A 548788-nucleotide genomic window follows, 5' to 3' on the forward strand; every position below is an offset into this window, starting at 1 on the left:
GACTCCCGGCGCTCGCACCAGAACGAACGACGCCCTGTTGTCGTGGCGGCACGGGGTGAACGCACGGCTTTGCGGACGACGATCCGCACCCTCCACCGCCCAGAAACTGCCTTCCGCCACTGCCACCACCACCACCACCACCGCCACCACCACCACCGCTGCCGTCTCTGCTGCCGCCGTCGCCGTCGCCGTCGCCGCCGCCGCCGCCACCGCCGCCACCACCGCCGCCGCCGCTGCCGACGTCATCCACCTCCACTGGCCCGCTCCCAACCTCCCTTTTCGTCTACTACCACCACTATCATCAGCAACTCCAACAGCCAGCAGAAGCTTCGCTACGAGTATAGTGAGAATAGAGAAGTATGAAGATAGTGTTGGAAGTCGCATCTGTGTGTGGGAAGATCCTTTCCCGTGAGCGCTGCAAATATCTTTACTCACTAACAGCGAGTTCAACATGGACGAACGAAAGGTATATATGAGAGCCGAATGCTGTGAGAAACCATGAGGAGCGTTTGCGTGTAGGAGAAACTTTTGACATTACCATCATGAGCCAAAGGGTTTGCTAATATCGTTAGTATTTACAGCGTAAGCTCTAATCAGATACATTAGTAAAAGATTGTATTATAAAGATATTTCTATAAATTTCAGTATAAGCTACAATCATCAAATCGTAATCTTAAGCAGCGATATTATCCTAACGTCAATTTCTGCTGAAAATCATCGCTATTCAAGCTGTTACGTTATCAAGCTGTTCAGTGTCTCGTACCGATATCATGCAGGAAGTCCGATATCGACGTCACGCGAAACATTGATGTATTATGAATATAGACAGAGATAGTCGCGCTGCTGCAAAATCATAGACCATCACCTACTCGATCAGCAATCGAGATCCACTGGTATGCATCTCACCACAGCGTACACGTTACTACTACTAATAGTCAATCATATCCACCGACGCCTTTGCAAATGTGGAGATGTCCATGAACGCTATGACATCCTCGCACATCTATATTAACAACGCCATCGGTATCCTTCTCGCTACGACGAATAGCTGAGACACCGTCGTACATTTCCTTTCACATACAGCATCAAGACAAGGACCTGGAGACTATATCCACATATGAACGTCTTTGTGTTAAAATCCTGCGTTTTCCCGCAGTGGTTCTCCTCGCGCAGGTCGGAATCTCCGTGACGGTTGACGAGGGTAACGCGGGGGTAAAATCGTTTCTCCGTCTTTCATCTTCCCTTTCTTTCTCTCTCTCTTCACTTCTCTCTTTCTCTCCCTCCCCTCCTCTTCTCTTCTTTCTCGCTCGCTCGCTACTTCCCCTTCTGCTTCTTCCTCTCTTTCTTCGTTCATCCCTCCATCACTGGCAGAATCTCGCTATAGTATTTACGAGGCGCCCCGACAGAGGCGCCACCACGGGGTTGTGTGGTCATGGCTGAAAGTTTTCGACGTCGATCGAATCCCCAATTGGGTGGGAGGCACGAGTACCAAGGATCACTTGGCCGTGCCGGGTGGCACAGGTGGAGGTTAAGGGGAAATACCGAACCTTCCACTAGCATACCACTCTTCGCGGACACCCTCCACCTTTCTCCACTTCTTACCATCTCCCCCGCCACTGATAACAGTGCTATGTTGCAACTACGCAAGCTTGTGAATGGAGACGAGGATGGACTGCTTGGAGAGGGTTTCGCGGTGTCTTCCAGCGATCGGTCGGAGGAAAAAGTTCTTAACGGTCATCCTAATTGGTCCGAAAAATTATTTCAATAAGTTGCAGAAAAATCAAAGATTATAATGTATATACTTTAAGAATTGCTGCAAAGTCAGCTACATAAATCATTTCTTATTTCCTTAAATGTGAAAAGTTAATTTCAACTAATTTTAAAAATAATTAACGAAAGAGAGATAAAACTAAGCTACTAATAAAATTATATATATAATCTAACCGTTTATGTATATACATATAGTGTATATATAGGTATGTATATGTATATCAGTATACATTGTTCATTATATTTATTATGTTCTGCCATGTATCTCAAAAGTGAATTATATCGATAAAATACTACCTCATTTGAAATGTTTGGGGACGTAAAGTTTACTGAAATTGTCGTAAATTTGATTTAATTGCAAATTGCACGTACTTGCTGGGATACTAAAGCAAGAATAAAAAAGGAACCAAGATAAATTGGCGAAGTTAATGAAAAAGGAACACCAGGCGTACACGCATTCATGACAGAGAGAATCAAGCTTCGTGATTGTATTTCTCTTTGTTTATTCGTCCTCTTTCACACTCTTTTACATTCTTGTTTTCTGTCGAATGCAGAATGGAACAGAAAGTATGTGCTAGTAGAACAGGTCGTTGCTCGGTCGGACGGATTTGGACTACGTGCATAGAGCAGAGTGACAACGACAAAATTCCGTTTACTGGTAACCGATAGCAGTCAAAAAGATCACGAAGAGTTTATTGCCGTTATACAGAATAGCATATACACACATACGTGTCAAGTTTTCTATGATCAGAAGCTACGAGCTTGATTAATTTTCCATGCATTTTTCACACATACTTGAATTATCAGGATTTCATTGCCATAATATGACATAAATAAATATATAAATAAAATTGTTTTTTGTTTGTAGAATAGATATATTATGAAATGACATGAAATTGTAAACGAATTCATTTTTTAGATATTAATTTTTGCCAATTTGGTATTGACAGCAGTTTTTCATTGCTAACCATTTGAATTGTTTAATCTTCAGCCAGATGAATATCAATGAACATAACTTCTTTTACTAATTCAAGCTTTTATCTTTTCATCTTTTTTTCATATTTTATATTCTGAATGTTTTTATTTCTTACATCAGCATCACAGCAGAAAAAATTATAATTCGATAAAGATAAAAGATAAGTAAAAACATATTTACAAGTAAATTGAGCAAATTATAAAATAGTAAAATATAAATTAAATTATTAAATTTTAATATAAATTTTTAATGAAAAAATAACCTTTTATGGTCCAAATTTATTAAAAGATTTATATATATATATATATATATATTCTGTTTTTATATTAGTCTGTTTTACAGAAAATAAAAATATCGGTATCGTTACAATTATTTCTATATGCACATTTATTACGTTACTTCTACAAGCCATTACTTCTATAATCTATTATCTATCGTTATTAATACTATTAATAATACTATCGAATATTGCTAATATATTCACATTACATGCATAATCGACTAATTACTTAAGCGAACATGCATCGATCATTAGACTGTCACAAAGTTGATTATATAGAGTATCCTAGACCTTCAACCAGAGCATTTAGCCAACGCTTACAATTCGATGTCTTGGTTATTCGGCTGTGACTTCAGATTATTTAACTCTCAGCCCAAAAGAGCATCGATGATCTTATTCTTTCTCTTCCGCAGCTTTAAAGATGTCTTTCCAGCTCTTTTTTATAGTGTTTAAATCCAAATTGACCTTTCGCTTCAACATTTTCTTATGCTGTTTTCCACGCTACGATACGACTTGTTAGTTTCAAAAGTTTTTTTTGCATTTGCATAATTTAGTAAGGTTTGCGCCACATGCAATGTAGATCACGCCCACTTTTTATTCCGCAATCATCGATTCTAGCGGAAGCACTTTATTCATGCAATAAAAACATATACAGCAAATTTAATTACAAAATGTTTATATAAAAACAAAAAAAGAAGAAGTTATCGAATATATTAAAATATTTTCAGTTTATTTAAAGATAGACTTTCTAGTCTTAAAAAATTTAAATATTTGAAATTAATTAGAAATTCTTATTATCAATAAAAAAGTAATCAATAAATAATACACGAGGAAAATAATTTTTTGTTATAAACGCAAAATTTAATTGCTATCATGTCAAATTTGTTTGCTGGTTATAGCAAATAAATTTGCATATTTGACAAATATTTTGCATTTATTGCAAATAATTTTTACAGCAAGTACAAAAAAAAAAATATTTGTTACATCTGGAAATAATTTGCGATCCTTATATTTACAAATGGAATTTACACGTTGTGACATGGGATTAGCATTCATAACAAATTTTTTCTCTCTGTGTATGATTATACAATGCGATTGATTATATAATCAATAAACGTAATAATATATAATAAACAAAGAAAGTAAGTCTTATTTGATCAAAGCGAATGTTGATGTTTAATATTTTTTAATATTATTTTGTAATATTTAAAATCCGTTTTGATCGAATAAGACTTATCTTTGCTTAATTGTGTTATTTTTATATCGGTCGATTTTCAACGGAAGCACGCGTTTACAAGGATATCAAATAAGACAGAGATTTCCAAGAATGTAATGACACATTGATCGAATATCTGAATATATTCACGAACGCTAAACCATGTATCGATATTAATACCCTGATGTTTTTGTATCAGGATTGATCTCGTTTCCGTTCTTATATGAGAACCATCTTCGTAGGTACCCAAAGACAAAAATCCAGCGAAATCATGACAAAATCATGAAATCCTTTGGCAACGAATAACTATTCACGAATGCGGAATATTCGTTAGAACGAGGAATATCGTCTCGTTTTGTGAGCTTATACCGGAAGTCGATTTTAACCGAAGCTGAAAACTTACGAACTCGGTTACATAGCAACCATTACGATCCTCGAAGAGACATCAATGAGTATCGAATATAATCGAAGAATACTAATAAATCAAATTAGTATAGATCTTATACTTTTATAACAGTACCGTCTATTAATGGGAAAAGTTATTGTTTTACTTGTATAAATTGTCTCCAAGTGAAGTAAATAAAAGTTTATTATACAGATCGAATAAATATTTTTGTTTTATTTTTTCCAAATTTTTCAAATTTAACGCTATTATTTTCTACAAACACTGCATATATGATCATAATCCTCAATTATGTACCATTTTGATATTTAAACAAGAACAATATTTAAATTTTTTGAGTAATAACCGGTTCAAACAACTGAAAATAAGCAAATCTGTGAAATGTTAGTTTTCCAAGAGAATAATTCTCCGCTAAAAGAAGAATAATCGCAAAGGAACGATCTTTGAGATACCGAGAGCATACCTATCTTTCCAAGCAAAAGGAAAAATACACCGACTCTTGTAGCCAAGTTGAAGTTTTCACTGCACTATGAAGACTGTGTGATAAAGGCATTCCAGCAAAAAGCCATCTTCTAATAAACTTCGCGACAAAGCGATGGCGAACGCGATGCAAAACAGGAATGCCCTGCTCTGTACACGTGCACATCAACTTTCCGCGCACTATGTAAATGCAGCAATACAAGCTGTGAAGTTTGTTACATGACGCTAGAGCAGGAAAACGTGCTGTCACGAAACGCTTTCGTAATTATCTCGAAGTTACTAATGAGAAATTTAAGTCATGTCGATAAATGACGTCGTTTTTGTCATCGAAGGAAGATATTTATGTATGAGCAATGTACTTTGAGCGTTAGCGGTCTCGTGGAGTGAATACGCGTATACTCGATACGATATACGTAACTTCACATATTTCTACTATAATATGCAAAGCATATCGTCGACACATTTCTTATTGCAAAGCAAATTTGTGGCATGCGAACGACATGAAAATCGAAATAAGCGTAATACGATGAAGTACAGGAAAGACACGACAGGAAGTGACGAGAGAAAATTAGAGTTGAGCGAGACGCACGATTCATTTTCGGAAATAATTGTACTCTTTTATTTTTTATTGTTTACCATCTCGCGTAATCTATTGTCCACCGAATCAAAAATAATTTTTTTGCATGAGGCAAGATAAGAATTAAGAAAGTATTATGGCGCGGATAATGCTAAGATTCATTTAATGCAAAATAGATTAAGAAAAAAAGGGAAAGTGTCGCTCCCAATCCTTCACACGAGAACGAGGAATGTCAAGCTTGTCGTATCTTTTCAATCCCCACGTTTCCATCCGTCGACAGGTTCTGTTCTGCGCTACTTTCAAGTGAATAAAAGTACCTCGCACGCGTAAAGTACCTACTCTTGAAACTCTACGAACTCCAAAAAGTTTGTCGCTCAAAAAAACATTTTATCAAGTTTCAATCGGCAAATATCCAATGTTCAAGTAAACGATACGACCAAATTTTTAAAAGTTAAAATATAATTACAAAAGACAGCTGAACGCAAACGAGAATCTATAATGGCACGAAGAGCATATTCCCAAATAAAAATATATTAATTCAAGTTTATAACTAAGAATTAAACAATTAGCTACATATTATTATAAAAGTCAATCAACAATTTTTCATATAATTTGATAAGCTTTCATGATACACTTCTTAGTTTGTGAAAATTTCTTAGGGACAGAATTGATTACGTGAGTGGTGGTACATGTATATAATTATTCTTATAATCATTTATTTCATTGTTATGTCACTCGATATGAGTCAAACAGCAGATTTCTAAGATATTAGGAAAAAATTCTTTACCGAAAAAAATATAGACATATCGTCAAATCAATTTTTTGTTTTAAAGTATTTTATCGATCGTAGTATCTCGCAAATTACTATAAGTAAGAGGATCACGGCGAAGCCACAGTGGAAAATTGATTCTAAAGTAATATATTCACAAAAATCAATTTAGAATTTACTGAACCTTTCATTTATAATACAAAATCGATAAGACAATGAATTGATTATGCAATAGAATATGGTAAATGCATACGAAAGGAACAAATTAGTTTAATTTAATATAAGGTATTTAACTATTGTAGAATTTGAAAATATTAGCAACATATACATTTCAACGTTTGTTATTGAATTTTAAAGTTGCGCATATTGCTCTCTAATAAACCTCAGTGGCCACATTTCTCACTGCATCTTTCATGCAGCTAACCGATGCGAATATTCATCTGGAGTATATTAAACAAAATAAAGGCAACAATATGCATACCAATATATTCGTTACAACAAATGCGTATAACCGGCTATTTTTACAACATAAATATAACAGAGAAAAATAACAATGTTTGAATATATGTAACTTGATAAATTCCAATGTGCAGTTTATGATTTGTTAACAATCGCGCAATCCAAGGATAAAAAGAGAGAAAGAAAAAAAATTTATATTAATGTGTTTTTTTTTTTATAATTTTTCCTGCAGTTGGAAAAAAATTTTCCTAAGTATCATTTTTCAATATTGTTTAAATTGTTACTTAAATATCAACTTGGAAAACGTCCTTAGGCAATTACTCTTAAAAATCGTTGTTTTTAAGAGAAACGAGATTTCCTGTCTGTCAGAATAAAGACAAACTTTAAGTTATACGACAATGTCATTGTTACGCCGCGTGCTTTGGGGTAGCATACTTATTGTTAGTAAAACTCGTAGAAACTCTCGACTAAGTTTACGTGACTCTCTCAAAGAAAACTGGTGACTTCGAACGCGAGTGATTCAGTGGCTATCTTTTGTTTAACATTAATGTTGTTCTTCCTATTTAATGAACCATTTACGAAACAAGTGCATTGCCTCGTAAAGAATGCATTTGAACTGAAGTACAATGCAGCACTACATACAAATGCGCCCTCGTCGGTCGGAAAACTCATACGGCCACGAAAACTCATTTATACTTTAATATACATTTTCCGTCGCTTATTAAAACTTGTTCTCGACGCGGTGCACCGCGGCTCGATACGTAAACTTCTTAATATTCGCGTATATAATTAATCGCGGTCGGATATAAGCGAAAGTAAATTGTGGCAGACGCCTAGAGCGCTTAACATAATTATCGGCTATTACTTCATATAATATGCGCAACCTTCCATCTGATGTTTCGCTAGAAAGAGGAACGTGTAAAAGTTGGAACAATTACAATCCTAATGTCAGAAAAATAAAATAATGTTCTAAAAATATGTAAAGTATATGTACATTATACGGTAAAATATTGAAATTTTCAAAATATTCAAGAAAAAAATACATAAATATATTATTTACAAAAAATCCAACAATAAGTGGAAATTACGCAAATAATTATAGAGGTAATTTTAGATCAAATTTCTATTTGCTAATTTAAATAATAATTTATCTTCGTGAATTTAGATTATGTATTTCTAATTAGAAAAGTCACTATTTTATGAGGAATCAAACAGAGCAAATAATGTAAAAACTGGATTAAAAATTTTTCATCCATGAATCCACATTTATCGAGTTAGAATGTATATTATTTTTTAGATTATAATATATTTCTCTCGTAGAGTATGTAACATACATTTTGAGTAGTACGATATTTCATTTATTTAAATGTTCTAATATTTTTAATACTTTAAATTATTCGAAAAATTTTAAATATCTTTTTCAAATATTTACAAGAAAATATTTTTGCGTTCATGCTTTATATTCTTGTTAATTGAATTCTCTTTCATAGGACGTTTCATCTTACACGTCATCCATAAAAATTGATCGTCTCTAGAGATATGTATATGTTAGTCTGCAAAGTACCAACTTCGAAACTGCTCAAACTCCTCGACACACTCTTTAACATTCTTCAATAATTTTCCCACCACAAAATCTCAAAGAATCGATCGAAACTCGTTCGTCATCGTTTCAGGATGTAATCAACGTCGCGGTTCCATTCTTCGAGAATTTTTCACCACCATCCGTACGACCATGATTAATCGCTATTTTATTCTATTCGGTATGCTGGTGGTGTCGGCGCCTAAAGAAGGGAGTTGCTAGTGTGGAAGAAACCCGCGAAAGTAACTAAAGAGGAAAGAAAATCCATCGTCTCCATGTACTCACCAATGCAGGACGTCTCTTCCATCTTCGTTAATATATTCCAACCGAGGACAGACACTCGTATCTTTTCCAAGAAGGAATAAATTATCTAAACAATTTATAAACTATTTTTAAGAAATTTTGTATTTTTCCAAAAAACGATAGATTATATCAAATTATATCAAAAATTATAACTGTCTTGCATATATACAATAGTATAAACTTTAAGTTGTAACTTTACAAGAAAAAAACCTGTTTTATTTGTTTGTTTTTTAAATTCTTGGCTCTCTTAGTAGCTATATTGATGAAAAAGAAACATGGAACATATTTCTCATTAGCAAATTGAAAGGATTGATTAATTTTCTTTACTTATTCATTTTGTAAGAAGGTAAAAATAATGCATCAAAAATAAAATCGAAAATAAGAATATAATATCCGAGAAAATACTCTATTTTATCATAAAACACTCATTATCATCACTATTATGGTTCTCATTATCTTCGTTGTTATGTTTCGTCGCATAATACTATCGAGATCTCACCACTGCGATAACATGCTCCCGTTTTCTACCTTGAAGTTCGGAATTTGTATTTATGATAAGAGCATGCCGCGTGCTGAAACTATAATTTGAAATAATGCAAATCGCCCAGAAATAAAAAGTTAATACAACGTCTCGTGTAAGTAGCTTATACAACATATAATTAGTTATTGATGCATTTGCTATTAAATTCCTTGTAATCTTGATGTTAGATATTTTTTATTTTCCTTCGATAACTTCGATAACTTGATCTAGTAGAATACTGTAATGCGCATTGTATTGCAGATTATCATTATCGTATTGTAAAAGAATCAAACAGAATTTAATTATGAAAAATAATTTTTTCAACGGCTCTTCCATGCGCAAATAAACCGAATGCATTTTTTTAACATCGTAATAGGTTTTTTAAAACACTTCGGCAATCTCTGTAAACATCGTGGTAATTACTGCTAAAATTAAAAATTGAAAAGAGATATAAATAGAAGGATTAAAACATAGTTTATAAAAAGAGAAAAAAATAATCTATTTAGAATTTTTCGGTAGTTAAAACAAGCACTTTGTTTTTTTTATTTGCAAATAATAAAATACATATTATTTTATTTCGCTTATTCACTAAAAATTTACAAATATTCACAAATATTATATGCCATTTATTATACAATACAATTAAATTAATTTCTTGTAATTTTATTAATATAATAAAGATTCCTTTCACAGAAAAAAAAGTTATTTTAAAATTTATATAAAATTTATAAAATTCAATTTATATTTCCACAAATTTATATCATATTTTAATATTTCTTAAATCTCTTTGTAAATATAATTTTCGCATATATTAAGTTATTAATATCAATATACGATAAATATTATAATTTATAATCATCCATATTATTACAAACTTGTAAAATATAACAGTTTTAAATACAAAATATGTACGATAAAATTTTAAATATAATGAATTACAATAGAATCGGTTACATTATAACCGATACTAGTCTAACAGTATTGTTTAAAAAATGTTCTATACTACAAAATTGATGTTATTTACGATAATAGATAATTATTTGTGCTTGACAAAGTTACTAAACGGGACTACTGCGGGAACATTTCTAGAGAAAGGAGAACAATACAATAGATAATATCAATTCAGTCGCCAGTTTTGTTTATTAATTGCAATCTCGCAAACAATTTTATCCGATAAATAACTGGCAATTTATCCAAATTTTGAAATATTTGCAGCGTCATATGCAACTAAATTAGATGTAGAATCTATGCACATATATAATCAAAAAATCATATAACAGAAATAACAATATTGACAATATGACACGTATCCTTACTCTTCAAGTTCAATGTTGCCATCGCGAATAAACGCGCCATATTCATTAATTGGCTCGTTACCGAATGTCATGATCGGTTTCGAAAATTGTCTGTCAATTTCGAAGCGATAGCCAAAGTATCACGATCAACGGCACCAGACGGCACACGGTCACAACGAACAAGTTCAATCAGCATGCAGGTAGTAAACCGAGTTTGTATACGATCCCTAGCTCGTACCTCGAATCCAATATACAATATCTCGATCCATAAACCAGACTCAAACGTAGAACTAGACGAAGCAATTACGGCGATTCGTACGGCCTTTGCAAGTGCAGCGCAAGCGACGTGGAGTGCAAAACGAATAAAATGTATTGGACTATTCTTACTTTCTCTCATTCATATTTTGGACTTCATGTCTACTATTCTGTATATTTTTATTAAATGTCTACCTCAATTTTGAACAAATTTTATCCAAAAATGCATTACAATAATATCAAATTTTACAAGAAATATATAATTCGCTAGTTCTATAAATTTTATACATAACGTAATATTATTTATAAAAATAAAATATAAAAACGTTAAAAATATGAATGTAAAATAAAATATTATATTCAATTAACAAACACTAAGTATATATTATATTAATATTGTAATATTACATTATATCTTTTAAAGTGCAAAACTTTAATAAAATAAAAACTGTGCCTTTTTTAAAGCTACAATAAAAATTTATAATTTGAAAAATTATAAATTAAGTTGAATATTAAATATTAAATTTAAAGCTTCATATTTAATTATACATATAAAAAATGATTTATATTTTAACGTTTACGATGTTGTAATTTTAAATATATATCAAAATTTTTTAATTAATTATACATCTATCATCTTTTGTCCGAATACCGATTGTTATTAAGATTTTTGTGTTGCTATTTATATTTTTACTTTATTTTCATATTGTTTGACAATAATTTTGTTTCTATATCTCACTTACTTTCAATTTGTTTCTTTGTTAGTTAGAAAAATATAAAGTGTATCTGTATATAAAGACTATATAAAAAATATTGTATATATACATATATATATATATATATATATATATATTTTTTTTTTTTATACAAGGTGAAAACAAATTTATAATATTTCCGAACGGGGAATGATTCTTGCACAAAAATAAAGATACAGAATAAATTTTTTTCGTCTGAGGTTTTGTCGTTATTAATTTTAATAAAATAAATAAAATTTAACTATATTTGTCATATTTTTTTTAATCCTGCTACTTATAAAGTCGTATGAATGTTATGTAAATATGATATTGTTTATAGTGCTTTTCCACACACATAAAGCATATCTTTATTAAGTGTATATACATACTCTCCAAATTTCTTTGAACGAAATCTAACTCCAAAAAATTTTTAGATTTGGTACTCAATGCAATTTTCGATCTTGATTTTTTTCAAAAACAAAGTCTCTGACAAAAAAAGTTGATTCCACACTTTCGACTTATTTTTGCAAAAGAAATCAAGAAATCACTCTTCGTTCGATTGTCTCCTGCATATGTCTCTATATGTATATAAAAAAAAATAAAATAAAATATCCAATAACCATTAAATTATATGAGCTATATCATTCACTTCGCACTCGACTATATCGATGTGGAATATGAGAATCATATATACGTATATATACTTTTCGTTTTCATATCGTCTCACAATAATTCTCTTTTGATCACCGATACTCCTCTGTATTACTTCCTACTTCGCGGTTTGCCTTCACATAACCGTTCTCCGTTTATCGTCGTTCCGCCGCATTTCTGATTCCATCTCTGTCGTGCTGCATCTCCAAAGCTTCCACTTCGTCTCGCCGTCACTTCGAAGTCGGTTTCCACTGCGAGGGATACGCGAGAGAGTTAAGCTAGACCGTAATAATTTTGAATTCGGTTAACCTAGCTCCGGTACCCGGCAACCTTCTCGCCCCTATTTCCTAAACGCCGCTTGCACCACTACGTTCTATGGCTTTACCGCCACGAAGGGTGTAAACTGCTTGCGCGCACTGCGATAGCCGCGGTAAATCATCAACCCGATAAGCTGACTTGCTTCTCCCAGAGCATTAGCTTAATATCACTACACTGATTCGATTGTATTTGACACATTGCGATTTATTAGAGAGACACAATGCGGGTAGCAATCACGAAAGGAAAAAAATTATCAATATAAAATATTGCTACAAACTAATTATTTATTTTTAACAGAAATATTGTCAAAAATTATAAAAGAATGAAAAAATCCTTACTAGTCATTATTGATATTATTGACAAGATATTGAATTAACAGTATACTAAATAACATTAAAATAGATATTGGATTGGGGACAAATTTCTTCGTATTTTTTAATTCAAAATTGTATATACAATATCTGTGTCAAAAATGAACGAAATTTAAATTTAAGAAAAGGATTTTAAAGCTTGAAATCTCTACTTCCGAAAAGTTATTATATTTTTTAAATTTGATAATTTTTACATTTAAAAAACTACGAGCTGAAAAAGATAAAAAATTTTCTTTTCATTTTGGGGGTCTCTCACGTGCCCAAAAAAATTTACGAAAATTTTCGACTATTTATGATGAAAGTTTGAAGCTTTCCCTATAAAATCATTTTTTTTTTAAATATTCCTATGATTTTTTGTTCCTGAGTTATTCACGAGTTAAGTAAAGGAGCATTCTGACTTCGATTGCTCATAACTCCAATCAAAATCATCATACCGCAGTTTAAAAAACAGACTCTTAAAGCTAAAACTTTACTTTAGCGAATGATATAATTATAACAAAAATTTCACAACAAATGAAAAACTTTTGCAAAAAAATTTTTTCAAATACAAAGACACTTTTTCCCCGACTTAATATTTAAAAAAATTTTAACTATAATTTTGAAGCTCTAATATTTCAATATTTTTCAAAATCAAAATTTATATGTATATTAAAATTCATAACAAATATTAAATTAAAGAAAAAATATCAAAATTTAATATCGACAATAGAGATGAATAAGTCATGTTAATAATATGAATGTTTGAGTAACGATAAAAATCATGTTTTCGTTACACCACATCTTGCCACTTGGAAATTAAGATGTATCCGTTGTGTGAGCGCAGGATTTTTAGTTAAATCAAAACCGCGATTAATCCGATCCACTAAAATACTATAGAAAGAATGTAACAACAGAAACAAAGAAAAAAAATATTCTAACAAATATTCATATTTATATAAATAAATAAAAGAATTATTTGTTTTACGGCTTAACAATTGAAGCAATTTTGCGCTTAATGCCTAATTTTCACTCAATTTTTAATAAAATAAGTTACAATTTTCAATGCAAAAGTTTTAAATAAAAATATTGATAAATTTCAAAATAACAAATACCATACAAAGCTTTGCGCAAATAAGTCATTTTCACGTTCTAAGGAAGCTCATGAATGATAAAAAAATTCCATTGCACGCAAACGATTACCGCTATCGTCAACGAGTTTTAACTTTCTTTTTTAAATACAAGCTTCCAAAGAAGCTGATGAAATCATTTGCTCTAGCAATAACGAAGAAACTTATGAATTCAAATTACCATTTCAGAAAAACGCCATGTATTTTTAATTAAAAAGAAACACTATTGCAGATAAGTACGGGGACGCAGCATCCTCGTAGAAAATACAATCTTGATCGTTAGAGCTTTTCCTTGCAGCCTTTTTCGACGATGCTTTTCTATGGCATCGTCCGACGAGTCTTAGAATGCTACAACAATTGATGATACGCTCCTATTTCTTCTCTAATAGAACACAATGAAACGAAACTCGCTTAATGTCTTTCCTGATCTCATTGTTATATTCCTCGTTATCGCGACAGTCACACAGCATGTGAATGTTTTTTCTCGTTTTCTGTATTACAACATTGTTAAAATTTTATTTTCATGTTTTTTACTTATGATAGTAATTTTATCCACGCAGCTTGCGATATTTAAAACTAATAAATTATATATTGTATTAGTATTTACACATTAAAAAATTTCGTTCAAAAAAACGGCGCAAATATTATTACAAAATTTAATGCCAATTCTCATTAGCATATCGTGCCAATTTTAAATGATTTATTCACCAAGTTGCGGCGTCGCATGGATCACCGGTGATACACGGTATTTTTGTTTATTAACATTTACTTTATAATAATTAAAAACTACAAAAAATATTATTATAAAGAAAAAGGTCTAGTATATCAATATTGCAGCTACATAATAATTATATATCTACGCATGATATCAGAAATATTTTATACACATTTGTGCGAGAGCGCACCGCGCGGAAAAAGGTTCGAGTGAGAAAACGGTACAAGGTTGATATGATGCACGACAGTGAAGAGAACTCCGTTTCATTTAATTTAACAAAAGAATTTCTTTAATGTATTCAGTTACAAAGTCAAAAGATATAATTAATTAAAGATCAGATTAACAGAATATTAAATGCGGTCACCTTTTCCAAATTGAGCTTGGAAATGCGGTGATGGAAAATCTCGGCGATTTTCCTCGAAGCTTCTCGAAAGTTTCGGTTTATAGCGATTTCACTAAACGGTTAGCACGGCGATTTTTCTCGGCACTTCTTGAAAGATTCGATTTATAGCGATTTCACTAAACGGTTAGCACGGCGATTTTACGAAGCGAGATTATGACTCTAAGAACTCTAAGAACTTTTTTGGAAGTAAGAACTCTGAGAAGTCTAAGAATTCTAAGCGGTGTAGACGGTATAAGCGGTGTAGACTATTTCCGCAATCTGCGCAATCTGCCTTTAGAACCGGCGAGATCGAAGCATTTATTACTTCCGGTCCGGGCTTTCTTCTTGGGAGAAATCCAATTAAATTTTGCCACAATCGTAATTATCACGTGGCATTGGTTGTACAAAATTGATTGGCGCTTTCGATTCTTTTCTAGCGACGTTCAACGTAACAGTCATGCGCGACAGAAAATCCGTACGCGGGATTGGTGACAGCGCGTGACGTATTCGTCGGAGCGCGGCGCTCGCGTGCGCGAATCGAATTGTTCTAGAACTTTCGATGGTCCGTTGTCGGTGCCTGTTTGCGTGTACCGAATTGTTTTGAAAGACTACAGAACAATGAATCTCTGACTTTGATGAGGCTTAAAGTCAGGCTCGAGATGAAATCACGAGCTCGCCTTGTGAGTGCGTTCAATAACAATTACTGTCGGTCGACCGAAGGAATTCTTACCTTTTTTTGAATTACCGATCTCAAACATCCCGCCCGCCTCGTCATCTCCGTGACGATATATGTATAAGGTTACGCATAGAGATTACAAAAAAAACAGTAAACGCGAAAATAAAACAAGCGATACAATGCAATGAATTCGTGGAAGAACTTGAGCCGTAAACGAGAGTTATCTGATAAATAACATTGACGAAATGATTCACGAAAGTACACGCGATCAATTCAAGCTCTTCTTTACATCTGATGCACTGGAGTGCGAGATAAACGCGTTAGCCTCGTCTGGCAATAAAACTAATTTGATCAAAGGACGAGTTAATTCAGATGAGGCGGTTTTGATTGTGACCACCCGCACTACGCCGTCGTCTCCGGGATGTAGCTGCGTGATTCGCGCCAGAGGCCACTTATTTGGTGGTGAGAGCTCGGAGCGAATGATGCATAGCGATCCAAGGCGTGGTGGCAAAGCGTCCTTGGTCCATTTCGGTCTGGTAGCCAGAGTGTGTAAGTACTCGCGTGACCATCTCTGCCAGAAGTGGTCTCGCATTCGCTGAATAAGTTGCCACCTGGAAAGAAAATTTTCCCTCTTGTCCGACAAGGACGGCTCAGGAATGGCCAGCAGTGGTGCCCCAATGAGCAGGTGACCCGGTGTCAGAGCCGTGAGGTCGTCGGAGTCGTCCGAAAGTGCATACATGGGCCTTGAGTTCAGGCATGCTTCCACTTGTGCGAGCAGGGTGCTCATTTCCTCGAAGGTGAGCCTGGTTTCGCCGATGGTTCGGCGCAGGTGATACTTAGCCGATTTCACGGCTGCCTCCCAGAGACCACCAAAATGAGGTGCCGAAGGAGGATTGAAATGCCACTGGATCCCCTCCGATGTAGCTACGTGTGCGATCTTTTGTCCTTCTGCCGAGGAGGCTCGAAGCATTTCTCGAAGTTGCCGATCGGCGCCCAAAAAATTGGTGCCGCAATCCGAATAAATGTCTGAGCACAGTCCTCGGCGAGATGTGAATCGACGGAGAGCAGCCAGGAAGGCGTCGGTGGTGTACGCTGAAACAGCCTCGAGATGAACGGCCTTGGAGCTAAAACAAACAAATACGGCGATGAACGCTTTGTGAGCGCTGTGCCCACGCCCTTTGCTCGTCCTGATGAAAATAGGCCCGGCGTAGTCGATGCCCACGTGAAGAAATGGTCGCGCTGGCGTCACTCTTCCTGGAGGAAGGTTTCCCATCTTTGGTTGCGGAGTGGCAGCCCTCCACCGTGTGCATGTCACGCACTGATGCAGCCATCGCTTGACCACCGCTCGGCCTTGTGGAATCCAGAACCGGAGGCGTAGCAATCCCAGGGTCATCTGGACTCCTCCGTGGAGAGTACGGCGATGGTAGGCTTCCACCAGCAGGCGAGTGAGCCATGACCCTGGAGGCACGATGATCGGATGTCGCTCGTCGAACGACAGCGCTGCGTGCTTGAGACGCCCTCCAACTCGCAGAATTCCGTGCTCGTCCATGCACGGGCTGAGGGTTCGCAGATGGCTGGATCTGGCAAGGTCGCGCTTGTCTTCGAGAGCTGCTCTCTCCTCTTGGTAATGCCGTGACTGCGCTATGCGTATCCACCTGATGAGCGCCGCGTCGAGTTCAGCTGGGAGAAGCGCCGACCCGTTGTGCTGACCGTTCACAGAGCCGACCGCGCGACCGCGGTGACGCCAACGCACGCACCAGGAAGTCGCTCTGAGCAGCTGGTGAAGCGACGAGAATCTGAGCAGTTCTTCCGGCTCGAGGTTGCTCCTGACGACTGCTGCGAGTGTTGCGGCCCGCCGCTCTGGTACGTCCTTGATGGGCTCGAGGTTGACGCTTGGCCATAGCGACGAATTCCCGCTCAACCAGGCGGGGCCCGTCCACCATAAGGAATGGCTGAGGAGCTCACTTGGTGTCAGACCCCGAGAGGCGCAGTCGGCAGGGTTGTCCTTGCCCGGGACGTGACGCCATTGAGCCTCTGGAAGCCGCTGCTGGATTCGTGTCACCCTGTTGGCCACGTACGTTTTCCAGCGCGAGGCATGACCTCGAATCCAGTGGAGCGTGACCTTGGAGTCGGACCACAGGATCACTGGCGTTGTCGCCAGGTTTAGCACAGAGCGCGTGTGCACGAGCACGCTTGTAAGCAAGGCGGCGGCGCAGAGTTCGAGTCGCGGGAGAGAAACGAGCTTGATCGGCGCGACCTTGCTTTTGGCGGTCAACAACAGAGTCTTCGTTTGGTTGTTTGCGGTGATACGGAGGTACACCACGGCGGCGTAACCTCTTTCGGACGCGTCCGCGAAGCCGTGCAGTTCGAGTTGAGAGCTCGTGTCGCCGGTGCCGAGCCAGCGGCCGACTCTGATCTTCTCAAGCAGTGGAAGTTCTTCCCAGAGCCGCTTCCACTTTCCAGCGATGGTTGACGGCAATGGTGTGTCCCACTCTAGCTGCTGTAGCCAGGCCGATTGAATCAAAATTTTAGCTTGAATGGTTACTGGAGCCAGCCATCCGAGCGGGTCGAAGAGTCGAGCGGTCTCCGACAGCAGACTTCTCTTGGTGAACGTGACGACGGTGCGAGGAGGGACGGAGAAGGCGAATTCGTCTCTAGTTGGATACCAGCGCAATCCCAGCGTGGAGTGGTTCTCTAGGTCCCACGACCGCGAGTCTCTGGTGAGACAGTACTCAGGCGGAATGTCGCGAAGAAGTTCCTGACAGTTGGCGGCCCACTTTCGGAGAGGGAACCCGCCCGCCATGCAGAGGTTGCGTAGCTCGACTTGGAGCGCGATAGCGTCGTCTTTATCGTGCGCTCCGGTTACGATATCGTCGACGTAGCAGTCGTGTCGTAAAGCACTCGCGCCTCGAGGGAAACGCGGTCCGTCGTCATCGGCGAGCTGACGCAGCGTGCGAATGGCGAGAAATGGCGCGCAAGCGAGACCGTAAGTGACAGTTTTTAATGTGAACTCGCGTACAGGCTCATCAACGCGGTGTCGCCACAGGATGCACTGATGTCTATGGTCGTCGGGATGCACAAGAATTTGCCGATACATCTTCTCGATGTCGGCCACTAGCGCGTATCGGTGCCATCGCCACCGCAAAAGCACGTTCGCGAGGGGTGGCAGCAGGTTAGCCCCAACTAATAGATGCGTATTGAGCGACTCACCAGACCTTGTACGCTGCGATCCGTTGAAGACGACTCTGAGCTTAGTCGTGGTGCTGGACTCACGAAGGACACCGTGATGCGGAAGGTAGCACCGATCTTCGCTGGAATTCGGAGGTTCTCGCGCCAATTCCATGTGCCCTTGGTCCTCGTAGTCCTTCAGGAAGGCTCGGTAGAGATCGCCGAATCGTGCGTCTCTCTCGCAGCGTCGCTCCATGGCGACTAAAAGTCGTTGCGCAGGTCTTCGCGTCTCAACTAGCGTCGTCGGCGGAGATGCAAAAGGTAGTCGCACTATGTATCTTCCTTCGGCAGTGCGTTGGTGCTGCAGCGCGAAGATGTCCTCGCATTGCTGCTCCTTTGGCGTGAGAGCGACGGGAGCGGGCACTTCTCGCTCCTGCTCCCAGAAGCGGTGCACAAGGTCGGCCAACTCGTGATCTGCTGTGCACTGAAGCGAGTGGCGTTGTGCTGAGTTGTTTACTCGGTCGCAACCTCCCGATAAGATCCAGCCGAGCAGCGTCTTTTGAGCGATAGGCGCTTGGGGGCCTCCCTTGCGGAGACCATCCTGGAGAATGATTGAGCATACTTCCGCTCCAAAAAGCAACTCAATAGCGTCGTTTGCTGTGTAGTCGGGATCAGCCAGTTGGAGCCCCTTTAGATGTGGCCACTCAGTTCTGATCCTTGCGTGAGAGCCTTGATAAAGCGACAGACGTGGCAGAACAAAGGCTCCGACGGTGAAGTCGGTCCCTGTTGTTAATGAGGTCACCTTGAGTGTCACCTTTCCCCTGCTGGGCCCGGAGCTTTTGCCGCTGATGCCGATGACCTCGATTGAGGATCGAGAGCGTGGCAAGCGTAGGCGTTGGACCAGAGCCTCGGAAATTAGAGAAATTTCCGAACCTTGATCGATGAGCACGCGTGTGGTGTGCTGATTGCCGTGACGATCAGCGATGGAAACTCGCGCCGTTGCGAGCAAAATGGCCTTGTGGTTGTTGTCGCGTCGCACCGCAGACAGTGAGCTGACTTCTTGAGGTTTCGGTGAAGCGTACGCGTCGTGTAACATGGAGTGGTGACGAGACTTGCACGTAGCACACGTCTTCGTCGAATGGCACTTCGCGAAAGCATGAGAGCCGAGACAGTTAAAGCACAGCCTGTGAGTTTCGGCGACGGCCTTGCGGTCGGCCGCGGATTTCTTCTTGAATTCTTCACACGCCATCACGTGGTGCTTACTCTTGCATAGAACGCATTGAGAAGACTCGGTGTGTTTCTTGACGTGATGCGACTTGGCGGATCGCGACGGGTTGTCGGAGACCTTGAGCGATTGTGGTTTGGCGGCTGTGAGAGTAAGTGCTCGTTGGTTTATGAAGTTCATTAGCTCTTTAAGAGTGGGCATGTCGCTCGAGGCGCGTGAGAGTGACTCCCACTCCAGGCGAGTTCTTGGATCGAAGAGCTCGACGGCAAGATGAGTTAGTAGATCGAAGCCATGAGAGTTGATAGGCCTATCAATGCTCTCCTGGCCGTTGACTACCCTGGTCAAGGCGTTGAAAACGCGGTTGAGCTCCTCCGCACTTTCGCTCTTCATCTTAGCCACGGCGGTAAACTTGGAGAAATTGGAGCGAGATAACTCTCTCTTATTTTCATACCGCTCGCTTAGCAGCTCCCATGCGCGTGGATAGTTGTCTTCGGTCATCGCTAATGGTTGAATCAGTTCCTTGGCAGGACCCTCCAGACAAGTTTTCAGGTAATGAAATTTTTCGATTGCGGAGAGTGATGAATTGCTGCCAACAATGGATTGGAAGAGGTCTCGGAATGTAGGCCAGTCTTCGAACGCGCCAGAGAAAGAACTAATCTTGAGGCGAGGCAGCGACGGTTTTCCGGAAGACTCATTACCTTCTGTTTTGGAAGCTGAGCTCGGTTCCTTCACCTTGAGTTTCCGAACATGGTTGAGAAGGAGACTTCGTTGCGTGATGTACGTCACTCTCGCTGAGTGAGCGACTCTGGTCGAGTTGTATTCGCTCTCCGCGAATGCATCTTCAAGATGCTCTATGATGAGTTCATGCTGAGCCTCAAATTTCGCCCACAATCCATCCAGAAGACCGACGACTGTCTCGGCGGCTTCCAGCGTAATGTTCGCTGCGCCGAGCTCCTCCAGATCTGATACTGACTGAGCCATGCGATGGCGAAGGTCGCTTTGCTTCGTCAGCAAATTCTGCAGTTTCTTACCCATCACTCACTCTTTCTTTTCAGCACTAGCAAACTGAACGCGATGCACTCGACACTGCGGATGCCGGCGAGAATCCGGCTCGAAGGACCAGAAAATGTGCGAGAGCGCACCGCGCGGAAAAAGGTTCGAGTGAGAAAACGGTACAAGGTTGATATGATGCACGACAGTGAAGAGAACTCCGTTTCATTTAATTTAACAAAAGAATTTCTTTAATGTATTCAGTTACAAAGTCAAAAGATATAATTAATTAAAGATCAGATTAACAGAATATTAAATGCGGTCACCTTTTCCAAATTGAGCTTGGAAATGCGGTGATGGAAAATCTCGGCGATTTTCCTCGAAGCTTCTCGAAAGTTTCGGTTTATAGCGATTTCACTAAACGGTTAGCACGGCGATTTTTCTCGGCACTTCTTGAAAGATTCGATTTATAGCGATTTCACTAAACGGTTAGCACGGCGATTTTACGAAGCGAGATTATGACTCTAAGAACTCTAAGAACTTTTTTGGAAGTAAGAACTCTGAGAAGTCTAAGAATTCTAAGCGGTGTAGACGGTATAAGCGGTGTAGACTATTTCCGCAATCTGCGCAATCTGCCTTTAGAACCGGCGAGATCGAAGCATTTATTACTTCCGGTCCGGGCTTTCTTCTTGGGAGAAATCCAATTAAATTTTGCCACAATCGTAATTATCACGTGGCATTGGTTGTACAAAATTGATTGGCGCTTTCGATTCTTTTCTAGCGACGTTCAACGTAACAGTCATGCGCGACAGAAAATCCGTACGCGGGATTGGTGACAGCGCGTGACGTATTCGTCGGAGCGCGGCGCTCGCGTGCGCGAATCGAATTGTTCTAGAACTTTCGATGGTCCGTTGTCGGTGCCTGTTTGCGTGTACCGAATTGTTTTGAAAGACTACAGAACAATGAATCTCTGACTTTGATGAGGCTTAAAGTCAGGCTCGAGATGAAATCACGAGCTCGCCTTGTGAGTGCGTTCAATAACAATTACTGTCGGTCGACCGAAGGAATTCTTACCTTTTTTTGAATTACCGATCTCAAACAACATTATTAAATTATATTCCTTTTTATAGCTAAAATATCAAGCGATCTGAACAGAAAGTCCAGTGTGGATCATCAATAAACTACGGAATTAGAACATGAAGAACATGAAAAGACTGATTATTAATTAGTTTCTTCATATTCTTCCTTTCCTATATTTTTTTAATTCTATATTTTAATATTTTTACTTATACTTGTTTATTATGTAATGTATGTAAAGAAACGAGATGTTACACGCAAGTATCTCTTAATTTGCTTTATACCATTGATCTACACTAATATTCGTTCCTACAATATAAATATTTGTATAATCTAATGTCATTTTTTTAATATCTCCTTTTTTTTTATTTTTAGTAATCTTTCCTATAAATATTTAATTTCCATTTTTCAGTTTTAACAAAAATTACATAACCATGTGGAAAATAATATTCTTCTGCATAATTAATTTTATTACTAAAGAGATTTTGATTGGATGATGCAAGTTTACAAATATCAATATTATAAAGTATGATAAAATTGATACTCGTAAACTTGCATCATCCAATCAAAATCTCTTTAGTAGTAAAATTAATTATGCAGAAGAATATTCTTTCCTATTTCATATTTATACCATTTTAAAGTTCTATGAAAATTATTAGATTTTTAGCTTGTACTTTATTTATATTTTTTTTTAAGTTATTACATAAAAACTAATAAATATTTAACTTATTTCTTATATTACACGTAATTAAAAAAAAAAATGCGACAATTGTCGACTTGCCTTCTATAATTAATTGTGTGTGTATCCTTTATTTTCAATTATTAACGGAAATATTGAATTCCAGTAAATTTACGAATCGCGACAGACTATATTTTTGAAATTTTTTATCGAATTCACGAAACATAGTTGAAAAGTAGAACGTGACAAATGTTCGAAGAAAAGTTGATTGAAATCAGAATAAAACATCAACTCTGACAGTCATCGATACTTATGTTGAATGTGAATTTCCACATCGAGAACAGCAGAAATGCAAAGTTTGATCACACAGAGAATCTAACAGAAGGCGTTGCTTCGAAGTGCCATTTGAAATATTGATTTTCACATGATATCAAGAAGAAATTCAGCAAGCTCTGTGCAGACCAAGGTAAATGATAATTGTGACAGCAACTATTCTCAAGTAGCTACTTTTGAAATATAATATATTTTAGTTGGGATAAAAGCATAATTTCTTGAATATTAATTGTGAAATGAAGATATTATACAGAAAATTATTACACAAACACAAAAAAATATATACATATGCATACACCACACGCAACACACACACAAATGTAAAATATTTAAATTAAAATATAAAAATAATTAGGATTAATTTTTTGTTTATAGTTTTGTTAAGTAGAATTAAAAAGTTAGTATACTCTTTATAAGATGCTATATACAAATTATTTTTAAAAATATTTAAAAATATTATTTCTGTTTTTAACATAAAGCAATTTTTATACAGTGCCATTTGTATTTACAATATAAAATTAAATATTTGTATGCATAACATATGTTACTCTTTTTCTAAATTAGACAAAATTAATAAAACTTTTACAATAACATCATGTAAGTCAAATAGGAATAACAACTCTCTCTCTCTCTCTCTCTCTCTCTCTCTCTCTCTCTCTCTCTCTCTCTCTCTCCCCCTCTCTCATTATTTTCATTTTATAATAAAATCACCCATTACATCATATTGTACACATGTCACTCTCTAACAAATAGACAAAAAGTGGATTTTCAATTATATCCACCATCCAGTTTAATAAATTATATCGAATAGTCAACGCCAGTTCACACTACTATAGATGAAAGGCGATTCAATATCGAATTAATCTTTTCCATTCACTAATATAATTTCAGCATGCAATTTAATATTTCATTACTAGAATGCTTTTTTATGCGTCTTCAGTATTACAACAATACGATTTATTTTCAATGTAATAATAATTTTAATATATAATATAATGTATATATTAAATGATATAATTATATTATATAATAATAGCACTATGATCGATAAAACGTACACGTATATATTTCATGCACTTATTTTTTAAAAATAAAAAGCTAATTATTACCAATAGTAGTAATAATTCACAAGCACATAAAACAACATTTAATATTTGATACGATAATCACATGAGATGTGTCTAGGTATGCTCATACATCCTTCTTTTTTGTAAAATTATTTGTTTATTATAATAAAAATAATAAGAAGAAGAAGAAAAGATAAAAATCAATTATAAGGATTATTTTCATATTATTATTATTTTTTTTAAACAAGTTTGAAGAAGTGTAAAAAGAATTGCTCATATGCACAATATCTCAGATCACTCCCTTTATCCTCGCAGAATAAAGTTCAATTAAACATATGTTCAGACAATAATAATTTTAGGGTTTAAAAAGCATCATTTATTAATCTTATCAGTTTGATTTGAGATGACGTGAACCGTAACTACAAGTTAATTATTTTCGCACTTGAAATAACCATATCGCCATCTTTCTTTTATAGATACACAACGAGATAATACACCTGAATTGCAGCCAAAGTATTACCCTGTAATTGGACACCACTAATGCATCCTGTTCTCGTTCGTCGAACGTGAATGGAATAAGGTGACTGTGAAGGAGTTATAAGGAAATCGAAGAAAAGAAGAAGGAGATATGAGGATGGACTGTCACGTGCGGTATAAGCGTCGTTATTTAGTTTGATGGCGCAACCTATCTGTTTTCTTTATCGTATCTTCCATCTCGATTCGTCCTCGACACTTTATCAATGCTTCTGTTTAGCTTCCCATTTAGTATCAGTCTCTCGACTTTTTCAGCCATTGCTTTTACGCGGTTTCTCCATCGCATAATGCACTTCATTGCATTTCCATTCGTATCGTACATCGACCGTTATCATTTTTATTTTCCAAGGTTTAAGGTTTCCTTTCTTTCGCTTATTCGAAACTCGCTTCGTTCATTCCATCTGTGACAAACCCTTTTTCGACGTGTTTTCTCCCCATCTCGTTTACTTACCCATTGCCCTTTCCATCTTCTCAGCGAATACTTTCTATTTTCAAACTGAATTCCTATTCTTCAGCGTCTACTTCAACGTAGAACGCCGCGTTGCCCACTTCAAACTGCGATGACCTGGATACGACCTTATCGTTCAATGCTGTACGATGTTATAACGTCCTTTGCCATTCCGCCATACTCCGATTCAGAGCCCGCAGCTTCTGGAAGCTTTAGTTTCTCTCGCAGCTCGAAGATGCTAAGCTTGAGATAGAATCGACGACACTCGAACGTTTCAAGAGTTTGCAATGGTACTCGGCGCGACCATATTTCGTTCTCGCGAAAGCGCGATAATCTGGCCAAACTTTCATTTACTGAAGATGGTGCTCAACTCGAGTTCGAAGACAAAGAGAAGGTAAGGAAGCCAAAGAGAATGGTAGCGATAGACAGGACCAAAGAAATTGAATCCATTACGCGGTAGATCCGACGATGAAATCCTAAAGAGATTTATCTTACGCCGTGCCGATGTTCTCGAAAGTTAAATGTTCTTTTGGGCTACATTACGATAACAATTGGGATACTTTACGATAACAAGAAACTCAATCTGATCGTTTATTATAATGCGAGTAATTCAACATTGTATCACATTGACTTCTTTATTAAAAAATTCAAAGTTTAACAATGAAAAACTCAAGTTTAACAATGAAAAATTCAATCATTTATTAGTATATCTTCAATATTCAAGGAAAGAATGATTGATATTCGTTTATGTCATCAATGATAATTGCAATTTCATAATTCTTACAAAGTCCAGTCCCTTATCAGTTTATAAAATATTGTACATAAATTGCAAAAACTTCAATTCAATTGACATTCGCACAGTTTTTTGCAGTGAATCAAATAACTGATAATAACAAGCTAAAAAGCTTGACAGTGAATAGATTTATGATGTAGTGATAATCATGGTTTCATTTAGCGAAAGGGATGAGAGCCTGGATGGAAGAAGGAATAGAAATTGAATATATTATGGCTGAAGCGTCCCTGTTAACGCAGGGTCGTCTATCTTACTGATTTTCTTGGCAAATTTGTTCGCTCCTTAGGCGATGCATTCATATCGCTTTTAAACTTGATGGAATATTACCTGCTATATAGCGTCTATTATTGTCAAATAAACCTTCCTAAATTTTATGCAGGTTCTTTGTTTCTCAGATAACTTTTATGCATACTTGTCATGTTTATTAACAATATCTTCAGTTTAACTTAATAATTTTCTATACTTGATTAATTTGAACGTAATCTTAATAATTCTTTCAAACGTAATTCTTTCAATGTAATTGTATAAATTATTTTAAGAAAACGCTTGCAACTTTTTTAATTTAATACTTAAAGAGAATACTTGCTTCTTTAGTTTTATTTTAGTATATATGTTTATTATAAATATGTTGTAGAGTATAATAACGACATAAGAAAGAAATGTACATTTCTTATACATTTATATGTATATATGTATTTTTATGCATGCTTATCAAAGATCTCTCGAGGTAGCAAGCTGCCCTTAAGTTATAAGTTATTGGATTAAATATCAGAGAGAGAGAAAGATATATATATATATATATATATATATATATATATATATTTAATTAAAACCACAAATATCTTGTAACGTTAAAAATGTTTTATATGTAACATTCAATATCGGATTGAATATAAGTTTCGAAAAATCTAAATGAGTATATATGAAGTTTAAATATCATAAAACGTTTATTTAAAATACTTTTACAAAATTTCCAATATTTAATCAGAATTGTATACATATATGTATATTAAATATGGAAATTAAAATCAGAAAAAAATGTTTTCAATTTTTAGCTACCCAATGCTCCTCAAAAAAAAAAGTCATAAATGTTTTCTCATTGAAAGAATAATATTAAAAAAAGCAAATTTCAAACATTTTTAATGGCAAAGAATTAAATTTAAACACAAATTGTGAACTGCAGTAGTAAAAAAAAGCGCTACATATTTCTCTCTCGAAATATAAAATACGCGACTTTTAAGTTAGAAAAAATGAGAAGCAATTTATCAAACAAATTAGTTTTTAATTAACTTTAGTCATCTAATTATTATGCTTTTTTAAAGCTTTTGAATTTATAATATCTTTTTTGTTATAAAACAAATTTTATATGTATATATATATGTGTATATGACAATTTCATATAACAGATATAAGATATCAAAAACAATATTTATTAAAAACATCTTAAATGTTAATAAAACCTAATCATTTATAACATAGTGATAATAATTCTAAAAGAAATTCTTAATATATACATATATACATATATACATACACAAAATTAACTTAATTAATAATTAAAAATATGTATGTATGTATGTATATGTATTGATAATTGTTAAAGCCTGCAACTTTTAAATATTTTAGTACGAATATCAATAGTAATATGTTGTAATATAACGGCTACTTTTACAAAATCTAGTAGATATCGTTACATTATCGTCCATTATATTTCCACAGTATTGTTAGCGTTCGGAAGCATTCTCTCAAGAAAGAACGTAATTATAACGATGTTAACATGAATACATTTTAAGAAATTACGTTAATGCACTAGAAAATCCAATTATTGACACGAATAAATAAGAAAAGAGCACATTTAGCGACTTTGTAGGGTGCCCTTATGAATTTCTTGCGTTAAGATTATTTAATGAAAGGAATAAAACGACATGAGTGTCGTTTGAAGGTCCAACGATGCAAAGCGGAACAAAGGCGAGACAAGCAGTCTATTATGTACCGAGTCTAATAACAGCTTACCGGAGCTTACTAAAGCTTCCTGAGAGCTCCTAGAAACGAAATGATTGTTACGGATATCGAACATAGCAAAAAGGTAAAACCAATGAGATTTTTAAAAAATTTGCTAAAGAACTCCTTTTTTTATAGTAATTTCTGTTGTCGTTAATTCTTTATAATAGCGTAAGAATCTGAGAAATCTTTCCGAATTAATCGGCACGATTCGGAAAAGTACATACAAAATGAACATAGAGATGAACTGAGTCAATATTTGCTTAATTTTTAATGTTAAAAGAGTATCCAATCAACTTCTGTTCATATTTATAATAATATTGCTAATAAAAGTATTTTGTATTTTTAAGAAGTTAATTTTAATAGTTTTTATAAAAAAGAGAAAAATTAATATTGATTAATAAAATTAGTTTATCTTAGATTAATGCTATAGATGTAAAAAATATACGTGTTACGTATATATAAATTGTTAGCAATAATGTGTAACAAATAATTGATTTTAAAATAAAAATTCTGCAATTAAAAGAATAAAGTATTTGTAACTAATTATATTTTGAGCGTTTAAAATGAGTGTCATTGTTTTCACATGACCATTTACATCACGCGTTATTATTTATCAATTTGATGGATTATTTGAATTAGTTTATGTATTAATGATTCATTTTCATTATCTTCCGTTTAAATATTTTTCTTTAAAAAGCAAGTTCGTTTATTCAAATAATATCTGTCATTAAATGGAAGTATAATTAGTCAAAAATATCCTACATTATCTATGAATATTGGACGGAAGTAGAACATTTACGAGAGTACTTTGACGAGAATATCGATTAGTGTGACATCGTTATCTTGAAGGAACTATCGACCCGATTTAAGGAGCAACAGAGAAAACACGCGGACGTCAAATATTCAATGAATGAATTCTTGAGTTTCGCGAAGGACGATAATTCGTCGCGCAGCAATAATCGAGAAGATCATTTGTCTTCTTTGAATCACGAATAAAAAGGAAAGAATAATGATCGTCTGGTAGCTTTACCTTTCCGGAGCCCCTTGAGTTACATAGAAGAACACCGGCAGCGTGAATCCTGTATTCTTTGTCGAGTTGTTCGTGTTGTCCTTGAATTTTCCTGCAGACAAAGAATTTATCAGAAAGATTAATTTAAAAGCATCTCTAAAAATAAATGCAATGCATAAGCTTTCTACACACTGCTAAATTAAATGCATTATATTGAATAAAATTACAATGAAAATTGGTTGTCAATAGCTAAAACGTACGTGTAAACATACCATAATAATTGCAAATCATTGAAAGTAAAAATTATCTTTTAATCTTTAAAAAAGATTTGCATAAAAGAATCCATTATTTCAATTTTGCGTATGAAATTACGAAAGTATACGAACAGTTTGGCTGCAGTTTTAGGTGTCTTGGCTACGAGCCTAAATCGCCATAACGAGAAGAAGATGACATTTTCACAACCCACTGATACATTTTTCAAGAAACTCTTAGCCAGTGATTTATAAACTGGAAAAACTTCTCGCATGAGGCAACTTTGGCAATTACGAGAAAGCAAACAATCTTATAAATTAAAGTTTTTCCGCTCGCCTCTTCGCATGATTTTGTGCATGCACTTGTGATCACAAGCACATGACAGACTTGCGCAAGAGCGAACGGGAGATCTCCATCTATCTGGGAAATTCTCCGGAGCTTGACGGCGCTTGGTAAAGTTCAGAAGGGAATTAATTGCGCGGGCGAGAGGTATCGCACGAGCTTTTTTGTCGATTAAGCTGATTTTGAAAGCGGTTGCAGGATGCTTTAACACGGCGCTGGCGATAACATGCTAATCTTGCCTACAAAGACTTTGCTAACGTCGTAGATTGTACATACGTATACAAAACATTCTGCTCGGGGGAATAATATTAATAGAATTGAAAAATATTTTATGTCTTCACAGATATTTTTAAATCTATTAATATAGAATGCCAAAAATTCCTCTCTTAATATACAAAATATTTATTGTAATAATTTTTTTGAGCGCATATAATAAAAAATTTTGTTTTCAGACTTTATTTCAAATGACAAAGAAATAGCTGTAGTAAAAGAAATTTTCAAAATATTCTTTTTTTTTTCATTAAAAGATTAAAATCACTTCTTTTATTATAAATAGTTAAATATAAAACAGATACTTTGTATAATGTTATATAACGATTTGATTGATCGACATCACCAATGTCAATCAATCATATTGTTCAATCTTATATAAAATTTTATATAAGATTAATAATAAAATTGTTATATTTTCAATCTTTGTATAAGCAATATAGATTTTCTTCACGATATTTGTCACATAGATATTTCGATCATTTTAACAATGTTCAACAAAAATATTTTAATAATAATAATTTAAAATTTTTGAAAATAAAGTATTCCAAATTTAAACAAATAATTTACTATTCTCAAATAATAACTATTCTAAAATATTTAAAAATAATTTTGTATAATATATTTACGTCCATTTATCATTTAGTCTTTTTTCAACTTTAAGTTAAAAAATACGTGGATAAACGCGCGCACACAAATATAAGGAAAACAATCTTATTGTCAATCTTCAAAAAATAAAAATATAATATATATTATTGTATGTCTTTGAACAAAATAAATTAAATCTATTCAAACAGATATCTATTAAAACTTATTGCGTTATACTGCTAGATAAACGCGAGACGATGGTAAAAAACAAGATTGTTTAGGGCTTTGAAGACAAAATAAATAGTGAATTATAATAGTTGAATTATACCTATGTCTCATCACGACTGTGATGTACGATTCGTTATATTTTTCATCCCTTACAGTTTTATTATATCGAATTTATAAACATAAGTTTCTTCTCGTTTAATATCTCTCACAATATGTATACTAACATATATATATATATTATATATACTGCAGTAATATACAGTAATATTTTATCGAATAAATTTGCATAAGCGTTATCGAGATTCTCTTTTTCTCCAGACATTCTTTTCAAAAGATTTTCCACGTTGCCAGAATCGATTTAAGTAAAGGTTACCCATTCGATTTCTACCGCAAAGTACCTAATCTTTCTCCTTCGGGTGCACCTATCTCTTGCCTTACCAAGATCATCGTAGCAGCCACAGAATAATGAATATGTAGAAGCTCTTATCAATATATCAAGAAATATTGCATTTATTACTTTTATAACTCTATTATATTTACTTATATTGATCTGTAAATCTGTTAATATCTGTTAATATAATTTATCTCAAATACCTAATACAAATTATAAACAAATTTTAATCTTATATTTTTCACTTATGTAGCTGTCTAAATGATCGTTCATTTGAATGCATGTTCTTTTGTGTATCAGAAACAAAGATTAGGAAATTTCTAAATATTATTATTTCATAAATTTATCAATCTGCATAATCCAAGAGCCAACCGTGAAAGGGTTACCTTATGCAAACACGACGTGAGACGACATCGCAAACGCGAAGGGAGAGCTATGCAAACAACTTCGTATTCGTATACACGTGAAAAAGGAGTCTCTTATCCCGCTGACCTGTTCTCTTTCTCAAGATATTGCTCTTTTTTACTATGTGCAAAGAGGGCGAGAATAATTTTGAAAGGTTTGCAAATAAAATTAAACATGCACATTTGAGAACGACATCATGTTTAGATTTTTAATTTAGAATTTCGTTACAAAATCAATAGGAAATATTTATCGATGTGCTACTCATTCAAGCATTCATCATTAAAATCAATTTAAAATCAAATTAAATCAGAACTCAATTAAAATCATTTCAACATTAAATCTTTAAAAGATCAAGTTGAAATCACGTAGTTATATAAACATGAAATCATTTAAATAATTCGAAATCATTCGAAATCATACGAAATCGTTATTAAATTATTTAAAGTAATTTCAAATTTATAAAAAATCAAAATCACTTTAAAAAATCACATAGGAAATCATAAAAAATTGAAATCAATTAAGTATCCCATTAGTGAGTGAGTAACAACCTCTCCGTATTTACAATAAATCATAGAATTAAATTTCACACAACGATAACATACTACAAAACTTGTGATGCATATTGTAAACTGAAAAATTAGTTTAAAGTTGAAACTTTGATATTAATGAATTAAACTTCATTAAGACGTAATTTTGCTCGTTATATTCACTTATTGTTGAGCATTATGCAGAGTATGCTGAAGTAACGCGATGAAACATTTTTTGATGAGAGTAAAAAGTGTTGCGATAAAATTATATACTACTCCGTTACAGGAACGCCCTCGCTAAATCTTTTAGAAGTTAAGCTCGCATTCCCATGAGAGTAGATTCTAACGTAAAATTAGCGTTTACTCTACGTTTTTAGTTACCTCTTAGTAAATGTTTTATTCGAAAGCCTTTATTTACACAAACAATTCCTTATCTTGGTACATATCAAATTGGCAAGAATTGTCTCTGTAAAAAGAGATTCGCATAAAATAATTTTTAAAAAATCTTACTTTTACAATAAATATAAAACTATTGATCCTAGAACGCTATTACTATTAAATGATATAATGTTACTGATACGGAAAGGAGAAGAATCTGTAAGGGCCGATTTCGGTTCTATCCAAATTTTGTCAAAACTCATAAAAATTTATTTCTCGAGGACAATTATATTCAATTTAAATGATTTTAGCTCAAATGGAAATGGTGATGTTGCCATATTTATTCTGAAATTAATATTTTGAATATACCTGATTTTTTTATTATAAAAAACCTATTAAAAAATCATGATAATCGTGTAGGAAAATGAATCATTCTGGATTGGCAATTCTTTCAATTCTCTTTGCATTTGATATCGATGCTCTTACATATATACTCGTATTAGAATTCAAATAATACGTAGCAATAAATTTAAAAAAAATGATCAATATTTGATTTTCTGTATAAATTATCAACAAATGTGTGTATGCGTGCGTACGCGCGCGCTTACGTTTCTGTATGTGTGTACATCACAGATATATAGACAGATATAAGAATTTCATAGTTCGTGACTCCTGTAGTATTTTTCTGGTGTATGGGGAAAGGGATGTGCGTGTACGCTCCAAAGTACTATTCAGTGGGGTGTTTAATTCACGTAAGTCCCCTCTCATGGATTGTTTGCTTATTGTCTTTATATATTTTTGTGTACCTATATTTTTATGATTTATAATTTTTCATAGTTTTATAGAAAGTTTTTCATTAAACCATTAGATATTCAAAATATTAATTTCGGAATAAATATGGCAACATCACCGCTCCATTTAAGCTAAAATCACTTAAATTAAATATATTATAATTGAACTCAAGAGATAAATTTTCATTTGAGTTTTGACAAAATTTAGATAAGACCGAAATCAATCCTTATAACTCTCCTTTACATTCGAGGAAATAAATCACTTTTAATTAATGTAACACAAGATTTTCCACATTTTTATTTAAAAAATTTATAATTTAGACTTTTATAAACACAAAAACAAATTAACTAGAAAGAAAGAGAGAGAATAAGCACTATCATAAGACACATAAGACACTATCAAATTCAATTCTAAAATGAGACAGGATAAACTTACTGAAATAATGGTACCACTTAAAAAAACATTTTTATAATAAAAAAACATATGACAAATAATGCAATAAGATATATAATAATCAATTCTTTATTTATTATATTCTTTATCTATATTATTAAGTTAACAGTTCTTATGAATTCGAAGATTAAAAAATAATCAATATGTATTTAAAAACAGTTTTTTAGAAATCTAAAATATTTAGAAATAATGGCTTAATTAATTCATACCATATAAATATATGAGTGTTTTAATCTATTTTCTCTTCAAAATTCATGTATCCAAATTCATGTATCCATTTGCATTACATACATTGTATCGTACTTTCTTTTATATTTTTATTGCACAAAGTACAATACCAACTTCTTTTTCTATTTCCCTTTATTCTTTTTCTTTTACTGCATATTATTTCTAATAAAAAAAAACAATTGTAACAGTAAAGAAAAAAAAAGAAAATAGTAAAAAGGAAATAGGGGGAGGAGGGAGAGGAGAAGGAAAAAGGAAGAAAGAGAGAGAGAGAGAAGTAATACGTTATTTCCTACCTTACTCTTTTCTATACAATTATACATCATCTCCACATCAAACTTAGATTAGTATTGTAGGGAGGATTAAAATAGTACTGATTAAAACAATTAATTTACTTACATTTTATAAAAACTTATACAAAAAACTATATAATAAGACAACAGAATATATCGTAAATTAAAAGGAAACTTTTGCATTTTATACATATTAATTTAACAATTCAGATTTTTAAATATCATCAACAATATCTATACAAATGTTATACCAATAAAAGATATTTTAAGAAAAAACTTACGATATAGCATGCAGCAATTCTTGTCGCTGCTTCTCCTTCACTTTTACGCTTCCACCTTCCTCAAGAGCTGCTTGCAATTCTCTTTGCAAGACTGCCAATTTGCGACGCTCACCCTCCAAAAGTAACGAAGTAACCTGAAACAAAATGAAGAAAGAATTATTTGCTATTTCGTTGAATGGCAATAATAAAATTATATAGTAAAATAAATAAAATTTTTGGCTTCTTGATATGTAGCGTATCTCAAAATAAAAAGCAAAAAAGCAAATTGATTGTCAAAAGACAACTTTATTTAATTGCTATGGAACACTATTTTACTAATTCTCTCTCTCTCTCTCTCTCTCTCACACACACACACACACACACACACGCGCGCGCGCGCGCGCGCGCATTTCTAGGAATGATAGATTATTAATCAGAGTTGTGTTGTATACTTCAAAATTGCGTTTACACGGAATATTTATGTATTTCTGTTAATTTATACGAATTTTTTTCATGTACAATAAGTAATGTAAAATATGTAAATTTATTATAAATTGGAAAACAATACAGAAAAAAAGCAATTAAGTTTTATGAATGTTAATATATTTGACATTAATATTCATAAATAAAAATAAACAAGCTTCAGTATAGTCCGGTGCAACAATAAAGAACACAGACATGATCAATACTATCTAAAGATTATCAATTAGGTCATTTAAAAAGTATCCGCGGATTTTTTGTTCAATTTTTGAATGAAAAAACCGCGGATACTTTTTAAATGACCCAATACATAAATGACATGAAAACATAGTTCACATAGTTTACATTGTACGTATACATGTAGATATTAGATTATATTATTATATATTTCATGCATAATGCATAATCTTGCTATTAGCTACGCAAAATAATGATATTATAATTCGAAGAAAGATATAATTATAGAAACGTAAAATTATTTTCTGAAATAATTATTCTCTGCATTAAATTATTATGGTAAAAAATTTTTTAAAAATTAATATTGCAAAAATTAATTTCTGCAAAAATTCGATATTATTTTGAGCAAGGTGATTTATTTGCTTCGTGAAATACATAGATACTAAATAAATTTTTAGCGAAAAAGTTAATTCTTGTTATAAATCAAGATAGAGTAGACCCTAGGTATATAAAAGGCGCAAAAGAAGAAACTGCAGTATTACTTTTACCATCTGAGAACGCATATGATAAAAAAGAGATGTTGAGAATTTATCAACTGATGGCAATACAGTTTTTTTTTTCAATAATCACATGTTGGTATAAATTTTTAACATTTTAATTTATCAACTATCGATATAAAGCTACCAAACTCAAATTAATTTAAAAAATAATAAAATAAAATAAGTCTTTGAAAATAATAAAATAAAATAAAATATACCTAATAAGTAGTATCATAAATTTTTATATAACATAAATAATATATCAGTAAAAAATGTCAATTTATAAAAATCTAATTTATTCTATTTAATTAAATAACAATAATAACAAATGCGATTGAACGCACTAGTGAGCATTAGCGCCTACTAAAATTATTGTGCACTAATCTATTCTAAAAGTAAATATTCAAATGAAAAACTGCTCGATACATATTTTATCAAACAGAATAAAATTTCTTGTATTAAGAATTTTGTGATTTAATATGTTTCTATTATTTATTTTAACTACGAAGGGATGCATAAATTCAAACTGTAAAAGAAATAATCTTAAATAAGGAAAATCAAAAATATAATGTACATTACATTTACACGCGCGCGCATATACACACACACACACACACACACGCACACACACACGCACATGCACGCACAAATCTAATATACAACGCAGTTCTCCAAGGAATGTTCTAAGAACATCCAAAGGAGGTCTCCATGATTCTTTAGGATGTCTTTCAAAGAATCATGTAGGAAGTAAAAGTTTTATATACACTCTTATAAATAAAAAATATAATAATTGCATTAAATTATTAGGTGTTGGAATTAATTCGTAGCGTTTTACAAGTGATGGGAAGTACTTTCATTAATGTATTTTTTAATGCTCATGTGAAATAAATAACATTCTTTCATTAAAAAACGCTACGAATTAATTCCAACACCTAATATAAGACTAGCTTGAGCGGCGCAGCTTTCTTATTACACTTTCTACTAAAAAGCATCAATTATGAGCACAAACAAAATTAATAGGTTAAAGAAACGAGTTCTTTATAAATGCTTCGAAAAAGGACAGCGTAAGAAACCTCATGTTTTTATTTATACCTCGTAACGATTTCAGTTTCCCTGCTGCGTCCACGAGCACGATAAATCGTACAATACGCATCAAACGCGCTCATTCGAATTCACGCTTAGCTCGCGCGCGAAAACATCTCATATGCAACGACGCGTGCAAATACGCACGCGCGCACGTGTATACTTAAATCATTCATATACTTGTAACACAAGTATTGGTCCACGCGTGCAAGCATATATATGTATACGCGCATATATACGTGAGCGAAGAGATGCCTGAATAGATAAAAGGAGATACGAGCCGCTTGCCGCGACGACTCGCCCCTAAGCTCGTTGTGCTCGACGGAGGATATGAATGTACTCTATAATTGGCCGAAAGCACTGGACTTCCTACGATTGTATGAGTTATTATTGCCAGATTATGCTAATTTCACAAGAGAGATGAAAGCTTGCGTGGATGCGCTCACGAATGCGTATCGTGTTGCTCTGTTCGTTGGCGCACCACTGTTAACTAGTAGGTAGTCAACTACTAGTTGTCCTAGGTAGTCAACTACTACACTGTTAATTATCTCTCCCATTGAGAGATAATTAGAGTAAAATCGAAAGATATCTTTAGGATGTTTTACATTCTTTGTCCCTTTTTTATATTATATACAATTTTTTGTACTTTAATCTTTTTCTCTTTAAAAAAAAAAATTAGAAGTCAGATAATAAGTGTAGAATAATTGTAACAGAAAGATATCGAGCTGTTGTAAGAATTTTAGTTAAATGATATATACAGAAAGATAAATAATTAAATAATCATCGATTTCCATGAGAAATTATTCAATTAATTAATCGCTAGCAGTCAGATATTGCATCATTATGAAATATTATACGTATATATTTTTTTTAATTGATATTTTTTTAAATTCTTTTTTATTATAATAGGTTTTATTTTAATTATTATTTACATATTTTCGTTTTAATGTATCGAGAGGATAAATTTTGTTAAAAAGTGCTCCATATATTGTATGTTGTTTGCACTGCGGAGATATATGTGTGCATAGCAATCGCAAAGGATTAGAACCATCTAATACTTCGTGGCCGCATCGCGCATATTGAACATTTGTATTCCAAGTTGGAATTTAAATTATATCGCATCGTAGCTAATATAAATAAATTCGATCCAAGTACGTAGTATTTATAGTACATAGTATTTATACTATAAATTATATGATAAATAAATCTTGATACATTTTTGTACGTATAATAAATAATGATTTAGAGTTTATCTCGATTCACGCATCGCAATTTAAAAAACGTGAAATACACGATAATAAAATTATAGCTACTCCAAGCAAGTCCAAGCAATTGTTTCGTTTGCTTTGCAATGCAGTGTTAATAAAACGGAAATTACTACACTTGTATGTACATTGCTGCAGCATTACAGAAGTTTTGTCCAATTGGCGGATTAATATTTTTGTATATTTTATTAATACGCATAAAAGAAAGAAAAATAATCTCTGACATAGAAAAATACAATTTCTTTCTTTTAATAGAATAGTTTTCAAAGTATAACAATTTTAAAAGTACTTGGAGGAAATATCGAGATCGTGACATATCTATGATAAAACCTCATTACATCACAAAAAGCTTCAAATTGAGTCAGTTACAAATATTGCGTTATGATTAATCACACGCATATGTTAGTAGATAGATTTGAAGAAAGAATTCGAAAGAACTTCTTTGCAGTAAAAATTTCAGTCCATATACGTGCTTGATTATAATTAAACATTTATTTTGACAGGCATGCGGATAAATACATTTATTCCATTTTAAGATTTCGTTATTTTCATTTCGCTATTTTCAATTGTTTGACCGAGTGTCATAATAAGGTATTTTTGAAAGAAATCAATTATGCAGAATTAAATTGTTATCGATAATTTTTCTCAAGAAATGATATCTAGATCATTGAGATGTCTTGGCTCTCTTTGCAAGAGAACTTTTTCTGAGAGATGTAACTTTTCTTCAGATTATTATCAGTCGAAAATCACAGCAGTGCAACGTGTCGATTATGTTCACGCGATCATCGGAAGTTTCCATACGCCACCGAAATCGGAACGTGTACAAGTGTGCTCGTTGCCAAAGCTTCGTTATTGCAGATCAGACTATCTTAGTTTGAGCGAAGTTCAGCGATAAGTCAGCTTGAATTGCCAGTTTCGTGGTAATACGAGTGTCAAATCAGACTTGGTCAGCATAAACTTTTATTGGCAAAGTCATCAGCGAATCTGAACTATCCTAAAAAGAAATTTTAACGAGACCGAATTGGAAGCACCGCGTTATTTAGAAATATCTATAATTAACTGTTTATTAAATATTCTTAGTAATTCTTCCTTGACAAATATATATATATATACACGAACATTGTTTATTACCTCACCTAATAATGAGTCTTTAACTTGTCATTTTGTTTTCTATCACGCGTTCCTTTATTGGAAATAAATACAAACTTTAAATTAAAACATTTCCATTAGATTTTCTAAATCGCGCCGGCGGATGCACCATGTTGCATCGTAAAACGGATATATGATGGTGCAGGGATATGATCGTCTGTCGAAATAAAACTACGCAATTCCTTGGAGCACTGACTCCGCTTATTAAAGATAAAGATTGTCGCGATACCATGCTGATTATGAGTGCACCAAGCAATTATCCTGTCTATCGTAATCGCGCATTCTTGCTAACTATTTGCGGACATTACGCTGATGCGTATGTGTGTGTGATCGAGATTGAGAAAATAATCGTAGTTAGAATGTTGCACACTTATGCAGCTGCACAATTATGCAGAATTAAATTGTTATCGATAATTTTTCGCAGCACTTATGCGCACAAGCAATTTCAATGGAATCTGTGAAATATCGGTACCACGAATTAATGTTTATGCATATTACGTGCATAATGAGAAATCTTTATGGTGATGCTCAATCGTAACATAGGTAATCGCGGAAATCTTAAACATACATTAATTAAACTAAAAAGTCAGCATATGTATAATATAAAATAACATAATAAAAAATAATAAGCTTCCTATAGCTTTTTTAAAGCTTCACTTTTCTTAATTATCCAATCAGAGCACGCAACCGCATAATTACTTTAAGAACCTTCGTGGTTTAATTTTCAGTAATACGTAACTCTATGTCATTATGAGTAATTTCATGTCACGATATGATTAGATTGGTAACACGCAAAATTCTTACCAGATACTGCAAAGGATACTTCTTATAATTAACGCGTTTCTTAGATATTCGGTAATTTTACGATCTGATGCATTACTAATTTTTATAATATATAAATTCTATTATGCGATTTTAATTTCTAAAAATTTTGTTGGACTCATGTATGTTGTTCTCGAAATAATTGATTCAAGTGAAGCAAGCGTCAATTTATTTTACCAGCGGTAAATTATAAGTTTCAATTTCGCTTTCGATTAGTTTGATGATCTTCTCAACCGCGATTCTGTCACGCTGAAACATCGCGGCGGTTAAAATGGAAAATCATCCGTGATGAAACGAATTAACCGGTAAGTCCATAGAGAAAGCTAGCACGAAGAAACGGTGAAGAGAGAAATTTCGCTATTGCTTACTCGTACAATCGTATTTAAGCGAGTGTAATTTGTGCGCGTAACATTTAAACGTAATTGATAGTCCAATGGCATACAAAATTAAATATCACTAACATGTACATTTTGTAATAAAAAAGAGAACATATAATTGCAACATATCATAGTGATTAATCTGGATCTGCTCGTTTCTTTATGATAAATCTCCAGAACTCTCTCTCTCTCTCTCTCTCTCTCTCTGTCTCTCTCTCTCTCTTCTCTCCCCTCCCCTTCTCTACTCTCCTTTCAATCTTTAATTTTTTCTTCAGGATTATTATTTACTTATATATCATTGGCGTTCATGCCACCTATTACGCCATAAATTAAATTGCCCCAAATAATCGAACATAATTTCGATTTCATTACTGTAGCAATCTATAATTAACAAAATTATCAAGTGAAACAAATCTCGCAAATACGCAAACAATTTTATAATTATACAACTGCAAAATTTAATAAACAAAAATTTATATTTCGATATAATAAATTATTAAACAATTAATTTTTATTATGTATACACCATAAAAATTAATCTGCTTCGAAAACATATTATTAAAAGCAGACGATTAGAAAGTAGCAAAATATATACATGATGTTTGATATCACATTATTGCATGAGTGATTGAGTCTATTGTTTAAATTTGCTACAAGAAGATTGTTACGTCATTATAATAAAATATAAGACATGTGTCCATGCAACATAGTATAAGACAATTTGTATGAAAGCACACTTTGATTTGTCAGCATCAAGTCAGCAAATTTTACATAAGAGAATCAGCAAACTTGTCTACTAATAATGATAACGAATCTTTAAACTTGGACAAAATGTTCAAGAAATGACATTCGCTCATTTTTTTAAGAGCTCCTACAACGATTCTTCGTGCTTTTTTTACTAAGTGAAAACATTCTTAGATTCACGGACCGTATCTACATGGATTCCAATGATATAAGTGTGAACAAAACTTACGAAATATGTTCGCTTTTTTTCTTGATCTTATTTCGCTTTCGGCGACATGATATTCCGAATAATTTCGCAAGATAGACCATATGTCCTATAAGTTGTCGAACGAGTATCGAATGTGAATTATAGCGGTGAGAAATGGAAGTTCAGTAGCGTTCAATGTCCTTCGAAAGTATAACTCTGTTCTTTGCATCACACATCTATATATACCTCATCGTATGTATTAATTTATTACGAGCGTATCGATCAATTAAATTGATGCTCATTAAATGCTGATAATGACGACGAAACATCCATTGCATAAGTCATATCTTCGGCTGTCATCAAATTATATTAAAATGATCTTAATTTATTCGATTCATCATGAAATGTCGTCACATGGCTACCTTTAGTCTGTTATTATGTTATTCGTTTATGATCGTGCAGTTTTGTTAATTACTTTGAAAATTATAGTTTCTTCTTTTCATTTCTGTCTTCTATAAATTTATTTATGCAACGATTCAAATTTTCACATCAACTTTTTGCCACAAGAAAATTTTTTATTATTTAACTTTTTTTAAACAATTTTTTTAATCATCAGTTTGTTATATTTTTTCGTGCTCGCGTGCGTATTTTTCTATTTATTTAATATTTTTATTGATACTAGTTATACACTTTTCTAAATTATTGATTTTTTTATTGAATTATAAAAAAAAATTCAAATAATCAAATATTTATTTTATTGTCGTAAAAATAAATAAAAAGGCTGCAATAGACATAAAAAGTAAAATAGAAGAAAATGTGTTTGAAAAGAGCAATGCAAAAATTCTCGAAGCTAAGTGTTGACAATTAACATCTGATTTTACTAGAATTTCATTCGTTAAAACGCGGAGAAAGATGTAACAGTCGGATTGATCACAACAGGGAAGAGAGTGCAACGAACGAACTTTCCTTGGTCGTTTCAGTTTCAGATGGCTGACTGTTGTACCAGAACCGATACGGATTTTCTGGGTCGAGCCTCTCACTGGCCTACACTACAATCGCAGGCAAAAGTGACCATTGAAATCAGCCAGTGTACTCTCAAGTGAATGGATAGCTAATCCTGGATCGAATGTATTCTCACCTTCAACAAGGATACCGGAGATCGAGTATTAAGTTATTTTCTCTTTCCTGATTGTTCTGACTTTCAAGGACTTTTCGCTTTAACAAACATAATATCTTAGAAATTATTTTAGTTTCACAAAGCTTATTGAGTGATCCTTTACACGTTTGAGTCAAATAAATAAACTTCTCATATAAGTCTTACCTCTAATTGTACTCCGAAAAGATCTCTCGATCTTCCAGGTCTAGGAGCATTCAATTCTTGCATCTCGGATTCTCGTTCTACCAATCCCATTTCTTCAAGATACCTAAAAACACAAATGACAAAATTTAAAGTTTACAATTGCATTTTAATTTGAATTAAGTTCTTTCTATTTTTATCAATAATAACAATCTGTCTTAAATGAATATAATAGAAAAATTAATATAAAAACCAATACAATCCAATATTACGACAACTTTGCCAAATTAATGCATATTAAAAATATATTATAAAATTTCATCGATTGGCAACGCTTTTTTTTTATTAAAATAATGTTACAATATATGTATTTTATTAATCGTGATGGCAACAAAATAACGCAAATAGCAACGTTACAGTGACTGAATTTAACAAATATGCTTTTCTCTCTTCATAATGTATTATATCCGTTTCTAATTTCTTCTGCTTTTATAAAACGGTTAAGCATCATAAAAATGATATGTAATATATCATAAAATGATACATATAGCGAAACTAAATCAAAAGTTTTCTCAAAGAAACTATAGTAAACTGGTAAAATAAACCAACTGTAACAGAAACAAGGTGAGTTTGATATACGAAGCATTCTGCAGTGAAACATGAATCATTCGATGGAGAAAGACATAACAGTTATAAACGCATAAATGTCTGTAAGCATGACAAGCTCCGAAAAAAAAAATCTAGCTTTTATGAAAAGGAAATTATAAAATAATAAAAATCATCGAAGTAGTAGAGAGTCAAAAAAGTCCTTCTGATGAATATAAATATATTTTTAAATAAAAAGTTGATAAAAATTTATAAATTTTTGATGATGATGTATAATGTGTAAAATAGTAGAAAGGCATTAATAATTTATATCGACTTTAATATTATATTGACTTTAATTATATAACAAGAAATCAATTTAATCATAATCAATTTAAATGTTAAAATATAAATATGTATCTTGAAAAAATATTGTCATTATCAAGTTTATTTTATTGCTACTCATTTATATAATAATTTTATTTGGTTATTATAACATAAAAACTTTAATATAAAATCAAGGTTATTTTGGCTATATATACAAGTATTAAAAGTATTAGCTAAAAAATCAGTTAGGAAAGTCAACATTAATTAATATTCGCCAAAACATTTTTATCTATATTTTATTTTTATGAATACCTGAAATAATCTGGAAAAAAACAAAATAAATAATTTAGCTTATAATGGCTTTATACAGCAAAATGACCATATTTTACTGCAGTTTTAAGTAAATAATTTTAAACAAAAGTAACTTTTTTCTTGTACAAATATTTATTAGGATTTTATTAGTATATATAAAAAAATTGAATTTAATTTGTAATGCTATGACTTTATAAAATTTGCAAATAAATGATATTGGAATTCTAAAGACGATTAGTCAGATTGTAAATAGCACTTACACACAGACGATTTACGTGTCACTGACATATCATTACGTACTACTCAACTACTACATCAATATCTCACACACATATAGGTATATACATAAGTATAAAGTTTTATATAGCACGTAAGTATAAAGTTTCGTATAACAATAACGTTTTAATTAAACACCCAAGTCCAATTTTAAGAACTCCGCATTGTTTCTTCGTACAAACGTACTATATAATCTGTAGACTACTATTTCGTAAATACAGATTGCACAGCTTTTATTATTATAAATCAAAACTTATAAAAAGAAGAGCATAAAACCACAGCACAAATTATATTAATTATATATTAATTATATATATTTATTATAAAGCAAATATTGTCACAACGTGACAGCTCGTTAGACTAATTGTAAGAAATAGTAAAGAAGATCTCAATTTCTTGAAATCTTCATTTTTTTGTTATTCTCAGCATAAACTCAAATCTCACAACCACGTATTATATTAATGCGTATATTTTAATCCCAGAAAAAAATTTTTTAATCAGTAAAAGAGGAAAAAAGTAATTGTTATGCAAAAATTATATGGTTTAGTCGATTGTATAGATTACTTTAGGATCCCTTAAGAATTAAATAAACAAAAAAATTGTGAATAACTTAAATATATGTATTATTCGGGATCTACAATAGAAGTTGTAACGATCGTAGGGTCTTAAGTAGAAAATTAACAAATCATAGTCGATTATTTTTCTCATATTCGATTGTGATTGGTTAATTTTCTACGATTTAAGACTCTATGAACGTTACTTCTATTGTAAACCCCGTAAAAAGAATTGCTCAAATTTTACACTGATACTCAAACGTAAAAGTAAAACAATTTATAAAGTCTTTTTTTGGGATTTCAGTTAATCCTTAAAAAGAGTATTCTGAAATTCTTATATTTTCTCTTTTCCGCTAAGTGTGCAAAACTTCGAAAGGTTACGCTCTTCCTCTCATTTCACACACGATACTTTCACGTAAACGCTATTACTCCGTTGGCATTTAAAACAATTACGACGCGGTGTCATTACTGTGACGCGGCGCCGGGAATATCTCGACGCGACGCGACGCGACGCGACGCGACGCCCGCGCCGCACCATCGTCAAAACGTGCGAAACACTGCGCATTGTCTGGCAATCCGACACCGAGAAAACAATAAAGCCAAGCAAGAGTGAAGTGCTACGATGCTCACAAGAAGAATCAACTGTGTCGGCATATAACACTGGCAAAGTTTCTCGCGACGTGAATCATCACAGCAGTGTCGAAGTATTCGCGGATCGGTGGAGGCAAATGACGATGATTTCGACAACGTTAGAAAAGCAGAATCGCGTGATTTTACGAGTCACGAAAAGCGTGTTGATTCAATCAAAGAAGAAGATCGATGTACGGCTGCACTAGAGGAAGAGATAGGATGGGAGGAGGCAACGCGTCAGCAGGATATGCACCGCAACAATACGTCTGGGTAACGCGCACGAACAATGGACGATATGCAGCGCGTACGTCCTTGTACCGTTATCTCGTTCTCCACGGGATTATCCGCTAATTATTTGCAATTAATCGCAGAGCCATGCGCGCGCGGCCGGGAACGACGCTCTAGGACAGCATCGTCCTCCGTCGTCGCCGCATCGCCGCATGGACGGCGTGGGTGCGGATGACGATCTATCGTCTATCGCGTTACTACATCGGTTGTTAACGAATCGGCTATAACGAACGTCGTTGTGCGCCGAACCTAATTGCTTTCACCGCATAATTTGTAATTGCATTATTATCTCATTTCTGTGAGCGTTTTAATGCGTTGCGCAATTAGGCAGATACATAATTAATCGTTAGCGACTGCTAGGCTATCTTGTTCCGCGCCTTATCCTACTAGCACATCGCGTCGTATTACCTTGCTCTGCAAAATGATTACATTTGCTATAATTTTGTTACGTCTCACGTGATCATTTCTTTTATTTATATATATATATTCTTCCTTACTGTTGAAATTGAACTCACTAACGTCACTAACGTCGCATAACGTGTCGGCTCAAAGACACGCTTAAACAGTTTCGAAAATATCCTTCAAACTTTTAAATGTTTTTTAAACTTAATTTAGTTCAGTTTCAAATGCTGCTTCTCCCAATTCTGTAATTTCCAACTGCAAATTGGTACTGGTTGCTCCACTTCCCATGACGAAGTTAATTGAAGAGTAAAACTTCCTGTTTTCCGACAGGAATGTAAAGGGAACTGGAGTCATCGGTTACCAACGGTACAAGCTGTGTGTAAAAGGATTTATAGAGTTTTCGCGTAGCGAGACGTGGATTCTCCCGGCCACACGGTGCCCGCACACACACACACACACACACACACACACACACACGTGAAGAGCTGGAAGCGGAAGCAGAAAACGACGATGCACGCTGGAGGAGGCGAGTCAGTCCTAACGGGATCGCGATACGGATCATTAGCGCTGTTTAATCTACGAGCGAGCATTCTAACGCAACCGCGCGTCGGAGCGACGTATTGTAAAATCAACTGCGTCACGGGAAGGAATAATCCTCTCTTCCTTCAATTTCCGCGCCGACGAAGCGTCTCCTGAGTCATCATCAACGTCACGTGATTTCCGCTACTGTGAAACGTTAGAGTTTTACGAACTACGATTTACTGCGACGCGCAATGCCGTGTATGTCGTCGTCTATTCTTCTGCTTCCTCAAGAAGTTGTTTGATCTGAGAAGACGTACTAAAGCGTAGTTACTAAAGAAACCATCAGAAACACACGATACTTCGCTTTGCTGCATTCACTCAGATATATCAGCTAATTGCGCAAAACGATCATTAGCGATGGATTCTCCAATCGATAGGAAAGGACGTTTTTGCAAGAGAAAGAATAATTAAAGTCGGATACCGTTAGTATCACGCAGCGTTCCCTAGTGTAAACAACGAACGCCACCCCTCCTGTCATATCCGATGCGAATGCACCGCTGGTCTACCGGACGATGGGCAAATAATAAGCAGTAATGACAACGTGGTGGATGTTAAATGTGCCGGCACATCATAGCCGTGAGTCTAATCGCAACCGGCGATCTTGACGAGCCATATCGTTGAAACTGCCATCCCTCTTTTACACTCACTTATCTTTTACCCTTGGCCTCATGTAAACGTCACAAATGTCTACCATACAATGGTAGATCGGCATTAACATATTATATACTTCGTATAAACCCTCATCCTCCTCGTCTGACAAAACATGGTCTAATAAAAAAAGCTGTTGATGGAAGTGAATTTTATAATATCGTAAGTTTTAATCTTTAAAATTAGAATTTAAAAATTTACACAGATATTGCGATACTTTCGATTCGTATGATAAATTCTCTTCTAAAATTTTATATTTTATTCCAACGCGTTTTTTCTTCTTCTTTTTTTTTTGTAAAAAGAAATAAAAACGGCGCAAATTTCCGCTTCGTAATAACGAGAGTACGTAGACTTATCATGATGCACAAAAGCTTATCACAGGTTAAATACGTACCTACTCCTAGAAAATGCAAGGAAGGTTAGTAGGAACAGGCGGGAATATTTTCATGGAATTGCAAGACTTGCATTAGCGTGCTCGTCCGTAGCCGGCTTCCGAGAACGCCCACACGTCCGTCAGCACGCGAGTCGGTTGATTTTGTTAAAGAAGACCATGCAAATGCGCGGTTTGCATTTATTTTCTGCGCTTATTCGCGAATGGAAACGAAACTATCGCGTTGACCATCGGATAAGGAAAAGACCATAGGGTTACCTAGCTTTAATAGCGGTCACGCAGTCCTTTCGATCTCTAACGCGACGATATCGAATCAATCGAGCCTTTTTCGTCAAATGTTAATCGCTTCATCAATAATACGTGGCACTTCTTCCCAGTTGCTAGAGGCGAGAAAGACAAAATCGATAAAACCATCATCATGGCCGATGATATCGCTGAAAAATGATGATATTAACATTACCGGTAGTTTCAAGTAGGTCGCAACTGTTGAGATAAACGAGCCGATCGAGACCAGTGACCACTCCTTGACCTAGACGTCTCGACATTAACCTGGCCCGACCTACTCTTCATCCTGATCTTGTCGGAGCACAATGTCACGAGGACGCATGACTATAAAAGTTAAAAAGTTTGTATCCCTCTCAAAGAGACCTCTCATAGGTCACCATCGGTATCACACATGTTTTAATTTGTGCGTTTACGAGATAACATTATTTAATGCAGCATATCACGCAATTCTGTTATATAATTACAGTACGAAAAAAGAGATATCTGTGATATCTTTAATATCAGCTTATGTATTTCATTTTAATTAAGAAATGGTATAATTATATACGCAACTTCTATAAATAAATGTGATGCATTTCCTTGTAATATACAACTGAATATTTTGTTACATCGTATTCTTCATGCCTTACCGTTTTTCAAATTAAACTTATAAAAGTATTTCAAATTTTAAGTCAAACTTTTTTGTCGATAATAGTTTTCCTCTCATTTGTACAATGCACATTGACTACATGTTTTCTCATTTTGATTTTGTTTTTATCCTTATATTATGAGTTATATTTTTTTATCTAATTCGAAATAAACTATTCAAGAACAATTTCATATCAAATATCTAAATCTATTTTTATAGTAACCTTTAATGTAATAACTGCTTTAAACATTTTACATCTGAGCTATAAAAAATTAAGTAAGAATAGCTTTGAATATAATAGCCATATGATGACTATTATATAACAATACCATTCCCCTCCCCCGCCTCTCTCCGCGAATTACTCATAAATCCATCACCCTTCTGCGAGAAGTATTATTTATTATTATAGCACGAGTCTTCAAAGGTTTGTATTCTATACAAACCCATGAACATATCATTATTATATAATACTTTTCAAGAAGAGGGGAAGATAAAAGAAAATAAAATTACCAAGGTATATATTAAACAAACGATAAATATTTTTGCATTTATATCTTCGTATTATAAACAATGAAAAATGCAAGAAAGAAGTATGTATTTGTTACACATATGCTGAATATATAGTTTCTTTGAAAGAATCTAAACCAACGTATACAAGATAAAATAAAGAAAATTATAAAATGTAAATTTATCCTAAATACGTGACAGCGTAACATCAATTTTATTTAAGGTAACTCGAAAAAAGTATTTTCTTATATAAAGAGAAACAGAACAATGGCAAAAAAAAATAACATTAATATTTAGACATCAACAAATACACGATAATAATTATTTCAAATGAAGTCTTATTTCGTAAGTTTTTATATGTCATCTTTCATCACTTAAATGCCATCGAACCCTCATAGCGACCACGAACAGCTCTAATAGAATGCAAAAGGGTAACCGTTGACAATTCGTTAAAATGCCAACGACAGGCTAACTTATACGTAGCAGATGTTGATTCAGTTCGGATTAAAAATAAACGATATTTACAAAGAACTTAGTCAATTATCTGTTTAAGAATTTTGGAGATTAATTCCATCATTTTCAGAAATTTTTTTTTAGCTAATACATTATTTTTATATTTACAATGTTAATCAAATTGAACGAATATTTATATAATAACATAAATACTTTTTTCTTCTTAAAATTTCTATCGGTATTAAAAAAAAGTATATTCTGGTTATATTTTATTGATGACTATTATCCACCAAAAAAGATCAGTATCGCTTTCCAATAATTTGTATCCAAATATATGTCAAGATAATTGCAGGTCTTACGAAAATACAACTAGATATTTCTATTATATTATATTATTTGTTAAATAGTCTTAAATTTCTTCAGCAAAAGCAAATAGCTCTTATAAGAGATGATATAAATCCTGTTTAAAATTTTTACTAAAAAAAACCTTATCCCGTATTTAGGCTGTTTTAATATAGTATATTGCAGCCAAGGACCGCAAGTGAGAAAGCTATAAGAAAGACAAAAATCTATGAACGCCATCATGTCGTAAAGTCTTTCGCAATAAGCGAGCAATAAGTGTGATGTACGTGTGCACACGCGCGCAGATGTGTGTGTGTGTGTGTGTGTGTGTCTTCGTCCTTCTATATATTTTACTTTTTTCACTTCGATATCCGTGCGTCTCTTCGCTTGTACAAGAATCGTATGTGAGAAAAGTAAACCCACTATATATGCGTTTACACGGGACGCGATATCGACACTTCATAAACCAGGAGGAAGTCGTACTTCTCGGCTACACGTGCACCTTAATAAAACGAATATATTTCGTCGTTGTCATCGCTCGCCTGTATGAACATACGAAAATATCGATTAGTCGTACTTCGCAACGAGTTTGTGCGAAAACATCCTTAACAATGGAATGATAGACGTCTAATGCCGATGGAATTGCCCCAACAATCATATTTATATTACCTTATACTGACATCACACATTTAAACATTTGTACTGCTTATGAATACAATTTAATATTTGATTTGACAAATTGTTTTACATTTGTTTGACATTTGTTTTAAATTTTATTTAAAGCAATGTAATTCGATACTCCTTTTTATAATTATTTTTTCTTAATTATAAATTCTACATTGATTAATTTATTTATTTATTTATTAAACAAAGAACAATTATAATCTATATGATACAAAGTGTGAAGTAGGAATAAGAAAGAAAGATCTTCAAATTTATATATATATATATAAAGGAAGAGAAAGCGGTCACTGGTTGGTCTTCAAACGAAAAAAATACATGAGAAAACATGAACATGGTGTAGTATCGGCACCTCGTAAACAAGAGTGTTGTCTCATTGTCGAGTGTATACACTGTAATAAAACGACTTGATGAGGTGCATCGCCATCGCCGTGAGTCTTCGCAGTGTTTCTTCCGGAACATAGGCTCTTAGCGTACACGAAAAGAAACGCATAGGAAACGTGTAGACATGACGTGTATGCGTTTAACTAGCAGACACTTAGCTATCGTCGTAGCACCGAGAGCGGACAAGAATCGCGCCTCGCTTGCACACATGGTTACGCTTCGAGTCTCTTCGGTAACAAGGATCGAAAGACCGCGAGTGTTGGCAACAAAGGAGGATAAGAATGAGAGAGGTCGATGTTCCTTGACGAAAGCTTCGCGACCTTGTCCGAATAAGCATTGATTCGCATCAAAGGTTAATTACCAGAATGTCAATCGCGGTAATCTGCCAATCTGATCGAATTTCATTTTGACATACGTAAAAACCGATATTATATTAAAAATCAGATCAAAGTTAAAAAATAGAAAAATCGACAATATCATTTGTATCTCAAAATATTTGATTAATTCTATCAATTTTATTAATTAATCGAACAACTTGACGTAACAATATATTATGCCACGCACAACAAAAGGTAATCGCAGGTAATTGAAAAAGAATATAAATTATTAAAAGCTCCTCCTCTCTACAGCTTTTAAATTTATTAATTGCACCTCTGCAAGCTCTTTTTTTTAATGATTATTTATGACCAGGAAAAAAGAAATGATTCAGAATCATTTGCGACAGAAATATGTGATAATGTCAATAATGATTTAAATAATGTTACGCAAATAATGTGGACGTTTTTAGATAGTTTTTCCACTTGGTACTTTTTTCATTGCACTAATCTTCATCGGTTAAACAAGCGTCTCAAGTTTCCCCGAGGAATATTCATCTTCTTGCACCTTCTTCAGCCTACCACCAAGTCCACTAACAATAAGTCTGCACGGAGAACGTGGCGCAAAGCGAAGGAAGGAAGTTTTCTATCGATCCATGTTTTGAGGTCAGGGCGCTGCGCCAGCACTGCGGCTACCAACTACCGAAACCAAGCTTCACCAACAATGTGCTCGTCTTTGCCATACCAGACTTCACGTATATTTCAGTTGTCAATCCGATGACGAAAAGAAATCATTTCGCAAAATTTTAGTATAATTATATATATTGAAGAAATAATCTTTATTGAAATAAACTATACGGTTATCGACCATTTGTAATTTGCATTAAAATAAAAAAGATCATAAGTGACAAAAATAAAAATTTTAAAAAGATAATCAAGAAAAAATATTTTTCTTAATTCATTTAACTGAAAAAATAACGAACAAATAATTCTAATTTTATTCAATTTAATGATTCTTTTTTTATTCGTACTAATATTGAACTGATAGCGAAAAAATTTATTTCAATGAAAAAAAAAATAATATGTATATAAAATTAACAAAATTCTGTACATAATTAAATAAATATCTTAATTTTGTATATATAATAATCAGATAATGTATAAGCATTACTAATGCATTACTAAAAATGTGTATTGAAATAGGTTCAAGAATATTCTTTAGCTTCATTTTTAATGTGTTTTGATCTAACATGAATAATGAATAAAAATAATTTGAAAAAAGCGGTCATTGTATCGGTCATTGAATTATACCGCAAGAGTCTTTCAAAGCACAAAGACCACAACGTTGTATCGCGTGACTTTTCAAGTAAGCTACTTCAAAAAAACCGTCAGGCATAATTTCGCAGGTGCCCGTTGTCGACTGCATTGCGGATGAAATTTTCTTTCATCACTTGCACGATCAGCGGATTTATGCTTTCTTTGCCAAAATTGTAATCATGTAAATGTGTATAAATTATCTTAAAAAAAAAATTATTTCGATGTTTATCCATGTACCTGACTTAAACTTTAGCAAAAAACATCTACAACAAAGTAATTTTTTATGACAAATAGAAATCGTATTTTATTAAAAAAAGTATTTATTTTTTACTAGTAAGTTAAAGAATAAATGTTTTTACATATTTATAATGTTGAAAATAAAAGATATAAAAATAAAAGAAGATATTTTTATTTCCTAGATGTTTATTGACTGATTTGTGCTTACTAATATATTTTTTCAAGATGCCGAGATTAAAAAGATTAAGATATATTTATCCGTCTATCGTATGACAATTTACAAATTTCTATTCTATCTACAATAAGAACGGTTTCTGCGCAAATTCCATACCTGTTGTATTACGAAAAAATAAATTCAATCATACAATTTCTTTTCCTAGAAATAAAGAAAACTATATAACCGCGATAATTTCATTTTATGCAAGCAAAAATGTTCCGATTGTTGAAATATTGTTACATCGATAAATTAGAAAATATTTGCATTCTACGAGTAACAAGTTTGCAGACATAACATTGTGCAAGACGTAACATTGATTATGATGAATAATTAGAAAGTAAGTTAGCAGTTCCATAATACTATTAAGTATGTTATTATTGTATGAGTTGCAATTTGTTAAAACTGCTCTAATAAACATAATAAAGAGCTGAAAATTGAAACAAAATAGATGTTAGATGTGTGTGTTATTGCAATTATAAATTAAACTACTATAATTTTACAGTGCCATTTTACAATGTATGCATCTTGTGTATGCTCAATAAAAATTTATTTAAATTCTAATTTAATTGTAAATAAAATTCTAATAATAATATAATAATAACATATAAATAAAATTGTACATCAATGATGGATTTGAATAATCAGTTCAACGAATGAAAGATCTTTCACTTTTACTGCTTTCACATCTGCCTTTTCAGAATAAGTGAGAGTTGCCCATCATAAATTTCTTCATTACATTTCATTGCCCGTTTATGATAGAAATATATCCTTCGGTCAACCAATGAAATCATTCAACCTTCAATTCCGTTTAGCTCAACATGATGAAAGTACAAGCAAGTTTTATTTGGGAAAAAAGACGACTATTACATAGAAGTGGTTCCATCCTCTGACTCTCTTTCGCACTTTTCCCTCACTGTTTTCTCCGAGCATAGTACTCGTAGCAACGCGGCGATGCATAACAATTAATGCTAGTCTATTTCGTATCAAGAGCATTACGTTACTTTTTAACGTAGGAATATTTCTAAATTGAGAAACAAAATAAAAAATGACATCAAGATAAATCAAATAAATCTCAAAGATAGACCATAATATTTCCATATGTAAACATTGTATTCGTCAAATTTACATAGAAAATTATAAATAAGCTTAAATCAAATTATAGGAATTGCAACGAGTATTTCAATGAAAGATACAGATGGAATTATTTTGTATTTCCTTGTTGGTTTTGTTAGATAATATTAGGTGTACAAATAAGTTTTCGCCGTTTTTTATCAAAAATTAAGCATTTATTGTGAAAGAACGATACATAATGTTTTATTGATGTAAGTTAAAATGTAAGTGCAAGTTCTTTTTGCGTTTGGCACGAATCTTCATTCAATAATGCTTCCAATTCCGCGTCTTCGGCCTTCAGCTATGTTCTTTGTCTTCGACGTCAAATTCACCGTTCTTAAATTTTTGAAACCATTCACGACAACTTCTCTCACTTAAGGCAGCTTATATGCTTCTACAAGCAATCGATGAGCCTCAGCTGCAGATTTCTTCAAATTAAAGAAGTAAATCAAAAGTTCCCGCTTATTCGGCTCAAAACTCGGCATTTTCGCACAAAAAAAAATATATGATGCTGATACAAAATCGCTAGTATTTCAAGGTTATGTTGTTGACAGATGTCCAACCTTACGATATAATGTTTTACATCAGACAATTTTAACCATAGCTTGATAGTGGCGCCGTCTTTTGTCAAACGGCGAAAACTTATTTGTACATCTAATACTATTAGAGATACTTCACTTTTTAGAAGATACAATTTTTCCAATTTGCTAGACGTTATAGTAGCGCCGAGCACAAAATGATATTTCTCTTAATACTTACTTTACGAGCAATCCTACCCCACGAGCAATCCTAACCACGATATCGCACTTATAGCTGATATTGGAAGGTAGGTAACGACGTATGTACGTAGATCCACGTATAGTGCATACATCAAAAAAGTTACATGAAGTATACGTGGACATGAATGACCGCGCGACATATGGCGCCTAAGCACACGCCACCACGTCGTGTGCATATTTTCACTTCTCTACCTCCCTACTTTCTTCACTATCAAAATGAACGTCCCCTTGTTTTCATTTCTTCGATATGCATCCACGATCAAAATGATAATGACAAAATGATAGTGATCGATAGTGTTATCCTCAAAAACCGCGATAATTCTGAAAAACACAACGGATATTGAAATATCGTTATCGCAAAAGCCTAATTGAAGATTATCGTTAAAAAGAGAAAAGCAAAAGAATAGGCTGGCAAAATAATTTTAAAAAATTTTAAATAAAAATGATAATTTATAAATGTTGTCGAAAATTTATATTCGACATGTTTTTAGAAAATATTTGATCCTCACAGCGAATAGTGAAAAATCTTTTCATTTTCCTTTTTTTCATGTTTTCACTTCTTGCTGCATTATTAACTTTGAATATTACTAGAAGAATTTATAATAATCGATACGATGATGAGATAACGATGGTCATCGCGATATCCCAAGTACCGTCGAGACTTTGAGCAATTTAAACAAAACAAAATGCATTTACAAGCAGTTTAAAACCACATCTTAATGATTTTCTTGGGATGTGAAACAAAATTACCGATAAGAGTTGGATTCGCTCGGCCCGTCGGAAAAGCACCGGCGTGGCGCGCTTAATAATATTCTCGTGACCCGAGACTGGTTAGTCGGGAACCTCCGGTCTGTTTATCGATCCGTGAACCGAGTCACGCCAACCGACTCTTCGGCTCGAAGATTCAAGCAACGCTAATTCGAATTTCTTTCTCTTTCATAAACTGAGGCATATTCTTCTACTTTCCTAAGGAAATAAAAAAAAGTCCAGTATGCGTCGTGATTCAATGTATCCATCTTCATATTGTTCAAAATCAATGTATCGAACCAATCTCATATAAAATAAGCTAGAAAAATCAAAAACTTTTTACATAGTATCTCCACGTGGACTTATTCCATGGCGACCTCCTCACGTCCTCCATCGATTTCTTTAATTTACAAAAAGGGACATCCCGCGGGGTCTCTTGGCGCGTTCTCGCCACACTCAGAGAGAGATCCGAATTAAAACCCCTCGTTCGAAGGGTTATAAACCACGAGCTACGAGAGGGGAAGTTGCTGCGGAGGTGGGTCACGCAAAGAATGGGCGGAGATTCCAAAAATAGGACCATTACCGATAAGACCTAACCGAGGCGCGCCGTCGTAGGTAGGTAGGTATATACTGCGCGAGCTAGCCGGTGATGGCAGGTGATAAAGCGAGGGAAATGGGGTGAGTTAAGGGTGGAGGTAGACGAGAAGGTGATGATGGCGTTGGCGAAGTCGGCGAAGGTGGTCGTTGCTGTTCGCCAGCGATGGTAACAATAGTGGTGAGGCTTCGTAACAATGAGGGAGAGGGGAGGAAGAGGGTAGTGCGTGAATGAAATAAAAGGGTAAGGTTATTCCTGGTTTGATATTACGTCCTATCCACACCTCGACGTTTCCTGTTTGAGAGATTTAATTGGATAGACAATCAGACCAGTTTTCGGAGCTAGCGAATTTCTTTCCTTTGTATTATACGTGGCTATGTATGCTAAAATAATATTTTTATAAGTTAATCTATATATACGTTGAAGTTTACTGTTATTTAAATTATTAATATATGCCTCTAATATATTATGATAATAATCCCTGTTATCAACAAAATATATTTTAAGTAGACAGTGTCAACCATTGTATGTAAATATTTAGTAATAGGACTTGACCGAAAAGACCTTAGATGACTCTACGATTTTTATAGGAAAGGAAAAACTATTTTTAAGAACGACTAAAATGCAGAGATTTCTTACGAACGTTCAAGGATACAAAGAGAGAGAAGGAATGAGAAAAGAGACTAGGGAGGAAAAAGGCACAGGAGTTTGAGTGGCGTTCTACGACAGAATCGCGTGACTACTCACGGATCAATAGTTTACTCGTATACGTAGGAACAGGAGTTGGCTTATACGAGCTGGTTTAGACGGTGGTTTCTACCATCGAGGGTAAAAAGACAGTGTTGAACAGATTCTTACGGAAGTTCGTATATATAGTTCCGTCTTGATAATATGTTAATAATAATCACGATCTAACTCTGGATACGAGATTAGCTCTGAATTATTATTATTCTTTTTCTACATGTATATCCTGTGTATTATGTATTTTGAGGAAAAAAAATTTAAGATATCATATCCCATAAAATTAAATTATGAAAACTAAATAGAATATTTGTTAATAATACATTCATAAATTATAAACCATAACAAAAGAGAGAGAGAGAGAGAGAGAGAGAGAATCATATGTATTTTGAGAAAAAAAAATTTAAGATATCATATCCCATAAAATTAAATTATGAAAACTAAATAGAATATTTGTTAATAATACATTCATAAATTATAAACCATAACAAAAGAGAGAGAGAGAGAATCATAAAAAATTTATATATCTTGTAATCATGAAAATTTATACAGTAATGCATACAAGAATGCAAACTGAATATTATATATAAAAATAAATGCTAACTATTAATGGAGAAAATTAATTTTAATTGTCTATCTAAGCAAAACCAAAAATAATGCACGAATCATTGATATTGAAGAGTACTCACTTTGTATAGTTATGCAAAAAAGAGAAGTAAACTAGAGTTGGATTAGTTCCCAGGAATATTTAAACTATACGCGTGTACGTACGTAGACATCTGTATTAAACGGATCGATTGTCCCAGTGCTTGTGCTAATTTTCATAGTGGTAGAAAAACTATGTGGCAATAATGTAGCAGGTATTCTTTCCAACGACCGGCGCCACTACGACCCGCCACCCTTTTACCGTCAACTTGTCTTGAATTACAAATTAACGTTGACCGAGGAAAGTAACGCAGTTACCGTTTCTTCACTAATACTTGTGCGAATAGAAAAAACTATGTTATCAAGTATCTAATCACATAATATTACGAAGCGATCTTTCTTCAGTCATATAAACATAGTAATTTTTCATCATCTTGATTTCCAGAATTAAAAAAAAATACATATACGATTTTATAGTAGAAGACATTAATTGACAAAGACATGCTCTAATTATTTGAATTTTAAAACCGTTAACACTTATATTATTATATATTCTAGAAATACATTAGATAAAAATACGTATATATGTAAACAATTATATATTCGTATAATTACATATAATTTTTCATGAGATAATTATTTATATGTCAAAAAAGAGAGATGAAATTTTGCGTGCAATATTATTATTATCAGTATAATACAAACCAATCTTTACAAAATATCAAATAATAATCGTATAATTGTCGTATTTCATGATATCGCAATCAGAAAAAATGAAAATCCTTTTTTTCTATCGGTCAAAGCGCGTAAGATAATAAAACAAGCATTATAATCATATATGAGCGACATGAACATAGATGATATACGTATGCAAGAGAGAAGACGAGCGTAACAGCACAGCCTATCTACCAGCAATAATGGCAGGCTGTATCGATCGAACAAAATGTTCTTGGAAACACGACAAGCTCGAAACTCTTTTTGCTCGTTCGTTTATTGGACGTATAGCGTGCGTACGAGCTTACGAGCTTGCGAGCTCTCCGACACTTCAGAGGGTTTTAGGCTCCTCCCTTCCATCAGTGTCTAGAAATTTTGTAATGCCGAGTTTATGTTACGTATCCTGACACTAATGTAAATTATATTCCCATAACTAATTTACAGCTTCATTTTGGCTGCGTTAAATATAGCAGACACTCTAAAAAATTTAAATGGCTTTTTTTTCACACAGAATGATCTTTTCTACAATTTTAATTTACTTTTAACTGATTTACATGTTTATTAAATTATTTTTTATACATATTATTTTTATATATCAATAAAAATATTTTTACATTTCCCAATGTTAGCGTTGTTGCAAATATACAGGGTATCTATAAAGTCTGTCCTGCCTTCTATATTTCGAAAACTATTTAAAATTATGAAAAATCATGAAATACGTTTGACCATTTCGAAGAGTTACTCACAATTAGTGCAGCTTTTCGAAATCATCAAATATGTACATATACAAATATTGTACATATTTAGCGATTTTAAACTGTTGCTGAAAATAGGGGATGTGGGCAGACTTTAAACACCCTGTATGTAGGCGTTATGCTACATTAATTTTAAAAGGACAATTTTTATTATAATTTAACCATCTCACTAAAAAAAGATCGCTGAAAATACCGTTTGGCCGACTCGATTAACTCCGTCATTGATTTCCACTGTATCGAGCATAAATAAATTGCCTCTCTTTCTCTCTCTTTCTCTTGCCCTTCTCTTTCTCTCTGTCTTGTATCGAATATCCGCCAGAGAGAGTAAACGCGTATACGTGTGAGCTGTATACGCTCACTGACATTACGCCTGTGTACGCAATGATTGATGGACTTTTTCGTGACGTTTTCTTGGCAAAGGCATATCGATTCGGCAGGACTCTCGCGCTATCCTCATGCATTTATTCACATGTATTAAGGCGCACGTATACGTATATGTATATGCGTGAAAATAAGCTCATTTATAACCAAATATTAATCGCGTGATGTTTTATTTCTAGCTATTAATCATTTTTTCAATGTACATGTAAAACACAAAGTATTGCATTTATGTGGTGGTTCTGTATCCGTTATGTTACGTTATTAATTGAAATATTTATACTGCAATAACTACTTTATTTTTAATAATTTGTAATAAATTTGTAAATAAAATTCTTTCGATTCTGTTGCAATTTGCACTAACCGTTTTGCGCTTGTTCATTTTTTTATATTTCTCCTTGTCATCCAAAATATATAAAAAAAAAGCTATCAATAAGGATAAATTTGAACTTGGTTTGATATTGATAAAAATGTCATAAAAATTCCCTCTTCTGACTGTTTAGATAAAAAAAAGTTTGAGTTATCAAATCCAGAAAAATCCAAGGAAATGAAAATGGATAAATATAAATAAAAGATAGTTCTTACAGATCGAACTCTCACGCTCTCGAGATGATCCGACAGTATACAGATCGGCCAATTCGATTAACACGTTTTCCAGAAGTCGTCGTGCTCCAATTCGGGATTAAACCTGAAAAGTCAAGCGACTCGCGACCATGCGTGTCGAGTACATACGAACCACTAGACGAGATCATTGTAGTCGCAAGGAAATCGGTCGACGAATTTCTAAAGCAAAATTGTAACATACTTTCCCAGCAATAGACGAGTTGCATGCAAACAACTCACTTAATGAAATTGCACATTCCAAGATAAATCTAAATACTTAACATTCCTTAACATATAAAATTTATGGAGGATATCGTAGAAATCGCTTATTTTCTCTGTCAGTCATATCTTCTACAATAAGTTTAAACGATACATTCTTTTAGCAAAATTGCTTAGAAATCTATCTTCTTTGGTAATTTATTTTCAACATTAAGTATCTTAATAAATAAAGATATATAAAAATTATGTCAAATTAGACAGAAAAGCATTGATACTTTACTTTAGCAATAATCACTTCACCAAAAAGTATCGTACATAATATCTGTATTTGCACAAAGAGAACTAATAGGATATAAAAATTTTCTGTTTCTCTCTATCTCTCGTATTTCCTTTATATAATCTGATATCGGTCCTAACCGCGGCTTTAAGAAATGCAATTCAGCATAGGACAACGAAATACAATAATAATTTATCAGAATGCGCGTACACGAAAGGCACATGCGCTTTAAAATACGAATACAGTGAGAAGAGAAAGGAACGGTCATTATAGAAAGAGAAGTAAAAGAAAACAGACGACGCAGTAGAAGAGGAGAAACCGGAAGTACGGCCGCGTGCGCACTTACTTCATTCAGTTCTTGCTTCCATGTTCGCTCCTCTGTCGGCTCTGCCTGCCTTTTTCGATCTGCTTTCATGGAATCTACAGTTGTTTCTGCATCTATTCAATTTCTTCGTTTGCTTATATAAAGCAAACATAATTTCACATAATTCTTCACGTCATCCTATCCCTATGTACATTTTCAACCATCGTTACCTCTGCATCCTTCTCTTACATTACCTGACCATTGATTGATCATCTTTCTCGTATTTCTCAAATATCTCTCCTTCGCTCCGTCATTCGCTCGGAGCGAACAATAGAACGACGATATCATAATGCATGCCAGAGGGTGATTAATAATTCCGCGAGCGGGTTAGCAGCTACGCAGAGCACGACATCCGAAACATTTCTTGCGACGGCGTTTGCGATTACAAATCATCGTCGAACCACACACGTAATACGTCGTCCCACGCATATCGCTCTTTCGTGATTCGCAATCGCGAGTTTTTTCGTGATTCGCCGCTTTGAGCTGGCGGGCTTAGTGAAAGATATGCATCTTTTAACCTTTCACAATCGATCGATTTGGATTTGCGCCTATCTATATAAGTATTATAGAATATATTATAATATTATTTGTAAAACTTTCTAAATATTGTGTATTACACGACGATGCTATTATATTACTTCACACAGACTGATTTAAGATTTAGTTGCACTTGGTAACAGCATCACACGACCATCACTTTTAAATTCTATTTAACGTTATTCGAGTAATTAGCAGCACGCAATTGTAACAGTTACATTTAATTGCGACTATCTACTGTGTAGGTTTTATAAATAAATATATGTACTTCATGCAATCGGTCACGCCTCGGACACACGGAATCGTAAATTTACGGTTGAAATACAACTGGACGGAAGCGGCACACAAGCATCAGGTGCAAGTGGACCCACCTGCTCTATCCAGTGACCCCTTGCTTTATATCTATTCAGTCCTTCACACCTTTTTTTTTTTGCTGTGCTCTTCGATCACATTTATGACAAATATGTGATAAATACAAGATAACCAAAATAATTTCTTTTAAGGCGCTGAATAAAAATATTTGAAATGTTTTTCAAGGTACGTTATTATTATCGGAAAACAATAGAAAGAGTTAATCGACCTTTCTCTTAAATACAGTCTTAAGCACTTTGATAAATTGATAAACGCAATTATAAACGTATTTGGTGAACGTTGTCAAAAATGCTTTGTAATATCTTTTTTTAATATTTTTCTATTTTCTTTACTCTCTACTAATTTGACAAAATGATTTGACAAACTGATAGTTGAGATATAAACAGAATTCTTACTAAACTTATGATCTGTTTTTTGTTCCTGCACTAGACTGTACTGTGGTCAAAATCTCGCTACAAGTACTTTGAAATATTTTATGGATCAATTAGAAGAAAGAATTTTACAAACTGACCAGTTAAAAAATACTTCAAAGCGTTTACAGCATCGTGTTGTACCCAAAAACTCTCTTTCATGATTTCTACAAATATCAAACATGTATCTCACTTTAAGTTCTAAAAATATACACTAGTTCAGCTACAGAAAACAAACCTTGAAAATTGCATACGTTTCTGTAATAATGAAATTAAAATACTGCAACCACTAACGTATTCAAACCATATGTTATCAATATTCAAATTTCAACAGTCATCCTTCTCCATATTAATGTCAATTGATATCAGTAACATCATCGATATCTTGCGCCAAAACATCTGACGATAAAATGTTATTATTATTGTCAAAACGAGTTTCTAAAATAAAGCTCATGTCGCTTTTGCTTTTAGAAAGATTTTAAAACGAAACGTAGTGTACAAAAATATCAAAAACAATATTTACATAGAATAAAATAATATATTGTTTACTCCAAATAAAACAGAACGTTGACTGAGTTAAAAAAACAAACGCCTTCGGTATTCACAGTATGCTGACAGAAAAAGTCGAATAAATAACAATTTCGCAATAGCCTTAGGCAGATATACTGAGAAAAATTTCTGGTTGAAAATTTCTGAACGAACCAGAAAATTCTGATCATATCAATCAGAATTCTGGTTAATTTGATTAGAATTATAATAGAATTAGAAAATTTTAATTTGTCCATTTTCAACCAAAATTCTAATTAATGCAACTAGACTCTTTCTAATGCGCCAGAGCGTACAAATTACAAAATAGAAAGAGGAAATAGAAAGAGGAAGGGAGGATTATGGGGAAATGCAAGAGTACATCTGTACTTTCAAGCGTCCGCAACTTTAGCTTTCATTGTTAAGATACGCATGAGTATATATAATTCTAAAAAAAAATTTACAATTACGTCTGTCGTGTAATATTGTGTCTAATAATGAATAAAAATATATCATAATTTTTCATTTCTTTTGTGTATAAAACTTTATTATCGACATCAAAATCTAAAAGTTAATTTCAGATTACACCACTGCAGCGGAGATTAGTTTGAATCTTTGAATAGATATTATTCCACTACACCCTCATCATTCGCTGTATCTCTCAGTCACTGTCACTCTTCTCTCGTTTGCTCGTCGATTCAAATTACCTCTATAGTATCAACGCCGATTCTACCTGCTGACGTCACTTCCCATTTCCGAATGCCGCCTACCCAAGGTAGCATTAACGCGATCACTTTGTAGCCAATAAAATCGATCGCCATCAAATGCTAATGCTTTCTTATAACAGTTCAGTTCATTTGTACAAACTTTTATACTTCTTTTATATAGAGTTATTATAATGTAAACTAATCTACTTAACAGTCAATATTTTAACCAAGATGACGGAGCATGATTTTAATAATTAATAAACAATTAATAGGCTCGTGCGCGTGTTTGTTATTTAGATACAATTAAAAATAATAATTGCGACAGCTCATTAATGATTAACGACCTTCCCCAATGCTTAAAATTCATTCCATATGGCTCAATGTGTTGTTACCCTTGTTTCACTCCCAAACTTGTGGATGCGGAACGTACATACATGTGGGGTATTCCCCTTCTTTCATCTACAAATTTCTTAATTAGTTCAAAATGGCATTAACAAGAATACTGTGGTATTATATAATATAATTATTGCAGACATTCTATACGTGCCAACTTTGAGCGAATTCGCTCTGCTATCTCAAGCAGGCGGAAAAGTGCTGGTGCGGCAGCGGCCTTTCCGCGAGCGGACGATTAATCGTCGCTTTTCTTACCTCAGGCCGTAGCAATCTGATTTCGCGCGTACGCACGCACGCACGCACGCACGCACGCACGCGAGTCGCAAGTGCAGGTGTACACGGGTCGGGGTCGACCGGACTACCGTGATCCATAATGACGGCCGGGTGGTGGTCTTGTGTACACGTAGGGCTGGCATGGCAACGGGGTCGATAAATACCCCGGCACGGCACCGACTTCCGATTTCATCGTCGACGCTGCCGTGCCCGCGGCTCGTCGTAACGCGCGCCGGCATTCCACCCGCGTGCCCTGTAATTCGGCCTTAACGTGGCATTAGCGCCAGGTTTTCTTCCCAACGCGAACGCCCGGCCCCACCGACCGCCAGGGTTTGTCCGCGTTACTTCGAAACCATGGCGATCCGCACCGCGTTACCCAACTACGTCGCTATCGACGTGTTTTCGCGATCTTCCAGGCTAACGACACTCACACCGCCGCTCACACGCGATATCATATTAGAAGGGGTTTCCCCGTAAGGAATCCTCGATGAATCGATCGTCATCGAGGATTCCTTACGGGGAAATCCCTTCTAATATGATATCGTTCCGCATCCTTCCGCTAAGAAGTCTGCGAGAAAAGCATGTATGCAAAATAAGAGCCATTTATTGCTCGCAAAAAGCAATAAATTTGTTGGTCAACGGTTTGATTATAGCTGAAAATTCGCGCGATCAATTAAACACTCAACAATTTCAATCCTTCACCGCATACTTTAGACTTTAGAGTACTAGACTTTCTCGCTGTCGCTCATAATTTCTACCTTACATCATGATTTCACACAGGAAATATACTTCCTCCCTCTCACAATCCTGAAAAACTACGTAGGCGAACCTATGACCTATGACGTGTGTAATTTTTGCCCGATCGATAAAAAGCTGCTAAAAGTCAAGAATAAATATGCTCCAATTCTTGCTACAACAGAAATTCGTCGTAAAAGTACATATAAAAATATCGCGTAAAGCTGCTTCGTTTGCTCTTAGCACATCATTTTCTATACCTACTTATCGTAGATTTGTCCTCGGAGAGTAATCAAAGTTAAAAGATTTCGAAAAAGAAGCGTCCAGTGTTTGCCACGAAAAGGACCCCGCATTTACAATACTTGTCACATGCTTCTCTTATCTGCGGCAGGTGCACGACTACGAGAAAATGTGGGCAAACTGTATGTAGCGCCATGACAAACCGCTCCTTTTTTCCTTTAATCGCACACCCGGAACACGTTTCTATTCTCACGAGGCAACATCCAATACCTCAATCTGGTTATCTGTAATCCCACACACGGAAAGTGAATAAAGTCAAAGGGAAATCATAATTTTATATGACGTCATAGCATGACAGAATTAAACTGCTCAACAAATCTTAAATATTGAACCAACTCTCTGATACAGAATTTGATTTGACTCAAATTATAACTATGTAAATTCGTAACGATTACTCTCCAATGTGTAAAGAATTATAAAATTTAAATTTACATATAAAATTTTATATGTAATATATACTTTATATGATCAAATATTTTGAAGTGAAAAATTTGGCTAATTATGCATGCCAAAATATTTTTATCATATGTAGATAATGCATGAAATATAAATAAAAAATTCCGCCTTTTCGATAAATAAAAAGTCCCTTATAATTAGTAAATTCAAGAACACGCAAAGGTATAGCGTATACATAAAAATAGATTTTACCATTTTATTTTATTACTTTATTTCTGCAATTCAGAGAGGATAATACAATCGTTCGATCTTATCTATAGATATAAACGCTTTTGTTGCAAAAACCAATAATTTTTTACGGCGAGATTTTGTTATTATCGCTTTATATCATTCTACAAGTCCTATTTTAACGCTATATATAATCGATACAATCACACGCGTAAAATATCTTAATACAGTTCGCCATAACATGATAACTTGGGCTCAAAACTAATTCCTGACATTCCACGCAGTTGGCTACGGTTCTTTGAAAATCGGTGAGTCCAGGTAGATAGAGGACTAGAATTATTTTCATACTCAGGAAATTGATTCGAGCGATTTCAGGTTTCGAGAATAGGAACAATAATAATTGGCATAGTAATGTCGAACCACCGGAGTGGTTTAATACGAATCGTCAATAATCCACTTCTTCGGGAAAGTGCTTCGCCATCCTCGAGCAATTTATCGGTCGTCAGGTCGCCACCGACTGTCTCATAGGAAAGGAATTAGCGTTCGTAGTATCATTCGTTCTTAATCGGGCGCATCGGCAGCGGGAATAATAACTACGGCAACGGAAGCAGCTGCAATAGCAACGACTCCAACGGAGTGCATCTACTTTCACTGAGCATGCGTAGGACACGCTCGAGAGATTCTAACTAATGACCCATGGCATCTGATGGTGATATCCATTATAGATCGTCGCTTCGCTTCGCTTATCGCGGGACGACTTGCACGATGATCGAGGCACGAATCTTGAGGAATGATTCCATTCACGAAATCGAAAAAGGCAATTGTTGCCTTTGCTGCGACAACAATCTCCATAATGTTACCCGTTCTCAAATCATATGATCCATTTGAAAACCAAATTACATCCTTCGTCATAGATTTCCAGTAGATTTCCAGACGGAATCTCTAACAATCATTAATCAATAGATATCTCGCTAAATCCTAGAAGAAGAGGCAAGAGTTGGAAATCCGACACGCTCTTGAAGGGCGATGATCCTTCGACGATCCGGTATCCAGCAAGTGATGGCATTGGATGATCCACGATTACACACTGCACATCTGTGAATTCTTCCAGTGCCAAGACCCGCCAGAACCTTCGTAGTGATATTGATTCATCTCGCAAATCAATTGTTATTATTTCAAAATCTTACAACAATCTTATAAAGTAACGTTATTTTATATACGTACGAGACACATTTTAAGATTACTAAGAAGTCACTGATTATTTATAAAAACGGCACGATCATTGCGGGAAGAGCGGCCTACTTTAATACAACAGCGTTTCGATGAAGCAATACGTGCTAAACGAAGGAAACGAATACAGAGCGAGAGAAGAGGAGAAAGAACGGACAAGGTCTTGCGATGATTTTTAGCATGATCGACGTAACGTTATAAATTCGCGAAACGTGCAAGAAAAGCCTTGACGTTGTATAAGCAAGTCTTTTTATTTAGAATATAAGAAATACTGCTACAATTTTGGCTAAGCCAAAATTGAAGTATTACATGTAAAGTCTTAACATTGTAATCTTCATTTATCGCAAGTTAAAAGAAAATATTTTAGGCTTAGTATTTATCTTTTTTTTTGGATTATGCAATGACTGCATTTATAAATATATGAGAAGCATGCAATAGATTATCCCTGAAATTTACTGAAATGAATTGATGGTGACAAAGTCATTCTAACAAAATTAAGTGAACGTAACAGCACTTGTATATTTAGCGAGGTCGCAACGTAAAAGCCGATTACGTAACTATTAAACTGATACAATTCGATCGCACGGACTACAACAATGTCAACAAGGCCATTGTCAAACCGTGGCTAATATATACTATATACAATTACACGGAATATCCGTTCTTTTCCTAGACAATGAATACACGTAGCATCTAGGCGAGCGATATTCCAAAACGCAACTATATCAATCGAATTGTTACCATCGAATCGATAAACTCTTTTTCTCACACTATGACGTCAAACCAAAACACCTGGTGGTGTAAGAGGGACCTTATTACCTTATTATCCATTACTCATTCCGCAGAAACTGGTTTTCCGCAGAGGAAACTTTCCATTTCGTTTCCAGTGGTATGCTACATATCTTGCACGTTGTCAACTTGTTTCTTAAAAGCAGAAATCAGAGATAACAGAGAAACTGGTATAATTTCGACGAGATTTATATTTCCGTGTTATACGTACCTATGTGAAAAAAAATTACAGCTTACCCTCTTTCCCATTTCTATTATTAAAATTGAGATAAAAAGTTTCGCATATTTATAGATTTAAAATTTAAACTAATAATATATCAGTTTTAATCTTTAACTAGATTCGAAGAAATAAGGACGTATGAAAAAGTTGATTATTAAAAAAAACAAAGGTGAAACTGAATGAAAATACACGACGAAAAATAAATACCTATTGATTTCGAGCAAAAATGACACAATCTTTAGATAGATAACATTCAGGAACTACTCACGGAAAGGAGAATAATAATCACATCGGAACGGTCGAATCTAAATTCCATGCGCAAGACCTTCCGCCTCGAGCAATCGAACGCGATTTGCTAAGCCTCTGCGACAAAGCCGAGTCAGAGATAAGAAAATACGATACGTCCACGAAGCGACGCGTACTTCGAATGGCGTTACAACTCTCAACGTCCGTCCACCACGTGTCTACGTATCACACGTGTCTAAGCCACCCCTCTTTCGTGCTCGTGCCGTTTCGCCGGCTGAAGTTTCATATGACAAATTCACCGGATGCACTGCTCAGCCGTCTGACAGAAAACCTCTGGAAGAATCCTTTTTCAAAAGAATTTCTCGAGATCCATTAGACAGCGAACAATACGTTCGATTTATTCTATGACATGTAATACGTATTAACTTTGTTTTACCACGTATCTTTATACGTATCGTTAATTCTTTCGCCGTTGAGCTATACCTACTTATTTTATCTCCACTTAGTAAAGGAAACTATTTTGGAAATATTAGCAGATAACATATCATTTTTCAAATTTAAAAAAATACATATCTATAATATCTAAGTATTTTTAAAATATATCTGTATTTAGTAAATACCAGGCGTTATCCGCTTATCGTCGTAAATTTTTTTTTCTCTCATATATGTAGTCTAGAAAAAGGATGTATATTTTCCACACGTGTCGCAAAAAGTCATTTCACGTTTTATAAAATATTGTTATGTAATGTATTTCTTAATGCAAAGATTAACTTTGTCAACGCTGCCAGTATTAGATAGCGCAAACTTTATAGAAAGAAACTTTTGTTCTTCGAGGTAAACGCGATGCGATATAACTTTATCGACGTTGTCTTTACACGATAAAAGCGGTACACATGAATAGTACACGGATTAATTGTTACCGATAAAATATGAGAATTTATGCCGACTCAATCGCCAATTGTCGAGTTTCAATCCTGCGAAAAGATAGATAAACCGAAAGGAATTGATAAAAATCCATTCATATAAATATAGTAAATACAGTAAAAGAATTTTCAAAATTCAAACAATAAGTTAGCAAACAGTGTCCAAATGTAATGAGAATACTATTTTACTATTAGTATTTGTATTATATCGAATCGCGCACTGTAATGCGCAACCTAAAAGCGTAAAATCATTTAAAGTACGAGAATTTTCCACAAGAGAACATGTCAGAGATTTAATTTCACAGACTAAACGGTCAATTTCTCTCGACTGATCCATCTTACGCGGGGATGAGCACTGGCAACGCACCTATACCTCGAGAATCGCGGATACAACAACGCACGGATCGAGCGCGGCGCGCGTACTGATTGTGAGAACGACGAACGTGAAGAACGAAAAAGCGCGTCTGGTTTCGCTTTTGCCCTCCCGCCGCTCCCGCCGCGTCGCACCGCGCCGCCTCTTGCCCGGCCCGATGACGCTAGGAACACCAATCTCACGGTGTTCCGTAAGTTCCGTTCTCGGTTCCGGACGGTACAACGTACGACACTGACAAACAGCCTTTTTCTGTGATCGCGCTCTTCCTCTTCTCCCTTCTTGCGCTTCCTCGTCGATTATTCCGTCCTCCGGGAACGTTCACGTTCCTCTTCGTCCGTCTTTCCAGATCCCGATGCTCCCTCGTGCTCTCTCTTGCCCATCTGTGACCGCGACTTTCGGCCGCCGTCGACCGGCCGAAACTGACAACGGGGCGGCTAACGCGCCGTGTACGGGGGTGCTCGTTCGCCGCGCGCGACTGCGCTCCCTTTTCGAGCGTCTCCCCTTCAACTCCCACCCTTAGGCCTTACGGCCTTACGGCTTACAGTGCGAACAGGCGCGAACGCTAGGAAGGGTTGCGCCCGTCGCCGTCGCCGTCGCCGTCGCCGTCGCCGTCGTCATTAGACTCCGACCGATACCACCCCTCTATCGGCGCGGCGCGCTGGCGTATGAGTTGATTTCGGAAGAACCACTCTTGCCTGCCAGTGTTTCGTGATTCTTGCGGGAAGTTAATTAGACGCATACTTTCGAAAAAAAATCTTATCATGGGAAGATTCGGATTTACAAAAAAAAATTGTGTAACGAGTAAGAACTATGTAATCTAATATCGTACAGTGTATTATACAATTTTAAAACTGTTACATATCTATATATATATATCTTATAAATTAAGCTCACATAAAAATATAATTTCAAGAATCGCAATATTTTTTTTATAATGTATAATTTTGTAATAAAATAATATAAAGAGAAGACGTTTATAATGTAAATATTTATTTAATGGTTTTAAATAAATAATTTTAAATTTATTATCAAATTTTAACATTTTGAGCTATTTTTTATGCTGATTTAATATAAACATATAGCATACTCAAATTATAATTATTGAGAAGAATCAAGATACTAGTAAAACGTATAACTATGTTATAATGTCGACCAGAAAATTAGATGTCTAGCGTGACAACCTTATGATCCTTTTAAATTTCTCATTATAATGATGGGGAAATATGACTTTTTTTGGACTATCGATTGCAGTCGCGGAAAAGTGTAAGATCGCAAAATTCATTGTGAAATTTAAACAGACATAAAAAAAACAAGCAATTCGGGTCGAGAAAACTGGAACGTGCGCGTTCCGCCCACACCTATATCGCCGATCGATACCAACACGTTGCTTAGACTACTACTGGTATAATCAATACAGGATGATATATCTGGAATGAGAGTGAAAGAACGCTCATGGGAAACGGAGAAGTCATAAAAGCGGGGACGAACATTGACGATAAATTGTCATCGGCGGACAGTAGAATACAAGCTCGAATGACTGTCATAAAACGGCAGTTTCCTCCGAGAGATGACTGTCATCCGCGAAAGAATCACGCGCTTCGTATGACTGTGTAAAGCAACGCGGTTACGAATTGTAAGACAAATCGCTATGTAAACAGAACTATGATTCAAGAAAAATTAGAGAATTATCTAAGCTGATTTTACGAACAAATTTTTCGACAAATTTAAAATCGTTTCCTCCAATTGTAAGAAAAGATATTAAAAAAGCTATTATTTATTACGTTTCTACATTATATTGTATTATGGTGCTAAATATCTTCATATCTCGAATTTATATTTTCAAAGATAACATTTATGAAAGATTACATATATAACTATAACGTATAATATATTTTTATTATTTAATTGCGCTCTGAAAAATGAGAGCACTTTTCTTTTAATTAAATTTTAAGATGTTATTAATTACTCTTAAACTACCTATGTAATAAATACGTAGTTTCTTAAAGAAATATCAATTAAAATTCGTCTTATTTTCAATATCAATATACCTATTTACATATCTATTTATTATATCAAGTGGTAGAATAATGGAAATTTAAATAATGAAAATAATTTCTAATATTATTGTAACAATTATCGACTGAGTAGGGCTTAGTTTCGATCTGAAGTCCTATTGAAAAAAAGTAATATCTAGCTACATATGGAACAGTTTTTATTGAGCGTATCTTTTTTAGAATATGTTTGGATCATCACAATGTAATATAATATTATAAACAATGATTATTTGTCTAGAATATAAAAAAGTTAAATTAGTTATTTTTAAAAGGACAAGGAATTTTGTTGCCATCGGCCGTCAACGATAGCACAATATTACCGACAATGGATAGACTTGAAACAAGATGTGAAGTGATCAAATACATATAATATACTTTTTTTCATAGTGTTATTTTTTAAAAAGTTTTCTCTTTACATACTTTATGTAGTTGCGCTAAAAGCTATAATCATGAAATTATTCTACTTCTTTTTTCTTTAGAAAAATATCATAAATATTACATGTTATTTTTATTGAATTTCCATTCAATTTCATTATTCTACCACCTGGTAATAAATAGAAAAGATGTAAAATAATAACTGTAATAGAAATTTTGACACGAAGAAATAAATTTTACTTGCTCCAATAAGTTATAAGTATATGAGTGATATGAGAAAAGTGTAAAATTGTAAAATCGAAAATAATTGCAGTTGCTAGAAGAATTGCTTGGCAAATTTTTAAAAGATATAATCGATAATGCACGTAATAATAAGTATATCAAATTAACAAAATATCTAATGTTACACTTATTTTATAGGAATAAACCGGTTTCAGGGACAAAATATTATTTATATGTAGATGTAAGGTGTACAAGAATGATTTTTGCGTGATTTCACCACTTCTGACGTCACAACTCCCTATGATAGATGCACGTATTAGCTTCCAATATACGTATATGTTCGCTATTAATCCCCGTAATATTACCATCATTACCAACAAACCCACGCACTACGTGATCGACAACAACGCGCAATACAATTTCCAACACCTGTTGCGTAATCGTCTCGTGCGCAATCCATCGACTGAAAATAAAAAGGCTTGCTGGTCCACGAATAAGTATAAGGGAATCATCTCTCCCTCCATTCCTTTTCCTATTGAGAATAGCGCAAGGCGATTCTAAGGACCGTAGCAGAAAGGCTGACTTATAATCTTGTCTTACGACAATGTCTTACGACTTAAATATTATATCTTTAGTAACGCACAAGAACTGTCTTATCACTTATATTTTGAAAGCACTTGGTATTTATACACCTTTAAGACATAAGTCATAAGATAATTCTTGTGCATTACTAAAGACATAAGACTTAAGTCAAAAGACTTCTTTCTGTTAAAATCCTAACGATATAATTCGAATTCGATTAGACTTGCCATTTTGGTGAAAACTAACAGGATCGTTCCTCCAGAAATATTCTTACGATTTATAGCGAACTGAGAAGGTGGCGTGTTCAGCATTTCAATGTTAAAGACTCTATACATATACATTAGTAAAAAATCAGTCAAATGACTCTGATTTAAAATAACAAAACAAGCAAAAAAACAATTTTATGCTGAAACAGTACTTTTGAACATAAAATTACGAATTTTTAACGATTTCTCTTTCATTCTTGTTTTATCCTATCCGAATAATTAAAAAAATTTATCGAAAATTGGAGCATACAATTTATTCGCTATCCAAATAATCAAACATCCGAGCAATATTCGATCGAAACAAATTGTGAAATTCTGTTCACAAGATCATTTCTCATTTGTTATTTATCTTTGCAGCGTCATTTGTATTCTGCTTCGCCGACGCTTTTGTTTTCGTTGACTTTGAACTTATTGAATTAGAAAAGCATGGTCCTTGGTATCTTTTTCATTCAATACAATCGCCGACTAACATCGGCGAATATCGTCGAATAACAAAGCTTTAAAGTTTAACGAGGTATTATATACGTGAGATCTATTGCAAGTTTATAATTACATCAATGAAAATAATAATTCTGTTATTAGAGACGAGTATATCACCAAATAGATACATGAGCGATTTGCGAGAATGAGTTACAAAAATGATGTTTACAATTATATGGAAATAATAAAATTAATGATAAAAAATAGGATTGGTTGTAATCACCCAATGCTTCGTTATCGTTCAATAATGATCAACTGTAACTCACATTAGAATAGACGTAAAGATAGCGATATTTTGAAACGTTAACACATAATTGCAGAAATCACAGTGATGACAGCATATTGCAGACAGAAAAAGATTAGAAAGTGCACGTAAGAGAGAAAAAAAATATGAAAGAAATTAAATCATGTTAAAGTAAGGAACGTTATAATGAAGTAATGAAAAGAAGAAAAATAAACGTAACGAGCAAAGGACACGAGCAGAAAGAGCACCGTATAAACCAGTAAATAAGGACTGAAAAAATTTCAGCAGTATAAACGTACGTGTCAGAAAAATAAATGTATGAAATCATGAAGATAAGAGTCGCACTGAATTGACGAAAGAAAAGAATGAGAAACAAAAAGTGTGTGTCATGAGGTGTAAAGAAGAGGATGAATAAAAAGAAGAACAAGAAGGCAGGAAGAAGAGAAGGTAAAGAACGGAGCTGACAAAAGCGCACCGTTAAGGTAACAGACAACATACGGGAGGATAAAAGCGAATACGATATGAGGAACAAGGAGCAAAGACGAGAGGAAGAGTAAACTATTAAGCGAGAGAGAAGTGCGCTCGAAGGGAAAACGAGCGGACGATCGACAGGTGCTGCGAAGAATTTCTGCAGCATTACTTTATAGTTTATACTGTTTATAGTGCAGTCGTCCGGATCGTCCCGTTCGTCTAACGGGTGGTCGCGTTTAATGCGCTGCGCATTAATTTCTCAACACGACAATTCAAAGAGAATATCAAAATAGAAATGGATCATTCAGCTTATAAAAGTGTGGTAAAATAAAGTAACTCGTGGTGCGAATTAATACTGTCGCCATCGCCGTCATTGCTTGTCTCACGCATGTGATTGTGTCCCGTCACTGATACGACCAGACACGAGAGAAACTCGATCTTATTCTGCAGATAAATAATCCAATAAATAATACTCATATATTAAAATGATATACTAAAGTGTTGCTTTTTAACAAGAAAGAAACATTTAATGTCCAAATAAGAATGTTCCAATGTGCTTTTATTCATTAAAATTAACTTTGTACGTATTGAAGATAATCAGGTGATAAATGTGACTGTAAAAAGAAAGGTAAAAGAAATAGCATTTTAAAAGTATTTTGATATTTTGTTTAAATATAATCAGATATCAGATATATGAAAAAAAGCTTTGTATCTTATATATATATATCATCATAATTGCATTATAATCATGATAGTCCAAGTTTTATATATATATATATGTTGATTTTAAATACGTTTTCTAAACGATTATAAAATAATATAAAAATTAGATACGATTAGGAAACATAAAGTGTATATGAACCATAAACCAATCTGAGAGAATTAATAAAGATAATTATTAAAGTGAATTATAGAAACTAAAATTGATTTCATAAATTCAAAAAAATATTTAAAAAATACTTTAAATTAGCTACAATTATAAATAAAAAACAAAGAAAAAAACTTTATTAATCTCTCAAGATTTCTATTTCAGTATTGATATCGCAATTTCCTGATTCGATGTAAAGATTCAATCGCAGCATGCAAACAAGTTCAAGAGCCGCGAACGCAATCTTACCATAAAAACTCCTTCAGTACGTCTATTTATGTACCGGGTGTTCGCGGAATTTCAAGTGTACTATTCATGGATTTATAATTTATTACTCAAACTCGTACATAACATCAAAGTCATTTTAATTTCAGATTCAATCGCTGTTCTGAATCTTCACCAGTATAACGAACTTGGCACGTACACGATGATAATGAAGCTTGAACGTAATAATTAATTCACATATCGTGCTCTAAGCATCGCGTTTCTCGCGATGTGTTAATGTTATGCAATAACTGCGCACGAAAAGTAACGTTTCGGTAAACGAGACAAAAAGTGCTGTTAATGATGAGATCATCACTGTTTCAGGTATAACGCGAATATCAATCCAATTCAAAATAGTATTATAAACACATACGGTATTAATGATTAATATAACAATTATAAACAAGATCAGCCGATGTTGATAACTGATTGAGCCGAGTCAGATATCCGCGTAACGGATGTTAATTACTTTTTATGTAATCACACTCATGATATTAGTGCCGCACTATTGCTGTTACAGCTATAAACGATTCAGCGGTGAGTAATTCATACTTCATTATAATTGTCGTCCCGTTTATTGTACTCGTTCACGGTACTTTCTCCAATATGATTATCGAAAGCATAATCATACTGTGATTAGCAGTCGTATTCGCGATGTCAAAGTCGTCAAAATCTTTTTCGCAAAGATATCACGTCGCAATGCGTCGCGTTGTACTTGTTATACTTGTTACATGGCGCGTTTAGGTCGAGAGAACATTCAGCCCGACAGATCCGATAATATCGCACTTTCTATGCTTTCCAATGTACCGGGAATACATTTCGCCCACGCTAATAGTCCACGATTTACGCAATCTTTCCTTGCAAATCAGAATGAAATAGGCATGAGCGTTTTACATGGGAATCCGCACGGCGAATCCGAAGAAAAGTGAAACCAATGAGGGAGTAGTAGTAAGATGAATAAAGCTTTAAAGTATATGTGCATCGAACTCGATTGATATTCGCTCGGTTGGTCACCGGAGAGAAAGTGGCCGCGACATGACGGACATGATTTTCGTCGCGCGAAAATAGCGCGTCTGATGATTTACGTAGCCTACGAGCGTGGTAGGATATTTATGGTGGCCGCCATCCGTCCAGAGATTATCCGGTCGACTGATGCGGAAATAACGACCAAATACGAAAGTTGGTGTTTTACGAACGGGCCATTACGTCTGCAGCTCGATCGTCGTACTCGTGGTACTCGCCTCGACCCGTACCGGTCGTAACGCCTGTAACGACCGAGTGCCAGCGAGTGCCAGCGAGTGCCGAATGCAGAGTGCAGAGTGCAGAGTGCGTTTCCCGCCTGACTGCACCGACTGCACCGACTGCACTGGCTGCACCGACTGCACGGACAGCGATTCCGCAAGCTAGACCTTGCAACTGCAAATGGCATACAATACGCCGCTCCTTTTCACCGCGCGAACATATTACTACGTATTACTACGTATTACGCGCGATTAAATGAGGCACGTTTAATCCATGATAGTCTCGCATTTTCAACAAGTAGGGGAGACCGGAGTTAGTTGACTATAGGGGTAAGTAGAATAATTGAGGCTACATTAAAAACAAAACACACGAGACACGCGTAAGCGACTGCCGCTAAGTTTGCTGTAACATCTTGCGATTTATGATAGAAGTTATGTCACAATTTTAAAAAATCGTACACCTAAGTAAATATTTTTATTCTCGAAGTATTTGTTTTACAATCGTATATGATTATCTGAGATATTTTCTACTTAGTAAGTGTAGTTCTTACTTAAAATCCAACAGATTTTTTTTTTTATGTGTCTTTATTACTGTATATTGTCAGTGTTTTGAAAAATAAATGGATGGAGTAGTAGACTAAGCATAGAACTGTATGACTCATTTAGTGACGACTCTTATAGTACTTACTCAAAATTTTATTCCTTTGAAAAGATTTTTCTTGGCAGTAAATGTTATAAGTTTAGTTCCCTCCTGTCCAATCTTTCTCGAAAACTAGGCTCATCCAACGTGTTTTTGCACGAAATGAACAAATTTTGCAAAAAGAAGCATTGTTTTGCCCTCCGAAGAGAATGTTTGTGTTTAAAATATATTTTTATAAAAGTTTTATTAATATGTAGCCAAAGATGTAGCTTAAAATACATTAATCTTTAATTTAATAATCTTAATCGAATTATCCCGATCGCGGGGCTAGTTGAATCAGATGGAATGCATTAGAAAAATGCATTTTTTTCATGTTAGTTATCAGTTTCCCCTTATTAAAATATTATTAGGTAGTCAAATGTATGTAGTAACTGGTGTAGAATTAATTTTTTCGATAAGTCTCTTAATTTCGTCTGTAAAAATTCGAAACTGAAAAATGAGTCTATTAGCCCCGGTCTCCCCTACTCGACTGTGCTCGATGCGACGAGTTTGTGCGACAACGCACTATTTCGCGTAATAATATACGCAATCTAATAAACTGTAAGAAACGAAGAAAACTCCAGGCACGAATAAGAGAGAAAATACATTACGTGAAAGAGACGTTTTTAACAATTAAATACATCGATAGCCTTAATAAATCGCAAATAAATAATACGATTGCTTGACTTTAAGATAAAATAATAAAGAAAAAATAGTTGAGTCTCAAAATCTGCGAATATACCTATAGTATGTTGGATTCACGAGCATATGAAATTCATATACTAACCTGGCTATGCGACGGACTTCTCAGCGGAGACGTCGAATCGCGGAGACGATAAATCTTCCTCGACGAGTGAGTCTCCTTTCGCTCGCGTTCAGCGGCGACGTATCTCTGTTTTGTTTTCTTCTCTCAAGGAAGAGATCTCTCTTCGGAGACGCGCGCGATCACCATTCACCGAAAGAACGCTGAAAGAACGAACGGCAACGGACGCGTATCGCATCGGTCTTGCGTGTCGCCTCGGTATTTCCTTAGCTCGATATTTCATCCGTTCTTTTATACCGTCGTCCTTTTGACTCGGCGACGAGCGTGACGGAAAGAGTATCTCGAGACACACCACAAAGAGAGGTAGGTAGGTAGGTAGGTAGTAAGTATAGAAGCGGAGACGACGCTGAACGGAGGTAGGTGTGTTCAGACGTTGTTCCACGCCGAGTGGAATGAAGTCTAATCGGCAGGATACCGTTTTAACGAACCTCCGAGTGCCTTAATAAGTGCTCGTGCAGGTAATTGACAATGACCTGTCAGTCGGCGGCGTGCGCGACGTTATCGCGGTTCGAGCAGTTCGATAGATAATAAAAATGTCTTCGGAAGCCACTGCTTCGTTTACAATCGGCGCCTTATTATTGCATTACGCATCGATATATTATCTTAATGATCTTTTAATTATAATTACTTCTCGCATAAATACATTTCCTCCAGATAGAAAGGAATCACAAATAATCCTTTGTTCCTTACGTAACTGCTAGAATATGAGTCTCAAGTCAGCGAAATATTGTACGTGACTCCTATTGTGACAATTCATTTATCTCCTCTTTTGCATGGACAATTTGCAAATTTTATTACTGACGCACAATCACGCAATCGGTTATTGCGTGATCATTTCCACATCTTATGTCCACTCGACGAAAATGTAGATACTATTCACGTGGATCTCCGCTCTGCATTTGGCTCTTTTCTCATCAAGAAATCGGTCTGGTCGATTCTCGATTCTGTCCCTACACCTTGCGAAGAATATCGCGATATCAAGATTAATAGGCGACGCACTCGCAGCAAATTCGTAAATACGATGAATTCTCGGCAGGCGACAACAGCGCAACAACGATGACGATCTCGTTATCGCACTCGATACGAAACGTTATCATCACGACGACAACGACGACGACGACGACGACGAAGATAGCACGGCGTATCCGAGCGTGCCCGAAGCCTTCATGCCGTGGTAAATGGTGCGGAAATCCAGGTTGCCGAGCATCGACGTGCGTCGATCTGAAGCCGGACGAGTAAGTATGAGTAAGTACAAGCCGATCCACCTTCCTCGTCCCTGACCTGCTCAACCGACGACCTCGATGAATCACCTCGGAAGCTGGTCTGGTCGACAATCGACGAAAGTTCACACGCGAGGGAGCGAGAGCTTCAGTCTCTTTCAATCTTTCTCTCTCTCTCTCTCTCTCTCTCTTTTTTCTTGCCGCTTCACTTTACGATGACCTTCGATGAGATTCCCGCTTCGATGAAACGATTACTAAGATACAACGTCAATGTACGATAATGCACAATGTTTAGAATTCTAACATGAAATCCAAAAATTTATGTCTCATAAATTCTTCGAAAACTTGGAAGATTTTTAACGACAGTTTTGAAAACATCGAAATGATCGTGTTCGATTTATTTTGTATCACGTCTGATCGCGTTGAACAGGACACCAAACCACTTTGCTCTGTCGATTTGTTCGTGAAAATTGAGACGAGAGGATAGTCTAGACGATTCTTTATGTGCGACAAGATACTTCGGAAAACTTTTCAAACGAGATGCAATCGCGACGCGCTTGTCTAACTTGTGAAAACTTGCAATAATTCTTCGTGAAACGTGTCTACTACATGAAGCATAAGCACGTTTAATCAAAGTTTTGATCGGTACACAACATACAAACGAAGGAAGTTGGAAACGATCTCTTCCGCCTCGTCGTTTCGACGACCTTTGAGAAACGTGAAGAAGAGGTTTTCGTTTGAAACGATTGAATATAGAAGGCAATAATCACGGCAGATTTGGAGATGTTTCTCTTCTCTCTCTTTCTCTCTCTTTCTAGCAAAAGATGAAAAGTACATTCATTCGATAACAAGAGACTTCTTCTTGCCAGATCATACGTGGAGATCAAGACGAGGTATTATCCTGCGACCTTCCGTATCGTACATTTGCGAGGTTTATTCTCTTTTTCAAGTGATTCGCTCCGGAGCCTCTTCAATAACAGAAGATCGTCTTCAATAACGAGGAAAATGATCCCTGGATGAAGACGAAGAGTCTCAATGACGGAAGATTACGTTGCAATGGCCAACCAGATACCGGACTGGTCGGATAAGAGCTACTTCGTCCTGTCGAATCATTCAAGGAGATTAAGTCGAGATTACATTCTACCGAAGGTACCGCTGAGAGGAGATTCGATTATGGCACACTCGCGTCACTCGGCAACATTCAATAATTCCCGGTATAAAACGTGCGTCTACGTGAAGAAGAATAAGTGCGATGCAACGTAATGAACGTGCATGCGCGCCTTTCGTGATATACGAGTATCTCGCTAATCTGCAACGGTATCGCGTGCACGTTCAAGACATCAGCTGAACGTTTGTTAGCACTTGCGTGCCAATTTCGAATGGTCGAACTGCGCAAAACTAAACTGTGCGTCCAGTGTAGACATTTTAAATTGACAGTCAAACTTTTGCGCAATTTTCTTTGGTACACACTACTATTTACGGTGTATCCAAACCATCTACATCATTCGGACTAGTGGCACATTCACACATTTTATCTCACAGATTTCGATCGCGCTCGATAACCACTCACGATAGCATTGAACGATCTATCCGATCGATCGATCACCGATCTTTCGCGCGCAACGATGCGGCTGCGCGCATGTCTGCGAAAATCGTGAAAACGAATGCTCGTTTCGAACCGAACCGAACCGAACCGGACGGCGCGGCCGCCGCGCCGTTGAATCCCGGATGACTTGGAGCAACTTGGAGCCACGGACAGTCACGGACAGTCACGGACAGTCACGGGCGCGCATGGAATACGATAAACCGAGCGCACTGGAGCGCAGGTAAGAGCGGTTTTCGAACAACTACGTGCCGGTCGGAAGGCGGCGTTTCTTTCTCCCCTGCATCGGCTCGCCGCAGAGAGAGGGAAAATGGCGAAACCATGGAGGTGGAGGTGGAGGTGGAGGTGCTGCTGCGAAATACGCGGGGGAAGGGATGAAAGGATCTATGATATTCCCGATATCGCCGATCGAGATCGGTGCCTCGGTGGTGACTGGTGGCTATATCACGAGAAAGGCTTCGCTCGACGAAAGCACCCTCTCATGTTTTTATCGGTTTTCCATCAACGTTCCCATCAGCTTCTTACACGTGGAGCACGTGGAATTCTGCCCATCTCACTTTTATGGAAATCTCTATTTCCATAAAACTCGGTCACCTCGCGTATACAGATTTCCAAGGGAGTAAGGAACGTCCATGTCATAAGGACATTCCTAAACGTCCTTCGGATAAAGCGTGCTTATTTTTATCTTTTCATATTTTCAATAATTAACTTTGTTTCATTGAGCACAAAATAAGTTACGGATCAACAAAATCATTTGTTTGTTAAAATGCAAGCATAGTTGAAAAAAATTGTCCCATTATACGATATATAAATGATAATGTAATATAAATATAAATATAATATAATTTTTTAAACTTATATATTTCACAGAAGATTTTTTTTTATTTTTATAAATTATGTTATCATATAACGTATGCGTTGAGTTCTTTTAATTAAAGCTGTCATAAACTAAACGAAACGTTAAACTATTCGATCCAAAAATTTAATTTTAAATAAAAGATATCGGAAAGATGTCTATTAATTATGTAAAATACAAATACATTTTGGAAAAAAAGGTACGTTCCACAGACAATGTCGCTGCTCACTCAAGTCGCAATTTTACGGGTAGTGAGTCAACTAACCCCCGACAACTAACTGTCAGTTGGTTCCTGTCTAAAGCAACAGGTGCTCGTCAACCGCTGGCATGTGGTAGCCGCACGAACGTAAGGCGGCATGCATCTTTTACATTTTAAGTCACGATATTTTCGGGATCGCAAAATACCATTATAATTTACATTTTAAATTTTTCGTCCCTAATGAGAAATATTCTCACATGCGCCTTAACGTAAAGAGATGGTAAATAAATTCCCCGCCAATTCCTTACCAATCCTTTAATTATCCATATATTGTTCTGCTGAAAGGGATTTACATTAATGGGATTATAACACCTATGCGCGTAAATCTACAAATGGTAATCTTAAATATGCATTCGATATATAATATTTTTTGCCACTTATATAGTGATCGGTAGACTTTTCTCTCCACCTTTCTACACGTACGGTAGATAGATTATATAAAATATCGTCGTACAAAATAGTAGTAGTATCACCTATCAATTTCGTTCCAACGGATGACCCTATACACAGTATCGATTGCAATCAATGTTCGTCGCGAAATACTTGCACTCTACTCTTCGAACCCGCGAGAATTCTAATTGTAAGAAACATATTCCCACGACTAGAGAGAGAAATTAACGATTTGTGGTCCTTTGTATTTCGAAAAGCGCTTGCGGCGGTCCTTCGCCTTTCTAATATTCAAATATTCCAGTAAAACATAAGATATATTTAAAAGAATGACTTTAAGAATGACTTTAAGAAGGTAGATTAGTGCGCTTGTTAGAGACACAATAATCTTCTTTATATAGCACCTTTTTTAGACGTATTATTTTATCACTTTACATATATCGACATGGAATAACTTATATTTAAAATATAAATTCTCTCTTCTCTGTACTTCTTCTTTGTTATATTTCACGAAATAGAAATGTGTATACGTGTATACCTTGAAGAATTTTGCCAGTGTTAATCTTTGTACTATTGTAAATTGTTATAATAAATAAGCGTGAGAAATGGATCTTGTGCAGGATAGGATCACACAATGAACGAACGAAACTGAAAAGACGGGAAACATTGTACTATGATTCAAGTTTTATTAAACAAATTAAATACAAAAGATTTTCTGTTGCTTGCTGTCCGCGTTATACAGACGAATATATCTCGGGGTTATAAATAATTAATTAAAACAACAGAACGAGGCATGGTATATAAATAAAATAAAGAAAGAAACGGTGTGAGCGGAAGAAAATGCGGCCCGTCTTAACTTCCATTTCCCGAACAGTAAACATTCTCGCGTGTTCGCATTATATTGTTTCTTATCAAAAATCACTAAAAGAAAAAGAGCAAGAATTAACTATAAAGCGTCCAGGCTTTTTTAATATATCCGAGACTAAATTTATAATGCTATCACAAGGTATACATGATTTTACTGAAACATGAAAGTGAAATTTCCACTGAGAATTCTGCGTTCCAACTGATATCGTAAATAGCATATTTACATTTTATGTGCTCTTATATCAAAATTCCTGTTCTTTACAAACATTTCTTGCATTAAAAACAAAATTGTTAGAAATATGTATCTCATTTATAATATATAAGCAAAATAGTATTTTCGATATCCAGAATTCCCAAATAAAAATTCATTAATTTTTCTCGAAAGTTATAAATGCACGTGGAATGACAGAACCTGGTACGCCTAAAATGCAAAAGATAATTAAAGAAAGAACAAAGATAAAAATAGATAAATATTTGTCGCATCAGACTTGAAGAAAATGATTTAGTTTTTGACGCTGCATGACGAAGAACCTTAATTATCAGTAAATACGCTTAAAATTTTTTTTCGAGAACGTTGGATATTAATATTTAAAAGTCGTTAGGATATGTACAAAGAGATATAATATATGAATATGAAGTGTGTGTGTTGTGTGTGTGTGAGTGTGCGTGTGTTTGTGTGTGTATGTAATTATATTGAATTCCTGTCCCAAAAGACCGAGCTGAACCATATATTCCATCTCGATCCTTCAGGATCAACTACATCGAAGAGTAACACAGTCTTTGTTTTCGAAATTGATCGTTTAATAAAAGACAGAAAACAGAATTAAAAGATAAAATAAACTTACATTAATAAATAATGATAAAATTTAATAGCGATTCATTAAACGAGGATTTTGTGTTTTTTTCTTTCTTTTTTTTTTGAGATAATTAAGAGGAAGGCAAAACGAAGTTTGGAATGTAATTAATGGTAGAGATAAAAAAAACTGTGTTGACTCTTAATACTCTTTCTTTTTGTCTTTCTTTTTCACATACACATTCATTCTTTCGCGCGTTTTTTCGATTTCCGTATATTTGGCAATCGTAAAAACGGTGCCTGGGTAATTAGGCCCTCTTTGTTAACGCATCGATACATATCGTGCACGCATTACAATTTCTTTATAATACTTAAAAAGACTCAAGTCTCATGTAAGCAGGACAAGAGCGTGTGTGTGTGTGTGTGTGTGTGTGTGTGTGTGTGTGTGTGTGTGTGTGTGTGTGTGTTGTGTGCGTGCGCATGCATGTGTACGTACACACATTTGTATCTGTGTATATTTAATATACATGGCTAAATCTACTGTAATAAAGCCAACCGCTTCTCTCGTATCGACATGTAAAGTAACGAAAAAATGTTATTTCTTATTTTTGTCTTTATCCTCGAATTCTACGAGATACAATTTGAACAAATTTCTTTCGTATGTTGCAGATTACACTTGAAACAAATAATCCCAATTATTTATAAAATAAAGAATATAAACCCGATGATAATCGATGTAAATTAGTATCGAATTAAAGGTTGAAAAATAAAAAAAGGTTAGAAAAATAATAATTTATTTACAAGTTAAAATTAGTTATGCATTCTATAAAAATAAATGGAGCAAAGTATATAATTTCGTGACGTGTAAACGAATACGCTTAAAAAGATTACGCGATTCTGAAAAATAATTACCTCGATCGTAGACTTCGAGAAACTCTTTTTCTTTTGTACTTGATTACGTCGTTATTAAAATTCGCGAAAGCGTAAAAGTACATCAACTTTCCTTATAAAATTTAAATTGTCTGTACCAGAGTCAGATTGGCAATAGAAATTTTTTAAAAAGGAAGGCGCTTAAAATGGAATAAACCGTTTCGACTAACGTAAACGAAATCTAAAACGATTATGAGACATTTCCATTTTTTTTTACTGTTAAAAAGACGAATCTTTTTAATTATTAAATATATAAAGTGTGTTTGATGAAACTATTGTTTTTTGTGTTTAACACAAAAGCTAATCGCACTATTCTAAATAATGAATCTTTGTCTCATTTCTCGTAATTTCTTTACTTCTCTTCCCTAATTACTATAACACTACGCTATTTACACCAACTTATGCTATTATGGGACACTAAAGATTAGCCTACTAAGTATATATTACAGAACACGCCGTCATACTTTCTCTGGCGACACGCAATATATATATATAACATCTTTGGACTTGGTTTTATTACACATTTATATAGAATATTACGATAATTTTCTCTCCTTCTCTCATCTAATTCGCTTCTCGCTACCTCGTGAAAGCCCACGAGCGCTTATTTGAGAAACGTTTCTTCAGTCTAATAAAAGAAAAGTATTCTTCTCCTACCGTCTTTTCTCTTGCTTACCGACATTTGCCAGTTATTTGTCGCTTTCCACGATACGTTGTATAAATATTTTAACGCTTGAGATTCTCGGTGATTCCTTCAGGTTCGTCGCGGTGACCCTTGGAAGACAAGCGTTCTGTTTAAATAAGAATAAACGCCTTTTCTCATAGTAAAGTCTAAGGTTCCATCAACATGAAAAATTGGCCCACGCCTCAAGAGAATGTCATGACATGTTAAAGACCAAAAGCCATCGAATTAGGATGCTACAAATGCAAAACGACATTCGCCGTTATAAGAAGAAAGTTCGTAAGCGTTATCGATCTTTCTTGCATTCTCTTTTCGCTTAACAGTTCGCGCATGGCATCATCCGGCAACGATTTCTCTTTTGGCCGTGCAAAAAAAAACAGTATGACAAAATTAACTAAACGATAATTGAGACTCGGCGAAACTCGTGGATCATTTAAACCGCCGACACTTGAGCGTCCTCGTCATCTGCAACATTTCAAAATGTGTTTCAGTAAATGACATTCATTAAAGTAATGAAAAAAAAAAATATGATGAAAGTACGAGAGAGAGAGACTCTAATTTGTATCAATAAAATTTAACGCGTGTAATGCTGCTTCATTTAATAATATCGGAATAAAATATATCATAAAAATATTTCAATGCAATGTTACAGTGATTCACAATGCCAAGATTTCTGCTAAAAAAATAAAAGCTATTGCTAAAAATTCCATGCTGCATAACGCAATATTATATGCAATATTTATTGTGTGTGTGTGTGTGTGTGTGTGTGTGTGTGTGTGTGTGTGTGTGTGTGTGTGTGTGTGTGTGTGTGTGTGTGTGTGTGTGTGTGTGTGAACACACAAAGCAATTTACAAGATGTAACAATAAATTTCTAGAATAATTTTGTTTCCATCAAAGTGGCAAGTAAACCGATACTTCCCGAAATCCAGATCCTCTCGATCTGCATGCAAAGGATAAACATTATCAATCGTTTTAGTTATTGTACAAGTTAATTTTTTGTAAAGTTTTTTTTGTATTAATAAAAAGTGGAATAAACTTTAGGACTAAAAAATCAAATTTTAAATTGATAATATTTTTAGTGAAAAGTAGCAAATCGTAAACAGATATTTATGAAAAGTTGATCAAAGTTTACTTTTTTCCCTAAAAATTTTATAGATCTTTCCAAATAATATTATGTTCAAAATCGGAACACAAGATGTCTTAAGGAGACATATTTAAAATATTATATTGGGTCATCTAAAAACCGCGGATACTTTTTAGATGACCCAATATATTCTCTCGTTTTGGGGACATGTGTGATGCTCTAAATTTGTTTTAAATTGCATTCCATTTTTCTTATAACACGAGATACAAATACGTCTTTACACGAACCAACTTGTAAATGACTGAAATGATTGATGATGATTAATTTACGTATGCAGAGGGGAGAGGGAGATTCAAGTTCACACAATGGTGGAAAATAATGTAAATGATTTAAAATATTGTAAATCGAACTTTGGTGAAAACAAAATTATTCTCAAAATTTTATTATCACATCTCATATATGAACAATTTATATATTTTTTTTTCATATCATTATGCGTTAGAGTCTCTCACCTAATAGGGCGATGCCTATAAATATAAGATATTGCATTTCTTTCTCAAATTCTAAATCTCATTACTTTAAAAAAAAATAGATCAATTCGAAAAAAATAAATAGTTGATGCAAACGAAAATGAACAAAGGATAAAACGTGCGACAGGGACAAGCAGCAAATCATGCCTAGACATCACGCAAAAAATAAACAAATCGCAAAATTTAATATATCGTAACGTTTCAATGCAAAGTTCAATGATGATAGGCAAGCTTGTGTATTATGCAATGATCATTAACATAAATATTGACATAATGCAAACAAACATGATTATACATCACAAAATTATGTGATTATGCTTAATGAGTGCTACATGACGATCACACTGATTAAATACAAATTTTACAAACATATTATATAGATATTATATAGATATTTCGCTAATTTTACAAATATTAGATATAGTATTTATTTACATTGTGTTGTAATAACCACATAATATCCGTTAATTGCTAACTGCTATTGTATTTATAATTACGTTCAATATTGTGTTCAAAAATGTATTTGTTGTTATGCTCAAGATTTCGTTTCAATATATTAAGTATGTCATATATTATTACGTTTTCTTAAAAATAGAAAAGATTATTTCAGAAGAAGTGGCTTGCAAATATTTCTAAATTAGCATTACATATCAGAATAAAAGATTATAGTCCTAAAAAAAATAGTTATAAATATAGTTTTATATATATATATATATATATATATATATATATATATATATATCTGTTTAAATATGTATAGAAAAATTGGGAATATGTAATATCAAAATAATAATCATTTTCAATGCACGCACGATAAAATAAAATATCAAACAGGAAAAAGTAATAAAAATGTTGTAAATTAATAATCGTGAGAGTACAGTTTTAACGAAAGCAATTCTGACAGTAGTGAACTGACAGAGTGCTTTCACCAACAAATCAGCACTCTTCGTGCGTGAACGTTGACAACGAGAACGTAAGAAGCCTCAACGAGCGTAAACCGAATATATGTGTGTATGAGGGTGAGTATGAACCGTGTGTAAACGGTACAACGATTTTGCTAGATGTAGTACCATCTTCGTGATCGGTTCCTCGATAGGTGACCCCCTCGTGGCTGTTAGCACGACCGAGTCTGTGCAATCTCGCCATCTGCTGCGCAACTTTGTACGCCGGTGGTTGACGACATTGCGGTGTGTTACTCATGCCGGATCGTATCGACGACGTCATGTTACCCGCCATGGCACCCATCGTCGTCATTATGGTCGTGGTCCCCGCTCCAGGCGGTGGCAGCGGAGCTGGCATCCCTAGGCCCATGTTTACTCCTAATCCCGTAGTACCTGAAAACCCTCGACTCTCTCGATCTCTCTTTCTCTTCATTCCGCGCCGCCTTTCCTCACCTTCTCAACATCCTCTCGTTGATAAAGTAATTCACCTGCCATCGCGGACGTAGATATTTGTAAACGAGCGAGAATATTAAGAGAAGTAAATTAACTTATTCCCACTTCTACTCATTCCAATTAACAGAGTAGGTATCAAGACCCGAAATATCTTGTATATTATATAAAACTATATATAACATTAAATATTAAATGCATTATCTTGCAAAATAAATTATATTCAAAAAATAGAGCAAAATAAAAAGTTCTTGTTTTTACAGCATTTTACAATTAGTTCACTCTCTATGCATTTATTTACACTTTTGCAACGCAATATTCATTTATGCGTTGTTACCATCTCTTCTGTTAATATTCAATACGGCCATGTTGATTGAAATTTTTCTTTTATCTTTTTCATCTTTTTCATTTTAGTTAGAAGTAATACAAAAAAGTTACATCACTCGAATAATCATTGATGCCCGTTTCTTACTAATATAGATTAACTTTAATCTCGATTCAACTTATTCTTCATCTTTTTCTAATTCTTGAAACTAAAAAAAGATGAAGAGTTGCTAGAAACGAGTTTGAAAAAGATAACAAATAATCGTGCTCGCGCTTACAGCCAAGATCCACAAGAAATACGATACGCGAGTTTAATGGAAACCGCAAAAGACATTCATTGCTACCCGCCACACAATCTACCCAAGAGGAAAGAAAAAGCACAGATATATATTAGTATTCTGAAAAGAACACTCAATTATCTCCGCTAATACTACGGTATACGCAAATACGCAAATGGAACAAATTGATGCAACGCGTCTTGCATTTCTAGGCCATACTAGAAACGAACGTTAGTGCTACATTTAGCTAGCGTGCGTACCAACAGATTCGTTCGATAATTGATAGTTTTACACACACGGCAACGTCACGCACCAGAGACTAAACACAGATTTTTCTCGAGAAAGACAATCTCAAGTTGCTTACAAAGCTCAAGCTATATAAAGATGCTGAAGACCAAGATTACTTCTACCATACGCAATACTTCAACATGTTTCACATGCATGAGCCATACTGTTTGCACCTTCAAAATAATGTATTCTGCTTTGAAGCAGCAAAGACAACAAAATCAATGAATCAATGCAGGCCAGTCAGACGAAACAGGCAGACAGTCGCGAACTCACCTTGAGGAGTTGGGGGTTGGTGATGATGATGATGAAGAAGATGATCGTGATAATGTTGGTGATGGTGATGATGGTGATGATGATTGTGGTTGTGATTCTGATTGGCAGGAAGCGGAGGTAACACTGCTACCGCGTGAGGAAACGGAGGTGCTCCGCCTCTTATAACAGACCCTGCACCATACAGAGGCCACATACGACATATTTTTTTTTTTTTACAAAATTTACAAACTTGTGCCGCTACTGAAAACGCGAAAAAATCCTCGGAACGAATCATCTTTATGCGATACAAATATTTTCAAAAGCGCATGATTATTATGACGAATAACGCATGAAATACCGCCTGCGTGATCAAGCAAGTAGTAATAAGCTGTAAAGCGAATCTTAGAAGCATCGGAATTTTAAAAAGCGATTAAAAGCACAGTTATTATGCAGCACTCGATGACGCGAATATCGATACAATGTACGGCACGCAAGATTTAGTAATAATATTTCATTCTTTATGTGCTCGTATGATATTTACATTTTACAATAATCCGTTTAACATTTGAAGGTACGTGGCCATGGGACATACGTTTTTCAGCGAAAAAATTTAGCCAATGACATAGTAAATAATTATAATAAATAAAATAATTCATCAACGAAAACTCTTAATATGTAATATTTAACAGAAAGCAACAATTAAAATTTTATATATATATATATATATATATATTTATTTATTGTATAAATAATTTATAAACTCAAATCGTAATCGTGAATATTCAAGAATAGATATTAGACTCGGACGGTTTAATTCTCAACGCTAGCATCAAACACGAAAATCACTTTCATATTTCTATAGCATGAAAATCTAGACACACCAAAATAAATAATGCACTAGTTTCGATTCTAAATAATATCAGCAGTACTTTTATTCAATATAAAACGATTGACACGTAACCATCTGACAACATAAAAATAGATAATGTAAAAATTAAAGCCAATGTAAAATAATATAAATATAAACGGACAGGTGTGTAAATAACTATAAAAATCTTACGTAATAAAATATATCCAGCTTTCGTCATGAGCGCGCCAAGAAAAATTCAATTCATTTTTTCGGTGCCAATTTCCGGTCCGATGGCATCGAACACCACGAAAAAACTACTATGTCTCTACTACTCTACTACGGTATGTCTACGGATCGGGCAAGAGGAACAGCACACGAGCACACTTCGCCATAATCCGTTCTCTCGTTTCACTCGCGCCTTTTTGATTACGTACCTTGCAGAGCGGAGTGCCGTCTTTGCGGTGGCGGTGGGCTGCCGCCCGCTTCCACGCTGCTCCCGCTGTGGCTGTCCAGTTGAGTGCTATGACCACTGTCACTGCTCGTCACCGAACCTACGCACAGGTTCCCAAGACACTTCTATCACTACACACGTTCTAACCGAGGGATTACGCCCTGACGCAATCGCTAAACGATCCTATTGTCTAGTCACATTCGCCTCATAATCCGTATCTTTTGTTCTAAACTGTCTCACAAAGAGAGCCGATGTAAGAACCTAATTTAAACTGATTACTTTGCCACACTTCAATTGCACGTCTCTCGCACATTCCTATCTACATTTCTTTCTTGCTGTCTACAAGCCTTTATATCCTATCATTGACAGAGCGTAATCGACAAGTATATCTTATGTGCGCGACTGTACGCCGTATTTAAAAGTAATCGATGATATTTTACTAATTCCCTATACAACGTTCAACTTATACTCATTTAAATACTTAATTTATCATTCAATTTAGACTACGGCTGTGCAAATTATTTTATTTTCTATAACATTGACATATTAAAATTATCAGGATTTATTCAAAATTTTCTACTCCGAATGCAGCGCTTTAGATACACCGATCTCATTAAAATATAACTCCGTATGTCCCATGGTATGAAAGTTTTGAGTCGAAGCCGCAGTTCATGAAATTAAGTTCGAGATATCTCTCGCTCTCTCTCTCTCTCTCTCTCTCTATCTCTCTTTCTCTTGTGACGTCGGATTGAAAAGAAAAGCTCGCGCTATAGTAATCGGCGTACAAGATGCGTGTGTGAGTGTCGTGTATATATGAATCAACTAAATAACATGGAACATTTATGAATTGCGTAAACGGCTGTGCAGCGTGCATAATAATGAGACTTCTTGTTGCGAGACCTGACCAGTGTAAGTAACGAGCAACGAAAGTGCGTGATGGTGCTTTGCGAGATGCGTGTCTAAGTCAATTTAATCGATTAACATCTGTCCGTCTGTCAATATGATCTAGAAAGTCAATATGATCCATAAACAAAAAACTATTGAAAATACACAAAATAAAATAACTGAGATTTATTTAGATGGAATCCATCTAAATGTATCTTTAAAAAATTCTAAAAAGGAAAATTATATTGTATCGGACAGCATCTCGCTTCAAACCATTTCATAAAGAAAAAAAAATCGTACTCACCACTTGTTAAGGTTTTTCTTAGAGGCTGGAGATTGCTCAAACTAGTTACACTACTGCTCTCTGCACTGAGATCGACAGGCGGTGGTAAGCTGGCAGGTGTATCACTGTGGGATCGTTCGTGCATTGGTACCCTGCTGCCGGATCCTACTCTTCTAGGTGCACCTGGACTAGGTTCTAAACCGCTCGAATGCAAGGCTAATCCCGGTACAGGTAACGGAGGTGCACAGTGCTTAGGTTGATATGGTCGTGTCTTATGAGGATCAGACAGAGCCAACATCTTCCTAACTGCTTGTGGCGACGCAGCGCCGAATTTTGTACCTAAAACAATCCATTATGTATATAAATACAAATTACAAAATAAATTCTTCAAAAAATATATTACAGTGCAATTGAGCAAATTCACCCCAACCTTGTATACTCTTCCTGCCTTCACTGGTACTACTGGCGCTACTGGTAGTCGACAGAGTAGGCGACGGATGTCTCCTTCCCCGACTGCCACCCAATGGTACCGCAGCTGCAACTGCAACGGCTCCTGCATGTGGTTCGCAATCAACAGAAAGTTGATGTAACCGTTCTTCGTCGGTGATCACTTTCATGTTCGCGAGATAGGCCTTCACTCTTCGAACCATCTGTGCTTCCTCAAACATTTTTTTCGGATTTGGTGCAGCCGTGGATTTTTTTCGTCGTTTCACAGTTGCAGTTTGGCCACCTATAAATCGCGATATGTGTAAATATTACATTTAAAACCTAAACCAGAAATAATAATAATAATAAAAAAACAATATAAGAAAAATCAAATTAGTATTAAATCAAGGTCAATAAGAGCGATACCATAGTTATTACGAGCGTATAATATTACAATGTTTTATTAGTGTAATTACTTTATATTCTTCATATATTAATGAATATATATTATTTTAATGTTCGAACATTTCAACTTGTTTCAAGCCATCTTCAACAATATGTAGTAAAAAAAATAAGAAACTTACCTTGATTGCCAGTAGTCATTTGGTTCAAAGCTACCATCGCGGAACTTGGTGGTTGCCCACCCCTTTCTAACATAGTTAGTAAATCATAAGGTGAGGAACACATATTTGTTAATGTTCTCACTTCCTTCGCGATCATTCTGAGTTTTTCGAAATTCACTAGACTTTCTACTCTTGAGTCATTACCAAGATGTATAAAGGTCAAGTCTTTTTTCACGACTGGATAGAAAGGTATCTGAAATAATCATTAAATTCTCGCTAGTAATAATTTAAAGTCGATATAGTACACAAATTTGAATAATAAAAATAAGATAGTAAATAAAAAAATTGTAAAATATAGAAGTAAATGTTAATAAAAGATAATTTTGTTACAAAAGAATGACTCACTATGGGTGGTTGCGTTTGTTCAGACGCCACCAATTGTCGATATTTACTCATATTGCGGCTGGGATCCATTAATTCTTGTAAATCACTGAATAATCTTTGATATTTGGTTGGCAGTTTTTCCCATGAAGCTCTTAATCTCGATACTGAGCCATGACCTAAACCGGATACGATCGCGAACATGGAATTGAAATTCTTGCACTCCTTGCATTGACCTATAGAAAAACATTACTGATGCAAAATATATGTGAGATAAAAATACAGAAAAAAATTCCAAATACTTACGCGCTATTTTAATAAATTGCTTTATAATCTTACTGCGCCGTACGAGATTATGTTCCGAACAAACTTCCGTTACAACCCAGAACATTTCTCTGTTGACTAGTTCTGCAAACTGACTGAGCATAGGAACACCATACCTACTCTTCAATTCAAACAGGTCATCCACATATTCCGTGGACTCGATTTGTCTGTAACAAAATATGTAATAAATGCAAATTGTAAATGCAATTTGCAAATTTTATATATTTCATGAAATAATAAATTATCTGAAATATTGAATTACCTGAATATACTGAAGTCTTGCAGAGTCAGTTGTATTGCTACTTCCACGGCATTCAATTGCAGAAAGTGTACTTGAGACTCTCGAATGAGTTCCGGAGCTTGATCGTCAGCTACTAAAGTTTCGGAAATTCCGTTAGTTTTCAAGTAGTATCGAGAGCTTAATCCGATCCGTTCAGCAAGATTCTGTAATTGATCTGGTAATCTACGCTGTTTAATCATGCCACCTTCGCCGACGCTTACTTCCGCCAGAGAGAAATTTGAACTACTTTCTGTTATGCCAAATTCTTGAAGTGCAAGCATTACTACCTACAGTAAATTAATGCATTATATGTATGTATAATCCAAACATAATTCGTATATTCTTCAATTATTTAATTTTAGCAATATAAATTTATTTACCTCATGCGCCGTTGTTTCTTTGTGAATAAGAAGATATTTGCAGGTTTGGTCAGCTTTATATACCTTGAGCACGTGTTCAGGATAATCGTTTGCCCTTAAATCATCGTAACAATAAAGCGACGTAAGATCTGGATTACTTTTCGAATGATATAGATTAGTAGTAGTTTGCGTAAGCCCTGTTCCCGGTGGTGTGTGCGGTGGAGCAAGAGGATCATCCAAATGTACACCGTCGCTATTAAAATTGAAAAATATTTGGTGCCGATAAAGGATTCATGTAGATTTAATTATTATTTATGCACAATACTTCAATCAATAGACTCACTTGATCGTATTCTTTGGCAGTATGTTCATTTTCATAAGTGCTTTCTGTAATCGCCGTTTAGGTCCAAGAGTCATAAATCCCTTGTGCTCCTTTTTAGAGTCTTTACACGGTGATACATTGTTGTCCGGGATTAATAATGGTACTCCACCAATCATAGGATTTAAAGGATTTACAGGAGTCATGGGATCCACATGTGTTGATAATCTAGCTCGTGGATCCGATTGAAGCCTTGGTATTTCCGGCTTACTTGTTCTACCTCGAGGTCTCGGAGAATTATCTGGCATTTGAAGCATTTCTTTGAAAGCTATAAGATCAAATAATTGAAGATAAAAGAGAGAATATTTTCTTATTATTTCTGATTTAAAAATTAAACTCACCAAGTAAATTAGATTTTACAGTTATACTGAGATGCGTAGAAGCTCTCAAAATATCAAGAGCTTTCGCATGATTTACATGCTCGAAACTTTGGCCATTTACTTCTAAGATCTGGTCACCTCTCTTTAAACCGACATCTTCAGCCTTGGATCTCTTGTCAACTTTTGAGATAAATATACCAAAACCTCTCTCAAATCCTCCTAAAATGCTAAAATTTAGGACCTCGTCCCTGTTTGGCCTGGCTAACGTTACATTCCGCGTTCTCGCTTTCGCCGCACACGCAATATTTAACAACCTGAAATTTCAATTACAAATAATAACAGTTATTTTCCTTAATATATTTTAATATATTTCCTTTGAAAAAATAAAACAGAAATTTACCTTTGCTGCCCTAACATTTTCTCTCTTTCCAATCCAGTTTCAAATGCTTCTAAAAATTCCATCATCGCTGGATCAGTTTCGAAATCGGTAAAATGATTGTTCACCCATAAGAGCACGACGCGTGCAACGCGATCTCGCACTTGCGCTTGATCAAACCACTCCAACAATTGACTTGCGACTAACAACGGACTATCGATAAACGTTCGATGAGTCAATAAAAAATCTTCCACATAAGTAGGATCTGTAATACTGTTTTCTTCAATGAGCTGTAACATCAAACGCTCTGGCGTTCCTCGAATCACCACGTGACCTCTTCGCGCTGCACCATCCAAAGCTCCCCGCAATTCAGTCACTAAAATTACCCTTCCATTCTCTTCGTGTCTCCTGGTATTCTCTTCACCTTGATGTTGTATTCGAAAATAATCTGCTTGCGTGACACAAACAAATTGGCAATCGTCGCACCTGCAAACAGAAAATTGCATTTTTTATACTTTTCTGTATCTTTCTAGGCCTATATGAAAGTAGAAAAGAATCATATTACAAACTTTGTTCTCATAACTCCACGATGTAGCAGCCTCTCCATAGTAGGCAAGATACCAAAGCTATCACCGAGACCGAGTTGTTCAATCTCACCATTGCTATGCTCAATCTCAACAGCACCGTTGATTAACACGCTCCAACTGTCGAGTTCCTCGCCATCATTCAGGACCACCATTCCAGCACGATCGACTACCGCGAACACCATCACAGCACACAGCGCTCTTCTAACAGCCAAAGTCATATTTGTGAAAGCTTTCAATTGTTGCGTAAATTCTAAAAGCGTCTCTATGTCGTCCTCTGTTCTCTCAACAGGATCCTTCTCTAAACATTCTCGTACAGGATCACGTACCGTTAAACTCTAAAATATCACAACAATAAACATTAGAATAGCATCCAATGCATTTTTAGGAAACAATAAAATAAATAAACAATAATAACACTTACATCCATGCTTTCTGCCAGATCTTCCTCCTCATCGCTATCAACAATGGACTCCACAAGACCCGACAAATCCACTTCATCAGGATCTGCATCTAATGAACTTTGTACAGATGTCATAGTGTCGGATCCACTGTATGCTGAACTTGTGTCACTCGAATGACTGCTCCTGTTTGATTTCTGATACAGCTCCGGCCTGCCTGTAAGGCCCTGTGAGAACTAAAAAAAAAAAAAATTTTAATAATTTATTTAGTTATTTCAAAATTTCTTAAAGATTCACATACATACTTTTTGCTAGATTTTATCATAAAATATACAAACCATCTTTATACATTATTTATGTAATTAAAGAATATTTCATATCGAACTTTTTATGAAATAAATTAATCAATTTTATCTCTTTTCCATATATTTTTTCCAATACTAAATATTCCATATGTTTATTATAGACAATTATATAAATCAATATAGTCTTGATATAAGATACAATATGTCCAAGGAATTTGTTATGAGATATAAATTCTAATCTGTAATAAGATTAGAAATCTAATCTCCACAAAAAGTACCACAGGAGAGATTATATATACAAGTACATAATAGATGTGTATAATGTTATATGCAAAGAGATATTTATGATAAAAGTTAGTAATGGAAAGCGAAACAATAAACAAGACGGAAAATGTAATACTGAAAGAAATCTATTTGTCATTTACACACAAGCAGTCATTTGAATATTATAAAAATACATTGATGTGAAATATAACGTAAACAGCAATAATTTAAGGTATGTTCCATGTAACTTGACTCTTGTTTGAATTATCAACCTAACAATAACGAGCAATTCAAAAACAGCCCAAAATAATGAGTCAGAGGGAAAATATGATAACGAAAATGATTCGCAATGCTGCTTCTGAGCATTAGAGACAACCTATATCCGCATATATAGCTATACGCAGGGAACAAAACATAGACGACGCCGTTCGCTAAAAGCGCAAAGTAGGAAATACCAAGAATGGGCGTGATTGGGACAGGCTCTAGTTCGCGGTTAGGTTAGGTCACAGCGACATGACATCACGCTCGCACGCATGTATGTATTTGTATGTACATACGTAGACCGTGCGAGCATCAGGGCGCGGGTGTATTTCTCGCGCGCGTTCACGTACATGATACATGTACATATTGGTCATCCAAACAAGACAGCTACAAACAACGAAGCTGTTGACGCTGTTGTCATGTCATCGCGAGGGGCGGTCGCGCAGCGCAGTGCAGCGCAGCGCAGCGTGCAGCAGAGAAGCGTATATTATACATTATACACCTCGCGTTCTCCGAGAACTCGCTTTCCCAAAGCGGAACACGAGCGGTCGCGAAAGAGGGAGACGAAGAGAAAAAGGGAGCCAAGGCCATTTTGAGTATATCTCTTGAGAGGAGACTCGAGAATCGAGAGTCGAGGCACTCACTTGATACACGCCGAACGCGTCCATCGCGTCAGCGGAATCCGCAATTCTCCTTGTTATTCTCGTCCTCCTCCTCGGCGGAAACAATCACGACAGATCCAACGAATCGTCGACGGAACGCGTCCGCATTTTCCTACGCGCTTTATCCGCCTCGTCCGATTGTTTTTCTCTCACTGTGGCGTGCCGCTATGCGCGCGTGGAAGCGGCCAGCGCCTCTCACAGCGTGACCCTCTTTGGCTCTTTATACAGCTTAGCACGAAACTCGTGATGCGTCCGACTGTCCGTGTTGTCGTTGTCGTCGCCGTCGCCGTCGCCGTCGCCGTCGTCGCGACCGGTCGTCAACTTAGCGGACATAGGCCTACCACTACCTCTCGACGTCTCGTCCCGCCACCACCCGCACCGCAATCCGTACCACGACCCACGAGCCGCTCTCAGCTCCACTCAGCTCCGCGGCCTCTGTGCTCCGTGCTGGGTGCTCAGTGCCGCTAGCAATGCTGGCATTCCCTTCGCCTTCGGATCGCAGCGTAGTCACGTGACGATTCGCCGTACCGTCGTACCGTGCCGTGAGCGGCTCTTCAGGACCGTGTCAACTGGGAGAGCACACCACGCCGCCGCCACCACGTCGGTCGCTCCAGCCGGAAAGGGAGGGGAGATAGATTGCCAGGCCACCTGTAGCTTCCACGCGCGATTCCGCTTCTTTTTCTTTTTTTACTTTTTTACTCTCCCCCCCCTCTTTTTTTTTTTTAGAAAATTCCATGTGGATCTCTTCACCATTTTGTCCGTTAATATCCCTATGTTTCCGATTACAAATGCGATCGAAATTACTGAGAAATTACAAACCTTGATTCTTGACAATCCGATAATATCAAATTAACATCGGGACTTTAGGTTTATAAGATACGCAAAAAATTTGAATTATATTTGATTTTCCTATATGTGATTATATTGGAATTTACTACAATAAAACAAAATTGTTTATGATATATATGTATACATATACAATTTATACAACGTATCTTAAATTATTACTAACGTATATTACTAACGTATTCTAAATTATCATTTTAAGTTTAGAAGTTTAAGATATCAAAAAATAAAAATATATATATACTGCAATACTACAGTATATGTATAGTAAATGGCACGATCATCTAATTAATCCATAGAATAAAAGAGAAACTAAAGAAAAAAAATCATATAGAACAGAGTTAATATCCATATATCGAAAAATGCTTTGATATTGACTGTGAATTCAATTACATTTCATTTCCTACAAAGTTAAAACGATAGCTGGAAATTTAATGAAATTTCGTTGTCCATATTGCATAGGGATTAAATTAAATTTCGTTACATTGAACATACACACATATTTCTAGTAAATCCAGTTTCAGTATTCGTAATTGCACAGTAGCTCGTAAACGCGGCACAATTTGCATCTTTATAATCTCAATATTTACAGGCAAACTGTATAGCCGTTGCATAAAGACGCATTCTGCCTTGTTAACATAAATAATATATAAAACCATTGTTATGGAATGATCTCATTATAACACACATATAGTTGCGGAGGCACATTTACGGTGCGCTAATGAAATTTCAAAATTTTAAATTTCAAAAATTTAAAACAAGATGGAAATTACAAAATAATAATAATCAAAAGAATTTACTAATGCCTATAATTGGAGATATAACTATATGCCGGGAAAAAAAGGTGTAATTAAGTGTAATTTGCGTATAACAGGGAAGATAATTTAAATAATAATAACTGTCTGATTCGTGGGAGGATCACTTGATGGGATTTCGAAGCGCTTTAACGATGACAGATTATGAATAATTACGGATTTACTTTAAATGGAAGAAGAATAAAGATTATGACGTATAAAACTCTCCCACGTTTGAATTTTTTAAAATTAAATATGTCTATCATATGTCTATCACAAGCTAATGCAAAATACATCTCATCAAATATTAACTTGTTTCTTATTAAATGATGAAATTATTTTATGGAGGTCAGAACCTATTAATACGTTTATAAACTTGAAAATTAAAATTACAATCAATAAAACACTATTGCAGTTTCAAATCTCACTAATAATGATCATCCGACAATAGCAATCGAAAAAAAGAAATTTGGAAATGAAAGATACGTAATTAACTTCACAATAATTACTTAGGTATAGATTGTAAATATTCAATAATGATTGAATAATGATAAGATAAAAATAACTAAGATTAAAAATACATAATGTAGTTTCCTTCGATTTGCATATCCACGCGAATGTCAGCAGCCAACGAAACGTCATAAGGATATTGCAAAGCACGCTTGAAAAGCTGATCAAGAAAGAACGCGCCAATGTTCCCGTGATTAATATTCATCAGCCTTCGCGATTAGTTAATCGCCATGCGGAACAATAAGCAAACAATGATGTAAATTGACGCCAATAACGACACCTGAATTGATCTTAAGAAGTCTATAGAAAGTCACTGTTGAGCGATCGTGTAAAATGCGCTTAAGGAGTCGACGGACGGTCGATCGAGCCGCAAAGGAAACAAGACAGTAAGAGAGGAAACGAGATGTAACGAGAGAGTGTGTGAGAGAGAGAGAGAGAGAGAGAGAGAGAGAGAGGGAGAGAGATGAGAGACAGAGGGACGAAGACCGAGAAACGCTGCTGCTGGTCCGCTCAAAGCATCTATCCAGCAACGGATAGTAACCGCTCAAAGGCCACTGTCCGACCCGACGGATGATTTATACGACCCGTTATGTCGTTCGTACTCGTGTATCTCACTTTTCCTTTTGTCTCGCGCCAACACACTACTTTCCAAATTGCTTCTTCCATTCAACTTTTTGCCCGTCGGAAGGACGAAGGTGCTGCAGATACTCTGCCGCACACAGTTTGAAGTCAAATCGATGAAACCTTTATTATCAAAATTATTCGTGAGTATCTTGTAACTACGTAGCCGGACTGATATCTTCGTATCTTGCATCACTCGACATTAAGTTTGATAATTTTATCATTCCTTAATCAGGAAAAAGATGTGACGAAAGTAAAGTTAGAAAGTAAGACAAGTTTCTATACTATAGACTTTCTGAGGTCTCGACAAATTATTAAAAATATTTACATACAATTTCTTATAGGTAAGTTTTATAGATTTAAAAGATAAAATTTTATAGAACTTTTATATATTAAATTATTTTTATTTAACGTATAACAATTAGGTGTTCAGAAACAAGAAAATGGAATATTTTCGTCAACAAAATTTTGAAACAAGAGAATATTTATTTCGTCAAGATTTATGAAAAGAATACAATAGATGTAATAATAATAGTTTATAAAAAAAAACCATACGCAATCATGAATGTTTCTAAAACAAGAGTAATTTATGTAAAACCAACTAGATTTGCTCGAAGAAGGATTTCCTCGTTTTAATATATGATCGAAACAACATTTACTAGACATTATTTTCTCGGCTGAGTAAGAAAAGAAATATTCATATACAAACAATCATGACTGTAAAATGTCACTTTAAATAAATAACTAAAAAGAAATAAGAGATATTTACCGTGTCATCGAAGACCAGATTGACTTGTCGGTGGTCGGTTATGGGATGGGGATGCGGTGGTCGATGCATCCTCCCTCCACCATGGACTTCCGGGTAGTCGATCTGCAAAAAATACAATTTATAATAAATTGATAAATTATAAATAAATTGTGTATAGAGCGTACAATTTATTAATGTTCAGTGATTATGTGAATAAGTGATTATGTGAGTGTTTATAATCAAGCATTTAAATAATCATCGAAGAATGATTGCCTGATCGTTTGTAAGCGTAACTTGATATCGTTGTTTGCTATGTATCAATTTATATTGATTATTACTTTTAATCTAGATTATGACATAATACACAATTGCATAACACATCTAAAAAATAAATCGTGATTTAAATAAAGATAATAAATAAATTTTACACTTATGACATGAGGCGTCTAATATCTTTCCCCATGGACGCGTGATGATAATCTCATTTGCGGATGCATTGAATATTGCTGTCTTATTTTTACGCTCTATGCAATACATTAAAAAAAAATCTCATAATAATTATCGGTTTATATAGAATCCCGCTACTACTTTAAAAAAATGTTAAAAACACAAATTTCGATTTTTGCATCTATTTTCAACCAGATATCTTCATAATTAAGTAATAAATTCAAATTTAAATGTCAAAATAAACAACTTAATTGAATTCTAGAAAATCAAATAAATTAAATTTAAAGTCAAAACAAATAAATACAAAGGATGTTATATAAATAGAGATATCTTGATAAATTACAAGATGCACCAAAAACAGTATTATAAGACAACGAGCTAGATTTTTTGTGAATTATAAAACACTACATAAATTGGATTAAAAAATGGTTTTATTAGTCTATTTGTATTTCAAAAATTTATTTTATTAAAAGATTTAATTATCTAATTATTTCAAAATTAGTATCTAATTGCGCGTATATATACAAAATGTGCCAAAAGTATACTTAAAAATTTCGTGATCGTGTTCGTGGATAAAAAGGAAGAAATGTTCCTAAGATAATAGACATAAATGCAGTAGTATCAAATAAAATTTATGAAAGTTTTGCGTGGGTATTTTTTTTACAAGAGATGCTCAAAATTCTCCACACATGTCTGAGTATGACAAACACATGACTAACGCATTCATTCATAAAGATTTCATTATTTCAATAACAAAACATTTGCGGCCAAATGTTCTAAGAAGCATTTCTTCCTCCTCTTTATCCTTTTATCTAATTTGAATTTATTACTAGATAATTTAGATAATACAGTATGCTTAATCTAATTTTTCTGTGACAACATAAAATAATACAGAATAAATATTTAAAATATGACGAATAGTAATATTTATAATGATAATCATAAGCATAACTTCATTCTAACGCAAATAATATATGATCAAAAATATAAATAAATAAATAATGAATAAAAAATAAGTAGACTTTATCAAGTTGACACAATACCTTGCAGTGTTAAAAAAAAAGTAATGATTATTCTAATTACATTATTCTAACAACAGACGCAAAAATTTGTTATGAAAAAACCCCTGCTATTAATTAGATATCAGACTATTATCGAAAAGTTACCATTTCAATTTTTTTTATTATCAGCTGATTATGATAATGTCAGCTGCTTTTTACTCCTCGCGACAGTCTCTTTTTCGGTTGACAGTCAACAGTATTCATTGCTGAACAGCAAGGAAAAAAAGGATGAAAGAGACAATGAGACGAATGCGCTTCAGGCCGGAACTCGTAGGCCGGACTTCCGGTAGATATGCTGGTTATACGTTCCATTCACGGAACCGCTCCCTCGTGACTCGATTGTTACAATGAATGTTTAGCCAATTTCGGGATGAAAGTTCAGTTTCCATAGGCGATCGATTGATCGGATGACACGACGCGACGTTCCGATTCAACATTTTACATGATGCATATATCGTCGCAATAAAAAAAGTAGCCCCGCATATTGCGTTGTTCGTTATATTGCGTGAAAAGTGACATAATACGTTACTTGCGCATTTTTTCGAATGTTGCTCCAAACATATTTAATTTGTCCTACATAATCATTAAAAGAATTGCAAACTAATCCCGACATTATACGTTAACATTAACGTTCTCGTACAATAGCTGTAATCAAATAGTACATTTTACAATTACTGTCTCTCCTCTCCTCTCCTCTCTCTCCTTATTTAATAACTCGATACTGAAAACACTCGCGAATTTAGAATTAGCAATCGAAAGCGTAACGCAATCGTGACGCAATTTATAAACGAAACAAGTGCAGAATGTTTTTGACGTAACGACTGAATTGTAAACAATTATCGCATACTAAGTATGAATGCAAAACAATGGCAAAATATTTAAGCAAGAATGTTTCATGATACGTTCAATTATGCCGCATGCTGTTGTACATGACCGAAAAATAACGTCACATTTTCTATCAAATTTCATATGAACTTAATCCCTATTAAAAATATACTGATTCTAATATTTTTTATATCATAAAAATTAAAATTTGATATATAATAAAATTATATATTAAATATCAAATACATAATAAATAACAATCAAAAAATTCCACAACAAATTAAAAATAAAATTATGTTATTTGTACATTATTCATACAAAATTATGTAGAATATATAGAGAATCGACCATGATTAATCGACCATAGAAAAAATAATAATACAACAAATAAGTTGCACGATACTTTAAACAAATATTGAAACGATGCGCAGGATGAAATAATATTTCAAAATAAAAACATTATTTGCTCTCGGTATTGTCCATTCTTTGCAAGCTAATTGTGGTTAAATGAGAAATATTCTCTCAATTATATGCTCTCATTCATTCCGTTCTCCCACATTATGTTCTCAATCTCTGCGTGAGACCTTCGACCGACGCGTGTAGGCGGCATATGTGTACATAAACACGAGGATCAAACAAGATGATCGAGATGTCAACTTGCTTTGCCTCCTCGTCTTTACATCGATTTCGATCCGAAACGTTGATGACCTCCTTCGCAGACATATCGCTCGTATCGCTTCGTATGCAAGGTTATCAACTAATTGTAAGAGGAACAGATGCCTTGAATTAAGATATTGATATGTAATCGAAACTTGTGCGTGTGTGATATGAAATAAACGACTGTTTCCTCAACGGAAGAAGATAAAGCAGCGATTAAAATCATCACAAAAGATAAAAAAAATCACACGTTCCACCCGCAGCAGATGTTTAGCATGAATTGAAAAGGAACTTTTATTATATTGATTTTAAGTTAATTTAATTGTAGCTCGAAATAAGCCATGACATTGTGTTAACTTTTATTTCATTTTATTTTTATACATGTAATGATATTTTCTTCGATATGTACGTACGTGTTTTTATTTTTATTAAATATCTTTTTCGCTTCTCATTTATTGACTAGTACAATTTATGCAACGCATATATATTATACGAATCAACGTGACACGTGTACATAGGATATCAATATATTATATACAAATTTCATACAGACTATAAATTAAGACGAAATATCTAAATTAAAAATGAAAAAATAAATTCATATAGTAAAATCTAAATAAATTGTGTAATACATTTGTTTTTACAGTTTAATTTTATTTCGATTTTTTTTCGTCAAAAATAATCTAAAACAAAAGTACTTTTCATTACCTGTCGCAACTTTCGCACAATTATTTTCTCAAGTTTCAAAGTAAACATTAACAAGTTATAAAAACAAACTTGTTGCATCATATAATTTACTCGTAATAAATTAACTTTTCAAGAGAGACTTAAGATAAGAAGGGTCTCTTTACCTCGGACGATACAATCGATAGAGTTCTCGGTGTACCAGGCCAGCTTCTGGACAATGAGCGACCTTTTCGTTTTCTTACGACGACCCGAGGTCGCCCAGTCCTGCTTGTATGTTTCAACATCGCAAACTCGGATAATTTAATCGGAATTACAGAATGTCTATTTGTACACCATATCCACGTGGTTCCTTTCTTGCCATCACTACACAAATCGATTCATGGATGTCATATCTCAAAGTGTCAAAAAACTATTCGATGCTACCAAATTCGATGTTTCACACACAGTACCTATTTTCCATCAACAATTCGTCGACACGTTTTCACATTAATCACTCATCAAACAACACTTTTAGATTTTGGCATAAAAATCGGACATTATGTTGTGAATGTCAAATGATATTTCACATTAGGGAGTTTTTGCAATAACGTTAATTCAGATACGATGAATGCTAAAGTCATGTTATCCTTTTCTTAATTAGTTGAGAAGAAGATAATAAACCTGACCTTTAACCTGACCGTATCTGGATGATATTATAAAAATCCCTATTAACGATTGAGAATTACGAGAGCACAATGATAACTAACATACTATAAACACCTTCGTCTATACATAATCACGGCGATTCTACTGTTTCATGAATAAGACCTTGCAAATTGTTTAATCTACTGAATCGACATCCAATAAAATTGTTAACAATAAAATTATCCTGCTCGTGTTTCGCGTTTGACATACACACACTCTCACGTACGTTACGTCTCGTGGAGAACTGAATCGTTCACAATTCTTGAAGAGGGCCAAAGACCGACCTGCTGCGGTCACGTGATTTACGCTCAGGAACGTAGAAAGGCTTATCGTATGTCGTAACATATAATTTTCCTGTCGACGCCGGAAATTAAAAAAAAATTGGTATAAAATTAATGGCGAATAAAAAATTTCATTCTAAATAACTCATGATCGTAAAGAACTTGATAAATTTAAATCGCAACAGGTATTCAAGTCTAAAAGAGAGAAGTGAGTAATAATTGATAAAGTGAGTATAGTATAGATTAATGTATATACAAAATAATAATGTATATACAAAAAATAAAATTACTTAATACATAATAAAAAAATATAGCTTTATGTAAGATGTGTTTTACTAATTCTAAATATTACAAATTCTTGAATCTTACAGATATAATTAAAAAACTAAAATTTCCTCGGAAATTTTCTTTAAGATAACAATATTGATTATTCTTTCTTAGCAATTAGAAAAAAATAAATTCTTCCAAAGTTGTCTACGAAAATAAGCGTCGAATGTCACACACATACACACATATGTTCACGTAGAATACTACCTCTCTAAATAATTAAAAAAACATGTAGAATGTTACTTTAAAACCCGAGACAAGCTATTTGTGAAACAAGGATAAGCAGACCTCTCGAAAGATTTTACGACTGATTTTAACGTTTCAAACAGATTGTCAAACTCTTCAACTTAATATAACGGTCAAAAAGATTCAAGATGCATTCATACAAAATAATTGACCTACATATACACTTTCTATTTTTGAAATATCGTCATTCTATACGAGAGGCAATCGGGCAGGCGTAAAAAAACTTATTCTTACGATGTGTAGGAGTATTTCTTGGCCAATTCAGAATCAATAAAGTATTTATACATCGTTTGGTACTTCATTTGAGAAATATTACAAAAATTATACGTGACGTTCGCGATGCACGAGGCCATTTCGCAAATTTTTAGGTCGCGATTTCAACGACATTACGTGTACGTGCGAAAAAATACGTGGCTAAATGTCGGATAGGATATAAATTATGGCACGTTGCACGGGCTGAAAAAGAGTACGTTGATGAACGCGGGCGCATAAACTGTCTCCCGAGTCATCATGTCCTACGAGGAGTCTACATTAGTGGCTTACGAGGCGGCTACACACGGATGCGTCCAGCTAAAAATTTCCTTCTCTCTCCGGGACCTCCGCGAACGAATGGCACGGTATTCACACATCCCAGCACAGCTCGGCGCCTGTCTACTTTATTTTCGGTTCTTCCTGCGCGCTCCCGATGCGCCATTGGCGTCACGACGCGTGGTCCTAAAAACTCTGGGTGCGCAAGAAAGATCCATGCAAACGCCAGCAGAATCCATTAAAAAAGGAGACAACGTCGGTTGATCATATAGAGAAAGGCAAAAATAGCACTGCTGCATTCCAATCGAACGAGAGGGGAAAATTTGCATAGTGCATGTAAAAATGAAAGAATATCATTTTCAATATGAGACGAAGAGGTTACCAAATGATTTAAAGATATCATAGCCAAGGGAGAGAGAAAAAGGGCGACGAAGATATTTCCAGGGGAGGAAAAAATTGTTGTGATCTTATTAATCTATTAATTAGAGAAGAAAGATTAAAAAATATTATTTAAAAATTCGCAAGGTAAAAATCGATGAATGAAGTACGTCACATTAAAAAAAATCATTATTAATTGGATAACGAGAAAGACAAAGAGAGAGAGAGAGAATGTGAAATACTTCTGCACAGAAATCAAGATGGAAGTATCGAATGGAAACAATTCGAGCTGTAATTATGCAAATTGCTGTACAATTATCGTTAAAAGCTTCATCGTTATTCGCGTAACATTATGCCTGTTAAATTCTCGCCTTTCGAGGTGCGCAGCCTGCCAGATAGAGACGAAACACTCATCAAAGACTATCGCGCTACCAGGAAGTGCTAGCCGATAGAATGGCTTCAAAGAGCCCTTAGGGCTTCCGAAAAAAATCGTTTATCGACCACACGATGTCAAAGGAACCGATCAAGGCACTGACAATGTTTAATACTACTTTGAAAATCCTTGAAAATCTATCCGAGACTATCACAAGTATCAGAGTATTCGTCTCTTCGATTCACAATCGATTTTTACAAAACGCTCTAATCACTGTTTACTATTACTCGTTCAATCAATCGTCACTTCGTACTTTCGAGCAAATTTAGAATAGGCGACAACTCTTAACGGTTGGTGCGTCGTCAACCACGCCGAATGAGACACGAAAAGAGACTGAAGTGCCGCACTCGTCCGGCGTATGCCACGATAAACACGCTATCTTCTTCTTCACGGATGTTCATTTTTTGTCGCGTGCACGAATACTTAATCACAACTGCAATCGCTGTACGGGAGACGGTTCTATCTTGCGTACAACAGTAGGGAATGCAATGTCAACCGCTCGAGGGAAGATCGTCCGAGGTAATTTCGATCTACATATCCCAAGTGGACGTGTCATTAATTTACTGATGTGTATCCATTTGTCGTAATTTCTCATGAGCTATAACATCCTATCACAAATTTATCTTAATTAACATAAAATCATATTTATATCTGATTCAAGTAGATTTGAGTTGAAAATTTTTATTAAGGAATTAGTTATATGTGTGATATATCTAAAGTAAAATTCATTGTAAAAAGTAAAGTTTAACATTCTCCCATGGTGACAGTGTTGACAGGTTTTTTCGTACTCCAAAAAAATCCCTTGGTGAAAAGAAAAAAACCTCCAAATTTAGGGAAAAATTCCCGCCAATCAGTGATTGATATCAGAAAAGTAGAAAAGCTATTGTTATTCTCAAAAAAAAAAAGAAGAAAAAGGAAGTATATGATAAGATAAGCCACAGAGCAAAGAATGACGTTTACATCAATTCCAAGATATTAAGCCATACATCCCATTATTCGTATATGATTTCTGGATATATATATATATATATGTCACCGTTATATATATGTCGCGTGTTATCATAATGATTAAAAAACGTCGTCATAGGAACATAAATAGTCACTGGATTACTCCACGACGTCACTCAGCGCAGTTCTACGTACACTCGTGCACATGTACACGTATGTGTGTGTGTGTGTGTGAGGAATGAATGAGAAGGCACGTCTACGCTGCACGCGTGTACGCGTACGTATCCGCGCTTCGAAGAATCGATACAGTCGATGCAACGGCCGCTAGTCAAGTTGTATCGTGTGTCGCACCTTCGCCCACTCGCATCGTAGAATCGCATGGAGCAATCGCGATAATGTGTGAGCAATGTACAAACAGCTTCCAACAGCATGCAAGCCCAATCGTAACCTATAATCAATTGAACGTACTGCGGTAGCATTAGTAGCCGTTGTGCCTCGTCAATATATCTCAGAACGTAGGCAGGCAAGCAGGCTGCAGGTGCATCTAAACGGTACTCGGAGAGAGAGAGAGAGAGAGAGAGAGAGAGAATCTGGGTCGTACGACCACGTATATGTCTTCGTTGATGACGCTTTGTATTCATCGCCTCCAAGATCATTGAATAATCTTGTGTTCACCAACAAAGTATACATGCAATGTATATGATTATGTGATCAGAGATAAGTATACGTCGTTTTACTTTGAGTTTGAGAACAGTGCTGTTTAGAATGTAATATTAATAGAGACGGATGAATGGCATGGATAAAAGTACTGCTTTTGAGGTTTCCACGGTACTTTTTATACAGAAGCTATGGTCATATCAATTATTAGAATGCCAACGTTTTGTGAACATTGCAGTTTACTTCATCAGGGCGAGGAGTTCCTGTATAACACCGGTATGTATATACGTATCAGGCTGCTCCTCATCCTGTGAAGTGAACTGCAATTCTAATAATGGATCTGGACACAGAGATAAAAAATTATGCGAACCGCATAATTTCCGTAGTATTATTCGAAGCGAAAATAATAAAATAAATAATATTTACGAGCCAATATTTATGTGCGCTCGGCGAACTCAATGAATCGCACGAATAAAGTTCTAAGGCATTTGAGTCCAATATAACGAGAAATAATTCTATAGTATCCGCATGATTTAAACTAAGGAAATTAAAGATGTGTTTCAATAATGAAAAGAGATGGCATACATCCTGCGCCGGATGTGTGTCGATTTTGAACGCGTCGTTTAAAAGGAGCCAGAAAATACGATACTCTCGCAGACAAACGACAGCAAATAGATTCAAAGTTCCAATTGTCTTGATTAATAAGGTTTCCGATAAAACAATTATTCGCGTGCCGATGGCAACCTCGGAATATAAATTTATGCATTACAATATAAAATTAAATAAAAAATTAACAGGAATTGCTTAACGAATACTTTGAATGTTGAAAAGTTATAAAAAATATTTGTAAAAAATGTTGATATTACTCTATCGAAAAAATAATTATGCACGTATAGTATACATATGTAATATCAAGAGATCACGATTTTATCTCGCGCCAAGTGTACGCGAGCCGCTTATTTGAGTCAAAATACAATTATCAGACCTCAATAATAACTGGATCGATTGAGTTTACGATTGTCTCAATCGATAATTAAAGACCCTGTATAAGATAGAAGAATCGCCAAAATGAATGCTGAGAAATTCAACAATGCAAAGCTAACTAAACCTGTATCACACAATCAAGAATTCGCGCAGCAGAAATATGTTTTTATTCAGAAGAGAGACGCAAACTCGAATCGCGTAGACGTCCGGCGGAATTTACAAGCGAAGAGAGAAAAAAAAAAAGCTCAGCTCTTGTACCATGGCCTCGCTCGCACGTAAACCGAAGAGAAGAAGAGGGACACACGTCTGGACGGGGATTTATTTTCGGAGCGGATCTGGTCGCTTTCTTTCGCTTTTTCCATTTTTCCTTCGTTCTAGCGAAACCGGTACGAGGTTTAGCATTTTTGTCAGTCCAAGAAATCCCGCGTTCCATCGGTCGTTTCTCGCGCCACGATTCCACGAAATATTAGCCATAACGAACGAAAGCTGTATATACTTATGATATGGTTAATGAGCCTTCCTTTGTATCGTCCGGTTATGTCAACTGAGCTTGCTATTCAAAATAGGTCGGCGTTACTTACAAAATAGCGCCGCTTTGTCACCCTACTTGACATTTTCTGTCGCCCCCGCAACTTCACAGTATAAGCTGTATGAACGAGTTATACCTTTCCCTTCAATATTATAATTTATAATGGAGTTATGGCTACACAATTTGCATGGAAACTATACAAGATTCTAATATGAAAGATCTAGTATTATATTGATTTTTTGTATATTGGGAATATATATATATATATATATCGTATCATAAATAAGTTATGGTAAAAATTATGTGTGCAAAAATATTTACAAGTAATTGCAAGAGATAATATTTTTATTAATAAAAACTACATAATATATATTGGCAATTATAAAGTAGTGTTATAATGCGGTATGTAAAAGGAAATGCCAGAATATTAGAGAGAGAAAGAGAAAAGCCAACATGCCTCATAAATGAAATACAAACTATGTTGTAATAGTATATTTCACAGTAACAGTTAAAGTAAACTCCGATACAATATCAGATCGTTGTTGGATACATGACAAAGTATGTCAAAGGGTAAAAGACACGGTTAGAGTTCATCTAAAGTACAATATGTCAGAGTATACCCGACCAAATCGTATCTTTGATTCTCGGATTTAACGTTTTACATCGAAAATCATTCATCATATCAACAATATCACTGTTCAGGATTTGAATATACTAAAAATCATAGAACGCTACGAATCTTCAATATATTTTATATATGTGTAATTCATGTACGCATATAAAATATTAATATATACATGTAATTATACAATATTATTACTACATTATTTTCTTCAAAGTTTAAAAAAAAAACTTGTATAAAATTAAGTCAAGTCGCTTTTATACGAGTTTTACTTGTTTAATATGAAAATCTCATTCAACGTTGCATGAATATTAAGTAGCTACATTTAACGCTAAGTATACGTTGCGTATAAATATTCTGTAGAGAAACCCCTTCGTGGACAGCAGCGGGTGTTAAAAAGAATCTGGAGATAAAACTGAAATCTGAGTAATACCATGACGAGTCACGGCTCCGATTATATTCAAACTTCCTGTATGCAGAGATCTCCGTAATGAATCCTTATCCAAAGACGCGCTTACGCATGGCGGATGTGGCATCGTTCGCCATGATTCTTACATAAATGCATGCGCGTATATTTATTATAACGAATATTCTCGTCATCACATATTTATGATGCAATATGATATCAATGGACTTGGATTTGTCGAAAATTCCACACTTTACCCCTTGTGTCGTAGATTGAAAAGGAGACTTGGCGAACTCGTTTACATCTGGGTCGGTGAGAAATAATCATGGGACAAAGATCACAATTTATATAATTGCATAATTGGGCGCACAGAACATACGTGTATATATATATATATATATGCATAGAACAGATATGGAAATTATAGCAATATTGCAATCATGTGCAATTATTTTTTCCATTACATCTATCACTGCTATTATATCAGTGTATTTTTCCCCATTTTTTGCAAATGTGCAGAGAAGATTTTTTCATCGAATAGCCCAGTACTAGTGACAGTTTGCACGGTAAAGCGAGAAAAATGTACGCGATCGGAAAACAGAATAATGCTTGTTGAGCGGATTATTCGCGACGCAACGGTATTATAGCTGCAACTTGTTGGGTCTCCAGTAGAAGCGAAGTTTCCGCATTTGTTCGTTCCGTATACGGCGGCCATAATGATCGATTCGCCTCCGGTTATCGGTTTTCCTATGGAAATTGACCTCGCCGATGCGCGCGTACTTTTCAGCATAAATAAGAGATTCCCCTTTGAAGGATAACTTTCCGTTCGCATGAAAAGCGATATCATCATGCCGCAAGTTTCGTTACTTCCCATATAAATGACGATTTACTTCCTCGATAAACAATGCAACGAACAATGAAAATTGCCGATAGCTTCATTTTAATTATTCGTTATTCTTCGATAACAAAAATCTCGTGCAGCTTGACTTCTCCTAAAGCATAGACGAAGAATTTTTGCGAGCGTCGATCGTCATCGCTCTCGTATAATTTTAATGAAATGATATTCTTTTTTACGAATGCGTGTGAACAGCACGTAAATGGAAATTTTTAACGATTACAAAAAGATCTCAATCTATTCGTTTGGAAGACAAGAAAAACCGATAAATATGGATAAAATTCAAATACAAGACGCCCGAAATTTATGCAATTGAATGATAACCATATAAAACTTTTTTGACATTAGATAATAACATTGTATGTGTGTGTGAGACAATTATTCGTTTACGATTCTTCAATCTGTTTTTTTTTTGTTCTGCTGCGTGCAAATGAGTCGCGTGATTGGCGATCGAGTTCCACAATTAACGAACAAAGACGATTTGCGTATATCATAAACGCAGTGTCAGGCGCCAGACGTTGTTTCGTCACTAAAGATAAGCTTCTTGAAAACTGCACGCGCTCATGAATCGAAGCAAAGGATGTACCGGTACAGAGATCGGTCACGCAATTAATATCCGCATCCTGCACGATGCAATGCTCCATTTACGTTCCAAGCGACACAAGTAATAACATTATCTTAAGCTTAGCACTACTGACTCTCATTCGTTGACTACAAAAATAAATATTGAATGGGAAGAAAGTAAAGAAAATAACCCGCGCGGCTAAAATAACGCAAAGACTCTTCGGAAGATTTGTTCTATCATTTGTAATTCGAATTGTCGGTCCTTTGACATTTACGAAACGCGACATCTCCAAAATAATGAATTGACGAATCAGGCAGAAGAGAAAAATATCCGCCGAGCTTCTAACATTCATATAAAATACATATTTATGGTTTTCACTTTTTATAGCGTTAGAGTGCGATATAGTAGACTCCTGGCGATGATTAATCTTCATCCGAAGCGTCAAGCGTCGACGATGAAACTCCGCACAATGAGCTCTCGGGTGGCGCGTGTGAGCGGAGCGATGGCAGGGATAAAGTGCCACGATATCACGGGAGGAAGGTTAAAGGTCAGACGTCCAATTCGCGTACAGGTCACAGAGTCGCCGGAGGACACACGTGAACTCGCGACGCGAGTTATACCTGCCATGGTACTGTCGATATTTTTTCCGATGTCGTATGAAAAAAAAAAAAATTCAACTCATCGCCGATTGAGCACGCGCCCGGAACTTGTCAAAACCGGTTAATGTATTGCTATCTTTATGATAAAAATCATCGTCGATATTTTACAAGTCGCGTGCATGCGGAAAAATTAAACGAAAATTAAAAAAAAAAATGATTTATACATATTTTATATTTTCAGAGATATGATTAATTTGCACGAGTTGTTTTTTTTTTATGATCTTTTCTTGAAAATCTCTAAAATAAATGTTGTATAATAAACGGTAAACGATACGTAAAAAGCAAGCTACATTGTGTTATCAAATTTCTATAGTAAACTGTTATTTTATTTCTATGTGTTATTTTATTTCTATTATATAGAAAAATATCGATGGAAAAAGATTTCACGATTGGCTGGGGAAGGTTCGTGTTGAGTCCACCTCCGCCAGAGGTGAATAAATTTTATAATTAACGTTTCGAAATAACAGCTCGTGTGCAAAACAAATGTTTCGCGCTGCGAAATTTCAAAGTTCAATGCGGCGGGGAACAATATGCGTGGTTATTACAAGCGATGTAACCATTGGTAAACTATCTCGAGTAAAGGAAAATTCGGTATAGAGTGCGTTGATTAATACAAAGCTCGAATACAAATTGTATTCGAGTAAGCCGGGCGCGTAATTGAAAGCCGAATTTGATTGATATTGAATACTAAACCAGTACAATCCAACAGACCATATAGAATCTACGCCCTTCTGTCACAATCACACAAGTCGAATGTGTTTAATGTAATGCCAGTATTTCTTAGAAATTTACGAATTAAAAAAATTAATAACATTAAACTAGATTTTTAAAAAATATTTTGTCAATCAAGAATAAAAAATTAGAAAATAGATATCATAATTTTTTAAGATCATTTAAATTTACATTAAAAGTTACATTAAACGTTAAGAGAATTTCTTCTTTTAATAAATATTTAATATAATAGAATTAACAACGTAAAAGATAATCTATATATAAATAAAAAAGAAAAATTAATGAAAGATAATGTTGAAAAAATATAATTTTGCTATAAATGCTAGCACAAGTAGTTTAAAATTTGTTTTTTATTATTTTTTTTAACATAAATTATCATCATCTTAATATGGTTTAATCGACTATCAGCAAGTAGTGTCACGCAATTTGTCGGTAAAACAGTTTAGAACGTAGTTACAGATGGCAGCTCGAATCAGAAACTTAATTTTCTATCCACACAGTGTAATTAGAGAAACGTAAACCAGCGTTTCCAACTTCGTATGCTCGAATAAAGTTCACCTGTAATATCAGAACATTCCGCGCAACTCTGCAATTAATATTGAGACTACAAACGAAATTAAACCTGGCTTACGCGATAGTCGTTTCACATTTTCAGGATAATTTAATAAAAACGCACGAAGCGATTTCGAAAGGAAATATTACGTACTGCAATGGCATTCCATTTTTCTTTTACAGAAAAAATTGTAACATTGTTTCAATTATTTATTATTCACTTTTTTCATTTCCTATCTAAACTATTAACTATTACAAATTTACTTTTAGAAAAGATTCTATACAAAATGAATAATAAATTGTAAAACATATTTAAATTTTATCTCGGTTTATAGCGACATCTCTTTCATTCGGCTTAAAATTTATAAACATTTTCTGTTGCAAAAATCCTGTGAACGTTCAAAGATTGTATCCAAAACAAATATCTTGAAGATTCACAATTTGCGAAAAAAAAAGCAACTTTCACGAAAAAGTTCGTCGGTTTTGCTCGAAAGTTTGCCCTAATTTCAGTACGTCGAGAATCGACCGCCGTTGGAAACGAAATAAAGCATGCTAAGTACGGGAGCGTGACGGGGGATTCCAAAACTCTTCTCAACCTGAGCATAATACCGAGAGAGAAACTATCGATTAACTGTCCGCCACGTTCCGTCTCGCGAGCGTCCGGAGCGCATTGTCTTTTCGCCGCGCGATATCGCCGCTTATACCGCACTTCGCACAGCATGGCATCTCTGGCACTCTGAGAATATCTCGTAAACGCCCGCCACGATTGTTGGTTTCGCGTTCCGCGGTGAACCAAGCAGAAAAAAAAAAAAATTACGCTTGCTCGCCCAGTTTTGATTGAAACCGATTGCGAGTGTGAGTGTGCGTGCGCGCAGGAACTTTGTAAAACTGAATAAATAAAGCATTCCTTTGTGGTTAAGCTTTCTCGAAAGCGTTAACGATCCAGGCCGCATTCTCTCCTATCGTTTCTTCTTTCATCTCACTTATCGTAAATACGAAGCAAAGATTTACTTACGACAATCATCTCGGAGGGCTCGAGGACGAAGCATTCGTTGGGTCGCCTGGCGCTGCCACCCGTCCGCTTCCCGAAGCTGCAACAGCAAAAAAACATTTTTTAATCAAAAAATTCATCGCGTTATATAGATATCATCACATATTCCCCGTACAGATTTTTACATTTTTATTTGTGGAATTTTATAATAGGATACGTGTAATATAAATATCTTACTAAAATATTGTTATATAAATAAATCTGGAAGTAAAAATTTCACAAAATTTCTCAATGTCAAATGTGACTTATTTGCTTCTAAAGAAAAAGTACTCTATTATAATATAAAAAGAGAATGGAGTATACTAGAGTATAGGATTAAACAAATTTTTTTTAAGTTCATTCGTTAACATAATTACAAATCGGTGATCATACGAACGCTATGGTGCGTGTAACCAATCAAATTTTGTAATAAATAATTACACTTGATATATATAATAATTAAAATTTGATCATCGATTTGTAACCACAGAATAAAGTATTCGTATTAAGTATTCTGTAAAATAAAAGTAACAGTTTTGTCGAAAGTCAACAGTCTGGCATCTTTTGAACATCGTATCTCATAGGGATAAAAGAAAAGAGGGAGATTCCAAAATTTATCATGTGAATCCCTCAATTTCGTATCGTTTCAAACGACAATACGAGGGTGCTCGTGCAAACAACTATTATGCCGTGACGCCATTCTACGCCCCAGTATTAACTTCTACGACCAATATATTGGACGCTGCGACGCCATCAACAGATGTTCCCCACCGTCGAAAAGGCCACTCCTCAAATTAGATATAAAACCGTAATGGCTCAACCAATTTTCGACGATATAGAAAAATCTGCGGTTATATATGAGACGAGAGCTCACCAAAATGTGACCGCCCAAATCAAAATCATTTTTCTTAATGAAAAGTATTGTAGCATAACGTCAAATCTTACATCAACTTACATAGTAAATCAAGAGATAAAATCTTTTTCTGAAAGTGATCGTAAATTATTCAAATTTAATATTAAAAGAAGTTACATAATTTCATCCAATGAGTAGAGTATGAAATATATAAGCAATATCAATTTTCTATTCACGTTTTGCAAAAAAATATACTATAAAATAAGAACAAAATAAAATTCGCTCAAATTAAAGAATAATTGCATCGTTGATAAGAAATTGTCTTTCCCCGTTTTCGGGGTATTTTGCTTTTTCATATCTGAAGATATCACGACGGAAAGTCTTCTTGTAAATTTAACGGTGACGACCGTGAATCGAACGTCGATGCTCGACCGACCGAGAATCGGAAAACCAAGATGGTGGGTAAAGGGAAGGAGGAAAGAGAGGTTGCAGAAGGCCGTAAGGTTGTCGAAGGCTGTTGACCCGCGTGTTATCCCGCTCCTCCCTCGACTTAAACACACAAGCAAAGCCGCGATGCGTAACGCACGCGTAACGCATGCGTAACGCATTGCTCGTCCTGTGTGTGTGCGTGTGCGCGCGTGTGTGTGTGTGTGTGTGTGTGTGTGTGTGTGTGTGTGTGTGTGTGTGTGTGCGTGTGTGTGTGTGTGTGTATTCGTACATCGCAGAAAATTGAATTCGACGTGGATGACGCTCCTCGGCTTCTCCGTCTCTTAAGCCTATCGTGGGTTAACCCTGTAAACGTCGCGTTGCTCATTTCGCTTCCTCAGGATTATAATTATTTCGTTAGGCATCTAGGTCATCCGTTTTCTGCACGTGCGCCGACATTTCCGCTTCTACTTAGAGACAGAACGATCGATCATGCCAAAAATATTTATCTAACTAATTATGATTGCGCGATAATTATTATTCAGTCAATTGAACAAAAGATGATTTTGACAAATTGAAAAACTGGAATGAATTTAAATTGCACGAAAGTATAAGTAAAATAGTTTTAATCCTGATAAAGTAAATATGTCTAATTCTACATATTATTGATATTTTAAAATTTTGTTGAGAAATAAATTTTGATATTTTGACATTTGCATATTCATTCCGCTCATTAGAGACGGTTGAGATAAATACGATAAATCCCTTTTCAGTTTTATTTTTATAAATATGATCTAAAAATATTTATAAGAATAATAAATGTTTCGTGAAAAAAATGCGCGCGTGTGTATGTACGGATAAATAAAGCGACAAATTGAAAATAACTTTCTATACGATGATATATACACAGTATACGCGCACACCTAATCGAAAAAGAGAACCGATGGTAACCGAATACAGAAAGCGAAATTTAACAGAAGCAGTACAGATATTTCCAATGGTTTAACAAGCGATTCACTATGTACCTTTAATTTGTTTCCCGGCAACGCTTTTGTAATGGAAGCAATCAAAGCACGCGCGCGTCGCTTCGAATGTCGCGTCTGCTTTATATTCCACAACAGTGTGTGAAGCCTCGGTACAAACTTTTGTCCACTCGTGTCTTTCTGTTCCCATTTTCCCGAAATACACCCGCAGGAAACGCTCGTTATAATTCGCTCTGATCTTAACAAAGACCAATGGCGTAGCCAAGCGTCCATTATTAACGATCTTATATGCCTAATCACCTCTCTCTCTCTCTCTCTCTCTCTCTCTCTCTCTCTCTCTCTCTCTCTCTCTCTCGCTCTCTCGCTCTCTCACTTTCTCATTTTCGCTCCCCGACGACGCGACGTCCATTTCGCGAAATTATCCGTGCTATTTGACAACATTAGCCACGTGGATCCACTCAACGAAATGAAATATTTCTATGGTGTCGTTAGAACTGTTATCCTTTCCATTATCCTTTTTTTTTAATCATATTATCACTATTAGGTTCTTCTTTCACGCAACCGAAATTATCCATCAACAACTTTCGCTAGAGACAAATTAAGAGACTAATATACTGAATAGGGAAGGCAACTCTGATAACCTTGACTTTAACATATGTTGTAATTTCCCTGAGTAACCTCCATCAGGTTTTAGCCGTCGCTCGCCATTCATTAAAAAGTTGACAGAAGAAGTTTGAAAAATGATGTCCTTTTCTGCTATATAAAACAGAAATTTTCCGCTTTAAAGTATATTTTACAACTTTCTACGCGAAGCGATTCTCACCCCACCTCCCCCCTGCCAGAGTTACATAAGAAATTATATAAGAAAATATTTTGCGTTGTTAAAGCAGGGAATTTATTCATTGGACCACAGTTGTGTCCAAAAGTTAGGTTTAATTGATGAACTTTTTTGTTAATAAATTTTTAAAGAATAACGACGGTTAAAACCTGGTGTGATTCAGAGTCATGATCTTGACAACATATGTCTAATGTCAAGGTCAAAGAGCTGCCTCCCCTATTCGGCATATTTACCTATAATAAATTAAATATCTTTTTAAAATATAGCAAGGTATGGCATGTATTATTCAAAAATACTTCAAGCGCAAAAGCAATTTTAAACAATAGGAATTTTTGCATGCAAACTTAATATTATCGCTAAACATTTTCATCAAGATTTTCACTCTAGGATTTTGAACTATTTATATCTACATCTGAGAGAGAGAGAGAGAGAGAGAGAGAGAGAGAGAGAGATAAGAAGTTATCTATAGAAACGTTGTTGACAATAGAAACATAGATTGTGGTTTTTGAGCTATTTACTTATCAACTTCCAGAAATGAAAATAACAGATAATTCAACCACACATCACTTATGTAAAAAACACTAGGTAACTCATAATCATGTAAATTATAATAATAACAAAAATAACTTTACATATGCAAATAACATTATACTAATAACAGTCACTTGCGTAACAGCAAGCAATAACATAACTTATATATTAATAGGTGAAGATATATCAATCAATTAACAATATAGAGGATCTATTATTATTCTTCATAATTACCTTAATATACATTCAAGTTACTTGCGACTATCAATTACTCTACTTTTAATTTTCCGTGTAATCCAAGAGAATTCATATAAGCATACCTACTCTGCTGTCACATCGTAATTAAAACAACAATGATAACGATAAAACTTAAAAATACTCTCTAAATAAATATTGAAGTAAGATTCACTCCAAACGAATGAAATCTCTTTTTCTTTGAAAAGGAGTGAGATTTCTTTCCTTTGGAGTCTTACTCCAAAAAAAAAAAATAAATAAATAAAAATCTGTCACTCTTATTCGAGAGTGCAAATATTTTCTTCGCTCTTTTCCTTCGACTTTCAATAGTGGCAATATTTTCATTCTTTTGAAGTGAGTTTCATTCGAGGAAACTAATCGAGTAATTTTCGCGATTGAAAATCGAAATTTCCTCAACGTAATCCTGGACTCACCACACGGAAAATCTTCTTCTGGGAAATGCGGGTGGTGGTGGTGGCTGAACTCGATGAGTCCTGTCGACGGACTCACTCCTGAGGGCTTGCACTGCCTTAGGCACAGCCCTGAAGGGCTCCTGACAGGCCTTCGTGACTATGCCGCCGTTTCCAACGCCATCGTTGAAATTACCCATGCCACCACCACCGCCACCGCCACCGCCACCGCCACCACCACCATGGAAGCTGTTCCATCTCCTCACTGGGCCCCTGTTAGCGCTGTGATAGCCACCATTATGGCCACCTGGACCGCGAAGCTGACTGGTATGCTTGTGCATCCTCTCAATGATCTTTTCGCCGGGACGCACTAGGTTCGTCCATCGTCTATCTTGTTATTATATGCGTTTGCATAAATCGACTACATCCTCAATGCCGTCTTTTTACCGTCTTTACTTCAGCCGTTTACGAAATCTCGAGCTTACAGCGAGAATTCGAAATAAATATTTCTGTCCTCAAAATGGATTACACCGGGGCTTACTTGGTAGTTCTATAAGTAGCGTTCTAAAGTAAATCGATATTCTTTAGATATTATCGTTCGAGTACGAAGATCAACGAACCAGCCATCGATCGTTAATTTAAAAGATTAATTATGCGTTGTATCTAAAGTTTTGGATCATTGCATGCTTCTTCGAAACGTTTATTATAATATATAGTTAAAATGTTATTCTTCTCTGTTTGTAAAAATTAACGTATATGCTATAAACATTCTGTGAAGATGAATTGAAAAAAAAATCACACATGTAACCCTAAACATAAAACACAGACAATTCTCACGAGTAGAGAGCGCTGTTATAAAGAAGAAGTAAGTACTGCACAGTAATTTTTGTTTTCTCATGATGCGCATACATGATATTTGGATCAAGTCGGCGACGGGGTCGAATAGAGTCAAGTGATTCTTAGGCTTCTCTTTCGTACGTGGCTCGCATACTTTTATTATACGACCTATGGGATTCGATCGACTTGAAGACTAATGGCGTCGCAGTGTCGCCTACCGTTTCTTTTGACCTTATCAAGTTTGTACGTTTGCGCGGAAACGCGATAACAGAAGGGATTTATAAAGATAAAGATTTCGGTGTAAAAGGGACTGGAACATCGCAGACACACGATAGCTGCAGGCTATCGTGTCAAAGTGTGATAAACGTGGTGCATCTCTTTTCTCAAAATTCGAAAACATTGAAAGTGCTGCGTTGCGACGTTTATTATTACAACGTAAGTAAGTATTATAATTTGTCTATTTTTTTCCATCGTGATAATTATTAGAAACTGCAACTGTGATTCTTGCTTGATTATTCAATGCAAATTTTACACCGATTATTTTAATATTTTATTCAATATTTTAGAGATTGACAAATGATTTGTAACGACAAGAGAAGAAAAGAGGATGAAGAAAATTTATAATATATTTTTTTCCTTATTTACGTTTTTTTCTTCAAGATAAGAAGAAAGAATGTATTATTTTCGCGCAGATAAAAATTTTGCTGCTTGCAAATGATGACGTATAGAAAGTATAGAAGCCCGAAAAAGAAGATAAAACCACTTAATTCTTTCAATGTTTTTCTAGTATTTTTGTACTAAACCATCTCTACGCTTCGTTTTTTTAATCCGTCCTCCTACAGCTCAAAGAACGCACGCGCATCACTCAAGGCATCATTATTCATCTGACAGTCTGCCAACGGCCGCACCCTAACGACGATTTGTCATGATACGTCAATAAAAAAAGTCGTGTCAAACTCCGCTGTTCAATAAAACAAAACTCGAATGATACGCATTGCATACGAACATGGCGCTTTCATACAATAATTCGTTCTATCGTTGAAATTCTTTTTCTTTCGTGATTTCGCAAAGGTTTGCCGATGTTTCGTATCCGTGGGAAAATCTCCGTAACAGCGTGCAAGAAGTTCCGGCGGAAGAATGGGTTTGGAGAGTAGATAGGCCTCCCCGAGAAGGGACGTAGAAATTCAGCGAGCTTACGGAAGCTCTTGAGCACGCGCTCGAGGAGGAGCGGTTCGTTTTCTCCTCTTGTAACTCTTGTAACTCTTGGGAAAAGGCGTGAGAGAATCGTCCAGCGCTACAATCGTCCGCTTTTTCACAATGATTAATTGTGAGCCACTACGACTGATTAATTCGCTCGCTTTACGCAATATTAGTTTAGCGAGATTATCCATCGAACTCGCAAACAATAGTCAACTGCAAGTTGGAGTCAACCGACTCCATTTCATTAAAAAAATTTCAGACCTGACGTACTATAAGATATCCTTTTAAACGACACGCGAATAAAATTCTATGAAATTCTTTATGTGAGAGAAGGACTGTCTTGAATTATCTTAATGATAGAGAGCGCAATATACTTCAGCGGGTCGTTCGTTTTCTAGTATCTCAACGGGAAATAGAAACAAGGGAATCTCCAGTTTTACTACGTGAAATGTTACATGTATAATTCCATGCGGAGGAGACCTCATCCGAATAAGTATATTTCACTTTCTGCTGTGTGAAATTGAAATCTGTTGTTCGTGTATTTGGGAAGATAGAATAAACATAACTGTATCGTGTATTTACTATAGATTTAGTAAGAATAGTAAATATATGAAAAATAATAAATAAAGACTCGAAATATATCGTATTTATATAATGATCGCGTGAAATATCGCGAATATTTGTGTTATTGTAGAAATTTTCTTCAAAAAATAGAAGATAAATATAAATATATGTAAAAATAATCTCATAAAACTGCAGCATTAATTACAGAAGAGCATATCTTGTAAGATTGGAGGCCAATCCAGACTCCTACTGCATAAGCGCTAAAAGAGAAATGAGAAACTCAAGGTGAATAAGAAGCACGTGAATCTAATCGGCAAAGATGGCAATTAACGAGACGATGGAACGGAGGCAGGAAGAATTTCCATTTCCAGCGGAACACGCAGACCGTGCCTTCCGGTACAGCGATCCAGCGGCGCGATTATTAGTTATATGTTACTTATGTGTTAGTTGTGTGTACATATCCACCCCACATGCTTTCTGCCTCGCTGCCACGAACGAAAGTCTGCTTTGTGAACGACGCGGCCGCACGTTTATGACGCACAACAAAAGAATTGGAAAAATTCGGAAGTACAGTATTTTTCAGTACAGTAAGTCATAGGAAGTAATTGTGAAAAAATTAATCTCTGTCTAACTTACATCAACAAAACTAGCTGAAAGACAATTATTTTACCGAAAATAACGAATTTCGAACGAGTACATTCATTTACTCGCTTTATTACTTAACGGAATTCTGCTTTCTTTTGCTTATGTAAAAAAATTTCTCATCCATCATGCTTTTATACAGCTACACTAATTAGGTATAACAACTTCCCTTTTTTTAATTAAGAACGAGAGCACATCAATCAGAATTTTTGCGATATAACGTCTAAATAATATGAATTTTACTCATATTATTTTTTCGTCATATGAGTAAGCTAGATGACGAAAATCGTTACATCTAATTAAGATTATTACCATAGATCTAAATAAATATGTGATACTTGAGTCAGAAAGTGTACTCGTGTCATAAATAATAAATAGTTATTAAAATAAACTTGAAAACAAAAATTAAAAGATTCGTACTGACTCCCCCAAGAATGTTACACTTAATTTCAAACACAGATTTTTCAGAATCAGATTCCCCATCATCCGTGAGATTTAATAATTATTCCTGGACGACTGACTGAGTGATTATTGAGCTCAATAGGTTAAGAAACAATCGCTCGTTGCTATTGTCGGCGATAATGGTGGATAGTCTTCGCGACGACAATGCGGCACCATGTAACAAAAGAGCCGCGAGGTCGGAGAAAACGGTAATAGTAGGCAAGCACCGAGAAGAAAAGGGCGAAAGGAAACAAGGAAGAGATGAAGCGAGACGGAGGAAAGTCGGCAGAGAAGAAGATCCTTGCCATACAAGGACGACAGACTTCGAGACCATTGTTACTGTACGCCCTAATCCCAGCGATCCACGCGCGATTCTCTCACTGCGCTTTTACTAACGAGCACCATTCCCATAAGTCTAAGTTCGCTACCGACGTCGTTCTCAGTAACTCTTCCAGAAGAGGACGTCCGTCGATGCTCGTTAAGTGCATAGTTTCGCGTTCCGAACGATGTTTATGCCGCCGTTTGCGCGGATTTCCGAACGCACAGCTAATATACATCTTGAGATTTCGTTACAATGCCAAGCAATAATCAATAAGAAAATTGTTAACAAATAACGTATGGAAAAATCTAATCAAATATAAATAAAATGCAACGTTATTCTATGCGTCGAATCATTTTTTTTTTCAAGTCACAATAAATAAAAGATATACCTTTTTATTACTGATAAAATTGAAAATAAACGTAGCTTAAGACTCTCGCGTGATTTTCCTCTTTATGGAGGAGGGATTTACAATATATATTAATGTTATAAATTCTTCAATCAACTTTCTTCCTCCTTTTGTAATTCCATAGTATTTGTAGAGATACGTAAAGTTTTATTTGAAGAAAGAAAAAAAAATCCCGAAAAAGTATTACATTTGTCCGATACAATTTTTTCAAAATCTAATCTTTTTTTATATTATTTAAAAACATCCTGGAATAGGCGACTGTCGAGAGCAGCGAGGCGCGAAACACGGCGAGCGCAGAGATGCATGGAAAGTGCATGCGCATCGCGTTGGTCACGTTGGTAAAGCCGTAAAGCTAGCGGCCGCCCTCGTTTGACCAGGTTTTCAACTCTCTAGAGCCGGCCTTTGTCGGAGGCTGAAAATCCGCGTGTGTGTGTCTCTCTCTCCTCTCTCTTCTCTCTTCTCCCCCCCCCCCCGTCTTCGCGTAGAGAGGCTGCGAAGAGAGGCTATCCCGCTCCCTCGTTCGCTCTCGTTAACGGAAATGCGTATCGTAATTCGAATCGTAATCATAAATATGCTCGCGCGCGCGTATATATACCTACTTGCGTGCGTGTCCGCATTATACGCGTCACGTTCGGCGCGTGCGTCTCTCTCGACTTCTCTCAGCTTCTATGCCGTTGCGTACCGATACTATCGATATGCAACTGGATGCATCTGGGACGCACCGCTCGATGCATCACCCGTTACGAAACGTATGCGATACGTATTCACGTTTAGATGCGTACGCATTCATCTCTCGACTGTTTTATTTGTTTAAATTAAAGTAAACGAGTTCCTTTCTTCCTTATTTATAAAAAGTTTAAGTTCTTTCTTTACTTAAAAACGTTTTCCTTATATTAATATTTCATAAAAGATGTCGCGTATGAAACGATGTATTTGTCAAATATATATATTTTCTACTTAATTAATTTAATTTAATTTTCAATTTGTTTCATCGCACGCGCGTGCGTTCCAAATTCCAAGTATATTTATCGTTATTACTGCTACGATAATTATTATATTACAGCCACGACAGAAGAACATTGCTAATAGCAGAGATAATTAACCAAGGTCATTCGATAGCAATCAATTCTAAGTATCTCGCGTCATTATATTTCAGTTGTTTTGGCGTGACATCGAGACATTAGCAAAATTTCTTTATAAAATGAAAATTATTCTTGACAAGAGAATTTTTGATGAAGAATATTTTTTCGAATTACAATAGATAACAACAGAAATAAATAAATATGAGCTAAATTAAATCAGAGACACTTTCAATTATTTATTAATCAATAAGAAACTAATCAACGAAAGAGAGAGGCGTCACAAATAGAAAAATTGAAGAGAGATTCGGAATTCTTTCGTAAGAAATATCAAGATCGTGTGATTTGATCATTCCAGCACGATCACCGTGAATTCCATCGTAATGGTCTGAAAGGTACAGTTATGAGAGATTGTTGGACCGATGGATGAAGAACTGCGGAGAAGCGAAAGGGAAAAAAGCTAAGGGGAGATGAGCGGAATGTGCTCAAAAGGGATGAGATAATATTCCAGGGAACCCTTTAAGAGGATCTGGTGCCTCTAATATTAGACCGCCATGTCCTACAAGATGCTTGTTGTAAGATTTGACAGGCGCCTTGCTTTTACATGCTTCGTAAATAATTACTTTCGTACCTTAATAACATTAATAGACATTTATAGATGAACGAATAATTAATAATTCTCTTATTCTATGTAAAAAAAATGAAATCGATTTTATAAATCGAAAAATATCTAATCGAAGGGAATTTCGCGAGACTTCGAAGGGAGATTTCAAAGAGAGAGAGAGAGAGAAATTGTAATTCAGGAATATTCCGTCGAGCAACTTGCAATTGAGATCGCTTTAAATTTTCCGATAGATCGTCACGTGCGTTTGATCCAATGTTCCAGATGCGATATGTATGATTTACATTTGATCCCACCGTGTTTCGCGGTCTCGTAAATTATGCGTCAATCATGGACATCAGTTAAATGTCGAAACGTAGGCAGGTAGCCGAAACGCGCGCGTTAGCTGATAACGACAGGCGACGTGAGCTGTTAAAATGTACAACGTGGTTGAAAGTAGACGCGCGGTTGACGCACACGTATGTGTAGGTATACACACGTACATGTACACGCGTCTGTCGTTGGCGGATCCCATTTTGCCTCACACATACACGAAACGTGTGCATAGCGTGAGAGAACGACCCTGGATCGCCTTGGGAGTCGGTTTCCATTGAGAAGTCGTCGAGTTCCCACCGGCGCGGCACCAGCGAATCCAAAGCACCAAGAAAAGATACGAAGGAAGAAGCAAAGTTCAGCGCACCTAAGCCACCGACAAACTTCCTCCTCGCTCGTGTGTATTTACAATCTGTGACCGATATCTGTTGCTTCACGGATACGAAAAATCCATAATTCCACAGCATCTCCGTCGTACGACATTGTTCTCTTTTCTAATCCGTAAAAGTAAAGCCACAATATTATATTGTACTTTCGGTGAAGTTTTAATATCAATTTTTTTTTTTCTAAAGTAAAGTAAAATTTAATCTTTGAAATCTTTGTGTACGAACTTTGTGTAACGGATTGATTTTCAATATTAAAATACTCATCTACGTAATTAAATTTAAAATCAAACGCTAATTAAATATTTGCATTTTGTTCCGTGTATGTGAATTAAAAAAAAATCAGAATCGATTTGTCCACATCGGTATTTTACTAAATTTTCATTTTTCGTATGATATAAATATAAATTAAACGGAAAGATTGCCAGGGAAAAAATTCTCCGTTAGAAATATCACCAAATAAAATCGAACGCGAAGGATGAGTATTTCCCACGCGTTTCTCAGGTATACACTTTCTTCCCATAGATGATTCGGCAGATCTAGGAAAGATTCCCCATCTGGAAACACTATTACTATTCTCGACGGTACTTAAGCATAGCGAATCACCTTAGCATAGCGACTGCCACAGCAACAACAATTTTAATGCAGTTCCTCATTTATCCGCGATGTCGACACTATGAGATCATTTCTCGTATATTCCCGAGGGAAATTTGCCGTCCGCTCAAGTAGTTTCCATGGGATGATATCCTAATATGTTGAGACTCTCAAAGATAGAAAAAGAGAACGATCATGACAATGGACTCAAGAAAAAAAGCAAGAGAAATGAGAGCGCGACGAAAAGACGCGTTGAAAAGGCAAATTGATCGCGAAGGACACCGTAACGGTGAAATTCTTTTTATGCTTAGGCCTTATTATCTTTCCCGTTAAACCGCACGATTGACTGCGGTGATTCAAAAGAAAAAGTTCGTTCTTTTCAAATTTAATCATAAAAAGTTGTGTCATATTTAGGGCTTTTATAGAAAATTTAATCGGTGTATTACGTAAAAGCAAGAGAATTGAATCGAATATTGTTTTACTTTGACAATATACAGTTTAAAATTCTTGTAAAAGAAGAAATATACTATAAGATTATTTCCATTATATACTATAAGAAAAGTTACAGACTCGAATACGTAGAACGTAGATCATAATCGAGAATCAAATAAATTGAAAATCAGCCAAGTAAAGATGTGAGATGAATTCGATAAACATTAACAATAATTCTTTCTCCATTTGCTTACTGATAAATATTATTCAAAAATCAAGTAAAAATAATAAGATATGATATTACAAATAATTTATTCGCCATTAAGTTTAGTTGAGATATCTATAAATAAATAATTTTCAGACATTCCATTACAGCATCCACATCTATATTTATCCATTTCTGAACACAACGTGTAATAACGATGTTTGCTAATTATTACGTAATTATTACTGGTACTAATTAACGAGTTGTGGAAGAAACGCACGCTATGTATTAATTGATAAGAGAATAGAATTGCTCGGAGAAATCAGTTCCCTGTATATCAAATTTCTATCTTAAATTACACGTAATTTGTGTGCGCACGAAAGAAATAATAAACTGAATCAGTGGAGTATCGAATGCGAAATTGACTCGCTTTAAAACTAAACGGGACTTAATTTTTTCTCTCTCGCATTTGATTGAAAATACTTCGCGTAAGGCTACGTACTTGTACAATAGCTATACGGAAAAAAGTCGATGTCCGATAAAAGTCTCTCAACTCGAACCTGAGCCATAGAAAGCCTTAGAAACTATCGGACTTCCTGCGATGAAAGTGAGGAGAGACGATTCAATGCGTATTCCCGGAGCACTGGCAGCTTGCTCTAATGGAATTGCCAGTCGATCACCGATTCCCGTCTTAACGACGGTCCGTATTTGTGTTGCAGACTCTAAACTCGTGCGACCGGAGATTGAAAATCTTAAATGCGATCGAGATGCTGTTGCCTATTGCCATTTCAATTTACATATACACAAGCAAAATCTGTTTATTGGAATATATTATCCACAAAAATTATTGCAATAATGTAAAGCAATATTTAATTATTTGATATCAATGTGCAATAAATATCGCAATCAATAGCATTGTAATTATTGCAATAATATAAAGCAATATTTAATTATTTAGTATCAATGTGTGATAAATATTGCAAACAATAATATTGCATTGTAACGTTTCGTTATAAAAGGAAGGTACAATAATATGATTTGTATCATTGATAATAATTTAACTTGAATATATGCATTTTCGAAAAAATGGTTTTGTTAAAAATAACTTTTAATGATCGAACTGCGATATCTGGAAAATATTTCTCTTTCGGATCAAAAACTATAGAATCTCCTTGTAAGGAAAAGATTTTTAACGAACCGATATTTCGAATTACAAGTCAGTTACATTGCAGCTTTCCGAAGAAACGATAGAAAGAAAATATCAAAATCGAATAAAAGATAGCAGTATATGCAATTTCATGAAATTGCTTGCGCACAATTCCATTCTTGTAGAGACTCTTTAGAGTACTATAGGTAAGCATCGATCGCTTTTGGCAATAGTAATCGGTTTAATGTGATCCGATTACGCTGTTACCTTACGAGCGATTCGCTCGATTTTTCGATTGAATTCGCAACAGTACTTTCGAGAGAAAGTCAATCCTTTTACTCAAATTTATAAATTTTTTTCGTCTCCAGTCTTTCATGCATGCATATATATATATATATATCATACTTAATCCATATTACGTTGATATTTTGCGCAAAAAAAATATATATATATGAAGGGAGAACGAGAGGTACAAGCAATAAACTCCATAAAGTGAAATCCTTGTTCGTAATGATTATGAGCAAGTTTTAAATAAAATCCAGAAAATCATAAAATTTTGACAGTGTTATGAAATTTTAAACTTACAACCGTGTCATCCCGTCCTTGAAAGCAGTAAACGCAATGAGCGATTTTTATTACATAATTCTTGAATTTTTCAAATTACTTTGTAATAAAGTTTGGGAGATTTGAACGAAATAGAGACGATGTAGAGGTACTTGTATAGATACTCCTATTACACACTAGTAGTGAACTTCACTAGAAATTGACTGTGCCTGTAAATAATTTGATCCCCGGCGTATTTTATCCGACCACAATCAACTGGATTTTATCATCGATTAAGACTAAACCTATAACTAAAAAACGTAACCGGAAGCAATTTCGTTCGAAATTTTTGTAAAAGTCATTTTAGAGGATTTTCAATTCTTTTCTCTCTATTTTAACTTGATTTTATTTATCATTGCCCGAATTTTTTCATTTTTTTATGCAGATTCGATATGTATTATATCGATACATGCTCCAATCCAAATTATTATTATTTATAACACCGATCGATATCTCGTGCACACAATATCATGCATAAATAAATTAAACGGAGAATGAAAGGAATGTTGGGAATGGTAATAAATGAACAGAATATTCATAAACGCTAAATCAATGCGAACCCAAGTTTAATATTAACAAATGCTTATTTCAAGAGTAATAATTTTTTTCGATGTTTTAAATTCAAACGCGATAGATAATAACTGGAAGGAATTCATCACGTGAGAGAGGAAATATGACTAATGGAAGAAATATCCCTACTCTTTCGAGAGACGAAAAGAGAGGCAGAGGGAAAGAAAAAAATGAGGCAGAGGACCATGATCTTCTACTTGAATTATCTTTTGTTTTTGCTCGATTCGAGCAGTTTAATGCCTGGAATTACAGTTGGACCAAGAAATCGAATGAAATTAAATCACTTTTTAATGAGTTCATGATGAATATATGTAAAACCCGATATATATCGAGAGTACAAAGCAAAAACCTAAAGTAGAAAAGTAATATCATAGATTTCAATCCAAGAGATGAATAATTAATTCTATCGTATGATCTTCTCGACAAAAATATTTTCTCTGATATCATCTGTCCCGATCTTATATAAAATAATATTTTGAAACAGGCAGCCTCAAATTTATGAGATAGAACATTTTGTACAATCTGTCATGTATAGAATTCACGAGAAACTGCTTTCAAACCTTAAATATGCATCTTTACACATACACAAATACGTTATTCGAAACCACGTTTCTGTCAGATAACTCTGAACATCAAGCATGACGTAAAAGCTTATAGTGTAAAGGATAAATCCTGTAAAAGAGGATATCATGTAAAATATTTATATTAAAATGCGAAATTTATTCGAAAATGGTTCAAATTCATGAGAAATGAGACAAAAAAAAATCGTTTAAAAGTCTGTAATAGCATTATGAATCAATGTGATAATAAAATTGAGAGCAAATATTATTATTATTATAATATTGTAATCTAAATCGAAAAAAGCAAGTGTGCTCAAAAGAAATAAGAAGTTATTATTTTCTAATTTTCCTTCCTAATAAGTACCGCTAAATAGTTTTGCGCGTGGTAAGATTTACAAGTTTAATAGCGTAATTACATCCTACGTACTTCTGTGATGTGAATTATTAAGTTGAGTTGACATTGACAATATATTATACTAATTTTAGTTCAAGGTTCTACATTTACTTCCAACTATATTAATTGTTATTACATCGATCCTCTCCCCCTCTCCCTCTCCCTCTCCCTCTCCCTCTCTCTCTCTCGATGTAAAGCGATGATAACCTTTTAAAAACATGACTAATCGTTCTCATTTCGTAGGATATTCGAAATATTAATATTAATACTCGAGTATTCAATTTTCTAAAATTCAATGTATTCCAGTTGGAAGTAAATGCAATATGCATTTATGTTATTTCATAACAATCCAATTTTCCGTGTATCCCTAACGCATATATACGCGTATATACGCACGTGCAAGCACTTATCCGCGTTGCATCGTCAATTTGGCAAAGTCTGGACGCGTGCACGCAGTTAATCAACGGATGAACCAAAACCAAACAGGTCAAACTGGTGGGTGTGTCATTCTCGTGCATTCGCGCACTACATTGGTTCCTGCTCCGGGTGTACTGGAGTACTTCTAGCGTGTGTATGTATACACGTATATACTTATAGCAACGCGTCTGCGTGAGTGAGCCGCTCAGCCGTTATTTGAAGCAATCTGGAGGCCATAAATCGCGGCGCAAGTATCGTGTTCGCCTGGATATGCGGGCGGTACCTATCGCAAGGCGATGGAAAAATGTCAATAAAAGCAGCCTCGTTTGCGCTCTTTCTAGAGTATCATCTAAACGCAGCTCTCTCTCTCTCTCTCGCTCTCTCTCTCTCTCGATGCTCACGTTACATTTACGTGTATCGATGTGACGACAGCGATCGATCTGAACGGGCTCGCGTTACTTCCGAGTCGCAACGAACCGCGTAGGCAGGTTTGAAAAAGAGACGAGTGAAAAATATGCGACGCAAAATTAATCGCAGTGCACAAACGATATCGATACGATCCGCAAAAAATAGATATCTATCAATGTTGAACCGCAATTAGCAAACGTTGTAAACATTGTACAGTATTTCATGTAAATGTGCGTCTCGTACATTTTAATATCCGAGTAAAAATTCAGAAATGAAAAAGAATTTAAAAGCTACGCTTACGTAATACGATATTACGCTAATTGTTCGAAGAAAATTAATTTCGTTCCAAGAAAACACACCGCAACGCACCGCGATTTGCTCCGTAAGCCGAGATCTATCTCGGCTGCTAGAAATAATCTATTTTTTCATATTAAACGATGCAAGCGCGTACGAGAGAGGAGAGTTCATTGTGCAGAAAGAACGTAACGCGCGCTCGTCATGCATCGACGGGATAACATTTATATATCGTGTGCGGTTTTACGTCGCGATTTCAACGTGCGTGCATCGCGGCGACACGGACAACAAGCCGGTCGTAAATATTTACAGAGAGCATCGACAAATCGATCCTTTACGCTCGAACGCGGATCAGGTTATCCCTTCGCAGTTCGTGGGTGCAGTGACCGAGGTGAGGGGAGGAAAACGGGGAAAATAAGATACAAAAATCGATGACGCAATCGTTTCAGCACACCAGCGTCAGTACCGGGTAGCGGAATTTATCCGATAATGCGATGATATGGCTGGCATGCGATGTGTATGGTGTGTCGCTAGTTAACCCTCTGTGTCGTTAGTTAAACCACACATATCTGCTTCTACGGAGAATATTATACGCTGAAAGAAAAAGAAGGAGCGAAACCCGACGACGATTACCCTCCTTCGAATCAATATCGAGTTAATTGAATAAAACGTCATATTACTGCATAATCAATGTAATAAATGCTTAGTCAATTGATTAAGACGAGTAAGATAATTATTTATTGGTTAATTATCTTTCTCTTACAGTTATTAAATTGATTGGCTGCGATAAGACGGGTGATGCTGCTATTTATAAAAATATCAGCATTATTATTATTATTATTATTATTTTCTGCATTATACCTGTGAAGAGTAGAAGCGAATGTGATGGAGATCTCTGAAGAAATAAATGGATACGCAAGATCCAATTGAACATCCCACACAGAAAAAAAAGTTAAGAAAAGGAAGAAACAACAAATATTATATCTGTTTTACGTAAGACTCGTAAGACTCGAGGAAAAGTATATCGGAACATCAGCTCAAAGTAATTTCGAGAATTCGAGACACGTGTTTGTCCTTCGGCAGAAAATGACGGCACAGTCTTCTTCTTTTCCCAATTAATTGGCAGACGCAGCGTCTCCAAAGGATTCATTCTAATACAAGTCACGTGTGTCTTTAAGAAAAAGAACAGATGATTGTATTTCTAGAAAATATTGTAACAAATAAATCTCATTTCAACGACTCTAACTGTTTAGTTAGTTAAACAACAAAGTATCTTCGAGAAATATTATTAAATACATCAAAAGAAAGATAGATTAAGATAATAAAAGAATGGTATTGTAGGTAATTCTGAATTTCTGAATCCCTCGAAATGCAGCATATTCGATATGAGTAGATGTTCGATACACATCAATTATCATTTCGGGATTACATGAACATGATATAATCTAACGTTCGCAAAACTGTATGTTATACTAAAATCAATCACTTGTCATTATATCATAATAGACACAGCCATCGCAAATGGAATTATTCCGAAATGTTGTAGCTCGTTAATGGAATATCGTATCGGAGGATGAAAACAAAACTTTCCATGAGATTTACAATGCGTGAAAGCCAATGATGGAATGACACTTGCTTTTTATGGAGTAACCAAAGTTTAAAATATATGGTGCAAAGATACTATTTTAATCTTTTAACAGGATTCATATTTCTTCGTGCAACAGTTAATTACATAATTGTCTATATTGTTTAATATTTCTACAATCGATAAGATATAAAATTAATTGTGCTATTATCTATTGGGTTATTATTTAAAAAGTATCCGCGGTTTTTTCATTCAAAAATTGAACAAAAAACCGCGGATACTTTTTAAATGGCCTAATATATTATTTGTGAGATCTATCCCAAATTTCGAAATTTCCGGATAACTATCGATATACGACTTTCGCAATAGATTGAATATCCAATCTGTATTTAATAACATCTGAATATGCCAACGGAATAATTATGACGATGAGCGTCGTTATTCTTGAACGATTCTCATTGGTCGCCGCGATTAATTATCGCTGCCTGACAAGCCGTATTGTTTCACTTTGGTGTCCAACAAACGCGTCTACGGCCGTTACCGGAGTAGAAACGGTAACTCCCGGTTGTTCGTAACAGCGTCGAAAACGGCGCGAGAAACGCAGCGAGAGAAACGAGGAAGCGAGGCAACGATGTGTAACAAAACGCGTACGTGAACAGCAATGTGCCCCGATCGAACTGCTGGAAAATGAACGAATGCTGAAACGCTTTCGCGTGAAAATACTGTCGCAGAGAAGAAGACACGTCATCAACAACGACTGAAAGTTAAAGAGAAAGATGAATGGAAATAAAACGCGAGCAATATAAATATCTTTCCTGTACCCCGATTCTGTAACTCTCCATCACAGTTCGGAATTATATTGTCGTTGTGTAACCTTTTTTTTTTTTTATCATGTATAATATCTGTGTGACGACAATGTAACGATGCCGACAATGTTGTTTAGAGTTACAGAATCGATCGGCTATTGAAATTGAAATTTTCCTTCTCGATATTTCGGGGATTTTAAATGTTCTGAATAAATGATTCATATTTGCTGTTATCTATCTTCTGTCGATGGAAAAATAAATTTGAAAATAGCGTTAAACGAGTATAAATAGTAGAAATAAATTATATTTCAAATTGTTTCACACATATACGAAGTGCAAAAAGTATTTGAGAGATATCTTTAAATAAAAAGAACATTATTTTTGAAAAGTAAATTAGCAATTTATCAAAGAATGCCTCTTAAAAAATACATAACATTCAAAATATATTATTTTAAAAATAAGCGAAAAATTGTATTACGTGGTCACACAAAAAGTACAATCGAAAAATTTAATAATTAAGAACACGCAAAAACTCTTTTTTATTTACATTATGACAGATTACGTATTCGTTGTATAAAATAGCTAATTAATATTCATTTTTTCCAAATAAGATTTTTTTTATAAAAAAAATCCCTTTGTACAAATATTTGTTGCACTCACTGTATATAATAGAACTTTCCTTTCTACGTTTTAAAATTCATAAGAGACGATATGAAATCATTAAATTATAACACATGCGATCGATAAAAATTCTTAGCAAGCCACGCGAGAAGCATCTCCGCGATAACGAGTAAAACGAGTAAACTTTCATAAATTTGCAAGAATGCATTTTCGTATCGGAATAACGACAAACAACGATACGTTACATCGTCGTGCGTGTAAACGAAGTTGGACGCTTTCAACGAGATTGAGTCTCGATAGAATTGCTCGGCCGCGAAAGCGAAAAGTTTCGTCGTGGGAGATCCGCTTTTCTCCTCGATAATTTTCACCGATCGCTTCTCTTTCGCTCCGTTCTGGAAACGAAGTTCGATATTGGATAAATAAGCGCGGATTGCACCGACGTTGCGTGCAGAACGATAAATATCGCAAGTTTTAAAAAATATTTTATTGTTTGCAATTCCCGTTTTACGGTAACCGATGTTACCGTATGCGCCTCGCGTAATAACGTAACGTTAATTAAAAACGGTATAATAATGCTCGTGCAAAAGCACCACCGGAGATATGCCAGATTACTCCGAGCGAGTTACGAGCTCGGAAAAATTTGCATCGTCAGCGCCGTCTCGTCGACGCCTCCTCGATTTTACCTCGCGATTTCTACCGAAATCACTGCGACAGCACGTGGTTCGGCATCGTCAGCTGGGTCAAGGTCCTCCAACCACGCGTGTGCGAAATGCACGAAATGGCATTTTAATCCGCGAGAAGAAATTTCAGCGGCAAACGTTTCCTTCCAGCGGAAATGTACGTGGGACTTAGAAACTCGACATCAAACATGTAGAACGCAAATTCTACAATATGAAATTACACTCCAAACGTTTAAACAATTCACACGTTGAGTAATTCATTAAACCACGGAATCAGATTTGCTGGGAATTATGCAAAAGTTTTCAATTTCTCCTCTCTCTCTCTCTCTCTATTTATTTATTCGAAAGCTTCGTGAAATATCAAAGGTTGCACATAATAAAAATTCTCGAAAGAAATTAAATTAAAACGACGAGTATCTGCAATTGGTTTTTCCGATTATTTCGAAAAGATGTGAAATTGAAGATTGCGGTATAAAACGGATAATTATCTTTGATATTCTGGAAATTATATAAAGCACAATGGCGTAATAAAGGCTCATCGATGCGTTCCTTTCGCGTGTTACGTAATTCCCGTTGTAACAACAATACACTCACATTCATGGTTAATTTATATACACTCACGGTTAATTTATCGTATGTTCAGTGACGGTATCGAGAAATAAAAGCTTTTTGCACGCGTTAATATTCCAGGAATACGTGCAGCTCGTTGCCTTCGAGATCGGAAGGAACTCGACGATATTTTCAAACTTATCACTATGACCTTCTACATTCACGTTACATACACGTTTGTTTCCGGCCTTCATTCATGAAACTATGTTGATTCATAAAACTAGACGACTATTTCCAACAACTTTTCCAACCGTAATATTGATATATTACGCGCGTTTATTTTTAATTACATTCCCGACGTAATAGTCTCTCGATTCCTTCGCCATACATATTTATTTCTGTAATACTACTCTACTTCATCTCGCTTGAAATGAAATTATTTTCGAAATGTTTCCATTCCAAAGCGAATCCATCTTTCCGTAATCGTGAAATAAATTAAATCGCAATTAAATCGAGATTACTAATTGCAAAACTAATTATCAAATGTAAATTTTTTTTTTAATTAAAAACTTTTCTAAAAGCGAATCTTAAGAGTAACGCAAATATGTAATTTTCGAAAGAAATCATATTCTGCGTCTAATTATACATTTTCTTCCCAAATTTCGTTTCTAGATTTTATTAATAATAAATAAGTTATTCAGATTAAATTTTTTACAAAACAACATTCGAAATAATGTATAAATAAATGAGATAACTGCAAACGAATATCAGTTATGTTACTTATTATGAACTGACCGGAAACAATAGCACAACTATTATATTCAAAACCCATGCGGTAGTTCCGGTTAGATAAAGTCAAGTACCGCTCTTGGAACAGATTATCACGGAAACGAATTGCGATTCACGCATTTATAATAATGTGCGTAACGTTATTTTCAAATTTGATATCAATGAGAAATTGTATTAATAGAACACAACAACGAAGCATGCTGGTGCTACACAAATAGTGCTCTCAAGATCGCTCTCGCGATCGAAAGAAAGAGACCCCAAGAATTCAACAGTAATATATACGCATTGTACCTTAGAAATTCCAAATTATTATCTACGATTTAGGCTGAACAACAAGAATCGGCTAACCGTAAATCATTGTCGCAGGGTTGAGTCCGCAGGGTTGAAAGCAAACATAGATACATAAATACAAATTTAACATAATAATAAAAGGGTTTCGCGCACATCTCGCGCGGACGGGATTAATATAACAATACGATCGATATGAGGCTGGCTCGTGAATCTCGGAATATGTACGCGTCGCGTCGCGTCGCGTCGCGCCGGCCAAACAACCTCTGTCCTGTGTCCCGTCCCGTCCTGTCCTATCCTCTATCTCGTTCTTCCTCTCCTGTGTCGTCTGTCTCGTCCTGTTCGATTGCAGCTGCCGCGCGCACCCGTAATAATCCACTGCCGGCACTCAAACTCCGAGAGTGACACTCCGAGAACCGAGAGATAACGCGTGACGGATTCTTCTCGCACCACCACACACAACGAACCACGGCGGGTTCAGCTCAGCGATCGACATCGACTCGAAGATTACTAGCAAGGATCGTCGATTACCCGGCGCGCGGGACGACTCTTTGAAATCGGGAGTCACACCGTAGCGCCGTTACGAGACACGCGGCACGACGACGTACGAAAGTATACTGAAGAGTGAAGTACACTGGACTGCCGCTCGTCCTCGTACTCCTTGTACTCCTCGTACTCCTCGTCGCCGTCGCTCCCGCGCCGCCGCTCACGCGCACCACATCGCACACCACCGCGCACCGATGCTGCACGACGCGACTCACGCTACTCACAGCACTCACAGCGCTCACAGCGACTCATGCCGGTGTGCGAGCGACGATTGCGACGCCGCTCGCGCGCTCTGCTGGATCCTCCGGAAAGTAAATTCGGTGGCGCACCGGCACCGGCACTTTGCCACTTTGCCTTGCAAAGCCACTCGCAAGCGGGAGGATTGTGCATTTACGCGTAAAATACGATGAATCCACAATAATCCATAAACTATCTTTTATGTGTCATCTGTATAAAAGCTCTAATTATTAGGTGGTTAATATTGTTGATTAATTTAATAGTTTAATCATAAAGGAATGAAAGAAAATAATTGTATCATTTTTTTTAATAGAATTATTTAGGGGGAGAAATTATGGGATGATTCAGGTTAAAATTAAGAGATGATGAGGAGATATTTTGATTAAATGTATAAAAATAATTTATAAATCATCAATTATATTTTGCAGTAAAACTTTTGTCTCGCTTATATATTATTTATTTATTTATTTATTTATCAATATTAAAATCAAATATATTTAATAATCGTAAAACTTTATTACTTTTGTAAACAATGGAAAAATATTCCATATAAATATAATAATCCGTAATCTTGAAATATATGACACAACCCTATTCACGAGTCAATCTAACAAAGATTACGATATTTTACTTCAATTACTTAAATCGAAGTCGATCCGAAATGGATCTCTGTTTATATTTCCGGAAGAGCCATTAACTTTATTGAGATCAATTGTCGTCGAAGAAATTTGCTCCCTCTCGTGGAAAATATAACACACGAAATACGTCCTATCTATATTATAAAAGTGTTTGCAATTATTTTGATTACCTTTCACATTTTCGCAATTGATTTCTTTCAAAGTTCCTTTCGCTTCCGTACGAGCCCTTAAAAACGTGCATTCAAAAGGGAAACTCGTTCCTCCGCTTTCCTGAATTTCCTGTCCTATTCTCAAACAGCAATTTCTCACTGGCACTCCAGCGGATATTTTGATTAACAGCAGTCGAGTGATATAACAATTTTTGCTCAGCGCGAAAAGGGATAGTAAGCATTACACCACGTAGCGTACGGAAACGAGTAGATTTCCTACGACAAATTAAACTCTGGGTCGAGAGGGAAGGTAGCGGCAAATCGAGGACACGCGAGAGGCAAGGAAATGCAAAGAAACGCGGATGCACCATTCCTTTCGCTCGCTTTAACAATTCTGTAGCGTCAGGAAAAACTTCTCCTATCTTCGTTCTTTTTCTTTTTTTGTTAATTATTTCATTTAAATTCGCACAAGCGTGCGTACGCGAGTCTCGTGGTTTTCTATCCGTCGCTCTTCCGGAACACGACGAAACTACCGCAAGTGGCAATTAGAAAAGCGATTAAACGGAGGTAGCGACGGAGACAGAAATCTCTTTCCTCCAAGGCTCTGCTTCGACGTGAATTTCCCTGTAGTATTAATGGTAGAATTAATTCCGTTACACGACAAGCGATAATCCTTCCTTTTCGTATGTTTAGATATGGATTGTTATTTTAGATACAAATTACTATCTGTCTTTTTTTTTTATCGTAAAAAGCATTCATATAATCATCTTCATCACTCACGAGTTGATTTAATTTTTTAAGATAATAATATAAATTCTTATTTTAATGTTTACTTTTTTTTTTGTAATAGCGTCATTAATAATTTTCAATTTTAATCGATTTTATGTTACACTATGATACAGAGAGAATTCGTAAGTCATAATTCCTTAATATGTTAAAATAATATGGTACAATTTCCAATGTAAAAATATTAGAATACTGAATAAACTGAAAGATTGCGTTTATAATGAAAAACTTTCTAAACCTCGAACTTAGTAAGTAAAAATCGATCACGTCTACTTTCATAATAGCTGTTCCTCTTCTGTTTAGATACAAAACGCTCGTTATTTTACTCCCATCGCGATTCGCTCATTAATGAAGCCTTAATTAGGCGGGTTTGCCTTTTTATCCAAACGATAGTTACTTCCGGTTCCGCTTCCTTCATCTTCTGTGCAAACGAGCTAACTGGAGATTACTTTACCGTCGTCACGCAGTCAATTGCCATTATATTAGGATTAGGATTATTAAGAATTATTTGCTCTCGAATCGAGTGATGAAGCCGATATAGCAATAATCCCTTCACATCGAAAGAAAACAGTTGTATATGTTGAGAGATGTAAAAAGTCAAAAGTTAAGATTAATGTTTGATTATTTTTCTCAAAAGTATACCTTTCCTCTTTCTCTCTGAATAAAAAGTAAGTAAACTCCAAAGCTCATCTTTTTCAAATAAACTAGGAAAAAAGATCATTTGGATCTCTTCAAATATCAATCGTGCGAGGAATAATCGCGTCATCTACTCGATACCTATAATTCCATCGATTTCTATGAATCCATTAACTCACGCTACATTCATTATATAAAGCAGTCAAAAACAAGCAATTATACGTCGTCCTTGTACGCAATTTCTAGGAATTAATGCTCATGAAATGTAAAGCATAACTTAACATACCGCTTCGTTTTCATTTCCGTTCGTAACACGTCACGTCGCCTCGCGTCTGCGATCCGTTTAAATAATTTTTGCCCCATATTTACGTCAATTTTCGCGCTAAAAGCTAATTAAACGAGGAAAGCTAATTAAATTAGAGTCACGCTAGAGTCACAAAGCAAAAACGTTTCTACTGTTTTTAATGTAATTATTGCGCCGTACTAAAGTATGTCGAACGATATCCCGATTATAAAATATGAATGATACATACTTTTGTCTATATTACGGCATCGTGAAAGTTCGCAACGTCGTAAAAAACGAAACTACGTGACAGCGACTCCTCCATTCTCCTAGCATACATAATTTATATAATTTTCCCGAGAAGAGTTTGTAAAAAGTACATTTATACGTATCTAACTAATGTACATATAAACGTTAATTCACAATAGCATATATATTCACTACATTTAATGAAAATGTTGATTCTCCAAATTAATGACGCAACGCTAAATGAAGAAGTCATAATGTAATCTTGATAAACGTCGCAATCGATCAATGGCGGCTATTCATCTCTGTGTCATTTCCATTTGCCAGCAACAGTTGGCTCATTTCGTCTCCGTGCGTTATACAGTCATTAATTGTAACTTCAAACGCCCGAATTTCGCGTTTATACGCCAACATGCCACGGAAAGTAACAAAGTCTTTATTCTTTGAAAAATCAGTATCCGTCATCGGAGTTGCCGCTATCAAAGTTTTTATTATCGAAATCACATTAATCACGCTTCTATATTTTCGTCATATTAAAAACTTTACCAGAGATTTATTAAACGATGTGACAAAAAAAATGTCACCGAAACATTTCTATGAAAGTATCCCAAAACAAAAATATGAGAAATATCAAATTTCTACTCTTGCTATTCTACGCAACGATTTTACTGAGGCTTATCCAATGGAAACTGGATGTTTCTCGTACGCAACAGCGCAATACATCCTCTCCTCGTGCCCGTCTATCGATTACTCTAACGGGGCCGGAATTGCGTCCCTTTCGCGTCGATTTTGCCGATCATGTCTCCTCGTACTTGAGAATCTCGTATCCTTCGCGAATCGTTTGCCAATCCGCTGCACATGCATGTTTCCGTTGTCGCCTGAATCGCCTTCCATTCCCCTCCGACGATAATCGCGTTCTGCTCCTGATATTGGCTATCCTCTGCTCTCACGATGATCGTCCTGCGGACGGTGGTGGTGGTGCCATATCGACGTGGCTGTCTAGACTAGACCTTCACCAGAATACCGTGCTGATCGACTCAACAACGTACGGGGGGCCACTTCATGGCTTCGATACCGTTACGACGCTCGCTTTTTTTCGTCCTCGATATACTACGTGCGCTTGGAACCTGGTGAAACCTCTCGATGAAAACGGCACGAAATGAAACAACCGCCATGACAACGTTTCGCGAATGGCGAAACACTATATAGGTCTCTTTTGTTTTAAAATATCTGTATCATTAATGGAGTGTACGTTAATTCAAATTTTTCTGAAATTTTTCTGACTTTAATCTTCTGATAATTCCCGAATAAACGACATTGTTTCTGATTAAGTGCACGTCCAAAAAATTTTTCTTATTTCTTGTATCTTGGAATATTATTATATTAGCACTGACATTGACATTGTAGTATAATTTTACAATCGTAATACACAAGGATATTTATCATTTGTGTGACATAAATTATCGTAAAAGAATAAATATCACTGCACGTGCATTATTTGTGTTGTAACAGAAGCATAAGATAATTTATGAGAATTATCTGTAAATTATAGGTCTCTTTTGTTTTAAAATATCTGTATCATTAATGGAGTGTACGTTAATTCAAATTTTTCTGAAATTTTTCTGACTTTAATCTTCTGATAATTCCCGTTAACGAATAAACGACATTGTTTCTGATTAAGTGCACGTCCCAATCGAATCTGATCTAACTTGGTTATGCAACCGAAAACGGAAACAGCATCGGCAGATGCACTCGAGTGTTGAAAGAAATTTCAAAAACGACAGCACATTATTTCCTCATGAATTGGAAGCTGTGTAAAATACGTTCAGCTATATATAAAATCATCATGTAATTCGTTCTACATTCTCGATATGCTGTCGATACCAGCAGTTGAGAAACAACCACGTAACTATGGGTATATAGAAAAAAATCACGAAGGGATATAATAAAGTTAAATAAAATATAGGCGTCCCGATAGTCGTGAATAGAATATTAAACGCAGCGCGAATCGTAAAAATAAAATTTTTCTCTTGCACGTAAAAAAACGCAAAAAAAAATTACGTAACTTGAGAGAAAGATGTGCAGAAGCGAGTAAAAAAATAAAGTCTAGTGAATGCACGTCCCGTCATAGAACTTATTAGGTCGAAGCCATTTCAGGAAAAATACCAATCAACGACGAAGCGGTAACACAGGATTTTCTATAGAAACACAATCAGATAACGAACCAGATATTATGACCTACGAGTACACAAATGATTTAGATGGATGCCTTTTTGTCTCGTATCTCGTAATTACGGTATATTATTCTCAAAACTCATTACGAATAAAGTACGTCGCATAAACGCATGAATTTCAATAATTGCAAAAGAAAAGTGTGCAAAATAAAGATGAAAAATGTTATTACAAGCTATATCAAGTTTATAAGTCAAGAATATTAAATATAATAAATATCTAATAACGTCTTATTGTACTATCTATTACCACTTTTAGCAATTAATCATAAAAATAACACAATAACATAAAAATAAGATATTCTATCACATATGTCTATGTATATATAAATACATTATCGTTTTTATTTAAAAACTTATGATTTATTTATTTATGATATATTTATATATATATTTTATTTAAAAATATATTTTATTAAGCAGCTTGCTTCCAATTTTAACTTTACGACACGTAAAATTAAAATCCGTTATTTTAATTTTAAACTCATTTAAAAAGTCCATAGATATACAAATATTGTAGAGTATATCCTGGTTAAGGTTACCTTTATATATAAACACAGATCCTGTAGAAGACCGACTACCGAAAAATGTCAGATGGCAAACACGTGCTTCGCTTAAAGAATGCGAGCTAGGAGAAGGAGCTTTTTCAAAGGATCATCGAGGAAATGGGAAAAACAGATCAGGTTTTTTATCGTAGATTTTTTTCCGTATACTATTACCACGCGCAATACAAACGGATAAATATCACAATTTCTGTGGCTGCGGAGAATATATATTTCTTGTTTGTTAGATAAAAGTAATGATGTCATGAATATTTCAAGATAAATACATATTTAAGGCATACATATCAAGGGAAAAGTTTGATTATAATAATAAACGACAAATTGAAGCGGATGGAACGGAATCGATTTGAAATATGTAATATTTCGAAAATGAGACGTAGAATAGAAGATACCTGACAGATGATCGACGAGGAAATTCACTTTGAGCGAACAACTAATTAAATTAGACCGACTCTTATCGAGTATTCTATCCACTGACATCTATTTATAAATATATCCCATTGTATATATTCTTTCTTAAATATTTTCTCTTAATATTTCATCAAAATATAGATTAAATGTAAATTTTTAAAAATTGTCATATCTTCCTAATCTCATCGATATATTGATTTAATTAGTGATATGCTAATCCACAATCTTTAAAATGTTACGTATATATAATAATATATTCGTATATTATATATAAATAAAATTTTATAAAAATACAAAATCTTTATATTTTCTTCAAGAAACAAATTAAATCGCACAAATATTTTCCAGTTAGTTTCATAATTCTGATAAATTAACATATAAAATTATTATATTATATAAATTAACTATATACATTTTGTTAATTTATCGCTTTAATAAACTTCTAACCAATAACTATTTATCATTACTTAGATAATGCCAACATTTCACCAATTATTAATAATTAATGTATCACATCGAAAGATTAAAATTTTTAAAGAATTTAAAATATCTACTGTTTAGAAATACATTTTTCAACTAATGAATATTTTTCTATGCGATCAATAAATTGCGAGTGTCTTTTCTTTTTTGCTCGATGCGTTGAACCTTAAAATGAAGAGACTTTGAGGATTTTGAGTAGCCAAGGAAGCGCAAAGTGACTGCGTCAGACCATGGGTCTTTTTTCTTGTTTTTCAATTTTTTTTTTTTTTTTTAATTGAAAGAATAGAAAAAGATGAAAGGAAGAAGGCAACCGCCGCGCCATGAAAAGCGGTTTCCGACGAGAGGAGGAGCAACTCAGTATTTCTAAAGGCACTCGACGACGTGCACTCGATGAAGCCCATAGTGAGGAGTGCTTCACCTGCAAATAAGCGGCATCGTCTTTCTTCCTTCCCTTTTAATATCCAACTATAAATTCGAGCGAGCTTATTTCATTCCGGCTAAACACTCCAACTTCGTATACGGCAACGTCGTCGATTCTGCGTCGATGTGTTCATGTGAGTAATATACTTCACACACATACACATCTCAGAAATAACAATTTTTATTCCAAACTCCTTAATATTTATTTTCATATGAATTTTCTTTTTATTTTTATGGTTTTAATCTTATTTTAATCCTTGAATATTTATGTACGTTTTTTGTGACAACAGCTGATAGAATCTGACAACTCGTGTGAATAAAAAAACAAATCACAGTTCTCTTCCTTTCCGATGCACGATAAAATAGTAAACATTCTTTACCATCGGTGAATTGTGTCGATAATTTCGTTACCGATCGTTGTTTCGTACTCAGAAGATAAATATATTAAAGCATATAACATATGTATATAGATATTATTATTGAAAATTCACACGAAAAAGGATTCAATTAATTATAAAATCATCTAATAAAAAAAACTTACAACATAGATTCGATGGTTTCGATTAGGTATCAACGTGTATCTCACACAGAACGATATCGAAAAATATTTAATTTTTCTGAAATCATCAGTCTTTTCATCCAAAATATCTGTGATTCAATATTTTTTTAAAATTAAATATATGATGAAATTAAGGAAATTATAATATATAAGAATGCTGATAGTAATTGTAATATCACTTGATAAAAATCTTAAAATACTTTGAAAATCAATACAACAAAATCTGTACATAAAAATGAACAAATACCTTTATTATAATAAGATTAAATAATAATAAGCATTGAGAAACCAATTAGTATTATTATCATATTTAGAATCTTATTTTTCAATATCAATATAACTATTTAAGAATTCGTAATATACGAATTTTTAAATACAAGCACAATCGGTGCAGAAAAATATTACATATTGGAGATTATTTTTCCAGCTAGATGCAACACAACTATCTCTCAATTTGCGATACAGTTTTATCGTTTAGACTAATGCAAAAAACGAATCAGTAGAATATAATCAAAACAAAACGAAGATTTTTCAATCAATTTCAGTTTTAGGTCATATTTATTCTTGGATTCATATTTCTTCGTTATTTCAGCTAAACTTAATCGCGAGATAATTAAATAGAAAATTAAATAGGATATTTTCGAAATCATCAATAATACCGAAAAATTAAAAAGAACAATTTGCAACTTGTATATATATATATATGATACACTTGTTAGTATATATTTTTAAACTGCACTTTTTCAATAATAACAACACATTCATTGTTTCCTATTCACATGTCAGTTTAATAAAACATGAAAATATGAAATAATATCAATGCATTACAAATCTTTATAATTTCAAAAAAAAAACGTGTAAAATATTATATTTTCAACCCTTGGAAAAAAAAATAGTTTTGTATCTTATATTATATCATAGATAAATTGTATCATTGAATTGAACAAAATCATTGAATTGTTCTAGTTGACAAAAAAACTCCAGCTATACAATCCCTAAAGTGACAGAATGTGAAATGTAACTCGGATTTTCCAATTTTTATCCGTAATTGAAAAATAGGAAAACTGGAGTATATCAAAGACAATATATCGATCTCAGTTTCGCGATAGTACGCAGACAGCGCACGGCGATTCGATTTTACCGATCCCGTCCGACGCAAATGCCGTTGCAACTGGCTGAAAGCAGTAAAACGAGATACACGACATATGACGGACCGAACAAACGCAATAAGTCGCCAGCTACTTTCTAGCCCGCGGCTTGGCACCGCGAAACGCAGCTCCGCGCTCTTCTCGCGCGGCTTCAACGATGCATTTGTGCGCGTTCGCGACTGTCGTGCACAGGATCTTCGCTGTTGTTTTTTTACGAGCCTGTAGGTGTACGTTATGGAATAAAGGCAGAATAATAAATACATATACGTACATTTAGTCTTACGTATTATATTGTATTATATCTCTAGGAATCAAATAAATCCAAAGAAGCAATGTTTGTCCCACATTTCATTATATACCGTAATAATCAATTAAAAGTAATAAATATTTGAAATTTTAGATAATTAGATTCTTATTAAATGTAAAGATTATTCCTTGCCTAATTTCTTCTTTTTAATTTCGTTAATAATTCGTTAATATTTCTCGGAGTAAGTTATCATAGACATATAGAAATAAAAAGGATAAACTTTATTTTTAGACCTAAAGACAAAAATAAGAATAGTATAGCTATTATAATATTATATCTTTTTTTAACCTTAAAAAAATATAATAAGATATATCAATTGAAGGAATCGTTTCAATTAAAGGAATTTTTTTTTAAACTTTAAAGGATACGCAATTGATTTAATTGTACTATATATAGACTATCTAAACTTTACAAAAATTTAAAAAAAAGAAATAAAAATAGTTTTGTAAAAACCTCTCGTCAGTAATGTGAGTGACTTTTATGTAATCTGCGTTCCCTAGAAAATTTTGACGATTGCGTGTGGGACCTTAAAGTGGAGTTCAAGGGCTTTCACTAAAAAATCGAGCACGTAAGTATCACTTTCAGTTCAGGAAACTTAACACACATGTCTACAGTTTGATCGTAGAAATGGAAATCGTAAACCCGTTTACTCTTAAAGTTATTAGTTTAATAACAAAAACTTTCGCTCTTTCGTCTGTCGGCAATAATATTAAGAAAACTTGTTGTATATAAAAGAAAAGAAAAATATATAACATCTTTGAACATAATAATCAATGTCATTATGTGACTTGAAAATAAAAGGTCAAACGTTCTATAAACATACGTGTAACATTTATGTTTTTCTATTTTTTATAATACAACATAATCTACAGATTTTTGTAAAATTTATTTTTTAACACAAAATTCTTTGAGATAAAAATAATCTTTAAATTTATTTTTTTAGTTAGCTTTTAGTTTAACGCGTAAACTAAAAACTATGTTTTTATACATAAAATCTCTGCTATAATTATTTTTCCAAAAATAAAAGATAATACTGGATCTTTTATTGTAACAAACTAATTCTACTGTAATACATTCCATCAATAGCACTTCAATTTCCTATAAGAAATTAATCTCAAAGTTTTATACTCACTATACATAGCTATGTAATGATGCAAGAAACATTTAGAAACTCTCTTATATAAATTATAATGCTCGATGATAAATAGAAATAAATCAGAACTGTGTAACTATTGTTGCATACATAAGTGTAGACAGAAAAAGTAAGATTTCACCGAAACTTTCCTCTGCGTTTTGCGATGCACACACACACATTGTTTTCTACATCAAGTAGTATATATGTATATATATATATATATATATATATATATATATATACACACACAATGCATTAATACACGTATCTCAGTATTGTTGCTTACTTTTTTCCATCACACACAGAACGGTGAAATTCATCAGCTACACCGAAAAAAAAAAATCATCGATTTCCGTTAAATGTTTTTGTTATTTCTTGATACTTGAAAATAGAAAATTAAAATTTGCAAAATATTGATTTCATTAATATTTATCTTTTAAACATTGAAGTATAATACAAATATAAAGCAATAGCTGAAATGATTTAAAAATATTCAAATTTTCATATTTAAACAAATAAGTGAAATTTTGAATGCATTGTATTTATTTAATTTTTTTCCGTAATGTAAAGAATATAAAATAGTAATAAAAGTAAAATAGTAATAAAAATAAATGACAATATATAAAATCTTTTCGGGTTTAATTAACATTTTAATTAACATTAATTTTTTCAAAACCAATTTATTAATTTTAATAAAAGTTGTTAAAAAGTTAAAACATAATATTATTTTCAAAAGAAAAGAGAAGTTATAATCTGATATGAACATTTTGTTCTTTTTATATAAGTAAAAAATATAAGAAATCTCATAAGAAATTCAATCAATTCTAATTTCTCCTACAATCATTGCGTGACCTAATTGGCGAAATGAGAGTAAACAAGAAAATAATAAAATCGTGTTGAAAGTTAAGAATTGGCAAGAGTTGTCAGCAATTTGTGATTATTAAAGTGACTATCTTGGTGAATAAAATCATAGAACATGCGATAATAATAAGTTACTCTGCTGTTTAAGGTAAATGGCAATGCCAAGATTTCAAGACTATTTCAAGGTGAGTATAAGATGGATAGGTGCTCCAGATTAAAACAATACATTCTACTATAGAAATTGATACAAAAAATGCGAACTCTATTTCAATGAGTTTAACAATCACAAAACGTACCGTGATTTTTCGCAGTTATTAGTATCTTATTTTTCTTCTTTAACAACATCTTCTTGAAGCTTTAAAATCCTCAACATAAAAAAATCAAAATCTTGCATTTAACTTTTCATTATTGTCCTTCAAAGTAATCCCTCCTAGAGACAATACTCTTCCAACAATGTTCGTACAACTTGCGGAAATTCTGTGAAAAGTCATTTTTGGATATTGCCAAAAATGATCTTATTTGTTTCAAGTTCATTATTAAGTATCAAATAACGTCCTATAATATCATTATAACTTAATTATGACAGTATTCTATCTAGAGTTCAAAACATGTACAGCAATTTTTGAGTCAGCATTGTATTACCGTTTTGAATCATTTTCTCTTTTCCTCCGATCTTGCTCCAGCAGATTTCTTTTTTATTCTTTAAACTAAAAGAGATGACGAAAAGAATTCAATTTAGAAACATTTCGGAACATTCAGAACAACAAGACTTAAGGTGTTCAAAAATGAAAATTTTTCACAGAGTTTCCACAAGCTATACGACGTTGTCAAAAATATATTGTGTCTAGAGAAGAAATTAGTTAGAAGATTATTTGTATATTAATTAAATATTATTTTCTCATAATATTCATTCTATTGTCAAACCACATATATAAATGCACATTTATATATTAGGTGTTGGAATTAATTCGTAGCGTTTTTAATGAAAGAATGTTATTTATTTCATATGAGCATTAAAAAATACATTAATGAAAGTACTTCCCATCACTTGTAAAACGCTACGAATTAATTCCAACACCTAATATATATATGTATACAATACACAAATACACATTAAATACACAAATATACATATAATATATATTAAGTTGTTATCTATTCCCAATTGTTATTCATTCAAATTATAAATTTATTTAATAAATAAAACATAATTCACAAAAATTATGCAATATGTAGTCTATAAATATTTCAATTCTTTTGTCATAAAAAAATTTCAATTTTCGAATGATTATTAATTTTAATAGAATTGTGATAAATATGCAAAGAAATACGTTGCAAAGAAAAACGAAACAAGAAATAACGGTCAACGATCAGTTAAAGCATATTGTTTCCGTAATGTTCGTTTAATATTCGTCTTCTAGTACCATTAAATGGAATCTAGCAATGTGTGCAATCGTTTGATTATACAAATCCAATTGTATCGCAAGGTCTATCTGATAACGAGAATTAAATCATTTACATTGCTTCGTATCGAAGAATAACACTAGGTTTCTTTCACAAAGGGCGGCTGGCTTCCTAGGGCACGATTAAAAATACTCGAATTACGTAATCGTCGCCGCCATAGCACGGAGCCCACCAAGGCGTGAGAACTCATGAGCTCACCGATATAAAAATACGAACTTTTACAGAATCACAAAGAAATAATAGAGGTCGGAGTGTGCGGTAGCTCGACGGTGCCAGGACGTAGCACGTTTCATGCTAATTACGTTCTCGAGAACGTCAGCAGGTAAAAGGCTGCTGCACCATGCCAGCTCGACGGTGCCAACGGAGGCCACCGTGCTCTAAGCGGGATAGTAACAACGATATGGTGAGCGTAGTCGTCGCGAGATACAGTATATACATACTATAAAACACCAGCGATGGCTTCGGAGCCAATCGGGCGTTTCGCTGCACCTCGCTGCGCATTTTGCTTTGTACGGTGCGCCAGTGCACAATGCTCCCGTTGTCGCAATACAGTGGGCCACGAAGGTGGACGGACAGCTGTCTTTTTGCGGAATCTCGTCATTTATTGTTCTACATGGCACATTTTATAAGGAAGATTCGAAAAGATATAAATTATATATTAGGTGTTGGAATTAATTCGTAGCGTTTTTTAATGAAAGAATGTTATTTATTTCACATGAGCATTAAAAAATACATTAATGAAAGTACTTCCCATCACTTGTAAAACGCTACGAATTAATTCCAACACCTAATATATTGTATATATAAAATAAGACTCAATAAATTTAAAAAACAGAAAGACAAAGCGAGCCTAAGATTAATCGTTGTAAATCAAAATTTCAAACCGTTAATAAATAAACATGTAATTTACAAAACTTTAATTTGCCGGTAATAAACAAAACAAAACCAAACGTTTCGATCCCTGTTGGATCATTATAAGGTCTCATTATTATGTGAAATTATGAGGAAAAGATATAATATCTCGCAAATGCGACAACAAAGTATAAGCAATTATCTTTTTATTGTATGATTTAGATCTTAAAAAAATAGTAGAATTTTCATAAATAACGCTTGTATAAAATAAAGATTTATTGCACAGAAAGACAATGCTGATGACAAGTTATGGAAACGTATATCTATCTTTTTTTCATAATCAGTCACAAAGAGAGAGTCGCAGATTACGGTAATTTAATTCATTGCGCAAACTTTCTCTAGTTGCGACTATTCACACTTTCGTCGGAAAATATCATAAAGAGGCAAGTAACGTTGCGAATATTCGCCGAAGTACTGCTTTTATATGAAAAATTTTTAACTTGAGAAACACGGAGTACGCACAGCAGCGAGAAAATGACTCTTTATAATTAAAGAAACGAGACGAAATGAAAAGTTCGAGTTATAGCATCGAAATTTATCTTACGTACGCAACAGCCGGAAAAAAAAAGCTCTTCATTAAAAAACCATTTAAGTTTACGCGTATTATCAATCTTAATTCCAGGTCCCCATTTTTTTTTTCGGTTCTCGAGTGATCACCGAGTTCTCTCTGTTAGGAAAAAAAAGTTCTCGCAAATGCGTAGCAGAAGGATACGGTGGAAAAAGAGAAAAATATTCTCGTATATTAAAAAACTTTTCGTTTCTGCGTCTCACTGAACTTCATTCGTGATTCGTTTCCCACCATGTTCAGCACAAATTGAGAAAAACTTTGGCGTACGATATTCTCTCTCGATATATACAAGATGTCTTATAAATATAAAGTATAAGATTGCATTTTTCGCTAAATTTCAAGCAAGGGAATTTTTATCAAAATTTTTACTTAAACTACAAAAACTACAAAAATTATTTTTAATAAAATGAGAGAGAAAAAAGGAGGAAGAGAGAGAGAGAGAGAGAGAGAGAGAGAGAGAGAGAGAGAGAGAGAGAGAGAGAGAGAATTGGTTTTGATAATATATAAAGAAGCTTACAATTTTTAAATTTTTGTATTATGATTTGCTTTAGAAAAGCGATACATCCTTGTATTTTATATTTATTTTATTATGTATATTGCTCAGCTATTTATTCAATATTTCAAATAAAATAAGAACAAGCACAATAAGGTTCAAATGCGATAAAAGCCAAAATATAAAGAAGCTTACAATTTTTGTATTATGATTTGCTTTAGAAAAGCGATACATCCTTGTATTTTATATTTATTTTATTATGTACATTGCTCAGCTATTTATTCAATATTTCAAATAAAATAAGAACAAGCACAATAAGGTTCAAATGCGATAAAAGCCAAAATATTCCTATCAAGATTTATCAGACACCCTGTGCATCGGATGTGGAAAACGAGCCAGAGGAAACTCGTGTCGCTCCTTTTCCCAAGGGGAATGGCACCGCGTATCGATCGTTACGAGAGAAGCATCGTGTTTCGTCTCGACGGCACGCAATATACGAAAATTCAAGGTTTCCGAGAGAATTTAACATTGTCCTATCTATTATGTTGAAATGAATTGCGGTATTGCAAAATTTTCAAGTACAATCACCTTTAATTCACAAAAGATAAATGAAAATTCTATTGCAACAGCAAGTATAGAATAAAAAATGAAAGCAGAAGAAATCAAATCGAAATCAAAACAAATTAATGTTAAATTTAATTCAAATTAATAAAAAAATAAATTTTATTTCTAAATAATTTAATGTATCGTTTATATTTTAATTGCAGGCACAAGCCTCCTAAATTATTGTCAGAAACATCATAATCTGCACAATTTAATAACGCAAAATACAACTTTTATAAAGAGATTACAGATTGCTATCGAAAATGTTAATATACGTTATGAGGTGCTATATGAAACGCTATAGCATCCTGTAAAGCTAGCGTGACAGAAGAAAATAACTCGAATAATAATTCCCAATTGCCATTGTTGATTCACGAATGTTTTCAGCACTCGAAAGAAAGGGAATTTCACGAAGAGTACTTCACGACAAGCACGCTTAAACATTTCATTGAATAGCGACGGTCTCGGGAGACGCGGTGCTTCCGAGGGGAGGAACAATCGGTACGCGCTCGAACAAATGGATACGTGCTACTCGAAACAATAGTCGAAAAACTTGGACTGCGGGCTTTTTTTCATTTCGCCAACTGCATTTGCGTAACGGACATTTTTCACAATGAAACTCGTGAAGAAGCTCGCGTTTTGCATTCACACGGCACGTGGCGCGCCGTAATGCATCAGGCCGAAGCTTGCAACGGCACGTGCCGCGTGTCATAAGCATGCCGTGAATATCAGCGAGATGGGATCGATGAGATCGTTGAACGTAATGAATATCCGGTCTCATCAGTCAGCCATCTGGACTTTGAAATGATCTAAAGCACAGACTCGCGAAAATGAATTGCATATTATTTTCTTTTTTTTATTAAACTTTTTTTAATCCAATTTTCTTTAGTTTAATTAGTTTTTTAGTTTAGTTTTCTTTAGTTAATTTTTGTGTTTAATATTCTTGTTTATTGAATCTTTTAATTCAATTTCTTTTTCTAAATTAAAGCAATGTTTAATTTTCATCTAAAAAATAGTTCATATAATATTTATGAAATATTAGGAGATATGCTCTGCAATTCCAGTTATTATATTTTATTACATCAGAATAATTAAAAGTAGCTCTCTCATAAACCTATATCAGATTAGAGATTAGATTGAAATTTAACCGGAAAAATTCAATCAGAAGAAAACTAATATCAAATTCAATAAACTTTTACTTTGATTGTCAAATTTTAATCCAATTTCAATCTCAATCTCTAGTCTGATAAAGAGACTTTAAGCAGTAATATATTTTATGAAATAGAGTTCTTAATAATTATTAGATATAAGAAACAAATAAAAATCACGTAACCTCCTTGTGCAAATATTTCTCAGGTATGGCTAGGATAAATTTCATAGGAAATCGCAAAGTGTTTCGAAGAAAAAGCTGTTGATGCCGCATATCAGTGCTACTTCGAAAAATCTACCGGCGTTTTATTTAAACGAGTAATACCTCTACTCAATATTGTCGTCATCTCTCCTAGCAAGTAACCGTTACAACTTAATTATAGTATTTTACGCATTTTCTGGAACTAACAAGAAAAATAGCGGATCATTTCTTAGCTTCACAGTAATTATTACATATGAGCCATGCACGCGGATTTTTTATATGTTCGTTGTTGGTAAATAGGAACGATACACATTGTATCAGCCTCAAAATGTCATTCATATCTCAAAGTATGGCATATAATCGATAACATCGACAGCGATAAATTACTGCAATTAATTCAACGGGTCATTCGAAAGGATATTACGTAACATATACAACACATTACTACTGTTTTTCTATCAACTGAAAATCACCAGTCATCATAACTATTCAATCTTTTATCTTTTTCGCTTATTACTTTATCAGCTCTATTATTTACGTATACTTATTATTTACGTATACTAATTTCACTATAACGTATAATTCAAACGTACAAAATCATAACTTCCTGCAAAATTGCTGTATGAGCACGTTACCGCAAACATTCCAACATAATCTAGGAATACATTAGAAAGTCGGGAAAATATATCCGGAAAAATACCTACGGTTCGGACGAGCAACTTTTCGTAACAAAAATTACCGTAGTCGCTAAATATTGCCAGGCAATAAATCATTAGTAACATCACAGTTATCTATAAAAAAATTAAACAGATAATTAATTAAAACAATATTGATTATTTTTGTATCAAAACAATTTATTATCTTCAACAATTTATATTTTGATAGCGTAAACTTAAATCTTTTCTTTAAGAAAGAAAATGTATAACGGATGCAAATAGTGCACTCGCGAAATTAGAATCTTAGAAGATATCGTTTTCCAAAGAAGTATGCCTACGGAATGCACTCGATAACCTTGGCTCATAAGACGGGTTTAAGTTGTGCGCGAGAGCGTGTGTTCTATGTGGAGCCATGAAATCTCGAGCACATTCTGTAAGATGTAAGATTCTTCAAGATCATTTTCTTTCCCCGCAAGCCTAATTTTCGAAAAGCAGTTTATTCAAACGATACTTGTCGATACAATGATATGAAAACAAAATAAACATTTATTGTTTTTTACACAAAAACGTTTCTATAATAAATCTCGCATAATTAAAAATGTCAAAAATACACGATGAAGCGCAACAAAACTTCATGTTTGCCTATCTGCCTCCTCCCTCCCCCTCATTTAATCAAATCTTAATGAATAAATTATATAATAATGCGCTATTTATGCGCTCTTAAAATCCACAACAAAATGTTTTGCGCTCATTTCGTTCAGCTAAAAAAAAATTTCGTTGGAGGGGCTGAGTAGGTTGTCAGTCAGCTCTCTCTCTCTCCCCCACAAAAAATTTTTTTGTTTAACTAAACGAAATAAGCGCAAAAATTTGTTTGTGGATTTTGAGAGCGCATAATTAGCGCATTATTATATAATTTGTTCATAAACATTTGGTTAAGTAGGGAGGGGGGAGGGCAGCTAGGCAGATATCGAAACCTTATCATTATAAATCATCGGATTTGGACCAAAATTCTTTCCCATGACAAGCAGAACATTCAATTTGGAGCCTGCAGGCTCTGGAACATTTAACGTAGTTTATTTATTATACTATTAGTATACAAAATAAAATATCCTTCAATAACATATTTCGCATCTATGTATCTACGAACCCTCTTATGTAGCACAACCAATAAAGCTATTATTAGACCGTCCGGTGGACCCTGTCATTTTTTTTCGATACAAAGATCGTAGCCCGAGTTATCGACTTTGCGCTCTATTCGTAGATTCGTACCAAGCTGGAACTACCGCGACTTAGACTGGAAGTCGGTCGATACAGACGCTGACGTTGCGAGACCTCGAAGCTATGCATAGTGAGTGGAGCATTTAAATGAACCAACGATAGAAACCTCATTCAGAAGATGCGCATCTCGAACCACGATTCATCGTTCCAACGATTCATCTTTACAAATCTTCACGAACAATTTCTATGCTAATTATATAACATTAAATTAAAAAATTTTGTTATTCATTTTTGTTCCTAAAATGCAAATTTTTTCAACTTTGATATAAAAAATTTAATTTAGTTTGGAAAAGTTTTCTTATACATTGATCGAAATTCATCAGAGAATCTATTAAATAATAAAAGTAAAAAATTTCCATCCTAATTTTTCTTCTAATACGTATTAAGAATGTCAATCTAGATTTCTAAATTAGAAATATTAGATTTAAATAAAGTGTCAAGACAAGGACTACTCGTGTATCTTTTATTGTTCTCTTTTCATGCAAATGTTATTTAGTAGATTTACAAATTAATGCAAATGCTGTAGGAAACACATTAATTATGCAAATCAAGAATTATATAGAACAACTTATATATTCGATTCGACCTCGAGCATCAGTCGTTGGAGAAGCGAATACAAAGAGCAGGTGACAATAAAAGATCGTATCCAACGCGTGACGTTCATTGTACACTACACACACTACAATAACTATTGTAAGCTGCCTAATTGTTTCATGGGAACCAATAATTACCTCAACCTTTACATTGAAATAAAATATTAGGTGTTGTAAAAAAAAGATAAATATGTACATCTTTGTGGCACCTTATTACTGAAAAAACATCATAATGACTTCCATTCAAATACAAATAAACTGAATATCATATAAATAAATTGAATAAATTTCAAATCTTGAACTTTATTCATTAAAAATCTTCAAACAAAGTCTATTATGAAAACAAGCTATGACTCATATTTATTTACAAATACATAAATATATGTTGGTTCTCCTTTTTTTTGAAATCATGATGAAACGACTACATAAAGCATAACGACTAGATAAAGCATGCAACCAAAAATTAATATGTTACTTCACAACATAATATCAAAAGGATCGTCACAAGTTTACGATAAAATGTCAGTTGATAAATGTGCTATTTTTTTCCATTTAAAAATAATCGTGAGAAACAACTGGTTACAAAAACTCCGAAACTATGATAGAACTTTTACTAAAATACTTTTATTATTACGATAAAGATAGAACATGTGAAAATACAAGTGTAATTAGATATCCGTCTTATCAAATTTCTATCTGGTTTCTCTCTTAAAATTGTCCTCCTTTTCAAGAATGTTAAATATTTCGAAGAAGAACTGTCTTTTTGATAAATACCTTCGTTATAATGAAAAAATAAAAATGCATATTTACATAATATACTTATATATTTGTGTGTGTGTGTATATATATTAGGTGTTGGAATTAATTCGTAGCGTTTTTTAATGAAAGAATGTTATTTATTTCACATGAGCATTAAAAAATACATTAATGAAAGTACTTCCCATCACTTGTAAAACGCTACGAATTAATTCCAACACCTAATATATATATATATATATATATATATATATATATATGTACACTTATATTCACAAATATATTCTAATGAATAAAACAAAATTACGAATAAGTAACAAATATTAAAAATTCAGAAGGCGAAGATCTTATCTACTGTTTCCAAATGATCTTACATTTCTCAGATAAAAAACAAAAAGTTATTTGAATTTTACTATACTTAAAATTGTCCATTTTGATTGTATATATCCATTTAACTTTATATCTCTTGAAAGTAAATATAAATATTCAAAGCGAAACTTTTATCGTGTATAACTTGTGTTAAGTTTCACTTCATAACATACGTATGAACCTTAAAAGTTGTAATTTTTCTGATACTCAAAATAACGCTTGTTTTTTAAATCTTTCTACTTTGTTAAAACTTCGTATTCACTGCAATGTATTCTCTTATTTTCTTATTATAATATATTCTTATTTAGTAATTTATTTATTTATTTTAATTTCTAGTCTTCTATATCTAAAACTCAAAAGTTCTTGGAAATACTTGAAAATTTACCTATGCAAAAATATTCAATTTTTAACAGACAATTATAGTCTTCAGTGTAGGTACAAAAACATTGTAAAACGAGTCTCCGTCATTATAACTGACACAATCTTAGATTTCTCACTCTAATCCGTTTTGACCCACGAAACGTGACTTTCGATCAGCACATCGACTTTGTTCTGTCTTACGATAACGCTATTCTTACCGTAACGCGATACACTCGCTGTTTACCAAAGGGGAATGAAACGTGACGCGAAATATTGACAATTTCACGTCACGTGTATGCACGCGTGACAGCTACGGAACAATACTCATCCGAAAGCCAACCACGACAGAAATGTACCGCAGCTGAGTTCCAATGATTGCTATCCCATGATTGTTATCCCGCGGATCAAAGCCGCTCAACCAAAAAGAGGATATCAAATTATTCACTCAACATTCCTGCCTATCCTCAATATCCATTTCTATCCGCTAAATTCGCTCGAATTTATTACGATATAATCGGTAATAATCCAATATCTGATTCGCGGATAATTTTGCTAACTATATGGAAACAGCTCCGAACATTTAACTCTCAATCAGTTTATTTATTTATTCAGAAATAAAAGAACTAGTTTTTATTCACAAAATTGGTCATTTTTTAATTATTATATTATTAAAATTTTAAAAGTGCATTATATATGTATGTTTTTCATAAAACACCTGTATCAGCAATAACAATTTTCAATAAATAATAATATTTAATACCTTTTTCCTACTTTATTAAATATATTTTTTTCTGTGTTTTTCTCTTTCTTTTTTTAACTCTTTAAGTATATTATTTTCACTCACAGTTAATTTTAATTTTAATTTTTCAAATACAACTTCGAACATATATTTTAATTTAAAATTCTAATTGTTTAACAATTACTATTTACTACACAGTCTTTATTAATTTATTAACTTATTAATTATAAAAATTGCATTAAAGAAATCTATTTGAATTTAAATATTAGTTAGTAGCTAGTCTTGAAACCTTTCACTAGTACAGTGCAAATTCACTCCTACTGAAGTAATTGCGATAATAACTTTCTAAAGAAGAATATGATAATCCTTCAGACATTCTTTGAATGTAATAATTAGACAACAATATTCACTTAAGCTTGAAGAAACAGACGTGCAGCTATTTACTTTATTATACACGAAGTATCCTCGAGACTACTTAATTTAAAAATGCAAAACAATTTTACATTCGCTTATCATGTGTAAGCACGTTATTTTTAATAACATCGTAATCGCCATTCTACTTTACCGCGCGCGTTATCTCCGTATACATATGGTTCAAGTCGTTAAGAATGATTTAAAGTTTCTCACCGGTCATCCTGTGTGACAGTAATGTCGGGCGGGGGCGGAGGGGGCGAGGCACCGTCTGTAGCATCCAGCTTGCCGGCTTTTTACTGCGCTGCTTGGCTTCTCTGAGAGACAGAGACAGAGAGAGAGAGAGAGAGAGAGAGAAAGAGGTGACGCACCACCCGAAGTGCGATACACGTTGTGCAGCACCTCGCGACTCGCGACTCGTGTCTTCACGCCAACGACATCGCCATCGACCTCGCTGGAATCTGGCGCTCTTATCACTGAGCCGATCGATCGATCGGATAAACCGCGTTCGTACACCCCACGAGCAATGAGCTCAGGATCTAGTCTTGCCTCGCATTCGGGCAACCGTCTCTCTCTCTCTGTCTTCACCCGAAATGCTCAGCGTTGAAGTATCGGCTCGCTCTCTTCCGCGTGGAAGTCACGATAGACGGCGATCGACGGCGCGAGATTCAATCCGAACGCGTCGGATCACCTCTCCGTGAACTATCGAAAAGTTTCTATCGCGATCCTTCTCGCTAATCCTCCTTGATTCTCAACCGCACGAATTTCGTAAGACGCAATCTGTTTGCCAGCAGAGAACCGCGAGTATAAGCGCGTCCTGCTCACAGCGAATAATATTCGTCGTAAACCGTTACTCCGAGGGAGCTCGCTATTAGATTTATTACGGAATACACCACACAAATATACCACACACACACATGTATACACCCTATCTGCCAGTTACCGTGAGCCGTGAGTCGCGAGCCGAGGCTGCGGTGAAAGCGAACGACGAACGATTATCGCGCGGAATGAGCAAGCAGGCAAGCAAGCAAGCAAGCAAATACCGAGAGCCTGCAAGAGCCTCGGCTACGCTCGCCTCGGCGCTCCGCGTCCTCGTCAGTCCTCGTAAACGCGGTCGCTCAACGCTCTCCTGCGCGCGACGCGCCGAATACCAAACCGACCCCGCCAAACAACTCGCCGATGCTCGTCAAGCGATTATCGCGCTCTCCGGATGCGCTCGACTTCGTAAAAGCGGTCGCCGTAATTCGCGATTCGATTGTAGAAAGTCCAGGAATCCTTCCCTATCGGCGAATCGATTATTATATTATATTATATTATTATTGATTGCTCCACTGATCGGTCTTGGCACCTTTGCGAAGCACGAGGGTCACTGCACGAGACACGGGAGTTGCCGAAGTTGTAGAACTTCCGCGAACGAGCCGCTCGATCATCTGGCGCGTCGACTTTGCCGCGGTTATCTTCGAAAAATCACGGAGGCTTCTCTCTTCAATGTGACCCCGATGAAGATTCAGCTCTGCTCCCGATAATGCTTCGTAACGAGACACTTTGGAAAACGTTGGAGATTTTCGCCAAGTAGAGACGCGCACGTGATCCCTCTTTCATAAATGACAACGGATCTTAAGTCTCAACTTTCCTTTCGTGAAACAAAAATCCTGCATTCCGTTTCCGCGGAAATCGAAAGATGACGGCACACGAGGAGGATTCCGAAGAGAATGGTCTTCGATCGTAAGTCGATGACGCGGACTTTGGCGAAATTGGATGTGCTTTGCGGCGACTTTCTCCTTCCTTTCTTGCAACGGCAACAGGTTTTCGATTGTCTCTTGGCGATCGAGTTAGATACAACAGCAGAATTTTTAAACAAACTTCGTCAGTTCTTGCTTCCCACGTAGAAAGCGTTGAAATATTTCTGCGCTTATCTCAAGCGTATCGCAAAATTCGTCCATAGTGTCGCTCGTCGACGCGGCGAAAGAAACGAAATATAGAGGTATACAGCTCGAAGAAAGTAATATCTCTTCTCTCGCGTCTCTTTCTCGCTCTTTTCTTTTATCTTTCTTTCCGCTGGCAATCTTCCTAATGTCTTCAATTCCTAAGGTCTTACATCCCACGTTAATCGGTTCTTGACGGAAATTACGCGCGCTCCGTTTTACGCAACGGCGCGCGAAACAAACGTCTCCTCGGGCGCGATTACGTCACTTCCAGATGAGAAACGAGATTTGCACGGGTCCGGTTTTACAAGCCGGGAGGCGCGCGATCAAGGATCCGCGAGAGTGTCACTTTACGAAGGTGTCACTTTAGGACACGAATGCGGGGAAGAAAATCCATCGATATCGATCGATGTCGATCGGATCGCGGCGCGGCGCGCCGATCCGCGAATCCGATATTCGGCACAGATCTCACGTTCCAACACTAGAAATCAACACTAACATCGGACGAATGACAATTCCGGCACCGTCTTGATATTATTCATCCTACAAGCTTCTCTCTAGCGATTTTCTCGATTTATGACCGACGCGACCGCATCTCTACAGAGAGCGAGAGAGGGAGAGAGAGGGAGAAGGAAAGAGAGAGAGAGAGAGCGATCCTCCGCGGACTCCGGACTGGAAATCGCGAGATCGGAATGCGATTCGCGGGTGCAGTCGCTATTAATCGCAACGCTCGCCGACCGCCACGGAACTCTCGACAAGACTGGAGGTTCTCTTGGTAGGTGAGGCCTGCCTCTTTCTCTCTCTCTCTCTCTCTCTCTCTCTCTCTCTCTCTCTCTTTCTCACGTTTACCAGGAGCGTACCCAACGTATACGTATCAGGTAGGATCTCTTTCGTGAAGAACCGATGAGTGTTTACAGGATGTGGGCGCGACGTGAAAAACTATCATCGCTAGTCGAGTGCTTTCGCAAGTTAATGTCGCTACGCTCAACCGCTCGAGAGACATATAATTCTTGAAAAATATTTTTCTTACGTGTCATACTTCTCATGTAATTTTATCATTGAAATTATATGTTTCGCAATGAGAATATATGATGCACGAATATATAATAATTACTCTCTTATCTAAAGTGGTTGTAATGATAATTATATAAAACAAATCCTAAGTTAATCCTATTAATTCTTTATGAGCTAAATTTATTCACTTTTCTGGTTCACTTTCGTGATTCAGAATTGTTTTTGTTTCCTATATCCCTTCAATCTTTCCGATATTTCTCCTATTTCAATTTTCATAGAAACTTTCAAAAATTACTACGACCGATTATATTTCACTTGTCGCATTTGAACTTTGTTATTATATACTTTGAAACTCAGGTGTTTAAATCAATAAACTTATACATATAATAAAAACGAGGTAATGTGTGCGTGTGTACGCGCATGCAAGATTGTATATAATTAACTTGAAAACATTGTGCCATGTTTATAGTTTTATACGAAATGATGAATAATTAATCAAAATTGCATCAATGTGTTATTAGAGTAGGTTTTGCATGCGTTTGTGAATATAATGAAAAACTTTGTCGATATACATAACATAATTTTATTTTCACTCTATTTTCGAACTACTTGATGTAACGCAGTACATTGTACGGCGCAGTTTATATGATGTGCCAATTAAAATTGCATCGATGCTATATTATAGCGATCTTATTACGTGTTGTTTTTATATCAGTTGACCGATTCAAATTGCGTCGATGTGACATTATAACACGAGTTATATCTTGATCGTAACGCACAAGACTTGACATTCGAATCGTAAAAAAAGTTAACTAGCGCATATATATATATATATATATATATATATATATATATGTTGTAATGATCGTAATAAAATATTCAAAAATTCATACACTACAAAGAAAGAGAAAATGTAATAAAATAATTATGGAAAATAAAATGGATTTCAAGCACACACTATAAGAATTCACAAAATAAAATATTTTGCCTTTTATCGATTATTATTCCTTGATAAAATTGAGAAATTAGATAACAATGGTATTGATCAGATGAGTAGTGAATACAGCCCTGAGCATACAGCACGTATAGCCCTTCTCACTTTATCGATGCTCTTTATCCTTTTTTCTCTCTCACACACACACACTCTCTCTCTCTCTCTCTCCCCCTGTTTCTCTCGGTCTACTTCGTTCTCTCATTCCATCCTTGTCGCACCAGACTACTCGTTTTAAGTAGGATATCTTCGTCTCTCCCTCTTTCATCCTCACTGTTCAACCTGGCCGATCTTCTCTGCCATTTATACCGAAGTACTTCTCGGGCGAGTTCGTAAATTTTCGACACGAACGACAAAGAGGAGACCAGCGAAATGAGAGGTTACACAGAGGAGAAAGAGAGACAAGAGAATTGAAGACACAATGAGAATTAAGAACTGTTAAGTAAACATTATAAAGACGAGATAAAAATAGAAAAGATAAAAATATTATATATATATAAAATATAAAAACGCGCGCGCGCGTAGTACAGCTAAAAAAATTACAAAAACCGACCAGAAAAAAAGGATCACAAAAATAGTAAATTAAAAATTTGAAAGTGAATAGTAAAGTTTATTGTACATTCTATAATAATAGGATGCTATGGGATTCTTAGAGTATTGCACGCAAAATAATAAATAAAAAGAACATAGATACAATGCAAAAAGCGTGTAGACAGAGGAAAAAAAGACGCGAAATTGAGAGACAACGAGAAAAGTATCATTTCATCATCGCAGACAGGCAGAGAAATGGTGACACTGTTAACGAGAAAAAGGTAGAGACTAAAAGAGCGAGGAAGAAAGGGAGAGATACCGAGAGATACGGAGAGAGAGACGGAGAGAGACGGTGGGAAAGAGCGGAGTTAAATTGAGAAAGAGAGACAGATAAGGAGAGGAAGTGAGGAACGTAAGGGGGAATCCCGAAGGGAACGAGAGAGGAGAAGGTTCTCCCACGTAACCACGCCCCACGTTCGCCAACAGATTTTTACGTGCAGACCGAGGACGGAGAAGGGGAACGTCGAGGGGTCGAGGCAACCCATGGGACAACGCCAATGCGGTTCTCGTTTTCACCGTGAAAAACGTATCTCCACCTCTCTCCTTCTTTCCTCTAGCTAGCCAAGGTGGAAATGCATACGCACACATACTGTCACATGTGCGAATGTACAGAGAACATCGCCTAGAATTTCCTTCCCTCGGAAATACGTTGCGATCTTGCAGACACGCTAGAGCGACGTCGCGTGAGTCGCGCGTCTGGTCTATCATTGCGAGGACCCAGAGAGAACCGGGAAGGGACGGAAGGAAGAACGAGGAAACGGCGCATTAAAACGGTCGTGGAGAGATTAATTTGTTGGAATCGAGCAGTGTGCGTTTCTCTTATGATAGTACTCGCGCGCGCGGTCGGCCGCGTCTCTGTCGTCCTCGTCATCGTCATCGTCGTCGTCGTCGTCGTCGTCGTCGTCGTTTGCTCGTCTATGCACATCAGACGCATGCAACACGAAAGAACGTCCCGTTCCACTAAGCGGCAGCCGAGCGTGTGATGACCGCGGATAATAAGCGCTCCACATTCCCTTTTTTTTTCCATAAGCGGCAGTAAAGAAGAGCACCCATCGTGCACGAGCGTGTACCTTCCGCTTAAACAGTCTCTTTAAGCGGAAGAAACAAAATAAAGTATCGATTCAGTTACAGTACATCGCAGTTCGCCGTACACTGAACACGGAAGTTCCAGCTTATCTCTTTAAACGATGTATTGTCTACATTAATCCCTTTTTAATCATTATTTATCTGCACGTTCAAAATTTGAATATTCTGTGTGACTCACTTTTACGAAGTTGAACATTTTTTTAGAGATTAATGTACACTGCAATTTCAAGATTTAATTCACTAGTGATAATAGATAGGATATTACTTTTCATTTGCATAGAATGAGCATTTTCCATTCCATGTAAATATATAAAAACCGAATATGTTTAGAATATATACGATATAATCAGTATATAATATATGTAATGTATATAAAAATTGAATAATATTCATTGTTTATGTAAAAGGAAGAAAAGTTATTCACTAACTTTTACATGTGTAAATGAAAAATTATTACCTTCTCGAATAATGAATGTATTAAAAACTCAAAGTATTTAAAAATCGTCTGCTTATTGTACGTATCTCAGAATTGTACGATTAATGAATATTTCAGCGGATATTAATTAAGAGGATATTAATTGTAAAAGAGAAAATTATGAGCGTAACACTGACGGAGAGGCCAATTAACGAGCGTTCTGCATCTACATGTGACGTACGTTATGTCTCGAAATAACGTTGCATGAATTATGCGACCATTAATCCATTAGCTGCTGAGTTGCATTGTGATGAACATCTCTAAATTCGACAATATAAACTTTATACACTCATTGTGTCAAACTCTGCTTGTCAAATTTAGCGTGGGAGAACAGTAAAATAATGAAACCTTTTATTACGTACAAAGTGTTTCGAAAAGCGGACTTCTAGTTTTCTTATACACCTATAATGTACGTGAATAGCAATTTCAATTTTTATTTCTTCGTTAAAGCATCACAACTAAACGATATAAAATTTTTTCAAATTATACACATTATGATTTTATAGCTTCCTCATTTTGAGATTATTTTTTGTAAATTTCACAAGTTTTACAAAAAGCAATTTTTTGATTCAAAACAATTGAAGCAATTTTTCAAAAACAAAACAAGCATTAGACACTTTTTGATAAAGATAAATTACATAATCCGATTTCTTTTTCAAAAATTTTATTTTAAAAAATAATGTTAGTATAATTGATATCAAGACGTACACGATATCCACACGAAGCTACGATGTATATACGTGTTACGATTGATTTCTGGATTCCTCGCATATAAAACCCATTCGATACGATATTAAAAATGAAAAAAAAAAACAAAAGATACGACAAATTTATATCGTTGGAAAAATGCCACGCATGAAGATCTGGCCCCAATAAAGCACATTACTATTTCGTGCACCATTATACAAATGTCCACAGCGTGCGTTTTCTTAGAAAACAAATCTTCCATAACAAACGTTCCCTTATGATTATATGACCTATATTAGATTATGAATGTCTTCGTTTAACGGAAATGTCAGTTGAATGTCTAGAAATATACATGACCTTTCCTCCCTATTTTGGCTTTCGCGTGTAACTGTGAGACCAGATATAAATAAGTAAAAAGTCAATTAAACGAGCATACGTCAAGAGAAAGTTCATCGTGCTTTCTCACGTTTTTCACGTCGTGAATATGACAGTAGAAAAAAAAAATGGGAACAAAAGATGAAATCGTTTCCATACAAAGGGAAAGATTGTTTTGCTTCATGAGACAAAAATAAAAATATTATTCTATGATATCAAATTTGTATAATATTACCTTGAACGAGGGAGGAACATGGATCCATCGATGAATACAGAGCCGGAAAGAAGGATGTACCAACTTGTAGCCAACTCGCCGGTGCTGAAAATTATAACGTTCTATTTACTGTCAGCGTACGTACATTCTGTATACATTTGTTTAAAACAAATGAAGAATTATGTAAACGTTGTTCGAGTTGTAAAGAGTGTGTGTTCACGGTATATGATCATTGAAGATAAAAATGAATTAATTTTATTATCGCGAATTAAATTCCTCGTTTAATCATCTTTCTCAGTCAAGAATTCTTCCTCGTAAAAATTCATTTTTTTTTATTTACAAATAAATATAATATATGACAGAATACAAATACAAGCCTGTTAATATATACTTATAATACTGTAATGGATGCATACATGAAAGCTTTTATACAAAATGTCCCAGATCTACTGATAACACTGAAATATCAAAATACGCCAAAGTTATGATAGCCAAGTGTTTTCAAGTATTTAAAATTGATCGACCAAATGGTATCCAAAATTTGTGCGCTTAGACCAACACACGTATCACATATATACATAAACATATACATACATACATATATAAAAACATATATATATTGTATAGTAGTGAAGGTATTAGATATTCTATTCTCGAAATTAATTCTACATGTTAACATATACTTCTATATGCATTCTGCATATCTTATTCCTTTTTTGTTTGAGAGAAAACAAAACCGAGTAGCTCGTTTAAATCGATGGAACAATGGACACTTAATAAAACATACTATTCTTACGAATTACTTGCGATGATTTGAGTGCTATATATCTCTTTCTCGCGAAAAACGCAATCTATAGCGACATCTATAGTTTTGACTTCACAAGTTTCTCTCATGGTACACGAGAATATCGCAATTCGGTAAAAGAATCCCGCGGCATTATCATACTGTCGATAAAGAAGATTTCTGTAAAATTTAAGTTACATCTGAAGGTACAATGCGTATAATATAATCACATCTGCACATTTTGCATTCTGTACATGGTACATATATTACATATACATCAGGATTATAATTTAAGATGCTATAATTTAAGATGTTACATAAAATATTTACATGTTGTTTACGTTAAGTTTACATAAATATTTTTTATGCAAACAATACTAATAATAAAATATGGTAAAATTATCATAAACTGGATAATACAATTCAGTAAGAAATTATTAAGTTTTATGATTGTTAATATATGAGATTTTAATACTAATAAATAAAAATGTATAAGCGAAACAGAAAATTTAGTTCGGTTCCATTACAAACTTTAGTTCCATTGTAACGATTAAGGACAAAGGATATGATCGTTCACATACATAACACGTAAAACATAGTGAGTTTAAATTGTATACATGTAAAGATAAATTATCATATTTTACATTATTGTGTAAAAGAACAACCTGGTATATATAATTGCACAACCATCCGTAAGTTATTTTATGGGTTTTAGGATTGAAATCTCAGATATTTTCTTAAATTCTTCTTTCCACAAATTTCTTGTAAACATTTAAAATTATAATTAATCTCATAATTTTCGATTCAGGAAGCTTGAATATTCGATCACACGTCCATAAAGATTTAAATATGCCAATGCCCATATATTTGATGCATTTAAACCAGCTCTTCCAATAATAAACAATAAAGCGGACTAAATATTCAAGTTTTTATGATATTAAAATTTATACAATTTTTGTTAATAATGAAATTTTTTAATGCATACACATGTTTTCATTTTCTATTATATGCATGCATTTGACATCCCTTATCATTTTGATATCATATATAGCCCTTGTACAATTATAATCAAGAGTACTCAAAGTTGAACTCCTCTAATTAAATTATTAATATATTTCGAAATTAAATTAACACAAACACACGAATAATTTCAATGTTTCAAGATAAAAAGATATTGTCCTACATTCAAATGTACCAATCCTTTTAAACCAAAATATCTTGCTCTAATTTTAAAATAAAACACAAATAGAGGAATGCTGGTAAATAAAGAAATCAATAACTGGCAACTCTCCTAGATTATCCTGGTAAAGTTCCACAATAACGAAACTTTAAATTATACGTAAAATATATCTCTTTCTTCCACAAAAGTATTCCAATATTTGAGAAATTCTTGTAATTCTTCAAATTACGTTTCCCATTTCGTTGAAACGTATCTTTTTAAAACTATCTTTTTAACACAATATTCTTTGTTTCTTCAAAGTTGATCATTAATGTGAAAGCGATATATTTAATATGTAACGAGTTTAAAAAATATCTTATTAATTATATATAAATATTTTTTTGTTTGCTCGCGAAAATTGACGGAAAATGATTGATGCAAAACTGCATCACATTTTACGCGCTAAATAATAATCTCGTGTTTTCTGGGCCGCACTCAGGATGTAACTAATAAAGTACTTACTAATAAAGGACATGGTTCGCATGGTGTCTCTCGTAACGTACGATTTTGCAGAGCCCGCGAAGAACGGAGTCTCTACATGGACGTAAGGCCTCCAGACCCAGTAACCCATAATATATGATTTGCAAGTCCTGAAACAGAGCGGGGAATCCAAATAATACAAATGACGCTCGAATTTGAGGAGGTCCAGCTGATTGTCAGTCAGCGAGAATGAAATCTATACGATATTGTTGCTCATTGTTTCCTAATCGGTATTATCACACGCGTCTTCCGCGACGATCGCGGTAACTTTAACAGAAAATTGCAGTGAGCTAAAGTGATCGTCACGAATCCAATTTGCTTCGTTACCTCACTGTACTGATCTACTTATTTATTGGTAATGTAGGGCAAAGGAAATCGGTGGATCAGCCGGTCGATCAGTAATGGCAATAAATCGGTGTATAAAGGTGATCTATAAATTTCCGCGAATAAATAAACAAATGTATACCGTGCATTTATGTAGCATGCGCTATTTTCATCCGTTTCATGTTTTGCAGAAGCTCCTTCCCGCATATATCTCTCTCTAACTTCCTCATCTAATGTGTTTGTATGTCTAATATATAATTTTTAATTAACACTTTACCTGCTAAATCGATAAACAGCTTAATAAATCTAATATGTTACTATTTTACTATTTTATTATTTGTTTTATGTTTTATACATTTAATAAAATTATTCTTATATTCAGATAAATAGAACCGTCACTCACAAATGAATGATGGGACTCTTGTGAATTTTATGCATCATCCAAATACAAGTGACATGGCAAAGTGCGTAAAAAATATCACATCCATCATTTATTATATTTATATCCAAATTAAGCAGATGATTTAACACGCTATTCACAGTATTAGTTTAGATAAACTCTGTTATAGTTCAATAATATACAAATAATATTTAAAAGCCAAATAATAATCCAAAGCAGATTTTTCTCCAAATTTTCGTTACACGTTTTAACATTTTCAAATTAAAAATTACAAGTACTAGACGGGAAAGTTAGTCTAAACTCGCGTTATGTATCTTGTATACACGTATTGATTGAGTCGCAACAACATTCGTGTTGACGCGTTACAACTTTGATCCGTATACTGAATTATCGCAAATCTAATTACCCTCGAGTCACCTCCGTTAGATACGCGAGTGGGGTCGTCGCACAATTTCACGCTGGATCGCTGATCGAACTTGCCTACCCATCCATCCAACCATCCATCCATCCATCCATCCACCCATCCATCTATCCATCCCAGCGGGACCCGTTTTCAGCTCTCCGAGCCAACTCTCGCCGGCGCCGTTTCGTCTAGATTGTTTGCGGATGCCGACCGCAATCAACGTTATACCATGCGAAAACGTACGACGCATCTAACCGATCTAAACTAAACCACCATGATGCCGAGGACTCAAAACGTGCGGGGATACCAATTTCGTTCGACTAATTCCGAAAATGTCCCTCACCGTGATAATTACATTTTCCCTCGTGCGATTACGAACGAATTATGCGGCCTATGTTCGAAACGCGTACGACGTACATTCCGTATATGTATAGCGGCAGCAAAAGCGATTTCCCGCGGTACGTCTCATTTTTCATTTTTACATTCTTCCTGCAACACACTACAATTCTCGCTACTAGCTTCGCAGAAGCGTCCGTCCAAAAATATTATACTACACATGCCGTGAATATCCTTATTTTATGCAAACAATTTTTATTTTGGGAAAAATATAAATATAATCGACGCAATCGCTTTTAAATTAATACCGAGACGAAGAGAAATCATGTCAAGATAAGTTATTAATTCTTCAAATTTTATTGTATTATATAATAAATGCACGTTTTACATTAAAAAAAGGAACTTCCTGATTTTGGTATATAAATTTTAGTAATTCACGTAATTAACGTTTTAAGCTTCAACTTGAGGTCTACCAGAATCTCAACCAGAATCGTCGGGTATCACAACGCGAGAGAACTTGGGAGGATTTATAAAACTGGAATTAAGCGTCGCCAGATGTGGCGCATCGTAGCGCAACAAACTCTCGAGGGAGACCAAACGAGATTATAAATATGCGAACGTGTACGTCTAAGTACCTCGAAGACGCTGCGCTGGGTCTGAAAACATTTCGCACGCAAAAGGGAGCGAAAGGGGACTCTCGCTCGACTTTACCAGCGCCGCGCGTTCTCGGATTCTTTTCTTCCTTTTTCGCACGAAAAGTGGAGCGAACACCGGACGACCTTCACGAATGGATCGTACGATGCGCGGTTCGTGTCCTGTAAGATTTTTTTAAAGGAAATCCACTCGCGGACATAAATCTAAATTATTGCTGTCCATCATGGACAATTAAGTTTCGATTGTTACGAAGTTGTGCTATCATTATACAATCAGAAATCGTTAATCAGTAATCTGACATTTTTATGCTATGCAGTAGAAGATCTAGAGAAAAGGAGATCGCATAAACTAACACGCACTACATCTTATCTATATATGTGTGTACTGCTGCTTTTTCTTTACATGAGGTATTTCCGAGACTACAAATTATCATCAAGTTCTCTTTACGAGTATACAGAGATAAAGCGTGTTATTTGAATAACAATTGTTTTATCATGTCACTGACATAAAGCGAGGTTGGATATACAGAGCTCTTCATTTTATTGAATTATTTTAATAAATACAAAACTTGTTTAAACGTGCCGATACATTAAACAAACGTTTTATTGTAAAATACGATATTCTTTCAGCCTTTTTCTTTCCTTCATGAGATTCTTTCCAAGAAGCTTTCAGTTCAGCGGTTAAATGTTTGTTGTTTTTAGAAGAATCTGAAGATTCAGCTTCACAATAACGTTTTTTGCGATAAATGCGAGAAAGTTACGTATATATATTAGGTGCGCAACTAAGTTCTCGCTGTTATTTTGATGAAAATGCATCAAAATAACAGCGAGAACTTAGTTGCGCACCTAATATATATATATATATATGCCAAATACTTTGTCGGTAGAGAACGACACTAGCAAAGAATCTTCTCGGTTCATCAACGATGGCGTAACATGTTGTCGAAACTCGCTAAGAAAATGTTCACCGGCGTCGTGCATATCGTGACGATGATTAGTATATAAACAACAAATTATTGATTTCCGCGTTCCGATAAAACGAGTTTTATAAAAGGAAGACTGAAAATTTCTATCCAATATTCCGGATAAACATTCCTCTATATCGGCCGGAAATTTATATACATATAATGTTCTTTTAAAAATATCATTTAAATTAGAAATATATGTATAATTGTTTAGAATCAGAAGTACGCGACTATATATTACTAATCTATAAAAACAATATAAATTTTAATTCCATACGGAGAAACGCTACATGCGGTTAAGAATTTTGTTTGCGTTTGTATCAGAAGATGTTCTCAGAGATCCGACCTCGTAATTAAAGAGAGTGTTCTTTCTCTTTGTATTTTAGTCGCACGCGTATGTTATCTGAGATGTTCACGACCTAGCAGTGCAAAGAATATATTGCTGTTATACTTTCTAAAATCTATTATCGGTCTACACAATCTACGACGTCAAGTTTCTTGGAAATATTCTTCATACATCGTCGATACGTTTCTCCTCCGGATTACTGATTTACAATATAAATGGATATCAATATCATTAAATGTTGAATGTTTTTCATTGGCCATAGGAAATATCGGTCTATCTATTACTTTTGAAAAATAAATGCCGTAAATATGCATGTTATAACTCAAATGTCATAAATAATAAATCTTTTTTGTCCTGAACGATTAAAAATTTCATGTATATAACGTGAAATCCAATCGAATATTAGAACCATACCGTACTAGATATCGTTATTAGATATTATTATATTTCGATATGTTAACGATATATTAATCTTTGATTAATTAATAGAAAAATTGAAAAATCAAGTAAAAGAGAAAGAATTGAAGATTCAATATACTTTGTTCCGTGACTCGATTAAGTAATTCAAGAGACAAATACTTGATTAATTAAAACTCGGAGGAATGAAGTAGAACTTGAACCGCGGAATACTTTTTAAACAAGCACGTTTCGTACATTTTTCACAAACTTTTAATCAACATTCACAGTACGAATGTAGCAAAAAGAGATCTGTTAATTACTTGGAAACTGATATTTCATTATATTCATTCATTTACAAAAAATGGAAGCGATTTCGTATTTTCACGAGTAAAAATATAAAATCTACATCACTCTAACATCAACTACATATATTTATGATAAGTCATTAATGAAGCATGACAATTAAAATACGTCCGTCTCATTTCATATTGTTAAAAAGTTTCTCTCGAGATCTCATTGACATTTTATCGTATTCTTTTTCAGTAAAAATGAAATAATTATCAGTCTATGGAAGATCTACACAAAGAACGATGTCTCGATTACATAAAAGTAACAGAAAGTTGATAGTTTCGAAAGTTCAGATAGCACTGCCTCAAGATACAGACGATGCCCTTTAACCTTTACGCTGGCGCTGCTGTGTATGTACGTGTTTACAGATCTGGATAAATGTGTGTGTGTATGTGTGTATAGTCATGCGATCATACAATTTGCACAGTCATAATTGTACACTGTGTCCATTATACAAATATTAAATGAATAGACTGTGTGCTCATAAAATTGCTCGCAAAATTAATGGGGGTATCTCCATTTAATTGAATATTTTCAAAGAAACCCCCAAGTATTATTTACCCACCTGAAGGGTCCGTCTTTCTGGATCACGGCAGAGAGCCCGAACAAAATGTGGATCCAAGTAGTCCGTCATAATAGCCCGTAAGACTATACCACGGTCCTTTTCTTAACAGCTCTCGCGTAGTTCCGTGTCTTGCTTAAATACTCGTTCCTGAACATCGCCACCACCCCCGATCGAAGGAGCGATCTTCGATTTTCAATGACGTACGCACGACACCGTGTCAACTGTTTGTAAGACGAGCCGTTCTATCATCTTATCAGCCTTCATGCGTTGCATCCTTCTTTCGTGAAGATAGTTTCGATCTTTCCGGATATTACCAACTGTATATGCATCACGCGCGATACGTAAACTTCAGAGTAACGGAGAACATACGATATCTCCGTACAACAATATCTTGGCAATTCTTCAGCATTTCTATAACAGCTACAATGCGTCCTTCTCGATTTCGTCGTCGATACGAGATTCTGTAACAGAAGACAGATAGAAAATGTAAGTAAGAAAAATAAGTCACAATTTGGCATGTCATTTTAACTATTTTATTTTACGCTGAACAATCAATTTTCTGTTCTTCTTCTTTTATTCAATTTTCTTTTTTTTTTTTTTTGCAAATTTCAAATATATCGTAGATACTTTCTTAAGGAAATGATTCACGAGCTTTTTTTCTTTTTCGTACAGATTTGAATTTCTCGATGACGATATAAAATGCACCGTTATGAATCACGAAACACGCAAGTAGAATTATAAACGCGATCGGAAGTCGCTCGTTAAGGTGCACCTGCAGATGTAACACGTATCGACCAAACTGGAAACGTCAACATGTTGACCTTTAACTCCTTCAGAGCTAAGAAGATCAGTGGAAATTACGTCTGCTTGCGCAGCACTTGGAGCATCGTTGACATGAATTAATAATCTTAGCTCATTATCAGTAAATCGTGGTAAGCACACACACATATATGTAAACTTACACATTACATTAAAGATAGGATTGAAAATAATAAACTAATAAATAATAATAAACTATATAGATCATTTCGATATCAGATCAAACCATGTGTAATCAATTTATGAATTTGAATATATAGAAATATATGTTTTGCATTACGTAAAACTACTTACTATTATAATACATGTTATAATAAAATAACGTAAATAAAAGATCTAAACATAATTACAGTGTTGATAAAAAAAATTTATATATGATAAAAAATACAATAAATGAACAAAATTAATAAATGATTATTCACACAACACAATAAATGAATAAAAGAGTGTACGTATTATATGAGGATTGCCCGTCGAAGAGGAAAGAGATTAGATTCAATCGAAAATAATTTTATGTAAAACACAAAGAATAAGGAGAATTACGCGATGTTCAATTTCTGGAGTCTTCTTTCGACCTTGGAAATAACGTCACGCGAGACACGTACCTTAACTACCTTGAAAGCGGTAAGTCGAGGTCATGCAAGTATATCTCGGCGCTACGTTCAACATCCATGAACCCAACAACGCATTTTAGAGGTTCTTGATCCTTAAGGAACGGGACTGGGTCTCGCTTCGATTGGATCGTAGCACTTAAGAATTTATTTCATTATCACGACAACGATTTAATTTAAAGTGTTTACGTAACCGGTATGTAACATCATTCGCAATTCTCACACACATAATAATCGTATTAATGTGAAATTATGCCTTATAAATATGTGAAACAACCTCTAGCTTTTTATATAAATAGATTTGCGCTGACTTGTCCACTGGTATGGCAGAAGATAATTTCAAATGTGCAAACTAGCGACATTTTTTTTAAATAATCAAGGAAAAGTGGAACATTTCGTTTCTTGATTGAAAGGAGACAAAAATAACTTGTCGGACACGGACAAGACAGATCGATCGCGACCTCGAATGTATCCAATCGTATATATCAGTCAGGTGTTTCGTGTATTTCCTCTATTCACCTACAATCTCAACTAAAAAAGGAACTTTATAAACTCGTGCTGTCGAAATGATTCTACCGATACTCATATATAATTCCTCTGTTCATCAATCGATTCTGCTATTCGAGAATATTCTCTTCGCATTAACCTATTATCCATCAGAACAGTTCAAGGTTTCGAGATATTTTATTTTATACCAAGATAAAAACAGAGAAATGTATAAAGAGTTATTAAGATTTACGCTGTATCCTGTTTGTTTTGGAGATGGCAAACAAGTGATTGAATATAATTTTTCGTTTTAACACAATATAGCTTCATCAGATACATTACAATCACTTCTAAAGAAAATCTCCGAATCACCTTATGCATTCAACAGAATTTCCTTCCTCTGAACGAATTATCATTTGAATTACACGTATGCCGAAACTTGTTTACGAGCTTCCGCGTTGCATGAACTTTCACGCGCGATCGTTCAAGAGTGAGAAAGCAATCTATTAGGAATAAAAGTCATACGCGAACGAAGGAACATCTCGAAAGGGCTGGCAAGACGGGATAGAGTACGAAGAAGATCGGAACTTCGTCGGCCTTGCGAATCGTTTCTGTTTAGCTTCGTACTACTTGTTTTTTCCTCTTCATCGTCGTCGTCGTCGTATTCTTCTTCTTCTTCTTCTCTTCTTCTTCTTCTTTTCCCGCCCGAGGCCCGACGGGGCCTCTTTCTTTCTCCCCTTCATGAAAGAAACTCGCTGAGTCCGCGTCTCGTTCACAACTCGCCTATGCACCACGAAGCGAAACAAAACACGTCGTTAAACAAAAGCATGGCACGCGGGAGGTGCAGGCGTATATATCAATTTACTAATCGCGCTCGATCATCGACCATCGAGTCAACTCATAACGATCCGTAATTGAGGATAGGGGATGGGCGGATTGATGCCGGCTTCAACAACGGTGGATCCGTAATGAGTTATTGTCAATGCGCGTTACTCTCGTGAACGTGATTTCGCATGTAGGTCGATTGTCGTTGAGTCGAAACGTCATGAACAACTGTTATCAACGACGTGTAAAAATCTACGAGCTGATAGTATCGTAACGTGGGCGTGGCGCGGATGGAGATCCAGATGCCGTGATGCAATATTATGGAGCGACGTGTCCGATCTGTCGGTATGAACAGGTATGATGATTCACTATTCGTTACAAGTTGATTTCATTACGTAGAAACGACTGAACCGCAATGATATATATATATTAAATAACGTATAGAATTAGCGGAAAAATACTGCGTGTTAAATCAACTATACGATGCAGTTACGACGCTATGAAATTATAAACCTTGGTTTTTTTTTTCTTTTTTCATAATATCTATGATACGATTGCTCGATCTTTATCGGAGTCTAATCAATTTACAGAAGATAATTTCAATCGATGAGAAAAGGATAATCCAAGCTGTTATTAAAGATTGCGTCACGGCCTGTTTACAGCGCCGTGCTTTCCTAGACAACACGTTGGTCCAACCAAGAGTCAAATCTGTCTTCGGCCGCGTAAACGGCCATATGTAAACGGCTCATCGATAAAAATATCCTCGGTATATGGGGCAGTTCGTAAAGCTGCCTTCCTATATAAAATGAGACCTACAGAGACCACAAATACTCCGCTTTTAATTCTAATATCTGATGCTCAGCTTACACAATTACATTTGTATTACGATCGGATTACATTGCCGTACGTCACAATATATTATATTAACAGTATTTAATCTTTATTTCACTAGACAAAGTGACAGTGAACAGAACGTAGGATTTTAAAATTATCCATAACATTAAATGTTACGTGAAAGTATATATATATATATTTGAATATATAGAAATAGCAAGTAATATAGAAATAAATTAATTCTCTTTTATAAAAATATTTTAAAAATTATACAAATATTCTTCATACAATAATGTAATAATATTTCTCCTCTCTCTTTAAATCATCCGTATTACATTTTTTTAAAGATTTAATTAGGACTTGTAACGTATAAAAAAATTATTTAATTTTTTTTCAATATTAAATGTATCAAGTGTTAGCTTCATATTATTGTATGAAAATAAAACCGGGGATACGAAAATCTCGACGAAAATATAACAGTTAATACCACGCGCTATTAGTTAAAAGTTCGAATTGGTAAATCAACTGTATAATTATCGGGTTAATAATTTCTCTGTCTGATAAGTCTTTCTTCTTTCCTCATCGCACGTTTAGCATAGATAAGAACAATACTGTCTTATTTGTTTAGCGTAAGACTTGTATCGCCGCCAAGCGAAAATCGTAACAACAGTATCGCGTGTTAAGCGTACGGTGAAAATATCGGTGGCTGCAAACTCCAAGATTGCTCGAAAAGTTACACGCCACGGTAAGATATTCGAGGTAATCCGAACCGCTGATCGTTGAGACAACCGTGCGGATTCACGGATCCGTACGTAAGCGTAAACGTGCCGTGACCATCGTGAAACGAAATGCTTGCAGGTGGATGGATCCGTTGGTTAAAAAGTACACACACACACATGTATGCCCGTCAAGCGAGTAAATCGAGAAATTATTCGAAAGAAAGTTGCAAGCATTTTTCCAAGCTGCCTACGGAGAAAAAAAAAGTTCATCAATATCTACGAGAATTAGATTCAAGCGCGAAACTTCATCACGCGCTCGCGCGCATCGATCTCACAGATCGGTGACAGCAGCGAGAGATCTATATTTCAATCGAATTACAAAACATGCGCGATTAGAATTGGGATAAACAGCGTTTGTCGCCCGTTTGTCACTCGCGCTCGGATATTCGGCGAACGAGCCAGATACGCTGACGGCGATGTTTCGGACAGTGTACAATATCACAAAGGGCCGTCTGTTAAAAGCGCGACACGCTGCTACAGAACGCCCTTCATCTCTTCGGCTTGTCCAACGTATGTTTCTCTCTTTGACAGCTTCATGCAACACGGCGCAAAAGAACATAAACGTCCGAATAATATGGTGGATCAATGGTGATGTATTTGATGTCTCTATTCTTTCGTGTCGTGAAACAATCGATTACAATTTATGTGCTGCTTCTCGCGTGACCTCCTTTTAGCTTTTTCTATAATTCGTACTAGGTGTCATCGATCGCACGTGTTCATTCATTTACTGCTACTCGCAAAAAGACGCATAGTAGTTCAAAAATTATCAATCTTATCAAGTCCTTCTAAGAAAATTTCACTATTCGTCAGCTGATTTCTCGAAAGACGCTTGGTAGTGCAGTATCAGATGTCTGCTATTGATCGTTGCCTTTTTCGCATACATATATTTTCCACTGCAGTCTCCTGCTAGAATAACTACATACATTCGATGTGTATCGTACATATACATATATAGTATATATAGTATATATATATATATATATATGTATATATATATATATTCAAAAACAATATTTATAACATATTTATTACGCAATAAGTAGATAACATAAATTTAGATTAAAAAATTTTAACACGACACATTACATTAACCTTAATCGATATTCGCTGCGAAATTTTCTTAATTGGTATTCGTAGGTCCAATGTACTTAAAAGTTTAAATTAATGCGTATTCTTGCTTAAAGTTAACGTAATCAAATGGTTTTATTTCATTCAAGTTTAAAAATTATGTAAGGTTGTGAAAAGCATTTGTTTTAAATACGTATTTGAAAAAAAAACATTTAAATTCACTGGGTCTGCGAATATAAATTAGGATTAAGCTTTTTTATGCAAAGATACTATTTGAGCTGCTTACTTTAATAATGATTTTAATCAAAGAAATTAATAAAAGAGGAAAATCGCGAATATAAATGAAAAATGTAATAATTCGCAATCATTAGAATTTATTATTATTATTATTAACGTAATATTTGTGGCATACTCTACAAATAACTAAAAAACTACAAATATCTAAAACTCTTTTCATATAAAATTTTGTGTGACGCGCTTGAATAATGTTTAAAATTCCTCTACTTCCATAACAAATAGACAGATGTCAAAATTTTCATAAATACGACATACAGCACATTCAACTTTTTTTAGTTGTATTTTAATGAGGTTATCAAACATCTTCGGTAAATCAGTACCGAACGATCGGCCTCTCTGAAGATCCTTGGCCTACTCTCGCGCGTTCGTACTGTCGTCAACATTATTACATCCGTGCTACCGTTACCATTATTAACGTTGCTAACATACCCTACGACACGATTAGAAACGCGACGTGCAACCTACGCCACCATAATATGCGTACATCCTCATTAAACGACCGGATCGTTCCCCGCTCGCTTATCTACGCACTCTTTTTTATATGACATTCTATTAATTCGCCTTTGTCTACCCTCGCGCTCGTCGCGCGTTGAAGCAACAAAACATCTAGTTCGTGTATACTTGTATGAATGCGACTCTCTTTAATAAAAACGAATTTAATATTAAACGCGTTTTAATATTAAGTTTGGACTTGAAAAACAAAATTAAAAATGAAAGAGAGAGAGGGGAGGGGGGGGAGGATAAAATTATTAAAATATTAAATTATTAAATATTAAACCAATAATATAAAATTTAATTATTCGATTTATCTAGTTGGCATGAAATAATATCTATTAGGTATGTATATGATATCATAGATTTCCATTCATACAAGTTATAAAAAGGTATAATTAATGTATAATATCTCTTCCGACTTTGCAGAATAATTTGTGTGATGCAAGTAAAATAATAATAACTATATCTCCATTTCTTTTTTAAAATAATCTTATCAAACAAAAAATTCAAATATAAATATCACTTATATTTTTAAAAAAATTCATATTTTACTCAACAAAATATCAGAGTATGTTAGATTCCTAAAAGACACTAATTTTTTAGTTTCGCTAATTTAATTTGTCAGTAAGTTTTGTATTTGCAAAATGTTGCCACATTACGGAATAACAAATTGAGCCAGTTCTAGATTCGTGCTAGTTACATATTGTATATAGAAGTGGTGAATTACACAGCAGAATATATACCTTTCGCGCTATGTGGATAGTTTTAAATGGCATACATCGTTGGAAAACTCAGTAAACGAGAAATGGTTGGGAAAATTTCCAACAATCGCCATAGTCCACCGCCACGTTGTGAACCAAACAATTCTGAACGCCGCAATAATCCCTAGAAATACAATAGACAATACGGCGTACCGTAGATCTTATTTGAAATGGTTTAATAATAGTCGATATAATATTTTATATCAATAATCTTCACATAAAAAAACTCAATGTGTATATCATGTGACTTAATTATCATAAAACAATAAAAATTAAAATATGTAACATTATATAAATATTATGTATAGATATTAAATTAATATACGATTTTAAGTTGGAAGATAAGAATAATTAATTTAAGAAAAATGCTACGAGACTATTTGCATCTGCATCGAGAGAAATGTTTCGTACCAATAACAAAAATTTTGTTACTGACAAAAACTATTTGTTGATATATAATATGATCAATCAAACTGTTGATTATCACGACAATATTAATTTGTTGAATTTACTAAATGAACTGATAATTTAATGATACAAAACTATTTTGTATGATGTTCATAGATCTTTTGTAGTTAGAAATAGAACATTTTGTTACTGGAAGAAAATGAATAATATATATCTCTCACTTTCTACAGAGTGAAATTATAATATTAATATTTGGTGTTTTTGAATTTCCTTAGCTTAGCAAAAATATATATAGATTTAGAGCAATTGAGATTACTAATAGCTTTAAAAAATAGTTACCATGATTGATCATGGTGTGGCGAGAATCGAAAAGTCCACGAGATTAATCTCTAATCGTCTCGGCTTTATAGAGATAGACGTTGAATTTTTCTTACGAGAAGAAACGCTATCTCCGCAAAACACTCCTTGCTCTATAGTGGATTATTTTGTTGAAATTACTAAAAGAATACTTGTTTTTGCAACCAAATTTTTTGCAACATTATTATTTACAAAACATAAGTAACCAAATAAATTTGTATTGTTAAATAAAAAAATTTTATTCATCTAACAAAAAATATTGTATTTTAACAAAATAATCCAATGATAATCGATCATTTATGAATAATTCTCTTTTTTTGTTACCATTACTATACCTTTTTTCTCAGTGTGTGGTTCCATTAAATTTTTTTAATTTAAAAGAAAAATAAACTATTTAAAACTCATTTTTTCTATGTTATTACCGCATTACCTAACTGACCTATAAATCCATACGGCACAGAATTTCCAGCAATATCGCTACAAAATTTCTGCAATATTGTTGCAACACGTAATGTTGCTGAACTTTTGTGCAATTTTGTGCTGTAAGGGAACACATTGAAAACTGGCATACAGTTCAATTCAATTTGTTTACTCCATGTCCGTGAATAGTAACAATGTTTGAAAATATGAGTAGCGTTCGCGGCGTGGAAGTTCAAAGCGCACGCGCATTCTTTCCGAGAATGAAAACGGTAGAGTGCCTGTCGTGTCAGCAGTCGCTAGCACGTAGGGTCGTAAGGGTACCGACCCTTCGTTCATCCTCCTTCACCCTAATTTCGCACGCACTTGGCGCCTCCTCCACCTGGAAAGTACCTCCGTCGGCTACTTTGCTCGCGAGGAGAGCAACTCTTCAAACTCGTCGCCGATACCAGAATTACTTACTGGCAGAAAAGTCGACGGGAAATTAGAATACTTCTCTCGTAAAATAATATTTCTCTTTTGATTCGCCATCGTGGAACAATTGCAATCATATCCAATAATCAATCATTTTTTCTATTCTCTAAATCTGAATCAGTGGATAGTCACTAATTACTCAGTGGCATACTTGGCACTGATAATCAGTGAAGTTCAATTAAAAAAGGAAGAATGTTTGAGCATTATATAACTAAAATATCTGCACGTTAATTTCAATTTTTCGATATCACATTCATTGAGTTTAAGCACTAAAACAAGGTTAGATCGCGCAATAAAGATTAGTTAAGTTAGAGATCTTACATTTAATTTACTGATTACAGTGGCATACTTGGCTATCAGTGATTCAGATTTATCCACTGATTCATATTTAGAGAGTAATCTTCTGGCACAAACCTTACGAAATACCGTGCGATATTAATCAGAGATCACATTCGTAAGATAGTATCACTCATATGAGTTTAAATTATAACGTTTCCCTCGTTTACATTACAATAGAATGAGAAAAGAGTTAGGAATGAAAAAAATTATTCAATCTAAAATTCAAAGCTCTCCTAGGTGAATGTAATTCTTTTAATAACAATCAATTATATCTATTTCAACACGTATGCTCGTAAAAGCGCGATCGAAAGGAGTGAAAATAATCCCTCGTATCAGAGCGAAGCGGCAGAGTGAACGGTCGAATGGAGCGGATGTTTGCTCGTGGATCGACGATGAAAAGATCGAAGAAGGAAGCGCGGAGGCTCCTGATGCGCTCATCGCGATGGCATCGAACCGGCTGTAATAACCGCTTCTTAGGAGAGAAGCTCTCTTCCATTCGCCCGCCGCGCCGCGGTCGTTCAAACCGCTACGCACTCTGACTGCGGATGCGTGCCAGCATAGGCATAGGAACGAATGAAAAAGGATGAAAACCGAGTGGAAAAGTAGAGCCCCGAAGCTAGAAAACGTCCGATAGTGCTGCTCCTGCGTGCGTATCCGCGATTCCGCGGTGCGTGGGATAGTTCTCATCGCATTATTATCGCTGCCCGTGACGACGAGCGTCAGCATACGCACGCACGCACGCACGCACGCATTCCGCACACGTATCCGATAAATGCTCGCATAATACGCTCATATAGGGCGTTTCCGAGACAGCGGCAAAATTGCCATCGAATAATATGTTTCCAAGTTTTTAATTATTGAAAAAATATATTTGAAAAATTCCAAGAGAGATTCATTCAAAACATTACAACTGGATTTAAAGTAGTTTGTACTTTTAGATAAATAAAAAATGCAGACATTTCATTTACGTCTTTAATATTTAATTTCCGTTTTCGATGACTTACAATTTAAACTTTAATTAAATTTAAATTAAATTAAATTTATGTTACCACAAGAAAAAAATATCGCTAAGAAAATCTATTTCATTGAAATGAGCAAAGAAAATTGTTTGAAAATTAGGTCTCGTTATTTCAAAAGAGCTACTAGGTTAATTCGTTCTTGCGAAATTGTGAAATCGATCTTACAATAATAACTTTTGAAGATCCAATCTCTCAGTAAATATAGAATAAAGGCTCTGAAATGAATGGAGATGCAGTAAGAATGTAATTCTTACTGCAATTCCTTGTGTAGCAAATAATCTTAAAATTAATTGTAAAAGATCAAAATAATAATACTAAATTATATATTCCATTTTATTAAGATTTGATTTAAGTTTATTATTAGGAATAGAAAAAGTATATTAGAGATATATCGCAAATTGTATCTCATCATATTGAGATATAATATATATATATATATATATATATATATGTATTGTATATATAGTAGATTTATCATTTTGCGTAAGCAAATTGAAAATTAGGCTCCAAGAGACAGAAAACGAAAGAAAAAATAACATATAAAAATAACAATAGGCCGAATTGGAAGCAAACAGACTCTACGAAAGGAAATGGCTAACTATAAAAATAGGATACCCTTTATGCACTCACGCACCAGTCAGCACCAAGTGCCGAGGTAAAAAGTCGTTTCCGTTTGTCCATCTGCCGATCTCAGGATAGAAGGGAGAAAAACGTCTTCAAACCAAAGGGGATTGTCGACGCATTTCTTTCTTCCTCCTGACAATGCGCAACCTTGAGAAAATTATAATGTAAGATTGATCTTTCTGAGAGTACACCTCGATGATCCATCGCGTGAAATCGAATATCGAAAGCGGAATAATTTACAGATTTACACAAACGGTGCGAATCGCGTCACGCAATCATAAGCTTGCGGTTTCCGTTGTTATTATGGCAAGTGTTATAGATTCGCAAAAAAGAATGAACATCCTTTTTTTCATCGCTCTTTCCACGTGCAAATATTACATCACACGAAATTTTACGACGTATTTATTTTGTTAGGCTTTAAATGTGACATAACGCATTCAGCTCTTGTTGTTTCACGTTTCATATTTATCCAGCTCCATTCTGTTATCTCTTTGTAAACCTGTCAATGTTAAAATAAATTGCATACAGATGGAAATACAGATATCGGTTTATAAAGTATAATTTTTACCAATGTGACCTTTACAGATATTTTTTGTTACTGTGTAGAGAGCAAACATATAGATAAACATTTCAAGATGATACTATGTATTAGAATTTATTAAATTTGTTCAATCTGTTCTAGAATTATAACCATACTAGTGAATGAAAGAAAAATATTTTTGAAAATACTGTAACTTCGAAAGAAACTTTTTAAGATCGAAATATGTTTTAGTCAATTAATATTTAAATATTCGATAAGTAGGACCTTTGTAATTAAAAAAATTTCTTTTGTAAAGCAAGTCAATTCTTCTGACGAGAAAACTAGACGAATTTACGATTGAGTAATCGATATTACGTCCGGATAATCGACGGGCACGAGTGAAGCTTCGCGCGAATGTCGTGTCATATTTCAAATATGCGTGCATGCGTGTGCGTTACCACGCACGACAACCGCAACCATATGGTATATGGCTTCTGTTCGGAAACAAACGCGTTGTCTCCGGTCTGCCTTGAATCTTGAAACGCGATTATTCCGCCATATACATTCATTAAAAGGTGAGAATATTTTTGACAATATTTTTTCTACGTATTATCGAAAACGTTGTATTTCATTTATCTTAAAATATTACAACTTACTTTCGTGTACGGATTGTTTATATATTGCTTGATTAAAACTTAATATTTTTATAATTCCACATAAAGATCTGTAATATTGTTTCGCAATACGAAATATACAAGATTGAAATGTCTCCAATTAAAAAAAAAGAAACAATTATCTGACTACGATAATTTTAATGCAGCTCCATTATCTACCTCAAATGTCTCTCCCATAAATCTCGCAAAATATAATTTCTATCGCATCGAATGAAATATCAGTGTGGATAAAAAGCGATTAACTGTAGAATAAAGTTGTAATATATCATTTCATGTAAAAAAAAAAAAAGATTTTTCTGAATTCTTTTCTGCATTAATCCGATTCCATATATAATTCCACGTATAATTAACGATCATCGTCTGATGATTATACAAGAGTCCTTGTAATAGCGATTAGCCGCAAGAGGCATTGCACCCCGCACTATCTCGATATCGCTGCCTTTTAGCCTTCGCACCTCGTCTCTTCCGTGAGCGATTAGTCATACTTAATCGTTTCGCAATTTACGTGCACCTTTAGAATTCGCGCATGTGCAGCAATGACACATAGGAAGTTCTACAAAACGCTCATCTGGCTTGTCTCACACTTTCACAGTACCTACACTCACAATATAATTATATATAAATTAATCGTGTAATTTCACAGTTCCAAAATTTGTTTCAATACAAATACAGTTCCAAAATAATTCTTTTCTCAAAAAAAAAAAAAAGACATAAAAAGTGTATCTATAAGAGTACTGTTTTTACCTTGTTCATTTTAACGATAAATAAAACAAAGACACACGAGTTCCTGGTCTATTATTTATATATATATCTGTAATAATAAATCCACGATCTAGAATGAAGTAAGCCGTTAAAAATTTAACAGGAACAATAAATAAACGTAAATAATTCGCGGTTAACATACGTTACTAGTAAAATAATGAAAATTCTCAGATTTAATGAGCCAAAGTACTTTCGGTATAACTCCACGTTCGCCAACGCAACACTTAAAATTCCAACCAACGCACAGTGAAACTGCTTTCTCTTTATCCGCTTGTCTTCGTCCTCCTTCGCGTTTTCCTACGTTTCTCCTCGAAGAATCTATCGCGACCCGGCATAATCGACTTTATTATGCTCTCTTTTGTTCTCCTTCTCGTCACCTCACCAAAGCTCTCATAGCAAAAGCTTCTCGCAAAATTATACCGTCTGCTTCGCAAATCTACTACCATTTTTTCCTCTCTGTCGTTGTTTAGGTACTTCAAATAAAATCGATAAAGCTTCGAGCTTTACACGACGATGTTAAGGAATATAATTTTTAAATCCTATTTTGTATCTTTATATGCTTATGAAACTATTAATTTTTGCGTTGATAATAAGTTTTATATTTTTCAAGACGTATATACAGAGTGTAACTAAAATAACGCCCACTAACCATACAGTGCTATTCCTAATAAAAAACTGAGACGAAAAGTCCTCTATCATTTTGCAATTTTCGCAATATTTTTTTTTTTAGTTACTCAATGAGCAAAATGTATAAAATTAACGTATAAGACAGCTTTAAGATACCTTTAAGAGTTCTTTAAGAAAAATCTTCAAAATATTTCACAAAGAACACGAAAAGAGATCTTAAAATTGTCTTATACATCGACTTTATCCGTTTATCCGGCAATACTTGGAAATTAATATCTCGTTAACTGTTGCAAAAATTGCAAAATGGAGGACCCTTCGACTTAGTTTTTTTATTGGGAATAGCACTGTATGACTAATGGGCGTTATTTCAATTACACCCTATAAAGTACATAAAATTCGAATAGAACATTTAGTTCAACTGATATCATCTTCATAAAGAAACAGAAATATCCTTCTTCGAGACATTATGATATATATATATATATATATATATATATATGCATGCGTGCGTGCGTATGTGTCTGTATATCGCACAAGAATCGTAAACCGGGAAACATGTAATGAATTTTGCAAGGACCCGGGTTTTACGTATCACGGCGATCCCTAAATCTTCGCCGAATTCAAAATGCAAAAGGTAGAGCGCTCATAAAACGCACGAAAGTACTGAATAATGCATGCCCGAACGACTAATGAAAATTTGCTATTTAATCCGCTATTCGTATCAATAAAACGTTTATACTCTTATGTATTATTAACAAGAAGTAGTATAAATAAGTACCATTTAATCATTTCGTCCTGTCAAAATATATTATTACATTAATATTACGTTAATCTTCACAATCTTTACTTTTTCTTTTTTAAGCACATTATATTATTTCACGAAATGACTTATACCTTGTTTTATTTTTACAACCATATTTTAAAAGAGCAAGAGAACATAATTGCAAAAATGTAATAAAAGATTCAACATAACTCAATTGAGCAATCAACGAAATGATTAAATCTCTGTACGCTCGCTGAGATTTAACGCTAAATGCGAATGTGCGATCCCTACCTTCCACACATTGCATGCCATCCTTACATTAACCAAACGAAACTTGATATCGGATTAAACGTGCAAAGAGAATATAGGTCAATATCCCCATTATACAATTCGTTACCTTTCCTAACTTTGTTTATTCGTACTTTGCTAGCGCTGTTAGTGACATTCGTATGCCGACGCTACTGTTGTTGCAGTTAAGTCGCGACGTATATACGGCTTACCAATACACAACGGCATACAATACGCAACGGAGCTCGAGGAGTTCGAGTTGTTCGATGGTCACTGAACCTCCCCTAACGAATCGATAGTACGACGGACGCTTTAATACGCGCACACACGAGATCACGGAGAGTAGCACGCGAGCAAGCAGCTCACCTGCTGCGCGATCGAATTCCAAGTCCGCGCGCACCTGGCACCGTCGAAAAGTCGATTGTCTCGGTCATCGTCGGACATGTGTTTTTTTTTTTTTCACGGACAACTAAAATGATGTCGCGTAACGACTTTTTTTCTATCGGAAAAGCCGCAAGAAGGAAGAATTGGCGACATAAAATTATTCTTACGTAAAAGCAGCGAGCTCGCATATTTGTATTCAATAACAAAAGCGATATCGTTCTTTGATAATAAATGAAATTAAGATAACTCGTCTAATATATGTACGTTATGTATGTATATGTAAAATAATTTATCTACAGTTGCTCATCATTGTTAGTATCATATCGTTTGTACGTACATCACATGTATATCATAGCGTATCATAAAAATTAATAATATGACTTGGACTACCGATTACATGAGAGTTTCAGCGAGCAAAGAAAAAGATGTAATTGAAATATTTAATTAATAGCATTTATTAACAGCAGAATCATCGATAACGTTCGAGACGACATTCTATCGACGACTAAGTTGCTAAAGGCAAAGAAATGGCGAGCACGACTTGTAGAAAGCTGACGATCGATTCTACCTTTAAATTACCAGCTCCCTCGTAGGGAGCAACCTCTATAGCCCGTCGTTGCACCTGCAATGTAATGTTATCAGAACTCGATCGGTCGCAACAAACGCTTCGCCATTTCTAACTACGTGAGTTCGCCCGGTAGAATTTATTCTTCATGACATTTTCGTTTCGAGCGCAATCACGATACGATTGCATTCGAGCTCACGCTCGAAAGATACGCAATCGTGCGCGATAGAAGCTGTTTCACGGGCGATAATTATTTTGAGAAAGGAAAATGCGTGTTGCGGTCGATCTGGGAATGTAGGAGTAAATTTGTATCCGTATTTTATGAAGCTAATATATGTATCGGATACCGCACACACACACACACACACACACACACACACACACACACACACACACACACATGCAAGTTTTCAACGGTCGTTGCACAGGCGACAATGAACCGTCCGCGTCCTTTCCCGATACGTGGCCGTGCGTGTCCAGACGACCACTTCCGGTTCCTCGTGCCGCAGCCAGGACATGTTTCAAAAAACACGCTACGTGGCATGCGGATTAATGAGAGTCGTTATTGCGTGCAAAGATCGGACGAGAGTGCGGTTAAGGCTCCATGTGAACTTATCGTTCTTATACCGTGATAAAACGGCAAAGACAGACGCGTTATTACCCAAGATTAAAATCGGAATTAGCGAGTTTCATTTTCAAAACTGCAGATACGCAAAATGTGCAGCTTGTACAAACGCTCGCATTCTCATTATCGCGAATAAAAAAATGAACAGTTTTTTCTTTTAATTCTAACGATTTTTACAAAAACGTATATTATACAAAAATAGCAATTGTACGTATAATCTCACAAATATAATATATAGCTGTAATATATTCTTTATTTTAAGAAATAAAGATCAGCTTATGGCTAATTGTAAGATAAAATTATATCAATAAATAGGCTTTTTTTTTTACTTTAAAAAAAAATTAATATAAAAAGTTATTCTGTAATCAATGTCGGTATATTTATTAATTTTATTATCAGGATAATTCACCGGTATATATATTGGAACGAAATGTCTGATTCTTAGATGCGTTTTCTTCCCTCGCGCAGTTTGGCTTTCTCCCCTTTTCCTTACAGAATCTACGAAGGGATCAGGAAATTGCCGCGAAATTGCTCGAAAATTGACACGTCATATCCTCCACGCATAAACGCGTTTTCCGCGGCTTCTCACATCGGGAAAGCTTTTAATATAAATTTGAGATGCTCATGCCTGACTTCTCGTTTTCCGTTTCCGACATCGACCATACCAACCCCTGCATCCTGTTTTTCCTTCATGAATGCACACGAAAATCCGTAATACATAAATTTAATCTTCAAATAAAGTATCCAACGAAAAAAATCAAGAGTAAATATCAATTTTCATTTTTATTTGGAAAATTCGGCGAAAATAATATATACGTTAAACTAAGCAAATTTATCAACGATAAATGATGAAAACATCGCCTTGTTATTTATTAATGAATATATGTAAAACGTTATTTATAATATAATTCCGACAAAAATTTATACTAAAGTGAGTTATGGAGTATCGGAATTTTAATCATAATATAACAATCTTTTATTCTATGAATAAATTCCCTTGCAAGTGCAAATAATTTACATCATCGCAAATACTTTTCCTTAATACATTTAGAGGGTTATGAATTTAAATATTCTCGAGCTTTTTCCCCTCCAAACTCGAAATTCCTAACGCATTTCTCGGCGAGGCCTTTGGCGCAAAAGTAGGAAATTCCAAGCAATTTCTGAATATTTACACGACGACAACAATGCAAATGAGAAAAAAATAATAGCTCAAAATTAAAAAAGAGACAAAAATTATTATATCACAGAATTAAAACAATGTTAACAATATATAATATTAGTAAAAAAGTATATCTTTATAAGAAGAATAATCTTTCAGATTGACATAGTTAAAATATTGATAAAATAAGGTCAAGAGGCGCAAATATGTAATTCGTAAAAATACTTATTACTGCTCATTTTTTACAATATGTGTAGTATAATCGCAGTTTATATAAAAAATATATATCTTAATCCATACGGAACTCTTTTTACTTTTTATTACTTTAAACTTTTGATTAGAAAATTTATTTGGAATCTGATATTAATTACAGCCATTTCCACAAACTATGGCTATAACTAACTATGGCTATTCCTTTGCAGTTGTTTTACATCGAAATAGCTTGCTAGATATAAAAATTCGAACTGGAAGTCCAAATGAAATATAATTAAATCCAATTATTCAATTTATATTTTTAATTTTATCGTAATGATGATGATCAATTTCTATTCTTTTAATTTTTATAACACATTATTTCTTATTTTTTATTGCATTCGTCATTATATTATTTATTTGAGATTGATTTATAGCATGTTTAATAGAATTTATTAGTAATTAAAATTTGATTATAAGTATGCAATTTTATTATCGTAATTGAGAAAGTAAATTAAAAGTATAATCGAGACATATTCCACTTTAATGCAAGTTAATATTTATATTGAAGATATAGATTAAATTAACATCTAATATTCGCTCGTCTTTGTGATATTTTATTATTTTATTGTATTACATTATAATAACGAGCAGAATATTATTAGGTGTTGGAATTAATTCGTAGCGTTTTTAATGAAAGAATGTTATTTATTTCACATGAGCATTAAAAATACATTAATGAAAGTACTTCCCATCACTTGTAAAACGCTACGAATTAATTCCAACACCTAATAATTTTAATTATTTAAAACTTCTGTTTACTCATCATTACTGTCTCAAATTGTGAGAACGTCCAAAGCGAGATAAAATATCTTGTAAAATATTTTAATATATTTCAATAGAGAGCAACATTTATATAATCGATAAAACACTAGTAAAATATATCAAAAATTTTCCTTTTATTTCATTAATTAATAAATAAATATGTATCTGAAAATGAATTATGCGTATCAAAAATGAAGTAAACTATGTTGATAGCTATGACAAACTGTCAAATTAATAATATATAGAAATAAATATGATTTAATTTTTCTCCAAAACACAAGAAAGTTTTCAACAATATACATATTTTATAAATCTCAATTCTATCGATTGCAAATGTTATTTTATCGAAAAATATTTCTATTGAAATATAATTTGTAACAATTTTTATTGTGTGTTTTCTTGCTTCCGATTTCAGATAATATAATGGTGAGTGAATAGAAGTGAATTCTTAAAGAATAATAGACGAATGTAATAAACATGATTCAAGATGAACATGAGCGAAAGATAAGGCATGCAATTGCGATTATTAAAACTAGCATAATCAAATTGAGCGTAAGATTGAGGAGAACGAAAAGGAAGACTAAAAGGAGAAGGACGGACGAGAATGATCCGAGCGACGAGAAGTTATGCGAAGCGTGAGACCGGAAGAAATCCAAGATACAATTGGCCGGAAGCGAGGACCCTTCGAAGATGACGTGGTTGGTATTTCTTCTTCTTCTTCTTTTTTTTTTCTTTTTCACCTCGATAAGATCGAGAATGAATCGCAATCCCGTGGCGCGCGACTAGCTCTTTCGCGAATTTCATTCCCCGGACCTCGTTTTGCCGCTACTACTAACTGCCTCGTCGGTTCCAGAGAGTGCCCAACGACAGTAGCAGCACGGAATTGTGCAACTCCGACTATTGTCTTTTGTGCGTGCTCTGCTGCTTTCTGGAAGACGTACTACACTTTCGACTTTGTCTCACGCGCAAAGGCTAAAAGATCGTATTTCTCACCGATTACTAAAACGTCTTTTATTCTCTACTTGGAATCCGAGACATGATACTTGACAATTTGTACTTGCCAACCATCAAATTATTAATAAACAAATTTAATATTAGTAACATTCATTTGTAATGTATGGACAATATAATGATAAGTATCAGTATAGAACTTTAAAATAATTTTTTGTATATATTTGTGATTGCTCCAATATTTTATTTTATTATTTACTTGTCGTATATTTACGTCGGACACAATACTGTAATTAAAATAAGTGTAACTAAAAGTTATGCAGTCATATTTATCATTACGAATAAAATTATTACGCTTGTTGTGCAAGCATGTTAAACATATGTTATATTTATTTTATGGAAATCCTTCCAATAGAGGAAAAGAAGAAAGGTTTAACAATAATGGAACAAAATTAGGAGCACTGACTGTTTTATAAAACATACGAACAGTAACGGAATAAAGCAGCACGTTAAACCTTTTATTGCGGAAATATTAAAATGAAATCATTCATTAATCAACGTGAAGCAGCGCATGCAAATCCCCTATTTCGAACAATGCTCGCGTGATTACGTATAATGATTATTCCCAATTAATTCAAATTACGTCCTGTATGAAGTGTGACTGAAAATATCAAAGACAATTGATAATTTGCGATAAATATCTACACATAAAAAAAAAATACCTTGAAAATGTAACATAATTCGATAGAATAGAAAATAATAATTGCAAATTTGAAAAAAGACATTGAAGGTATTAAATAAAAAATTTATATCTTTCTCTATCTTCATAATTGTTCACCTACAGATTAATCGTTAAACCTACAGGCTCGTTTAATATAAACTATTAATAATAATGAACGCTCATCAATATTCAATTAAAGAAGACAGTGTCGCAGCCAATACTGTATATTAAACATTTATAAATCAATGCCGCTAATTTACGTAAATTCATTCAGATTGCAGTGCGGAAAAGTCTCATCGAAAGATATATATATACACTGACTTGCGGAGGTTTTTAGCAACGCTCGAGAGATGTTACGCATTACCGCGCTACGACTTTCCAGACTCCATTTTCGTCGAGGGTAATTTGCAAATACATGTCGTATAACTGTTTGCAAATATATGCAATGTTTGCGTCGCGTCGCAAGCGCGAACGAGGTTGAACACGTGCCACGCGTGGGATCGTTTCCTTTTACGCAACTACGCCCAGCAGCGTGTAAAAGAACTCGAAGGTCGGAATTTTGAGATATACCCGCTGATATACAGTGAGTGAGAAAAGTATTCGTACGTGGAAAATATTTTTTTTTTACTTATTTTTAAAAAGTAAATATTGTCCAGCGAGAAATGGGTCATCGAATTGATGTCGAATCGATATAAATACGATGATGTTTAATTAATGATCATTTCCTGTTGGATAATTAACAATTTATTCGTAAAGAATAAAGTAGACTGTATGTTTCTTAAAATTACATATACCAAAAAAGATGTGTATTAATTGTACAAAATATATCATTTGAAAAATAAACGAAAATTAATAATTGTATTGTTTGAATGCTCAAAAAGTATTCGTATAGACGAGAAATTTAGCTTCTAAAAATCAGTAATACATGCGAAGCTCGTTTGTTTATGTTAGAACAGAATATATTCATTGTATATATAAAATTGCTAATTAATGTTTATTTTATAGATATAAGACTTTTTTTTTTAACAAATTTCCTTGTACGAATACTTTTTGCTCTCACTGTATAGCCGTGAGACTTTCAAAAAGCGTCTACAGAAAGAAAGACCAGATTAAAGTGCTTCGTCACTTACAGAAGAAACTTGACGCAATAAAATTCAATAAAATATCCTTCGTCATGTTAAATAAATTATTGACATCTATTATTTTGACCGAAAAATTTTGACAAATTTTAAAACGCATGAAATTACCTGAAATTTTAAATTATCCATTTAACATTTGCTATGAATTTTTAGAATGAAACACAACATGGCGTTAGTCCTCTTGCAAAAAGTATCTATATCAACGCTTCAAGATATATCAGTGCGGAAGAAAATAAAAGAGCGACATGAATGAAAGATCACCGATTTAATAATTGACACGCCAGAGGTGTGTCTCGTGAAGCTCTTCAACATAACCATCGCAAGCCATCTAAGCCGCAGGTGTAACAGTAGAGGCGAATATGGTGTCCATGGCGGAAGAGCGAAACGAGCGACGGATGTGAAGGAAAGAAAAAAGAAGACGGAAGAAGGAAGGACATATAGATATGAGGAGGGAGATAACAGAAGAAGGGGAAGCGCACGTTAAGACAGGTGGTGCGGATAATAACATCTAACGGAAAGTACAGAACAGACTGTGGGTCACAATAGCAGCGACCATTCGGTCGCCGTGCACTTGGCCGAGTTAGCCTACTTGGAGAATCACGCGGTCGAACTTGAGCGACCATTTCACCTCGTGTATTTTATGTAAAGCAGAATTTTATCGCAAAATGCCACATGCAGCTTCGTACTAGCCACTAACGAGTGAAGAAAAGAAGATACCATTGTTTTCTCGCTCGACTCAGTCAGTTTCTCAGTTCTTAACTGAGCCACGGTTTATCACGCGTCCTTCTTTTGCAGTTCAAAAATTATGTGATTCTTAAATGCCTAGTTTTGTGAAAAATGTAAGACAAAATTCAACGTCTTTAACATCGGCGAGATAATATTCTTTTAAAATAATTAAATATAGTCGAATGTTTAATTACTTTCTTATTCGAAGAGAGTCGTTAAAGTAATTTGTTAGAATTTCAGAAAATTTACATTAAATTTTCATTTTTAGAGATTTTCATGAAAAAAAAATAGGTATCTCGATAATGGATGAGAGAATCATTCCGTATGTATCGTTATTTCGCATTTATCATCCGCACGCATATCCCAATACGCTAATAAATTAAATTTATACTTCTGGTGAAATATTACGAGTATCAAAACAACAGTAACTATGTGACGTGACTGATGGCATTTACCCAAAAGTCATCCAGTCTATTCCCTAGCCATTCATAAATACAACGCACGCGTCTAGCGATAAAATTCACTCCGTACTTCGGGATGTTTTACTCCAATGGATATCGTAACAAAAAAAAAAAGAGAGCTTTGTGCCATAAAAGGTTAATCGATCTGGTGCAATCATCTCTCTTCCCCACACGACGACTACCTTCATTCATAAGTGCAACGAACTACGCGCGATAAAATTTAATATACACTTAAAAAAACATAAACATTGCGAGCATAACAGCAAAACGGAGAAATTAATTGATCGACTCCGTTTTTTATTCGATACGATGCGCGTTCATTATTCAATAATGACATGGGAAAAACGTTAGACAATAAAAATCTTCAGATAATTTTAACAATTTAATTTTTCGAAAATTATATTTTAAAGTGTCATTGTACTTTGAAACGCTTTCATTTTTTTTCATAAGAATTTGGCCAGAAAATATATCGAATTTTTACAAAGCTTCTTTAAAAATTCTTCGTCGAAAATATTAAACGGTAATAATTTATTAGACAGCTACAAACAATATTTTACGATATTCGTAAGTTTCATATACGTATATACAATTTGTACACTAAAATATGAAAACGGGACTCCATGGACCTCAATCGTTCCGACCTCGTTATTCGATCTGCTGTGCTCAAATGCACGATGCACGCATTTCTCTCCGATTTTCCATTACCGCTATGCAGGCTCTCGTACTTAATCTCTCGACGTCTTCCGCGACGAAAGAGCAACGTAATCTCTTCTTTTTGTAAAAACGTAAAAGAAATCTTCGTTCGTTACTTCGTATATATGTTGTGCGAATTATCGATCGGTCGTGAACTCGACGTCCAGAAAAATGTACGTGCTCGCAGGTGCATTCTAATGTGATTCATGCCCTTGCGTTGACTCTAAACTACTATAAAACTAAAAGTTGCAACGAAATACTAGAGTCATTCTTATAAATTTAGCTCGACAAAGATATATGGTAAACTTTTCCTAACAAACAAGACATGGCCACATTAAATGTACAATATTATCCAGAGGAGAGACACGCAAAAGAAAGACGATAAGAAATATTCGACGATTTCAGCTTCAAAATTAAACATTTTTAATATAGGCAAAAGAAGGGCAAAGAGCCAATAATGTAGCAAAGAACTTTAATTTAAATCATAAAATTCATATAATAATTACAAAGGACAAAAAGATACGTTTCGGCTCCGCTCGAGTCATTCTCAATTTTGTGGTAAACTTATTCAAACATCGCTATAAAACAAATATATATAATATTACAAAACTCGTAGTTCTAAAATACGTATTCTTCTTTTGTGTCGTGCGCTGTGAGTCAATAATCGGAAATCAAAATAGTAAGAAAGTAATTGATATTATTATTATGTGAATTTTATGATTTAAATTAAAGTTCTTTGCTATAAGTTATTGGCTCTTTGCCCTTCTTTTGCCTGTACTGTTTTATACTTACAGAGCCTCATTATTATTTATTCATTAAACATTTATATATATATATATATAAATAAAAACTAAAAATATCTAACTGCTTTGTGTATCTAACCGCGTGTGTGTTCTAAAGTTACGTAAAATCTGACTTGTCTCTCGGCCAAGAGGAGCAGTAATCTCGGGATTTTCTGAAGCAGGAACGACTGATTTCCCGAACGTAAAAAGGAAATAACAAGAATATCAATAAAGTGCATTTTATCTCTCTGTGACTCACGCGAGAAATCTAACGAAATACCGAAACGCGATGCACCGTGCACGGATCGATATCGAGCACATCACGATAAGTGTTGTAAAATCTCAGGATTATCTGTTTTTTGATATATTACGCGAAATTTTTCTCAGCAAGAGCATTTCAATATTTATCGAGCACAAGAGTGCGAATAAGTCCTCGTGGATGGTTTTGCACGCTCGTTGCAAAATCTTGCGCGTGTCTTAGTTGCATTTAAGCGTCGAAACTCGAAACAACAAATGTACAAACTCGGCGATGGCAGCCTCGAGATTCTCTTTTTTTTTTCTTTTCGACGTCTGCGAGCCGACGAGGCACGGCAGCGCGCCGTATTGTTTTCATCCCGTAGTCGTGCATTACGTAAATGAGAATAGTACCTCATGCATTGTATCCGATTCACGATGAGTTACGGCGTGATATCCCTTCAACTCCTAATCAACGCGTAAAGTGTTATTCTCTCTTCATATGGAGAAAGCACTTGGGAGAAAATAAATTATCAACACTCGTGAACTTGTCTCGAATGCCATAAAAGTCCTCTAAATAAATATATATGTATATTATAGCTAATTGATTTTATATTTATTTATATTATTTAAAAGTTTGATGTGAAATTCAGTTGAGAAATAACGAGGCATCAAAATTATTGAGATACGTTCTTTCTAATTGTTTATTCATTTCAGTATTTTCGCAAAAAAAGAAAGAATTGCATTCTTTATTAAACAACGAATAATGAATGTTAAATCGATTCGACTCCAAATTGTGAAAAGTATTATCAATTTCATAAACGATCGTCCTAAATTCCAAAATTTAGGAAGACAATTTACGCTTGTTTGTTCCGCTTCATTGACAGTTTTAGGTCACGTCGAAAAGTTTGAAGCGTCCACGCATTACAGTTTAGACGAAAAATTTAAATCTCTTTCTATACTCTCTTTACTTTGCTACTATATAAATAATAAAATTCCGAATTAAAAATTAATAAATATTATTATACAAAGTATTCTAAAAAATATCAAATTAATGTGTACGAAACAGACATTTGAAAGACTTTCTCTCATCTCTTTCACATCATAACATTTTTTATATACAATATTTTAACTCTATATAGTCCGCAGCACTTAAAACGGATGCACTCTTGAGAATTTTATTCTCGATTAGTGGTAACCTCTTGAGAATACGATAATCGAGTATCGCTGTCAATATCGTGTCTATCACGAATCTGTCGTTCGAAAGTTGCTCTCGAAAAGTAAGCGACTTTCAAGCATATATCAAATGGCCTTAGAGTTAACGTTAAGTATCGAGTAATCGTCACTCGAAACGCATCTGCATGCGCGTAATAATTTCTATACGGGATCGTGATTCGTATAACCCAATTCGTCGGTATATCGTGAGGTATCATCACCATCAGGTTCAATTACAGATAATCGCATATACGCGATGTTGCATAGCCAGTCCACCTGCTGTTATAGCGATCTACTCAAGTAAGTCTCACGCTTCCTTATTTTCCTTCTTTACTCTATTTAGATTCACATTACGTTACGTTACATCCGACAATTCTTAATTTCATTCTCTTGCGAACTTTGCATCGAATTAAGCAATAAGTACAATCAAGTACAATCATATACGGATCTCTCAGAAATCAATTTGAGCAACTTTATGAAAAAGTTAATATTACAAATTTTATTGAAATTAAAAATTCAGTTACCAGATATTAACTGGAAATTAAATTATAAACTATTCGTGTATTTTTCAGAAATCAAATAAGAAATTTACTTAAGAAATGGAGTAAATTATAATAATAAAAATGATCAATTCGACTTCTAAGAGACTTATATGTTACTAAAACATAAAATATGTTTACTCCTTTTTACACCTGAAAAAAATTTGGCGAAAACTTAAACTTGTTTAAATTCCAGTAAATATTTTAAGCCAAGTTTATTAAAATTTTAAGAAATTAAAACTTGCAATTAATAAAAATTATATCGCAATGTCCGTCTTTGTAATTAATTAATAATTTCAGACAAGCGTGTTTGCGAGTTATTCCGAGAATTCTCTCGCAAAAATAAAAAATAAGCAAAAATTGTTTAATACATTGTTAAACAATACATATTGTTCCATTTATTAGAATTTCTCTCAAGATATCGGAGTGATTAATGTTATCATCGTCAAGAGTCCGTCTTTCCGCGAATGCTACTTGATGATGAATCTTCATGTCGTACGTTACGTGATTAGACAATATTGCTGTACACCCACGTAAAACCTTGACCTTCAAGTTGACCTTCAGAAACGTGCCAAGATTATTCGGGCAAATCTATACTCGAGGCGCTCGAGCAGCTTTTTCTTTTTTTTTTTTTTACAAATTTTACAACATTCTTAATTAATTCTCTATCTACATAACTTTCAACCAATTATAATTATTGACTCGTTCAGTAAACTACGCAATAAATAAAATTAATTACTTTAATATATCGCGATATTTGTCTAATCTGCCATACGTAGGATTATATTATGTACGTATTTTTAACAATATTAGTTATACTATTAAGTTTATGTACTCTCATTTGTTATTGAATAATATCGTATATAAGTAAGAATAATAGTATTTTTATTATTTATTGTATAGTGAAGTAATCAAAAACAAATGAAAATAAATTTACATATCGAATCGGAAAAAAATACTTAAAAAACTTTACGAAATCATCTTTCCAAGACATCATACAAGGCCAACTTATACGTTATTCTTAACGCAACTTCTAATTTTAATGCCTAATTGTATTTTTGTCCATGCCGCTGCTTATTATTCAATTTCTGTTTGGCATTCATCTCTAACATTGTTCAATTTGTGATAAGCACTATAATGTAAATCTAGATTGCAACAGTGCGTTAAATTGCATTAACTGATATTCGAATCACATATCGTGAGTACAAGCAATATCTACGCAAAGTATAGTGTTTTTTGCAGATTTTTTTTCGCAATTACGCGTAAATGATAATTTCGCGTCAAGCAACATGGACGGAACAGCGAGGAAGGTGAAGATTGTCATACACTGTACAACTAGCAATTATATTTCCCACAAGGACGTAAAGAATTTTACCTTGTAGCTCTCAAGGTACAGCGTTACAAATTCCATCATATCTAACAAAGTAACATCGAGCAACGAATCATCTTATTCAAATAGGCGAGTCACGCCTTGAATGCACTGGGTGTCGAGATGCAAAAATAATACGACAAAAATAATAAGAATCAGAGCTGTATGTTCGCATGTAGCGACTTTGAAATCTTAGATAAGCGGGAAATGTGTATACAGACGCGGATTATTTGTTCGTCATTCGCATATCGTGCGCAGAAACGAGTTTACATCGGCGACACACGGCGATGACGGCGGTGACGGCGGTGACGGGACGCTAGGAATCCGAAACTCGCGGAATCCTTCCGCGAGAGAATCAGAGAGTCAACGGACCGTCCCATCTCTCCTCGTCCTCGTCTCTCCTCCCGGCCGTCCTCGTCCCGTTTAGTCTCCCGCAATGAAGTGCGCGTATCGCGTCTTGTCTTGCTCCTCGGCAGCCACGCGATCGAACAGTTTTTTTCGAGCATCATGCGAAACAGGTATTCGACGTCGCTCGACTCCTCGAGACGAAGACGCGAGGGGGGAGGTAGATGGGTAGATAGGTTAGGTAAAACCCTCACTCGCGAATATCGTCATCGTGAAATTGCGACGACGCGGCGCCGCGCGCGAATAAAATATGAAAATATAGAGACTCTTCGAGAGAAATAAAAAAAGAGAGAGACAGAGAAATTAGGCGCTGCCGAATACAAGCAAGAGAAGGTCGAGCGCGAAGGACGCGACCGTTGCCGTTGCCGCAGGCAGGCAGCGAGTTTGAAACGTCGCTCGCTTTTGCGGAGCAAGCGCGACGGCGCCATCGCGAAAGACGGATAGTGGAACTTGGCGGCCGTTCGAAATGTCGTCGCTCTTCTCGTCGCTTTTTGTCGCAAGAATAGAACGTACACTCACCACTTGCAGTCGAACAAAAATCCCCCGGCGCGACGTCCCTTTCGTTGGACCGGCGATAATCCACGTGACGGATGCAACAAAGATGCGTACACCGCGATCATAATCGCGGGACACTCACGCGCGATGCAACACACGCATGATACATACGCTTGTAACGGCGCACGCGGCCGCGATTTTACGTGATGCAACGTGCGAAGGGAGACAACAAGAAAAGAGGAGAGAGAGGCACGTCGTTGATTTGACGCATAGACGAAAAGCGCGGGGAACGCGACGCGCGCGACACACGTTCACTCGCGATCGCTTTGCCTCACAGAGTCACAACTCACAGCTCGCAGTCGCGCTCGCGCGTGCCCGACTGCCCGCCCGCGGCTCCGCTCCGTCATCAACTCCGAACAATCCGAACCACGAACGTCCGAACTCGAGCCGAGCCGCCGAGCGCCGAACTCCGCTCCGAAACTTCCGACTTGCTCCGATTCCTACTTCGTGCATCTTCGTGCAACTTCGCCTTTCCCCATCCTCTCTTATTCCGTTTATACCGTCGAGCCATTCGATATTATTCGGTAGCACTCGGCTACACTCGGCGCCGCTCGCTCCAAATTCGAAACACAAACCAAACGAATGCACGTAATCCATTTGAATTTTACAATAGAAGAATGAAATCTTTCTTGTATTGTATTTAATTCCAAGAGAAAGAGAGATAATTTACAATGTATATAAAACGATATACGAATTAGTTATTATATAAAAAATTCTCGTTCTTTCGTTGCGTAATAAACTTGGTAACAAAATATTGTTAATATCAAAAAATTAAGCATATTGTAGTAATTTAATTTTTAATAAATCTAAAAATCTATTAATAATAATTCATATAAATAAGTAAAGAAACTCGTCAAAAATAATTTCTATTTGTAATTGGAAACGAAAGAAAAATAAAACTAAATAGAATGAAAAATATCATAGCTTATTATGGAAATATTAGAAAATTAGAAGACAAAGTCTGTATAGATAAAATGCAAACTTTTTTATTTTCATATTTCTGAGTTTTTATTCAAACGTATCACATAGCTTTTTTATTTTTACTGTCTCCATTTTCCATGTGCGTGTCTTTCCTTAATTCGTAGATCTATAAAAAGAAAACATAGTGATTATCTAAATATCGTAAACTGCAAAGAAACAAGTACCGTTTCTCTTTACTCACCTGTACATATGCTTCGGTAAGGGTGATCATTTGGGGTAAAATTTGTGTGACGTGCAAATCCTGCAATTCGTACCATTGGCCTGTGGCTTTATGCAAAATATGAACTCTATATGTACCTTGTCCAGGTTCACCATCGTGTACTATATTAGCTACTAAGTCATACGTTGTATATGGATGCTTGGCTTTTACTTCCGATGTTAAAATATCTCCAAAATCGACATTTCTGCCAACATAATCAAGATTTATAATTAAATATTGATAATTTAATAAATTTTTTAATACACAGTAGTATACGAAACGAGAAAATATTATATACTCACTTAACAGGAAAATTCACAATTGTTGGATTTTTTTCAACAAAGAATGTATTTTTTGTAAATCTCTAAAATCAATAAAAAATTATCAAATAATACAAAATAATATATCGACACTAATAGTAGATATAAGACTTACTTTTATGTAAAGTATGAGATATGGTGGTAGTTCGGTAATCTCAAATCTTTTCATGAAATTTTCCTTGTAAGTTTTATATTCTTTCTCAGTGACGGCGTTAAATTTATTCAGGAGCGTATACAGATTTACCTGGATGAATAATAATAAGAGGCGATTTTTTATTTCTCTGCTATATTTCATTTATGTGATCAATATTATATGCGTGTAACAAAATACCTGTGGAATAATATTTTCTGTAAATTGATCTTTAAATAGTGGAGGTGGCGGAAGATCGCAAGTGAGATATAAAAATGGACTTTCCGTCACAGTTTCACCATACTCCACCGTGTGTAACAATTCACTTCTTTGACTCTCCTCTAATTCCAATGGTGGTATTTTTCGCGTATATATTCGCATATGACCCAAAAATGTTTTATAAATGATGCTAGAATCACGCTTTTTTGTACCATTTAATGCCAGATGAAGAGCATTTAAGAACCATGATAAAAAATCCACGGGATCGCCTAAACATAATTACTTATTGGTAAAAACACTATTTTAATTATGTAAAAAAAAATACAAGTTGATGAAATCTGTTACACACCTTGCTCTGTGAACTGAAATCTTTTCTTGCTCCATAAGACTACCGCTTGTAGCATTTCGTGTGGGCTTACATGCGCTTTAAAATTACGTGGATTCCATAATTTGCGCATAAGTTCTCCAAACCTTTGTACCAAAAGATACGATGAATCACCAGGTGGTCTCCTTACATGAGCATAGTTAGATTCTCTTAAAAAGAAATCTCTCAAAGGTGTAACATGCGAGAGCGCCTATAAAAAAAATATTAAGATGACAAAATGCATAGAATGTCAATAGTTATTTATTTAAAATTATAAACTACATTACTTGTAAAATGACATTGCAATAATCATTTGCTTTTATGTTATTCATTCCTACTATTCCTGGTGAATACATAGAGCCATCGATTGCTCTAGACTGTTTATCACTCTTGTCTAGCTGAGCTATTTGCATTTTATCGAAAGTTGGATTTAACACATATTTAATATCATCCAGAGACGAATCTAATAAACATATAAAATGTTACTTGCTAAAGAAGACATAGACATAAAGAATGAATTTACCTACCTACTATCTCGTAATTATCTGGTAAACAATAAAATTTGAGCGTGTGCAAATTAAGAAAAACATGATGACTCTCTGCCACGCTATGTGTGTAAGCATGAGTATTAGTGCCTCTGCCTTGGAAATATTTACCGCAAACCAGACAAGCATACACATTAATCCTAGATAGTGATACAGAACACAATTTTTCAAAGTCAAAATCCAGAAATTGTCGATTAATCGTGTCCAAATACGGACACAATCGCGGCGCTTCTGATTTCATTTTTATATACTTTGCAGTCTCTGTAAGAAAAAAATACGCCTATGAGATAATAATATTATAGGTTATGTTTTAAGTAATAAGTAAAAAGAGTGAACATGAGATTATTTCACTTTCTCTATTGATTATTTTACTTTCTCGTTTTACTTTCTCAATTATATATCAATGCTCCTAAATGTATTATTGTAAAAATTCATGTAAGGATAAGAAAATATCATGGCAAACATTTAACCTCATTTAACCTCAAACTGCACTTATTTCATTAAAGTTGTTATGTATCTAGAATGTATTGATTTAAATCAACAATATAATACATCATACAAAATTGCTCACTTTCTGTTTCATTGTCCGAGTCGCTTCCTGTATCGACCAATTTTCGTTTCAGAGTACTTCGTCTATCGGACGCCATTTCCGACGATTTCTGTTATACATCATACATATACAGACTACGGCACGCAAAAATTCACTTATGTATGTGAATGTAATCTTTAAACCTACTCAAACAAATTCGCACGATATATATTAACGACATCTCTTATTCACAAAAAGTTGATCAATTCAACATTTTAGAGTTTAAAAAACATTGCGATATAAGGATCTCTCATCAGATATCGATTTTATTTTTCGGATCGGTCGATAAAATAATCATATAACTTAATGATATAATCATATTATGTAATAATCGAGCATATAGTGCATCCGATACGTGGGAATTCCACAATTTCCGAACTCTAATTGCTCGAATTGCTCCGATCGTGTATTGTGCGTGTAAGTTATGTTAGGTTATGTTAGCTAAACGCACGTGGTGTGTCCCGTTTCACTTTTTAATTGCATCTTTATACACTTTCTACACTCAAAACTGAGACGAATGTATGTAATTCAGGTAATTCTGCTCAATTTTGCAAAGGAGTGGGAAAAAAACGAGATCTCAAAAGTGCAAATGCAACGTGTATATTCCATGTGTGCGTACAATCGACGGCATAAATAGGATAACAGTGGTGAGTAGACAGAATAGACTGTAGAGAATTCCTTTTTATACCTATATGTAACGGAATATTCTCGGGAACGTTCGGAAGCGTTTCGTAGAGTTTGAACGAAACAACGAAAGAGAAAGAGATAGATCTATTAAAACTACATTATTCCACAAGTATGGTTCCTGGATTTTAGCTGACTCTGCACTTGCAGTAATTGATGATATTTATCAGTTCATTCGATCAGAGGAATCAGAGGAATTACAAAAAGTATTGTGTAGTTACTGTTATCTCGAAGGTTGAACACATAGTTTTTTATTGACATAATATCTGCATCTTGAAACATTATGTGGAATTGTATTTTATATATCTTTAAATTACTGACACATTAATTAATACAGCCATTTATCGTACACATAACTTAAACATAATTATTTCAATATAATATTTAAGTAATTCTTTCTTGAGTTTCTACATATATCCGACCTTCGAAAAATAATTATGTCTCATGCAAAGAGAACTAGAGCAAAAAGTGATGATTTGTCAAGTGAAAAAAAACTCAAACGATCGAATTCAAACGTCGTAGATTATATGACACAAATACAAACGAATTTAAGAATTAAAAATGTAGATATAAAGGAACATACATCTACCATATCTGAACCTGTTCCTAATAAGAAAGCAAAAGAAGATACCTCTGAGCATGCAATATCTACAATATCTGCATTTATCTCTGATAGATTGTTATCAATTGAACAAGAGCTTTGTAGCAAATTGCAAGATATTACTTTTCCACCATCCATACAATATATTTACAATCCACTCGAATATGCATCTGAAACACATGCCATGTATGTACACAAGTATTGTACTGGCATAAAAAAGATCTTGTTTGTTGGTATGAATCCTGGACCATGGGGCATGTCACAAACTGGTGTGCCATTTGGAGAAATAAATATGGTGCGAGATTGGCTCAAAATCTCTGGTCCTGTTGGCAAACCCTCAAAAGAACATCCTGATCGAAAGGTGATAGGATTCCAATGTACACGCAGTGAAGTTAGCGGATTAAGATTGTGGAGCCTCTTTCGAGAATTATGTGGAAATCCCGAGAACTTTTTCCAAAATGCATACATGCACAATTATTGCCCACTGGCATTTATGGATGGGAAAGCTCGAAACATCACACCGGCAGAAATAAAGGCAATATTATCCTGTTACATTCCTTTCTTCTTATGCTGAATTATTCTATATTTTTCAGGGTGATGGACAAAAGATTTTACATGAGGCTTGCGACAAATCCCTGATAGATATAATACAACTTCTGAAAGTAGAAATCGTCATTGGCATTGGCAACTATGCCGAAAAAAGAGCACAGATTGCAGTCCAAACAGGAGGTCTTCCAGTACAGGTAACATACTGCATTTTAATAGTAATAACATATATAATACAAAATTTATATTAACTCGTACAATGGCTTTTTCAGGTGATGGTTCTGCGACATCCCAGTCCAAGAGCAGTAGGTAATCAAAATTGGAATGAAATAGCTAAGCAGCGGCTAAATGAGTTGGAATTACTTAAATATTTTGACAATGCAAGTATTACTGCTGTCTAATTTTTCTTTTGTGTAAGATACTATTATTTTTAAAGGTATAATCAGATAGCATTTTTTTTTATTTTAAAATAACATTTTTTTATAAAGAATAAATTATGAAAGAATTAATAATTTTATAGAAAATTATCTTTAATATTGATTTTAAAAATATCTCGCCAGCATATAATACAATAATTAATAGTATTTATTATGGATACTTCGGCATGGATGGATGTTGCATTACAAAAAGCTGAGGAATCTTTAAAAGCCGGTGAAGTCCCTGTCGGTTGTTTATTTATATATAACAACCAAATAATTGCGACAGGCAATAATACAGTAAATGAAACTTGTAATGCAACACGTCATGCCGAAATAAATTGCATCGACCAAGTCTTAAAGTTCTGTAAGGAGAAATCCATGGACTACGAAATGGTGTTTCGTAATCTAGATGTAATTGTCACGGTAGAGCCGTGCATAATGTGTATGTCGGCATTACTTCAATTACAAATACACAGTATTGTATATGGCTGTGCGAACGATCGATTTGGTGGTTGTATCAGTGTTCTCGAAGTACCAAAGTTTTACGATTCAAAAATAATTATACAAGGAAATGTAAAAGGAGAGGAAGCCATGAGGTTACTCCAAGATTTTTATAAAGGTGTCAATCCAAATGCGCCTGAATCAAAAGTCAAAAAAGGTCGTAACACTAAAGGAACTTCGTCGACCGAGAACAAATAATTTTACAATTTTTTGTAATCCTACATTTATATGTGAAACTTTTTATTTGATATATTACGCGAATATAAAATATATTCTCCGTAATTAAGTATATCATACGCTGCTCCGACATATAATTTTATTGCACTAAGTTTTTATAATTTTTTACATTTCAAATGTACAATGTACAAATAGAATAATATTATTATTATTAAATTAACATTCGCACATTTTCATTTTAAGGTGTATCTGCACACACCCTTACATCTACGTGTTAGTTAATTTTCGTATTATAGGGATACTCTTACTCATTTATACATTATATACATATACAGTTTCATATATCCAAAATAAATATTACATAGGACTTACGCAATATACTTTTGATTTGATCATATGATCAACTGCACCATGTCTTGTCTAATTCGCATTTTCCTTGGTACCATCTAATAAGTAATTGATTTCTTAATGTGTAGTTGTTCAGCATCATGTCCTTTGTCTGTGAAAAATTTATTCAATTACAATCCAGCCGATTAGTAAACAAAAAAGTACGACTTACTATAGATGGTGGGAAAATTCTTTGAAAATCCATTCGATTTTGATGCTCGAGATAACTCTGCGATAAAATGAGTTTTATTTCTGATGTGAAACACGGTCGGCACAATTGACACTCTATGCGAAAGCAGTCATTATCACATTTTTTACAAAGTTCCGGTAGCACTACGATATTTTTATTCGCTATTTCCATCTCTTCCTCCTTTTTATTTCTATAATAATAATATTAATTTACTAATAAATCAAATATTTTTTATGTAAATAATTCTATTTATATATTTTTTTAGATGAATAGAGATACATTTCTAGAAATAGCTATATATTTCTAAGAGTCTTTTTGATATATTTACCTTATCCTCAAGGATTCTTTTCTAATTCTTTTGGCGATACCAACCAACGCAAATGTATTAAATATGACTTGCTCATATAATAATTGATTCGGAGGATAATGCGCGGAAGACAGGTTCGGCGACATGTTTGCTTCCATCATGTAGACATTCAGATCCTCGTCAAGGGCCAAGTCGAATCTTACAAGCTCGAAGAAATTTCTGCCATTGCCGAAGCGCTTGGAGACTTCTCTAATTTGCGCCTCCTTCATCAGAGCGACCTCCCGAATAGCGTCATACGCTCGATTCCACATTTCTGCCGGATTTTTTCCTTGCTCCCTGACGTATGCATCGAATGAGTCCTTCATCGAGTACCCGAGTTCAACATAGTATCTCTTCAAGGATGGCACGTTCCAAATCGGCAGATAATCATCGCCAACCACATATTTATCCAGAATCTCCGGATCAAACGGATAGTACACGATTGGACAGAAGCGGAATAGCACATCGCCCTTGTAAACATACACCCGCAACGGATCCACAGAAGTGATGACGGTGTACACGCCAATATCGAACTTGTAGCCATCCACGAGGAACGGTCGCTCGATAAACTCCTGAACGAATGTGCCGGCAGTGAAATTTGTATCGCTGCTGTCGCGAATGCGGATGCCACGATGATCGTTCGATTTCTGTACGAATAGTTTTGTGGGATTCAATTTAGCATAATCGATGAAAGCTTGCTGATCATCAGGCATCTTGAACGCTGCTGGGATATACCGACCGCCATGCGACGTCGACAAGTCCACTTTATTCGTGATGTAGCCGCAACCAGGAAAGTGATTGACTCGCTGATGTTGTTGCAATTTATTTAAGCTTGCGGACAACACACGAAAAGGATAATCGTGAGCCCACAACAAATCCCAATCGGATTTATTATTACCTTCCTGAAAACCGAGTCGTTGGAGTACTGAATACACATGCTTCAGGTAGCCGGTGTCATTGTTCTTGGCGTAGATCCAAAACTTTGGTCTAGCTTCATTTATTATCATCGGTCTCTCGAACAGATACCTCAAATGCGTTTGATAATGTAGATATATGAAAAATACGCCATACAGAATCAGAGGACCTACTACAGAATATAAAATAATCTTCAGCACTATCTTCATCTTCAAATTCATAATTTGTTTCTTCATTAAATATGGTGCTTCCTGTAACACAACATGTCTCGAAACATCGTCTAGTTAGAACTTTTTTAAATCTAATTAAAGATAAAGTGTGAGAGAAATTAAATTTTTAGTATTAGGTGTTGGAATTAATTCGTAGCGTTTTTTAATGAAAGAATGTTATTTATTTCACATGAGCATTAAAAAATACATTAATGAAAGTACTTCCCATCACTTGTAAAACGCTACGAATTAATTCCAACACCTAATACTTTATTCTATTAATGATTTGAGTAAACTTTTAACTAAAAATATCTTTAAATAAAAAGGAATTGATTTATACTTTTAATTACTGTTCTCTCTTCTGTTTACAATATTGACTTATATATCAATTTGTTACTAATAAAAATAAATCTAAACAGTTTTTGCATATCGTACCTTTTTATCTTGCTTTTTTCCAAGTTTCTTTTCACTTGACATAATATAATATTATTTTGATTTAAGTAGAAACTAAAATTAATCTATCTGTCTAGTCCACAAGAAATTTACTTGTGAACAATGAAATGCACATCATTCACATGTGAAAGTATGTACCGTTGTAACTCATCCCCGCTTCTCTAACCGCCTTCCACGTGGGAGAATCATTGAAAAACCAGTTTCTCTTCACGTGACTACAATTTGTGACACGAATTGCAACGTTCATCGTAAAAATTATTAGAAATAAACATTTTCAAATTAATAATATTGAAGTATAATTGATTTTTACATTGATTTTATAAACTTTGATTTATTACTAATCTATAGATATAATTGGTAATTATTTTTTATATCTTATTTAAATGCAGTAAAACGCTTAAAATCATAGTTGTATCTTACTTAAATATTTTTTAATATTTATATCCACATAATTCTCTGAGGGATATTACAAGAACGTCTAAGAGAATATTCTTCCTAAGAATGTCGCCAGCATGTCCCTCGGAGAACTGTGTTGTATAAATGTCAATTCGTATTTTTTATAGTCTTCTAATTATTTTATTTAAGATTTTGGTAAGTTTGTATAAAATAGTCATCAATCTTATATACAAAATGTTTATAGTCATTGAATATTTTAGCGATGATTTAAAAAAAAAAGGAAATATGTTGTCTAATAAAATGTATAAATACGCAATTTTATATAAGATTTACAAATCTAAAAAAAAATGAAAAAAAATTTAATGACTATTTTTTTACAATATTTAATGATTACTTCTGTTGACGAAGTTTTCTAGCGACAGAATTTCTCTCCAATAATATGTATAATAAAATTTCTGTTTAATAATAATAATTTTTTGTTTTTTTATGAAAAATTGCAATAAATACTTGTTCTTTTTGAAATAAAATTCCATAATATTTGTGAATTTAAAAAATTGACATAATAAATATTAAGTTACATATATACAATATATATATATATATATATATATATATATATATATATATATAAATGTAAATAAATACAAAAATAATTTATGTATTTTGAATATATAAATTTATGTAAATATTATGTTACTGATATTAACATTTCTAAATATTATTGTAATTAGTGTTAATATTTGTTTTCGATCTGTTTAAAAACATAAACTTTTATAAACTTTCCACATTATTGATATATTCGCTCGATTTATAATAAAACTTTAATAAATTTTTTATAGAGCAAAATATATAAAAATTTTCAATACTTTTTATTATAATAATAAATAATTATTTGGTCTAAGTAGAAGAAAACATAGAAAATTTATATGCATTCCAAATATAAGCGCCTTCATTTCATTGATGATCACGTGATTGAACGCGCCGGCGCCGATAGCCGCGTAGATAAGCGATCTACAATTGCGTTGCTTACACTTTTTGCACTCAGGATCGTTGCTTTTTTTCTCTTCAATGCTCGAATATACAATATATTTATCTCATTTTAAGTGCAAAAATTTTGGCGACTTGAAGCGACGCAAACAATTCTTAAGGTGCAGTCACATGCAAGCGTTAAGCATCGAAAGCAGCAACCAATCAGCTGTGCGATACGGGCAGTAGTGTATTGTATAACAAATATTTTTTACGTCATTGTAAAATTCGCCTCGTTGATTGGTTGCTGCTTTCGCTGCTTGACGCTTGCATGTGAATGCATCTTTAGATTAGATTAGATTTCTGGAGCATTCTGAAGTCAACAGCAAGCTTCTATCTTCTAGTATCTTTTACCCCTGGCTCATTTCCTTTTCCTGTCTTTTACGTTTGTGAACTCGTTGGGTCTGATCGGTTCATTGCAGTGCGTTGTAAAAAAGACGTAACACGAGCAAGTATGGGTTTCCAGAATATTTGGTATTCACATCCACGAAAATACGGTCAAGGATCTAGATCCTGGTTAGTATAATGCTCCTCTTGTTCTCGCTAATTTTCATTAGCGATTATTTATACTTGATGCATGAAGAACAGCGATCGCATGACGTCATCATGAATGTCGCTACAGTATTTTTTCTCACAAAAATTTGACTTAAAACAAAAGCTTTGATGAGAACATTAAAATTTAAAGTAATTGTACTATGTATATATTATTGTTAATTATTAACTATCTACTATTAACTCCTGTACAAACACATCTAAATATCTTTACTCTAATCTTAAAGCATTCTAACCTTAAAAAATCACGTAGAGATAAATTTAATTGCAATTTATTAAACTAAACTTGTATCCTTCTCTCCTCTTTTCTCCTAAATGTTTCAAATGTAGGAAATGAAATAATCACAGATAAAACGAATAGATATATTAATTTTGAATTAAGTTAATATTTATTATGTATGTTCATTTGTATATGTTAGATTCAAATGTATTTATTGTGTAATTTGAATGAAATTGATTTTGTTGCAGCCGCGCCTGTGCAAATAGGCATGGACTTATTCGCAAATACGGTCTGAACATCTGTCGACAATGCTTCAGAGAATATGCAGCTGATATTGGTTTCAAGAAGGTAAAAAATATTGATCTATTTCTTTGCCACTTTACAAAAGCTACGTTTGGTTTCAAAACTGCGCTATAACTTTCTATTATGGTCACTCATTATTTGAGAAAGGAAAATAGAATAAAGCTCATAACATATGAGCGAAGAAATTGAACGCAGTTAAAATAAAACGAAATATCTTGGCTAAATATATCTTGTTTGTTCTCTTTACAGCTGGATTAAATATAACCTAGGAATAGTTGGAATGATTCTATAACAAATGATGATGATTTTCACACCAGCATCTTTAAAAGTTAACAGCTGAAAAATAGAAATTGTAACATCTGACATTTTATGTTCTTGAAATGAATATATTTATATAATCCAACATTCATTTTGTATATTTATTCTGTTTACATTCTCCAATACATATATAAATAGTTTTTTTTAATTTTTCTGAAAATATGAAAATATGATCAAAATAATTTATTAATTTAACAATTTCATTGATTTATTTTCTATTGATATATTTTCAAACAGTAAAACACTGTTAAGGCATAAATAAGATCCGTTTAAGAATTTATTACATTGCATAAAATATGATTTATTAAAAATCTTTTATTAAAAATTTTTTATAGAATTACGTTTTTATTGAAAATTTCTGACATTTTAGATTTTGATATCAAAATTTGGATATTCTATGTAAAATTCATTTTTAAGACATCTATAATTTAAATTCAGAATAGAAATTGTTTACTTTGTTTACTTTGTATGTCCCATGATACATAGTAAATTTACGAATTTAAGTAATCAAATGTATATGAAAATACAGCAGTTTTTAAAATTTAAAATTGTAAATGAAACTTTAAATTCAAATTATAAATATTTCTTCGGTTCTTTGGAGCTGCATTATTATATTTTCTGCACTTAAATAAATTAAATATACACAAATATTAGAATTGAAGAGAAAATATCAGATGTATGCATAAAAACATTAATAATATATCATAAAATTGTTATATATTAGAATTTACACATGAAGGCATATACTCGTGTTTTCCATAAATACCTCGAAGAAATACCCAGCAAACGAGAATGGATTGAAATGGATTAAAATTCAGATTTTCAGAAATACGGATTCATGAATATTAAAATAAATCCTTTTCAATTCTAAATACATTTTTATTCATTTATAGGAATTACATGGAGTATATCTCTATGCTTTTTAATTTAAAAATAATATTAGCTTTTTCTGTGCACAACACACACATTGTGAATACTGTTCAATTCAAAATTTTGAATAGGAAATGCAATTTTTCAATCCAATTAAATCTAATTGAATCCAATTAAATCCAAGTAAATCCAAAAAAAAGTATTCGCTATTTAAAATACGCATTCGGAGAAAAAAATTTCAATCCATTTTAATCCATTCTCGTTTGCTGAGATAGTAATGTAAATTATATATTTTATTATATCTGTTAAATTATGATATTTTTATTATATCTATATATCTATATATTATAATTTGGTGCACTGGTTATAATTGAACTAAAGAATGAATAATACATTTACCAATTGAAGAAGTGGTAACGTAGAAGACTCATAATCTAAAGGTTCAAATCTCACTAAGGTGCGTTTTTTAATATCAACTTGAAGTAGTTAATTTCAGGTATAATTATTATAAATGTCTTAGGAATAAAATTTGTAACCTTTAAATATGAATGTTCTTTTTTTTTTTCGAATATTAAACTAGTGTCAGCTCCAATCCATTTCAACCCATTCAATCCATTTTCATAGATTTAAAGTACGCATTAAAAAAATTTTAATCCATTTTAATTCATTCTCGTTTTCTGGATTTCTTAACCCTTTGCGGCACAGTTCCATATATGTGACACCTTTTTAACCTTAGTTTTTTATGTTTTTCATACAGTTTCTAACATATTACTACAATGAAAAGAACATTATCAGTGTTTAGAATATCAATTGTTATAAAAAAACCGTGTTAACATTCCTATTGTTAACGAAATGTATTTTATAAATAAACAAACTGGAAAAATTCATCTTTTCTTAACAATAAATGTGGTATGATAACTAATCAACAATAGCTAATTAGCCGAAAATGAAGTCTGAGAGTCTTATGAGTCGCTGATTACGAATCTGAAGTCAAAATTAAAAAATTAGTTCTGGAGCTGTAAAATGGGGTCAAGTAAGTTTTTTGGGTCGTTTATTGCGAATTTGAAATCAAAATTAAAAAATTAAAATTACTTGACTCCATTTTATACTCCAAAACTAATTTTTTAATTTTCTGTTCGCCATCTTGGATCCACCATTTCGAATTTTGAAACTCTAATATCAGATTCGTAATCAGCGACTCCGAAAACCCTCGAGTAACAAGTTTCATTAAAATCAAGAAATTTTTCACTTTTTTGTCCGCCATATTGGATCCATCCGTTGGTGAAAAATGAGTAATGGAGGTAAATTTTACCCCCACAACAGACTTTTCACCAATCAGCGCTCAGCGTCAAAGCATTGTTGTCTGTATGAGGATCCAGGCTGTCTAGAAAACATTAGAAAACACAAGTTTACACAGCCCTCGACTGAGTACAGGGGATCGATTCTGTATCTTCAAACAAGATGAAAATGACAAAAGCGAGCAAATTTACTAGGTGTTGATGAAATCAATCAGTACTCCAACCAATGAAATAATCAGTATTCTAGTAAATTCGCTCACTTTTATAATTTTCACCTCATTTCAAGATACAGAATCGATTCCCTGATGTGTAGCGTTGTGTAGACGATAACGGACAATTGAAACGCAATTTGTGTCGCCGTGTGCACGAAAGTGTCTAGGAATATTGCAATTGGAAATCACCCAATGTCATTGTGGCAACACTGATATCATTGTGGCAACACTGCAGCAATAGGGAGAGTTCACGACGTTCGCGTTACCGCGAAACAACGATGAACTTAATTGAACTCTGCTGAACATAGTTGAGAATAGGTAAGCGTAGGTTTGTAACCTACGTATCTTGCGTACGCAACCGTAGCGACATCGTGCGTGTCCTGGCGTGTCCTGGCGTGTCCCTCGCCTGCCCTCATCCTTCGTTGCCTTCGCGCTCGAAGGTATTCCACCGTTGATCGTAGCGCATGGAGAGAACGATGTCGGAGCAGACGGCTTCGCAGACGCAAACGGAAACCATCTCCGAGGCAGACATCACCGACTCCGGATCGCAGGTAATTCGTCAAATATTCGTGGGATCCTAAATGTCGCGAGGCGATTCACTAATGCCTATTTCCACCAACGTAGATTAATTTTAATCTCGGTTCAACTTACTCTTCGTCTTTTTCTAATTCTAAAGATTCGAAAAAAATAAAGAATTAGTTGAATCGAGATTAAAGTTAATCTACGTTGGTAGAAATTGGCATAAATGTTATTGGCCTAGACACGATACGAATTGTTTATTGGGATTAAAATAAGCACCAACTACTCATTTTATCATATCTTGACAGTTCGACGTTCGACTCGCGTCGTCGAAAAAAATCTCTTTGGATCGCGGAAAACCTGCGTCATTTCGCGTCATGCGTCATATCAGTTGATATGACGAGGTTATGCGCTCGATTACTTACGTGCTGCAACTGCTATCTTAGGGTTTAAAGACTTTTATCTCTCTTGTCTTTTTAAAATCTTCATTCTGTCAAAGTTTTTCCAACAAACGATACTTAGTACAATATCTTTTTAATAATATTAAAAAAAACGTAAGTGTAAGTGCACTGTCGTAACTGGGTGTATTTAAATTGCGCTTTCATTACCCTGTTTTTATTTTTAATATATAAGTGACATCTCTTTCTTCAAAAAACACTAATTACTTTTATACATATAGTACGTCGCGTGCATGTATCGCAATTCCAATTTAACAAAGTTCTTTCTTAAGAAATAGAAACATTCTAGCTTGAAATGAAGTACAATTCACAGTCATTATTCTTGGTCAGTGCATCAACTTCTGAATGATGTTTAGTCAAAAAGATAATGTCTCTGTTTAGTTTACATTTTAAAATATATTACATTGCACCCCAGTACGTAACAGTGAACCTTAAAAGTTTTTTAAGAATTTCGATATGATGCGTAAAATACTTGCAATTAGCGTGCGAAACCGCGCGGCGAGCAACAAGTATTTCCCAAGTGAAGGCAAATTGATAAGTTGCGAACGTGAATTTTGCACGGCCGTTGAAGAGAATCGTTCGCCGTTGAACGGAGTACGAGTTCTGGATCTGACGCGAATCGTGGCCGGTCCTTATTGCACAATGATCCTGGGTGATCTCGGTGCGGAGATCTTGAAGATCGAACGACCCGACGGCGGGGACGAGGCACGCAAGTGGGGCCCGCCGTTCTTCCAAGGGACACAGGAATCGACTTATTTCATGAGCGTCAACAGAAATAAGAAGAGCGTTTGCATCGATTTGAAGAAGGGGAAAGATATTATTTACGAGCTGGCGCAGACAAGCGACGTCCTGATAGAAAATTATGTGCCCGGAAAGCTGAGCAGCATGGGCTTAGGATACGAAGATATGGCTAAGATAACGCCACGTCTTATCTATTGCTCGTTGACTGGTTACGGATCTAGTGGACCATATGCAAATAGACCCGGTTACGATGTCGTTGCTGCTTCCTTAGGTGGTCTTTTGCACATTACCGGGCCGAAAGATGGACCACCGTGCAAGGTTGGTGTAGCAATGACTGATATGGCAACAGGTCTGTACGCTCATGGAGCAATTATGGCATCTTTACTACAAAGATCGAAAACCAACAAAGGCCAGTGGATACAATGTAATCTCTTGTCGACTCAAATCGCAAGCCTGATAAACATTGCTTCAAATTACTTAAATGGAAATAAGGAGGCGACAAGATGGGGATCTGAACACGAAAGCATAGTTCCTTACGAAGCCTTTTCTACGAAAGATGGATACATGACGATTGGAGTAGGGAGCAATGAACAATTTCTGGAATTAGTCACAAAATTACAAATGTCAGAACTTGCTGCTAATGACAAGTTCAAGAATAATATAGCTAGAGTTAAAAACAGAACGGAGCTACTTGAAATCCTTAGAGATGTAATTAAAAAGAAAACAAATCAGGAATGGTCTGCAGAATTTACAGGGGCTTCGTTTCCTTTTGGAGCAATAAATACTATGAGAGAGGTGAATTAACCAATCTAATCTGATCTCAATGCATTATCTCTTTTGCAATTTAATAAATTTCATTTTCTTCAACTGTAATTTCCAGGTATTCGATGACCCCCATGTGAAACACATCAAATTGGTTCAAGAAGTAAATCATCCAGTTACAGGCAAAGTGAAACTTGTTGGACCACCTGTGACATATAGCTACGCTACTAATATAATACGATCAGCGCCACCAACATTGGGACAGCATACATCGGAAGTTTTAAAGAATATATTAAACTATTCTGATGATAAAATAGAAAATTTGATAAAACAAAAAATTGTACGATAATTAATGAGCATGAGCCCCTTTCTATCTGTACGTTTTAATGCAAAAATCGAATTATTGTTCTATATTTTTATATTAATATTTTTATATTAATGAATTTCAATTTTAATAAAATCTTTAGAACATAGTTTGGTGGCAATAAGTTCATGTATAAGATTATTGTATAAACATGTATTTTATCGTATTATGTGTATGTTATATATTTTAAGATTTAAAATTTCATCAAATACAATAAAAATGCCAACACGCCAACACTGGATGGACATGTGTGTACAAAAAATTTATTGTCTAGAGATATAAATGAAAAAAATATAAACGTTTCGACTCTCCGTTTTGGGTTCTCTTCAGTACTAATTATTAAACAATCATTATAATGTCGAGTTAATTACGAAATTATATTAGTAAAAATATATATATTTGGTAAACTGCTGTGTCACAAATGGAGTGAGGTATATAGTCAAATGATAATTCATCATAAAATCATCATAAAATTAGGTATCCAGAAATAAAATGGTAGATCGTCAAATCTATGCGACAAAAAAATCGCAGTCGAGGCTTGAATTAATGTGGACAAATGTAATAAATATGATGAAGTATCAAGCTAAAATTAATCGACTGGTGTATGACTGATATCGTAATAACTTTTGTAGTTAATTCAATACATATAATTATTGTTTAACGATTGTTGATTGTTGAAGAGAATGAAAGTTTGAAATGTTTACATTTTTTTCATTTATACTTTTAAAGAATAAATTTTTTCCATACAGTATGGACTCGTTAGCATTTTTATGATATTGATTTAATTCATTAAAACATTTTAATTTTTAGTTAAAACTTCACAATATATTATAAAATTATTATTTTGTAAGTTATAATGAAAATAAAATTTTTTAAATTTTATTTGCTTTTTATTTTTACATTAACACAATTTTTTATTATATATATTGTAACAAATATCTTCCTTATAGTCATTGTTTATAATTTAAAATCTGATTAATAATACACTTTATATTATTGAAAATTTCACTTTTTTTTCAGGATGTACCTACTGTACGATTACGTCTACGAATGCCGAAATCAAATAAAAAGGTCCAATGGACTCAGGGGACCGTAGACAATGAAAATTTAAATAAAAAGAAATCAAAATGTAAGTATTTATTATTTCTCTGTAATCTTTTAGATTTCATTTATCAAAAAGAGTTATTTACATAATTTTTTTATAGGTTGTTGTATTTATGAGAAACCAAAAATTTTCGGTGAAAGTAGTTCTGAAGATAGTGATGATGAATGCGAACATTGTCATGGACATAAAGATGCTCATAAGAAAGTCTTACCTAAACCTGGTGATCCTGCACGAGAAGGAATGTCATCACATCCTGGTAAATTTTTCATAATAGATCAAATATACATTTGTATGTACTTGTACATTTGTACCTATTACTCTTATTGATTCTTATCTTATTCTTTTTACAGAACCGATTGCAACAGGTTCAACATAAGTGTTTTTATGCTTATATACCTATTGACAATTTTTCTCTAAATGGAAAATAAATTCCTTTATATTTCTCGAGACAGTATGTAATACAGAAACAGATGATATTAGGTAAGTCATTTTATATATATATATATATATATATATATATATATATATATATAAAACATTAAAATATTATAATTATACAATATAGAAGAAGTCATGTTGCATTTTTTTAGGTACACAAACTCTAAATATGATTTTGCACTAGTATATGTACTTATATTACAGTGCTTTAATCGCGCAGAAGATTATAAATATTATTGAAATTGTTATACATGTCTTGCGAATAGTAAATTATTCAACATTCTTTGAAAAGTAATTTCATCATTCCTTATATGTTTACGTCCGATTAATATTATTTACTTTACATGTACTGTTTGTTATTTACTATTTACCTAATATAGAGATCTAGATTTTATGCGCTAGAAAAAAATATACATTATTTTGTGATTTATGATAATATTAATTCATATATTTATTATTAAATCAAGTTTGCAATTATATTCTGATATGAAGAAAAATTAAGAATATATGTCAAAATTTCATTTTTGCTTTTTTTTTTGAGATTTATTACATTTATAATTTTACAATGCAATTGCTCTACAAGCTCAAAAAATGAAATAATGTATTACAAATTACATTATTATACGCCATAATTATAAATAATTATGTCGTATTACATATGACAAAGAAAAGATACAAAATAGTGCACATTTACATTTATTCCTTGTTTCCTTTATTTAATATAAGCGTAGATAAATGAAATTTGTAAATATTTCAAATATACATATAAAATATACAGAATAGATTAAATAAGAAAATTTGAAATTTTAAGGTCATACTCTTAAAAAAAATTATAAAGTCATAAGAAAACTTAATATTCATTGCACACTTTCATTGAATTTCAATTTTTAATTTCGTTTAAAAATAAATTTTAAACTAATTTCATATATATATATATATATATAAACTTTATAGATTTTAAGCTGACATTAAAAAATATCTTGAAAAATTATTAATGTACATAGAATAGGAATAAGCAGATAGGATTTTTGATCATTAGGCAAATCACTGATCTAATATTAGTTTGCGAGTTCTGAAAATTTAAAAATAGTTCGATAATAATCTTTGAATGGATAATATAATTTTAAAATCTTTCGTAAGTTATTTTCTAATTTTGCATCATAACAGTCGTGTGTCAACAATATATTCTTATGATATTCATTCTTTTAACAACATTCTTAGTAATTTTTATTTTTTTCAAAATAGAAGTACTCGTCTAATGAGATTCTATATTATATTACCAAGAAATGAAAGTCTGCATATGTAATTTGCATAATCCCAGGTAATCGAAAAATATATTCTTATCATATTTGTGCTTTTATGCAATAATAGTATTCTGGACGATTTTATATAGTATATACTAAAACTTAAGTGTAAAATATATCTCTAAGATCTTGTAAAAATAAATGTTTAAATTAAAAATTTAATAGTTTTTAATCAGTCAACATTAGTGCCGCATTTCTGATATTTATGTCTCTTTCGCACTTCCATTCCCCTACGATAAGACTTTTCATCTAAATCTAAAGCCTTTACCATAGCCCGACTTCGCCATATTTTAACTGTATAGTCATCACTGGTTGTAACTAACATCTCAGGATCGCGTGGATTAAAAGCCACTGAATTGACTACATCACTATGGGGAAATTTTGCTAAACAGATTCCATAATGTCTATCCCATAAGTAACCATGTTTATCTTCCGCACCACTGCAAACACAAATTTTTTATGACAACTGTATTTTATATATTGAAAAATTAAATCTTGATTAAATTAATAAATTAAATACAAGCATATTAATTACCTTGCTACGTATTCATTACATACATCCAGAAATATAAAAAAACATTCGTTATTAGGCGTGTATGCTTTGTGTGCCCTTAACATCGTGCCAACTTGCTTCAGTGTTACCAAGTCGATTACATGAATATCGATTTCTTGAGCTATCGGTGGTGGTTGTAAAGGATTGGTAATAACGTAACCCTTTGGCCACGGCCTCGAATTTACATAAAGATATCTGCAAATACATGCATAATTAAATGTCTATACATCTCAAGTATACTTATTCTACACTATGCAACTGACCTATGATCGGGAGAAAGTCCCATTCCAATAATGTGACCATGGAGGTCAATTAAATGATCTATTTTATCGAATTTGTCCGCCACAGATTCATAATTTAACCAATCTTCTACTGATGGAGTATTCTGTCTCTCTCGTTCCCTCTTTTTTTGAGCTATTCTCTCGCGCAATGATGGTCCCGGATCCAATCTTCGTGGAAAAGTAACTAATTTGATCCTCTTAAAACCAACTTTATGCGGAGTATATGTTTTCGAGCCAGTTGTAAAGATAAGAAGTTTTTCGGGATTATTGGTTAACTCGTCTGTATCACATTCTTCGGTTATTGAAGATTCTGTAAACTCATTTTTTGTCATCATGTCCTACACAGTGATTAGGATAGCCGATTACAGTTATTTCCTATTGCTATGCATTACATGCGTAATTTGCCTACCTCCAGACTCGCTCTCTTCCTCCCATTGCGGATTCTCACTTTCGCTATCACTTTCGTGTGCCTTCTTCTGCATCTCAACCTGCCTATATTCCTGATTGTATTGTATAGGACTAGCATATTCGAAACCATCACCAAGTTTCCTCCAATTCGAAAATGCACCTTCTAATTTACTATATCTATCATGTATTATATATATTAACATCCAACAAGAATGTATGCAGGATGATCTGTTCTTAAATTGAAAACCTTGAATGTTTCGTTTATTTTTGATACGAAGAAACATTTCATATAAAAGTAAAACGGTTTCATAAGGAACGTATATTTCGGTCACGTTGTTCTTTATCTAAATGGAAGTGCCAAGAAGATATGAAGATTACTATTTTTTTAAATGGAATTATATAATTTTTTTTACATAATATGATTCCTCTAATTATTCTGCGTATAAAAGATAGAAATATGAAAAAATGAGATATTTTATACTTTATTTTAATACATATTAACATGAAAGATTAAATATATTAGTTTGTTTTTATATCTGTACTTTAATATTTTCCCCCTCGAAACCGTTTCATTTTCATCTAAACATTTTTTTGTATCATCAAAAATAAGTGAAGTAGTCAAGGTTTTCAATTTAAGTGGACCATAATGTGCGTAAAAAAAAGAATTTTCACATACTGTATTCTTGATGATGAAATGTAGTATATTGGTTCTTCCTGACTTTGCGAACTATTAGATTCACCTGAAGGAGACAACAAATCCTTGTGACTTGGTGGATTTCCTTTTTCTTCCTTTGTATTTGAGGAAGATGGTTGACTCTGTTGTTCTGTGGATTCAGCTGGAGCAGGTGCTAAACAATTTGCAACCATAATCGCTCTAATCGAGGAAGCATTTCCATTATAGAACCTGAAAAATTATTACAACCGCATGAAAAAAATTATAATCCATTTAAAAAAATTTGTTTATGTTTCTAACAAGAAATCAAAGATTCAAATAGATTTAAAAAATATACCGAATTGTTACTTTACCTAAAGAGTTGCGTCATAATGGGCACATGTTCGCTAGCTGATTCCTGGTTTGCCTTATTGAGCCAAACTACGCTAGTACTAACCAAATGTGCCAACCAATGTAGATTTCCACTTAAAAGGTAACGTTCACTGTACCATGTACCAAATATGTCATATGGCTTATTCACTACTCTACACTGGAGATCAAATCCAGCTATAAATAGACAAAAAATACATACACAATATAAGCATGTATTGAATAGAGATAATTTCTTTTATCAAAATCTATCGTTAGATAAGATCTTGTTGAATCCCAGTTTAAGATTTATTTTAGTCGTATAATCTTTATTTTCTTATTGATAAGATCTTAATCTCACTTACGTGCTACTCTGAATACTGCTATTTCACCCGAAGTACTATGGGGTGTACCAAAATGGACACCAGACACAAGAAGTAATGTATCTGTACAATTAAACTGAGAAAATTGTGTATATTTCCAACTAAACGTCTTCATATCATGCCAATATTTTATGGTAACAGGATATTGACTTTGCCATACCTAAAACAAAATGATGCGAATGATAAATATAAGAGAGTAATATATGAGAGAAAGTAATAATTGCAAAATGAAAGAAGAGCTTACAAGAATATATCCATCTTTTGAACAGGTTGCAAACATTTTGCCATTATGGGAAAAGCTCACGTGTAAGACCTGATGTGAATGTTCTTTAAGAACTTCAGTTTCTATCAATGGAGTGTGATATGCCAAGCGTTTGAATTCGCCCAACCAGGAGGTTTTTCCTACGAAAGAAATAATCAGTGTAAAGAATATTGATAAAATATATACATATGTATATAAAATAATAAAAAATTAATTATTATATAGATTTATATAGTATTATAAGATAAGATTTTTCTATGTACATAAAAAGATTTTCTAAAACACCATTTGAAGATTATCAAAAAATATAAAAATTGAAAATATACAAGATTGTTTTATAAGAATATTAACGACAAAAATAGCATTATAAAAAAGCAACAATCAATGAACGTTGCTACTAATCTGAATAATTAGGAATTTATGAATTACAAATTAACTCATTTAAAAAAAAGTTTACTTTGTTATACACGTATTTCTTTGACTTTAAATACTGTTTTATTATTCTATCTATTATTATTGCTATATTTATTGTCTTCATAAATGCTATGTATGGAATCATTGTCCGATTTGATCGAATCTAACAATTTTGCTCCGAGTATGAATGGATCTTCTCGGAAAATAGACGATACAAATTTATATTTTCTCCACGCAATATCCGGCGGAGAATGTTATTTTCGATCGTGTAAAAGTGCCGCGAATACTTGATGGCAAGACATACCTGGCACAATGCCGACGTCCGGATCTATCTTGTACGTACGATAAAATAAATACTTCCAGAGGAACTCGTCACGCGACACTCTAAACCACGATCGGCACACCTCGCCCGCAGTCAGCAATTCTCTCGGCGTCAGGTACTGGAAGATGCTCAGGAGAATCGAATCCGACATAACGTACCAGTTAAATTCACCGGATTCACCCTCGCTACGCGACGAATACTCGCTGCCATCATCCGACTCGCTAACGTCCTCCACATCCTCGTCGGACGGTCCGGGCCGGTCGTCTCGCGCGGTATCCTCCACGTCGTCCATCGTCGACGCGCGGTTTATTTACTGGAACAGCTGATACCTGTCAGCTACTGCACTGTCGTGAGTCAGTCGTCAGTGCCGTCGTCACGTCAAGGATATGCGAGTTCGACCGAGGTTAGAATTGGTCAGAATTCACGTAGTCCGCCACTCTCTGAGGCCGTTCACGAACGAGAACGAGTACAACTGCATCGCGTCATTCGCGTCCGCGTCGCGCAACACCTGCACGCACGGTAAAAATACGATACGAGCTGTTGCATGAGTTGCATCTCGGAAGCGGCACGTATTCGTGGCAATTCGTGCCAATTCGCGCCCATTCGTGCCCGACGTACGTTTCCGTGAACGAATAAATTTCCACGTTATCTTTCAATGAATTTCGGAACACCCTGATTAATCTGCTCTAATCCTGATCTGATATTCTAAATTCTTGATGTTCTGATATTCTAAAAGAGAACGTGTGTAATATGTTTTCCTTCGCGATTACAACACTACGAACTACGAGAGTCGGTAGCCTAGACTGTTTCTTAGAAGTTTCTTTTACCTGCTTTTACTTGCACTCTCTAAATGTATAAGTAGGCCTTGAAGATAAAGAGAGTGAGAAGCCTAAATATAAAAAATGAAAGTAGAGACTGCATGCTCCATCACTTGACGAATTGACGCTCGCAATCACTCGCAATGCTCATTTCATTCTTTGTTTATCTAATATTAAAAGGACAAACGATGCTCGCAAATATGTGAGCGTCAACAAACGAAATATACATTTCATCCTACTCACACTTTACTGCACTTGGAAACGCAATTAAACATTGAGATTGTCCTTTGTCATTCTATGTCTTGAACGCTTCGTATTTTTTCATCACTTCTCTTTTTTTCTTCAACTCTGTATTTATTTTATTTTAAGTGCAGAAAGTACGATATAGTGTAGCTAATGATCAGATCCTCGTGTTTACCTTTTTCTACGAGTTTCCTAACCTTGCCTAAAAAGTTTACTTATAATTATATTACTGTTGAATTGATTATTTATAAATAAAATTTATATTTTTACAGATTGTTTACAGTAGAAGAACTTGGTAAGAATATAGTAATTTTTTATGCACGATTTTTTATATAAAATTATAGAATATATGTATATACATGTGTTTTTTGGATTACCTAATTATTAGGCTAATTCACAATGTGTGCTTTTTATTTTCTGTTTCTTGCTGTTTGACCAAAAAGGCAAGAGACAAACAGAGACAAATAGGAAATAGCAAGAAATAGGAAATAAAGAGCACATTGTAGAATTAGAATTAATAAAAAGAAAAACAAAATTAAAATAAATGTAAATGTTTGTAAATAAAAATAAAATATTATGTGTAGGAAATGATTTTAAAAGCAAATTAACATTTTATAAAATTTCTAGAGTTGCTTTTGGTGACATAGAACGAAAACAATTTCAAAATGTTGAATCTAATTTTGAGGCATCCTATTATTTCTAAAACTTTACTAACTCAAGTACGATCTGTCCATGGAATCACACAAAAGTGTTTTATATGTGACAAGAATATATTTTCAGCGGTAATGACTGTTAGATTATTTCTAACGAGATGCATAAGGTAACAAAATATAATTATAATAAATATAATTATAATAAACTTTTGATAAAATGTATAAGAATAATATATATCTAGAAATATTTTTAAGTTTTAATCATTGATTATTAAGAGAATATTTGTATAAATATATACAGGATATTCTTGATCGTTATTTTCTTATTTCTTTTAATTAGAAATGAAAGAGAAAGATCAAAAAGTAGAATGTTATGTCATCAATATTGTTTTGACGATCATTTGATTACTTTACATTAAAAAATATTAACTTCAAATGGAAACTAAAATTAACTATAGGATTTCCTGTATATTTTACAGTTATATATACAATCTTATAAAATGATATAAATAAAAATGTAGATTATCTGCTGGAGCAGCACGACAAACAAGTTTCCTTAAATCAAACAAATTGATACAAAATTTATTAATACAACGTCGGCAAATGTCACAATTGGATGTAAACACAAATGTACGGAACAATGTAATTTTATATAAATTTGAAGGGACAACATATTTCCGAAATTTGAAAATTTTTGGAGCTGTACAATTATTTTGTTGTTCAGTATTGGGTTTTTATAGTTATACTCCATCATTTTGGGATATATTCAGGGCTGATGTAAACTTGAAAGAACATTTTCTGAATTACATGTTTCGATTTTGCATATTTCTTTTTGCAATTATGACAGGTAAGAATCATCTTTTATATTTATATATATGTAACAATATTTCATATATAGAGATTCACTTATACAAAAATTCATATTTTTATCTTATTTGCTAAACAATCTTTTACATAAAATGGAGCAAATAAATTTTATTCTTTTTGAGATTGATGTATTTATTTTTGTAGGTCCTCTTACGTGTCTTTACATTTATGCTACGTGCGCTCGTAGCATCAAATACGTTATTTTAAATAAAGGTGGTGAAACACTTTCAATTATTACTTATCATATGCAAAAGAAGAAATCCAAATTAAATTTACCAGTAGGAATGGTAAGAAACATTTACATAATAAATATAAAATTATAATATTTGATGTATAATTAATTTCATATACATAATTATTAATAATAATATATAATAATTTTAGAGCATGAATACAGAGATAAAAAATAAAATTTTTTTTTATTTGACATGTTTCTTACGTTTGAAATTTTTTTTTTTTTTTTAAGGTAAAGTGTACCGCAGACAGACGTAATGGTAGAGGAACATACCTACCACTTAAAATAAAAAATAGATCTTTTTATTACCTAGTTAATAGAAGTGGCACTTTTGTAAATTCAAAACTTTTTGATCATGCAACGGGATAATTATTTAATTTTATGGATATGTGTATTATTACGAATATGTTCTTTTGCTGTAATACATTGTACATATTTATTTAAAAAATGTCATTACCGTCATATATTTATGCTTTATGTATAAAATATAAATATATCCTTAGAATTATCTATTATTAAAAAGATGTTATAAATATATATCGATAAATTGCGAATTATCAAGTTAACGCTGAAATTTCTGTATGCTATTTTTCAAGAAAAGAAATTATTCTTTTTTCAGATGATTTATATTAGTATTATACAAATAACAAGTATAAAATACATTGACAATTTGTATTTTCTGGAAAAGGAAAAATAATGTTAGTACAATATCTATGCACAAGTACATATAAGTATATTTTATTGCACTGAGATTAGTTTTTTATTCGTCATTGGTTTTTCCAAATCTCTTACGAGTTGGTAGAATGTGTGTGAATTGGTATTTTAATTAATCGATACTATTCTTTATATTCCAATCAATATCTTTGATTTTGCCTGTCATAATACTTTCCCGAGTATTTGCTGTATCGATCGCTATAGCCATCATCCTGGTATTTGTCTTCGGCTTTATAGTAAACTTCAGGTGCTGTAGAACCAACACGACCTTGCCAATAATGAGTCCAGTATAGATCTTCTGGATTAATATCGTGTGGATGTCTGGCATTTTTGAACACATGTACGCAATACACGAGACTACCAATCAGTGTCAAAAATCCAAACACAAGAAATACTATTCCCAAGATCCTAAAAAAATGCACTTTGTATAAAATTTTATAGAATACATCACTCCAATTGTGTAATTTATACATCATGCTTTCAATTCCTTACTATTATTAGAAATACAAATCGATATACATATATATAAAACTTTTGCAATTTTGTCTTTTATAATCGAAGTAATTATAATTACTTTAATATATATTTGTATAAATTATAAATTGCGCGCGCGTGTGTGCGATGTAAAAATTAATCATACAGTACTCTTACCAAACGACTAACGGCTGGAAAAATTGTATGACGATAACGAAACCTAAAGTAACTAGAATCAAGCCAAGATTGAGAAGTAACATGAGGCAGCAGACGCCCTTAGTGTTTGGGCAGAATGGATTAGGCGTTGACATAGTTTCCACGATAATACCGCCTTTTCGTGACGTACGAGTTTTCACTGTCGAAGTGCCTGATCTACCGGAACCGTAGCTATAATGACTAGGCGCTCTGTGGTCCAATCTGGAGCTTGGTGCGAGACTACGGCGTGATACCCGACTATAACGTAAAACACACATTTTCCATTACAGGTATATTTACGGAATATTGAATGCTACGCGTTTATAAATCTGACCGACCTTATGTCGGAAGTAGCTCTATATGCAGCACTGGTGACATATATATCTGAACCATTGTCACAAATACTGCCATGCGAGGCACTTTTGCGAAGCGGATGCAAACTATGTTTGGAAGATCCGGACAGAACCGAATCGCGAGTGTTATGCGCACTTCTGGATCTTCTGTCTTCTTCTCTGTCGTACTTGTCCGTGGGAGTCTTTCTTGTAGGTTTTACCTATAAAAGAAGAATTTAAGAAAAAAATAAAAAAAAAACTATAATTTAAATATACGCGTTATATTCTTATATATATAAGAAGGCGTATGTATTCTGTACACATTGTGTACACTAATATATGTAGAATAAAATACGCTTTAAGCTAAAAGAATGTCTTTGCCATTATGAGTATAAAATGCATTACCATAGTGGTATGTTCGTTAGCAACAATATACTCAGACACGGTGCGGTCCGAAGGAGCTCTATGGCTCTCTTCACCATCCGTAATGTAATCACGATTTCCGTTAATGTGATATCCAGCATATTTCGAAGTATGCATTTTAAAGTATCAGTCGTTGACTTGTGCACAAGAAGTGTCAAAGACAAGTAACTAATTAATAAAACTTCTTTAGCTCATCTAAAACAGAAATAAATATCAGCTTATCGACAAATCGATTATCAAAGTTGTTACAGTCGTCACTTTCTTTTCCAAAAAAAGTACGAAATGATTATGCTTACTCTGCACGGATGCAACGTAGAAACGTATCCGTTTCCATTCTTACTTAAAATATATTGCATATTTTAAAAGAAAATTGTGCGTGATATGCATCATTTACATCGTCAACCTGCAACAAAAATGCTTTAAGTCGTGAAAAAGAGCAGATACTCTTAAATCTTTTTTCTTCATATATCTCCGTTTTTAGTTTTGTTTAGTAACAGCATTTGGGATGTATTTTTATCTAATTATATAATCCTTCGTAATTGAATATAAATTTAGCGTAAGGTGTGGCGTTCCTTTAAGTGCTGTCTGCGCATAAAGATTGCAAAACATCATTATGGGATTGTCTCGCGATTGTAGGCAATGATGCCCACGACGCGTTCATCGCATTGGGCAAATCCTTATTTAGTACGATGATGTCACTTGGCAAGGACATGTACGTGCAACATCTTCGATCAATACATAATGCGCATATATAACTCTTTCTCGTTGATCGTTCTCTCGCGATTCTTTCAAGGTAGTTTCTTATTATTCGTTTCACAACAAATTATCCCATCTGTCACAATTACATCTTTATTAAATATGCACGTGTGTTTAGCGCGTCGTGACATTTTTTTGACCGGCATATTTACAAATCGATTCTTATACATTTAAGACTGTCTTAAGATGTCATGAGTCCATCACAGAATCAATTAGCATCTTGAGACATTACTTAATTAATTAAGACAGTCTTAAGTACAAGAATGGACTATGAATATCTGCGGTCTTTGATTTCTGATAAAAAAAGATTCCTGCAATTAATTATATTCTAAAAACAAAATATTTCGTAAATGCAATGACGATATCAAATTTTGGGAAATCACTTCGACATAATCATATAACATAATAGCCTTGCGATATAAGATAACAAATAAATATTTAATTAAAATAGATAATGAGAAATTATCATTCTCTGAAATTAAACGGCAAACTTCCGTGGCACAGATCTAAAAATTCGATTTTTTTTAGAATTCGTTAATTAATACGAAAATCCCTCGAATTCATTAATTTTCTTTATAGGAAAGTGCGTGACAGACAGTATCGATGATTAATGCCATCGGCCCTCTAAAATACGTTCACTCTTGTCAGCCAACCGGTTATTAAACTCCTGCTTTTTCTCGCGTTGTTTTTCTCGCGTTAATCGCAATTTTTAAATGATGCACGCAGGAGACGAAGCGGCGGATTGCGATGCGCGCAGGCGCCGTAGATCCATGCGACTTGTGCGCATCATCCTCCCACGATATAAATTCCCGAAAAACAAAGAAAAGAGAGGAGGAAACGTCAATATGAAGAAATGTCGGAGCAAAGCGCGGGATCAAGATCACGAGGGATTGCAAGGACGCGCAGTGCACACGCGCTCAATCGCGTCAAATCTCTTAGTGCGCATCGAGATCGTTCGGGAGGGCCGCTCTCGAATGCTGGACCCTCGAGATGATCTTGCCCGAGTACCTCGACTTGAAAGATTACGTTCCCCCATATTGATCCTTACCCGCAGGTGATTCCTCTCCTCGTGATGACGCGCTGACCGAACGTGCAGACGTGCCTGGATCGCCGCGACATATCGATCACGCGAGTATGATATTCGCCGCGCGTTTGGTGTTTCTCTCCTTCTTTTTCTTCCTCCTCGAGATCGATCGTCCCTGCACTCGATCGAAAAGCACTCGCGACGATTCTGGTGGTGTTGGCGCGGATTCGCGAAACTCGAGACGCGACATACAATATACGTCCCGGTCCCGGAGCAACGCGATCGGCAATCTCGCCCGTCTCGCGGCGGTCGCGATCGGAATCGCTGCAAATCGCTGAAACGGTCGATGCACGTCGACGGGCGTCCCGCGACCGCGCGGCGAGCGAAAGGCACGTTTATCGTGGCGTGCGCTTTTCCACCACGGCACGCTTCCGTCTGACGCCTTTAAAAGGTGAGCTCAGGTGTGCGCGCTAACTAGTCCTCACCGCCCGCGATCGTCTCCATCCGACGCAACGCGTCCCTCCTCCTCTACGCGAAATAAATTAACGGACGTGAAATTAGGTCGCGATTGTCTCCAAGAAATATGTCTAATTGATTCCACTCCAAGATTTGTAATTAAGCAACCTTTTGCTTTTTCCTAAGGCAGAAATATGAAAAGTGTTTCACGCTTTTCACGTTCCCACTTTAGGGAAAAGTTGCATTATCGTTATCCAAAAATACATACGTCCGAATGCGTGAAATGTAAAATACAAATGATGCAAAGAACGCATTTCAGTTCGATAAATGAAAATAAAACATGGAGCTGCTTTCATTGAGTTGCACTTTTTCTTTTTGTAAAATATAAATATAAAATATAAACGTATATTTATACGCCTGATGGATTAGAGTATAATTCTATATATAAATTATTGGTAATTAAAAACGTAGAATATGCGATTACAACGGAATGTTTTCGTACAGATTAATTTTTTGTTTAGAAAAGAATAAGATTTGCGGTGATCTTCAAGATGATAATAACTCTAATATCTACAAGAATACATATTCCAAAGTATACATATTCGAAAGTAATTTTTTTACGATCAGACATAGTTATGCAATATAGTTTCAGCTCTGAAAAGGAAAACTGGTTTTGAAAGCAGCTAGTCCAGTGTTAATCCGAGTCTCGATCTCGGATATTCAGAATCTGCAAAATGAATTCCGTTAAAGTAGATTATATTGATTTCGTTGATCACGAATCGCATTGTCTTTCCCAAAAACTCGAAAGAAGGTGCAAAGGATTAATCAAATCCTTCATCAATTATCCTGTTCCGTTTATCGCGTTGATTTTTAGAGCTCGATTACGAAAAATGACTATTTTATAAATTAAAAAAAAAATCATCGCCGTTCCTATATTCAATTTTGTACTATCTTTAGATTTTTATATATAAAATATAGATCGGAACGCGGCAAAAGGACGAGAAATCTTCGTATTTTTATAACTCCTAATACGCATGCGTAAAGCGGGAATTACGCGCCAAAACCGAAGCAACTGTCCATCCGAACGTTCCAAGTTTCTCCGTTGTTGGTGGTTAGTAAACAACGATCGTTCTCGATAGTCCCGCCTGACATTATCCGCATTTAAATCAGTTTAAATATATACGCCTTATATGAAGTTTTCTGTGAATGGGGGGTTCACGATGTCTCAACACGGAGCTGCTTTGCAAACGTATAATCAGGAGCTTGTCAAATGTAACCCATTTAACCTAAAAATCTTGATATTATTTATAAGTTTGAGCTTTAATTGATCCGATTTTAGATACCTGAAACATAATACAAGTATTCTTTTGCTACACAATCCCAATATTGAAAGTATCTTAATCCCGAAAAAGAAATTGTCATTTAAACATCATATTGAAGATCTTAAATTACTTTATTCTGCGATATTATAACTCGATATTTTCAATTACGGAATTATCTTGTTGCATTCATGTATGTATAGAAAAAAAATTTGTTTTCCTAGGTTTAGAAGAAATGAAAGTGAGACGATTCGAACTTCAAGCTCAGATAGAATCCCAGGAGGAAGAGAAGAATAATTTGCAACGCGAAATCGAGAAGATGTCGTGTAAACTTACGCAACTAAACGATAGCTTAACAAAAAGAATCACGATCAGAAACGAATACGATAGAACTATTGCTGACACTGAGGCAGCGTATGTAAAGGTAGTATTATTGTTGAGTGATTTATTCTAAATTAAATGTTAATCTCGCATTTTTTAAGTGTATTTGTTTTATTATAGATTCTAGAGAGTTCCCAATTATTGCTTAACATGATCAAAAAAGAAGCTGTGAGTCTGGATCAAACTTTAGGTAAAGCCAATATTGATAAGCAGTACCGATAATAAAATATAAAATAGAACTTGACAAAAAAATTGTGCGGGACCATATATTTAGAAAATGTATTTATTAAATTATCAATGGAAAAAATTATCACAAAGACATAGCTGTTAATTAACAAAGTACAAAATTGTAAATATATTGATTTTTAAAATATACAAGTTTTTTATAGCCTCTGCACAATTTATTAACTGTACAAGTTACATATATATGTTAATTATGTTATTTGATTATTTCAGAAAAATAATATTAATCAGTCTGTGTATGTAATTAAATAAAATAATTTTTGAACAATAATTCTATTTACAAACTAGAGCAATGAATAAGTACTAAGTACTAAATAATTCATTGTAACAATTATAAGTACGATTATTCTGTTTCATTTAAATATGCTTTAATATGTATAATACTAAAAATTTGATAAATTTGATTTTTTATTAGGAGATATTTTATATATGTATATATATATATATATATATATATATATATATATATATATATATATATATATATATGAAGACTAATGTAGAATGAAATCTGTTCTAGAAAGAGAGTATAGAATATTCTTTACAATAAGTTGAACGTTATCACATAATTGTTATTTTACATTGTATATTCTATCTTCCTTCATATGTACATATATTGATTCTTGATACATACCAATTATGATATTTTCATCAATATATGCTATCATGATATTTCTCCATATTTAAATGGAAATCATCTTAATCATCTCTAAAATCGTATAATAATACATATTGCAAAATTTTTTTGCATCATTTATATAAATTTAAGCGTTTCCAAGAGCTTTCTGTTCGTTCCAAATTTGTAAGAGTTCGTTTGGATCTTCATATCCATGAGATGTTATAACATATGTATAACTATGTTTTGTATAAGCTTTCTTATAAAAGTGGAACTCTTCGCAATGAAACGGTACTATATCAGCTTTTTTAGCTACTAAACCTAGAAAGATATCATCGAATCTGAAATGCTTGGTGTAAAAACTGGTGTAGTATAAATCCAATAGAGCTTCTTTAGACAAAATGTATGCACCGGCTGTAACATATGGTGGCCATAAATGATACGGATATTCTTTTAATGTAACGTACCATTTAGAAAATTTATGCCGATGTGGCGCAGATCGCATAAATACGAATCCTGCAAACAGTCTAATATCATCTGGCAGCTCAAAATCGAAAAGTTGTCGTTTTATTCTATTTGATGTAGATTTGTTAAAAAGTCTAAGCACGTGTTCATTTTCTATTTTTCTATCATTGACTTTGAGTTCTTGTTTCTCGTGCATATCTTTCCAACTATTATTATTTGTAGATTCATGAATAGTTGAATCTTCTGTAAAAGATGTTTTAACTTTTAAGTCATATGTTGCACTATTATTATTAAAATTGATGTCATTATAATCCATTAAATCCGACTGTTTGATTTCTCTTTTGTGCGCACTGTACACTTTTCTGGATTCCATTAAGTAAAATGGATAATTAGCTGGATTTCTAATAAATGTCGCTACATTTTTTACAGATACATACATATCATCATCGACGAACACGTAAAACTTTGAATTGGGACAATACTTTACTAACCACTTGAAACTCATCATCGTTTTTATAGTATTATTATAATACGAATCTATAAAATTTGCCTGCACGATATCTTTGTAAATCCCTGCCTCTAGCTTTAGTTTGGCCTCAACTTCTTGGTCATCCGGATGCGTACCCACCACAAAAATAGTTCTCGTTGGCACATCAAAGAATCTCTTTTCGATTCCCCACGAATTTCGTATAGCAGTTCTTCTATCAAAATTTTCTATAGCCGATTTTACTATATATACAAGACGAAGCGTATCGTCTGCATTTTCCTTACACTTTTGTGGCTGCTTTAAGATAAAAGCATATCTATACTCGTTTATAGGTTCAACTTGAGGTTTTTCATTACGTCGCAAAGCATTCACAAATTCATGTACGTTGCCTTCGTATGGATATACAAAGTTTTCATCATACGTGACCTCAAATATGTGCACAAATGCTCCAAAAAATTCTAGTAGTGCTATCATGCCAAAGCCACAGAGCACATATGTTAATTTGACTCTTGATATAGCACGGCGACCTCTTTGAAAATAAAGATGGAATAAGTAATATTCCAGCAAATAACAGCACATTTTGTCAGCCAAATTTCTGTTTAATAATCCATGCAAATTTTCTCTTTCTCAAGGTCTCTGCCCTACAATAGAAATTTCCATGTTTAATCGGTTATTTTCTATTTTACACACGTTATCACAAGTTTTTTTTAATTATCAAGAAATAATGTCTTTAATTAGCCCAATCATTTAATTAATGGCGGAAGCCTGTGCATACAGTTCAAATTAAAGTGACAACTTACGAATTGTCGACAATCATTTCTCATTCAGATAATACAGGTGAATGTATAGATATTTTTCATATGTAAGGTGTTTTATTTTCAAAATATATGTACGTGAGAAGACACAGCGTTTTCTTTATTTTTTTTTCTTGAACGCCATCTAACCGATTTCTTTCAGGAAATATTGCGAGTGCATCCAGAAGCGGAGTGATTTGTGGTGCCTCTACAGGGGACTTGCTCCAACTAAAAGTCCAATCACGTGCACTGTGCAGTGGACATGACAAAAGTCAATAATTGCGACTTGAGAAGGTTTTGTCTGTTATAGCTTAAGTTAGTTTTATATTTCCTCAATTAGAGAGAAAAAAATTCTTAGATGTTTTGCAATGCGATATTTTGATTTTTTCAAATTATATTTAAAATATATTCTATTTAAAAAAATATAATTAAAATAAAAATATATTTAATTTGAGAGCATAGAGGAAGGAAAAAAATTACGTTTAATTAATGTTCAATTATTTTATATCAATTTCAAATATAGCGACATTTTGCACATTTATTTACTTATTTATTGTATTGTAATAGATTTATTTTAATCAATATAATTTGTCAAATTTGGCCAGTAATTTTTTTGACTTAAAGTAGTGGGAAGATTGATCCTATCGTGTTTATTGTCCATACGCTTATTCATCTGCCGAGCTTGTGAATAAACTCAGTGATTCGGAAGGATGCACAATTTGCGTTTTATTTTCGGTTGATTTAGTTACTGATTGGCAATTCTATGTTGGAATACAACTTGCAAAAAAAAAATGAGTTTATAATCATTGTATTAACAATCTTTATATATAACGTTCTAATAATATTAATTTATATCATTCACACACTTTGATTGTTTCAAATCTTTATGCGCAACATATATTCAATCTACTTTGAGATTAATATATAATATGATATCAGAAATATGAGAAATATAATGTTTAATATATACATATATAGGAAAATTGAATTATAAATTTGATATCAAGTATAGGTACACATAACATGTGAATTATTATTATTAATTTATTATAGACTGATATTCAGACATTTTCAAATTTTTTAAGACTTTGCAACCTCGCTAAAAAGATCCTCCAAGGGCTTTCAAAAGATACTGGCATCTACGTTAAATTCATTCTTTCATATTTCGTTAGACTGATATTAATTGTAGATATAAATAAAGGGTCCTTTTATATTTTATAAAAACGTTTATTTTATTAGAAATCGCTTGACGCGAATCGTCTGGGATTCTTGAATTTTTCCGTTGCATTCTTTTTTTTTCTCTTTTTTGATTGCAGATCGATCGTCTTATAACAATAACAATGTCTTCTTCTCGTATCGTCTTTACAAGCTGCTTTATTTCTCGACATTTCTATTTATAATAAATTCAGTACGGTCGCTCGAGAAGGATCGTCTTTTTTCGTCGAAATAAATCTTCTTCGCACAAAAATTTGCGGGAAGAAGATTTATCCTCTGCTTTCATTTTTCATATCATGAATAAATTGTGAATCCGTTTTGTTTCCGTGGGAAAACAGCAATTAACTCCTTATCGTTCCTCGTCTTGGACCCGCTCGCCGATGGGTCTTTATTGATCGACCGAGCGGAAATGCGATCGGGTGAGAGAAATGTCTCTGACGATGTTTTCCGCTCGAAAGATTAGCCACCAACGTCGCGTCGTGGGGACATCCTCCTTCGGTGTTGGCCGACACCATCGATCGCGTCTCGCTATGGATAGGCATCCACTCGCTCGACGCCTTTCGACTTCGATCCCGATAATTTGACACCACGATTATTAATCTCTATCGAGATTTCACGTTCATTGTTCCTCTCGCTGCTCGTCGTTAACGTCAATCGTTGCTTTCGTCAGAGCTTCCGGCTGACTCTTTCTGCACAGTTCAACGAGGACTTTTCGGAAAACTTGTTTACCGAATATCAGTTCTGTTGTTTTTAAAATTCATAACTTTTTCAATTAATCGTTAAATTCAATGGAGAACATCCTTTTTATTTTTTATATCTTCTTTTTTGGAACGTATCAAGTGCTGGTAGGGAATCCGTTGTCTGTTACAGACAACATATATATAATACATTATATTTTTCATGAAAATAAACAATTTGTTATTATCTGTAACTCTTGCATTACCAGTTCTTTTTAGGACCGAATTCTTTAAATTCGTCGCATTTGTTGACACGGCTTCTGATGATTTATAAATTATAAAAAAGAAAACTATTATTTTTGGTACTGCGCATATTATAAGTACGTAATTGTTTGAAAGGACACAAACAATCAACAGATAAGATTACGGAATATTCGAAGAATGCTCCATTTATATTCGTCTAAAATATGAAAACTGTGTTCCAAATTAAAATGGATCTCTTAAATGGAATGGATTAATTAAAAAAAAAATGGTGTTTATATTTTCTCTATTTCCACCTAAATTTTAGTAAGCTATAAATATAATAATCTATAAATTTTAATATCGAGTCACATACACACAAAAGTTTTCCTTTTTGAAAAACAGAAAAAACTTGGAAAACTTGAAATTTTCTTTTTTCCTTTATTTCAATTAATTATGAATCATTTGAACATGAATATATTCGTATCGTTATCAATTGCGATAATCAAGATAGCGAACTTATAATATTCTTCAAAAAAAAGAAGCAATAATAAAGTGATCGCAAGATGATAATCTTTTTAATAAGGAAAGAGTTATGTTGGTTGCACACTTTATAAAATACGATAAATTTACTGCATTTTAATCTTTATTGCATAATCCGTATTATCTCCACGGTGAAGTATTTGACCGTAAAACAACAATTAATAATAGACCCTGTTGTTTGTTCAAGCAGTTTGACCTTAATAAAGGGTTTAAGTCTATCATCTATTACGTGTTTAAATAAACCCCCATACACCTTAACGTTACCTTCTCGAGGCTTGCGCAGTATATTTTTCTGAAGCAAGACCCATAAGGTGGATATGTCACAGGTAAACCTGTTAGAGTCTATCATGTCTTTATTGAAAGTAGATTTACAGCTGGCCAGAGGGAGAAGGAAAGAAACAGACGGCGACGTGCGTGAGCAAAATACAAAACGTCAAACAGTAAAAAGTTTCTAGATCACTTAATCGACAGTACTTACAAGTTCTTTAACGGCAATCTTAATTTGTATAATTTTTGTATAATTAATAATCAACGGAACGTACAATGCTGACAGGAGTGATCGACGGGTTTGTATATATCGCAGTTTCATAGTCAATTCTTCATTAGCAACGCACATCATTTTGTACTTTATCGTTAATAAAGTAGTTCAACTAACTGAAGATCATCATTCATTGCGAAATAAGTCGATCTTAATCAACAATCTACATTTATCTTCATCGGCAATAAAATTAAGCTGCTCGCTTCTTTTCTACTTACACATACATCAGATCCTATGAATGAATATTCTTTTTGCAGTACTCAGTTGTGTTGCGAGGATGATAACTTTACTATCGAACGTACGCCTATCGAGGACGACATTGCTCGAAGCCAAGTGATGTCTTTGATGTGGACATCTTACGGTATCATAGTCCCGATCATATTAACCATCGGCATTTTCGGCAATGCGGCGATCTTTGTTGTGCTATCTGGCCCATTGTTTCGCGGTATCGCATACCTGTACCTCAGTGGACTTGCGCTGGCGCATATCGGTGTTATCCTATCTTGGATAACAATCAGTTTGTACAATCCGATTCTGACAGTGTGCACTGTAGAAAAAAAAAAATAACGCTTGGCTGAAGAAAATCACAGGACTGATGTTGCATCCACATCCAAACAAATAAACCGAATTAATTTAACGACGATACTTAACTCATTTAATTTAGATCGCGACGATTCTTGACTCATCATTTGTCCATTAATATTATCGTTTACGCGATAGTAGTACTCAATTACAATTAATTAGTTGTATCGATAGTTCATTATTGTACCAGTATGTACTTTTTCTTCGATTAACTTATATATACGATTGCGCAATTAGTTTTTTTTCTCAGTGCACAACAGTGGCCATGTATAATAAAGCATTATAATATATGTATAATTATATCTGACAATCAATGTATGTTTCAGCTCTAAGATTGGGTTATGGCATGAGCAATAATTACCCATCAGCTTTCTACCATGCTCATCTTGAACTTGTTATTCTAAACGCTTTTTCGGCTGCCAGTGTTTTCATTATGGTCTGCTTAATTGTAGATCGATACATTTTTGTATTCTTTCCGTCACGTATTCGCACCGGAAACACGCGCAAGAACGTCAACTCCTTCATACTCTCTTCTTTCATTGCTGGTTTCATGGTAAACTGTTTTACGTAAAATAGCGTATTTCTTTTCTTCCGAAAGATGCATTTAATTTTTTTTTAATAAAGTATCGAGTAATCTTTTACATTTTGATTCCACTACAATCTTTGCTATTATAAATATTTTTATGTTTCACTTTCTCGAAGCTATTTATAAATAATCTATAGTTCTTATATTATCATGAAAAGTTGTTATATAAAGATAATTTTTATTGGGACATTTAAAACGTTGAGTGCCATCTATAGCCGATGTTCATAATCCGAGTTTATGTTTAAGATCATAATACGATCTTGAGACAAACTGTACAGTTATTTTATTGACTGAAAATTAGCTGAACTACTATCTATAATTACACTTAACTTAAGACAATCTTGAATATAAAATCGGATTGTAACAATTACTGATAATAATTATTATATTGTTACATCTCCTTACGAATAAGATTCACTTAGTTAATATATCACTCGATTATATTAGAATAATTAGAATAAGAAAAATTGGAGAATAAGAAAATCAATATAGGAAAAATCAATAAACGATAATGTTTATTATTTATGCTTTTATTTGTCAGTGGATTTTTCAATCAAAGAGCGCGAATCATTATAAATCGATCAATTCCGTTAATCATTCGTGTTTAACAATAACGAGAGAATCTTTTATTGCAAATATTCATAACAATAGATGTAATAATTTTATGTATAAAATATATACATATATAATATATTGTACGTGTTTTATATAGGCACATTTTATTTCTTTTACAGGTTAGTAGTCCACTATCGGTAATGAGAACTATCGTTTATGCGGAACAAGATGAATCCGGCATTTCTTTTACATTACGTGAAAATATATTCGTTACGCAAACTGCAATATGGAGAACATATATTTGGATAATGGAGATCGTAGTACGAATTTGCCCGTCGGTCGTATTCATTGTACTAAATAGTTTAGTCATTAAGAGGTTTCTACAGTTGAATGTGCAAAACCGACAATTCCACGCTGTTTCAAATAAATTTCGGACCAACAAGACGCCTGACACGTCATTATTATCTCGCAATCGAGGATACAAGTTAAAACAAAAGATTAGATATTGTATATTTCTGTGATCCCACTAGAATATATAAAATTATATAAAAATTATTCTTTCCAGAGAGGAGCAACACTTGGCGATATTGACGACAACAATGATTTTATGCTTTTTTTTGACGGAAGTTCCACCAAGTCTTATCCCTATACTGTATACCGATCGTCATCCGTTGAATCTTCGTTACCAAACATTCCGCGTGTATTCGACGATTGTCGAACTCAGCAATTATGTCATTTACATTCTCATATATCTCGCCTGCAGTACAGAATTTCGAAGAGAATTGCTGAGATTTCTACAAGTGAGCACGCAACAATTTTCATTTGAAAATCTGTTATAGAAATTTCTCGTCTTTCAATCCTTCAATATATTTATTTGTGCAATAAAATTATTATAATGTTAATACACTATACGCAATATTTGAGTAATAAGATTTTATAGAATTTATTTGTGTATAAAGGATTTTTTAAAGCGTTATAAATGAATGAATTATATTTTTAAATAAGCTGTAGCTGTAAAAGGTAATATAAAGCTCCAATTGAGCTTAAGTTAAATTTTCAAATATAAATAGATTATAATTTATAATTTCAGGAAAATATTCGCAACTAATGAGAGTACTTAAAATTTGATTAATTAATTTTTGCGAACAGGGAAAATGTAACGAAAACGTAGGACAAGACGTTGATCAGCCGATAGGCGAGATCGAGGATTACAGTCGGCATGGCACTACTATTCGATTGACACCGGAGCGTACGAAATTGAATTCCCCCGAGTCGCCGACCAAAGAAATTAGAATGGAGGAAGACGCACATCCGTCGGAGGCTACTACTTTTATGTTAGAACACCGTGTTGTCACATAATTATACGTTGCGCGCTAAGATCAAAGGCAATCGTCAATCATTTGTATTTGTTATGTATATTTGTATTTATATTAATTATATTGTATATTTTATGTGCATCCGTAATGGAACTCGTCTGTATATGTATATTAATTAATTATACCTAATACTTTAATGGATATAAATTTCATATATGTATATTATAATTCTGTATTATACCAATTATGATACGTTATATACACACACATATATATATATATATATATATATATATATATATAAATTTCTGTATTATAATATACCTATAATATATAAATGTATAATTTCAATTATAATTGATGTAAATTTAAAAATCAATATTGATGCTTTTTCTCAATCTTGCATGACAATTGATAAATTTTTATATAAAGATGATTCATTTTAATTTTAACAGGCAAATATTTCAAAAATATGCAATTTCATCAAAAAATATTCCAAATAAAAGTTGTATGTCATACACAGAGAATATATTATTGTCTCTCTTATTTATACTATACAACTTTATACTTTTATTTAGAATATATTTTTTTGTAAAATTGTATATTTTCAAAATATTTACTTGTTAAGATTAAAATAAATCACCATGCTATATATGTTTTTCACGTTTCTTTTTTCTCTCTATTATACATTTAATTTCCAATACATTTTTTTATGATCTGTGCAATCTAAAAGACCACAAAAATATTTATAAAATATTTAAAATAAATCTTATAAATTTTTATGAATATTTTGTAAATATTTTATAAATATTGTGTGCTGTCTGGGTATATCAATTTCTGTAATTAACATATATTTATATATACATACATCAATTTAATTAGATTTTAAATTTAAAAATCGATATCGATTCAATCTTACCTTCCTCTGTATCCAGTTATTTGATAAATTTCTTTTTTGTAACTGAATTTTTTTGCTTTTCATTTATTATTTTTTTCTATCTGTTATTTCAAATGTGGACCAATACATATACATGATGACGTATATAAATGCAGAAGAACATGCTCCATCGCGAGTACTGAGACTACGCGTAGTGGTAGTACGTGTTTTCACACGAATTCTAACCTAACATGTAAGTCTTTGCTGATGATAATTTATAACCTACGTCTGAACTGTCAAAGTGCAAAATGGTCACATATATTAATTACAGTGTCTAATCGCAAAACAATTCGCATCCTAATAACGTGTTATTCCGTATAATTTGTTCGTAAGTAGATTCAAAAATATTATTAAAAGTTATATAAATAATATTGAAAGATTTTTTGAAAGAGGAAATTTCTAAATAATAACGCGCTTAAAACTTATAAAGTTATTGCGTATTGATTGTTATTTATTTTTCCAGTAAAAGTTTTATAATGTTCGAGTTGCCAGCAGAATTGGTAGCTAAGCCTTTAGCTTTGATAGGTTTGACTGGATTAGATATTGCAAATCCAGTACATCGTTCTATCTGGGATGCATTCAGCAATAATCGTAGACCAGATTGTGCAGCTGTTCAGTTTAAGCTCCTTAGTTTGACACATGAATTTCCTACTGTCAAACCAAAGGTATAATGTTTGATGATATGTAATCACTGATCAAAGATGTAATTTTGCTGGGGTATACTTGTGAAGAAAGTATCCAATTGATGCTATTTATCTGCTATTACTATGTATTATCTTTATACTTTTTAGCGTAGCTCGTATGAATGGTACATACCTAAAGGAATTTTAAAACGAAACTGGATGAATAAATATCTTAATGAAATTCCTTCAGTAGTTGTTGCATTCTATGACTTAGACTGGAATGATCCTTTATGGAATGAGAAAAAGATGGAATGTGCTTCTAGAGTACAATCTTTAAGGTAATATTTTATAATCTGTTTAGAATATTTAATATTATTATATTATTGATGCATTAAACTAAGTGACAATATCTTTGTTACAACATCTTTGTTAGAGCTGCCCTTGATGGAAGAAGTACGAAAATAGCTGTAGTATTGATACAACATGCTGTTCAACCGCTTCCTGGTGCTGAAGATGTAGTTGCAACTGAGCGTGCAACAGCATTGTGTGGAGCTTGTGATTTAACAGCAAAGCTTTTATATATTTTGCCACATGCCGATCACTTATTAGGATATATATCTAGGTTTATAATTGTGTAATTTTTTATTTTTTCATTTTTCTATTTTTGAAAGAAATAATAGTTTTGTTTACTGTAGGTTAGAGACGGCATTCTATGATTTGGCACAAAATTTTTATCATCACGAATATCGAAATGTTAAAAGTCATCGTGATCAACTCACTAAAAATGTTCATCAATATTTATTTGTTCGACATCAATTTAAAATGGCATTCTTGAATGAACTCAAGCAGGAGCTGCATCTTGCTCAAAAGTAAGATTAAAAATATGAATATTACAATATTAGAATATATATATATATATATATGTATGTATGTATGTATGTATGTATGTATACATACATACATATATATATGTATATTCTATGTGTGTGTATGTATGAATGTTGCAGGCATTATATGCAAGCTTATCACAATCTCCTAGAAACAAGAATGACAGATGCAAACGCAGTAGAGATAAAAACTGTTGCTGGTTTTATAAATTATAAGTTGTGCAGAATAATGTTTAGTTTAAATCTTCCTAAAGATGCCATTTCTCAATTTAGACTTCACACAGAAAGGTATAAACATTTAGTGCAATGATTTACACAAATTTTAAACTTCAACAGTAATGATTGATTAATTTTTATTATTAGATTTAAACTAAAAACTGGTCCAAAGGAACTCATGTTTGAACACCATACTTGGATGAGTAGCCAGTTTTCTACATTTGCAGAATTATTTGATGAGGCTATTCGTCAAGGATTACCTGCTGTACAAACGCAACATCCAGGGTATTATTTCCAATTAGCTGCTAATCACGCAAGCTTACGACAATCTGCATGTAAAGAACTCTGCCAGGTATGTACGAAAATCTTAGTTTTTTAACAAATACATTACTTTTTCTGATTATATTATAACTGATTATATTACTTGAATTTCAATACTTTGTTAGCATATAAGCAGTTATCCAGATCCAGATCCATTACTAGGTGAAGAGAAACTCGAATTTTATGGTCAACGGCCGTGGAGACCTGGGAAATTGAGCGCAGAACCAGCAGACACAGCTCGAGAAGCTATCGGCATACAAGCTTTACAATACAGAGAAAAGACTACTGTTAATCATTCTGTAGGATAATTACGTATATATCTGTATACTTTTAAATCAATATATAATAAATAAATTATTGTAAAATATTTACATTCCTTTTCAGATGATAATTATTGGTTTACTAGGAAACGCGATATCACAATTCAAGATATATCGTTGTCCAAGAATGCGGCGATTATTAGGTAGATAATTTGTCTTTGGAAATATAGAGATAAAAATTACTTTTAACGTTCATAATATAAAAATTATATAATATATAACAATTAAATTTTCTTTTCTTTTTTTTAGTCGTACAAATGGCAGAAGAATACTATAATGCTCGGGATTATGGCAAAGTTCTTACGTAAGTTAATTAATTTTTTCTCTCTGCTTATGATAAAAGCCTTCAGTAAAAAAATCTTTATCCTTCAATGGCAAAATCATTGTTGTCATTTGGTTCTTTCCTTATTTTCTTTAGACTAACTTTATATGTTAATAAAAATTGTAAAATTTATTTAAATTGATCAGATTATTAATGCACATGTTGTGGGAATATCATGGAGAACGATGGCCAGTTTTACTCACTGATATCTTAAAGAATGCGCTGCGGGCTGCATATTTATCGACCAGTATTCAAGACTATCTCACTTTGGCTCTCGAAGCTTTAGGACCTTCAACTACATTCTCAGAGGAACGGCAAGCTGTTATTTATAACAATATTATAAATATATTACAGGTTAGTTCAATAAGGCGTTTATTTGTTTCGCTATACTATATAATGATTATTGTATAAATAAATAATATTGTATAAGAAAGTTTATTATTTATTTAATACAAAAATTAACAAAAAAAACGGCTTGACATTTGGTATTAGAAAAAACCACCTAATCCAGAACCAGATTTGCCAGATGATATTAAGCATCTTGCCATGGAGAAGTGGATATTGGAATTAAATCGTCCGGAGCCAAGTATTTTTGCAATTGATGATAATAATATGACATCATTTATTGATCTTAAAGCACGATTTTTGCAGCAAACATATGCAGTGAATACAATGATAACAGTGGAAGTTATTGTAAGGTATTTAAATTTATCTTTTTTGTCTCTCTCTCTCTCTCTCTCTCTCTCTCTCTCTCTCTATATATATATATATATATATATATATATATATTATATACATTAAAAAATTACTAAATATAATTTTATATTTAACTTTGCAGGAATTCTTACTTTAGCATCATTGAGTTTTTTAATGCATCTATAACAGTTAGTGGACCAGGTTACAATGCTGAAATACCAATTGATGAAATTAAAAAATCAGATCTTATTTTTCAAGCAAAGGAAACGAAAAAACTTTACTTCAACTTTAAAGCTCCTCGTCAAAATGATGGTGTAGAAATTCGTATTAGTACAGTTTCTTTACAAATGGGTGATAGCGAACATTGTTGTATTATGTTAAGATTCTCAGCTATGGGTAGAGAAACGAATTTGTTGGATCGTTTGTATCCTGAAATACAACAACTTCGGTATATTTATAGAGTTTTTAAATTCCGTTTTTAGTATTTATTAGTCATTTGACAAAAAAATTAATAAAAATATAATTTTTATTCGTAACAGTGGAGGAGAGTTTGAAGCAATAAGACCGTTAATTCACGCAGAAATTAAACAAGAAGAATCAAGTTTAAGTTTAGATGCAAAATCCAACAATCCTGCGCTTTTAGGCGAGTGGCTACCCATCACGATATCCTTATCAGCTAATGAGAATGTTAATGCAGTCTATTTATATATAATACTTTTATCAGATGGTAGCAATGAGCAATCAAGTATGTTTTCACGTTTTTAGTATTTTATTTTCTTTTATTTTCTTATAAATGATTTTTTTTTTCTAATCTTATACACTATATTCTTTTTTTTTTTTATTAACTAAGCTGTTCTTATATAATGTATTTCAGCTGAATTAAGTATTAATATGCTTAGTAAAGAGTCTAAAGTATCTATTGTTGTTGGTGATATGGTAAAAGGCACTTTAGCTAAACATATTGTGCATATTAGAGCACATAAAGTAGGCGATAGAAATATCGTAATAAAGGTATTTATACATAATTATTTTAATAAATTATATCAAACGATTTTGTGTGTGTGTGTTTAATATTGTCATTTATTATTATTATATGTAACAGGCAGACTATACTAGACCCGAACAAATTAGGGGAAATAAAGAATTAACATATTCGTTGGCGGTTAAGAAACCGTTTGAAGTTGCAACACAATTTTATACTACACTGTTCGAACCACTAACAAAAGGTTTTGTTAACGAACCCTTTATCATCATGCCTCATATTACCTGTGTTTCTCCGTGGCCTATAAACATTCTAAATACATCTATAGAATTGGTAAGTCTCCACAGAGTATCTATATTGGAATGTTTGGAAAATCTGTATGCCGATAATTTTTAAGCAAAACTAAAATTAAAATTATTTAAACTAAAACTTTTTTTTAGTTAAAAGTAATTTGTAATATTATATATCATTTGGTTTCACAATATTTTTCCATCTTCCGGCTAATTTTATGACTTCTTTCTCGTAAAAGTCTTGAATTTTAAACATCACCTGAGAAATTTGCATAGATTTTTCGAACAATTCAAAATATAATTTAATTATCTGTATAAGTTTATGTCAGGGAAATTAGAATTTTATGATAAACTTAAGCTCGAAATTAGGCAGATTCCATTCAAAAAGAGAGCAATCTTGACAATCAGGAGTCCATTTTAGCGGGTGTTAAACTCTGTGATGGTGAGACAGGGACTGATGCCTATTGCCTGATTCCAAAGATAGGTGGCGAGTTGCCAATTAGTATTGGAGTATACACTATCAAGTGGAAAAGGTAAAGATTGATAAAGATTATGACATAATGCGGTCTGTAATCTTCGTTATTTTCAGAGTAAATGACGAAACCGCGTTAGAAACTAGTAGTAGCGTAACTTTAGCTCCTTTATGGGTCGAAGATGTAGTAATTGGATTGGAAGCCAAAATGCCAGCCCACGGATGGGTTCGCACGCCGTTTTGTATATCATATTTCATAAAAAATCATTCTGATTATCTTGTCACTTTGCGCTTAGCTATGGAAGGCAGTGATGCATTCATGTTTGCTGGTCAAAAACAAGTACGTTTCATGCTTACATTCCACATGATGTATACAATGATCTTATTAATATCTCTTTTCAGATTGATATTTACATACTGCCTAAAAATATTCGAAGAGTTGATTGGGTTTTACGACCGCTAGTAGCTGGTTTTGTGGCTCTTCCAACATTATCGCTAACTGTACCTGCAGGTAATAATATCTACTATATAGAGCAATTTAAAAAAAAATTATATAATATTTATATTTGACACATCAAAATTATAATATATCTGTAATATATCTTTAATATACAGATGAGGAACACAAAGTGGGTAAAGGACGATTATCAGAGATGATTGAACGTTCGTTGCCGAGTCATATATATATACTGGTAAGAAAAAAATTACATACCAATAAAATAGTTTAATAATGCTTTTGTAATATATATATTTATATATATTTTTTTTTTACAGCCGAAATCACAGTCTTTAGGAGAATAAATATTTGACATTAGGATCTCTTGTTTTTAAGAAAAAAAAAATATCTTCCCTTAAATAAAATATATTATAATAAATTTTGCATAGACTAATATGTATGTGTATCATATTTATTAAAGTCATAAATATAAATTTTTCTTGGATATAATTTATTTAAAGTATTTTATTATTGTATTCTAAAATTAAACATTCCAAGATTATTATGAGTATATAATATTGTGTAAATTTTTAACAGACACTCATTACATGATAGCAATCACATTACTATGCACTATAGTTAACAATAGTTCATACACAGACATCGATCGTTTTTAGATGTATCGAAGAACATTGCATTATGCCAGTAATGCGTTACCGTGGAAACCAGTGAATATCGGAACGCACCCCTAGACTCTAGTATTAGTAAACATACATTTTTCTTCTTTTTCTGTACCTCAAAATAATTTAAGTCAATTCTAAAAACATTAATTGTTATCGACAATTGTACTCGCATATAGTGGATCGCAATGATTTTATGAAATGGCAAGGAGCAGCAATATTGATATTGCAAGTGTTTTTGATGAATACCTGCTAAAAGAACAGCAATTTGAACGAGAAATAGAAGAATGGTACATTTACAATGAAATTTATTATTCGCTAATATTATTTACTAATGATACATGCATGTATATAACATTTTCCTGATCAACAAAAAAAATTATTTTTCATTTTATTTCGCAGCAATAAATTACGTCGCGAGATTCGCAACAGGAATATTTTCAAAGTTTCTGACTCATCGTCAACAAATCTGCCTTTAAATTTGGAAAAATCTCGTATTCGCAATCAGGCTCTTCTGAAGGTTTGCTATAGCACATTTTTTGGATTAAATGATATGAAAAAAATTCAGTGTACTTATAGAATAAAACCAAAATAAAAGCAAAATTCAGTGTATATGGAATATAGAACGTGCAAACTTTCTATGTTAGACAAGCTGCTTATTTTGAAGTAATTTTACTGATAAGATCACATGTTACTCAATGTTATCCATCGTTTTGTTACAATTTTTACAATTGGAAGGAAGTTTGTCATAAAGTCATTTTAATCTATGTTCAGAATAGAATTCTAGTTACAATTTTATATGTTACATATAACACAAAAAACAGTCAGAATATACATATGTATATTAAAATACCTAATACATAAAATTGTTTAAAATTATAAATACATTCTATTTTGAAAAATTTGACATGAATTATAAATTGTCTAAAATGAATTGGATTTAATATTTTTTATTATAGACTATCATAACAATTTTTTAATTTAAAGAATTGATATTGCAAAATATGGTGAAATATTTATTATATATATATATATATATATATATGTATTGCATGATATATATATTGGGTCATCTAAAAAGTATCCGCGGTACTTTGTCACTAAATATATGACCATCAACACACATCTAGTGACAAAAAACCGCGGATACTTTTTAGATGACCCAATATACAGGGTTGGCCATATTCGACGGAAATCTCCTTGAACTCTATTAAATGATTTTTAAAATGAACAGCAAAAAATGTGTTTTTTCCCATGATTGAAAAAAAAAACATCTTTCCGTCGAATATGACCAACCCTATATATATATATTGTATAAAGTGTGTGTGCGTGGGCGCGCGCGCGCGCGCGTGTGTGTGTGTGTGTGTGTGTGTGTGTGTGTGAAAATTATATACCAATTAATAGATTTTAAATAAAATTGAAAATTTATATATTATATTATTATGACAGGATTTGGAGATGTCTAGAGCACGTTTGAGAACTTACGCTTCTTACACGCCTACAGATGCAGAATTGCAGCAGATTTCGTTGGCTTATCGAAGTCATCTTCGCAAAAATATCCAAGATACGAAATCATGACAAGCTCATTTCCATGTAATCAATTAGGTACTCGTCAGTGATCATTTCAACCTGATAACTCGAGCCGAACGAACAAACTTTGAAATGAAAAGTTTGTTGATCGTTGGGATCGATGGATCGGGTTGATTATTGCGTGATCTATTTTATGACGTGGCTGCTTCTTCGTATGTTGAACGACGTGAGAACTGATTCGTAAAATGTGTGGAATAAACACAATATTTTTTTGTGCACTTTTTGTAGTTGTTTCACAATCAGGCTCGAGTTATTATTCCAACAATAACTACTATTTTTTGTAAAGTAAAATAAAGCAGATTAATAACAGGCTGTTATATATCTTACGTATCATACTTGAATCTATATTACTGTCGCTCATAAAATAATCATTACACAAGGTAACATATTACATTGTAACTCAAACAGCGTCAGCGTGTATTATATTGCAAATAAATATACTCACGGTTGACTCTTTACTTTCCGACGAAATATGAGCAGACTGAAATCTAACGAAACTAATTTGCATTTTAATCTATGTTCAAAGGTCTCGAAAGACTTAATTATAAAGGCAAACGCGTTACTTTTTGAAGACAATCGCGTGGCGATTATTCGAGCTTACCGTTTGATAGGACAACTGCTTGATAGATCTTCTTATCCAGCGTTATTCAGGAGCTTGTTGAATTGTGGAAGAATGTAAGTAGGGTGCATGGACAAGTGGCGAACGATGTCCACCTGCGCGCTCAGGCATGCTATATTCATATTTATTTTCTATGTACGGCGGTATTATCGCTGATAATTACCGGCGTGCACAACGTACATACACGATAGGACGGCCACGTACCCAGAAATTTCCCGATAAGAAGTTCTGGTCAATAATTTGTTAGAAGAACTCGCGTTTATTTTAAACTGTTGCTTTTTACACACAACTCGCAAACGCGAATCCCAACATTTCGCGTCGACTATTTATTTCACAGACGTGACTTTTCAACGTTGAATTTGCCGGCAGATTAGATTTACGGTTTTATCGTCGGCCTCGTACACGAAATGGCATTTCAAACTTCAGAAATGCGCAATTTATACAAATTATCATACAAGTCGCGCGTCCTTGTTCGTAACTTCACTTACCTTTCGTACCTTCGGAAAATACTTGAAAAACATGTTAATTGCGAGCAACGTGTAAACGGTCTATACGTCGCAGAAAATTTAAAAAGACTGGAGGGCATCACGAAACGTAATGGATGCGTTTTTGGAGTTTAATTTTATATTTCTACGTGACATATGTAGCAGCTGAGTAAATGGAATAATGCTGTGACTTCTTACTTTGACTATTATGATGTTCGCAACAGCTGTGTCAATAGCCTTATTATCTTGATATATAGTTTGCAAAAACATTCTCTAGGGACGTGCCCATAAATTAACGTTTTAATTAATTTAAATTGATTTTTTCGAAGTTGAGATAAAATAAAAATTGGCACATTTCTTCGAAAAAAAAAATATATATATATGTATATATACAACGTTTGGCTGAAGAGAACTTGAACTTGAGTATAGGTTGAAATTAATGCCGTTCGCTCTGTTCTTGATTGTGAATATAGTGAATGCACCTGTATTACCTGTATTACATTTGAAAGATTATCAGGAACATCTGCAATATCTGCACTTGTCGACTCACGCCCTTACTTGGATTTTTTGAAATCATTACATTATTTCTACGACTTTGCGAAGCCACAAAAATGTATGGCTCATTTTATGAATTTATCTATCTAGAGCGCGTGTCATGGATTATGCCTTTAAGCTATTGAAAGACATTTTATGGGATTGATATAGAATATCGCATTTTCTTATGTTTATTTGTTTGATTGTATCTACGAGTTCAAACCGATGCGACTCCGTTGTATTTAATTACTTGACTACCAGATATTAACGTATTATTATCGTCGTTAGTGTTCATTGGATGATAAACGCGTAATGTTTGCTGTCCTTGGTAGACAAGAAATTTCGAGAAAAGGATCAATTTTTTTAGTTGATTTTCTTTCTTGTAGTAATAAATAAAAAAAATACAAGCTTTGTGTTACAAGTAAAACAAAAACTTGAAAAAAGTAACACCTGCTTAACTTATATCACATTTCGTTATACTATAATAAAATCTTGTTTTTTTTATATTTTAATAATTTAATGAAAATTAAATATTAAAATACTATATTTCTACCACAGAGAATTAAAGTAGATGCGGAGAGTTAGAGATATTAATTAATTTTTTTTAATTAATATCAAATAAGAATGTAAGGATAATTGTGACTAGTGTAAAGTGATTTTATTCTAATGCATTGATAGTTATATACAAGGTGGGTCATTTTAATCGATTTACTAGAATATCTCAAAACCTTTAAGTTTAAGACAAGAATGTTTTTTAAACAAAAGTTGCACAGTTGCATTAGATACTAGAGAGAAAAAGATGGTGATCTTGATTGACCCTTGAGAAGAGTGTATTTAAGAACAAATCAAGGTTATTTAATTTTTTTTTAATTGAAACTATTTTTTTAATTTTGATTTCATATTTATATAGCTTCAAAATATTATAATAAAATATTTTTTTCATTAAGTAATTTACAAGTTATGAGGCTTGAAAGTTAGCAGAGCAACGCTTAGTCAACTCATTATCTTCAAGCAATTAAGTTTGAGATAAAGAAAAGATGATCTTAGTTGATATATTTTCAAGGTTATTTTTTCTACATCTTAAACTTAATTGCTTTAAGATAACGGATTGACTTAACCTATTAACTTTCAAGCTCCATAACTTAAAATAACGTAAAATACTTAATGAAAAAAAATACTTCATTAATATTAATATAATGAACAAAACAATAATATAAAACAATAATATTTGAAAAAGTTTAAAAGTTACATAAATATAAAATGAGTGCGAGCGTGGCATGGCAGACAGCGTACTGGTCCATCATGCCAGAGATCCCGGATTCGATCCCAATAGGAACCAAAATATTTACGCTCATGTCTCCTCTCCCATCCTTGCCCACAGAAACAAAAAAAAATTGTTCTCAAAAAATCCGCTGTTCCGAATCGGCATTAAAACTGTAGGTATGCTTGTGACAATTGAATCAACGTGCGCATATGAGAGGTGTAACACAGGCCTAATGTAAGAAGAAGACGAATATAAAATACAAAATGGGAGTTTTAATTTAAAAAATTTTAGATAATCTTTGACCTGACATCTTCTCAAAGTTATTATCATCTTTCCTCTTAATAATTGAGTAACTTTTGTTCAAAACATTTTTTTTTTAATTTAAAAATTTTGAGACATTTTAGTTGATTGATTAAAATGGACCACTCTGTATATGTGTATAAACTACTATAAGTATATCAAAAGATAGTATAAAGAAAGAAAGTATATTAAATTAGAGACCAACTTTAAATAATTTATTAACTCCCACATAAAAACAATACTAGATGTTTGACAGAAATTGTAATTTGACATTTCATTGTAATTTAGTACAATAATCACGCAACATATTTTATAATATATTTAATCTATACACATCTCTTGATTGTTGCTTATCACAGCACTTTTATATATAATTTATTTTTTAATTAAAACTGTTTAAAATTTAATAAAATTACATATGTATATATATGTGTAGATGCAAACATATATATGTCCCACGTGTCAAATATAAATATTATAATATAATTTTCTGTTAATCTGTACATTTCAGATAAAGAATTTTATGTACTCACTTTTCACAAAATTATTTTAAGTAACTAAATTCATTAATATGTATAACTAAATAATATTATTATTAAATTTGTAAAAAATTCTTGATTATAGGCGCAATTTTTTCAGGTTCATTCAAATGTACGTGATGCGTGCCTGTCACCTCATGATACTCAAATTTCTTAGCTCCTACTTTTATGATGTCCAATATTTTCTGATAATTTTCAGGATTTTCAAATTTCATTCCAGGAATAGCACGAATGTTGAGGTAAGCACATTTTATCTGAGTTGCGTATTCAACTACTAAATCTAAAGATAATAATCCTAAAAGGGAAACCTAAAAAAAAAAATAAATAATAAATTTTAATTAACATTATCACACTTCTTTAAATCATAAAACCTACAATATTAACTCTTGTCATCATAAAATATATTGCATAATTATATAAATTCTTTTACCTTCAATCTTGGATCACGAGAAAAATAATATTTGTCTTTTTTATGCGCTGGCTGCATACCACGTTTCATTAATATTTCTGCTCCTTCCTTTGTTATAGAACCATCATATGCTTTTTCTACTATATTAAGCATTTCGCCATATTCATAAGATGGTGCATTGTCCAATGTTAATAATTCATATTTCAAAAATTTGTCAATATATTCTCCGGTGATTGTAGCTGTTTTCTTGACATCCCTTACGCTCGGGCTAGCAATGTCCAAACTTATAAGAAAATCAACTTCATCTGGATATGATGCTGCATACAGAAATGATATAGCACCACCCAATGAGTGCCCAAGAAGTTTGACCTATTTCCATAATAGAATGAAAGTTATAACAAATTTATATTAATTTAGTAGATATATAGCATACATACATATATAGTATACATTAATGTTACACAATATCGTATATATATTTCTTATATATTAGAGTTAGTTGTTATATATTAGGTGCGCAACTAAGTTCTCGCTGTTATTTTGATGAAAATGCCATCAAAATAACAGCGAGAACTTAGTTGCGCACCTAATACATAAATATTTAAAATAATGCTGGTGATGTATGTTAAAATATTCACACATACAAAAAAACTTCATCATGCAGTATGTTTGAGTGAAATATAAATGCAATTTAATGCAAGCAAGGATGACTGTTAGATATGTGTGAGAATATATAAGCATCATACTGGAAAAAATGTTTATATTGATCTCAATTGTAAATCCATTTTATCCACTCGCTAACCTTGTTCCATTTGAAATATTTAATAATTTTACGAAGGAATATGACACCATCCCAATACACATAATAGAATTGACTCTTTGGGTAATGTGAAGATAAACCGTGCCCAGGCATATCCAAACAAAGAACAGAAACATCATTTGACAGCAATGGCATTAATGTATCAAAAGTGCCTGAATTATCTTGGCGACCGTGTAGTGCCAGTATTGGTTGGAGCTCACTAGGACCCCACCATTTGCCTGCAGGTAAGAGTTCTACAATTATTTTTTTATTTTATTTTATTTTCTCCAAATTATGACATTTCAATAGAACACAGATCTTGCTGTTCAAACTTGTAGCAATTTGTTAAATGAGAAGAGAAACTGATGAAAAGAGAGAGCTAATAAACTTGTAGCAATTTGTTAAATTGAGAAGAGAAAAATCCTATATATTTTTTTAAATGCAACAAAGTTACAGCTGAGTTAAAAAGCTTTTTTGTCTATTACTTGAGAATACAATGTAATATGCAGTTATACAACGATAATTTTGAATAATGTTTAGTGTTTTTTAACATTATTAGCATTAAGAGCATTAGCTATTGTTAGCATTAAGAGTTTTAATATTTGTTTTATATATTATACATACATAACAGTCAGCCTTTTTAAATATTTTTTTTTATTAATTATATGATCAGGTGCAAGCAATATGAATATTAAATAATGAAAGTAATAGCATTATACCTCCATGTTGAATGTAACATATAAATACTATTGCAAAATATGCAAATATTCTAAATTAAAAATACGCAAATTAAGTAATTGGTAATGATACATAATATAAACAGATCACATATTCTTGAAGTTATGCTGTAATTGCATTTAACTTCTGCAAAATAAAGCATATAAAATCCATGCTCTTGTTTATTCCATGTTACTGTTATATTTATAATTTATAAAAGAAAAAGATTTTTAAATCGTTGTATAACATTGACTCGCTAGCTAACCTTGTTCCACTTGTAATATTTAACAATTCTACGTAGCGTAAGAACCCCATCCCAAAATATATAGTAGAACTGTCCGAATGGTAGATGAGAAGAAATGCCATGACCAGGCAGATCTATGCTCAGTATAGCTACGTTTGACAATAATTGTGCCAACTTGTCAAAAGTTCCTGAATTGTCCTGCCAGCCATGTATTGCCACTATAGGCTGCTTATCTGTCGGTCCCCACCATTTTCCTAAATTTATCAATATGTTGAATTTAATGTGTCATTTGTTGAGAGCAATATGTCTTTAATTGCAGTTTAATCTAAGTATGTATTTATATCTTTAGATGATTATATGTGTGTGTGTGTGTGTGTGTGTGTGTGTGTGTGTGTGTGTGTGTGTGTGTTTGACAATCATACACATGACATTCGAAAAAGTTTGTTGATATTTATTGTTAGAGTGCTGAAAATTTATAACATATATTTCATACCAAAAATCTGTACTATCTATAATATACATACGTTATAGATTTTCAACATTTATAATGAATATCAAAACATAAGCTTCATATAAAGAATAAAATGATTTTAATATAATTTTATAATATAATATTTACAATGTAGGATACAAATTAGGGAAGACATCAAACTATACTGACCTCTGATATGTCCCCATGGCATCGGTATTTCTATTTCCTTGACATCTATATAAAATAATATCTAATCATTGCAAAAAAATACTTTTAAATATGTGCATTAAAAAATTAACCTTCTTTCTTGTATCCATTCGTAGCACTTTCGTCCGAATTTTTTTTCTCCTTGGTAGCCATGTTAACAGCTGATGTTCGTTTGAGGTTCTTGAAAAATCCGCGGATCCCAAGTGTTTCGTTAGTAAAGCTGCAAAGGAAAATCGTCGATCATCATCCGGATGAAAGAGCTCACAAGCATAAATTTTGAGAAAGATGAATTTTTCAGCGAGCATATGAGAGATCCATCGTCGAGTGTCAGAAAACTCATATATTTTATGTATTTCAAGGTATTGAACCCGTAATTGCTGTGAATCCGTCTTCGAGAGAGAAAGAAAGAGAGAGAGAGAGAGAGAGAGAGAGAGAGAGAGAGAAAGAAAGAGAGAGAGAGAGAGAGAGAGAGAGAGAGAGAGAGAGAGAGAGAGAGAGAAACGTCAGAGAACGTTGTCCTCATCGTCACCTGTTTCTCTTCAAGCGCGACGATTTCGTAATCATTACTTCTTAAATATCACTATACTGATAACTAGCATTTATTCAAGAATTCAATAAAAAAAAAATTATTCGTGTTGGTTTTCGAGTATAATATCGATGATATAATCGTCGGCATTTGCTCAAAAATTGTATTGAGAAAAAACTTACGCGATTAAGTATCTTTATATGAATGTATAACTGAACGTAACTCTTGTAGTTGTGCGTGACGTTAGATAGACGCCAGATAGGAACAAACCAATCACGCATTTAATGTTAGAAGATGACTAGCACGATGACATGACTGTGATTCTACGTTCAGACGCGCGATTGGTTAGCTCCTTTGTGTGTACATATACATACTCGGACAATGTACTTTTAAATCGATTCACATCCGCATTTCAAGAGACCGATAATGCAAAAAGAAAAGTAAAGCGTGTAAAGGAAAAAGAAAGAGATGAGGTGAGAACAATCACGTATAAATGATCGTAAAGAAATGTGATATCAGCTATGTACTAACCTGTAACATAATCGAAGTCTCATCTCTATATTAAACATGATTTTATATCATGTGCTATAAAATAAGCTAGTTATTACGGCACACCTTTCCTTCTCATTCTTTTCTCACCAAACAGACTATTTTATACTTAAACGATAACTCGTTTTTATAATTTATTTTAATTAACACGTTTTTATGACAATAAGTTTTTATAATAATAAACGTTACATAAATATATCCCTGGTGAAAAAATAAGTCCTTGAAGTCGTTGAAATCAATTATGAAATCATGAAAATAAGAAATGAAAATGAAAAATATAAATAAAATATATATGCATTGTTAAACATGTGTTACTACCAGAATTGCAGCAACTGAGTCCTCATTTATTGGCAATTTAATGCTTTCACGATATGATAATTTTTAGATATCAAAAGGTGCTTTCCAACAAGGAAACAATCAAACAATGTAAGTAGTAAATCATTACATCCTTGTTGTGTTTGCCTACGTTAAACAAGGATGATATAACTCACTTTGTTACACGGTGTTCTTGCTGGAAAGCACCTTTTGGTAGCAACTTGCCAAGAGTTCGCTAACTTTAAAATCATCAAAATTCATACTATTGTTATCATGTTGCCATAATTAATGCAACATCATACAATGCTATTATACTATTACCGACAACACAAGGTAACCGACAAATTGCATTATAAGCAATCACAATTTGTGTGATTTTGTTACGCTTTGTTATCTGGGATTATATAATAATAAGTAGTATAAATAATGCTTTTAATATTAAAATACTATGTGTGGATTTTAGAGATAATTAATAAAAATTAATGAAAAGTAATGAAAAATGATGAAAATAATACAAATATATTTATTATTTTTATAAGTTTATTCAGGTAATAAATATTATAAAGATTATAAAGATAATTTTAAAAAATACGTGAAAAATGTAAAGTAATAAAAAAGTTTATATAAGCAAAACTTTATATAACTGATAAATAAATATATGCGATAAAAGAAATACACACACACACACACAAGTAAATAAATAACTATACATATATTTCCTTATTAACAGTATTTTATGACTTGAGCAGCAATTATAAAATTTTAAAAAGAGTATTTATAAAGATATGATCATTCTTATTATTGCTATGCTATCTGAGATTGTAATACATCAGAAAACTATTCTTAGTTGCGAATTGAGGATTAGAATTCGACTAATTAGAAGGAAACGGATTGAAATTAAAATTACCTGATTAAATTGGTCCAATTCTAATCTTTAATTCGTCCAATCCTCAATCTCCAATCTACATATTAGGCCGGAATCAGACTATGCATTGAAGATTGAGATTAAAGATTAAAGATTGAAATTTCATCAATGAGGACAAAGAAATTTTGGCTCCTCTTGTTCTGATTGGTCAAACTTCGATCTTTTAATTTTCAATCTTTCTTCAATACATAGTCTGATTCCGGCCTTAAGTATGACATGGGCATTACGGTATTCTATTGCGCATAATAAGCCTGGATCTATACATAAATAAATTTTTAAGCCTTAAGCCAGAAGAATGAACGAATCATAATCGATTATTCTCCTCGCACTGTGAGGAGCTCCGCACAATAAAAGGAACAGAGAACAGAGAATAAAAATTTCAATCTTTTAGAAATGTATTCTTATTTTCTGTTCTCTATTCTTTTTATTGTGCGGAGCCCTTAATTAGTTAATTTCTTACTGTATATCCCGACTAATAGTGACAGACTACATCAAAACAACCAATCAAATGTTTGCTCCAAAGTTAGTGGATTGCTCACAGCAATCAGGTTCCTTCTTATAAATTGAGGCAACGTTTTGATTAATTAAAGAGCAGCCGTCATGTTCAAAACGATTGTGCATTCTTGGGAATGGAATACCTTAATATTCTTGTAACTGTTTTAATTCTTTACAGAAACGTGAAAAAAATAAAAGTTTAATGTCCGTTTTTACCAAGATAGATTAATTTTGATCTCGGTTAAACTTGTTCTTTATCTTTTTCTAATTCTTAGGATTAGAAAGGAATGAAGAGCAAATTGAACCAAGATTAAAATTAAACTACAATAGTAAAAATGGGCATACAAATATTGGATCATCTAAAAAGTATCCGCAGTTTTTTGTTCTAGATGTGTGTTGATAGTCATATATCTAGTGACAAAGTATCGCGGATACTTTTTAGATGGCCCAATATTAATATAAATCATGATGTAATTCTGTTGTCAATTCAGTGTGATTTATAAAAAAGTTCACAGGAATTCAGAACGAGTATTTAATTAGAAAATAAAAGGCAAAAAATTCCGCATGCATAAGTACATAATCGAATGCATTCAAAAAAGTTTCACTCAAATGTCAAAGGTGAATTGCAAAGGAATAAATTTCGATTGTTCGCTAGGTAAGGATATCTGCCATGAGATTGTAGGTTTGTTCGCGTCGCATATTCTAATACTTCTACATGCTCTAAATTGCTCTTATCATAGTATTTACTCTAACGCGCTCGTTGAAGTAAGTAGAAGTTATAGCAGAAAACATATTGGAGAATGCTGGAGCATACGAACAAACCTTGTATGTCAAATCTGATGACAGTTTGTATGTAAAGCCAGCACCACACGATGCTTGATTTCTTGCTGGATTGCTAGCTAGATTAGAATCTTGCCACCGTATTAGCTGCAATGGTGTCAGTGCCAGCATTACAGTCAATACGGTGGTAAAATTCTAACTCAGCTAACAATCCTGCAGGAAAACATTCGTGTGCCGCAGGCTTAAGTTTTGCATAATCGTATTTCTTAATAATTATAATTGTAACATAATGACAACAATAATATTGTAAATCATTTAAAAAAAATATATCGTCATTTATTTTATAGACAAAATTGGACAATTGTTACATTGTTTTTTTAAATAAATTATTGAGGTTATGAATCTGTTTTTTCACATAATATTGTACCATTAAAATTGCTTTAATGACATATAATGTGCGAGCATAGTTACAACATTTTGTTACTTAATAATCAGACATCAGAAAGTATTTGCTAAGAATAAAATATTTCATTTTTTAAATATTAGGTGTTGGAATTAATTCGTAGCGTTTTACAAGTGATGGGAAGTACTTTCATTAATGTATTTTTTAATGCTCATGTGAAATAAATAACATTCTTTCATTAAAAACGCTACGAATTAATTCCAACACCTAATATTATTTATTATTTAGCATCTAGATTATCATGAATGACGAGTATATTGTGAAAACTGTTCTTCATGCCGGATCAGAAATTATTAATTTTATACCAGGAACAAAGGTATATGTATCTGTTATTTCTTTAAATTACACAAGATTTTTATTTATAAACTTTGTTACGAACAATTATTTATAATTGGTTTTATTTCAGGTTATATTTCACTTTAGAACTACAAAATGTGATTTTGATAAAACGTTGATAGATGACAGTAGGACAATGGGAAATCCAATGGAACTTATATTAGGAAAAAAATTTAAATTAGAAGTATGGGAAGCAATTATACAAAAAATGGCATTGAACGAAGTTGCCTGTTTCAAAGTGCATAAAAGCGTATGTTTGTAATACTTATTGTTACAATTTTATGTTTAGCATGTAGAATATACTTCTATGATGAATCCTGTTTTAGCTAGTGACTACATACCCTTTTGTCTCTAAGACATTAAGAGAGGCTGGCAAGTCTCAGTCACAGAAACGTAATCACCATTGCTGTGGCGTTACTCTTCAAAATGAAGGCATTGGTTATGCTGATTTGGACGAACTTATAAAATGTCCTCAGGATCTGGAATTTACATTAGGTAGCAATATAAAATATCAATATACATTGTATACTTTATTAAAACTTAATACAAAAGTTTTTATATACTTTCATGATTTTCTGTATTTATTTTTCTTCTTTTACAATATAAAAAATAGTTTTAAACAAACCAAAATGTTATAAAACAGCAGGACCGATAAAAATAACTCTTGTATTTTACAGAACTTATTAAAGTGGTATTACCAAATGAGTATGAGAAAGAGTCATGGCAAATGACAGAGAATGAGAAACTGGAAAGTATTCCGCATCTAAAAGAAAAGGGAAATGCTTTATTCAGAGAAAAAAAATATGACAATGCATCTGAAATATATGCAAAGGCTATTGGAATATTGGAACAACTCATGCTAGCGTGAGTTCTGCCTATGAAGAAATATGTTGAAATTAAAAGAGATTAGTCTATAAGACAAACAACATGGTTACATTATATAATATAAATAAATTGATTTTGATTTTAGCGAAAAACCAAATGATGAAGAATGGTTAACTTTGAATCAAATGAAGACACCATTGCTTTTAAATTATGCACAATGTAAACTGTTAAATAAAGAATATTATTCCGTTATTGAACATTGTACAACGGTTTTGGAAACAGAGCCAGGTATATACATCTTATAAATACAGGACAACATTAGGTTATCTAAAAGTAATATCGCTAAAATACTATTAAGTTTGCTTTTTATTTGCAGATAATATAAAGGCTCTTTATCGAAGAGGTAAAGCATACATTGGTGCATGGGATGAAAAAAATGCTATTAGAGATTTAAGGAAAGCTGCTGAAATCGATCCTTCTCTATACAATACTGTCGAAAAGGAGTTAAAGGCATTTGCGGCAGCTATTAAAGAGAAGGATAGTGTACAAAAAGAGAAATTATCAAAAATGTTTAAATGAATTTGTTAAAGTTTAATTATTTTAATTTAACAATACAATAATTAGAATTTTATTTTAAACCACATGTGAGAACACAACCAATACGAAGAAAAATTAAATACCTATACCCGTCAAAGCTGGATTTTTAATGCTTTAAATAATTTAATAAAATATATATACTATATAAGTCATACATATATACCATATTTGTAGTCATTCGAACTGCGCACCAGTTTTTTTGGACTTCTAAACACAATTAAACTATCGTAATAATATCACAAATTAAATTAAATCAACAAGCAATTTTTAATAAAGTATATTAGAAGAATGTTAATGTGCAAAAAAAACTAATTTATAATGTGCTTTATAACTAATTTATATATTATAATTTAAACAAATTCATTTTAATATTATGTATATATAATGTGAAATTAATCTTTAATTTCACGTTGAATCAATTTAATCAACTATATGATCCGTTTTCTTTTTTTTAAAGCTGAAAGATTAATTGTTTACTAGGTTCTATTACGAAAGTTTAAAAAACTTATCCACACAGTATGAATATTTGTGTGAATCATTTTTTGAAATATGTTAAAATATTTCAGAAATATTTTATAATAATTTCTAAAACATTTTAAAATATAAATATTGCATTATTATATTTTACAAAAATAATTAATTAATTATTAATAAATAATTTAGACATATAATTAATTTATACTATTGTACAAATATTGTAAAAACAAGAATATTTCTAAAACTGATTTTCTAGATACATTCGTATTTTAAATATATTTCATGAAAAATTTTTGAAATATTTCAAATTTTGCAATAAAAATGGTTTTGGAAAATTTTTTTAAATATTTTATGCTATGGGTAATACATTAAATTTACTGTATATATGTATAAAAGAAAAATTGTCTGTTACACAAATATCTCAATATAATTTTATATTATGTAAATACTTAAGAGATTAGAATTATTTACATTAATATGAATCGTTATAAAAAATACGATTACAAGTTAATATATTTATATTATTTATTATATATATATATATATATATGTATATATATGTGTCTATGTATATACATACATACTAAGGAGAACTCTGTACATACAAATAAGAAACAAGAAAATAAATATATATTGAAATGAAATACAAATATACGAATAGCGCCATCTGTAGAAGGTAAATTTGATATTATCTACCAATCACGTTACGAAGGTTCGGAAGGTTGCGATTGTTGCAAATAAATCGCTAAGCGTGAGGTATCATGAGGTTTGACATATGGCATGATTCGTTGTACGACGCTTCGAATAAAGAAAACATGAATTCAATAATGTTCCTAAAGATATAATCGTGTAATAAATGTAAAGGTAAACTCTTGACTTTATATTAACTCCTTGATGTTTTTAAGTAAGATATTATGATTTAACCTATAACCGAATTTGCTTTTCTTTTACAATATATATAATCAATTTGTTTCTTAATAATAAGCTTCAGAATTGTGTTAAATTTCTTGTTACATATTTTTTTTATGTAATATAAATTTTTTATGCAAATACATTTATATTAAATTTAATTCATAAAGTTATGATGTTTTATATTATACAAAATGATTTTTATATTTAAGATAAAAATAACTTGAAAATGAAGCTAGTATCAAGGAATGTAGATAAATTTGGAGAAGGGTAAATATATATTTTATATATAGTATAATCTTTATAATATACCAATATAATCTTAAGATTACATATAAAATTTAATGTAATCTTTAGGCGTGTGTCTCTTGTCCCTGAAAATACAGAGGATATGTGGCATGCCTATAATCTCATTAGCGAAGGAGACTTTGTAAGCTGTTCTACTATCAGGTATATTTAAGTTTTATATTTCTTAAATAATAATATTTCATTTAATTTTAATCAATACCATCGTGTCAATTTTATTTTTCACTTTTTTTTTTTAGAAAAGTGCAAATGGAATCAGCAACTGGTAGCTCTAACAGTTATAGAGTCAGAACTACTTTAACGATATGTGTAGAAAATATTGATTTTGATACACAAGCATGTGTTTTACGACTTAAAGGTAGAAACGTGGAAGAAAATAGATATGTTAAAGTAAGTTAAATTATATTATAAATTTTCATCTTTGGTGTATGGTGTAAGGTTAAAATTAAGTTAATAATAAAGTCTCATGTATATAAACATTCTTTAATCTTTATAAGAAATAAAATTTTCTTTTACTAAAGATGATTTCTGTAGGTAAAACGGTGATGTTTTTATGTTTTTGTAATCTATTTTGTATTTGTATTCGAACACAGTCGTAAACATTTTATTAGCAATTTTATTTAGCTTAGCTCTGTTATTTTTGTATTTGCTTTTCAATTGTTTGAGCTTGTAAATTGTTTTAATTTTTTAATTTTAAATGAAAATATTTATTTATATTATTATTTGCATTATTAAAGTATTTGTAATTGTTTCTCTTAAATGCATTTTGACTTATCCAAATGTAATAGTTTCAATGATGGGATCTTATGTTTTATTCTTCTATATATTTATTTGTATGCATATTTAACACTTATTATTGCTTTAAATAGTAAATCAGATAATTATTTATAATTATATTTAATTGCTTTTTTGTTTTATAGACAGGAGCATATCACACATTGGATGTTGAACAAAATCGGAAATTTAGTATCACTAAAGCTAAATGGGATTCTATTTCTTTGGAAAGAGTTGATACTGCTTGCGATCCTGCACAGGTTAATGCTTTTTTAAAACAAAAATTATATATTTGGCTATAATGCTCTCTTTTGTTTTGTTTTAGAATGCTGATGTAGCCGCTGCCATTATGCAAGAAGGCATTGCACAAATTTGTTTGATAACTTCCAACATGACAATAGTCCGTGCAAAAATCGATCAAGTTATACCAAGGAAAAGGAAAGGAAACGTTTCACAACACGAAAAGGTTTGAGAAACGTTATGTCAACATTAAAATTGTTTTGTATGAATGAGCCTAAACAAAATTTTTAATTTGATATATATTTAGGGCTTGACACGTTTTTACGAAAGCATTATGCAAGGCATATTAAGGCACATCAATTTTGACCTAGTGAAATGTGTTATCCTTGCTAGTCCTGGTTTTGTGAAAAATCAATTTATGGACTATATGATACAACAAGCTGTTAAATCTGATAATAAAGTTATTTTAGATAATAAAAGTAAATTTTTGCTAGTTCACGCTAGTTCGGGTTTTAAACATTCATTAAAAGGTACCGTATAGATATATATGAAATCTGAATGAACATAATATTTGAAAAGTGTTATTATCTTTATATTTATTCTAATTCATCGTGTTATAACAGAGGTTCTAGCCGATTCTGCTGTAATTTCTCGAATTTCTGATACCAAAGCAGCAGGAGAAGTAAGGGCTTTAGAAGTATTTTACAATACTCTTCAAATGGATCCTGCTAGAGCATTTTATGGAAAGAAGCATGTTGAAAAAGCTAGTGCTGCTCAAGCAGTAGAAACTCTGCTTATATCAGATAAATTGTTCAGGTGATTTTCGTAAACTTGTTACTTATTGCAATATTAATTTTATAATTAATTTTATTTTATAATATTTTTTTTGTATTTTTTTTTTATCAAATCCACAATGTTCAGATGTCAAGACATAGCACAGAGAAAGGAATACGTTGAGTTAGTTGAAAATGTGAAAGACTCTGGTGGCGACGTCAAAATATTTTCGAGTCTACATGTTTCGGGTGAACGTAAGTCTTGTACATATAAACGATACATGATTCAGCTGAAATTTTTAAAAATGTAAAGTGCTTAATAAAGTGCTTAATAAAAACTTATTTATTGTGTGTCCTAATAAATTTATTTGTATTCAAATAAAATTATGATTTTATTTTCAGAATTAGATCAATTAACTGGGATAGCAGCTTTGTTACGTTTTCCCATGCCGGAACTGGAAGACGAAAGCGAGGATGGTAGTGACTCAGAAGAAGATTAGAATCATGATATGCTAATAATTTTGTATATATTTGTGCTGTGCGCAGTTAAAAATATCATTACTAATAAAAAGAAAATTAATATTTTTATTTATTTCCCAACCGTAAAAATTTTATATTTTAATTTAAATTACGTTACAATTTAAAGTAATTCCATTTTTAAAGATACTTTTTGCTCTAAGATCGCTTTCTATTATATGTGTGAGTATTGAAATGGAAATTATATACATTAATATATATAATGTTTACATATTGTATATATATATATATTATAGAAATTATATTGCTGAAATGAAGACAGTTTAATAAAGCTACTAGTTATATATATATACAGGATCCATTATAAAAGTAATGCGCATTTTCTGGGAAAAATAAATTTATTGATCGTAGCGGTATAAATGCTCAAAATTCTTCAAAATACTCTCCCCCTGAATCAATACATTTGCGGAGACGTGTCTGCCACGCCTGGAAGGCACGCTGAAACTCCTCGACGGGAATGTCTCTTAGGAACGTTGTAACATGCTTTTGGAAGTTTTCTACGGACTCCCAATGCTTTCCTTTCAGCTCTCTCTTCAGACGGGGAAACAAAAAAAAGTCGCACGGAGCCAAGTCGGGACTGTAAGGGGGCTGGGGAACCACCGGGGTGTTGCTCCGGGCCAGGTAGTTGGCAACGATGAAGGCCGTGTGGCTGAGGGCATTGTCATGGTGGAGCTTGATCGCGTCTTTGATGTCAGCCCTCACGCGCGCGACCCGGCGTTTCAATCTCTTGAGCACCTCCAGGTAGAAGGCTGAGTTGACAGTTTCTCTCTGCGGTACAAACTCAAAATGGACGATTCCTCGGACGTCAAAAAAGACAATGAGCATCGTTTTGATGCGAGACTTGCTCATTCGCGCTTTCTTGGGGCGGAGGGATGATTTTGAGTGCCACTCGCTGCTCTGCCTTTTCGATTCTGAGTCGTATTCGAACATCCAAGATTCGTCTCCGGTTACGACAGAGTTAAGAAAGTCCGGCTCATTTTTAATCAAATCCAACAATTCTTGACAGCGCGAAACTCGAAGTTCTTTCTGGTCTTCCGTCAACACTTTCGGCACAAGCTTTGCGCAGACCTTGCGCATTTGCAGATTCTCCGTCACTATCCCATGTACCGCAAATGTGGACATGTTTAGGGTGTCAGCGATGTACTGGATGCTCAATCGACGGTCGGAACGCAAAACTTCGCACACACGATTCACGTTTTCGTCGGTTCTGGCCGTTGTTGGGCGTCCAGAACGGGGTTCGTCGGCGACCTCCTCCCGGCCCTCCTTGAACGCCTTGTGCCACCTCCCGGACTGTGACCTTGAAATGCAGTCATCCTTGAAGGCCTCTTGAAGCATCTGGAATGTTTCGGTTGCATTCTTTCCAAGTCGCACGCAAAACTTGATGGCGCATCGCTGTTCAAGCGAATGCTCCATCGCGCCGTGTTACAAAGTCGAAAAACACACTTCACGCGGAGGCACGTCTTTCCACTCAGACTGCTCGGAGCAAATTGGCGACCGGCTGCCTTGGAAGGGCAGACCCCCCACCACATTTTCCGACCCATTTTACCCCGCTGCGATGGATATTCGCGTCACAATAAAATCATGCGCATTACTTTCATAATGGACCCTGTATAGTGACGGAAAAAAGTGAAGGGATAGTATCAGTACGCTTCTAGCCTGTGGATGTAATACAGACATGAATACTTTCGACGATACAATTTTATCGATACTGTCAGAAAATGGATGTAGTAATGTATTTGTCTTGTAATAAAACTTATTACAAGTGCCAACAGATTGATTGTTCGTCTTTGTCTATCTAACGGACCGAAATTCGTAAATAGTGAAAATACAAAAAATTGTGAAATTGTTGAACATTACCGATCGAATCATGGACATTGGTTACGTAGTTCAACGTCCACATTTTGTGGATATAGAGGCGCTTCAAAATAAAGTAACAGCTAAATCTCGGGCATGGCCGCTCTCAGGCTTCTCTCTAGTAAAAGTCAAATGCAAACATATCGAATTATAAAGTACATGTTTTACTTAACAATAAAGTGTATTATTTCACGATTTAACCAGTTTCTATGTTTATTTATAAATATATTCTTTACATTAATTTGTGTACTGTTTTAATGTGCAGTGCCTCAGAATGCTGCGTCCAATCGAATTGAATTGAATTCTCTATAACTGATAGGGATTTTTTTAATAGTACCTTTGGGACAATTTTCAAAATTCCTTGGCAACACTGCTTCTTATACTTTTTAGAAGCATTTTGCACGTGGTGTGTGTTAATTTCTTGTATATTTGGATGTATTAGCACGTATTTTTTTAAATATTTAGGTATTAAATACAAAACACATCACAATGGTTGTAATAGGTAAAAAAAAGGTGAGTGGATTTTTAAATCTTTCATATAATATATTTCATTATGAGTAGACGAGGTTATGCTAAAATTTTTACGGAAATTCAATGGAACGACATTCTTAAGAATTAAATCGATATGTTTTAAATTTACAGTATCAGAGTGGTGAGGGAGCGCAGTTTATGACGAGGAGAGCTGCTCTTAGAAAATTACAATTAACACTGAATGATTTTCGTAAATTATGTATATTGAAAGGCATATACCCAAGGGAGCCACGCAATCGTAAAAGAGCACAGAAAGGTGTACCCGGTATTAAAACCTTATATCACAAGAAGGATATTCAATTTTTGATGCACGAACCGATTATATGGAAATTAAGGGAATATAAGGTATAACAATTTATTGGAATCAAATGTTTATATTATACTTTATAAATATATATTTTTAGATTTTTAATAGAAAAATTGGACAAGCAAAGGCAATGAAAGATTTTGCCAAAGTAAAGAGATATTTGAGTAACCATCCTACGTTAAAGATAGATCATATAGTCAAGGAACGTTATCCAACATTCATAGATGCATTGCGTGATTTAGATGATTGTCTGACTCTCTGCTTTTTATTCAGTACATTTCCATCATTGCCTCATATACCAAGAGATCAATCATTACTGTGTAGGAGATTAACAATTGAATTTCTTCATGCTGTTATTGCTGCCAAAGCACTGCGAAAAGTATTTGTATCCATTAAAGGATATTACTATCAGGCAGAGATAAAAGGCCAAACGATAACGTGGATAGTGCCACATCACTTTTGTTTCGAACCTCAAGCAAAGAACGAGGTTGATTTTAAGGTCATGTCTACATTTGTAGAATTTTACATTGTGATGCTTGGTTTTGTGAATTACAGATTGTATCATACTTTGAATTTACATTATCCTCCCAAATTGACAAATTCTGGTGAGTAAGATCATTAATATAAATTATTGATATATTATTTGAAGTATGAAACAATCAATTAATTCAAATATAAAATTAAATATTTTATTATATAGAGAATATTGAAAAAACGTTAGTCGATGAAGAAACATATGTCTCGGAGAGAATAAGTGCATTAAATGTTTCATTGGTCAATTTGGATTCTTCAGTTTCAATTGAGGATGATAATATTGAAATAGATCAATTTTCAAATGTAAGTTTAAAATGTTTAATTAATTTTATATTCGGTAATTTTATATATATAAAATCTAAATACATTATTGATTACGTTTTTTAGGAGACAGATACTACCAAGATAGAAGCTGCTAAGGCAGAAGCTGAAAAAATAAGGAACCTGAAAAATTTATTTAAAGGCATAAAAATTTTTATTAATAGAGAGGTTCCTAGAGAGCCTTTAGTATTTATTTTACGTTGCTTTGGTGGAGAAGTATCTTGGGATAAATTACTGTTTGTCGGAGCTACTTTTGATGAGAATGACGAAACGATAACTCACCAGATTGTAGATAGACCAAGCATGATTAAACAATACATATCGAGGTACTATATGTTATATTTGTTTTATATTAATTTATTACTTTCATATATATAACATTTCTGAATTATTAACATAATTTTTATTTACAGATATTACGTACAGCCACAGTGGATTTTTGACAGTGTAAACGCGAGAGAATTATTGCCTATAGAAAAATACTTAATGGGTGCTGTACTTCCTCCTCATCTTTCACCATTTACAGAAGGTCGACAAGATCAAATATACATACCTCCAGAAGAGCGTGCTCTCATGGATCCCGATTATAAATTAAACAATTGTATGATTTTATTTTGGATGAGTGTATTGAAATTATTACATAAAATTCTCTATATTTATTTCTTTATATTTGATCTCGATTAGTGGAAGCAGATTCAGATTCAGAAGAAGAAGACAAAGAAGATAAGAACGAGAATGAAGAAGAGAAAATTGAAACTGAGAACGATTTGAGTTCAGGAAGTGATGAGGAAATGGAAGAGGAAGAAGAAAATGACGATAATGATGTACAGATTGATGAAGAAAAAGAGAAAGAGAAAATGAAGAAACAAGCTCAGCTACAAAAGGTTTGTTATTAGTTTTTTTTTATTATCTCTTAAAATAATCTAAAAAAATTGATTTTTGTTATCAATATTTGTAAACTTGCAGAAGAAGATGAAGGTACAGACTGGTGAGATCTTGAAAGAAAATCCATGGGAGAAAGCTCGATTGGAGAAGCAGGAATATCGTCTCAGAGAAAAGATGATTAAGAAGAAACATCGTAAATTGTACCAGAGTATGATGAAAGGTCGAGAAGGAAGAGCTAAAGAAATTTGGCTCTTGCGAAAGAAGAGACGTATCCACGATGCTAAAGAGAAAGAGAAGCGAAAAGAGCAAAGAAAAGCAAATAGGAACAGATCTAACAAATAAAGTAGGAACGGATTATTTAAATTTAAAATAAAATATATTCTTCCCATTTCCTTTATTTGATAACGAATATAAGAATAAGACATATTATAATGTATATTTTATTTATGTTAATGTGCTATTTATGGTTATTTCATGTAATAGCTGTAAGATTACATTAAACTTTTCCATTTGAATGAATAGTTTTACGCATATATTTTTTTTTATATAAATCAGCTATGAGATATTCTGTAATTAAGTGTAATATATATTGAATAATTACAATTTACAGGATGCAGAGACGTTCGTATGAGATTAATTTCTCCGCAAATCGATAGATACCGTTATGTATAATGGCAGATGCTTTTTATCTAGTCCTCCCACCGGAAGCCTACGCGTTTGGCGATCCTGGTCTTTTTCAGCGAAGGACTTTGAAGGCCAGTCCACCCACGCAGATTGACCCACGCAAAACTTTCTACATGTATGAGTCAGATTGCGACTGATATTTATCCGTGTATGTGCGATTGTAGAGATTGTTAAAATTCAAAATCATTGATATTATAATTCTGACATTTAAATGATTTATTTAAAATTGTATCTCTTTCTAGTATTTTTTATTAGATCATGAATTTTCGAATATGCTGCAATCCGAGCTCGATAATAATCTTTTGTCTTTTAATACCATTTATCTTTTCGCGATTACATCTCGCCATAGTCTCCTTGTGCCATGCCTCTATAAAAATTCCTTTGCGTCTGGTCGACTCCCACGAACGCGGTAGAGGTCGTACGTTGATCTTGAGGAACTGCAGAGTGGAAGGTTGCTTGTAATGGAACATGTTTCTCTTATTAGGTTGCCGATACTATCACGCCTGCGACTGTCCCCGTGACTTTCTCGTGAATCTAAGCGAACTAGTATCGAAGGACAAAGTCATTTGATAGCGGATACATTATTGCCAGTGCATCCGGCCGCACTCTGCGTACCAGCCGCGCATCACCTTGAATCGAGCCTCCGGTGTGACGCCGTGAGTGGGATGCAACTGAAACGTGTTTCTGGAGCTGCATACTTCTTCATAACGAATTCCCATTTTTATGTTTATTAATAACCGAGAGTACGCGTTCTTTGGTAGTATTTGAAATGTCGCTGAAAATCGAGGTCCACTGCAAATTCAACATTGAATTATTAGGTGTTGGAATTAATTCGTAGCGTTTTTTAATGAAAGAATGTTATTTATTTCACATGAGCATTAAAAAATACATTAATGAAAGTACTTCCCATCACTTGTAAAACGCTACGAATTAATTCCAACACCTAATATCATCAACATATATATATATATATATATATATATATATATATATATATATATAAATACATATTGATGATAATTCAGATTTAATTCTACAATCGTAATTAATTGTGGATATATAACAATTAACTTTAATTAATAATTCACACACAATTAAGAGAAATTTTAATTAAAATCGATGATTTTTGCCATATTTTTCACTCAATCGTTTCCTTTCCTATTTTTCATATGATTGACATTGGCGCAAATATAAGAACATTTTTTTTTTAACCAAATATATTTTTTCTTGCAAAGTGAGAATCGGATTCACCGTTGCTAAACGTAGGTACTGTCATTGTAATTTTCCCCGCGCACTCAACGCGCGACGCAAGCTTCGAGTTTGGATGCCAGGCACGTTTCTTCTTTACGTGACTTGCCGCTTGCCAGTCATTCAATCACTTCCAAAGTCTTCTAGAATTTCCTTGAGCTCGTTCCCAACATTCTTCATTAATCTTCAATCTGCAATATAATTTTGATGCAAATCTGGAAGCAACACCTGATGATGTCTATTCACGAGTTTCTTCGGATCGTATAAGAAAATGCTGACAAATTCCATTCGATCCGATTCGCATTATCTTTATCTAATCTTTAAGACATCGTGCTTCTTCATTTTAACATAAGAGGAAAAATTGAACGATGTATAGAATGATTAATTTACTTTAATTCCAATGGTAAATTCTTTACATTCATTTTGCGTGTATTCTCGCAATGTAATGAATTATGTTGACGATATCTTTGGATAGAAATTCTTCAGAACGGGAAGGAAACTCGAAAGAAAAGTTACGAGCTGCGCACGCGGTCGATTTCTTTGATTATTTGCAGTGGTGACTGCAACCGATGTTGGCCGTCACGACAACGAGGAACTAATGCGGGTGAACGAGCGCAGGGTTTGTGTGCGTGCACAATATATGCGTGTGTAGGTTTTGCGCTGGCCGCTGGCTGCATGGCACATTGGGCGCTTACGTCATTCTTGCTATTCCTGTTCCAAACCCATCTTCGTCCGGCACATCCTGAAAAACGTTAGGAATCTACGTGGCTGCGTGCGAGCAATTTTTGGAGAGATTCCTAATCGTCTCTCTCGTTTTCTTGCTCTCTCTCTCTCTCTCTCTCTCTCTCTCTCTCTCTCTCTCTCTCTTTCTTGAATCTTTCTAACGCCCTATCGTCGAGTGACCTCGACGACGTTCCACCGTCTGTTATGGATCTGCAAATCGCGGCTTCGGCGCCGCGGCAATGCCAGGATACGCCCATATCGTCCTTTTACGCAAAACCGACGTGAGAATAAATACTCAAGCAAACGAGAATGAATTGAAATGAATTGAAATGGATTCATATTTTTAAAAATATCGATTCACGAATGTTAAAATGAATACTTTTCAATCCTGAATTTTTATTCATTTATAGGAATTGCATGGAGCATATCTCTTTGTCTTTCAATCTAAAAATAATATTAGCTTTTTCTGTGCATTGCGAATACTGTTGGATATCCTGTTCCATTAGGCAAGATCGAATTATTAATTTAATTATCAACGATCCATCATGGTCCATCATGATCCAAATTTCCTTTAATCTGCTTTACTTCAATTTACTTTAATACGTAAGAAGTTATATTCTGCTATTGTCATCTAGTTTTACTATTCCTATAATTATTCTACGTTTCTATTTTCCCATTTTGCATGCCACAAAAATTATTTTATTACACTAAAAGTTGGAACTTGTGTTTCTAATTGTAAATTGCCTTGAAGTTGTTATTGTACAGATGTGTTTTAAACATTTACTTATTTTCTTTCCTTTTCTCTTCATTTCTAAAAAAAGAATTATTTTTTTTAATATTTAAGAATTATTATTTTTTAATATTTTATTTGCAGGATTTGTGCATTTTCTGTAATAAGAGTATATATATATATATACATATGTTTTTTAAGACATTTATATTACGATCGTCAAACGACGACATCTCTGCGACATTTCGCTTTTTCTTCGAAAAGAAAATATCGGCACTCGATTTGGCGCGAGATGTGGAGGATAGCGTGGGACGTGCACGAGCTGCCTACGTAGCCATAATATACCAGGCTTACGAAATGTCGAGGGTCTCGAAAATACCGTTCGGCGAAGCTGCTGATTTCGGAGAAAGTGTCATTCGTGCAAGTACCTTATTCTACAACGCTGCTATAGCAATAGTTTATCCGCTAAAAATGAATCGGTTTAGGAATATTGATAATATTTAACGAGATAATACATTTGACAGAAAATTAAATATTTTATTTTAAAGTTGACGCAAGCAGCGTAAGCGTTTCCCAGAGAATTTATCTTTATTTTTGTCTTTAATAAAATAAACATAATTTTTTATTTTTACTCGTTGAAAACAACTAAAATAGAAAAATAAAATTTATTAATAAAAGTTAAGTATAGAACATTTAAATATTTCTCGACGATTTATTTCTTCTGCAATTAGTTACACTCGCGTGAACTCACTCATCTAAGAAAGAGATTAAAGAAGAGAACATTCGTTTTATCTTTCATAAGAAATAGCAGTTGTAAATACAAGTAGAAAAAAAATCACACACACGCACACATACGCACACACACAGAGTGTTTCAGAAGTGAGAAAATTCAACTTAATATAAAGTATATAAAATCATCCATTTTCCTTTACATTACAGAATTCCCTTTTGGCATAAGAAAAATTTTAGCTAGCTGCGAAGTCAGATGTGTGATTATAGCGAAGGAATGAAAATTAAGAAGGCAGTAAACGAGTGCTCATCATAAGGATAAGCGAATAATTACGCAAGCAAGGTAACTACGGGCATTAATGCGCATCACAGCGAATAATGAGGTGTATTGAGAACCGAAAGTAAAGTGGCTTCCGTTTCTGAGCTTCCGTCACGCGGCGTAGCTTACTAGCTGAAGGATCCGTATATCTATCGTGTCCGTGAATCCTTCGGTCGTTGATTCTAGTTAAGAATAACTCAACGCAGTAATGAACATAAACATTTTGGTGCCCTGAGTATGCTGTACTTGCCATGACATCATCGCCAAGCGATCCTTCGTCTTATTCGTCTCAATCATAATTCCATAATTTTTTAACAACATGACGTAATAATTTATGAAAATTAAAATAAGCGTTAATCATTATAATCAAGTTTGACGCGTATCTGCGAGTCCGTTACTCTTTCGGTAACTAATTCACATAACGCTCGAATGAATGGACTGATCAGTGTTACTCGGTGATTTCAACGCTCAACCTGAAATACAAACTACTCTCTCGAATTATACGTGATGTCATCTTTTTTTTTTCCTTCCCAAACGTGCTTCATATCTCTCTAATGGGAAAAAGGACACAATAGCGTGAGTGGCGCTAACTATGCTAATTTGAATTCGGCATACAAACCTAATAATAGCGCACAGGAAGAAAAGAAGTCAGTTATTTTAGTCTCAATTAAATAGCGCTTTTTTTATTTCACCCCATTTCATTCTTTTCTTTCCTCGTTAAATCAATTCAATAAAACAATGAATATGATTTACGCGCGTGATGAAACGTGTTTGGTAAAAAATTTTGAATTTCATTGCCTTTCAATCGCGTCGTCGATCGATTGCTTTTTGTATTTTTCTCTCGTACGTGTGTCTCGTTGAAAATTCAAGGAGCTTGAAACTGTTCGGCACTTATCATCCAAATGATCGGCACGTTACGGCATCGACTAATCTAGGAATTCCTGTTGCACCCGTAGCCGCGGCTCGCGGAAAGAAGCGCATTATCGGATGTTACGATGCGTCCGCGGCTCGCAGCATTGTTGCGCAACTGTGCAGTGTGCGATGATGAATCAACTTCAACGGATCGGCGGCGATCATTCACTACGCCGGGAGACAGACGCGTGCCCAGCGCCTCGTTCGCAAATTGGCCAATTATCACGGTAAAACCATGTTCTATCAACGCAACGGCCCGGCACGCACATCGCTATCGGAACGATGTGCGCGGCTCGATCGGCGCGATGCGATGCGATGCGATGCGATGCGATGCGATGCGATGCGATGCGGCGAAAATATCGCTTAGGCCAAGTGTTTAGCTTATTCGCCAACGATAAATATATCTGCCAGTAATTGCGTATTTCTTCTCTCCTCCTTGCTATTTCACGTCTATAGCCTCGCGCGACGATTCATGGCAATAATCTATTCCGCATACGATAATTATTTACGTAATAAAGGATCCCGACGGTTGAAACTCGCGGGATCTCATCGACGCGATATCGCTTAATGTAACTTGTAACCATAGAGGAACAAGATCTCACCACTCGACCACCGCGCCAACGAGTTTATGTTTTACCGAAGATGCTTATCCCGGCATCGCGTAATCATGTGCCTACGTTGATAAATGCGGACCTATTACAAATTTCGTTTGCTTATATTTCATTCCGATCGTTGTCGCGTCGATACGACATGTTATTACACACTTAGATAATTATGGTAGAATTGATCTTTCTTATTTCTTAATATATGTGCGTTCATCTATTATTCGATTTGAACTTGATTTGAACGTACGAATTTAAATTTGTCCTGCTGAAAATAATTACGTCACCCAGTTGCATGAAATCATGTAATTAAAATATATAAATCACGTAATTTAAGTAATTAAAGTCACATAATGTTCTTTTTTCTTTTATTTCTATCATTCAATTCTTTAAAATTCGGTAACGATAAAATTACATGATGGATGAAATTATTTCTAATATCATGTGATTTTTCAAATTACGTCATTTTAAAAAAATCACGTACTGACTTGGAACAATCCGTTACGTGATTTATGTATTTTAATTACATGATTTCATCATGCAACTGTGTGACGTGATTCTTTTCAATAGAGATACACGTAGAAGAATAGACTGCCTATTCCCTAATCTCAGCATCTGTGTTTTATTAGAAAGAATTGATATCAGTATCTCTCTTCACTTTGAAAAAAGAGAGAACGATATATTTCGAGCCTACCTCACTCTTTTTAAACCGCGAAAGTGAACAATTTTATATATAGGAATGCATAATCTATTCTACGCCTACGTTTGAATTTCACAGTGTTTGTCACTTTGCAATGAAAAAGAAAGCCAAAGAAAGTAACGAATTTTCGAATTATCTCAATGATGAAGAGATAAAGAAAAATATACTTTTTGTATAGCCTATACAATCGTAAGTATTCTCAAAAGTTATCGTTAATCTAAGGAGCTAAAAGGATACCCGACTGAAAGGTAGCATACTGGCATCTCGTTTCGCATGTACGCGGACACGTGCCCTAAAAGACACCGATTGCGGCTGTTTGCAAGGTGGTTTTACAACAAACGCTCAATTACCGCACCGTAGCAGCTTTTGAAATCCGATCGAGTCGAACCTGCCGACGCCACGCCGCGCCGCGCCGCGCCGGCCATTCGCAGGTCTCGGTATAGGCGGATGAGACGCGTTGTCGAAGGGAATACGAAATGAACGCGCTTCGTCGCGAACCCGTTACCCACACCATCAGGAATCGGCTCGCGAGCGCGTCTTGCAGGAATTCATCGGACGTTCGGAAGGTATCTTCTTACAGGGCCGTAGATATACTTTGGTTCGTATTTTTCATCGCGCGTTCTTCTTTGCGCTTTCTTAAATAATAACAGTCTAATTTTCTCTCTTCAATATTTGAGAGAGAGAGATTATTGAAAGAGAGAAATTCAAATAAGAACACCGATCTCTAATATGAGAAAATCGCGAATATGCTTGATCACGATTATTAATAATGTTCGATACGTAGAACGAAACATCAATAAAATGTACAAATTTCTTCATTTATTTTCGTGGACGATGACAAACTCTTTATCATCGTTCATGATGATTATTTCGTTAAAGTTTCACTAACGTTAAAGTTTCATTTGCAGGAGAGTGATATGGACATGGGTTCTCTTAAACTCGAATAAAAGAAAACTACGCGAGTGGAATATAGCATATTTCAAGAAAAGGATATAATGAAAAACAAAATCAATTATTAAAAAGGTAAACATTTGTTAATATTAACATTGCAATACAATGTTAATATTAATATTTTTAATTTTAAAGAACGATGTAAAAGTATATATTAAGCATATTTCAAGAAAAGGATATAATGAAAAACAAAATCAATTATTAAAAAGGTAAACATTTGTTAATATTAACATTGCAATACAATGTTAATATTAATATTTTTAATTTTAAAGAACGATGTAAAAGTATGAATGCTACCACCCATCTTTTTACACGCGTTCGTGATCGCAATAAGCTTTAATAATGCACGGGATTATTAATGCGCGAGTACAGAACAAAAAGCAGTTCCAATCATATACCTAACGCAAACGACTTTTTGAACCCAATTAATTTGTAAGAATAATCGTGCCTTAGAAATGATGAGTGAGCAGTGAGAATCACTTGAAATAACCACTTCAAGATGAAAATAAAAAATATACTCAGGTAACATGGAATATTCCAGGTAGCAATATTATAGCAATGTTGTAACAATATTGTTGGTATATTCTGTGCTGTTCGAATGTGTCGAAGAGAACAAAAATGAATCAGCAAAGAAATGTTTAGTTAAATTAAATCTTTTATACATAATTCATAGATGAATATTATTTCAAGATTAATTTTTAGCATAAAATTTAAGATAAAACAGTCTCCGAAGAGAGAAAAAAGTTAGAAAAATTATTTTCCTTTTTTTCTTTCAATATTTATTCACTCTTGGCATTGTTTTCTTTTGGTGCAAAACAAAGTGCAAGAAACGCTTGCCCTCGTTTAGAAATTAACCCGTTCCTCGAGGCGTTGCCTTTAGTCACGGAATCTACATTGTTCAGGACGTTGCAAATTTTAGGAAGCGTCTGTTTATCTACGCACGACGAGTTATTCAATGCGTTCATTAGAGCTTTGAGGCAGCGTGCAGATGTTTATTTATGACACCAATTGTCCGTATATATATATATATATGTGTGTGGAGGTTCTCGCACTCTCGAATCGGTCAAACCATGCGTAGAAGTGCGCGCGATAAATTAAACATAATAGTACAAACTGTGTGTACCTGCGTGTATGTATCCGTGGATTCTTCTCGCGACCCGCGCCTGTGAAACACCCTGAGGCGTCCCGAGTTCACCGACATCATCGCACTAGCAGATTCTACAGTCTACGGTGTCATTAAAACCAGCTGAAATCCTTTTACTATTGTTATTCATATTTTACGTAATTAATAAATAGCGGAAAACAAAGAAATTTTCTTATTTTATGATATTGGATTATCGATAAATTTTTACTTTCAACAAATCTAAACAATTTGAAAGAAAAGAAACAGCTAAGAATCGATCTCTTCCTAATTTTTTCGAAATTTGATCGAATTGGGAGTTTCCAGCTGCGACGTCCTTGGTGTTAACTATAATTTCATTCTTCTGGTTCCAGTAGAAATACAAGAATCGGTGGTATTCTTTCTGTAAGGTGTAAGGATTCATGAATGTAAATATTTTGCTGCATTTCCCTGGATTGTATAAATTTTTTTTTCCGCGGATCGGCGTAATGATCCATGATACATAGTATAATTTTTTTAGGCATTGAGCAGTGATCCATGAGACTTTCAAAAGGTCTGACTTCCGTAAATCCGCAAGCAACGATATGTTGTGATGTTCGAGTTGATTCTGTCTTCAACCCAGTTCTTTATTTACTGATTGAAGATATGTGACATTTAAATCTTACGAATGAATCTTTTCCTAACTCATTATACAACCATATATGTTAAAGTAGTTTAACATTGCTCTTCAGTTTTTATGTAACTTTGAAACGCATTCAAGTAGATCACTTCACCTCTACATTTTTTGAAAAACTCATTCAACGATCATTAATATCACTTAAGACGTTACTAATTACATTATGTTATTACATTGTTGATAATTTGCTTCAGTCATTGATTTTTATGCAGTTATGTGGTAGAAGACTGAACCGTAACTTTAAATTATCTTGTATACCATCATTCTGATGAGGAAATTATACTCAATGCATAGATGAATGTAGATTTCATATAGTAGTGTTCAAACGAACGGACTTCAGTTCGTATCTAATCATTATCTCGTTCAACCAGTATCGTTGACCCTTTCAGGAAGGATGTCTGTTATTTTGAAGATATTATTAATGATTCTTTTAGAGCAATCATTGATAAAATTTGTAATGAACGTTTACCCGGCGTTATCGAATTGTTAATACGCTGTTAATAATAACTCTTTCGTAATTTGTTCTATGCCTTTTTATAATCTTATATCCTTTTTATCCTGTGATATTATCTTCGTTAGATTATACACAGCAAGTGCAAATTAATTTCGGAAATAAAAATCAGACTGCATGATTTAATATTTAATTGATTAAACTACTAATTAGACTTCTCTAGAAATTATTTTAATATTATACTTAAAAAATAAGTTCGAATTCAAGAATGTCTTCGTACTGCATACTTGATGTGTATTCATATTTCTTTCAATTACATCAACGGATACTAATCGGTATTATTTTTAACATTTTAAGGTTGTTACAGTATGTGTAGAATTTTTTAGCCAGCTACCAAAGGGTTTGAAGTCCGATAATCCGTTAACTTTCTAAATATAACATGAAGCTCCCGCGCTGAATCTACCTTCGTGAGATAACGCTAACTGACCTTTACCTACAGTATCGTCTATCCAGAGACACTTGAACCCACGGCTATCTGTGTCTCGAGTATATACCTTACACAGACCCTCGTGCAAATCGAAGATTGGTTCCAGGCGTTGAGCTCACTGACTTCGCACACGTATAGTGACTCTACCGTGAGCCATGAGGTCTAGTCCTGTCGTGGGAGTGCAGCAGAGCGAGACGGAAATATCTCGAGCGGCCACGTGAAAGCGCGAGAGAGAACAGGTGAGAGAATAAGCGCGCGAGAGAGAAGGAGGAAGAGGGCCCGAAAGAGGGAGAGGACGTGTACCGTGTACGTAAGTGGCGAGAGAGGAGTTCTCGTGTAGAAAGAAAAGGAGAGGAAGGGAGCACTCAGAAAGAGAGAGGCGAAGCAACTGAGAATCGAGAGGACGGTCGGCCAATGAGACACCAGGCCGATGATGACGTCGTCGTTGTCTCACGTTCGAGTCTCACCAAAAGTCTTCTCCGGGTACCAGTTCGTTCGCGGTCTCCCGGCTGGACGAGGAGGTCGTCCTTTCCGCATCATCCATCGTCGTTTTTTTTTTGTTTCTTTCCTGGTACAGTGAATACAAATTCAGCCAAGATTGCATCCTGGATACGCAGAGGGATTGAGGCGGAAGGAGGCTGCTGCTGTCAGCCATGGGGACGGGTAAGTCTTAATGTCTGCGGAAACGAACTGGTCCTCAAATATATCTCTTTCCAAACGTCCCGTATCACGTCTGGGGTACCACGCCAATGTACAATCGCTCTACTTTCCAATGGAGATCGTTTTCGCACCGTATGGAGCACCCTGGTTGACGATTTCTATCTTGTAAAAAGTTTGGATCGATTTGGGAACCAATTTGGAAGAATCGGAAATTCCGTTGAGTTCACGTTGTAATAGTGCGAATACGGGGTTCAGTGATCTCTTTCGACACGTTTGATCGACGGCGATTTGATTCAGCATGATGGATCGACCGATCCGTGTTGCTGCAGATCATATTGCGGTTCCGCAGGTCGTCGATCGTTGAGACGCTGACGCGGCTTTGGCCTCTTCGAGAGTCAAGGCCGAGATTATTCGCTATCGTCATAACTGGAATCACTCCGGAATCATTCAAGGATACGATTAGAATGTTTGTCTCTGTTAAACTCTCAAACTCTCAAACGTTCTTTGTCGTTACCGTACAAATATCAATTCTCCATCCAGGGGTTTTGAGGATCTCTTATAATCTCGGAGCACAACTTACGGATTGCTGCAATATATAGCGATTGCATATTTCCTGCTAAAACGAATGTTCATCCTCGACGTAACAAACTTCGCTATATCGGTATTATTTCTGATCAGTTCACGTTACGACCGACAAAAAGTCGTCTTGTTCTCCTTATCAAGTCGATCCAGGTTTTCGCCTCGAAGATCTCGGCGACCGTCAGCTTCTCTTATTATACGTACTTTCATCTTGCCGCTTTAACAGGATCTTCAAGTTCACTTTTACAAAGTAACCAGCCGAAGAAATGGTGTCAACTAAAGAATACATTACACTTTAAAGGTTTCTTGTAAAATAATAAATTTACATGTAATCCGTTGTTACAATGCTAACGACTTCTACTTTGAACATTTCGTGGAAATCGTTGCGCTCTTTTGTCGCGAAATTAAACGTCTGATGGTATTACATCAGGATGTACGTTGATGCCGACCTTTAGCACATCCTTTAGGCAGATGGTGTCAAGGATGTGCGCGAGGTGTGTTGGCGGCTCGATCAGAAATTATGCGGTCGCCTGGGCGTAACGCAAATCAGATACCTACTTTTCTTTTTTTTTTTTTTTTTACGTGACAGAGAATATAAATAAGTATATGTTTCTTTCCAATGGCAGTCTGTTCATGCACGAACGTTGTCGATCTTTTTACCTTTCACCCCGTGCGTTTATCCTAGTAATATCGATTTTTATAAGAAACTTGAACATATATTGAGCAATTTAGAGCAGATAATATTTCTAACCTTTCGTTCGTTCTATAAAATGGTTGAAAGTAATCGTATCATCGGATATCTATATCATATCGGTGTGTAAGCACTTTAATCATTTTAGAAAGTGGCTACAGACGATATCGATATATATCAATGCAGACATTCGGTTGGCCCACCTTAAAAAAGAAACGCTGAACTCAATTGCTTATCCAGCCAGTTGATCAAAAATTCGCGATAGTTTTTATTCGATTGCATTTTCCATAATTAATTGGTTCTCATTGTCAGTAATTAAATTATCGCATTTAGCACGTGACTAGTTGAAACTAAATATGGATAGAAAAGTCGATGTATATAATAAGTTAGCATGACTTATTGCCAGTCTCTCTGCACTTTGTTACGAAATTGCTATGTTGCGCAAATGAAAAATGACGTAAACATGAATATCTGAAACTTTAACTACAATTTTTTATTTGGTTTCGATGTCTCATTTACTTTTTCTCTGCAGTTTCTATTAGTCATTTCTATTAGTTTCTTTCGTTTCTTATGTCAAGTATCGTCGACAGTAATGAAGAGAATTCTCGTTTGAATCTAGATATGCTTGTCAAGCGCGAAATATTAAAATCGATATGAAAGATAAGAGGAGATAAGAGCAGAAAATAATTTATCGTAGATGATTCTTTGTATTGTCAAGATAAAGATACATTTGTCATTATGCTGCATTCTTTACCAGCGTTATTTATTAAGAAGCCGGAACTCCTCGAGCTTGCCAATAAACGCGTGCAGGCAGGCGCGAATTAAAAGCCAACAATGTCCATACTTTTAAGCGATCGCGCACCAAAGTGTAGTGATTTCGAGCGGATACTTTCTGTGACAAGACACATACATACCTTCGCGGCCCTCGAATCCGGTTTTCATCGCGAGTGCGTACCCAAGATGGTAAAGTCGTTCGTGCAAAAAAGGCCTCTATGACGCGACTGGAGATAACATGAGACGACTGAAAAAGAAAAGAAAAAAAAAATGGGGAGAAAGAAAAGCGGAGGGCATCGCGAGTGTAGCGTCCAGTGAGTGAGTATCGCGACTTATCAAGGATAAAACAAGAATACCTGCAGAGCGACAGGATTGATCCTCTGGATGATCCTTCGCGGTGTGCTGGATGCCATTGCAGCCGAAGATAAACGCAAGTATCTATTTTTAACTCTCTCATTCTCAAATTAAAAACCGCAAAAAGATCGACGTAAACATTTCAACAATTTATTTCTTTTTTTTTTTTTTTTTTATTAATAATCTCGATTTAAAATATCTTGTAGAACGAGAATTTAATTTGTCGAGACATAGCTGCGTATTGGGAGCGAGAGAGTTAACGATGACCCCATTTGATCCGCCCACTATGTAGCGGGGCTACTCACATCATCTTACAGATAAATTCGTAAACACGACGACTTTCGCGTCTTTCCCTGCGTCTTTTCTTTGCCATCCGATGAGGACTATTACTTTGTTTCCTGGAATCAACTTGATATTACGATATTATATCGTTATTACCGTTACCGAGCGCAATACACTCTCTATTACTTTGCCACGACGATTTATTTAGTTCGATTCGAGCGAGCGTGACGTCGTCGCCGTCGGTTTAGATCGACAGCGAAAGGTTCGACATTGCCGAGGTCGCGGTTGTGCGTAGAACCTATAGTTTTGCCGATTACAATGGAAAACGTTGGAAATTAGTGTGGTTTAGAGTAAATAGCTGCGATGGTCGATTGATTACGTTGGCATGTATCTCGCTTAATGCTCTGCCATATTTGACGACAATAGGAAAAACGACCTAACGACGATATAATATCGGAAAGTAATATTTGTTAATTATATAAATGTAAATAATTCTTATTATTTACAAAGAAGAGAATCGATTGCATAAAAATTACACTTTATATTTCCGTAAAAGAGATTGAAATATTTTTATATAACCATGCAAGTGTTTTATATAAATTTATTATAAATATTTAAACTATATTAATTGTGTAATAAATATTTTTTTATTTAATTTCTTTTGTTTCTTGATATTTGTGAATAGGTATGATTGAATTTATTAACAAAAATTGATAATTTTTTTAGGAATTTTTAAATTAGAAATCTGAAATCTTTAGTTTATAAAGTAAATTGTTTTTAAAGTAAAGCCCATGTGAAATAATATAAAATATTAATTTGATTTACGTCCTTTAATATACAATATTTTATTATTTGCGCGCCTTTTACCAATCTTATCATATATTAGTATATTTTCTACGGTTTTAGTATTATTTATAATCACGTTAATAATAAAGAAATTCTTTTTAAGTATCTATAACTCGCTATCGCTAATTACATTGATATCTATTGTAATAAATACATGCAGTCTTAAAAAAAAAATAGATCAATACGTTAGTTTAATATCCACTATTTTATTTTAATAAAACAATCAAAAGTATGTCGCGGATTATTTGAAGCACTAGCTGCTCCAAATTACGTGGTATTACATTCACTAACTTTCTAACTATTATGGTAAATAAAAGCATTGCCCCGAGTTTCGCGTAGCGTAGCCAACATTATTTCTTTCGTAATAAGCTCGTATTTAATGTCTTATTCTTTAAGAAAGATGTAATTTACACTTTAAATATTAATCTTATCTTTGTAGATATAATGTTGTAATGTGTTATAAATTAAATCGAATATTAATGTCAACATCTAAAGGGGCAAATCTAAAGTAAGATGACTTAAATTAGAGCACCGAATAAGTGAAACGTGATTTCTCAATAACATTAAGATGATTGAAAAGCACTAATTATTTATTCAACAATTACGACAATGTGTGTGTATTATTAAGATTAAAACCAAAATGAGATAAAATAATATAGATATACCTCCAAAATTTTATTAAAAATAATATTAATAATTAATTTTTTTTTTAAACTTATTTTTAAATCGCGTAAACATTTTTCAGCGATCTCGTGAGTGACCCGGTTTGAACTTGGCGCTGATTGTGTAACAAAGTATTACACGCGAGACCTAATTTAAACGCGTTCTATCGACTGCAATTGCCGTACATCTCTGCTGGAAATAATTAATAATTATAGCGTCCTCGACGGTACTTGATTATTTGTCTGCGGCAACTCGCGATCGCTCTTTTGCGGTATCAAGGCTATACGATACTTTCGTCGTCAATGGTTTCAGGAAAACATAGTTTATTATTACAATGTTCTTATACAGCCTTGTTAACACTCGTCGTTAACGTTTTCATGAAATTTAATAAAATCTCATTTAAAATGTAAAATTACATTGAATAAAGACTAAAATGTGAGGGGAAGTAGAAGTCAGTGCGCAAGTATAACAATGAAGATGTTTATAAATCCATTTTTAATATAAAGTATAAAAAATTAATATAAAGTCCGTACGCGTTTCGACTTACTTCTAGTTATTCTCAGCGGAATTAATATAATTCAATTCAGTACATGACTTGAAGTAAGTAAAATACTCGAAACGCGTATACGGACTTTATTATTATCTTTTTATACTTTATATTAAAAATAAATTTATAAACGTCTCCATTGTTATACTTGTGCACCGAGTATCGCGGTGATTCCTACTTCCCTTTAGTATTATTCTAGTCTTTAAGTTGTTTAATATTAAAGAATTTTACAACATTAACATTTATTCTTACATTAAATACGTTGTGATATTGTGTCGTAAAGTTAATTTCACAAAATCCGCTTAATATTCTATTTTAATATTCTAGGTTCTTTAATATGCAACACGATATTTCAGTCAGGTTTTCTTTCGTTTACATTGTGAATCTAAAAAAAGAATACCTAAACGTGACAATACAAGAAATCTTTATCTATATGTAATATTAATAAGAGTATTCTAGACTTAAGTTCATTAAAGATTTATGCAGAAATTTTTATTAAATTGATGTCTCATATAATCTAAATGAAAATTTTATAAAAAAAAGAGCTGAATATTTATTTAAAACAATTAGAACGCTTCGTGATTTGCGAAATAGTTGTGGTGTAAGTCTTCGCGATATGGAAATCAGTTGGTGCTATGAAATCCTCACCAATTGAGATGCCGCTTTGTACACGTTCTCCTTCTGCGACTCTCTTTAATTAGCCTGCAAAGCTGGAATTAACCCCGAAGCTTGTGGATTGAGTTGATCAAAGCATCCCTTCGGGCAATCTCCTGATAGCTCGCTAGTAATCTTCGCTTGTGCGATTATATCTTGTTATTATCTTGATTCTTTCCTTAGTGGATAATACGGGAAGAATAATATTTTCTTTTTTTATCTTTTCCCTTTTTCCATTGTTGCAATATTGTTTCCAATATTGCAAGTTTAAGCCAATGTGAAGCAAAATTTCACGATAAGTATACAAATTTTCGCATATAAGTATAAGGGGCTCCGCACAATAAAAAGAACAGGGAACAGAGAACAGAGAACACAGTTTCTGATGGGTTGAAATTCTTATTCTCCATTCTCTGTTCCCTATTCCTTTTATTGTGCGGAGCACCCTTATTAGCATTTCCGAACGAAATCGAAAACCTTGAAACACGAGGCGAGTTTATATATAGGCTTTCGTGCGACAGGCCCGAAATCTTCTGATTTCTTCGCGCGAAACGATGGAGAATGTTGGGCCTCGTACCCTCATCAAGAGTATCCTCGGGAATTCTCGCGATTGTTTCCGTCGCGGTTGCATTCCCGGCGATCCGGAGCGGCGCGGCTTCTCTGAGGTCAGCTCAGCAGTGCAGTGGTGATCAGGTGATGGCGCGGCGGCTGATCTGCGCTTTGCACACCACGCCTCATCACGCTCGTCCTTCCCGCGAACTGCGAAGAAGAGTATATGCGGGGAATATCGACGTCCATATAAATCCCGCTCAGTGAGGCAACAGGTAGAGTATTTTGCTATTCCAAGTCGCGCTTACAATTAGCAACAAGTGCGCGTGCAAGTATACACATACTTGGCAGATCCAGGTGCAGGTCCATGCGAAGATCGAACGGGGGCGGGGATGAAGGGATTGCCATGATCGTTACGGTTGATGGACGATCAGGGTGGTTGTATAATCGCTCGAACATATCCCTTGCTTATGGGTAAAGCCAGCAAGACTCAGTGCGCAACTCGAATAATTAATAGCGATTCATGGAAGAGAAATCAGACTTATTCACAGGTACGCTTTGAAAAATATGCGTTATTTAACCGCGTTCCGCGAAGGGCGGATAATCGCAATTAGCGCGTCGATCTTGCAAATTTGCGCCGGTGTACCTGCTGCGTAGGAATTTAATCCCGCGTGCTGCGTATCTAGTTTTCACATTTTAATCCGCTACTATGTACCGTAAGAAGCACCACCCCGTGCACGCTCTTGGTAACGTCCTAAGAGCCGGTTTCGCCGAAGGCGATTAACTTCAACCTTGGTTTCAGTTGATTCTTCGGTTCTCTTTCTGGATTTCTACCTAGAAAGAGCCAATCTTCTGTATTTTCACAGCAACATTTAAATGTGTCGTCCGACTCTCATCTCCTATTGACATTAAGTGCGCTCTGACATATTAAGTAAATAAAGCTTAGAATTACAAATATTTAATAGTAAATTTACGGTGAAGAGAGATGGGTCAGAGACTCGCTTGGGACTCACAGTCGTGAGATTAAATGAAAGTAGTAAAAATGTGGTTGCTAATGCATAAAAATAACTTCTCTTCTGACAATATTGATATACGTGATATGACGAGAGCAAAGCAAAGGAAACGGCTTAGTAATTGAACATTCTCGAAATCGAATTTAAAGTAAGAAAATTATATACGGTGTGCGCGGTAATTGGGAACACAAAAGCGCATCGAAGAGATGACCGAACATTATATATTACACGAATCGCCGTTCCGGAGCTAGATTTTTCAAATGCATACTCCGGGAGGAAATTTACAATGTTGTTACCATTGTCGATTAAATATGCGAAACTTAACAACGCGATACTCGCTAAAATTCGACAGGACGATCTCCCTCGTCTCGCAAACGAGAGCAACTTTATCACATTCCATTGGGGGGGGGGGGGGGGGTAAGAGATCATAATTAGAGAGAGGTATCTGGAAAAAGAAAAAAAATACCCATAGTAAAGCATCGTGTTTATCACGTGTGCACAAGTATCCATAATGCTCTCGGTTATCTCGCTCGCTGCTCTATGAACATATTACCTCGTAGGTAAATAACTATAAATAACATATAACCGTGTATAGACACCGAAATGCATTATGCCCACTCTCGAGTCTCGACTCGGCCGACCATCATTTTTCCTCGACGTGGCGCTGAACCTCTGGCTATATTAAAATTACATTTCAGTTACGCTACCGTGTAATATATGTGCACACGCGCGTGCGTAAAAGCGGTGGTGCGTTTTATCCCTGTGCCTGGGATAGAATCCTGCACGAGGCGATGATGATTAACCGTAAGGTTCGATCGCTTACGCCGTCCACGCGGCCGTGCCGGTGTCCACGTCGAACCACGCGAAAGTGACCGAGGCGCGGTCGTCCATTGCCGATTATAGGCATCCTCCGTTCTTGAGGAGACTGGAGACGACTCTCCACTCTCCCGTTCTCCCTTTTCTTTCTCGTTTCTTCGGATTCGCGCGAGCGCGGAAGAGAGAAAGGAAGAGAGTACACTCGCCACGTATGGCGTGCATGGGTGCGTCAACATCGGTATAATGTTAATCTTTCCTCTTCTCATCCTGTTCTCTGGGAGCATTTTTCCGGTCACGAATGAGTACATCGGAGCACTTGCGACCTTCCACTCGCATACCTGAGCAAATGCGCGCTTGCGTCCGTCGACGTGGTCGACTGCGAGATGAACGATAAATTAGAGTCGACCGCATCGTGACCGCTGAATTGTCAATTATCAATTAAGATGACTCGCGAACGTCGTGGCGCTCCGCTGTGTGCACCGGTTCAACGATCAGAGCTGAAAACTCGTTTTTTACATAACGTATGCGTTAATCGTAGATTTGGCTTTCTCGCCATGTATGTCTGGCTAGCAGGACGTAAAACTATTTTAAAGATAAATATTCAATTTATCTAGAAACTTCAATATTTTTTTGTCTGCTTTTTGTTTCAATTTTGTGGATAAAGAAGAATTTTGAGAATGTAGAAAAGATAATAATAAAGATTTGCAAAAACGTCAAATGAATAATTCCGACTGATTGAAAATTAACTTTTAAATAATCACGTTGGAGCCATCTTGACGGTATCTCGAAGTGATCGTGTAATTTTTCGTTCTGCTTGAGATTCTTTTGTAGTAGCTAGAAAAAAATTCTCCCGTTGACGTATCCACGCGTTTAACTTTAACGTATATCCTCGCAACGTGGTAACGCAAGTTTCGTTTCACGATCGGATCGGGGCGGACCGCGTTCGCGAGGAAAGTCACGATGAAAGGAAGAAGAGGGGGAGCGGCGTGTATAAGCCACCGGGATACATTTTCCCTTGGCGGCGACTAGCGAGCATCTCTTTCTTTCCTTCTTACTTCTCTCTCCTTCGCACTTTCCGCGACGCTCGTCCTTCTCGCACCCGGTTACGTCTCGGTTGCTGCACCGCCTTGGTCTTTCCACCTTGTGCTTCGCCGCCCATCAGAACTCTCAGAAGCGGAGTCTTCTTCGACCTCTCGCGGCCGCCAAGTTTGCAGGCGCCATTACTCGCTCTCTTCCCCTACCGTTGTCCTCCACCGCCGCTCTTCCACAACGTTTCCCCTGCATCATCCCTATTCCCTCTTTCCGCGTACTTCACCTCTTCTACTACTACTACTACTATTACTACTACTTCCAGCATTTCTTCTTCTTCTTCTTCTTCTTCTTCTTCTTCTTCTTCGTAGTTGTCGTAGTTTTCTTCTTATCTCGCTCGTCTCTACGAGTCAAGGACCGTTCTCAAGGAGGTCGCTCCTTTTAACCGAGCGTGTACTACACTCGCGGTCTTTGTCTCCGCGAATCGTCTTTACATAGAACACCACCAACTATGGTTTACGTTTACGCTATAGGCATTCTTCAGCGGAGTTATTCGCAAGATGATTTTGTTCGATACAGTTCACTTAATTTCACTGGATCTCTCTGTTTACTAGTCGATTATTTTTCTAAGTATTGCTTAGTATCTCAGCATAGCGTAGGGATATGTGAGAAACGTGAGATTTCTATGTAAAAAATTAAAACGTGATTGTACGAATTTAATTATTATTCTGTTTAACTTTATACATATGAATAGAAGTACAATCTGTAATACTTTTGGTTAAGTTTATTAATTCATTTTTGAATATATATGTCAATTATTAAATAAATGTAATTGATTCGAGAAATGAATTAATAGAAAGGATAGGTTTTTTTAGTTGTAACGTGTCAGTCACAAAAAATAGGAAAAAAGTCATTCAATGATGGGATCTTAATTTTGAGACAATTTTCATTTTGCCTTATCAGATGATTTATCTAAAGATTGATCGGCAACCTTTTTGGTCGGGATAATTGGAAAATAATACTCAATTAGATTAATCGGAATATAAACAATGCTTATGTTTTATTATCAGATTATTATCAGATTAGACCTTTTTTCAACTGTTATTAAAGTATAATGAAAGAAATTGATACTTTGATCCGTTGTTTTTAATTTCTTACATTTATTTTTTCATTCTTACCTTGAAATATTGATTATAATCTAATAAAAAATTTAGATCGTGGAAAGTGGAGCTAAGGCTCCGATATTCTGCGAGAAAACAATCTCTTCTATCACTGCTCTTCATTATGATCAGTAATTGTATACTCCCGAAGAGCTTCTGATCATATTCCCTTTCTTGCTTCCCTTTCAAGGGCATAAAAACTTAGTCGTACATTCGTCACGCATTGGTGGATAACTATAGGCCTTGGACAGACATAAACCTATGCTAGAGAAGCTTTGCTTCAGGAAAATGCATCTTCGAATGGAATTGCGCATCACTGATCTAATTGGATCTTAATCGAAGAACGTGTGTAACGCGCGCGATTTATAGTAATGTAAAGGACGCAATGATTCGCACCCGTGACACGTTGAATTAACGACAATTAATGTTAAATACAAATTACTCGAATAACTCGAATATTTTTTTCTATTTGTGCCACGATCAAGATACGTAAGATGTAAGAAAAAGAGGTATCAGATCGCGTGCAATTAAATATAATTTTTCCTTACTGTAACTTTATTTGTATAATTACGTTACAACAGGAGACGCGCACGAGCAGTCGCTTTTATAGGAACACCGTTGTAGGAAATGTTGTGATCTCGAGAAAAACGGACTATCGTGGATCGAAACAAATTAGCAGCAATTTGTAAATACTCGATATGCCGGATTAGCATGCGAGGGATGTAAGTAGCAATTTCAGTTTTCCAATGTAGAAAGACTCCTTCTGTGATGACGAGAAAGACTTCTCGTCTTGGGAAAAGTATCCGACACCACTTCCCTCCAGCAGCAAAGTCACTGCTTGTCAAGGGAGTTGGAGGAAGAGGCTCGGCATTACGTAACACCTTACAAGTACGCTCTTCCGTTCCCGAGGATTTATTGCGAATTCCGCGACTCGTCGATCGACGCCAGATTTTATATCGCTGTCGATGCAGTTGATGATGATTACGGAAAGGTTGTGTAATTTATCTCAAGTACGTGCGATGCGCGCAGCATTTGCATAAGGCCGATCAATAAGACTCGCGATAACTCGTTGCGTATTATTCGCAAATCACGTTCATCCGAGTCATCGCGTGATGATGTGTACGCACACGATGCATTGTGGAAATGGTAAAGCAGCGATTTCCGCAAAGTACGCGTGTGATAATGATGAAAATAAATAAACGTATTTGCATTTGAACGACTGCTCGGCCGCAGACATCCGCATAATTAATCATTATCCCGATATCCTAACTGTAAATACTCGTTCATTTGCGATTTGAGAGATTCTTGAAATCCCGAATTATTCAGATTTTATGCGTCCATCCATTGTGCAGCGATACTTCCAAAGCTGCGCTATATTTTACTTTTGCTTATATTTTACTTCCTCTTAAGACTAAAATATTCAATCATTAAAGCAAATTTATAAAAATAATAAAGAAATTCGTAAAAATTTAAAAAAGTTAATTTAAAAAAACAAAGAAGGAGATAATATGTTTATAAACTCAATGAATGAAATATAAATAATGATGTATTAAAAAATAATACTAAATACAGAGAGAGAGAAAGAGAGAAAGAGAATGAATACATTTTCCATTATCTAAAAAACGCGGTAGAGCGAATCGTAGGAATTTAACCGCACGTTCTTCATTTGCTGACGGGACTCCCTGTAAAAATATCGTGGGCTGGATCGCGGGAACAATCCCGGCTTCCGGATCGCCCGTCTATTAATCCCGCGATATTAACGCACTCTCTCTTCGCGACAGGACAGCGCAATAAAAAAAAAGCGGACATGCAGAGTCGTGTAAGTGCTATAGGTAACTCGCGATTCGCGACGCTGTAACACCACGATGTAATTCCCCGCGATAATATTTCCATGCGTCTCTCCGAACGTGCTCTAGCACGCGTAGATTCTCCTCTCTCGACCTTCCACCCCTTAACGGTTACGACGCAATTATTTCAGCTTCGAGGTGACGGTGTCGGAGAGGGTCACGGCGCAAATTACTTTTCGCGAGTCTTTTCCGGAGTTTCGAGACGAAACGAGCCGTGGCGCGCGCAATACGTTGCTGCGTATACTTACTCTTCATTATACGGATAATTTGATTATTGTTTCATTGACTACAGCCGTCACGCTTCTGCCGATAATGATCACCGCGGTGACGGTCGCGAAGGCAGGCGACGACAATTCCTTCCGCTAGCCTTGTCTATGACTGGCTTGGCTTGCGACTCAGACACGTGAGTGACCCGACCCTGTAAAAGGTCTAAAGTGCTGCAAATGAGCGGAATATTAGATATTTTTCTAAATGTCTGTCTATTTCGAATGAGCATATTCGAAGACTCTTTTTACATTCATTTTGTACCATCACGTATATGTATATTTATTGGCCGACACCTACGGTCTCTTATAATACTGTAGACCTTGGAGTGTTTTTCAACAAAAGTAATCGAAGAGGATTTTACTTTATGTCTTTTCTTATATCAACTCTTGAATTATACATCTTCGTGTAGTAGTTAAAATTCATATCTTCGTTAATTTCGATTATTTAACATTTTCCAATAAGCATACATCTTATTTTTTGTCCTATCGTTGTTAAAAAGATATTAGTATAAATATGATTTATTTTATGAATTTTTTTTGCTGCACTAATCCATGATTAATTTCCTGCTTCTAAGTTAACTATTCTCTTATTTATTGTTCGAAGCCGATCAATGTGTTAAAGAGTGTACTTGCAATATTTCTTCATCTTGTATCAAGATTTAGCCGCTCAGCTCTTGGCGGAAGTACATCCTAGTTATAAAGTTAAATTACATCCTAATTTACACTATCTGTATGACGCTTAACGACATAGCGGGACAATCTATGTACATGTAAGATGTTACATTATTGTAGAGGATACGACAAATGACGTCTTCACTTCATCCGCTATCTTCATGTGGGATGGCCAATAATTTTCGTATCAAAGGACAAGATAGACGGAAACAGAGAGATAAAGAGAACATCCATCGCTGTTAAGTGTCATATTATAAGAGAGAAGAATCACGCTATTACGAGCTAAATCGCGAAAACTGGAAGTAAAATTGATAATCTGTATAGAGCTCTGTAAAGTTTTCAGACAAAAATTCTAAAAAAAAAAACAAATTCTTGTATCAACTTTTATCCATATTACTTTATATTTATATTAGGTTTTATACCCCTTTCAATATACGCAATAGAATAAAGTAGTAGGTGTCGCCGAAAATATCAAGATAATAATAATAATAAATTTGTGCATGTATAATGCATGCAGGCGCATTTGCGCATTCCTGTATAGTTCAGAAGACATCAATTTTTTTAACTGCTCAAATTATGTCTGACGCATCCAATTATTTCAGAAATCGTTTTTCAAAGTTTTCAAATAAAACACTGAACAAGTACTTTACAGTTTGGCTTGGCACAAATTTGCATGCACACACAGCCAGGACTGTCTCTCAGTTTTTGGTCAAACGATAGATCACAATGATCTACCCTCCGTAATTATCTGATCTGGCAGACTTTTTTTATTTCCCATGATAAAACTAGTGCTTAAAAAGAATCTTTTTGAAGACGTACCAGCGATCCAAGCTATAAACAGAGCGCGTCAGCTATTTCGAAAGAAAAATACTTTCTACAATAGCTTCTAATCATTGGACCGCGTTTCTATTGCGTTTATCGAAGAGAAGAGGAGATTATGTAGATGCCTAAATACGAATAAATCAAACTGATATCTGAGTTTGTTTTAGATGATTCTGATTTTTTTTTTAGAATTTTTGTTTAGAAATGTTTCAAACATATTGTGTATATACATACATACATTATACGTTTCATCTCGACGTATATCGATGGGAAATCAAAGTGTAACGGCTATCAATGTAGCGCTTCACCGATATACAACATTCCAAAACCGGGGAAAAATAGCTTACGATACATGCCGTTAAAACGGTGAATTTTCGTAACTGCGGCAATCAATTTGCCGACTCGTCACAATAGGTAACACGTGTTAGACGGCGCGCGGTAAGATTGCTGTAATTTACCGTTTCGCGCCAGTCATCTATAAAGGCGTGTATACGCGTTACTGCCAAACCAATAATAATACGTTATTTCCATGCTAGCTGTGTATGTTTAAGTCACCTCATCATTCGATGATAAATATGAGCGATCCTTTGGCACCGTATTCGTTTTCCGTGTATTTCCTTGATCGCATCACTGTTATTCACAAGACGATTCCCCTCGTGACTCACTTCCCTTTTAACTATTGCTTGGTATGTCTACAATAACATAACGTTTGTAATCAGTGCGAGAGAGGCAGTTATTGCTATAAACTGCGAAGTAATCTTGTTTCAATTTGAATCACGTCGAAGCTGTAAATAGAGTTTATTCCTTTAACATTGCGTGAATGGAACGTAATTGTATCTTATTCAGCTGAATCTTGATGACTTGCTAATTAATGTAATAAAAATATTATAACGAAAGCATTGCCTCAATACTTTTGATTTCGATGGAATTTTGCAGGATTCAATGCATTTCTTCTTTATGTGGTGCTTCTTTATACGAAGATCTTCATCTTCTTCTTCTTCTTCTTCTTCTTATTATTATTATTATTGATAGTGAATTCTGATTACAGTTTATCTAAGATCTAATTTGATCTCCGGTGTAGAAATTATAATATTTTATATCTTGAGTATATTCCAGCTTGTAAAAAATTTAAAAAATGACCACCTATAAGAGGAGCTCGACTGGGGATTATTATATAATAGACATTGATTATATCCTGCATGTCTCACGAGTGACGGTAAAATCACAACGATCGATTACGTGAGTCCCGCATCGAACGTCCCGCTTATACGAGCCTTAACTGGACATCGTGCGTCACTCGGTGAGTTCAATGCTTGCAACAGATCGCGCGAACAACCTCGTAGCCGATCCGCACTCCTGTCACCGGTCTTCCCATGTTTAGGGACAACACCCGTTAGCGCGTTGCATTGCGTGTACATATTATACGTGAGCGAAGAGAAATTTCTGCGACGAATCGATAGACTCTCCGATGTAAATGAGCTCTAAATTCCGCGTACCTTTTTCGCACGCTTTCTGCAAATGTAACGTTTCTAAAAACTTTCATTTCAACCACTGTTGAAAATAATTTTTCCAACGAGCGATTCTTCCAACGAGCTTCTTCCATTAAATGCGCTTAAATTTTAAAGAACCAGATCTTTTGAAAACATTTTACATGTATAAGAATTACGCACACATTAAATTATTGAGTAATTATTGATAATTTCAATTTAGAAAATGATAAAATCCATATATTCACGCATTAGCGTGCACGGTTCGTCGACGATTAATCATACGTATACGTCCGTTATATACTTCATTTCAACTCAACAATTCTCACACAAGCAAGATGATCCGTTTGCAGTCCACGTCGTCTGTGGGATTTCAGCGCGTGGGAAAAAAAAAGTACGCGGAGCAAATTGTTGTAGCTAATATGGCGATAGAAACGTCAATTATCATAAAAGCTTCAAGACAGTTCGCTCGGTATTAAATGAAGAGACTTCTCTGTTCAGTGGTAATCATTAACAACAAGCGACCTTGATGCGCTACATTTTGATTTGATCCGGATGCTCTATTTGTCGATTCATTAATCTTTATATAAACAATCAAGCTTATTACATTTTTCGCAAACAAAATTAACGTGTTTTTACGTATTTATTTAATTTGTATGTACATGTATACACATATTATATATTTGGGTATATATATTATATAATATTGTATTCAAGTTGTGTACAAGTATATATTTTAGTTTTTACTTATATGTTTTTTAATTATATGTTTAATATAAAAGTTTTTAGTATAATTGGTATTTTAGTTTTTTATATAATTAGTTTTTACAGTTTCATATTATTATAATTTTCATTTTATATTTTATTATATTATTTAATTTATATTATTATAATTTTTATGTGTTAAAAATGTTTGTCTTATAACTTTAAGAAGATTTAGATCAAACGGAAAACGCGAAACTTGCACACTTACAATTAGGTATAAGAATTATCTAAAGAATATTATTACGTGGCGCCACGATCATAACGAAGCACGTATTCTACCCAGGTAACCCAGGCCAGAAATTAATTATCCCGCGAAAACGTGCCGTTACGCGCAATATAACGCGAATCTTTTAATGAGGTTGGCGAAGCGAGAAACCTTGGCTGCCGGTCGCACGATTCTCGCGGATATAGCATTATGGATGCGCTCGTCGGATCCTATAACTTTTCCGCCTCTGCTTCCCGCATCATTTTACGCCTCTTTATTACGAACTTTTCACTGCTCAAAGAATAGAGAATTACAAACATTTTTCTGTAAAAGAAAGCGTATTGTTTATGAGAAGTTAATTTAAAGACGGATAAAATAATGAAAGATTTTAAAAAATTGATGCTTATATTATATATAAATAAGAATACCAATGTACTGCTTTATATATACAATACGGCGTTTAACGCCATATAGTTATATTTCTTAATATTATTTGCTATCATATTGTAAACATTAAAATTTAGAGTGACAGTTTTGCTAAGGACATACTTTGTTAAAAAATATGTGAAAGAATGTAAGGCTGTGGATATTCGGATAAAAACTCACGATTGTAACCTCAATGGTGAGAAGTGGCAATCCGTTACATACAGCAATAGATCTCCATACGGTACACGGCAATTTTGTCGCGAACCGTTAGAAAATCGGTTGATGTGGAGGCGGCTTTAAGTCGTGAACGTTCTTTTTTTAATCGCTGACACACTAATTTGCGAATTGTTAGGACAGCATCTTCGCCTCGTCCGCGATCTCTCTTACTTTTCCATTGACTCACGATGTGTAATCACGGATTTCTCGACTGCGATTAATTTATCGGGGACTCTTTCAACGAACAAACAGACCTTCACGAAACGAGACGTATATGTATGGTTGTGGGAGGTAATGCAAATGACAATCACGTAAGTATGCTTTTAGGGGTAAATATCGATGATTCGTACACGCGAATACGTGCATTGATAAAGATGTAAAGAGCAAAAATAAATATTGACACTATCGATCATTTAATGTGAATTTAATTTTTTTTTCATCATTCACAAATTTAATTCTCCTCTTCGATTTCCAATAATTCGGTAGTCTCCGTGATGTTTATTTCACTTGCGCCTTATTCTCATATTTCACGTGACTTGTAACTCGACCGTACTTCCTAGATTCGTGCACATAGTTACGTTGCAACAAGTTTTACTGTTAGACGATGCGTTTTATGATCGGAAGCTGTTGCAAATCGGCGAATCGTACTTGTAAATAAGCAAACGGGGAAAAATATAAAATATAACGGCTTCGTGCGCGAACGTCGTTATTGAGCGGTAACTTCGGGATGAGCGTTTTGCGCGCCACGCGAGGATTCTCTCGTCATGTGCGTGACGCCAAAGTTGAGTATGAAGAACATAATTATAATTTAACGCGTCAAATAAATTGAGGCGTTTACTGCTCAATGGCAGCTATTCAGTCAATTAGAAATGTTAAATGACGCTATCGCACTATTCCGTGAAGTTAATTATCATATCATTGGTCAATGCACCTATCATTATTTTACGCTAGTATAGACAACAATGTTATTAGATGACGAGCACCAATCTTATATTTTTCTATAGTAAACAGAAGCAATGCACAGTACGGCGTGCAATCTTTCACACGCAACGTACCATACTCGTAGAGGCTAATGGAATGTTTCGGCAAGAGTTGGTCGTTTAATCATCGTCCTTCGACCAAGGTCACCTTCTACATTAATTTACCTGACATAACATTGCGATAGATGTTTACATCTACCGCTGACGTAGATATTAGATCACGTGTGATTATCAACGTTTCTACAAGTGTTTTCCATATTTTCCATATAGCCAAGTAAGACGTACGTTAACTGTTTCTCTAACGACGAGCCATAAATTACGATCAGACAACTGCAAAAACGTGAGTCATATTCATTTAAGGCTAATTAATCAGAGTTTATTATGTGCGAATCTAATCCTGTTATACCTACAGTAATCGTCTTTGACTCGATCTCAGAAATTATCATTTTTATTGAAACTTGTCGGCGCTATTGTTCGTATGCAAGCGCCATATACATATGTTGAAATCGATTCGGCGATTAAACGAGGTCTACACTCGTTCGGCCTTACGCCTGTGCATTTGTAGAGTAACTTAAAGAACTTTCACTTTGCCGCAGAATAATTCTGTCTCGCTTGGCTCGCCGCTCTCTTGTTGCTCTGCAGTGGGCGTAAGTTTTAGGGCTAAATCGCTGTTTGCTTTGTACTTTGTTGATTCATGCCGGATGTTGCCTCAGGCAAGCGCGATCAACGTTCGATCGTGGCTAGAATTCGGATTTCCTAATAGGATGCGCCGTCAAGTCGAGGCTGTCCGATTCCTCTTACGAGTCAAATGATATTACCTGATCACATTCGTCTCTATAATATTACGTTTCATATCTATAAGTTCTTAAAGTTATCACAAGATATGCTATGTAAAAATAATTTTTTGTAGAGATTTTTTAATTTTATAATTATTTTAATATTATAATTATTTTAAAGCGCACGTAATATCAATTATTATTAATGTTTTATAAAATGTTATGATTTTGTAATCAGATAAATGTACTTTTACATTTAAATTCGAAATTTTAGCAAAAAAGAAAATAATTAAAAAAATTATTTTATTTCAATATTGATTATTTTTAATATTATTTAGCAAAATCACTAGTTTCATATTACAAATTTATTTACATCTACTAGTTGTGTTATTTTATTAAATTTGATTGAATATTATCGTTTCTGTATAACGCGCATTATTATGGAAATATTCAATATGAATTGTCAGTACCATATCATTGCATAACTTCGAATGAAGATTTATTCGAAACAGTCGGCGGATAATAGCGATCAAAGGGTAATACAGCTTGAATTGCATCGGAGTTGATAGATACGATGTAGAGAGTTCTCCATAAAACATTTCCTTTATGTCAAAGTTTAAACGCCGCCTGTATCCGACTCATTACGTTACGCCGATCATTTTATCGGCGATTCTGGCGATGATGCGTGATAAAATTGTATTTTAATGCTCGTCCCATAGGCATCGTCTATCATTTAACACAATTGGCGATTGTCTGCGTTGGTCCGCAACATGGTCGAAGAAATCATAGTCTACACGGATATTAAATTTCTTCCGTGCGCTCAAGGATCGCTACAAAATGAAAATAATTAGTTTACGGCGGCAGAACAGAAGATGATTTTCCAAACCATTTCGTCGTTTGCTTTATGAAATTCTGTACGTCGTTGCTTCGCTTCTCGCAGAAGATTTTTTTTCTTTCTCCTATCTTCTATGGAAATCATTACCTGAAATTATAGATCTGGAAAGTTTTATATGTCAATTTTCTAGACAAACTCGATTATAGGTATGTACTCTCGCGATAAGTATAAGTTGTACTTTTGTATTGCGTATATGAACGCAAACGCAGATTTCGGCAAATATGACGAGGAGAAAGCATCTTTGCATATTTTTAATTGTGCCTCTTTATAATTGCATACACACACACACACACATATATATATATAAATAAATATTCATATATGCGTGCACGTGATGCATCTTGACACACATATGGATTTGCGAAACGAAAGGAAGATGCTAGATAATTAGAACGCTGCGGGAATGCTGCATCGTTCCTTTATTTCGTTACCTTCCATTGTCAGTTTCCTTGTAATTAAATCATTCGTATTCATTAAATCAATTACTCTATTGCGATAAGTATCAGAACTTAATAGCATATTTCCGTTATTTTTTAAGGTGTGTAAATTCATTTCTTTGATGTTTTCAGAAATAAGGATTAACTTCATATATCGGCGCGTAATAAAGAGAACGCATTCAAACAAAAGGAACTTAGTTTGCATTACTTTACTGAGGAATTACGCAAGCGTGTAAAGAGACTCGTGCGTGAAATCAGCACTGCACGTAGGAAGACTTAGCACGACGGTTATGCAATTAAATGGTCGACAGTGGGTGCTAAATATGCAAATTCGTTCGCTGGTGACATTACGAAGCTGTAAATGTCTGTCGTTAAAGGATTGGCATCGCGATTAGTTCGAGGCATCATGCAAACTAATTTAATCTATGAAATAAAATGAAACGCTGTCTGTGCAACTTGTTACTCTATGATGTGAAAAGACCAATTTCTATAAAATGTAATTTTTCAATGATTTTATGCTTAAAATAGGCAATATAATAAGATATTGTATACTTATTTGTCTTATATCGAGCAATATTTCTCAATCTCTATAATGTGTGTGTGTTCGTCGTTTATAATATAAAAGTTATGAATACTTTGGCATGCAAATAAGAGACACTCTTCTTAGTCCTCTTAATTTGGTTTTGTCGTTTTGTCGTTGGGGACCATCAAGAGAAAGTGCGTGAATTTTGATGCCGTCTGTATATATTGGGTTAATAATTTTTGTGAATAACGCCGAGCAATTTTTAAGCAATTTTAAGCATTTACAAGCATGTGCTAAACAGCTGTTAATGAATAATTTTACTATTTCTATGAACGTTTGACGCATTGGAATATTTTCAATGTGTCAGCTATAAGACTTTGAAGTCTCTTTCTTTTTCGCGTACGTGGGATGTACCTCTGGCCCCGAACACACGCAAAAGAATAATCTTTACAGGCCCAAGATGTTCTCTAGTCACTTATAGACACTTTCACGGGGCCGACAAACATGCTGTATCTGACCTGCAAGCTTCCATAAACTGAGAGCCTTGTGGGCGAGGTAGTATAATAAAGAAGAAATCCATGAAGCCGATGACTCGCGAACCGGAGTCGTTATTAACCTGGAATATCTATTTGGGTGGAGCTGATAATTAAGTCGATTCGTGATTATTTAATGCAGCGAGTGATGTCATTGAAATAAAACTTTCATATAGGATATATATATATATATCCTATATGACAGTTTTATATATATATATATATATATATATTGCAGTTTGCCTGATTTAGAAGCCCGTCACTGTTTGACATTTAAATATATTATTTAACTAACTAAGATGTACTATTAATTAAAAATACAAATACAATATTGAATAATAAAAAAAATATTGATTACATAATAAAATATAAAATAATATTTAAAAAATAATATAGATTACATTTGAAAAATTAATGTATTTTGACATCAGAAAATAGCTTCTTAAACTAGAAGTTGTGCGTGTTAATTTGTTTTGTTTTAACCGATGACACAGTCGCTACTGCCAACATTTGTATCATAATATCGCGCGTAGGTGTTTCACATAAACACACATTGTTATATTACTCATGTAAATATACAGATGCAAAATTGAAGTATACAATCGCGTGGCTGAATTATGACCGAGAGCTACCGACTAGTTTGCAAGATTGCGACACGCAGATATGCTAAAGAGGCACCGACAAAAACTGATGTAACTATGTCAATCGCTCGCGGCTGAAAAATCGATGTCAGAGCCCAAGAACGATCGCGATGCAGCTTCGCGTTTCTATCAGATTTTGTCTACGCTTTAAATTACAAATAAAATAAATTTGTACCTACAATAGTTTAATTACCTTCTCATGAAGAAGCAATTTATTATTGAGTCATTATGCAAAAATATTTTTAAATGTTATTATCTTGTTTGATTTGGTTTTGGTTTGTCCTTGTTACACAAGGACATATTAACTAATAAAATTATCAATTGATTTTATAAAATAAATAAATGTTAATCATAGTAAATAATTAACTTGTTAGAGATTGACCACAAATAAACACGTTTTTTGATGCGTTTTTTGATGCGTATGTCTGAGGTGCGAATCGTTATATAATCACTTTGCTTTCGTAACGTTCTCGGAATACTATTGAAGTTACAAAATCTGTGTAAAAATTGAAACATATTCAAACACTACATTACATTGAATTATACATTGTTTATTATAAACATTTTTTATAAAATTAAAAAAAAAAGATAAACACGATTTGTTTTACGTATAAATGATTATTACATTTTAATGAGAGAGAGAACCGACGTCTAATTATTATATCAACTTTTTTTAAGTTTCTGAGAATTTTATTTTTCATAAAAAATTAAACAGTTAACGTATACATCCAAGTCCTAGATTTGTGAGACCTTGATCATACTTGATATATACTGCGGAAGTAAAACCGGATCTAAAAATATGCCTGCGCGATGGGGTGGCCGGCTTCCGTGACAAAATTAAAATAAGGGAACTCTCGTGGGCTGGTCGGGCCGCAACCCGCAACCCGCAACCCGCGCGCAGCTGCGAGTTTATATACATATCTCGACGAGTTGGGGGTACGGCCGAAGGCGGTGGCGCGGAGGGGCGACTCGGAGACGATGCGATGCAAGATGGTTGGGAGGAAAGGAGGGCTACAGGTGCATCGCACTCGCACGCCCTCCTTTATTACGCGTTCCTTCGCTTCTTCCCTCCTCTCCCATCCTCCCTAGTTCCCTCGTTCCCCTTCGCACTTTCCGCTTCTCTTCTTCCTCTTCATCCGACTTGGCGAACGCACGTCCTTCCTTCCCTTCTCCCTTCCACCCTCCGGTCCTCCTTATGAGCTTGGCCGCGTGTGCAGTCGTTAACATTTCACCGCGCCAGGTTGATCGCCGCGGCTCTAACTTATTGTGCGATTCGCTGCGTCTCGAGACTCGAATCTCGAGACGAGAAAGAATAAGAAAGAAGCCTGCGGGCCCAGAATGAAGAAACGCTTTTGCGTACGGGGATGCTATCTCGCGAAAATTGCGTTTACAGTTGGACGTCTGCCGGCGGAATTGCGAAGGAGAAGGGCGATAAACAGGAAATTGTTACCGCGGCTTCATCGCGAGCAACTCAACGATTTAGATTTCCGCGTCTTTGAAACGAATTCCGTTGGACAAGTCCGGTCGCTATCAAGCATGTATTTTCTCACTATGTCGAGTCGAACGCGTCACGAATTCTGTGGATCGACGAAACGCACTTGAGGCCGATTTAGTGCCGATGTAAGCTTCGCTATAACAGAAATCTGATCTCAGACTTAATGATGCGTAATATTGAAAAAAATAATCACAAATAATGACTTGTATAATGACTTGTAAAACATTAATAGCTTATCATTGATGAAAAAATTTATTTTACATTTGTCATCGATAACTTTATTGATGCCATGTCATTACAGTTATTCTGCAGTGATTTGCAAATGTTTTACTTATATCTGTCGTGTTGAACCGTCTCCTACTTAAGATATCTAGTACGTTGAAGGACAAAGTCAATGCTTCTATGCATTACGTGGCCTACATGTTGGGGTTGATAGATCAACCGACTTCCCTGGTCGCACATTCGTGAATTAGCCACACATTGGAGCGGCTGGCACGGAGTGGAGGCTTGTTCGTCGAACAGGTGTTCGACCGGTGTAGGTTTATCCGTTGTGACTGAAAAATGGTCGATAGTTTCTTGCGGTTTTATATTCACGCTTGATTTTCCGACGATTTCCTGCAACCATGGTGCTTTCCACGTGATTTATACGCCGTGAACATCGTGAGGAACATTCGAGTGCCCCTCTCTCTCTCTCTCTCTCTCTCTCTCTCTCTAACGCTCTCTTTTCCTCTCGCCTCCGGTTGGCGCGATCATGAAAAATTGTTCCTAGGGTGCAGCAAAGTGGTACCGTTTTTGCGAAACCACTTGTGAATTCGCGATGATGCAATTACCACTGGTGATTCCCGTATGAAGTCATCGTCGTCGTTGTGTTACGCGCATGTTTAGGAATCTATATTTAAATTTCTTCCGCAACACGTTCTTCGCGGAAGAATGATAAACATTGTTATGCGCATCCAGTCACCACTAAAAATCGTGCATTAATAATAAATTAAAATCACGCGTCTATACACATATTGCGTGGACAATATCTATAGAATATGACTAATTTTGGTACGATTTAATCTTTTTACAGCAAAGATGAAACGTCTTTGGCCGTTGCTGACGTGGATACTTCTATCTTCGTATCCGGTAAGAAGGCATTTCTTAAAAAATTTCAATTCTTTCGCGGGTAAAGAGAGTAATTAATTCTTGTTTTTCTCTCTCCCATTCGATTTACAATTGGAAGACCGTTAATTAAATTCAACGATACACGTTTTTTATAAAAAAAAAAAAATTAAACTTAATTTAAACTTAAATTAAAATGTCAGAAAGTACAAAAATGTAATTGGTAAATGATAAATAAGATTGATAGATAATTCAAATATATTGATAACATCCAACTAATAAAATCTATCTCGTGATTTTTTAGGCCGAATCTCGTAAAGGACTCGGCCATGGATCGAAGCGAGAAGTATTCTTCCTGAACCTCGAGGACGGCTACTTTGGCTGTCAAGTGAACGAGTCGACGGACGTCCTTCAGTTGCTCGAACTTTCAAAGCTCTGTGACCATCGCGTCGACTGCTACCAAGGCGTGGACGAGCAGCGCAACAAGTTAAAGTGCACAGGTGAGCTACCTGACAAAAGAAGATCCTGACATATCCTCTCGAAATAACTCGTCCGGAGATTACCCAGGGTAACCCTGCGGTGAAGCGATTGTGTATCTCACGGTGACAGGAAAGGGTGATGTCGCACGACATTCACGATATACTGTCGTCAACATTTCCGTTGTTTCTTCACGTCATGCCATCATTCTCGATGTCATTACAGTCTCTAAGTAATTTTCCTTCTCGCATCGTATATATACATAAACCGCAAGAACGTGTTAAGCATCTCACGTCTCGTCAGGTCAATTAAGAGGAATCTCTTCTCGCGTCATTATTTCATATTGTACCGAGTCACGCCTACGAGTTGTAATTAGCCGCGGAATTTTATTCTCATTTTCCATGAATGTTATCTTCCCGGTGGGACCATAATTGACGTTGCTGAGCTGTCGATGAGCTAGTGGATCACGTTACTCGAATCTACCGAACGTATACCGTGGCTTCACGGCTTGTGAGAAAAACTTCGATGTTCGACCGACGATTAGGTCTGGCGAGAGAAAATTGCGCGATTAGCCGATGGCTGTATAGTATAGTCGCAATTTATCCGCCCCTTTTTCTCGGATAATCTTACTTAATGGCCAACAAAAATGGCTCGTGCCTCTCGTACAGGATATTTCTAAATCAGTATATCCTTTAACGCTGTTTCTAACGGATGAAATCATTAATTATTTATATCTACGTAAATAATTTTTTATTTGCACATTAAGAAAGATAAAAATACTTTGTATTTATTAATATTTTAATATAATTGATACTTTAATTTGAAAAAGATATATGTAGATTATCCATACACTTATATCATAACAATAAATGTTTATCAAGCTATGCATATATTTTTTTAGTGAAATATAATATTATTAGTTTATTCGAATTTTTGCTAAAAAAATCTTGCAGACGATTGTACAAAAGAAGACGGCACTAAATGTCAAAATGGTGTCTGTCTGGATTCGGTCTGTCACTGCAACGATGGATTCGGAGGATGTAACTGTCAAGTTCCAGGTTTGTGCAAATATTTATGTTATTATATTATTATATTATATTTAGTAAATGAAATTTTCTTATCAAATATTCATTTAATATACACATATATTTTCTACTACATGCAAATCGTTTAATCGGATTAATTCGATGCAAGTATATTACCTATATATATTTATATTTTTCTACTCTTTTAAATCTACAATATATATATATATATATATATATAAGGAATAATTTACAATAATATATAATAAAACTGAATTAAAATTAAAATTTACAGATGAGAACGAGTGTAAATATCGACCCTGTGATATATTTGCCCACTGTACAAATACTCTTGGCAGTTTTCAATGTTCCTGCTTTCCCGGATACCAAGGCGATGGCTTTCATTGCGAGGGTAATTATCCTGTTCTTCGAACACCCGGCTGTGCATCCGTTTCATTATTAACGATATTATATCTTTAGATATCAACGAATGTGACGATCCAGCGATTGCTAGGCGTTGCGTCGAGAATGCCGAGTGTTGTAATCTACCCTCGAACTTCTTGTGTCAATGCAAATCTGGCTACATCGGCAATGGTGAGGTGCATTGCGAGGATGTGAACGAATGTACGATACCAGGTGCATGTGGCGACAATACTGTGTGCCACAACATACCTGGTAATTACACCTGCACGTGTCAAGACGGATTTACGGGAGACCCGTTCAACAGTGTGAGTACATCGGCGAGATCAGGGATGCGTAGTCAACAAAAAGGATAAGTTGGAGATTAAAGTGGATAATAACATGCCTGCGAGTCAATTGCCTTATCGTAGTATTTTTTTTCGGATATTTATATGACGATGAGGATATTAATCTTAATAATTATCGTTTATTTAAAATGATGGGCTTCTGGAGGATGCGGGCTAATCATGATGTAGATATATTGACAAATTCCGATTTGAAATATTTATATTATAAATAATTCCGATAGTGAAGTACGATAAACGACGATTTCGATATTTATTCTGTCTATAATTTACTTTAAAGCAAAAACATGCGTATATCTCAGTTAAAATTTTTATAAATTTTATATTTAAAAAATACGAATTTACTGAATAAAATATAAATGTTTTATCAATATAATATAAAATATATATAAATTCATACACATATTAGAAAATATAACATATTAGAAAATGTTATTAAATTTTAAACAACGCGTAATTAGAAATATGTGTAACCATGAATTTATTTATTAAATTTATGGAATTTAAATTTATCTAGTGTATCGATATTGACGAATGCAAATACGAGGGTGCTTGCGGAAGAGGTGCGCTATGCGTGAATGTACCAGGCGCGCATAAGTGCGAATGTCCCGACGGATACGACGGAAGTCCTGAGGAGGAGTGCAGGGATGTCGACGAATGCTTGAGAAGTCCTTGCGGACGTTCCGCTCTATGTACGAACGTACATGGTAGCTTCCGATGTTCTTGTCCCGATGGAATGGATGGTGATCCGATGACAGGCTGCCACGGTAAGACTTAAGAATATTTACAATTAGCTTATTACGAGTGGTAAGTAAAACGCAGAATGCCTTATAGCGCGGGAAAATTAAAATATGTTAAATGTTATATGTATATGTGTGTGTAATTAATTATCATGCTTTAATAACATAACATTGTTCGTAATCATGATGTAGATTGATATAACAATTGCATCTTAACAAAATGTTGACAAAGAATTTATTTCAATTAAGAAATTCATTAGTGAAAACTAGATCCCAATATTGATGGCATTGTTGATCTATGTGTGATACGTGACAACTGAAAACCGTTTGAACCGGTTGAACAAATATCCACGGTCGCACGTCTAACAATGACTACTAACTGACCATCACCGGCAGATATGAACGAGTGCGAGGAAAGTTCGCCCTGTGGTGCGGAATCGGAATGTGTAAACACCGAGGGTAGCTACGAATGTAGATGCCATATCGGTTACCGGATGGATCCCGCGCACGGTTGCGTCGACGTGAACGAGTGCATCGGTGGAGACGCTTGTGCGGCCAACGCGAGGTGTATCAATGTCCCGGGCTCATACAAATGCATTTGTCCCCCGGGTTTCGTCGGTCAGGGACTAACCCGCTGCGAAAGTCAGTCATAGCTAAGCTTTCATGTAACATTCTTTGTCATACTGCATGTTATAATAATCATCCTGTGATTAATATTGATTAATAGACGTGAACGAATGTGAGCGCAACCCCTGTGGCGAAAACGCTGAGTGCATCGACACGGTCGGTAGCTTTGCTTGCAGCTGCAAGACGGATTACACCGGCGATCCTTTTAAGGAGTGCAGTGGTTAGCTTATCAATAATTTTCTCTTGCGAGAATATGTTTCCTTTGATGAATCCCTTAATCACGAGTCTCGTGGTTTTAAGAATGCTGCCAGGAATTAGAATGCACTGATCTCACTTTAATATATTTATATTTTCAATAATTTCTTTTTTAAACGCTTATTTAAGTAAATTAAAAATTGGCTATTTTCGTACAAAAATTTATTCTATATTTTCTTAATAGCTTTAATTTTTGTGATATTCAAAATGCAGATTTGTTTCTTTAAATGTTTTGACTTCATGGAATTTTTCTGTTATCTTGGCATTCTGCTTTTCCTTTCCTAGACATCAACGAATGCACAACTTTGGAAAATCCTTGTGGAAAAAATGCGATTTGCAAAAACGAGGAGCCTGGTTACAACTGCCTTTGTCCACCAGGATACAGTGCTAGGTCCAGTCCGACAGTTGCATGCGATCAGGTATAATAATTCAATAATCCCGTTGCGTTTTGTCTCGAGTCCTCTCATACATACATAAGTGGACAAAATCTTCCACGCAATGTCCCAGGACAAATATTTCAAAAGGTGGCCTGCTCCTTTGACCGCGGTTTCTTTCTACGAAGGCGACGGATGAAAGAAAGCAAATGAAACGGAGGTGGCGTCGTGTACACAAAACAAGATAAACGCGAACCGGTTTTACATCAGTTTACCTCTTTTCCAAATCTATTTTCGTCGTTTGTAACGCCACAAAACTGACTCATAGTTCCATTTATTATGAATGCACGCTTTTTATTCGCGCGTCTAAAAGATAACCGTATATACGGTGAACCGGTTCTCGTTTCCAACTACAATGTTTCCGAACGTGACAAGAATTATGAGTGCGGAGTAATGAAGTGTCTCATCGTAACGTTTTTAGACCGACGTGACGACTCTTTGCAAATCGAATTTCGATTGCGTCAACAATGCCGAGTGCATCGAGGGACAATGTTTCTGTAAAGATGGCTTCAAAGCCATCGGTGCTGAATGCGTGGATCTAAACGAATGCCTTACTAATCCCTGTGGACCTGCGTCGATTTGCACGAACACTAGAGGAAGCTATCATTGTGAGTGCGAGTCTGGATTTGTTGGCACACCGCCCCATATACCGTGCAAAGGTAATCGTTGTAATTATACATTTTCAACGCTATTGTATACATACATATTATATTTTTGAAAGAGAAATATTATGTAAGAATGATTAGTAGGAAAACCATAAAAAAGAGAAGAGTAATTATTATGCTATTAAAAAGCTACAGTTTGTCATGATTTTTATTATTTTACAGCACCGTGCGATGAGGTAACTTGCGGTGAACATGCCTTCTGTAAGGCCGACGGTCACGAAGCTTATTGCATATGCGAAGATGGTTGGACCTTCAATCCAAATGACATAGCGGCTGGATGTGTCGGTAAGCAAACAGATATTTCTTAAATGAATCGAAATATTTTGTAATCATTATTCAATGTAAATAGGTATCATTTATGACAGTAAATTTTTTAACAATGTTTTATTTTTTTTACTTACAATTAGACATAAACGAATGCGATGCGATAAATGGACCTTCTGGAAGATGCGGCAAAAATGCCATTTGTACGAATACACCTGGTGGTTTTAGTTGTCAATGTAAACTCGGATACTCAGGAAATGCCTTCAAGCAATGTATAGGTAAAATTTGAGCGAGATAAATTATTTATTAATGATTATTTATTAATGATTATCTATAGTAATTTTGCAAATATTTATTATCTTTATATTTGTCATATATATATATATATATTAGGTGTTGGAATTAATTCGTAGCGTTTTACAAGTGATGGGAAGTACTTTCATTAATGTATTTTTTAATGCTCATGTGAAATAAATAACATTCTTTCATTAAAAACGCTACGAATTAATTCCAACACCTAATATATATATATATATATATATATATATATATATTTATAAGAATTACAATCCGAAGAGCCACTACGGTCTAAGTATTAAGATGTTGAACTAATATATATATTATTCAAACGAATGAATTAATTTCAGAAATAATAATTACGTGTCGATATGGTTGTCGACATTAACGCAATTAATCTGAAATGTAATAATCCCCCCAAAATTCCCCAAATTAATCTTAAAAAACTGTAATAAACTTATTGCGAAAAAAGTTTATTACAGTTTTTTAAGATTAATTTGGGGAATTTTGGGGGGATTATTACATTTCAGATTAATTGCGTTAATGTCGACAACCATATCGACACGTAATTATTATTTCTGAAATTAATTCATTCGTTTGAATAATATATATATTAGTTCAACATCTTAATACTTAGACCGTAGTGGCGCTTCGGATTGTAATGTTATTTAATATAAACGGTCTTGTTTCCTATCTTATTATTTATAAGAATTATTAATTTAATTATTTTGTTAGTTTTGTGTTTATATATTTTTTAAATAAATACACAGATATTGACGAATGTACGAAATCTAACGTTTGCGGTCATGGAGCAACGTGTACCAATATTGAAGGTTCTTACTCTTGCACTTGTCCGGAAGAAACCATACCAGATCCTGATCCTTACATTAAATGCGTTGGCATAGTGAGATGTGAAATTGACGATGATTGCCCAGGAAACGCTATTTGTGATTTACAAAAAAGATGCTTGTGTCCTGAGCCCAACGTCGGGAATGATTGCAGACGTATGTAATATGATATATTATTTAAAAGTTAAATGAAATTATCTTTATTTCAAATGTTGGAGATTTGTCTTTGTGAATAAAATATCAGTCCATAATCTCGTGTCTATCTAATCAGATCCATGCGAAGATTTATCTTGTGGACCCAATGCGCATTGCATGCTCTTGAACGACGTGGCGACATGTCTCTGCAGCAACGGATACACAGGAAAGCCCGGAATAAAGGATGGTTGTCGAGACATCAACGAGTGCGCGATAAATCCATGTCCTCCGGGCGCAATCTGTAACAACGAGCCCGGTTCCTTCTCATGTCAGTGTCCAAGTGGCATGACGGGCGATCCTTACAGTGGCGGTTGCCAGGAATCTAAAACACCTCACGTGTGTGGTCCCAGTGCGCCTTGTCCCGCTGGAGAACAATGCATCAAGGATGAATTCGTGGGTAGCAGTGTGTGCATCTGTCAACGTGGTTACACGCGCGATCACGAGACCGGTAAATGCAGAGATATTAACGAATGTATGGAGCTCAGAGAGAAGCCTGCCTGTGGTGTCAACGCAATTTGTAAGAATCTCCCTGGCAGTTACGAGTGTCAATGTCCACCTGGATTCAACGGAAATCCCTTCTCACTTTGCGAAGGTAGGACTCTTGATTTAGCCTTGATATTTTAATAATTGTATTATTATCTATTAAATGTGCGTCAGTATTGTTAAAAATGTTTATTATAAAAATTACAGAATGCAACAGCATCGAATGTCAATGTCAACCTCCGTACAAAATTGTCAATGGTAAATGCATGCTTGCTGGATGTTCGAAGGGCGAAAAGTGTCCAAGTGGTGCTGAGTGTATAACAATTGCCGGTGGTGTCAGTTATTGCGCCTGTCCTAAGGGATACACGACCAAGTCTGATGGCTCCTGTGAAGGTATGACAAAGTGATTATAGTTTAAAAGAAATTTTATTTTTGTTTTTGTAAATTTAACTGACAGCAATTTGAAGCAAATATAATTGTATTTGATACGATCGACTGAAAAATATTATTTCATATGTAGATATAAATGAATGTATCGTGGGTCACCAAGTCTGTGGCTACGGTGCCGAGTGTATCAACCTACCAGGTTCTCATCAATGCGTATGTCCACACGGATACGGTGGCGATCCATACAATGGGCTTTGTTCTCCGGCACAGAAGAGATGTACCAACGATCACGAATGCAAAGCTAATGAGAAATGCGTGCAGCCTGGAGAATGTGTGTGCCCACCGCCGTTCTACACAGATCCCTTAGATGGAAATCTTTGCAAAAGTAAGTTTCACATTATTAGAACAGCTCAAACGTAATATAAATTTTCAATGATAATCGTAATGTCTTCTACGCCTAATTATAATTGAATTCTATTATTGTAGATCCTTGCGATCGTTTCCCGTGCGGTATTAACGCAAAATGCACACCGAGCGATCCACCGCGATGCATGTGCGAGGCTGGTTTCGAAGGTGATCCGCAGCACGGATGTATTGATGTAAACGAATGCGCGAACAATCCTTGTGGACACGGTGCATATTGCATCAACACGAAAGGAGATCACACGTGCGAGTGTCCTAAAGGTATGATTGGCGATCCTTACGGTGCTGGTTGTACTGGAGCTCCGACCGGCAAAAGCGAGTGTTCGTCAAATGACGATTGCGAGAACTATTTATCATGCGTCCAAGGAAATTGCGTCAATCCCTGCGATAACGTACCTTGTGGTCCTAACGCATATTGCGAGCCGGATAAACACGCAGCATGGTGCAGATGCGTAATCGGATTCACGGAAGGCAAAAATAACGAATGCGTTTCACGTAAGTATGAATTTTATAAATTATTTATTATAAATCTGGATAGTTTTACATATTAAAATTATTTCTCATATATTTATGTATTAAAAAAATTTTGAAAAATTCTTACATGATGTGCATTATGGGTGTTGTAGGATAAATGATTTATCTAAATTTAAAAAGAAATTTGATAATTATTTATAATACAAACATAGCTTAGTTTTCATATAATACTTTCAGTCAGTAAGTTATCGATTTATCATCTAAATCTTTATTATAATTTTAGATGAAATAATACTTCATTTTTTGATTTTAGAATGCGACGGTTTTGTTTGCGGCACTGGGGCTCAATGTATCGTTAGTTACGACGGGCCGACGTGTAAGTGTATCGAAGGTTTCATGGGCAATCCTTTCCCTGGTGGACAGTGCGTTCCGGATGTTTGCTCTCCTGAAATCCCGTGCGCCGAGCCGAGCGTATGCATCAGTGGACGATGCAAACGGCGCTGCGAAGGGGTGATTTGCGGCATCGGAGCCATGTGCGATCCTTTAACGAATAAATGCGTATGCAATCCCTATTTTGTCGGCAATCCCGATCTGCTTTGTATGCCACGTAAGTATTACAAACGTAATATATCTACATATTATGTGAAAGGATAGAGATATTTATTTTATTCTGTGAATGTTCCTCTGCGTATAAGGGAAAATAACATTGAATCATATATTATCCTGGTTGAAAAATTTAATTTTTTTTCCGTAGCCATTCAACCACCACATTGCGATCCATTCTGCGGGAAAAATGCACATTGCGAGTACGGTCTTCAGGAATCAAAGTGTGTCTGCAATCCGGGTACCAGTGGGAATCCTTATCACGGCTGTGGTGTTCAAGAAAAGTCCGATTGTTCTACTGCGGTGTGCGGAAAAGACGCTCATTGTAACGCGGGTCCTAATGCTGTCGAATGTCTTTGCCCATCTGGTTTCGCTGGCAATCCATACATCCAATGTTTTGGTCAGTTTTTATTATTATAATTTCAGCTGACTCTTTCGCAGTTCTTTTACAACTAAAATGTAATGGAACTAATGTAATGGAATATTTTTAAAAATATAATTAATTTTTTATATAACATATCATTTTTCACGACATCAAGTGTAAATAGTGATAAATATAAAAACCTATACGTGAATGTATATTTGTATTTTTTTTATTAGATATCAATGAATGCAACGGAAACGCATGCGGAAGTAATGCGGTGTGCATCAATACTCTTGGAAGTTATGACTGTCGCTGCAAGGATGGCTTTTTCGGCAATCCGTTCGTTGGATGTCAGCAAGTACAAGTGGGACCATGCTCTGATCCTTCTACTTGTGTTTGCAGTAACACTGTATTGTGCCCCTTCGATTACATCTGTGTCAATCATAAGTGCATAAATCAGTGCAGCGACATAAAATGCGGTCCCAGATCCGTTTGTCAGAATGGAGTGTGCGTATGTCCGCCTGGTTATAGCGGCAATCCCAATGATTTGCACAAAGGTTGCCACTTGCACGGTCATTGCTTGAACGACCTTGAATGCGAGCCGCAGGAGATCTGTTTCCAGGTTGGCAAAGGCGTCCGCAAGTGCGTGGATGCATGCAGCAAGCTGCAATGTGGACCGAACGCATTATGCATCACGCAGAATCATGTGTCCTCTTGTTTGTGTATCGATGGTTATCAGGGTAATCCGAGCAATTTAATCGAGGGTTGCCAACCGTCCAAATCCGTAATTCCCGGATGTGCACATGACTCGGATTGTCCGGTAGGTTCCTTCTGCATTACTCTGGATGGCGGCGTGCGCGACTGTGTAAATCCTTGCAATAAAGTGGTATGCGGCGCCTATCAAAAATGTGAACCCGACTTGGTCGTACCTGGTCACGCCACTTGCAAGTGTCAGGACGGCTATGAGTGGAATCCGGTGCAGTCGTCCTGCGAGAAGCCGTCGGTACCCGATTGTATAACTGATGATGACTGCCACTCGAGCGAAGGCTGTAGACCGGACGCGCTTGGCGTATTAAAGTGTGTGTCGCTTTGCGACGGTTTCACTTGTACCGCGAATTCTCGCTGCGTGATGGAGAATCATCACGGCCGTTGCGACTGTCTACCTGGCTACATCGGCAATCCGAATGATCGTCGGGGATGTCACAGCCCGCGCGAAAACCGTTGTTCTACGGATAGCGAGTGTGCGGAGGATCAGACATGTCGTAGCGCTCCAGACGGCCCGCTCGCTTGCCAACTGGTCTGCGACTTTATCACCTGCGGTCCCAATGCACTTTGTGTCGTCAATAACCACGTGGCGAACTGCGAATGTCCGCCTGGACAGTATGCCGGCGATCCGAATGACTCAACGTCTGGATGTCGCGCGGTGCCCTGCGTCTACAACATCGACTGTCCACCGGCCCAACTCTGCAACCGACTTACGCACACTTGTTACGACGCCTGCGATGAGAATGCATGCGGTGTAAACGCGGTTTGCATAGCGGAAGATCATAAAGCGATCTGCCAATGTCCGCCTGGGCTTCGCCCGAACCCGGTACCCGACGTCGAGTGCGTCGCCGTGGAGGCATGTCATCCGGACTCTTGCCATCCCACTGCGTTGTGTGTCGCTGGTCCAACGAACAACCCGGTGTGTCAATGTCCACCGAATCATGTCGGCGATCCTTACGTGAATGGTTGCCAGCCGGAAGGACATTGCTCTAGTCCCAAGGATTGTCCAGTGCATTCCGTCTGTCATGAGCATCGTTGCATTAATCCGTGCGAGAATGCGTGCGGTCCTAACGCATTCTGCGAGATCGTAAATGATCAGCCGAGTTGCAAGTGTATTCACAGGTTCGTGCCATCCTCTAGAGGTCCAGAACACGGCTGCGTGCGGGGTACTAATTACTGCACAGTTGACGCCCAATGCGAAGACAGCTACTGTATTGATGGACAATGCAGAGGTAATCCTGATTTAATAGATAAACAATTAATAATTATGATAACATTGTAAATATTTCACTATATTGGAAATATTCAAATTATGAAACAGAGAATTTTGACTGTTTTAGCTGTATGTCGTTCAGTCGCTGATTGTTCAGACGGAGAGAAATGTATTAACAACAAGTGTATGGTGTCATGCATTGCGCATTCTCAGTGCCTAGTAGATCATGCATGTGTAAGTGGAGGGTGCATCCTCGGCTGCCGCAGTAATAAAAATTGCCCGACTATCGAATCGTGTATCAACAATAAATGTCAAGGTATGTCACGAACTACATTATAGTATAATTTTGATCCATTTCAAATAGATTTTTTGCATACATGTGTATACTAATTCTCATACAGACATAAAATCTATTAAGGGAGGAGTCTTATGTAAATCGCTAAAAAATAGATAACTTTTAGAAATTTTTTTTTTGAAGAAATGGTGCGAATCAATTAAAAAATTTTATACATTTTAACTCACAATTTAAAAATTAAAAAAAATTTTTAGTTCAAAAATAATAATATAATGGCTATATATATATATATATATATATATATATATACATAGCTTCATTGGCGGATTGTAGTGCTTTTTGTTCTTATCTGAAATAAAAAAATCAAAATTTTTGCTTATTTTCTGAAATTACCTGAAATTCAATGAACCTGAAAAATAAGCAAAAAGTTGAAAATTGAATAAATGACGGTACTTAAAGAAAAGTACGATTTTAGCTCACAAAGTTTTTTTCTATTTATATAATAACAATAATTCAAATTATTTTTTTTATTAATTTTATAGGTTCATCGACAAATTATAACATTAAACAATATGTATGCTCAATAGAGACAACTCGATTGGTCGTGTAATAATAGTTTTTGAGTATTCTTTTCCACCAATTTCTAAAAATTGGTTTCGAGAAAAACGCGTTTGAAGTTACTCGTTCGATATGCATGCCAGTAAATAATTTACATTGCTGTTCAATTTTGTTCTTCAGCGTTTCCATTATTTTCGAAATCATATAGTAACCTTTGTTAAAAATATGAGCAGCAATAAAGATAGCTTTGATTAATTTTACAACCGTTATTTATAAAAGGCCCTGAATTTCTTTGCGATTGTAACAACATTTTTCTACATATGTTCTATTATTGATTAAAAAAAAAAATTTTGATTTTTTGAACTAGTTACACGAGATTCTCCCCTTAACTTAAAAACATGATTTGTTTCTCAATATGTGAAATAATGTCGGTCGTAGTTCTTGAAAGAAAAACAATAAACTTGTGTGTTTCTAGATCCTTGCAGTAGAAAAGATGTGTGTGGACCAAATGCGATCTGCAGTTGCACTAATCACGCGATCACATGCACATGTCCTCTCGGTTTCCATGGTAATCCTACTCCAGAACAAGGTTGCGTTCGAGTACCAAACGTATGCCAAACTCCCCAAGATTGTCCCAGCCAGCATCTGTGTGTTTCGGGATTATGCCAGTGTCAATGTTCGGAACAGAACAATTGCGCGCAAGGCGAGCGCTGTAAGAATGGCATTTGCGTGAAGATATGTTACGGCGACAGTAATTGTCTGCCCGGCGAATTGTGTATTGATGGAGCGTGCGAGGCGGGCTGTACCTCCGATGTCGGTTGTAAACGCGACGAAGTATGCATTAACAGCAAGTGCAGGTATTGCCTTTTCAATCCAGACTTATTTTATTGATTAATTTTATTAATCACTTATATATTGCGTTCTTACTTTTTTAAATATCCATAACTAATTATCCTAAATGGTTTATGACGCTTAATTTCTTTTCTTAGATGCAGCCACGGATTTATTGCCGGTCCCGAACATTGCCTGGACATCAACGAGTGTGATGATCAACCATGTCATCCAAGTGCTGAGTGCATCAATCTTCATGGATCTTACCGTTGCACGTGTCCTTCAGGTACCGCGGGCGATCCTATAGGATTGGGTTGTGTGCTGCCGCATCACTGCACCACGCACAAGGACTGTTCTGATACTCAAGCCTGCGTTCAACACAACTGTTCAGATCCGTGCTCTTTTGTCGATTGCGGTTTAAATACTATTTGTTCCGTTCTGGATCATGCTGCTGGTTGTCAATGCCAGCCTGGTTACATTGGCGATGCCTCAGGGTGCTTTAAAGTAGAGTGCCTTTCTAACAGTGACTGTCCAACGGATAAATATTGCAACCAAGAGACCAATAAATGTAGCAGTAAGTTATAATACGCTTGCATAAATAAATAACTACGTTCATTTTGATTAATTTTATAAGAACAGATAAAATTATAATTTTAGAAAAGAAAATGATTATAAGGTCCTTAAAATTTTTGATTATTCGTTTTGTCAGGTCCTTGCAATCAAGTAAACTGTGGATATGGTAATTGCCTAGCTATCGATCACGTCAGCGTGTGTAAATGCTATTCTGGCTTTGTTCTTGTCGGCGACATCTGCGCTGACGTTAACGAATGTTTGCAAAATCCTTGCCATTCCTCAGCTATGTGAGTGAAACTTATGATTACAAGTAATTATATGCGAAAAGAAAAATTTATAATTCATAGATCTTTTTAAAATAAAATATTTAAAAAATGTATAGATGTCAAAATGCGGAGGGATCGTTCGCCTGTGTTTGTCCGCATGGTTTAGTAGGGGATCCATTCAAAACGGGTTGTAAACAACCAGGTGATTGTTTCACGGATTCGGATTGTCCAAATTCAGCCGCTTGTATTGATAACAGATGCACTAATCCATGCGATGCATCGGGCATTTGCGGTAGAAATGCAGAATGCCTCGCACATGATCATGTTCCGATTTGTAAATGTCCTGGACAAACTACAGGAAATCCGGCAGTGAGTATTAAAAATTTGAGTTTCAAATTTTCTAAAATTTAACCATTTAATATTGATACAATATTTTGTATATTATAATTTATTATTATAATCGATATTCTAAACTTTTAAATATTTATATAGTTAATTATAGTTTTTTACTTTAAATTTATCTTATTTCTATTTATTTCTTATTTGTTTTAGACGGAATGTATTCATCTGGAGTGCAACTATCACAGTGACTGCAGTCCATCAGATGCATGCTTCGATCATAAGTGCGTTGATCCTTGCTCTCTTTCGAACGTTTGCGGACATGGTGCTGATTGTTCATCGCTTAATCATAGCGCGGTATGCACTTGTCAACCTGGCGGCACAGGCGATCCGAATCTTGGGTGCACTCCGCTTCAATATTGCAAAAGTGATTCACAGTGTGCAACCGGTTCAGTATGTAACGGAGGGATATGCACAGGTAAATTAATCATCGACAATTACAAAGAAGTGTAGTTAATTTATAAATCATATATTTTAAAAATCTATAAATTTCATGTATAATCTGATTGTTGCTATTTGCAGCCCTTTGTGGAAGTACAAGAGATTGCATTGGCGATCAACTCTGTATTAATGGTCTTTGTCAGCCTACCTGCAGAAGTAATTCTAGCTGCCCAGAATATCAATACTGCCATAACAATATATGTGTTCAAGAATTACGTTGTACGTCAGACAATGATTGCTCATATGACGAAAAATGTATTAAGAATAATATTGGACAGGTAATCCTATGTTTTATTAAAAATAAAATTTTAATTACGGATAAAATTATTTTCTTATCGATTCTATTAGAGAAATATATATATATATATATATATATATATATATATATATGTATATGTATGTGTATATATGATATATTTCTTTGTCAAGTCGGCCACCCAGCGGCACCGTTCCAAAATTGTACTTGATGTAGAAAAACCACCTTGCACACAAATGTAGTTTCAGGCATAAGCTATTGAAAGCATGTGAACAATTGCAAAATTCAAGATGGCGGATTGCAAAATTCAACAATTGCAAAATTCAAATTAAATTTCTAAACTATAATATTTTATATTTTGCACTTTTATGTCGGTCATTTTAAAATTCTAATGTTTGACAGCGGAATTGTGATCAGGACACATTTGAAAATAAATTTTAAAGTGAATTCAACGAGTATTGACACTGTCCTTTATTTTATTTCCTTTTTTTGTGCTTCATGTCCGCCATGTTAAATCCATCGCCATCTTGAATTTGCAATTGTTTACATAACAGCACTTATGCCTGAAGCATTTATTGCAAGGATGATTTTTCTACGTCAAGTACAATTTTGAAACGGTGAGTGATCGATTTGACAAAGAATTCCCGATATATAAGTTTTTCTTCCTATTCTTTTCAATCAAGGCGGAGTGTCGTAGAGCTTGCGATGTAATACTCTGCGGCCGTAACGCCGAATGCAAAGCTGATGATCATGCCGCGACGTGTTCCTGTAAGCATGGCTTCTTCGGAAACGCTAAAGACGACAAAATTGGTTGTCAACCTATTGAATGTGAAGTTAACGATGACTGTACACAGGAGAAGATCTGTGATTCTCACAGATGCAGAATCGCTTGTCTTGCACATAATCCCTGTGGCGTGAATGCTATTTGTACAACAGAGAAACATGTTCAGGTAATTATTTCGTTATACTAGAGTTTTGTTTGACAATGTTCTTTTTATGATAATAATGTTTTTTCATGTAGGTTTGTACATGCCAACCTGGATATACAGGAGAACCCACTCATGCTTGCAAGCTGATAGATTACTGCGCGAATGCACCCTGTGCACCAGGCGCATTGTGTGAAAACACACGAGGACATTTCAAGTGTCATTGTCAACCTGGTACAGTCGGAGATGCTTACAATAGCGGCTGCCAACCGCCAGTAGAATGTCTTCAGGACGTGGACTGTCCATTAACTGCCAAATGTGTCAACATCAATAATGTACCAAAATGTTTTGGTATGTGTTTTGAATTTACCAATTTGTCTTATAATATTATTTCACTGATTGCATTTTATAGTTTTATTACCTCTTTTTATGTATAATACATGTAATGCTTGTGCATGTGTGTGGGATTTGAAACACATATATTTTATTTATTATATAATATATGTAATCTTATTCTAGATACTTGCGCACGTATTCGGTGTGGTCCAAATGCAGATTGTGTTGCGAGCAATCATGCCGCAAGTTGTCAGTGTCGTGCCGATTACGAAGGCGATCCTAATAATCTGAGCGTGGGATGTCGTCCGAGACCAGTAGTTTGCTCGTCACAAATCGATTGTTTGGTCAATACTTATTGTTATGAAGGCATTTGTCGACGTGAGTAAATAATTGTTAAATTTTTCATTTTTTCGATTTTTGATTATTAAAATCAACGTTTTCGTATAAATAATTATCTGAAATGCAATTCTTCTGTTACTGTATTTAATGATATCGTTAATAATATCGCAAATAATATCGTTTCAGCATCTTGTCAATCGGATGAGGAATGTAACTTGTCCGATATTTGCTTGAACGGGCAATGCTTAGATCCGTGCGATGTAAGAGGAACATGTGGCATAAATGCCGAATGCAAAGTGAGAAGTCATATTAAACAGTGCAGCTGTCCATCAGGTTTTACCGGCAACTCCGAAGTAGAATGCGTAAGATGTAAGTATATGAATGACTCTGCAAAATTTGAACATCTTCGATATTTCTTTGAACATTCCATAAAACATCTATTATTATAGTACCAGTGTCATGTCTCGGAAGTGGAGATTGCAACGGAGACAACACCTGTCGCGAGAACGTTTGTTTGCCGATCTGCACTGTTGACAATGATTGCGCATTGAATGAGAAATGCATACGCGGCAATTGCTTGTTGACTTGCCGGTTGGACAATGATTGCTTCTTGGGTCACGTCTGTCTGAACAACATGTGTTCGTTTGGTTGTCGTGCGGATGAAGACTGCAATGCGAATGAGGCTTGTTTAGAAAACAAATGCGTAAATCCATGTGAAGCTACGCCATGCGGACCAAACGCCAAGTGTACCGTTTTCAATCAGCGTGCTACGTGTTCCTGTTCTACCGGTTTCATACCAAATCCAACTGCCAAAGTCGCATGTTTGCGAACACCAGGCCCAATATGTCAGGCCAATCGGGATTGCGTCGTGGGTACAGCTTGCATCGCTGGCGTTTGCACACCTGTCTGTTCATCCAGCGCGAACTGCTTGAGCAATGAGAGATGCGACAACTCTGGCATTTGCAAGTCACTTTGCAGACGGGACGAAGATTGTAGAAGCGGCGAGATTTGCGAAGGATTAGTATGTATTTCCGGTTGCCGAGCGGACATTGAATGCCAGGATAGTTACGAGTGTATAAACAATCAGTGTATTGGTAGGTGGCTATTGAGATTTTTTATATTTTTATTTTATTTGTAATTCTGTCAAAGGGACATCATTTGGAATTTATTTTTGCTCGTTTGTATTTTATTTTTCTTGTATAAAACGTATATTTTTATTATTATTGTTATTAGCCTTTATTATTCTATTTAATTATTCTTTGCCTACAGATTCGTGCTCATTGACTAGCGCCTGCGGTGTAAACGCGAAATGTACAATCGTTAATCATCAAAAGATATGCACGTGTCCATCGCCGTTGGTAGGAGATGCTCATATTGGTTGCAAGCAGACGTTCCTTCCTTGCTCATCTGAACTTGAATGTTTACCAGGACAAACGTGTTACGGTAGATCGTGCTATTCCACATGCAGAAGGTTAGAATACTACAAATCATATAAAAAAATTATTCTTAGTATTTTGATACTAAGTGATTATATCTTTTCAGCGATGCGAATTGTTTGAGCGACGAACGTTGTGACGGTAGTATTTGCAAAGCGATATGCAACAGCGATGATCATTGTCTCGCAAATCAAATATGTCACAATCGCATGTGTGACATTGGATGTCGCAGTGATAACACGTGTCCGAGCGATGAGTCTTGTATCAATAATCAATGCAGAAGTAAGTATAGTTTCACGTATGAGTAGACTTCATTTTATCATCGTTCCGTATATAATAAATATAGAATGAAATTTATAGTACGTGAACGTCAAAATCGAACACAACCATTGAAACATTAGATTAGACTTGAAATGTTTCAATTGAGTAATGCAATTGCATTGTGATCTTCAGATCCATGCGATGGTGGCAAAGCGTGCGGAGAGTGTGCCGGTTGTCGAGTAGTCAATCACGTGGCTCAATGCAGTTGTCCCGCAAATTATTATGGTAATGCGCTAATTAATTGTGCCAAGACCATGACTCCCTGCGACGGCTCGTGTGAGTGCGACGAAATTGGCTTTTGCACCACCAACTGCCACCATCAGAATGATTGTTCTTGCGGCGAAGTCTGTCATAGCAGTAAATGTCGCATCAAGTGCGACATCAACAATGCGTGTCCAAAGGTAAATTTCAAGACAATTTTGAGAAATTATCATCTTTTGACTTAATATATTAATAACGTTAATATATTAATATTAAAATTATACGTTTTACTAAATACAGGGATACGTATGCGATGGAGGTTTATGCCTCATTGGCTGTCGCACTCATTCCGACTGTCCGTCGTCATTGTCATGCACAAATGGCCAGTGTGAGAATCCATGTTCCGCCCAGGGATCGCCTTGTGGAATAAATGCACTTTGCCGTGTTTCGAGCCATCGAGCGGTGTGCTTATGTCCAGAAGGCTATCAAGGTGAACCGAGTCAGGAGTGTTACCAACTGGAGTGTCATCACGATGACGATTGCGAGCTAAACAAACATTGCAGCGAATACGGTGTTTGCACAAATCCGTGCTTACAGCATGGCGTCTGTGGCTTCAATGCGCAATGTCGTGTGATCAACAGGAAGGCACAATGTTCTTGTCCGCCAGGACACTTTGGCAATCCGAAGATCAATTGCAAGAAAGGCAAGTTTATTACATTTATAAAAATTATATTTGCGAAAATAACTTTTTTAATACGCGTGATTTTTTAATCACTCTTAGGTGGAGATGAATGCTTACGAAGACCTTGCGGTATTAACGCTAAATGCCGAGAAACTCTAAATGGTTTCGAGTGCACATGTGATCCGGGATGCCATGGTGACCCACATCAAGTGTGTTTCTGCGACGGCGATCTTTGCAAAGACACTCGTTGTGGTATCAATGCAGCCTGTCGAATTTATAAGAATCAGCCACAGTGCTATTGTCCACCGAATAATCCATCAGGCGATCCAATGCATGCATGTACGTACTATATTTCGTATTACTGGATCTGACAAGACATATATAAATGAGAGAAATAATAATATCAAAATAAATTGAGGAAATTTTTTTTACACGTATGTATCATTATTACAACAAATAAATAAATTTAAAAAAATATATGACAAAGTATAACTGTGCAATATCTTAAAAATATATTTTAATATTATGGCAAGATAATAAATATTTATAACAATTTATTTTTGGTTGATACTATCACTAACGATTTGTTGATATAGGTAGCTCAGATAGAGATTTAGGAGACTGTCGAACGAATGGGTGCGGGAAGAACGCCGAATGTATTAGAGATGGAGCTATATTCGTTTGCCGATGTCCACCAGGTACAAGCGGTTCGCCAGATATTGAATGCACAACAGGTAGGAAAATACAGCCTACTAACTTTTTAACCGAGTCGCGGTTGATTAATTTTATGTACAGCATTTGTGACTAGCGAGCAATACTGACAATCACAGGAACATGGTCCGTAGAATAACCATGTATTGTTTAGTAGGACTTGAGTAATACATAAACGTATTAATCGAGTGAAAATCTTAACATCGAGAGACAGATGTGATTGGAGCAGTATGTCGCCACGATATTGGATATATATACATATTTTACCTACAAGCAAAAAGTACAACATTATCTGTACATATTATACAATATAGGATATACTGTACATAATTTTGAGATGAGAGAACACGTTCCACACATATCTCACACATAACTTCATATGTAGAATGTTTATTTCAGTATCCAATCTGTCTTGAGGATATAATTGAATAAACAAAAAGACACTCATTTGCCTTTGACCTTATAGTGCCACTTGAATACAAGGAGGTACACATTTACAGTCGACACCATATATCTATTTTAGGATTAATACAGATTGGGAACTGCGAAAGGGACATTCTCATATACCCATGCTTGATATTTGCTGATATTCACGGGTTGTTATTTCCTCTTATTCTGAAATCTGTGGGGGCTTGTGTTGTAAATATCGCTGCTTGCCATTGTAATTTCTCTGAGAAGATGTCTGATATTTTGAAAAAGTGTAAAGTCGTTACTCTATACCTCTTCACAGAGCCTACCCTACTTTCATCATAAATACAAAGCATGTGGTTTATGTTATTTGTGAGAAAGTTTCTTTTCACAGTTCTTATAAATGCTTTTTTCTTTGTTTTTCCTGTCCCATCACCCACGATCCACCGACTCTACACCGACTTGAACACCACTATCGTGACAATAGAGCGCGAATGCACCAGCGACTTAGAGTGTCCCAATGAAAAAGCCTGCATAAATCTACAATGTCTGGACCCGTGTGCGCTACGCGGTGCCTGTGGGATCAATGCCCTGTGCCGAGTGGTTCTGCACAAGCCGCGTTGCTCATGCCCGCAGTGTTATATCGGCATGCCCCACACGGCCTGCCATCCAGATTCTAAATGCGACACGCTCAATCCCAAACCTACGCCGAGCATCGGTTGTTCCTCTGACTACGACTGTCCGGAGAGTCTCTCCTGCCACTCGCAGACAGGCGAGTGCCGCGACCCGTGTTTGAGTTCTCGGTATACCTGCGAGGTCAACAAGAGATGTCAGGTGCGGAATCACAAACCTATGTGTGTTTGCAAATACGGCTTCGTAGTCAACGAAATCGGGGAATTGACCTGCGCTCCTGACACGCTTACCTGCTCGAGAGACTTCGATTGTCCTTCGAACACTGCGTGCGTCAATGGGAAATGTCAAAATCCCTGTAATGTAAGAAACAAAAGACCGTGTCCAGCCGATAAAACCTGCGATGTCCTGGACCACCGTCCCGTGTGCATTTGCACTAAAAACTGCAATCCCTCCCTCTCCATTTGCCTGCGAGACAGTGGCTGCTCTCCAGATTTGGCGTGCCGTAACTATCGCTGCGTGGACCCATGCAGAAACTCTACCTGTCCGGCTGATGCCCCCTGTTACGTGGAGGAGCACAAGCCTATCTGCAAGTTCTGTCCCCCCGGCTTTGTGCCAGATACTAAATACGGATGCATGAAAGGTAAACACAATTTCTCAGAACACTATCTGAATCTTGTCATTTCTCATAGCCGTTATCACGTCTTTACATTGCCTGGCCTTACACGAGACATACTACTGCTACTTTTCAGGTTTCCGATCGTGCAAACAGCAGAATATAAAACTTGCTTACTTTTGATCAACTTGAAATTTTAATTTAATTTTTTATTAAAATTACAAGATCGTGTTTGGTCAAGTTGCAATTGGATGCACAAGTTTCTTTGTTCTGTTGTCTGGACGCATATTTTAGGTTCCAAGTTACAGATACAAGTTTCCCATACCTTAGACTCCTGCTCTACTTTGCCGATCTTCTTACTACTGAAGGATTCTTCCGTTACATCTGTCTCTGTAAAGACTTATATATTTCTTACAATCAGCTTACCTATTATATGCGAGCATGCTAACTCTTAATTTGTAGTAATTGAAATAAAAACTGTAAACTTATCTGTAGCTTAGCCTAATCAGAGTCGCTCCCCGATTAGCAGTTTTGCTACTTTATTAGATATTATGTTTACATTATATTGTATCCGCAGCAGTTCTTCATCCCCTGTCCAAGCCAGTTTGCGAGTCCGATGATGATTGCAGCGACGCAGAAGCCTGCGTCGAAAGCTCCTGCGTTAATCCTTGTATCAATGGGTGTCAACTGGCAGTTCAATGTCGAGTTGAAGCGCACAGGCCTATTTGTGATTGCGAACTTAACGACAAACATTGTTCACCTGATGGTGCAACGACATTACGTTCTATAGATTTAGATCACACTTTTGAAACAGTTCACACTACATTACAAACAACAATGAGCACTCCGCCATCCACACCATTCGTTTATACTACGGAGATGTTAACAGTTGCATATACGGAGGATAGTACTTTAACTGACGTTACCGGAAATTTATTGGAAAATATTACTATTGAAACGACAAGTGAATCAGATACGACAATTGTATCAATAGAAATTGTTACCGAGTCTCCGGAACGTTCGATGACCATACCTTCGATATTAAGTACAACCGAAATTAACATTTTAAATGATACTTTAATTTCGACGATGAACGTTGATGTTATAGAGAATGTAACATCTAGTTCCTTTACTACTTCAACGTCCGAAACTACTAATTTTGAAATTGAAATTACTTCAACAGAATATACAACAGCACGTAGTATTACTTCTAAAAGTGAACAAACGACGCATAGTATTCCAACCATATATAATACAGAAGAAACTTTTACAGGAAATGTATCTTCTTCTACTGCAATTGAGACAACAAAGAGTGAATTTGAATTTGGCTATGAAGAAAATGTTACAACAATCGAAATAACTGGAACAACTGCCTTTCAAAATATCACTGCCACTTCTCCAGTTATATTCAGTCGTACCGAGATTACTGATATTACTGTATCTGGCATAAATACTGAAATAACGACTTCTAAGCCATTGAAAACAAGTAGCGTTACTGAAGTTCCTGAAAATATAACTACAGTTCCTATCGTAGAAGTTCCTAATGTAAGTGATGAAGAAACTTCCACATTAGCAACAACTATACAATCTTTTACTACTACTACGCAATATTCTACTACCACAGAATTAACAGTAAAACCATTAAAAGAAATTACTGAACCTCCTATGGAAAGCACCACTAGTTCAATGATTGCTACAACATTTTTTACTCAAGCAAATCATACAATACCATCCCCGAATATCTTAGAGTATACATCCACAGATATTGCCAAAGAAATCACACAAGAATGGAGCACTGTCAAAATTGATTCGCTTAATACAACTGAGTCATATATAAAAGATACTACTTCATTTTCTACAACAACTGAGTCTCCTATATTTACAACAAATATTATTGATGATAACGGTTCTCACAAAGCCACTCATATTTCTGCGACAGAACAATACACTACTTCAAAACAGTATACTACAACTGAGGAGTCTACAAGACCGATTTCTACTACAGAATATCGTACATTTACAGAAGATCATTCTATTACAGAACAAATCTTCACTACGAAGCAACATAGCACGCTTGAATATTCTACAGAAGGATATTTTACAACAGAACAATTTAGAACATCACAACCTACAGAACAGATCTCTGATGCTACAGACAATTATAGTATATCTGAATATTCTACAGAAGCGCATTCTACTACAGGGCATAAGATATCAGAACAAACAGAACAATATACTACATTTGAACAATCTACAGAACAAATCTCCACTACAAAGCAATACAGCACTCCTAAATACAGCACTACAAAAGAACATTCTACAACAGAACAGTTTACAACGTCACAACAATCCACAGAACAATATACTTCTTCAAATCCATATACTTCAACTGAAGAAATTTCAGAACAGATCTCTATTACAGAATATTATAATACTTCGGAATATTCTACAGAAGAATATTTCACTACAGAACAATTTAAGATATCAGAACAAACAGAACAATACACTACATTTGAACAATCCACAGAACAAATCTCCACTACAAAGCAATACGGCACGCCTAAATATAGCACTATAAAAGAATATTCTACAACAGAACAGTTTACAACGTCACAACAAGCTACAGACCAATATACTTCTTCAAATCCATATACTTCAACTGAAGAAATTACAGAACAGACCTCTACTACTGAACATTATAATATCTCGAAATATTCTACAGAAGAATATTTCACAGAACAAATTAAGATATCAGAACAAACAGAACAATACACTACATTTGAACAATCTACGGAACAAATCTCCACTACAAAACAATACAGCACTCCTAAATATAGCACTACAAAAGAACATTCTACAACAGAACAGTTTACAACGCCACAACAACCTACAGAACATTATACTTCTTCAAATCCATATACTTCAACTGAGGGAATTACGGAACAGATCTCTACTACAGAACATTATAATACTTCGGAATATTCTACAGAAGAATATTTCACTACAGAACAATTTAAGATATCAGAACAAACAGAACAATACACTACAGTTGAACAATCTACAGAACAAATCTCCACTACAAAGCAATACAGCACTCCTAAGTATAGCACTACAAAAGAATATTCTACAACAGAACAGTTTATAACATCACAACAACCTACAGAACAATATACATCTTCAAATCTATATACTTCAATTGAGGGAATTATGGAACAGATCTCTACTACAGAACATTATAATACTTCGGAATATTCTACAGAAGAATATTTCACTACAGAACAATTTAAGATATCAGAACAAACAGAACAATACACTACAGTTGAACAATCTACAGAACAAATCTCCACTACAAAGCAATACAGCACTCCTAAATATAGCACTACAAAAGAATATTCTACAATAGAACAGTTTACAACGTCACAACAACCTACAGACCAATATACTTCTTCAAATCCATATACTTCAACTGAGGGAATTACGGAACAGATTTCTACTATAGATCATTATAATACATTGAAATATTCAACAAAAGGATATACCACTACAGAACAGTTTAAGACATCAGAACAAACAGAACAATACTCTACGTTTTCGCAATCTACGGGACAAATCTCTACTACAGAGCAATATAGCACACCTAAATATTCTACAGAAGTATATTCTATAACAGAACAATTTAGAACATCACAAGAGCCAACAGAGCAATACACTACTTCGAAACAGTATACTTCAACTAAAGAATCTACAGAACAGATCTATACCACAGAAAAGTTTTCCATTACAGTAGGATCTGAGCAGCCTACCACATTTGAACAGTCTACAGCAAAACAGAACTCTACTACAGAACAGTACAGCACATTTCAATATCCATCTGAACAGTCCATCACATCTACGCAATCAATACGATATAGTACAATTGAATACTCCACAGAAGAATATTCTACCACAGAGCTTATTACATCTGAAAAATCTACAGAGCAATCTCTGACTACAGAATATTATACGACGTCTGAAATTACCCAGAATAAAACTGATATGTTTTGTATCTTACATACAGATTGTACAGAATGCGAAACTTGCATCGATAGTTTTTGTCGGAATCCATGTAAAACTGATAATTCATGTCCAAAGAATGTTTTATGCGACGTTATAAATCATCGGCCTGTGTGCTTAGACTCAAGTACCGAGCAGAGTACGTCTAATTGTAGTATACTCCCAGGTAAAAATTTCTCTTGTCGGGAGTTTCATGAGTGTGGTATCATTTTATGTTTATTGTCACCAATTTTCTACAAGCTTCCTCCAGTGTATGAGGCCATACGATCGTATCCAGATGAAAATTGGGAGCAACCAATTCTGGAAATTGTAGACACTGCTTACCGAATTAGTCATTTCATGAGATGGCTCATCGGTGTAAATTCATGAATGAAAATGCGATCGATATCATAAGGGCAGCTCACAATGAACCTGTGTGTCCCATGTGATGACCGAATCGAAAATAGTCAATAAGCAGTCAGACACTGTTTTCCCAAATGCAGACAAAGGACTGCTGCATTAGCGCTCTACGCATGTGTACATTAATGCTTATGCACGATTTTCTCTCTTACAGCTTCTTTGTATCTAACATGTGTATAATGAATTGCAATTTTAATCGTCTGCGTTTAGAGGAAATCATCTTTTATGCAAACTCATGATATATAGTAATATTGTGGTATGTCGTTTGCAAAGTTTATAAAGTTTTTGTGTAAAATTAGGATTATTGAGTTATTATAAAATAAATTAGTATTTCTGCGTGCGTGCGTGTGAAAGATGATTTCGCTCGATGTAGACGATTTCGATCAATGTCTTTTTTTAGCTGCTATACTTATTGACACATATGTGACACAAATATCACTATATGTCTTAAAGGAAAGAGTACATCGTCCTTGTATATTTATGTTTATATATATTGCACTGACATACTCATGAGATAGATTCAAGTAACTGTGCATTTTTTATAACTACTGTTTTTGATATAACATACAAAAATGGCAGTTAAAACTGAGGTCAAATAGATTTTCTATTGAGACATGTACATTAACATTTCACTTTCTCATCATTCGTAACATTAATTCCTGCACCTAATGTACATTTGTTTCGTTAGACGTGAAATGTACAACGCACAACGACTGTCCCATCCAATTGGCTTGTGTAAATCATCAATGCGTAAATCCATGCACTTTGGGTAATCCGTGCGACTTCATCGAAGCTTGCCATGTTCAATATCATAGACCGGTTTGCGTTAAAGGTATATTTGCAATTGAATTGAACATTTCCACATCCGCAATAACAAAATTTATATTATTTTATTTTACGATTTTTTTAGTGGAGTCCAACGAGACAGAGTGTCCTTATTGTCTACCTGGTATGCAATGCGATCCATCGACAAACACTTGCATCAAAGGTTCGTACTGTCGCCAGTACTATACTTGGTTTCATCTGATTTTATTTTCAGTTTTTTATAGTCGTCGAGAGATTTGTAAATATGTATGTACTGTACATATTTCACGTACATATTTTGCAAATTATGCATAAGATCCTCTTTATACAAAGCACGAAATGTTCAGTTTTATTACTGTCGTGCATGATCACAAAGAATGATCTCTTTAAGATATTCCTTATATTTTTTCTGAATATGTCTTTCTTATCTCAGAGAATGTTTTTCTTTTGATCGAAAATTCGCATACTTTTTCGCACATAAAGATCGAAAATCACACATTGCTACGCAAAGAAAATTTCCTTTATTTCAATTCTTATACTTGTGCACTACACTTTCTGGGGCTACATGGGCTTTCCCACTCTTTCTTTAGCGGGTTGCACTAGCAACAAGGATTGCCCTCTGACAGAAGCGTGTATTGGGCACGCTTGCCAGGAACCCTGCCTAGTTCGAAATCCTTGTGCGGAACATGCTGTTTGTATTAATACAAATCACAAAGCAGATTGTAGTTGTGAAGAAGGCTATCACGGAAATGGATTCTCTTATTGCGATTTGTGTAAGTTTTACAATGAGATATCAGATAATGCAAAAATAAATAAAGCATGAGAAATTATATTAGGTGTTGGAATTAATTCGTAGCGTTTTTTAATGAAAGAATATTATTTATTTCACATGAGCATTAAAAAATACATTAATGAAAGTACTTCCCATCACTTGTAAAACGCTACGAATTAATTCCAACACCTAATATAATATAAATTATTGATAGGTATTATTTTCTCAAATATTCAGAACAGTTGATGTGAAAATCTAATGCAAATTATTAGCACAAATGAGAGTTACAAATATTGCCAACAATATTTAGTTAGAAATTCATGTATAAATATGTGCAAAAATAAATTAGCATATTTTACGATTTCAGTGGAAGAAATGAAAAATATTTGTCAATATAACGAAGACTGTCCTCCGAACAAATACTGCGATCGCCTTAACAGACAGTGCATCAATCCTTGCGTCGAGTTTGATTGTGGAGATAATGCGAAATGCGTCTCTAGTAATCATCAAGCGCAGTGTACATGCCTTCCAGGTTATCAAGGAAATCCTCACATTGGCTGTCAGGAGATAATGCTGACTGTCGATCCTTGCGTTCCAAATCCGTGCGGTTTGAACGCTTTATGCGAGAATGACAATGGAAATCCTGTTTGTTTCTGTCCGAAAGGTCTAACTGGAAGTCCGTTCGAGCAATGCAGTATGTATACATTTTTGACGTATAATTATGACGTTTATTTTATTGTTTTAAATTATAAATGTAGATCCAAGTATAACAGAGAGAGAGAGGGGGAGAGGGGGGGGAAAGAGAGAGAGAGAGAGTAAGTGAATAAAGAAAATTAATCCTTTAATGAATCAATTTTGTAATTTATTTAGTTCCCGAAGGTGACCAATGTGAAGGTAATCCTTGCGGTGCCAATTCAGGATGTCGAGTGGTGAGTGGACAGGTGAAGTGCTTCTGTTTACCAGGATATGAAGGTCATCCACCGAATTTCCCCTGTACACTTCCTAGTACGTCCTGCGATCCTTCTCCATGCGGTCCCAATACTCGTTGCTCTGTGTTGGATAATGGCTTTGCAAAGTGTACCTGTCTACCTGGCTACATTGAAAGTCCCAATACTATTAGAGGATGCGTGCCAAAAGCCGATCAATGCGAATTTAATCCGTGTGGTTTTGGAGCGAGATGCAATAGCACGAGAGTACCACCTTGTTACTGTCCAGATCTCACAATTGGAAATCCATACAAGAGTTGCGGAGGTAATCAATAATTTAATAATATAAAATGGAAAGAACTCATTACCAAATATTAAAACTCTTAAAATTATATATATCTTAAAAATTATAACTTTTTAACTAAACAAACTATTGAATTTATTTGTACAAGTTCATTACAATTTTATTGGAGTCACTGATTTAATTAAAACATTTTTTTATGTAAAAAAATTCTTTAAAATGTTTTATCTTTTCAATTATCTTGTTTATAAATTGAGAATTCATAATTAAATTAAAAAGTATTTGCGATACAAACATCTTCTATAATAAACTTTCGCGATAAACATCTTAAATAACATATAACTATAAAACATTGAACAATTAACAATAAAATGTTCTATTAATTATATTGTTGCAGTACGCCCAGAAGAACCATACGATCCTTGTCTATTATCACCTTGTGGCAAAAACGCTATTTGCACGGCAATTGATGGCATAGCTAAATGCACATGTATACCGCCATTTGTCGGTAATCCATATATAGATGGTTGCGAAGCCGAATGTATTATTAATCGGGATTGCGAAAGTCATCTGGCTTGTTTCAATCAACACTGTAGAGATCCATGTCCAGGCGTATGCGGCGCTAATGCGCATTGCGAAGTTGTCGATCATCTTCCTATGTGTTCTTGTTTGCCAGGATATACTGGAGATCCGTTTAGAGCCTGTAAAGTAGAGAAACCTCGTATGTAGATATGTTTCAATTTATATACTTTGCATGTTTTATCTGTTATTATACTTATAATATTTTGTTACTTTTTGGATAACCAAACATTCTTTTTAAATCTACTGTAATAAGCTGTTAATTTATAAATAATATTTCATGTATATACATATATACATAATTAAATATTAATGTAAATATTATATGATATTTTAAAACTTTTATATTTATCTTTTTCATAAAATATTTTATTTGAATCTAAAATATATGTACGATAAAAATTGAATGATATATTTATACTAACTAAGAATACAATATTAATGTAATATAAAAAGTTTAATTTGATCTCATTTTTTGTAGTAGTCCCAGATCAGAATCCGTGTATGCCATCGCCATGCGGTCCACACAGTATCTGTCGTGTAATGAAAGATCGTGCAGTTTGTTCATGTAGTCCGAGTTACCAAGGCACTCCACCGCATTGCCGTCCGGAGTGTCTCGTCAGCACGGAATGCCCGGCTCATCTGGCTTGCATTGATCAAAAGTGTAATGATCCTTGCCCAGGATTGTGTGGTTTGAACGCTGATTGTCAAGTTATCAATCACAATCCAATTTGTAGTTGTCCTCGTCAATATGCTGGCGATCCATTCACGCAATGCGTCAAAGAAGGTAATACATTGTGTTAACGTAATAGTTTAATAGTGGACCTTTATTAAATAAAGAATATGCCTTTCCAGCTCATTCTTGCGTTGTTATAGGAAGTAAGATATAAAAGTAAAATATTTAATTTTTCCAATTTTAAAACATATGACGCAAAGCTCATCTCTAATGATTGAGAAGATGTAATTCATGTTTGTAATGAGAAACGTAGTGAATCAAAGGCACTCGCTAAAATTTAATTTTTATGAATTAAATAATGTATTTATTGTTGAGTTATATGAAAAGATTTTTTGAAATATTACTTAATCTGTCATTATACTTTATTTTTTTCAGAACCTTTACCGCCAACAACGAATCCTTGTTTACCATCGCCTTGCGGGCCTAATGCTGATTGTCGGGTTCAAGAGGATCATCCGATATGCACATGCATTAGTGGTATGTTCGGAGCACCGCCGAATTGTAGGCCAGAGTGTGTGATTGATCAGGACTGCATTAGTTCCTTAGCTTGTATTCAAAAGAAGTGTTTAGATCCATGCGTTGGATCGTGCGGATTTAACACGAATTGTACGGTGTTGAATCATCGACCTATTTGTCATTGTTATGAAGGCTATGAAGGAGATCCTTTCTCAGGTTGTGCCAAAGGTAAGATTTTAACAATTTTAGCGATCTTAAATTGATATATTATTGCATGTTCCGGATAAAAACACATTTTTGCTTTATAGCTGTTTTCCCAGTGCAATTACCGTGCGATCCGTCGCCGTGCGGTACGAATGCTGTATGTAAAGAACGTAATGGCGCGGGATCTTGTACTTGTTTACCTGATTATACTGGTGATCCCTATGAGGGTTGCAGACCGGAATGTGTTCAGAATTCAGATTGCGCTCATACGAAGGCTTGTATTAACAACAAGTGCAAGGATCCATGTGTGGGAGCGTGCGGAATTAACGCGCAATGCCAAGTTTATAATCATCAACCATCTTGTAGTTGTCTCTCTGGTTATACCGGAGACCCTCTTACGTCTTGTCACATACCAATAAGTACGCCAGTGAAATTTTTCCTAGATTTTGATATATAGCCATAAATAAGAAGGAGTTTAAATAGTATATAACATTATCTATTTTTTGTAGAACCTTCACCACCGGTCGATACGTGCCAACCATCTCCCTGTGGACCATATAGCAACTGCCGCGTTATTGATAATCACGCAGCGTGCTCCTGTCAACCTAATTACATCGGTAGTCCACCGTCATGTCGACCAGAATGCGTAGTTAGTACGGACTGTAGCCCAAACACGGCGTGTATCAATCAAAGATGTAAAGATCCATGTCTAGGCACATGTGGTGTGAATGCAGACTGCCGAGTGATCAATCATAATCCAGTTTGCATCTGCGCGATTGGCTATAGCGGAGATCCGTTCTTTGGTTGCGTTAAGGAAGGCAAGTTTCCAAATTCTTTTTTAAATCATTGTCTTAAAATTTTTATCTCCAATGTACTAAAAATTTGATTAATTTATATATTTTTAATATTTTCTTATTATTTGAATTATTTGAATTACTTGGATTATAAATTAATATAAGAATTTAATAATAACACGCAAAAAAAATCTACGAAATCTAAGTCATTTTAATGTGATTTCATGTCATTTAATTCATAACAGAAGTAACACCTTTACCGAAACCAAGTGACAATCCTTGCGTCCCTTCGCCGTGTGGACCGAATTCCCAATGTCGGGTGATTGACGGTTTTCCGGCATGTTCGTGTTTACCGAATTACATTGGCCGCGCACCAAATTGCCGTCCCGAGTGTGTCATAAATGAAGGATGTCCCGGAAATTTGGCGTGCCAAAATGAACAGTGCGTGGACCCATGTCCAGGATCTTGCGGCGTAAACACGTATTGCAATGTCGTAAAACACAATCCTGTATGTATCTGTAACGAGGGTTACACGGGTGATCCGTTTACGGAATGTATACCAATCATAGAAGGTACGTAGAAGTTATTTGTTTATAAAGACTTGGTGAATTGTTAAATTGATGTAGTTATTTTTATTTACTATTTATTTCCTATAGTTATTATATAATTAATTGATTCCAGCGCCTATTACGACAGAGCAACCACGTACGCCATGTAATCCATCGCCATGCGGTGCCAACGCAGTGTGCAACGAGCGAAACGGAGTCGGATCTTGCACATGTCTACCGCAATACTTTGGCGATCCATACATTGCTTGCAGACCAGAATGCGTGACTAACGCCGACTGCGACCGCAGTAAGGCTTGTCTGAACAACAAATGTGTCAATCCATGTCCTGGTACTTGCGGCCAAGATGCCACTTGTCGCGTGATCAATCATGCCCCGATGTGCTCTTGCCTGCCGGGATATACCGGTGATCCGGTAAACGGCTGTACCATTATCATCGTGACGCCGTTGCCCGTGCCAATTGATCCTTGTGATCCATCGCCATGTGGACCCAACAGCAACTGTCGAACGCACGACGGACACGCAGTGTGCCTCTGCCAACCAGGATTTTCCGGAGTTCCGCCTACCTGCCGACCGGGTTGCATTGTCAGTTCTGAATGTCCACAGAACAGAGCGTGCATCAATAACAAGTGTGCGGATCCGTGTCCAGGTTCTTGCGGACAGAACACGAATTGCCTTACAGTGAATCACAATCCTATTTGTAGCTGCGCCAGCGGTTATTCCGGCGATCCTTTCGTTCATTGCACCAGGATCAGCATTACGTCGCCGTCGCCGAAGGGGGAAGAAGACCCTTGTCTACCGAATCCATGCGGCCCGAACTCTCAGTGCAGAGTGATAGGCTCTCATCCAGCATGTTCTTGCTTGCAAAACTACATCGGTCGTGCACCGAATTGTAGACCTGAGTGCACCGACAATTCGGAATGCTTTAATACCGCAGCGTGCATTAATCAAAGATGCAAGAATCCCTGCCCTGGCGCTTGCGGCGAGATTGCCAGATGCACAGTGCAAAATCACGTTCCAATTTGTACCTGTCCAGAAGGATATGAGGGCGATCCCACTGTGCGCTGTGTCCTACCATCTCCACCAGGTGAATAGAAATTCTGATATTTATATAGAATTAAGTTGTTGAAGAAGGAAGTTATTTAAGAAGAGTACATAGTAATTATATCTAAATATTACAAGTTTTGATTTTATATATTTATAGCAACAGATAGGACCGTGTCAAATCCGTGCTCGCCGAATCCTTGCGGTCCCAACGCGCAATGTCGTGAAAGAAACGGAGCAGGTGCCTGCGGATGTCCACCAGATCTAATAGGCGATCCGTATGATATCATCAAGGGATGTCATAGGGAATGCGAAACAAACAATGACTGCGCACCACAGTTGGCGTGTGTTGGTTTCAAATGCACAGATCCGTGTCCCAATACTTGTGGAACGTTATCTATTTGTAACGTACAAGCGCACGTTCCTGTCTGCCTGTGTCCACCAGGATATACTGGAGATCCATATTTCGCTTGCGAAATTGAAGAGGTGATAAGTAAGTATTTTTAGTAATGGAATTATAAATTTGGAAATGAAAAATAAATATTAATTATAGTTATTAATTAAGTTAAAATAATGCTAATAATTATTACATTTAGTACTTAATCAATATGGATACACACTATTATAATTAATCGTGCAAATAAATCGCGATAATCATTGAAAGGCTGCACTTTAAATAATTGTTTTTTAAGAATAATTTTTGTATGAAATTAAAAGAAATGCAATGTTATTTTCCTTAGAAACATTAGAACCATGTTCTCCATCACCTTGTGGACCTAATAGTAAATGCCGAGTTGTCAACGATCAAGCTGTATGCACCTGTTTACCAGAGTACAGGGGTATTCCACCGTCGTGCAGACCAGAATGTATCGTTAATGCTGAGTGTCCCCTGCATCTAGCATGTATAAATAAAAAATGTGTAGATCCTTGCCCGAATATCTGTGGATTGAAGGCACAATGTATTACCAAAAATCACAATCCAATTTGCACTTGCCCTGTCGGTTTTACAGGAGATCCTTTCACTTTCTGCTCGCCACATGGTAAGGATTTTACATATAATAAGCGTTTTTATATATATTATATATTATTATACATTATTATATATTAACATCAACATGAATATCCTAAAAAAATAAGCTGAGATAAAATTGTATTGCTTTTTACATTTACGTTAAATTATATCTACATGAATTTTTAATCGCACTTTTCCAAATTATATTTTACATATTTATTAATTTTATATATTTATTAATTTGCAAAAAGAAATGTTATTGATATATTTACGTAAATTTCTATTAGATATAAAGATATATGCTAATCATTTTTCAGTTACTACCGAACTTCCAATAACTGAACGGCCACCATCTTGCACTCCATCGCCTTGCGGTCCAAATTCCTTATGTCAAATAATATCTGGTAATCCTGCTTGCTCTTGCCTGCCAAATTACATTGGCGTACCACCGCAATGCCGACCAGAATGCATATTAAGCACCGAATGTAAGAGCCATCTCGCATGTGTCAATCAAAGATGTGCGGATCCCTGCCCAGGCTCGTGTGGAATAAACGCTCAATGTCACGTATTAAATCATCTGCCAGTTTGCACGTGTATGGAAGGTTTCACCGGAGATCCATTTACGCAATGCAGCATTATTCCACCAGGTAAAAACATAGAGCAACGCATTATGTATATGATGAATAAATACTTCGCTGTTTTGCAAAAAATTAATTGCGAAATGAAAATCAGATCAATTTGATTTAATTTATTTTTAAAATAAACATTTTTATCTATGTAGTTACAGAATCACCATCCATGGATCCTTGTGCACTATCTCCGTGTGGTCCGAACGCCATATGCGATAATGGTGATTGCAAATGCTTGCCCGAATATATTGGTAATCCTTATGAGGCTTGTCGTCCCGAATGTATTCTTAATTCGGAATGTGCCCGCGATAAAACTTGTCTGAAGAACAAATGCAAGGATCCTTGTCCCGGAATATGCGGCCAAAACGCGCAATGCGACATAGTCAATCACATTCCTGTCTGCTCTTGTCCATCTGGATATATTGGCGATCCATTCGTTAGCTGCCGTGTTCAACCTAGAGGTATGCAAAGAAAACTATTATTTTTTAATATTTTTTTTCCATTTCATTGCCATTATAACTATAGCGCCAATTTTTCACCAAATTTTTAAAGTCAGCTTGTGTTAATTACAAAATTAATTTTTCTGCAGTGCCAGATTCTCGAAAGGATCCGTGCACGCCTTCGCCCTGCGGACCGAACAGTCAATGTCGAAATATCGAAGATCAAGGAGTATGCTCCTGTCTTCAAGGCTATCTTGGTTCTCCACCATCCTGCAGACCAGAGTGTCTCGTTAGTTCTGAATGTCCGCCAACGCGAGCCTGCGTAAACAAAAAATGCACAGATCCATGTCTGGGTTCCTGTGGCCTGAATGCGAGATGCGAAGTGATCAATCACTCGCCAATATGCAGTTGTTTATCCGGACAAACTGGAGATCCGTTCAGAAGTTGTTACGATATTCCACGTAAGAAAAATTAAATTATTCGTTTGCAAATAAAACGATATTAATAATTTTATATCAATTAAATATAATTTTAGTAATATTTAAGAATTACAGCAAAGATCGATTTTCTCAATTTTGAAAATTATAATAAATGCAGGAGATGTTTGCAACAGCTTTAAACAAATTAAATTGACCAAAATACAAAATGTTGTATCAATATTTCAGTACCACCGGAACCTAAAGACCGGGGCGATCCTTGCAGTCCTTCGCCATGCGGACCAAACGCACTTTGTCAGAACGCAAATGGACAACCGTCATGTTCGTGTCTGCCCACTTACATTGGCATTCCGCCATCATGTCGACCTGAATGTTTGATCAATCCTGATTGTCCGCCGGAAAAATCCTGCATAAACATGAAATGTAAAGATCCCTGTCCGGGATCCTGCGGAGACAACGCTGAGTGCAAAGTGGTGAATCATGCAGTAACTTGTTCGTGTAAACTCGGCTACACGGGTAATCCGTTCGTGCAATGCGTGTTAGAAGGTACACGTTTATTTATGACTCATTTTGACTGATTTTTTTACCCATATTATAGCAAGAGAGAGATTTAATTTTTCTTAAATCAAACCATTTATTTTTTTTTACCGGGATTATTTTTACATTTCTGCTGTCTATATCTTATTAGAGCATTACATTTTTTTAGCTAATCAATTTTGAGCCAATTTAATACTAGACAATTTTTTCTGCAGAGGAACCGATGAATCCTTGTGAACCTTCACCGTGCGGAGCTAACGCGATCTGTCAGCAACGAGACAATGCTGGCGCTTGCATATGTATCGATGATTATCAAGGAAATCCTTACGAGGGATGTCAACCGGAGTGCGTCCTCAGTGCAGATTGCTCTACGAATAAGGCTTGTGTTCGTAACAAATGCAAGGATCCTTGCCCAGGTGTGTGTGGCGTTCGAGCACAGTGTTCAGTGATCAATCACATTCCTACATGTACTTGTGAGCCTGGATACATTGGAGATCCATTTATGACTTGCACCTTACAACCGGAAGTGGATACCGAGCCTACTGTAAGAGATCCATGCTCTCCTTCACCCTGTGGACCAAACAGCTTGTGCCGCGCTGTAAACAATCAAGTCGTGTGCACATGCCAAGAGTCTTTCGTTGGTGTACCACCAAATTGCAAGCCGGAATGTGTCGTCAATTCAGAATGTCCACAAAATAGAGCATGTTATAAATACAAATGTACTGATCCGTGTCCCGGCACATGTGGAATTGAAGCCAATTGTCGTGTTATTAATCACAATCCACTCTGCAGTTGTCCGCAAGGAAAAACGGGCGATCCTTTCTCTAGATGTTTCCCTGAACCTGGTAATTATTCAGATATATTTAATTAACTTCAACGTGTTCTATTTATTTATTTACGTATGTAAAGATAGTATTAAAAAGTTACATATTATTTTATTATTACTATATTTATCTATATTTGTATATATTTAATCATTTAGTTGTACCGCTACCACCGATGGATCCTTGTTTCCCTAACCCATGTGGACTCTACGCGGAGTGCAAAATAGTCAATAATCAAGCTGCGTGCACTTGTTTGAAAAATTACATAGGAATACCGCCCAATTGCCGTGCAGAGTGCGTAGTTAATACAGATTGTCCATCGGATCAAGCTTGCATCTCTGAAAAATGTCGCGATCCCTGCATTGGTTCCTGTGGTCAAAATGCTGATTGTCGAGTACAGAATCACATACCAGTTTGCTTGTGTCAACCTGGATATTCCGGCGATCCTTTCACATTGTGCACAGTAATTAGAGGTGCGTCTTATTTGAATTTCTACAAATGACTTTGTTTATTTGATTGAAAAAACAGATAAATTTTTTTAAATAAAATGATGAATTGATTTTTTAAATAAAACTTTGTAAGTATAAATAAATAATATAGGGTGTGGTCGATTAGTAAAATTCTTTCTTCTGATTGCTTAATCAAATGCTTCGAAACATTCACAGCGGCAACTTGACCGCATTTATAATCTAGTAAATAAATATACATATAATATATGTATATAGATAATTTATGTACCGAACGAAATTTATGTTGTAGAAATAAGTAGAATTTCAAATATTATTTATTGATATTTGATAATTTATCGCAAGGTACAATACATGATAATGATAAATCATTTCAAAATAACATAAAGTAATAAAAGTTTTCTTTTCTTAAAATTTTACATTATTTTCTTTATTGATTTATGTAAATGTGAAAAATTAATGTTGCAGAACAACCAAAGATTCCCGAAGATTTGTGCAGTCCGTCACCTTGCGGACCCAACGCAGAATGTAACGAAGGTGTATGCAAGTGCTTGCCTAATTACTTTGGGGATCCATATTCGTATTGTCGGCCAGAATGTACAATGAATTCAGATTGTCCTCGTGTCAAAACTTGCATCAATCAAAATTGCGTGGATCCTTGCCCAGACACATGCGGTCGTGACGCACGTTGCGACGTTGTTAATCACGTCCCAATGTGCAGTTGTCCACCTGGTTACACTGGAAATCCATTTCTTCTATGCCAACCACATATACCAGATGGTAAATTTATATTTTATAATAATTTAATTAATATTTTAATTTATTAATATTTTAATTATATTTTGTAATAAGAATATATATGTATAAATGTACATATATATGAATGTTAAAATAAAAGTACAACTAATGATGAAATAAAAATAAAATGATTTTATATAATTTAATATATAAATATTATAATAACTTTTATATAATTTTACGTTTATTATTAATTTTAATTATATGTATTAGGTGTTGGAATGAATTCGTAGCGTTTTACAAGTGATGATGGGAAGACTGTCTTAATGTATTTAATGATCATGTGAAATAGATAACATGTCATGGAAACACGTACGAATAATGTCCAACACCCTTAAGATATATAAAGGACAATAATTATTTTTGTCAAACGAATAAGGGAGTTGGTATAAGTGTTACACGAGATGAGAGTGCTTTATGAATGATATTAAAGAATGCATATCGTTTTTTTTCGATAAATAGTATTCACTTAGCTATATCCTCGATTTGGAGAGACGAACAGGAGAGGGCGACTACCATTAGAGAAAAACCGGCCTTGCACCACCTTCGCCCTGTGGACAACAGAATGGCAAAGTTCGTGAGATGCCGTAAGCCTACGATTAGGTGATTCGGTCACCTGTTAGATCGTGCAGACCGCATGCAAACCGGGAGAATGCATTGTAGCGCTGCTGTCCATTGACACAGCAGGTTATCTAATCAGAAAGCCAAGTCCATTGTCCGAGCACCATGCGGACAAAATAAGAAAGGAGGTCAAGTGGTTAATCATAACACATTCGTAGGGGGTTGGAGTAACGAATGCGGATGAACTTACAAAAGGCGATCCCTTCACAATATGTTATCCGCAACCAAGTAAGTTATTTAGATTAGATATTACAGTATTAATAAATTTAGTATTTTATAATGGGATCAATTGCAATTCTATGTATTTTCCATTAATTTTTTATCTTTATAAATTGTTAATGGCGCAAATTATTAAAAGAAACCTGTGCTTTCTTGTTGCTTAAAAATAATTTTTGAATTTTATACATATATGTCTTTTGGATAAAAAAATCAAATTATATTTTAATTATTCAAACTGTATTTAATTATTCTTCATTAAATACTAAATTTTTTCATTTAAATATATTTCTTTATAGAAACACCACCTATATCAATGAATCCGTGTCTGCCATCGCCTTGCGGTCCGAACGCAGAGTGTCAAGTGAGGGGTGACAGTCCTGCGTGCTCGTGTATCGAAAATTATGTTGGTTTGCCGCCCAATTGTCGACCGGAGTGCACGATTAATCCTGAGTGCCCGCCGCAGTTAGCTTGTATGCAACAAAAGTGTCGCGATCCGTGTATCGGTTTGTGCGGTCCGAACGCTCAGTGTTCGGTAGTGAATCACCACGCGATTTGTGCGTGCATCAACGGATACACCGGAAATCCATTCAGCGCTTGTGAACAAATACCCGAGGGTGAGTACACAACTGTTATATTTTATTTCTTCTTGTTACAATCCTTTTCGCAAATGTCGCCGTTTGCATGCAGGCGCGGCAGGTAAGTGCTTCTATAATATGACTAATGATAATAATAAGTCAAGATGATAGTTCAAGAGTTTTTGTTTCTTATCAAATAATACCGATGCTCAAAATTATAGCGATTTAAAATCTTGTAATTTGTTGAAACATTTCTCAAAATTGCTTAACTATTATTTATTATATAGTATGATCAACTATTTAGAAGATCTGCTAAAATTTGAAAAACTGTTGATAATCATCACCGTTCTGTCCCGTTATTGTCAGATATATAGTTTTATTATATAGTTTTAGAAGTCAGACTGAAACTTGTCATGTCTTAACCATTACATAAAGTTAATGTGAGAATATATTTGTGCGACAGAGTAGCACATAATCACAAAGAGATCTCTAACAGGAGGTGTCAATAAATCACATGTGTTAGGTGGTGGGGCCTATAGATATTAGGCTCGTAATTGCACTCATTCTTGATTAAAATCAATAACATAAGATTATGTATACACGTCCCGAATCCCTACAATTAACAGAAAAACAATGTAGCACGCAATCATTCCCCATGCCTGAGCGTACTGACCCAGAAACCTAATGCAGGAAAAAACAATAATGACAGATAGTCACAAAACTGGTGACGGGGCCTATACCCAATAGGCTCTTGGCTGCACGTACCCTTATTTGACACTGAGCAACTAAGCGAACCTAATCCCTGCGATTAATTGTTGAAATATTTATTGCACGCACTGACCTGTTGAAACGAATAGCGTTAAAGACCCACTCACATGTAAGAGCACTCTGACCTTTGACATATGCTGTGGACCACCCAATAATCATGCTGCACATATCATTCTCGAATAGATCAATAATGCAAAAAGTGTTACTGCAAAGAGCGCAACTCCTACAAAAGTTTTAACAAACTCCGATGAAACACACTACAATATAGATCCCAAAATAGGATAGTCGTCCCGTCCTTAAAGAAATAATATGTTACCAATCGTGCCTCGCACTCTGTAATTAACTTGATTAATTAATTCGATAGAAAATCGAAACACGCTTGTGATGAAACAATTGCTAGAAAACATTGCCCACTAAAACTGATAAACTCTTCGAGATATTCGTCAACTGATGATAACCCAGCATTAAACTATGCAAAGCTATTACGTCGCACTACCATGAGGCTTATTGCTTATTAGGAATTCGCAATACGAAAATGCGAATGCGAAAAAAATCATTGAAAGTCAAAGAATTCTTCAGCCTAGCACCAGCTTTTGGAGAAAAATGCTGCATGTGTTCAATTAAGTCTAAATAAAATTTCTTTTTATAATAGATACACCCCTAGACATTAGAAAACCATGCGAGCCTTCCCCTTGTGGCATCAATGCCGTCTGCCGTGAGAACAATGGCGTTGGCTCGTGCACCTGTTTGCCGGACTACTTAGGTGACCCTTACCAAGAATGCAGACCTGAATGCACGCAAAATTCTGACTGTTTGACAAGAATGGCGTGCGTGAACTTGAAATGCAGAGACCCTTGCCCAGGAACATGCGGAGTGAATGCTCAATGTCAATCGGTTAATCATCTGCCGATTTGTATTTGTATTCCCGGCTATACCGGCAACCCTTTTACGCTCTGTTCCCCAATAGTTGAAATCCGTAAGATTTATTTCTATATTAAATATTTTATTTATTGTATTTAAAAAATTCCGATTTTCAATGTGTATGCAATTGCATACATATCATAGAATGTTTACACACACACGCACACGCACACGCACATGCACACACATATAATATAGAATTATAGAAACATATTGCACTTGAAAGTTATTGTAAATTTTAGATTCATTTGAGAGAAAATTTAATTATTTATTATTATTTATTTAAAATATTATATAATCTATTTTAAGATTATTATATAATCTAAGTAAAAAAAATTATTTATCTCAGATTTTATTTTTATTTTGTTATTTAAAATAAATTCAAATATATTTATTATGATTTTATCCTAGAATAATTCATAGAAAATATAGTACATAATAATATTTTTCTCCACACAGTACTGCCAGAAACAAATCCATGCAGCCCATCTCCCTGTGGACCAAATAGTAAATGCCGAGACATAAATGGCCTTGCCGTTTGCACTTGCCTCCCGAATTTTATTGGCAGCTCTCCCAACTGTCGAGCTGAATGCGTAATGAACAGTCAATGCTCTCAAGATCTTGCTTGCATCAATCAGAAGTGTATATCACCTTGCCCGGACCCATGTGGTATAAACACACAATGCAGAGTAATCAATCACAGCCCCATCTGCATCTGCAATCTCGGTTATACCGGAGATCCCTTTACGAGATGTTTCCCCGCCCCACGTAAGAACTTGATCTCTCTCATTAACTTAATTTTTCATGATTGTTCGCTTCATTCATTCGTTCATTTATGGTCATCAGTTTCTTTCATTCATGTCACTGGTTTATTTTTTATAATCCACAATCATGATTTAAAACTTTGAAATAACATGACATTCATGTTGCCAATTCACTTTGTCATAATATCATACATTAATATCAATCATTTTGATATGCTATATATGATATATCATATGATATGCAATAATATTTTATTATTTTTTTATAACACTCTCATAAATGCAATTGATTTATTGTTAAAATAGACATCTCTGGAACAAACTGCGAGTTTGTTATGATTACGCTGTTTTATTATTGGATTTTTAGAATCGCTAGATTTTCCTGTAGTCTCGAAAGATCCCTGTTTACCGTCTCCATGCGGCATATATGCGGAATGTAGGAATATTGGTAGTACACCATCATGCTCTTGTCTCCCGACCTACAGAGGATCACCGCCGAATTGTCGTCCTGAATGTCGCGTAAATTCCGAATGCCCGATGAATCTTGCCTGCAACAATGAGAGATGCAGAGATCCTTGTTTAGGCTCCTGTAGCATCACTTCATTGTGCACAGTCTACAATCATATACCTGTGTGTACTTGTTCTGAAGGATTTACTGGCGATCCTTTCACTAATTGTTATCCCAGACCAACAAGTAAGAGACTTCCCAAAGTCCTAAAGCTATGAAAAATTTGTTTAAAAAAAAATTTCGCGAAGTATGATGCACAATACTTCTTGACGCTTTTTAGATATATTTTGGTAGTAGTTTTAGTTTCAGCGAATGTTAAATAATAAAAGAACTTAAATTTGCTTAAATAGCATAAATATTTCGAAATTTCGAAAAGACATTTTTATGTGGATTTAATATTTGCATTGTCTGGTTTGGTCAATATTTTGCTATATTTATCATTTAAAAATAGAAATTTAAACCAAAATAAATATTTAATGCTTTTTTTAAAGTTTTTTTTTACATTGTTCCGTTATAATTATCATTACAGCATCGATTAAATTGACATAAATTGAAAGAAATATCCCATACGTTAGACACGAATATAATCGCAGATTTCATGTCTGAAATATTGCGTGAAAGAAACTTATGCGTTACATTTCGTGAAGTTTTATTTCAAATTCTGTCATAATGTTTAGTTCCTTATCTATGTTCTTTTACAGCGGCACCTGCAGTTATCGACCCTTGTAATTTGAACCCTTGTGGACCGAATGCACGATGCAACAATGGCATCTGCATATGTCTGCCTGAATATCAAGGTGATCCTTACGTGGGTTGCCGTCCCGAGTGTGTCATGAATACTGATTGCGCCCACGATCGTGCGTGTGTGCGCAATAAATGCATGGATCCCTGCCCGGGCACGTGCGGTCGAAATGCATTGTGTTCCGTATACAATCACGTACCTATGTGCACCTGTCCGACCGGAATGGCCGGCAATGCCTTTGTTCAATGTTCCATAGTCGAAGGTATAATAATAATAATAATCAATGTGATCGATTTATAATTTTTATGAATGATTATCGATAATGACAATCGTAGAGTCAATTTAAAAAAAAAGTTCTTTAAAGTTTGAACAATTTATTTTCTACTATTATCGTTATTGATACTGCTTGTATTACTTTTTTGGGAACAAAGTGTAAGATTGCTATTATATCGAATGTTAGATATCCCAAAAAGAGATTCCTGCTCACCCTCGCCCTGTGGACCCAATAGTGTTTGCCGAGAAAACAACGGGCAACCTGTGTGCTCATGTGTGGTAGGCTTTCTTGGTGTTCCGCCAGCATGCAGACCGGAATGTACTATCAGTTCTGAATGTATTCTGACAGAAGCGTGTAGCAATCAAAAATGCATAAATCCTTGTCTCGGTGCATGCGGAATTCAAGCTACATGTCAAGTAATCAATCATAATCCCATATGTAGCTGCGGAGAACTCACCGGAGATCCATTCATTCGGTGTATTCCACGACGTAAGAACAAATATCAATTGCAAAGAGTCATTAAGCAATTTACATTAATATCTGTTTTAATGTTTATTGCTTAATTCCGCTTATTGTTTAATATTTAGATGTAATATGTAGAGATATAAAAGAAAATATTATGCTTTTTTTAAGTACGTTTCAAATACGTTAAAAATTGGCAGTAAAAAGCAAAATTAGAAGATAATTTTATTACTTTTCACAATATTTGTTATTATAACAAACAAGTAGAGGAGAGTTATCCAATGCATACCGGTCGCGTAAAATCATGTCTTATCGATATTTTATATTATTACTTAATATAATATTTAGGGCCAGTTATTCCATACGTGATAATTTATCTATTAAATAAATAAAAGAGTAAAAGAATAAGAGCATAAGAAAGTAAGAGAGTAAGACAACGAGCTGAAATTTATCGATATACTGTCATTATTATAACTAAATCGATATTTTTATTATTATTTATCATTATATTAGTATTTATCATTACTTAATTACATATTCAAATAAAATTAATTATAAATAAATTGTAAAAATATTATAGTGATAAATTTTTCAAATGTAAAAAAAAACACTTCTTTATAATGAAAACTCAACAAATAGAAAATAAGAAATGTCAACATTTTAATACTAATCTAGAAAATAAAAATATTACAAAAATTGTGCAAACATTTAAAATAAATGTCAAGGTTGTCAAGGTTGTCAAGGTTGTGAATATAAGATACTGTATACATTTTTTCAAAAATTTGAACAAGTTAAAGATCGTTTAAAAAAAATCTATAAACAGAATTTTTTTTATATAAATAATGAAAAAAACTTCTAATCAATGATAAAGACAACATTTTAATGATAAAGACAACATTGTCTTAAAAAAATTACGATTTTTAATAATGAATTAAAATTATGTCGTAACATAATAATATTTCCATGAATTAAAATTATGTCAAGGCATAATAGAAATTCAGAATTTTTATTATGTCCCGTTATAATAAAAATTCGAAATTTCTATTATGTCTTGACATAATTTATTTTAGTATATAAAAAGTTCCAGACCCCTTAAATATTTTGAAAAATAAGCATTTTTGAGAAACATGTTTCAGACAAAAAGTTGTAGGGTTTAAAAAAATCTATGATCACATCCGTTTGATATTGAGTAGCATCGCTAAGGATGTGATTAGTAGATTTTTTTAAATCCTACAACTTTTTTTTGAGATATTTTTCTTGAAATTGTATACTTTTCGAGATATTTAAATTTAAGGGGTCCGAGACTTTTTGTACCCTGTATGTATTAAAATTGATATAATATGTTAACATGATATCAGTTCAGTTAGTTTAATATATCTATTAGGTGTTGGAATTAATTCGTAGCGTTTTTTAATGAAAGAATGTTATTTATTTCACATGAGCATTAAAAAATACATTAATGAAAGTACTTCCCATCACTTGTAAAACGCTACGAATTAATTCCAACACCTAATATATTGATTCAATATTTATAAATACAATATTTCAATATTTCTTTTATGTGTTACCGATTTAAAAATTTATTTTTCTTATACAAAATCCCAATAAAACCCATAAATTTCGGGTTTTTTTTTAAGTGGATAAAATTAAAAAAACTTGGGTTTTTTTGGGATGGGTGAAATAATGCCAACCCTGGTGAAAAGTTTAATATGTAATAATAGAATGTTTGAAATATCAAGTTACAATTTCCAATGTTTATTTACGTACAAATCAGTACTAAATAGAAAAATAATAAGAAATAACTTAAATGGTATGCATTTGGCGCGCGTGCACCAAAATATACACACTCAAAACTCTCCTCTACAATAAACACACATTTCATAAGAATTTAAAAGGATTTTCAATTTTTTATTTTTGGAAATAAAACTAATAATAAGCTTTATTTTATCTAACATCTCGAGTAATTTAAACATATTGATTAAAATAATCATAACATAAATTTTTGGTTTTAAACTTATTTAGTCTTAAATTTAGTCTTAAATTTTATTCGATATTTTTCTTTTCATTAGCACCTGAACCCGTGTTGCAAACAAATCCCTGTGTGCCATCTCCTTGTGGAGCAAATGCCGAGTGTCGGGTTGTAGGTGATGCTCCCTCATGTTCATGTCTAGCTGAATTCTTGGGTTTGCCACCATATTGTAGACCCGAGTGCATTAGCAATAGTGAATGCCCTGCTCATTTAGCGTGTATGAATCAGAAATGTAGGAATCCTTGCGAAGGTTCCTGCGGAGCTAACGCCGAATGTCGTGTAGTGAGTCATACACCCATGTGTGTTTGTCCTAGCGACTTCACCGGCGATCCATTTACACAGTGTACCATGAGACCACGTAAGCATCGATCTTATGCATACAGAACTAAATTTACATACAAAATTAAATTATATTTAGATCCGAGCACATTTAGTTTTTTATTTTTATATGAATTATAGAACCTTGACCATCTTCTAGAGTCTAGACATAAACTTTCTAATTTTTCTTAAAAAATTACTGTTAAAAATTACTTACTTGAAACATTTTCTACTTTATATTCTATTTTTAGCCACACCAATCCCACTATCACCTTGTAAACCGTCACCCTGTGGCTTTAATGCCATTTGCAAGGAACAGTTTGGTGTCGGATCCTGTTCTTGCTTACCAGATTATGTTGGCAATCCTTACGAAGGATGTCGACCAGAATGCGTGGTTGATACAGATTGCATATCTATTCTTGCTTGCGTACAATCAAAGTGCAAAGATCCATGTCCTGGTGTCTGTGGACAATTTGCCGAATGTCAAGTTATCAACCATCGACCATCTTGCACATGTATTTCCGGTTATAGTGGCAATCCCTTCCAATACTGCAATGTAATACGCGATGTCGGTACGAATATTTTCTTGAATACTGAGAAACTTCATATCTAGCTTATTGAGATTTTGTACATTTTTCTTGTTTTATTTTAAATTTTTTATTTTATACATTTGACAAGAATCACAATATTACCTTATTTTGTTTTTAAATAATTTTTTTAACGCATATTAATTTAGGAATGTGTAATAATACTTATATCTTAATATTTTTGTAAATGAATACTTGAAATAATCTTTCATTCTTTAATATCTTAAAAATTTGAAAGATATATCTATTATTTTAGTCGATACTCCGAGAGATGTTTGCAATCCGTCGCCTTGTGGACCCAACAGCCAATGTCGTGTTAATAACAATCAAGCAGTTTGTTCTTGCCTACCGATTTTCATCGGTAATCCACCTGCATGTCGCCCTGAATGCGTGACAAGTTCGGATTGTTCCCTCAATCTTGCTTGTTTGAATCAAAAGTGCCAAGATCCCTGTCCTGGCTCTTGCGGCAGAAATTCGAATTGCAGAGTCATCAAACATAATCCGATTTGTTCTTGCAAGAACGGTTTTACCGGTGATCCATTTACTGTTTGCTTCCAGACACCTGGTACGATTTTCAATTTTGTCTAATTAATTTTCGGTGACCTATATATAGTGTCCTGTTTTAACTTTGACATTAAAATATCTCGAAAAATATAAATAATAGTCTTTTATACAGAATAGCTAGAGGAATCATATTATGTAAATGAAATCATACAACTTTATTTTAGAAAAATAGTCACATTTTTCATATAAGTATGATATGTTGTATGAATATCTTTTAAAAATTCGATTTTATTATTATTTTTATATTTTATTATTATTGTACCAGATCCATACAATATTTATTTGAAGCATTTTTTCATATCTTATATTTTTTTAAATATTTCGAAAGTTAAAATGGGATATCTTATATACATATACACCCAAATAAATATACTCAGATATCAAATATTTATTTCCAAAATACTGAAAATTATTCCGAGATCCGTATAACTCTGTCTTAATTAATTTTCTTTGAATCGATAAATAATACTTACGTTGATAACATTTAGAAAGTCTAATTTCTGGCATAATGAGAAATAATAAGTCTTTCACTGTTGATTAATTTAAAAGTTGTGTAGAAATGGAAATGTTATATGCAATCAATTAGATTTTATAACAATTGTATAACTCTCAAAGTGTTCATAATTCGTTGCAGTGAGTCCGCCTGTTGTAAGTGATGTTACAAGAGATCCGTGCATACCATCACCTTGTGGCATGTTTTCCGAATGTCGTGATATAGGAGGAGTGCCATCATGTTCTTGTTTACCAACATACAGAGGTAGTCCGCCAAATTGTAAACCAGAATGCACAATTAATGCAGAGTGTCCAGCTAATATGGCTTGCATGCAGCAAAGATGTAAAGATCCCTGTCCAGGCTCATGCGGCATCATGGCCGAATGTAGTGTCATAAATCACGTACCAATTTGTTCGTGTTTGCCTGATTACACTGGCGACCCTTTTATTGGATGTTCCGTAAAACCACGTAAGATTCCCCATCAGAAATATATAATAATAATTTTTTGTTGCTCTTATTATAATATACTTGATCTTCTTCTTACGCGGAATTATTGCAGTCATTGTTGCCCCTTCCAAACCGGACCCATGCACACCTTCGCCTTGCGGACCCAATACGCAATGTAATGGAGGAATTTGCGTTTGTATAGCAGAATATTTTGGGGATCCTTATAGTGGTTGTCGACCAGAATGCGTATTGAATAACGATTGTCCGAATACGCGAGCATGTGTGCGAAATAAATGCGTGGATCCTTGTCCAGGTGTTTGCGGCCAAAATGCTATGTGCAATGTGTACAATCATGTTCCTATGTGTACTTGTCCCTCGGGAATGGATGGAAATGCTTTCGTCCTATGTTCTCCCGTGCCAGGTATTCTTTGGAAATCTTAACCGTAACAACTGATATATCAAAATACAATATTAAATGATCTTGTTTAATATTAAATAATATTCGTATATTCTTAGTACATCAAATCTTTATTCTATAATTAAAATTTTTTCTTCTTATAGCACCACCTATTAGCAACCCATGTAATCCATCTCCGTGTGGTCCGAATAGTCAATGCCGAAAAAATAATATGCAGGCTGTATGTAGTTGCATAAGTGGATTTGTCGGTGCACCTCCGACTTGCAGGCCCGAATGTGTAATTAGCTCAGATTGCTCGAAGAATGAAGCATGCACCAATCAAAAATGTCAGGACCCTTGTCCGGGAAGTTGCGGTCGCAACACAGTCTGCAACGTCATTAATCATAACCCTATTTGCGTCTGCCGTTCTGGAATGACCGGAGATCCGTTTATTAATTGTTTCCCCCTTCGTAAGAAAATTTTTTTCTTATTCTTTCTAAAATAACATTTTACAAACTAATTTCCGTGATTTATTTTATTTTATTACTTCGAATATGCGCATAGCATAAATAAATTTCAATATAGTGCCTCAGTTAATATTAATCGGTATTATTTTTAAAGCTGAGGAACCGTTACCTGTGCTTAATCCTTGTCAACCATCACCGTGTGGACCAAATGCACAATGCCAAGTGATTAATGATCAACCCTCTTGCTCATGCTTGCAAGAATTTATTGGATCACCCCCGAACTGTCGGTCTGAGTGTATCAGCAATAGCGAATGCTCGAACAAAATGGCTTGTATCAACCAAAAATGTCGCGATCCGTGCATCAATGCATGCGGCATCAATGCCGTTTGTAATGTTGTTAGTCACACACCGATGTGCGCATGCACTCCCGGTTACACTGGCGATCCGTTTACGCAATGTTCTCCCCAACAATGTAAGAGAATTTTAAAGAATAATTCAAATATTTTAGTTTAGAATAGTTTAGAAGTCAGCTTTATTTCAACTTTTATTCGATTTCTATTATTCCACAAACTTTTTATATGTGAAAGAATTAATAACGAAATTAATATTATATTATTATGAGCTTACAATTTATCAAGTACGTTTTCGTTTAAGAATAGATAATCAAATTACTTTTTTATTCTTATTTTAGTCGACATACAGCCTAGTATATCCACGCCATGCACCCCATCTCCGTGTGGTGCAAATGCAGTATGCAGAGTTCAGCAAAATGCTGGTTCTTGCTCGTGCTCGACCGATTATATTGGCAATCCTTATGAAGGATGCAGACCTGAGTGTACACTCAATTCCGACTGTCCGTCCAATCAAGCATGTATTGGTTTAAAATGTAAAGATCCATGTCCAGGAACATGCGGCCAAAACGCGCAATGCTACGTGATTAATCATGCACCAACTTGTACTTGCTTCGAGCGGTACACGGGAAATCCATTCATATTCTGCAACCTTATTGTTGAAGCCCGTAAGAACTCGCTTAAAAATCTCGTGCGCATTTATTTTATAGACAATTATGTGATTTTAAATACCTGACTTTCTTGCAGCGATTATAGCAGATAATGTTAATCTCTGTCAACCATCCCCTTGCGGACCATATAGTCAATGTAGAGAAAGCAATGGCCAAGCTGTTTGCTCTTGTTTACCGACTTATATCGGCGCACCACCCGGTTGTAGACCCGAATGCACAGTTAGCACAGATTGTGCGACAAATCGAGCTTGCGAAAATAATAAGTGTGTTGATCCTTGTCCTAACTCTTGTGGTCAAGGCACGACGTGTAGAGTCGTAAACCATAGTCCAATATGCATGTGCAAACCCGGATTCAGTGGTGATCCATTCATACGCTGTCTACTTGTACCACGTAAGCGGAACAAATCTTATATACATTATAACTTTTACTCTACAGTCAATTTTTTATATTTAAAAAATGTTAATAGTTTATTTTTTTAGAAATAATTGTATTTGAATTAAAATCTTCCTTTGTTTTTATTTGAAACTTTTGTTACATGAAATAGTGAAGTTATATTCTTAAAAATGTAAAAAAAATTTTACACAGAATATTTTATATTTTTAATTAAAAAATAGTTACATTAATTAAATTTTATTTTAAAAGCATTTTTTATAATATCTGTTGAGATTTTATTATAAATTTTAGCTACTCCGAGTTACTTACCAAGCCTGCCCTCAGACCCTTGCATACCCTCACCATGCGGATCTAATTCGCAATGTCGCAACGTCAACGGTTATCCATCCTGTTCTTGTATGATTAATTACATTGGTACACCACCAAATTGTCGTCCCGAATGCGTTATTCCTGCCGATTGTCCGAGCAATCAAGCTTGTATTCGTGAGAGATGCCAAGATCCCTGTCCAGGTTCTTGTGGTCTGAATGCCGATTGTACTGTTCATAACCATATTCCAATCTGCAGATGTATAGAAAGTTATACTGGTGATCCATTTATTGGTTGTCAGCCTATACCGATCTGTAAGTTTATATCAAAATTTTCTTCATTTTTGCAATTATATATTTTCCAATGTATTTACTTCATTTGATAATTGTAATAATATATAGACAACGAGCCAACACAGCCAATTGATCCATGCAATAAATCACCTTGTGGACCAAATGCTCAATGCAACAATGGCATTTGTATTTGTTTACCTGAATATTTTGGTGATCCATACGTTGGCTGTCGACCAGAATGCGTACTTAGTACAGATTGTTCAACCGACAAGGCATGCATACGAAACAGATGTGTCGATCCTTGTCCAGGTACGTGTGGACAAAACAGTTTGTGCAATGTGATAAATCACACACCGATGTGCAGTTGTCCCCCTGGTACTTCTGGAAACGCATTCATTTCTTGTGATGTAATAAGAGGTATGATATCAGAAGCGAGAAATCTGATTCACGTGTTTGAAAATATGCTAATTAGTTTATCTACCCTATTATATGCAGTCCCTTCCGTGACAAGACCATGCAGCCCGAATCCTTGTGGTCCAAACAGCATATGTAGAGAATTAAATGAACAAGCTGTGTGTACTTGTGCACCAGAGTTTCTTGGTGCACCGCCTCTCTGTCGACCCGAATGTACCCTTAGTTCTGACTGTCGGCCGAACGAAGCTTGCGCTAATCAAAAATGCAAAAATCCTTGCCCCGGTACATGCGGCATCCAAGCAAGATGCGTAGTCGTCAATCACAACCCTGTTTGCTCGTGCCCCGAGCGCTACACAGGCGATCCATTTATCAGATGCGATATTATGAGTAAGGAAATCTTGATTCAAAGTATGTAAGCTTTAGATTCGTAAACTTCGGCCATCAAATTAAGATCGAAACATTGTTATTCCATTTAGAACCAATAGCACCTGTAGTAATAAACCCTTGTCAGCCTTCACCCTGTGGTCCGTACGCTCAGTGCCAGGTCGTTAACGATTTGCCATCCTGCTCGTGTCTACCTGAATATAAAGGCTCTCCCCCGTATTGTCGACCTGAATGTATTTCAAATCCTGAGTGCCCCAGCCATCAAAGTTGTGTGCGACAAAAATGCAGGGATCCCTGCCCAGGTTTATGCGGAGAAAATGCGGAATGTCATGTGATACAACACGTACCCCATTGTGTCTGTTCTTACGGTCTCACCGGTGATCCGTACACGCGTTGCTCTGCGATACGTAAGGGATAAAACCTTTTCTATAAAGCTTCAAAATTAACTGACCTTACTTTTGTGCGACGTTGCTTAATCTATTTGTCCTTTATGTTGTTTTAGCACGCCCAATAGAACTGGAACCAGTATCGTCGCCTTGCGTAAACTTTGAATGTGGTGCGAATGCGATATGTAGAGAGCGAGATAGTGTCGCAATATGTCAGTGTATCTCTAGCTATGTCGGTAATCCGTACTTAGCGTGTCGACCCGAATGCATTATTAATCCTGATTGTGCATCCAATTTAATGTGCGTAAGAAACAAGTGCGCCAATCCTTGCGCCGGTATGTGCGGTCGAAACGCCGAGTGCTCGGTCGTTAATCATCAACCGATATGCACATGTCTTCCTGGATATACCGGAGATCCTTTCATTTCTTGTTCTGTAGACAGTAAGTGTTTTTAATCATAATAGTCTAATTTTATTTTGCGACAATTTTTTTATGATAGAAATATCGTACAAAATGTTGAATCCAAAAAATATTGTATATTAATTTTTTTGGTTTTTATATGCGTTTTATTACATAATTATTGAAATTTAAATGAGATGTTCCATATGTAGTTAACATCTTTTCGTATTTTTAAAATTTTTAACTTTATTAAAAAGAAAATTTGAAGCAAAAGATTTAAAATCTTTTTTAAACTGTTTTAATCAATATTTAAAATTTTTATATTTTTCAAAGAAAAAAATTAATTTTTTATATTTTATATTTTTATGTACAGTTTTAAAACGTAATTAAAAATTAATTACATTTAGAAATAATTAAATTTTAGAAATTTTATGGATGTTTTTATCTACATAATTTTACTAATATATTAAATTTTCCTAGAAATAATCTCCGATGAGAATGTTTGCGCCCCATCACCCTGTGGACCCAACAGCAAATGCAAAGAAGTATCCAGACAGGCTGTCTGTTCATGCCTTCCGACATACGTTGGAACTCCACCTGCATGTAGACCTGAATGTGTTGCTAGCTCAGAATGTTCCCCACAATTAGTGTGCAAGGACTACAAATGCGTGAACCCCTGTCCAAGCCCATGTGGACTCAATACTAATTGTGTGGTTGTTAATCATAGCCCCATTTGTAGTTGTATGTCCGGTTACAGCGGAGATCCATTCACCATATGCTCTTTAATTCCACGTAAGACCATCAAATTCATGAAGATTATATTAATATAATCTCTCAACATATACTGCTATATATCACATACTCGTCACCCCACAATCATAACTCCAAACGTTTTCCAGCTATAACACCACCGCTAGTACAGAAAGACCCTTGTGTGCCATCCCCATGTGGTAGTTTCTCCCAATGCAGAAATATCGGTGATTCTCCTGCGTGTACCTGCTTGGAAAATTATATTGGTCAACCACCTAATTGTAGACCTGAATGTATCATACACTCGGAATGTCCGAGTGATAAGGCCTGTATCAATATGAAATGTGTGGATCCATGTCCCGGATCGTGTGGCACCAATGCTCTGTGTTCGGTTATTAACCATATTCCCACATGCAGATGTCCCGAGGGATACACTGGAAATACGTTTGTTCTTTGCGAGATATTGCCAGCAATAAGTAAGCGATACGAGCCATTCAGTATCTAACTTGAAATCTTAACATGAATCATAGCGTGGTTCGAGCTCGTTAATCCCTATATCGATTATATTTTGCAGCGACTCCATCCCCGATCGAAGATGCCTGCATTCCGTCACCCTGTGGTCCTAACGCGCAATGTTTTGACGGTATCTGTACTTGTCTACCGGAATTCCGAGGAGATCCGAATGTAGGTTGTCGACCGGAATGCGTCCTAAATGCGGATTGTCCCCGCGATAGAGCGTGTATACATAACAAATGTCTGGATCCATGCCCTGGAGCTTGCGCTGTTAACGCGTTATGCACCGTGATCGGTCACATTCCCATGTGCAGTTGCCCTGGAAATATGACTGGCAATGCATTTAGCCAATGTACACCTCTACAAGGTATATATAAGCTTCCCAATATTTACGATAAGGATTACCTTTATTTTCGATACTATAAAATTATGTGAAGTAATATTTTTTCGTAAATTATTCTTGGGGATTAAATATCTATTATTTTTGTATACTAGACATATCACTCGCTAATCCATGCACCCCTTCACCCTGTGGACCGAATAGTGAATGCCGTGTTATAAATAATCAGGCGGTCTGCTCCTGTATAAGAGGATATTTAGGTAGTCCTCCGACTTGCAGACCCGAATGCATAGTCAGCACGGATTGCCCCCAGAATGAAGCTTGTAGCAATCAGAAATGTACGAATCCTTGTCCTGGAAGTTGTGGATTAGGCGCATCCTGTCAAGTAGTGAATCATAATCCGATTTGCATTTGTCCACCCCCTCAAACGGGTGATCCTTTTGTTAGATGCTATTTACCACCACGTAAGTACTGCTTGTTATGTCGATGTTTATGATCATTGCGAAAAATTCATTTCGAGAAAATTCTTGTCCTTTTTTTTATGCATCGAACTTTGTCCTTTTAGCTCAAATACCTGTATTACCCGTCACACCATGCAAACCAAACCCTTGCGGTCCCAATTCACAATGCCAACCACGCGGCGATGAATCTGTATGCACGTGTTTGCCCGATTTCATTGACAGTCCGCCAAATTGCAGAGCGGAGTGCGTCAGTAACAGCGAATGTTCTAATCATTTAGCTTGTATTAATAAGAAATGTCAGGACCCATGCATTAGTTCCTGCGGTGCGAACGCTAATTGTCACGTTGTCAGTCACACCCCGATGTGTTCTTGTATAAATGGTTATACCGGTGATCCATTTACTCAATGCATCTTAAGAGAACGTAAGTATCATTTGGGAAAAACTGATATGATTTTGATAATTTGCTACATGTTTAAAACACAGAAAATCTTGCACCAGAATTATAGCATTACATATTATCACAAATAAATTTTATTAAAATGAAATATCGCAATTATAGAATATCAAAAATCAGTATGATTTTGATATCCGTTTTATACAGAAACATTCATATCTTTTTTTTTATTCTCTTGTTAATTATACAAATTACATAAATTTATATTATACAATATAAATATATATTAGGTCATTTAAAAAGTATCCGCGGTTTTTTGTTCAATTTTTGAATGAAAAAACCGCAGATACTTTTTAAATGACCCAATATATTATATTAGGTGTTGGAATTAATTCGTAGCGTTTTTTAATGAAAGAATGTTATTTATTTCACATGAGCATTAAAAAATACATTAATGAGAGTACTTCCCATCACTTGTAAAACGCTACGAATTAATTCCAACACCTAATATAATATTTTAAAAATATATAATTATAAAAAATATAAAAATTTATAAAAATTTATATAATATTTTTTATAAATTATATGAATTTTTATAAATTCTATGCTTAAACTAATACTTTTTAGCCACACCATTGCCGCCTGCACCAATTGATCCTTGTAATCCTTCCCCTTGCGGTTCTAATGCGATGTGCAAGGAATTCAACGGTGCCGGTTCGTGTACGTGCTTGCCGAATTACACCGGCAATCCGTACGAAGGATGTAGGCCGGAATGTGTCTTAAATTCGGATTGCCCTGCCAACTTAGCTTGTGTAAATATGAAATGTAGAGATCCATGCCCGGGATCATGCGGGCGCAATGCGTTATGCCAGGTTGTTAACCATTTGCCAGTATGCAATTGTTATCCTAAATATACCGGCGATGCCTTTTCATATTGTACTCCGATAGAAATAGGTATGATTACATTGTATCTGAATACACTTATCGTTAGTTGCAATTCGGTTCATAATGAAATGTGTTAATTTATGAAACAATGCAATTTTTAGAAGGAGAAAATGCTGTCAGTAATCCTTGTGAACCGTCACCATGTGGACCTAACAGCTTGTGTCGCGTTGTGGATAATACGAGCGTCTGTACTTGTTTACCTGATTTCCAATGGGTAGCTAGCCCACCAAATTGTCGCGCTGAGTGCACTGTTAGTGCTGAATGCGCTTTCAATCTAGCATGTATCTCATATAAATGTAACGACCCTTGTCGTACATTGTGCGGTTCCAACGCAAGATGCGAAACGATTAATCATAATCCCATTTGCTCGTGCCCACCTAGTTTTACTGGTGATCCATTCGTTGCCTGCTTTGAAATGCCACGTAAGAATCATTGAAAATAGAACATCTCATAAATTCGAAATTATAAAGTGATATAAGTCAATCATTAAAAAATCGAAGACATATTTTCTTAAATTCTTAATATATATTCTTTTGAGAAAAAATTCTTTTTGCTTTGCATATTTTTTTAAAATAAAATAAATTTTTTAAGTAACTTTTTCTCATATTAGATGAAATGTCTCTTTTATTTTTCTATTGTTTTGATAATTAGAAAAATTGAAATACATTATCAAAGATATTTAAGGAAAAAAAAATATATATAACAGATATATTTGTATGCCCATAGCTAAAGATGAAGAACCTCGTCCACTTGTGAATCCTTGCGCACCTTCACCTTGCGGACCTTATTCAGAATGCCGTGACATTAACGGTCAAGCATCTTGTGCTTGTTTGTCAACATATGTAGGAACACCACCCAATTGCAGACCCGAATGTTCAGTTAATCCAGAATGCCCGACTAATCAAGCGTGTATACAGAGAAAATGTCGAAATCCTTGCGATGGAGTTTGTGGAGTAGGAGCAATTTGTAACGTCATTCGTCACACACCCACATGTTCTTGTTCCAATGGATTCACTGGAGATCCATTTGTAATGTGTAAACTAATTCCCGAAGAAGGTAAGACAATCAGAAGAAAATTTATAATATCATTCATAGTAATAGACAAGCCTGAGAATATTTCTTTATGATATTTAGAGTATGGAAAAATATCTCAAACTCACAATAAGCTTTATCGCAAACTAAGTGTTAAAATTCATTCTTCAGATACAACACTCAAACCGACAGATCCGTGCTTAAATTGTGGCGCAAATACACAATGCTTTAACGGTATATGCAGTTGCCTTCCCGAATATCAAGGAAATCCAAACTTTGGATGCCATCCAGAATGTATTCTAAATTCAGACTGCCCAAGACACCGGGCTTGCATTAAGAACAAATGTCAAGATCCGTGTGGTCTTGGAATTTGCGGTGTCAATGCCTTGTGTTCTGTCATAAATCACATACCAGTTTGCACTTGTGCACAGAGGATGTCTGGCAACGCGTTTGTACAGTGCTCCCCAATAGCTGGTACTCATTCGATTACTTTCAGATTGTGTCATAAATTATTGATATTGTAATTCTTTGCTATAATTATATTCTTTTTTTTAACATTTAAACAGACACGATACCAAAAGATCCATGTAATCCATCACCTTGTGGACCGAATAGTCAGTGTCGAAAGATAAAGGAACAAGCTGTCTGTTCGTGTCTCCCTGGATACTTGGATGCACCACCTAATTGCCGAGCGGAATGCATTATTAGTTCTGACTGCCTCGCTAACAGGGCTTGCAATAATCAAAAATGTATAGATCCTTGCCCTGGAACGTGCGGCATCAGAGCTCAATGTACTGTAGTTAACCACAATCCGATTTGTTCTTGTTCCTCTGAGTTAACCGGAGATCCCTTCACTCAGTGTATTCCAAGACGTGAGTAATTTAAAAGCAACAGTTGATTAGTATTGGAGGTATTTATCGTTAAGAAAACATTATATTTTTTATTTTTCCTAACAGCAATAGAATCTCCAACGCCCATTAATCCCTGCGTTCCATCTCCATGTGGACTTAATAGTAAATGCGAAGTTGTAAACAACGCATACTCCTGCTCTTGCTTGCCAGAGTTTATTGGCGATCCACCAAATTGTAGACCCGAATGCGTTAGCAATAGTGAATGTTCTACACAGTTAGCGTGCATCAATCAAAAGTGTCGCGATCCATGTCCGGGCTCCTGCGGTATTAATTCTGATTGCCGAGTAATAAGTCATACACCTATGTGTGTTTGCCTTATCGGATTTGAAGGAGATCCGTTTGTACTATGTAATCCCAAGCAAAGTAAGTGCAGTAATTATGTATTGTCTAAAATATTTAGAATCGCAGAATGTATTTCTGATTGTCGATATTATGGCAAATTTTTAATTTTTGACATTAAATGGCGATTAAATTAAATTTTTATCAAGATTGAATTAAGAATCAAGTTTAATTTAAGTAAAAAATAAAATATAAGAGTATTATTGTTTTGTTATTATTAGGTGTAGTAAAAAGAAATCCATTATTTTCCAATAGATGGCTTTAGTAATCTATCACGCGTAGACGAGATACAGATTACTAAAGCCATCTATTGGAAAAATAATGGATTTCTTTTTACTACAACTAATATTTATACGTGTATATATTATTTTATTCCCATTATTATATATACATATATAATTTATTTATTATTGTAATTTATTATAGTTTTAATACTTATGATTCAAACTCAATGCTTCGCTATTATGACAATTATTTTATTAAATTATTTTAGTATCTGCAATCGAAAATACATTCGGTGATTCTCTGGGATGCTCATTGATAATTTACTAGAGCTATTGATATTGCCTTAAAAACAAACTTGATATTTTTCGTAGGCGACGTTATAAATGCTGTAAAACCAACACCCTGTATCCCGTCACCGTGCGGTTTTAATGCGATGTGCCGCGAATCGAATGGTGTTGGTTCTTGCATGTGTCTATCAGATTATACAGGCAATCCATACGAAGGTTGTCGACCCGAGTGTACGATAAACTCCGATTGCACCGCAGATCGAGCGTGTGTCGGATCGAAGTGTCAGAATCCTTGTCCAGGTTTTTGCGGATATAATGCGATTTGCCAAGTAGTGAATCACGCGCCGTTGTGCACATGTCAATCTGGATACAGTGGCAACCCGTTCGTCTCTTGTAACAGAATTGTACAAGATACGTGTAAGTGTTTCAAGTTCTTATGAGATGCAGTTTAATCTAATCTAATAATTAATTTTCGATTTATCGGAATATTTTCAAAACTTTTAAGTTACTTAAAATTATAATGTAGTAACATTTGTAGAATTTTATAACAATTCATTGTCAGTACAAGTCACAAATCAATAATTTTTTACAATTTTGTGCGAATGTTACACTTATTTCGACCATGAATTCTACAAAATTTAACTTATAATCTTCTTTTTTTAGCATTAGAACTTAATCCATGCAGCCCTTCTCCTTGTGGACTTAATAGTCAGTGCCGTGAATTAAATGGTCAAGCGGTATGCTCTTGCTTACCCACATTTATTGGAACTCCACCGAACTGTCGTGCGGAGTGTACTGTCAGTTCCGATTGCCCCGTAAATCGTGCTTGCAAAAATCGTAAATGCGTTGATCCATGCCCCGGAATTTGTGGCATCAATGCAAGATGTGAAGTGATTAATCATAGTCCAATTTGCAGTTGTAATCAAGGTTTTACCGGTGATCCCTTTGTAACATGTTTCCAAACGTGTAAGTACGCTGAAAGATACTTGTTTAAAGCGTCATTGCATATATGTATTATATAAAATTTGATTTAAATTAAGAAAGCGTATGTTTTTTAAGTACATAAACATTTTGTATGATATTAAAAAAATTATTCGTTTATAGTTATAGACAAAGATATCCCTCAAACGCCAGAAAATCCGTGCGTTCCATCCCCCTGTGGTCCATTTGCCACTTGTCGCGATAGCGGCTACGCGGGCGTGCCAACGTGCACGTGTATGGAAAATTACATTGGTAGCCCTCCGAATTGTCGGCCAGAATGTACCGTTGATTCTGAGTGCAACAATAATCAAGCCTGCTTGAGACAAAAATGCAGAGACCCGTGCCTTGGCTCGTGTGGTATCGGTGCCCAATGCCTCGTAGTTAATCACATGGCCGTCTGTCTCTGCCCGAAAGGTTACACCGGGGATGCGTTTGCTAATTGCTTTCCGGAACCTGCTCGTAAGCATTTATCCTCTTATCTATTATTTCATACAACATATATATTATTCCTGGTTAAATAATATATATGATAAAAGAGAAATTAAGAATCAAGTTGAATACAAGTTTTCTGAATTAACTTTTTAATAAAATTTTCTTAGCAAATTTTAAATATTTAATTTTTTATAATTTAAGCATTGTGAAAAAAAACTAACGTTGATTATAAATTTATTCTAATGAGTTATATACATCAAATATTTTTACTATGTGAAGGTATTCTTACAAAATGACAGTATATTAGGAAATTTCAAAACACGAAACTGAAAAGATATGTTCTGTATCGTTAGATCTTTAAAAGAAAACGTTAATTTAAAATGGATAATGACATTTGCAGCTGCTTCTATACCACAAGATCCTTGTAATCCGTCTCCGTGCGGAGCTAACGCAGTATGTCGTGACGGCGTTTGCACCTGTATGCCTGAATTCCATGGTGATCCTTACACTGCATGTCGACCCGAATGTGTACAAAATCCGGATTGTCCATTAGACAAAGCTTGCGTTCGTAACAAGTGTTTTGATCCGTGCATTGGAGTTTGCGGGCAAAACGCAAAGTGTACAGTGATAAATCACACTCCAATGTGCGCCTGCCCAGATGGAATGTCCGGCAATGCGTTTGCTGTGTGTTATCCGGTCATTCAAGGTAAAATTAATTGACAATTGTATGTTATTTTCATACTAGGGACAATTATTAACTAAAGATTCCTGTTACAGGAATTATTTTGTCGCGAAAAAATTTAATTTGCTCAAAGATGTGTTGAAACGAAAACGATTTCGATAATAATTGCTTTTGCAGATCAAACCGTTATTGAGAATCCATGTAACCCATCGCCTTGCGGTCCAAATAGTAGATGTCAGAATTTTAATAATCAAGCAGTATGTACGTGTATAATTGGATTCATAGGAAATCCGCCAGCCTGCCGACCCGAGTGCATAGTTAATACTGATTGTGCACTGAACGAAGCTTGCATCAACATGAAATGCGGCAATCCTTGCCTTGGTGCGTGTGGTATATCCGCTCGTTGCCAAGTGTTGAATCATAATCCAGTTTGCACCTGTCCTCCTGTATTTACTGGCGATCCGTTTATACGTTGTGTACCAAGACGTAGGTTTCTATGATTACTAAAAATAACACGTTTATCTCGCACGTTTATCTAGCACATAATTTATATATTTTTATCTTAAAGCGGAAGATATTCCAAAACCGATAAACCCGTGCCAACCATCACCTTGTGGTCCTAATTCTCAGTGTCAAGTCATCAATGATACGCCATCGTGTTCTTGCACGATAGAGTTCATTGGGACACCACCGAACTGTAGACCAGAATGCATTAGTAACAGCGAATGTCCGAGTCAAATGGCATGTATTAATCGAAAATGTAGAGACCCATGTCCTGGATCTTGTCACTCTCTGGCTAATTGTTACGTCGTTAATCATGTGCCCACTTGCACGTGTCGCGTCGGTTACACAGGCGATCCATTTGTTCAATGCACGATCATGCCCAGTAAGTTCAAATAGACTTGATTTCTAAGTGTTTTTTTTTTATAAACGCCTTATTGAGTGAGCATTGTGTTTTCATTGTTATAATAATAAAATTCTTTTTAATATTACAATTTGATTATTATAGTAATACTACGACTATGAAATTTAATTAATAAAGTTCTATAATATTAATTAAAAAGATATTAATTCGAAGTTGATAGTTATGGATAGGATAAAATTATGTTTTTTTAGGCGAACCACCGGCACTAAGACAACCTTGTCAACCATCCCCTTGTGGAACAAATGCCATATGTAGAGAACAAAATGGCGTCGGTTCTTGTACATGTTTGCTTGAATATATTGGGAATCCCTATGAAGGATGCCGTCCTGAATGTACTATTTCGTCAGATTGTCCCGCACATTTAGCTTGCATTGGATCAAAATGTCAGAATCCATGTCCCGGTTCATGTGGTACCAATACCAATTGCCAAGTTGTCAACAATATTCCCATTTGCACTTGTATCCCTGGTTATACTGGCAATCCATACATAAACTGCATTTATCAGACTCTCAGCAGTAAGTAACATTAAACAAATGTAAGAAATTAATATAAAAAGTGGCATATATATATATATATATATATATATATATATATATACATGTGTGTGTGTAAGAAAATAATATATAAAAGTGATACTGTAATTATATTATTATAGTTCCCGATGAGAAGCGTGAACCATGCAAGCCTTCTCCTTGTGGCCCCAACAGTCAATGTACCAATAATAATGGTCAAGCTGTCTGTTCCTGCTTGCCTCAGTTTATTGGAACTCCGCCAAATTGTAGACCGGAATGTTTAGTAAATTCTGAATGTGGTTCGAACCGAGCATGTGTTAATCAAAAATGTGTAGATCCATGCATCGGTACTTGTGGTCGCGATGCTCAATGCAAAGTCGTACATCACAGTCCTATTTGTGTCTGCGCAAATGGCTATACAGGCGATCCTTTCATCTATTGCTTCGCGGTGGCAAGTATGTTCTGTAGGACATGATAACTTTTTTATAAAATTTTAAAATTTATTATAATTAAGTTGCTCTTATTAACTTTTAATGCTATCTATTTTTATATGCACTAAGAATGTTAATATTACTTATACTTTTCCGTAGTTTCGAAACCAGAAGACCAATATCTAAAGGATCCGTGCTTGCCCTCACCTTGTGGCCCCAATGCCTTATGCAGAGCCATTGGTGATGCACCAGCGTGCAGTTGCATGCAAAATTACATGGGTGTTCCACCTAATTGCCGACCCGAGTGTTCAATAAATTCGGATTGTCCCGCTAATAGAGCTTGTATCAGAGAAAAATGTAGAGATCCTTGTCCAGGATCATGTGGCCTCTTAGCACGTTGTTCTGTTATTAATCATACACCATCATGCATATGTCCTGAAGGCTATACTGGCGATCCTTTTATCAGTTGCAACGTTTTACCTCAGATACCTCGTAAGAACTTGAGTTTCCATCATGTTATTATTCTAGCAAGCATATTACTTACTACTCTATAAATCACTGCAATTTGATCTGTGCACATTTTAGTACTTCCCCCAGACCGATGCAATCCATCACCGTGCGGTCAGAACGCACAATGTAACAACGGAGTTTGCACATGCATACCCGAATACTTAGGAGATCCTTATGTCGGCTGTCGACCAGAATGTGTGATTAACACCGATTGTCCTCGCGATAAAGCATGTATGCTTCATAAATGTCGCAATCCATGCATTGGGACATGCGGTGTTAACGCGGAATGCATTGTTGTTAATCATTTGCCCATGTGTAGTTGCCCAAGAAATATGACTGGTAGCGCATTCGTATCCTGTACACCTCTTCAAGGTTTGTACGACTCTCAAGCGCGATTTGAAAGTATTCATTTCGAGAATATTTCCTGATGTAAAAGTGAAATAATTATTATTAAATAGATTCAACCATCATGGAACAACCGTGCAATCCGTCCCCATGTGGTCCAAATAGCCATTGTCGTGTGTCAAATAATCAAGCCATTTGCGCATGCATCGCCGGCTTTAGAGGCGCTCCACCGTCCTGTAGACCAGAATGTCTTATAAGCGCCGACTGTGCCCGCAACAGAGCCTGCAGCAATCAAAAATGCATTGATCCATGTCTCGGTGCATGTGGATTAACCGCACAATGTACCGTCGTGAATCACAATCCTATATGCAGTTGCCCACCTTTGTACACGGGAGATCCATTTGTTCAATGTATTCGTCAACGTAAGAATTTCATGAAATTAGAGACTTATATTGTCATATATAATTAATATTATGTCAAGACATTTGTAACACTTTAAACATTGCAGCGGAAGAGCCACAACCACCCGTAGATCCCTGTCAACCTTCACCTTGCGGTCCGAATGCGGTATGCCGAGTCCTCAATGGCGCCCCATCGTGCTCTTGCTTGCCCCAATTTATCGGCACTCCGCCTAGATGTAGACCGGAGTGTGTTAGTAATAGTGAATGCCCTAGTCAACAAGCTTGCATTAATCAAAAATGCCGTGATCCTTGTCCAGGATCGTGTGGTAGAAATGCTGAATGTAGAACTGTCAGTCACACCCCGATGTGTATTTGCGCCGGTGACTTTACCGGTGATCCATTTATCCAGTGTAATCCCCGACCAAGTAAGTTTTGAAGAAAAGCAACTACCGCAGAAAATATGTGTTACGTGATTTTTATTATAAATTACGTTTGACATATTATTTTGATAATTGTTAAACAATATATGGCCCTCTATTTTAGTCGACACACCGCTAGTTCCATTAAATCCGTGCCAGCCGTCACCATGTGGCGCAAATGCTATGTGCCGTGAAATTTCTGGCTCGGCTTCCTGTACTTGTTTGCCCGATTTCTACGGAAATCCGTACGAAGGTTGTAGACCCGAGTGTGTAATCAACTCTGATTGTACATCCAATCGAGCTTGCATAAGAAACAGATGTCAGGACCCTTGCCCAGGAACATGCGGTGTCAATGCAATTTGTGAAGTCATCAACCACATACCGGCGTGTAGCTGCCAATCGAGATATACCGGAGACCCATTCAGATACTGTGAACCCATACAGGAAACTCGTAAGTGGATTCAAACATCTATCCGTTGTTATCAATTATTTACAAAAACACGTTATTTCATTTTCTTGCATAGCTCCGGTGCCTATAGGCGACCCTTGTCAATTGTCACCATGCGGTACGAATAGTCGATGCCTCAATGTAAATGGAAAAGCCAGTTGTTCGTGCCTGCCCACTTATCAAGGAATTCCCCCAGACTGTAAACCTGAATGTATCGTTAGCACAGAATGCCCTATAAATCGCGCGTGTGTCAATCAGAAATGCGTCGATCCATGCCCAGGTGTATGTGGTATTAACGCTAAGTGTGATGCCCTGTCCCACAGTCCATTCTGCAGTTGCGGACCTAATCAGATTGGAGATCCTTTCGTCAAGTGTTTCGACATGCCCTGTAAGTCCCGGTTTAAAAGTTTATTGTGAGAACATCGCGTCACTGAAAGATAGTCCTGTATACGCGCGGAGATTGTTATATAAAATTTTATTCCAGTGATGCCTGTACAAACACTACAAATAAACCCTTGCGTCCCATCGCCTTGTGGGCCATTCTCCACGTGTCAAGACAGGGGAGGCTATCCGTCTTGCACGTGTATGCCTAATTATATTGGATCGCCACCTTACTGCCGTACCGAATGTTCAATTAATTCCGATTGCACCAGTAATAAAGCTTGCATTAGAGAAAAATGCAGAGATCCTTGTCCTGGATCTTGTGGTTTTAATGCCTTGTGCACTGTAATCAAGCATACTCCGACTTGCACATGTCTCGATGGATACACAGGCGACCCCTTCAGCAATTGTTACCTAGCGCCCATGCGTAAGAACTTTTGTTGCCCACTTATAAATTCTTTTTTTTTTTTAATATAAACTAATAATATAAAACAATCATTCTTTACACTTGCGTCTTTCGATTCCGACAGAAATTCCTACAGTAACATCAGACCCATGTAATCCGTCACCATGCGGACTGAATGCCGATTGCCGTAATGGAATTTGCAATTGTATACCTGAATATCGTGGTGATCCATATCGGGAATGTCGGCCGGAGTGCGTGCAGAATTCTGATTGTCCATTCAATAGAGCTTGCGCGAATAATAAGTGCGTGGATCCCTGCGTCGGAATTTGCGGCCAGAATGCGGAATGCGCGGTTATCAATCATGTATCTACTTGTAGCTGTGTCAAGGATTATGAAGGCGATCCATTCACTCTCTGTAAACGTGTGCAATGTGAGTCTCCCTATTTTTGTTTATTCTCTGAGGAGTTTTATCATTGAAAAAAACCAATTAATTTTACCACCTTACATCTCGATAGCACGCGTCAAACCCTGCGAGCCCTCCCCTTGCGGACCTAACAGCGTTTGCCGTGAATTCGGAGATCAAGCCTCATGTTCTTGCCTACCTGGTTACTTCGGTATTCCGCCAAGCTGTAGACCCGAATGCCTCGTTAGCACCGATTGCGAGCAGAGCAAGGCTTGCGTGAACATGAAATGTCGCAACCCTTGTGAAAACGCTTGTGGCCAGAACGCGCTATGTGTTGTGCGAAATCATAATCCAATTTGCAGATGCCCCGTTCAACAGTCCGGTGACCCGTTTATCAACTGTTTCCCCATAAGTAAGTAATTACTCAGGATGTTGCAAATAATGCAAACATCTAAGAGACATTGTATAGGCGTCTAAAATTTGACATGAGAAGGATGAATGTGTCTTTTAGATGTCTTCTTGATGACTCTTCGATTGTGTTTGTATTGTTGTATTTGAGATCTCTTTTCTTTAATTTTGAAACAAATAATGAATTTCTTTTTTTATCGCCAGCAACACCGGATGTAGAACCCACCAGGGATCCGTGTTACCCCTCACCATGTGGATTGAACTCGCAGTGCGCGGTATCCGTCGATAACATACCCTCCTGCTCCTGTTCGCCCACCTTTATAGGATCTCCACCCAATTGTAGACCCGAATGCCATGTAAACAGCGAATGTCCCACCAATCAAGCATGTATTAAGCAGAAGTGTACCGATCCGTGTGTTGGATTATGCGGATTCAATGCACTGTGCCAAGTCACTTTGCACCAAGCCCGATGCACTTGTCCCGAATCATACACTGGAGACCCATTCACAGTTTGCTCTGAGATAATATGTAAGAAAATCCCCGCTACCTTTACCCGTAATAACTGACCTGATGGACATATTACTTCGGCATCTTGTCAATCAACATTTTAATCTCTAAAACTGATTTCTTAAATTCTAGATCTTGTAAATATCCTTAGTGTACATAATTAATGTATTTAAAAGAACTGCACGTGTCAATTTTTTGTCACATATTGATCTCGCATCATTTTTTAAATGCTATATTCGACTATCATATACCGATACGTGACAAAATATCTTTAAATATATGTATTATATATATGTTACACTTTTATATGTATAAAAACATGTACATTGCATGCAACAGACATATATTTATTTACTTTTGTTCTTATATGCAAATAATACTATATCTTTAAAAACATTAATTTACATATAATATATACTGCATGTATAATCTTTAAATCGTATAAAATGACTATGAAATTAATTATGTGTTTTCTGTTATTTTAGCAATTCCAACACCACCAACGGTACCATCTAGACCGTGCAGCCCATCACCGTGTGGAATAAATGCGTACTGCCACGAGAGATTTGACACAGCTATTTGCGAGTGCGTGCCGAACTATAGAGGAAATCCGTATCAAGGATGTCAACCTGAGTGCCTCGTGAATACCGACTGTCCAAAATCGCAAGCATGTATAAAAACGAAATGTCAAGATCCTTGTCCTGGTACTTGCGGCGTTGGTGCAACCTGTACCGTATCCAATCATGTCCCTATTTGTTCTTGCCCACTGCCAACGATCGGAGACGCTTTCACGCTCTGTCAAGTCCCTGTGGAAGGTAAAAGTTTGCTTATATCTTCTCTCTTTCTAATCACACTGTCCAACATCATTTTTCTCAATACGAGTGTGAATTATTTCCGATGTACTTTACTTATTGAATCCGTTAGTCAAATTTGGTTATCACAATTTTGAGAAAAATGACATGAAAGAGGTAAAACAATGATTAAAAAAATTTTGATGTTGCAGCACTCATTAAATCATAATGAAACAAAATAAAATTCATTTTAAAGTTTAACGTTGATTTTCGCGTGGCTAATGAAATTTAGAAAAAAAATTTGCTGCTACTGTTATGTCAAAAATCTTTAAAATAATATCGTTTTTAATCTCTAACATCCTTTTTCTCAAAATTGTGACATGGTAGTCAAATTTGGCTAACAGATTTATATTCTGCAAACAAAAATACATCAGAAATGACTATATATTCATACGTGTATTGCAAAAAAAGAAATCAAATTTTGTTGAACAGCAGTGTTATGTATAATTTAATCATCTATCTTTCTAATTGAATAAAGAGTTCTTAAACATAAAAGATTAAAATGCTCTATCTTTTAAGCTTCCTTTCTTTTTTTTCGGACTTTTTTGAACGTTTTTTTGAACGTTTTTGAACGTTTGATGAACGTTATTAATTCCTATTATTATTCTTGTGTTTAGACACTAAGGAAACGGATCCGTGTTATCCATCACCGTGCGGTCCGAATACTGTGTGCGAGAAAATTGGTAATACAGCAATTTGCAAATGTTTGCCTGGGTTGCAAGGCGTTCCAACGAGTGTAACTGGTTGTCATCCGGAGTGCGTCCTCAGCTCGGATTGTTCGGGTGATAAAGCTTGCATACAGAGTAAATGCAAAGATCCCTGTTCTCAGAATGTGTGCGGTAGCAAGGCAGTGTGTAAGACGATCAATCATAGCCCACTTTGCAGTTGTCCATCTCCGTTGATCGGCAATCCTTTTGAGGAATGTTATACAAAGATCGGTAAATATTGAAAAATTTCGAATTTTGTATGAAATATATCATATTATTCCCAGATTGTTTCACTGTTATTATAAAATACGCATTTTTGTTTTAGAAACCAATCCTTGCAGTCCATCGCCTTGTAATTACAATGGCGAGTGCAGAGTGAGAAATGGTGTCGCTGTTTGCATTTATCCTGAATGTGTTATTAATTCAGACTGTCCGCGTGATAAAGCCTGCTTTTCGCAGAAATGCAAAGATCCCTGCATTGGCGCGTGCGGCATCAATTCTATCTGTCAAACCGTTAATCACAAACCAATCTGTTCCTGTCCAATTGGATTCATGGGCAATGCGCGAGTGCAGTGCACAATTCCAGCCCTTGAAGGTAATATTTACATCTGAAGAATATATCAATACAATGTTAGATATTTTTGAAAATAGATTTGTTAAATTATTATTAATTAAAAAAATTAATTCTATGTTCTTAAATATGCATATATTACATTTTTTAGTAAATATTCGAATTATATATAGATAATGATCTAACGAAATACTAATATTAATAAATAAATTAATATATAAAAAAAATTATTCTGATAAAGCATTAATATATCGAAAATAATTAATTTTAGAGTTTTTTTTTTAAATTTATGAAGAAATATATTTTTCATTGTTGTGTGCAGGATGATAAAATTTAAATTTTAATTGTATCTTTGCAGAACCAATTCCAGAATGCACACAAAATTCTGAGTGCTCAAATGACAAGACCTGCTTCAATCAAAAATGCGTTGATCCGTGTACTCTTGATTCTTGTGGTCTTAATAGTCGCTGCCATGTGCAAATGCACAGAGCTATATGTATTTGCAATGATGGTTACACTGGATATCCTCAACAATATTGTCATCAACGTGCGTTAAACATATATATATATATATATATATATATATATATATATATATATATATATACGTATTTAACTGATATATCTTTTAGTTATGTAATGCACATCAACTTTATTAATATTTTTTTTACAGTCGGTTGTCGTAGTGATAGCGAATGCTCATTAATTCAATCTTGCATTAACAACGAATGTATTGATACCTGCCTGGTTACACAGTGCGGTATTAATGCAATGTGTACTGCTGATGGGTATCATAAAACTCGATGCTATTGTCCTGATGGATATACGGGTAATCCTTACGAAATATGCGAAAGACCTGAATGCACTAGCGACAATGATTGTGCTCCATCTTTGGCCTGTCGCAACTTAAGATGCGTCAATCCTTGTAACTGTCCACCACCAGCATTGTGCAATGTTGTCAATCATCGGCCAGTATGTAAATGTCCACCTGGTTACGTGGGTAATCCTTACACTTCGTGTCTCATGGGTAAGAATCTATTTTAATATTAGGTTTATAAATATATTTGTAAAATATATTAGAAGTATATTAAATTAAGTAAAGATAATCGCTACCACATATATGCAATTATGTATTCAATAGAATGAGAAATATGATTATATAGAGAGCCTTATATCATTAAATTATTGCTAGTAAAATTGAGAAAGTATATTTAATAAGTGATAATTTAAATTAGATGCTGTAAAAAAATTTGTAAAGTAACAATTAGTTATAATTTGATAATATGCTTATATAATATGTATTGTTATTTTAGATCTGTTAGAACCAAAGACCGAATGTCAAGTCGATGCCGACTGTCCTAGCAAATTAGCATGTTTCAATGGCATTTGCAAAGATCCATGTACAGAAACAAAACCATGCATCGTTAATGCTAAATGTAGCATTGTAGATACTTTACCAATGAGAACAATGATTTGCGAATGTCTGCCAAATTTTGCTGGTGATGCCACCGTTGCTTGCGTACCAGGTAAACTTTTCCAAACAAATATACATATATACATTATCAAACAAATATATGTATATATTATACATATATACATTTTATCCAAACAAATATACATTATTATAGAAAAACATCTAAATAAAATAAATTATATATTAGGTGTTGGAATTAATTCGTAGCGTTTTTTAATGAAAGAATGTTATTTATTTCACATGAGCATTAAAAAATACATTAATGAAAGTACTTCCCATCACTTGTAAAACGCTACGAATTAATTCCAACACCTAATATATTTTTTAAATAATCGAAATTTTCAAATAAAATTAATTCAATTAACTGTATACGGTAAAATATTGATAACTGAATTACGAATATTTTGTGTATTTGCAGTGGACAAACAAATTGCTGCGGTATGCGAGAGTGATTCACAATGTACACCAGACATGGCCTGTCTAAACCGTCGATGCATCAATCCATGCACCGTTAATCCATGCTCACCAAATGCGGAATGTCATATCGAAAATCATCGCCGTATGTGTCAGTGTCCCCACGGATATGTCGGTGATCCATTCATAAATTGCTATGAAGGTACTGTATACTTTTTTTCATTCCTCAATGTAAGCGATCATATGTATTTTATATCTCTGCCTTTTACAGAAAATATAGTTCTTGCGGAATGCAGAATAAATACTGAATGTCCATCCGACAAAGCGTGCATAAATCAATTGTGCCAAGATCCGTGCTCCAGCAATCGTTGTGGTCTAAATGCCGAATGCATCACGATTAATCATCATCCTTCTTGTCATTGCCAACATGGTTTAGCCGGTGATCCACAAGCTCAATGTTTCAGACGTAAGTTTCTTATAGATTCTAAAAATTGTCACATTGCTATAAAAAATGTATTTATAAACTTTAAAATAATTGAAATAATCATTTTCTTTGATTTTTTAAAAGAACAACAGTAAGTCTCTAGTGCATCTTAATGACAAAAGATCTCAAATATGTTGAAAATTAATCTAAAAAATTTTTATTTGGATATGTAGCACTTATTCGTTTCTATTTATCTCTTTTCTTTCAGCGGAATGTAAGACAGACAATGATTGTCCTTATGATAAAACCTGCCGCAACGATAATTGCGTCTCTCCATGTCTCATTGGTGATATTGTGTGTGGTCGGAATGCAGAATGCAGAGCGGTATCTCATAGAGCCCAATGTATCTGTCCGCAAGGTACTCAAGGCGACCCACGTGTGGCATGTATTTCTGCGATCTGCCATTACAATGAAGATTGCGCTGATCACGAAGCCTGTGACAGATTGAATAGAATTTGCAGACCGGTTTGTAACGACGATGCATGTGGCGAAACTGCAATTTGTGTCGCGCGCAATCATCAGCCGAAGTGCACATGTCCTCTAGGTACCACCGGAAATCCCTATGTAACATGCATTGGTATGTTGAGTTGTTACTTTGTTGTTAACTTTATTGAAGAAAAATTTATTTAAAATTGGTCTATAACAAAGATAATTTTAAAGAGTTCTATCTGATATATTTGTGTGATTCCTAGGTGAACCTTCTATTGAGCCAGAATGCACGCAGGATAATGAATGCGCATTGAATCTCGCTTGTATTAATAACAAATGTCAAGATCCATGTATATCCGCTGGTATGTGCACCAGTGAACAGGTGTGCAAAGTCCTGAACACGGAACCACTTCGTACAATGATCTGTTTGTGTCCACCAAATACTATCACTGATGTTAATGGCCAGTGCAAGCAGATTGGTACGTGTCAATCTTATACGAAATGTATAACATTTTGTATTATTATTCCATAACTTGTTTAATATGGATGCATTGCAGTGTTGGGCGACGTACAATGTCATTTAGATCAAGATTGCGCCAACTACGAGACATGTCTGGATGGAAAATGCGTCGATGCCTGTTTGACAACTCAGTGCGGTTTTAACGCGCAATGTAAATCCACGTCTCACACGGGTATCTGTTTCTGTTCTCAGGACTTTACTGGCAATGCCTACATAGAATGCATAAGAGGTATATAAATGCAGAAATTTTACTAATTATAAATTGAAGCGTTTCGCAATTATTGTCATCTTTTATTTCCTAGAATATATATATATAAATATAAAATATGCATTGATATAATTTCTGTTGCAGTTCCAGTTGTTCCATTACCAGGACCTCGACCAGAATGTTACACAAATAGTGAATGTGCGCGCGACAAGCAATGCATAAATTCGCTTTGCGTAAATCCGTGTGTTGCTAGTGATCCATGCGGCAAGAGTTCTCTGTGCCATGTTGATAATCATAATCCGATTTGCAAATGCCCGATTGGCTATATCGGCGATCCTAAAACCAAGTGCATACCACGTAAGCATTATTACGAATAAAGAGTATATTTTGAAGAAATTGTACAATTTTATCTCATATTACGATATTTTCGACTACAGCGGAAATTACGCCTGAATGCGTATCAAACAGCGAGTGCGCAGGAAATTATGCGTGTGTCAACGACATGTGCATTAATCCTTGCAACTGTGGACCCAATGCCAAATGTAATGTCATAAATCATTATCCTTCTTGTGTATGTCCTCCAGGCTATTCTGGAAATCCTCAATTAGGATGTTTTAAACGTAAGTAGCATTTACTCTATTCTTATTTTATTCTATTCTTTTTATACAGCGAGTGAAATTTATATCTTAATTATAATAGTTTTAAATCGAATCGATGAGAATAAATTTAATTAAGTAAGAGAAATCTTATTATCGGTCAAAGCGGATCTTAGCGTTTAAATATTTCGATACGAATTTATATACATTTATATATCTAATTTGGCAAACCGCGCGCCAAAATCTTTTTCGATCTTGAAACACAGCTTGAACAAAACTAGAGTAGTAGTATCATATTAAAGACAAGTAATTTAATAATATAATTAATGCTAATAAGCATTTTGTAAGAATATTAATAATTTAATGTTAATAAAAATCTTAAAAAAACTGCAAATAATTTATTATTAAAGCAATAAATGATTTGCAGTTTTTAAGATTATTATATGTTAATATGTTTATAATATGTTTACAGTATATGAATTATTATAATTGCAACTACATCTTATTATTAATGGCGCGACTTAATTGTCTTATTAACAGAACATTATTCCAGAAGAATTACAAAAAAAATCTCATAATTTTTAATGTATTTCTAATCGCGATTGTCTATTTCAGTTGATTGTGAATCTGACAGCGAGTGTGACTACGCAGCTACCTGCTATAATGGCCAATGCGTGAATCCTTGTATCTTGGACAACAAATGCGCCATCAACGCGGAATGCTATGGCAAGAATCATCGGTCGGCTTGTCGTTGCGGCCCGGGTTACTACGGCAATCCGCAGACTCATTGTGAAAGAGTTGAGTGTAATACCGACCATGATTGTCCCCATAATTTGGCTTGCAACGACGGTCGCTGTATAAATCCATGCGCCGAGAATTCACTTTGCGCGCAGAATGCGGTTTGTTACGTCCAAGATCACATTGCATCCTGCCGTTGCCCTGAAAACATTCCGCTGGGAAATCCATTCTCTTATTGCGAGCGGCATACCGCAGTGGAAATCGAGGAGCCTGAATGCAAAGTCGACATCGATTGTTTAGACAAGTTGGTGTGCATTCGGGAGAAATGCATCGATCCTTGCCCGGTCATAAAACCATGTCTCGAAAACGCTCGTTGTGATGTTCTCGATACGGTACCCGTAAGGACCATGATTTGCACCTGTCCTGAGGGTTGGATCACCGATATCGACGGTGTTTGCAGGCCAAGTAAGCAAAGCTAAATATTATTTGAATCGATCAATTAAAAAACAATATATTGTTTGAAAATAATAATTGGTTATTCATAAATTATTTTAATGTTATAGTACAATTGACAGTCATTGGAACGTGTACGACGAACGACGATTGCAGTGATCGTGAGACGTGTATTAACAGGCAATGTCGCAATCCCTGCAATTGCGGTACTAATGCGGCTTGCTATGTAAAGAATCATAAACCAATCTGCTCGTGCGAGCAGGGCTATCAGGGCAATCCCGAGATCGCCTGTCATTCCGTCGAGTGCCAGCACGACAGTCAGTGCACGCTCGATAAGACTTGCAAGAATAATAACTGTGTGAACCCATGCTTGGTCACAGATCTATGCGGTACCAACGCCGAGTGCTTCCCGAACAATCACGTAGCCGACTGTCGTTGCCGTAAGGGCTATCATGGTAATCCCTTGGATCGCTGCCGCGTGATCGGTTGCTTTAGTAACGGCGACTGTCCAGGCGATCACTCGTGCATCAACATGCAATGTATCGATCCTTGCATCCATGACAATCCCTGCTCGCCTCGTGCGGAATGTAAAGTCCTAAATCACTTGCCGATATGCCGCTGTCCATCGGGCTTCACCGGAAATCCGTACATCAATTGCCAACCAGAAGTTAGACCTGAGTGCAGAGAGGACAGTGACTGTCCGGATTCACTTGCTTGTTTGAATAACAAATGCCAGATTCCATGCCCGATCATACAACCATGCACTGAGCCATCTGAGTGTCGGGTTCTACCGACGCATCCGATACGTACCATGGTATGCGTATGCCCTAGCGGATACGTCAGCAGCGGCAGTGGTACTTGTCAGGCTACCACACCGATTCTCAAAATCGAATGTACCAAGGATGATGATTGTCCTTCGGAACGCTCCTGCGTGAACGCGATTTGTAAGGATCCTTGCGCGTGCGGACCTAACGCGGTTTGCAATGTCATCAATCATAAGCCGATATGTTCGTGCACGCTAGGATATGACGGAAATCCGGATATTCTTTGTACAAGAGGTACTTTTTTGTTTAGACAAAGCCATTACAACTTTTCCTCTTCGCTTAAGAGCGAAGTTTTACGTTAATAAAGAGTTATATTTTCTAATGCTATATATTTTTTGTATTTTGATATTTAGTTGCAGGATGCAAAACGGACAACGATTGCAGCGGTTCACACGTGTGTGTCCAACGCAATTGCGTACCAGCGTGCTCGCCATCCTTGACCTCTTGCGGCAAGAACGCCGTATGTCACGGCATCCATCATAAGGCTATCTGCGAGTGTCCACCAGGTTTTGGTGGCAATCCGCGGGTCTCCTGCGTCCTGTTAGGATGCAGGACTAATTCCGATTGTCCTACCAATAAGGCTTGTATTAATAATCGCTGTGAAAATCCCTGTGTACAGAATCCATGCACTGGTAATATGGACTGCAATGTTTATAATCACATTGTGGAATGTGTGTGTCCATCTGGTTACATCGGCGACATTAAGTCAGGCTGTACTAAGGGTAAAAAAAAGATCTATTTCAGCTTTGTTGAAATTAATATATGTACATAATTAGTTTTTCAGTTTTAATTTATTGCTGGATCTTCTTGTAGTTAAGGAAAAGTGCAAAGCAGACAATGAATGTCCTTCCCAAACTGCATGCTTCAACGGACAGTGCATTAATCCGTGCACTAAGATCGCACCGTGCGGTATTAACGCTGAATGCAAAGTTCTGGATACCAGCCCAATCAGGACCATGATATGCGAATGTCTCCCAGGGTATCGTGGAAACGCGATTATCCGCTGTGATCAAATTCCAGCGGAAATCTGCCCAATCGGGAAAGGACAGATTCGCGATGAATACGGCAATTGCATCTGCCCGCCTGGATTCGGTAAGGACGCAAACGACGTCTGCATACCTTGTCGCAAACAATCTAATATGGTGATAAACGAAGAAGGCTATTGCGTGTGCGACTTAGAAAAGGGTTTCAGCATAGATGAATATGGTCGTTGTGTTTGTCCGACGCGATATGGATATGAAATAGATACCAAAGGATATTGTAGACAAAGTAAGCTAGTCAATTTCTTATATCGATCAAGAGATGTTTTACGATTCCTCGTTTCACTAATCTATCATCGCGGTAATTTTAGTTGGTGTAATCGAGTGCAGACATAATGACGACTGCGCCGACGACAGATACTGCGATAAAGTCACTCATACTTGCCAAGATCCTTGTAAGAAGCAACAATGTGGCGTGCACGCACTTTGTAACGCTACCAGGCATCAAGCTATCTGTATCTGCGTTAATGGCTATTTGGGCAATCCATACACTCAATGCTGTACGTTGAAAATTTGTGAAAATAAATGCGTAGTCTCGATAATTTACAATAATTTAGAAGATTTTACATATATAAGCTTTTAGAACATTAGATTTTTAAAACGTACTATTTTTTTTTCATGAATTATATCTTTTATAAATAATAATAAGTTAATCGGTATGGAGTAACTTTCTGAAAAATTCTTTTAATGCTTATGTTTCCTATCTTTTAGACGACAGAAAGGATGGTCGAACAGATTTCCCTAGACCGGAAATGGATGTAAGTTGTCTATCAGATGGAGTACAAGTCGTAATACATTTGCAAGATCAAGACTTCGACGGGGTCTTGTACGTTAAAGGTCGTAGCAAAGATGAACAATGCAGACGAGTTGTCTCGATACCGGCCGAAACTGATCATAAAACCGAAACGTTTAAAGTTGCATTTGGCAATTGCGGACTCATACATGTGAATGTTAGTTGAATAACATTGTGTATCATAACTGCAATGACTTGTTGCATCAAAAGATATTTACATTATCTTGATTCACTTTTTAGGGACAAGCTAGCTTTGTACTCGTTATACAGAAACATCCAAAATTGATGACTTACAAGGCACAAGCTTATCATATTAAATGTATATATCAAACTGGAGAACAAAATGTTACCCTTGGTTTTAACGTCTCCATGCTGACGACTGCTGGAACAATCGCTAACACTGGTCCACCTCCTATATGCGTAATGAAAATAGTTGCACAGAATGGAAATGAAATTAATTCTGCCGAAATTGGAGATAATTTAATGCTTCAAGTGGAAGTTCAACCTTCAAGTAAGTACCGTACTTTATTTTTAATAATATTTTGTGTGTAATTTCAATTATTTGAACATCAACTTAATCCTGCTGTAAAATATGAGAATAAATAATAATATATTGCAGCTATTTACGGTGGATTTGCGCGAAATTGCGTCGCTAAAACGATGGAAGATAATTTAGAGAACGAGTACATCGTAACGGATGAAAATGGCTGTGCGACAGATCCCACGATATTCGGAGAATGGGAGCAAAATCCTGATACTCAATCATTAATGGCTAGTTTTAATGCATTCAAGTTCCCTAGCAGTGACAATATAAGATTTCAGTGCAATATACGCGTGTGCTTCGGACGCTGTCAACCTGTGAGTACTCGAAACTTGTAATCATTTTATATATATTTCAACATTAGCTGAAATGCCAGCTTTGACAATAAAAATATATTTCTTCTATCAGGTAAACTGTCGCGGTTATAATGCCTTTGGCCGTCGTCGTAGAGACGTTGATTCCGAGATTAACGATACATCTCTAAGTGTATCCGATGGATATGAAGGTCAACTTCGTGAAGAAATAACTATTCAATCGAACTTAATATTCACTCTGGAAAGGAGAGAGGAGAGGTACACAGCAGATCCAGCTGAAGGTAAGGCATAACACGTGTAAAAAAATATTGTAAAAGGTGGTGATTTGAAATACAAGTGTCTTGAAATAATTTACCATTACTCTTTAAAAAAAATTACAATCGTTTAAAAATTAATTCATAAATTATCTAGACCTATGACTAGATAAAAGCTACCACCTTTTATGGTGATTCTTATGCGTATTAAAATAAAAGAAGTAATCATTTGTGATACCTTTCAGCTCCTTCAGCACAAAGAGTGGAAGATATCTGTGTTTCTATGGTCGGCTTTATCATAGCGTTAATAATTACGGCACTTTTGGCGTTGGTTGCCGTAGCTATTGCTGTGTCATGCTGGCTTATGGCGTATCGACGTCAGCCAAAGACTGCTGGACCACTGCCACACCCACCAGAGTTCCCAAATCCCTTGTTCACTACGGAATCTGTAGCTGAACCTTCTCCTGACTATCACTTATCATAAGTTCGTTAGAATAATATTTTATAAATAACGTACATTTTTTATAATTCTCGTGGAATGCATTTCAGACCATTCGTCCTATTGGTCGGTTTTGTATTTCGGTGTACAACTCCTCCAGTGACTATCACTTCTCTTTGTACTCTCTTTTCAAGGGTTCAAACAATAAGTCACTGTTATACATTACGAGTCATGATATATACATACTATTTATGGTGATGGGTTCGCTTCCATTATCTACTTGCGAGTAAAAACACGGGACTATCTTTTCTTCGTGTATCTTTCCTGTATTATTTTCTCTAGTCAGTGGAGGATTTGTTAAATATAATGCTGCGAATTTTTAATTCCTGTGTAAAGTCAACGAATTAGTCTAATATAGCTTTCTTATGACGAAAATAGGTAATTGTACATTTTCTCTAATAAATCGCTAACGAAATATTTTTAAAAATTTTGTTATCTCTTCTTTTTTTTCCCTTACCCTGTTATGTATAGTTCATGATATAACATACGTAATTATAAATAACTTTAAACATAAATAATTTTGATTTATTTTAGTAACTACATTAATAATACATACATGTATAAATATCTTATAATATCATTAGATACAATGAACTTATACATTAAGCATTATTTTATTATTGAATAAGAAAGCTAATGTAATATCAATATATTAATATAATTTTTATATCGTGAAGTGTATTTAATATAATTTATAAAAATGGAAAATTATATAAATAATTTTACATATAATTTAAGCTTTATTCATTGATATCTTAATTCTAATTTGTTTTACGCTATCATAAAAACACAGTCAAAATATTTTCTTGTGGAAATTATCCTTTAATAACAGCGATTGGTCGCAGTTTGATACATTTCTTGGAAATTCCAGCTGCGTGACAAGTATTAACAACGTCCGTTACATTTTTATAGGATTCTGGTGCTTCTTCCATGACCAATTTTGGTGAAGCAACTCGAATAGATATACCTAATTGTTCTAATTTTTCCAAAACTTGCATATAATCCAAGTTTCTACGTGACTTTGCTCTTGAAAGAGCACGGCCCTGTACATATATATATATTTTTTGTATATAGGGATAATTTTCATATTTTCCCTCTTCGTAATATAAATATATTATTTGTATGAAGTTATTTGTAAAATTAGTTACATTGATATAAATGACATATATGTATATAAAAATTAATAAATTCTACACTTACGGCACCATGACATGTTGATCCAAATGTTTCTTTCATACCCTGTTCTGTCCCAGTCAAAACATAACTGCATGTACCCATTGTACCACCGATTAAAACTGGTTGACCTGTTAACTGATAATCTACAGGAATCAAAGGATGGTGTGGTGGAAAGGCTCTTGTTGATCCCTTCAAGTAAAATACATTTACATACATTTGATAAGAATTGTTATATTTACATCAATATCAAAATTAAACTATCATTCACAGTAATATATGTCATAAACACTTACCTTTCTATGAACTAAAAGTGTCTTTTGTTTTCCTTCAACTATATGTTCTTCTATTTTGGCAATATTATGAGACACATCATAAATAACATGCATATCTAAATCGTCGGGAGACGAATTGAATTGTTTTGCAAATGCCTATTAAAATATATACATTTTGTATTCTTTTGTATTTCTGTTAATTAGTATTTATATACATGTATTTCTTTAAGGTACCTGTCTGCTAAGGAATGTCATAGAACTTCTATTAACCCAAGCAAAATTAGCAGCAGCTGCCATTGCTTTTAAATAATCTTGACCTTCTTGAGATTTAATATGAGCACATGCAAGTTGCCTGTCATTAGTTTCAATATTGTCACGTTTCATAGCTTTTTCCATTTGTACAAGTGCATCTGAAATGTTACTTTGTTGTATAGAACAATTTTTTAATAGTTTCTAAATATAATATATAAAGAGAAAGAGAAACAAAATCACATGTATAATGTATAACCTGTAGCAACTTGATGACCAAATCCTCTGCTTCCCGAATGGATCATAACACAAATTTGTCCTTTTTCTTCAATACCCATTTTACATGCAGCCCATTTATCATATATTTCATCTACTACTTGAATTTCTGCGTAATGGTTTCCAGCTCCTAATGTACCTAACTAATATAAAATTATTTGTAATAAATATTAGAGATGCATCCAATATCAGGAAATTTTTTGGCACTTTTTTAATATTTGACCGGATATCATTAGTACCCGGCAATATATTTGGCTGAAATTTTATATTAAAAATTTGCGTCATTGATGTAGAATTCTATTCTTTTCAGCTGAATTTTGATACAATTTATGGTTTTACATAATTATGGTAGTTTATATGCCGAGATAATCCAAATACAATATATATAGATTGTCACCGGAATTTTAATTTTTTAATTCTTTAAATTTTGACTTCAGATTTGTAATCAGCAATCTCAAAATCTCCCATATTAAAATTCAACAAAATATATTTACTAGAAAAAATTATGCAAATATTAAAAAATATGATTTTATAGATATCTATTATGTCATACTTGAGGAAGTCCGCGTTTCTTAGCTCTCATTGATACTTTTGATGGATCAGCGTTAAGCATTCTTCCATATTCTTCACAATGTTCTTTATCTTCAGCCCAAATGTAACCTAAATATATTTTATATGAGTACTTTTATTATTTAATATATATTTTTATTTCATCAATAACTTTTGTTTCATATTTTTTTCTCTTACCTTCCCTCAAAGACCAATCCATTCCCATTTCCAATGCTTCCTCTAAATCCCGTGCATTCATTGGTATAATTCCTTTAGATCCAACACCAACTGGAATGTGATCAAACATACTTTGCGCAAGTTGTTCCTAGAAAAAAAAAGTTAGATTATATAAATTATATAGCACAGATATATACATTATTATTATTTTATAATGCATAAAATTATAAAAACAATTATTAAGAAAAAAATGGTATTACTTTTACTGGTAAGACGTCCCTCTCGAATAAATTTGTTCGTAATAAACGAACACCACAATTAATATCAAAGCCTACACCACCAGGTGATACAATTGATTTTGGATCATCCATATCAAATGCCGCCATATTACCTAAATGCAATATACTCATTCATATTTTGTTATTTCATTCATTTTTATAGTCAATTATTACAGATTATTTTAAATTCATGTGTTCGAAAAAAATATAAGAAAATGAAAGATATATACTTTACCAATAGCAAAGCCATATCCAGAGTGTACATCTGGTAATCCGACAGACCTCCATACAATACCAGGTAAAGCAGCCACATTAGCAATCTGTTTCATCCCAGGAAGGAAGCCTCCAACTGCACCTGGCCGACATGCATTGCGCAACTCATCAAACATTAATCGCTCCAATGTGTTATTTACATAAAACACTCCTTCAACCTTTAATCATAATTTGTTTATATAAAAACATGTAATATTAAAAACATCATGAAAGTGCTATATACATATGTTTCTGAATATCTATTTTATTCTTATATTTTACATATACATATAATAGAAAAAAAATTACCTTCATGTTAGGTTGAAAGCCTTTCTTGATTCTCCAACAACATTCATTAATTTTCTCCAAATATTTAAGCTCCTCTACATATTGCCTTACAACCATTTTTCTAAAAAATAAGAAAATAAAATTGCATATAATATAAAGTATGTAGCAATAAATTTAAAATAAAGAGTTACACAATAAAGAGTTATACAGTTAAAATACAGATATAAAAGATATAAAATGTATATCTTACAGATATAAAAGATATAAAATGTATATCTCGTGTTTTCAGTCAAGTCTTACATTTAAGACTTCCTTAAATTTATCTTTAAGTGCTCTACGATTATTTTATTGACTACAGAACCTCTAAAGATGAACTTAAGGAAGCCTTAAGTATAAAACTATGAATACGAGTAATAGTTACATATTAAAAATAAAAAAATAACAATATTATATATAAAAAAAAACGTTCTTTTTTTAAAGATTATGTATGATGTAATTGTGCTTTTAAAAAACAAAGAGTATCTCACAGAAGATGCGTTCCATTTTGCCACAATATGTGCATGATATTTCATTTTATACTTTCTATAATATTCAGAACAAGGATAAAATAAAACATCATAATTGTGTAAAACAGGAAGCCTTAAATATAAGGCCTGACCCTGACTATGAATACGGGCAGTTGATTAACGTGTTCTGATCATGATGTAAAAGGACCTTACATCTTGATTCTGATCTCACTATATATTAACATCTCTTTGTATGCATGTGGAACAATACTTACACAGTACTTACACAATTATGTAAACAATTTTGATATGCAACACAACACACCAATCTTTTCAAGTCTTCTGATGGATCTTCTGTGTTATTACAACTCCACTGTGATTAGTGATTCTAGGATAATTCACCCTGTATATTATCGTCTGTAAGTATATATCAGAGAGAAACCTGAGAGAGGACATGACGGCCCAAAACTAAATCGATTTATCATCTGCAGCCTTGAAAAGTGGATGTATCCTCAGAAAAGTGGACCTTGCTTTGTAGTTTACATCCACTTTTTCAGAGGGCAGTACTACGCGACAACATTTTACGGTTACAGATTTTGGGCCGTCATGTCCTCTCTCAGATTTTTCTCTGCTTCCATCATGGTAATGTTTGTAAACTGTTTACTGTAGTATGTCAAATCGAAGGAAAATGTCCGAGATAGTATGCAGATGAGGGTTGCATGATTCATTGCTTGATTACTATATCGCGAAAAAATGGTTCGCACCGACTGGGATCGGTTATTATCCGTAAATGCTTCGTCTTTAACAGACGAAGAAATCGAGGATCTTTTTCCCGCTGTGGTCCGATGTGACGTGGACGAGATCGCTGATATACATGGTTTGCGGACACTTGTGAGACTATCACAAGAAATGTTGACTTATAAAGATAATCAAGTACGGAAATGATTTCTTATTATGTATTCATGTTAAATTATTGATATACTATATCGTTATAAATATGCTTTCTGTATGATGATACTTAATAACTTAATATTTATTTTCATTCAAAAAAAGCTTACTTACAAAAATAAATTTTTCTCGTTAATATTTTAAGTATAAAATAATTCTATTAATATTAGGTCGAAGCTTTGCTTATTGAGTGTGGCGAATTAAAAGAAATGATAGCTTCATTACGTCCAGAGACTGCCAAACGAAAGATCAAAGGTAACATTATCACAACTTTGTATATATATATATATATATATATATTTTTTTTTTTAAATTATTTTAATAAGATTCCAAAAATTAAAATAATTTTTATTGATGAAATAAAGTTATTTTTATTGATAATATATATACACTTTTTATTTTCAAGTATTAGTTACATGATAATTATCTTAACAGATCGTGGTACGACTGCAGTAAAACAAGAAAATGATGGTTTTATTAGAGTAAGTTTTTTTTTACTTACAGTATATCATTAAGTGTTCTATTTTATATTTTATATAATGGTCTAATTTTGTATATAGGATACAGATTTAAAGAAACATTCAGATACACAAGGCAAAAGTGAAAAAGTTAAGACACTTATGGCTGAATTAGAGGTAAGTGTATATAATAAAGTACATACAATAATATATATAATAATAATAATATATTTTCTTTGTATCGTTTTTTAGAATTTGGATAAAGAGAATGAGAGTCTTAAGGAGCAACTAACAACATTGAAAGATGAGATGGAAGATGCAACAGAAAAAATGAACGAAGTGACTGAAGAACTTCGTTTAGCACAAATAAAAATTGTGGAATATAAAGGTTTTTATATATGAATAATATATCTATATTTTTTTATGAATTTGATGTTTTGATAAATATATAAATGTCATCATTACAGAAAAGATATTGAAGTTGGAGCAAGAAAATGCAGCTTTAGTTATTCAAATTGAAGAATTAACAGTACAACAAGTAGATAGAGACAAATTGCTGGATGAATTTGGTGTAGCCATTGATGCTAGAATATCTGAATGGAAGGTATTAAATAAATTTGGTATAATGCTTATAAAAGAATTTGGAATATTTTTAGAAAATATGTATATGAATTTATATGATTTATGTTATAAGGATGTATTAGATGAGAAAGATATGGAGATAACACGTTTGAAGGAAAGCTTATCACATTCTTTAATGCAGTCGATAACGTCGGTAAAAGAAGAAAATAAAACACAGATTGTTCAGCTAAATGACGAAATAGTTCGTAGGGACGCGATTATAGCTGAATTGCAAACTAAACTTTCTGAAGCAGTCGTTGAAATAAATGAGAGTGCTGCACTTATAGAAAAATTAAAAGGAGAAACACATGGGTATGTAGTCTTTTATATTTGTCCTATTTGTAATATGTTTCTAATTGTTTTTGAAAATTATTAATTAATTTTACAGGTCTGTAAAAAGTGATAAACGGAAAGAACAAAAAAATTTGTTGAAAAAAATACAAATTGCAAACGAAAAGATTTCTAACTTAGAAAACGTATTGTCACAAACACAGGATGATGCTACGTCACAGAGTAGTAAAGTCAGACATTTATTTTTGCATATTTAATTTATAAAAATTTATAAAATAATTAACTGTATAAAGAGTTATTGCCACTCTTTATTTTTTCAAGCTATAAATTTCTTGTTTAAGAGTTAATTTTTTTCTGAAAAAATTGGAAATATGAAAATTTTTTAAATTATAGTTTTTATAATTTTTTAGTATTAAATATTTCATAATTATTTGAGAATCAAGTAATTAATAAAATCATATTAATAAATATATAATAAACATGGCAATAATTTTATTAAATACTGTACATACTTATTTGCTAAATAATATGTTAAATGATAAATTTTTATTTTTTATGTAGTTATGCGAAGTATTATCTACATTAAAAAAATATGAAGATGGAAATCAGGCTTTAGCTAAAGCATTAAACGAAATTAAAGAATTAAAAATTAAAATTGATCATAAGAATGAACATATTGAAGATTTAGCCAATGTTATTAATAAATTGGAGATGTTAAATTCATATCAAGAAATGGAGATCTTAACTCTTAGGTAAAATTTTCTAAAGTATTAATTTATATTCCTTATGTCTAAAAAAGGAAATAAGTATAACACCATTTTTTCATATCATAACAGAGAAAAATTAGGAATTCCAGAGGATGAATCAATATCGATTAAAAATGTTGTAACGAAACGTAAAGAGGAATCAAAGAAAATGGAAGAGCTTATTCAGCAAAATAAAAATCTTATAGAGGAAAATTTAGAATTAAAATCAGATGTAAGATTATTTATGAAAAAATTAACTTATAGAACTTGTATAAAATATATGTCTGTTTAAGATAATTTATAATTATATATACTAGAAGAGTTCCTGTTATAAATTTTTACTTTTTGTAGATAAGAATGTTAAAATATAAATTGAGTAAGTCTGAGAAATTAGATATTTCAAACAATTTAGATAATTCCAGTAATCAGTTTTTACATTCGACTAAATTAATGGAATCAGAAAATATGAAAATATCTTCCAAAATAGATATTTCTGAAGTTAATCAGAATATTCAGATACTTATAGAAGAAAATGAGGCACTTAGAACGGGCATGCATGAGATTATGGACAGTATACGCAATCAAGATGGTGAATTTTCGCTAACTTTAACGGTACTTTAGTATTGCACACATTTCCATTTCTGACACTGTATTTTCTTCTGCTTAGTTTTTTATTTTTTATTTAATATGAAATATAAATAAAATCTGCTAAACTTATTTAAAAATTTAATTTTTCTATTTGATTTGAGTAGGTACATTGCTATTCTTGTATTTTTTTAATAGTGCCCTAAAAACCTATATCTCACTGCATTTCTCGTTTTAGGTAAGAGTGAAGTGGAAATACAATCCAGTACATTGGAACGATTATTAGAAGCTTTAGATGTTAGGCATTTAGCTGGTTGGTATCATCCAGCTATGAGATTGCAAGAACATCTTAATGTTGTACAGGGTAGTAATGCTGAATTAAGATCACAACTTAAAACGCTGAGGTATTTTTCGAATTTGTTATCAAAGTAATACTATTATATTTTCTATTATAAACAATGATATAATTACAAATATAAATATATTCTTTATCTTTATTATAATTTATAAAGTATTATTATGTGATTTACAGAAAAGAATTGCAAAGGAAGGATAATATTTTGCAAGATTTAGCAGTAAATAAAGATATAGATTTTGAAAAATTATATGAGAAACATGGCGAAGATGAAGTGATAACAATGTATCTTACAGAAATGAAAGTTTTACAAATGGCATATAAAAATGAAACAGAGGAATGGGGGAAACAGAAAGATTTATTAATTCAAGAAAATAATGAGTTGACAGATGAGATAGATGGTCTTAAAAAGCAATTAGAAATTTATAAGAAAAATTGGCAGATTATTGAAGATGGAGATGACGAAGCTCAGAAAGCCTTTGCGGCAAAAACGACAGAATACGCGAATACTGCTAACGAAATAATAGTAATGAACAGGAAAAATGCTAGTCTTCAACAGTTGCTTAACAAGGAAACTAATAGATTATATGAATATCAAAAAGAAACAATTAAAAAAGAGAGTGATTTTAATAAAACGCTTACTGAGGCAAATAAATACAGTAAAACGTTGCTATCAGAAATTTCGCTCTTGCAGAGTAATTTGTATAATTCTGTGAGTGCAATAGTGCATAACGAATTGAAAGAAAAATATGAGGAATTGAATATACGCCATCATGCTTTGTTAGAAACTGTTATGGTATCTCCTAATTCTAACGAAATATTATCTTTGAAAACAGAAATAGAGGCAATAAGACAGGAGAAAAGGCAATTAATTGAGGATTCGCGCAAAACAGATTACGAGAGTGATGATTATTTACAACAAAGATTGAAAGAGATAGAAACCAAGGAATTAATTGAAAGGCAGCGAGCTGATCAAATGGCTAGATTACTCGAAATATCACAAACGCAATTAACAAAGTACGAAGATAATGTTAAACAACTTTCTATTTCTAATTCTGAATTGCAAGAGAGATTGATTGAAATACACAAGACATTGTCCAAAAAGATAACGCTGCAAGAAACGGTACAAACAGATGATAACCATATACAGGAATTGCAAAATGAAAAGAAGCAACTTTTTATAGAGAATAAAAATCTGAAAAAAATGCTACATATTTCTGAAGAAGAAGCTCGTTTACAATATTCACTGAATTCGCTACAAACACTGGAATTAGATAGTCTTAGACATCAAATATTAGATTTGCAAGCAGTGAGTGAAGATAAAGCCACTATCTCAAGACTTGATTTTGAGCTTACGAGTAAGAAGATATCAGAAATGGAACTATCTACACAGAAAACACGACTGCAGAATGAGTTATCTTGTGCACAAGAAGAGTTTAATAATTTAAAACAAAAATACGAGGAAATGCATAGTTACGTACAAGATTATCGGAAACAATGTGATAATCGTTGCAAGTAAAATCAGAAATTACTTTTAAACATTTTTTGTATATAAGAATATATTATGGTGTTATATATGTATTATACATGTTACAGGTATTATATAGATATTATATATTTTTTACAATGTCAATACGCAGGATCAACTTCTATAAGTACCTTAGAAAAAGTAATTACATTGGCTGCAAAGTTAAAAATAGACCGTCAAAATATTGATGCAGAACTACAAAACGCAAAAAAATGTCATGAAGATATTCAATACGAACAACAATATCTATCTGCTCGTCTTGCGATTGTAGAACGTCTGAAAGATATGTTAGAGCAACAAATTGGTGCTGGCAGTGTTCAAAACATAATGGAGCATTATGCCGAAACTTCACAGCAAACTTTAAGTGTAAGTCTGAAAATCTTTATGAGTTAATGGAAAAAATTTCATAAAAATAAATTGTTAAAACGACATTGAGTTTATTGCAGCAATTAATATATTCTGCATATTTAAAACATCTTCTAATTTCTAATGCTAATTTCTAAGCTTTTATAATGCATTTTAATCATGCTAATTTCTAAGCTTTTATAATGCATTTTAATCATACTTAACTCTAGTTAAATTTATATTTTATTTGATAATAAAATAAATTTTAATATTAATATTGCTTCAGATCAAATTTTTAGATTTTTTTCTCTAACAAAATTTTCTATTCTTTTATTTAGGATTTTAAATATAAAAGAAGAATAACTCATTTGGAGTATGAACTTCAAATTGCTAATAGTAAATTCAACGAATACGAGTCAGTAATAAATAGCATGGAACAGGATATGTTAAACATTCAGAGAGCTTGGTGTCCACAACAGGAACATCAAACTCGAATTACTATACCAAATTTTGAGACAAAATCTATTCAAGTAACGATAGAAACTCAAGTAGTTAGTGTTCAAACAGATCCTTACATTTGCTGCTTAAATAAAAAAGTAGACGAAACCGCTAAGGAAACTGATAAGGAAACCAATAAGGAAACCAATAAGGAAATCAATAAGGAAACCAATAAGAAAACCGTAATTTTTCAAGATATTCAAGAACCTATTAAATCAAGTGAACTTATTAAATCAAGTGAAACTACAGAAAAAACATTCCGAGAAGTGGGAAATAATACAGAAGAAAGTAATCCAAGCTCAATGCTTAACGAACAGTTGGATCAAGCATTGAAACTTGCATCGGAACACTCCGCAATGCTTGTCAAGTGTGAATCACAATTATCCGAGTACAAATCAAAAGTAGATGCTCTGAATAAAGTGATTACGGAAAAAGATTCGCAGTATCAAGCAAAACTAGATACTTTGAATAAAGCAATTGAGGAAAAAGATTCACACCTTGCTCAAAAACAAAATGTACTTGACGAGTTAATGACTCAACCTCGAGTTGCAAGTACTGATTGTGCTTTAAAGTCGACGATAAATAGTTTACAGAAATTAATTAATCAAAAAGAAGAAACTATTTTAAGATATCAAAATTTATTAAAAGAAGACAGGGATGAGCATAGTCGGGCAGCAAGTCGTTTTCAGGAAGAGATTAAGAATTTACATGATCATATATTAGCTATGCAAGGTAAAATCCAAAAAAGTGAAGATTCGGTCATAACTATAAAAAATGTTTTTGAAAAACCATCGACGTTTGATGAAACTACAGCAAGAAGCAGTGTTGTACAAGAAGAGGAAATTGCGAGGCTGCATGAGAAAGTATCCACTTTCGAAGCAGAATTAAATATTAGCAAAGAACTGAGTGAGCGTTGGCATCGATTAGCAGAAGAAAGGCTGAAACATATGGATTGTATGAGAGAAAGGTTTGTTTGATAACAATGTAAAATATTGTTTTTTTTTTAATTTGATTAAATTTATAATTTAATTTCAAATGATGATAAACGATTAATAAAATAATAAATTTACATGAGAACTAGCTCTTTGAATGACACAAAGATAATTTATGTTTTATAGATTAGAGCAACAACATAAAAATGAATTAGAGAGCTACCGCGATGAATTAAATAAATGGCATTCTGAGGCTGATGTACTTAGACAACAATTATCTGAGAATCGCATGTTACTCACAAAAGGAAATATCTCCCTGATGAAAGAGTTACAAGACAAAGATGACAAAATACATGAGTTAACTCTTGTTTGTCAACAATTACAAGTAATTTTTCAGATTTATTAACTACTGTTTTGTTAATTTATTAAAATTATATTTTAGTCTATTAAATTTATTTAATAGATTTATCTGTTGCATTATTCAATCTATTTATCTATTGCGTAGAATGAAGTTGAACTAATAGAATCTGCAAATCGATCTCATCAAGTGATGATTCATACTCGAGGCGATATGAAGATACACGAATCCATGCACAATAATCAGCGCGATCAAATACAACAAAATCAAATGGACGTTTTACGTCGACAACTTCAATCTTTAATGGAAAAAGAAAAAATATATAAGAACGAAATAACTGATTTGAAGCAGCAACTTAGTCGCAGGTAAATCTATGTATCAATTTTTAAGCACATATTTTTATTTACTTTTTTCATGTTTTTATGTATTAAGAATATTTTATGATTATTCCAGATACATGGCAATAAAAGCTCAGGAGAAGAAGACATCGCAACGTGAAATGCAGCTTGAGCGCAAAGTAACAACTTTAGAAGAAGAGTTGCATAAAACAAAAACTCAATTAGATCGTGAAAATTTGGCACAAGAAGCTAAAAGGGCTAAGGTACATTATTATTATTAAATACTGCTATTTTATGTTATATAGTATTTAATACATTCCTCTTTTAGACCGCAGAAGAACTTTTATTGTGGGAGAAACAGAAAAAATGGCAGCAAACGGCAGAAAAATTAAAGGAAAAGCTTAAAGAAAAGACTGATGAATATGAAAAATTGCTTGCAAATTATGAAAAGCTGCGATCTGTTGTTTCGTGTATGGAACGAGAAAAATGGCATTTGAGAAGTAAACTCAAAGTTGAAAGCGATACTGCATCAGGAAGACTCATTTCAAATATTCAGTATAACACAGTGGAAGAACAATTGGAGAAAGAATGTCGAATATTGAGAGAACGTGTTAAAGAATTAACTGATCGCCTAGAAAAAGAAAGCAATGAACATTTGATGTTAGAAATAGCAGAATTAAAACGGCATAATACAGCTTTGGAGGCAGTTTCTCAGGTTAGCATTTTCATTATGCTTTATTTTTACTGTGAATGCACGATTTTCATCATGTTTTATTCAATGCTATTTTATAGGGTAATTCAAATGTAATTAGTCAGCTTGAAAAGCTAGAAATGACTAAAGATGTTCTTGAAAAAATGAATCTTAAGTTAGAAAGTGAAAACTTTGAGTTACGACTTGAGTTAAAAAGAGCGAATTCAGATACTCCGGGATTGCGAGAAAAAGTCGAACATTTAGAAAAGTATGTTCATATTGTTTATTTTTATATGTTGTGAAAATAGATTGAAATAAACAGTTAATATTATTGTATTATTATTATTGCAGATATATCCAATTGTTAAAAGCAGAAAAATCTTCTGATTCCACTCCTAGATCATCAGAAAAAGAACTGCCAGAATCAAACAAAAAATCTATCTTTGAAATGGAAAAAACAATATTCACATTGAAGCGAATTATCGAGAAACTTCAGGCAGAAAATAAAAGATTGAAATTTAATTCCAAGAAAACTCATCTTCTAGTTAATAAAGTAAATTGTACAATCCCTTCTTTGATATTATATATTATCTTTCTTTTTTTTATATTATATATGTTATTAAATATAGGGAAAAACAAATATTATTGAAGGAAACACCCTATTCCAAAGACAATATGAAGAATCTCAGAAACGTGTGATAAGTTTAGAAGCAGATTTACGATTAGCTGAACAAAGAGTAACTATGTTAGAAAGTGCTCATAAGGAAGATGATAATGGAGATTTCCGAATCTTAAAACAACAATTGATTCACAAATCTGAACTTTTAAATAAAGTAAAACAATTGTTGACAAAGGCTGCTATAAATGAGAAAACTCTGCGGCAGCGTGTAAGAATTTAAATAGTTATTTCATTATTTAAAAGATAAAATAATTCGGAAAATCATTCACATTTTAATCTTGTCATTGTTATACTTTTGTTAGGTGCAACAGCTAGAGTCGAAGCAAACTCTATCAGTAATACCAGAATGTTATGTGACTCCATCTACACCGCAATAATGAATATTTTGGCGATTTTAAATAAGCTGGATTTGCAATGAAAAAAAAAAACACTTTTATTGAGGTATAGGTACACATATTTTTATTTATATTCTTTCAATTAAACATGTTTGTGAAGCCTTGTCTTCATTTTCATATAATTATGTTTTTTTTTATAATTAGTAATTTTATAATAATTTCATGTCACACATACGATAATTACATCAATTTTTGTACGTGCAGGTGCACGATTTTCATCACAAATATTGATACAATATGGTGTTCAAGAAGTATTATTATCTCTTTTACATGTTCTCTTGATCAATAATAAAATGTTTTTATCGATATCCTTACTTATTCCGTATTTCTTATACATATAACAAAAAGTAAATTATTATAAAATTGTTACAACTATTAAATGTAAATTTAGTTTTGTTGACCACAAGACGATTTGAATGATTAGATTGATTTTATATATTAGGTGTTGGAATTAATTCGTAGCGTTTTTTAATGAAAGAATGTTATTTATTTCACATGAGCATTAAAAAATACATTAATGAAAGTACTTCCCATCACTTGTAAAACGCTACGAATTAATTCCAACACCTAATATATATATATATATTACATATATATATATACATATATATATACATACATACATATACATAAACATATACATAAAAAAACATATATATATATATATATATATATACATATATATATACATATATATATATATATATATATATATATGTATATATATATATATATATATGTTTTTTTTTCTGTTTTTACCTTCAGTCTGTTACTTTATGATATTGTCTAATAAATATAATTCAAAATATAAATAATTTAAACACTTACAATATTTAATATAAGTGATAAAGTAACGTATAAAATTTTGAAATTTTCTGTCGAACAAATATAAAATGGATTAGTGTAATTAATTTACTTCGATTATTTTTATAAGTCTATTCAAAAAAATATATCAAAATCTTTAATCTATTACTAATAATTATTATGAAATAGCGCGATATAAATAAAATATTTTCAATATTGAAGATACATGTATATAAACGAATTAGTATAAAATTATTCATTACTTTTATCTATTCTAACATATACATTCTAACATATATTAAAATATTTGAATGTTATTTTAATTTTAAATTACTACGTGAAGTAAACGCTACATTGGTAAGCTACTATTACAGATGAGTCAAGATTTCGAGAATTGAAGCATTTCTTTAGATTTTGTTATCAGTTATGAAACGTGTCGCGGTGATCGCAGCATCGCACTTCGATCGCTCTATGATTTCTATTTGATTGTTATCGTTATATATGCGAAAAGTTATCGTAAATATTTTCTACAGAGCGTCGAACGATGTCATAATGTCATTCTGTTTATTATATTATTGTTGTGATTTCGATATGTACCAGCGATCCGCTTCTGTGCGTACGAAGATCAACGGAAAAATTGAAGAGAGAACTAAAGTAAAGCGAGATGCTTGACTTTCTCAATTGAAGCTGAAATATCGCCAGGTATATATGTGTCTTTATCTTTATATATTGTTAATTAATTAATTACGCCAATTCTTTTTGCGATAATCTCGACTATTTCCCATTTACTGAAATATCTCAAACTTTTTTAATCATTATGACTCAAAACGGAATTCGGTCATTTTTTTAATGAATATGATTTGTTGTTCATACATGTACGCACTCGTACATATTTGTGCATAAATTAAAATATCCCAATTTATTTATGACAATAAATATTTAAAGCCCGATTGCGCAATGTTATTTTGACTTTAAGCGAGAATTAAAACTCTCACTTTTTCTCTTTAAAGCCGAAAAAGAGATGGTTTTAAGCTTCGTTTAAAGTTAAAGTAAAGAAGCATTTATATTGATATGGTAATCGTATGCCGAATTGCCTAATCACAATTAAATATGAAATCACAATTGAAAAATAATCAGTTATGATTGGTTAATTTCACACGGTTTACGGCTTTAAAGTCTATTCTACAAAGTGTTCTTTGTTTCTTTTTACTTTTGCTTTTTTCTCCTTTGCAATCGTTTTATCAATTGTATTTTTTGCTATGTATTTCTTGTTTCTTTCGAAGTTCGTTAACTGTTATCTCGAGTGATATAAAACAAAAAACCAGATAAGAAAAAGACAAGATGTAAAGAATAACAAAAGGCAAAAAACAGGAAATGAAAAGTACATTGTAGAACAGGCTTAATGCTCCTTTAGGTTGGCGCAACTGGGCGTAAATACTACCTACTTCGTTTGCAGTCTCGAACATTTTCGATACTTCGATAATCGAATGTCGCTTCCTTCTTCGTTGATTTCAAATTGCGATTCGCGTCGTTCTCGACAAGTAGCGCCACTCGCGCCTCGCGGGAAATGTAACGTAAAGATGGCGGAGTTGTGTTCAAATTATCCTGTATGATCCTGTATTTTCCGCGATCGTTACCTAAAAGAGAATCGTTTCGGTCTAAAAGAAATCTCGCGTGCGAAAAGTTATCACCAATGTTAAACTTTCGAATGTTTCTCGAAACGAATTAAACATTACCGCTCTGCTGTCGCCTCGATTTCGGTTTCGACGATTCGCTTCTACAATACTCTGCACACCTAGAATAGATCGAGACTCGTGTGAAATATACATATTTCATGCTGTCAGCTATTGTTTGTTCGTCGAAATAGCGTAACGAAAGCGTATTCATACATGATTGTTGTCACTCAGGTATGTTATTCTATAATCAACTATATACGTTATATTTCTTGCATTCTTGTTACTTTGTATCAAAGATAATGTTCTCGAAGTTCTCGCAGTTATAAAAGAATTTTTTAGGTTTGAATAAGCATGCTGTGCAAAAGGTAAATCTATGCTTCTACGAGTATAAATCATATAATTTCTTATATTATGACATCAATGTGATATCAATTCGTACATAATTTTTCGTACTTATTTTTTTATGTTTCTGTCAAGTTTGTTAAATAATAGCGCAATTATCTCACGATAATTTTGATTAATATAATTTACATTAAATTATATATTAATCAACACAACATAGTTCTCCAAATATCCGAAGGACGTCCCGGGTATGTATTATAGAATTATTTGAAACGAATTCCAATCAGAATTATTCAATTATTATGTTTTATAGAGAAAATGGAATAATTCCGATTGGAATCCATTTCACATAATTTCATAATATGTGCCCTGAGGACTTACATCCTGAAGACATTCTCAGCACTTCTCAGAATTTCTCAGAGAACTATACTGTGTGAGATTTGACTAAATTTGAGCCTATAAACGTATGCTATTTTAACATTACCGATGATCGTTATATAAATTTTCTAATTATCACTCATGATTTCATCATTTAATTTTCCGCACAACTTTCCAAGCAAAATTGCCAACCAATTTTTTTAATTTGAATATATTTTTGAGACATTAAATCATGTAGCGATGTATTTTACGTACTAAATCTGATGTTTGAAGCAAAATATATTCATATCTAATATAAATATCTTTATTTAATATCCGGATTTTGTTGGACGCACATTATTTGGTAAAATACATGCTGGATTTCGTTAGCTGTAATGTGTTATGTTTCTTTAATTGCACAGCAGCTGTTAATGTGCATTAATCCAGCTGAGATTTATAAATATATACATTGATAAAAATATCTCTTATAAAGCTTATAAAGCTCAATGTATCAATTTTTAGATTTTTAAGTTAATTTATGATGTTTCTAAGTAATAGTAATAAAATATGCAAGACTATTGTGTATTATATAACATAATTGTGCAAACTTTATAAAATGTTTCGATTAAATGCTCTTTTATAAAGTAAATACTTCATTTACTTTATAATACCATAACAATTGTTTAAAAATGAGAAAAACAAATATATTACAATAGTAAAAGATTTATAAAATTAAAAGCTTAAAATTTTAACAATATTCAATATGTTTTATGATAATGGATTAAATATTTAAAATTAATTAATTGATATATTTATAGAAACATATCGATTATCAATTTTAGTAGTTTGCAATGTTGAAAAATCTGTTCAAAATTTTAAAAAATATCTTGTTTATTTTAAAATCATTAATATTTTCATACTTTCGAATTATATTCGATCACAGTAGCATGCCTTCACAACTTTTGTGATGAAGATTGTAAATCTGCACACGTATTATCGGTTATGATATATCTATTCTAATATATGCTAAAAATAATATAAATTAAAATAATTTACGTCAAAATTCGCATTCCTATGGTATACAATTTGCGCAGCTTAATATTATAACGCGAAGATAAAAATACTGGAGAAAGCGAGGAGTTCCTATCGATTCCGAGGATTAATAATCATACTCTGCTACTTGAAGAAAAGGACGAATGGAGTACTCGTCCTCGCAATCTGGAATGAGCTTTCCCTTATACTTCATGCAGAAGTCCGCGCATTTCTGTCCCATGAAATACACGCCGAACATCTTTCTGCATTGCGCGCAGTTTCGTATGCAAACACCTGTACAGAGCCAGTTTGTACAGACTAAAGTGATATATATGGTATTTCGGCAACGATTTTTATACGGTGACGTAATCGTAACATTGACATTTACTTACCAATATTTCGTTCGGCATTAGTAGATACCGTAAAGCAGAGAATGGCGAAAACCATGATAAGCAGTACCATTATTCGGTTTGATAAGCTTGGCATGACTGCAATAAATGTAAGCGTTACCTCTTTAACTGTGAAAGGATTAATAATTAAACATTGAATATACATTTAGCTGGAATTATTGATATATCGGCAATAAAAGCGAATACAATTTTCAGTGAATAAGGCGATTAAGGCTTCTGACAGAGACATTATTATTTATTGTGACATTATTATTTTGTGGAAATTAATATGGAAATATTCAATATTAATATGGAAATAGTAAATCTAATCTGCATGATATATTCCAATTGTTGTTAATATTAAATATTTTGTTGATATTAATAATATGACATGTCTCACAGCTAAAGAGATAAGCTTCCAAGATTTATTTGATTTATAATAGATAAACAAATTTTTACATCCTGTAGAAATATCGTTCTTTAAATTTGCATTAGATTATGTAAAATTGCTTATATTATATGAAAACTTGTACAGATATAAAAATATGTCAGTGTTACACAGAGTCAACTAATAGAAGAGAAAGTAACTGTCTGAATATAAGTAATGTCTTACAACATTTATACGATGGGATATTAAAACTATATTATGAACAAGCTCTATTCGATCTGTCTTATATCAGCTAAATTAATAATCTTTAATTTAAAATCTGATCTATAATCTAAGATTTGATAATTAATAATATGATTGAAAGATCTTTAGTTAATGATTTAAATCATGTATTACTGCTGCGAATTCCGTATATAGTGTTTTCGAGAGATATGATAAAACAAATCTAATATATATTAAATGCTAATCTATTACTTTCTCTCTCCCCCTCTCTCTCACTAATACTTCACATTATCTCTTCTTCTTGGCCTTAGGGAAACAATAAAGTATCTATTTTATCTCCAATTCTTTTTGAAATGCTGTAATTTGATTAAGGCTTGTAAAGATCAAAGGAAAAATAACTCATCGATCAAGGAAGCTTCGGCGAAAGGCGGAAGAACGAGAGTAGAAGTTGGGGAGTTTTCTATCCGTTATTGCCCATTTGCATTTACTTTACTAAGAAAAATATTTCGAAGAGTGTATTCAAAGATGCGAAAAACGTTCTCTTCTCCATTCATACACCGTTTTGCATTTCCAGTTTGCAATTAGTGTTCGGAAGGAAGGACAGAGAGGGAGATGACCGTAGTCGATAAACTTTCAGGGATAACTCGGGTGTTAATAATTTCTCTCTCTCTCTCTCTCTCTCTCTCTCTCTCTCTCTCGTTCTTTTTTCTTCTTAGCTGATAAAAGAATAAAAAACCTATTAAGCATGCGTATTAATATTATACACGATGTGCGATATGTTTTAGACTAGAGACCGTGAGACTCTCGTGAGGCCGCGTATCGTCGGCATGTGAAAATCCTGCGTTGATCAGACAGTGTTATGGCGCAATTATTCCTTTAATCACACGGAAACAATGTGCAGACGTGCTGTCTGCTGCAATACGTCATCGTGACGCCACCGAAGGTTCCTCACCAGTTTTTTCTTCATGTCTCGTGTCTCGAGAGAGCAGCGTGTCGTCGCCACTTTTTAATATATACGGTCATTTATAACCGGAATCTCTTCATCGTGCTTCCGCGTTCGCCTTAACGGCCACATTGTGAACGCATAAACATAATAAATATGGATGGAAGGTATCTTGGCTTTCCGTGATGTTGTCAGCCTCCCTCTCTCTTGATCTCTCTCTCTCTCTCTCTCTCTCTCTCTCTCTCTCTCTCTCTCTCTCTCTCTCCCCCTCTCTTTCTTACCAGGAAGCACTTGAGGATTCAAGACCAAGGATCGCGTGGACAGCGTTTGATATCGTTAATGTACGTTACGCGAACAATAATATTGACTGATTGGAGCAACCAATCGACCGACGCGGATCTCTTTAGCATGTGAAAAACGGATTGATAGATTTTGACAAAAAGCATTTTCTTATCACTCGTGCGAAAAAGAAGAGATAAATTTTTAAAAAATAAACGATACTTAAGAATATGATTTTCAAACCTTTACCTGATCAGTACGGCAGCTTGAGAAGGTGAAACTGTTGGAATTGTTGCGGATATATAAAACCAACGAATGACACTGAATGGTCTTCGCCGGTCTTATATATCCGCAAACGCCGGATTCAACCCTCGCACTAGGGAAACCCCCGCTGCTTATCTTCCTTTAATTTGATCTCTTTAATTTCCTGCACTCAACTGTAATGTCTTATGCGTTTTTATGGAAGAAATGCATGTTTCTATATGTTACTATTAGCTTTTGCATTTAAAAGTACTGTTAAATGTGATATATTTTGTGTTGCTCTACATACATTTTTATTTATAACTTATATGATCCATCGTGATTCTAATATAAAATTTTGTGACATATGCTATAGAATTTCTTTAGGAGGTATCGTATGTATTATAAACTAATTTTCTTATTTTATCTTTTTATTTTACCTTTTCAAATTATTTTTTACATTAATTTTTTTTATTGTAGTTTTTATTCGAATAAATACTGTATACCTTTACATTTTTTTTAGGTATACTTATAATATTGTTGCATTTTTATATTATTATGTTACTTATTTTTATATTTTTAATTTATTTAAATTAAAACACAAATTGAAAGTATTATTACGGAATGTATTACTTATTTTTCATAATGCATCACAATAATGTATAATATTTATTACAGGTAATAGTAAATTAGATACTGTCATGTAGCAATTATTGTAGTTTAATTATAATAACATTATTATAATTAATTGTTTATTCTATTCAACGACAAACATGTAATAACAAGAATATAAGTTTAACATGATTTAATGTAATTTATATACAGCCTTGGCCAAAAATATTAGGTATCTTGTTAATTATTATTTAAAGTTTTAGCTTAAAAATTAATGTCTTAAGCTTCTTCTTTTGAAGCTTCTGTTTCTTGTTCATTGTCTTTGTTTCTTTTACGAGGCGATTCGTATTCCAAACTCCAAAAGTTGTTATATTTAATCGGTATTGCTTCACCTTTTTCAATCATTTTATTGAGATTTTCATCTAATCTCGAGAAACGATCCTTCTTTTCTAAAATTTTCGACAACGTTTTATGAATATCTTCTCTGTTTCTTGATTCCTCCTTTTGTCTGTCTTCTTCGGCTGTCGAGTTGTCTTGCAATTGGTGTAAAACATCCTTTGTAAAGTAACGAGACAAAAATTCTTTTTCCGCGTCAACTGTATCAGATGATTCTTTATCGTTGTCTTTTTCGAAAATATTCTTAAAGAAATCTTTGTCATAGTAAGGATGAGGATCTTTATCAATTTCTTCGCTCTGTTTCTCTTCTTTCTTAGCATAGGAATCAGTGTCTTCTTCTTTACTGTTTACTTCATCTGTATCGTCGGAAGCAATTGATGAATTATGATCATCGTGATGATCTTCGTTCTTCACGAAATAATCTTGCGATTGTTCTTTTGGATCTGTGGCATACGTCTTGGTCTCTTCAAATTTCTCAGTACTATCAGAATCTTCGTTATGTTCTTCTGGATCTGTAGTATATGTTTCGATTTCTTTAGAGTTCTTGGTACGATCAGGATTTTCCTTATAATTATATTCCGATTCTTTATCGCTGTCATCCTTTCCGAAAATATGTTTAAAGAAATCTTTATCATCATAAGGATAATGATCCTTATCGACTATTTCACTTTCTTTTGCTTCTTTTTTCTCGTAAGAATCAGTTTCGTCTTTTGTCTTGTCTTTATCATTAAAAGTGTCATCATGGAAATCATCGTTCTTCGTGAAATAATTATACGATTGTTCTTTTGGATCCGTTTCGACGGAATCCTCTTCAGATGTTTCGGTGCTATCAGGATATTCCTTATGATCGTATTTCTTGCTAAAGATAGCTCGTATGCTTTCCAATATAGGATCGTTTTTAAGGAACTCGTCCCAATTGATCGGTTTTTTATATTCATCAAAGTCAACGAAATCTGAATTTTCATTTTCCTCTTCTGCGGAATGATGAATGTCGTCGGTAACATTCTCGGTATTATTGCGCAACTTGGTGTCTTCGACATCGTAATTGTCAATGCATTCAGCAGAATCTTTATTTTCCGTACAACTTGGACGCGAGTTATTTGCGTTCAATGAGGTTTCCAGTCCATCACTTTCAGTCTGTATTACCTTAATCTTAGCACTTGGGGATTTTGAAGAGAAATCATCAGCGTCGTGAAGCTGTTTAGGAATATAATCGTAATCGCTATCATCATATTCGTTGTATCTCACTGGAGTTGTACTCTGATTGTTTTTATCTAAACTCTTCTCCTGTTGATCGGAGTAATCTGGTACTTCTACATAGGGTATATTTGAAGGATCATAATTCGAAATTGTGCCTGTCGAATTTTTCACGCGTTCCACTTGATCCTTTTCTTGCAAGGGTTTCTCGACAGCACTCTCGGTTGGCAAGAATGATGATGTAGTGAAACTCTCTTCAGAAGAATATGGCGGGCCTGGTTCGGAAATAATTTCCTGTGATGAATTACGCATTTCATTGGTGTATTCCGTCGAATTATCTAAAGACGAATAATCAACACTTTCAACTTTATCGGGAAATTTATTCAAATCGTCTACTTCAGATGCGCTGGGTACAAGTGATGATAAAATCGGATTATTATTTAATTTTGCTAGGTCCACAACTGGAATTTGGTTAGGTTGCCATTGGATTTTATTTGCAATGTTCCAAAAGCCCGATATATAAGGACCAGAATCAGATATTTCTGGCACATTTATATCCGTAATATTGAGTATTTTATCATTCGTCGCTTGTACCTGTTTATCTTCTTTGTAATTGACCGTTTCTTCTTTGATGCACGGAAATGAAGCCGCATTACTTTCCGGAATACTCGCATTTCGTTTAGAACGAGCCTTTTCGTTTCTGATTGATTGAGTTGCGTTGATTATATCCCAGATGCGTTTATAAAAATCACGTTCTGGTTTAATGTTGGCATTCGTTACTTGTGACTTATCTTCCTGTGATTGCGAGGTTGTAATTCGGTCTTTATCAGTGCATGTTGAATTATCTGAATTATTTTCTAAGGAATTGTAACCACTGATAATATCGGTATGAGGACGAGTACCGTTAATGTATTCCCAAATACGTTTGTAAAACACAGTACTTGGTATCCCTACATTATTCGCTGTTTTAAGATCAGTTGTATTTTTGTTTCGTTGCGGTTTTTTCGTTGAAAGAGTTCTTTTTCGTTGTTTTCGATAATTGGGATTTGGATGACGAGATTTTTTATTTGAAATGATAGTTTTTTCCCGTTGAACATCCTGCGAATTATTTCCCGATTTGTAAGACGAACGTTTTGAACGTTTGTTCCCAATTATTTTCTGAATACTTTTTGCTGCTTTTAACATTTGCGCACTATTTTGTCGTTTCTGTCGAATGGCTTCGACAACTGTTGTAATCTTGATGATTTCCATATCAGGATCAGATAAATCTACATTTTTATTTTGATTATTCATGAGATGGAATGTCGGTGACATAATTTTTTCATTTAGAATTTTTTCTTGCTGCTGAAGTAGTTTCTGAGGCATTTTTAAGCGTTGAGTGTATTTTTTCCATCCAACAGAATATGGATATATCCATGAAGGTTTGCTCAACTTCTTTTCTGAACTGATTGCTGTATTTTTTCCCATGGATTTTAATTTACGATTGAGTTTGTTGATATATGCATGCTGTAATGTGGGTTTAATCTCAGATGCAGCTTGCGTAGATTTTATTATGGTATCCTGGAAATAATCAATTAACAGATATTATAAATAAATATTATAACATTACATTGAATTGCTGATCAAAGGTTATTTAAAATAATATAATTTTAATATTATTATAAAAAGCAAATATTCTAGCATCATAGTAATATAATTATTCTGTACACAATAATCGTATTATTATTCTATAAAATAATTAGCAAAATATCATATTAAAAATTTAGGGAGCTACTTAATAGAAAGATGTACTTACATTTATATTTTGTGAAAACGGTGAGGAATAAATGATTATATTATGTGGTTCCATCTTGGACATTAAATGTGCCCGTGCATTATATGTATACTACCGTGTAAATTGTGCCATTATACATATTTTACAGTTTATAATGAAACTAATTTCAACAAATTGTTAAATGTGCAATACTCTATGATACGTTATGAGCTTCTCTATCACGTGTAATTTCTGCTAGGCAGATTAAGAGTTAAGTAATACATATAAATAAAAACTTATCAAATAGCTTCTTATGAAATTGACTTTTATTTGTAATTATGTACAAAAAGTACAATATAAATGGTAACTGTCATCATAATAGCGCAGAAAATATGTTTTGATTGTAAATTTATTTAACAAATGAGGAGTAAAAGATATCAACTCCGTACAAATTTCTGAGCCACTACGTATGAATATTTACATTTTGCTTATTACAATAATAATGCTTGAAGCAATAATCATCGTACAAAAATATATCATATTTTATTAATATTTCTATGTAATTCCACTGTCGTGGAATTGTCAGTACTCTTGACTAATAAATATTAGATTTTATTCCACTTTAATTAAGCAAACGTACATGTGCTCTCATACTTAATAACATTGCATTAACGCATTAAAAAAAAAACTGTCATTCTTAAGAAACTTTCACGCAGTGAATCACATATGTTAAAATTACTACTACCAAGTGTAGTCTGCAATAATAAAAAAATAATGTGTGATCATCAATATAAACACAGTTTCCTGATAGAAATCTAATACTGGCCAATTAAATTGAAAGACAGTAATTAATTATTTATTTGGAATACTAAAAGCACTGAACAATAGTATCAATACTTAAAATAAATAATTAATTATTTGCTTTCAATATTAAGTTGCTTAATATTGCATTTCTGTAAGGATTATTGTTGTTGAGATAGATATTCCACGCGAAACGTTACTTCAATTTTCATATTACACTTTATAAAAGAGTATTCTGTATTGTAAACGAGTACTCTATATAACAATCATTTTATTATAGACAGAGATATCTAAATTATTATTATCAAACTCACTCAAGCATTAAGAAAAATTCATATAGAACATGGACGCACGTATACCATTTCACATCTCGCTGTACAAGTAGACGTCGATCGACTCATACCCACGTTCGTGATGTACCTTAGACAGTGCCTCAAAGCACAGCGCATGGCGGCAGATACTTTATGATCAGGCGCCTTTGTCCCTTGCGGTGCACTCGCTTACTTTCTCGTGAAGCCCAGATATGAAGCAATGCCGTTAATATTCTCAAAGAAGATTCGATAAGCTTGCTGGCTGTCGTAGTGCACCGGACGTTCCTCCACCCATCGCTATAGTACAATAGGTAATTGTAGGTACTGATGTGGTGCATGGCAGTCGGCGGGGAAATGTGGAGTTAGAACGATAATGTACGATCACGCAATAAACGCAATCGTCTATTTCTGAGTGTATGTCCGAGCACACGATACTTTACCTGTAATTGGTACTAGATACTGTGGGGCGAATGTAGACTAGGAATGCAAAATGATGTAGAAGAGAAAGGGATATGAACAAAATTGACTTTCAAATATCATTTAATTCCATATTAAAATTCTGCTGTAATCTAGCATAGAAAAGGAATATTAAGCATTGAAAGTATAAAATTATAAAGAAAAAGGCCGAATGCTTCCATGCCTACATCGTAATTTGCATTTCTATATGAATAATGTTTGATTGTGAGTATAATATCGAGTTTATTTTTTATGGGTGATTTCATGGGTAAATCGCATGGAAGAATACGCGAAATGTATAAAACAGAACGATAATAAAAAATTTTATTGTTTGAAGTGTTATATTATATTTAAAAAGATGGCACTTACATGATTTTGTGTATAGCGAACAGTATTCTGGATAAGATTATAGAAATTTTAACTTACAGATCGAAATACACCATTTGCAACTGTAATCGAGTACATAGTCAAATAATCGCGCTTCGCATTAAGTAGATAAGGAAAGTTTTTATGTTCAACAGTATATTGTTGTATAATATACTTTAAAGGACACAGAATATGAAGTAGATAATTTTTTTTTAAATATATTTCAATCGAGAAATAAAGAGATACTCCAAAAGATATATATGTTGAAAAGACTAGATATTAAGCACTGCTAAGTGTTATAGCCATTATTGAAATCCGCGATGCTGAAAGATGACGATAGACGATTACATGCAAGGAATGATTCGATTTGATTGAAATTTACTATGTACAAAGAGTATATCATAGTTGTAGTATTGTAATGTTTGATGGAAAGTAATGTGTTATAAAAAAATAAAATAGCGATAGAAGAAAATATTTTAAATGTATTATAAAAAAATCGTTGCTGTATTAATGAAAGTTTATAAGTTAAATAATAAAATATTAAATGCAATGCAAAAATAATACGTGACTTAAGGTAACATATATAAATTACGACAACATTTTATAATAAACATTTAGATATTTGTGAATAAAATTTTGAAGTATAGTTTACAAACTCTATATTATTAATTGTTGGCAATATTAATTATTATATTAAGTTAAAGTAAAATAAAATGGAAAATTTTGAAGCTCATACGTGAGAGAAAATATAATTATAAATTTATGCAAACTTAAGGTTAGAACACAAATTTTTACCCCGCAAATATAATAGAGAAGTAAGCCTTAAGCCTTAAGGAATTGATCAATCGTAGTCGATTATTCTTCTCACATTCGACTGTGATTGATCAATTTCTTAAGGCTTAAGACTTATTACTCTATTGTGTTTGCGGGATTACATAACGCATAGTGCATAAGATAATTATTCAATCAGAACCTTTATTTCATGCCATGGGAAGACTCTGGTTGATCTCTTACACTTTATATGTATATTATGTAAAGATTTGTGCTCATATGCAACATTCAAGCTATAATATTACACAGTCACAAATAACTTTCGTACAAACAAAAAAGATCAACGTCAAAATTGAAACTCGACACATAAATAACATTCTATATTTCGAATAGTGAGTATATTACGTGTGAAATTCTTGTTGTCTTTTGTATGAAAGTGAAGTATAACGCACGATGCATTTTTACTAAAAAAAAAGTTGTATGTACATTTTGTTGATAAGGATTACTGTGGAAGCTAAAGGTGTCCTGTAACTTTGCCAAGGGTCCAGATCGATATCACGTTATTTTTAATCTATCTCGATATTAAAAAGTTAAAGTTTACTATTATGGTATGATCACATCAATATATTTACGAGTTATTATTAAAAAAAGTTTGAGATTGTAATTCATGAATCAATTATTATGAACCACTTTAAACAGCGACTCAAGTATGATCGACTGGCCAACTCTGTACTTTATCGCACTATGTGATATAATCAATTTATTCTACTTAAGCATGACTTATCGCGTCTAATTGTTTGCTACTTCAACACGTGCGTGCCTATGGGATGATCTTGTGTGGATGATTATAGTGCCTAAGGGTTGGGCTTCTTGACTCGTGGCTCGGTTGTTCGCCTAAGGGCACTCTGTTTATATCTAGATTGGTGAAACAGGTCTTCCTTTATTTCCCCAACTGCCCGTATGGGTCTGCTAAATTACTCACGTATTGCTCGGCGGCGTGACTCGTCGCCGGAAATTCAGCCCATTTTGACAAGTCGATGCCGGGTATAATACCACTACGACATGGGACTCTAGGATTTCTGTTATGAAATTAAAAAAGGGCAGTATATATTATATATTATAGTCATTTTTTTAAATTTCTCTAAAAATCTTTTAAGATCAAATAAAAATTGAAGCAAAGTAGAAACAAAATTAATTAGTCAATATAATGGATAAAATAAATGTAATGAATGAAGATACAAAATATATTAATAGTAATAGTAAATATTTTTATAGGCTCCATTTCTTTACTTTAATTTCTTTATTTTTAATGGAATATATTTTTTAAATGGAATATATATAAAAAATATTATGATATATATCATGTTTTTTTTATTTTTATTCAATAAATATTTTATTCAATAAATCATTATTATAAATCAACTTACATTTCGTGATCAGGAAGGACCATTGGATAGATTTGTACCGTATCAATAAGATCAGTATTGTCGCAGATCAATCTGGCGAGCTTCGTCTTTCGAATTTCGTTCAGTTGTTCTAGGAAAATAAAAGTGAAAATGCAATTTTAGAAGGTACTGCACTTCGTTACATATCGACTGAATGTCGCGAGTCCTTGGCTCACGCGACTCCCACCGGGAAGAGAATTTGAAAGGGTCTTACCGAGAGTGAAGGACGATGGCTGGTTCGGCAACTCGTACCAGAATCTATCACCACGACGCGAATGACTGAACTGTGTGGCAATTAGGCAAGCGAAGGTTGGCCCGAGCATGCTACCCGGAAGCGGTCTTTCGGATACGCCGCCCGACCATAAATCGACGTCTGCAGGATGTCTGAAAAAGAGCATGGCCGAGATGAAGCCGATATTTCCGAATACACTATTTTTAGCATCGATCGGTCCGCTGACTGAATAATGAGATGTTAAACTTGATCGTCCGATCCTTCGAAGGTTCGCTACCGGATTTTACAGACGTGTAATACTCACTCAAAAATAGTGCTATATCGTCTGACAGTTTCATTTGGCATGGAACCGAACAATTCATCAAAAGTGTTGGCATCAGGAAGGCCGCAATACTTTCTAAAATTATAAAATCGCAAAATTATATACATATCGCTGTGTTGATAGAAAAGTCATACAGTTAAAAATTGGCAACTTTTTAGTAGAGTATTTAAAAAATTCTTTCTGAATTGGAACGTTTTAATTAAATTCGTGAATAATACATAATTTCTTTTTCTTTCCACTATTATACTAATTTTCTATTATAATGTATTCTTTAAAACTATATCATGATTTCTCAAAATTTAAACACTGCAATTCTTAATAATGTTAAATTATAAGGTTTTGTAAATTTTATTCTTTATCAGATTTGTAACTTTTTCATATAATTTGTTGATAAATGTATTATTTTTCATTGTAATATAGTAATCTGTAGATTTGATTTTCTTTATCTCAAAAATCATTTATTACTTTTACCACTTTTCTATCAACATTGCGATATATTACTAAAAGTTTTTTGGTAATGTATTTTTGGTAATGTATTTGAACTTTCTCTGATTTTTAACAGAAAATTAGTTATCTCGATGACTTTTCCGTGAAGTTTTATTATCATTTAACTTTACTTCTGTTCAGTCTTTCGTTCTATTTATTTATGCTTAGTGTACGCTGACTATACAGAAGATTATTGTGATATACAGATATCTTAACTACAGTTAGTCAAATAAGTTTATTAATACAAGTATGGCTTAACAATAATTCACCTGAATTCCATATAACTTGGAATACCAAACTCACGTCCGCGTTGCATATTAAAGGATACCAAATCCAATCCGAATTTTGCTCCAACTTTTTTGAAGAGATGATTTGTCACCTGTAAAGAATAAACCGTATAGTACGGCATAATTGTATAATTTGTTTATGTTAATCATTGTTTTACTTCTTGCGTTATAGAATCGTCCATAGCTTGAGCAACTTGGTTCATCAAGCCCATTAAATATTCATCGAATACACCAGCCCGGTACAAGTCATACGGGCGTCTTATCAAATCTGAGAGTCTCTTTGAAGCTATAAAGATAAACATAAATAATTTGAAATCATATTTGAAGGAAAGAAAAATTAAATATTCTAACGAAAAATTGATGTGAGAGAGAGAGAGAGAGAGAGAGAGAGAGAGAGAGAGAGAGAGAGCCTTATTATCCATGATAAATTAAGATTATTATCCATGATTAAATATTTTAATGAGCAAGTTTCAAAATAAATTTCAGAATTTATTTAAAGTAATTGATGAAATTTTATTATTTATATATATTACGAATTTAAAATTTATCTGTTTAGAAGAGAAGTTTCTATTTAGCCTATAAGATTAAAAAAAAGATTTTAAACAAATTATTAAAGAATATATATATAATCAAGAGAAACGATTTCTAATATGGAAAGTTAAGCCATTAAATAATGGTTTGTTAGTGCAATATAATCTCGTTATGCAATTAGTATGTATTGTCGCCTTACCAATAAATTTATGAGCTTTACTCCATCGTTCTACAACCGTAGGCAATAGCGAGTGACCGAATCTAAAGGCAGCAGCAGCGAAAGCGTCTATTACGCCTGGATTTATGCTCGGATCGTATCCATCCCAATATTTCTATGGAAAATTGATATCTTAATGTCAACGCGGTTATTACTGTCAAAAGCTGTTCAACGAACGGCAAAAAAATAAATGAAAAATGTATCGTTAAATCTTAATTATTATAATAACGTACTATTATTATAATACATACATAATTATTAGACATTATTATTTCTGGATTTAAAAAATGAATTACTTTATCAATAATATTTATTAACGATATTTTAAAGTTATCTTTGTTTATAACAAATTATGTCTTCGTAATTTGTGCATAAATATTCATAAATTTTGTTTCAATTTGTTTCAGTGTCGTCAGTTCAACTTACTTCCTTCTCGAGGAGAAGTCCGAATTTCTCCATGACATCTTTGCCGAGTAATATGGGGAGGAACTCGTTATAAGTGACGTGTTGGATTTCCGCGATGACGATGCGCCTAGCTTCCTGAAAGAGAATCTCATCGTCCCAGTGCGGATTTATGACGGCCAATGCTTTAACAATCCGGTTATGCTCTCGCGCCATTAAAGTGTGCATGCAGGTAAGTACCAACTGTTCGTTTACACGAATCTCACCTATAACAGAATTGATACAATACATTTCCGAGATTTTAAAAGGATGATTAATTTTCGAAATTGAGAATGGTAGACGCGATGCTTTCATAAAAAGAATCGAATAATTCTATAGTTCCCAAGATGCTTTAATCAGCTTAAGAGATTTATTAAAATATATAGACTCAATATACGATAATTCATTGAATCATGTAATGTAAAACGAAGATTACCGATGCATCAATATAAGCCAGATAAAGACTTTTATTGTTAAATAATCAAAATTTAAACACAAAAAGAGTAATCTTTGTAATGTATCTTGATGTTCAAAATATTAGAAGTACATAGAGAATTCAATTGGAAAATATTGGAAGTTTATAAAGAATGTAATCACTTTATCGCACGAATATCTACATTTATAGGCTTGTATTGGCCTCGATTTGTTATACTTTTCTTAAGTCCTGTTACATAATATATTATAATAATCCATTTCATATAAAGAACGTATAAATTATAATTTTCATTAAATGTACTATAGCGTACTAATTTAATAATTTATTAGTTATTATAACTTTAATTAATTTAAATGATTTAAATAAAGATGACTAAATATGATAAAATTCCAAGAGTATAATACCTTTGCTATCGAAGCGTATCATCGAGTTCTTGTATTAATAACAGTAGAAACAAGAAATGTTTATCTCTGTTTATCTTATTTATCTCGTGTGAGTGATTAACATAATTTAATTTAATGAGTCAGTATGTTCGAAACTAAACCGAGATGAAAAATTGTTATCTTATTGATTACATAAAAAGTTGTTTTATCTTGTTATTACATGAACCTTTGTCTAGACGAATGGAAAATAATAATTATTGCAGCACGTGCGATTTTTTTTCTAACATTTCTATGATTTAATAAAAGTCGACCTTCTTGCGTCGCAGCCATTCTCTTTCTCACCCGTGTTGTATCGATTGATATGCTGATAATCATGTGATACGGTGCTTACCCCGTAATAGTAAAAGCGAGCATTAAGTTGGTTACCATACCATCCGAAATTTTTAAAAACTTAAATAATGACAGCAGATCTTGGGCAGCAATTGATTTTTCTGTAACATGCGATTAACGTAAGTACAGGTATGGGTCATGTTGCTGCTGAATGCTCTCACGATTGACGTGTGGGAGATTTACGGTTTAACACGCCGTAGCTTCGGGTCCAGGTATTCTACATGATTTATGGAATCGGTGTGCGCGATAAGTGCATATAATTATCGCCACGATCGAATTGTTTTGTCTCGTGAAATTGCCGACCAGATTCACTGTGCATATCACTGGACGGTTTCGCGGATGATCGACGAATTGACGTGGGAAAATGACTCCCGGGCGAGTATATGAAACGTAGGTGCTAGGCAAAATCAATCGGAGCAGTCGATCATGGCTATCTCGAGAGAGAGCGAGAGACGCTTAGTAAACGGCGCCATGAGAAGTCAGTAACGAGCGTGACTTACCGCTCCATTGTTCTTATACCATGAGAGACATAGAAAAATCGCCAGAAATTAGAATAGCTACATTAGTGCGGTTACATTCGACTTAGGCTGATTCGTGCATCGTACGTTCATTGTAAATTCAAGATATAATCGTGCTAATAGCCCACGCCTTACATTGCGTTTTGAAGCTATGTTTACCACTTTACGAAAGTCAATTTCTTTTAGAACGAAGCGATTGATTCGTCACGACTGGAATCCATAATACATTATATACACGCAAGGACATAACTATGCAATAATACGTAAAAAATACTGGAAAATACCATAGAATATTGCAATGAATATTTTAAACCGACTAAATATTTTGTTTGTCATACATTCTAACAATTTTCGATTTTTAGAGCAAGCACGAGAAAAATAATTTTTACAATAAACATTTTAATGATTCAAATCATAAATTAATTTTGATAAAATATTATTCAAATATTAAGTTTCTATCAATTATTCTGATTTTTTACGTTTGATGTTTTAAACGTCCAATTTTCAAATATTTTAATATTTTATATTAAGTAAGTCAGCAGCATTATTTAAGCTGCGATGTTAAAATAGCATTTTTTTTAAATTAATCTTAATATTAAAATTAATTATAAATATATAATGAAAAATATTTATAAATATAAATTACCAGCTTCGAAGCAATACATCGATCGGTTCGGTCGAGTACATCCTTCGTCTGGTATATCCAACTTTAGCGGCAAAAGATCTTTAAGGCCATACTCTGCAAAGACTGGATTCATTCGTAGTAATCCGCCATAGCCTGTTCGGAGTTTTCTAAAAAGCGAAATAAGAAGATATGTAGGAATCTTAAAAGCTATGTGCAAATGATAATATTAATGTAATTAATCCGTCATTATCTTTTACTTTTCCTTTAATACTTTTATATCGTATTTCTATATCATATGATTAGATGACTTGATATATTTCTATATCACATATGATTAGATGACTTGAGATTTTACGAAAATCAATGTGATAGTCTAATATTTTCAAATTATTTGAAATATTAAAATAAGTACTTTTTAGAGAAATTAGATAGAGAAATATATGTATTATTTATAGACGTAACAGATATATGTAGCAATCTATGATGTCACGAGGGAATGTGAAGTCCACAAAGATTGAGCAATCGCGAGATTTGTAGATCGCATCACACGAACATGGTAGAAAGTGCGAAGAACACGAGAGCACGTGCCCGTGTGTTGGAAAATGCAGAACAACGTAATGCTGATTTATTGTCCTTGATGACGTAACAGAGGCTCACATATGTACCGTTTTGAGGCGAAACGAAATTCGTTTCGCCAAATGCACGTGCAGAGATCCATAAAAGGCGAAAACCGACTTACTCACCCCTGGAGAATCGGTGACTGATTAATACAATTCCTCTCTTATGCTGTATTATTTTACACCGTGATAAATTATAAATGGATACAATTAAGATTAATTTTTCTCGTATGTTTTAACGCGTTTATATATGATGTTCTATTACTTTTTTTTAAACACATTTTAATTTTAAAAAGTTAGCGAATATGTGCTTATACATGCTGTATTCAGACAAAATTAATTTTAAATTCAATCTTATTTGGATCGATAATGCGATAAATTATTACAAAAGCATTTGAAAATAATTTTATATTATTATACGGGTTGAAAGCAACTTATTGTGATTTACCTAGCAAAAGTTTCCGTGATGCCATAAACCGTATTACCATCCAGTACACCCGTAAGAAGATTGAAAGGCACTCGGGAACCGAGACGGCAACCAGGTCGGACTGCAGGAAAAGCGCGAACGAAGTTCATGCATTGCACGTTGAACAATTTGTAGAAATAGTCGTCCTCTGGTATGAGGATCTCGTTGCAATAGGGATTCTTTTGGTGTGGCAGCCGACCACAGCATTCTTCCGGGTCGTTTCGGTTCAGAGGGTCTGCAAACACGATGATAGCAGAATAGATATGTAATGATAGCAGAAAGCGATAGCATTCCGATCACGTACGCGTAATCCATAGTTCGTGAGTGGCAGACGTGTTAGAGAATATCAGCACTCGTGATTGAATGGAACATTATGAATGTCGAATGTTTTCCCGGTTGTCGCAATGAACGGTTTCGTATTGAACGAGGTATAATAGAATCGACATTGTCTATTAATTATCCTTTCATACAAGAATATGCATATTATATGCGTGTCTAGGATTGATCTAAAGCTACATATAGCTGAATTGTACATTCTAAATTATTCTTTCCTTCGATAATTGACGTGGAGTATCGCAAATTATTTCAAAATGGCGCGATTTCAAGTCTGTCAATGGGCTTGCCAATTTTGACTGATACATTAGCGAATAATCTCGAGCTGAAGAACGCCCGCTCGGAACGTCGTACACGTGATCAGTTTATCCGGGCAAAGATCGTTCGCTTTCTCTCGTAGTTACCCTCCTTTCGATAAATACGGTAAACGTTGGAAGGGCCTATAAGCGACCTACGGATTCACATATATCAAATATCTCGGTACAGTTGCTCGGTACAGTCGACGCAATCAGTCTGCTGACGATTGAAAGCTTCGCTTTCTATTCTATTTGCACGATTGAATCAGTTGATTTTGATCATTACGGCATACGAACCGACAGCAAAACCATTCATAGTTTTTTTGTTGCTTTCTCTAAAATTTATTACATTATCACAGATGGTTATCAGTACATTGTGCAGTGGTCTTCACTTGTTTAAGATCATTTATTTAAGATTTCGATTATTGATCTCTCTTTTTTAGTAACTTAGACAAGATGGTTTTTATTGAACAAAAAACAAAAAAATTTTGTCGCATTAAATTAATATTTAAAATATTTATAATTATTATAATTATTTATTTATTACCTCGAAGAATTATACGTAATTCTGCATTTATTTTCCTGTTGCTGCATGAAATAAATAAGTTTTTTATTTAGTGAATATCTTGTAAAGTAGCATAAAATTACATAAGTATTTAATAATACTTTTGAAGCTGCCTTGGGTACTTTTTATACAGAAGCTATATGCATTTCGTGAGTCATTAAGGTGAGAAGTAGTTTACTGTATCAGATTGCTTCTCGTCCTGAAGTGAACTACAATATTCATGTAACATTGGCATTCTAATAATAGATTTAGATACGGAGATAATCCATGAAACGCATAGCTACATAAGTATTTACTTATTTGATTATATAAGTATATTTTTTTAATTAATGAGATTAACGGAAATATTATTTATCCACGTAAACTGATTGCTTTGCGGACATCGAAATCACCGCGGCGGAAAAATTTATCATGATTGTCGTGTATAAATACTATACTTTCGAATCTAATATACCTAAAGGCGTGGCGGTCAAAGTGTAATCGTGGTCCATGAATTGTCCCCATGCAATCACCATAACTGTGCCGGCGTGATCGTGATAACCTTCGTCAGGGTGCATGGTGCGTGATACAACTCGGGACAATGGTAGATCACGACCCGTTATGGATATCCTTGGCGCCGATAGGCCGTCTGCGAATTGAGGACTCATCAATCTGTAAAAGATAAAAAAAAAATATTCGCGTCGTGCCGAAAAAGAAAGGTCTGTGAGAAATGAAGAAAATGACGGTTACCTCGCGAAAGGCGACAGAGTGGCTCCCCAAGTTGGATTCTCTAAATTCGTACAGAGACCATCAAACCGTCGGTATTTGCCCGGTCTGCATTCTATGTTGCTAAGAAAGGCGGGACAAACTTCGCGGATCAACGTCTTCGAAGTGTCGATCAACGGTAGACTCCTCTGAATTTCTTCGTAGGTCAATCCGTACCTGAATGCCGATGATTAGAAAGTAAAATCAAGGAAACGCGATCGGATCCCAAGGCGGGAAAGTTCGTCGGAAGAGAAAAGGAGAGATTACATAGGCTTGAACGGGGAAGAAACTTACGTTTGCGCGAGATTCGTAGTAATGTCGAGGAGCAGCTCACCAACCGTCGCCAGATCCTCCGGTCGCCACATCTCCGACTTTGGTCTCGCGACGTCTGCGAGTGATTATGTGTGAGCGACAGTACGAGAAAGCCGCGTGAAAACGAAGTAAAAAATAGCAAATACGAGATACGTGCGTGCGGCGATCATTCGTTATGAGTTTATATGGGATCGAGATTACACATTATTACGCGACGACACGCCGATATCTTATTGATCATTGTTAGCAATAAATTATACGGACATCGTGCAATTAATTCTTGTAATGCAATTTTATATACTCACTGATGCGCTTCCTCGCCTCGACGTAAGCATGATTTATGGCGTCGAACGTGATACAGGTTTGAGTTCCTCCTGCGGTAGTAGGACTACGGATAACGAAAGAATAAAGATGAAAGTTGACACGTGTTCGATCTTTGAGTGCAGATATTATTTACAGACTCTCCTCTCTTCTTTCCCTTCCTTCTTCATCTCACCGGGTTAATTACTCAACGTTGCGCCTACTTTCATGAGAAGCCGACTCGCGAGAACCTTGCGTGTGAATTCGTTCGTACAGATTATGATGCGTACACACGCAGAATGTCTGTATGTGCGGATATTTCGTATCAAGGTAATCCGAAACTATCCTAGATATGCTCTCTTATGAATATGAGCGAATTGACTTTCATATCCTGTTTCCGTCATAAAATATACTGGCATTGAGACGTGCCGCTCTTCGGCTGCGTCGACGAAGGTTGACCCAGCAATTCTCTACGTCGTTTCTCTACATCGATATTGCGCTCTTACCTTCCGCCTTTGATTCTTTTATCTTCTCATTTTAATCGCCCACTATACATATGTATATATATTAGGTGTTGGAATTAATTCGTAGCGTTTTTAATGAAAGAATGTTATTTATTTCACATGAGCATTAAAAAATACATTAATGAAAGTACTTCCCATCACTTGTAAAACGCTACGAATTAATTCCAACACCTAATAATATACATTATTTTTTATCTATTCCTGCATAAATTTTTCTCATTAATTGCTTATTCTTTGAAATTAACATAAATTTTGTTTTGGAATTGTATACCTTCATCTTGATGAGATATGGATATCAATTTTGAAATTAAGTTTGAATCAAACGATTACAAATTGAATATATTATATTAGTTCAGTATTTTAGTGTCTTCAGTAGTTTATGTTTGTTTTCATGACATCAATGTAGATTAACTTTCTTTTAATCTCGATTCAACTTAATCTTCATCTTTTTCCAATCCTAAGAATTAGAAAAAGATGCAAAGTGAGTTGAACCGAAATTAAAATTAATCAGGATGAAAACGGGCATCAAAATTTAGAAATAATATTATATATTTATTTTGCAATCGTTTGATTTAATTAACAATTTGACTTAATTTACATTAATGTGGAAACAGGATAAATATATCATATGTATATAATCTGTTTTTACATAATACTAATCTCAGTATATTTTTGAAATTTAGTTTATAATATAAGACTTTATATTAACGTTCACCTAATATAATTTTTTTTTTTAACATAACAGGATCTCAACTTACTTAAGACACTGACTCGTGAAACTATTAGAGTTCACTCGAGAGGCGGTCTTTCTAAATACTGATTCAAGTAGTATAAATCACTAATTCAAGTACTTGAAGTGCAAAATCGGAAAGACGCAAGAAAGGATTTCCCGCGTCTAATTGCGATCGAATGTTTCGACCGTTGTGCCGTAATCAACGTAATAATAACGAAAGCATTCTATAATGGTGTCGTGCATCGACGCACTTACCATAACTGGTCTGAGCGACGGCCACAGTCCCATTCCCTGCCGCTCGGTGATAAATGTGGATTGCGCTAACCAGAGAACCTTTTTTTCTGATACATATAAATTATATTTCAGCTCACGGCATTCGTACTTTAATACGCCATTTAATAATCACGTTGGCGCGACACGCAAAGTATTCGTAGTGTTCGAAAATAACCTGCCCCCTTATTGCCTCCGATCGTTTCGTGCGTCATACCATCTTTGTTTCGGCGAATATCGATAATTGGTGCAATAATATTCTCATATATCGTGTCCGTTCCTGCTTTCTCACGAGTGATCTTTTTGGATATTGTCATTGATCACTTTTGCAACCGTCAGCACGAGCTATTTCGACCTCCAGATCGACCGTATCGTTTCGCGATGCAATTACGAACTAACGTCTCGTTATGTCGTGTCCTCGGGCACCTATTTGACATTCCATGAGTGTTGCCTTCATCTTAAAGTAACTACGTGACATCGCTAACCGGACGGCATTACGACGCCACGCCGGCTACCTAAACGGTCACAGATCAGACTTGTCTGACTATGTTTATTCCTGATTACTGATTATTAAAACTCGCTAAGTGTAAATAATCTATATTTGTGTCAAAACTTAAAATGAATTTTATGTATAATTTTGTGTACTGTGCAATACGAAAAACATGTGAAAAATTAGAATACACAAGTAAACAGAAAAATAAACAGAATAAATAAAGTAAAAATTAATAAAATATAAATAGAATTGTATTCTGAAATCCAACACAATTATGAATCGTTTAAAGTGGGTTTTTCATGATAAATTATATGGTTGCTGCTTTTATATATGATTTTCATTATATTTTTATGACGATATGCAAAAATTGCATATTTTCTTTTTAATCATATAATGTATTATTTTAAAGATTTGGATTGATTAAAATTAAAATTATTAATTATTTATATTTTTTTCTATGACTAAAAAAACACAAATAATAATTAAAACTTTAATTTCGATTTTAATTCTTCCATTAACTATTTAAAAAACAAAATTCTTAATGAGAAGTGTTTAGTGCTTTTACAATAAACTGCACTTATGCGAACTATAAATACGAAGGTACAAGAGTTTATACACTTACTTATACATGAAATTGTGAGTCGTGATCACTGTTGTCACGAATGATCAGCTGTTTATTAAGAAAACAATGTTTACCAAGAGGTATATAAAAATCTTTTAAAGTGTCTTTTTAAACTGTAATACAATTGTAATCTTAATAACGTTATTATGACGAGAATTAAGTTTATAACAGCGCAATTATGACTTCTTAATAACGCATGTCACTGTGTTGTTGAAATAATCGTAGTTGACCGCGTGGAATTAAGGACGGTGATAATATACTTGGCATGTAATTCCAATTAGTTTTCTTTTAGCTTCAAAGCGAGGATGTTTCGGCTACTATATTCTTCAGAAATTTATAAAGCGGTTATTTCAACGCGATCGCCTTATAATTTGTTAGTGGAGCACCTCAAAAGTCTCAATTAGTGCTAAACTTCTCGTACATACGAGAAGTTAAGACCATGCCGCTGTTCGTGATCCGAAATCGACGCGTTTTAAAGAGATCTCGTAACTTTGTTTTAAAAAATCGCAATCAATTATGATTAATTGCTACGAGCGGTGCATTTTTTATCACACATTACAAAAAAGTACAGCGAAACGACGCAAGTTAAATCTTAATTTTAGCATCCGAATGCCGTTCAAAAAATTTCTTTCTTAATTTTCTGTTCTATAAATCATTTGCAGCCGTCTTTGTAACCGTGTTTCTCCAACATCTCGGCCGCCCAGCTGAATTTGATTCTTAAGGACACTTTATGGGAGTATTCGAACGATAAACGCCACCGTCCCGCCGGTTGCTTGACGCGAAGAACGGCAGTTAATCACGAGTTTCAAGGCGGTTACGCGTCTGAACGTGGGGATTATTACTGCGGCTGTCTGTACGGTAAATACGATTCTGTGCACGAGACGATGAATGGAACAGCACGCGGTTTATTGCAATATGTAACGGTCACTTTCGTTGCATGACGCATTTATAGCTCAATACCATATAAATTTCAGCTGGCAATGGCCGCTTTTAAGAGCTCGACAGAGAACGTTCGAATTTTATCACCATAAAAACAATGTAATCTATACAGAATCATAGGCATGCGGAACAGTTTGCGGCAATATAACCACAGTAGAACATTGTGCGTTCGCACAGTAGAATCGATAAGATTGCATTAGAATCCGCTAGTCCTGCGGGAACAGGATGATAGTGAAAGTCCTGGCCGTACGACTAAAGTTCCCGCTTTCTCTAACCCTCTAGAATATCAGCTGATGAGGACTTACTTTGTTACGTAAGTGTACTGCGCTGCCATGCAGTTAGTAAACGCGATTCATAATCGTGCGTTTCCTAGTCATTACAATGTGTCTTGGAATAGACGTCCTAGCTGATAAGATGCTTTTTATTTATTGTTATGGCATTCTCGTGATCGACAGCGCGGTAAAAGACAGTATTTTGCTTGAGCGATATAATCAATGATCATCAATCGTAGATAACTGTGAGTAATAATCAAATTTATGATAAACTGATAGAATGATTAGATGCAGCTGTCTTAATAGTTAAAATATATACAACTGTTTTCAATCACATTTCTTATTAATGGCAAATATTGGAATATCCTAGAAAAAACATTTTATATTCGACAGACTTTTGAAAAATTATCATGATTACTATTTAATGTAAATACAATTAATTATTAAGTTCGAGTAATTGCAAAAATAATATTTCTTTCAAAATAATATATCGTAAATGATAGATTACTTGAAATAATTTAATAAATGATATTAATCAAATAGATTACTGTGACTATAATTATCAATTATTTATTATATTTACTGTATTTGACGCACTATATTTGAAATTAGAAAATACATTTTATATTGTCGGAAATTGTAATACTAAAAATTTATAATAGATATCCATTTCTATTTCCCACACTTATCACATAATAATAGCTTTAAATACAAAAAAATGTGTAAAATCTAATAATATAGATCTGTTACAATTAACCTAATCTGTGCAAAAATATTTTTTTATTTAGTATTTATGCTTCATAGCAAAAAAAGTATTTAAAATTATATTACAAATTTTATTATAACCTTATTATACGTTGATATTATATGTTAATAAAATTCTCACATTATATGATAAATTCGAGAAAAACTTTCGAAATTAATTAAGCAATTCAAATTATATGATAAATTCGAAGAAATATTTCGAAATTAATTAAAATGATTTATTATGCAATTCAAATTAATTTTTTGTAAGAAAAGAAAAAAAAACTAGCATTTCTGTAAGGTATTTTCTTAATGGCGTATTAATTAGCCTATTTATCGAGACATAAAAATTCACAGGCGGCAATACTTTACGAAAGTTCGTATCAGTTACTTGGAAGGAATAATTCCAGTTCTCTTGATTTCGCGTTGACTTTCGCTAAATTAAGATCGCTATCGTCACGCAGACTCGTACTTCGGTCTTAATGTGAGCACTTACAACGATCCGCGGAGTAAATTATAGGTGTAGTCATAAACGCTGGTTCTTCCACGGGCGTCCAGGATCAAGGCGCACTCCTCTCCGTTTGCATAAGAGTCGAAAGGTTGATACTGCAGCCCATTACAATGTGCTGTTACCAGCAACAGCAGCAATCCGATTATCGCGGAACGCGTCCGCGTTATCGCGAATCTGCAACAATTCAGTACAAACGATTACATCAAAGCGTATCATAGCGCGTTTGCATAAAAAATTACTCGATGTTGCCCTAAATCACAGACATACAGGTTTGCATAGATTATTACAAATCCGATCGGAGATCCCTTAAGATGAAAAAGGTTGATAATAACGAAATAATATGTATATTGAATAAAAATACTCTTTAACTTATCTAAAATATTTTTTTATTTTATATATTGCTCTATTATACAAATTATTATAATGGTAATGAATATGAGTGATTAACACAAAATTGGCAAAATAAGTTGTATATTATATCATTGAATGCAAAATGTTAATTGAAACAATCAATGGCTGCGTTTAGCAAAAATATAACTTTGCAACTATAGATTCTGTAATATGGGTTTTTTTTTACTTTTACTTGATAAAAATCTAAAAATGTATAAATCAATTATATTAAAGAATCTTGTAAAACTTTTTCTGTACACTGCTAATATATTAGGGTATGTAGCAACGACAGTTTCCGCATATTTTCTACAAAACATTTATACTGTTCATGAGGAATCTTATATGTATATACATGATTTCGTATTTTTTCTTTTTTTTAATAAAGTAGTAATAAAAGTCTAATAAAGTAATACTGTAGACAGTAAAAGATTATATTTCTTAGAGAAATCAGGAATATGAATAAAAACGAGTATTAGAAATATTTTTAAGAGATCTTTATCATTATTATTGACATAATTATATTATCAAATTTTACGTTAATAGCCTGAACATCATAATACAATCATATCATAATATCAAACGAATAATTACAGCAATTACTTCGATATTCATTGGAAGGATTATTGGATATAAGATTGTGTGTGTAACTATTTCGGTTCAGTTGGCTGGATTGCTTTATAAGTCTGAATAGACAGAAAGAAAAATTTTACTAAAATATCTAAAAATGTAGATAGATACGGATCTGAAAATTATTTTATTGGACCATCAAAATATTATGTAAGATATTCAAGCATGAGTAATACTGCAAAAAGTTTTAACGTTTTAGCAACCTTGCGTTCTACATAATTATTTTGATAATCTGGAAGAAACAATATTTATTTTCAGATCTGTATCTAGCTAAATTTTTAGAAACCAACAAAACTGTTCTTTCTATGTGGAATTTGATAAAGAGATTATAATTATCAAATATTTAATGTAATTAATTATGTTTTCAAAATGTAGTAGTTGTATAATATATTATGTGTTATTGAAAATATTCTTTTAAACTTCTACTCTATGAAAATAACTATTTATATAGAGATATATTATAAAATTCGATAAAAAGTAAAATCGAAAATTAAAAAAATTCGATAAGTATTACTGTTTTATATATTAATACTTTAAAGTAACTTTAAATGTAATTACATTAAACAAAATAATAAAGTAATAAAATCAGATTTTTTTGTAAAAATTGTTTAGAAATAGGGACAATGTATCGGGAGGGTTTCTACAATTTTGAATTCAGTGAAAAGTTATAAATAATGATGCAGCGTAAAAAAAATGCATTTTTTGATAAAATTACTTCTTACGTAAAGAGGTCATACAAAATGATAGGGTGAATTCTCTGAGGGAACATTTTTTTGCTTGATAGCTCGATAGCATCTATTGCATCATATTGCATTCTTATTTAACATGTTCGATACATTCTCGAGTGAAGCGGAGAAACCGAGATACAAAAGTCGAAGCTCTTCCGTAATCCATTCTTTTAGCACAAGAAACGCATCGCGGACATCTCCAGTCCGTCCATGGAAAGTCAGTCTTACATTTTGTATTCCCACACTTTGCGATATATTTGCATATGTAAACGTGCAATTGATATGCATATAAAATTGTGTGGTAACAAATACATTTCGTGCATTTTGCATTTTTATTAGCAGGTACCGTAACATCTGATTTTTAAGTTTTATAAGAAAGAAAACTTTCTTCCTTTCTAATTTCATTATTTAAGGGATTTTCTGTAATATACATTTAAATCTAAACTTTAAATGTTAATCTTATTAATTACATTTCGCTTTGCTTAAGACGTATTACATACAAAAATTATATTTTGATGTAATAAAAATTTACGTTAAAAGAACGAAAAAAAAATATATAGAGTGTATAGTTATAGGTCTTCCACCACCTTGAACTTTTTAGTGAAACATGCATCAAGATTAATTACTATCATACATCCATGCTTCATTCACCAACGCTTGTCATGAAATTACATTAATTTACGGTACAAATTGTACGTTGGAAATAGCTGACAGGTATTCGCGCTTGCCTTGTAGTTTATTACCGCCGATGAAAGTGCCTCCTGTACACAATGATTAGATAAGACTCAATTGACATTTAAAGTCATTCGGATTCTCTTCCATTTTTTGTTCATTTCCAATGTGTCGATTTATAAATAAAACGCAACTCGATAAACTGGTCCTCGCATATTCTAATCTTAGATCATGATTAGCCAATTACTTTTAATAGAAATTATTTACATTTCAGTGACTTGCAATTGATATAATTTGTTCTTTGTTTAATATAATTTACAGTAGAGAGAGAGAGAGAGAGAGAGAGAGAGAGAGAGAGAGAGAGAGAGAGAGAGAGAAATCCTTTTGCACGCTTGCTATAATGATTATATGTTAATAAAAAGTTTTTATTAAAAACACGTTTTCGTGTTCATCTGTTTATATATGCTATAAAACAAATGTACATTAAGATATTTCAAGTTCATGTTGAATAGAGAATTATATTTAATTTTAAAGTTTTTATCTATCCATGATGCACATACTGATATTTTGAGAGGTCTTCTAGAAAAAGGAAGAAGAGAAAAAAATTCATACATTCACACAGCCAAGTCTCGTTTCATAGGGAAAAAAAAACATTTAATGCAAATAAACGATTTACTTTTTTCATGGTATTAAATTATCTTATGAAATCAAAAGATTGGAGAAATTTTTCGTGATCACTGGATGGATCATGGTTCATTAACTAAGTAGTATGTCAATTTATCGTTGATTGTCTTCTTGCGGAAACGCCAGTCTTTTACCGGATTACGAGTGAATTCAGATTGATATTCCGTGTACGTAATCGCGTGAAATTCAATCGGAGAGCGTGCGAAACAGTGGTCAGGAAGCGTACGAAAAAGTGAAAATTCGTCAAAAAATCAGCCGCAAAATACCGCAAGAAAATTGTTCCTTATTGTTGCATAAGACATTTAACTTTTAACGCGTTGATAAAATCTAAAGATGTTACAACTATGTTATATATGCACTTAAAAAATTAGAAAAATTTAACAAATTTAAAAAATTAAAAGAATTATATGCAATACATATACATTTTATTATTAGGTGTTGGAATTAATTCGTAGCGTTTTACAAGTGATGGGAAGTACTTTCATTAATGTATTTTTTAATGCTCATGTGAAATAAATAACATTCTTTCATTAAAAAACGCTACGAATTAATTCCAACACCTAATACATTCCGAATTGTATGCTGTAATTACACAGTAAATGATTTTTATTATACGAGCAAAGACATATTGATTGCAGGTTTCTTTTATGGTGAACGGATTGTAATTAAACTTAACCTACATATTGCTTATTTGCTGTAACAACTAAAAAAAGTTTTCTTGAAAATGAGTTCGAATGTTTGCAATTATTAAAATTTTGTAATATTAATTTTGACAGTAGAGAAATAAAAATATACTTTTGAAGTGTGTTTTACTTTTTTTCTTTAAATTTCTTTTTTACAACTAACTAAAAAAAATGATAATTTTTTAGTTATGTCATTATTGTAGTAATTAAAAGCGATATCTTACATGGACTTAATAAAATGATAAACATCACAATTGCTGAATTTAATACTATAATTACTTTTATAAATCATTTTATAAATATTATAATGTTATTATTTCTATTTATTCTATATATGATAATATTGAATTGATAATCAGCCAATTATTAATTGAAATAAGACTTTATTATCTCAGTATATAATTTTAAAAAAGTGTAACGAATTATAAAAGAATTTAGATTACTGTAAAAACGTTTAATTATATGTTTCTAAATTGCATAAGATTAGAATCTATAATTATATATACATATATATATATATATATATATATATATATATATATATGTGTGTAATATAATGCAAGAATGAATATGAAATTTCTGATGATAAGCAATGCGTTGGTTATTCAAACAATTCAAATGTTACAATTGATTAAATTAATAAAGTAGAATTATGCAAAACAGTGTATTGGAAGTTGTAATGAAAACTTTTATTATATGCTAATCGATTATCATCGTTGTGCCGACTACATCATCATGTCGCAGCGTCATAGATTAAATAATTGTTATTAAGTAGGCGGACAGTGATCGACTATTTCTCAAGTGTTTGCAAACTCTTACACTTTATGTGGATGCGTATCTTATTTGACAATTAAAAATTCGAATGATTTACTACCTCGGTGAAAGGATTCGAAAGTAGGTAAAAGTAACACGATACCTACAGAAGGTCGAGTTTAGATTACAAGACATCTGTGACTATCTAATCTTTATTTTGCGCTATGCTTTAAACTCCAGCTAATCATGCGCTTGTCATTTTGCGTGACGACGCGTTTTCTTTAAAGAATAAATCGTGTAAATGATGAGACAAAATCCTCTAGATCGATCGAAATGATTGCTTTCTCGCGGGATTCTCCTTTCACCTTTCGCGGACCCCGCGCGATGATAATAGATATGAAGAGTCACGTACATTTTCGCCCCATTTGTATCCTCGACCCAATTCTCATAATTACTCGTATTACTCGTAATCATTTTTCCGAGCTTCCGTCTTTCTCAGGAAACCTCAAACTCTTCTTTCTCACGTTCAAGAAGATCGCGAGAGATTGGAAAAACTGATAAGCAACGGTGGCACTAATTTATTAATTTATACAGGCGCTAAAATGTCTTAATTTTGGTAAAGCAATATCTTGAGATGATTTAATGCTCTGTTTGTAATCTGGTGAAAATTGTTATAATTTCATTCTCTTTTTTCGAAATAAAGAGACCAAAATCTAGTTTTTTCTTTTAAAATATCTTATTAAAAAACTATTTAATAATGTAAAAAAAATGTTAAAAATTAACCCTGAATCTTTTTCACATTTTTTGAAGGTTTATAGAACAGTAAACAAAGGACTAGACAAAGAGAATATAATTGCAGAGTTAAAAATTTATAACAATATGTCAATATGTGACAGATATGATAATATTTCTTTTAACTTATTCTTATCACGCATAAGATTTGTTGAAGAAAAGTTGATTTCTACTAGAAAAGGGATTAAAAATTAATTTTATTTAATACTATTAGCACTATCAATTTATAGCATGCATAAGATTGAAAAGAAAAGATAGAAAGCTTAATTATCTTCAACAGTGATGTTCCGACATGTATTTTTGGTCCATTTTATTTCAGAAAGCAGAAAATATAGAAGATAGAATATATATAAAAGATGTTTTTTATCATTTTTATTTAATATACTGGAAATTAATACATTATGTGCCTATATGAAGCATCCTTATATAAAAGTATATACTCGATTATTTACGACATTATAGCTGCGCGCGACAAAACTTTAAAAATAAATTGATCTTCTTCTGTTTCCTGGCAAAATAAGATCCACTATTTATTACTAAAATTTTTAATAAATCAACTTTTATTAGCATCAAATGTGTATTATACTAAAATGTGTAAAAAATTATCGATAGATATATATCTTTTTAAATTCTAGGTAGTTTTCATCATATCTTGTTATTAGCAAGAATCGATTATCAATTTTCTTCTTGCAATTTTCTTCCTGTTGAGAAGTCGCGAAAAATATAAATAAAAGTCTTAGAATTCTCTAGCAATACTTTATGTTGACAATAGCCTTCCTTTTGCGTGTGACACGCGTCGATCGCTTAGAATTCTTCTGTAGAATTTCTTGATTTATAATTCCCTCGCACTCACCCGTTGTGCATTCTTCTACCACGTGCTCCACGTTGCTAATGATTTATGATGATCGAGGATCAACGACACAGTCAAGGGTTGTCGTCAAGGGTTGTAATTGTCAATTTGCACGATTTTCGGTGCACTCTCTCGACACACGCGACACGCGACGGAGAAGTGAGGATAATCGAATGCCGGCAATGTTTCTGTCGGCTAATGTCTTTGCACGTGTCCGAGAAACCGTTAAGGTAATCACTATTGTGTGTACCTATTCCTCCACCGTCTGTCGAAATGTATTCGTACAATCGACCAACCACTTCTCTACTTGCCGGAAATAATCCAGCTTGCAGCGGTCGGTTATCACCGATCCTAGATGGTTGCTTTTAGATCGAGTCGCACTGATCGACTACGTTAATGTGGTACTCGCGATCGTGTCCTGCCTTCCTGCTGCATAGTTCTTTATGAAAGCGCAGAGTGTGCACCGTCCTGGTGGTGGAAAGCTCCCTAAAAGCGCGGAACTGATTCGTGCCGACTCGTGGAAAGGAAACGAGAAGAGGGAGAGGAAGCCGGAGAGGGAGAGTTGAGAGGAGACGAGAGAGGTGGAGGAAAGTTATTTTATCTTACATTATGTACCCGCCAGGTGAGCGAGAAAGAACCACGAGAAGTTAGCGGTGGACGTGATGAAGAAGAAGGAGGCGGAGAAGTTGTAGCTCCCGTCCACGTCTTACTTTCCTTTCTCTAAACGAGCCGCACGGCTGCTGCCCTCGATTCGAGACATCGATTGTGTCCCGCCGGTTCTCCAAAATACGCGTCACCGAAAATGCCGTTCGCTGAGTCCGACAATGGATGCTTTCTTTCTTCGTTACCTTTCGATTACATTTTTAAGGAGAACGACGCCGACAGAATCGTTCCAGCCACGCGACGTCGATCAAAGATGTTGCAAGATGATTGATAATTGATGGGGTATCATGAGCTTGCGAAAGACAAGCCTCGTATATGTTCATCCATTATTTGAAAAAAAAAAATTGGAGATTAATATCCTTATGTTTTGGAGTATTCGATACATAGTACAGTTCTCTTCGAGTTCAAACGAATGAATTATAGTCCGTCTATTGCTATCATCATTCACTTCATCTGCATATAAATCAGCTTGCATAACTTTTCGGGCAAAGTAAATCGAAATACTGCAACTTACATGAATGCAAATTGCAGTATTTTTTATAGCACATTTTCTTTAATATAAGTAATAGTAAACAGGTTAAAAGTAAATGGTTTGTAACATTACCTTGATTAGATTTGTACTTGTATAACACCCACCAGTTTCTTGAGACCATAGCCTCAGTCTGCTGTCATTTCACACTTAGATTTAATGTCTGTTCACTCTCAGTTCTTCTCTGAGTTCAAGAAATATTTGGCCTAGAGATTTATATTTTTCTCAAGCGGACTGAATAATAATATAAAATATATATGTTATTCTCTTCTTTCTTTTTACGGGTGGTATGATTTTTATTCAGATAAAAGTTGTAAATAATGTATTTTAAATGTGATTAACAAAAGTTCATTTATTTTATTTAACATAAATTGTCTATCATTAGCTTGGATTATCGGCAACCCTTAGCTAACTTGACGCTATCGCTCTAGACAGTTTTTAATGATTCTCTTTTGCCTAATAAAGAAAATATTGTAGTCCTATTAGGTGTTGGAATTAATTCGTAGCGTTTTACAAGTGATGGGAAGTACTTTCATTAATATATTTTTTAATGCTCATGTGAAATAAATAACATTCTTTCATTAAAAACGCTACGAATTAATTCCAACACCTAATATCATCCAGGTTTATTTTGGTTCCGATCTTAGTCTGTCAATTTTTGTTATCTCTCTTGAAAATTCTTTGATTTTTTTTTATAGTAATTATAAAATTAAAGAAAGATATATAGCATAATTTTGGAACTCGATTAGACTCTATATTCGTTATGTAAGTTATCTGCAAAATATTCTATTACATAAATTATGAAAGTTACCTTAAATATAATCTTTTAGATACTTTAAATAATTAATTGCAAATTGATTTATGTAGATCTGTTTGCTTTAAAGGAGCCTGAGTGAAGGATTGGCAAGGATTTACGAAATTTCCTTTACATGGCGATAATTAGCTCGCACAGTGCTTACTCCTTTTTGTAAATGGAGACGTAATCGCGTAGTCGATAATGTTTGGTTGTCAGCTAGCGGCCAGCACGATAACGCAATACGGTTGAGAAAGCGCATTGTGCATTTCGCCTGGCCGTGAAATCAGTTTTGTTCTGCGATGGTTGATCGACTTTTTTCGCGACAGAGAGAATTAAAATATCGCAAAAAATCATGATGTCACGATAAATCAAATGACTCGAAATTACGTCACTTACGTGACTTAATTGCGCACATTACCGATAAATATCGAAAGAAAAAAATTTAGTCAATTGATGCTACAAAATTCACTTAGAAACATGACTTCGAAATATGACACTTAATTTCAAGCGTGCAAATGACTGTTTATTAAATTTTCATTAAAATATAGCTGTCTGTTTAGTTTTATTTTTACATTAAAAATTAAATTCCATTATTATTATATTTAAACGTATATACATAATTATTTACTTTAAATGAGCTTTTGTTCTTTGTTTCCTCTACAAAAATTTTAAGACTTTTAATTGCGGAGTACTTCAATTTAATGTTAAATAGTATCGATGATGGGCGTAAAATAATTCGAAAAACTTATTATTTATTACTATTTATTTCTTTATATACATTCTTTATTTTACAAAATGTCTGTAAACACAAAATACGATCGATCTGTTTTTTTTTATCTGCCTTTCACTTTCCTTTTCAACCTGAAAGTTTTGCCATCATATATGGAGCACATTCCAGGACGATAGTACTTACGAAAGAGAGATGTTTAGAACGTATCGCCTGGGGCGACATATCTATCTTCATTCTATAATAAAGAGACTTCGTGTATATGTGGCTATAAATATCTACATATATCCTTTTCTAAGAAAAAAAAATAATGAAATTAATACATAAGATAGATGAATTTACAGTTTGTGAAATCCGTTTGCCATATAAAACTATGGGTTCAAAAAATTACGTTTCCGGATTGCGATAAATTATCATTAAATTATCATTAAAATATTTTCCTGTCGTTCATTTGGTTCAGTAAAAAGGATCTGTTTTGAAATAGATACTCTAAACCATAGCACAAAACTAGTCAATTAAGCTTGTATACGATAAATTGTATGTACAAGGACTCAATATATAATTGAGTCTTGAATCGATAAGAATTGAATTGTTTTAATGGTGCACGAGTAAATTGAACGGGTAGCTCTAGTTTCCTTTTCCCGATCGTTTAGTATCTCGTTTGTGCGACCTCGTCAATAAATAATTTAATCAGGACATTAACTAATGTCCTTTCGATCCTATATATGTGCACAAAGAAATGTGAACTAATCATTAATAAATAAAGAGATTGTAAATCTAAACATTTAAGAAAGAGACATACTAAATAAAATGTTAAAATTGCTCAGTCTGACTGCAACTAAAACTTTATACGGATACTAAAAATTTTTAATTTTTACCGTTGCATGTCTTTTAAAAATTTTAATTTAACATTTCGAATTAAAAGAAAAATTTTGTCAGACATTTCAAAGTCTCCCTCTTTCAATTCTTTACAATTTTTATCTTTTGTATGTGATAATTTTCTTATTACTACGTGCCAATTTTATGATTATTCAATTCAGTTATTCTAATAAATATATACTTCGCGTGTTATTACCTGGATTGATGAAAAATCTAATTGTAATTGCCGCGTTCTAACCGCAAGGTTGAGAGGTGAAAAAACGGACGGGCATACCTAATAAGCAAGCGTACTCACGCGACAAAATCTCATAAGCATGCCACGAGCAAATTTATACGCTCCTTTAACGGGATGAAGAGAACAATTAGATGATTGACGCAACTGTGGCGTTCCCGCAGCTAATAAGCGAGAACCGCGACTTATTGGACACCTTTTGAAAGAGAAAATTTACGCGTACGTTGTGTCTCCCTTCGCGCGCGCAAATAATGTATGGATGTGGAACGAGACATAAAGTTTGACGTGCCGCCTTTAGTTCGACAGACTTGTTTTTACGTAACGTTTTTGTGTTGGCATTTTTGTCGATATGGACCTGGTGAAAATATCAGATTCGCCGGCAAACACGCCGACCATGACCGTGTCACAAGAATAAAAAGGATCTGTGACAAAAAGCAGCAATACAAGGATACAAAAAAGTTTACTGCAAGTAATTGCTATTTTCCACAAGAATAATCTGTAGATTTTTTTTATATACATTGAGAAAAAATTATTTATTTGACTAAATTAATTTAGTTGTCTTTATTTCTTTTGTTAAATAGTGTACGTATTTAAGTCAAATATAATATGTTTGACTTAAATACATACATTCTTCATCAAAAGAAATAAAGACGAACTAAATTAATTTAGTTAAATGAACCATTTTTTCTTAGGAATAAGTTACATAGTTCGATTTCTTTGTATGCACGATTTTAAAAAACGCGAAATATAAATATGCAAATATAATAATTAAAATTAAGATAATTGTTCAACTTTAATGCAGAACTAAATCTCTTCTTCAATGCTTTATTTTGCTTATTTTCATGTATATTATATGTTTTATGATCCGGTTATTTCAAATATTGCAACAAAATGTAAATATATTGGACATTTAGTGCATCAGTTATTTCAAAATATTATCTTCAATCTCTTTTTCCCATATCTGTGAACCAAAAGAAACTTTTCCTTGTTCTATTATCCTTTTTAATTACAATAAAAACAAGATTGAGTTCGCATCATCATTAAAGAAATTCGGACATTTGACATATGAATTTTCGATTGAGATGTTACACGTATGGATAATTGTAAATGACAGAAAAAGCCACACTTTATTAAACGCTCGACGTGCGCGAAAATTTGCATGATCATAGGGTGACGAGATATTCTCGGGTGGCCTCGCCTTTCGTTTGTCGCGGATGTCATATTGATTTCTGTTGCCTTTAATTTCGTTACAAGATACAACTGTGTGCAATACAACAAAGTATAATATGCCGACAATGAATTCTGAATTTTATTAAAAATTGTTATATACAGCAATTATTTTTTTTTGTGAGAAATTTTTTTACATAAAAAAAGCAAAAAAGATATTAATAACATTAACCAGTAACGAATTATAAAGATAATATAAATATATAATATCTTGATTTCGTGATGTGTTCCTTTTATGTAATATTATAATATGTATACTTCTTATGTAATATTAAGTATCGTCTGCTCTCTAAGATTTCTCAAGAAATTGATTGACGTGTGGGCGATAATTAGTTGTTAGCAAATAAAAAATTTTTTTCTGTTCTTATAAATATTAATGTATTGGTGCATACATTTCTTGCATAAAGAAAATTAGAGAGAAAATATACTTATGATGTCACTTGAATTTGCTTGAAATATAACTGTAACCTTCTCTGAAGGCAATAAAAAAGAAAATACTTTCTCCATTACGATGCAAAGCAGACAAACAATTTCAGATGTCAGGGGGTCGTTACAGAATGAACAATCACGTACCCGTGAAGTCTAATATTTTAGATTTCATGCTTATTTTACACGAATTTAAATATCATAAGAGGAAAGTTCGGTAAATTTACAATTTTAATAGAAATTAACAATAATTTGGTAAACGATATTAAGAAAAATATAATTTTTCTCATGTAAATTTTGCATGAGAGATTTCGCTAAATTATTTAAAAAATATATAAAAATTGTATAAAAAATGCATGGTATGTGCATTTATAAAAATATAAGTTTCAGTTATTTCAATATCGTTTTAAGATTGACGCTCATATAAATATGTCGCGTGACTTCGCAAAAGAATAATGGATATTAGGCTACATTAAATCGGTGTTACAATATCTCTGAAGATCGTGCGAGGTAACACATCACGGATACGATGTTTTATTACTATCGTTGCACATAATCGCGCTTATTTCTACATTGATCGCGGAGCGCCACTCGTGATTCCTCACAGGCGAAACGAAATTGCTTTGAACACACGATGCAATTCTCTGTTGTGTTACGGCAACTTTAGATACTCGGCACGAACGTCAGACGTTCTTTTGGCCGGTATTGGCAATTTTCTGGCAGACGTTTTTATGGTTTCATACGCGAGTAATAAGGAATCGTTACTGATACTGATGGTACATGAATGAGACGCGGTCTGCCTTCGTTGAATCAGACGTCACTTGTCATTTTATAATGGGTTATTGCACCTTTATGCATGTCTTCGTCATTGAAGCTGCATTGCTTCGTTTAATCGAAAAAGCAGTTTGAGCTTGTAATACTTTACGCAATGATGCAAAGGATAAATTCTGATTGGATATTTTTTTTAATGGCCACTTTGCAGTTTTTTATATGTCGAATATTTACTTTTTATACACATTTATATATTTTACAATATTTTCAGAAATAAAAATGACAAATATGTATTTAATACAATTTTGGATAATCTAAAAATGCTTGTTATTGTAAATAGAGAAAATACATAAGGAAAAAATTAAACAAAGTCTACAATCAATTAATCAATAGAAGTTTTTATTCAAAAGATATTCTAGTTATTTGACTCTAAGTTACAATAATTAACATTTATATATCATCAATATAAATTATAATTTTAAATAAACAACAAAATTTTTGTGGTTTATATATTATTAATATGCATATAAATGTTAATTATTTATAAATGGTAATTTAAAGCTAATATTCTTCGAATAAAGACTTTTATAAATTAATAAATAATCATCGGCTTTATTTAACTTCCCTTAGATATATTTTCAATTCTCTTTTTATTTATAACAAAGTAATAAACAATATGGTCTTTAATATTTTTACGTCGTGTGCGTTCTGTAGTATTATAGAACAGTACTAACAATAAGCGTATGTCAGATTATGATTGGATACGAGACATGAAAAGTTATCACTATTCTAATATACTGCAATAATATTATTTGCATTTAGTCATTTAGTGTTTACAATTTTCTCTCTTTTGTCATAATGTATTTAAGCAAGTATAGTTATATGTATGAAAATATTAATCGGTACAATTTTGTAATCTATTACAATTAGAATATTATTTTCTTTTTAAGGAGTGCCATCTTGTTGTTTAAATAAATCTATAAAATAAATTAAATAAATAATTAAAAAGAATGGGAATAATAATATTTATATAAATATGCTTAGGACATATAAAAAATTATATTATTAGGTGTTGGAATTAATTCGTAGCGTTTTACAAGTAATGGGAAGTACTTTCATTAATGTATTTTTTAATGCTCATGTGAAATAAATAACATTCTTTCATTAAAAAACGCTACGAATTAATTCCAACACCTAATACATATAAATATTCATTAGGTAATGCGCTATTTTGAAAAATTGATTTTCTGATTAATATGAATATTATAAGTTCATAAAAAGATATAATAGAAATAAAAAAAAACTTTTCTTTTATTAGGTGTTGGAATTAATTCGTAGCGTTTTACAAGTGATGGGAAGTACTTTCATTAATGTATTTTTTAATGCTCATGTGAAATAAATAACATTCTTTCATTAAAAACGCTACGAATTAATTCCAACACCTAATATTATTGAGATATTGTTCTATTATAATAGAAACGCCATTTATATTACGAATCCAGATCATTGACTATCCTGTTACAAAAATTATCCATCCGCAAAAATCTACTACATGAAGCGATGAGAGAAATGAAATAATTATTTATATTGTTGAAACGATTATTTATACAAATGTACAATGCCTAATAAATCGAAACAGAAAATTTATGCAACAAAAAGGACTATGACACACGGTATTACTTTAAATGATTCTCACATCAAAGAGAACTATCGAATGATAAATTATCCATCATTGAGTAATGTTATTGCCGCTTGAAGCCATATTTCGCTGATTTGATCAATTGATTTGAAACGAGGGAATCGAAAGTTTCACAGTACGTGTACTCGTATGTATGTATTCTGCATGTATGAAGTTCGTTATTTTTATAGGAATAAAAAAACAAAAAACAAAAACTATAACCAAATATAAATTAACAAAGAATTATATAAAATGTTTATTTCAAAAGTACGAATCTCTAGTTTAGTTAATGAATACATTGCGTCAATTTGTACAAAGTTCACCATCTTAAGAAAACAAAAAAATATTTCACTGCATTTGATTTTTAACTAAGTATCTAAATACATATTATTTTAATTCTCTATATAAATGTCAGATTAATTATAAAATATAAGAAAAAAGATAAGTATTATTTAAATCATTATTATAATATTAAATTTTTTGTGATACATTATTCCTTGAAAAATTATTCCTTGATCTTAATAAGTATTAAATATAAATAAATACTGCTATAAGAAAACAAGAGATTTATGAAAGCAAATTATTTTTCAAGAGAAATTATTTTGAAATATTTTTCCAACATTTTGGTTTATGCTTGAGAATATTTATTTTTACCTGGGCCCATTACTAGCTATCACGCTTGGCCATATCGCGTTATCTTTTTCTCCCGTCGAACTTAATCATGTATAATTCGTCTTTCGACAGTGGGCCAACTTATTGGCGAAATGTATATCCTTGGTGCCAGTCAAGGCGGCGCCGGAAATTCCCCACCGAGATTTTTTTTTTTTTTTAAACAGGTTTGACCGGTATGTCCACATTATCATTGCATACATGCTTGGTAGTGAGAACACTTGAATCCAGGACAATGAATATAAGGCAAGTGTGCACAATGATCCAAATACACAGATAAAAGCGATATCAAAATATCATATACTTGAAGCTAATCGAAATTTGATTTTTAAATATTATGCAATCGCTGATGGAATAAAACATAAAATAAAACGTACTACATTCATATTTCGAAAAGATACATATATTTGTCAATTTATATTACTTTATTAGTGTAAATAAAAAATTTATTTAAGAAAAAGAAAAAACACAATAATAGAAAATATATACTACTTCATTATTTATTTTCTTATGTTTTTATAGAACTATTTTAATAAGTTATTCTATATAAAACTTTTCTTACAAATACTTTTGTTTAAATGAATAATTTATAAATACTAATAAATTGATTATAGAACATTTATATGTTAAACTTATAAATAAACTTATATATTAAAAAGTAATAAATTTATAACGTAAAAAATTATTAAGAAACTGCTATTTTAGCCATTACAACTATCTCTTTTTAATAATAAATAATCAAAAACTCGTATAGCGCATGAGTCTCTCTATGGATATCCTAATTATAATAGGGAACTGGACCGCATACTTACATAAATAAATAAACGCTCATGCGCGTGTTAGTGCATGTAACTAAATGAATCTTACGCATGAGTGAGCACCGCATTTATATACATTTAGCATATTTAGTCCGTTATACACACAATTCTGAAATGGATACATTCGATGCTGTAATTCAAATAAACGTGAATATAATAGGTAATAATATGATATAAGAGATTATACGCGCGAGTCCTACTTTCAATATGTGATATAAGAGAAAGTTTTAAGACACGCGCTAAATACTTTGATCCCGGTATCGATATCTTTGATCTGATATAAAGAAACTGACGTCGTCGACATATTTTTCATTTATAAACGGTTATTGTATCTTCAAAACATGTATCGCTTCGAAACTTCCGTTCAATTAAATTGAATAATAATAAATAGGTATTCGCAGAGACTTTAAGCGAACACGACCAATTTATAATCAATACTGACGACATGCTTTCGACATAACAATGATAAAGAAAGCTATTCATTTTGTATGACCGTAAAGTTGTTATAAACGTGTTGGCAAATTTCATTTTAAAGCGTCATGTATACGCACGTGTTAATCCTCGTGTTTATTGGTCATTAAACCTTGCCACAATTACAGAAGATGCGGAAGTGCAATTAAGATGTTATCGCAAATATAAGATGATGCCGCTTGATAAAAAGTGACGGATTTAATTTACGGTGAAATTTGCTCTCTTGGAGCTCTCTCATCCGCTCAAATTAATTCCGACGACTATATGCTATCCAAATGACAGTTATATGTTTTCAGCGAGAGTGTTGTACGTTGTCAGTTTTAACCCAGCATGTAGGTTATTTAATTAAAAAAGAACAATATAATAATATATATCAACCTAATTTTTTGTATGAGATAAATATGACGTGATTTTTAAAAATAAGCAATGAAATGCACAAAATAATATAATTCGTGGATATTTTATGCAAAACTATTTTAATCTAATAAAAAAATGCTAGTCTGTAAAATTCAAATATTTAATTTTAATTTTAATTGTAAGCCATAAATTTTTCGACTCTGTATAAAATACTAAATATTACTGTAATATATATTAAATTTATATTAAATTATGAAAGAGAGATTTCTTTTTCTTTCTTGTTTGTACAAGCAAATTTTTAAAGACTTTTAGAGAAATATAAATTCAATTTGGATCTTGGAGAATGTATGTTTAATATGTATCTTTTTCTGCAAAGTTACAAATTATGTTGCGAGTTACTTCAAGTTTATTCAATTTACGCCAATGATATAAAAATGAAATATAGAGCACTTTCAGTGAAACATGTCAATCATGTAGAAAAGATAATCTGTCATATAATATGTATGCGCTATTTTTACATGAAATACGCCTACCTGTTGCAAAATCGCATCGTTACAACATCGAAATTCGATCACCTGCATGCCGAATGGCCCACGGGGATCCACGATATCATGAAGAAGAAGAAACGTGTGTACCCGGGGGCAGAGTAAGTGCGGAGAGGGTGAAAACCTTGGCATTCCCCACGATTGCAACTCGAATAATAATTCTCCCCTTCCACGAGACCTCTTGCCTTGTTTTCGTGACTCCGGATTCTGCGTATTTCTCCTCCGAAGCCGGATCATTGCAAATTCAGATGCAATCGTGATTGCAAATCGTTAGGTTCTTGCAATGTTATGCGCTACGATCTTACGGCATCTCATCTTTTTGCGGCTTTTAATTTACTACCGATAGCTGTTATATAAAACATGTTATTTAGCACATTAGCTCATTATTGCAATACTGAAGTAAAAGACTGAAGTATGATGTAATTTTTAGAAGATATATTTTTAAGTTTGCAAAATTTTAATTAAAAAAATTGTTACATTATTTATTCTTTAAAATTTTATTAATAATAATACAGTATATTATTAAAAAATATATGTCATTTAATCTTGCATATAATTATTCGTAAGTACATTTTTATGATAACATCGTTTGAAATAAGAACAAGAAAAAATACTATGGTGATAAATATTGTATGAGAGGATTTTTATTTGTAATAATTTTTATCTTTTTTTTTTCTATTTTTTAATAATGTTAATAATTCTTTTACTCTTTATGTAATTCCGGTTATGATCTTTCTCCACAAGATGCATCCGCTTTGGTGAAATAACTATAAAGAAAGTAACAATTAGAGAAACAAGAAAAGTATTTCCTTATAATTTTCTACGGTCACGAAAGAAATGAAAGCATAACGAAACAAGGATACACTCGGAAAGATAATTTTAACATATCTTATCACCATTTTTTACATCCTTGTGCTTTATAAAAATGTTATAATAGTATTAAATATGTCAGCAAAATATATATGGTTTCACATAAGAAAACCAGTTGCAGATTAATTTAAGTATAGAATTAATATAAGACCTTAATTCTTTCAGTCTGTTTGGTGGTAAACCTTACAGTAATATTTCCATATATGGAAAATTTATTTTAAAATTTTGATTATAAGAAATCAAATTTTTTTATTATTTTTTTATATTATTCTTAATATTTTCTCCTTCTTAATAATATTTAATATTATTAATTATTATTTAGTACTACTAATTATTATTTCTTGTTCTTAATATTCTTTCTATAATTTTTTGTTCATATATTAAAATAATTATTAAAATTTTTAGAATCAACAATTCATTTTTATTGAAAAAATCATTTATTTATCGAATTAAGCTTTTTAATCTGTTATATTTCACGGGCTTATAATACTTGCCGGAAAAGAAAGGTATAGGTAACGATGCAAATTTAATGCAATTACAGCTCGCGCTCTTTTCGCATAATATAAGAAACGTCAAGGCGAAAAGCCTCTGAAAGTCCATCTCAGTTACGCATTCTCAAACGCAATCCGCGAGATGTTAGATAATTAAATACATTAACCCTTCCTAGAGACAGCGGTGCATTTATTACAGTTATGTAAATCTCACGCAAGGCGGAGAGCATAATGCAACGACTTGGAAAAGTGGAATGCCGCCTACAGCGTTTACTTTCTTGCGTATGAGAGCAACAATTTATTCTAACGTATGCAAATAAGAACAAAAGCCACAGATAAAGTAACGAAAGTATGCAGATGCGGAAAAGTGAAATGTTTCATTATGAAACACAAAGGAAAGCATGTTGAAAAAAAAACAACCGATCATGCGGAACCTCTGCGAATTCATGCGATATGAAAAGAATAGCAATATGATATCTATTCTATTATTACGATCTATTTAGATCATAATTATCGATATCATTAAAATCATGATTCATAAAAATCATGAAACTAATATGGAAATATTTTACTTTCACTGATTTTACTCTCGATAAATACAAAACGTAAGGACAGAGGGAGGATAGAGATAATTTGATTTGTACAACGTTAATGTTCGTTTTATAGACATAAAATATTTGTGGATACTTCTCTTTCTACCTCCTCCTTTTCTAATTAATTTATATGTAAATATCGTGGGATATATAGGGATGCAAATATACGTGGCTAAATAGTTGGGACTGTATGAATCATTTCAATTCTCACGATTCGTCCGTGAAATCGATTTTATATAACATACGAGATGTGTGTGGCCAGGCATACCTATTATTAGATAGTCACACGGCATCATATTACATAATATTATGTATGAGTTGCATCGCGAACGTCACTATACGGAATGTTTCTTGACATTCCGTATGCGATGAAAGGAAATCAAATCAAAGCTGTCTTAGAATTAACTGGAAACTAGACATCTCGATCGGTATGTTAAATGCAGGGCCTTATTGGATAGAAGTCCGTTTCTCATTTAAATATAAAATAACAATTACTAGTGATGGAAGAAAGCAAATAGTATGCATGGGGTTGCAAACGACGATATTAGACTGACAAAGTGTTGCACGCATTCTTATTGCATTTTTCAATATTGCTTTCTTTTTATCGCGAGCGAACGAGTTGTGTCGCTTCCGTTAATTCTATATGATTTAATCTGATATACTCGTCTTACATACACACAACCGCTACAATATCAACTATTTCCCAACGTTTCTCTTGCAGCAGCTATGGGAACTAAGCACAAAAATACAGGAAGACATATGCTTGATATCATCTGATATCGGGTTTATAAATTAAAGTCAACACATGAGTCAATCAATACGTGAGTCTCTTTGCGATATATTCGCTGTTCCCTTTCTTATGAATTTAAAAATTAAAAAATTTATATATGTCAGATACGCTCTCTTATTATAATTACGTAAAATATTGAATATTGTCGAAATAAAATTTCGAGGATCAGTTTCATAGGAAAATAATCATAATTATCTTGATCGCGTGTTTGCCATTAAAGTGTAATATCGCGTACATAACGTAATTGTATTACTCAACACAGAATAACATGAAATGTTTGATACTCCCTATTTAAGACTAAAAATGGGTCACAGTTGGCTATTACGTAATTGATTAATTACATAGCATAATTAATCGTATGTTGTTATATCACAGAAGAAGGTGGGCACTTTTATAGGTCATATCAATGTATCCGTCTCGCTTAAACGATGCTGTTCTTTGTTGATGAATTTTACAATCGAACGACGAATTTCACACGCATTTGTAATTTCGCAACCGCATTTCTCATTATTACGAAGAACGGCTTGTTTGGTGGTGTCCATTCTCATTAATTCCGCGCGATCTAATCCGATCATAGTCTTTGCGATCGACAAGCATGTCGACTGACCGACCCTGATCGAACCGCGTCGAGAATAGTATTCTGATTCGCGTGCAAGGATCGACTTTCGCTCCGTACATCGTCGCACGCGCTCTGCGCAATCTTGCATCTCGATGTTACCTATGCGCGATCTCGTTTCTGCGAGAGAATCGTGTTTCCTATAACACCTAGGCACAGGTGAATAGAACTTATGTGTGTGTCTATGTAGAGGTTGTAGACACGCGAATTAATCTAGTTCAGACCGGAGCGAACCGATTCTTCTTCCCTCTTTCCTCTCACAATTGAGAAGCGCGCTCCAATTATTATATTATTAATAGTTTCAAATATCCATTTATAATAATGGCATTGATTGTTAGATAATCATATTTTGATCCACTGCTGTAATGTAAAATAGGATGTTAAAAAAGACCATGTTTTTGCTCAATTTTCAAAAGATTCTTTAAATCTTACGAATTTTTTTAGATTTATCATATTCAGTCAAGATTTATAAAAAATATTTCTTTTCTTAAGTTTTACAGCTTTTTTCTATCTTTTATTTACATTTATCACAATTGGCCCGTTTTAGTATCCTCTTTTTACATGTTTTGAATATCGTTTATCATAGTGCCTTTTAATTAAAAAGTATATAAATTTTATTTAAAAATATTAAAAATATATTTTTTGATAATAGCATGATTACATCAAATGAATTTCTATCACTAAATTACAAAATAAAAATTAAAAGTTTTTTTAATAGTTTATTTGAAAATGTTAATATTATTTTCGATAATATCTTTAATTTTTATTTTTTAATTTTAGAATCTTATGTTTTCGAGCAAAAAAATGAAGTTATACTGCAATTACAGTAATGATTTTAAATGCTATTATAGTTGTTAGAATAGTTTTTTATAATTTACGATTATTTTATGTTACGATCAATTAACGAAATTATTAAGAATTTCCTTCTCTCTGTTGGACAACACAATGGACTTCACACGCATTCCAACTATTTAATTCACATTGTATAACACATTCACGAAATCTTGCAGAGTCAGCCAATACCTTCAGATCGTACCGCGAATACTTTCACATGCGATTCCTCATTGAAGCTTTCTCTCGCATGTTCTCTGTCGAATAAGAGGAAACAAAACATACTTATCCATTTGTTGATTGATAAGAATCTAAGTGGACCACTTATCTCAAGAAAATCTCCAAAACGTGTTGCGAACTATGGTATAAGAGTAATCGGTGATTATGAGATGCTAAACGGAAAACGAGCGTGAATCAGATAGGAACGAGATACTTGGTCCACATGCTCTTGCGTATTCTGACCTGGTTTTTATCCAACCCGAATAGTCGAGTTCTGATTGAACTAAACCGAGCTATAAATCATGGTTTAACGTAACATCTACTTACACGTACATCTACGATCATTTTACTTAAACGTTGCCGACAATTAAAGTTGTCAATGGAACAAATTTATACAATACCATAATAATACCATAAATAGGATCTGAATTAAATGACACAACGATTGAAACAAATATTTAACAACTGATAAAACCTGTTGTTAACAATTTAAAATTAAATCTTGAATTAAGATCATTTTTATTCAAAAATTTATTACGTTCAAAAAACAAAAAGTTAATTAAAAATAACTTGTAATAGAATGAAAACTAATTTGTAATAGGAAGTAACAATTTCTGTATCTTCTTTTATCTTATATATGATATTTCTATTGTAACTAATTTATATATGACTTTATATCTGTACAAAATTTACAAGTATTATTGAGAAGAACGTGAGAAAAGATCTCTCCTATTATCACGATTTAGTGACCAAAAACTACTTTCTTATTCCTTTTCAAATAATGTTCTCACAAATGGGAATTTGATTATTTATATCATGAAAAACAGATGAAACTAACAATAAGCAAGACTACCATCGATTATAAAATAATCCATAGATTTAGAAACTTGTTAAGCATATATAAGCTGGTAACTATTACTGATATATAAATCGCACTCTCTGACACTTTCTTATTCTTCTGATAATATCCGTTTCACAGGAGAACATTGCCGTCATTTATTATATCACAGTACTCTATCATATACATGCCGACCGTTGTGATTCACACTTGCCGAGACTGGTTTGCATCCTACATTATTGTATCCTGGTAGCGTATATTACTCCACATGTTAAGAGCTTGTTTCTAACAATAAGGATGACTCATACTTTAAATTGACTAATTACAAAGTTTAATTTAGAACATTTGTGACGCTTGTAATAATTCTATTAAATCGCTTATATTTAACTGCATTTTAAATCTAATTATATTATTTAAAATATAAAAGACAATTTATATTTATATATAATTATTTATATATATATATATATATATAGAGTATATATATTATTTATATATAAACATTATTTCTTTTTTAAATAACAATTTTTAATACATAATTATCAATTAAAAAATTAAGAAGTTTACTAGAAAATATAATTATTATTTTTATACATTTTTATTCATATTATTTTTAAAAAAATCAATACATAGAACACTATGTGAATGAAGAGAATTTCAAGTTACATCTTTAATTATGAAAATGAGAAAATACTGCGCGTTTTCATTAATCACAGCTAACATTAACAGGGCTTGGCAGGTCTTTATCTTTATTTGTCCTTTATGACTTGACTTTACTGTGTTAAAATCCATTTGTTATAATTCGCCAACAGCTCATTGTACGTGCACGCAGAAAGTGAGAGGACGTAAGCTTCTCGTAACTCGTAATAGTGCCCGACATTACTTTCACAATGAGAGCAAGGTCTTATTTTCTACATTGATGGGTTTCGGTCTTTTATTTCTATTGGCGTGCTTTATTTCAGTGTCCGTTTGTATGTTATGTATGGAAATGTTAAATAATTTTTAAATGTAATTTATATTCATGCAAATCTACAAAAGCGAATAATTGCTCGTGCATTTAATTAATGTGAAAAGATTGATTATGTAAATATTATGATAATTTTCCATTCAATCTGAGAAAAACGCAATTTTCGAATAAATATACCTTGAAATGAATTATAAAAAAACATCTATGACATTTGAAAAGAATTTTGTTACATTTGTAGAAGGCGAATGAGAATTAAAAAATAGAAAATTAAAAAGTAGTCATATATATATATATATATATATATATATATATATATATATTTAAATATATATTGCTTGCTAATTTTCAGTGTTTAAATTTTTTATAAAATTATTTGTTTCATGTAGCTCTTAATTAAAACTTTAAATCTATACAAAAAGCTAAATATGAAAATATGAATATTTTAAAAAATAATATATATTTTTATATTATTTATATTATTTTCACATATATTGAAATAACATTAATAATATAATATTATATTATTTTTATATATTTCATTTTTGAGGGAATAAATGATATCAATGAAACACTAGAAATAACGTTGGTAATATCAACATCGTTTTTATCAACATTCTATAGCAGTGATTCTAGATAGAGAAGAAATCTTTATTGAAATGTAATACATTTAGAATATGATAACATCTATTGCATCTATTACAAACAAGCTTATAAAATTTATCGAATTTTTATACTATTTATTTCAGTTCAGTATTTAGTTCAGTTATTAAGTACTCATAATATTCAGTAATTCTTAATAATAAAAATTTAGTAAGCTACTCAAGTTCGATTTCGATAAAATTTTAAATGTGCAGTATTAACTAAATATAGTTGAATCCATAAATGCGGAGTTGCGGAAATATTTAATTTTTGAAATATTGAAATTTTATTTATTCCGCTTAATTAAAATTTTGGTACTAAAAAATAATTAGAAATAATTTTTATTTAATATTTTTACATCAGTATATTGAGAAATTGTAAGTACAATGTTAATACAAAATTATTTAAAAAAAAAGAATAAAAATTTCATTTTCCTATATTTTATTATATTATTAGTATTTAAACAATAGCAGGAAGTATAATTTAACATTATTTTTAATTATCTGTATTATTTGATAAATAATTTGTATAGAAAATTATTTTTTAATTTTCTCATCATATGTTGAGTCTTTTGTTAATCTTTACAAATTTGTTTTTTGTATGTAAGACATACCAAATGAATATTTGAAATAAACACACATGAAAAGTAGCACTATAAGTTTTTTGCAATTTCTGTACAATCAAGTGTTTCAAGTTCCTATATATTATTAAGATCAATTACACAAAATTTGAATTTAATTGACAACACACTTAAATTTTTCGCCTTCCTACAATAACGAATCTATCATATACTAAAAATAAACGTAAAGATTAGCAAAGACTCCTATATAAGATGAGTTTTATGAAATTAAAAAATAATTTTCCTGTACAAATAATTAATCAAACAACAGATAACTAATGTTTAATTTTGTAAAAATAATATTTAATTTTACCTCCTTTTATGTGTGTTTAAAATACTTATAATACAATAGAATATAAAAATATAAGACTTTATTCATTATTTTTTTTAAATAATGAAAAAAAATAATAAGACTTTAATGATAATGATATAATATTAGGTGTTGGAATTAATTCGTAGCGTTTTTAATGAAAGAATGTTATTTATTTCACATGAGCATTAAAAAATACATTAATGAAAGTACTTCCCATCACTTGTAAAACGCTACGAATTAATTCCAACATCTAATAATATAAGACTTTATTCATTATTTTTTTAAACTTCATCAAAATTGGACTAGGATAGCTACTAGGATAGCTCAGACTAAAGTTGAGTGTTCTGAATTAATAAGCTTAATTAATAAGAGTTAGATAATGCATAATTGTAATGTTTTATCTTATTTAGATTATAAACGTGTTTTTATATTCAGTATAATATAATAAATTGAAAATATATACAGATTGCGTAAAATAATTTTAACATATCATACCTTTTAAGAAAATTAAAAGAGTTTTTCAACTTTGCATTTGTTCCATTTATTTTTATTTATCATATTTATTGTTAATATATTGTTATCGAATTTTTCATATCTTCAACTTTTTTTTTATTCTGATATAATTTACTTTTTATTTATGCGGGCTCTTAAGCCTTTTATGTGGATTCTGGGTTCGGTCCTGCTCCGAATTGAGACGTTCTACCTGTATCTGGTCCGGATAGGAGTCCTGTGTTCGAACTTGTTCCGTTCTAAGGCATTCCATTTGTAACAGTTGTTGTACTCGAACTTGTTTCGGTTTGAGACGTTCCACTTGTACTCGATCCGGACGAGGGTATTGTACTCGAACTTGCTCCGCTCTGAGACGTTCCACTTGTACTCGATCCGGACGGGGGTATTGTGTTCGAAGCTGGCCCGGATTGGCCCGTCATTCCTGACAGAGTCACTAAGTTCGATGACGTAGTTCCTATTGGTGTAGATATACTTTCCGCTGTTGTACCTGATTAGGGATTACCGATAATCAATTAATTAATCGAAATTTTCTTCCTGAAATATCAATTATCTATTATATTAATATTATTAAAATTTTATTAGTAGTTATTTTAAATTTGATATTTGATTGCATTGAATTTTTTAACTTAAATTTTAAACTGAATGATTTATCAGCACATTAAGTATTTTATATTTTATAACTCATAAGTAAGATATTAAGTTTTTTGTTATAAACAGTTATAAATGTATATATGGATATAAAACTTATAATTACTGTCGTCTTCATGCGGACTATGAAATTTATGCAATATATATGTTGGATCTAGCACCAAAATTATTAGATATAAAATTAAATTTTTGGAAATTAGATTAACTTATCCTAATAATTAGATACATTTTATTAATTTCTAAACTGAGTGCATTTAGGAATTCGTCCAGATAATTTTAGGCTTATAGTTTACGTATATTATAGCAAAATGCATACCATGCATCTGTGCGTAATTGCTAAACACACTTTTATAATCTCATCTAAAAATCTTAGGAAAGATGCGCAACTGATGACATGACTAGCTATTCTGTGATTGGTCAGCGTGTTTCTTGCTCTCAAGAATAGATATTGGTACGCACTAACTGACTTATATGACTCTTTTTGTGCTTGGCTTGTGTGATTTTTGCTCAAAGTCATACAATGTAATTAGTTGATGCATCTTTCCTAGAATTTCTATAATCTCATCTATAATATAGACATCAAAATTTCGTTAATAAAGGATCATGTTAATTAATATGAAATTAATAATTTCTGGATAATCATAAAGAAAATATAAAAGAATTATTCAATTACTTCTAATATTTCCATAAAATAAGCAATTATAGCTAATGAATATATTCTAGAATTTATTTTTAAATTATAAAAAACATATTTTTAGATCGTACATGTGAGAACACAATCAATACTAATTAGAAATGTCTATATAATTTAATGTGAATTTTATATATATTATATATGTACATATATAGTATATATACATACATATATATATATATATAAAATTCACATTGAATTATTTAAACATTAAAGATCTTAGCTTCGACCGATATAGACATTTCTAGTTCGTAACGATTTTTAAATGTTGATTTTTTATCTATAATCTCTAGGCATTATAAAATCGTAGTTACTGCAATTGATCTTACTTTCCGTTGTACTTACTTTGCGTTGTATGATGTGGTAAATACAATTCAGGACATTTCGCAGCACATAGAAGATTTAATAAATATGGCATGGTATCTGCAGATTTGCAAAACGAGTGACAAAAATGTTGACGTAGCTCATTTAGTTGTGTGAAACCAAATCTTCGGATTCGTGAAGCATGATTAGTCTCGGGTGAAACATAATGTTGAAATCCGCCGTTGAAATGAGATATTACATGCTAAATATTATACATATTATTTGTTAATTATATTCTGTTCTCTTCTCTTTCTTTCTCTTAACTTTAATTTTAATTTACGCCAACTGTTGCAAGAACAATATCTTATAATTTTTAAAGACGTTCTTAAATCTAATTAAATTTATTATTCAAATTTATCAGTTATAAATTAGAATTTAATAAACAATATAAAAGCATTATGCAAAGTCGTTTTATTATAAATTTATGTTTAAAAAAATTCTAAATTAATCTGCTTAAATTGATATTTTTAATTTAGAAGATACATAAATGCGTATTCAAATTTTATGCTATAATCAAACTATATTTCCTTTAGTTTGATAATATCTTTTTTATATTGATACAGTATATGTTCAATGATCTAATTTTTCGAAAGGTACAATACAAAAATAATATATATTATGAATAATTAATACAAAAATCTAATAATAAATTTTATTATTCTTATCAGTGCATACGGTATTACAGTGCATGATAAAAATGTAATAAAATAAATTATTTTCATAAATATTATTTGAAAAGCATATGTTTATAATTACATGTTATAATTACATTTATAGATATTTATAGTATCAGCTGAGTTATATATTATATATATAAAATTTGTGATATTTTATATATATATATATATATATATATATATATATATATATTAGGTGTTGGAATTAATTCGTAGCGTTTTTAATGAAAGAATGTTATTTATTTCACATGAGCATTAAAAAATACATTAATGAAAGTACTTCCCATCACTTGTAAAACGCTACGAATTAATTCCAACACCTAATATATATATATATATATATATACAAGAAATATCAGAAATTTTTTTTGATACCTCTGACAAGACAGTTCCATACAAAATAAACAATCCAACCAAAATACTTAGATGTAACATTTTGTTCTTCGTTGTATTTTCTGTACAATTTTTTACTGCAACTATATGGAGTTGTTCGTTTTATATTATTATATTAGATGTACTTTGTTACACACTCTGTAACCGTTATAATCTTAAGCAAATTTTCTGCTCATTTATATAGACAAGAGTATGCACATTCTTAAAAATACAAACATGACAAAGCCGTATAACGTATTAGTCATTTTGCAGGATTTTCTTCACAGATTATGTATCTTGTGTGTTCCTTATCTTGTGTATTATATATTCTGAAAACAATGCACCGCATGACATATAAAGATATTTTATTATCACAGATGTTTCATTTTTAAACCTTTTAAATTTATATTTTACGAAATTAAATAAAAAAATAATTAATAAAAGACAAAGTAGAGACAAATATTTTATCATGTAGTGATTAAATTAAGGTTTAAAAAAAAATTTAATTGAAGATATTAATAAGTATATTAATAAAAATATAAAAGAAATTGATAGAAGTATATCAAATGCTATAAAATAAAATTAATTTTTAAAAAATACTTATTGAACTTTTCAAACAAAAGCGATAGTATAGAGATCATAAATGTGTGATTAAGGACAATTCTATTTTAAGAATTTTTTATGAAATGATTTGTCCTAAAAATGTTTGTATTCATAACTTAGAATCCTTCAATATTTTTTCATAATAAAGATTTAAAAATAATATGATCAAATTAATTTTTAATATTCAAGTTTTATATATAAAAATCAATTTTAAAAATATTAATGGATTGTAATTATTTAAAAAAAAACATATTACTTAGCAATATTTATTTACACGTACATATTTTTTTATCTTGTTTCTATAATACAAATATATATATATTAGGTGTTGGAATTAATTCGTAGCGTTTTACAAGTGATGGGAAGTACTTTCATTAATGTATTTTTTAATGCTCATGTGAAATAAATAACATTCTTTCATTAAAAAACGCTACGAATTAATTCCAACACCTAATATATATATATATATGTGTGTGTGTGTGTGTGTGTGTGTGTGTGTGTGTGTGTGTGTGTGTGTGTGTGTGTGTGTGTGTGTGTATGTATATGTATATATGTATTTCCACCATGTTTAATCATGTACAATATATTTTTTATGTTTTAAAAGACTATTAATAAAATGTATTGCTTTTGCGTACATGTTTAGCATTATAATTGTTGTTATGAATAATTCGAAAAACATTAGTAACAAAGTTTTCGCGATCTTTATTCTGTCATAAGAAATCATAATACGTGACTAGAATGTAAATAAGAATAGCGCTATAAAAATTAAGAAGGTCAAAACTATTTTTACTCATCATCCTTACTGTTCCAACACGTCGCTGATTAGTAGGATTAGCACAAGAAAGGTGTAGCTTTGCGTCAATATTTATCTTTATAACCTAGTTATATGCAACCCGTTCTTCGTTGTTGTATAAAGCGTGAATTTTTTTCTGCTTATTATGAAGTGATAACAAATATAAAATTTATGAACTGAAAGGTAATAATTACATATTTATCATTTAAATGCTTATAATCTTATTGAAAACTGTTATTTGAAAATAATGATAAAAATATGTGATAAACGATAAACTAAAAATAATATCATTTTCTATAATTAAAAAGATTAATTACTATAATAGTATTAATACAATGAATTTATATATAATAAATATGTATAAATATATTTTAATCATATTGAAACAAATAAATAATACAAAATTTAGTAATATATTTAAATGTCATACTTTACAATAAATAGAAGTTTATTTTTGACAATATCTAAGTAAATCTAAATAAACGAAGGAAAGATAAAATTTCAGAAAAAATATATACATTATACATAAAAATGATTGCTGCAAAACGATTAGAAATATTTCTAAAATAGTCATAATGATTGAAAAAAATAAATAAAAATGACAAAGCTTTTAATTCAAAATTTGTTTTGTTATCTAAATAAATTTATTTATTCCATTAAATTCCTTTACGATTGAATACTGATGCAATTAAATATAAATGTAATTCAACGACCTAATTACATTTTGTGGAATTAAAGAAATGACATTTAATTTTTTTACTGGGAAAATTCTTTTTCCGCAATTTTTCTTAAAAGCAAACATTCGGTCTAGAATATATATACGGATGTTGCTATGACCTTTCGCGGCGAAGCACGAAACTACGTCACGACGTATAGGAAGGTGCTGCCCGGTAGGAAGGTGATAGCCACGACGTGATCACGTTAGCAATGACGCTAGAGATCCCAGCGGGTCGATAACAATGAGACCGACAACGACTGCCCGAGAACATTTCAGGCGCCCTGGTCTCTCCTTCCAGAACCGTCGGCTTTTTTGTTGCCCACTCGTTTTTGCTCGTGCTTTTATTCTTTGTGTAAATCTTTTTCGACCACCCATCTACTCTCTTCCCTGGCCGCTCCTCCATTTCAATTAGTTAATGCCCGTGAGTAAAAAGGATGCCCCGCGATACGATGTATTCTTGGATTATTGCGGAAAAGAAATCAATCCGCTGAAAAGCGTCTTGGTGTAAGCGTCGTGAATTTATCTCGCTAATTCGGCACACCATAAAGATACGTACGTTTAAATGCGTAATCCTGGCGTCGATAATACAGAGGCATAATATTCGTGGATTACTCTTACCATCGGCTAATCGTTCGATACTAGTTTCCATTTAATTTCTAAGGAATGCAGCACCTTCAAGTAATTTGGAGAATTACTTCGATATTAGACATTTTTTCATTCTTTTTGTATTTCTCGATAATTATTGGATTTATTTTAAAAGAATGTAATATATTCTAATGTTGATCATCAAAATTGGCTCAGTCTTAGTACCACTTGTTGTAATTTGTGCTTTTAATAAAACAAATTATTTTGAATGCTTTTGATGTAGGTATATATAAGAGATAAATTGATATAATGTTCAAATTAGAGCTGCTCTCAATAATTACTACATATTTTTTATTTAAATCAATAAATGTTACAATTTTGATTTACGATATTAAAATTGTAAAATTCTCATTAATATTTTTGCTTAAAGAAATTTTAATTGACGTATTTCACGATAAATCTAGATAGTGAGAATTGAATCTAGATAGAAAGTATTGATACTATTATGTATCATGAAATTCCACTTGTTTCGCACCAGCCTCGGTGTCTGAACTGTCCTCAGAAAAAATCAGGAAGTATTGCTATGACGGAGATTTGTGCGATCGTCTGGTTAAACGTTTTATTCGATAGTCTATCGGCGTCTTTAAGCAGCGTGGAATTATTCGTGAAAGTAATTGGGACCTCTCGTTATGAAACTCGCGATCGTCTCTCAAGAAAGTAATTCAACGATGGTGTAAGATACTTTCGTAATTCTCAGCTGCATCCCTAATTGGGCCTGCATATGTCAATCGATTCTCTCCTTCAGTCAAGCATCTAGCTCGCGTTAAAATCGTGGGAGCGAATAATGCGCAGATGGCCCGACGTGTAAGATGAATCTTTCGTCGTTCTTGCGATCGATACGAAAGTGCAATCTGCAAAGTTGCGAATCCGAACATGTTCATAGTATGGGTCTCGAATGCTTTTCAATCTTAGAATATGACCGCGGAATCGGATTAAACTAGGGAACGTATTAACGACAGTCGATAATATGCTGTAAAATATAATATTATTACGCAGATTCTCTTAGAGATATTTAATGAACAACATGAATTAATCAACATACATAGTTCTCTATCATATTTAAAAAATAAAAAAGTTATTATATAATTATATAGTAACTATATAATTATTCACAAGGTATTGTTCTATTCTTTAGATTTGAATAACACATTATATTTACGTTACAAAGAGAGATTACATCATAAGTTATACATATTTACTATATTATATTATATTTACAATATAATTTAAAATATTATTTCAACCTTGCGACTCCGTCGATAACCAGCTCGACAAATCAATTCGGCTTTAAAATGAAATTTATAGAAATACAAGAAATAAATGTTGATACCGTTAAAAATAAAGAAAAAAAAAGTGAAAATGTTTTTATGTAATAGTGCATATCATTAACAAACACTGTTATAAATATTATTCCATAATAGTTCAAGCTAGTGATATTATTATTAGTGATATTATAATTGATGGGATGTTGAATAGTATGATTATTCAAATTCTAACGAAGAATACAAATGAATCAGCCAAAAAGGGAAAGAAAGAGAATTAATTCGTGTACGGGCACTTGATTGTTAAAGTTGATATCGTTATTCAAACTTAAAATAATAAATATAAAATAAAATAATTTAAATATAAAATAAAAAAAAATAATTAAACACTCTCATAAAATAATTTATGAGAGTGAAGACAATTTTATTGATGAAGAAGTTCCTACATAAGAATTTAATTTATTTTCCTTTTTTAAATAAATCCCCAAAATAAATTGTGTAAATGTCATGATGCCAAAAGCACGGTTACGTGTCATTCACTAATTCAAACTTGCATTATGAATTAACACAAACGGAGTAAAAAGACTTGATTATTCGCACGGACAGACTCATGTGCGGATTACAAGACTTAATAAAAAGATAAGCCCGTCAATGTGATTGAAGGCATCGCCGATGGAAGATTGCGGAGATGTAGTTCCTTGCGGAGGATTCCGCCGATACTCGGCTCCTTGACGTTCCTCCAGGGAGTTTCGGCCTTGCGACGGAGGGCGATAGTGGCGTAGGGTGCATACCGAAGGGAAGATGAGAATGGGCGAAGGAAAGGAAACTAGGGAAGGGTAGGCGAATAGATGAAGAGACTCGAGGTAGAAACGAAAAGGAGAAAGAGAGGGAGAGAGAAAGACAAAGAGACAGAGAGTGGGAGATGAGGGCGCATTCCCGGTCAGGAGCGTGGAAAAGGGCGATCGGGGAGGTTATGGGGTGGTGGCGTGGGTGTGCTAGTGGTACTGGTTCTTGCCGAAAGAGAGGGGGAGAGAGAGAGAGAGAGAGAGAGAATGTAGGAGGGAGTGGGCGAGGAGAAGTCTAGAGGGATGGAAAGAGACGAATGACGAGAAACGAAGGGATCCTGGGGAGTTCGACTGAGAGAGGAAACGAGCACGAGAGTGGAGACGAATGAAGGAGAGAGAAAGGTGTCTAAAGGGTGCGAGGGAGACGATACGATTAAGGAGAAACAGCATGAACGAGGGACAGGATAGTGAGATAGAAGCGAAGCGTAGAGAACGCGAAAACGAGATGGAATGACTTTACAGAAGAATGAAAGGAGGAAAGAATCGAAGAGGAAGACTCGTTTGGAGAAGCAAGAAGACGTACGTAGAGCAAACAGAGAGGAAGAGGGATCGGGTTTGGGGTGGCATGTGATGAAGGGGGACATAGATCGCGTGTACTGCGAAGAAAGAGAGAAGAGCAGTCGAGAGGGGATAAAGTCTGGCGGAGAGAGAAGAACGGAGAGAAGCCTACGGCGAAGGGGGTGAGGGGATGAGGACGGCGAGGAAAGCGAGGATGAGTAAGAGATAGAGCGATGCGTATAGAGCGGGGAAAGAGGGGGATGAGAGCAGAAGCGAGCGAGACGCGGCGGGGAATAGAGCAAACCAGAGTCGACTCGGATATGAGGGTGTCGCGCAAGCCGGTCACGCCGAGGTTTCCATGGCAACGACAGGCGATAAATCAACCCGCAACATCCCCGAGTACCGTCAGATAAAACCACATACACATATGTGTACATATACATGCACATACGCGCGTTGCGCACGGACATACCGACCGGCAACTCCGCGCCCAAAAAGTTTTCCCTTCAGCCGATTTATGCCGCCGCCTCCAGCGGCACGAGGCGCTTTTGCCGCCAGGAAATCTTCGTCCCTTTCTCTCTGTCAGATATCACTCGCTATTGCCTTCTCTCTCTTCTTCTCATCCCTTCCTTCGAACCTGCTCTCTATAGTCTTCATCGTTCTTCAACTCTCTCTCTTTTACGTTTATATCTCTCTTTCTTTTTTCCTCTTTATTATCTTCTGTCTCTTTTTTCTTCTTTCCTGCTCTCTCTCTCTCTCTCTCTCTCTTCTTTTCTTTTCTCTTCTCTCTTTTACATCCTTCTCTATTTCTTTTGCCAACTTTCCGATAGCTTATCGTTGTTCCTTTCTTTATGCTCTCTTTGCTTCTATCTTTGTTCGTCTTATAAGTATTGCGCTCCTCTGGATATCTTCGTTCGCATTTCCCATACTAAATGAGTGCTGAGAACACAGTGAGAAATATGTATACGTAGCGTCCAACTCGTCATGTCATAGTGTCAATCTTAACATTCTCAATTTTAAATAAACGAACGTTATTTAAAAATACGTGTAACCTGTTACTATTGTATTGCCTGTCAGGTTAATCTTAAAAATCGTAACGTCATGATCACAGCTACCACTGTGACCTATTTTCAAGAATTTGAAAATAAATCAGAAAAACGAGAGTAAGGAAAAGAGAAAAGTATACAGACAAAATAGATTAGTTTATATCATTAATCAGGCTTTTGTTAAAATTGTTTTTATCCTCCAAAAGTTATTATCAAGTTTTTATTTATCATTAAGGACTTTTTTTTTAAATGTGCAATTTATGAGAAAAAATTAGTGAAGTAAGTTTCAATACTTAAATGAGTAATTATTAATTTAAATTCACATTTAAAGCCAATACTTGAATGATTGAATGCCGAAATGCGAATCTTCATAATGGCGTGTATATAGTCTTCAATATTACATTCTCGTAATCTTTTTTTTATATCAATTGCAAGACTATTTTACATTATGAAATGATTAATAAATGAATAAATAAATTTGATAAATGCATAAAAAAATTTAATCGAAGGAAGCGGCACGCATTTAAGAGATACGTGCCTCCGGTGCCGCATATAAGTATGTAGATACCTCCTGCATACTACATGACGTTTCCCTTGCGGGGGAAGTAAAATGCGTGGGCCGCAAATAAACCCTTGCAAGCCTAATCTCATTTAGCATGCCACTGACGTCACCCGAGGCGCCCCCGTGACGTTGGTCGACTCTGTCGGTGACGTATTGCGCCTCTCGGTAAGCGTCCTTGCTAAAAATGGTTAAGGTCGGAATAATTGAACGTTCCTACGCACTGCGCGTGTACAACTTTTATAGAACTCAGATAGGTTAATGAATTTGTTTCGTTCCCTTTGAAATAATATCAATGAAATTAGTTTAGTTTATTATTCCTGAAGTCTAACAATGGAGAACTACAACAGTTTCGAAACGAAGCAAATATCGATAGCGTGTGTATTCAAATTAACAATAAAACTGCATCTTTCCTGCTTATATAAAATAAGAATAGTTCAATCATACTCGCGTATATTTATTTTAAATCGTTAAATTTATCTATCGATGTTAATGTTGTTTTCCAATTAATCCAATTACGGACTTTATTGATTTTTTTTTTTAGTAAATCAGTTTCGATAACGTAATTAGTGATTTAAAGTGATATGATGAATTTACATTCTTTATAAGTTTTTTAAAATTAACTCAACATTCTAAATATAAAAAGTTTTTCGAAAATAAATAAAATAAAACAAGAAATAAAATATATATATTGTTAAGTATAATAAAAAACAATATTTCGAGTTATTTACTATTGCATTATTCTGTTTTAACGTTAGAAACATTGAAACTGATCGGTTAATTAATACCGATCACTTAGCACAGAAATAACCGCATGATGTTCAGTTACAGTTCGATATTTGAGATCTCGAGCTTAAAGATCCAATTACGCGCGATAATATTCTGACACGCTTTTTACCCATGTCGGAATGAATATATCCCGGCGGCGCCGTCATATCGCGCCGCTACTATTTTAACGCGGAGTACATCGGATGATCAGCAGAGACACCTGTTGCTCTTTAATTTGACGTAACGCGTATGCGATCATAAGGTCGTTCGACTCTGAAAAATTGCCGGCTCATTATGGATAGGTGCAACGCGTAGCAAGAAATAAGAGCAATAAAGGACACGTAGCGGTTCAAGCATGATAATAATCCCCGCTCCGTCCATCCATCCGCTATTTAACCAAATCACGTAGTTCATAGAACGCAAAAGTGCACTCCATCAAAGCGATTCACACCAGGGAATCCGATTAATTTCATCGCGCTGGTAAAAGTGGATAAAGAGCTCGCGTTGATGAATCGCACGTTCGTTTCCCTTTTGGTTCATAAATGGAGAATCTTATTTGGAGATTCGACCTACTTTTCGCGGCTTGAAGTTGAAGTCACTTCTGAGATTTCCCGTACATCGTGAACTTTCCTCGCAAACTACCAATACAAATAAAATTTTATATCGACAGCTGCTATTATTATCTGAATCTGATCGTGTGAAATTTCAATTAATTGCTTTACCATCCAGTCGTTATCTATTGACAATTATGAAAACTTTTATCCTACTCTTAATTCTCCATTCACAAATAATTTGATGATTCTCAATCGATTTTTTTAAACATAAAGCATTTTTATAATCAAATATCAAAAGATATGATTAAAATTTTGGTTAAAAAAAGGATCCACAGCTGTGAAATTAATTTTAAAAAAATGTTGTATTTTAATTTTCTTTATTTCAAGTAAGATTCAATTTATACTTGAAGCAATCTTTCATTCAATTTGTCCATTAGATCATGCGGTTAATGTAGAATGTTTTTGTGACACCCTGAATATTACGAATCTCTTCGGCAAGCACGCGAATTCGTGGAACATCCACCGCGATGATTGATGTTATCTCGCGCACGATGAATCCGCGTAGTTTGTTACACGTAGGCAGCGTTTAACATTTGCACGAAGGTTGTTTATACGTGCATCAAGTGTGACCCTCGACCGGCGCGCGGTCACTCAATTTTCGAGGCCGTTCAAAGTAGTCGGATAGAATGATAATCTGGGAGCAGCTTGGTAGTTGGTAGGTATTGATCTGTCGGTTGGGGTGTTACTGTGTGGTATGGTTGGTCGGTGGGCTGGATAGGTGGGTGGTTGTGCCATGGTAGGCGAGGTGGAGGCATAGGGATGTGGAGATGAGGTAGTGCGGCGAGAGGGTGTTTCAGAGGGTGGGTGGAGATAGGAATGGGGATGAGAGGTCGGGTCGGAACGCCAACAGCTCTAGCCTTATTCAACTCTCTCTCTCTCTCTCTCTCTCTCTCTCTCTCTCTCTCTCTCTCTCTCTCTCTCCTCTCCTCTCCTCTCCTTCTCTCACATCTTTGTCTCTCTATTCTCTTTTCTTCTTTCTTTAATGCTCTTTTCTGTCTCTCTCTTTCTCTCTCTCTCTCGCAACGTTAACTCCATCCTTTTTGCTTCTGTATTCAATCCTCTCTCTCTCTCTCTCTCTCTCTCTCTCTCTCTCTCTCTCTCTCTCTCTCTCTCTCTCTCTCTCTCTCTCTCTCTCTCTCTCTCTCTTCCTTTTGCACATCTGCTCGTATTGCTCCGATTTTTGCATCGCGCCACTTTTTTTTGACCAGTTTCATCCTCTTTCATCCTGCTTGTTTAAAATACCTATCTCTCTCATGTTTTCATTTTTCTTTTCTTTCTGTATATTCGTCCGAGCTCGTTTCTCCGCTGTGTCCGTTGTGTTCTTTCTCAGTACTCGTCCATCTCCTAATTTTGTTTTCTTCGTGTCTTTTTAGAATCTACCTATCTCACTTTTGCCTATTTACCTCGGTGCTTACCCTTCATCTTCACTCTTAGTTCGCTCTTTCGTTTCTCTCTCTCTCTCTTTCTCTTTCACTCATTCACTCACTCTCACTCTCTTGCGCTCTCTCAATCTCTCACGCTCTCTCTATCGAGAGTATGTAGAAGGAGAGAGATGATTATGGGGCGAATGGGGTGGCAATGCCCCCCACAGGATATAGGGTGTCAGGGTGAGATTGGCAACAGAGTATACCCGCTCTCAGTTTTGCTCTCCCTTCTATTCTCTGTTATATTCTCCTAGCATCTCTCTCCCACTCACACATATATACTCTCTCTCTCTCTCTCTCTCTCTCTCTCTCTCTCTCTCTCTCTCTCTCTCTCTCTCTCTGTCCTGCCTCTCTCGACTCTCGTCGCATCCTGCACGACCCCACGAACTTTGGATTCAGCGTCATCGTCGTTGTACGTTGCGCGCCACCGGATTGGCGGGTTGCGACCCAGCATGAATTATTCGGTAACCTAATAGTTTCTTGAGTAAAGAGCAGCAGAATGTTATATATCTATTCTTTGTGTCGTGCGATGTCATCCTTCTCAAGATATTTCTCTTTTTTAATATAAAAGCTGCAAAGATTATGTTCATGATACATTGAGAAAAATTTATACTTGTCCGCAAATCAATATATTGATAATTGAATATCTCGTATCCAATAGTATATCTCAGTTATACAAATACAAAAATATCATACTATATGTTTCGTTAAATATAATTGTTTCTCTAATTGTTTTTCACATTTTTAAAAATTTAGTATATGAAAAATGAAATGATACAATGTTTGAAAGAAAATTTATTCTTTATAAAAAAATTTTTTATACAAATTGTGCCGTTTACTTCATTTTATCATTATTTAAATAATATAAAAAGACGATTCTATAGAAGTATATTGAGTATAACAGAAATTAATAAGATACCAGAAAAAAATATAAATTTGTTTGTAATAGAAATACATTTTAACTCGATTTATCAGATGTTGCTCAAAGTAATATTTTTATTTTTTATGATACGCAAATATGGCTAAAACAATACGAAAAAAAAATAAATAAATTTACGTATAGAAAATTGTTCATCTCCCTCTCAGAGAAATACGTATTTTGTACAGCCTGTACGGATTATGAATTTTAGTGACGGGGTTGCGCATCAAGTTAATCCGCCGCTGGATGGGTGCGAGAACGACGCATCCCCCTTGGATGATGTAATCATTCGTTCGAGGGGCGATAGAATAGCTCAAACGAAAATTACTTTCTCGAACATGCGGAGCAGCGATGAGTAAGTTAAGGATGGAGAGGGCTGGTTTCCCTTCGCTGAATATAAAAGACAAACTGTAATTCAAGTGGCGACTTCCAAACCAAAATTACCATTTTAATTACGATTTTCAGAACAAGTGAAAAGTAAACTTTAATCGGTATTGATTATCATGAAGATACAAATCACGTATAAGGTGATTATAAAATACTGCACGTCGAGCTAAAAAGGATGCACTCTTTTCTTCACACTATTCCTACTTATTTGAAAATACAATTATTTTTAAATATTTTAGGAAACATAAATACATCTTTTTTATTTCGAATTCTATATTGTTTGAATTCTCAAGGGACAACATTTTATCTCTCAAATCTATGACGTTCAATTGTATTTAATCACTCAACTATTTGGCATAACAGGCATGTTTCCTTCGAAGTCAGGCATTTTCGCAACTTTAGTAACTCCGACGTTTTCGCGCGAATCGAAATAGTGGTAGGCTTTGTACGAATCTGACAGCACTTCATCACGCAGCTCATTTAATGGAACGTTCTATGAGCTATTTTCGACTTATGTCATGCATTCTAGTCGTATATAAATATAACCAAAGATGAGAATGCTGCGTAAATGCATAAGCGTCGCCGTCGATACACATGTATTATACAGGTACATATGTATGTATATGTACATATATGCAGATCAAGTCTACATCATCGGTAGCTAGATTCGTAGTAGGTACATCATATTCACTTCACCACTACGTTGATTGTATAGATGCGCGCGCACGCGCGTACGCACGCACATACGCAATACCCGCGTCACGCGTGTCAGCTATACATTCGTATTACCGAATAGTTCATGCGAGAAGGAGAAGTGCTCGAGGGGTGACCTATGCCGTATCAACATAGGGTTAATTTAACCAAGCGAAATTATCGTACGGACTAATCGTATCGAAATTGTGTGAAAGTTATATATATCTCAATTTTTTTTAACAGTTTTAATTAGAATAATAATTTTGACGCTAATTAAGAGCATGCATTAATTAGCATTTAACATGTACTAACAATAAAATATAATGTGATATTTTAAGCGTACAATTCAGAGAGATCATTAAATTTACGAATTCCAATATTGTAAAAAAGTTCTATTACTTATTATAAATTAAATTATTTAACTGATTATTTATTAATTGAGAATTAATCTTTAATGAATTATTTCTTTTTTACTAATTTTGATTTATGAATTCGTCGAAGTCTGCTATATCTGAAGAATATTTGAGCATAAAAGGAACGCTGTAAAAAGATAAACTCGAATATTTTCCTATAATTTTTTTTTATATTTATAATACCTTTGTACTTAAATTATCCATGAGTACCTATTTTGCTTACTTTGTACGGGTGCCTTAGACCTGCCTCTCAAAATATATTTCTCTTTAGCTACAAAGGGCGAAGAGAGAAACATGCTCCAAATATATCAAAGTTCTAATAATATAATATAATTTCACAGTAGATAATTCCTGCCTGAGAAAATGCAAATAAAATGATTGCAACTTTTCAGGTGCATGTATTTATGTCTTTCGTCAAAAATATGTTCACAAATCGGAACGTGTTGCTTTTGCTCTAACGTTCTCGACATCGGTACCTTATAATGATCACGCTGTATTAATAATATTTAAAGATTATCAACTTCGATATTATGTTAAAGGGGAAAATGTGAGATAATGTGAGCGGATGAACAAAGGATAAATTGAAATCGATCGGCACGTCCCACGTAACACAAATCATCAGATCGTCAATTAAGTTTGGCTTTACACATGCCATTTTGAATAGCCTGTAGTGAACCCTTAATTAGCAAGCCCGGCAGGTGCTTGCAATCCCGTAAATTCTGGCAAAGTTTTCCAGCGAAATCGAGTTATCTACTTATCCGATTCTTTCGATCAGAATTTTAATCCTGCGTTTCCTTCTTTTCGTCAGTTTAATCGCGTTTGCGCGATTGGATGAAAATGCCGTAATATTGAATTGAAGTAGTCTGGCCACGTTTAGAGAGGCGTGCAACAACATTTTTCATTGAATCCTTCGGAGGACGTGCCAACCTTGTTCTCGCGAAGCCAGACGCTCAAAAACGAGAAATCGGGACCGCGGAATCTCGCTATTTTTGGAGCACACTTACCATCGAGGTATAAGACTATTTCCGGACAGTAGCTTCGACCCTCCGCCGAATCCGAGGAGTCTGCTCGATCGGTCATCCTCCCTCGCTTCTTTCAACTTCTTGTCTGCATGCATTGCGTGGTATGCGATATGCTCAAAACGGACTTGGCTTGTTTGTTTGAAGTTTAAAATTCTGAGAAATAGTTTTGCAAATAATTTTAGTATAAAATCGACGATTTGCGGCTAATAATTGAATCTCGTGAACGGTACACTTCTAAAATGATGAAGAAAAGAATAATCTCGTTAATGTTATTTTTTTAATCCGAGAAAATCTTATTCTTGGCATATCGATTATTTCGGTTACGATCGATGAATTTCTAGAAATATTTTAAACATTAAACATTTCTGTTCTGAAAACTTATTACTTTAACCGAAAGAACGCGATTTTTTTCAAAAGATAAATTCAAGATGGAGGAATTCTTTTCGTTCTCGTAGTGATCCCGAGATCGTGCTCCACTGCAGGGAGGTTTCCAGGCTTTCGCGAAACGGTATACGCCGTTGGGGAATCGCGCCGCGAAATATGTTTTACCGTGTAAAAACCATATGAATAATGGGATGGCATATCGTGCATCAGTATGCCGGTGACTGTTGGCCCAGGTCAAATTGACTTGAGCGTCTCCATGGCAACAACTACTCAGACTTCCGGCTGGTCGATATCCTACCAACTTGTATTTTGCGGCGGACCTCACCTTCTCTCTCTCTCTCTCTCTCTCTCTCTCTCTCTCTCTCTCTCTCTGACTCTCTCTTGCTCTCACACATATATACTCTCTTCTTCCCTCTGCCTCCATCCTTCTTCCTCATAGTCACTCATTCCGCAATGTCTCTCCCTTGCTCGCTCACTTACTCTCTAGAGCTTCACCCTCATCTTTACTCCTTCCGTCTCCGTCTTACGACTTCTACCCGTGCTTTACGATTCTCTTCATTTCTACCGCCAAAGGAAAGGATAGACTTTGGAAGCAGGCAAGGCGATCTCCCCTCAATAGCTATGATACGATTTCATTCGATGATTTTGGTATAAGATTTCATAATTTATTACGACGTATGTTTCAGTAATGGACACGATTAAATATAGACACGAGCAAGTGAAAGTTGAGCGTTATTTATTGTTTTCTAAAAGAAAATTCACCTAAAAAATTTTTTACTCTTAATCAATTAGAATTAGCTCTAGAATATATACGAAAGAAAATTTTCAAAAAGTTTATCAAAACCGATTAAAAAGTACTCAAGTAATCAAAGTGGACGCTTTGATTGTTCTAATACATTTCCTAATACACTTTATGATGTTGATTGATAATCGTACGACTACATGGCAGAACAATGACATCTTCTGTTCGTCGTTATTACGAAGCGCCGACGGCGTCTCCGTCCTCGTTCCGGTTAGATAAAGCTCGTGGCGAAGTCGAGTAGTCGAAAGAAACGCAGAAAGTGAGAAAGGGAAGATACACGACACGACGTGCCTCTCAACAATCGTCGTTACATAATGATAACGATGATCGGCGACGAGACATCTTGCGCGCGTGGCTCACGCGTACAGGTGCTCCCAACAAGCTGCTTTACCTCGAAGGTGCTCGACTTTTGCTCGCGGCTCGCGATGCACCTTCCCAGGAGGAGAGTCCTGTGGGCACGTGGACGCGGCAGCGGCAGCGTGTGTTTGCCTGCGCGATGCGACGGTGCGGTGATGCGACGGCAGGTGGGAATGCCCCGTGAAACCCGCCAATTGCTACCGCTTTATCGGCACACACGGCGTATATACACGTGCCCGAAAGAAAGGAGGATCATCGTAGAGGATCATCCTTTTCCGTAGGCGTCGTTACTGGGCTTCGAGAATGATTCTTTGATTATGGAAATTTCCGTCGTGGCTCCTTCATCATCTCGCTGTGCGCCATTGTGCGCGCATCAAATGAGCATCGCACTATGAAGAATCGAAGGTGGAATTAATCATGCGTATTAACCATCCAGAGATACGGCGACGTACTAGTGAAAAGATTTATTCAACAGCGAAAACTTTAGTCTTTTTATTATATTAAACGTGTCATTGAGAAGAAAATTCATAAAATGATATGTCTTCCTATTTTAAGAAGCGATAGCTGTAAAAGTACTAAATGTAAAATTAATACATTATACTTCTTATGTTACGATATTTGTAAAGTTTTATATAAAAGGGAGACATAAAATTTTATCACACCGGAATAATTATGATGCAACATGTGTTCATTATATATTCAAACAAAAGAGTTACGTAAGACTTTTCTTTGATTCTTGACAGAGATGCAGTGAAAAAGACTTCAGTAGAAGGATAAAGTAGAAGTTTCAGAGCACTCGATATATCGATACCCGTGCATATCGATGTAAGCAGGCGCAAGCGCGGGCGTCGATCTAGGTGCCGTGAATTGCCGGCGGGGAGATTCCGAATTCGCGTAGACGACGAATGCCAACCCTCCGACTCTTGAAAGAAAAAAAAAAAAGAAGGAAGAGAAGCGTTGCAAAGAAGCGCCCCTCTTGCAGTAGTGCCATATACATGCTTCTTCGTAGAAGAAGCGATGCCGAGAGTCGCCCACCAGCCACTCTCGCGCCCGACCTCCCCCTTTCACTCCCTCTCAACACCAACACGGAGTCCGAGAGCATTGCGGAACGGTGGCAAAAGCGCAATGGTGGCGAAGAGTGGTGGTGAGAAGAGGGGTTGAGACCTCGTAGATGGAAAGCGGCGGAGAGGAGGAGGGGGAAGGGGGGGAGAGGGATGGTTGAAGTGAAATGGGTGGTGGATAGGAAGTCGACGCAAGGGGTTGGGTCCGTAGGGAGGGAAGAGGATGAGCGGGAAGGGAGGATCGAAACGTGTGGGTGGCAGAAGCATAGGGTTGGATGGAGAGAGGGCGGATATATATCGCAATCGGGGGCACTATGTCGCGGCGGTAGCTCTGTCGACGTGAACTCTGTCTCGCCTCCCCTCCCAGCTCCCGCCAACCCTCCTCCCACGCATCAAACCCCGCAAACTCCACTCTCTCGATCCACTTACTCGCGCTTCGTCTCCGTTTGGCATTCTGCGCGTGTCTTCGTCGTCTCTGATACAGCGACGAGAGAGAGAGAGAGAGAGAGAGAGAGAGAGAGAGAGAGAGAAATAGTATAGTAGTGGTGTAGAATACAATCAGGATCTTGCGAAGGCGTCTTGCCGACCGCGCTGGTAGCATCAACGGGAAACTCTCCGTCTCATTCTTGCCAACCCCTCCAAAATCCACTCTTCACATTCTCTTTGGTTAGTTCTCTCCCTTTAACCTCTCTCTGCTTCTGTCTTTCGTCTCGGTTCCAACAGGAGGACAAAGCGCTGGTCAGCGATGTTCTTGATACGTATATTGTCTAGTTTGCAAGGGGATCTCATTGGCTGCCTAACTAGCAACATGAATCTCTATCCTTCTTGCTCGAGAATTGAGAACTGTCTTCGTCGTTCCCCTACCTATGTCTCAAATTCCGTACGGGAACGTGTAGTGTGGATGATGTTACTATACACAGTAGTAATTTACATTACATCATAGTTATACAAACGAAACTGGTATATACATCTATATTTTTCAAATATACATATTTATACATATTTATGTGTGTATGTATGTATATATGTGTGTATATAGGTATACGTATAATGTATTTATATTGGATTTGTGTGTATTAAGGCGTGTGTGTTAAATGAGCAATGTTAGATAATTTAACGTACGACATCTTCGCAAGGCCAAAGTCTGTTGATTGCCTAGTAGTAGAAACTCTCATCCCTTTTCTCTCTCAAGTGCACGTAACTCCTCGACGCTCGTGTTTCTTTGTCTTTGTCGCAAAATACATGTAGAAAGTCTCGGCGGTATAGAGGGTAATGTTACAGACGACGGTAGTTTATGCCCGTGAAGGTTGCGAGTGTGTATAGCGCATTCGACACCGGTGGGGTTGATATGTCTTAGTGTTGGTGTCTACAGCAACCACCCTGCAGTGGCGTCTTGCCGACCGTCTAGCATCGCAAAATTTTCCTCTGATTCTCTCTACTCTCCTCTCTTTCCTTTTCCTCTCTCCGACCCTCTCAATCTCATCATCCTCGTCTATCCGTCCCTCTCAAGCTCACCTCCTCGCTTCCATCGTCGAACAACGAACATAGCGGAGCGAACGAGTTCGTGCGGGTGGCGTTATAGATGATGGTGTTAGCTTATGTTGGTCCGTGTGGTAGCAGATATATAGTAGACATCCGTAGCGCGTGCTGGTGCGTACGTGATGTCGCGTGGGCGTGATGTGTGCGCGACACGGACGATGACAAGGATGCTAGTAGTAGAGTAGCAGGGTGTGCGCGCGCGCGCGCGCGCTCGTGTGCAGGTATAGTGGATATCCTGGCGTCTTGTTGGCCGCTCGGCTGATCAATACCCATCCAACCCTCTGCCTGCGCCCTATGCCCACGGGGCCGTGGACCGTACCTACACCTCTAACCACCCCTGAACTCGAATACTACCACCGCTACTGCCACCGTTACCGCCGCCACTACCACCACCACTATCACCTCCACCACTGTCGACTCTGATACCACCACCGACGCAGCTGTCACCCCTATTCCACCAATAGTGATAGCGGCTGCGGCAGTAGCGGCGCCCTTGCTCCTACCCTGCTGGCCCCTACCGACACGCCGTTGACCCCTACGCAATTTACATCGCGGCCTCCATAAAGTTAATTGAAATTTCCGCCCGCTGCAACCCTCCGGCCGACGCCACTGCTTCGCTGCTGCTGGAGTAGCGGACCTCCTGTTGTTGGCTATTTCGTGGTTTACACGTTGTCCATTGACTACTACGGATTCTTGAATAGCTTACTGTATTAAGAAGTACGATATCATTTCGCTCAATGAAATATCGTTCGAATATAAATTGAATCTTGAATGTCAAATTTCCAAAAGTTGAAAAATTTTTTTAGTAACATTCAGAAAATTCTTGCAAAAAATCTTTGTTTTAGGTGTCAATATTAAAAAAAAATTACGTAAAAAAGGTGTTATGATTGAAAGCAATTTAATAAATCTATCTTTTAGTCAATAAAATTAATTAAAACTTATCTCGGCAGTTTTCAACTTGCGTCAATAAGCTCTCATTATTATAATAGTAGCTGTAGAACGAATCGAGTAGCAAGGATATCATTTTTCTCTACACAGACAATCTGGCGAAGCGTCGATTGTCACCCTAGACATAATGAATGGTTAATCGTATCTTTGCTGCAATCGGAAACACGCCACTTCAGATCCTACACGCGCTTTACGCAATTTGAGGCAAGATGTTTTGAAGCTCTGCGAGCAGGCCGTATAAACACGCAATATAGAATAGCAGGAAGAACGGATATGGTGGGTGCGTGTGCGCCAAAAGGTAGAGCCAAGTTTTGTGGCAGGTGCCGGTATAACAGTGGCACGCGCACGCTCCTTCACACCGGTATGCTCTCTCTTTCTCTCCCTCTCTCTCTCTCTCTCTCTCTCTCTTATTTCTATCCCTTTCCTTTCCTTCTCAGGCGTCTTTCCTCTCTCTATGACTCCTTTCCCTCCCTCCTGTATCTTCCTCCATCTCCTCTACCAACGCGACCGCCACGGTCGCCCTCAGATTCCTCCCACCTCCTCCCAACTCGTTTCACCTACGTCGTCCTCGTTGTTCTCATTTTGACTCTTTCCCTCCCTCACCCATTCTGTTCTCGCTCTGCATCTTCCTCCTCACCGCTTCTTTTTCTTTCCCACTGGTTCCACATTCCCTTTTTCCTCTCCTCTCTTACGCTCTTTCCCCGCTCTTTCCTTTTTGTTCTCCCCCCCCCTCTCTCTCTCTTTCTGCTACTCTTCTTCCGCGCTTCTTCTTCAGCGACTGCATCAGCCCCGATCTCAGATGCTTGACTCGTTGAGACAGGTGCCGCTGACTATTATGACCACCTTATATCCCCAAGTCACCACCGACACCAACACATAGTCGTCTCATACCGTTCATCCATCGATGGCCACACACGCCACATTGTCGCGGTCCTCTCGGTTTATTTGTGCTCGGCATCTGAAAGGGGAACAGGTGGCCTCTGAGACAGAGGAATCGGGTGGACAAGACAAGAACGAGCGTGTGGGCAATGCATGCAGGGGCGCGCCATGTGTAAGCGTCACGGTGAGAAGTCACTCGTTTTCACGATCGACTGAGGATTCTTTACCTGTAAGAGAAGCCCAGAAACCCAAAATGTATCATTGATAATAAGAACGGAACGGATATTTCACATTCGTTGTCGGATAACACGCGACAATCGATATCGGTTAATCATTACGGATTACAGTATCATTCGTATTAAGATATCATGTTCGGAATATCCTAATTGCATAAAGTATTACAAGATTATATAATCTTGTTATAAAACATTTGTACTTTTTTAATTCTGTAATCGTTGAATGATATCGATCAGTAAAATTGTGTGTAAAACGTTTGAATGAAAAAGAAGTCAACGGCAGAATATCACTATTATCGTTATATATGTATTTTTACGTAACGGTGGTTTATTACCCGTGGATAACTGTGGGCGTTGTCTTACGAACGGCGCGAAAGAAATGAATGACTTTCTCCGCGGTAACAATTGACTCGTGAGACTTTTTTTCGATCTTCGAAATAATCGGTGTCTTTCGGGCGTCGTGGCGCCCGACAATAAGTAGGCGGCGTGTATTGTGTCGGTCGTGTGCCGCGGCGCGGCACACAGCGTGGCGTGGCACGGTGAAATTTTGCGAGAGCGTGTGTAACGCCCGTCTGTTAAAACCGCCGAATCTGTGTGCACACGCGCGCCCGCACGGGAGCGAGAAGAAAGTGCATTCGCGGTTGCACCGGTTGTTGCACAGCGCTGCTCCACAAAACCACGGCCCACCACAGGCGCAAACGAATCGAAAGTCGAATCGTTCGTCGACATGAAGCGAGCGGGCAACTTTGTCGCGGTATTTAATGAATTCTGCATGGCGGATTAGGTGGAACTTTATGGAAATTCTGCCCGGGGTGCCTGTATACTTTCGCTGCGAACATTCTAATTCTGAGTGGTTCAATTAGGAAATAGGTACGTGAAGCGACTCATCGAACGCTTCAGTACGCTACTAGATGTTGGCAGAGATTAGTTCGGAAGAACTACATAGCCCTTTAAATTTACAAATTTAATGTTTAATTTTAATGTAGAAAATTTGGTAAGAGTTGACGTTTTAGTTTAGATTATATATGATCCTTTTTACTGTGTTTAAAACGATGATTTAAAAATGAATTTTATAAATACAGGGAAATTATAATATGTATCATATTTTATATGTAAATTATATGAAATTGTTTCTTCACAAAATTTAATAAATATATTATAATATTATATACATTAGTAATCATGAAGAAAGAGATATGCGTAGAAGTTTAATACAAACTAAGGTTTCGCAAACTTTTTTTTATTTTAAATTTGTGACCCACATATGAAACGTCACGAGCGCAATAAACATTTCGGGTAATGCAAAAGCATGTTGCAATTGTTCCCGCGTGTAGCGTTACACTTATCCCCATGATACCAATATAAACTAAACGCATTATAATTTTAATACAATTAGAAGTTGGATTGCTGCATATACTTGATATAAGGTTTTCGTATTGTATATTCAAGATATTTTGATGAAGTCATTATATCGAAATATTATTCATGCTTTCTCCATTGTGCCAGAAAACTTTCTTCTTCTTTAACGCCCTTGAAAAGATGAAATATAAGGCCAATAAATTCTTATTTACATCTACATTAAAAACTATCGAGGCCATGCATCATCTGCAGAATCACGAGTACTACAAGACTAAGTTTGTTGTTATAGTTATCCCAAATTAATTTCAATCTATCCTCGATTGCAAAAACGATCGAAAATAATTGTAATTCAAACAGTGTAATATATTGTAAAACAGGATCAAGAAATATGAACAAAATTGATTGAGCAATTATAGTTCGTCATTACTTTACGCCAAATTACATGTGTACTCTCATTGTTATTGCTTGTCCGGAAATTATGTACACATGCAAATACTAACTTGTTATACTAAAAATCTTTATAATAAAAACTTAATGCCAACTTTGTTCCCTAAAATTACTTTTTTGAAATTTCATCTTACAAAGATTTTTACTTTCTTTTTTTTACTTTTAAATTTCTTTACTTTTTTAATCAGTTCTCACTGATATTTGTAGCTTGATAATTTAGTAAGAAACCTGCATTCTACGAATCATTAAATTGTATTTCACTACGAAGGAACCATATATAACCGATCTTCTAAACAAAAGTCGTTAACAAGTTTATTAAAATATCGCGCAAGCGCGATTCTCACACACTGTTGAAAAGTTCGCTCTATGTTATTCTCTGAATTTCATGCTTAAGCAAAATTTTATCCTACAAACCGCATGTATAACACACGTAACATCCTACGCATTTTTACATACTTCTCATTTTTCGTACGAAATTCGTGTCGCTGGCGCTCACACTACCACCGTGCAACGTATGTGTGAATACGTGTATCGTAGGGAGCAGGCAGCAACGCGAATGGAACATCAGGGTGAGTACCTTTGTCCTCCTCCACCGCGTCAGAGGAGGTACGGGGTGCAGGATCCCTATTGATCTCCTCACAGAGCTCGAGCCAGTAGCAGAGAGTTCAGGGAGGAAAGGGGAGAAGGAGGAGGTGAGGGGGAGGAGGGGTGGCACAGAGATAGGGAGCAACAGAATGAGCGAAAGAGACTGACGGCGAGGGTAAGAGCGGGAGGGAGGAAGACGGTGATTCCGGAGAGGATTGAGATAGAGAGAGGGTGGGAGGGAGGAGGGATGAGAGAGAGAGAGAGAGAGAGAGAGAGAGCGAGCGGAGAGGACTATGGATGGACCTCAGCTGCGCTGCGCCCAGCTGAGGGGGTGGCCGCGTTGTCATGCGCTGACTTGACACGTCATTAATGTATTACAGGATAATGACAACAAACCGATATCCTACCCTAGCTGGAACTTCTGCTCCCCTCCCAACCCTCTCTACCTCCCTCCCTCCCCCGCTCATTTTACATCGCGCGCGATACAGGGAGCGCGGCTGTTTAAACGCCAGCTACAGAATCTATTGTTTCACTGCTGACGCAAATCGCCGGGAATTGCTTTCGCATTGTATCAACGTTTGCCACAACGTGCAACAAATGCCGAATTTCAAACGCGAGAATTTCAGTTCTGCGCGCGCGGATCGATCTTAGGTCACATCACCGGGATATCGAAGCCAGTATGATTTCGATCGGGTCGAATATTCTGGCGGGGACAGAAATAGTCCCATACATTTATTTAACAAGTCGACACATACACTGTAACTGTACACTTTCCAACAGCATTGGAAATATGGGAAATCGAATTTATCAAAATTATAGCCTTTAATTCCAAACATAGCATAATTTACCTAATATTTAATATATTATAATAAGATTATATAGCGTATGGAATCTCTTTTATTTATGAGATATAGACAGAGTTTACATAAGAAATGAAGATTACATCTAAACGATGAGTTACTAAATTTACTGAATAAAAGCACAACAATTGCTTATGTTAATAATTTAAATAAACACGAAAGTTAATGCGAACTTTGACATTTAAATATGAACTCCTACATCTATGACGGTCATTTGACATTAGAATCCTGAATACACCCACGTTTGCATGGATGAAGTTACAGAATAATTCTATTTTTTTTCCATTACACAGATGTCTGATGAATTTTAAGCTGTAATCAATATATATGTATATTTGATAATTTAATGCATAATAATTTGAAAATTAAAACCATGAAGATTTCTGGAACGTTTCTTCGTTATTTCTGTTCTGAATTTCTACCCTGTAACATCTCCCCCGAATTTCACGCGACGCACACGTGGGAAATGGTAAATTGTCATGTATGTACGATACGGGTGATACGCGAATATCTTTTGATGGTCTGTCATTTACGCGATGACTCATCGACGCATCTAAATCAATCGCTTGTCTCTACCAGAATGACGCAAGCGTTGCGTGATGGTTGCGTCGACATTTAGTACACGTAACAAACATCGCATCGCGCGTCCGCGTGTGCGCGATGGCTTTAGAAAATTACAGAACTGCGAGCAGAGAGCGTATGTGGCAATATGACGACATGTGGCACAATACTGCCGCAGTAATCGACACGTTCGCGAACAGAATTATGAAACACGTTGTAGTTTCTTCGTTTAAAAAAAAAAAAAGAATCTTTCGAAGCTGTTGGAATTGTGATTTTCTTCATTCAAAAAACATTGATACCGATACGCAGATTATAGATGCAGAAAACTTATGCGTATACTTTTAAGCACTTGGATATGTTTACATTGCCATTTAAATTACAATTGACAGTGTAATATGCTCCTGTAAGTGCAATTTTTATACAGATCATTGTAACTTTAAAATTCAAATTCATAAGTTTTTATATTTTATTGTCATTTCCTAGGATAGTAAAATTACTTATTTTTATACTTATTAAATAATAAATCATGACCTTTTAAATTTTGTATAAAATAAACGAAAATCTATTGTACTTATAAATTACACAATTTTAACATGAGAAAACAAATAAATATTTTTGTATTAGCAGAGACCGCGACGACATGCGGTTGGTTTCGTCGGACAACAGCGACGATTTGCGGAACGATAACGGAATTTTATATCTCGTGAACCAAGACTTGTGGTGGACTCGTGCATGTATAGTTACCCGTATTATTCACGTTACTGTGCAAACAACGGCCCACCGCGCGATCTAACTGTTCTAACTCATCCGCGTGTCAGTCCATTGACGTAAATCACCGCTTGCCTGCATCCCAAATCAGCGTTCACTACCGAACGAGCTTTATGTAGGGAGAAGTAATCCTACGTTACGTAATATCTAAATTGTTCAACACGCATTACAACCAGTAATCTTGCAAACAATATCTAATAACGCTGCGCTCAAATAATCGTTAACCCCTCCGACCTTGAGTAACCCATGAAATGTATTCTATGCTTAGACTTGTGTTATTTCACAACGGTCGGAAGTATTGCCAGTGTCTTTCCCACGATTTGTTTAGGAAGCATCATCCTATATTAAATCATGAAGATCCTTTCAACAATTTATAAGTACAATAGATTTTCGTCTATTTTATACAAAATTCAAAAGGTCATGATTTATTATTTCATAAAAATAATTAATTTTACTATCCTAGGAAATGACAATAAAATATAAAAAGTTATGAATTCGAATTCTAAAGTTACAATGATCTGTATAAAAATAAAGATAATTAAGATATGATACTATATTTATACAGATGTGTTTTCCTTTTCAATATTCAAAAAAAGAATTCATATGCAAATGGAATGAATCATGCAATAATAATATAAAAAATGATAGTAAAATATAATAAATTTCCAATGCGACATATTAATATACATGGTATAATATGTTATAAAGTAAATAAAAATCTTTAATTATTATTATATACTTTCTCTTTATTCTTATAATAAAATTTATATATGAAACATAATAATTACTGATTTTATCATTAAAAAATAATATTACTGAAAAATTTCACATTGAGACTCGATTCTAAATTACTATGCTTTAAACAATTAAATTCCCTATGAAACAATCTTTAACTTTTTTTATTAGGTGCGCAACTAAGTTCTCGCTGTTATTTTGATGGCATTTTCATCAAAATAACAGCGAGAACTTAGTTGCACACTTAATATATTTTCAAAAAAGAAAATTCTACACACACAGTCGGAAAGTAATAAAAAAACAACATAAATTCAATTTACTTACTTTTATATAGATGATTCATCAAGTGTTTAGTAATGATTAGAAACTAATGAATAATTAAACATTTTCTTAAAAGATTAAAATTTAGAAAATAATTATTGACATCAGACGCGATAATTATTCTCTGACAGTCATATTTAAAAAAATGATTACATATTACATAATTTAGAATAAATATAAAGTTTGTTATAAATCTGATTCATATTTAGTTATGACGAAGGATAACATTTCAAGTTTCACTGCTTGAGGTGAAACGACTACGTGTACATGTAGGTGGACTTTCAGTAGATTTGATACGATTGCATGATGCGTGTACGCTGGAGTACTTTCTAACTACGATCTATCATCTCGTTCGATGACGACATATTTGTTGTCTATCTACGCCGATTTTGCAGACTTCCGAGAACGAGATGAAAATTTATGATCTCTATTACTTTATACAACAAAATTATATATATTATATGATCTCTATGCTAGAGATCATAAATTTAACTCGTTTTCAGAAATTAAAAGATCAACACTTGCAATTAATGCATGAATTTAATAATTCTATTAAATTCTCTTTTGTACTAATAAAAAGTATATTTGAAATTTTATTTAATTTTAGAACAAATAATAATTAAGGTTTAAAATGATTAAAATTATTTTAAAAATAATTAAATTCGTCTGCGTATGTATTCATATTTATTATTAACGATAACTATCTATCTAATTATCAGCTTGTAATAAAGATTGCAAACAATTTTTTATTTAGACAGATATAACTGGAAATTTTTTAACGGTTTCACATCACGTACGAAAATATTAACAAGATTTTAATTCGACAGAATTTTAATACTGTTTTTACGTTACATTTTCTTGGCTTTTAATAATTTAAATTGTTTTCAAACACAGTATGTTCATCAAGCAAATATATTATAAATAAATGAATTGACTTTTATCCTTTTTACTTTGTATTTAAACTTAAATCTCTCTTGTATTGTTCTCTAGATTTAATTCTGAACTATAGACTTTATATATTAGATATACATTTTTATAAACTTTATACGTTATATAAGGTATTTTTATACCTTTTGTATTATATTTATAGTATATAAACTATTTCTACATATTACAGTATATATATATATATATATATATATATATATATAAAATATATTTTTTCAAGCTAAAATAATACCGAGTAAAAAAATAATACCGTAATGTTTGTTTGCATAACGTTTTTCTCAGATATTGCTAAAACGTACTTCTAAAGATATTTCCTCCCATTACAGAACTACCGATCACTAAATGGCCTACAGGCAAAATAAGTTCTTAAGTTTAAAAATGATTTAATATATCACAAAAACCAGAAATACCTCTAGACAATGTTATACAATCACCCTACTTCACAATCTAACGTTAAGATATACTACCTCGAGCAAACGTAAAAAAACAACTTTTATTTTTTTAATGTATCTGTCATACATATGTACGTGTATTGCTCCAAAACGTTTTCTTTTTAATTTAAAAGTTAATAATAGATTACGTATAATTATATGTGATACATGCTGTTATTGTCGTTTCACATCCAATTTACGAATGGCAAGCCAATCGCGCAATTAATCTCATCATTCGTTCGACCGTCAGTCGAAATTACGTGAATGAGTCGACCAAACAACCCTAATAATCTATCATTCGTCTAAACCACCTACGTTTTATGAAAAGGTCATCTGATTTCACGGTCTACCTTCGAGATCCGCTGTATGTTAAATAAATTCTATCAATTTACGCGTAAAAGTGATAAAAATCAATGACATTTTTACAAAGAAAAATCGTAATAATATTGCTAATCATTTACATAATGAAATCATCTCATCAGGTTCATCTCATACAATCGGTGTGCGCGATAATAGACGGAAAGTGGGAAAGCTGGTTAAATAGGTGACACAGATTTTCCGCGAAGGGAATGCAGCGATGTGTGTTTGCGCCCTTAGTACTGTCTCGCTCTATAAATACACCGACAGGCAAACTGCTGCTGGACCAATCGACGAGCGAGCGTATGGCCGCGCTCGCGCGCGCGCGCGCGCCAGCGCGATCTCCTCTATATCGGTATTTTTGTAGCGGTTTATCATTTTTGTCCGGTGCCCCCCTTTTACACCCCACCATGGTTTATTTAAAGTGTCACGAAGGCGAAGGCGTGCACGCGCATGCGCATGCGCAATGCTCAGAGCGATGTTGGCCAACAGGCTGGTTACGGGCTTTACACCGGCCGTGTTGCCAAACCGCTTACGTATACGTGCACGCGTATGCATGTGCATATCGCAAACGCCGACTGGCGTGCAAGTATGCGCGCGCGACACTCACACACGCACACGGACACACAGGCACCGCCATTCTCCGCCGCAGTGCCAATCAGTGGCGGAACTGCAAGCCGGTGCATCCGAGAGGTCCACTAGTCGTACACACGGCGTGGTGGATTTCCAATCTCCTTCGCATCTTCGTTTTTCCTCTTTTTTTTTTCCACTCAATCGCCTTCCACCATTTCACTGGTTGCCCCCAACTTCGCGCCTAAACTTTTTTTATGTACAGCGAATTCAGGTTACTAGGAGGATCTTAATTAATAATACGACCGACTTATGCGCTCCACTACCAATCGTTCCGCTATTTCTATCTACGTCGTCGAATCGTACCAATTGGCTATTGTACCAATTAACTGCCTGCTGGCTTATAATTTGTCTTATTGTACCTTCATTCATACAATCTGCAAGGAAACTTCTGAAAGAAACATTACTCATGCTTAATAATAAAAAGAAAGGCATGTTTAAAAGGATTCTTCAAAATATCAGCTAAAAGAAAAATTATTCTTTTTCTTGTTACTAATTATATTTTTTCTTATGTATGATAATACATTTTTTTAAAAGACAGAGATCACAATTTGTCTTTAGCTGATGTTGTTAAAATATAGATGAATAAGAAATCTTATAAATATGTATCTTATATATGTATAAAGTATAATATTCATAAACAATTTTAATATTTTAATTATTTGTACTCTTTTGATTAAGAAAAAAATATTTGTGTAATAAATTTGTATAATGATTACGTCATGTGTATACAAAAAATTTTAATTTATAAATATGGATTTGAAGGAAAGTTAAATATTTATAATTATAATTCGAAATTGGAACGATAAGAATAAATCTGATTAACCAAGAGAAATCCTATTTTCACTCAAAGCAGATTTCAGTGCTTAAATATTTTGGTGTAAAAAGTAATATCACATATTGAATTGATAAGTAATTTAATAATATTGATGCTAATAAGCTTCTTACAAGAATATTAATAATTTGATGTTAATAGGAATATTATGAAAAATATTATCTCTGCTGGAATTCGGATCTCTCAAATTCCAAATATTTATTATATTGAAATAATCACATCATTCTTTCCATTTGCTGGGAACTATCTATTGAGAAAAGCTTAAAAATATATTTTTAAATATATTTTCAATTTTTTGTTTTATAGAATATAAATAATATTTTTATAAAATAAATTTATAATTACATAAATCTTTTTTCATAATTTCACTAATTAGTCATAAATGTTTTTACAGAAAATTGTGACATAGTTTTTAATTTTTTGCATAATTTATTCATGATTTTGTTTTTTGAGTGAAGCATATTTTTCTTATCATCCCAAGTTATTATAACTCTTAGAGACTTTGTCTTGCTTTTATATGTCTTGCTGAAGCTAAATGGTCAAGCTAAACCTATAATTATCAAGATAATTGGATAATAGTTACCAATTCATTCGATCAGCTGAATTATTCTTAAATGTGTCGGCGTCCGCTCTGTTCGTAGAATCGCTGTATATCAAAGCCGAACGAGATCGGCACGAGCCGCGACGGGCTGACATGGCGGGTTTTTCATTATCGCCGATCGATAAGCAACGATCGACATGAATTATTCATCACGACGTATTAATTCGAACGCGTCACGGCCATCGACGAAGGTGTTCATCGTCAAATTAACCTGCCACTGCGTCATCCAACGTATACTGGCTGAGAAACCTGATCTATAAACTTAACGCCACTGTCTCGACAAATAGACCTTGTTCTCTTGATTAGGATACTTCCGAATATGTAAACTATGATATGTAAACTAATTGATCCAATATTAACGTCCTTTCCTATAATTATTTATTTATAGATTTTATTAATAATTTTAGAATATAACTTTTATGCATATTTTAATTAAATGAAATTGTTGAAATAGTTATATTATATATAATTAAAATGTCACATTTTTGATAACAAATATTTACAATATATATAAGACTGTATGTTTTCTTTCATAATATTTCTTTTAATCTATTTCTCTGTATAGTATTATATATTTTTTAGATACGGAGATTTTTTAGTTGATTTGAAATTGTTATTTACTTCAATATTATTTAAATCTTTGCTAAAAACTATTCTTTAGAGTGGTCGAGAATAGTGTACAATAATTGAAATTATTAGTAACATTAAGAACTTTTAAAGAATTTTATTCTAATCGATTAAGTATAATACTTGATATTTTGATAGATAATTTTATTTGTTAGATAGTTGTATCAAAGAAAATGATGTAGCTAATACATATACACACACAAATAAGTATATATATTTTGCTCTATATATATATATATATAAGATTTGCTATCTATTTATTATTTTTATTTTAAATATATGTATATATACATATATTTAAAATATATATATATATATATTTTAATATATATATATATTATATGTATAAAATATGTATAAAATCAAATGTGATTTTCTAGCCGCTCTAGCGATTATATAATGAAGCTGCAGTCCCCTAACATTACATCATCCCCCATAGTTAGTCATAGCACAGTTTCAGTCGCGGGAACAATGGTATAGCTGTAGCTCGCGACTATACTGTCGTGAGATGGGGGATGCACCTCTCTAGTGGGCTTAATTCGGGGAATCGAGGAAGCGAGTAATCATGTGACAAGAATCGAGGCATAGTCCATCGCTCTGCTGTATGCATGGCCGAGTATATATATTTTTATCTCCCTTACTGTGGCGCGTTCGCACAATGCGGCACAGGCGCCTGCGTAGGAGCGTCCACTTTATTTTCGGTAATCAACGGAATCTCTTCCAGAATTAATTTTGGCGCCAATGAGACCGTATTTATGCATAGCTCCACGAATATGCAGAAAGTATTCGTGTTCGTTCACGCAAACAGTGACTCCCGCTGATGGAGCAATTTTAAAACATGATATATAAGGCAGGAAAAAAATTGTCTAAAAAAAAATTGTTTAAGAAAATTTGTAGAAATTATTTACTCAACTTACTCATCAATGTGAATGAAAAATATTCCCGTAGTCTCCCGGATTCGCTATCCGTGCCAGCGAAGACGAAATTGTACGACTCTCTCTTGTGAAAATCTATGGTAGCTTTCATACCAATTACAATGGCTTCCGTTCTACGTTCCGATACCGATCAGGAAATTGGGGCGTCTTAAATAGTGTGACAATCGATTACGTAGTAATTTTATTCTTTTGTTTCCATTGTTTCATTAGTCTTTCGAAAGTTATTCGCCAAAAATTCTTGCTTTGTGTTTAATCCTGGATACATCATAATATACATAATATATATCATATTATTTTACTCGATCTTTTTAAGTGACGTAGAATACATTTCTTAACAAGAATTAAAATTATCCGTATGTATTTCAGCTTAAATCCGCAAATTAGCTTATTTTTTAACGTCCAATATAAAATATTCTAACGGGTCGAAAAAAGAGAGAGGTGTAAAGAGATCCGTTAAAGTAAACTTAGATGAGACAAAAAGATAGATCATATTATTTATTTGTGCTCCTGAAAATTTTGTTTAAAATTATTTAATTCTGAATAATGTAATTTAATTAAACAATAAAACTCTTATTGAACCATACACGTGAAACATAATCAATAGGTCAAATAACTAAAAATATAATATTTAGTATAATATATGTATGTATATGTATAGTATAAAACAGAATATTCACATGGAATTATTTAAGCATTAAAGATCCAGCTTCGATCGTTATATCTTCATTTCTTATTGATTGTGTAATTTAATTAATTAAATAAACGGGTATTTTTGAAATATTGTTACCACTTCTCCTTAATTTTTTCTGAACTTTAATGGACAACATCTAAGTAATTTATGAAATAAAATTACAATTATACTTACATCACATAAAAATCAAACGAGATAAAAATTTATCAAACGATATATTTTTTGTAGATAAACATTCTCTAACTATTCTCTAATCTAGCATCTAGCTATTATCTAATCAAGTCGATTTAACGTACATCGGTAGAAAGAAATTATGATATAAACGTGATAGCGCATTGCGCGCGCGACACTTTCACTATGTATCTTTAGGAACATCCGACGACTATTTTCACCTCGGCAACAGATCTTTTCTACATCTTAACTGTTGAAGCTAATGAGAAACACATGTTTACTACTAAATTTAGTATTAACTCTAATAGAACTTTGGTAGAAGGGAAGGAAAGAAAAGATAACTAAACAATGTCAAAGGATTGTCGTTCGAAATAAGCGAAGAAATCAGCGCATAGAAGCTACAGTTTTCGGCTGATCGTGATTTCCTCGTAAAGCAAAAGAACTTTGCCGCGAATCGGAACAATGAGGAAAACCATCGACGTCACCAATCGGACATGCTATTTAAGTGCGATGTACAAGAGGAGGAAGTGCGCAGGAAGTCGAAGAGGAAGGGTCTACTCGCACAAGCGCCACGTGGCCTTGCGCTATAAACAACTTTCAAAAGTAAAAAGAGGAAGAAGCGCGTGGCACGAACCGAAGAGGGTGACGCCTTATGGCGCACACCTAATAATAACGCAAATATGTTCATCGTTCACAGTGGCCCGAGTTATACTTGCGATACTTGTCGCGCATGTCTGTTTTCTTGCACGCTCTTTCGCTCTCTCAGGTACGCATTCCAATCGATACAATTTCGCCAATCTAAGAAGTGATCTATGTATATGTCACAGACCGTTTGTGAAATCTGGCCTGTATACGGGGTATGTGTCAGACATACGCAATCCCTCACACATACACATATAACTGTGGGCTCCTTACTGAATTTTAAGTCAATTTTCCCTCGACAATGATTTCACGAAGGGGCTATCATTTTACTCGATGTATATATCTTGATACGTATCGAGCTTTACATTAAATTTTTATTAAAATATCTGAAATTATATATGTGTGTGTGTGTGTGTGTGTGTGTGTGTTTGTGTCTAAAAAAGTATTATTTATATTGTATATCTATTTTTATATTATAACTCTAAATTGTTTATAAAATCAAATAAATTGCCATTAAAATTCAGCAAAATAATGCGTGATCTTATATAAATCTCTATTTTTGAAAAAAATTTCTGATTATATCAATAGCTCATATAGAAAATATCAAGAAAACTATCATAGAAATTATTACGATTGAATTGTATAATGTGTGTATAATTATAAGCGGGCGAGTATCTTCCGATAATCGATGAACTTCTTTGTTGAAAAGGCACTCATTGCGCGAGATTTGACAGCCGCAAACCGCGAAGACGAGAATATATATAAATCTATACAAGGACAATAGGCAGTACTTAAAGATGCAAACAACTCTAGAGCTAGTTCGTAAAAGTAGGCTTTCTTTTATTAGACTACTACTTGCCTACTTTTACCAATTCCTTTCACTGAGACAATTTGTACAACATTGCATTCTTAAGTGCTAAATTTGAGTCTTTTAAACGGTTTTCTCGATTCTTCGAAGTCGAGAATCTTGAAAATTTTGTAGTACAGAATACAGTCATTAGCACTCAATGTTGTAAATCATAATACTTCAAAGCTCAGATTAGAAGCGTTGATGCATTTCAAATTTGAAATTGAGAAATTTTCTGAAACCATCTACAAAGAGTAAGTCTAACAAGAATATTTTTTTCTTTAAGAAGATACCTATTCTTCAGAAAAAGTAGGCAATATCTGCAAATGTTCATTATCACAAATCATTAAGCAAGAAACGTATTATATTGTACATTTATGATTTTTTTCGTACATAAATCAGCAGAACACAAGAATCTCACAAGAAACCTTTCTGGTAATGGGACATGATGTCGGCTTAAAAATAAATCGTAATCAAACGCAGAGGAATTTCGCGAATGTGCGAACACGCGTGCTCGCACATGCACGTGCACATTCGAGGGCGTCTTCATTGACTAGTTATCTAGGTAATGCTAACACCGTGCTATGCTATGCGCTATGTGTTGCCACAGTATTATGGTTCACGGAGAAAGATAATAGGCCGGCCAGGTCACTATGGCGACATTATCCCGTTAGGCTTGAAAGTATATTTTCTACTCGTTGTGGCAATGACTGCGCCGTCCTGAAGCCGGGGCGACCGGCCGGCCGGCCATTGCGCCGCACAGTAAAACGCCGTCGAGACGGTCGAGGCGGTCGAGGCTTACCGACGAAGATTACCGCTTCGGCACCTGAACCGTATTCGGTTAACGGCTGACAGGCACGTATCGACGATAGTGTTATCCCCGCTCACCCGCGTTATGCCTCGCGCATGTAACACGCATATATAAGTATGACAGGTTTCGCGAATCACTGTGCGATCTCCTCTCTCTCTCTCTCTCTCTCTCTCTCTCTCTCTCTTTCTCCCCCTCTCTGTCTTTCCCTTCTCCCCGTTTCTTTCCCGATACCGTGCCGCACCGTTTGTTCCTCTTCCTGCATTCCCCTCGGTCGCGCATCGCCGTTTCGCGCTCTCCGCGAACTCCTTTCGAAACCGGGAGATCGGCATTACACGGTGTTTACACTTTACTTTCGCGTTACGTATCCCAGTTTGACGTACGTCGACATAACGGTGCACAGGGTGATCAGCTACCACCGCGTCATACTTTAAAGATGCTTTCTTTTTTGAGATTAATGAACTTAGGAAAAAGACTGTTATCGTAATATTAAATTTGTTGTATTGAATTTTTTATAAATATTATCTTATAAATCTGTTGAATTAAACGAGAAATTAAATTACTTGCAGACTGAAATTCTAATTTTGTAAAAATTTATTTTTCCTTAATTTGTTTATAATTTAGAAGTTAATATTATCTTTTTATTAAAAAAAAAAAAGTATTATAATATTGTGATTATATAACTAACATGTTGCAGGTAGGCAGGGTTCTGAGACAAATATTTAGTATAGTGTTGAGGAAGCAGTGATGCGAAAGGTAAAAGTCAAATACTGAAAATATCTACCTGGCCGACCGAAAAAAATTTCTAAATTTAGGGTCAAACGAAATTGAGTTATGGTCAAACGAAAATATGAAGCCTAAACACTGTGAACAATGAGACCGTTCTGAATAGTCTTTTGACGGCAGTTCTGATGATACTTATGAATAAAAATTTAATTTATAAATATAGACAGCAAAAGATATTTAAAATTCTGATTACAATAATAGAATATATATATATATATTATTATATTATATAGGTATACATACTTACAAAATATTATAATAGTGTTAATAATTATAATTATATATATATATATATATATATATATATATATATACATTAATTATGTTATTATTTTTATTATAACAATTTCTTTCTATTTGGAAAAGCAAATGTTATATGTTAAATATCTTATTGTGTTATTAAAAAAACGCGTCCTGATATAAACTGCCACACATTTAAGCATGAATTTAATTCTGGTAAACTTATCTGCCCCACATCTACAGTACATATAATATTAGAATGTAATAAAGAATAAATTGAATGGAAAACAAATTAAATGGAGTTCAAAATTAAATTAACCGTTAATAATTTTCATCTAATTTGTAAGTGTTTTGTTTAAGTGTTTTGGATTTATCATGCAATTTTGAATTATAACATTGTGAATATATATCTGTGCTAAACATTGTAGCTTGTTAGTCAATTACACGTTGCTTTGTGTAACCGAAAACTTTAACTTTCATTATTCTATGGAAAAATACTTTTACGATATAAAAACAGCAATCACGAATAAGTATATTTAACTAATAAAGTATAATTATCTAATAACTTTAACTTTTTTCTTTTATGTAGTATGCGTCGATTTATTGGCAGGAATCTGTGACAGTTTAGTTGTCATTTAAATAGAAATATTTTTGTTTGATTGCCGTTGTAATTCCGTTTTTCTTGTAATAGGAGTTTTTTTTTTCGAGTAGACAGAAATAAAGTCAGTTTATAAGCTTATACTTCTCTGCCTTCTTCTCGTCGCCTTTTTTTGAGCACAATAAATTATGTGACTGTAGAATCCGTTTTCCTAAATTAGCGAGACTTTCCGGAAGCAAAAGGGTCACAGGGATTCTATCTGCTTTTCCAGGCAATAATATTGACAGACTTTGTAAGTAGTAATGGTGACAGAAGACATCCGCTTCTGTTACTTCTATTGTCGACAGCAGGTCGGCATGCGCCTTTCGTCCCCCTACTGAGAACTACCTTCAAACATTTTCTCAAATACAATACCAATTTATAACAATAGCAAGACAAATTGTTTGAATGCCGAAATGGATTTTTGTTAGAAGAGTTCGTATTGAACGATGCCAAATCATGTTCGAATGTATTGCAATGCATAATTTGTCACTACTGTTTCGAGCATTTGTCAATAAAATAAAGACAGACTCTTTGTGCATTATTACCTCAACAAAAGTAATCAAATCGATTTGATGTCGATTACAGCGATGAATGGTTGATGTCAAACACATCGATATTTTTGTCATTTTCGATCTCATCATAATTATTTTTATACTAATTGAACAATTGCAAATTTTCTATAAGATTTTCATTGTTTTTTAGTCAATTCTATATATCAAGTTGTCACAGAATCTGAAAGCATAATGAACAAAGTAGTATGAAACATATTTTTTATACTGTATATTTTCAATATAAAATTAATTGAAAATAATAGAAATCTTATGGAAATGTTCATAATCACTCAATTAACATAAAAATAATTAAATAATGTAAAAAATAACAAACATATCAACCAGTATTCGATATAAGTTCATCGACATCGTATTGATTTCTAGTTGAATAGAAGAACATTTACAAACAGTTAAAAATAAGTGATTATAAGTAATTACTGAACTGAAAAAATTATAAATTTATATTTTTTTAATAATATTTTTCTGAGATATCATGGCAATCAGACGCCTCTGAGTGTGTATGAGAGTTGTGATTTAAAAATATTTTTTATTTTATTTTATATATATATAACAACCTTTTGTTATAATTATATACGTATATTCTTGAGATGTTAAATTAATTTTAACAACATAAAATCTTGTCCATTTGTTATATATCTATATATATAACATGTTATGTTATATACCTATATATATAAGTGGACAAGATTTTCTGTAAACCAAAACTATCCATATATATAAAATAGACAAAAACATTTATATGTCATTAAAATTAATTTAACATCTCAAGAATTTTTTTAAACATTATCAGAATTACTGATTTAAGAAACTTAATAAATTTAACATTATTTTGCTGACGTGATTTTAAACATTCACATAATTATATAATATAAAATGCAAAATAATGTTAAATTTACTAAGTTTCTTAAATCAGTAATTCTGATAATATTTAAAAATTCAAACGGGTAAATCTTTTAGATAAATCACTTGTGTCTACGTTAAAATAAATTTTTTAAAGTCGTCTGGTTTAAAAGCAAAAATATCCCATTATTGTTTCGCGCGAACATTAGAAAGTTATCGGAAAAATCAGAAGATGTCTGCTTTTGAGGCGACAACGAGTCCTTGGTAATTCGTTTAGCACCCCCGGGGTGATCGACGATTTTCAGAAATAAGTCGTGCGATGTCGACAGCTGGTCCATGCTCCTTTTTACACACCAAAAGAATAAAGAAAAGGAAGACGCGGAGGCTTATAGTATAATAGGCAAGCACAGAACACTATCCGACTCGACATCACTTCGTCCGTTCATCCATGCCGTTCTGCGTGCTATCCGCACATCTGGTCATCGCTCCCGCCTCAACTATTCGTAGTCGTAGCAGTCACTAGCCGCTACTGCCGACCGACCTATACCCTGCTAAGCGAAGTATTCGAACTGTTGTTTAGTTTGATCAAGATATCTGCACAATATCTCTTCGCAAACTAATCTCTTCAGTGTGAATCATTGCTTCAAATGATCCAAAATTGATCGGAAAAAATAAAGAACTAACAAAGCAGATATTTACGAAGACTTGGTGAATGGATGGACTGATCTTGATAAGTGTGAATAATACTTTTTACAACCTGCACAACGAGCAGAATGCATCCATGTTATGTAGATATTATATTGCAAGAATTCCTTAACGTATGTCTATTAAAATTAAGTTTTCTTTTAGTTAACTTAAAGCAAAATAACAGTAATATAATTGTTACACGTTATTTATGTGTAACAATTATATTATTTGCTAGAATTGTTATAACAATAAATTATAACAATAAATATGTGACTTTAATTTTTTAATATTACAAATATTTTTGAACACAATGTTTAAACAAAATGTTTTTAAGTCATTTTATTGCATCCCTTTGTTTATTTATAAAATATTCTGATTTTTTCTTATTTATATATAAAATGTATTTTCTTACGAGTAATATTTCGACAGTTTTCGAGATATTTAATATACATCTCTTGAATTTATGTCGTTATTTAAAAATTTATATTTTATAACAATATCTATTGTGTGACCTACACAATAAAATAGCATGTGTTAATTTATTTATGTTTATTTTCTCTTCTTTGTATTCTTTTAATCCAAATTCTTTTTTGTTTTCTGACGTTATATACTGAGAGTAATTAAATCATTGAGTGCACTGATCCTGATTGCGATTCGATTACTACGTCATGTTTAGCTTGACTTATTATTGGTTGCGTCGATTGAATGAATAAATTATGTTTAACCATCGCCATACTGCATGTTAAATCGCTTTTAACCAATATATTGCACTGTGACTTGCGCCATTCTATAGTATGTGTATAAGCAAAAACTAAAAATAATGAAGTTAAATAAACATCAAAATATTCCTTTAACAAATTTTACATCGAGTTTCCTGTGATTTGTGGTGGCATTCAAGCTAAAAAATGTAAAATCGTTTTTGAAAGCTGTATAAAATTTATATAAAATAATTCTCTAATAAAATTTCTTTTAAACGTAATAAAAATTATGACGTAATAGCAGAATTGTAATTAAAATTATATTATGTGATTAACAATCGATTCCTTAAACACATGTATAATATAGTAATGGCTTAAGATCGTGTAAATGTAACACCTATCATGAAAATTGAAATTAAACTCGATACTGGCTCGAAGCCGACGCTAAACGGTACTACTATGCCCACTCGAAAATCGAATATGGATACCCATTCTGCCTGCAGGATGAATCAATAGCACTTCACGCACCGAGCATCATTGGTCTGACGTAACGCAGAAATCAATGTTACACGTATATCACCGTGGACCATCATTATTTCGCGTAATTCGCCCGGTGCAATCGATAGAAGGTATATACATGGGTACAAGTGCAGCCGATTCTCGTGTGCCCGGGCGTTATTTGCAAAACATAAATAGCCGACGTACGTGGCATACGGAATTGCATTATCGAAACGCTCTTCATATTCAAAGTGCTCGATGATAAATAACACGAGAGAGAGAGAGAGGGGGAGGGGAGAGGGGGGAGGGAGGGAGGAGGCAAATAAATTCAATCGCTATTCAAAACGCACAATTATAATGCCGGACGTGCGTAATTAAAAATCTATTATATAAAGTGCGCCGTAGATCCCTCGTAAATAATTATTTCATAACATATACAGTATTAGATCGCCATCTACGTAAATAGCTCGAAGTGATAGTATCGTTTATATCGTGAATATTACAATATTTACATTACAACAATATGCCTGTTGTAAACGAATCCCGTCGTCATATCGATGGGTCAACCGACGCGCGTAAAACCTGCTGCGTAGGATCGCATCATTACTTATATTATAGACAATCTCGGACGTAGCAGCAAGCGAGTGCAGTGTCATTCGCCCGATTCGGCGACGAGGAAGGAAGGAAGGAAGGAAGGAAGAATTATGCGCGCATCTCGGCGCCGCGTCGACGATCACGACGCTCCTCTCCACCGACGGACATCTACGCTCGAGATATCGAACGTCACTCCGACCACCCGGCCATTTCGAAGAAATATGGGGCAAGGCCGACACCTTGGGCCAAGAAGGGCGCATGTCGACTCGACAAACTCTATTAGTTGACTATACATAGTTAACCCGACGGAGGGAAAGAGAGGGAGAAAGAGAGGGAGAAGGAGAGAGACGGAGAAAGAGGGCGGAAAGGAGGGAGACACCGGTGCGATGTCGTCTCACGTATATACGACTCACACGTTCGCTCTGCTCTTATGTATACGTATACGCGCTGTACATGAGGCGATGGAGGAGAAGAACAAGGAAGGAAGACGGGGGAAGAATGAAGGAAAAGCAAAGCGGAAAGAGAGAAAAGAAGATGCCACGAGATTATCCACGGGAGAACGCGCAAACGAGGAGTAGGCTGGAGCGTTAGAGGCTGGTAGAGGAGAGAAAGAAAGAGAAATAGGGGAGGAAACGTAGGGGAGAGACGAGAGAGAGAGAGAGAGGGAAAGAGAAAGAGAAGAGAACGACGAGGTAGCCGTGGAGAGAGAAAAGCCGAAGGGGAAGCGAATGCAGAGAGGGGAGGTAGAGCGACGATGGTGTTGGTGGGAATATACTATAGAGGAACAGAGAGGAAAAGGGAATGATGGCGGGAGAGGGGAGAAAGAGGGGAACAACCCGTGCGCGCGTATGTACGTACACTACAGACTGGCGCGCGATGCATACGTTCACGGACGTGGGCTTTGCCTCTGCCCGCACCTATGTCGTTGCGTTACACATTGAACTAGCGAGGCGTATTGAATATTAAACCAATAAACAGGAGAGGAGGAACGGTTGCAGATGGTCGAGGACACTTGGCAACGCTGACGCCGCCACCGCCGCCGCCACCGCCGCCGCCACCATTCGCTATCACCGCCACCGCGCCGGTCGCCGGATGCACAGGATGCGAAGCCAGTTGGAGGCCCGCTCGCAAAGCGGCGTTGTATAGGTACTGCGCGCGAAGGGGAAGGAATCCACGATGACGATAGAGCCGCTTCGGCGCACTGTAGTTCGGGGGCCGGAAAGGGTGAAAGAGAAGAGCGAAGCGAAGAGCGAGCCGGTGGAGAGAGAGTAATCCTGGCATGTAGAGTAAAACGAGGGTGGGAGAGAGGGAGAGGGTGCCGAGGGACGGGACCGTGGGAGAAGGGACAAACGAAAGGGGTAAGCCGCGGGCGCCGAGCGTATCGGGGAAATAACTTGATGTTTGCGCCGAGAAGTTTTGCTCGAGTTTCGCCAAGTTATACGCGGAAGGCAGCCGCGGCTCGCTACCGAGAGACTGGTGAATGTGTCTCTCGCACACCGTTCGACGATCGATCTGTATATAACGTACGCGTACATCATGAAACTATGACGATCTCTACGGTTGATCGCACAATATATGCCGTTGACTGGATATCTCGCGTCTAATAACACGTCTCTCTCGCAAATCAAACAATTAATTACGATATTAATTAAGATAAGTAAAATGAAAAGCGATTCTCTGATGGCTTATCGAGTACCTGCTGTAGAATACGACTGAGTACTCAACATATAATATCGATTAACAATATATTCTGTATGATCATGCTTATCAAAGCATGAGAATAGTTCGAGAATATCTTCTTTATGCTATTTTTTTTTATATCCTATATAATTATATATCTATTACAGACAATTACTGCTAATCAGCTGAGAAACAGCGGATAATATTTCCAATGTGACCCACCAAGATCGCTTCGCGATCAACAGAGCAACAGAAGCGATCAAAGGAGTGCTAAATCGTCGAGTGGCAAGCCGTTGACGAAGAGAGGACAATTATACTGAAAATACACAAGAGAGACGCGATTCGACGGAGGGGAAGCGCGCGGAACTTCTACAACCGTGTAGCGTATCGTTCCGGCAGGAAGTAAGGCGCGCTGATAGCGCCGACTCTGTAGTCTGTATACGTAGAAAGATGGCTTAGGAAACCAGAGAGACGAAGAAAGAGAAGGAGAGAGAGAGAGAGAGAGGGAGAGGGAGGGAGGAAGAGGGAGTGAGAGAAAGCGAGAGGAATCGAGAGAGGGTAGGAACGAAGGAAGTGGTGGAAGAGAGTCTGACCTGGATGGGGTGCGGAAGCGACAGCCGACAGGGGTAGAAGAAGATGGCAACACGAGTACCGAGAGTACTTTACAAGCACTTCCACTCGCACACGTTCTCCCTCTAGCGGGTGTCCCGACTTGATCGATGGCAATCCGTTTATCGCGTTACCCTAAAACACCAAACCGCTCTCCTGAAAATAGCAGCGGATATATTGAGGCGTTGAGAGATCCAATTCGGATGTTAATCCGTGCATAATTATACGCCATTTGTTGCATCTAAAAACGAATTCGCGAACTATACGCAAAATAGGAACGGCGCTGAGAACCCCGCCTGTAAATAAATTATATTATCGCGAGGATGAGGGAAGGGGGGGAGGGGGATGTTTATCGTTGTAAAAGTGAAGCGACTTATTTTTGAACCGGTGCAAAGCATCTTTTCCGCATCTTACGTTGCCGAAATCGAAAAGTTAAACTGTCATGGATAAATAAATAATAAATGAATACGTCGAAATAGAATGCGGATTTGTCGTCGAACGTCACGGAAATCCTGAAAGCTTTTACGGGGAAAGCGAGACGAAACGTGCTGCTACCTGACGACGAATGCACGAAGCGTATGCGGTACGTGCAACGCCTGCAATGGAAGGGAACGCATTTTGAAAGGCCGGAAGGACGTGCGCGTTCAACCCCGCTATAATTTTCACGCTCACTTATCGTAAGAACCGATCGTTAAGAGATGCTTCGACTTCGTAATAGCTTCCCTCGTGCGTTGCGGCCGAGATCACCTTGCGTAACTAAAGAGGCATTATTTTTTTCAAGATGAGCATTATTAACTATTACTTGTTGTTAAATGTAAATACTCTCTCTCGCTTCCCCCTTAAAAAATATTAAAAAAAAAAAAACGTAGAACTCGCGTTAACAACAAGTAGTCGTCGATGACGTTGTTTTTTATATTACACGTTCGTAACCGTTTCTTAAACTGAAATCGTATTTGATAGGGATTCACAAAAGGAGAAAAGATTCGGAGAGGGGAAGGCCCATTGATCAACATGGATCTACGTGGTAGACTTGGTATGCACTTCGTCGCGTTCTTTCACGGAGAAAAACGGTTTCTTGGACAAAGAGAAGTCTTCTCTCGAGCCTTCTGTGTAATACCTCCCTCCCGTATCACGATTATTCCACGGATACTATCTCGGATGCTGCGTGTAGCTGCTCGTCGTTATCATCGTGCGGCGACGTTTGAGTCTCTGTATACGCGCATTTATTCATGCATAAGTCAGCAACGGCAGCGGCAGGTCACCGCCTCAAGGAGTTTGTTTAATTCTTCGTCCTTGCGAGCCACCCTGTATCGTGCACGAGCTGTAACGTCGCGTCGCAATGTGCGCGAGCGAGAGAGGGAGAGAGAAAGATAGAAAGAGAGGAAGAGAAAGAGAGAGAGAGAGAGAGAGAGAGAGAAAGGTAAGCCGGCGTCGGTCTTTTCGAGGACCGTGAGCACTGAGCACGGTAGAGCATGCGAAGACGAGGAGGAGGGAGTGACGAGTGGCGAGAGGGATCGACGGGGGCCCGGTTGGAAGTGGTTGGAAGGGATGCACTCGTGCGCTCGATGCCGTCCTGGAGGGGATGGAACGAACTCAGGGGTGAGCCGCAGGTATTGTGGTGGGGACTGCATTGGGAGAAACGGGATGGGTGACCGCGCTCGGCGCTCGCTCACTCTCTCAACGACAGAGAGAAAGAGAGAGAGAGAGAGAGAGAGAGAGAGAGAGAGAGAGAGAGAGAGAGAGAGAGAGAGAGAGAGAGAGAGAGAGAGAGACTGAAGAGGTTAAAGAGGGGAATCAGGCGCGACGTCGACGAGAAGGTCACGCACCGTAGTCGCCACACTATTTAAATAATATAGCATTTCTATCTGGCCGCTCTCCCCGCTCTTTTCCGCGCTCGTATATCCTATCTGTGCGGACGCAAGAGAGGAAGAGATAAGGAGAGAAAGAGAGAGAGAGAGAGAGAGAGAGGGAGAGAGAGAATGCGTGGAAGCGACGAGAGGAGTGAACGCGGCAGGAACGGTGGAGGATGGAACGCGGGAGAGGATGCTGCGGGAGAGGTCAGAGGAGAAGGAGGGCCGGGGGTAGGAGAAGGATGCCTCTCTGAGATCCGCAGACTCGAATTCCATTGCCCTCCCTCGCGAGAGCGAGGTCGGAGAGGGTGAGAGATGAAATGACCAGAGGCGAGACCAGGGAGAAAGGACGCTGGTTTATCGGAATAACAATGAAGTTGCGCGACGCGGGAGTCATCGATGGAGGAGTTATTGTAACTGGAGTAACTGATCAAGCTTATCTACGTGAGATGTGAACGGCGCCCCACAATATCGTGGATTGGTTTCGATTGCCCAGATATAATTGGACAGCGGATGATAAAATGCGTTTCGAAAAGAACAGCGAGTGTATTGGCCATGTAATAATCCGAATATGATTAGATAATGTAATGCGGTGATACAGATAATCTAATGACAATTTAATTTGGCGTTTATTTTCTCTCTGTCATCCTCTTTCGAAACTCATCCTTTAAATGATACTTTAATCACTTTCTCCTTTTTTGATTGTCTCTTCAATAAATCTTCGAGAATAAGAAAAGCAAATAAAATGAACTGTATAGTAATATACAGTCATATTACATTATCTAATCTTATAGATCTATTTTCCGCACTACTGTATATTTTTTAAACTATACTGTATATTTTGAACTTAAAGTGAAATGCTTATGTTTGATATCTAGCGAAAGCAAGAAAGAAAGTTCTAGTATAGAAATAAAAAACAGAGCTAACTTCAAATTATGTCATTAATATATAAATATAAATACTTCATTGTTATCGTATATAAAGTTAAACAGAATCCTTCAGAAAACGAATATGTTCCATTTAAAGAAAACCAGAACTCTCTTTTGGGAGTAACTTTAGATAATTCGAGAAAGTTCGATATCTCCAAAAAAATTAAGCTCCAATTATATCTAAAAAGATATTTGAAAATGAATGACTGCATTCAGTAGAGAAAGCAGCTTTGCAACTGTTGCAAAATTCTTTAACGCGATTGGTTTGTGCATTCAGATTCAGTGAGAAATTAAAGGCAAGGCCAATCTCATTAAAGAATATTACAAAGTTGCTTTTTCTGAACGCAGTTAATGCTAAAGGTAAAGACGAAATTTTGTATCATGACTGCAAGCTTGATGACGCTATCATCGCGCGTCCATACTGATGACTTTGTTTACGTTCCTCGAATACGCGAGCGTGCATATGTTTGTCATTAGCTCATCAGAGTCATGACTCAGACGGTGCAGCGAGTCTCGTCCAACGAAGGGATTCTTTCTTCGTGATCCCAACATCGGTATCTACCGTGTTCTGCGCATTCACGCGCCTATCCTATTATAGGCTTCGCTGTTTAGCGTATGTACGGTAGAATGCACGATTCGTAAACGCCCGCGACCATTGCCTGATGTCTGCGCGAGCGCGCAACGCCGGTTAACACATAAATGATCCGTTGCTGGCTTGTTGCTACCACCAGTTTGTTGCCCAGCGGCCAGCTCTGCGAAAGACTCCGCTCCGACAAGCGGCGTATCTTCGCTCGCGCTGCGAACATTTTCATCCACGCAAATGCGCACGCATGCACGCACACTGTAGCTGTTATGCGCACAAGGTAGAGAATGCATACTTCCATACGTAGGAACTACTACCGTCCAGCTAATGCGAGGATAGGCTAGAAATCACGATAGCTCTGGTCTGTTCTCGCAGAGTCCTCCACGCAACTTTTTTGCGTGACGACGCTGCGAAAATAACGTTCGACGTGCCCGATGTAATTGCTTCGGCGAAACTTTCCAGTCGTGACGTACCGCTCTTTAGTGCGCGACGCAACGTTTATGCGCAATTACGGTATTTACAGATGATAATTAAAATTTTCTGACCGACTAGTCTTTCCGCGAAGTCTTTCGCTCCTCGTAACGAGGAATCGATCGTCATCTACCACTGATGATCATCATAAGTCAATATTGTGTAACACATGTGACACTAATTCAATGTTATGAAGTGGGTCCTATAAATCGCTTTCAATAGTAATGAAAATCATATTATGGTTTGAAGATATTTCAATTTGGAAAGAATTTTTGTCATTTCGTGAATATCCAAAAATCAATGCTAAAAATCCAGTGCTTAAAAGTAAATATTAAAATGTTGAATCTATTTTATTAAAATATCAGTAAATTTTTATTTAACTACTAATAAGATAATTAGTAGAATAGATATGATAATCAGAATTTCAATATAGATGCAATTTTTATACTCAAACTTTTATACTCTGTTTTGCATTTTTCTAACCGTGAGAATTATTGTAATTTATGATATGTTTATAATAAATTAAAAAGTGGTAAAACATATTTCTATAAGAAAAAATTTGACTACGAATTTTATGTATAATAATTATGCACTCACCAATATACACTTACATATATCGAAGATGTATTTTAGGAAGGCCATAGAATCACACAACGCAAAAGATTCGCAAAAGACTATAAGAACTACAAATCAAACATAAGAAAAGTCTTCTTTATTCATGATATAAACTCACTCGCGCGAGTTGAAAAATATTTATACGGATGTCGCGCAGCGATCAAGGTCTGTCTCAATAAGATCGCCACACTGCATTATTGCGTTGTTGTATTGAATTATAATCAATCCATACGAATGCAAGGTCATCTTTGCACGTTTTTGTCACTGTGATTTCATCAGCAGAGAGCGTTATTTTTCTCAAGATATGAATTTCTTTCATTGCTTGAAAGATGATATAACTTGATGCTTCAAGGTATCAAATAAAAATCAGAAAATTTATTAGCTTTAAATGGTATATCACGACGTATATTGTTAATTGCGTGAAAAATAATCAAAAATGTGAATAAAATATAATATAATTATGATATATATGATTTAATATATAATTAATTTTTTAACATATAATTTTCAGAGATAAGAATTTAAAAAATATTGCAATGTAATATTTTTTTTTCGAAACTGATTAATATTAAAAATATAATATATGTGATTATATATAAAAATATAATGTATATTATATTTTTAATATTAATAAGTTTCGAAAATAATGTACATTATTTTTTTAATTCTTATCTTTAAAATCTGGAAATCTGGAGAAACATTCAAATTAATTAACCTATTTATTTTTTCGAAAAAAAATAGAAATCACTTACAAATAAATTTTGAAAGATAAGAGAGGACTTAACTTTGCTTAAGTTATTAAAAAGTATAGTATTGCAAATTACAGTAACATTGCGGACTGAATATTTATGCAGTACATACTGTTTTTTAAATATCAGGAAAAACATAATATCATGACTGCAATACTTTCCAGTATCACAATATCGGTGGACATCCCTACTCGTCATATCTGCACGGTTCGCACGATCGACAGTTTCGATACGGGAGAAAGTCAACGCTCTAAATGTCCGAGAGTGAAAGATCGCCCATGAGAGTCACCTCCTTGTTGTCGGGAGAGTCGCTATGCAAGCAAACACCCGCAACAAAGTGGAAGTAGTTTTACGGTCCACTACCTTTTTTCTCATGGGTCGACTGCACCGAGTTGAACTACCGTTCCTTTCGCGTTATAAGATGTGCAATTTCGATTAGATGCTTGCTAATTTCTGCGTTGCGGGACCACATCGATTTAAAGTTTCACACTTTCAACAGTCATCCCATTTCGCGTGAGATATTTACACGAAATCCGTTAACAAAATCATGTACATTGATAGACACACTGATAGGGGCAGAGGACGACAAATATTTTGTGCTAGAATTTTTGTTTACAAACAGTATTTACGGATAATGAAAATATGTTATTTATGACTAAGTCAGCGGTCGCAATTCTTGTAACAGATCAGAATTGGAAGATTTACTCGTCTTTTTCCTCTTATAAAAAAAGAAATAGTCTTTTTCGTTTATCAAACATCTCGCAAACAAAAATTACTTTAAATTTTTTGAGAGACAAGCAAAATTTGACAGCTGTCCTACATATTATTTTGTTTTCTTTTTTTATATATTTCATCCGCGTCTACATTTTACGTCAATTTTTCCTTTGCACCCTATATGCTTTACTGGATTTAAAGTAAATAACCGATGTTTTATATATATATATAAATATATATATATATGTACTACAAAATGCTTCTCTTTCATATATATATATATATATATATATATATATGTATGTACGATTGAAATTTTTATTAACTCCAAGAATTAAAAAATGTCAAATCTGTAATACGTTTGATAATATACTTTTTTTAGGGCTCACATTTTACATTTTTAGTTTTTGAAGTTAATAAAAATTTTAATCATTCATATATGTATACATGTAGAAGCAGTGCATTTTGTAAAATATAGATATAGTATTTATTTTTGCTTTAAATAAATAAAAAAATAAGAAAATATGCTTTAAGCAATATATATTTACATTTATATTTTTACCTATATATATATATATATATATAAAATTTTTTTTTTTAACTCTTGATACATTTCTATTACAAAACGCAACAGTTTACTTATAGTTTGCACTGAACAACGCTGAGCGAATTTCAGGATCACACTTCTCAACCAGATCCCGACGTAGTTAACATTGATTGCGAAGGGTGATCAATACCGGCTAGTAGCGACGCACGGCTATCACTCGAACGCCATAAGGGTTCTATTTTCACCCCCGTAAGAGCAGACCAGCAGGGCGATCGAGAGCGGTCGAGGCGGAGAAACGCAAAAGAAAGGCAGTAGGGAGAGATGGATGACAAGAGAGAGAGAGAGAGAGAGAGAGAGAGAGAGAGAAAGAGAGAGAGAGAAGAGGGAGAAATAGAAAAAAAGAGAGAAAGAGAGTGTGTAAGGGAAAAAACAAAGGGTGAAGAAGCGAGACGGAACGAGCATGCGAGGCCCACCGCGTGCGCACGCCACGCCATGCCACGCCACGCCATGCCACGCCGTGCCACGCCAACATCGCGCCACGCCGCGCCGCCACGCGACACGTGAGCCGCCGCTAACAGTGGACAATGAAATTACTTCGGCGTGTATCGCACGGTATTGATCCATTCTCTCTCCGTCTCTCGACCAACGCCGCCGCCGCATCTGTCTCTCACTCTATCTATCTCTCTTTCTCTTATTTTCTCTCTCTCTCTCTCTCTCTCTCTCTCTCTCTCTCTCTCTCTCTCTCTCTCTCTCTCTTTGTGCCGTGCCTCCGAGTCGCCGAGTCTCTCAACCGACGAGCATGGCGTCGCGTAGATTCTTACGTGCGCCCTGAAGTCTCCCGTAACCCTTTCCCGCTGTCGACGGTACACCACCGCCAACACGCGAGTCTCCAACCCCCCGACGCCGACATCGACATCGCCGCATCGACTCACTCGCCGATGGGCACCCTCGTCGATGGGCTTTCACGTCTAAGGGGGCTCGTCCTCTTATCGCCGGTGAATCTAAAGGAAAGAAGCATTAATCTATTTAGCAAACATTTACGTATAAAACATTGCTTCTTTTGTTACTTGAATAGTTCTTTGAAACGATTATATCGCCCTTTAAAAATTTAAACGAAATTTCTATGTAGAATACGCGAATGTGTTTTCAATAACATAAATAATATTAAAAGTATGAATTTAAAATTATCAATTTTAATTGTTATATATTGGAAATTATAAGAAAAAATACTTATTGAATCAATAATTGACTTTCGTGTATAACTTTAGTAGTGTTATTTATATTTAATGATGTTATGATGTTATTAATAATAATTAGATACATGTAGTGATGTAATAAATATTATTAATTAATATTTAAAGTATATACATACAACATTACAAGTAAAGAAATAAGTATATATATATTAAAACATATAAAAAATAAGAACATAAAAAACCACAGTACAAGTTATAGTTTGTGATATTTAATTATTATTACATAAATTAAAACATTAAATGTTTCGGCCACAATCTGGCCATCTTCAGTAATTCAATAATATTCTTAAAACGCAGAGTTACATCTAGTTGACATTAAATTCAACAGTCGAGAGTTGTAATTAAATAAACATGTTCTTTTATATGTGAAGATGCTTCATACAGTAATGTTACAACCAACATATATATATATATTAGGTGTTGGAATTAATTCGTAGCGTTTTACAAGTGATGGGAAGTACTTTCATTAATGTATTTTTTAATGCTCATGTGAAATAAATAACATTCTTTCATTAAAAAACGCTACGAATTAATTCCAACCTAATATATATATATATATATATGTGTAATTGTACATGTATGTTAACTTTAGTGCATATAGGGCATGCATATAAAAAAATTTTGTTCGCTCTATATGTATATGTATAGATATATATATATATATATATAAATATATATATATGTATGTATGTATACATATATATAGCGAACAAAATTTTTGAAATAGACATTACATTTGAAAAAATTTTCAGCCCTTTTAAAGAATTTTATCTCAAAAATTGAAATGGATATGAGGTATATAGGTAGGTGCCGATTTGGCAGAGAATGCTCTGTTTAAATAGCTTTGAGTGATCGATTATTATTTTTGCTGACAGAATCTTCACAATAGTGTTAAGCAGTAAACAATAAATTCTCATATTATAGATATACAATTACATGTACATATATATTATGTGTATATATGTATATATGTGTATATGTGTATATATGTATTCATAATTAATTATAATTAATTGATAATATATCGCAATCACGCAAATGAATTCTCGATTATCGAGCTAAACGCTCAAACGCAAAGCTCAACGCCCAAAAGAGTTAACTAACTCGATCTGTTAAACCCCTTGTAAGTCGGTTACGCTCGATGCATTTACACAAGGGGTGGCTGTATATAAAGGACGTTTCTGAAAGCGCGCGCTATATGCGCACCTACGACCGGGTGTATCGTGAGGTTGAGTTACGGAGCGACCTGTTTTATTAGCTTCGGGAAGCACTGCATTCTTTCCTGTTCGAACTGTAACCGCATGCGCCAAGCGGCACCGACGACAGACATTCAGGACCGTATATGTAAAGCATGCGGCCTGGGTTATCCGACGCATAGATTTTAATCAGGATGTAAGAAACGATTGGAAGAATTTTAAGATAAGTATAAACCGTCTTCAAAAACGGGAGCGAAAAGTTTTCAAATCTACTGTACGGATAAATTTGTCGATGATATTTATGTAACTTCAACTACATCTTATTGTTAGAATAATAAAATTTGAAACGAAAGGAAATCAATAATGTAAGATAAAAAATAATATAATAATTTATATTTTCATAAAGTTTTCTCAATTTCTAAATAAGGAATAAAATATTTAAAAATTACTTTTTAATTAAATAACTAGAAATTAAAATATCTAAAGATTTAGAAATTAAGAAATGTATTATGAAGAAACTTTTATTAAAAAAATATTATGAGAGAAAGATATGAGACACATCTTATTGCGATATGTTCTCGAAATATATTATTCGATTGTGGACAGATACACAATAGTAATTTCTTGTTAAAATTTTTCTTTGAGAAGAGATTTTTCTTTTTCGTCCGAGCAACATTAAGTAAAGTTAACTGGAAATTACGTCAAATCTGTTATCGGCGCGCTCATCGATCATGTGCGCTACCACGCGCGACATTTATGGGATTTCCCACTTGGATTTATGACCCGGACGAATTTTAATCCACCTTTCAAACGATGAAGCTGATTTCGGCAAGGTAATGCAATTTCCAAATGCGAGCACGTTTTATCGAACCGGTTCCTATTCGAACTGAAATATGCTCGGGCAAATTTCGTATTCGTACTCTTCCTTGTAGCATAAAACATAAATCCCTCTAACGTTCCCCGAACGAAACGATCGCAAAAATAGTGGTGTAATCGATATAAGTCATGTGCACTTATTCGAACATGTAATTCCATGAACGCGAATTATTCAACGTTGAAAAAAACGATATTAATCGTTAATGTTGCGGTTCAAATTATTTGCGTTCTTGAATTATAATTAGGAAATGAAATATCGATATATGTATTTATTTATATTTACTTTAAATTATTTTATATGCAGTTTTCTAAAACAAATATTATTTAGAGATTCGAAGATCTTTTGATTAATTTAAAATTATTTGTAATTTTTCTTCTTTTTCACAATTTTTACGAAAATTTAAAAAATTTTTACTAAAAAATTTAAAAAATTATTTTTAACATAGTATAAACGTATCTTTGTCAAGCTGTTTGACTTGACATTTTTAACTTGTTTCTATGTACAGATAACTCACTCATATCTACATGCCTTTATCGTAATTTTTCAAGAAATGTCTTTTATTTAAAGGTTTTCCTTTATTTGAAAATTCATAGTTATTGAGTATTCATAATTTCAACATATGTACAAATAATATTAATATATAATTTCCATGATATTTTAAGAAACTGAAATAATGTTATAAGTATTACATTGCTATATTCAGCCTTTAGAATATTATGGAATATTAGCAACATTTATACATACATATATTGTAACCACTATTTTTAAAAAGAAAATTTTTAAACAAAAAGATTTTTCTCGAAAAGTTAATAAGTAAAGCCACGTGTAGATATGATAAACGAGTTATCTATACATAGAAATAAGTTAAAAATATCAAATGTAAAGCATTAACTTAACAAATATACGTTTCCATTATATTAAATTATAGTAAATTTTAAAATTTAGAATTCTAATTTTTCTGCATCGGCACATAGTTTTACACATTTTGAAGATTAATTTGTAGAGAAAAGGAGTTTATGGGTCAAGAGAACGACAATTTTAATATCTAATAGTACTGATGTTATCTAAGAAAACATTTGTTACATGCATCTGTCCTCGGTAGAAATTGTGTTTAACTGGCCAGATTAGATGCAAGATATTATTTCACATTTGTCACTTTATGCGGAAACTATAACAACGATAATGTCGAAGCGGTGAAGGACGGTGAAAGGTGAAACAAACTGCGAGTGCATTTCAAATATACGTGCACATTTTTAAATACTTTTTGAAAGAGATAGAAATACGTTAGATTTCTTTCTTTAAAATAAATAAGCAGCTTCTATCTTTGAATATAGTTATTGCAATAATAGTAATCTGCCATTGATCTGACACGATACATATCAATCGCGTTCGTTTCGTGATCTGCATTGACAAATTAATGCATTCGGCTACACCGCATCATTTCGCGGCGCAAATACGAAGGATCATTTTGCTATTTTACGTTCACTCGGTTTACGCCTGTATGGTATGGTTTGCATTAATGTAGGCCGACATATACGTAGAAGAAAGTCTCACGTTAAAATCCGCTTAAGAACGAATGGAAATGTCATCATGCTAGTACTAGGCTTTATCTCCACTCTTTCGATAATTTGTCGAGCGCAAATTGCGTCGCGACGAGGAATGATTTAAAATGTATGAACGCTTTTCGAAGGCTATTCTTTGCCCCCTCCCCCCCCTTTCCCCTTCTCAGTATCGTCTCATGTGAGGGAGAGGGGGCGGTCTTCTCTGCGATAACGATGCGACCTACTACCGCACCTTCAAGCAATAATTAGAAACTGTTATCCTCACGACGCATATTACTCTGTAACACTTTGTCCTGCATAGCCTTGAGACGTAGAGGACGTCTCGTGACATTCCGTTATTCAGAAGCTGGGCCTTCAGCTCGGAGCCAGAACAACGTATTGTAATCTATACCTTGACGTTTCAATAATAAAAATTTATCTGACTTTTATCCTCACATTTAATAATAATTTATCATTTGTATTTACATAATTCTATATCGTCTATAGGGTGACTTTTATGATGACATTTTACAAATGTTTAAAATTATTCATTAATTGTCTTTCTATTTCTATTTGCTACTTCTTATCTTCCTCATTGAGCATTCAAACAGGAGTCATAAGATGTGTGTTGCTATTGCGAACATTGTATTTATAGGTAATTATTATTTTGTACTTTTACGTCAACAATGCTTGGCCGCTATGGCTCACATTGGCGCAATTAATTTGTTATTTATATTTGAAGCCAAATAAATTTACTTTTATTATATATAAAATTATTAAGCTACAATTTTCTAATTTTCTCACATCGGCACATAATTTTACGCATTTCGGAGATTAATTTGTGAAAGAGAAGAATTTATAGGTCAGGAGGAAAATTTTAATAAATAAAAAATGACTGTATTACTTAAATTATAATTGGAATATACAAGAGAATTATTTTACAATTAAATCATAAATAGACCAAGAATAGAAGCAAAAGATTTTGATTCGTATCTGATGGTTGGATATTTCCGAGTCAATCGGTATTAGAGATTAAATATGTATCACGTTCGACTTGGTGAGCGCGCAGGCTTGCGCGCGAAAAGACACGACTTTTTCACGTAGCGCTGTGATTATACAACCGACAATCGATCTCTTTCGTAAATCCGGCGAGATCTCTCGTATCCGGCACACGCGCGTGCGCGCGCGCGCGCACACGACAATCGGAGTCCAGCGGGCAGCGGCTCACGCGAGAAAGAGTGAAATCAGCGTTGCGGCATACCGTGATATCGCGCTGCGCGTACCGAGGTTTTCGTCCGTGGCGATTCAGCGCAGCGCAGCGCGGCGCAGCGCAACGCAGCTCGGCTCGTCGAGGCGGGGCAAGGCAGGGCAGGTGGACTCTCGAGTCTCGGGATCTCTCTTCGGGACTCGGTAGGACTCGAGCGATTATCGAAAAACGCGCACAACCACGCCACCGAGAAGCGGCGGCGACGACGATCGAAACGGAGCGGAGCGGGCTCTTCTCCAGAAGGCAGACAGGCCGAAGTCGAAGGAGACCTGCCGTGCCTGCCGTAAAGCACGCCATTCGGCAAAAGGTTTGTGGTGAGAACGAGAGACGCGAGGGTAAAGAAAGAAAGAGCGAGAGAAAAGAAACGACGACGCAGAGGTCGAGGGAGATAGCTATAGGGAGCGGAGAAAGAAAGAGAAAGAGGGGAAAGAGGAAAGAGAGAATCTCATGAGTGAGAGACGGAGACGTGGGATGCGCGGTTGGTAAGAAAAGGCAAACAAGGCAGAATAAAGCCCGTTGAACAGTGATGAGTTTCGTGGAAAGAGCCGACAGTCCGGGAAGAAAGAGAGACTGCTTTAATCCCGAATCGAAGACCTTATATACCAAAGACTCTTCTCTCGGGCATACAATCTTCCCAGGCATTTCCCCGGAATTTCTCGAGATTTTGACGGCAGACATCCTTTAGTTTCCGATTCTATCGAGTAGCGGGTCTGTGATATCGAATTCCATGAAACGAAGTACATTCTTGAATTCAACACATCTCTGAGAGAAAGGGAGCGTTTTTTTAAGATTTTATAATTTGAACCATCGCGCTGAACTGAAGGCGAAGGAGAACGCATTATGAAACGCGTCTTCCCTAAATCCGATGCTTCAGGCAGGAGAACAAGCAGACGTATACGCACACAGCACGCTATACTATAGTGTGTCGAAGAAGTAGGGTACAAAGACTTTATTTAAGTATCAAAGGAGAAGGAAATATGCGTCTCGAAATTTTGATCGGTTCATTCTTTACATTTTACAACGCTACAGATTTACATATCTTTATATATCTTCTTACTATATAACTACTACTTTAAAGTCTACTGGATTTTATACAATTTTTATTTTATTGTTATATTGACCACGATTTTTTTATTGATATACTTGTATGTATGATGAGAATATATTTCTAACAGATTATATATAAATAATTTTTACGTTCAAGTTTTTTACGAAATCACGAAAATTTGAAGAATACTGATAGGTATTCTCAACTTTTCGGCATTTGAGATCGGAAGCACGCGACACTAATCGACGTTTGATGCTTGTCGAGACGCACTAATCATGGGTTTGGGTCTGTTAAATGATTGCGGAGGAGAAGGAGAAGACCTTGTGGTGTACCGGAATAACATGAACCCGTTTGGATTTCCTTTGTTTAAAATTTAACGAACGTGTTGGCTAAAACAACGCATTCTCGTAAGGCACTCCGGTAGTAACGCCGAGACGAGTCTCTCTTCTTTTTCCGGACAAATAAGTAACACGATACACGTATGTACGTATATCCGTGTCTCCATACATATCCGGTTTTATTATTTAATCCAGGGGTGGAGAAGCCAGACGTGAGATCCACTGGTGTGTAACACCTTGTGTTGCGCTTTCTTACATTAAATGTTTGAGTATTGGCTAATGTTGCTTAAATGTTACGCCGTCAGAAAAAGATAAATCTCGTTAAATCTGTCGTCATTGACACATGAACCAAATAAATTACTATTTAAAATCCATCACATTAATTTTTTTTTCATTTTCGTCAGATTTTTGACGTTTAAAATATTTATAATAAATTGACATTTGCATCTTTTTAACTGAAATTTTAGTTTTCTGTATATTGATCAAATCAGATAAAAAAAGAATGATTGATTTAAGTGAAATGAAGTCAACAAAAATTTATTACACTTTATATCATGAAAATATTTATTTTTATAAATGTGACAATAGAAGATAATAAGTATTTGCAAATGCACTTGGCAATAGATATATTTTAAAACGTATAAGAATATATAAATAATAATGTCATTTAACTTTTATAAAAATGTGCATTAATTTGTGAAGATTAAAATCCTGTTGGGCATGCATATTTGCACCATGTATCGCATATGATATATTACCGTAACTTTTTTCAACATCACTGTCATAAAAAAATAATTATTATTCATTACGATTAATGATTTTGTTTCTGAGCGCTTGGCGCGCTGTTATCTACGACCATCCTGCTTCGCTTGCTGACCAAACATGTGTTCGCATGAATAATGGACATCTTTCGACGTATTCTTTATGCTGTAAAACATCTAACACCGTAAATGCATTTTATTATATAATTTAACGTATTACTTAATTCAATTAATTTTTTTTTTCCATAATCCACATCAAGTCACTTTCTTTGCATTAATTGAATTCAATTAATTTGGTCAATAAAAAATTGAGGAAATGTTGAAAAAGAACATTTTCGATCTCTTTTATATTGGATTGTCGAAAGTTATATCTATTTTTATTTTTATGAAAATTAATCATAAAAGTTAATAATTTAAAAAATACAAAAAATAGTAATGCAAACGAAATTATTCCATCTCATTTTGCCGATTGCGTTTTCAAAGGAGGATCCATCCCTTCGATTAGTCAGCGCTTAGTTTGCCTTAAAATATAAGCGAAAAAATCATTTGAGAAAGTCTCTTCATCATGTAAGAGGCGCGAGCCGTCCAATGCGACGATTCCTCTTCGCTCGCTCTTCCTCCGGACAAATATGTAATGCGATATGCGCGCGCGCGTGTATACATGTACACGCCATCCGGAACAGTGAGTGTGTGTCCGCGAGTACAAAGGGGGCACGCCAATATAGTTTTAAAACGGAATCGAGCGAGCGAGTTGCACGGCGGGGCGCGCGGGAAGGCCAGAGAGGCAAGCAAAAGCAAGTCCGAGCGAGTAACAGTGGGCGACCCTGCTGCCGGCTGCCGACAGCATTCCTACAACACAACGCGCCCCGCGCGACCCACACATCGGGCACAATACACGGCACAGTATACATACCCACACGCGCGCGCGCGCGCACACAGATGTGAACGAGCTACACGTACAGTGTCGGATTGCGAGGCATCGCCGCCCTTGGGAGCCCACGATAACTACCGCGAGGACAGACGAATAGACGGACGGTTTCGAGCGAATCGATTATGCGCATTGAATTCGACTGAATTTAAATCATAAAGTGAGCCGGAAAAAATTATATTATCATAAGAGGGGTAGAAAGGGGTAGAAACTCCGTTCTCACAATACACAGCGCTGCCTCGAGTCTTACTCGATGATACACTTGCGATACAAAGCGTTTCCGGCAAAAATTGCGTCGTGGTTTTTTCTCAGTGTTTTTTTTTTTTTTTCCCCCCCGATGAAACGTACGGCTTCGCCCTCCTGCGAGTCTTGGAAATTTGATGGAAACGAAGTACTGTAGACATCTAGGTTCTCTATCGAATTGATACGCGCGTGGCGCAGACGCGGAGCGAGCCCGACGCTTTCCATGGCGTTGCCTGTGCCAGAAAATTAGGCGGAATCTCCCTCAGCCGTTAGTCTGTCTTGAGTGAATTATACGATGTCTCTTCACGATACAATATTTTTCGTTCGCTGGTACTTACATCCAATATGTTTTTATAATATAACGATTAATTAAAAGATTTTCTTTTACTTAGAATAATAAATAAAAGAGCTTCAAAAGATTTTTTTAATCAAGCAATTTTTTTCATGATAATAAAAAATAAAATATACAATTACACAATACGTAATGCATACAGAAATAAATGTTGCTCAGTTTACGGGACAGAGTTTAAAATTTTGATTCCGAAAGAAGAAGGGGGATCTAAAAGATAATTAATTTTCAAGTATTCTGTGTGGTTCGTAATATTTTCAAGTTAGATATCTCGTCGATCAGTTCTAAATTGTTTTGACTCGGGTTCAGTAAGCGTTTACGACGATCCTGCCAGAGTAGCGACGTAACACGACGCGTTGCGTCGCTCGGCCACTGTCGTGGGACGCCGTTGCAGCTTCGTGCATCCTCGTGATCGCTCGACTCGGCTATGCACTGTCCTCCCGTCGACTATCACGAACGAATGGCGCACACACACACATAAGCATTTACATATACATGCGCGAATCCCTCTCTTTTCTCTCATCCCTCTCCACCTTCCTCGCTCATTATTATATCTTTTTATACCTGCATCTTCGTTTAGTTTATTTTACTCGCTTTTATATAAGCGCTGCACAAATGCTATCTGTATCTACCTTCCCTTCCCGCGTCACGTGAATGTTCAAACTGTGGCAAACTTGTGGCAAATTGGCGCGCGCTCTTAGCGGATTATCAGTCAATGCGTCTCTCGATATCCGCGTGAATATTTCATATTATATATGTATATATGTATATCTTGCTCTCTTGAAATTTTCCATAATATCCATTGTTATCATAATTTTTACTGGTCAAAATGTTTACATATAATATCTTTATCTTTTCCAAGTACATGGTAGTCATAAATTAGTACTCTAATGGTTTTCATATTTTGCGCTAGTCTATAATTTATTTTCTACTTACTTATTATCTTACTACCAGCACAGTTATGTCTTAATCAAATGATGAACAACGACGCTACATTTCTAGTTTTTTTATTATTCATTAATTGATCGCTCATCATATTTCTTTCTGATTAATTAATTAATTAATTATTACAACTCTGCGCGTATTCAAAAAGTTACGTAATCTTTAAACGTACATGTTCATACAAATTTATTTAATATTTCCCTTTCAAAACGCGAGCACGAGAGAGGATGTGGCAATACTACAAATAATAGAACGACGCGCTTTTGAACGACGCGGAAGACCGATGATCGACCGGGGGTTAAAGCAGATCGCGGTTGCCAAGGCAACTCCCATTCTCGATGGACCACTTCCGGTTTTCGACGCCCCTCGTCGAATCTGGCCCGTGCCACACGAGGCGTCCGTGTCCGCGTCCGCCTCTCACCATTTCCCGCTTGCTGATCGGATCGGATCGGCGCGACGTGACGCGACGCGACGCGACGCGGCGCAGCGCAGCGCAATAAGCGCGCGCGCGCGCATACGCTCAGTAGCGCAGCCTCGAATGCTCTCTAGTCCGCGACCGATTGGAAGGACGATGAGCCGGCGGTGCGCGCGTGAAAGGACATCCGGGAAAATGGAACGGGGAGAAATCCGATGAGCGACGAGAGTCTAGCAGCGTGGCCGTGCTAGTACGTCGAGATCGATGGCATCCTAGATACCGCACGAATCGGTTTCTCGACCAAGGTGGTAGCGAGGAGGCGCGGCGCGCTCTATTACAAATCTAACCGTACGAAGGCGTTTTGAATGCCGCGAAATCGCACGGACACGGACACCAGGCAGGCGCCGTGGCACGAATCCAGCGTGGGAATCGCGTTTGGGCATGAAATCGTATCCTCTCTCGTGGGCACAGCAGCGCTGTACTCTGCACTGCGCTCGCTAGTCGCTGCGCGCTGCTCCCGCTCGCGGCGACAGCTCGCTCGCGCCAGGCCAGTTGACGGTAATAACGAGGAAAAATGTGTACTATGACGTAACGCGACGCGGTGCGTTTGTTGGGGCGGGCGCTGTGTCATGCGGCATTCGTTGCGCGTACTTTGATCGCTCGACGCTCACTTTTGTATCTCATTTACGTTCCGATGAATATCTTACATTTTTTATGATACAATTCATAGGACAAAATTAAATACGTAAATTTAACGAATAAATTTATTGAATGAAATAAAAAAATTTAATTATGCTAACAATTAGAGATACTTTTGTCGATTATTTCCATACACTTGCCTAGTACATTTTGTCCACGAATATATTGCGATCGATTTCTTTTTTTTTTTTAGATGTTGTAATCGTTAAAAGATAGAATGGATGTGTCAAACATATGGAGGGATGAAAGTTATAGTGGTGCAAGTCACTTAATTATGAATTCGAAAAACAAGGTTTTTTTTTCAACAGATAAACAGTTTTCTTCAGCTGCACTAATAATCTATAAACCTCAAGTCGAGAGGTTGAAAAAAATGATACTTATACATTTTTTATCCTTTCATATATCGATCAGGTCTAATTAATTTAGGAATTGTTAAATCATCAATTTATTTGTTATTAATGACTTTGCTAATCTTTTCTATTCGATTTCATCTCTTATCTATATATTATTTAATTATGAAAAAACTCAGCTGGATCAAAAGATCTAGACGACTTGATTTTGCAATTTGGGCGCTCCAAAAGTTCTTTCCGTATCTCAATAATATTTAGATGAGATAGAGAGATGAGAGAGACGAGAAAGATTCTCAACAGCGAATGGCGCAATTGGTCGACAGAACGTCCCGTATAATCCCGAGGTTATTAATAAACCGCATTCATCGATCAATCAATTTTTTAAATACCATAATGGCATCGCGCCATTGCGACCGCACTATTATCTCCCGACTCCCTGGTTCCGATACATAGAAACAGATTATTTTCCATTCGCGTATCGTAGATAGGAGGTCTCGTTTCTCGCGGAGTGCAATCTGTTTGCGCAGCGCGTGGACGAGCGCGCGGCATAACAAAATAAACGCGCATGTACACGCGCGCGGACAGAGAGCGGGCAGAGTGCGAGGGTGAAGAGGGGGAGAATGACAGAAAGAAGGAGATAGGGAGAGGGAGGGAAAGAAAAAGAGAGATCGCGAGGTTACCTGTTCGCACGCCAACGATAATGCAGTCGAGCACTCCGGGCCTCCGTGTCAACGATCGGCGAACGGCCACGAATCTCGATGTGTGCACGTCCGTCTAAATGTTCCTACCTGAGAACCTTACGCCACCCAGCTGCCTCTCTCTTCCTCCCTCCTTCCCCCCCTCTCTCTCTCTCTCTCTCTCTCCTTCCCTTCCTCCGTCTCACATTCTCTTTCTCTGTCTCTCTTGCATTCCCGCGTGGAGTAAAGACACAACCAGATTGTGCTATCTCGAGGAGAGGAGAGAGGGGGGCGGGGGGGGGGGAGGCGACCCCGTGTGTTCATTTCGCTTCTGGTCCGCAACCGTGAGACGAACGCTCTCCGCGTCGTTGTAAAACGGCTCTACTCCCGCTCGCGAGATCTTTGCGAGTATTATACATCCCAAGTGTCGCACAAAATTAGCGCGTCACGATATCGGTTGCTCCGATCTGAGATCGATCGACGATGTATCCCATCGTCACAATTTTTACATGAGAACGTCTTTAATATTTCTTTTTATCATATTCGTGTTATACATATCTCTTTTATCATATTTGTATCATACATTTCTTCGCTTCCAAAATACATAATAAGATAACTCTGGTATGTACGGCGCACTTATCAAAAACTTAATTCATTGAGTATTATTTACTAAGTTTGAAGTAAATGAATTATGTCAGTAAAAACTTTGTACTGTCTACTATAATGAAAAAAAATATTAGAAATCCGAAATATTTATATTTCATATTAAAAAATGAACTTTTTGAAACCCTTGCATTTTTGTCGTACAGGGGTGGGATATATGACTACTCATAGGAAAGGGGGGAGGGTATGTATGGCTTATAAAAAATTTACAAATAATGTATATAAATAAGACGTAAAATGACACAATAACTTATAAAATGCGATTATAATTTTATTAAGAATGATAAATATATATATGAAGTATAATAAATAATAATTGCAATCTTTCCAGATGTATAACAAGTGTTATGACATGAGGTACATATTTCATGTATTGCGTTTAGTGCACTGAATTCAATCTGCGCACTTTATGCTTTGGGCATAAATCTTGCCTGTTAAAAATGCAGAGTCCCAAGCATATCCCAAACAGATGGGATATACAAGACAACAAACTAAACATAGAATAGAAGAGCAAAGTACTTGTATTTCATGTATCACGAAATAACCACTAAGTCTTTTGCACGTTCAAAACAACAAATCGACAAAATCAATTCAACTCACCATAATTTCATTAATATTGACAGTAAGAAACTGAAATCATAACACAATACTAATATATAGGCATGTAACAGAGTAATTGCAGGAAAATTATCTCCACTCCTTTTATTTTTTCTGACTTCTGCGGCGTAAATCTCAGCGCGGCGTATTTGTCGGAGTTATCCTACCTGCTATATCAAATTAACGATATTATAAAAGTTAAATTACAATAATTAAAAGTATTATCAAGTATTATCAATATATATTGATTTCGACATATTAAATGTTATTCTGAAGAAAAGGAAGAGAAAAACTTGCGTATATTTTTTTCTAAAAAAACACATGTCGACTTTAATCGTTCTATCGACAACAATGAATGACGATGATAATGTTTAATTTCATAATGCAATATATAACAAAATTATAATATAGTATTATACCATATATTGTTTATTAAAACTTTAATTTGTTTGAATATCGTTGATAATAGCACACTTTCGGGAGTTTTTTTAGATTATTACTTTGAAAATCTCTCTTCGTAAATCGGAGCAGATGTTCGTAAACCAATAATGGTTTGCAAAACGAATTGTCGCGATGTACCGAATTTGGATCTGGGAAGTGCGGCCGTACCGTGATTATCAGCGATCGTACGCTTCCGATTGTCCCCGTTAAGGAAAAGGCACTGCCGCGCCGAGGGAGATTCGCTAGTACTGGCATACCGCGAGAAATCAGAGTTCGCCATTAAAGCGTCACGTCGTGAAATAATGCGCGACCTAACACACAAACGAGGCGGTTACACCCACCGCGAGGCTAAAGCCACCGCGAGCGCGGAGAAAGCAAAAGGAATTTCGCAGCCGCGATATCACCGCGGCATTATTTTCCCTTCACCGTGCCACCTGCCATCCTTCGACATTGCACCGCGATTTTCAAAGGTACAACGAGAGATTGGAGCAGAAAACAGAGAGAGAGAGAGAGAGGGGGGAGGGGGAAGGGGGCGAAGGAAACGAGGAGGGAATTATTAGGCTCTACGGGGCTAAATGGTTTAAAACGTTCACACTAATATTAACAAACAATAAAAACGCATTGGAAGTAAAAATCAATGTAGGGGCATTATGTTAAATAAAACATTAAGTAGAGTTACTTTTAAGTGAAATAACAATTCTAATTATTGTCAAGCGGGAGGAATCGAAGAGATTGCACTTGAAACCACCGTGCTAGGACGTATCGCGAGTGTCTTTCACCTGACAAACAGGGAGAGATCGAGACAGAGAAAGAGAATTAAGAGAGAGAGAGAGAGAGAGAAAGAGAGCGAAAGCTGTAACGTGCACGTTGGCACACACAGGGATCATTTATTCATACACCTACCACATCTTCATTAGAGACAGTACATATGAAGCCGCGGATGATTTTGCAGGATTTGCTTTCTGGCGTCCGATGGACCAGTATATGCGTATCCGACCGGCCGAACCATCGACTTGCTCCCATACACCACGGTGTATTTATATTCGCGCTTACGCGTGTGCATGTACTCGAGACGCGTGTCAACGCACCCGTATACACGCGTGTGTATACGTATCGCTAGAATATTTAACGTACGCGCGAGAACGGCGAATTCCCACCGTGTCGCCGTGGTCACGTCGGGGTGTAAGTTCTCTGTCCTTCTTTCTCTCTTTCTTGATGGTATATTCTATAATATGTATAGGCAGAGTTGCCGTTCGTTCGTTCGTTCGTTCGTTCGTATGTTTCTTCGGTCGAGGTCCGCTCCAGGTTGTTCGGTCTGTGTGTGCTCTCGCGGCCGGGGCTCCCACCAACGCAGCGCGCGACCTAGCCTTCTTACCCGCCCACCTACTCTATCGAGCAATCCACAAATGCATTCTTTCCTCTCTTCTTCCCTTCTGTCTCTCTCTCTTCTTCAGTTGCTCGCCGTCTCCGTTCTTTCCGTCGTCTCCCGTCGACTAGAGGCAGCGTATGCATCGCGGTCTCCTCTTCTTCGTTTTCCTCTCTTCCTCTCTTCTTCCCCCCCCCCTCTCTCTCTCTCTCTCTCTCTCTCTCTCTCGTCCTTTCTTTTTTCCTTCCACGTTCTCTGTATCTCCCTCTTCTTTTCGCCGCCGCGTGCTCTCTCTTTCTCTCTTTCTTTTTCCTCCTCCCTCTCTCCCTCCTACCGTCCATCCGTTCTCCGTTCCGTCTCTTCTCACCGTATCTCTATGTCGAGTTTTAAAGAGTGTCGTGAAGCCAGGGTATGAGACGGGACAGTCAGCCGGGCCACTACGGGTAACTACATACTGCGTACGCGTGTGTGGGTGTGTGTCCGTGCCTTCCTTATACATGACGGTACAGATGTGCCTCGTGATATACGTTTATGTTGGCACGGGCGCGAACGCACACTCGTGCGTGCGAATGCACGTACATGTTCCAAGGCATGGACCGGAGAAGTAGGGCCTCTCTGCCTCTCTGCCCCCTTGTTCCTTCCTTCTCATAACCCCCCTTGTCTCTCGATTCCTCCTACCTCTCGCCTCGTTCACCCCCCTCTCTCCCCTTCCACAGCCCGTCCTTTCTTTCGCTCTTTCTCTCTCTCTCTCTCTCTCTCTCTCTCTCTCTCTCTCTCTCTCTCTCTCTCTCTCACTCTCTATCTCTCTACGACCCGCAAAGTGCCCTTCCTCCCACTCGTCTTGCCCGGACGATCGGCGTTTCAACGTTAGAGACCTTACATGCTTGGCATACCTGCAAACGAGCGCGTAAGTCCACCTAATATAGATACCGATGCGTACACACAGAGAAATCTGCTCGAAAACTTATCAGAACTCGTCACAATTTGTCTTTAAGGTCGTCGAGGGAGATATCAAGAAGATACAGCGGAAAATGTTTGTTGATAAACTTTTAAACGATAGCCATCGTTATCTTGAAAGATGAAATGCTTAAATTAGGATGAGGGTAACACCCCACTTTCTAGACGACGATTATATACGTTATATTATATAGGATGTACCAATTTGCCACATATAGAGACAAACCGAAGCTAATTTTATATAGTTACTTTATGTAACTGAGCATACATACACCAAGGAACTCTCTCCAATCGACTTAAAGGGATACACAACTACGCAATAAAAGTTCATTAATGTCACTTTATGTGGAACTTGACTTGAACTGTGTCAGAAAGAATATATTCTCGTCTTCCATTATGTTTTTATATGATTTACAACTTCCGTAGCTTCTTTATTTATTCTTATAATAAATAATAAAATGTGTTATAATTTATTAAAAATGTATTCTTTTATATTAAAAAATCGATATATCTTATATATATATATATATATATATATATATATATATATATATACACATGGTTAAATTAATAATATTTAAAATCCGACAACGAGATATAAAAGATTAATAAGAGTCAGAAAAACTCCATTATTCATTTAACATAAATATAATTAAAAATAGAAATAATAACTCAAACTGTAGAAAGTACAAAAGTTAAAACGCTAGAATACAATTACATACATGTTTCGACCTTATATAATATTTAGGCCCTCTTCAAAAAATTATTTTACCCGGCGTAGTATAATACATTATTCAAAAATTAAGAAAGTGACTGTTTCATTGCATAATTAGATGAGTGTTAAAACAAAGAAAATGGAAAATTGCTCAAGCGATTGATTGACCGATTGCTAAAATTTCTCATTATACTAAAAAGAATATAAAGAAACATAGAAACGTTATAAGTTATCAAACCTAAGATTTTTTTTTATTTAGAACAAGCTTAATACGTCTCTAAAACTCATCTCATAGTCCGACAATTGAGAAAAACCATGTTAGTATTATAAAAAAATCTGTCAGTGAAAAATGTAAAAAAGCCCATCAAAGCCGTCATCAGCTGTTCGGATGCACAGAAAATTCTTTATTTTCATGTAAATGTAACAAAATGAATAAGATATATACGTTTCAACCCATCAATTAGGATCCTTATCAATATAAATATAATATTCATTTACATGAAAATGCTGGGTTTTTTAACATTGAAATGGGCTTTTTTACATTTTTCACTGATAGATTCTTTCCTCATCTTATATATGTGTTTATAAAAAAATCGTCAAATTTCAATGTCAAAAGCGATAAAAAAAATTAATATCACATAATAAGTGTGTAACGTCCAATGTATAAAATAAAATAAAAAGTAAAACGAAAAGCGTCTAACGTTCTCGACGGATAATATTTAATTAATCTATATTATGTATCATCCCTAATATCGCATAATCTTTGCCATTTACTTTATTCATATATGATTGAATAAAACTTAAAATATCTTTTAAATCATCTTAGTGTACGATGATACATAAGTCCCTAAGTTGGACCCTTGAATGAATAATCATATTGATTGTGTTACGATAGAGAAGGGGAAGAAAGGGTCTCAGCGCGGATCAATTTTCACTCTGGCGTCTGTCAAGGCCGCGTTGATTCTGCGCCCATGAATCATCTTGCTACTTGCTCCATGTGTGCCTATTGTTTAGGGGTCGTATTATAAGCGGTAGCTACCCAGATATTGATCCCCCTTGTGTAAACTAAGTTCTTTTAAATGGCGTATGTTAATATTATCAGAATACTAACAAAGTATTTATATTGTTTTAACTTATTCAACGATATTCTCAACATACAATGTTCAACATACAATGTTAAAACATTGATGAGAGAAAAAAAATTGAAATAGAGAACGTAAATTTTTCCGAATTGGAGCATCAATGCGACAATCCCCATTCCGCATCCTGAAAAAAAGCATTTCTCCTCAACATGTCTCATCGTATACTTAACAAGCCACGGCTTTGGAATTTCTCTCTTTCTCTTTCTGTACCGCATTGTATATCCTGTATGCAAACATGGATTCCGCCACATTCCGCTCATCCTCGGAGCAACACACTCCTTATCGATAGTTTTCTAGACCGAGCTGATAAAGAGGCGAGCTTGTACCGAGCAGTGCAGCTGGAGGAACGTAAAGGTATCCTTGGATACTCACTGCGTGACCCGCGTGCGAGTTACCTCGCCATTCGGCCCGCAAAGCGTCACTATGGGACCCAACCACGGGGTCGTGGTAATATATGCCGCTATTCGGCATTCATGGTGGTAAATATCGCGCCGTAATATCCGCGGATTCCCAGCGTGCCGTGTATGATGGAGCGGCTGTACGCGTCGCGTCGCGTCGCGTCGCGTCGCGTCGTATTGTATATCGTATATCGGAGACAACGAATGGATGATAGGCAGAACATGCCGAAGGAACGTAGCCGGCGCGGCCGTTTACGATTCTGCAAATAATCCTCACGTCCGTAAGTAATTTTTCTCATTCGCTCTTCTTCGCAGAATCCTGGTATGGAGCTGGTTTCGCGAGGAAAATCGCCAAGTATGTAAGTATGGACGGGGATCCTCTTCGCGTCTTTCCTCGCGCAATTCTCCGCAATTTAACGAGAGGCCTAAAGTTTGATAGGCAGAGAAAACGGAGTAAGATATGTCACTTGTACGACTTGTGTGTCGTTCGATTTTATGGGAATATGCCGATAATTGCGATGATCATAATAATCTGAAAAATCGTGACCTTGCTTTTATAGGAAGATTATATTTTTGAACGAATGAATGTTACAGGAAATTTATCTAATATATGCCTAATTAATTTTAATATGCACTTAGAGACAATAAACTCTAGAGGTATGCAGTAATGTTTAAATTAAATCCAAAGATAAAGGACAAGGTTTTTTCAAAGTTTCCTGTACAATTTAAATGCGTATTTTAAATTTCGTCCATTGTACGTTATATGTGTTTACTTTTTATACTTTTGCATGTAGAGTTTTTTTTAATATGTCTTAAATACTTTTAACGTTATAAAAGAAATGAATGTAACTCCAAAAGACTCACATTCGGTAACTTCGCTTACATTTGCATATATAAGTAATAACGGTATTCAATGGAGCATTATATTAATCTAGAAAATTACATATATGTATAATATTTATACATTAATAACACATAATTGTTTGTACGTATGTACATACATATATACATAAATTTGTACACATATATATTTATTTTACTTGCGTATTATCAATACAAATTTGTGCGTATATAAAAATTCGTACATATGCATAAATAGAAGAACACATACATACATTGTATACGTTAAAAGAAAAATAAACATATTCTTTCTTAATACATATAAAATCATTGATTTTACATAAATTACACGCATATACATGATACGATTCAATGATACAAATTTTTATCTACATTTAACTACATGCATACGCATAAGGCCATACCATTTTGTGTGTATGCGTAACCGTTGATGCGTATAGTGGCGCGTTGCCGACAGACGCTCGGCCTGTTCGGCCCGTTAGGTAGTGGTCTCCGATGCGGTTCGTCCGTGCGGAGAGCACGTTCCCCCGGCCGGACGGACATGTAAGTGCTCCGAGTAGGTGTGAGAGCCGTGTAGGTGGCTCTTTCGCTTAGGCGGAGGTCGAGGAAGCGGGGTCGCTGACGTCCCGGTCTGACGCCGCGCCGCGCCGCGCCGGCCGGCCGACCTCCGACCAAACGCAAGCGAGTCATGCCACGAGTTAAGGGCGAAGAGAAATCTCGGCGCGTGTACGCGCGTCACCGATCGTAGCCGCGAACGTACAAATTCGTTCCCTAGAGCTGTCTCGCGACAGCTTTTTCTGTTCGAGCAAATTTTTAGCCGATGGTTCTCTCGAAATAGCACACCGAGTTTACTTGATCGATGTGGGCGGAAGAATGCATTGGTAGCAAGTTAGATCGATCTTGTCTATTGACACAATTTTTGTCAAGCATATCGTTTAATAGGACTCGCGATTTCAGAGAGAAGAGAGATATTTTTGTTAAAATATTTTTGCTCTCTAGATTAATGTGATTGGATACTCTCAGATTTGTCGTAGAAAACGGTAGGCTTATAAGCGTCGAATCTTTTCCATTCTTCTTAGTGCAAGATTGTGAAATAAAAACGTGAATGCACTTATATTTCGTAATTACTAATAAATAAGAAGGACTTTGAAATCTCTATTGCAAATTATTGACTCTTAATTGTTCATATTTCTAAAATATATACTCGCTCAAAAGTTATTAATTCTATTCCCACAAAAATTATATCGACGCGGAGAAAACTTTGATTATTCGGTGATGTCATAACGGAATAGCTGAGGGTTTTATTTTAGGTAATGTTGTTTTTACTTGCAAGTAGGCGAGTAGCTTAAGCCGCGACTGATCGGAATTACGAGAGAGAACCCGACCGGAGTTGTCGGGCGAGTATTAATAACGCGATGAGCGGATATGTTGGAATATCGGTTGGTTAACTATTGTGGAACATATGATATTAACCCTCCAGACGAGAACGTGATAATATATACCTGGACACGGAAAAATTTTATAAAATTTTAATAATTAAGGTATATTAAACAACTAAGAATAGCTAATGTTCCATACGAAATATTTTATTTTTCTACAACTTTGTTAATTTATATTTTATGAAGAAAAATTCTTGTTTCTTATGATAATTTTTTTTTCCTCTCCCGTTCTCTTTTTCTTTCTTCTTCATAAAAAAATTCATTAAACTATCGCGAAATTTGAGGTATTAACGTAGTTAATAAATCGGTTTCGTGAAGTAGATCGTCATCAACATGCACTTGCAGTATTCGTATTCAAGTGTATGTATTGTACAAACGAATACACTCAAAATCAATGTGTATCAGTTAGCATTTATCTATCAATGTTCCTAAGGAGAATCGTCGAACTTGCGCTTATCGCTCGGTACTCACAGACGAATTGAGAGGACTCGATACAAATATATATTATATTGATCTCAGTTTGCTTATTTGAATATATGCTTATATGAATACAATTGATAACGTTTTCATGAGTTACTTGAACCTGAAATATTTCTTATTAGGAGAATCTAACAATTGATTAAATAATTCGAAAGGTATTTAATCGTAAATATTCTACAACTACTAAATACATAAATATTTGCACATAGAAAAAAATGTTTGTTTGACTTAACTGAAATTCTAATGGAAAATGAATGGTTCAGAATTCTAGTTAAATCTACAAGATTTCTGATTAAATCTATTAAAATTCTAGTTGAAATAATCAACATTTGGTAGATTTAATCAGAAATTTAGTAGACTTAACCAGAAATCTGGATCGTTCATTTTCCATCAGAATTTCAGTTAATTCAAACAAACATTTTTTTTCGTCAATCATCATCAATAAATTTATACAGACACATTACAGAACAGACAATCTTTCAAAAAATTTTACGATACTTCTAATATTCCTGAAAGAAACTCAATTATGATTGATATCACATTTTAAAGAAAAAATATTCTGTCGTTCTTTGAAGTCTGCGAGTGGAAAATTTAATGTGCGCTCTAAAAAATATTCCAAAATATCAGAATCTCTTGTGCGGATTTTCGAATATATAGAATTTACTATTTTTGAATATGCAGCGAATTTTCGTAAATAAATATACATTCGGACGCATCTTTCAATACAAGTATATATATTCACACTGACGTTTACTTCATATTTTGCTGACGCACCCATAAAGTGGAACACGCGGACGTCGAATTCGTATCCGAACTACTCGCTCGCAAATCTTTTACAGCAAAATACACGTATAATATTCATATATACGAGAGATAGTAGTAGTTTGATAACTTACACTTTTCACTATTATAATATATGGAAAGAAAGATTTTATTGAAATATCTAAAAATTTAGTTAAATACAGATCTGAAAATAATTTTTTGGATTATAAAAATAATTACGTAAAAATTTCAAGCATAATGAACAATGCTGCACAAAAAGTGTTTATATTTTAACTACTAATTGGAACATCGTACATAATTATTACGATACTTCGACAAAGTTATTTTTAAATCTGTATCTAATTATTACATTTTTTGACATTTTATAAAAAGTATCTTTTCCATAAGCAATACAAGCAATTAAGAAAAAAAATTATTTGAGAGCATTTCGCTTTCTGAAATAGAGAACGATCGAGATTAACTGGTTAGATAACTACTTTAGAAACAGTTGACAGACTGGGTTAGCCACTCTCATAACACTCCACAATAGTAAACCGTTGTCTACTTGGATTATAATCCCAGGTAGAGAAACTAACTGTAGTTTTCGGACCTGACACTAACTATAGCCATAGCTATGGTTCTAGCTATATGCAACCAACCCCTAAACATGCAAGGGAATGTGATGCTATTCCCATGCGAACTGTTCGAAATATGCGAGACGTGATTCCCGTATCAATGGCACGATGTGAAATGCGGTACACGATCCTCCTGATCCAATGAAAACGTCCGGAATAAATTGATAACAGATTAATCAAAGATACGTACATAAAGAAAAGTGTTTGGCACTTTGGTACACCCTATATACGTTTAAATATACTCCCTCTCTTTATGAACAACCCACACCTTATTTAAATCCTCGGTGGTGCGGCATCGGCGATATTGGTGTTTGGCATATTATTACCATCTATAGAAATCGTTCATGAGCCATCGTTCGGAACCACGTGATTTATGTGATTGCTTGCGCGAATCCGCCTCGTATATTCTCTTGCGTGTACATAAGAAGAAACTGTACATACCTTCCTCCACGGCACACCACGGGGACAGTGGGTGGGGAAACCGTATGGAGAAGCTTGGGACGATCGAGATGCTAATTCGTTTTGCTCGCTTCCTCGGCTGCCTCGTCCTTTTCTGCGAATGCAGATCGTCGGCGGACGGCGCGGCCGTGGAATGCGTTCCTCGTTCTGAGACTTCTGAGGGCGTGCGCGCCCGAAAGAATAAAGACGCGGAAGATTACGAGCGTATTTACGATTCCAAAAGGATCGAACGTCAAAGCGTCAGATGTAATATTATTATATTGCTGCCCCCCTCCCTCCCCCGCCCCCCCGTTTCTTTTATTCAGCAAACGTGCATTTCGCGCACGATTTTTATGCGATTCGATTATTGGCGAAACTCAATTATCCATCGGAATACAATTTTTATAAGTTTCATAGCAGTGACGTTTGATTAACGTTTGAATAGCTGGTAGATTTTAATAGCGAAAATTATGGAATTAAAATAGACATTATATTTGGCGTTAAGTATCGGTATTCTATTGTAAGAGACATTTTCAAGTAGTTTATAAATATGTTCAAAATAATATTTGGAAAAGTGGACAATTATATTTTATTGATCTGTAAATTATTACATCAATGACATTAATAAATATATAATATATAATTTCTCATCTAAAATATTGAGATATCAGTACAAAATCAATCGCAAGTATGCACAATACAGGAATAATTAAATGAACAAATAATTGAATTTCCATTATATGTATTGTACATAAAAATCAATAAAGGCAAAATATTTAACGTAAAATATAATGAACTTTTCGTTGGTACAAGTATTATTTTTCGATTAAAAACTTGGTCGGAACGTGTCGACGTGTTAAAAAGAAAAAGGTGGCTCCTTATTCAAAAATTTGAAAATGAAGGATAGGTTCGCACGAGTGCGATGACGAAATGAAAAGCGCCGCTGCACCGAGCTGCTCTCGGGCAGCAGATATTTCTCTTTATAGGACATCGATCTCTCATCTAGCCGTCGATTTCTCTTTTTTTCCGCGTAGTTTGAGAGCATTTCCCCTTTCGCTCTGCGGCTGCTCGCAGTGATCGGCTATCGCGGCGTTGTCTACGGTCATACAACGAGGATAACAATACCGTGACTCGCGCGACGGCTCAACTAAAACGGTATATACTTGCCAAGCGGACCGAACTATATCCCGTATGGAGGCACGTATCTATAATAACTTCCATAACTCACGTGAAAGATTCACTATTTTGGATTTATTTGCTTTACGTAGATATACAATTTTACCAGGGCTCTTTCACGCGATTCGTGAAAGTAGCGCACGTTCCCGTGTAAAGATTCTTTTCTACAAAGTTTCTCGAAGCTTATTAGACACCTGAGCGTATCGATATCACACGCATATACATATATCGATGGCAATATATTTATCAGAAATTCCGCCTCGCCACGATGACTAGGACGTCACGCAGCCCCGTCAACATTCTTGGATCTCTAATCTTATTCTATGTTTCGTGATGACTGCTCACTTTCTTTTCTAAGCATTGTTTCGCTAAATTTCGCTCTTTCGCGAATTGCTTTCAATTTGGCACGCGTACATCGGTGCTTTTAATCTTCATCTCAATTATAAAGAATCCAGAATTTGGATCAAAGGCACGCGGATTCAACAAGATTTCATTTATTAAGTGTGAGATAATTAATTTAAAGTTAGTATTTGTATTTTCACCCTGATTTGGCCTCTTTCCTCTCGTTGCAATTCGATATCAGATGTTTTTTTATTTTTTTCAAATACGTGGTTCGTTTCCTGTGGCTGAACTAGTGTACACTTTTGAAACTTAAAAGAAGAGTGAGAAAGGTATACGTTTGATATTTGTCGAAAGCGAGAAAGAGAGTTCGAATGCAGAGTCTAGTGCAGGAATGACGGAAAATGGACCAATAATCTCGCAGTAGTCTCACAACTGCGAGATCATCGTAATTTTCTGTTTCAAGTATTCAGAAGATATCTCGGTCATATACCTATATTTACGGTCACGCGTATCCGTCCCGTTTCACTCCGTGAGTCGCTTAAAAGACGCTGATCTGTCACCGCACCCGTAAAGCAATGCCTATAGTCCTCATATCCATAAGCCAGTGCTGCGAAACGCGCGCGAATGTTTCAGTTTCGTGAGTATAGACTCGGTAATAATCGTATACCGTTACTTCTCTCTCTCTCTCTTTCTCTTTCGAAAGGCCGTTGACTCAATTGCGCCCCGGATAAAAGAGCGGTTCGCAAGTCCTACACGAGATATCGTTGCTGTGCTGTACGTCTTCTATACGATTCTATAAGACGCACACGCACGCGTAGATACGCGAAGGAAACACAGGTAGGCAGGTACGCGTATCGATGCCGAGTCGATTATCGACTTCAACTTCGTCGCGCCGGCAGCGGTGGCGAAACGTGAGAGATTAGAACGCCGCGATTGACACTTAAGGGCGTAGATACGTTAATTTAACATGACTCCAATATTATCGGGAATTTCGCAATGCATGCTTCATGCGAAAATTTTTCAGATTTACAACGTTCGACGTCTATGAGAGGTATTTTATATCGGCGACTGTGACAATTTTCAAACGAAATATTCGGAACGACAGTTATTTCTGCGTTATTCCTTTGTAACGTTATCGCGCACGGTGCACGTTATCGCGCGTTAATATTCGCGAACGTATGACGCTATCTAAATTATATTCCTATCATATCACGCTTCGAAATTTATGCGCAGTTCACCTTTCCGGTGCTTATCATGCCAGTAGCGCTGGAATATGAGTATTTTTTTATTATTGTTGAACGTTCAGTTTTTGCATCTTGGCCGTTGGAAATTCGCGGATCTTACGGTGAACAAATTGACGGATCGTACATGTATCGCTTTACACGCACACAATCGTGTACGATGATTGCTTCTAAACGGAGAGATTCCTAGTTCCGCGTCGTTCGTCAAATCGGACAGCAGAATAGTAACCTGCATAGGATGTTAACGATAAGGCTACCGAAATATCGATAGTTCCACTTTCAAAGTATTGTTATGTTCCTGATAACAAGTATGTCCTGATAACACACGAATTTAATTAAATACTTCAAAAGAAATTATTTGTCCGAAACGGCTAGGTTTCAAATATAGAGTGTCGATGTTGAAGGAAAATTTTAATTTTTTTTTTTTTTTTAATTCGAATATCACTCGAATTATTTTGATGAAACTTTGTATACATTTAAAGTTTCATCAAAGTAATTCAATGATTTTTACAATTTTAGAAAAAGAATTTTTTTGACATTTTGTATCTTTGAACTTAAGCCGTCAGTCATATGAAGTTTTCGTCTTGAATTCGTGTGAAAAATTATCTCTTAAAATCTTTTAGCGTACTTACGATTAGTATACACCTTGTATAATAATTAGCGTTAATCTTATAGAGAAAGCCGCTAGTGAAGTAATATTTTAAAGCAAGAAATATATTGAAATAATGAATTATAAGAAATCTTAATACAAGGAAAATTAATTGTAAGATTTATAAAATAGATTCTCGTCCTTCTAAAACATGGAAGTCCCCATGGAAGTCTATATTGTATGGACTCTAAAAATTAATGATATATTAATAGTATTTAAAAATTTTTAAATATTTCTTAGTATTTAAAAATAATATGAAATATTATATATATTTCACATTATTTTAATTTTTAACAAATAATGAGTAAAGAAAAAGTTAAATTAGCAATTGCAAAAGGAAGGGATAAGATCTTACATTTTATTCACATATTTATTTTTTTAACTCTATGCCCACACACGCGCGTGCGCGCGCACACACATAGAATTAGAATATATAATATGAAAATTAAGAATAGAAGAAAAATTATTTGAAACCGTGTCATTGATATCAATGTTCAAAATTCAACACTTTAGATATTTTCTTTCTCGGCAATGCAATGTGACATTGATTGATACGCAAACTATTGATTTAGTAGTTAGTATTCTCAGCGCGGATATTCGCTTCTAAATACGTCTATCTCACTTCATATGTCACGGTCTTTACATTTGGCTAGAATGAAACTCAGAATTAGGCTGTCGTATCTATCGCTGCGAGTGAGCGAATACGAACGTGCGATAAGAATATAGGCCTTTATTCTTCCATACAGCGACTGACTTCTCCATCGGTGCAGTACGCACTACGTATCGTCCACGCATACGGGCGAAGCGCCTGAACGACGCGATTATCTTATTCGATTCGCCACTGATCCTCATGGTCGGCCGACCGTGTCTTTCTCTTTCTCACGAGTGCGAAACTGCCGCCGCGCCGTCACCGCCACGCCATCGCTCCGCTCTACTCTCGTATGTCACAACAAAGGTGCGCTAAAACCCCGATCGGCCGGAATCGATCGGCGGCGGTGCCGGGCGGTGAAACAACGCCGAGGTGAAACTCGCCGGCGCATAGGTCGGCCGGGAGTTTATCGTGTCTACCGCAGGTAGATAGAGATAGATACGTAGGTGGTTAGGTATGCGTAGGTATGCGCGACGACGTCTAAATTCATCCATGATTCGGTCGTCGCGCTTCTAGCTAGAGAGAAGAGACGGATATATCTCTTCTCTCCCGTCTCTCCGGATGGCTCACCTCCGCGTCGCTCCCATGACAAAGGCCGGTCAAACCTGCCTGACAACCTGTAAAATTCCTATGAATGAGCGCAACCTCCGCCTGGTCACCAATACGAAGCGAAGCGCTCTTCGGAGGAGCGCGCGTCGGCGCGCAACTCGACCTCGTCCGTTATTAAATTCCTCGACCTCAACAAGTCGGGTTCCTCTCTGAGACGAGATACAACGAGGGAAGCTCAGGTCGAAACGCGGTGCGACACCATGTGACAACGTTTTCTCCGATCCGTGGGCAGAACAGCAGCTACGCGGGATAATCCGTCGTATAATCCGTCGTATCCGAATCTTCTCGTTACTTTTCAATCGGAACGTGTACCTTCTGTCATGATATCGCGACGGTAAACGAAATAATATAATAATAATACCGCACGGTCAGTCGATGAATAACATTAAATATCATGTTCGACAAGAAAAATGCATCATTGACATTTAGCTAATTCAATTACTTAATCATAGACTGTACCGATTGGATATTATTTATGATGTCGGCAGCGAAGTAATTCAGAAATTCTATTAGCACATCGTGAATGTCTTCGTTCAGGATAATATCGCTCATTTGCTGCAATTATCGACATAATTAAGAAATTTAAACTGAAACAGTGAGGGGAGCCATTTCGGTCAAAGCGAGTCTTAGTGTCTAATAAATAGGTATATTGTGTGAATTTTTACAATTTTCAGTTGAAATAAATTGCGCGTCAATTTTGTCAGCCTTTTGAATTAAAAAATTTGTTGGCTGCTGGCAAGAAAAAGCGAAGACGAAAAAAAAAAGGGAAAACATATTTTATAAAAGAATATAATTTTATTTCTCTATAATCAGTTTTTATTGCATCAAAATTGCATTTTAAAATTAATATTACAAAATCTTAATGATTCAATCATTCATACTTATTTTCTGAAAAACTTTGTTTTTTTCTTAGTTAAATTCGTAATGTCAAATTATTACCCAATTTAATTCATTTTTAATCATACATATATAGATCGTCACTGCTCTATCCATATGTCGTTATTATAATTTGATCAATGCTCGTTTCTACCAGCGTAGTTTGATTTTAATCTCGGCTCAACTAGCTCTTCATCTTTTTCTAATTTTGAAAATTAAAAAAGAATATAAATATTAAACCGAAATTGAAATTAATCTACGTTGATAAAAATGCACATAAAACAACGGAATTAAACAAGAAAATGTATTGAATTTGATTCAGATTTATACTTAATAATGGACGATATTTACTTAAAAACTAACCACAGAAATGGATCGATTTACATTTTGACATAGATAAAAGTTGAAACTAACGAAATGTTATACAACTCGACGGATTGGGTTACCATTGCTCCTTTGCATCTAACAGCGTTGGGTTGTTGCAGCAAACGAGCGACATAGAATCGATCGAGCACGAGAGCGGCGCACGAGAGTGCGTTCTCTCTGTGCGTACGTATACGTGCGTCAGCGTATACGTGCGTCGGTCGAGTTTTCTCGCGAAAAAAAGGGCGCGATTTAAGGACACATCGGGAATTAACGAGGAGATGAGAAGAGCAGCAGACTTATTATCCTCACGGTGCGGACGCGTGCAGATATATATGTATATATACTCTCGATCTTCAAGGTCGATCTTGCCGTAGTCGATAGCGTATAGCGTATAGCGTATAGCGTATACGCGTGTGTGGCCCGGCACGTGAAGGTACATACACAGGTGCGGGCGGAGGTGCGCGGCTGGCTGTTCTTTAAATTTCCAAGTCGAACTCGGTCTCACCGTCCTTGTTGGATTGTCTCGATTTTCCATGTCGGGACTGAGATACGCAACAGCTTACTGGCTAATCCACGGTGTTATCGTGTCGTAAACTCGTCGGAAATGGCAGTGGCGCGCGCGCGTTACGGTCCTCCACCGAACCGAATGTCCCGAGAAAGTTACCAACGCGCTCTCGTTCTCCGTTACGCCACGTTCTCTCGTCGCGCAGTTTACGTTACGACGAGCGGAAGGCGGCGCGACGCGGGATATACGATACTTCGAGATGGTTCCGTGACACGCGACGTCTCTTGCGCGCGCTCGTTTCAGATAAGCACGGCCAATAACAATCGCGGCCATATCAGGATTATAATGTGCTAGCGATATAACAATAGATAAGCACGAAAGATGTCACATTTCTGGGCATACGCAATTTAGAGCGTATGTCTGAGAGGTCTGTCATGTATTTTGTGCTAGAAATAATCCTAACAAGTCAATTTTTATATTTATTAGCTATTGAAATTTTTCGTTAATCTTTTTTATCAAATCTTATATTGGTAGAAAAAAGAATTAATTAACTTTTTAAAAAGTATATTTTATGTTGAAATTATTTTGAAAATTTTTTTTAAGTGATCGATCACTTATGATCTTAAATTTGGACGTTTCATTAAGAATCTGCTCTAAATTGATTGTTTCAAATCAAATTTCAATTAAATTGAAATTAATTCTATCAAAATATTATTTGGTAAAATATCTTAGAATATTCTAAAAATGTAACACTCTTAGATATCAAAAGAGCAATAGAAATTCAATTTCTTGAGTCAAATACCGTTTTATTATTTTTAACTTCCATGTGTGTCAAAATATATGTAAATCAATCCGTTTCAAAATTAAAAAGGAAGAACGACAGAAAAGGAGCAATAGAAGATGTATATAGTGTCTCACAAAAATGTACAATGACTTTTATATAAAAAACATTTCGATCTATACTTGGCTTTCATCGGTCATTTTAAATGAGAAATTGAGAAGTAATATAAATTCTGAAACCTGACGTACATAATAAAAGAAAGCATAAATAAAACGAAACCAATAATATTAATAAGAGGCTCGTGCTAAATGTCAAACAGTAAATATACAAGAAGAAATATGAAAAATGAATACAAAATAGATTACGTCAATTCATGAAACCGGAAAATAATTAATTCTTTGATCGAAGGCAAGAATTCTGTTAAGTTCGAGAAGAAAGAAGTTTGATAGATATGTTATAGTCAAAATTAAACGATAAGTTGAATATTAGATCATGAAATTATTTTTTGAAAAAAAGAACTGATTAATTTATTTCTGTGATTAATTTCAAAATAAATATCCATATTAATACATTTAGTAAACAAACTAAATTGGAGTCAAATTTAATACATTTTCTTGAATTAATTAAATTAATTCTATTTAACTCCATTGTTTTAGAGTCAAATTCGCGATATTCAATAGGAAATAGAAACAACAGCGACTTATAGAAATGATTAAAAATAACTGAAATTGGGTATAATCTGTCGTTAGAAATCTAATAGTGAATGTAATTGCGTTGCATGGTGACAGGTGTATAAAGGTATACAAAGTGTTCATCCAGTTGAAAGTCGCTTTGAGATTCGAGATCGATTGACCGATCGATTACGACCTGATCACGATCGACTCGTTGACCACCCCTGCTGTCTCAAGCGGTCGCATAGAGCATGGAACGCGGTTACATCATTCCGCGCGACTCTCTCATACTCACACACACACACACGCACACGCACGCACACATCCCATGCATTGCTAATATATGCGTTCCGGCCGTACGTTTCGGCCGCCACCGGTAAGCGCGGGGTTATTGAAATCTGAACAATCGGATATACGGCTACGTACTTCTAGAAAGAACAAAGTGAAAGTCCGCCGGTCGGCCGACGGAGGTGACGCGTGAGGTTTCGAACGCATCGTAAAATGCCGCACCGGCGTGTCGAACTCGGTGATTTTAAGCAACATCGAGCAATGTCGAGCCCCGACTGTATCGCTACTAACTGCATACCGGAACTTTGCTTCAAAGCACGAACTGTTACCGTATATCTTTTCTGCGAAATAAGATTTTGCAACTGTTAAATATGCAGAAATAAAATCTTTAATCTGTTCGTGACGTTAAATCTAATATTTCTTGCAGGCCACGCTTTTTAATAAAACGTTCGATTGCCTTTTGCAATAAGAATGATGACAAATGGGATGTCAAATGTAAGCTATCTAGCGCCAAAATATACGACAAATGTTAATAATGGAATTCTTTCGTATAAAACTTTTTTTTTCTTATAAAATATATACCTGAAAACACATACATACACAGACGTAAAGAGAAAGAAAATTAGTGAACGAATTAAAAGTAATATAGATTTTGGATAATTAACTTAGATTATTTGATCAATAAATATTATTATATGACGATGAGATTCAACGGAAGTCTAAGTTGGACAAAATTTAATTTGAATTAGAATAACTCTCACGGTTTTCGAAAAAAACTTATTTGTCTGTTGCGTGCTCGTTACGCGGGAGTTCGTAAGTCGCTTCCAACGATGATACCCCGTGGTAAAAGTCACGGTACAATTAGCACGATAATTTGAAGGTACGGATGTTCCTCAACAAGTTAATGGAACTACCTGATTCTTATATCGGGTTCCTCGATTTCGCGCGACCTCTAGAATATTTCAAAGAGCGCGCGGCGACTGCGAGTGTCGTCCACCTTGCATCGTATCGTACCTTACACGTATACGTACGGTATATGTATCCATGGGCTTCGAACCGGCGAACGCAGCGCGAACTGCGAGTGGCGAGTGGCGAGATTCTTCCTGGTATGCGCACCGTGGTGCTGCTCGCACGTGACGCATGCATCATTCGCTCGTAAGGACGTGCATCTGTGATCTCTCCCGCGCGCGTACGTGTGCGTACACGCACCGGCGATAGCGGCCGGTAAGTGTACCGGTATGCGTTACTTGCGCGGAACGTTCGTCCTGCGGTTAGTGCTATTCGTTCCTCGTTCCTCCTGTCTTTTGCGGCTGCGTTTAATGCACGAATCGTGCACTCGGAGGACGACGATGACCACGACGACGGTAAAATCGCATACCGGTGCGATTAGTCCCGTTGCCGGTGCCTGCCTCCCGCTCGCGCTTCTGAAGCGTGCAGGATATCAGTTGTTTTAGGATGTAAGTTCAAAAAGGATATAAGGGACTCGTTCGAATTGGGGCGTCGATCGGTGTCAACATCGAACCGCATCATATCCTTGATATTTATAATATTTCACAAAATTGAATCACTTTTTTAAATTGCACGTGTAAAGATCGAGTGATATTTATCTTTTTTTTCCTATTATTGAAAAAAATCAAAGATTGATGTATGTAGCTTAAAAAAGCTAGTTATAGAGAGAGGAGTGGGAGGGAAGGGAGAGAGGGAGACGTCCTTATTTTTTTGTAATTATTTTCGTAATTCTTTAAAATTTAAATTTTTGTTTTACATACAAATACGTATAAGTATTGTATAATAAAAAATCATTGTGCATTTTTGAAAAATTACTATTAATTTTTCATATAAAATGCGAATTTGACATTTTTTTTTAAATTTTGACTTTTCCGTTAATTTATTAATTTAAATGAAAAGACGAGACATAATTTTTCACGGTCAAATTCTACATTTTAACAGAGAGTTAAAATTCGATAATTTAATATAACGTAGAGAGGTTTTAATTTTTAATATTAGATATTAGATAATTGTCCTGTATCATTAATTTTAAGGTGTCGCGTGACATTGATGCTTTAGTAGCTTACACGTTCCGGTGACACACCACATTCGCGTGACGTTGTTAGCGATTTAGGACGAGCGTGGATTACTAGCTGGTTGTAAAGTTACCGTCGGTCACGTGGTGTTTCCTTCGTGAGCGGGATAGTCTCGTGGGAAACTTCCGTCGAGAGTCGCATTCGCATTCGAGAGTGTCACTCGGCGATCGCGAAAACGGAGTCCCACGGATGGAAAGTTCGAGGTTGTGCCGTGAACAAAGATTGCTGATAGTTATAACAGCAACTAGCGTATTATTCGATATCAATCCAACTCCTCTATCGAATTCACATGTATTATTCTTACTTTTATTGTTGACTTTTTTCACGTTGACATTGTATTATATTAATTTTGTATTATATTAATAAGAGTTATTTTCATATAACGTAATTTATAACGTGACCTAAAAAAGATTTTTAATCTTTTTTGAAATTTTATTCGAAACTGTTTGAAATTTTATTCGAAAATTGATTTCACATTGATAAAAAAAAATTAAATGAGTAAAGAAATTCGATCTAACATGATCGAGGCTACATCTTGCTAAATATTTATATATAAATTTGTATATATACATTTTTCTTCAAACCGTATACTAAACACAAATGAAAATGCAATTCTGAACTAAAAAATAGTTGTATCACGAATTAAATCGATCGTCAATTGAATATTAATAATCCTAACAGCATCTTAAAACATTACAGAGAATTTAAATAATTTATTATTATTTATTAAAAATATCACCTTAGTCAAGATATAAAAAATTTACTTTTTGGAATGATATATTTTTATATTTCATAACGATAGTTTACCAATGTATCAATTTTTTAATTTTAAAATGTTATTTTATTGAATTTTATATATTAATTTGCAATGATGTTTAAATTTGATGTTTAAACAGAGTCATTTTGTCATTCAATGATCTAAAGTAATATTATCGAGATTGACTTTCTGCATTATAAATGGTCTTCTCGAAGTTGCTGTTCGGTCGAAGGTCATCGAACGGATCGGACTAATCGCTGCCCTGATATTTTCCGAGGTCGTTCGATGTCCTTCCGGAGATTTGTGGCGATTGAAAGAGATCGATGATTCACATTTCTATTTCTTATTAAGAGATGACTCAGATCGCTGATTAGACGTTTCGTTAAACTTACAGAGACTTTTACTGTATTTCATAATATCAGTTGCTATGATTTCAGAGTCATTAGATCAAATTTTTGGACAAAATAAGTGAACAGAAAATTATGTACGCTAACAAATTTTACGTGGAAAAAATTTTACGCCATTATTATATACGTCAGAATATATCAGTCGGTCTTTTTCTATAAAAGTCAAATGATATCAGTATCCCAATTCTGTAACTCCTAACGACAGTTGTCGATATCATTATATTACCGTCGCACAGACATTATGTATGATAAAAAAAAGTTACGCAACAACACAATGTAACAATACCGAACTGTCGTTAAAAGTTACGGTAGAATCGGAGTACAGATCGTTTTAAAAGTTTAACGCATAACTGTGCAATCGATGCATTTCGTGAGAATCATTCGCTGGGGAATAAGAATATTTCTGCAACAGAGTCAAGGTCAATCTCTCTATCGTCGTTCTACTTCGTTGATGAGATCAGTGCAATGTAGCGCAATGGATTCTTCATGGGAATCGAATTAAAGCTCGCAAATGCAAACATTATTTTTTTATACGAGTGATGATTTTATATGAGTGAAAATTCACGGAGGACAGCTTCCGGTCTGGCATACCTACAACGAAATGAGCGATATCCTGTGAGAACTGTTTGCCGCCACGGAGGGGAACAATGGAACGCGAATGCGACGCATGCATTTCCTCACCGACATTCAAGGTCATCTTAGCTATTCGTATCAAAAAATCGTCTCAAATATACGTGTCGCAACAATTGCGGAACAATCGTGATTCATGTGCGCGTAAATAAAAAGGCAGAGCAAGATCGATATCGATCCAACGAACTACTTTCGACCTAGCCAGTCGATAAACGATTCTCGAGATCGCTGTCCACCCTGAGGTCACCCTCCCGTACCCACGAACCGAACAATATCCCGATGGGAACTCTTTGGCCGGTGTGAAGAGGAAAGAGAGAAAGATGAGAAGGACAGGCGGCGAGAGTGACGGAGGTAGAAAGAAAGACACGCGGTGGAGAAGGAGGAGAAAGAAGAGAGAAAGAGAAAGAGAAAGAGAGAGAGAGAGAGAGAGGAGCCGCGCTAGCTGTTCACATTACCTTACTTACTATACGGGGTCAATGCCACCGCGTCCCGTCCCGCGGCCCCACTTCACTTCACTTGGCTTCACTTGGCTCCCCCTTTGCGCTTCTCACCGGCTTGCCCTCCGCCTCTTCGTTTTGCCTCCCTCCTGCCGTGCTCCCCCTCACGCCTTCTCACACCCGACGGCTTCTCTCGCCCCCTCATCTCTCTCGACTCTCACCGTACACGCGCGCGCGCGCGCGCGCAAGTCCCCTGCCTCACGGCCACCCTCCTGTAGTCATGCCCCTTCTTTCCTCTTCCTTCTATCCGCAGCCGCTTCCTCTCCTTCTCTATCGGCGGCTCCTTTCGCGCGTCTCGACCTCACCCTCCTCTTCCCTCCTCGCACTCTCGTCCTGCTCCTGCCTGCTCCCTGTTCCTCCTCGTCCGCCCCCACCGAGCATTCTCATCGACCGTTCGTGTACGAGGGCACGGAGCGTCTCTTCGTATCATCTCGTCTCGTCTCCCTCGACTCGCTCTCGCACCTCTCTCTCTCTCTCTCTCTCCTCCATTTCACTGCTCCTTCTTCTTCCTCTTTCCTCTTTCTTTCTGCCTGCTCTCCTTCCGCCGCTTCTTCCTCCTTCGTCCCTTGTTCGACTCTCCCCCCCTTCCTCCCTCCACCCTTTGGACTCATCGTCTCCCTCTCGCTGTTCTACTACTCCCTGCTCGTGCGCGCGGCGTGGTATAAACTATTCCAAAAATTTGTACTGTTATTATTATCGCTTAACCATTCCCAGCGTTTTGGTGCCAGAGATGTGCACTCGAACTCAGTACAATGCGCGACTCTGTTCGCGCCCTGCCGACTACGTCAATCCGACGACAGCGAAGGCGACGACGGCGACGACGGGTCGTAGATGTCTGGTGCCATTCTGGTAGTCCCCGCAGAGAGACTCGGATCGATTTTAGGAGGGTGACTTTTTTCTTCAGCTTAGCGAGGGCGAAGAAGGAGGATGAACTGCGACGCCAGGGACATCACGTCAGCATGAGATTGATTTGTATGAACACAGATGAGAATTTCCCGCGAAAGAATTTTAGATAGAGACGTTCGCATCTTGATAGAAGGTATTGGTTTCTTTTTAATTGCATTCAGATATTATCACAGTACGTAATTGTTTCTATCATCAGAAATATGATATCATTAAAAATCCGTAAATGAAATCCTTAAACAGCTATACAAATTGAGATTTGGAGAGTAAAAGTTTTAAAAAATATACAATTCAATATTGTTTATCAAATAATTTAAAATGTATAATTTGATAGATATTAATAAAAAGTATACGTCTTATATTCTTATATTCTTTTCTTATATTTTATCTAATAGAAATCCTATAACTGATTTGTAGAACAGATTGTGTTCTTTAAGATATTATTTATCAATATTAGTTTTGATATTTTTATAAGTCAATATTTATGCGAGAATGTTGAAAGTTTCAACTTGAAATACTTCAAGGAGAACTGTTTATTTTTGAAACTGAAATATCATTTAACCCTTTATACCCACGATGATTTTCCGGTCCTTTAATATAGACGATGAGTCGTGTCCCGAATTAACTTTCATCACTCTTACAAGAATACCAAAATTATTAAGTGGTTTTTATCTTTAGGAAGTATATGTAAGATTGTATATAAAAAAAATATATATATAAATGTAACACACATTACTTGATGTTCCCGATATTTCAAAGAAAAGAAATGCCCAAGACATGAATGATGCAATTATGTGTACTAAGGGTAATTAATAATAGTAATATTTATGCTGAATTATCATTATTATTATTTAATATAAAGCATAACTATAAATAGCATCGGCTAGCAAAAGCGGGAATTATGTGCTAATTATCGGACCGATATCGAACGTCGTGATTAATATTGCTATTCACACAACATTATCGACCGTATAAGCATCATGTGTTTGCCATTGTGAGGAATTGAATAACCCTCACTGTCAAATGAGTTAAAAACAATTTTATGGTTTGCGCAAAAGCCTAATTAATTCAAACGTGAAACTCAATGGTACAATTATTAGTTGCAATATTTATGATATGATATTTGCAATCACGATGAATAGGTATAGTATTCAAAGAAATTTCGAGCAAAGTTAACTTTCAGCTGTCTTTTATACTAAATTTTAAACAAAAGGAAATTAAATTTTTTTTTTTTCATTGCCAATCGGGAACTAGTATGCAGTCACACTTCATTTACAATCGCTTGTCATTTGAAATTCGCGTCTCGGAATTTTAATTACATGAAAATCAACTCTGAAAGTTTTAAAGAATGTATCATTAAAATTAATCGATTTTTTAAAAAACGCGCTATTGGTTCCATTTACATCAAATATTTGAGTAAAAGAAAAAGATAAGATTGATGTCATCTACTGATCAGTCTATCAGGTAAAGCGATCCATTACATAATCGACGTAATACGAATCTGTTGGATTTCTGGCTATTGTCAAATTTGCGGGACGCAATTGACGTCAACTATATGAAAAGGTGTTCTGTGTTTGCAGAGACGATCGCATTTTCATACAACTTTGTCATGTGTCATTTGTACGGAGTACTAAAGTCGCGAATACTACCCTCATAAATCCTCATAAATGACAAAGAGAATCATGATAAGTATACATTAAGTTATTCTTGGATCGGAACGTTTCTACATTTTGTGCTTAAGGATATACATCGGTGTTATTCTTACAGCTGCGTGTTTCGGAAAGAGAGACGAAAAGAAAGAAGAGCGAAGCTCCTCCTTTCCTTATTGACCGCTCTGTTCTATTTATTACTGTCCATATAATATATTTCATAGGGAAATTACGTCATCGCGGGTGTTCGAAAACAAGCGGGAGCCGAAACAACGATGCCCGTTGTTACATTACGCGACACTTCGATGTACGCGATAAATGTCGGTGCCGCAGGCGGTCGGACGCGTCTTACTCGGGAACCTTCCGCGAAGCAAATGCAACGTGACCAATGTCAAGGCTGTGCCAGTAGCAGCGGTAGTCGCACGCTGCTGCGGCGGCTGCTGCTGCAAGTGCACGCTGCAACAAATCTCGCCGAGCGCCGCGCGAATTCCTCCTCTCTGCTCTCAGGTGCACGGGACATAAAGGTCATCCCCTCCCCTCTGTCCCGCGAAAATCGTACGTCTTACTCGAGGTGATTTAACACTTATGAAAGAAGATTACAATCGGTCTTGTTAATAAAGAAAGTTTTTCGCGTTTTCCTATTCCTCCCGAGTGAGAATCCGCGATGTTTTCCGCGAAGATTTTCTTTCCTACTGTTGAAAACTTAATATCTTGCACAATAAAAGATTTATCGTATGAAATATATCTTGATATCTTGACGCACACATATTATTTTCTAACCAAAACTGCAATTTTTTTTCTTTGCTTGTCAAATTAAGGACTTAATAGATCAAATGTTATTTACTTCAACTGGAAATTGTAAGATTCATACAAAATATTATTAGGCTTCAAGACCTTTGACCAGAATATAGCTCTTTTTTAATTGATTCGTGTTAAATATTGTTCTCAAAATTTCGTGAAATTAATAAATGATAAGTTGGGGTATATATGTGGCCCGATATATCATTTTTTTTTTGCGAAACTATGAAAGGTAAAAAAAGATTCGAGACCACAAATATCACCACGATATTTAATGACGAAGAATTTCATTTTTGCGATAATTTTTGTACTTTTATCAATCAATTAAAATCGTTCATTATGCCACTTGGAATTTTAATACCGAAACAGTCGTTACTCGAATACATCGCCGTTACAGCGGCGTAATCGCATTCTCTCGCGACAGGCGACCTTCTGTATATTACGTTCGTTACGACAATGAGGACGTTCGACCTCAATATCGAATGTCGGGTCAACGGCGTGCCGCAAGCTCGAGGTGGAACAGGCGACAAATAGCGTCGACGGAACGTGGCGAGTATGGTGGCGACAGGGCCGTCAACGACGTCGAAAATCCATGGAGATGCGCTTCTTCCAGGAAGTAGGAGTCGCAGGGATCATCGACCCTTCACGGCTATTTCAGTTATTTTGCAGCATGCAGCTATTTTAAATACATATTGTAGAGTAGAGGCATAGGAGCATGAGCCATACGGAGGTAAGGAGGGCGAAGAAGATGGAGAAAGAGAGAGGAAGAGGATGTATGAGACAGACAGAAGGGGTGGGAGGAAGGAGAGGGAAACGGAACGCCGTGGAGGATGAAAGAAAGACGCCTTAAACGTGCAAGCGAGAAGGTGAGGAAAGAGAGAAGGAAGAGTAACGAAGATGGGAGACGATGAGGAAGAGCATTGAAGACGGAGTAAGAGAGAAAGATAAGATCGGGAAGAGGACGATTCTCTCTCTTTCTCTCTCTTTCATCTACAATAGTGAGGAGAAAGAAGAGGGAGAGGCTAGAGGGGTTGGTATTTACAGCCTCGTCGTCGTCGTCGTCGTCGTCGTCGTCCTCGACGACCGATCGACGACGACGACGACGACGACAAGGCTATAAATACCCCTCTGGCCTCTCTCAGTCTTAACTCCTCGCTGAAATTTCTGGGAGGGATGCGCCCTTCCCCGTTCATCCCTGTCTTTCTTGCTACCTCTTTCTCTTGTGCCTTCCTCTTCATTGCCTCTCGCCCTTCCTCGCCGGTGTCTCACACGCACTCTGTTAAAGGAATTTCCTATGATTAGAATGTGTATTTCTATACAGTCTACTGAACGAACGGACGAACGAGCACTCATGTACGTCTACCGCCGAGAATAATCTATAGCTGGGATCTGGCAATAGATTCTCTTCCACCCGCATCCGATCGGCTCTCCATATCTCTACGGATATTCGGTGAAGGCGCGTGACACAGGCCGATCTGTGTCGTCGATCTGTCGGACAGAATCCAGAACGAGTCTTAGGGGAAAGGGGGAGAGAGACCACCTCGCCGCTCCTAGATATCTCTCTCTCTCTCTCTCTCTCCCCCCCTCCTCCCTTCCTCTTCGTTGACTGATCACGCGTGCAACGGTCATGGTGACCTTTCGCACCGATCAGCACACGCGCGCGTCAGCTTATCCAGGCGTTCGGTATGGCCATGATCACTGGTTGCCTTCAGATCGAGAAAAATCATGTACGCGAATGACGTTCATAAGGAACGTCATCCCGCAAATCGATTTCAAACATGTATTTATAGGTATATAAAGCGAAAATGTTTATTGGTGGCACAAAAAAAATTCTTGGGTAATAATTTTGGAGAGTTATGTGAGATAACAAAAATCACTGGTTTCATCGCTTTGATGCGAAAACGTAACGTTCGTTTTTATAATTAGAACGATACACATTATGATGTTCCAGCGATATTCCACTATTTTTCCTGAACGCAAATTCGAATTAATTTATATATATTGAATAAAGTGTTTGTAAGTTTTTATTTTCTATTATATCCAATGTTGTTGTTAAAAAATGGCAAGATATTATATTTTTTTCTTTTAAAAAACAAAAGCATTAAATTAATAATAGATTAAAAAATGATGATATATCTCTATTCAATTTTCGATGCTATAAACATGCGAAAATTCGTTCTTTCTTTTTTCGTGACCATCATCATACGATGTATTTTCTTTGATGTCTTTACATGACATCGGAAAATGCGGAAACTCGAAATTCACCGAGTCAAAATCCCCGATTAGGAGACGGCAGACGAACTACATCGCCTTGCCATTCTCGTACTATTAATTCGACAAGAACAAACGGCATGGTACCATGAAACGTGCACCGCTTGGACATCGTCCGATGGACATGTACTGTACGTATTAGTATAATTGACTGCGTACGTTAATCGTACCGTCACGGAACAATGCCGACGAGCTGTTCCTCGAGTCCGCGCGCGCGGGCCGGGGATTATTTTTCAAGCATTACGAGGTGAATCGGCACGGGGGGGGGGGGGAGGGAAAAAGAAACCGGAGCGAACTCGAAGCGGAGCCAAACTAACAAGGTGGAATGTACGCGCGCGCGCAGCGGATGACGCGGGTCACCGTTTTCTTTGCGGTACCGCGAGTAGAAA

The 548788-nt window shown here is 34.6% G+C and overlaps 28 protein-coding genes, 4 long non-coding RNA genes and 1 pseudogene across 80 annotated transcripts; 18 read left to right on the top strand and 15 right to left on the bottom strand.

The window, feature by feature from the left end:
• Positions 1-225: 225 nt before the first annotated feature.
• Positions 226-1785, top strand: LOC147910352 (uncharacterized). The gene is made up of 2 exons (XR_015544651.1): positions 226-567; positions 646-1785. It is a non-coding gene; the product is annotated as an uncharacterized LOC147910352 (long non-coding RNA).
• Positions 1786-4852: 3067 nt separating this feature from the next.
• LOC105143271 (uncharacterized) lies at positions 4853-56334 on the bottom strand. Of its 3 annotated transcripts, none has more exons than XM_087404835.1 (7): positions 56026-56332; positions 55686-55901; positions 54916-55256; positions 42711-42813; positions 34588-34721; positions 29184-29274; positions 4853-10417 (listed from the first exon to the last, which is right to left on the bottom strand). In XM_087404835.1, the coding sequence occupies exons 3-7, from the start codon at positions 55056-55058 to the stop codon at positions 10391-10393; spliced, it is 498 nt and encodes a 165-aa protein (XP_087260961.1). In that variant the 5' UTR covers positions 55059-55256; positions 55686-55901; positions 56026-56332; the 3' UTR covers positions 4853-10390. The 3 variants fall into 3 exon arrangements, with proteins under 3 accessions (XP_087260961.1, XP_087260960.1, XP_087260959.1); XM_087404834.1 differs by lacking the exon at positions 4853-10417 and adding an exon at positions 27562-28191 and having other exon boundaries at positions 56026-56331; XM_087404833.1 differs by lacking the exon at positions 4853-10417 and having other exon boundaries at positions 28198-29274; positions 56026-56334.
• A 5-nt stretch (positions 56335-56339) lies between these two features.
• On the top strand, positions 56340-59874 carry LOC147910353 (uncharacterized). Its single transcript, XR_015544649.1, has 2 exons — positions 56340-56520; positions 56868-59874. It is a non-coding gene; the product is annotated as an uncharacterized LOC147910353 (long non-coding RNA).
• Positions 59875-67454: 7580 nt separating this feature from the next.
• LOC105143272 (rap guanine nucleotide exchange factor 2) lies at positions 67455-203973 on the bottom strand. Of its 12 annotated transcripts, XM_011051482.2 has the most exons (22): positions 203495-203973; positions 175744-176204; positions 170987-171114; positions 168543-168626; positions 116935-117010; positions 101838-101939; positions 96829-97041; positions 96390-96742; positions 95845-96306; positions 95466-95758; positions 95089-95392; positions 94767-94998; positions 94369-94673; positions 94089-94273; positions 93807-94018; positions 93423-93654; positions 92843-93142; positions 92434-92751; positions 91228-91344; positions 89965-90135; positions 88481-88744; positions 67455-86261 (listed from the first exon to the last, which is right to left on the bottom strand). In XM_011051482.2, the coding sequence occupies exons 2-22, from the start codon at positions 175810-175812 to the stop codon at positions 86230-86232; spliced, it is 4452 nt and encodes a 1483-aa protein (XP_011049784.1). In that variant the 5' UTR covers positions 175813-176204; positions 203495-203973; the 3' UTR covers positions 67455-86229. The 12 variants fall into 12 exon arrangements, 11 of the variants coding, with proteins under 11 accessions (XP_011049784.1, XP_011049772.1, XP_011049773.1 ...); XR_015544646.1 differs by lacking the exons at positions 168543-168626; positions 170987-171114; positions 175744-176204; positions 203495-203973 and adding exons at positions 121249-121788; positions 139239-139918 and having other exon boundaries at positions 67455-68079; positions 68357-86261; XM_011051470.2 differs by lacking the exons at positions 168543-168626; positions 170987-171114; positions 175744-176204; positions 203495-203973 and adding exons at positions 121249-121774; positions 139239-139918.
• Positions 176109-176908, top strand: LOC147910354 (uncharacterized). The gene is made up of 2 exons (XR_015544653.1): positions 176109-176229; positions 176416-176908. It is a non-coding gene; the product is annotated as an uncharacterized LOC147910354 (long non-coding RNA).
• Positions 203974-204492: 519 nt separating the features above from the next.
• Usp39 (ubiquitin specific protease 39) lies at positions 204493-207074 on the bottom strand. The gene is made up of 9 exons (XM_011051483.2): positions 206860-207074; positions 206271-206549; positions 206031-206206; positions 205729-205954; positions 205362-205648; positions 205146-205274; positions 205013-205074; positions 204693-204915; positions 204493-204617 (listed from the first exon to the last, which is right to left on the bottom strand). The coding sequence occupies exons 1-9, from the start codon at positions 206933-206935 to the stop codon at positions 204552-204554; spliced, it is 1524 nt and encodes a 507-aa protein (XP_011049785.1). The 5' UTR covers positions 206936-207074; the 3' UTR covers positions 204493-204551.
• Positions 207075-207088: 14 nt separating this feature from the next.
• Smug (Single-strand-selective monofunctional uracil-DNA glycosylase) lies at positions 207089-209235 on the top strand. 2 transcript variants are annotated; one of them, XM_087404831.1, is made up of 4 exons: positions 207089-207331; positions 207410-208697; positions 208756-208905; positions 208981-209235. In XM_087404831.1, exons 2-4 carry the CDS (start codon positions 207999-208001, stop codon positions 209107-209109), a joined length of 978 nt encoding a protein of 325 aa, XP_087260957.1. In that variant the 5' UTR covers positions 207089-207331; positions 207410-207998; the 3' UTR covers positions 209110-209235. The 2 variants fall into 2 exon arrangements, with proteins under 2 accessions (XP_087260957.1, XP_011049788.1); XM_011051486.2 differs by having other exon boundaries at positions 207089-207294.
• A 63-nt stretch (positions 209236-209298) lies between these two features.
• LOC105143277 (tRNA-specific adenosine-34 deaminase catalytic subunit ADAT2) lies at positions 209299-210025 on the top strand. The gene has a single exon (XM_011051488.2). It carries the CDS (start codon positions 209299-209301, stop codon positions 209824-209826), a length of 528 nt encoding a protein of 175 aa, XP_011049790.1. The 3' UTR covers positions 209827-210025.
• Positions 209928-213031, bottom strand: TTLL15 (tubulin tyrosine ligase-like 15). Its single transcript, XM_011051487.2, has 4 exons — positions 212288-213031; positions 210711-211894; positions 210365-210572; positions 209928-210304 (listed from the first exon to the last, which is right to left on the bottom strand). The coding sequence occupies exons 1-4, from the start codon at positions 212327-212329 to the stop codon at positions 210206-210208; spliced, it is 1533 nt and encodes a 510-aa protein (XP_011049789.1). The 5' UTR covers positions 212330-213031; the 3' UTR covers positions 209928-210205.
• A 1041-nt stretch (positions 213032-214072) lies between these two features.
• Positions 214073-215205, top strand: RpS29 (ribosomal protein S29). The gene is made up of 3 exons (XM_011051489.2): positions 214073-214243; positions 214748-214847; positions 215052-215205. Exons 1-3 carry the CDS (start codon positions 214182-214184, stop codon positions 215058-215060), a joined length of 171 nt encoding a protein of 56 aa, XP_011049791.1. The 5' UTR covers positions 214073-214181; the 3' UTR covers positions 215061-215205.
• A 1336-nt stretch (positions 215206-216541) lies between these two features.
• Positions 216542-217674, bottom strand: LOC147910355 (uncharacterized). Its single transcript, XR_015544637.1, has 2 exons — positions 217549-217674; positions 216542-217374 (listed from the first exon to the last, which is right to left on the bottom strand). It is a non-coding gene; the product is annotated as an uncharacterized LOC147910355 (long non-coding RNA).
• Positions 217675-217718: 44 nt separating this feature from the next.
• On the top strand, positions 217719-223348 carry LOC105143280 (E3 ubiquitin-protein ligase PPP1R11). Its single transcript, XM_011051491.2, has 5 exons — positions 217719-218051; positions 221365-221473; positions 221550-221705; positions 221800-221929; positions 222040-223348. Exons 1-4 carry the CDS (start codon positions 217965-217967, stop codon positions 221823-221825), a joined length of 378 nt encoding a protein of 125 aa, XP_011049793.1. The 5' UTR covers positions 217719-217964; the 3' UTR covers positions 221826-221929; positions 222040-223348.
• Positions 218582-221226, top strand: LOC105143279 (succinyl-CoA:glutarate CoA-transferase). Its single transcript, XM_011051490.2, has 2 exons — positions 218582-220013; positions 220099-221226. The coding sequence occupies exons 1-2, from the start codon at positions 218934-218936 to the stop codon at positions 220327-220329; spliced, it is 1311 nt and encodes a 436-aa protein (XP_011049792.1). The 5' UTR covers positions 218582-218933; the 3' UTR covers positions 220330-221226.
• Positions 222404-227127, bottom strand: Fbw5 (F-box and WD repeat domain containing 5). 2 transcript variants are annotated; one of them, XM_011051501.2, is made up of 9 exons: positions 226818-227127; positions 226082-226239; positions 225820-225997; positions 225460-225652; positions 225110-225337; positions 224435-224604; positions 224008-224335; positions 223727-223939; positions 222404-223631 (listed from the first exon to the last, which is right to left on the bottom strand). In XM_011051501.2, exons 1-9 carry the CDS (start codon positions 227125-227127, stop codon positions 223364-223366), a joined length of 2046 nt encoding a protein of 681 aa, XP_011049803.1. In that variant the 3' UTR covers positions 222404-223363. The 2 variants fall into 2 exon arrangements, with proteins under 2 accessions (XP_011049803.1, XP_011049801.1); XM_011051499.2 differs by having other exon boundaries at positions 224435-224610.
• On the top strand, positions 226812-230403 carry LOC105143281 (transmembrane protein 223). Of its 7 annotated transcripts, none has more exons than XM_011051494.2 (6): positions 226812-226950; positions 228169-228191; positions 228524-228716; positions 229071-229396; positions 229561-229703; positions 229883-230403. In XM_011051494.2, exons 3-6 carry the CDS (start codon positions 228562-228564, stop codon positions 230018-230020), a joined length of 762 nt encoding a protein of 253 aa, XP_011049796.1. In that variant the 5' UTR covers positions 226812-226950; positions 228169-228191; positions 228524-228561; the 3' UTR covers positions 230021-230403. The 7 variants fall into 7 exon arrangements, with proteins under 7 accessions (XP_011049796.1, XP_011049797.1, XP_011049795.1 ...); XM_011051495.2 differs by lacking the exon at positions 226812-226950 and adding an exon at positions 227098-227238; XM_011051493.2 differs by lacking the exon at positions 226812-226950 and adding an exon at positions 227214-227354.
• On the bottom strand, positions 230060-231912 carry LOC105143284 (hypothetical protein). Its single transcript, XM_011051505.2, has 4 exons — positions 231772-231912; positions 231373-231587; positions 231017-231292; positions 230060-230773 (listed from the first exon to the last, which is right to left on the bottom strand). The coding sequence occupies exons 1-4, from the start codon at positions 231904-231906 to the stop codon at positions 230506-230508; spliced, it is 894 nt and encodes a 297-aa protein (XP_011049807.1). The 5' UTR covers positions 231907-231912; the 3' UTR covers positions 230060-230505.
• A 1976-nt stretch (positions 231913-233888) lies between these two features.
• On the top strand, positions 233889-239048 carry LOC105143283 (microtubule nucleation factor SSNA1). 7 transcript variants are annotated; one of them, XM_011051504.2, is made up of 5 exons: positions 233894-234020; positions 235004-235274; positions 235569-235768; positions 235846-235915; positions 238494-239048. In XM_011051504.2, the coding sequence occupies exons 2-5, from the start codon at positions 235232-235234 to the stop codon at positions 238607-238609; spliced, it is 429 nt and encodes a 142-aa protein (XP_011049806.2). In that variant the 5' UTR covers positions 233894-234020; positions 235004-235231; the 3' UTR covers positions 238610-239048. The 7 variants fall into 7 exon arrangements, with proteins under 7 accessions (XP_087260883.1, XP_011049806.2, XP_087260882.1 ...); XM_087404756.1 differs by having other exon boundaries at positions 235004-235136; XM_087404755.1 differs by having other exon boundaries at positions 235004-235297; positions 238494-238871.
• Positions 236603-238505, bottom strand: brn (beta-1,3-galactosyltransferase brn). 2 transcript variants are annotated; one of them, XM_087404751.1, is made up of 3 exons: positions 238337-238505; positions 237052-238177; positions 236753-236905 (listed from the first exon to the last, which is right to left on the bottom strand). In XM_087404751.1, the coding sequence occupies exons 2-3, from the start codon at positions 238113-238115 to the stop codon at positions 236893-236895; spliced, it is 1077 nt and encodes a 358-aa protein (XP_087260877.1). In that variant the 5' UTR covers positions 238116-238177; positions 238337-238505; the 3' UTR covers positions 236753-236892. The 2 variants fall into 2 exon arrangements, with proteins under 2 accessions (XP_011049808.1, XP_087260877.1); XM_011051506.2 differs by having other exon boundaries at positions 236603-238177; positions 238337-238493.
• A 2362-nt stretch (positions 239049-241410) lies between the features above and the next one.
• LOC105143286 (putative G protein-coupled receptor B0563.6) lies at positions 241411-244789 on the top strand. Its single transcript, XM_011051507.2, has 6 exons — positions 241411-241571; positions 241801-242060; positions 242452-242678; positions 243446-243750; positions 243832-244066; positions 244416-244789. The coding sequence occupies exons 1-6, from the start codon at positions 241549-241551 to the stop codon at positions 244623-244625; spliced, it is 1260 nt and encodes a 419-aa protein (XP_011049809.1). The 5' UTR covers positions 241411-241548; the 3' UTR covers positions 244626-244789.
• Positions 244790-245454: 665 nt separating this feature from the next.
• gry (trafficking protein particle complex subunit 11 gry) lies at positions 245455-251598 on the top strand. 3 transcript variants are annotated; one of them, XM_011051509.2, is made up of 22 exons: positions 245486-245712; positions 245791-245847; positions 245983-246184; positions 246311-246480; positions 246576-246764; positions 246838-247011; positions 247150-247317; positions 247393-247597; positions 247692-247865; positions 247951-248029; positions 248136-248190; positions 248355-248562; positions 248701-248906; positions 249047-249352; positions 249444-249649; positions 249779-249915; positions 250007-250219; positions 250546-250709; positions 250766-250988; positions 251051-251159; positions 251264-251340; positions 251423-251598. In XM_011051509.2, exons 3-22 carry the CDS (start codon positions 245996-245998, stop codon positions 251447-251449), a joined length of 3279 nt encoding a protein of 1092 aa, XP_011049811.1. In that variant the 5' UTR covers positions 245486-245712; positions 245791-245847; positions 245983-245995; the 3' UTR covers positions 251450-251598. The 3 variants fall into 3 exon arrangements, with proteins under 3 accessions (XP_087260876.1, XP_011049811.1, XP_011049810.1); XM_011051508.2 differs by having other exon boundaries at positions 245487-245847; XM_087404750.1 differs by lacking the exons at positions 250766-250988; positions 251051-251159; positions 251264-251340; positions 251423-251598 and having other exon boundaries at positions 245455-245847; positions 250535-250708.
• Positions 251599-251735: 137 nt separating this feature from the next.
• LOC105143288 (hypothetical protein) lies at positions 251736-257330 on the top strand. Of its 4 annotated transcripts, XR_015544636.1 has the most exons (5): positions 251736-252054; positions 252167-252284; positions 253214-253369; positions 253881-254029; positions 257196-257330. XR_015544636.1 is itself a non-coding variant. In XM_087404760.1 (4 exons), exons 1-3 carry the CDS (start codon positions 251966-251968, stop codon positions 253340-253342), a joined length of 336 nt encoding a protein of 111 aa, XP_087260886.1. In that variant the 5' UTR covers positions 251736-251965; the 3' UTR covers positions 253343-253369; positions 257196-257280. The 4 variants fall into 4 exon arrangements, 2 of the variants coding, with proteins under 2 accessions (XP_087260886.1, XP_011049812.1); XR_015544635.1 differs by lacking the exon at positions 253881-254029 and having other exon boundaries at positions 253214-253520; positions 257196-257285; XM_087404760.1 differs by lacking the exon at positions 253881-254029 and having other exon boundaries at positions 257196-257280.
• On the bottom strand, positions 256750-260987 carry LOC105143289 (serine hydrolase like 2 kraken). 3 transcript variants are annotated; one of them, XM_011051514.2, is made up of 6 exons: positions 260652-260987; positions 260036-260163; positions 259926-259970; positions 258307-258542; positions 257526-257873; positions 256750-257403 (listed from the first exon to the last, which is right to left on the bottom strand). In XM_011051514.2, exons 2-6 carry the CDS (start codon positions 260094-260096, stop codon positions 257152-257154), a joined length of 942 nt encoding a protein of 313 aa, XP_011049816.1. In that variant the 5' UTR covers positions 260097-260163; positions 260652-260987; the 3' UTR covers positions 256750-257151. The 3 variants fall into 3 exon arrangements, with proteins under 3 accessions (XP_011049816.1, XP_011049814.1, XP_011049815.1); XM_011051512.2 differs by lacking the exon at positions 260652-260987 and adding an exon at positions 260473-260624; XM_011051513.2 differs by lacking the exons at positions 258307-258542; positions 260652-260987 and adding exons at positions 259286-259518; positions 260473-260620.
• Positions 260988-262892: 1905 nt separating this feature from the next.
• Positions 262893-265851, top strand: LOC105143290 (AH receptor-interacting protein). 8 transcript variants are annotated; one of them, XM_011051516.2, is made up of 8 exons: positions 262893-262908; positions 263269-263408; positions 264225-264312; positions 264403-264582; positions 264659-264827; positions 265010-265196; positions 265303-265445; positions 265534-265851. In XM_011051516.2, the coding sequence occupies exons 3-8, from the start codon at positions 264238-264240 to the stop codon at positions 265734-265736; spliced, it is 957 nt and encodes a 318-aa protein (XP_011049818.1). In that variant the 5' UTR covers positions 262893-262908; positions 263269-263408; positions 264225-264237; the 3' UTR covers positions 265737-265851. The 8 variants fall into 8 exon arrangements, with proteins under 8 accessions (XP_011049818.1, XP_011049822.1, XP_087260879.1 ...); XM_011051520.2 differs by lacking the exons at positions 262893-262908; positions 263269-263408 and adding an exon at positions 263438-263578; XM_087404753.1 differs by lacking the exons at positions 262893-262908; positions 263269-263408 and adding an exon at positions 263584-263602.
• Positions 265852-266950: 1099 nt separating this feature from the next.
• Positions 266951-269809, top strand: LOC105143291 (protein pelota). The gene is made up of 10 exons (XM_011051522.2): positions 266951-267095; positions 267353-267410; positions 267498-267590; positions 267686-267836; positions 268367-268480; positions 268546-268686; positions 268768-268990; positions 269084-269276; positions 269382-269488; positions 269636-269809. Exons 2-10 carry the CDS (start codon positions 267370-267372, stop codon positions 269731-269733), a joined length of 1161 nt encoding a protein of 386 aa, XP_011049824.1. The 5' UTR covers positions 266951-267095; positions 267353-267369; the 3' UTR covers positions 269734-269809.
• Positions 269810-271965: 2156 nt separating this feature from the next.
• On the top strand, positions 271966-274721 carry LOC105143292 (pescadillo homolog). The gene is made up of 8 exons (XM_011051523.2): positions 271966-272137; positions 272267-272500; positions 272560-273067; positions 273163-273299; positions 273384-273643; positions 273731-273918; positions 274002-274201; positions 274284-274721. Exons 1-8 carry the CDS (start codon positions 272114-272116, stop codon positions 274542-274544), a joined length of 1812 nt encoding a protein of 603 aa, XP_011049825.1. The 5' UTR covers positions 271966-272113; the 3' UTR covers positions 274545-274721.
• Positions 274722-283174: 8453 nt separating this feature from the next.
• Positions 283175-388823, top strand: dpy (fibrillin-like protein dumpy). Its single transcript, XM_087404432.1, has 135 exons — positions 283175-291681; positions 309207-309262; positions 309543-309738; positions 310669-310773; positions 311036-311152; positions 311221-311468; positions 312022-312271; positions 312641-312886; positions 312972-313091; positions 313412-313545; positions 313982-314219; positions 314388-314510; positions 314633-314767; positions 315557-315790; positions 315906-316421; positions 316520-316705; positions 316833-317084; positions 317186-317617; positions 317910-318203; positions 318351-318599; positions 318800-320560; positions 320669-320857; positions 321870-322251; positions 322384-322799; positions 322935-323085; positions 323181-323433; positions 323617-323881; positions 323986-324182; positions 324844-325110; positions 325182-325437; positions 325606-325800; positions 325948-326130; positions 326211-326855; positions 327031-327232; positions 327304-327479; positions 327651-327919; positions 328020-328422; positions 328501-328740; positions 328998-329135; positions 330008-330793; positions 331344-334985; positions 335907-336050; positions 336129-336206; positions 336613-336795; positions 337162-337488; positions 337665-338045; positions 338419-338742; positions 339082-339387; positions 339712-340020; positions 340101-340415; positions 340506-340814; positions 341036-341362; positions 341472-342443; positions 342561-342893; positions 343141-343440; positions 343730-344059; positions 344194-344502; positions 344631-344942; positions 345147-345464; positions 345671-346300; positions 346438-346752; positions 347215-347567; positions 348324-348393; positions 348681-348998; positions 350380-350703; positions 351108-351416; positions 351780-352106; positions 352622-352924; positions 353123-353425; positions 355468-355785; positions 355997-356317; positions 356589-356897; positions 357531-357857; positions 357949-358257; positions 358398-358703; positions 358855-359172; positions 359392-359718; positions 359798-360112; positions 360407-360736; positions 360824-361132; positions 361211-361516; positions 361606-361920; positions 362016-362339; positions 362778-363089; positions 363197-363523; positions 363622-363927; positions 364056-364364; positions 364466-364783; positions 365384-365710; positions 365803-366123; positions 366428-366757; positions 366905-367207; positions 367300-367605; positions 367690-368007; positions 368580-368912; positions 369159-369461; positions 369600-369935; positions 370309-370614; positions 370768-371076; positions 371159-371476; positions 371707-372030; positions 372171-372482; positions 372618-372950; positions 373044-373340; positions 373427-373735; positions 373822-374139; positions 374258-374584; positions 374658-374969; positions 375066-375389; positions 375493-375798; positions 375884-376183; positions 376384-376707; positions 377172-377501; positions 378155-378475; positions 378570-378839; positions 379174-379362; positions 379489-379842; positions 380129-380341; positions 380708-380905; positions 380975-381169; positions 381396-381764; positions 381880-382095; positions 382174-382365; positions 382489-382701; positions 382782-382964; positions 383556-384143; positions 384242-385189; positions 385309-385677; positions 385769-386224; positions 386307-386495; positions 386707-386945; positions 387029-387299; positions 387408-387646; positions 387738-387924; positions 388143-388823. Exons 1-135 carry the CDS (start codon positions 291654-291656, stop codon positions 388379-388381), a joined length of 44874 nt encoding a protein of 14957 aa, XP_087260558.1. The 5' UTR covers positions 283175-291653; the 3' UTR covers positions 388382-388823.
• Positions 388824-388899: 76 nt separating this feature from the next.
• On the bottom strand, positions 388900-392862 carry RtcB (RtcB RNA ligase). Of its 3 annotated transcripts, none has more exons than XM_011051526.2 (11): positions 392706-392862; positions 391935-392034; positions 391609-391804; positions 391356-391486; positions 391117-391243; positions 390923-391029; positions 390353-390512; positions 390079-390254; positions 389866-390000; positions 389597-389761; positions 388900-389439 (listed from the first exon to the last, which is right to left on the bottom strand). In XM_011051526.2, exons 2-11 carry the CDS (start codon positions 392028-392030, stop codon positions 389212-389214), a joined length of 1521 nt encoding a protein of 506 aa, XP_011049828.1. In that variant the 5' UTR covers positions 392031-392034; positions 392706-392862; the 3' UTR covers positions 388900-389211. The 3 variants fall into 3 exon arrangements, with proteins under 3 accessions (XP_011049828.1, XP_011049829.1, XP_011049827.1); XM_011051527.2 differs by having other exon boundaries at positions 392695-392862; XM_011051525.2 differs by lacking the exon at positions 392706-392862 and adding an exon at positions 392441-392617.
• Positions 392863-393006: 144 nt separating this feature from the next.
• On the top strand, positions 393007-402495 carry Cep290 (Centrosomal protein 290kDa). 3 transcript variants are annotated; one of them, XM_011051528.2, is made up of 23 exons: positions 393007-393352; positions 393538-393622; positions 393803-393849; positions 393928-394002; positions 394078-394213; positions 394293-394429; positions 394520-394758; positions 394835-394967; positions 395299-395489; positions 395574-395715; positions 395835-396072; positions 396307-396472; positions 396601-397938; positions 398020-398317; positions 398635-399761; positions 399913-400111; positions 400232-400449; positions 400538-400685; positions 400751-401137; positions 401215-401381; positions 401465-401666; positions 401743-402000; positions 402095-402495. In XM_011051528.2, exons 1-23 carry the CDS (start codon positions 393173-393175, stop codon positions 402167-402169), a joined length of 6186 nt encoding a protein of 2061 aa, XP_011049830.1. In that variant the 5' UTR covers positions 393007-393172; the 3' UTR covers positions 402170-402495. The 3 variants fall into 3 exon arrangements, with proteins under 3 accessions (XP_011049830.1, XP_087260942.1, XP_087260943.1); XM_087404816.1 differs by lacking the exon at positions 402095-402495 and having other exon boundaries at positions 401765-401954; XM_087404817.1 differs by lacking the exons at positions 393007-393352; positions 393538-393622; positions 393803-393849; ... (1 more) ...; positions 394078-394213; positions 394293-394429 and having other exon boundaries at positions 394621-394758; positions 394835-394962.
• Positions 402496-402961: 466 nt separating this feature from the next.
• Eh (Eclosion hormone) lies at positions 402962-408965 on the bottom strand. 2 transcript variants are annotated; one of them, XM_087404465.1, is made up of 3 exons: positions 408350-408640; positions 406791-406886; positions 402962-406692 (listed from the first exon to the last, which is right to left on the bottom strand). In XM_087404465.1, exons 2-3 carry the CDS (start codon positions 406882-406884, stop codon positions 406526-406528), a joined length of 261 nt encoding a protein of 86 aa, XP_087260591.1. In that variant the 5' UTR covers positions 406885-406886; positions 408350-408640; the 3' UTR covers positions 402962-406525. The 2 variants fall into 2 exon arrangements, with proteins under 2 accessions (XP_087260591.1, XP_011049833.1); XM_011051531.2 differs by lacking the exon at positions 408350-408640 and adding an exon at positions 408869-408965 and having other exon boundaries at positions 402963-406692.
• A 395-nt stretch (positions 408966-409360) lies between these two features.
• Positions 409361-413068, bottom strand: LOC147910356 (uncharacterized). Its single transcript, XM_087404463.1, has one exon. It carries the CDS (start codon positions 412529-412531, stop codon positions 409751-409753), a length of 2781 nt encoding a protein of 926 aa, XP_087260589.1. The 5' UTR covers positions 412532-413068; the 3' UTR covers positions 409361-409750.
• Positions 413069-413208: 140 nt separating this feature from the next.
• Positions 413209-439754, bottom strand: cysu (peroxidase homolog). Of its 2 annotated transcripts, none has more exons than XM_011051533.2 (17): positions 436759-439754; positions 430562-430750; positions 425474-425556; positions 425151-425244; positions 424842-425033; positions 424567-424763; positions 422901-423153; positions 421857-422002; positions 419469-419710; positions 419025-419157; positions 418453-418580; positions 418277-418386; positions 417504-417596; positions 417182-417351; positions 416950-417058; positions 416505-416601; positions 413209-414226 (listed from the first exon to the last, which is right to left on the bottom strand). In XM_011051533.2, exons 1-17 carry the CDS (start codon positions 436767-436769, stop codon positions 414119-414121), a joined length of 2355 nt encoding a protein of 784 aa, XP_011049835.1. In that variant the 5' UTR covers positions 436770-439754; the 3' UTR covers positions 413209-414118. The 2 variants fall into 2 exon arrangements, with proteins under 2 accessions (XP_011049835.1, XP_011049836.1); XM_011051534.2 differs by lacking the exon at positions 413209-414226 and adding an exon at positions 414696-416437.
• Positions 439755-454385: 14631 nt separating this feature from the next.
• Positions 454386-459038, bottom strand: LOC105143299 (uncharacterized). The gene is given in 4 exon segments (XM_011051535.2): positions 454386-456209; positions 456211-456326; positions 457527-457746; positions 458597-459038. Coding segments are annotated over 4 exon segments (645 nt in total). The 5' UTR covers positions 458657-459038; the 3' UTR covers positions 454386-455960.
• A 1542-nt stretch (positions 459039-460580) lies between these two features.
• Positions 460581-478390, bottom strand: LOC147910357 (uncharacterized; annotated as a pseudogene).
• Between the last annotated feature and the right edge of the window lie 70398 nt (positions 478391-548788).

Source organism: Acromyrmex echinatior, chromosome 3 (genome assembly GCF_024713525.1).
Source record: "Acromyrmex echinatior isolate Ae372 chromosome 3, ASM2471352v2, whole genome shotgun sequence".
NCBI lineage: Eukaryota > Metazoa > Arthropoda > Insecta > Hymenoptera > Formicidae > Acromyrmex > Acromyrmex echinatior.

What these genes read in the sequence shown, in the direction of transcription:
- Fbw5 (XM_011051499.2), bottom strand. Translation starts at nt 227,127, where the DNA reads ATGGACGACGTGGAGGATACCGCGCGAGACGACCGGCCCGGACCGTCC. An exon ending in AGCAGTATTCAGAGTAGCAC is followed by an intron (nt 225,653 to 225,819) that starts GTAAGTGAGATT and finishes GTCTATTTATAG; the next exon opens with CTGGATTTGATCTCCAGTGT. An exon ending in ATTTCATCATCAAGAATACA is followed by an intron (nt 224,611 to 225,109) that starts GTATGTGAAAAT and finishes AATACATGATAG; the next exon opens with ATATAGTAAATTAGAAGGTG.
- gry (XM_011051509.2), top strand. Translation starts at nt 245,996, where the DNA reads ATGTTCGAGTTGCCAGCAGAATTGGTAGCTAAGCCTTTAGCTTTGATA. An exon ending in CATGTAAAGAACTCTGCCAG is followed by an intron (nt 247,598 to 247,691) that starts GTATGTACGAAA and finishes ATACTTTGTTAG; the next exon opens with CATATAAGCAGTTATCCAGA. An exon ending in ATCGCTAACTGTACCTGCAG is followed by an intron (nt 251,160 to 251,263) that starts GTAATAATATCT and finishes TTTAATATACAG; the next exon opens with ATGAGGAACACAAAGTGGGT.
- cysu (XM_011051533.2), bottom strand. An exon ending in ACGATTCTATAACGCAAGAA is followed by an intron (nt 418,387 to 418,452) that starts GTAAAACAATGA and finishes TATTCTTTACAG; the next exon opens with GTGACAAATCATCTCTTCAA. An exon ending in GCCATCGTCCTTCACTCTCG is followed by an intron (nt 417,059 to 417,181) that starts GTAAGACCCTTT and finishes TTATTTTCCTAG; the next exon opens with AACAACTGAACGAAATTCGA.
- Cep290 (XM_011051528.2), top strand. Translation starts at nt 393,173, where the DNA reads ATGGTTCGCACCGACTGGGATCGGTTATTATCCGTAAATGCTTCGTCT. An exon ending in TGACTTATAAAGATAATCAA is followed by an intron (nt 393,353 to 393,537) that starts GTACGGAAATGA and finishes TATTAATATTAG; the next exon opens with GTCGAAGCTTTGCTTATTGA. An exon ending in CTAGAATATCTGAATGGAAG is followed by an intron (nt 394,430 to 394,519) that starts GTATTAAATAAA and finishes TTATGTTATAAG; the next exon opens with GATGTATTAGATGAGAAAGA.
- LOC105143284 (XM_011051505.2), bottom strand. Translation starts at nt 231,906, where the DNA reads ATGCATACTTCGAAATATGCTGGATATCACATTAACGGAAATCGTGAT. An exon ending in AGAGCTACTTCCGACATAAG is followed by an intron (nt 231,293 to 231,372) that starts GTCGGTCAGATT and finishes TTTACGTTATAG; the next exon opens with TCGGGTATCACGCCGTAGTC. An exon ending in TTCCAGCCGTTAGTCGTTTG is followed by an intron (nt 230,774 to 231,016) that starts GTAAGAGTACTG and finishes GCATTTTTTTAG; the next exon opens with GATCTTGGGAATAGTATTTC.
- LOC105143288 (XM_087404760.1), top strand. Translation starts at nt 251,966, where the DNA reads ATGGCAAGGAGCAGCAATATTGATATTGCAAGTGTTTTTGATGAATAC. An exon ending in GAACGAGAAATAGAAGAATG is followed by an intron (nt 252,055 to 252,166) that starts GTACATTTACAA and finishes TTTATTTCGCAG; the next exon opens with CAATAAATTACGTCGCGAGA. An exon ending in GCAATCAGGCTCTTCTGAAG is followed by an intron (nt 252,285 to 253,213) that starts GTTTGCTATAGC and finishes TTATTATGACAG; the next exon opens with GATTTGGAGATGTCTAGAGC.
- Smug (XM_087404831.1), top strand. Translation starts at nt 207,999, where the DNA reads ATGTCTCATGCAAAGAGAACTAGAGCAAAAAGTGATGATTTGTCAAGT. An exon ending in TCACACCGGCAGAAATAAAG is followed by an intron (nt 208,698 to 208,755) that starts GCAATATTATCC and finishes TATATTTTTCAG; the next exon opens with GGTGATGGACAAAAGATTTT. An exon ending in CAGGAGGTCTTCCAGTACAG is followed by an intron (nt 208,906 to 208,980) that starts GTAACATACTGC and finishes TGGCTTTTTCAG; the next exon opens with GTGATGGTTCTGCGACATCC.
- LOC105143281 (XM_011051494.2), top strand. Translation starts at nt 228,562, where the DNA reads ATGTTGAATCTAATTTTGAGGCATCCTATTATTTCTAAAACTTTACTA. An exon ending in TTTCTAACGAGATGCATAAG is followed by an intron (nt 228,717 to 229,070) that starts GTAACAAAATAT and finishes ATAAAAATGTAG; the next exon opens with ATTATCTGCTGGAGCAGCAC. An exon ending in TCTTTTTGCAATTATGACAG is followed by an intron (nt 229,397 to 229,560) that starts GTAAGAATCATC and finishes TTATTTTTGTAG; the next exon opens with GTCCTCTTACGTGTCTTTAC.
- LOC105143277 (XM_011051488.2), top strand. Translation starts at nt 209,299, where the DNA reads ATGGATACTTCGGCATGGATGGATGTTGCATTACAAAAAGCTGAGGAA.
- LOC105143280 (XM_011051491.2), top strand. Translation starts at nt 217,965, where the DNA reads ATGGAGAGAACGATGTCGGAGCAGACGGCTTCGCAGACGCAAACGGAA. An exon ending in TCACCGACTCCGGATCGCAG is followed by an intron (nt 218,052 to 221,364) that starts GTAATTCGTCAA and finishes CTTTTTTTTCAG; the next exon opens with GATGTACCTACTGTACGATT. An exon ending in AAATAAAAAGAAATCAAAAT is followed by an intron (nt 221,474 to 221,549) that starts GTAAGTATTTAT and finishes ATTTTTTTATAG; the next exon opens with GTTGTTGTATTTATGAGAAA.
- LOC105143272 (XM_011051470.2), bottom strand. Translation starts at nt 121,565, where the DNA reads ATGCACAAGCATACCAGTCAGCTTCGCGGTCCAGGTGGCCATAATGGT. An exon ending in TGTAAAATCTAATTTACTTG is followed by an intron (nt 95,393 to 95,465) that starts GTGAGTTTAATT and finishes TTGATCTTATAG; the next exon opens with CTTTCAAAGAAATGCTTCAA. An exon ending in AACAAACGCAACCACCCATA is followed by an intron (nt 93,655 to 93,806) that starts GTGAGTCATTCT and finishes TGATTATTTCAG; the next exon opens with ATACCTTTCTATCCAGTCGT.
- Usp39 (XM_011051483.2), bottom strand. Translation starts at nt 206,935, where the DNA reads ATGGCGTCCGATAGACGAAGTACTCTGAAACGAAAATTGGTCGATACA. An exon ending in ATTGTGAATTTTCCTGTTAA is followed by an intron (nt 204,916 to 205,012) that starts GTGAGTATATAA and finishes TTATGTTGGCAG; the next exon opens with AAATGTCGATTTTGGAGATA. An exon ending in TTACCGAAGCATATGTACAG is followed by an intron (nt 204,618 to 204,692) that starts GTGAGTAAAGAG and finishes TTCTTTTTATAG; the next exon opens with ATCTACGAATTAAGGAAAGA.
- RtcB (XM_011051525.2), bottom strand. Translation starts at nt 392,475, where the DNA reads ATGCACATATTGTGGCAAAATGGAACGCATCTTCT. An exon ending in GCTTTCAACCTAACATGAAG is followed by an intron (nt 391,805 to 391,934) that starts GTAATTTTTTTT and finishes TTATGATTAAAG; the next exon opens with GTTGAAGGAGTGTTTTATGT. An exon ending in GGATTGGTCTTTGAGGGAAG is followed by an intron (nt 391,030 to 391,116) that starts GTAAGAGAAAAA and finishes AAATATATTTAG; the next exon opens with GTTACATTTGGGCTGAAGAT.
- LOC105143291 (XM_011051522.2), top strand. Translation starts at nt 267,370, where the DNA reads ATGAAGCTAGTATCAAGGAATGTAGATAAATTTGGAGAAGG. An exon ending in TTTTAAACATTCATTAAAAG is followed by an intron (nt 268,991 to 269,083) that starts GTACCGTATAGA and finishes GTGTTATAACAG; the next exon opens with AGGTTCTAGCCGATTCTGCT. An exon ending in TCTACATGTTTCGGGTGAAC is followed by an intron (nt 269,489 to 269,635) that starts GTAAGTCTTGTA and finishes TTTTATTTTCAG; the next exon opens with AATTAGATCAATTAACTGGG.
- LOC105143290 (XM_011051516.2), top strand. Translation starts at nt 264,238, where the DNA reads ATGAATGACGAGTATATTGTGAAAACTGTTCTTCATGCCGGATCAGAA. An exon ending in GTTTCAAAGTGCATAAAAGC is followed by an intron (nt 264,583 to 264,658) that starts GTATGTTTGTAA and finishes ATCCTGTTTTAG; the next exon opens with CTAGTGACTACATACCCTTT. An exon ending in TTGGAACAACTCATGCTAGC is followed by an intron (nt 265,197 to 265,302) that starts GTGAGTTCTGCC and finishes TTTTGATTTTAG; the next exon opens with CGAAAAACCAAATGATGAAG.
- LOC105143289 (XM_011051512.2), bottom strand. Translation starts at nt 260,507, where the DNA reads ATGATTACGAAATCGTCGCGCTTGAAGAGAAACAG. An exon ending in TCGCGCTTGAAGAGAAACAG is followed by an intron (nt 260,164 to 260,472) that starts GTGACGATGAGG and finishes TTTCCTTTGCAG; the next exon opens with CTTTACTAACGAAACACTTG. An exon ending in AATATTTCAAATGGAACAAG is followed by an intron (nt 257,874 to 258,306) that starts GTTAGCGAGTGG and finishes TTATGGAAATAG; the next exon opens with GTCAAACTTCTTGGGCACTC.
- LOC105143271 (XM_087404833.1), bottom strand. Translation starts at nt 55,058, where the DNA reads ATGTCCACGTATACTTCATGTAACTTTTTTGATGTATGCACTATACGT. An exon ending in TTTTCGGAGTACAATTAGAG is followed by an intron (nt 34,722 to 42,710) that starts GTAAGACTTATA and finishes ATTTTGTTTCAG; the next exon opens with GTTACTTCGTTACTTTTGGA. An exon ending in GAATTGCTGCATGCTATATC is followed by an intron (nt 29,275 to 34,587) that starts GTAAGTTTTTTC and finishes CTTTGTCTGCAG; the next exon opens with GAAAATTCAAGGACAACACG.
- LOC105143283 (XM_087404755.1), top strand. Translation starts at nt 235,216, where the DNA reads ATGAAGTTTTCTGTGAATGGGGGGTTCACGATGTCTCAACACGGAGCT. An exon ending in TAATCAGGAGCTTGTCAAAT is followed by an intron (nt 235,298 to 235,568) that starts GTAACCCATTTA and finishes TTGTTTTCCTAG; the next exon opens with GTTTAGAAGAAATGAAAGTG. An exon ending in GAGTCTGGATCAAACTTTAG is followed by an intron (nt 235,916 to 238,493) that starts GTAAAGCCAATA and finishes GATTTCTTTCAG; the next exon opens with GAAATATTGCGAGTGCATCC.
- TTLL15 (XM_011051487.2), bottom strand. Translation starts at nt 212,329, where the DNA reads ATGTCAAGTGAAAAGAAACTTGGAAAAAAGCAAGATAAAAAG. An exon ending in AAAGAATCCTTGAGGATAAG is followed by an intron (nt 210,573 to 210,710) that starts GTAAATATATCA and finishes TTATTATTATAG; the next exon opens with AAATAAAAAGGAGGAAGAGA. An exon ending in GAATTTTCCCACCATCTATA is followed by an intron (nt 210,305 to 210,364) that starts GTAAGTCGTACT and finishes AATTTTTCACAG; the next exon opens with ACAAAGGACATGATGCTGAA.
- Eh (XM_087404465.1), bottom strand. Translation starts at nt 406,884, where the DNA reads ATGCCAAGCTTATCAAACCGAATAATGGTACTGCTTATCATGGTTTTC. An exon ending in TAATGCCGAACGAAATATTG is followed by an intron (nt 406,693 to 406,790) that starts GTAAGTAAATGT and finishes GGCTCTGTACAG; the next exon opens with GTGTTTGCATACGAAACTGC.
- dpy (XM_087404432.1), top strand. Translation starts at nt 291,654, where the DNA reads ATGGAAGAGAAATCAGACTTATTCACAG. An exon ending in TCCCTTCTCACTTTGCGAAG is followed by an intron (nt 316,422 to 316,519) that starts GTAGGACTCTTG and finishes TAAAAATTACAG; the next exon opens with AATGCAACAGCATCGAATGT. An exon ending in TAGATGTTTCCCTGAACCTG is followed by an intron (nt 346,301 to 346,437) that starts GTAATTATTCAG and finishes TTAATCATTTAG; the next exon opens with TTGTACCGCTACCACCGATG.
- LOC147910356 (XM_087404463.1), bottom strand. Translation starts at nt 412,531, where the DNA reads ATGGGAAAAAATACAGCAATCAGTTCAGAAAAGAAGTTGAGCAAACCT.
- LOC105143286 (XM_011051507.2), top strand. Translation starts at nt 241,549, where the DNA reads ATGCTGACAGGAGTGATCGACGG. An exon ending in CTGACAGGAGTGATCGACGG is followed by an intron (nt 241,572 to 241,800) that starts GTTTGTATATAT and finishes TTCTTTTTGCAG; the next exon opens with TACTCAGTTGTGTTGCGAGG. An exon ending in CTTTCATTGCTGGTTTCATG is followed by an intron (nt 242,679 to 243,445) that starts GTAAACTGTTTT and finishes TTTCTTTTACAG; the next exon opens with GTTAGTAGTCCACTATCGGT.
- RpS29 (XM_011051489.2), top strand. Translation starts at nt 214,182, where the DNA reads ATGGGTTTCCAGAATATTTGGTATTCACATCCACGAAAATACGGTCAA. An exon ending in GGTCAAGGATCTAGATCCTG is followed by an intron (nt 214,244 to 214,747) that starts GTTAGTATAATG and finishes ATTTTGTTGCAG; the next exon opens with CCGCGCCTGTGCAAATAGGC.
- LOC105143279 (XM_011051490.2), top strand. Translation starts at nt 218,934, where the DNA reads ATGATGCGTAAAATACTTGCAATTAGCGTGCGAAACCGCGCGGCGAGC. An exon ending in CAATAAATACTATGAGAGAG is followed by an intron (nt 220,014 to 220,098) that starts GTGAATTAACCA and finishes TGTAATTTCCAG; the next exon opens with GTATTCGATGACCCCCATGT.
- brn (XM_011051506.2), bottom strand. Translation starts at nt 238,115, where the DNA reads ATGTGCTGTTATTTGCTGGAATATTACTTATTCCATCTTTATTTTCAA.
- LOC105143292 (XM_011051523.2), top strand. Translation starts at nt 272,114, where the DNA reads ATGGTTGTAATAGGTAAAAAAAAG. An exon ending in TTGTAATAGGTAAAAAAAAG is followed by an intron (nt 272,138 to 272,266) that starts GTGAGTGGATTT and finishes TTAAATTTACAG; the next exon opens with TATCAGAGTGGTGAGGGAGC. An exon ending in GGAAATTAAGGGAATATAAG is followed by an intron (nt 272,501 to 272,559) that starts GTATAACAATTT and finishes ATATATTTTTAG; the next exon opens with ATTTTTAATAGAAAAATTGG.